Source organism: Sciurus vulgaris (assembly GCF_902686455.1).
Source record: "Sciurus vulgaris genome assembly, chromosome: 7".
Classification (NCBI taxonomy): Eukaryota; Metazoa; Chordata; class Mammalia; order Rodentia; family Sciuridae; genus Sciurus; species Sciurus vulgaris.
Genome location: NC_136467.1, coordinates 54,810,496 through 55,301,799, shown reverse-complemented (window position 1 = coordinate 55,301,799; position 491,304 = coordinate 54,810,496). Strand labels below are relative to the sequence as shown.

Genomic DNA, 491,304 nt, shown 5'->3' with positions numbered 1-491,304 from the left:
TTAGCCAGAGGAAAGGCAGGACAGAAAAATGGGGGAACGCAAAAGAACTCACATCCCACTGGCCCTTGACTCCCCACCCTAATGGATCAGCTGATCCCAATACAATAAATCCTAGGAGCTTCCCTACCTACCCTCCTGTCCCACCCTAATGGATCAGCTGACCCTAATAAACCCCAGGAACTACCTCTTTGCCCCACCCTAAATGAGGCTTATGAAACTCAGACCCTTTTCTTGGCCCACTTGTCGGTGTTTGATTAACTCCTCCACTGAATAAAGAACTTGCTGATCCCATGTTGATTTCCTGCCTCCGTTCTTTTATTTTAAAAAAAAAATGTATTTTTCACATGTTGGTGGACCTTAATTTAATTAATTTATGTGTGGTGCTGAGAATCAAACCCAGTGCCTCACACATGCTAGGCAAACACTTTGCCACTGAACCACAACCTTCTTTGTGCTTACACCTTTGGTTCCCTAACCAGGAACTCACTTAAAGCTCCTTTGTGCTTACAAGTAGAGTGTTAAAACTTTCTAAATAGTCTTGGTTGCAGTGTTGTTCCCTCTAAACAGGAGGATGGGAGGTCTCTCCAAATACAAATCAGGTGCAGAACTCAAGTCACACCCCTGTTTGGATTCCACTGTGGCTCCCTCATTCCCTCTGGATAAAGCTTAAGCTCTTGATACAAGCCCAGCTCAAATCCATTTCCTTCCTTCCAATTACTTATTTTAGCATTTCTCTTGATTCATGCTTTACTATACCTAATTGCTTATTTATTTTCCCCTCCACTTCCAAATCTCCAACATGCCATCTCCAGCCTCCATGATTTTGAAGCTGGAGATGTAATTACCAGTCTCTTAAATGTTACTAGTTTTTCTTAAAACTAGCTTAAGTCACACATACAACCTGCTCTGAGGTTTCCCTGTCATCCTAAATTGTCTCTAGGTCTCCCAGCTTTGTAGGGGTCCAAGTGGAATAGGGGAAGCTCGCCCTGACTTCTGTGTGTGCCAGCAGAAGTTTCGCTGCCTCAAGGATTGCAATAAAAATAGTGCAATAAAAACCACAGGGAGCTACAAATTAGGTGTCTAATTTGGACAGTAAACAAATAGACTAGATAAAAAAATATTGAATGAAAATACCTTTTAAATGTAAAGCTGGTTTCAGTTACTATGTTTTAAGGGTAGGATATTGGTTACTTTCAGACTTTGTGCATTCTAATTAAGAGTAGGATGGCTTCTCAATGGATGGAAACAGAACGCATAACTTTGACAAGTGTAGACAAAAAGGTTGAATTAAAAAGTTGTAATCCCAACGTCTCAGGAGGCTGAGTGTAATGAGACAAGGAAATAATAGGAATTGCTATAGTTGTGGTTATATAGTAATAATAAACTGTATTTGGTATTTGCCTGGATTCGTAAAACTAAAATCATAAAAGGCGCCTGGTGACAAACTTGCTGTGTGGCAGGATGACACTCCTGAACAATGCCAATATGAACCTTTATCTATGATTTGAGTGGTGGCTCCTAGTCTAGTCCTGTTCTGGTCTTTATCAATGAAGACCAGAGCATGACTGGGCTGAAAATCACTATTTAAACCCCTGGACTTTTGGAGCAAACTGTCAGCAGCACCGTGACCAGAGGACTCCATGTTGCTCTGGCTCTTGACTGCCCTGGCTGCTGTCCACTCTGTCACTGAGTACTGATAGACCATTGTCACCGAGGCCAAACGACTGACCACCTCTCCTGTGGCAACGACTGCCACCCAGCCTCCAGCTTATCAGACACCTGAGGACATCCAAAGACATCTGAGGATCTGAGAGAAGCTAGGGCTGAGAAGAATCCCCTCGGTCTTGTTGACTGACTTCTTGGCTAAGAGACGTTGCATTGAGTAAGTCCATGGGGATTGGAGTCTAGGTGAACAAGGGAGTGAATCTTCAATGTATTTGTGACTTGCTATTATTAGGAATGTTAAGTTGAATGTGCATTGCATGAATAAAATCCACTTGTTGGATCCAAACTTGATTCCTCTCTTTCTTACTGCTGGCAACACTGAGGCAGGAGGATCATGAGTTGAAAGCCAGCCTCAGCAATGGTGAGGCACTAAGCAAGTCAATGAGACCCTGTCTCTACATAAAATACAAAATAGGGCTGGGGATGTGACTCAGTGGTGGAGTGTCCCTGAGTTCAATCCCTGGTACTCCCCTCAAAAAAATTCTTCATCAGTCCAAAACAAGGAAGGATAAGAAAAGAATAGAGAAGATATTAAAAAGGTAGAAAGGCCTAGACCATGTAAAGTCTTTTATGCCAAGAATAAGAAGACTGGATTTTAACTAAAATGGGGGCCACTGGAAGATGTTACAAAGACTGGTGAAATCTGATTATGTATTTAAAGACTACTCCAGTTACAGGAGGAAGAGTAGATCCTAGAAGCACATGGGTACAGCTATAGGGATTAGGGTGAACAGTGCAAGATGTGAAAAAGGCCCATAGTCAAGGTATTTGGGGGTGGGGGTGTAAGCAAAAATAACTGAAATCGGGAGAAGACCTCAGATCAACAAGCTGTCTTTATTAAGCAGTGATGGAATGGCACATTTTCAGGGAGGAAAATGGCAATTGGTTACAAGGGGGGTCTGTTTTTTATAGGTCTTAATGAAAGTTAACCATAGAAGAATGTTTAGTGTGATTTAATCATTAGAGGCTGAGGATATGCTGACTGGGCAGTCAGGAAACTAGTTGTGCAGGTTAAAAAAAATCTAACACGGGAAAACAATCGCAAAAGCTTGAAACTCATTGTTACTGGGATGAAGGTCCAGAGCCCAGAGTCCATTGTTTGCTTTGCCTTCTTCCCTTTCCAGATCACATTGTCCTCCTTTTCTCCCTGTAGACTGTCATTTTCCTTTTCTTGGGGGATGTTATTTTCCATAGCCTTGCTGATAAAGTCAATTGGAAGAGTGAAGGAAAGAATGTAATCAAGATTGACCCTGGGTTTGGGGCCACATCATTTGTACAGTGTTACCATTAACTTATCTGGAGGAAGAAGAATTGGGTTGGGTAACAAGTAGGGGATGGACCTATTTATTAAATTTGAGATGTCAACTAGATAACCATATCTGACATATAATACAAATTAAAGAATTGAGAATCCATAGCTAAGAATGGAATTTGGGATATTAGTAGTAGAATTATTAGAGTGTAGATTACTAACTGTTATAGGTTAGATCACTTTCAGAGTGACTATTGGCAGATGAAATGGAATAGACAGAGTTTTACTCATTCTTCTCCCAATTCAATTTCTTTTTTTTAAATTTATTTTTATTGTAAACAAATGGGATACATGTTGTTTGTTTGTACATGGAGTAACATCATACCATTTGCATAATCATACATTTATATAGGGTAATGATGTTTGATTTATTCTGTTATTTCCCCCCCACCCCTCTTATCCGCCTATACAGTCCCTTCTTCCTCCATTCTTGCCCCCCTCCTACCCCCATTATGTATCTTCATCTGCTTATCAGTGAGATCATTTGTCCTTTGGTTTTTTGAGATTGGCTTATCTCACTTAGCATGATATCCTACAATTTCATCCATTTGTCTGCAAATGCCATAATTTTATTATTCTTCATACTTGAGTAATATTCCATTGTATATATACCACAGTTTCTTTATCCATTCATCAAGTGAAGGACATCTAGGTTGCTTCCTCAATCTGCTATTGTGAATTGAGCAGCTATGAACATTGATGTGGCTATATCTCTATAGTATGCTGATTTTAAGTCCTTTGGGTATAGGCCAAAGAGTGGGATAGCTGGGTCAAATGGTGGTTCCATTCCAAGTTTTCTAAGGAATCTCCACACTGCTTTCCAGAGTGGCTGCACTAATTTGCATCCCCACCAGCAATGTATGAGAGTACCTTCTTACCCACATCCTCGTCAACACCTATTGTTGCTCGTATTCTTGATAATCGCCATTCTAATTGGGGTGAGGTAGAATCTTAGGGTGGTTTTGATTTGCATTTCTCTTATTACTAGAGATGTTGAACATTTTTCCATATGTTTGTTGATTGCTTGTAGATCTTCTTCTGTGAAGTGTCTATTCATTTCCTTAGCCCATTTGTTGATTAGGTTATTTGTATTCTTCGTGTAGAGTTTTTTGAGTTCTTTATAGATTCTGGAAATTAGCGCTCTATCTGAAGTATGAGTGACAAAGATATTCTCCCACTCTGTAGGCTCTCTCCTTGCATTGCTGATAGTTTCCTTTGCTGAGAGAAAGCTATTTAGTTTGAATCTATCCCAGTTATTGATTCTTGCTTTTATTTCTTGTGCTATGGGAGTCCTGTTAAGGAAGTCTGATCCTAAGCCAACAAGTTGAAGATTTGGACCTACTTTTTCTTCTATAAGATGCAGGGTTTCTGGTCTGATTTCAAGGTCCTTGATCCATTGTGAGTTGATTTTTGTGCAGGGTGAGAGATAGGGGTTAATTTCATCCTGTTGCATATGGATTTCCAGTTTTCCCAGCACCATTTGTTGAAGAGGCTATCTTTTCTCCATTGCATATTTTTGGCACCTTTGTCTAGTATGAGAAAATTGTATTTATTTGGGTTTGTGTCTGTGTCCTCTACTCTGTACCATTGATCTACCTGTCTATTTTGGTGCCAATACCATGCCGTTTTTGTTACTATTGCTTTGTAGTATAGTTGAAGTTCTGATATTGCGATACCCCCTGCTTCGCTCTTTCTACTGAGGATTGCTTTAGCTATTCTGGGTTTCTTATTCTTCCAGATGAATTTTGTGATTGCTTGCTCTATTTCTGTAAGGTACATCATTGTGATTTTAATTGGAATTACATTGAATCTGTATAGCATTTTTGGTAGTATGGCCAATTTGACAATGTTAATTCTGCCTATCCAAGAACATGGGCGATCTTTCCATCTTCTAAGGTCTTCCTCAATTTCTTTCTTCAATGTTTTGTAGTTTTCATTGTAGAGATCTTTTACCTCTTTGGTTAGATCGATTCCCAAGTATTTTATTTTTTTGAGGCTATTGCAAATGGAGTTGTTTTCCTCATTTCCCTTTCAGATGTTTCATAGCTTGTTTATAAAAATGCTTTAGATTTATGTGTGTTGATTTTATAGCCTGCTATTTTGCTGAATTCATTGGTGAGGTCTAGAAGTTTTCTGGAGGAGTTTTTTGGATCCTTTAAATATAGAATTATGTCATCAGCAAATAGTGACAGCTTAAGTTCCTCTTTTCCTATTCATATCTCTTTAATTTCTTTAGTGTGTCTAATTGCTCTGGCTAGAGTTTCGAGGACAATGTTGAATAGAAGTGGTGAAAGAGGACATCCCTGTCTTGTTCCCGTTTTTAAAGGGAATGGTTTCAGTTTTTCTCCATTAAGAATGATGTTGGCCATGGGCTTAGCATAAATAGCCTTTACAATGTTCAGGTATGTTCCTACTATCCCTATTTTTTCTAGTGTTTTGAGCATGAAGGGGCGTTGTATTTTGTTGAACGCTTTTTCTGTGTCAATTGAAATAACCATATGATTCTTATCCTTAAGTCTATTGACATGATGGATTACGTTTATTGATTTACAGATGTTAAACCATTCTTGCATTCCAGGGATGAACCCCACTTGATCGTGGTGCACGATTTTCTTAATATGTTTTTGGATACGGTTTGCCAATATTTTGTTAAGGATCTTTGCATCTATATTCATCAAGGATATTGGTCTAAAATTTTCTTTCCTTGATGTGTCTTTTCCTGGTTTGGGTATGAGGGTGATATTAGCGTCATAGAATGAGTTTGTTAGGGTACCCTCCTTTTCTATTTTCTGGAATACTTTGAAAAGTATTGGAATGAGTTCTTTGAAGGTCTTCTAGAACTCGGCTGAGAATCCATCTGGTCCTGGTCTTTTCTTGGGTGGTAGGTTTTTAATGGCTTCTTCTATTTCATTGCTTGATATTGATCTGTTTAAATTGTGTATGTCCTCCTGGTTCAGTTTGGTAGGAGCATATGTTTCTAGAAATTTGTCAATGTCTTTGGTAGTTTCTATTTTGTTAGAATACAGATTTTCAAAGTAGCTTCTCATTATGTTATGTATCTCAGTGGTATCTTTCGTGATATTTCCTTTTTCACCACAAATTTCAGTAATTTGAGTTTTCTCTCTCCTTTGTTAGTGTGACTAAGGGTTTGTCTATTTTGTTTACTTTTTCAAAGAACCAACTTTTTGTTTTGTCAATTTTTTGAATTGTTTCTTTTGTTTCAATTTCATTGATTTCAGCTCTGATTTTAATTATTTCCTGTCTTCTACTACTTTTGCTGTTATTCTGTTCTTCTTTTTCTAGGGCTTTGAGCTGTAATATTAGGTCATTTAGTTGTTGACTTTTCATTCTTTTCTGGAATGCGCTCCATGCAATGAATTTTCCTCTTAGTACCGCTTTCATAGTGTCCCAGAGATTTCAATATGTTGTATTGTCGTTCTCATTGACCTCTAAGAATTTTTTTTCTCCTCCCTGATGTTTTCTGTTATCCATGTTTCATTCAATAGCATATTATTTAGTCTCCAGGTGTTGGAGTAATTTCTGTTTTTTATTTTGTCATTGATTTCTATTCTCAGTCCATTATGATCTGATAGAACACAAGGCAGTATCTTTATTTTTTTGCATTTCCTAAGGGCTGCTTTGTGGCATAACATATGGTCTATTTTCAAAAAGGTTCCATGTGCTGCTAAGAAGAAAGTGAATCTACTCCTTGATGGATGGAATATTCTATGTATGTCTATTAAGTCTAGGTTATTGATTGTGTTATTGAGTTCTATGGTTTCTTTGGTTGGTTTTTATTTGGAAGATCTATCTAGTGGTGATGGTGGTGCATTAAAGTCGCCCAGAATTATTGTGTTGTGGTCTATTTGATTCCTGAAATTGAGAAGGATTTGTTTGATGTACAGGGATGCACCATTGTTTGGAGCATAAATATTACTATCGTTATGTCTTCCTGATTTATCATTCCCTTAAGCAGTATGAAATGTCCTTTCTTTATCCCTTCTGACTAACTTTGGCTTGAAGTCCACTTTATCTGATATAAGGATGGAAACCCCTGCTTTTTTACTGAGTCCATGTGCGTGGTAGGTTTTTTCCCATCCTTTCACCTTTAGTCTGTGGATGTCTTTTTCTATGAGATGAGTCTCTTGCAGGCAGCATATTGTTGGGTCTTTCTTTTTAATCCATTCTGCCAGTCTATGTCTTTTGATTGATGAGTTTAGACCATTAGTGTTCAGGGTTATTATTGAGATATGATTTGTATTCCCAGTCATTTGGGCTTATTTTTGGTTTTTAAGTTGGCTTGGTTTCTCCTTTGAGTGGTTTTTCTCTAAGGTAGTTCCTCCCTTTGCTGACCTCCATTGTTGTTTTTCATTTCCTCCTCATGGAATATTTTGTTGAGAACATTCTGTAACACAGGCTTTCTATTTGTAAATTCTTTTAAATTTTGTTCATCATGGAAGGATTTTATTTCATCTTCAAATCTGAAGGTTAGTTTTGCTGGGTATAGGATTCTTGGTTGGCAACCATGTTCTTTCAGAGCTTGAAATACGTTGTTCCAGGCCCTTGTAGCTTTTAGAGTCTGGGTTGAGAAGTCAGCTGCTATCCATATTGGTTTCCCCCTATATGTATCTGATGCTCTTTTCTCGCAGCCTTCAAAATCCTATCTTTATTTTGAATGTTAGGCATTTTCATTATAATGTGCCTTGGTATGGATCTGCTGTGATTTTGTGCATTTGGTGTTCTATAAGCCTCTTGTATTTGATTTTCCATTTCATTCTTCAGGTTTGGGAAATTTTCTGATATTATTTCATTGAATAGGTTGTTCATTCCTTTGGTTTGTATCTCTGTGCCTTCCTCAATCCCAATAATTCTTAAGTTTGGTCTTTTCATGATGTTCCATAGTTCTTGGAGATTCTGTTCATGATATCTTACCATCTTCTCTGTTTGGGCAACTTTATTTTCAAGATTAAATATTTTGTCTTCATTGTCTGAGGTTCTGTCTTCTAAGTGGTCTAATCTTTTGGTGATGCTTTGCTTTCCATGAGTTTTTTATTTGGTTTATTGTTTCCTTCATTTCAAGAATTTCTGTTTGGTTTTTTTTTTTTTTTTTTTTTGAGAATCTCTATCTCTTTGTTGAAATGATCTTTTGCTTCCTGCACTTGCTCTTTCAGCTTATTGGTATTATCATTCATTGCCTGCATTTGCTCTTTTATCTCATCCTTTGCTTCGCAAATCATCTCAATCATGCATAATCTGAAGTCCTTTTCTGACATTTCTTCTAACATACTATCATTGATTCTATTAATATAGAATCTAGATTTGTTTGGATCATTTTCTTCCCTTGTTTTTTCATGTTGTTCATGTATCTTCCCCTCTAGCCGTGCAGATTGAGGTATTGCAGATTTCCCCCTATAGGCTTTATAGTGACCCTATAGTTTTCTAAAACCTTTTCTTTAAGGGGAGATCAATATTAGCGGTGCCCAATTCAGACACTATATAATCCTAGATCAAATAGCCCCTATGAGAATGATAACAATATTGTCATAATAAACAGAATGAGTTCAAATATTATCTTCAGTAAAACAGATTTGCAATAAGGTCTACAGTTTCTAATGGAGGACAAAGAGGATGCAGAAGGATGTAGAATGTAGCTGTTAATGGGATAAGAAAAGAATATACAGAAGTTCTAGATAATAGAAAGGGTGAGAGTGTAATCAAAAGAAATTGAATGTTAGCATGCAAAAAAGGGAGAAAGAGACTCTGAGGGAACAGGTAAACAAAAGGAAGAGAGAGCAACAAAAGTAAAAAAATAAAATCAAAAATTTTCAAAGAGAAAAAAGAAAATCTACAGTATAACAGTCATATAGTAATGAAACCTCCCAATCTTCAGTAGCCTGATGCATGAGAGGTACCTGACAATGAGCTTCAAGCCTCCAGCAGGCATCTCAGGATGGGATTTGCCCCACCTAAAGATCGGAGCGAAGGCTTCCAGGATTATCCAAGATGGCCGCTCTGGCTTCGAAATGTGTTGGCAAATGGGGAGCTGCAGCTCAGGGTGTGGCCGTGGTCAGCAGGAGGTCCTGGAGGCAGGGTGCGGTTGGTCAGGCAGGGGTCCTGGAGATTGGGTGTGTTTGGTGTGGTTGTGTGATCTGGAGGCCGGGTGCAATCAGTTGGTCTGGGGTCCCGGTGATAGGGCGCAGTCAGTTGGTCTGGGGGTCCTGGCGGCAGGGAGAGTCAGTTGATGTGAAGGCCCCAGAGGCAGGGAGTGATTGGTCGGGCTGAGGGATCCTGGAGACGGGGCTCAGTCAGTCTGGCCAGGGGTCCTACAGGGCCTGGCTGTTGTCTCAAAATGGTGGTAGCCACATGTAACCAAACCTGCAGCTACTATGACAGTGAACTTCCAGGCAATAGCAGGCAGCTGGTGCTCCACTGGCGGTCGGTGATCAGTTTGCTGACTGTTGTCGGAGGATCGGGAGGTGAACCTCGTGCGTTGGGTGATGGATAGGAGTAAGGCAGGCGATGGACAGGTGAGAGGCAGGCAAATGGCGGATGATAGACGCCTGACAGTGAGCAATCTGCACTCAAAAAAGGCATTGGTATGCTAGCAGACTGCAGGTGATCACAGCAGACAAATGGGGTAAACAGTAGGGGATCGATAAGCAGCAAAAACTGCCTCACCAAGAAACAGATATCCTCTGCATGAAATTGGAGTTACGGAGCGACAAGGAACACAGCCTCCTTCTAGTCTGCCATCTTGGATCCTCTCAGTTTCTTTTTTTTTAACTTATTATGTAATGTTAAGTCGGACTAAAGAAATATTGGGTGTTTATTAGAGCATGTCCTGTTTCTATCCTGTCCAATTTGTTTGACCTTGGGAGGCTGCAAGGACTCAAGGACTTTATCACCAGAGCCCTGTGCTTACTGGTTCAGGAGAACCTGGCAGCAGATGGGGAACAGACAGGAAGGAGAGGGTCATGATCAGCTGGCGAGTAAAGGCTGGTAGAAGTCCTTGGTCATGCTCTAAAACTGTGACATATGAGGTGGTAGAGCTCAGAAGACATCATTCTTGGGTTGGTAGAATTCTCAGGGTGAAGCGTTAGCCCCCCCATGCCCACCCGCTGTTTCCCTCCCTTTTAATTTTGTCCTGACAGAGAAATACACGGTGTTTTGATGCCTCTGGGACTGGTCAGCTGCATGTTTTCCTAGCAGGCTTAAATCCAAGCCAGACACTGATAAAGGTGTTAAACTGTTGCTCTAAATACCAGAAGAAACTAAGGAAGCCCTCAGTCAAATTCCTTAAACCTTCATCTGCATACCATGGCCTGACCTCCTCCTGTGGACACACCTCTATAGAACATCCTTTGTCTTGCTGCAGCCCCCTCTGAACACCAATTCCCCTAATATCAATGCTTCAGACTGATCACCTGGCATTTACTGCTTTCTTTGGAATCCAAACCGACCTTATCTTGGAATGATTTGAGGGCATTCTCTGTGGAGGTTTCTTGCTGCCACTTTTGGGACAACTCCAGCCATGGGTTCAGCAGGAGGAAGAAGTCATATTACAGAACATGATCCCAGGGAAAGGCTCATGTCCAGTGGGTGTGGACTTGCTCTGGAGCATGTGAAATACTCTCTGGAAGCCCCAGGAAGCATTTGGGTATATTCCAATGGGATGGGTGTCCTTCATAAGAAGAAATGAAGGGTGCTGAAGGGAATTCATTATACCTCTAGACTGAGGAGACCTGGGAAAATCTATATCTTGTTAAGAATGAAAAATTAGGCAGAATGTAGTCTGGTGATGGGAACATGGTAAATTACAGGTATTAAGTAATGGAAGGGAATTAAGAGTGGGTGGAGCTTAAGTCACCAGCAAAAAAAATTTTTTTTTTTTTGGAAAGCCTATTCAGCCCTTTTGTGGATTTCTCTTTTGGGTTATTTGTCTTTTTTTTTTTTTTTTTAATTCATTTTTATTGTAAACAAATGGGATACATCTTGTTTCTCTGTACATAAAGTAGAGGCATACCGTTTTTGTAGTCATACATTTACCTAGGGTAATAGTTTTTGATTCATTCTGTTATTTCCCCCCCCCACCCCTCCCACCCTTCTTATCCCTCTATACAGTCCCTCCTTCCTCCATTCTTGCCCCCCTCCTACCCCCATTATGTGTCATTATCTGCTTATCAGCGAGATCATTCGTCTTTAGTTTTTTGAGATTGGCTTATCTCACTTAGCATGATAGTCTCCAATTTCATCCATTTGCCCGCAAATGCAATAATTTTATTATTTTTTATGGCTGAGTAATATTCCATTGTATATATATATACACCACAGTTTCTTTATCCATTCATCAATCAAAAGGCATCTAGGTTGCTTCCACAATCTGGCTATTGTGAATTGAGCAGCTATGAACATTGATGTGGCTGTATCTCTGTAGTATGCTGATTTTAAGTCCTTTGGGTATAGGCCAAGGAGTGGGATAGCTGGATCAAATGGTGGTTCCATTCCAAGTTTTCTAAGGAATCTCCACACTGCTTTCCAGAGTGGCTGCACTAATTTGCAGCCCCACCAGCAATGTATGAGTGTACCTTTCTCCCCACACCCTCGCCAACACCTATTGTTGGTAGAATTCTTGATAATCGCCATTCTAATTGGGGTGAGATGGAATCTTAGTGTAGTTTTGATTTGCATTTCTCTTATTGCTAAAGATGTTGAACATTTTTTCATATGTCTGTTGATTGCTTGTAGATCTTCTTCTGTGAAGTGTCTGTTCATATCCTTAGCCCATTTGTTGATTGGGCTATTTGTATTCTTCGTGTAGAGTTTTTTGAGTTCTTTATCACCAGCAAAATTTTATAGCGCCTGGCATCTCCCAGGCTCCTGAAGCAAGCTTTGAGGTTTATCCTAACTTTGATAATAGGCTTCTAGTATTTGTTTAAAAACTATTTTATTATGAAATATATCATTAAAAAAATATCAAAAATAGGCTTCTGGTTTTTAATTTACATTATTGAAATTATAGGGATCAAAGACCTAAATCATTCATTTTAGAGATTAAAAAACCAAGACTCAGAGAATTTGAGATTTACTGGTTACATACATAATGTTTGCATTTTTTAATTTTTTGAGAGCCAATCTTTCTATTTAATATTCTAGATTTTTAATACTACTGCTGAGTAAGATTTTAAAATTAGTACATTTTCCTCTATTAGTACATTTTGATAGGTGTCATATAATAAGAGTTCATCTTTCCTAAAACTTCTGATGATTTCTAATTACAAAACAATGTATAAAGCATGCTTCAGTGAATACTTAAAGAAAAGAGTTAGTCAGTCAGTTACTTCAAAACCCATTTATTTTGTTGGGAAAATGATAGTATACTATGTTCACAAAGTTTATTAACAACTCCTATGTAAAAAGTATAAACAAAATTTGTTTATATCAGTGTTAATTTTGCTTCTCTAAGCTTTCTAACATTTTATATAAATAATTTTCTCTAACAGGGACTGATTTTTCCACTGAAAATTTAAAAAGGAAAGTAAATAACAAATTCTTTAAATAACATTATTTAAATATCCTAAATGGAATTAAATGAACGACTGTTTTGTTAAAGCATCAAAATTTCAGGCAAAGAAAAATACACTTTGATATTAAAACTTATTGATATTAAAACTTATGCTTACAGAAGAGCAACTTCTCCTGGCTAGTAGACCTTTGAGTCCATTTGAATTCTGGCAACCATGAAACATCACTCAGTAGGGAAATGTATTTCAGAGAGGGAGAGATTTTCCAATTTGCTCTCAATATCCTTCTATCACCTGGAGATAACTTGAGATTCAAGTTGTAGGAACCTAAGCAAACTATCCACTAACTGGATCTATATTTTTAAGGGAGAGAAAGGTCTGTAATTTATGATCAAAGTCAATTGCTCTAAACTGAGGTTCCTTGTATTGTCTGGTCATCTTGGCACCCAGGTATGTTATGAGTTCACATCTCTCCATAAACTGTTCCATCTTCTTCTTATACTTTTTTCTTGTATATTCAGAACCTTTGGGATTAAATGCTGTAGAAAATTTCACAGAACTGTGAATGTTTCTAATAGGTTAATAAGTTATTAACTGAAAGAAAAAGAAAACTGGGTGTGTGAGTGAGTTGCACAACGATGGCTGAGGAGACAGTCACATCCCAGACATGATTTGAGGATTATTCTATTTTAAACCATAATTGTCTGTGTTCACTTTTCTCTGTGAATTATTGAGAGCTGACTATATTAGTTACAGTTCCTGCTTTTAAAACCAGTTATTCAGTTTTGACATTTTTGCTAAAATATTTGCCTTGCATTGCCTTTGCCACCAACCACACGCACACAAGCACACACATACATACACTCTTTCTCTTCAATGAAGCAACCAGACCAGTTTAACAATCCTATTTAAAACATATACTATAATTAATGATAAATTAGTTCTGAGTAGTGTATCACTAAAGAAGGCATACCTTTTAGATGAAATGCTATATATAGTAATGCAGATCTTCGTACACTTAAAAAGGGGAATTTGGGCTTTAGGCATCCTGCCGCATTCATTGCTTTAATTAGAGACGATGCAGTACCCTGTAGGAAGTGAACAATTTAAATCATAGATTTATTTGAGTTTGGTTTCTTTTCTCAGTGCAGATAAATAGAGAGGCCTATTTCTTTCCTCAAATAACCTCCCTAGGGTAGTGAATGAGGGTTATAAAGAAAATTAGATGACCACTTAGTCAACAGGAAAGAATACTAAATACATTTGATTAGGAAAAATTAAATATAAATTGACTTAGTACCAGCTGGGTAATGGCTACATGCATGGGCTTCATTAGCTATTTCTCTCTATTTTTGTATGTTTGACATTTTCCATAACAAGTTAATTAAAAAAAAAATAGACATACCACTGTCTAGTAAGCTGGTACAAGAGGTGCCATGGAAAACACTGTAGAAATATTTTGATGGGATGTATGGGAGTTGGTTTTAGAATATATTCTGAAGAACTGATATTTGTTATGATATTAAATAAAAATAAAAGTAATTAAATAACAAAGAAAAAAAGAAAAGAAAGAAGGGGTGACCCAAGGCTTTGAACTGTCCAGAATCATCTCTACTTCCATTCTCAGAATATGAGAATTATATATATGTGTGTGTGTGTGTGTGTGTGTGTGTGTGTGTGTCCTTGGTCACACAAGAACTCCAAAAGATCACAGTTTTCACCACACTCAAGATTCTAGCGCTCATAAGAAGATAAGATTTTAAAGATAAAATTGGAACTTTATGAGAATGTTTCTCTCTGGGTGAACTTCCCTTGAATTTTGGTATTAAACCAGACTGAAAACTAACTTTCCAGGCACATTGAAAAAGATAATGTAGTTAAGAATTTGTGATAAAGATATAAAATTGTGCCCTGGGCATTTATTTTGTGGAATTTTAAAAAATAACTGTCAAAATAGTAGTCGACTACTGATAAACTTACTATTTTAAAAAGAGTTATATCTGAATAAATAAGATATATGATGAGTAGATAGCTTCATTGGATTTGGGGCAAAATATGGGCTTTGTGGTTCACTATCTGGTATTGCGACTTGACTCTTTTGAGCACTGAAGGAACTGCTTTGAGGCTGAAGCTGCACATTTCAACTTATGAAAAAATGTAGCCTGAAATTTAAAAATGGGAACCAGCTGGGCACAGAGGTGCATAACTATATTCCCAGCAACTTGGAAGGCTGAGACAGGAAGCTCACAGATGAATGTGTATCAGAGAAAAATCATGCAACAAAACCTGTTCCAGATATCCAGGCAAAGGGAGACTAGTAAGGTTTATTGGTTCCTTTAATGGAGGTAGTTTGTGTGGAAGCTTCTGATCCCAGTATTTCAGTGGAAACCTAAGAACACAAAGTTTATTAAATAGATGCTCCTAAATATACTCATTCTGCATATACAGGAATATGGATGTACAAGAGGCAATTAAAAGATAAAGCTCATTACTTGTTTTTCCTCCATTGGAGAAAATTATGCAGGTGGGAAGACTGGGTTTCCTAGAAGTTCACAGCCATCCACTTCATTTGGGACCCCAGACACTATATAAAACTTTCTTTATTCGCCTCAAGTTTGATTCTCCAAGTCCCTCTTCCATCCCCTAGGCAGAAGCCACGTGATACACAGGAAGGGAGCCAGCTGGATGGGGCTCAAGCAGAGCCACACACATGGTCCTCTTTCCCAGTAGACCTCCTATCTAAGAGGTCGCACTTTGGATCCCACTACACCCGCTCCCCAAGTATCTTCCTATCGAAGTTTCTCTCTCATTCTTTATTGAATTCCTCCCATCAATCTGCATTTAAATATGCCCATAATTCCTTTAAAGAAAATCCAACTTTCCTCCTTCAATCCTCTACCCTGCTCCCGGCAACTAAGAGCTCTTCAATTGTTACAGTTAAACTTCTTGAAACAACGAGCCACCCTAGAAATCACAAGCTACCGGGATTCTAGCCACAGAAATGATTTGATCCACATGGTATTTTATTTAAAAATTTGAAGCAGACATGAATGTTTAAAAATCAGAAAGTTTAAGGAAATTGTGTTTCCAACTTCTTGTGGAAACAAGAACTGTCTGGCAGTACGTGAGCAACTGCTGTCCTCTTAAGCCTGTGGGGTCCTGTTTGCAGCCCTTCCCACCACTTGCCACTTGAACTGTTTCATGGGCAACCTGCTTCCCTTTGCTCCTTTTCCTGCCGTCAGCTGAGGTCGGCTGTGTTTGTCATCTCTGAACTACAGGCAAGGTCCTCATCCCCTCATCTCTCTTCCACTCCTCCAAGTTCATCTCACTGTAATCAATCAATCATTTTCCCCAAGATCACCAGCGACCTGAGATGACCAGAATCTCACAGGCCTTTCAGTCCTTGTGTGGCTTGACCTCCCAGCAGCATTTAAGCCTGTTGGCCACACACTCCCAAAGACTTTCTTTCTCTCCCTCCACCTCCTCACAACCTCCCATCCTGCTCTCCTTTCGTCTCTCTGCGATTCATTTTATGGGACTCTTCTTTTTCAGTCTTCCATGTAAACTCTTCTGACACTGCTATGTGGGCGTTTAGCAGAGTGTGGTCCCAAGCCTGCTGTATGCCATAGCGTAGTATTCTGGACAGGATCACACTATCAGTCTCCTAACTGGTGTTCCTGTCTCCAACCCAAACTCAACCTCCCACAGTGGTCTCACTCTGGAAAAAATCTAACATTGACCTACCTTAAAACCAGACAATGTATTTGTACTGTCCTTAGGGTCAAGTCCAAATACTGTATAATGGTTTTATTTGACCCTCTGTGCTCTGGCCCTGCTCACATCCTCCAGCCTCACCTCTGCCTCTTTCCCTTTCCACATCACATCTAGCCATGCTGAATTTCTGGAGTTGCATGATCCCCAGGACCAGTTGGTTGTAGGTTCCTCTGCTTGGAACTTGTCCTTCTGTCCCTTCATCCAGCTTATTCTCAGTCCTCATTTAGACAGTTCAGTTGTGCCTTTGGACTGCATGTTTCGACCCCAGAACTTCAGGCATTTCCTGCCCTTGGGCCCCATCGCAGGCTGTTGTTATCAGGTACTGAAGTCTATTTTACCAGGAGCCTTAGGATTTAGGACAGCAAGGACTAGTCCTTGGTCTCTACTCCCCCATTTCCCAGCAAGGGGCATGGAATACAAAAAATATTCAGTGAATATTTATGATTTAGTAATCTCACCTCAGGAATTTCTCTAGTTTTTCTTTACTCTCACAAATATATATACGACCACGGTATTCTACAGCATAGTTAATGTTACCAGGTACTAGGGCTTCATATCTGAAAGATCAACAACAAAGCAAAAGATACCCTACTGTGTCAACAAAATGTCAATGTTTTCTTTTTCTACTATGAAACTCAAGGAAGAAACAGAACAGAAGATTTTCCCAATTAAAAAGTAGTGACCTTTCAGGGGCACTCAACCACTGAGCCACATACCCAGCCCTATTTTGTATTTTATTTAGCCACAGGGTCTCACTGAGTTGCTTAGGGCATTGCCATTGCTGAGGCTGGCTTTGAACTCGCAATCCTCCTGCCTCAGCCTCCCAAGCTGCTGGGACTACAGGCGTGCACTACCGCACCCATATGACCTTTTGGTCAAAACTTTAAGATTGCTACACGAAGTGCTCATTCTGAGTAGGGTCATCTTTCTGTACTTCTGTGAGGGCGAGGACTTGCCTTTGTTTTCCATCCTGATATGTCACCGGACAGTAGCCCTGGAGCTCTGCACTCTTGGGGAATTGACACTTCAGCTCTGACGGAGTCAGCCTTTTGGGGATCATGTTAGCAGGTGGGAGTGGATGAGGTGCCAAGGGGGGCACGTACAATTCTGGGTTCTCCAAAAATTTCTATTAAAAAAGGATTACAGAAGCAAAACCATTTAGAACAGTTACAATATGCCAATAAAAAAATCCAAGGAGGCTCTCCTGTTCTTTTCTCTACTTTCACATGCAATGTTGTGCCCTTCAAATCATTGGAGAGCTGCTCTCCACACTATAATAACTTTTCCAATAGGAAGTTCCATGTGGCAATACTTCCAAATGGTCATGTCTCACCTCACCTCATTCATTCATATGAAAAAAATTTGCTGAGCTTCAACTATGTGACAGGCACTGGAGAGTGTGTTTTCCTGTCCTGCAGTGTAATTAACTAGTTGAGTAGTGTCCTTCAGAAGGTGAAATTAACTTCTCTAGAGTCAGTTATTACTCTGTAAAAGGAACAGGAAAGGCTAGATACAGGATCTCTAATGTCAATTCTAGTTTTAAAATTCTGGGAATACCATTAAATAAGCAGAAAGAAATTAATATCTCAACAAAGAGGTAAAAATAATTCTAATTCTTCAGAGGAAAATAAAATGTTCAGAGATATCTGATTAGTTTTAATTATTGCCTTAACTACCAACCATTTTATATCATCAAATTATGGACATTATAATACCAGAACAAAACTGCATTTCTGTTCCATTAAACGAAAGTACAGTCAGGCCTGGTGGCACATGCTTGTAATCCTGGCTACTCAAGAGGTTGAGGCAGGAGATCACAAGTTGGAGACCAGTCTGGGCAACTTAACAAGACCCTGTCCCCAATAAAAACTAAAAAGGGCTGGGGATGTAGTTCAGTGGTAGAACACCTTTGGCTTCAGTCCCCAGAGTTAAAAAACAAATAAACAAACAAAGAAACTCATCCAGAAATACAGTTGGCCGTCCACATCCATGGACATAAAAAACTGGTCCTCTGTATCAGCAGGTCCTAAATCCTTGGGTTCAACCAACCAGGGATAAAAAATACTCAGGAAAAAACACTGGTTCTATAAGGAACATGTACAGACTTTCCCTTTCATTATTCTCTAAACAAAACAGAACAACAACTATTTAAATTGTATTAGGTATTATAAATAATCTAGAGATGACATAAAATGTATAGGAGGATGTATATAGGTTATATGCAAAATCATGCCGTTTTATATAAGGGACTTGAGCATTCATGGATTTTTGTATTGTTGTCCAGAGGATACTGGACTATTCTCCTCTAGAACCAATCTCCACTGAGGGAAAATTGTATAAAATATCTGGGGTTACAGAAAAATTTTAGGGTTGGGGGCATAGTTCAGTGTTATGTAATCATTTGCCAAGTGTGCACAAGGCCCTGGGTTTGATCCCAGCACTGCTAAAACAAACAAACAAAGAAGTCCACACACTTTTTAAAAGCACAGTACACAGCAGACATATGCCACCTGTTATTTCATTTCTATTGACTTTTTTTTGGTACTGAGGACTTAACCCAGGCTCATTTTAGCACTGAGCTACGTCCCCAGTCCTTTTTATTTTCTATTTTGAGACAGGATCTCATTAATTTTCTTATAGAGCCTTGCTGAGTTGCTGAGGCTTGACTTGAATTTGCAATCCTCCTGCCTCAGCCTCCCAAGTTGCTGGGAGTCCAGGCATGCACCACCACGCCAAGCCTGTACTAACTCTTTACTTCACTCTGTAGGCCTTGGAGCTAAATCTCTCGAATGTGTGCCTGAGTTGAGCTCTCGATGCTCAGCACCGATGCTCAGCACCCCTTTATTGGTGAGGTTCATAATCTGCTCTCCCTGCCTGATAGGCTGGCTAAGGACAAAGGCCCATCACTACCCCAGGGCTTCTGCTGTTTCAAAACATGTCCTGAGATTTGCTCTCAGAACTGGCCACTGGTTCCAGAGACACACACTCCAATAATGGGGCTCCTGGTCCCAAGTTTATGGGTGTTCCTAGGTGCGGCCACCCCTTGCTATTTGATGAATTCCAAGATAAGGTACTTTCTTCCTTAATAAACATTTGGATTTAGAAACAAACTTACATTTAGATTTTCCTGGGAACTCATTTTATAATAGTGACCCCTGAACTCTGCTGCAAATTCCAAGGAGTTAGTTACAGAGCAGTCAAATAATTCATTTGATTCTGCCAGGCAGACAGGGCAGAACTGTCCAAATTCTCCCAGGCGAGAAATCAGTTCTTGAGGTGTGATACATAACTTGTCAATGTGGGCAGCTTTTCCTGTTATTAACATATTAACTATTATTATTATATATATATTTCTAGGAAACAAAAATTTTTAAAAAATTAATTTCAATTATATGACACTGTACAAAAATATCACATTTAAAAATTCCAAATGATACAGTAAAAAGTCAAAGTTACTATCTATAACCCCTTATATCTCTAACCAATACCCTTCCCAAGAGGTAATCATTGTTAGGTTTATATCCTTTTCAGTCTTTTCTCTATGCATTTGCATATATGCATATTTTTGCATCCAGTGTGCTTACGTCACTGCGTCCTAAAACATTATTCTGCAATTTGTTTTTATCAATTAGTTATGGCTTTTGATATCTTGCCATATTGGTTTATATTATTTTCCTAATTTTTTGAATTGACACATAGTATTTCACTGTATAAATATACAAATAGTTTACTTAACCATTTGTCTACTGATAAATGCTCTGTTTTAGTTTTTAGTTATTACAGACTATATATGTATTATAAATAATATTTATATAAACCCATATAATTAATTTTTGTAAAAATGGGTGTGTATGTGTGTTTATGGGTATAAATATATATGTAAATTTATGTATATATATACATATATATATAAACATGTATATGTTTGCTGTATATTTAAAAAATTTCTATGGGATAGATTTCAGGGAATGCAAATAGGTTGTTGACATGATATTACTGATACTAATTTCTCACTGCGTCCAGATGCCACCTGAGGAAAGAGAAGAAACAGGTATCCAAAAATGACTGGGTTCACCTTAAAGAGTCTATTTTAGAAAGAAAGAGCCTAAGTCCTTTAATGGGTAAGTTTAAGAGTTTTCTTCCATTGGAGTGGGACTCCAAAGCAATATGAGATGTTATAGAAAATAAAATTACTTTTTCACACATCTTAGTTAAATGAGTGAATTTGATACCCATACACACACACACACACACACACACACACACACACACACACACACATATATTTTACATCAGTAACCTGCTTTATTAACACATAAACTGCACAACTGACTTGAACTTTCTAGCCAATTAACAACCCCAACAATTATCAACTGCTCATGGACCCCCTGAGAGACTCCCCACTACTGTGGAGAGCACAGGACTACTCTTCAAAGAAGGCCTGCATCCTCTCAGTGCCTCAGCTCCCCTTGCTCCTTGAACTCTCCTCTAGCATATTCCATGAGTTGCTTCAGGTCACTGGAGGCTTCACCTTCAGTGAGGATACTTTCAGTCTCCTAGTTGGTGGCTCCTGTGGTCTAGGCCCTTCTTTTCCCTCCAAGGGACAGGTCCCATGATGATGATGCCAATATATTTTTAAATAGTCCTTTCACCAAATAAAGTTTTATATCTTGGGGAGTAATGCCTACAAAGTTCTTAAATTAACTATACAATTATGTAGCATAAATCATTGTTCGGTTTCTTTGTTTAATAGGACAGAAATGATCTTATTTGGGATGTACTAATTCAGCCCTAGATCCCTTATCTGAAACCCATGGGGCAGATATACTGGACAACTCAGAATATTCACAGAGGAGAATTATATGTGAAGACACAGAAACAGACAGGCACACAGAAGGCCATGTGATGACAGAGGCAGAGAATGGAGTGGTGCATCTGTGAGCCAGAGATGGTGGCACCATAGAAACTAAGAGGAAGGCATGGAACAGATTCTCCCCTGAGTCTTCGGAGAAAGCATGGCTCTGCCAACACCTTGATTTTGAACTTTCAGACGTCTGAGCTGTGAGAAATAAATTTCTGTCATTTAAATCACCTAGTTTACATGGTGGCCCTAAGAAACTAAAATGATTATAAACGGCTGTCATTTCTGTCTTGTTGGTATTTTTCATGGCTTTTCATCTTGTTCACTTAATACAGCAAGATGCCATGTTGAAGAAGTCCACAGGGCAACAGCCAGCAAGGAACCCTGGTCCACAACTCTTAAGGAACTGAATCTTTTTTTATTCTTCCTGTTTACTTTGTACTTTTAAAATTTGTTCTTTTTAGTCATATATGACAGTAGAATGTATTTTGACATATCATACATAGATGGAGTATAACTTCCCATTCTTGTGTTCTACATGATGTGGAGTTACACTGGCCATGTATTCTCATTTGAACATGGGAAAGTTATGTCAGAAGGAACTGAATCTTGTGAACAACATATGATGAGTGTGATGGTGGAGTCTTTCCCAGATGAGTCTTTTGAAGAGAATATAACCCTGGCCAACACCTTCATTATAGCCTTATGAGTGATTGTATTAGTCAGCATACTGTCACCGTGACAAAATACCTCAGACAAACAAACTTAAAGGAGGAAAGGTTTGTTTTGGATCACCATTTCCAAAATTCAGTCCATTGTTGCTTGGCCTGGTTGTTTCTGGGCCTGTGCAGGTAGTAAATCATGGTGGAAGAGCTTAGCAAAGGAAAACTGTTGACCTTGTTGTAGAGAGGAAGCAGAAAGAGAGGAAGAAGGGGCCAGGGTCTGGATAGATCCTTTGAGGGCATTCCTTCAATGACTTACTTTTTTTTACTAGAATCCATGTTCTAAAGATTCCAATACCTCCCAATAGTGCTATCAGCTGGGGACCAAGCCTTCAACAAGCCAAGTTTTTGGGTAAGATTTAAGATTGAAACCATAACAGAGACCCTGATTATAGCCTCGTGAGAGACTTCTGTTAAAGCTGTACCCAGATTCCTCACCCACAAAATTCCGAGTGTGTGTGTGTACAGTTGTAAGCTAAGTTTTGGAATAATTTCTTATGCAGCAATAGATAATGAATATATTATTCCATCTGTTGTTTATGACACTGATGAAAATGTTAAGAAGCCACAGTACTCTTTCCTATAAGAATATTATGCTAGTATAATACTTCAGTGGTATAAAATTCTTCTTCTGGGTTTTTTTTGTTTGTTTTTTGATGCAGGGAATTGAACCCACAGGTGTTTGATCATTGAGCTATATCTCCAGTCCTATATATATTTTTTTATTTTGAGACAGGGCCTTGCTAAATTGCTGAGGCTGGCCTTGAACTTGTGGGATTCTCTTGCCTTAGCCTCCTGAGTTGCTAGGATTATCGGTATGTGTCATTGAACTCAGTTATTATTACTCTAAAATACTATAATATATAGTACTAGAGTACACTACCACATAGTAATATTGAAGTGTGTAATATAATATATAATGTCATAATTCTGTACTACATGACACTATAGTATTATAATACTATATAGTCCTAGATTGCTCTTTAGCTCAGGTGTGCTGAACCTCACTAATCCTGACAGGCTTAGTGCCACATCTGGTGATGTCTTTCTTGCCAGCATTCCCAAGGTCTCACAGAGCATGATATAGTAAAGGTCAGTAAGTGTGTATATGTACATACATCTCTCCTGGCCTTCCTCTGATACAGTCATTAGTCAAGAAGAAGTCAATCATGAGGTCTCATCCCTACTGACCTTATCTAACCCTAATCATCTCCCAAAGTCCCACTTCTAGTGCCATAGTTGGATTGTTTCCATTCTCTTAATACCTTATATTGGGAGTTACATTTCAACACGTGAAGCACTGGATGACATCCAAACCATGTTCAAACCATATAAAATCACCACATGCAAATATCAATTCAATAAGCTGGACACAGTGGCGCATGCCCATAATCCCAGCTACTTGGGAGGCTGAGTCAGGACAGATGCAATTTTGTGGGTAGCCTGGACAACTGAACAAGACTCTGCTTAAAAATAAAAATTAAAAAGTGTCAGGGATGTAGCTCAGTGCTTGCCTAGCTTGTATGAGCCCTGGGTTCAATCCCCAGCAAAAGCAAAAGCAAAAACAAAGCACCAAACTCAAAATGGATTAAAGACCTAAATGTAAGACTGGAATCTATGAAACTACTAGAGAAAACATATGGAGACACTTTAAAATATCAATATAGGCAATGATTTTTTTGAATCAGACACCAAAAGCAGGCAACTAAAGCAAAAATTGACAGAGGGGATTACATAAAGCTAAGATACTTCTGACAGCAAAGGAAGCGATATACAGAATTAAGAGACCACATACAGAATGGGGGAAAATATTTGTCAACTATTCATTTGAAAAGGGATTAACATCCAGAATATATAAGGAACTCAAATAACCGGATGACAACAAGCCAAACCAAATAATCCAATTAAAACATTTGCAAATGATATGAATAAACTCTTTTTAAAAATAAAGTAGGGTTGGGGCTGTGGTTAGTGGTAAAGTGCTTGCCTAGCACATGTGAGGCCCTGAGTTCGAACCTCAGCACCACATGAAAAATGAAACTCTTTAAAATAAAATAAAATAAAATAAAATAAAGTAAACAGCTGGGTGCTATGGTTCATGCCAGTAATCCCAGTGGCTCCAGAGACTGAGGCAGGAGGATCAAGAGTTCAAAGTCAGCCCCAGCAACTCAGTGAGAAGCTGCATCTAGATAAAATACAAAAAAAAAAAAAAAAAAAAAGGGGGGGCTGGGGACACAGCTTAGTGGTTGAGTGCCCGTGGGTTCAATCCCCAGCATTTGTATATATAAAAAGATATACAAATGGCCAATTAGTATATGAAAAACCATTCAACACCACTAGCCATCAGGAAAATACAAAGCAAAACCACAACGAGATATCATCTCAGCTGAAATGTCTAAAACTGGAAACACAAAAACAGACAGACAAATGCTGGTGAGGATGGGCAGAAAATGGAACTCTTAAACACTGTTGGTGGGAATGCAAATTAATCCAGCCACTGTGGGGAACAGTACAGGGACTCCTCACAAAACTAAAAATAGAAGTACCATATGATACCACTAACCCACTCTGAGGGTATATCCAAAGGAAATGAAGTCAGAATGTTAAAGAGACACCTGCACTCCCATGTTTATTGCTGGACTATTCACAACAGCCAAGGTGTGGAATTAACCAAGGGTTCTATTAGCAGATGAATGGATAAAGAAAATATTGTATATATACAAAATGGAATATTATTCATTCATTAAAAAGATGAAATCTTATCATTTACAGCAAAACAGATGGAACTGGAGGACACTGTGTCAAGTGAAATAAGCCAGACACAGAAAGATAAATATTATATATTCTTACTCAAATGAAGAAGCTAAAAAAGTTGATCTTAGAAGAGAGTAGAACAGAGATTACTAGAGGCTAGTAAGGGGATAGGACAGCAGAGACAGAGGGGATTGGATAGGGATACCAAAATAGAGTTAGATTGGAGGAATGAATTGTAGTGTTCCACACCATAGCAGGATGACTATGTTTACAACTTACATATTTTACAAAGAACCGGAAGAGAGAAAGGAGTTTGAAGGCGTCAAACACTGAGAAATGATAAGGAGATGTGTTATGGTTTGGGTGTGAGGTATCCCCCCAAAACTCCAATTAATGTAGTAATATTCAGAGGTAACAAGATTGGGATTATGATTGCTGTGACCTCACCAGCCCATCCTAGTCTGAGTGGACTGACAGAGTGTTAACTGTAGGTAGGTAGGTAGGGTGTGGCTGGAGGAGGTGGGTCACTGGGGGCAGACCCAGGAAGGGTTGTTCTTCCTGAGACCCCTTCTCTCTGACTCTCTCTTTCCTGACCCTGCCATGAACTCAGCAGATTTCCTCTGTTAGGCCCTTTCCTTGTTATGGGCTGCCTTACTTTGGGCCCAGAATAATGGAGTTAGTCATCTATGGACTGAGATTTCTGAAACCATGAGCCCCAAATAAACTTTTCCTCCTGTAAGTTGTTATTATTAGGTATTTGGTCACAGTGATGCAAAAGCTAACTAAAAAAGGGAAGAAATCTAAATGTCCTGATTTGACCATTGCATCTTGTATAACTATACTGAATTAACACACTGTACCCCATAAGTAAGTATTATTATTATGTGTCAATAAAAAAGAAAAATAAATAAATGATAGTTTGAGTAGGAACAGTCATTTTTTAGAAAAAATTCATGTGCCCACATATTTTAGTCTATTTGGGTCACTTACCAAAATGCCTCAGGCTGGATAACTGATAACAGGAATTTATTGCTCATAGTTCCAGATGGGGAAGTCCAAGATCAAGGGACAAAAAGACATGGTATCTGGCACTTTGTTGCTGCATCCTCACATAGAAGAAGGGGTAAAGAAGTTCCCTCAAGTCTCCATAATTAGGGCCAGTGATCCCATTTGAGGAGAGAGACCTCATGACCTAATCACTTCTTAAACTCCCCACCTCCTATTTCAATTGCATTGGGGATTAAGTTTCGACATATGAATTTTGGGAGGACATAAAATTTCACACCATAGCACCACAATAATTGGATAGTACCATATACTGAAAATACTGATTAGGATTGTTGAGACCAAATTTCAACAAATTAATAAATTAATAACATGGGTGAGGCATATTTAAACTTTATATTCACATTTAATTATACCTTTTAAAATATTTTCTTACCTTCTTTTATTCTTTCCAGGTATGTCTGCATGTATTTATTCACCATTTTAATGCTCTTAGTGACTTCATTCCACACCCACCACTTACTGTGAAATCCATCAATCACATACCAGTTCTGATGCTGTTCTTGATAATATTGCCTAATTGCACCAATATTTTTACGGTACTTTGCATTTTTGACAGCTATTATCTGAGCACTATTGTGCAATGGATAAGGCAAACTAATATAGAAACAGAAAAGGAATGGAAAAAGTTGTTAAAAACATAACTTTTTCCTCTGGGTGACTAAAATTTGTTTCTTTGTCATCGTTTTTAATCATGTACATTACTTTGGTTGATTTTTTTTTTCCAGGAACAATCTTTTGAAAATCTCCTTGGAAGGTACGTCCAACTCAAAGATTATCATAGGAATGATCGATCTGGTTTCCAAGAGATTCATTTGATATGTAGTTACAGGGTATCCATCGATGACAACACTTAACAAAGAAAAGCAGGAAAATAAAAATTGCACATTTCTAGAGAAACAAACCAAAGGAATGAACAATCTATTCAATGAAATAATATCAGAAAATTTCCCAAATCTGAAGAATGAAATGGAAAATCAAGTTCAAGAGGCTTATAGGACTCCAAATACACAAAATTACAACAGACCACACCAAGGCATATTATAATGAAAATACGTAACATACAAAATAAGGACAGAATTTTAAAGGCTGTGAGAGAAAAGAACCAAATTACATTCAGGGGGAAACCAATACGGATATCAGCAGATTTTTCAATCCAGACCCTAAAAGCTAGAAGGGCCTGTAACAACATTTTTCAAGCCCTGAAAGAAAATGGATGCCAACCAAGAATCTTATACCCAGTAAAACTTACCTTCAAATTTGACGATGAAATAAAATCCTTCCATGATAAACAAAAGCTAAAAGAATTTACAAAAAGAAAGCCAGCATTACAGAACATTCTCAGCAAAATATTCCATGAGGAAGAGATGAAAAACAAAGAAGCAAATCAGCAAAGGGAGGAATTATCCTAAAGGAATTGTCGAATAAAAGAGGAATCAAGTTGTGTCAAATAAATAAATAAATAAATAAAATTTAAAAAATGAACCAAATGACCGGGAAACCAAATCATATCTCAATAATAACCCTGAATGTTAATGGCCTGAATTCATCGATCAAAAGACATAGACTGGCAGATTGGATTAAAAAGAAAGATCCAACAATATGTTGCCGGCAAGAGACTCACCTCACAGAAAAAGATACCCATAAACTAAAGGTGAAAGGATGGGGAAAAACATACCATGCACATGGACTCAGCAAAAAAGCTGGAGTATCCATCCTCATTTCTGATAATGTGGACTTCAAGCCAAAGTTAGTCAGAAGGGATAAAGAAGGTCATTTCATACTGCTTAAGGGAACCATAAATCAGCAAGATATAACAATCATAAACATCTATGCCCCAAACAGTGGCTCATCCATGTATGTCAAACAAATCCTTCTCAATTTCAGAAACCAAATAGACCATAACACAATAATACTAGGTGATTTTAACACGCCTCTCTCACCACTGGACAGATCTTCCAGACAAAAATTGAACAAAGAAACCATAGATCTCAATAATACAATCAATAATTTAGACTTAATAGACATTTATAGAATATACCATCCAACCAAGAGTGAATACACTTTCTTCTCAGCAGCACATGGATCCTTCTCTAAAATAGACCATATATTATGCCACAAAGCTAATGTTAGCAAATACAAGAAGATAGAGGCACTACGATGTATCAGATCACAATGGATTGAAGTTAGAAATAAATGAAAGAGGAAAACACAGAAACTATTCCAAAATCTGGAGATTAAACAATATGCTATTATATAATGAATGGATAACAGAAGATATTAGGAAGGAAATTAAAAAATTCTTAGAGGTAAATGAGAACAAAGAAACATCATATCAAAATCCCTGGGACACTATGAAAGCAGTACTTAGAGGGAAATTTATTTCATGGAGCGCATTTAATAAAAGAAGTAGAAATCAACAAATAAACGACCTAACACTACAGCTCAAAGCCCTAGAAAAAGAAGAACAGACCAGCACCAAAGGTAGTAGAAGACAGGAAATAGTTAAACTCAGAGCTGAAATCAATGAAATTGAAACAAAAGAAACAATACAAAAAATTGACAAAATAAATAGTTGGTTCTTCGAAAAAATAAACAAAATTGATAAACCTTTAGCCACACTAACAAAGACGAGAGAAAACCCAAATCACTAAAATTCGGAATGAACAAGGAAATATCACAACAGACACGACTGAAATACAAAACATAATTAGAAGCTATTTTGAAAATCTATACTCCAACAAAACAGAAAACCTCGAAGACATCAACAAGTTTCTAGAGACATATGAATTGCCTAAACTGAACGAGGAGGACATACACAATTTAAATAGACCAATTTCAAGTACTGAAATAGAAGAAGTCATCAAAAGCCTACCAACAAAGAAAAGTCCGGGACCAGATGGGTTCTCAGCTGAGTTCTACAAAACCTTTAAAGAAGAACTCATTCCAATACTTCTCAAAGTATTCCATAAAATAGAAGAAGAGGGAACCCTCCCAAACTCATTCTATGAAGCCAATATCACACTGATACCAAACCAGACAGAGACTCATCAAGGAAAGAAAATTTCAGACCAATATCCTTAATGAACTTCGACGCAAAAATTCTCAACAGAATTTTAGCAAATCGCATACAAAAACATATTAAAAACATAGTGCACCACGATCAAGTGGGTTTCATCCCAGGGATGCAAGGTTGGTTCAACATCAGGAAATCAATAAATGTCATTCACCATATCAATAGACTTAAAGTCAAGAATCACATGATTATTTCAATAGATGCAGAAAAAGCATTTGATAAAATACAGCACCCCTTCATGCTCAAAACACTAGAAAAAATAGGGATAGTGGGAACATTCCTTACCATTGTAAAGGCCATTTATGCTAAGCCCATAGCTAATATCATTCTAAATGGTGAAAAACTGAAAGCATTCCCCCTAAAAACTGGAACAAGGCAGGGATGCCCTCTTTCACCACTTCTATTCAACATCGTTCTTGAGACTCTAGCCAGAGCAATTAGACAAACCAAAGAAATTAAAGGGATACGAATTGGAAAAGAAGAACTCAAACTATCCCTGTTCGCTGATGACATGATTATATATTTAGAGGAACCTGGAAATTCCACCAGAAAACTCTTAGAACTCATAAGTGAATTCAGTAAAGTAGCAGGTTACAAGATCAATGCTCATAAATCCAATGCATTTTTATACATAAGTGATGAATCTTCAGAAAGAGAAATTAGGAAAACTACCCCATTCACAATAGCCTCGAAAAAAATAAAATACTTGGGAATCAATCTCACAAAAGAGGTGAAAGACCTCTACAATGAGAACTACAGAACACTAAAGAAAGAAATTAAAGAACACCTTAGAAGATGGAAAGATCTTCCATGTTCTTGGATAGGAAGAATTAATATTGTCAAAATGGCCATACTACCTAAAGTGCTATACAAATTCAATGCAATTCCAATTAAAATCCCAATGATGTACCTTACAGAAATAGAGCAAGCAATCATGAAATTCATCTGGAAGAATAAGAAACCCAGAATAGCTAAAGCAATCCTTAGCAGGAAGAGTGAAACAGGGGGTATTGCAATACCAGATCTTCAACTCTACTACAAAGCAATAGTAACAAAAACGGCATGGTATTGGTACCAAAATAGAAAGGTAGATCAATGGTACAGAACAGAGGACACGGACACAAACCCAAATAAATACAATTTTCTCATACTAGACAATGGTGCCAAAAATATGCAATGGAGAAAAGATAGCCTCTTCAACAAATGGTGCTGGGAGAATTGGAAATCCATATGCAACAGAATGAAACTAAACCCATATCTCTCACCATGCACGAAACTAAACTCAAAATGGATTAAGGACCTCGGAATCAGACCAGAGACCCTGCAGATTATAGAAGAAAAAGTAGGTCCAGATCTTCAACATGTCGGCTTAGGACCAGACTTCCTTAACAGGACTCCCATAGCACAAGAAATAAAAGCAAGAATCAATAACTGGGATAGATTCAAACTAAAAAGTTTTCTCTCAGCAAAGGAAACTATCTGCAATGCGAAGGAAGAGCCTACAGAGTGGGAGAATATCTTTGCCAATCATACTTCAGATAGAGCACTAATCTCCGGAATCTATAAAGAACTCAAAAACTCTACTCCAAGAATACAAATAATCCAGTTGACAATATCTTTGCCAATCATACTTCAGATAGAGTGCTAATCTCCGGAATCTATAAAGAACTCAAAAAACTCTACTCCAAGAATACAAATAATCCAGTTGACAAATGGGCTAAGGAAATGAATAGACACTTCACAGAAGAAGATCTACAAGCAATTAACAAACATATGAAAAAATGTTCAACATCTCTAGTAATAAGAGAAATGCAAATCAAAACTACACTAAGATTCCATCTCACCCCAATTAGAATGGCGATTATCAAGAATACAAGCAACAACAGGTGTTGGCGAGGATGTGGGGAGAAAGGTACACTCATACATTGCTGGTGGGGTTGCAAATTAGTGCAGCCACTCTGGAAAGCAGTGTGGAGATTCCTTAGAAAACTTGGAATGGAACCACCATTTGACCCAGCTATCCCACTCTTTGGCCTATACCCAAAGGACTTAAAATCAGCATACTACAGAGATACAGCCACATCAATGTTCATAGCTGCTCAATTCACAATAGCCAGACTGTGGAACCAACCTAGATGTCCTTCAATTGATGAATGGATAAAGAAGCTGTGGTATATATATATACAATGGAATATTACTCAGCCATAAAGAATGATAAAATTATGGCATTTGCAGGCAAATGGATGAAATTGGAGAATATCATGCTAAGTGAGATAAGCCAATCTCAAAAAGCCAAAGGAGGAATGATATCGCTAATAAGTGGATGATGATTCATAATGGGGGGAGGGAAGGGTTAGTGTTAGGGTTAGAGTTAGGGTTAGGGAGGGGGGCAAGTATGGAGTTAGGAAGCACTGTATAGAGGGAAAAGAGGGGTGGGAGGGGTGGGGGGAAGGGAAAAAATAACAGAATGAATCAAACAACATTACTCTATGTAAATTCATGATTACACAAATGGTATGCCTTTATGCCATGTACAAACAGAGAAACAACATGTATCCCATTTGTTTACAATAAAAAATAAATAAATTAAAAAAAAATTGCACATTTCTTTTTCTTTGTACTTCCCTTCTGCCTTCCAGAACCAGTCCATCTCTTTAGGACTGATCATAGACTTTTCCTTATGTAACTCAGTTATGTAACTTGAGGTATTTGATAATAATGTTTTAGACTAGAATGTTACTATACGAGAGAGAAAGAAGTGGTTTGTTATGGGATGTACTTGATAGGCAGAAATACCTACAGTTTACTCATTAACTGGATGGGGCAGAGAGGGGAAAGGAATGTATCAAAAATGAATTTTTAACTTTCTTGAGAAGCATAAGAAGTAGTATGGTATAATTTACTAATGGGAATGGATGAGGTGATATCAGAATTTGCATTTGTTGGCTGGGGAGATAGCTCAGTTGGTAGAGTGCTTGCCTCATGAGCACAAGGCCCTGGGTTCGATCCCCGGCACTGCGCAAAAAAAAAAAAAAAAAAAAAAATTTAAAACAACAGATCAACTTAAGCAATAGGTTCAGAATTTGAAAGGCATTCAAATGAGACAAAAATGAGAAAATAAGGGCTGGGGATATAGCTCAGTTGGTAGAGAGCTTGCCTCGCAAGCACGAAGGCCCTGGGTTCAATCCCCAGTACCGGAAAAACAAAACAAAACAAAAAAAAAAAAAAAAAAGAAAATAATTATTTTGGATACTTAGTCTCAAACTTAAAATCTGTGTATTTGAGAGTGATGGACTCTGATGACTCCCAGTATAGACAGAGAAGGGTGTCAGTTTATCCCCTTGGTGCTTTATCCTCTTCATCTCTATACCTTAGATCTAAGTCAGCCCAAGAGCCATGAGGAGGACAGCATGCACAGGGACACAGTTGAGAAGGCAGAGGTAGGGGAGAGGTCTGTAGGCAGACACTTAGCATTGCAGAACTAGGTTTTGGTAGAATTTGAGAGGTAACAGAATATTTTAAGCATGGTCCTCCAGTTGTGCTATTAGTGTAAGCATGAACAGTAGAACCACCATTTGACCCAGCTATCCCACTCCTTGGCCTATACCCAAAGGACTTAAAATCAGCATACTACAGAGATACAGCCACATCAATGTTCATAGCTGCTCAATTCACCATAGCCAGATTGTGGAACCAACCTAGATGCCCTTCATTTGATGAATGGATAAAGAAACCATGGCATATATATACAACGGAATATTACTCAGCCATGAAGAATGATAAAATTATGGCATTTGCAGGCAAATGGATGAAAATTGGAGAATGTCATGCTAAGTGAGATAAGCCAATCTCAAAAAACTAAAGGACGAATGATCTCGCTGATAAGCGGATGAGGACATATAATGGGGGGTAGGAAGGTTTAGCGTTGGGGTTAGGGTTAGGTTTAGGGTTAGGGATAAGGAGGGTGGTAAGAATGGAGGAAGGAAGGACTGTATAGAGGGAAAAGAGGGGTGGGAGGGGTGGGGGTGAAGGGGAAAAAAAAAGAAAAGAAAAAAAAGAGTGTAGACAGACCTAGATCTGAAAGCTGGTTTAAACTCTCTGAGTTTCAGTTTTTGGTAAAACAGAGGAAATGATATTTAACCTTTTAAAGAGTAGGCATGTAGGACCTGGCATATATTAGGTGCTCAGTAAATAGGTACAGATGTTCTGTGAGGAGAGAGACATTTTTGTTGTGGATATTCTGTGAGGAAGCTGTGATACAGAAGGGGAGGTGCAGAGTTGGCAAGAGGAGCCTGATGATATCTGGGTAGGTAGGAATCATTCCATCAGGATTCATCATGCATGCCTCTGAGCAGAAGGGGTGAAGAGAATTGTTAGTCTAACAGTCTTGAGATAATGGAATGATTTTCATTATCAAACTTGGAATAAGAAAGACTGTTCACAAATTATGGGAGCAGTGACTTTATAAGTTAGGCAGCTCTGTCATCTGTCAGGGTCTATCTGGCCTAAGTCACAGAATATGTTCCCCTAGGACTTTCTAGAGAAGTCTCTAGGATCCCGTTGAAGTTTCATGGTAAACAGGATGTAAATGAACACATTTGGGCTACTATGAGAGAAAAGGTATCAACATGCAATTGTTTTTTGTTTTATAGAGAGTATCTCGACTTCTTTGTCCTATGAATGGTCACTTGAGTGGCCCTCAGGATTAGGGAAATCCAGGATGAATAAGCAGTATTGTCCCAGAATTAAGGTGAAATAAAACCTTTGGGACTCAAACAGTGCTGCCCTTACCAAAGTCCCTCCTATGCAAAGCTGGACACTAGGAAGGAGGTAACTCAGTGTGGATATGTCCCTTCTTATTCCAAAGGGCCTGCTCTGGGAGAAAAATCTGGCACTCCAGAATGTGCTCCCCCATAACTGAAATCAGCACTGTTCAAAGACTTGAACAGGATCATTGGCAAGGAAGAGCCAAGAGGCTCCTAACATACAACAACCCTGGATTCCAGGTCAGTGACCTAGGCTCACGGCCAGGGCCTTAGGCTTCATGGGTAGAAGTAGCAGTCACTGCCAGGTGTGGCAGTGACTGTGCTGGAGGAGCAGGGGGCCAGCGGAGGAGAGTAAACTACACACACAGCTTAAACACACAGCTCCCTTGTCCAGGCATTAAGTGAGGCACACTGCTGCCTGGGTAGGGAGTGGGGACAGAGCTAAAAATAACTAAGCTTTGACAATTTGACATTTTGTTCAAAAATTTACCTCCATTTCAGTGAAATGGAGTTACCTTTGCTCTGGAGGTAGGATTTTATTTTGGATCTCAAGGTTCTGCTGTCCTTGGGAAAACCCATTATCCTTATGAACATTTATGTTATGACTTGTCATGTTAGGAAGTTTAAATGAGCAAACGATCTTTCCATCTGAACAACTGGAACACAAAACTGTTCTTTACTATTCATGGCATCAAATGATCTTTGACTTTGTCTCTGGGATCAGCGCCATCTGAGAACTGGAAGGGCCATTCTTTCAGAATTCCATGTGGCAGTGAGAAGCACTTCTGGGGTGTGGCAGTCACGTGGGTCTCCTCTGGGGACTGTGTTAGTTAGCCTGGAGGCCTTTGTACAACTTAGAGGTGGCTGCAGGGGTGAAGTGGCCTGCCTCCTAATCCGGCAAGTGAGCAATCAAGCTGAGTCTCACTTTGAAGGAAATTCAAAATACGTAACTATATAGTGCTCAAAGTTTAAGAAGGAGATTATACCCTTTACAAGAGCTTTAACCCGTCTTTCAGATAAGTGCTTTTAAATTGCTAGTGAACAATTTCTTGACGGCCCCTCCTCCCCTCTTGCTCTCTTACCCTGAGGTATTGCATACACTGTCCATCAGGGCAAGGTCTAAGGCTTGGACGGCCAGTTCATCAGGCGCTACCATTCCTTTATGGAGATGCCAATTTAACATCAGTCCCAGCTCTGTTTCTGCGTGATTGCTCAATATAGTACGCAAAGCATCTCCTACTGACAAACGTTTTAAGCCATAATCACCTGCGAGTTTTTTGGCCACTGAAAAACATGAAATATTAAACTTATTTCACTTCACATATTTATCAGTTAACCTTAATTTTAAACTTTGGTTAATGACATCAACACCTAAGTAATATTCATATTCCTCAAAGAAAATCTGAAAATTAAAATTGCCACATTTTACTGAATTACAGTTGTCAAAGATAAGTTATTCAGGCTTGTGACTGACAGAGTTGATTAATGAGCCAACCATATGTCTTGGAGTGTTTTCCATAACCAAACCCATGCTTAAGTGTCTTCTTCTTCCAACTGCATGAAGTAGCAAAATTTTTGAGAGTACTGCGATAATCCGTATGTGTATTCTTTTTTTTTTGGGGGGGGTACCCAGGATTGAACTCAGGGGCACTCACACATCCCCAACCCTATTTTGTTTTTTATTTAGAGACAGGGTCTCACTGAGTTGCTTAGTGCCTTGCCATTACTGAGGCTGGCTTTGAACTTGTGATACTCCTGCCTCAGCCTCCTGAGACACTAGGATTACAGGCATGCACCATTGTGCCTGACCCCTATATGTATTCTTAATATTTAGGTCTATGTCCAAAATAACAATGTAACACTCTTGATTCACTAGATCATACCGTTCTCCTATCTGCTCACCAATGGATTCTATGTTGCAATCAGGATAGCATACCTTATACAATTAAGTCTCAGTTAATCCTCTCAGAAATAATTTTTTTAAATTGTAATGGTATACCTGACTTTTTAATAGTGACATACAGTTTATGAGGTTTTTTTTTTTTTTTTAATCTTCTGTGACCTTATTGCATATTTTCAACAATTCCATAAGTTATATGGAATGGATATTGAAATTTCAGTGTCCGTTCTACTCATCTGATGGAATAACTGAAAATATCAAACAGTACCACCCAAAAGGAAAGCCCCTGTGAGAGCCACAGAGCACTGAAACTCAGTTTTGCCACAAGTTATTCTAAAAATAATTAAGCTTTAAATATTTGACATTTTGTTGACAAAATGACAAAATTGACAAAATGTCATTTTGCTGAAATGGAGGTTACCTTTGCTCTGGATGTGGGATTTTATTTTCGATGTCAAAGATCTGCTGTCCTTGGGAAAACCTATCATCTTTATGAATGTTAAGAATATGACCCTTGTCATGTTAAGAATTTTAAATAGGCAAATGAACTTATCATTTGAAAAGCTGGAACACGTAACTATCCCTTACTATTCATGGTGACAAATTAATTTTTGACCTGTTTCTCCTCTACGGTCAGTCACTGAAACCTTGTAGCTTTTTTCTTTGAAATATGTCCTATATCTGTACTTTCTGGTCTATTCTCATTGTGGCTACTGCCTGTATTTTTGCCATGTCATTTGGAAATAGTACAGCCTACCAATTTTTGAATTAATTGCCCTAAAACAGAACCAACCAACAAAAGCTACAGTTCAAAGTTATACAAAATTCAAATATAACAGGAGTACAGTTTATCAAATGCCTTTTCAACAATGATTGAGATAATGAATTTGTATTTTTTAAACTACAGATTGATATAGTTTTTTGCTCAGTCATTTGATCCTGGCTGTTTTGAAGTCAGGTTATATTTTTGACTGCCTTCTTGCGGTAAGTTGAGTTTGGAATGTGTGCCAAAGGCCCACATGTTGAAGGCTTGGACCCCAGCCCATGACATTATTGTGGAGAGGTAGGGCCTCAGGGAGGTTTTAGGTCTTGCAGAGTGTGTCTTTGAAGGGGATTGTGTGACCTAAGTCTCTTTCTTTCTCTTTTTTGTGATCCAACCATCAGGAGAGCAGTCTTGCTCTGTTAAACACTCCCTACCTTGCTGTGCTGCCTTGCTACAAGCTCAAAAATAATGGGGACCAACTGGTCATGGGCTGAAGCCTTCAAAACTGTGAGCCCCAGTAAACCTTTCTTCTTTATGAATTGATTATCTCAGGTATTTAGTTACAAAAATAGAAAGCTAACATACTTTTCTTTAATGATTGTTGATCCATTTAAGTTTTTTATCTCTGTGTCAATTTTGATGGCTTTTAGGAGAGGTGGCACTGTGTTCTAGGACATCCTTTCATGCTTGAGGAAAACAAAGACATATATACAAGCTCACCTGTAGTTTTTCCAGATTTTGGAGGCCCCACAATTATAATCCTAACAGGCACAGTAAGCTTAGGTTTGGGTTGGCGGATATATTTGATTGGGTTCTTCATGAATTTATCTTTAGTTTCCTTACTAGATAAAAAATAAATATACTGACGATGGATTACAGGATAAGTTGGATTCTCTGAATTTTCAACTGGCTTGAATATTTCTCCTTCATATAGCTGCAAAACAATTGGAATTGTAAGTTAGTGTTAATTTATACAGTATTTCTTCCAAATACATTTAAAAAAACAATTTGTAAAATAAGACGTGGTGGTGCACGTCTGTAATGCCAGCAATTCTCAAATTGGAGGTCACCCTCGACCATTTAACAAGACCCTATTGCATAATAAAAAATAAAAAGGCCTGGGGGATGTAGCTTAGTGGTAGAGTGCCACCGGATTCACTCCCTTGTACTACAGAAAACAAAAAACAAAAAAGAAGAAGAAGATAAAAAGAAAAAATACTAAATAACTGTAAAAAGTACAAATTATTTTATATCAGTATACAATCAATGAAATGTTTCCTAACTGGCTTTCAGTTAATGAAAATTATAGTTCTACTGTCTTTATATTGTCTTTAGTACATACTGAATGTTTTTGCCAAGGGGTGCGAGGTTGTTGCATTTCTTCACAGACTAATTTATCTCCACAAACAGATCATTCCTAAGTGGTGCTATGGATTTAATTGTCCCCTCTCCCCTATAATTCAAAGTGACCAAATTTGGAGATAGGGCATTTAAGGAGGCACTTAAGTTTAAGTGAAGTCATGGGGATAGAGCCCTAATTCGATTGAACTGATGCCCTTTTAGAAGAGGAAGACACCAGGAACACACATAAAGGAAGCTCCATGTGTGGATACTGAGAAGCCAGCCATCTGCAAGCCAAGCAGAAAGACTTCAAGGAAACCATGCCTACCAACACCTTGACCTTGGACTTCCAGCTTCCAGAACTGTGAGAAAATACTTTTTTTTGTCATTTAAGTTATCCAGTCTGTGGTGATTTGTCATGGTAGCCAGAGCAGATTAATACAAGTGGATTCCTAGGTTATTATCTTTTGGGGTATGCTGGCCTGGCAAATTCCACATTTTTTATACAGCTGAAATCCCACGCACATAAACATCAACAAGGGTCATGAAAGGGAAAAATCTCTATGAAAGGCAGACTAATGTGTGAGAATGGAATGAAGTGGGAAGAGTAGTCCCACATCTTTATACTGGTGATGATGAGGATTGGGTAATTACTTGACGATAGGTTTGAATATCTTTGTAAAAAGATATTCTGATGCTGTAAAGCATCAGATGGCCAAGTATCAGCTCTCCCTGGACTTGACAGAGTAGGTGCAAACTAGTAAGGTAATCTTAAGGTAAGGTAATTCTCCTTGAGCGCTATTCCAGGACAATTGCCACAGGTCAACAGTATTGTCAGCATCATCATTCTTGAGTTAGAGTGAAGTTCATGACTGGGAGTAAATGCTAGGGATAAGAAGAAACTCGGGGGTGGGGAGTTTCACATTTGGTAATAAAAAAGCTGAAAATTTAATGATTTAATTTCAAATTCCCAAGTGTTTTTATAGTGGGTTAAGAATATTACACATTAAAAAAAAAAAGACATAAAGACAGAATGTGACTTTCAGATGCATTTTCTAAAATTACCTTTACAGGGTCCCAATAACCAAATGAACTTATATACTTGTAGGTAAAGGTGAGCATTTTTTGGGCAAGCTGTGTCGATATTGGATAACATTTCTCAAAAATGCTCTCACGATTTTCCACCCATGGCTTCAATTTCGTATTCAGTATATATTGTACAATGTGGATTTTCCGAGCTCCATTAACATGAATCATTGGTACAAGAAACTTCTCAAATTCATCCTGATGAGAAAAATCATAAAAAGGTCAATGGCACTGAGCATTGTGGTGGTGTTAGACCCTGCTGTTTACTCATTCTGGGAGAAAACATTTTTCAGCTTCCAAGTGGTTGTGTGTTGGCAGCTAAACTTAATTTGATCCTGTGAAGCTTCCTGTTGCACTTGATTTATGGACTTGTTTTCATAATTCTTAAGTGGTACCAACACAAGGCAAATACAGCCCTAAAATAAATACTTCTTTTGAAATTTTACAGAGAAATAAGACATAAGCTAAATTGATTGTGATTCATTCTCAAATGTTACTTTTTGCATTTCAAAACAATGAAGGAAAAGTGAGAACCTGTATCATTTGTAAATTATTCATGTCTATTTCAAATTTTTCCCCCAGTTCACTTCTCAGGCGCTCGACTGCATCCATTTCCTGTTCTTCATCTTCCTCACTCATCTCTTCCTCATCTTTTGGAAACTCTTCTTCAAGGATGTTTTCAATTTCATCTTCTTCATCTTCAGGCTCTTCCTCACTAACTTCTTCATCTTCTTTAACACCACCCTGAGGAAGAAAACACTCTTACTATACATGTAAAATATGTGCCAAATAACACTGGGAAACCTTCTAGAATATTTTATAATAACTTGATATTAGTTGGTATTCTATGGCAACTTTCATCTGGTATCCAGAAATTTTATACCTTTAAGACTCCGACAACATAGAGATCCCATAAGCAAATAAAGACAAGATATTCAATATTATTTATGCCCATGGTTGTCAGAATGTTACATGTTTTTGATGATCTTTGGGAACAATATTTAATGAAGTTCAGAGTATAAAAAAAAAAAAGTACTAACTGGAACAAGATCAGTTCCCTATCTGAAAACAGGAACAGTGAAAGTAACTTCCTTACAGGGTTGTAGGAAGCATTAAATGAGTTAATACGCAGAAGGTCCTTAGAAAAGTGTGTGGTGACTGGTAAGTATGTAAAAGATAGCCATTATTGTGCTATTATAGTCATTTGGTATAAAGTACTGTCCTAATAATGTCACTATCCTTTTAGGAGACTATATCCCATTTGAGAAACACAATTAATGAAAGATTATTGAAGACCAGGGCAGGATTTGGGTACTAAGTCGTGTGTATAGACTTTAGGAGTTATGGATCCCTTAGCACAAAACCCAACCTCATATGTATCCTCCTGTGTTGCCTCTGCTTCCAAGAATACTCCCCAAGGACTCCTTGTCTCAGTTGAGGCATGGCCTTCCACTCAGAAACTGGGAAGTTATCTTGATCTTGGGAGTTATCGTGACACCTCGCTTTCTACCTCTGCCTACCCTGGTTACCAAAAACTCTACCCCTGAGTGATGTTGAACACTCTCTGTCTTCCAGTCCGGCTCCACTGTTTGCCTTCTCGTCATCTCTGCCTGCAATCTTCTAATTAGTCTGCTGTTTCCTAATCTTTCCAGATGATTGGGACTTTTTAAAAGGTGCCTAGAGCTCTGATTTCGATTGTGTTGCACAGAAGAGGATGGGAGCATAAGGACCATTCCTGCTGGGTCCAGGCTTCCCTCTTTACAAAAGGCAGCCAGACCCAGTGGTGCACACCTGTAATCCCAGCGGCTCAGGAGGCTGAGGCAGGAGGGTCCCAAGTTCATAGCCAGACTCAGCAATTTAGTGAGGACCTAAGCAACATAGTGAAAACCTGTCTCAAAAGAGTTGAAGATGTGACTCAGTGGTTGAGGGCCCCTGAGTTCAATCCCTGATACCCCATCCCCCAAAAAAGGAGCATGGCTATAGGGCAGTGTTTCTCAGTTTGAGGGTTTGAAACCATTTGGTTGGCTGTTACCTTTCCCTTATATTTTGACAATTCTCGAATCCTGAGATTTGATTTTCTAAAGATCATCAGAAGTAGGTAGGGAGTGTCCTCCCTGTAAGCTGGGAACATCTCAGTTCCCGATGATCTCGTGCTCTTCTAATGTGTGTGTGTGTGTGTGTGTGTGTGTGTGTGTGTGTGTGTTTCTAACTAAAAAGCTAGACAATTTTAAAAATAAATTCACTTTTCTTATAAAGAAATCAAATTATGTAGAAGTCTCTCTTCATATTCCCATCTGTATTTCTACCCCTTACTTGGAAATAACTTTGATTAAGAATTTAGTTAGAATCCTTTTGAATGTTTTCCCATATATATCTAGTCATATTTTATTTCAAATGTAAATAGGATCATTTTATTTTCTACATCTTGCCTTAAAAAACTTAGCAATGTATTTAAATTTTTCCATGTCAGAACATATATCTCTATTTTAACAGCCACATAGTATTTCATAATATCACAGTTTATTTAACAATTTTCTCTTCTAAAAATGTGGGTTATTTTTTCCCCCAATAGAAACGAGTTTAGAAGTCAAGTAAATATACATTAAGGTAGCCACTTTTGACTCTTGTGATATTTGGTTCTTCTTTCCTGTTTGCGGTGATGACAAATTCAGCTAACTTACTCTTCCTTTTCTCTTCTGCTTATACCTCCGTTTTAGTCATATTTTTATTCTTAATTTTATAATGCATTTTCTATGACTTTAAATACCTTCCCCAAATCTCTATTTATTTGGTCATCATTTTTAGATGTGTGTCTTGATTCCCCACAATTCAAGAGGATGTCTACTTCATCTTCTACTTCTCTGTCTTTGGTTTCCATTTTTTTGTTTCTAAATTAGTATATTTACATTTAAAAATTGAAAGCAAACCAATAGCATCATATTGATTCTGAAAATGAAGCCCAATAAACCAGACATGCTAATTTTAATTATGTATCCCTTAGTCATTACTAAAACTGAAGATAGTGACCCAGGGAATGTAATTTCTTTTTTTAAGAAACGTTCCATTCTAAGGAGAATGTTTCTAGTATCAAGGTCAAAGATTACAGTTCTTACTCAAAATCATGCCACATTTTAACTTCTCCCATGTTTGGATAATGTTTTTCTTATCTTTCTAGTCTCCCCCATATTTCTAGGGCTTTTATTTGTTTTGTGAGTAGAAGAAGCATTATCTACCATATCAATTGGCTACTTTTTGCAGTTGTAATACATGAAAGGCTAATTTTCAAAGATCTTAAATATCTGAAAGTCTTTCCATTTCATTCTCATGTTATAAATAGTTTAGTTAGGCATAAAATTCAAAGTTGTATATCACTTCAACTTAGAATGTTAAAGGTATTCCTTGTTGTCTATCATCCAATACTGTTAGTGGGAAATCTGACATAATGCTTATCCACATTCCTCTGTGGACATCTTTTTTAAATTTTAGAAATAGTAAAGGTCTTGTCTTTTATCATTGCCAATTGAAAATTTCATGAGGGTATGTCTAATACCTTTACATTTATTGTTTGTCATTCCATAAGCTCCATAAGCTCTTTGAATTTGAAGATCCATTACTGTCTTCAGTATTGGGAACTTCTCTTCTGATAGTTCTTAGAATATTTCCTCTTTTTATTTTCTGTTTCCACTCTTTTTAGAATGTGCATTGGATGTTGACCCACTTGTATTGACCCTATCTGTCTTCAGTTCTTTCTTTGATATTCTTTTATCTTGTGTTTTTTGTTCTATACTTGAGAAACTGCTTCAATTTTTCATTTTAATCTATCATTCATGTTTGTGTTAAATTATGTATTTGAGTTTTCATGAATTTTTTTGGCTCTGATTTTTCACAGCATCCTGTTTTTATTTTAAAAATGCAAGTTTTTTCTTGAGTTTTCTGAGTGAAATTGAAACTCTTCAAATGTTTAATATTTCCAGGATTATCTATTAATTCTATGACCTATTGTTCTATTTGTTTGTCTTAGTTTTCTTTCTTCTTGATAATTTTCCTCAAGAATACGGTGATATTGGTTGATTATTTTTATGAATAAAAGATTAAATTGATTAATTAAGAGCAACTGTAGTTTTCTGTATGTGAGCAAGTAAGGTTGTATTACACTTAAATTTAAGATGTGAGGATGACAAGAAGCAGGAAAGTCAGGTCCAGTTGATAAAAGGCACCAACCACTGTTATGTGGCATTTAATGTCTTCTAGACAGTTTATGTAATTCCTTTAGAAATTATTTACATTTTTTTCTTGCAGGGACCAATGTCACTGTTACATGAGGGGCTGGCAGCGGTGATCTAAACAAGTTTTCTGCAATTTACCCTCTTAGAATTTCTAGGTAATCAAATTTTTCAAATTATATGTAAATAATTAGTTTTGGTTTTACTTTTTGATATATATGTGTGTATATATATATTTATATCTATCTATATCTATCTTTATATATTATATATATATAATATATAAAAATATGTGTATATATATATATATTCCCCCCCCCCCCAGTGCTGGGGATTGAACTCAGGGTTCCACACATGCTAGGCAAGGGCTTTACCACTAAGCTATATCTCAGTCCTATATGCTATTTCTTTTATTTTTTATATTGCTTTGGTTAGTACCTTTAGTACAATGCTAATTTTTTGAAAAAGCTAACATCCCCAAAATCTTCACAGCAGATCATCTGAAAGACACAGTTTAATTTTTCCTAGTGAAAATAGATTTCATTTTTCTAAAGGTGGCAATTTGATTTCCTGTGAAAGTCCTCCGCCCCCCTCCCCCATCCCCCACCGCTTTCTAAGATCCTAGTCATTATGTTCGGAGATGTATATTCTAAATTTCTTGGTCTCAGAGAGCTGCCTCTATTATGAATAAATAGATTCATTTAACCTCTAATAGAAAACCATAAACTGGAAACAAAACGGAGTCTCTCCTCCCTCTCTCCTTTCTTCGCTCACTGTAATTCATTCAAATGTTCTAGAGAGTGATCAAAAGCAGATTTGGGAGAGTAGTCAGAACAGGACAGAAGCAAATGGCTGGGTAAGCTTTCTGATTTTGTACATTTTCCCACAGGACAGTCTCAGAATTGTGGTGGTTTAGATCACTAAAATTCTGACAGAAAGCTCATTATCTGACGAAGCAACCAGGAGAAGCAGCTACACGCAGGCCCACTGCAGAGCGAGGGTAAATCCCAGAGATGAGAGAGCCAGAGAAGGGGATGCCAAATTCAGTGTGTAAACCGTGTTCAAGCCTCAGGCTGAGCTGTGACCCAGGCACATACGCGCAGCTCGAGAACAGTATAAACTGAGCCCCTGCCCATTGAGTGCACAGTAGTTTCATGTTTAATCTTACCATCTTGTTTCCCTGCTAAAGTATTCAGTTCTCTTTGGAGGCATATAACCAAATCCAGAATCCCCACATATGATATTTACAATTGTATAATATAATCTAAAATTACTCAAAATGTTAGGTCGAATTTGAGTAGCTGCATGGGAGGGAGAAGGACAACTAGTAACCCACTGCGACCGCGGGGCGGCGGGGGGCATCCAGCTAGGGCGCCGAAGAACAATCAGTCGCCAACAGACAAACCTTAGTGGTTTCTTGCTACTGCCCGCCAGTCAATCAACGGAGTCCCCCTGCCAACCCCAGGGGTACACTCCACCCTCAAGCCTTCCCCCACCTATTCCGGCCTATAACCACCGTGGGCAGCCAGGGCCACGTGGGATTTTCTCTGGCTCTCCACCCTGACCTGTACCCGGAGGGTTGGAAATTTCACCCAAAAGCCAAAATCCAATAAAGCTTGCTTCGGCCGCTTTTGTCCCGCTTCAGTTTGGCCACCCGCCCTCGAGCTCACACAAAATAGGAAGGATCACAAAAGTGTGACTCATTCTCATGAATAAAGATAATAAGCAAATATCCATTCCAGGTGTTAGAATTGCCAAAGAAGAACTTTAACGCAGTTATTATCATTATAATCGATGAGGAAAAGGAAGATACTCTTGTAATCAATTAAAAGATTGGAACTCTCAGAAGAGAAATAGGAACTATAAAAATAAGCCAAGTGAAAATTCAAAAACATATTTTTGGTTGTATATGGACATAATACCTTTATTTTATTTATTTTCATGTGGTGCTGAGGATCAAACCCAGTGCCTCACACATGCTTGGCAACCGTTCTACCCCAGTCCCTAAGTGGAAGTTTTATAACCAAAAAATTAAAACATTTGAAATTAAAAATAATTATTGGGTGGGCTGACCCAATTATTGGGTAGAATAGAGAGGACAGAGGAATAATAGGTGGATTTGAAGATAGATCAACAGAAATTGTCCAACTTAAATAAAAGAGACAAAAGAGATTTTCAAAATGGTCAGAGTCCCAAGGACATGTGGAACAATAGTGTGAGTCTAACCAATTTTATAACTGAACTTTCAGGAGAAGACAAACAACAAATGAGGCAGAAAAAAAAAAAAAAATCTGAAGAAATAATGTCCAAATTTTCCCCAAATTTAGTGAGAGATATAAATTCACAGATTAAAAAGTTTAGTAAATCCCAAACTAAGTAAATTTTAAAAACCTATATATAGGCATATCATAATCAAACTGTTAAAAAATCAAAAATACAGAGAAAATCTTGAAAGTGGTCAGAAAAAACAACGCAGAGAACAATAGTTCAGATGGTCACATTCTTCTCATCCTTCTGATTTCTATAATACAAGAGGAATGAACAAAGAACATCAGAAATGGAAAATAACTGGGTAAATGTAAAAGTGAATTTATTTTTCTTAATTAAAATAACATGACTATTTAAAACAAAAACTGTAAATTTTCTTGTCTGGTTTAATGAATACAGTTGTAAAACACATGCCAGCTGGGGCATGAGAGATGTTGGCAGGTTGGGAGTGCCCAGTGAACTAGACAGTAACCAGGTTTCTACAATATCACGTGGGATAGTACTGACTCAAGAAGACTGTGGGAAACTAGGGATATGTATGCAAGGCTAGGGCAACCACAAAAAGTAAAGCGCAGAGGTAGAAGTAAGAAGCAAGTAGATAATTAAAATGTTTTCTAAAATGTATTTGAATAATCCAAAGAAAGCTGGAAAGAGCAAAAAGGAAAGAGAAAATAGAGGGGCACTGGGCGCAGTGGCACAGGCCTGTCATCCCAGCTACTCAGGAGGCTGAGGTAGGAGGATCAAGTTCAAGGACAGCCTGGGCAACTTAGCAAGGCCCTGCCTCACAATAAAATAAAAAAAGAACTGGGGATGTAGCTCTACGCTAGAGTACCTGCCTAGCATGCGTGAGGTCCTGGGCTCAGTCCCCAGTACCAAAACCAAAAACAAGGAAAACAGAGGGGCTAAACTGAAAACAAGAGTCACCATCTCAGAGAAACACAGGACTGGATTGGAGATAAAGTGTGTGACCACTTCCTGTCAGTGTGGAAGGTAGGGGAAGGCTGTTTCTGGGCAGACAGTGGTGTAGGCGAGTGATAGCGACTAAGCCAGAATGCTTGTTGTTAGAAAGGAGAGGGGAGAGGAAGGCACGAAGACATAGAATAAAAGAACGAGTCCTGGGGCTTCCCTGGTACAGGAGCACATTATTTGGATCACCATATTCCCTTATGACACTGTTGAGAGAATGAGGTTGCCTCTGATTCTGGATTTTGAGGTACTATTCTGAACCACATGGTTTCCAATGTTTTGAATCACAATCTCCAGCCTGTATATCCCTGCAAGCCTTTGTTTGTTGAGTCATTCTAAAATGTCCTCTGAACTTCGGCCTTTGGGCCTAAACACTGCCTCCTCCCCAGAAGGTGTCAGGGATGGTCTTGGCCTGGTACTTGGTCCTGGGCATTGTTTCAAGCTCTTCTGGGCCCTGACTTTGGCTTTCCCTCAGTGCTAGCTAGGATATGCATCTCTGTTAACTGTGAATCCAGGGGGAGTCTCACGGTTTTGCTTACTTGCTCCCTGGTCCTTATTCTTCCTGGCTTTCTCCTTCTGGTGGCTACTCAACGCCTGATAGAAGGGACCCAGGCACCAGAGCCAGTGGACAAGAGAGCAGAGACTGGAGAGAGTAATAGAGAAGAAAGGCTAGGGGTTGGCTTACGGAACATTCTTTAGTTACATTCTGAGACTGAAGGTCCACGAGATGGCGATATTTTCCTACAAAATTAATGCCTGCAGTCACTTTGGGATGTGGATGTGGTTTCTACCATTAAAAATGTTCTATGTACGGCTAAAAAGTCAGATGTAAAGGCAAAGGTTTTGGTTTAGGGCAAGAGGACAAACCTGAGAAGGGCTTTGTCTGTATGTGATCCCCCAGTTAGATTTAAAAAGGTGACTCATGGAGCTGTATATTCTGCAGTTCAAACAGGAGAGAAAGGCTAAAACACCCCTCCCCTCCCTGCCTCTGTTCAAGACAGCAAGCTCCAGAGTATATCTGGAATCAGGATGGGTTCCATTTAAAACATCATACTATTCTAATGTTAACAAATGAAAAATCATAAGTTAAGAACGTGTCAAATTTATCCTGAAGACTAATTCTTAAGAAAAAAGATTTAACTAAAGAGTAGCAAAGAAGGGAAATTAAAGTATTATTAATCAGGGCAGCTGAAAATTATTAACTTTTCCCATTTTACAATGCAAGTCCTAGGCTTAAAGAGGTTAAGTAACTTGCTTAGTGTTATACTACTGCAACAAAACAACAACAAATTGAGAGCCTACATGTTGCTACTGGAGAGCCAGCAGGGAACAGTCAGTAGGTCCAGTTTAGGTCTGCTCGGCTCTGAAGTCTAGGCTCTTCCAGTAATTCGTTGCTGAGACGTTTCAAGTGATTCTTCAGGGGACCACTGGGATTCCCAGAGCCTCATGTGGTTAACCCTTCTTGGTTCCAGGTTAGGATGTCTGTCTTCTTTACTGGAAATGTTAACGTGACACCTCAGACTGGGCAGGCTTTCAGAATATGTTTCATGAGGGTATGGGCACTGGAAGGAGGCCAGAGATTTCTGTAAATTTTGTTCATGACTTTCTTGTCATAGTCTGAAGCAGCATCAGGCACAAAACTCAATTAACGTTTGCTAATGGAAGGAAGGAAGGCAGACAGGCGGGCAGGCCAAGGCAAATAATGAAAAAGGGGCTTCTGGTTCTTAGACTGTGCCTTCTCTCCTGCAGACTAATGGCCTGGTATGTACTTGATTGTGAGCACTTTGTTTTGGCCGAACAGCTGTTGTGTGGGCTTCTCTTCTGCAGTGTGTCGTGCCCACAGTTACAGTGCCTGGCATCTTCAAATCCAGCATATTAACACCAGGGCCACGTGCGGCTGCCCTTCCAGCAAGTCACACTTTCTGTTATCCCTCTTTTCTCCTTCCCCTGTTTTGCTGCAAATTTTTATGTAGATGGAAATCAGATTATAGGAGGGTCAGTCTTGAAAAGATGTTACAAGAGTGTCTCAAACCAGAAGGAAAAGGAAGGCCGGTGCTGTCCTATCATTTGCCTTGGTCACAGGGGTGACTTGGAACTGATTGTGTAAATATGAGCCTCCGTTCTTTCATAAAACAGCCTGTCTAGTTTCAGCTGCTCTTGACTTCTATATCCTTGAGTTGCTCAATTCTGGCATTCTGGACACTAAATCAACTTGGGAATATCTGCTTTATAAATAAAACAAATTCATGACCTTTGAGCTTTAACCTTTAAAAAAAAAAATCAATAGATGGACTAAAAAAGACGTGCTAAGCATCCTGCTCAGGTGTCTGACTTTAGGGGTTCACAGGCTTACCCTCATTCCATTCTGTGTCCTAAGATAATCAACATTTTGGAAGCAGCTCAACTTTATAGGCTCTGTACATACTCATTCCCAACCCCAGCCAGTCTCCCTGTGGCGTTGGCTGGAAGTGTGAAATGCGAAGATGAAAATCCACAAGAAGCATAGTTCAAAGCACTACTACATCTAGAATCAGGTTATTGACACATTTTTAGAGATTTGCTTTTTAAGAAGTATTCATTTTTTTCTGATTAAAAATATAATAAAAGGTCATTGTAAATAGTTGTGGTATTTAAAAAAGAAGAAATAGAAACGACAAATAGAAAATAAAAATGATGTGTAATTTTACTAATCCTATCTAAACTCTGTATATCTCCTTTAAGACTTTTTCATTGCATCTTTTTATTGAACACTGTTGAGATAATGGGTGATGGATGTCCTGCTTTTTTCTTTTTTTAAAGTCAATTTAATTTACTTACCTCTGCTCTCTTTCTTTTTTCTTTCTCTGCGATAAGCTCAGCCCTTCTTTTGGCAATCATATCATCCTATTAAAGAAATATTTAAAACTTTAAATAGATAAATGATAATACCTGTAAGTGTTAGTTTTTTTTTTTTTTTTTTCCCGAGGTTGGGATAATATTTGGGTGGAAGGATGGGAATTTTCTAGGAAAGCATGTAATGCTGATAATTGTATCATTTTTGTGCTTCTGGGTCCTGGGTTGGCCATTCCTCCAGAGGAAGACAGCACTTTGAGTTAGTCACTCTTTCCTCAAATTTAAGAACTCCTTTCCAAAATTTATTATGCATTTATTTATTTATTAAAATCTTTTTTATTTTTACAGACTACCTTTTGATTTGTTGTACACAAATAGGGTACAACTTTTCATTTCTATGGTTGTACACAATGTAGGTTCACACCATTCATGTAATCATAAATATACATAGGGTAATACTGTCTCATTCTACTATCTTTCCATTCCCCACCCCCTCCCACCCCATTTTCCTCTATACCATCCAAAATTCCTTCATTCTTCTCTCCATCACCCCACCCCCCTGCTAACCCCCCTCATTATATATCGTCATGCACTTATCAGAGAAAACATTCAGACTTTGGTTTTTTGGGGCTTGGCCTATTTCACTTAGCATGATATTTTCCAACTTCATCTATTTACCAGCAAATGCCATAATTTTATTCTTCTTTATGGCCAAGTAATATTCCATTGTGTATTATGCATTTTTTTTTTTTTTTTGATGACAGTAAATTTTGTACATGGCAAAATAGAGATATACTTGTAGGTAATTTGTGGAAATGTTTGGTAATTGTCTGTCCTCAATATCATGTCCTAAAAAATACTTAAAAATACAGTTGTACATGAGGAAAGTATTTGTATTCTGGAGATGGCCACAGGGGTTTTTTCTAGGGCCCTCTAAATCTAATGCAATGGCTTCTCTCATATGTCCCCAAGGTTTGCATGAAAACTAATTAGTTTCCTTCTGGTTCAGGGGCTAGTTGACTTAGGACTCTTTAAACTGGAGTCTCTTTAAATACTGAATACTTATTCATGTCCTGAATCTACTTTTCCTCTGCTCCCTTCACTCAAATAAGTAATCAATGAAGTTTAACTAATCATTATATATCTGTCAGTCACCAGCACTGTCTTAAGCACTATATTATATACTTTCATTTTTCTGCTCTAAATATATCAACACAGTATTATCCCATTCTAAGGTGCGTTAACAGAAATCCAGGGGGTTTAACTCATATAACATCACCAAGCATGTGTGAGGTTGTTTAAGAAACTTTCAGATAAGGAATGGAGAAGCATAAGGTGTGGTAGCTGCTGAAGAGAAGGGTCTAGCACTTGTTCCAGCCGAGAAAACCCGGATGAGTGTTTAGAACAAGAGTGGAAGTTCAGGCCTTGACAAGGTGACTTGGTCAAAATACAGTTTTAGGAAAAGTAGTCTGGAAGTAGCTGGAAGGATGGCCTCAGGGGTACAGAAATGAAGTCAGAAAGGATGGATGATTCAGAGGTCATGGTAGGAGTGCTGGTGTGAACCAGGAAGGATCTGAACCAGGGGAGAGTGAGGGGACGCGAAAAGGAAGGAGCAAATGCAGGCGGGTATGAAGCAGCTCCTGAAATCTGTTTTCCTGCCCCAAGTCCCTAAAGTTTTCAGAGCATGTGACGTCTAGGTTGCTGCTGAATCTGGAAGAGGGAAACCTTGGAATGTCACTACTTTCTTTTGCCTTGGAGAGAAGCATTAGTGATCATCAAAAATGCCTCGAATAATTCTAAATTATTATTATAAAGAATCTTAATATTTAATGAAAATGTTTTCATGTTTACTGTGGTAATTAAAACCAGAAAACTACATTTTTGTGAGGACCACTTTATAATTTACATCGATGCTCAATATTTTATAAGATAGTTATACTTTGTAAGACTTATACCCACGCATTTGTAATGGCTACATACTCTGATTTTTGTCTTTATGTCTTTGATGAGCTTTTTCCTTTCCAATTTCTTCTTCTGTTTCTGCTTCCACTTTTCAACTCTGGAGGGAAGGAGGCGATCAAAAATATCTTGATCATCAACTTGTATAAAAACAGCAGCATCTGGGAAAAATCCATGCTCCCCCAGAAACAGGGCCTCTTCAGGATACCGTGGGAAACCATCCAGTATAAAACCTGTGGAACTAGGTGGAAATTTTCATACTTAACTTTATTGGCTTAGAATATTATATTATAGATTTTTACATATATCTATTATAAATTGTTAATTTCTATATATTATAAATTTTAAAATGTATTGGATAAATCTCAACTTTTAATATTTTTACTTGTAAACATGGTACTTATTCAAAATATATAAAATTGTATTAGAATAATAATATTTTCTGCTTATATTTATGATACAAAATTATATTCAATCAGTTTGCCGACAATTACTGTTAATTAGAAACTTACTAAAAGTTGTAAGAAAATCATAGGAAAAGATAAGTTCTCTTCCTGGGAGGAGCACCCAGGCTAATAAACATGCCACCTTTATAGAAGGAACATACTTGGCTGTACCATTAGTGGAAACCCTCAACATTGATAGTACTTCTTCTTCTTTTTTTTTTTTTTTAATTTTATTGTAAACAAATGGGATACATGTTGTTTCTCTGTTTGTACATGGCATAAAGGCATACCATTTGTGTAATCATAAATTTACATAGAGTAATGTTGTTTGATTCATTCTGTTATTTTTTCCCTTCCCCCCACCCCTCCCACCCCTCTTTTCCTTCTATACAGAGCTTCCTTCCTCCACACTTGCCCCCCTCCCTAACCCTAACTCTAACCCTAACACTAACCCTTCCCTCCCCCCATTATGAATCATCATCCACTTATTAGCGATATCATTCCTCCTTTGGCTTTTTGAGATTGGCTTATCTCACTTAGCATGATATTCTCCAATTTCATCCATTTGCCTGCAAATGCCATAATTTTATCATTCTTTATGGCTGAGTAATATTCCATTGTATATATATACCACAGCTTCTTTATCCACTCATCAATTGAAGGGCATCTAGGTTGGTTCCACAGTCTGGCTATTGTGAATTGAGCAGCTATGAACATTGATGTGGCTGTATCTCTGTAGTATGCTGATTTTAAGTCCTTTGGGTATAGGCCAAGGAGTGGGATAGCTGGGTCAAATGGTGGTTCCATTCCAAGTTTTCTAAGGAATCTCCTCACTGCTTTCCAGAGTGGCTGCACTAATTTGCAGTCCCACCAGCAATGTATGAGTGTACCTTTCTCCCCACATCCTCGCCAACACCTGTTGTTTCTCGTATTCTTGATAATCGCCATTCTAATTGGGGTGAGATGGAATCTTAGGGTGGTTTTGATTTGCATTTCTCTTATTACTAGAGATGTTGAGCATTTTTCCATATGTTTGTTGATTGCTTGTAGATCGTCTTCTGTGAAGTGTCTATTCATTTCCTTAGCCCATTTGTCGACTGGATTATTTGAATTCTTGGAGTAGAGTTTTTTGAGTTCTTTATAGATTCTGGAGATTAGTGCTCTATCTGAAGTATGATTGGCAAAGATATTCTCCCATTCTGTAGGCTCTTTCTTCGCATTGCTGATAGTTTCCTTTGCTGAGAGAAAGCTTTTTAGTTTGAATCTATCCCAGTGGTTGATTCTAGCTTTTATTTCTTGTGCTATGGGAGTCCTGTTAAGGAAGTCTGGTCCTAGACCAACAAGGTGAAGATTTGGACCTACTTTTTCTTCTATAATCTGCAGGGTCTCTGGTCTGATTCCGAGGTCCTTAATCCATTTTGAGTTTAGTTTCGTGCATGGTGAGAGATATGGGTTTAGTTTCATTCTGTTGCATATGGATTTCCAATTCTCCCAGCACCATTTGTTGAAGAGGCTATCTTTTCTCCATTGCATATTTTTGGCCCCTTTGTCTAGTATGAGAAAATTGTATTTATTTGGGTTTGTGTCCGTGTCCTCTATTCTGTACCATTGATCTACCTTTCTATTTTGGTACCAATACCATGCCGTTTTTGTTACTATTGCTTTGTAGTAGAGTTGAAGATCTGGTATTGTGATACCCCCGTTTCACTCTTCCTGCTAAGGATTGCTTTAGCTATTCTGGGTTTCTTATTCTTCCAGATGAATTTCATGATTGCTTGCTCTATTTCTGTAAGGTACGTCATTGGGATTTTAATTGGAATTGCATTGAATTTCTATAGCACTTTAGGTAGTATGGCCATTTTGACAATGTTAATTCTTCCTATCCAAGAACATGGAAGATCTTTCCATCTTCTAAGGTGTTCTTTAATTTCTTTCTTTAGTGTTCTGTAGTTCTCATTGTAGAGGTCTTTCACCTCTTTTGTGAGATTGATTCCCAAGTATTTTATTTTTTTCGAGGCTATTGTGAATGGGGTAGTTTTCCTAATTTCTCTTTCTGAAGATTCATCACTTATGTATAAAAATGCATTGGATTTATGAGCATTGATCTTGTAACCTGCTACTTTACTGAATTCACTTATGAGTTCTAAGAGTTTTCTGGTGGAATTTCCAGGTTCCTCTGAATATATAATCATGTCATCAGCGAACAGGGATAGTTTGAGTTCTTCTTTTCCAATTCGTATCCCTTTAATTTCTTTGGTTTGTCTAATTGCTCTGGCTAGAGTCTCAAGAACGATGTTGAATAGAAGTGGTGAAAGAGGGCATCCCTGCCTTGTTCCAGTTTTTAGGGGGAATGCTTTCAGTTTTTCACCATTTAGAATGATATTAGCCATGGGCTTAGCATAAATGGCCTTTACAATGTTAAGGAATGTTCCCACTATCCCTATTTTTTCTAGTGTTTTGAGCATGAAGGGGTGCTGTATTTTATCAAATGCTTTTTCTGCATCTATTGAAATAATCATGTGATTCTTGACTTTAAGTCTATTGATATGGTGAATGACATTTATTGATTTCCTGATGTTGAACCAACCTTGCATCCCTGGGATGAAACCCACTTGATCATGGTGCACTATCTTTTTAATATGTTTTTGTATGCGATTTGCTAAAATTTTGTTGAGAATTTTTGCGTCGATGTTCATTAAGGATATTGGCCTGAAATTTTCTTTCCTTGATGAGTCTCTGTCTGGTTTGGTATCAGTGTGATATTGGCTTCATAGAATGAGTTTGGGAGGGTTCCCTCCTCTTCTATTTTATGGAATACTTTGAGAAGTATTGGAATGAGCTCTTCTTTAAAGGTTTTGTAGAACTCAGCTGAGAACCCATCTGGTCCCGGACTTTTCTTTGTTGGTAGGCTTTTGATGACTTCTTCTATTTCAGTACTTGAAATTGGTCTATTTAAATTGTGTATGTCCTCCTCGTTCAGTTTAGGCAATTCATATGTCTCTAGAAACCTGTTGATGTCTTCGAAATTTTCTATTTTGTTGGAGTATAGATTTTCAAAATAGCTTCTAATTATGTTTTGTATTTCAGTCGTGTCTGTTGTGATATTTCCTTGTTCATTCTGAAATTTAGTGATTTGGGTTTTCTCTCGTCTTCTCTTTGTTAGTGTGGCTAAAGGTTTATCAATTTTGTTTATGTTTTCAAAGAACCAGCTATTTATTTTGTCAATTTTTTGTATTGTTTCTTTTGTTTCAATTTCATTGATTTCAGCTCTGAGTTTAACTATTTCCTGTCTTCTACTACTTTTGGTGCTGGTCTGTTCTTCTTTTTCTAGGGCTTTGAGCTGTAGTGTTAGGTCGTTTATTTTTTGAGTTTTACTTCTTTTATTAAATGCGCTCCATGAAATAAATTTCCCTCTAAGTACTGCTTTCATAGTGTCCCAGGGATTTTGATATGATGTTTCTTTGTTCTCATTTACCTCTAAGAATTTTTTAATTTCCTTCCTAATATCTTCTGTTATCCATTCATCATATAATAGCATATTGTTTAATCTCCAGATGTTGGAATAGTTTCTGTGTTTTACTCTTTCATTTATTTCTAACTTCAATCCATTATGATCTGATAGAATACATGCTAGTGTCTCTATCTTCTTGTATTTGCTAACATTAGCTTTGTGACATAATATATGGTCTATTTTAGAGAAGGATCCATGTGCTGCTGAGAAGAAAGTGTATTCACTCTTGGTTGGATGGTATATTCTATAAATGTCTGTTAAGTCTAAATTACTGATTGCGTTATTGAGATCTATGGTTTCTTTGTTCAATTTTTGTCTGGAAGATCTGTCCAGTGGTGAGAGAGGCGTGTTAAAATCACCTAGTATTATTGTGTTATGGTCTATTTGGTTTCTGAAATTGAGAAGGATTTGTTTGACATACATGGATGAGCCACTGTTTGGGGCATAGATGTTTATGATTGTTATATCTTGCTGATTTATGGTTCCCTTAAGCAGTATGAAATGACCTTCTTTATCCCTTCTGACTAACTTTGGCTTGAAGTCCACATTATCAGAAATGAGGATGGATACTCCAGCTTTTTTGCTGAGTCCATGTGCATGGTATGTTTTTCCCCATCCTTTCACCTTTAGTCTATGGGTATCTTTTTCTATGAGGTGAGTCTCTTGCAGGCAACATATTGTTGGATCTTTCTTTTTAATCCAATCTGCCAGTCTATGTCTTTTGATCGATGAATTCAGGCCATTAACATTCAGGGTTATTATTGAGATATGATTTGGTTTCCCGGTCATTTGGTTCATTTTTTAAATTTTATTTATTTATTTGTTTGACAGAACTTGGCTCCTCCTTTATTTGACAATTCCTTTAGGATAATTCCTCCCTTTGCTGATTTGCTTCTTTGTTTTTCATATCTTCCTCATGGAATATTTTGCTGAGAATGTTCTATAATGCTGGCTTTGTTTTTGTAAATTCTTTTAGCTTTTGTTTATCATGGAAGGATTTTATTTTATCATCAAATTTGAAGGTAAGTTTTACTGGGTATAAGATTTCTTGGTTGGCATCCATTTTCTTTCAGGGCTTGAAAAATGTTGTTCCAGGCCCTTCTAGCTTTTAGGGTCTGGATTGAAAAATCTGCTGATATCCGTATTGGTTTCCCCCTGAATGTAATTTGGTTCTTTTCTCTCACAGCCTTTATAATTCTGTCTTTATTTTGTATGTTAGGCATTTTCATTATAATGTGCCTTGGTGTGGGTCTGTTGTAATTTTGTGTATTTGGAGTCCTATAAGCCTCTTGAACTTGATTTTCCATTTCATTCTTCAGATTTGGGAAATTTTCTGATATTATTTCATTGAATAGATTGTTCATTCCTTTGGTTTGTTTCTCTAAGCCTTCCTCAATCCCAATAATTCTTAAATTTGGCCTTTTCATGATATCCCATAGTTCTTGTAGATTCTGTTCATGATTTCTTACCATCTTCTCTGTTTGTTCAACTTTGTTTTCAAGGTTAAATATTTTGTCTTCAATGTCTGAGGTTCTGTCTTCCAGGTGTTCTATCCTACTGGATATGCTTTCTATGGAGTTCTTAATTTGGTTTATTGTTTCCTTCATGTCAAGGATTTCTGTTTGTTTTTTTTTCAATATCTCTAACTCTTTATTGAAATGATCTTTTGCTTCCTGTATTTGCTCTTTTAACTTTCGATTGGTGCGATCATTCAATGCCTGCATTTGCTCTTTCATCTCATCGTTTGCTTCCCTGATCATTTTAATTATGTACAATCTGAACTCCTTTCTGTCATTTCTTCTGCCACGCTGTCATTGGGTTTTATTGATGTAACATCTAGATTTGTTTGCAGCATTTTCTTTCCTTGTTTTCTCATATTGTTCAGGTATAAGTGGACCGCTGAGATATTGCAGATTTCCTTTATTGACTTACAATGTCCCTGAAGATTTCTATATATATCCCCTTTTAGCCTTCAGTAGGCTGAAGTCTTGGAGGAAGTTGATAATGCGGTGCTCCACAAGGAATCTGCCTCTCTAGGAGTGGTGGCCTTCAGGTGGGGTATATTCCCTGCTAGTGGGCAGAGGTGCCTCCACTTGTTGACCAATGGTCCTCCCAAGGGGAACTAGGCTGCGGGCTGAGGCAAGGCCTGTTTGGGCCTGTGTCTCTGGTTTTACCGTCCTTGTGGGGAAACCTCACCCAGCAGGGAAGACTCACCTGGTGGGGAGGTCTCGCTGGTCAGTTCCCTCCTAGAGGTTCCCCTCAATTTACAGCTACCACCTGGGCTGGGCTGCCTTCCTCTGCAAAGTTCCCAGGGGCCCGGCCCTACCTCCTGGGCCTGGGAGCCTCACCCTTCGCAGATGAATCTCCTTTGGCTGCCCTTCCTCAGAGAATCTGCCCGCAGGCCTGGAACCTTCGCTCCGCCCCTAAGCCTGTCTCTGTGTGGCTCTTCCACCAAGAAGCCTCCTAGATCCTGGGACCCTGCTCTGCACCTAATTGCCTGGCTATGCGGCCCCTCCTCTGAGCAGCCACCTGGGGCCCCGTACAATCGCTCTGAGTCCCAGAGACCCGCCGCACGCCTCTTCCTCCAGACAGCCGCCCAGTATTCTGGTGCGGTCACTAGGAGTCCAAGCAACTCACTGTGTGCCTCCTCCTCCCACCGACCACCCGTAGCCCGGGGCAATCAATCACTCCGAGTCAAAATGACCCTTCCTGTTCCTCCTCCTCCTCCAGGTAACCCCCTGGGTGTTCAGGAGCGGTCACTCTGAGTGGCTCTGAATTCACGTGACCTGCTGCACGCGTCCTCTGGGCAGCCGCCCGGAGCTCTGGTGCGGCCACTGGAGACCAAGCGATCCACCGCGCTTCTCCTCCAGGCAGCCCCCCTGTGTTCAGGAGCGGTCGGTTTAAGTCCAAACAACTCAGCACTCGCCTTCTCCTCTGAGCAGCCGCCTGGAGCTCCAATGCAGTCACTGCGAGTCCAAACGCCCTGCCGCACTCCTCCTCTTCCTCCTCCTCCTCCTCCTCCTCCTCTGGGCAGGCCCCGGTGTTCAGAAATGGTCTGAATCCAAACAGCTTGCCGCGCAGCTTCTCCTCTGGCAACCGCCTGTAGCTCTGGTGCAGTCACTCCGAATCCAAGCGGCCACGCTCCTCCTCCTCCTCCTCTGGGCAGGCCCCGGTGTTCAGAAATGGTCTGAATCCAAACAGCTTGCCGCGCAGCTTCTCCTCTGGCAACCGCCTGTAGCTCTGGTGCAGTCACTCCGAATCCAAGCGGCCACGCTCCTCCTCCTCCTCCTCAGGGCAGGCCCCGGTGTCCTGAGTCCACACAGCTCTCCTCGCCGCTCCTCCCCTATGCAGCCTCCGGAGCCCCAGTGGTGGCTCCGAGTCCCAGCGCTGTGCTGAGCGCGTACTTCTCCTTCTGATGAGACAATTCAGACCTTTCTTCCGGAATGTCCTTGTTGCTAGTGATTGTTATTGCTGTATGTATCCTGGCTTTTATGTGTAAGATGAAACCTATTCATATAGGGTTGTCAAATTTGCCCAAGTATGATGAAACTTTAAGGATCATGAAAATTACTGGAATGTGAATGTACTTTCTTTAGGGAGTAATTATAAAACAATCAGGCTTTGAGAAATTGTCTCTTTTTAGTTGAGAAAGACAATATTGGTCCCCTGTGAAGTGAGAAATTATCTTGCTTATCTAAAATTTGGTTTAAGTATTTAAATTTAAATACATATATTCTTTTTTTTTTTTTTTTTTCTTGTGGTGCTGGGATCGAACCCAGGGCCTTAGTGCTTGCAAGGCAAGCCCTCTACCAACTGAGCTATCTCCCCAGCCCAATACATGTATTCTTACCAAAACTTTTAGGAATGACTGACAGTGTCAGCCTTCAAAGATCGTAATCCTTGGGGCTGGGGTTGTGGCTCAGTGGTAGAGCACTTGCCTACCAGGTTGAGGCACTGGGTTTGATCCCTCAGTACCAAGTGAAAATAAATAAATAAAATAAAGGTATTGTGTCCATCTACAACTAAAAAAAGTTTTAAAAGATGTTAATTCTAAAATGTTAATTTCCCTTTCTTTTTTTAAGTATTTAAATTTTTTTTTTAAATTTTTACAGACTACATTTTGATTCATTGTACACAAATGGGGTACAACTTTTCATTTCTATGGGTGTACACAGTAATTTTCCTTTCTTATTAGGTAGACATCTTTGTATATATTGGCCATAATATATGTGTCTTTTTCTTCAGAGATGCCTCCAGTCTAGTCTCCTCTAGGAGAAACAATTTCATTCCTATGTGTTCCACTGTTACTTCTTTGTCAATGATTTTCAAGTCTTTACCTCTATACCCCAACTCCTTTCTGAGTTTTAATTCAGATTTTTCTAAGAACTGCTTAGTTTCTTTATCCAAATGCCCTTCAGAAATGACATAAGAATCATACATCAAAAATTCTTATTATTACCCTTCCAAACGACTTTCCCTCAGACTCACCAGTCCTCAGAGGCGTTTGGGTCTCTAACTCCTTCCTGCTCCTTCTATATAACTGCTAAGTCCTGGCACACCTCCTCTGCATTCATACTGCCATTTCTTCTATTACTATGTAGTTCAGTCCTTAGTGTAGCTCTCCAGGACTAATGCAATAGCCTTTTTACAATGGAGTTTTTTTTTTTTTTTTCCCCTGACTACAAAAGCAACAAATTTTACCATGGACAAGTTGGAAAATAGAGAAAAGCATAAAAAAAGACAAAATTATCCATAATCCTGTATCCTAGAGGTTACTGCCATTTTCTTTCTTTCCAGTTGTTTCTTCATGAGTCCATCTCTCTATTAGATTATATGTAGTTTTGCTTTCTTCTTCTTCCTCTCCTCCTTCTCCTTCCTCCGCTTCTTCCTCTTCTTCCTTTTCTTCCTCCTCCATTTTTAGTACCAGGGATTGAACCCAGAGGTGCTTAACCACTAAGCCATATCGCCACACCTTTTCCCATGATTTATTTTGAGACAGGGTCTCACTAAGTTGCACAGGGCCTCCCTAAGTTGCTGAGGATGTTCTCAAACTTGCCATCCTTTTGTCTCAGTCTTCTGAGCCACTGGGATTACAAGTGTGAGCCACCATGCCCAACTGCATCTTCTTTTTAAACTTAACATCACATGCTATTACAAATTATTCATTATAATATATTTTAATGGTTGCATGATACTCAGCTATTTTATTTAAGCTTTTATACTTTTTTCACTTTAAAAATTTCAATTTCTGTCTCTGTCTACATATACCTCTATAAACCGAGATAAATATGTTAATGTATTGTATGAGATCAGGAACTAAATTAATGAAAAGTAACTCATTATTATGAACCTGCAGGTAACCTGCTTGTTTCCTATAACTATTTTTTTTTTTTTTTTTTTTTTTTTTTTTTTGCAGTGCTGGGGATTGAACCCAGGGCCTTTGTACTTGCAAGAGAAGCACTCTACCAACTGAGCTATATCCCCAGCCCTCCTATAACTATTGATCTAATTTAAGGAACAAGAAATGTGAAAAAAAAAATCAATGACTAACAATCCCACTCACTCCTTTCTTTCAGGGACTAGGTGAAAGAGTGTTTAGAGACCTAAGAGAAACAATGGAGCTAACCAGTTATCTAATTTCTCTATGATTCAATTTTCTTATTTCCAAAATGAGATAATAAAAGTTTCTATACCATAGAATTACTGTAAGGATTAAGTATATTAACTTGAATAAAATATAGTCAAACAGTCCCTGGGTACTTAGTAAATTGCAAATACACGTATGCTATCATCAGTATTGTGAATATCATTTCATTCTCTTCTGGTGGATATTAAGGCAAGAGTTTCTGGTTTGGAAATTCAGGTGAAGTTTTGAAGTCTGAGGACCTGGAAATTGGCCCTGCCTGGCACTGGTAAAGGGATAATGCTCTGGACAGTGAAGAGGTCTTAACTAAATTGTTAAAAGGCTACTGGGAAAGAGTCCAGCACAATACATGGGCTTAGAAGGTTCACAACTACAACTGGGCACTAGAATGCTGTGGGCAGCACTGGAGACACCAAGGCCCAGGCCCCATTCTCCTTCCCTGACACTCTGATTAGATTGTTTTAGGGTAGGAGATCCTGGCATCAATATTTTTCAAAACTCCACTGATGCTTTTAATGTGTAGCCCAAGTAAGAATTTACATGAATATACAGAGAAAAATTCTTAAATTTCTGTCATACTGCAATTCACCTTTAGGAATGAAGGAAATAAAAATCAATAAATGCATAATTCTACATATATTAAGATACCGGATTGGTTCTTTAAACCACCATTCAGAAAGAATGACTTCAAGAATTTCAGGAGACAATGGCTCGCTTTCCACTAGACTTGTCTTGATTGCTTCTTCTTCTTCTGTAAGTTGTACTTCTGGAGGCTACAGACAAAAATCAGAAAATAAAACAAGTTTTTTAACTATACATTAATGAATACTATTATAGTACATATTTGATTAGGATTAGACCTAATTTTTCTCTGATGTCTTTTATTATTCTTTTGCTTGTAAACATTCAAAATTTTGAGCTCTCTTCTTTTTAAAGTTTCTTTATTTATTTATTATGTGTTCTAATTAGGCACACATGACAATAGAATGCACTATCATACATAAATGGAGTATAACTTCTCATTCTTCTGGTTGCACATGATGTAGAATCACACTGGTTGTGTAAATATATATGCACACAGGGTAATAATGTTCCATTCAATCTACTATTCTTCCTACTCCCAAAACCCCCTTCCCCTCCCTTTACTCCCTTCTGTCTAATCCAAAGTACTTCTATTCTTCCCTAGTCCCCCCAATTATGAATTAGCATCCACACATCAGAGAAAACATTTGGCCTTTGGTTCTTTGGGATTGGTTTATTTTTCTTAGCACAATATTCTCCAGTTCCGTTTATTTACCTGGAAATGCCGTTATTTCATTCTTCTTTAAGAATGAGTAATATTCCATTGTATATAAATGTGATATATATATCACATTTTCATCTCTTGAAGGGCATCTTGATTGGTTCCATAGTTTTGCTATTGTGAATTGAGCTGCTATAAATATTGATGTGGCTGCATCACTGTAGTATGCTGATTTTAAGTCCTGTGAGTACAAATCAAGGAGTAGGATAGTTGGGTCAAATGGTGGTTCCATTCTAAGTTTTCTGATGAATCTTCATACTGCTTTCCAGAGTGGCTGTACCAATTTGCAGTCCTACCAGCGACGTATGAGTATACCTTTTCCTGCACATCCTTACCAACATTTATTGTTGCTTATATTCTTGATAATTGCCATTCTGACTAGAGTGAGATGAAATCTTAGAGTAGTTTTGATTTGCATTTCTCTAATTGCTAGAGATGATGAACATTTTTTCATATATTTGTTGATCATTGTATTTCTTCTGTGAAGTATCTGTTCAGTTCCTTAGCCCATTTATTGATTAGGTATTTGTGTTTTTGGCATTGAGTTTTCTGAGTTCTCTACATATCCTGGAGATGAATGCTCTACCTGAGGTGCAGGTGGTAAAGATTTTCTTCCATTCGATAGGTTCTCTCTTCATGTTATTGATTGTCTCTTTGCTGAGAAGAAACTTTTGAGTTTAAATCCATCCCATTTATTGATTCTTGGTTTTATTTCTTGCACTTTAGGAGTCTTGTTAAGGAAGTCAGTACCTAAGCCAACACGGTGGAGATTTGGGCCTACTTTTGCTTCTATTAGGTGCAGGGTCTCTGTTCAAGGGAATAAGTCCTTGTCCACTTTGGGTTGTGTTTTGTGCAGTGTTAGAGATAGAGGTTTAATTTCAATTTGTCACATATGAATTTCTAGTTTTCCCTAGCACCATTTTTTGAATAGGCTATCTTTTCTACAATGTATATTTTTGGCACCTTTGCCTAATATGAGATAACTGTATTTATGTGGGTTTGTCTCCGTGTCTTCTCTTCTGTACCTTCGGTCTATGTATCTGTATTGGTGCCAATACCAGGACATTTTTGTTCCTATAGCTCTGTAGTATAAAGTGTGGTATTGTGATGCCTCCTGCTTCATTCTTTTTGCTAAGTATTGCCTTGGCAATTCTGAGAAATAAGAGTATTTTTCCAAATGAATTTTATGATTGCTTTATCTATTTCTATGAAGAATGTCATTGGAATTTTAATAGGAATTGCATTGAATCTGTGTCACATTTTTGATAGTATGGCCATTTTGACATTATTAATTCTGCCTATCCAACAGCATGGGAGATCTTTTCATCTTCTAAGTCTTCTTCGATTTCTTTCTTTAGTGTTCTGTAGTTTTCCTTGTAGAGGTCTTTCACTTCTTTTGTGAGATTGATTCCCAAGTTTTTATTTTATTTTTTATTTTTTTGAGGATATTGTGAATGGGGTGGTTTTCCCAATTTTTCTTCTCTTTCAGTTTGTTCATCACTGATATTCAGGAACATATTTCATTTATGGATGTTGATTTTATATCCTGCTACTTTGCTGAACTTGTTTATTAGTTTTAGAAGTTTTCTGGTGGAATTTTTTGGGTCTTCTAATATAGCATTATGTCATAGGCAAACAGTGCTAGTTTGAGTTCTTCTTTTTCAACTGGTATTCCTTTAATATCTTTTGTCTGTCTAATTGCTCTGGTTAGAGTTTCAAGGATGATGTTGAATAGAAGTGGTGACAGAGAGTATCCTCATTTTGTTCCAATTTTTAGAGGCAATGATTTCAATTTTTCTCCATTTAGAATGATGTTGGTCTTGGGCTTACCATAGATAACTTTTATAATGTTGAGGTATGTTCCTACTATCTTTATTTTTTCTAGTGTTTTAAACATGAAGTGGTGCTGTATTTTGTCAAATGCTTTTTCTGCATCTATGGAGATAAACATATGATTCTTATCTTTAAGTCTATTGGTTTGATGAATCACAATTATTGAATTCCATGTGTTGAACTATCCTTGCATCTCTGGGATGAACCCTGCCTGATCATGGTGCACTATCTTTTTAATACATTTTTGTATGTAATTTATCAGAATTTTATTGAGAATTTTTGCATCTATGTTCATCAGGAATATTGGTGTGAAATTTGCTTTCCTTGATGTGTCTTTGTCTGGTTTTGGTATCAGGTGATACTAGCCTCATAGAATGAGTTTGGGAGGGTTCCCTCCTTTTCTATTTCATGGAATAATTTGAGGAGTACTGGTATTAGTTTTTCTTTGAAGGTCTTGTAGAACTCGATTGAGAATTCTTCTATTCCTGGGCTTTTCTTGGTTGGCAGGTTTTTGATGTCATCTTCTATTTCCTTGCTTGAAATTGCTCTGTTTAAATTGTGTATTCACTTTGGGTAGGTCATATGTCTTTAGAAATTTGTCAATGTATTTGAGATTTTTCTATTTTGTTGGAGTATAAATTTTCTGATTATCTTCTGTATTTCAGTAGTGTCTGTCATGATATTCCCTTTTTCATCATGAATTTTAGTAATTTGAGTTTCTCTCTCTCTTTTTTTTTTAATTAGCATGGCTAAGGGTCTATGAATTTTGCTGATTTTTTTCAAAGAACCAACTTTTTGTTTTGTCAATTTTTTCTATTGTTTCTTTTGTTTCAGTTTCATTGATTTCAGCTCTGATTTTAATTATTTCCTGTAGTCTACTATTTTTGATGTTGATCTGTTCTTTTTCTAGGGCTTCATGGTGTAATGTTAAGTCATTTATTTGTTGACTTTTTGTTCTTTTAATGAATGAGCTCGATGCAATGAACTTTCCTTTTAGTACTGCTTTCATAGTGTCCCAGAGATTATGAAATGTTGTGTTGATGTTCTCATTTACCTCTAAGAATTTTATCTCCTCCCTGATTTCTTTGGCTATCCATTCATCATTCAATAGTATATTATTTAGTCTCCAGGTGTTAGAGTAGCTTTTTAAAATTTTATCCTTGATTTTTAATTTTATTCCATTATGATTGGATGGGATGCAGGTTATTACCTCTATTTTTTCATATTTGCTAAGAGTTGCTTTGTGGCATAAAAATGGTTTTTCAATTATTGTCTAAAATATAAACAGTAAATTTGCAAAAGGGTTTACAATTTCAAATCGTGAACAAAGACATAACAGAAGTGTAGGATGTGATGTTTCTGAGGAAGAAGGAGAGAATAAAGAAGTAAAAAATTATAGGAAGAGTGAAAGAGGAATTAATAGAGGTTGGCTGTGAACAGCAGAAAAGAGAGAATCAAGGGAAACATAAGTGAGAGGAAAAATATCTATAAAGTAAAAGTATATACAAAGTATATATAAAAATATAGGACTGGGGATATAGCTCAGTTGGTAGAGTTTTTTCCTCACATGCACAAAGCCCTGGGTTCAATCCCCAGCACCACAAAAAAAATTACACATATATATATATATATTTATATATATATATATATATATATAAAGTAAAAATAAAAAATTCACAACAAAACTGTAATATACTATTCAGACACCCCAGTCCTCAATAAACTGATGCATGAAAATACTTGGCTTCTAAAATGGTAGAGATGTGAGAGAGGAAAAATGAAGGAAAAGAAAAAAAAGACCTCAATGTAAAATTGAATAAGTGTTCTGTTGGAGTTCAAAAGTTTATCAACTTCCCTTCTCAGCTGATAGGCAGGGTTGTTTCGAGTTTGATAGTTGTTCCATCATCAGGATGGTGAAGACAAAATATATGAAGACAATTGCAAGTCCATGTTGGAAGATTGCACCCTGGGAATCTCCTGTGGGTTCCACTTGTGTGGTGTAGGGGTCTGCTCTTGGCCCCTTATGTTGCCTGAAGACCCCACAATTCCTGGACTCTGATTTAGTCTCCAAATTTGATCTCTCTCACTCCTGCCTTTTCAAATACCAGGTCAGGCACTTGTTTCCCAGGTGGTCCTGAACACTGGGGCACGGGGACTTGTGCACCAATCCAGAGAACTGTTCTGTATTGGGCAGATCAAGACCAGGTGCTGAGATCTGCAGGCCAGCTGTCTAGCTGTGAGCCATGGGCTGGATTGGGGGCTAGGGAGGGATTGGGATACTGGGGATGGGGGAGCTGGAGGACTGTGTGGGATGCCAGATTGATATTGGACCTGGCGGGTCCAGGGGATCCATGAATTCTGGACTGGGGAGGGAGTCAGGGACCAGGCTGCTGCTGGGATCTGGTGAGTGCCTGCCAGAGTGGGCTCCAGAATGTGGTGGGTGCTGGACCAGCTGGCTGTATGAGCCAAGAGCAAGATGCTCTCACACCCTCTTCCAAACTCCCCACCCACTGTAGCCAGCCCCGTCAGTCCCCCATGTGCTTCAGGAGTTGCGGAGCTGAGGAGAACTCCCAGCTCTCTTCAGCCTCTCTAAGCTGTGTTCCCCCAGGTGAATCACTCCCAGTTTCTGATTTTCCACAGAACTGCTGGGTTCAGAGAGGACCACACAGACTAGCTGCAAACTCGTAGACCTGGGTTTCAGTTTCTGTAGGCTTTGCCATGCTACAGTCCCAACATATCTCCTGGATGGAGGATGATTGATAAACTCCAGTGGAGAGGTTTTTGTTTTACAAATTCAATTAATGAGACAAGCAGTCTGTGGTTCAGCTAGGGTGGACTGCTCCTCCAGTCTCAGAATTTTTCATTCTAAGCCTCGGGGAGATGTGGTATTCCCACTGTTTGAGTTCTGGGTAGCAGAGCTAAGAGAAATGTTGCCTCACACTATTCTGCAATGTTCCTTTCTCTGCTCTTGAGCTCTTTTCTTTATGCTAATATTTGACATGATTTTAAGTAGTAAATACCATTTACTATAGCTAAGAGGAGTTACTAGTCATAACATGATTAATTTCCATATGACTTCAGATTATAATTCATCACTTGTTGCAAAAACATTGTTCAGTTTTCCTCACATGTCTACGGCTTAACTGATTTTTTCCCCATCTATCCTATAATCATACAATGTTATCTCTCCAATTGAGATCCTGATCAGGGAGACATCAGAAATACAATCTATAAAGGGGATTACAATACCATAATAACAAATAGAAAATATTGCGAGAATGAACTCAAATCAACTCTTCATGTTGTAAGATTATCGTTGACTGGATAGTTCTTTCTAGAATGAAACTGCTTTTGTTGAGTGCTTTTGTTGTCCCACAATCTGAAAATGAGTAACGACTTGAGATAGGGATTTAGGATAAAGAGAAAGAAAAACTGAACCTTAAAAGGAAACACAAGCCATTAAGACGTAAATCTTGAGCAACATGCCCTTGTAAAATAATGGAAATGTGTAAGTGCAGGGGAAAACTGGCATGAAATTGTGTAGCTCCACCCTGGATCCATCTCCATTTCAGCCCCTAATATAGCCCTTCTAGAAATATTGGATCTCCAGCCCAAGTCAGGGCTGCTTCTCACTCTGGAGACAGCCCACATTTTCCCTTGATTATGTATCTACCTTCCCAAATAAACCTCTGTCTATGCCTTTGTCAAGCTTGTGCTGAAATCCTTTTCTGTCACTATGCCAAGAACCCTGTTGGCCCTGAGTTTAGTTCCCTCTCTCCTCTGGAAACTCCTTGAACCCTTCTCCAGAGACATATCTTTTCCCATGACAGGACAAACTGCTGACTACCAGGAGGTAGGATTTAATTTTATTATCTAAAAAGAAAATCCCTCAGTAAGGCTCCTTAGAAGTCAAAAGATTCAGAAAACAGCAAAAGAGAACAGAACAACTATAGAAAAGCAGAAAATATTTGGTTGCATTAAAAAATTTAGACCCAGGAAATTTAAAAATATGGATCAATATACTTTTTAAAATTAATATAATATCAGCTTCTCTGATTCTCTGCAATATAGGTGGAAAACATTTAACAGGTATGTTTGAAGGTGTGCCATACCTATGTAACAGTGGTCCACTTTATGCTTTGAAAATAGCCCTTGCTGCTCTGCCATTGCAACTTAATTTTAAAATGGACACGCTTCTTTCTCGTCCTCTCTCCCTGCTCCTCCCTAATTTCTCCCCATCCATAATCTCAGGGGAAATAGGATAACTTTTCTTACCCATTTTAGCAGATTTATCTGTCCTTGAGTACACACCCACCAAAGGAATGAAGTAATCCAGACTATCTCCCAAATTAACAAGTGAATTACAACTCCAACTCCAACAGAGAACATGTGGAAGGTAGCCTTTGAATCACCTTTTTTAGAAAAATCTTGTTCTCCCATGAGCAGAATCATAGTCTCTGGGACAGGAGTCCCCTGTGTTTCTCCTTTGCTAGCAAAGCAATAAACCTTCCTTTTCCTTTTTCTCAAAACTGTGTCCTTGTTATTGGAATGGCGTCAGGAACAAGGACTGAGCTTTCTGTAACACTTATCAGGATAGCACACATCCCTATCCAACCCTGTTCAAGTGTTATACATACCCAAACCTGGGTCCCTTGATGGGGGCTCATTTGAGGAGAAAATGGTCTAGCCATGTCAGAAATAGTTAGAAACTGAGATGGAATTAAGGACTTTTTTTTTTTAATAACCTCACACAGAAGCCATCTAAAAGATACACACAAACTTTCTTTCTAGGCATCATTGCAAATTAATATTTTGAGATTTCTGTTGGTACTGGGGCAGATTTTTATGCTATTTGATAGAAAACAGAGAACACAATAGTGGAAAACCTTATACTATAGGTCAGACATATCAAAGAACATAATCCCAAATAAATGCTATGCAACAGTCTAGTCAAGGAAAATTTTCTGATTTTTATGGGAGTCATATAAATCAGTATTTTATATTCCAGATAAGCAATAAGATCTTATCTGACATTGTTGGGGGAGTGGTTGACTTTTAAATGACATTTATGGGCCAGTTCTTTTTCTTAAGAACTTTATATAGAGAGTTTGTACTACTTCAGATACTATATCCCCAAAGTAACACCAGTAAGTCCAGCTATCGGCAAAGGAGTGAACAGGGTTACCTGCTTCTTTGCATTTTCATCCTCAATTTTAACATTGGCCTGAACTGCAAGTTCTTCAAGTTCTTGTTTTGCAACTTGTTCTTCCTCAGAATCTTCCTCATATTCAGGTCCAAATTTCCTTTCAGTTTTGAGGAGCAATTTTTCTTGAAGAACTTCATCAAACTGAATGTGAAAAATGCCAAATTTTTCTGCTAACTGTCTTCCACACACAGTTTTGCCAGAGCCATGGGGGCCCATAAGGCATATTCTTGGTGGAGGAGCCTGCCACAGGGGGTGGGCCAGGGAGGGGTAGGGCAGAGGGAGAATGAAGAAGTTTTGAGAAATTTTAAAAAGGCTTATTAACTGCTTTCCCTAAGCCTGGTAAGAATCATCACTTTATAAACTCAAAGCTGTGTAGACATTAGAGTATCAACTGGCATAATTTACTGTGTCAACAATGGTCCTCAGAGGAAGTATCAACAACTATAAGATCATCTTGATATAGTTTGCCAATAAGCATTTAATAAAATAAAATTAGTTTTTTTTTAGAAGTTCTAACATTAACAAAGAATAGAAAGATACTTTCTTATGATGGTTTTAAAAAAATCTCTCTACCAGCCAGGTGTGGTGGCACGTGCCTGTAGTCTCAGTGACTCAGGAGGCTGAGGCAGGAGGAGTGTGGGTTCAAAGTCAGCCTCACCAAAAGTGAGGTACTCAGCAATTCAGTGAGACCCTGTCTCTAAATAAGAAAAACAAAATAGGGTTGGGGATGTGGCTAAGCGGTCGAGTGCCCCTGACACCAAAAAACAAAAAACAAAAAAACAAAACCAAAAAACTGAGCCTATTAATAATGAAACATTCAAGTCCTCTCTCCACTATTCCTATTATCTTCATACTGAGATGAGGAAGTCTAAAGTCAGAGAACCCATGGTTATATAGATTAGCCATCAGGTGCATCATTTGAAAAAATAATAAAACACAGAATGATGAATAATGAAAATAGGATGGTATGAAATAATGTAGGTCTAGCCTCACACTAAACTTTGGAATCACATTTTAAATCCCCAGTGATCAAATTACTGGAGTAATGTAATAGTGGTCCACTTTATGTTTTGAATATAACACTTGCTGTTCTGCCACTGCAACTTATTTTTTAAATGGACATGTTTCTTTCTCTTCCTCTCTCCCAGCTTCTTCCCAATTTCTCTCCCTCCTAAATATCAGGGGAAACTGGATTACCTTTCTTACCCATGTTAGGCAGATTTATCTGTCCTTGAGAACACACCCACCATAAGAAGTATTCCAGACTTTGGGGATGGTGCCAGAAGATCTCAGAAATGACTGTTTCCCAAATTAACAAGTGAATTACAACTCCAACAGAGAACCCATGGAATGTAGCCTTGAATCACCTCTTTAAAAGCCCCATTCCTGCTGATGGGAAGAATGGCAGCCTTTGGGACAGGATTCCCCTGTGTTTCTCCTTTGCTACCAAAGCAATAAAACTTCTTTTTTCAATTTTGTGAAAATCATGTCCTTGTTATTGGATTGGCATCCGGGATGAGGACTGAACTTTCAGTAACAATAACACTTTACTTATCCATAGGTCAAACCCCTGGCAACTAGGGCTTTCTGGCACCCAGAGGATATTGAGGTAGGTTGGTAGTGAAGGACAATGTTCCTGGTGAACCCAATGCATTTTAAGCTTTGCAGAACTGTGGAATCACCTCCAGGGTTTCAGGATTGTACCCACATGAATTTTCGTAAAACAAGGCAATAGTTCAGCAAATCAGACTAAGAGGAAATGACTACCAAAAGCAACAACCAAGGAAGAAAAGTAGCCATAAGTTCTTAAATTACCCTTAACACCAGTAGATTGAGGATTTTTAGGCACAACGATCCACATACTTCAATAGTCCCTGTGGACACCATGTAACTGAGGCTCGAATTATCTGTAAGAGTTCTATATGTTCAGTTTAAGAAGACAAAGGTATTATCAAAAAGTAATAACAATGTATTGTGATATATACAACTTGATTTAGTTACCCATTCTACGGAATTATGGCAATAAAATAATTCAGAGAGAAAAAGAATGATATGCCCCCAAATTACCTAAATACTATTTAACAGCCACAATGCCAAAATCATTTTGTGAAAAATACTGTGAAAAAAAGTCTAAAAATGAATTAGATGTTAAGATGTTATGTCAGAATATCTAAACATTATTACATTTATATAGAAATATATAAATTTTCTGTCATAGGTGAAAAACAAAATATGATATGCTAGAAAGAATACAAACATAAACATATATATATATACACACACACACAAGTGTGTGGAAGAAGATGGAAAAGTAAAATATAAAAATTAAGACTCCTGTTTAAAGCTGGTTTAATTATGTGTGTGCTTTATTTTCAGAAATAAAAAAAAAAAATTGTGCTGAGCATGGTGGCACAAGCCTCTAATCACAACAACTTGGGAGGCTGAGGCAGGAGGATCCAAGTTCCAGGCCAACGTCATCAATTTAGTGCATCTCTCAGCATCTTTTGAGACCCTATCTCAAAATAAAAAAACAAAAAAGACTGGGAATCTGGATCTGGATCAGAGGTGAAGTGTCCCTGGGTTCAATCTTCAGTAACAGAAATTTTTTTTTTTTTTTTTTTTTTTTTTTTTTTTTTTTTTTTTTTTTTTTTTTGCCACATGTCCTCTTTTTATTCTGGTGAAATATTCCTAAGATAACATTTACCACTTACACCATTTTTCAGGGCACAATTCTGTGGTAGTAAATAATCCATAATGTTGTGTACCCATCACCGTTATTCACCTCCAGAACTTTCTCATGACCTACCTCTATTCATTAAACAGTTAACTCCCATTCTCTTTCTCCCTCTTCTAAGAATCTGCCTATTCTAGGTATCTGATGTAAGTGGAATCATACAGTATTTACCTTGTGTGTCTGGCTTTCATATTGTTTTCTAAAAAAGATAGAAAAACTGACCCAATGGTGATAAGTGAGAATAAAAAGTTTCTTATAAACAAAGGGAGAAATGGGTTATTCTGTAGACATAGCAACGCTAGTCATTGAACCAGTTTTAAACTGGTTAGATTGTCCAAATCACTTCAGGGAATAAGTTTTGCAATCCAACCAGTGTCATCCCTTGCTCCCGAAAACAACCAACCAGGGGTGGACTTACTCGGAAAACAGGTTCAGGGTGGACCCATCAGGAACAGTGTTTCACTGTCATCAACCCACTTATTCCTCTGAAAAGGCATCAATCCTGGAATTCCACATTTCCCCCAACTCCTTTAAAAGTTCACTAGCCTGCTCTTAGACCACTGAGCATAACTGGACCTTAACCTACTAAGCAAAATTCAGCCATATCTTTTTACTTCAGATAAAAAAGATAGATGCTAAGTGCTGGTCTGACATAAGGCAATTCTGTAGAAACCAAAATAGTCATTTTATGTTATATTTTGAAAATGTTGATTTTGAACTTGGATATTTTCACTCCACTGTTCTTTGAGAGTGGAGACAGTACTGTGATTGGAAGTTGGTAATAAATCCTTTAAGAAGCAATCAGGAACAATCATTAGGAAAGGAATATTGTTTTCACCTTTAATGGCTCTTCATGAGCCACATAGTCTTCAGGATGCTCCAGAAACTTTTCTTTAGCCTCAGGACTTGAAAAGTAGTAGATCTTTTCTCGGTATTTAGCTGCTTCTTCTATGTTACATGGTTGTAAGATGAAGTTTTCTTTGAGAACCACTGGGCAGAAATATTTTGTGTCTCCCAAATGCCTCCTTTTCTCTTTAATTCTTTCTTCACTCTAGAAATATTCAATTTTGAGAATATTATGAAAAGGCATTTGATGTAATAATAAAGATGAATTTTAAAAAAATCATCTGGAATAATTTTAATATATAACAATTCAACTTTAAAATGATCCACAAGGGTTATCCTCATACTATTTTAATTAATTAAAAAATCAGTTTCTCATATCCCTCTAAATCTGCATCTTAAGTTTTTAATTTTCATTAAGAAAATAAAGCTGCACTGAGAATTAAGGTGTGCCCAGTCCTCTATGGACAGAAACTGACAGAAGTACAATGAAAACTTTCAGGATGTGCTTGCTAGCTGCTGGGTCACTGTGAGTTCAGTTTCTAAAATAAAATTATTCCCAAGAAATAAAAGCTGAGTCAGAGTGACAACTTTTTGTTTATTTCTTTGTTTTATAGTACTGGTCCAATAAACAAAAAGGGCATTCTACCACTGAGGTACATCCCCAGACCTTTTATTTTTTATTTTGAGATCAAGTTGCTGAGGCTGGCCTTGAACTTGTGACCTTCCTGCCTCTGTCTCTTGAGTAGCTGGAATTACAACCATGCACCACAGTGTCTGACTATAAGTTCTTACCTACTGTAAATTGAGTGGGGGATGCCTCTGGATTTGCTTTGTTTTCTTTTAATTGCATATATAATCAAATAATAATTTGGAAATATTTTATTTAGCTAATAAATATTAACAGATTTTCATTTGTGGTACATAATTTCTATGCATGGTATATACTTATACTAAAAATGATTACGTATACTACAATGACTATAATCCTACCAATATACTTACAAAACAGACATATATTTAGGTGCAAATATAGTATTTTAAAATGCAAATGGAACACTTTACATAATAATTCTATAACATGCTTCTCAGCAAAATAAGAAATAATAACTTTCTATAAAAGAACACAAATGAGACTAATCAATATTTTTCTTCCATCATTCTTGTTTAGTTTTCTTAATAGGGAATTAAAAATTCAAAATTAGCTGAGAAGTATTGATTATTTCCTGTGACATGGAAGAGTTTAAACAACATAGGAATTTTCTAATCAGCAAATATATACTAGAATGACCTATAAACTCCCTTCTATTATTTTTATTTAACTTTTATCTTCGAAGCAAATTTTAATTTGATTTTTTGAGGGCAAAAGCTTTTTTAAATTTCAAATTTATTAGTATGAAGTCCCCATAATTTAAAACAATTAAATGTTAATTATTGCTTCTTCTTTTTACCTAATTAAGTTTACAGGAAGTTTGTCTATTTTACTTTTGCTGATTGGTCAATTTTTAATTTTGAGACTATTTTATTTTGTTTTGTTTTCCTATTTTATTAGTTTTTGCCTTTTATTAACCTATGGGCAGTTAATCACTGAACCATATCATCAACCCTTTTTTATTTTTTACTGTGGGACAGGGTCTGCTAAATTGCTTAGGACTTCACTAAATTGCTGAGGCTGGTCTAAAATTTGTGATCCTTTATCCTCAGCCTCTGGAGTTGCTGAGATTATAGATGTGCACCATCATCCCTTAAAAATTTCTTTTTTCTTTCTTTAGCTTCAACCTTTGTTTTTCTGAGTCTGGCTTATTTTACTTAGCATGATGTTCTTCAGTTTTCTCCATTTGCCAGCAAATGCCATAATTTCATTCTTACTTATGGGTGGGTAAAACTCTGTCATGTACATATACCACATTTTCTTTATTCATTTGTCCATTGATGGGCACCTGGGTTGGTTCCAAAACTTGACTATTGAACAGCACATGTTTTCGTGGATTCCAATTACATATGATAGGCTCCTTCCATAGATCACTGATGGTCTTCTCACTTTTTTCAGGATTTTTCCTCTTTTGTTTCATTTTAGATAGTTTCTATTGATATTTCTTCCAGTTCGCTAATCTTCTAAACTATCATTATTCTGTTCAATGTATGTTTCATTTAATTTTGGTACTTCTCAATCCTAACAGTGAAGATTAGGTGTTTATTATATCTTTCTATATTTCAAATCTTCATAGTACATTTATGTTAACAGTTTTCATGTTTTTGTCAGTTCTGATTAGTTTTTTTTTTTTTTTTGGGGGGGGGGGTGCTGGGGATCGAACCCAGGGCCTTGTGCTTACAAGGCAAGCACTCTACCGACTGAGCTATCTCCCCAGCCCCTGGATTAGTTTTAATTGACCAATTTTTCTCCTTATTATGCAGTCATATTTTCCTGTTTGTTTGCAGGTATGGTGATCTTTGAGAGGATGCCAGAATGTGACCTTGTATTCCCATAATATTCTTAAACTTTGTTCTTGGACACAGTGAAGTTACTTGGAAGAAGTTTAATCCTTTTGGCTTTTATGTTATGTTCTGTGGGGCCAAAGCAGCATTTATTGTAAGTTGAATTATTCCCCATTCCTGAGGCTACTCCCTGATTAATGCCCTACCCAACGCCCTGTGAATTATGGGATTTTTTTAATGCAGGGAGACAATACTAAAAATATAAAGTTTTGAATATTATAGACATCTTGAGAATGTCTGTCCATATAAATAAGAGACTATTCCATTGCAGGCCACAGTGGGACACAGAAGAACATGAACAGAAGGTGGATGAGGAAGAGAATCTGAACACACTCAGGACAAAATCACATCCTTCGACAACCCTAATAGTCTCATCAGTTAATAATAAAGAACTGAGAGGTGTATCAAAATCACACTGTATATCATTTCTTGCCCCCACCCATCCCCTGTTTATCTGGGTTCAGTTAGACAAAAATAACTTAATTGTAAGTGTATGTTTATCTAACTTAATAAATTATTTTTATTTCTAAAGCTCCAAATTAAAAGAACCAATTTCATGTTTTATTATTGACAGATGTCTGAGGTGGGCACTAGCAAATGAAAATGTTTATCATCATTCTGGTGCCAAGGGAGTAGACTTGTGCCCCAACTTGGGTTGCTCCTGTTTGAGGGTACTGTGCATCATGATCATTGAAGCGGCCTAAGACTCCATCTCTGTTTACACACACACTACTCTTAGATTTATAGATATCTACATCTTTATACCTATATACTTTTTCCATGGGAAGAATTTTGAAGGATTCCACTTTTACTTTTTCATGGTGTCTTTTTGGTACTAAGCAGCCCTGGTATTTTAGGGAGTCAAGTGAGGCTGGGATAAGGGGAGTTATGGTTGAGCATGCCTGTTGGTTCACTTGTTAACCAGTTAATCACCACTCTGGCTGTATACAGTTTCAATGACTTGCCAAATGAGAACGAGTCACAATCAAACAGTCATACCTCTTCCTCTTCTTCTTCTTCTTCTTCCAATTCCTCATCAACTTCTGCTTCAGCCTGATAGTCTTCTGTTTCTTCATCATAATCTTCTACAGTTAACTCCCATGCATTATGTTGAAAAGGTTCTGTTAAAAATATCATTGGAGAAAATATTTTTAGAATGAACAGTTATTAGCATATACAGAAGTGAAAAGTTAGGAAAACTATTATTATTCATCTCTTGGTTTAGTATGTATGCAAATAGGCCTTTATGAATTCTTTATGTGACAACTAGCCAGTATGGTCAGTACTGTGTGTGTCCCATGGCTGTTCCGATCAGTCAGGACCTGTACTCTGATACTTGTTAAATATTTCATTTATCATCCTTTAATACATTGAACACTTTAATTCGTGAACTATCAGGAAAGGCCTTAAAATTCCAGCATGTTTTTAATATCCCTGTTCTTGATCATAAATATAATTACAGTCCTTACTTTCCATAGTGTCAACTACTTTTGAAGTAGTTCCTCTGGTGTTTTCCCAGAAACCTCCAAGTTTAAAATTTGAATGGCAGTCTCATTAATTGCTGGTTCCAGTAGTTTCCAAAAGGCACTGAAAGAATTAATCTGCTCTATAAATGGCTCCATTTCGGGAACATCAGGATAAGCATCTTCTGGAAACTCAGGCAGTACAACTTTTGAGTTAAGGTTAAAGGGAAAGAAAAAGAGTCTTTAAATATCTTATCTCTAACCAAATTGCCAAAATAATTTACACTTATAGTGTTTTTCAAACATTTGAAAGAAGTAAACTTATTATTCTGAGCAATCAATATTTATAATTTCATATTTTAATTGTTCTTTGTTCTATATATACTATACATGAATTATTACCTATTCATAAAACTCAAATAATTGGATAATTAATATGAGCTTCGTATGAAAACTTTAAATGTAAATACAATGTGTAAAATAAAATTTGATGAAAGTCAGTGTTATAAACTGGATAGATACACTCTTAATGGAATAAACTAAATAAATATAATGAAAATCAGCTGAAATATAGTATAGAAAGAAATAAGTAAGAAGTAGGTAATGCCCCAAATAAAGGACTAGATTCTGTTAAGAAATGTGACAAGCACATTTATGCATTACTTTTATTATATAGTCTAACCTGTTTCAGATAATTCTTCGCTATCCATGATCTCTCTGGATTCTTTTGTAATTTCTGTTTCTGTTGTGGTATCCTCACTAGACTCAGAAACTAAAGGAAGAAATCTAATTATTAGTGTTTGAATATTAAATGTTACTTCTTTATGAAAGCTATGGCACAAAGAAATTTGAAACAGTTTAAATTGTAACATGTCTAATTGAAAATACCAGTTTTTGTTAAAGAATGGCATAAAAATACATGATAATATGAGGAAGAGAATGAAGAATATTCTTAAGTATATAAAGGACATTAACTAGAAATAATTGACAATGGTCATACAATTCTGATGATGGCTACTGTTAAATATTTTTCAGACTTCTGTTAATATGGCCCCAGACTTACAGTGCCTGATACTCCTTTTAATTTTATTTCTCATTAAATACTCATGAAACTTGTAGTCCCAGCATCTCAGGAAGATGAGGCAGGAGGATTGCAAGTTCAAAGCCAGCCTCAGCAACTTAGTGAGGTCCTAGGCAATTAAGTGATACCCTATCTCGAAATAAAAAATTTTAAAAAGGGGCTGGGGACGTAGCTCAGGGGTAAAGCACCCCTGGGTTCAGTCTCTAATGCAAAACAAACAAACAACAAACAAAAACCAAAAACCAAAACAAACAAACCAAAGAACCAAAAAAAACCCCATGAAGGGACTTGGGATGTGACTTAGTGGTAGAGCACTTGCCTACCATGCACAAACTCCAGGTTCTATCCTCAGTACCAGAAGGAAACACAAAAAAAACAAAACAAAACAAAAAAGCCCCAAACTACCAAAAACCCATGAAGACACCAAAAGACTCATTGCAAAGTGGCAATGAGTGATGATGATATTGCAAAGTCCCAGTGTGGGTGTATGGAAAAATTGAGGAGCATTGCATCTGTTTCACTGTTGAGGGTACAGACTATAACCATTGCCCTGGATGACATAAGACTGTAAGACATCCTTCACACATGACCTGGCATGGAGGGCTTCAGGGAAGATGGAACTGATTATCTATCTTCTCACCTTACTCACACACATATATGTATAGAGCCATTTTTATAACACTTGAAAGCCATCTTCTGAGTTCAAGTAATACTGGGTTTCTCCCAATCTATGTCTAATACTTATTATAGCAGAAAGTAGAAGGGGTCATGCCCATCCTTCCTTGGCCTCATGGCTAAGATCAAGTGAAGGAAAGGGACAAGTCCAGGGCTGGAATGGTAGTGACATGTTGAATTGTAAACTTCTCTGTTAATATAAGCATCATAAGCCATGACAAAGAGAAGAACATTGAGAATATACAGATAATTCCAAATTACCTTAGCTTCTCTGGCTTAATCAGAGACTGCAACGGTTGGAGATGAAGACAATCTAGCTTCAGTATAGAAAAGTCATTAAAGATGAATATTTGCTAGAAGCTACAACTTGAACTCTAAGTTTTTGCACATTAACTTATATCACATATATTAGGTCCATTGGAGAGTGCAAGGTAAGAAGTTTAAGTGAAAGATGATGGGGGGTGGGAGTTGAGGAGGTTGTTCTTTAATACTCCTCTACCTGCCCTTCCTGTCTTGGTTTTAATGAATCTATGAAAAGATGTTATAATGAAAGCAGAGAGTATTAATTCAAAGATTCAGATGAGAGGGTGGCTGCGTTTCGTGTTGCTCCAGGTCTCAGGACTCAAGAAGAGGAGATATAGAGAGACTTGAGACCAACTCAAAGCAGCCGGGGGAGCGTCTCCCATTGGGCAGGCATCCCAGACGGGGCGGTACGCCAGGAAACGGGAACTTTATGAAGTAAAGCTGCCGGCGAAGACCCCCCCCCCCCCCCCCCCCCCCCGCTGGAGCAGTGAACGCTTGGACTCTGTGCAACCCACCCGGGCTCTGGGAGGCTGCCCAAAGGAGAAGGTGCTTGGTGAGCTGCTTTGGACTGAAGCGACCACCCCTGAACACAGGGGGCTGCCCAGAGGAGAAGGAGAAATACGGGCTCGGCACAGTCGCTTGGAATTGGAACAGCTGCGCCAGGGCTCTGGGCGGCTATCTGGTGGAACAGCGTGGTGAATGGTTTGGTCCCAGAGCATCCGCTCCTGAACACAGGGGGGTTGTCTGGAGAAGGAGGAGGAGCGCGGCGGGGTACTTGGGCTCGAAGCGACTGCACCAGGGCTACGGGTGGCAGTCGGGACAAGAAGGTGCACAGTGAGTTCCTGGGACTCATGACGCACCAGATCTCTGGGTGACTGCCTGGCGGAGAAGGAGGTGCGTGGTGGGTCACTTGGACTTAGAGCGACTGCAGGGAACACCAGGTGGCTGCCGGAGGAAAAGGCGTGTGGCGAGGTCACTGGGACTCGAAAGGCGATTGTAAGGGGCTCAGGTGGCTGCTCAGAGGAGGGGCCAGCATAGCCAGGGCGAAAAGTGCAGAGCAGGGTCCCAGGGCCTAGGCGGCTTCTTGGTGGAAGAGCCCCACAGACAAACTGAGGGGCGGAGCGAAGGCTCCAGGTTCTGCAGGCAGCTTCTCTGAGGAGAGGCAGCCTAAGGAGATTCATCTGCGAAGGGCGAGGCTTCCAAGCCCAGGAGGTAGGTCCGGGGTCCCTGGGAACATTGCAGAAGAAGGCTGCCCAGCCCAGGAGGTAATTTGTGAATAGATCGGAACCTCTGGGAGGGAAACCGACCAGCAAGACCTCCCCACTGGGTGAGTCCTCCCTGTCGGGTGAGGTTCTCCCAAAAGGACTGTAAAATCAGAGACACAGACCCAAACTGGCCTTGCATCAGCCCACATCCTACTTCCCCTTTGGGATGACCATTCATCAGCAAGTGAAGGTACCCTCTGCCCCACTAGCAGGGAATATACCCCACTGGAAGGCCACCTCCCCTAGGTTGTCAGCTTCCTTGTGGTGGAGCCCCGCATTATCACTTCCTCCAAGACTTCAGGCTACTGAAGGCTAAGAGGGGATATACTAGAAAGCTTCAGGGATATTATAAGACAATAGAGGAAATCTGCAATATCACAGCGGTCAACTGATACCTGAACAATATGAGAAAACAAGGAAAGAAAATGCTGCAAACAAATCTAGATGGTACATCAATGAAACCCAATGACAGCATGGCAGAAGAAATGACAGAAAGGGAGTTCAGAATGTACAAATTAAATGATCGGGGAAGCAAATGATGAGATGCAAGAGCAAATGCAGGCATTGAATGATCGCAACCAATCGACAGTTAAAGAGCAATACAGGAAGCAAAAGATCATTTCAATAAAGAGTTAGAGATATTGAAAAAAAAACAAACAGAAATCCTTGAAATGAAGGAAACAATAAACCAAATTAAGAACTCCATAGAAAGCATAACAATAGAAATAGAACACCTGGAAGACAAAACATCTAGTGAAGATAAATATTTAACCTTGAAAACAAAGTTGAACAAACAGAGAAGATGGTAGAAATCATGAACAGAACCTCCAAGAACTATGGATATCATGAAAAGCCAATTAAGAATTATTGGGATTGAGGAAGGCTTAGAGAAACAGACCAAAAGGAATGAACAATCTATTCAATGAAATACTATCAGAAAATTTCCCAAATCTGAAGAATGAAATGGAAGATCAAGTACAAAGGCTTATAGGACCCCAAATATACAAAATTACAACAGACCCACACCAAGGCACATTATAATGAAAATAGCCTCACTACAAAATAAAGACAGAATTTTATTTTATTTCTTTTATTTTTTTATTTTATTGTAAACAAATGGGATACATGTTGCCTCTCTGTTTGTACATGGCGCAAAGGCATTCCATTTGTGTATCATAAATCCACATACAATAATGTTGTTTGATTCATTCTGTTATTTTTTCCCCTTCCCCCACCCCTCCCACCCCTCTTTAACCCTCTATACAGTACTTCTTCCTCCAACTTGCCCCCCTCCCTAACCCTAACTCTAACCCTAACACTAACCTTCCCTCCCCCCATTATGTGTCATCCTCCACTTATTAGCGATATCATTCGTCCCTTGTCTTTTTGAGATTGGCTTATCTCACTTAGCATGATATTCTCCAATTTCATCCATTTGCCTGCAAATGCCATAATTTTGTCATTCTTTATGGCTGAGTAATATTCCATTGTGTATATATACCACAGTTTCTTTATCCACTCATCAATTGAAGGGCATCTAGGTTGGTTCCATAGTCTGGCTATTGTGGAATTGAGCAGCTATGAACATTGATGTGGCTGTATCTCTGAGTATGCTGATTTTAGATCCTTTGGGTATAGGCCAAGGAGTGGGATAGCTGGGTCAAATGGAGGGTCCATTCCAAGTTTTCTAAGGAATCTCCACACTGCTTTCCAGAGTGGCTGCACTAATTTGCAGCCCCACCAGCAATGTATGAGTGTACCTTTCTCCCCACATCCTCGCCAACACCTGTTGCTTGTATTTTTGATAATCGCCATTCTAAATTGGGGTGAGATGGAATCTTAGGGTGGTTTTGATTTGCATAAAATAAAGACAGAATTTAAAGGCCCGCAAGATAGAGGAATCAAATTACATTCAGGGGGAAACCAATACGAATATCAGCAGATTTTTCAATCCAGACCCGAAAAGCTAGAAGGGCCTGGAACAAACATTTTTCAAGCCCTGAAAGAAATGGATGCCAACCGAGAATCTATACCAGCAAAACTGACCTTCAATTTGATGATGAAATAAAATCCTTCCATGAGAAACAAAAGCTAAAAGAAGTTTACAAAAGAAAGCCAGCATTACAGAACATTCTCAGCAAAATATCCACGAGGAAGATATGAAAACAAGAAACAAATCAGCAATGGGAGGAACTATCCTAAAGGAATGGTCAAATAAAGGAAGAACCAGTCGTCTCAAAATAAATAAATAAATAAATAAAATGAACCAAATGACCAGAATACTAATCATATCTCAATAATAACCCTGAATATTAATGGACTGAACTCATCAATCAAAGACATAGACTGGCAGATTGGATCAAAAAGAAAGATCCACAATATGTTGCCTGCAAGAGACTCACCTCATAGAAAGAGATACCCATAGACTAAAGGTGAAAGGATGGGGGAAAACATACCATGCACATGGACTCAGCAAAAAAGCTGGGGTATCTCTTTCTATGAGGTGAGTCTCTTGCAGGCAACATATTGTTGGATCTTTCTTTTTAATCCAATCTGCCAGTCTATGTCTTTTGATTGATGAATTCAGGCCATTAACATTCAGGGTTATTATTGAGATATGATTTGGTTTCCCGGTCATTTGGTTCATTTTTTAAATTTTATTTATTTATTTGTTTGACAGAACTTGGCTCCTCCTTTATTTGACAATTCCTTTAGGATAATTCCTCCCTTTGCTGATTTGCTTCTTTGTTTTTCATATCTTCCTCATGGAATATTTGCTGAGAATGTTCTATAATGCTGGCTTTGTTTTGTAAATTCTTTTAGCTTTTGTTTATCATGGAAGGATTTTATTTTATCATCAAATTTGAAGGTAAGTTTTACTGGGTATAAGATTTCTTGGTTGGCATCCATTTTCTTTCAGGGCTTGAAAATGTTGTTCCAGGCCCTTCTAGCTTTTAGGGTCTGGATTGAAAAATCTGCTGATATCCGTATTGGTTTCCCCCTGAATGTAATTTGGTTCTTTTCTCTCACAGCCTTTATAATTCTGTCTTTATTTTGTATGTTAGGCATTTTCATTATAATGTGCCTTGGTGTGGGTCTGTTGTAATTTTGTGTATTTGGAGTCCTATAAGCCTCTTGAACTTGATTTTCCATTTCATTCTTCAGATTTGGGAAATTTTCTGATATATTTCATTGAATAGATTGTTCATTCCTTTGGTTTTTCTCTAAGCCTTCCTCAATCCCAATAATTCTTAAATTTGGCCTTTTCATGATATCCCATAGTTCTTGTAGATTCTGTTCATGATTTCTTACCATCTTCTCTGTTTGTTCAACTTTGTTTTCAAGGTTAAATATTTTGTCTTCAATGTCTGAGGTTCTGTCTTCCAGGTTTATCCTACTGGATATGCTTTCTATGGAGTTCTTAATTTGGTTTATTGTTTCCTTCATGTCAAGGATTTCTGTTTGTTTTTTTTTCAATATCTCTAACTCTTTATTGAAATGATCTTTTGCTTCCTGTATTTGCTCTTTTAACTTTCGATTGGTGCGATCATTCAATGCCTGCATTTGCTCTTTCATCTCATCGTTTGCTTCCCTGATCATTTTAATTATGTACAATCTGAACTCCTTTCTGTCATTTCTTCTGCCACGCTGTCATTGGGTTTTATTGATGTAACATCTAGATTTGTTTGCAGCATTTTCTTTCCTTGTTTTCTCATATTGTTCAGGTATAAGTGGACCGCTGAGATATGCAGATTTCCTTTATTGACTTACAATGTCCCTGAAGATTTCTATATATATCCCCTTTTAGCCTTCAGTAGGCTGAAGTCTTGGAGGAAGTTGATAATGCGGTGCTCCACAAGGAATCTGCCTCTCTAGGAGTGGTGGCCTTCAGGTGGGGTATATTCCCTGCTAGTGGGCAGAGGTGCCTCCACTTGTTGACCAATGGTCCTCCCAAGGGGAACTAGGCTGCGGGCTGAGGCAAGGCCTGTTTGGGCCTGTGTCTCTGGTTTTACCGTCCTTGTGGGGAAACCTCACCCAGCAGGGAAGACTCACCTGGTGGGGAGGTCTCGCTGGTCAGTTCCCTCCTAGAGGTTCCCCTCAATTTACAGCTACCACCTGGGCTGGGCTGCCTTCCTCTGCAAAGTTCCCAGGGGCCCGGCCCTACCTCCTGGGCCTGGGAGCCTCACCCTTCGCAGATGAATCTCCTTTGGCTGCCCTTCCTCAGAGAATCTGCCCGCAGGCCTGGAACCTTCGCTCCGCCCCTAAGCCTGTCTCTGTGTGGCTCTTCCACCAAGAAGCCTCCTAGATCCTGGGACCCTGCTCTGCACCTAATTGCCTGGCTATGCGGCCCCTCCTCTGAGCAGCCACCTGGGGCCCCGTACAATCGCTCTGAGTCCCAGAGACCCGCCGCACGCCTCTTCCTCCAGACAGCCGCCCAGTATTCCGGTGCAGTCACTAGGAGTCCAAGCAACTCACTGCATGCCTCCTCCTCCCACCAACCACCCGTAGCCCAGGGCAATCAATCACTCCGAGTCAAAATGACCCTTCTTGTTCCTCCTCCTCCTCCAGGTAACTCCCTGGGTGTTCAGGAGCGGTCACTCTGAGTGGCTCTGAATCCACATGGCCCGCTGCACGCGTCCTCTGGGTAGCTGCCCGGAGCTCTGGTGCAGCCACTGGAGACCAAGCGATCCACCGCGCTTCTCCTCCAGGCAGCCCCCTGTGTTCAGGAGCGGTCGGTTTAAGTCCAAACAACTCAGCACTCGCCTTCTCCTCTGAGCAGCCGCCTGGAGCTCCAATGCAGTCACTGCGAGTCCAAACGCCCTGCCGCACTCCTCCTCTTCCTCCTCCTCCTCCTCCTCCTCCTCTGGGCAGGCCCCGGTGTTCAGAAATGGTCTGAATCCAAACAGCTTGCCGCGCAGCTTCTCCTCTGGCAACCGCCTGTAGCTCTGGTGCAGTCACTCCGAATCCAAGCGGCCACGCTCCTCCTCCTCCTCCTCTGGGCAGGCCCCGGTTTCAGAAATGGTCTGAATCCAAACAGCTTGCCGCGCAGCTTCTCCTCTGGCAACGCGCCTGTAGCTCTGGTGCAGTCACTCCGAATCCAAGCGGGCCACGCTCCTCCTCCTCCTCCTCAGGGCAGGCCCCCGGTGTCCTGAGTCCACACAGCTCTCCTCGCCGCTCCTCCCCTATGCAGCCTCGGAGCCCCAGTGGTGGCGTCCGAGTCCCAGCGCTGTGCTGAGCGCGTACTTCTCCTTCTGATGAGACAATTCAGACCTTTCTTCCGGAATGTCCTTGTTGCTAGTGATTGTTATTGCTGTATGTATCCTGGCTTTTATGTGTAAGATGAAACCTATTCATATAGGGTTGTCAATTTGCCCAAGTATGATGAAACTTTAAGGATCATGAAAATTACTGGAATGTGAATGTACTTTCTTTAGGGAGTAATTATAAAACAATCAGGCTTTGAGAAATTGTCTCTTTTTAGTTGAGAAAGACAATATTGGTCCCCTGTGAAGTGAGAAATTATCTTGCTTATCTAAAATTTGGTTTAAGTATTTAAATTTAAATACATATATTCTTTTTTTTTTTTTTTTTCTTGTGGTGCTGGGATCGAACCCAGGGCCTTAGTGCTTGCAAGGCAAGCCCTCTACCAACTGAGCTATCTCCCCAGCCCAATACATGTATTCTTACCAAAACTTTTAGGAATGAACTGACAGTGTCAGCCTCAAAGATCGTAATCCTTGGGGCTGGGGTTGTGGCTCAGTGGTAGAGCACTTGCCTACCAGGTTGAGGCACTGGGTTTGATCCCTCAGTACCAGTGAAAATAAATAAATAAAATAAAGGTATTGTGTCCATCTACAACTAAAAAAAGTTTTAAAAGATGTTAATTCTAAAATGTTAATTTCCCTTTCTTTTTTTAAGTATTTAAATTTTTTTTTTAAATTTTTACAGACTACATTTTGATTCATTGTACACAAATGGGGGTACAACTTTTCATTTCTATGGGTGTACACAGTAATTTTCCTTTCTTATTAGGTAGACATCTTTGTATATATTGGCCATAATATATGTGTCTTTTTCTTCAGAGATGCCTCCAGTCTAGTCTCCTCTAGGAGAAACAATTTCATTCCTATGGGTTCCACTGTACTTCTTTGTCAATGATTTTCACGTCTTTACCTCTATACCCCAACTCCTTTCTGAGTTTTAATTCAGATTTTCTAAGAACTGCTTAGTTTCTTTATCCCAAATGCCCTTCAGAAATGACATAAGATCATACATCAAAATGCTTATTATTACCCTTCCAAACGACTTTCCCTCAGACTCACAGTCCTCAGAGGCGTTTGGGTCTCTAACTCCTTCCTGCTCCTTCTATATAACTGCTAAGTCCTGGCCCACCTCCTCTGCATTCATACTGCCATTTCTTCTATTACTATGTAGTTCAGTCCTTAGTGTAGCTCTCCAGGACTAATGCAATAGCCTTTTTACAATGGAGTTTTTTTTTTTTTTTCCCCGGACTACAAAAGCACAAATTTACCATGGACAAGTTGGAAAATAGAGAAAAGCATAAAAAAAGACAAAATTATCCATAATCCTGTATCCTAGAGGTTACTGCCATTTTCTTCTTTCCAGTTGTTTCTTCATGAGTCCATCTCTCTATTAGATTATATGTAGTTTTGCTTTCTTTTCTTCCTCTCCTCCTTTCTCCTTCCTCCGCTTCTTCTCTTTCTTCCTTTTCTTCCTCCTCCATTTTAGTACCAGGGATTGAACCCAGAGGTGCTTAACCACTAAGCCATATCGCCACACCTTTTCCCATGATTTATTTTGAGACAGGGTCTCACTAAGTTGCACAGGGCCTCCCTAAGTTGCTGAGGATGTTCTCAAACTTGCCATCCTTTTGTCTCAGTCTTCTGAGCCACTGGGATTACAAGTGTGAGCCACCATGCCCCACTGCATCTTCTTTTTAAACTTAACATCACATGCTATTACAAATTATTCATTATAATATATTTTAATGGTTGCATGATACTCAGCTATTTATTTAAGCTTTATACTTGTTTCACTTTAAAAATTTCAATTTCTGTCTCTGTCTACATATACCTCTATAAACCGAGATAAATATGTTAATGTATTGTATGAGATCAGGAAACTAAATTAATGAAAAGTAACTCATTATTATGAACCTGCAGGTAACCTGCTTGTTTCCTATAACTATTTTTTTTTTTTTTTTTTTTTTTTTTTTTTTTGCAGTGCTGGGGATTGAACCCAGGGCCTTTGTACTTGCAAGAGAAGCACCTCTACCAACTGAGCTATATCCCCAGCCCTCCTATAACTATTGATCTAATTTAAGGAACAAGAAATGTGAAAAAAAAAATCAATGACTAACACTCCCACTCACTCCTTTCTTTCAGGGACTAGGTGAAAGAGTGTTTAGAGACCTAAGAGAAACAATGGAGCTAACCAGTTATCTAATTTCTCTATGATTCAATTTTCTTATTTCCAAAATGAGATAATAAAAGTTTCTATACCATAGAATTACTGTAAGGATTAAGTATATTAACTTGAATAAAATATAGTCAAACAGTCCCTGGGTACTTAGTAAATTGCAAATACACGTATGCTATCATCAGTATTGTGAATATCATTTCATTCTCTTCTGGTGGATATTAAGGCAAGAGTTCTGGTTGGAAATTCAGGTGAAGTTTTGAAGTCTGAGGACCTGGAAATTGGCCCTGCCTGGCACTGGTAAATGGGATAATGCTCTGGACAGTGAAGAGGTCTTAACTAAATTGTTAAAAGGCTACTGGGAAAGAGTCCAGCACAATACATGGGCTTAGAAGGTTCACAACTACAACTGGGCACTAGAATGCTGTGGGCAGCACTGGAGACACCAAGGCCCAGGCCCCATTCTCCTTCCCTGACACTCTGATTTAGATTGTTTTAGGGTAGGAGATCCTGGCATCAATATTTGTTCAAACTCCACTTGAGCTTTTAATGTGTAGCCCAAGTAAGAATTTACATGAATATACAGAGAAAAATTCTTAAATTTCTGTCATACTGCAATTCACCTTTAGGAATGAGGAAATAAAAATCAATAAATGCATAATTCTACATATATTAAGATACCGGATTGGTTCTTTAAACCACCATTCAGAAAGAATGACTTCAAGAATTTCAGGAGACAATGGCTCGCTTTTCCACTAGACTTGTCTTGATTGCTTCTTCTTCTTCTGTAAGTTGTACTTCTGGAGGCTACAGACAAAAATCAGAAAATAAAACAAGTTTTTTAACTATACATTAATGAATACTATTATAGTACATATTTGATTAGGATTAGACCTAATTTTTCTCTGATGTCTTTATTATTCTTTTGCTTGTAAACATTCAAAATTTTGAGCTCTCTTCTTTTTAAAGTTTCTTTATTTATTTATTATGTGTTCTAATTAGGCACACATGACAATAGAATGCACTATCATACATAAATGGAGTATAACTTCTCATTCTTCTGGTTGCACATGATGTAGAATCACACTGGTTGTGTAAATATATATGCACACAGGGTAATAATGTTCCATTCAATCTACTATTCTTCCTACTCCCAAAACCCCCTTCCCCTCCCTTTACTCCCTTCTGTCTAATCCAAAGTACTTCTATTCTTCCCTAGTCCCCCCAATTATGAATTAGCATCCACACATCAGAGAAAACATTTGGCCTTTGGTTCTTTGGGATTGGTTTATTTTTCTTAGCACAATATTCTCCAGTTCCGTTTATTTACCTGGAAATGCCGTTATTTCATTCTTCTTTAAGAATGAGTAATATTCCATTGTATATAAATGTGATATATATATCACATTTTCATCTCTTGAAGGGCATCTTGATTGGTTCCATAGTTTTGCTATTGTGAATTGAGCTGCTATAAATATTGATGTGGCTGCATCACTGTAGTATGCTGATTTTAAGTCCTGTGAGTACAAATCAAGGAGTAGGATAGTTGGGTCAAATGGTGGTTCCATTCTAAGTTTTCTGATGAATCTTCATACTGCTTTCCAGAGTGGCTGTACCAATTTGCAGTCCTACCAGCGACGTATGAGTATACCTTTTCCTGCACATCCTTACCAACATTTATTGTTGCTTATATTCTTGATAATTGCCATTCTGACTAGAGTGAGATGAAATCTTAGAGTAGTTTTGATTGCATTTCTCTAATTGCTAGAGATGATGAACATTTTTTCATATATTTGTTGATCATTGTATTTCTTCTGTGAAGTATCTGTTCAGTTCCTTAGCCCATTTATTGATTAGGTATTTGTGTTTTTGGCATTGAGTTTTCTGAGTTCTCTACATATCCTGGAGATGAATGCTCTACCTGAGGTGCAGGTGGTAAAGATTTTCTTCCATTCGATAGGTTCTCTCTTCATGTTATTGATTGTCTCTTTGCTGAGAAGAAACTTTTGAGTTTAAATCCATCCCATTTATTGATTCTTGGTTTTATTTCTTGCACTTTAGGAGTCTTGTTAAGGAAGTCAGTACCTAAGCCAACACGGTGGAGATTTGGGCCTACTTTTGCTTCTATTAGGTGCAGGGTCTCTGTTCAAGGGAATAAGTCCTTGTCCACTTTGGGTTGTGTTTTTGTGCAGTGTTAGAGATAGAGGTTTAATTTCAATTTGTCACATATGAATTTCTAGTTTTCCCTAGCACCATTTTTTGAATAGGCTATCTTTTCTACAATGTATATTTTTGGCACCTTTGCCTAATATGAGATAACTGTATTTATGTGGGTTTGTCTCCGTGTCTTCTCTTCTGTACCTTCGGTCTATGTATCTGTATTGGTGCCAATACCAGGACATTTTTGTTCCTATAGCTCGTAGTATATAAGTGTGGTATTGTGATGCCTCCTGCTTCATTCTTTTTGCTAAGTATTGCCTTGGCAATTCTGAGAAATAAGAGTATTTTTCCAAATGAATTTTATGATTGCTTTATCTATTTCTATGAAGAATGTCATTGGAATTTTAATAGGAATTGCATTGAATCTGTGTCACATTTTTGATAGTATGGCCATTTTGACATTATTAATTCTGCCTATCCAACAGCATGGGAGATCTTTTCATCTTCTAAGTCTTCTTCGATTCTTTCTTTAGTGTTCTGTAGTTTTCCTTGTAGAGGTCTTTCACTTCTTTTGTGAGATTGATTCCCAAGTTTTTATTTTATTTTTTATTTTTTGAGGATATTGTGAATGGGGTGGTTTTCCCAATTTTTCTTCTCTTTCAGTTTGTTCATCACTGATATTCAGGAACATATTTCATTTATGGATGTTGATTTTATATCCTGCTACTTTTGCTGAACTTGTTTATTAGTTTTAGAAGTTTTCTGGTGGAATTTTTTGGGTCTTCTAATATAGCATTATGTCATAGGCAAACAGTGCTAGTTTGAGTTCTTCTTTTTCAACTGGTATTCCTTTAATATCTTTTGTCTGTCTAATTGCTCTGGTTAGAGTTTCAAGGATGATGTTGAATAGAAGTGGTGACAGAGAGTATCCTCATTTTGTTCCAATTTTTAGAGGCAATGATTTCAATTTTTTCTCCATTTAGAATGATGTTGGTCTTGGGCTTACCATAGATAACTTTTATAATGTTGAGGTATGTTCCTACTATCTTTATTTTTTCTAGTGTTTAAACATGAAGTGGTGCTGTATTTTGTCAAATGCTTTTTCTGCATCTATGGAGATAAACATATGATTCTTATCTTTAAGTCTATTGGTTTGATGAATCACAATTATTGAATTCCATGTGTTGAACTATCCTTGCATCTCTGGGATGAACCCTGCCTGATCATGGTGCACTATCTTTTTAATACATTTTTGTATGTAATTTATCAGAATTTTATTGAGAATTTTTGCATCTATGTTCATCAGGAATATTGGTGTGAATTTGCTTTCCTTGATGTGTCTTGTCTGGTTTTGGTATCAGTGATACTAGCCTCATAGAATGAGTTTGGGAGGGTTCCCTCCTTTCTATTTCATGGAATAATTTGAGGAGTACTGGTATTAGTTTTTCTTTGAAGGTCTTGTAGAACTCGATTGAGAATTCTTCTATTCCTGGGCTTTTCTTGGTTGGCAGGTTTTTGATGTCATCTTCTATTTCCTTGCTTGAAATTGCTCTGTTTAAATTGTGTATTCACTTTGGGTAGGTCATATGTCTTAGAAATTTGTCAATGTATTTGAGATTTTTCTATTTTGTTGGAGTATAAATTTTCTGATTATCTTCTGTATTTAAGTAGTGTCTGTCATGATATTCCCTTTTTCATCATGAATTTTAGTAATTTGAGTTTCTCTCTCTCTTTTTTTTTTTAATTAGCATGGCTAAGGGTCTATGAATTTTGCTGATTTTTTTCAAAGAACCAACTTTTGTTTTGTCAATTTTTTCTATTGTTTCTTTTGTTTCAGTTTCATTGATTTCAGCTCTGATTTTAATTATTTCCTGTAGTCTACTATTTTTGATGTTGATCTGTTCTTTTTCTAGGGCTTCATGGTGTAATGTTAAGTCATTTATTTGTTGACTTTTTGTTCTTTTAATGAATGAGCTCGATGCAATGAACTTTCCTTTTAGTACTGCTTTCATAGTGTCCCAGAGATTATGAAATGTTGTGTTGATGTTCTCATTTACCTCTAAGAATTTTATCTCCTCCCTGATTTCTTTGGCTATCCATTCATCATTCAATAGTATATTATTTAGTCTCCAGGTGTTAGAGTAGCTTTTTAAATTTTATCCTTGATTTTTAATTTTATTCCATTATGATTGGATGGGATGCAGGTTATTACCTCTATTTTTTCATATTTGCTAAGAGTTGCTTGTGGCATAAAAATGGTTTTTCAATTATTGTCTAAAATATAAACAGTAATTTGCAAAAGGGTTTACAATTTCAAATCGTGAACAAAGACATAACAGAAGTGTAGGATGTGATGTTTCTGAGGAAGAAGGAGAGAATAAAGAAGTAAAAATTATAGGAAGAGTGAAAGAGGAATTAATAGAGGTTGGCTGTGAACAGCAGAAAAGAGAGAATCAAGGGAAACATAAGTGAGAGGAAAAATATCTATAAAGTAAAAGTATATACAAAGTATATATAAAAATATAGGACTGGGGATATAGCTCAGTTGGTAGAGTTTTTTCCTCACATGCACAAAGCCCTGGGTTTCAATCCCCAGCACCACAAAAAAAATTACACATATATATATATATATTTATATATATATATATATATATAAAGTAAAAATAAAAAATTCACAACAAAACTGTAATATACTATTCAGACACCCCAGTCCTCAATAAACTGATGCATGAAAATACTTGGCTTCTAAAATGGTAGAGATGTGAGAGAGGAAAAATGAAGGAAAAGAAAAAAAGACCTCAATGTAAAATTGATAAGTGTTCTGTTGGAGTTCAAAAGTTTATCAACTTCCCTTCTCAGCTGATAGGCAGGGGTTGTTTCGAGTTTGATAGTTGTTCCATCATCAGGATGGTGAAGACAAAATATATGAAGACAATTGCAAGTCCATGTTGGAAGATTGCACCCTGGGAATCTCCTGTGGGTTCCACTTGTGTGGTGTAGGGGTCTGCTCTTGGCCCCTTATGTTGCCTGAAGACCCCACAATTCCTGGACTCTGATTTAGTTCTCCAAATTTGATCTCTCTCACTCCTGCCTTTTCAAATACCAGGTCAGGCACTTGTTTCCCAGGTGGTCCTGAACACTGGGGCACGGGGACTTGTGCACCAATCCAGAGAACTGTTCTGTATTGGGCAGATCAAGACCAGGTGCTGAGATCTGCAGGCCAGCTGTCTAGCTGTGAGCCATGGGCTGGATTGGGGGCTAGGGAGGGATTGGGATACTGGGGATGGGGGAGCTGGAGGACTGTGTGGGATGCCAGATTGATATTGGACCTGGCGGGTCCAGGGGATCCATGAATTCTGGACTGGGGAGGGAGTCAGGGACCAGGCTGCTGCTGGGATCTGGTGAGTGCCTGCCAGAGTGGGCTCCAGAATGTGGTGGGTGCTGGACCAGCTGGCTGTATGAGCCAAGAGCAAGATGCTCTCACACCCTCTTCCAAACTCCCCACCCACTGTAGCCAGCCCCGTCAGTCCCCCATGTGCTTCAGGAGTTGCGGAGCTGAGGAGAACTCCCAGCTCTCTTCAGCCTCTCTAAGCTGTGTTCCCCCAGGTGAATCACTCCCAGTTTCTGATTTTCCACAGAACTGCTGGGTTCAGAGAGGACCACACAGACTAGCTGCAAAACTCGTAGACCTGGGTTTCAGTTTCTGTAGGCTTTGCCATGCTACAGTCCCAACATATCTCCTGGATGGAGGATGATTGATAAACTCCAGTGGAGAGGTTTTTGTTTTACAAATTCAATTAATGAGACAAGCAGTCTGTGGTTCAGCTAGGGTGGACTGCTCCTCCAGTCTCAGAATTTTTCATTCTAAGCCTCGGGGAGATGTGGTATTCCCACTGTTTGAGTTCTGGGTAGCAGAGCTAAGAGAAATGTTGCCTCACACTATTCTGCAATGTTCCTTTCTCTGCTCTTGAGCTCTTTTCTTTATGCTAATATTTGACATGATTTTAAGTAGTAAATACCATTTACTATAGCTAAGAGGAGTTACTAGTCATAACATGATTAATTTCCATATGACTTCAGATTATAATTCATCACTTGTTGCAAAAACATTGTTCAGTTTTCCTCACATGTCTACGGCTTAACTGATTTTTTTCCCCATCTATCCTATAATCATACAATGTTATCTCTCCAATTGAGATCCTGATCAGGGAGACATCAGAAATACAATCTATAAAGGGGATTACAATACCATAATAACAAATAGAAAATATTGCGAGAATGAACTCAAATCAACTCTTCATGTTGTAAGATTATCGTTGACTGGATAGTTCTTTCTAGAATGAAACTGCTTTTGTTGAGTGCTTTTGTTGTCCCACAATCTGAAAATGAGTAACGACTTGAGATAGGGATTTAGGATAAAGAGAAAGAAAAAACTGAACCTTAAAAGGAAACACAAGCCATTAAGACGTAAATCTTGAGCAACATGCCCTTGTAAAATAATGGAAATGTGTAAGTGCAGGGGAAAACTGGCATGAAATTGTGTAGCTCCACCCTGGATCCATCTCCATTTCAGCCCCTAATATAGCCCTTCTAGAAATATTGGATCTCCAGCCCAAGTCAGGGCTGCTTCTCACTCTGGAGACAGCCCACATTTTCCCTTGATTATGTATCTACCTTCCCAAATAAACCTCTGTCTATGCCTTTGTCAAGCTTGTGCTGAAATCCTTTTCTGTCACTATGCCAAGAACCCTGTTGGCCCTGAGTTTAGTTCCCTCTCTCCTCTGGAAACTCCTTGAACCCTTCTCCAGAGACATATCTTTTCCCATGACAGGACAAACTGCTGACTACCAGGAGGTAGGATTTAATTTTATTATCTAAAAAGAAAATCCCTCAGTAAGGCTCCTTAGAAGTCAAAAGATTCAGAAAACAGCAAAAGAGAACAGAACAACTATAGAAAAGCAGAAAATATTTGGTTGCATTAAAAAATTTAGACCCAGGAAATTTAAAAATATGGATCAATATACTTTTTAAAATTAATATAATATCAGCTTCTCTGATTCTCTGCAATATAGGTGGAAAACATTTAACAGGTATGTTTGAAGGTGTGCCATACCTATGTAACAGTGGTCCACTTTATGCTTTGAAAATAGCCCTTGCTGCTCTGCCATTGCAACTTAATTTTAAAATGGACACGCTTCTTTCTCGTCCTCTCTCCCTGCTCCTCCCTAATTTCTCCCCATCCATAATCTCAGGGGAAATAGGATAACTTTTCTTACCCATTTTAGCAGATTTATCTGTCCTTGAGTACACACCCACCAAAGGAATGAAGTAATCCAGACTATCTCCCAAATTAACAAGTGAATTACAACTCCAACTCCAACAGAGAACATGTGGAAGGTAGCCTTTGAATCACCTTTTTAGAAAAATCTTGTTCTCCCATGAGCAGAATCATAGTCTCTGGGACAGGAGTCCCCTGTGTTTCTCCTTTGCTAGCAAAGCAATAAACCTTCCTTTTCCTTTTTCTCAAAACTGTGTCCTTGTTATTGGAATGGCGTCAGGAACAAGGACTGAGCTTTCTGTAACACTTATCAGGATAGCACACATCCCTATCCAACCCTGTTCAAGTGTTTATACATACCCAAACCTGGGTCCCTTGATGGGGGCTCATTTGAGGAGAAAATGGTCTAGCCATGTCAGAAATAGTTAGAAACTGAGATGGAATTAAGGACTTTTTTTTTTAATAACCTCACACAGAAGCCATCTAAAAGATACACACAAACTTTCTTTCTAGGCATCATTGCAAATTAATATTTTGAGATTTCTGTTGGTACTGGGGCAGATTTTTATGCTATTTGATAGAAAACAGAGAACACAATAGTGGAAAACCTTATACTATAGGTCAGACATATCAAAGAACATAATCCCAAATAAATGCTATGCAACAGTCTAGTCAAGGAAAATTTTCTGATTTTTATGGGAGTCATATAAATCAGTATTTTATATTCCAGATAAGCAATAAGATCTTATCTGACATTGTTGGGGGAGTGGTTGACTTTTTAAATGACATTTATGGGCCAGTTCTTTTTCTTAAGAACTTTATATAGAGAGTTTTGTACTACTTCAGATACTATATCCCCAAAGTAACACCAGTAAGTCCAGCTATCGGCAAAGGAGTGAACAGGGTTACCTGCTTCTTTGCATTTTCATCCTCAATTTTAACATTGGCCTGAACTGCAAGTTCTTCAAGTTCTTGTTTTGCAACTTGTTCTTCCTCAGAATCTTCCTCATATTCAGGTCCAAATTTCCTTTCAGTTTTGAGGAGCAATTTTTCTTGAAGAACTTCATCAAACTGAATGTGAAAAATGCCAAATTTTTCTGCTAACTGTCTTCCACACACAGTTTTGCCAGAGCCATGGGGGCCCATAAGGCATATTCTTGGTGGAGGAGCCTGCCACAGGGGGTGGGCCAGGGAGGGGTAGGGCAGAGGGAGAATGAAGAAGTTTTGAGAAATTTTAAAAAGGCTTATTAACTGCTTTCCCTAAGCCTGGTAAGAATCATCACTTTATAAACTCAAAGCTGTGTAGACATTAGAGTATCAACTGGCATAATTTACTGTGTCAACAATGGTCCTCAGAGGAAGTATCAACAACTATAAGATCATCTTGATATAGTTTGCCAATAAGCATTTAATAAAATAAAATTAGTTTTTTTTTAGAAGTTCTAACATTAACAAAGAATAGAAAGATACTTTCTTATGATGGTTTTAAAAAATCTCTCTACCAGCCAGGTGTGGTGGCACGTGCCTGTAGTCTCAGTGACTCAGGAGGCTGAGGCAGGAGGAGTGTGGGTTCAAAGTCAGCCTCACCAAAAGTGAGGGTACTCAGCAATTCAGTGAGACCCTGTCTCTAAATAAGAAAAACAAAATAGGGTTGGGGATGTGGCTAAGCGGTCGAGTGCCCCTGACACCAAAAAACAAAAAACAAAAAAACAAAACCAAAAAAACTGAGCCTATTAATAATGAAACATTCAAGTCCTCTCTCCACTATTCCTATTATCTTCATACTGAGATGAGGAAGTCTAAAGTCAGAGAACCCATGGTTATATAGATTAGCCATCAGGTGCATCATTTGAAAAAATAATAAAACACAGAATGATGAATAATGAAAATAGGATGGTATGAAATAATGTAGGTCTAGCCTCACACTAAACTTTGGAATCACATTTTAAATCCCCAGTGATCAAATTACTGGAGTAATGTAATAGTGGTCCACTTTATGTTTTGAATATAACACTTGCTGTTCTGCCACTGCAACTTATTTTTTTAAATGGACATGTTTCTTTCTCTTCCTCTCTCCCAGCTTCTTCCCAATTTCTCTCCCTCCTAAATATCAGGGGAAACTGGATTACCTTTCTTACCCATGTTAGGCAGATTTATCTGTCCTTGAGAACACACCCACCATAAGAAGTATTCCAGACTTTGGGGATGGTGCCAGAAGATCTCAGAAATGACTGTTTCCCAAATTAACAAGTGAATTACAACTCCAACAGAGAACCCATGGAATGTAGCCTTTGAATCACCTCTTTAAAAGCCCCATTCCTGCTGATGGGAAGAATGACAGCCTTTGGGACAGGATTCCCCTGTGTTTCTCCTTTGCTACCAAAGCAATAAAACTTCTTTTTTCAATTTTGTGAAAATCATGTCCTTGTTATTGGATTGGCATCCGGGATGAGGACTGAACTTTCAGTAACAATAACACTTTACTTATCCATAGGTCAAACCCCTGGCAACTAGGGCTTTCTGGCACCCAGAGGATATTGAGGTAGGTTGGTAGTGAAGGACAATGTTCCTGGTGAACCCAATGCATTTTAAGCTTTGCAGAACTGTGGAATCACCTCCAGGGTTTCAGGATTGTACCCACATGAATTTTCGTAAAACAAGGCAATAGTTCAGCAAATCAGACTAAGAGGAAATGACTACCAAAAGCAACAACCAAGGAAGAAAAGTAGCCATAAGTTCTTAAATTACCCTTAACACCAGTAGATTGAGGATTTTAGGCCACAACGATCCACATACTTCAATAGTCCCTGTGGACACCATGTAACTGAGGCTCGAATTATCTGTAAGAGTTCTATATGTTCAGTTTAAGAAGACAAAGGTATTATCAAAAAGTAATAACAATGTATTGTGATATATACAACTTGATTTAGTTACCCATTCTACGGAATTATGGCAATAAAATAATTCAGAGAGAAAAAGAATGATATGCCCCCAAATTACCTAAATACTATTTAACAGCCACAATGCCAAAATCATTTTGTGAAAAATACTGTGAAAAAAAGTCTAAAAATGAATTAGATGTTAAGATGTTATGTCAGAATATCTAAACATTATTACATTTATATAGAAATATATAAATTTTCTGTCATAGGTGAAAAACAAAATATGATATGCTAGAAAGAATACAAACATAAACATATATATATATATACACACACACACAAGTGTGTGGAAGAAGATGGAAAAGTAAAATATAAAAATTAAGACTCCTGTTTAAAGCTGGTTTAATTATGTGTGTGCTTTATTTTCAGAAATAAAAAAAAAAATTGTGCTGAGCATGGTGGCACAAGCCTCTAATCACAACAACTTGGGAGGCTGAGGCAGGAGGATCCCAAGTTCCAGGCCAACGTCATCAATTTAGTGCATCTCTCAGCATCTTTTGAGACCCTATCTCAAAATAAAAAAACAAAAAAGACTGGGAATCTGGATCTGGATCAGAGGTGAAGTGTCCCTGGGTTCAATCTTCAGTAACAGAAATTTTTTTTTTTTTTTTTTTTTTTTTTTTTTTTTTTTTTTTTTTTTTTTGCCACATGTCCTCTTTTTATTCTGGTGAAATATTCCTAAGATAACATTTACCACTTACACCATTTTTCAGGGCACAATTCTGTGGTAGTAAATAATCCATAATGTTGTGTACCCATCACCGTTATTCACCTCCAGAACTTTCTCATGACCTACCTCTATTCATTAAACAGTTAACTCCCATTCTCTTTCTCCCTCTTCTAAGAATCTGCCTATTCTAGGTATCTGATGTAAGTGGAATCATACAGTATTTACCTTGTGTGTCTGGCTTTCATATTGTTTTCTAAAAAAGATAGAAAACTGACCCAATGGTGATAAGTGAGAATAAAAAGTTTCTTATAAACAAAGGGAGAAATGGGTTATTCTGTAGACATAGCAACGCTAGTCATTGAACCAGTTTTAAACTGGTTAGATTGTCCAAATCACTTCAGGGAATAAGTTTTGCAATCCAACCAGTGTCATCCCTTGCTCCCGAAAACAACCAACCAGGGGTGGACTTACTCGGAAAACAGGTTCAGGGTGGACCCATCAGGAACAGTGTTTCACTGTCATCAACCCACTTATTCCTCTGAAAAGGCATCAATCCTGGAATTCCACATTTCCCCCAACTCCTTTAAAAGTTCACTAGCCTGCTCTTAGACCACTGAGCATAACTGGACCTTAACCTACTAAGCAAAATTCAGCCATATCTTTTTACTTCAGATAAAAAAGATAGATGCTAAGTGCTGGTCTGACATAAGGCAATTCTGTAGAAACCAAAATAGTCATTTTATGTTATATTTTGAAAATGTTGATTTTTGAACTTGGATATTTTCACTCCACTGTTCTTTGAGAGTGGAGACAGTACTGTGATTGGAAGTTGGTAATAAATCCTTTAAGAAGCAATCAGGAACAATCATTAGGAAAGGAATATTGTTTTCACCTTTAATGGCTCTTCATGAGCCACATAGTCTTCAGGATGCTCCAGAAACTTTTCTTTAGCCTCAGGACTTGAAAAGTAGTAGATCTTTTCTCGGTATTTAGCTGCTTCTTCTATGTTACATGGTTGTAAGATGAAGTTTTCTTTGAGAACCACTGGGCAGAAATATTTTGTGTCTCCCAAATGCCTCCTTTTCTCTTTAATTCTTTCTTCACTCTAGAAATATTCAATTTTGAGAATATTATGAAAAGGCATTTGATGTAATAATAAAGATGAATTTTAAAAAAATCATCTGGAATAATTTTAATATATAACAATTCAACTTTAAAATGATCCACAAGGGTTATCCTCATACTATTTTAATTAATTAAAAAATCAGTTTCTCATATCCCTCTAAATCTGCATCTTAAGTTTTTTATTTTCATTAAGAAAATAAAGCTGCACTGAGAATTAAGGTGTGCCCAGTCCTCTATGGACAGAAACTGACAGAAGTACAATGAAAACTTTCAGGATGTGCTTGCTACTGCTGGGTCACTGTGAGTTCAGTTTCTAAAATAAAATTATTCCCAAGAAATAAAAGCTGAGTCAGAGTGACAACTTTTTGTTTATTTCTTTGTTTTATAGTACTGGTCCAATAAACAAAAAGGGCATTCTACCACTGAGGTACATCCCCAGACCTTTTTATTTTTTATTTTGAGATCAAGTTGCTGAGGCTGGCCTTGAACTTGTGACCTTCCTGCCTCTGTCTCTTGAGTAGCTGGAATTACAACCATGCACCACAGTGTCTGACTATAAGTTCTTACCTACTGTAAATTGAGTGGGGGATGCCTCTGGATTTGCTTTGTTTTCTTTTAATTGCATATATAATCAAATAATAATTTGGAAATATTTTATTTAGCTAATAAATATTAACAGATTTTCATTTGTGGTACATAATTTCTATGCATGGTATATACTTATACTAAAAATGATTACTATACTACAATGACTATAATCCTACCAATATACTTACAAAACAGACATATATTTAGGTGCAAATATAGTATTTTAAAATGCAAATGGAACACTTTACATAATAATTCTATAACATGCTTCTCAGCAAAATAAGAAATAATAACTTTCTATAAAAGAACACAAATGAGACTAATCAATATTTTTCTTCCATCATTCTTGTTTAGTTTTCTTAATAGGGAATTAAAAATTCAAAATTAGCTGAGAAGTATTGATTATTTCCTGTGACATGGAAGAGTTTAAACAACATAGGAATTTTCTAATCAGCAAATATATACTAGAATGACCTATAAACTCCCTTCTATTATTTTTATTTAACTTTATCTTCGAAGCAAATTTTAATTTGATTTTTTGAGGGCAAAAGCTTTTTTAAATTTCAAATTTATTAGTATGAAGTCCCCATAATTTAAAACAATTAAATGTTAATTATTGCTTCTTCTTTTTACCTAATTAAGTTTACAGGAAGTTTGTCTATTTTACTTTTGCTGATTGGTCAATTTTTAATTTTGAGACTATTTTATTTTGTTTTGTTTTCCTATTTTATTAGTTTTTGCCTTTTATTAACCTATGGGCAGTTAATCACTGAACCATATCATCAACCCTTTTTTATTTTTTACTGTGGGACAGGGTCTGCTAAATTGCTTAGGACTTCACTAAATTGCTGAGGCTGGCCTAAAATTTGTGATCCTTTATCCTCAGCCTCTGGAGTTGCTGAGATTATAGATGTGCACCATCATCCCTTAAAAATTTCTTTTTCTTTCTTTAGCTTCAACCTTTGTTTTTCTGAGTCTGGCTTATTTTACTTAGCATGATGTTCTTCAGTTTTCTCCATTTGCCAGCAAATGCCATAATTTCATTCTTACTTATGGGTGGGTAAAACTCTGTCATGTACATATACCACATTTTCTTTATTCATTTGTCCATTGATGGGCACCTGGGTTGGTTCCAAAACTTGACTATTGAACAGCACATGTTTTCGTGGATTCCAATTACATATGATAGGCTCCTTCCATAGATCACTGATGGTCTTCTCACTTTTTTCAGGATTTTTCCTCTTTTGTTTCATTTTAGATAGTTTCTATTGATATTTCTTCCAGTTCGCTAATCTTCTAAACTATCATTATTCTGTTCAATGTATGTTTCATTTAATTTTGGTACTTTTCAATCCTAACAGTGAAGATTAGGTGTTTATTATATCTTTCTATATTTCAAATCTTCATAGTACATTTATGTTAACAGTTTTCATGTTTTTGTCAGTTCTGATTAGTTTTTTTTTTTTTTTTGGGGGGGGGGTGCTGGGGATCGAACCCAGGGCCTTGTGCTTACAAGGCAAGCACTCTACCGACTGAGCTATCTCCCCAGCCCCTGGATTAGTTTTAATTGACCAATTTTTCTCCTTATTATGCAGTCATATTTTCCTGTTTGTTTGCAGGTATGGTGATCTTTGAGAGGATGCCAGAATGTGACCTTGTATTCCCATAAATATTCTTAAACTTTGTTCTTGGACACAGTGAAGTTACTTGGAAGAAGTTTAATCCTTTTGGCTTTTATGTTTATGTTCTGTGGGGCCAAAGCAGCATTTATTGTAAGTTGAATTATTCCCCATTCCTGAGGCTACTCCCTGATTAATGCCCTACCCAACGCCCTGTGAATTATGGGATTTTTTTAATGCAGGGAGACAATACTAAAAATATAAAGTTTTGAATATTATAGACATCTTGAGAATGTCTGTCCATATAAATAAGAGACTATTCCATTGCAGGCCACAGTGGGACACAGAAGAACATGAACAGAAGGTGGATGAGGAAGAGAATCTGAACACACTCAGGACAAAATCACATCCTTCGACAACCCTAATAGTCTCATCAGTTAATAATAAAGAACTGAGAGGTGTATCAAAATCACACTGTATATCATTTCTTGCCCCCACCCATCCCCTGTTTATCTGGGTTTCAGTTAGACAAAAATAACTTAATTGTAAGTGTATGTTTATCTAACTTAATAAATTATTTTTATTTCTAAAGCTCCAAATTAAAAGAACAATTTCATGTTTTATTATTGACAGATGTCTGAGGTGGGCACTAGCAAATGAAAATGTTTATCATCATTCTGGTGCCAAGGGAGTAGACTTGTGCCCCAACTTGGGTTGCTCCTGTTTGAGGGTACTGTGCATCATGATCATTGAAGCGGCCTAAGACTCCATCTCTGTTTACACACACACTACTCTTAGATTTATAGAATATCTACATCTTTAATACCTATATACTTTTTCCATGGGAAGAATTTTGAAGGATTCCACTTTTACTTTTTCATGGTGTCTTTTTTGGTACTAAGCAGCCCTGGTATTTTAGGGAGTCAAGTGAGGCTGGGATAAGGGGAGTTATGGTTGAGCATGCCTGTTGGTTCACTTGTTAACCAGTTAATCACCACTCTGGCTGTATACAGTTTCAATGACTTGCCAAATGAGAACGAGTCACAATCAAACAGTCATACCTCTTCCTCTTCTTCTTCTTCTTCTTCCAATTCCTCATCAACTTCTGCTTCAGCCTGATAGTCTTCTGTTTCTTCATCATAATCTTCTACAGTTAACTCCCATGCATTATGTTGAAAAGGTTCTGTTAAAAATATCATTGGAGAAAATATTTTTAGAATGAACAGTTATTAGCATATACAGAAGTGAAAAGTTAGGAAAACTATTATTATTCATCTCTTGGTTTTAGTATGTATGCAAATAGGCCTTTATGAATTCTTTATGTGACAACTAGCCAGTATGGTCAGTACTGTGTGTGTCCCATGGCTGTTCCGATCAGTCAGGACCTGTACTCTGATACTTGTTAAATATTTCATTTATCATCCTTTAATACATTGAACACTTTAATTCGTGAACTATCAGGAAAGGCCTTAAAATTCCAGCATGTTTTTAATATCCCTGTTCTTGATCATAAATATAATTACAGTCCTTACTTTCCATAGTGTCAACTACTTTTTGAAGTAGTTCCTCTGGTGTTTTCCCAGAAACCTCCAAGTTTAAAATTTGAATGGCAGTCTCATTAATTGCTGGTTCCAGTAGTTTCCAAAAGGCACTGAAAGAATTAATCTGCTCTATAAATGGCTCCATTTCGGGAACATCAGGATAAGCATCTTCTGGAAACTCAGGCAGTACAACTTTTGAGTTAAGGTTAAAGGGAAAGAAAAAGAGTCTTTAAATATCTTATCTCTAACCAAATTGCCAAAATAATTTACACTTATAGTGTTTTTCAAACATTTGAAAGAAGTAAACTTATTATTCTGAGCAATCAATATTTATAATTTCATATTTTAATTGTTCTTTGTTCTATATATACTATACATGAATTATTACCTATTCATAAAACTCAAATAATTGGATAATTAATATGAGCTTCGTATGAAAACTTTAAATGTAAATACAATGTGTAAAATAAAATTTGATGAAAGTCAGTGTTATAAACTGGATAGATACACTCTTAATGGAATAAACTAAATAAATATAATGAAAATCAGCTGAAATATAGTATAGAAAGAAATAAGTAAGAAGTAGGTAATGCCCCAAATAAAGGACTAGATTCTGTTAAGAAATGTGACAAGCACATTTATGCATTACTTTTATTATATAGTCTAACCTGTTTCAGATAATTCTTCGCTATCCATGATCTCTCTGGATTCTTTTGTAATTTCTGTTTCTGTTGTGGTATCCTCACTAGACTCAGAAACTAAAGGAAGAAATCTAATTATTAGTGTTTGAATATTAAAATGTTACTTCTTTATGAAAGCTATGGCACAAAGAAATTTGAAACAGTTTAAATTGTAACATGTCTAATTGAAAATACCATTTTTGTTAAAGAATGGCATAAAAATACATGATAATATGAGGAAGAGAATGAAGAATATTCTTAAGTATATAAAAGGACATTAACTAGAAATAATTGACAATGGTCATACAATTCTGATGATGGCTACTGTTAAATATTTTTCAGACTTCTGTTAATATGGCCCCAGACTTACAGTGCCTGATACTCCTTTTAATTTTATTTCTCATTAAATACTCATGAAACTTGTAGTCCCAGCATCTCAGGAAGATGAGGCAGGAGGATTGCAAGTTCAAAGCCAGCCTCAGCAACTTAGTGAGGTCCTAGGCAATTAAGTGATACCCTATCTCGAAATAAAAAATTTTAAAAAGGGGCTGGGGACGTAGCTCAGGGGTAAAGCACCCCTGGGTTCAGTCTCTAATGCAAAACAAACAAACAAACAAACAAAAACCAAAAACCAAAACAAACAAACCAAAGAACCAAAAAAAACCCCATGAAGGGACTTGGGATGTGACTTAGTGGTAGAGCACTTGCCTACCATGCACAAACTCCAGGTTCTATCCTCAGTACCAGAAGGAAACACAAAAAAACAAAACAAAACAAAAAAGCCCCAAAACTACCAAAAACCCATGAAGATACACCAAAAGACTCATTGCAAAGTGGCAATGAGTGATGATGATATTGCAAAGTCCCAGTTGTGGGTGTATGGAAAAATTGAGGAGCATTGCATCTGTTTCACTGTTGAGGGTACAGACTATAAACCATTGCCCTGGATGACATAAGACTGTAAGACATCCTTCACACATGACCTGGCATGGAGGGCTTCAGGGAAGATGGAACTGATTATCTATCTTCTCACCTTACTCACACACATATATGTATAGAGCCATTTTTATAACACTTGAAAGCCATCTTCTGAGTTCAAGTAATACTTGGGTTCTCCCAATCTATGTCTAATACTTATTATAGCAGAAAGTAGAAGGGGTCATGCCCATCCTTCCTTGGCCTCATGGCTAAGATCAAGTGAAGGAAAGGGACAAGTCCAGGGCTGGAATGGTAGTGACATGTTGAATTGTAAACTTCTCTGTTAATATAAGCATCATAAGCCATGACAAAGAGAAGAACATTGAGAATATACAGATAATTCCAAATTACCTTAGCTTCTCTGGCTTAATCAGAGACTGCAACGGTTGGAGATGAAGACAATCTAGCTTCAGTATAGAAAAGTCATTAAAGATGAATATTTGCTAGAAGCTACAACTTGAACTCTAAGTTTTTGCACATTAACTTATATCACATATATTAGGTCCATTGGAGAGTGCAAGGTAAGAAGTTTAAGTGAAAGATGATGGGGGTGGGAGTTGAGGAGGTTGTTCTTTAAATACTCCTCTACCTGCCCTTCCTGTCTTGGTTTTAATGAAATCTATGAAAAGATGTTATAATGAAAGCAGAGAGTATTAATTCAAAGATTCAGATGAGAGGGTGGCTGCGTTTCGTGTTGCTCCAGGTCTCAGGACTCAAGAAGAGGAGATATAGAGAGACTTGAGACCAACTCAAAGCAGCCGGGGGAGCGTCTCCCATTGGGCAGGCATCCCAGACGGGGCGGTACGCCGGAAAACAGGGAACTTTATGAAGTAAAGCTGCCGGCGAGACCCCCCCCCCCCCCCCCCCCCCCCCCCCCCCCCCCCGCTGGAGCAGTGAACGCTTGGACTCTGTGCAACCCACCCGGGCTCTGGGAGGCTGCCCAAAGGAGAAGGTGCTTGGTGAGCTCTTTGGACTGAAAGCGACCACCCCTGAACACAGGGGGCTGCCCAGAGGAGAAGGAGAAATACGGGCTCGGCACATCGCTTGGAATTGGAACAGCTGCGCCAGGGCTCTGGGCGGCTATCTGGTGGAACAGCGTGGTGAATGGTTTGGTCCCAGAGCATCCGCTCCTGAACACAGGGGGGTTGTCTGGAGAAGGAGGAGGAGCGCGGCGGGGTACTTGGGCTCGAAGTGACTGCACCAGGGCTACGGGTGGCAGTCGGGACAAGAAGGTGCACAGTGAGTTCCTGGGACTCATGACGCACCAGATCTCTGGGTGACTGCCTGGCGGAGAAGGAGGTGCGTGGTGGGTCACTTGGACTTAGAGCGACTGCAGGGAACACCAGGTGGCTGCCGGAGGAAAAGGCGTGTGGCGGGTCACTGGGACTCGAAGCGATTGTAAGGGGCTCCAGGTGGCTGCTCAGAGGAGGGGCCACATAGCCAGGCGAAAAGTGCAGAGCAGGGTCCCAGGGCCTAGGCGGCTTCTTGGTGGAAGAGCCCCACAGACAAACTGAGGGGCGGAGCGAAGGCTCCAGGTCTGCAGGCAGCTTCTCTGAGGAGAGGCAGCCTAAGGAGATTCATCTGCGAAGGGCGAGGCTTCCAAGCCCAGGAGGTAGGTCCGGGTCCCTGGGAACATTGCAGAAGAAGGCTGCCCAGCCCAGGAGGTAGTTGTGAATAGATCGGAACCTCTGGGAGGGAAACCGACCAGCAAGACCTCCCCACTGGGTGAGTCCTCCCTGTCGGGTGAGGTTCTCCCAAAAGGACTGTAAAATCAGAGACACAGACCCAAACTGGCCTTGCATCAGCCCACATCCTACTTCCCCTTTGGATGACCATTCATCAGCAAGTGAAGGTACCTCTGCCCACTAGCAGGGAATATACCCCACTGGAAGGCCACCTCCCCTAGGTTGTCAGCTTCCTTGTGGAGCCCCGCATTATCAACTTCCTCCAAGACTTCAGGCTACTGAAGGCTAAGAGGGGATATACTAGAAAGCTTCAGGGATATTATAAGACAATAGAGGAAATCTGCAATATCACAGCGGTCAACTGATACCTGAACAATATGAGAAAACAAGGAAAGAAAATGCTGCAAACAAATCTAGATGGTACATCAATGAAACCCAATGACAGCATGGCAGAAGAAATGACAGAAAGGGAGTTCAGAATGTACATAATTAAAATGATCGGGGAAGCAAATGATGAGATGCAAGAGCAAATGCAGGCATTGAATGATCGCACCAATCGACAGTTAAAAGAGCAAATACAGGAAGCAAAAGATCATTTCAATAAAGAGTTAGAGATATTGAAAAAAAAACAAACAGAAATCCTTGAAATGAAGGAAACAATAAACCAAATTAAGAACTCCATAGAAAGCATAACCAATAAAATAGAACACCTGGAAGACAAAACATCTAGTGAAGATAAAATATTTAACCTTGAAAACAAAGTTGAACAAACAGAGAAGATGGTAAGAAATCATGAACAGAACCTCCAAGAACTATGGGATATCATGAAAAGGCCAAATTTAAGAATTATTGGGATTGAGGAAGGCTTAGAGAAACAGACCAAAGGAATGAACAATCTATTCAATGAAATACTATCAGAAAATTTCCCAAATCTGAAGAATGAAATGGAAGATCAAGTACAAGAGGCTTATAGGACCCCAAATATACAAAATTACAACAGACCCACACCAAGGCACATTATAATGAAAATACCTCACATACAAAATAAAGACAGAATTTTATTTTATTTTATTTTATTTTTTTTTATTTTATTGTAAACAAATGGGATACATGTTGCCTCTCTGTTTGTACATGGCGCAAAGGCATTCCATTTGTGTAATCATAAATCCACATACAGTAATGTTGTTTGATTCATTCTGTTATTTTTTCCCCTTCCCCCCACCCCTCCCACCCCTCTTTACCCTCTATACAGTACTTCCTTCCTCCATACTTGCCCCCCTCCCTAACCCTAACTCTAACCCTAACACTAACCCTTCCCTCCCCCCATTATGTGTCATCCTCCACTTATTAGCGATATCATTCGTCCCTTGTCTTTTTGAGATTGGCTTATCTCACTTAGCATGATATTCTCCAATTTCATCCATTTGCCTGCAAATGCCATAATTTTGTCATTCTTTATGGCTGAGTAATATTCCGTTGTGTATATATACCACAGTTTCTTTATCCACTCGTCAATTGAAGGGCATCTAGGTTGGTTCCATAGTCTGGCTATTGTGAATTGAGCAGCTATGAACATTGATGTGGCTGTATCTCTGAAGTATGCTGATTTTAGATCCTTTGGGTATAGGCCAAGGAGTGGGATAGCTGGGTCAAATGCAGGGTCCATTCCAAGTTTTCTAAGGAATCTCCACACTGCTTTCCAGAGTGGCTGCACTAATTTGCAGCCCCACCAGCAATGTATGAGTGTACCTTTCTCCCCACATCCTCGCCAACACCTGTTGCTTGTATTTTTGATAATCGCCATTCTAAATGGGGTGAGATGGAATCTTAGGGTGGTTTTGATTTGCATAAAATAAAGACAGAATTTTAAAGGCCGCAAGATAGAGGAATCAAATTACATTCAGGGGGAAACCAATACGAATATCAGCAGATTTTTCAATCCAGACCCTAAAAGCTAGAAGGGCCTGGAACAACATTTTTCAAGCCCTGAAAGAAAATGGATGCCAACCGAGAATCTTATACCCAGCAAAACTTACCTTCAAATTTGATGATGAAATAAAATCCTTCCATGAGAAACAAAAGCTAAAAGAATTTACAAAAAGAAAGCCAGCATTACAGAACATTCTCAGCAAAATATTCCACGAGGAAGATATGAAAAACAAAGAAACAAATCAGCAATGGGAGGAACTATCCTAAAGGAATTGTCAAATAAAGGAAGAACCAAGTCGTCTCAAAATAAATAAATAAATAAATAAAATGAACCAAATGACCAGGAATACTAATCATATCTCAATAATAACCCTGAATATTAATGGACTGAACTCATCAATCAAAAGACATAGACTGGCAGATTGGATCAAAAAGAAAGATCCAACAATATGTTGCCTGCAAGAGACTCACCTCGTAGAAAGAGATACCCATAGACTAAAGGTGAAAGGATGGGGGAAAACATACCATGCACATGGACTCAGCAAAAAAGCTGGGGTATCCATCCTCATTTCAGATAATGTGGACTTCAAGTCAAAACTAGTCAGAAGGGATAAAGAAGGACATTACATACTGCTTAAGGGAACCATAAATCAGCAAGACATAACAATCATAAACATCTATGCCCCAAACAGTGGCTCATCCATGTATGTCAAACAAATCCTTCTCAATTTCAGAAACCAAATAGACCATAACACAATAATACTAGGTGATTTTAACACACCTCTCTCACCACTGGACAGATCTTCCAAACAAAAATTGAACAAAGAAACCATAGATCTCAATAACACTATCAATAATTTAGACTTAACGGACATTTATAGAATATACCATCCAACCAAGAGCGAATACACTTTCTTCTCAGCAGCACATGGATCCTTCTCTAAAATAGACCATATATTGTGCCACAAAGCTAATGTAAGCAAATACAAGAAGATAGAGACACTACCTTGTATTCTATCAGATCATAATGGATTGAAGTTAGAAATAAATGAAAGAGTAAAAAACAGAAGCTACTCCAACACCTGGAGATTAAACAATATGCTATTACATGATGAATGGATAACAGAAGATATTAGGAAGGAAATTAAAAAATTCTTAGAGGTAAATGAGAACAAAGAAACATCATATCAAAATCTTTGGGACACTATGAAAGCAGTACTTAGAGGAAAATTTATTTCATGGAGCGCATTCAATAAAAGAAGTAAAAATCAACAAATAAACAACCTAACACTACAGCTCAAAGCCCTAGAAAAAGAAGAACAGACCAACACCAAAAGTAGTAGAAGACAGGAAATAGTTAAACTCAGAGCTGAAATCAACGAAATTGAAACAAAAGAAACAATACAAAAAATTGACAAAATAAATAGTTGGTTCTTTGAAAAAATAAACAAAATTGATAAACCCTTAGCCACTCTAACAAAGAGAAGACGAGAGAAAACCCAAATCACTAAAATTCGGAATGAACAAGGAAATATCACAACAGACACGACTGAAATACATAATTAGAAGCTATTTTGCAAATCTATATTCCAACAAAATAGAAAATTTCGAAGACATCAACAGGTTTCTAGAGACATATGAATTGCCTAAACTGAACGAGGAGGACATACACAATTTAAATAGAACAATTTCAAGTAATGAAGTAGAAGAGGTCATCAAAAGCCTACCAACAAAGAAAAGTCCAGGACCAGATGGGTTCTCAGCCGAGTTCTACAAAACCTTTAAAGAAGAGCTCATTCCAATACTTCTCAAAGTATTCCATGAAATAGAGGAGGAGGGTACCCTCCCAAACTCATTCTATGAAACCAATATTACCCTGATACCCAAGCCAGACAGAGACACATCGAGGAAAGAAAATTTCAGACCGATATCATTAATGAACATTGACGCAAAAATTCTCAATAAAATTTTAGCAAATCGTATACAAAAATATATTAAAAAGATAGTGCACCACGATCAAGTGGGTTTTATCCCAGGGATGCAAGGTTGGTTCAACATCCGGAAATCAATAAATGTAATTCACCATATCAATAGACGTAAAGTCAAGAATCACATGATTATTTCAATAGATGCAGAAAAAGCATTTGATAAAATACAGCACCCCTTCATGCTCAAAACACTAGAAAAAATAGGGATAGTGGGAACATTCCTTAACATTGTAAAGGCCATCTATGCTAAGCCCATGGCTAATATCATTCTAAACGGTGAAAAACTGAAAGCATTCCCCCTAAAAACTGGAACAAGACAGGGATGCCCTCTTTCACCACTCCTATTCAATATCATTCTTGAGACTCTAGCCAGAGCAATTAGACAGACCAAGGAAATTAAAGGAATACGAATAGGAAAAGAAGAACTCAAACTATCCCTATTTGCGGATGATATGATTATATACTTAGAGGAACCAGGAAATTCCACCAGAAAACTCTTAGAACTCATAAGTGAATTCAGTAAAGTGGCAGGTTACAAGATCAATGCTCATAAATCCAATGCATTTTTATACATAAGTGATGAATCCGCAGAAAGAGAAATTATGAAAACTACCCCATTCACGATAGCATCGAAAAAAATAAAATACTTGGGAATCAATCTCACAAAAGAGGTGAAAGACCTCTACAATGAGAACTACAGAACACTAAAGAAAGATATTAAAGAAAACCTTAGAAGATAGAAAGATCTCCCATGTTCTTGGATAGGCCGAATTAATATTGTCAAAATGGCCATACTACCAAAAGTGCTATACAGATTCAATGCAATCCCAATTAAAATCCCAATGACGTACCTTACAGAAATAGAGCAAGCAATCATGAAATTCATCTGGAAGAATAAGAAACCCAGAATAGCTAAAGCAATCCTTCGCAGGAAAAATGAAGCAGGGGGTATCGCAATACCCGAACTTCAACTTTATTACAAAGCAATAGTAACAAGGACGGCATGGTATTGGTACCAAAATAGACAGGTAGATCAATGGTACAGAATAGAGGACACGGACACAAACCCAAATAAATACAACTTTCTAATACTAGACAAAGGCGCCAAAAATATGCAATGGAGAAATGATAGCCTCTTCAACAAATGGTGCTGGGAGAATTGGAAATCCATATGCAACAGAATGAAACTAAACCCGTATCTCTCACCCTGCACAAAACTCAACTCAAAATGGATTAAGGACCTTGGAATCAGACCAGAGACTCTGCAGATTATAGAAGAAAAAGTAGGTCCCGATCTTCAACATGTGGGCCTAGGACCAGACTTCCTCAACAGGACTCCTATAGCACAAGAAATAAAAGCAAGAATCAATAACTGGGATAGATTCAAACTAAAAAGCTTTCTCTCAGCAAAGGAAACTATCAGTAATGTGAAGAAAGAGCCTACAGAGTGGGAGAATATCTTTGCCAATCATACTTCAGATAGAGCGCTAATCTCCAGAATTTATAAAGAACTCAAAAAACTCTACACCAACAATACAAATAATCCAATCGACAAATGGGCTAAGGAAATGAACAGACACTTCACAGAAGAAGATGTACAAGCAATCAATAAACATATGAAAAAATGTTCAACATCTCTAGTAATAAGAGAAATGCAAATCAAAACCACCCTAAGATTCCATCTCACCCCAATTAGAATGGCGATTATCAAAAATACAAGCAACAGGTGTTGGCGAGGATGTGGGGAGAAAGGTACACTCATACATTCCTGGTGGTGTTGCAAATTAGTGCAGCCACTCTGGAAAGCAGTGTGGAGATTCCTTAGAAAACTTGGAATGGACCCTCCATTTGACCCAGCTATCCCACTCCTTGGCCTATACCCAAAGGACTTAAAATCAGCATACTACAGAGATACAGCCACATCAATGTTCATAGCTGCTCAATTCACAATAGCCAGACTATGGAACCAACCTAGATGCCCTTCAATTGATGAGTGGATAAAGAAACTGTGGTATATATATACAATGGAATATTACTCAGCCATAAAGAATGACAAAATTATGGCATTTGCAGGCAAATGGATGAAATTGGAGAATATCATGCTAAGTGAGATAAGCCAATCTCAAAAAGCCAAAGGACGAATGATATCGCTAATAAGTGGAGGATGACACATAATGGGGGGGAGGGAAGGGTTAGTGTTAGGGTTAGAGTTAGGGTTAGGGAGGGGGGCAAGTATGGAGGAAGGAAGTACTGTATAGAGGGTAAAGAGGGGTGGGAGGGGTGGGGGGAAGGGAAAAAATAACAGAATGAATCAAACAACATTACTGTATGTAAATTTATGATTACACAAATGGAATGCCTTTACGCCATGTACAAACAGAGAAACAACATGTATCCCATTTGTTTACATTAAAAAAAAAAAAAAGATTCAGATGAAGACTTTACTTTTGAAAACATTTTTATCCTGTTCTGGGGATTGAACCCAGGCATGCTCTACCATTGAGCTACATTCCCAGCCCTTTTAATTTTTCATTTTGAGACAGGGTCTCAATAAGTTGCCCAGACTGGCCTCAAATTCACAATCTACCTGCCTCAGCCTCCTCAGTCACTCATGTTACAGGCATGCACCTCTGTGCCTGGCCTGAAAACACCTTCTTATGTAAAGCAGAGTAAATTTTGTAATATCTATGCTTGAAGTGCTCAACAAGCACAAGAGGTCAACAGAATCTATGGAATGGGAGCTAGGAGGCATAAAGATAGACCAGTCAAAAATAAAGGCTGAAATGCAAGAAAATTAGCTCCAATACAACTGTGGAAGGAAATCTAAAATGCAAGGGCAGAATTTAAATATGTGTGAGAAAATAAACTGGTAATATGGAGAATCACAAGTCTCTGAAGAATAAAGAGGGAAAGTACAAATAGATGAAAACTTCAGGGAAAAGAAGATTAATGTGATTGAGAAACAACAGTTATCTAACCAACAAATAATGTATGATCCTGAAAAAGGAATCTGAAGCAATAATTGAAGAAAACTGTTGTGAGCTAGACAAAGACTGGGGAAAGTACAGAATTTGGGAGCAATATGAGTTAAATTTTCAATAATCCTACTACCACATAAGTGCAGAAATCCATGGATTGTGGCCACACCTGTGATATTCAGCAATGTGGAGATGTTGTGCCTCTTCCAAAAAGGTATCTGGAGGAAGTGTATAAACAAATAATTTTCATATTAATAGCTACTATGATTCAGAATAGATAGTAGTCTTGTAGGAGGACTTTAAAAATGTCCCAGAGCAAATCTTTCCCTCAGTTTAAAGTCCAATCTGACCATAGTTGTAAAACTAAAATAAAGAACCAGATGCTTAGAAATATTGAAAGAAAATACATCAGAATGTTAAATATTATTGTCTTTTGCTAGTAGAACCATGATGATTTCCCACCCCATTTTTTTCTGTTTGTATGGATTTCTACATTTTCTATAACTAGCATATATTTAATCAAATTGGGCTGGATCTTTGAACAATTTAAGACAGTTCCACATTAATTATATCAGAACTATGATCAAGGTCTTTGATAGATTTTTTCCAGCTTTTAAGTGGTCCATAGTCTCTTTAATGACTCAATTTATTGTGACCTGCAAATACACCATGCAGCTATTATCCTGGAGTTTATGTTTTCAGAATCAGGCATGCATCAGGTATAATACTGAGTTTTTTCTGTGACATAGGGGATAATATATAAAATTTTTTTTCCAAAGAAAGTTTTTTTTCCTATGGCAGTAGTTTTCAGCTACTAGAATCATCTGGGGTGTGTCTTAACATGTAGAATACCAAACTCTATCCTAGATTTACTGAGTCAGAACTTGCAAAGAGGTAGAACTCAGGAGCCTTTAAAATAAAAATTTTAGGGGACACGCACACACACACACACACATACACATGAGTGCAATATAAAGACAAAGACAGCCAGGAATGGTGGCACATGCCTGTAATCCCAGCAGCTCAAAAGGCTGAGGCAGGAGGATCTGGAGTTCAAAGCCAACCTTAGCAACTTAAAGGCCCTAAGTAACTCAGTGAGACCCTGTCTCTATATAAAATATAAAAAAGGGCTGGGGATGTGGCTCAGTGGTTAAGCACCCCTGGGTTCAATCCCCAGTACAAAAAAAAAAAAAAAAAAAAAGAAAGAAAAAGAAAAAAAAGAAAGAAAGAAAAGAAAAGAAAAAGAAAAAGAATAAGGCAGAGATTGGAGGGAAGAGGCAAGGCGGGTTTCTTCCCTAGGAGCACAGTCCTGTTTACACCTTGATTTTGGATTTTTAGCCTTCTGAACTGTGAGAAAATAAATTTCTATTGTTTTAAGCCACCAAGTTTAAGATTATTTGTTACAGCAGCCCTAGGAAACTAATACATTTCCCAATAGTCTGCTTGGAAATGAGCATGAGAGAGCAATGTGGAACTTAGTGAAGATTAGCAAGGGAGAGATAGAGGAGAGACTTTATATCACATGCCCTATAGCAGACACTGTTGGTAACTCACTGAGCCTGTTTTTCTCTTTTTCTTTCTGTTGGCCCTGTTCCTGATGGCCAGTCATGAGGCCAAGTAGATTCAACTTTCCTTTCACGTTGCACATCATGTGATTTGGTTTCTTTCTGAGCCTCATCTTCTTATTTGCAGCTTCCATTTTATTATCTCCCTCTCTCCCACACGCTTCTCTCTCTCTCTCTCTCTCTCTCTCTCTCTCTTTCTCTCTCTCATGAACCTGAGTAGAATGAAGGATGTGGCCCTCAGTAAAGTCTAACCTAATTTACGTTCTGTATCAGGCATTTCCGACTCTTCAGGTAATGACTCTCTGTTGTCTTCAGGCACCTCAGGTTCTTCACGGACATCATAGTCCTCACCTTCAAGTTCTTCATCAGGATCATTATAAATCTCTTCAGCTTCTAGAAAGAATTAGAAGGAATAAATTATCATTCAGCTTAAATCCACAAGTATTTATTGGGTGTTGATAAGTGCTGAGGCTAAAAGAATGAGTGCCCTCCTGGAGTATGTGGTTTAAAGGAGGAAATAGATCCATAATCTCTATAGCACACCTATTAAAACATGGTGGTAGAGAATAACAGACTAAGAGTATTATGGGAGAACCAGCAAGGGTACATTGAAAAGAAGAATTGTTTATAGCAGCCCCAAATAATATAGCAGCAAAAGACTAGAAGCAGCCCAGTTTCCATTCAATAAGGGAATGACTAGAGCTACACTGTCCAATATGGTAACCACTAGTTATATGTGACTCTTGAGCACTTGAACTAAAGTTTGTACAAACTGATATATATATATATATATACATGTATATATGTATATATATTTATATATATAAAATACACAACAGATTTCAAAGATTTAGTATGAAAAAAATGAATGCAAAATGTGTGGCTACTAAAAGATTTAAAGTTACATATGTGGCTTACATTATATTTCTATTGGGCAGCATCAGGCTAGACTAAATATATAATGATAGATTTTCTTTTTTCTATATTTTTATTGGTGTATTGTAATTATACTAATGGTGTGATTCATTGTTACATATTTATACATGCACACAATATAACAATATAATTTGGTCATTATTGTTCCCCAGTATTTTCTCTTTCCCTTTCCTCTTTCCTCTCCCTGGTTTCTTTACCTCTACTCTACTGATCTCCTTTTGATTTTCATGAGACCCCTACAAACTTTCTCTTTCTTTTTTCCCTCTGGCTTCCACATATGAGAGAAAACCTATGGCCCTTGATTTCCTGAATTTAGCTTATTTTGCTTAACATAATGTTCTCAGGTTCCATCCATTTTCCTGCAAATACCAAAATTTCCTTCTTCCTTATTACTGAATTCAACTACATTGTGAATATATACTACATTTTCTTTATTCATTCTTCCATTGATGGACACCTAGGTTGGTTTCATAGTTTGACTATTGTAAATTGTGGTGTTGCTATAAACATGAGTATGCATGTATCATTCTAGTATGCTGACTTTAATTCCTTAGATACTGAGAAATGGTCTTTTAAAGAACCTCCATATTAATTTCCATAGTGGTTGTACAAATTTACAACCCCACCAATGATGTAAAAGTGGATAGATTTTTCTTAGAATCAAAAATATTAAATAACATAGATGGTTGATCAATAACATTCATTATAAATTTAGAAAGCATAATTCTAAGTTTTATGTAGTTCCTGATGACCATTATATCACGGGAGTTTTTCAGGAAGAAACGGCAAGTGGTATTAGAATACTGGTCTAATTCTATTTCATATACTTATGAAATTGACACAATATTTTTATGGAAATGGAAAGCATCTCTTTATATGAAGAGATGATATGAAAAAATAATTGTTTTCTGGGCTCTTGTGGGAATTTCTTCCCCAAGTGAGTTCCTCCAAGAATCACATTCTGGTGGTGTGATATACTTCTGGCATCTAAATTTTATCTAAGTCCAGATGATTAAGCACCCAGAGAAAAACCACCCAAAATATTCTTACATCTAGATATGAACCAGGACCACGGTGTATGTGGCTTCCAAGTATGTAACCTGGAAGGTGGTGAATCTGTTTGTGTTAGATTGAGGATTTTATGGTAACATACACAAGTATGAAGCAACACTTGCTGAATCTGACCACAGCTTGTTATGTGAAGCTTATGATGTGATGAAGCTATGTGCTCTACACAAGAAATTTACATTTTCTTTCAACTGCATATCTCCTATAATAAAAAATTGTCACATACCTCAAATATGTGTACATTTATTTATAGGTTATATTCTTATCCATATGAGGTACCTTATAAAATGTACATAAAAAGAATTTATATAATGTTTCAGAAAATTATACAAAGTTTAAAACTTTTTTTCTAAAGCCCTAATGAATAATCTGTGTACCATATAAGTTTGGGATGGATTCAAAGGTGTTTTAAGATCCTTGAACTATTTGTGATTTTGACTATTAATTATACAATTATAGTTACATAGTTAGCTGTTGGTTCATAACAAATTACCCAGAAACTTAGTGGTTAAAACAATAATCTTCACATATTATCTTTGTAGTTTCTGTGGATTAGCTTAAATGAGTATTCTGGTTCAGGTTGTCTCATGTATTGCAGTAAGATGTCCATCAAGGTTGCAATGTTCTCAAGCCTTGACTCGGACTGGAGGATCCACTTCCAGGGTGAATTCCTCAAAGCCAGAACCAAGGTGCTCAAGGAAGAGTCAGTTACTACCACTGTGTCCTACCCAAAATCCTGGCCTACAGAATGGTATAATGAAAATGGTGCTTGTTTTATGCCACCAAGTTTTGGAGTGGCTTGTGGCATGGCAGAGAAAAATTTAAACCAATACTCTTCACTTCTTTTGAGCTATGATCCCCTTTGGAAATCTAGTGAAACCAGGGACCTCTTCCAGAATGTTTTCAAATTTGTAAAATAAAATATATAAGAAACCAATAATATTGAAATCCAGCTATCAAGATATAAACTATTTTTTGTGATATAGGAATTTTGCATCCTTGCTAGTATATTAAAGCAAAAGAACTAGCTGATGGTTTAATAACTGCTATAATTTTGGAACAGTGATAAGCATAGATGCAGCATGTAAAACAATAATGTGAAATGAAAATATCTTAATTTCTATTGATAACAAAGTCAAGGTACTTCTAACACTGTTGTGGTTTATTGCCTGTATTAATTGTTGAAAGAAATACTAAATTTCAGTTAAAGATCAGTGAAACTATAATTGGAATTATTTTTCCATTGAAGTTCACAGACCCTTGAATTTTATCTATGGATCTCAGGTTGAGAACGCCAACCTTAAAAGAAATTTAAAACTTAGAAACTTAAAACTTTAACATAACAAAGTGTACATTTAAGCATAAAGGCAATGGGTATAGCAAGAGTATGGCTATTTTCTAAACTCTTGTAGGATCGTTCTAACATAAGTAATTCCAATTGCCATGTGTCACCCACGCAAAGCAACCATTTAAAGACATTCTGCACATGCTATTCTGCTGTGTCTGACTTCTGGGGTGCAAGAGTAGGCATCTATGTTGCTGCTAAGTCTTTCTTCTCTGAGTCCACTTCTCCAGTAACCATATAATTTATTATCCAAGTTTAAATAGTTTGAGAATAAAAGGGGGTACTATAAATGTTTCAGGACTAGACATAAACCTGGACTCATGGGCAAACTGGAAAATGTGATTACCCTGAAATAATTCACTTCAAATACTGTAGTTGCTTGCAGTAACAATACAAGATTAAATGACACATTATTAATCATTGTTAATCTGTGTTTACCTTTTGCTTTCTTATTTATAGCTTCCAATAGCCTTTGCTTTTCTTCTTCTACTCTCAATTCCTCTTCTTTGGCTTTTCTGAAATAAAAAAATGCAGAATTTAATTATCTTTGGAAATTTAGACATCTCACATTATTATAGAATTAAATGCTTATAATGGTAAAAATAAAAAGACTAAATTGTTTATAATATTCATTATACTTTTACTTTATGGTGTACAATTTTAAATTATTTATGTTAATTTTCAGTTGTTGCTATTGTTGTTTTGGAAGGAAAAACTGGAATGTTATATTTTAAATAACTTTGGGCTATTAACTAGGAAACTTGTCTAAAGTAATAAACAACTACCTAACTGTAAGTTCAAAGGTAAGTGGGAGGATTTGTAACATTTTCTGTCTGATTAAATGAAAAATTTTCACAATGCAATGTTACATGAAAAAAGAATATAAAACAATGTGTAATACAACTTTAATTTTATATTTAAGGTGTATATAAATGAGGATACAAAGACTAGAAGAAAATAAACTGCTAATAGTAACTATCTCTGGATGGTGGCATTAGAGTTTAAAATTTTAACTTTTTGCATTTAAAAATTTTCTGCACTGAATAAATAGAAAACTGGTAGGTTTATCTTTCTCATCAGGAAAAAAACTATTTTGTGTGTGTGTGTGTGTGTAACATAGTTCTTTTGATATGGGGTTTTGAACCCAGGTCATGCTGGACAGGTGCTCTACCACTGAGCTAGATCTCCTGCCCCAGTAATGATGAAATTTAGAGATCTGGAATATGGAAACTTAAATATCTGGAGGGAATCTATTTCATTAATCTATTTCTGGAGGGAATCTATTTCCTTAAAGCACTAAACCTGCCTTAACAATGGTGAAAACAGGTAAAAGAAAAGTTAGTAAAATGATGAAGAAAGGCAATATCTATTAAAAGTGAAAAATATGTATTCTTTTGACCTAGATGTTCTATGTCTAGGTATTGCTACCGCACAAAGAAACATAGGAATGTTGATTGCATCTTTTTTTTTTAATCTTTTTTTTATTGTAAACAAATGGGATACATGTTGTTTCTCTGTTTGTATATGGAGTCAAGGCATACCTTGATTGCATCTTTTAAACATGGTATAAAAAAAATGACACCAAGTATTTACCAACAGGGGACAAGTTAAGAAGAGCTCATTCCTATCAGTAGCACCCACTGGAGCCACAGCTTTCCTAAGGCCTATCATTCCTCTCATATTTGATGTTCTTTGTGTCCATTCATCCTTCCTTTGAAAATGAATTACATTTATTCTCTTCAGAAGACATTACTACACTTCTCCCAACAGCTCTGCTTCCTGTTGTGTTCTTTCCTTGTATTCAAAATCCAATCTTCTAGCCAGAAGTCTCTGTGTAATTCTGAATTCTCTGTTCAGAATCCAGACCTGTGAGACTAGAGAGCCCTCTTTCTGAACTCCTTCCCTATTTGACTGTCCATGAAGGGGCAGTCATTTGTTCTACTTAGTTCATGAGGGCACCTTGTGAGATCTTTCTTGTCTAAAACCTGGTTGATCTATGTTGCTACCAAGAATCTAAGACCTGACCAGGAGGAGGAAGAATTTTGCTTGTTATTAAGGACTTCTATAAACCATTTGGAAAGATGATCCAAAGAAAAACAATGATGACAGAAATTATCTTGCAATTTGACTGCCACATTTAGAAACAGATACTGGAAAAATTGTAGAATTTGGCATGATTTTAGATATCTGATCCAAGATCTAATTTTTAATCCTATTAGATTTATCTTTTTTTGTGTGTTCTTTTTAGATACACATGAGAGTAGAATATATTTTGACATATTATACAAACACGAAGAATAATTTTTTCTAATTAGGATCCCACTCTTGTGGTTGCACATGATGTGGAGTTTCATTGGTCGTGTATTCATACATAAACAAAGGAAAGTTTTGTCCTATTCATTTTACTGCCTTTCCTATTCCCATCAATCCTCCCTTCCCTTTAGAGTTATCTTTTTTCTAACCAACTTTAAGACCATTAAATGAAGTCTCTAAGCATTTCTCCCCTTTTTAATGTTTTTAGGTTTTGTTGTACAGTATATGGAAAAAAAGTTTGCTTTGAAATACTTATTGTATATAATTATATATGTTGAACCCAGTTATTGTGCATGCCCAGCATGCACTCACATAAAATACAATCAATAATGTGATTCTGTACATATAATACATATGTATGATCAATATATTTATATATATTTATTTATATATATATCTAGGAAAGTCTGAGCAGGTATTTGACATTAAGAAGTTTACAAATAAGTGAAAATTTGGAATCAAAAGAATTAAAAGTTGAAGATAGAAAGAGCTTAGACAATTCCCTCTGGCAAGAGAGGGTGGAAGTAAAGTTGGGAGAAACTGGGGAAGGTATCTTTTTCATTTAAAAAAAATTACTTATATTTACTTCATATCTGTTTTAAATTATGAGACCTTCAGTCTAGAAATCACATGAACTTTGTTTTACTCTTACATTAAGATTTCAAATGTTCTCAAATATTTAACTATTTCTCATATACTAGATAAAAATTAAGTGACTCCTTAAATATTAGCACATTATTTCTCCATTTGCAACAGAAGTTTTGAAAGCTAAAAGTAAATCTAATAAATTTGTAATTATTTTTTGAATTAGTAATACTTTTTAGTCAATATATAGAACAATGATTTTATTATCCATCAATTCAACTAAATTATACTTCATGGAGTTTGGGGTCAAGTTCCTAAGGGAATAACTAACTTAGATGAAGAATACACACTAAAAAAAAAAAAAAAAAAAAAAAAAAAAAAAAAAAATCCTCCGAGCTACACAAGTCAGTTCACTATTTCCACACAATTACCCACCTCCCAGCTTTATAATTTAGAGTTTAATGAGCTCTCCTAAATCCCAGATCTAATTGATAATATCTGAAGAGGAAAAAGAAACAGTATTTGGGAATGCTCCTATAGATGCCATCATCAATAAATAGAAAAAGGTTCCACTGCACCTGTGAGCCGTGGTGGTCCCCATCTCCTAATGTATGTCAGTCTCCATCTTGGGACACTGCAGCCCTATACTCCCCTCCATGTGGTAGACTCCACTTTGGAACACTGGATAGGACCTGGCGACAGACACCTGCCGCAGCATCACCCACCGTAGTTCTACATTTCCAAACAAGCTGCCCAACACCACTGCTTGGCCTGCCCTCACTGCCCCATCTCTGAAAGCAGTTGCCTCCATCTTGGGACTCCTCCACTGCCATCTTGGGTTCCCTCTGCTGCCACAACCACCATTCTTAATTGGTGCAGCTTCCATCTTGGGACACCGACTAGAGACTAGAAGCCCAATATCAAGGTACCTACAGGGTAGCCTCCACTGCCTCCATCAACTAGGGACGTGGCTGCTACCATCTAGGAATAATACCAGGACCTGAAAGAACATCACAAAGGTCCCTGCCAGCAAGGTTACATCTGAGGTATCCCTGTTAGGTGTGCTAATAGTCACCATCTTGCTGCAGGGGCAGGAGAGAGACTTGCAAGTATCGGTAGGTTGGAAGAAGGTGTGAGGGCATCTTCGTCCAGCCAACCAGCCTGGCACCCGCTGGGATCCCAGAGACAACTTGGTCAGCACTTGCTGGAAACCAACATCAACCTGGTCCATGACTCCCTCCCCAATACAGAAGCCACTGATTATCTTATCCTGCCAGTTTGACAATCAACAGGGTCCTCTGGCTCCTCAGTCCCCAGTCTCCCAACCAACCCCTGGCCACTAACCTGGCCCAGGGCTTGCACCTACAAGGTTGGCCCACAGATCTCAATGCCTGGTCTTGATCTGCCCAATGCAGAACAGTTTCCCATAACAGGCACACAGGTCCCAGGACTCACCCCTCAGGACCTCCAGGAAGAGAGTTTCTTGATTGGGAATTCAAAAGGGCAGGATACAATTTAGAGACTAAATTAGAGACCAGGAATTGTGGGGTCCACAAGTGAGGTAAGGGGCTAAGACCAGGCTCTTGTGTCACATGAGTGGACTCCAAAGAAGAGTCCTGGGGGTGCAGTCTTCCTGTCCAAGTCTGATCCTCCCACCTTAGTAACTTTCACCATCCTGAGGGTGGAGTTACCAGTAAACTCCAGACAGCCCCACCTATCAGATAAGAAGGGAAGCAGAAAAGATATTGACCTCCAACAGAAACAATTGTTCAATTTTCCTTCAAGATTCTTTTTCCCCTTATTTTTCTTTTTTCTTTTTTCATTTCTTGCTCTCACATCCCCAACACTTTTGAAATCAAGTACTTTTCATGCATTGGGCTACTGAGGACTGGGAGGTTTGAATAGTATATTACAGTTTTGTTATAAATTTTCATACTTTTAATTTGTTGTTTCTTTTTCTTTTCTTTTTTACTTGCTCTATTTTCTTCTTATTTATCTGTTTCCTCGGAGTCTTTTCCTCTTTTCTCCTGCTAACAACTAACTTCTTTTGATTCCTCTTTCACTCTTCCTATGATCTAGTACCTTTATAATTCTCCTCTCTCACCTCATTAACATCACATCCTGTACCCCTCCCCCATTCTCTCTCTTTGTTCACCATTAGAAATTGTAGACCTCATTGCAAACCTACTGTTTATGTTGTAGATAATAATCAAACACATCAACTCTGTTTATTGTGACAAAACTGTTAACATCTTTATAGGGGCTATTTGGTTTAAGGCTGCATATTGTTTGCATTGGGTGCTATTAATATTAATCTCTCCCTTAAAAGTGAGGTATTGGAAACCTGTAGGGACACTATAAAACTATAGGGTGGAAACTGTAATACCTTGAATCCATAGAGCTAGAGAGGAAGACATACAACTGAAATGAAAAAACAAGGGAAGAAAGCATCCCAAACAAACCAAGCTGCTATATTAATAGAATTGATTGACAGCACAGTAGAAGAAATGTCAGAAAAGGAGTTCAGAATGTACATAATTAAAATGATCTATGAAGTAAAGGATGATACAAGAGAGCAAATGTAGGCAACAAATATCACTTCAATAGTTGAAAAAGCAAATGAAAGAAGCAAAAGATTACTTCAGTAAAGAGATAGAGATTCTGAAAAAAACAAAAACAAAAACAAACAGAACGTCTTGAAATTAAGGAAACAATAAACCAAATTAAAAACTCAATAGAAAGCATTGCCAACAGACTTCAGACAATGAAGACAAAATATTTAATCTTGAAAATAAAGTTGCCCACACAGAGGAGATGGTAAATCATTAACAGAAGCTCCAAAAATTATCGGATAACATGAAAAGACAAAATTTAAGAATTAATAGGATAGAGTAAGGGACAGAGATACAAACCAAAGGAAAGAACAATCTATTCAATGAAATAATATCAGAAAATCTCCCAATCCTGAAGAATGAAATGGAAAATCATGTACAAGAGGCTTACAGGACACCAAATATACAAAATTACAACAGATCCACACCAAGGCACATTATAATCAAAATGTTCAGCATACAAAAAAAGATAGAATTTTAAAGGCCACAAGAGAAAAGAATCAGATTACATATCGGGGATACCAATTAGGATATCAGCAGATTTCTCAATCCAGACCCTAAAAGCTAGGTGGTCCTAGAACAATATATACCAAGCTCTGAAAGAAAATGGATGCCAACCAAGAATTTTATATCCAGCAAAACTAAGCTTCAGATTTGATGATGAAATAAAAAGCTTCCATGATAAACAGAAGTTAAAAGAATATACAACTAGAAAGCCTGCACTACAGAATATTCTCAACAAAATATTCTATGAAGAGGAAATGAAAAACAACAATGTAGGTCAGCAAAGGGAGAAACTACCCTAAAGGAATAGTCAATCAAAGGAGAAACCAAGTCAATTTAAAAACCAAAAATAAACCAAAATGACTGGGTACAAATCATATCTTAATAATAATCCTGAATGTTAATGGCCTAAACTCATCAAATAAAAGACATAGACTGGCAGATTGGATTAAAAATAAAGACCCAACAATATGCTGCCTTCAAGAAACTCACCTCCTAGAAGGACACATCCACAGACTGAGGGTGAAAGGTTGGGAAAAAAACATCACTCACATGGAATGTGTATAAAAGCAGGGGTTTCCATTATCATATCAGACAAAGTGGACTTCAAACAAAAGTTAGTCAGAGGGATAAAGAAGGACATTTCATACTGCTTAAGGGAATCATACACAACAAGGCATAATAATCACAAATATTTATGCTCCAAACAATGGAGCATCTATATCATATATCCAAAAACCTTCTCAATTTCAAGAATCAAATAGACCACAGCACAATAGTACTGGGTGACTTTAACTCACCTCTCTCTCCACTGGATAGATCTTCCAAACAAAAACCAAACAAAGGAACTATAGAACTAAATAATACAATCAATGACTTAGACTTAATGGACATATATAGAGTATTCATCCATCATCAAGTGAATATACTTTATTCTCAGCAGCATGGATCCTTCTCTAAAATAGACCATATCTTAGACCACAAAGTAATTCTCAGCATATACAAAAAAATAGAAATCCTACCCTGCATTCTATCAGATCATAATGGAATGAAAGTAGAAATCAATGATAAAATGAAAAATAGAAGCTACTCCAACACCTGGAGACTAAATAGCATGTTACTGAATGATGAATGGGTAGCAGAAAAAATCAGGGAGGAGATTAAAAAAGTACTTAGAGATAAATGAGAATCCCAGTATAACATATCAAAATCTCTGGGACACTATGAAGGCAGTGCTAAGAGCAAAGTTCATTGCATTGAGCTCATACATGAAAAGAATAAAAAGTAAACAAATAAATGACCTAACATTACAACTCAAAGACCTAGAAAAGGAACAACAAATCAACACCAAAAGTAGTAGAAGACAGGAAATAATTAAAATCAGCGCTGAAATCAATACAACTGAAACTAAAGAAACAATTGAAAAAACTGACAAAACAAAAAGTTGGTTGTTTGAAAAAATAAAAGAAGTTGATGGACACCACTGAAATACAGAAGATAATTAGAAGCTATTTTGAAAATCTACACTCCAACAAAATAGAAAATCTCAAAGACATCGACAGGTTTCTAGAGACATATGATCTCCCCAAACTGGATCGGGAGGACATACCCAATTTAAACAGATCAATTTCAAACAATGAAACAGAAGATGACATCAAAAGCCTACTAATCAAGAAAAGCCCAGGATCAGAAGGATTCTCAGTTGAGTTCTACAAGCCCTTCAAAGAAGAACTAATACCAATACTCCTCAAATTATTCCATGAAATAGAAAAGGGGGAAACCCTTCCAAATTCATTCTATGAAGCTAGTATCACCCTGATACCATAACCAGACAAAGACACATCAAGGAAAGAAAAATTCAGACAACATCCCTGATGAATATAGATGCAAAAATTCTTAACAAAATTCTGGCAAATTGCATGTAAAAACATATTAAAGAGATAGTGCACCACAATCAAGTAGTTCATCCCAGGGATGCAAGGTTGGTTCAACATACAGAAATCAATAAGTGTAACTTATCACATCAATAGACTTAAAGTTAAGAATCATATGATCATTTCAGTAGATGCAGAAAAAGCATTTGACAAAATACAGCACCCCTACACATACAAGACACTAGAAAAAATAGGGATAGTAGGAACATAGTTCAACATTGTAAAGGCTATGTATGCTAAGCCCAAGATCAATATCATTCTAAATGGAGAAAAACTGAAAGCATTTCCTCTAAAAACTGAAACAACACAGGGATGCCTTTTTTTTTTAATCAGTTCTATTCAACATAGTCCTTGAAACTCTAGCCAAAGGAATCAGACAGATGAAAGAAATTAAAGGAATACAAATAGGAAAAGAAGAACTCAAATTATCACTATTTGCTGGTGACAAATATAGTGATTCTCTTTATTTAGAGAATCTAAAAATTTCCACCAGAAAACTTCTAGAACTAATAAATGAATTCAGCAAAGTAGCAGGATATAAAATCAATACTCATAAATCTAATGCATTTCTATTCATAAGTGGTGAATCTACAGGAAGAGAAACTAGGAAAACTACCCCATTCACAATAGCCTCAAAAAAAAAAAAAATACTTGGGAATAGATCTAACAAAAGAGGTGAAAGACCTCTACAATGAAAACTATAGAACACCAAAGAAAAAAATCGAAGAAGTCTTTGGAAGATGGAAAGATCTCCCATGTGCCTGGGTAGGCAGATTTAATATTGTCAAAATGGCCATACTACCAAAAGTGTTATACAGACTCAATGCAATTCCAATTAAAATCCCAATGTCTTCCTCATAGAAATAGAGAAAGCAATCATGAAATTCATCTGGAAAAATGGGAGACCCAGAATAGCAAAAGCAATCCTTAGCAGAAAGAGTGAAATAGGAGGCATCACAACACTAGACCTTAAACTATACTACAGAGCAATAGTAACAAAAACAGCATGGTATTGGCACCAAAATAGACAGGTAGACCAATGGCACAAAATTAGAAGACATGGAGACAAACCCACATAAATACAGTTAGCTCATACTAGGCAAAGGTGCCAAAAACATACAATGGAGAAAAGATAGCCTCTTCAACAAATGGTGCTGGCAAAACTAGAAATCCACATGCAGCAAAATGGAATTAAATCCCTATTTCTCACTCTGCACAAAACTCAGCTCAAAGTGTATCAAAGACTTCGGCACTAGATTAGAGACCTTGTGTCTAACTGAAGAAAAAGTAGGTCCAAATCTCCACCATGTTGGCTTAGGACCTGACTACTTCAACAAGACTACTAAAGTGCAAGAAATAAAATCAAGAATCAATAAATGGGATGGATTCAAACTAAAAAGCTTTTTTTTTTTTCAGCAAAGGAAACCATCAATAACATGAACAGAGGGCCTACAGAGTGGAAGAAAATCTTTACCACATGCACTTCAGATAGAGCACTAATCTCCAGAATTCAAAAAACTTAACTTCAAAAATACCAATAACCAATCAATAAGTGGGCTAAAGAACTGAGCAGATACTTCAAAGAATAAATACATTCAATCAACAAATATGTGAAAAAATGTTCAACATCTCTAGCAATTAGAGAAATGCATATCAAAACTACTCTAAGATTCCCTTTCACTCCAGTCAAAATGGCAATTATCAAGAATATAAGCAACAGTAGTGAGAATAAGTGGAAAAAGGTACACTCATACATTGCCGATGGGACTGAAAATTGGTCAACCACTATGGAAAGCTGTATGGAGATTCCTCAGAAAGCTCGGAATAGAACCACCATTTGACCCAGCTATCCCACTCCTTGGTCTATACCCAAAGAACTTAAAATCTGTGTACTACAGTGATGCAGTCACATCATGTTTATAGCAGCTCAATTCACAATAGTTAAACTATGGAACCACCTACATGCCTTTGAATAGATGAGTGGATAAAGAAACTGTGGTATATATACACAACGGAATATTACTCAGCCTTAAAGAACAAAATTATGGCATTTGCAGGTAAATGGATGGAGTTAGAGAATGTCATGCTAAGAGAGATAAGGCAATCCGCCAAAACCAAAGGCCAAATATTTTCTCTGATAAGTAGGTGCTGATAAATAAGGGGCAGCAGTAAGGGAAGAATGGAGGAACTTTGGATTGGGCAGAGGGGAATAGGGGAGGGGACAGGGTAGGGGGTGGGAAAGATTGTGGAACGAGATGGACATCATTACCCTATGTAAATGTATGATTGCAAGAATGGTGTGACTCTACATAGTGTACTACCAGAGAAATGAAAATGTACTCCATTTGTCTACAATGAAATGAAATGTATTCTGCTGTCATGTATAACTAAATAGAACAAATAAAAAAATAAAATTAAAAAATAGAAAAAGTTTCAGTGAATTGAAAGAATAATGTATGCTTAACTATCTATGTCTTATTGCTTCAGGTAGTATTGATCCCAATGGACAAATTAAAATATAGTATTTGAAGAACAATTAACAAATTAAGTCACTGTTCTTTTTAAATTTTATTCCTCAACCTGAGGAACTTCATATATTGAAGTTTAATCTTGACCCTAGCCATGAACAGATAAATATGTGTTCATACTTTTAAAAATTCCCATTATCCCCAGATTCAAGAGTAAACCTTTGATGTTAAATCTGTCAAATGTAAATAAGCAGTCTTGTCTTTACTTATGTAGAACTAAGGCTTTGGAATTCAGTCAGGTCACACAAAGAATATATTCATTTGCTTCCTATCAGATTATTCCTTCACTTTTGTGGATACTTGTTAGCAAAATGAAGCCACATATAAATACAGCAATCTGTGTGTATGTGTGTGTGTGTATGCGTGCGTGTGTGTGTATATATGTGTACATATCTGTGCTCAATTTTTTACAGTATCTTTTGAGAGTGGATGATTGATATAGTTTGCTATGGCTAGGAAAATATTCATGACTGTTCTTTAGAAATTCTGGAAGTATTTGCAAAATTACTGTTTTTCTTAGAATTAATTAGAATTGGATCTAGTTACTAGACTATCTTTTTGATATTAGAGATATTTCATAAGTGTAGGTTCTAAGAAAATACAGCTGCAACAGATATATCAAACTGTTTTATCAGTCTAGGCAAACTTTACCTTTCTGCTGCTTCTTCCTGTTTTTTCTTTTGTAGTTCATCTAATAATCTTTCTAAAATCTTAGAATCAATTTCAGATTTATGCTTTAGATATATTCTATTAAATAAACATTTTCCTGAAATACAGATAAAGAGGATAATATTAATTTTGAAGCTGTATAAAAAGGTGTGAGATATATTTTGGAAATTAACAACAAAAAGTTATTTCTGTGTATATCTAAATATATTTTCCTTTAAAACTTTATCTAAAGAGAACTTAGATTCTTTAACAAAATTTTTGAGCTTAGGTTCTTTAAATTTTTAAGACTGTCTTAAATATGTTTTTAAAAGGCATATGTTAATATGGTATAAATAATTAAAACATGAAAAAAATATTACATTTTTCCCCCTGGAAACTTTCTTTTTAAATATACCTATTTTCTTCAGAGGCAAAGTGACAGAATAATTAAAAATTAACATATTTATGTAGTTAATTGCCCTCAGTATTATGCATCATTCTCTGAGAAATTGTAGTTGAGGACTTAGAGGCAGGTGTTAGAATTGCGAGCTCTAAAGAACATTTGCAATTACAAGGGCCTGCTGGAATGTTCAGCAAGCCAGCACATCATCCCAGGCCATCTTCTTGGTGGATGGAAGCCTTATTTTGTGTACCAGTAGTTCCTGCAAGGATTGCTGGGGAAGTATTTACACTTAAGGAGAATGGAGAGTTCTCTGTTCTGTATTTTAACCAAAAATATTATCAGCAATAAAATTTGGTAGAGTGTTTGCCTAGCATGTGTGAGGCACTGAATTCGATCCTCCGCACCACATAAAAACAAATAAATAAAATAAAGGTATTGTGTCTGTCTACAACTAAAAAAATATTTTAAAAAAATTTTCACTTTCAAATTTACACAATAAATATTTACCAACCGTTGTTTTCTGTATCTGATAAAAGGATTACCATATCAGGTAAAACTCCTTTATCAATTAAGGCCATCCACAGGTCTTTTATAACAGGGCAGTTGTCCAAGATCCATCCTCCATTTTTGGGGGCACCAGAAAACCTATTCTTATTTTCTTCCATCACCTGTGAAAAATTGCACACTGATATTACCATCATAGTTTGACAAGTCAAGGATTCTACCTTGATAGATCATTTTGTGGATCTCAAAAAAGTATCTTTTGAGTTCTGACTTTGAGAAGAAAAATGAAAAGAATATCTTACTTTTAAAAGAGAAGCAGTTTTAAAGCAATAAAAGTGTAAGTTTTAAAAGTTACGAATGGGAAGTAAAAGCCTTTATTAAATAAACAATAATGCATTTTTGCTGTATATTCTTCAGTATCATTGAATGCAGATCCCCATTCAGAAGGTCTGGGTGGGTGCAAGTCTGCATTTCTAACATGCTCCTAGAGAGGACGGTACATGGACCACTCTGAGTAACCAGGGCCTATCCCAGATAGTCTTTGTTCCAACAGCCTTCTGCTTTGCACCCTTCAGTGTGAGAAGGGACAATTACTGAGATGGTTACTGAAAACAGTGAGAAGGAACTAGATCAGAACAAATATTGTAGGTGCTTATTACGGAGTCATGCTAACCTCTCACCTCCCTGCTCCAGTAGCAATAGCTTCAACACATATACGAAAACTAGTAACGTGTATCTGTGAATACACAACTCTGAGGGCTTTTTTAAACAAGCTTGTGTGCCAGGAGGTAGTCATGGAATATTAGAAGTCAAAGGGGAAGAAATGTCAAGAGGCCATGAGTATCCAAAATTATCTATTTTTTTTAAAAATTTTTATCTGAGTAAAGAGTCTTTTGAAATAAAAAGAATTTTAAATACTTTGAAATATTTAACACCAAAGGATTCAGAATCAAAAGGAAAAGCTACAAAGAAGAAATAAAAATAGCTAATAAAGTTTTACTGTCCAACTTTCAAAGATAGAAAATTAAAACAACATGGAGATATAATTTCTCTGCTTATTTCAACTTTTTTTGAAAAAAAAGTCTTCATAGTATTTTATTACATGAATAAATCTTACCTTGTTTAAACATTCCCTTACTATATTTGTCACTTATACTTTTGTTATAGTACTGTGATGAATATCTTTATATATTAAATCTTTCATATTTCCATAACACTGCAATGAACATATTTATATAAAACCTTTGTTTTAAATATTATATATTACTTCAGGTTAGCTTCCTAGAAAACATGTTTTTAGATCAAAGGGAATAAGACTGAATATTGCAAAGTCTTTTCATATATACTGCCCAAAACATCCATATCAATTTTCACTCTTCCTAATAGAGTTTGAAAGTTACTATATCATGAGCACCTCGCAAGTATTGTTTTAAAACAAATACTGCCAATTTTATAGGTGAGAAATGGTATCATAAGGTTTTAATTTTCATATTTTTATTGAAATAACCATTATAAATATTTAATTAACCACTTCTTATTAGATAAAATGTTTGTATGCTTGGCTTGCATTTATATTGAGGTATTAGATTTTCCCATTGATTTATAAGAAATCAATGTTATATTTATTTTATCTTTTCCCAATTTCACCTTTGCCTTACAATTTTGACTTTCATGATTTCTTTTTCCTTTTTCTTTTTGGTGTTGGGGATTGAAGCCAGGGGTGCTCAACCATTGAGCCATATCCCAGCCCTTTTTCATAATTTATTTAGAGACAGAATCTCTCTGAGTTGCTTAGGGCCTTGCTAAGTTACTGGGGCTGGCTTCCATCCTCCTGCCTCAGCCTCCCACACTGCTGGGATTACAGGTGTGCACCCCAGCACCCAGCCATGATTTCCTTAAAGAAAGATAATCTTTTTTTGTTTCTTTTTTTCTTCCTGCCTTGCTCCCCCTTTTCCTTTTTTGTAGTGCTGAGGATCACACCCAGGGCTAGGTACTTACCAGTACTTACCAGGTTAGGTAAGTGCTCTATCACTGAGCTAGGTCCCCAGCCTGAGATGTTCATTATTAAGTAGCCTCTCTATTGAGACTTTCTCTAAAGACTTCTGCTGCAGCTGCACCTGGAGTTCTTGGTACAGTTGGATCTGGATTGTACCCCAAAGGTCGACTTGTTAAAGGTTTGGTTCCCCGCTTGGTGCTATTAGGAGTTAGTGGAAATTATAAGAGGTAGTGCCTAGTGGGAGGTCATGCCCTGCTACACACTCCCCTTTCTCTTCTTCATGATGACCTTCCTCACTAACCACAGGCCCCAAAGCAACCTGGGCCAACTGATCTTGGACTGAAGCCTTGCAAACTGGGAGCGCCAAATAAACCATTTCTCTTTATAAGTTATCTGAGGTATGTTACAGTGATAAAAAAACCTAACACAATCCTTGACCATTCTAAGATCATTTCAATGTTACTATACTTTCTTTTAGTTTAAAAAAATATCATTTTAACATTTATCTATTTAATTTATGTGGAATTATTTATTTCGATATAAAGTGAGAATCTAAATAGGCTCCCCCCAGCTAATTTTATCAACACTGAATTGACAGAATTTATCAATTCTTTCCTTTAGCACATGCTTATATTTTATTTATACTGAGTCTGTTTCTGTAGCTTCTCTGTGGTTCTGTCGATTCTTGTATAATGATCAGATAGTATTAGGATACATTTTAGTAGCTAGTAGAGCAAGTGTCTATTATACTTCTTTGCCAAACTGCTCTTGTCTAGTCCAACTGTTGATTCTTCCAAATAAACATCAGAGTCATGTTTGTTTAGAAAAAAATGGTTTTTGAGAATTTTACTACAAATATATCAAATAGTATGTATTAGGACTTTGAAGGCATTAAAAATATTTTTACTTCTTTACAAAAAAAGAAAGGTATCAAACGTATAAATTGAGAAAGATATTTTAGTAAGATTTTGTCTTTACCTACAAGAAATGGTTATGTCTTTATGTGTTGACATCTGCTTATGTTCCCATTTAAAGTGTAACATTTTTATTCATGTGGCTCTCTCATCTTTATTTCAAGCTTATTGTTAGTTGTTTACATTTATTTTCCTGTCTTGTGTGGATTTTAAAAAATTCCTTTGGCTATCTTATTTCTGAACATGCTTATTAGCTCTAGCTCTTTTTAGATTTTCTTGGATATTTTTCGAATAAACACAATCAACTGGAAAAATGATTATATTTCTCCTCTGTTCCAATAGTTATTTCTCTTATTTATGTTTCAAGGCATTTTGTATAGCTCAAATTTCCATAGATCACTAAAAATGGGAGTAAGAGGAATATCGATGTCTCTTTCTACTTTAATGTTATGTAGTCTGTAATCCTAAGCTAGATCTTCTTTATCACGTTTAAAAGGCATTCTGATGTTCTTAATGTGTAAGATGATTTATTGTGATAATCATTTGTGCTATTCTTGCTGTTTTTTTTTTTTTTAAGTGGTGCTGGGGCTTGTGCATGCTATGCAAGAACTCTACCAACTGAGCTATATTCCCAGCCGGTCTTTTTTCCATCGTCACTCTGAGAAGAAAGCCAGCCCTTCTGAACTCCTTTTTGGGAGAACTTTGTGTGGCAGGACTGACTGCAGGAGTAGTCTTTCTGACTTTAATTTGTTCCAAGTGATATTGCTGCAGGTGGAAAATTATCACCTACTGAAAACCAGTGGAACAAAGGAAGGGAAAGGAAAGACTATTGGCCTGATCACTGGTTTCAATGTAAGAGGTGAATGACAGGGAGGTGTTGAAGTAGCTCAAGCTACTCAAGTCCAGGAAAGTTCAAAGTTGAGGTCAAGAAATGTTTGGGGGATAGGGATTTTGGGTGCCTGGGGTCAGGGGCAAATTTTGGATGTATCAGCAATGTGAGGGGAATCCCTAGTTGAGATAATTGTGAGGAGAAGGTGGAAACCTTCCTTAGGATTTCATATCCTAAAGAATTTTAGCATGTGTGGCCAAGCAGAGACATGTGAGACTCCAAATATGTAAACTCTGCTCCTGGGGGAAGGGAATAGCAGGGACCATCTCCCCAGGAGGGCTGTGTCCAATCAGCTTTTATCACCTGAGAATTGTAGAACTGGGTTTTTAAGGTCTGACCAGCTAAAAATAAAGGGTGCTTTCTTCAGACATCTTCAGGGGAGGAGTGAGAGAAAATAATACTTTTATCCTTTCGTGATTTTAATAATAAAATGTTTATTTTTCTGCATTAATGCTACTTCTGGATTCCCTTTTCTTTGCTCTTTTATGTTTATATTCTCTCACTTGTGAATAGATGGATGGCAGATGGACACAGAACAGACTGAGACTGAAGGAATCAGAGAAAGTAGGACATGACCCAGAGGGGTGCGGCAGCATAGAAGGACATATTGACTGTACCAGCTCTAAAGATACAATGCAGAAATGGACCAGAATAGACATGTAGATACATTAGCAAGAGAGAATCATGCTGAGAAGGAAGCAAAGCAAAACATAATGTCTGACACTGAGAAGGATGGAATGATAGGTGAAGCAGGTTGTTGAAGGATCCATACCACCAGATTTCAAGACTTAGAAAACTATAGTAGTTAAGATACAAGACACTGGCAGAGATAGGCAATGGAATAGAACAGAGTCCACAACAGATCACACTTAGAGAACTACTTGGTTTATGATAGTGGAGAAAGCATGGTCTTTTCAATAAATGGTGCTAAAGCAACTAGATATCTCTACTGGAAAAATGTGATCCTTGACCCTTGTATTTTGGTTTTCATTTGTATTTTTCTGATACAAATGAAAACCTTACCATGTATATGTTGGTCATTTTGATTTTATGACATATAAAAACTAGTTAAAAATGGACATTAGTATAAGTATAGGAGACTATCTCCCTGACCTTGGATAAGCAAAGATTTCATCAACAGGCCATAAAGGTGCTAACTGTGAAATAAAAAGTTATTAAATTGAACTGTACTGAAAAGAACTTCCATTATTCAAGATAGAAGACATCTGAAAAGATAATTGTAAAATATCCAACAAAGTTCTCATATCCAGAATGCATAAAGAAATTCAAATAAAAAAGAGAAACAATTCAATAAAATAATCATAAAACTAATATGGGCAGGCCCTTCGCAAAAGAGCATATCTTTAGCTTCTTTTTTTAAAACTTTTTTTATTTCCAGTTTCTTATGAAAAAAATTTCCTGCTTATGTCCCTAATCTTTTCAGAAATGACAATCTGATATGAACTTTTATGTTAAAATCTCATATGATTCACAGACCGTCCCCATTACCAGAATTGCAGTTCACTACCGAAACATACTACATGTAGTCCTGTATTAAAAATGTTTTAGTAGTGCTCCCTGAAGATCTGTACCCTCTAGGATAAAGTTAGAAGAGAATGAAGCACATTTTTAGTCAAGGGCAAAGACTTCCAGAGTCCCAAACTTGTCCCTCACTTATATGTCTCCTCCTCTTGATGTTTTGTCTCATCACTCAGGCAAAGATGGTGGCTCCCACCCTCATGGAATTCCTACACCTTGTATATATTTATTTGCCACTATGTAAACTAGTAACTGATAATTCAGTTACTGATAATTCGACTCAGTCTTCCTCACCTGATTGAAAGCTCCTTAAAGGCAAGACCTGTGTTGAATTCATTTTTAGATCCCTGGTATCTAACATAATACCAGGTTCAATGTTTCTAAAGGAAAAAAATGATGACAGAACAACTTGAAGAGGCAGAGATGTTAAAAGGTCTGTGTGGGAAGCTCAGAGGGAGTTAAGGAATCAAGGAACCCAAGAGTCAGGAAGGCTGGTATAGCTGGGAGCTGGAGGAAACCCCGCAACACAAAGTGGTTCTATACGCTCATGTAGTGACTTTTCTTATTCCCACTGTAGAGACCAGGCTGTGCCCTACTTTAAGTTACTCCATGAAGAATAGAACAATAGTTTTCAGACTGTGCCTAACCCTGAGTTACTCCATTTTATAAAGCAGTAGTTTGCCATAAACTACTTCATTTTAAGGGTAAGTATTGAGGTGGAATGATTCTTCACCTTGTTTGTACAAGTAAACAACCCCCCATCTTGCTAATAAAAATGATGATCTGTGAACTTTTGGAATTAATCAGAAGCACATGAAGCATGAGCATATCAAAATGATATCAGAAAAAAACTGGCCATGAGCTTACCAAACACACAGACCACTAAACAAAGAAAACCCTTTACTCAAGGCCCATAATAGGAGGAACACTCCGTAACTGGACATAGTGGAAAGACACAAATGTGTTTGGTCTATGTTAATGACATAGCTCACTCATGACACCACATAATAATTTATGTTTAATCCCAGAGGAATACAGAAGTACATTGAAAACCATAAAACTGCTTTATTCTGTCTTTGAATATTGCTCCAAATGCTTACCCAAGATCTCAGTCCAAAATCAGACCCTTACAGATATCCTGTCCTTTATAAGTGAAAGATAAGCCTTCTGATTTACAATTAATATGACACAGCATTTGAGACTTTCTTCTCACCTCCTTCTGTTGGATGAAAAATTACATGTGTGTCTACCTATCTCCTCTATGAATGCATGTTCAGGGTGGTGGATGAAATTAGTCCTGGAACAAACTTCTTCTAAGTCTATGACTAGTTAACTCATAGATGAAATATTTAATTTTGGTGCTGGTTTCATATGCACCATCTTTTAGCCAACTTAATTGAATCAGGACAATCAAAGTTAATGAGTTAATTTTGAAGCTATGAAATTGGGTCACAATTTCATAATTGAATAATTGAAAATTTACCAGAGAGCATCAGTAATACTTTACACCTAACAATGTTAACTACAAAATGTTCATGAGTCTACATCTTTAAATACTGTAAAATAAAACTAAAACAAGTATACACACTAGATTGACATTTTCTTAGTTAGAGTTAAGTCAACGATAAAAATTAACAAACGAAATTATTACTTCTTTGAGGATTTCCTCCAAGATTTCAGCATGCTTTTCATAGGGATGTTCAAAGTTCATATCCTTTGTTGTTTTTAGACTCTCTTCAAGCATGGAAATAACTGCTGGATGATTTGCAGTTACCTCTTCAATTGAGTCTTCTATTGTGAATAAAGTAAAATAAATTAATAAATTAAAGCCATTAGAACTTTCAGTGGACAAAACTATTTACAATTAAACATGATTGCTAATACTTGGTCCAGGAAGTTATATAACTGCACATGATGTGATGCAAGAAGGGAGAAGTATAAGGAGAAGAGATATTAAGTGACGAATCACAGAATTATGAACTCACAGAACAGTGTCTTAAAGCCAGTGTATCAGAATATGAGCTCACGAGGCAAGAAGGAAGTCATGTCAAGTAAGAGGCAAAGCCAAGGAAGCTGGGGAGGAGATATGGGGACTAGGGGATTCCAGGAGTCAAGCTAAGCTCAAGCATCACAGTCAGAAAATAAGATGAAAGCTTCCAGCTACAAGTATGAAGCCAGATGAGATGGTAAGGGGACAGGAAGTAAGCAAGTTGGAGGGAACTGGGAAAAGGGGGGCACAGGCTTGCTTTTCAAGTGTTACACTTGATTCTTGGTCTTATCTGTTGTGGAAGTGCCTCCCGACACTTAGGCTACACTGATTTAAATGTTTATCCATTCCTCCAGTGAGCCAGGACTGTGACAGCTCCACCTGACTCCCCTACTTCCTCCTTTCCAGTCATGCTCTTGAGTTGCTGTCCCAGGGATCTGACCACTGGGACTCTGTCCTGAGCCAGTTGATATTAGCCCAGAAAACCCCCAAAGGGCCTTTAAAAAACAGCTGCCTGCTGCTCTCCTTGCCTTGAAGTGTCCTCATGGATGGCAAGAGAGTTTCCAGAAAATCAAAGTAGAAGGGTCAAGAACCTATCATCTTCCTACAATCATGGAAGAGGGGAGCACAGTGAGGCATAAATAGTGAGGCATAAATAGCGAGGCAAAGATGCTCAATGTGCAAGCTGCTAGTTGTTCACTCAACATCCATTCTTCTATTCCTTAGTTATGTAACCCTGATTTTGTCAAGGCCAGTAGTGTACTTAGATGAGAAACTACCTCTCCCAAGCTAGAATAGTCAGAAAGTTGAAAGCAATTTTTTTTTTTTTTTTTTGCAAATTTCCTATCCACATTTTAAGAGGGTTAATTCAGCTGGGTAAAGTGCCAGATTTTGTCTCTCGCTTTTAACCTGCTTCAGCAGCCATCCTGTGACATCCTGTGTATGACAGCACATGTCAGAGTTGGCAGAGCAGAGAGACTGCCTGTCTACCCATACTCTTTTCACCAAAAGCACACATCATATGCTATTCTCCCATGTTCCTGTTTGTGTAACTGTTCATAATACATAGAGTAAGTTGGCTATTGTTAGTGTTTTTGTTTAAAAATCACACATTTTCCCTAAATTCTGAAGGAGGTATTTGTATTTTTTAGGAGTCACAAGCTAAGAGAACCAAATTACCCCAAAATTATTTACCTTCGTCTAAGTCCAAATTTTGGCTGTAACTAAGGTCTTGAGAGTGCCCTTGGCTTGCAGATGTTTCAGTGATTTCTTTCTCATCTGTGAATGAAACATTGTTAACAAACAAAGAAGAGAACTAAAGTAGGTGGATTCCCAAAGAAGATTGTGGTAGGGGTCCAGGAACCCAGGATTTGTAAGTCCTAAATTTTAATTTTTAATTGAAATGGGTGAACATATCTATCAGGAGGGGAAATAAAGATAATGACTTAACGTGCAGCAAAACTAGTAGTAACTTCAGTTTCACATAAGGCCACTGTATCTAAATTGGAAAAGAAAATCAAAAGTGACCTTTCTGAGGTGACTAATGGTCTCTCAACTTCAAGAGGCTGTGTTTATCCCAGAGACATAGGGCAAAAAAGGGAGTCTTTGTATTAATGTACACTGGCTCTTACTAGTGTCCACACCTTAGTGGTCATGTCTGCTCCTAGCCTGGAATGCCTCCCTAAGAGAGAGAACAGACTGTCCAAGGAAGGGGCTCTCTTTGTAGTCTGGTGCTGGGGACTTCACAGCTGCAGAGATGGGGTTCCCAGCTGCCACTTGGGGGCCAATATTTGAATGTAAAGGGCTGTCTTCTGTGAAGGCTGTGTGTGTGTTAGGGGAGATAACAAGTTTCTGACATTGCCCAGTTTAATTCCTAATAGGATTGAAGTAAATAGCAGGAAAATACACCTGTCTGAATCAGTAGGAGGAACCAAACCAAACAAACAAACAAACAAATAAATAAATAAATAAATAAGCTCTAAACAAAAAAACCACCAGAATATAAGAAAACACTCACACACACACACACACACACACACACACACACACACACACACACACACACACATATTATTTCTGGTTGAGGGGAAGACTAAGTCTCAAAGTAAAGAAAGAAATCAAAAATGGAAAAACAATGAATTGATTAAAAAAACTACAAAGGATATCTCTATGTACTTCAAAAACAACAATGTGATTTAGAAGATAAACTTCTAAAACTGGAAAAGATATGAAAAATATGAGACTAATATAGAAATTTTATATAGAGACCATATGATGGTTTTAACAATTTAGAAAAAAGACCAAAAGACAAAAATGGTCACCTCAGGAAAGAAATAAATGGCAAACAAATATCAAAATAATGAACTTCAGAAGTAAAAATTTAAAAATAACACTTCAGAGAAAATCCTTGGGAGAAACTAGTAAGAACCAAACAATGATATGTATTTTGTATATTACCGAGGAGAATATAACTTGTAACAATTTTTATTAAAAGATTTTGACTCTGTGTATAGCTCCAAATTCATTAATTCAGTAATTCCATTTGTTAACATGCAGATAAAGCTTTATGTTAAAAAAGTTATTGAATCATAATTTATAGTCACAGAAAAAAAAGTAATAAATTTCCAACATGAAGAACTGGTTAAAACTACTACCTATCCATATCATGCAGTAATTTAAAATGAAGGTTAAACTATTTCCCAATGAAATAGTATAATTAAATGATACACTGTGAGTCAAAAAAGGCAAAAGCAGTTTGTAATATAGCTTTATGTAAGGCTATCTTACATATAGCTATAATCACACAATGTTATGTAATGTAATGATGTATGCTCTCTGTTATGTTAAAATATGAACAGAAAAATTTTATAAGGGCAAAGAGCACAATGGATAAATGACAAAATTTTACAGTCCAACTTACGTGTTTCTGATGATCTGATTCTAGTAAAGGAAGTAGAGAGCTTTTAAGAAATAATTTATAATTATATAATAATGATTGTATAATGGTTGGAAATAGTAAACATTTTTTTCTTTGGGCTCTACTTGTATTATCTTCCCATTTTCTATGATTTCTTATTCATTCTAGTCAAATCTAGTTTTTGTTCTATAGCTGTTCAGTTTAACTGTAAGAAGAAAGCTAATGTTTTTTCTTCTGAAGTTTTCCATTTTTGTGGTAATTCTAAGCTTCAATATAAGTATGAGCAAAGATAAATGGAAGTAGGATCCATAAACATGGTATTAGTAGTTCACTTTATTACCGTCTTTATCAATGTTAGAAGATAGATTATCAAGGGTATTGTCCGACTTCCTTTTGGCTTCTTCAGTGCCCTCTAACAAGACGTTTGTTTGGGATTCTTTGTATCCTGTAGCAAAAGAATAAAACATTTTATCAGCTAATCTACTTACATTAGGAAAGATACAGTCAGTATCAGTGGCAACAGATTTCTTTACCTTCTTCGTTAACTGAAGAGGGTAAAGCTGCATCCTCTGGGAGTACTCCACTCTCTTTTTTTTCCAATTCTTTTTCAATTTCTCTTAATTTTATCTCAGCTGAAAAATAATAATTGGCCTGTGTTAGAAAAAGGTAGCTGTAAGTAGGAAGGCTGGAAAGCCCACTAAAGACTCTGTTTTAAAGTCGGACAGACTTGGGTTTGAGCTCTGATCATTGCATAAGAGCTGTGGGCTTTGGTAAGTCACTCCATTTCTTTGTCTCAAATTCTAGTAGGCAAAATGAGGATCATTAAACTTAAAGCATGGCTGTGAGCATGGCTGGCACACAGGAAGTCTGCCTCACTTTAGCTTCTATCCTTTAAGTTATTATATATATTTTATGTTCAAAAAACCACAAGGCTCTCTCCACTGACAAATTTTTCTTAAAAATATACTGGGGTAACACTGAACAGCAAAAAATTTCCAACGTTTGAAATTTTAAGAATGAAATTTCCTCAAGATTCAGGAAGATGGCGGAAGGGAGGCAGGCAGCGAGTCCTGATCTCACCACATGGAGAGGAGGCAGAATTGAGAGGTGGGCAGCTAAAACAGATGCTCTAAGATTTGGGACTACATAGTCTGAGATCTGAATAGACTGGAAGATAGCTTGCCAGAGGAGAAAACAAGACTCAAGAGTACCCTAACCTACTCCTGTGGATGGGGCAGGGAAGGGCATCAGAGAGACAGCCGGGAAGTGGACAGTTTCTTAAGCTCACCCACTTAAAAACTGGTGGAAAGACAGACAAAACGCAGAAGCCTCCTTAAAACAGCACAAACTGATTAAAACCAAACTGTGAAAAGAAAACTGATCCAGGGACCTGCAGCTGTCTTGTGGAGCCCACAGTGGACCAGCCGTCCTTGTAAATCAGGGTAGGGTCTTCCATTGCCCAGATAACTGCAAATTTAACCAGAGGGAAGCCCCCTGCAGTGGACCTCTTAAGAATCTGGCAAGAAAGAACTTCTGGAAGGACTACTACTAGCTGTAGATCTTCAAAGCCCCCTCCCATCCCCATCCCCGAAACAAGGGGAATTGAGTGAGCTAGAGGGGACCTGGGCTGCGGAAGTGCAGCAAGCCCTTCTCAGCTGCTGCGACCCAGGCAAGGGTAGAAAGCTCTGAGCAGGCTCCCTCTACTCAGACAGAGGCTACACTGAAGCAGCTTTGACCCGGAACAAAGGAAAGTTGATTCACCAGCCCCTCTCCCCCTCCCCCTGGCACTTGATGGGAGGCACTGTGGAAAGACTAGGGATAGTCCCTATGATCACAGCACCACACCAGGGGAAAAGCTGCCTGAAGACCCAGTGACATGCAGACCCAGAGGAAATTACCAGAGTTTATTCAGCAGAAAGGGGAGTATACCAGCCTAAATAGGTGCACAGTCTGAAACATGATTGCAACTGGCAACTGACAGGGCATTGTTTGGTTACTTGTGGGACCTTGCACCAGATTTACTAAGCAGAGGAAATCAATGCCTACCTTCACAACCTGTGGTGGAGAAAACTAGAGTCCAGGTGAACCACTAGAGACCCTCTACTACAATCTCAGAGAGTGGAGGAAGCAGGCGGAACACTCCTACACCACAGAACACCTGCAGAAAACCCACAGCCAGTGTTCCTGCACACACAGACAGCAACCAGGATCTTGGTTACTGCTAAAAGAATCTAGCAGAGGGGAACAGGTGTACTGGTGATCCACAGCAAACACAGGCACTTCAGAGTCTATCCTGAACTTGTAACATTAGAATCAGCCAACTCACAACACTGCACGTTCTGAGACTGTAAACAACTCTTAGTTAACCTTGATCATGTAAGTAACTCCTTAACTTGAATGATAATATTAAACCAATAGCCAACGTTGTACCTCCAACCCATTTGAATGTATTTTATCTAGTGGTTTAAAGCATCGATTGGAATCAGTCTTTGTTTTCCTAACTGTAGTCTATAACTGCTTATCTAACCCCATACTCTTCCTCTTTCAATATCCATTACTACCTCAAATAACACACCTTCATCTATTTTTCCTTTTTATCTTGGTGTAAATTACTCTTTTATAGCCCCCTTCCTTCTTTCTCCCTCTCCCATTTGCCCAAACTGTGTTCCTACTTCCTTTTAGCACTCACTTAAGGTTATATTAAGTTTATTAAATTTAACTACTAATTTTTTGACCTATTCCAGAACTTTATTGTAGGTTTACACCTGAATTTGAGGAACCACAGAGAATAATTACAATAAGTTTTTGCTCTTACAAGGTTGAATAGTATGAGGCTTGGCTCAGAAGTGATTACAGTAAATAGGGATCAGTGGTATCTCTCTTTTATTTGTTCCTTTCAGTTATATATGACAATAGAGTAGATTTATATATATAAACATGGAGTATATCTTACTCTAATTAGGTTCCATCTTGTGGTTGTACATGATGTGGAGATTCACTATAATGTAGTTATATATGTACATAGGAGAGTTATGTCAGATTCATTCCACTGTCTTTCCTATTTCTACCCCCTCCCTTCCCTTCTTTCTCCTTTATCTAATCTACTGAACCTCTTCAGTGGTATCTCTTCAAGTGGAGCTGATATTGGGATCAGCAGAGGGCACACTTTGAATTCAAATATCATTATCTAGATAGCAACCCAACCCAGGGCTCTTAAGAAAAAGAAGTTCAGGTAGTTGTCCTTCATTTAAAAGAAGTCAGAACTATACTGTTAGATCAGTAGACAAACAATATGAAAAAGCAAGGGAACAAACCATCCCTAACGATCCATAGTGCTTCAACAACAGATTTCAATGACACCACAGTGGAGGAAATGTCAGAGAAGGAATTTAGAAAATGTACAGTTAAACCGTTCCATGAGCTAAAAGATTATGTAAGGAGTGAAATAAGAGAAAATAAGGAAATGAAAGATCACCTCAATAAAGAGATAAAGATTCTGAAAAAGAATTAAACAGAAATCCTAAAAATGAAGGAATCAATAAATCAAATTAAATATTAAATGAAAATAAATATTACATTAGACCACGTTAAGGACAGATGTTTAAGTCTCAAAGATTAAGTATATAATCCTGAAAATAAAGTGAACCCTAGAGAAAAGATATTAAGAGACCATTAACAGAATATTCAAGAGATCTGGGATAATGTTAAAAGGCCAAATTTAAGATTTATTGGGATAGATGAAGGCTCTGAAACACAAACTAAAGGAATGCACAATCTTTCAATGAAATAATATCAGAAAAATTTCCAGACCTTAAGAATGAAATTCAAATACAAGAAGTATATCGGACTTGGAATATACAAAATCACAGGAGATTAGAAATCAATGATAAAGATAAAAAATAGAAACCACTCTAACACCTGGAGATTAAATAGTACACTCTTAAACAATGAATGGATAGCAGAAAAAAATCAATGGAGAAATAAAGTCATTAAAGATGAATGAGAACTGTGATGCAACATATCAAAATCTTTGGACAGTATGAAGGCAATTCTCAGAGGAAAGTTCATAGCATTGAGCTCATACATTAGAAGAATAGAAAGATACCAAACAAATAACCTAATATTACATCTCAAGGTCCTAGAAAAAGAAGAACAAACCAACACCAACATCAGTAAGAAATAATTAAAATCAGAGCTAAAATCAGTGAAATTGAGATTAAAAAAAACCACAAAAGAGCAATGAAACAAGGAGTTGGTTTTTTGAAAGGATAAACAAAATTGATAAACCTAACTAATTCATAGCCAAACTAACTAAAAGAAAAAACTCAAAGTATCAAATTCCAAGATGAAAAAGGAAATATCACCACAGACATATACTGTATATACTGAAATACAAAGGAACATCAGAAACTATTTTGAAAATTTATACTCTGATAAAATAGAAAATCTTCAAATATGGAAAAATTCCTACAGACATATGACCTACCCAAATTGAACCAGGAAGACACAGAAAACTTAAAACAGATTGATTTCTATAATGAAATTGAAGCAGCCATGGAGAGTTTTCCAACAAAGAAAAGCCCAGGACTGGATGGATTCTCAGCCGAGTTCTACCAAACCTTTAAAGAAGAACTAATACCAATCCTCCTCAAATTATTCCATGAAATAGAACAGGAAGGAACTCTACAAAACTCATTCTACAAAACCAGTATCACTCAGATACCAAAACCAGATAAAGACACATCAAGGAAAGAAAACTTCAGACCAATATTCTTGACGAACATGGATACAAAAATTCTTAATAAATTATTGGCAAACTGCATACAAAAACACAGAAAAAAGATAGTGCTCCATGATTGAGTAGGATTCATCTCAGGGATGCAAAATTGGTTCAACATACAGAAATCAATAAATCTAATCCACCACATAAACAGATTTAAAGAAAAGAATCACATGCTTATTTCAATAGTTACAGAAAAAGTATTTGACAAAGTGCAGCATTCATTCATGTTTAAAACACTAGAAAAACTAGAGGAACTTTAATTGTAAAGGCTATATAAGACAAGCCCAAGGCTAACATTATTCTGAATGGGGAAAAACTGAAAGCATTTCTTCTAAAAACAAGAATAAGACAAGGATGCCCACTTTAACCATTCCTGTTCCACATAGTCATTGAAACTCTGGCCAGAACAATTAGGTAAGAGAATGAATTAAATGAATGGAATACGAAAGAAAGAGTTCAAATGATCTCTGTTTGGCAAGGACATGTTCCTATATTTAGAAGACTTCTGGGGCTCATAAATGAATTCAACGAAATAGCCGGATACAAAATCAACACCCATAAATCAATTGGGTTTCTACACTACAAGGATGAATCTGCTGAAAAAGGAATTAGGAAATATCCTATCCATAATAGTCTCAAACAAAAAAAATACTGAAATCAATCTAACAAAAGGGTGAAGGACCTCTACAATGAAAACAACAGAACATTAAAGAAAGAAATTGAAGAAGACCTTAAAAGATGGAAAGATTGCCCATGTTCTTGGATAGGCAGAATTAATAGTCAAAGTGGCCACACTACCAAAAACACTACACAGATTCAATGCAATTCTCATCAAAATTCCAATGACATTCTTCATAGAAATAGAAAAGGCAGTCATGAAATTCATTTGGAAAATTAAGAGGCCTAGAATAGCCAAAGCAATCTGTGGTGAGAAAAGTGAAGCAGGAGGCATCACAATACCCAACTTCAAATTATATTACAGAGGTATAGTAATAAAAACAGCAAGGTACTGGAACCAAAACAGGCATGATTGGTCAGGAGAAAAAGCACAAGACTTTGGAAATGAGAGTTCAAGTCTTAGCTATGCTGCTGCTGGGGTGGTTTTCAGGAAGCCATTTATCTTCTATGAGCCTCATTTTTTCATCTGTAAAATTAGAGAATTGTGTTAACTGATCTTCAAGGTTTCTTCCAGTTTCACAACATTATGACTATTTGAATTTGAAGTTAACAATTCCCAAACAGAAAGATTTAAGTATAACTTGGGCTGACATGTAAGCATAAAACAACAAATTCCACAGGAGTCAGGTGAGTCTTGCTTTTGTTTCAATTATCAAGGTAGATAAAGGTATAAATACTACTCAAACTGTCTCTGCCCAGTGAGTAGATACATAAAAGTAGAGACATTCAAATTAGGAAACTCCTTCTGATTCCTTTCCTGGGAGGTCTATAAGTGGATTTTCTTTCTTTACTTATGAGTTGGTTTATGTTTACCACAGAGACCACAATGTGCAAGGGGCTGATAGCAACATGAGCAAAATAGTCCTTGCCCTGAAGTATCCAGGATTGATAGTTCCTAAACTTAAAATGCACATTTAAAAAAGATGGCTCACCTTGTCTTTTAGTTTGTAGTTCTATGAGAAGATTTTCCTTTACCACTTTGATAGCAGCTTCAGTGGCTTCAGCTATAGTATTTTCTATTAATGCTTCACGAGCTGCATCAAAACGTGGCTGAACAAGTGTGGTGTAGTCAACAACCTGCAAAGAATATTTGAGAAAATCAACATAAACACAAGGTTCTCCATCAAAAGTAAATAAAGGAGAGAAAGGAAGATCAGTAGAGTAGAAGAAGGAGAACAGGGGGAGAGAAGAGAGAGGGAAAAGTGGGAGAACAGGGAATGAAACCTAATTCCATGTATGTATGATTTTGTCAAAATGAACCCAACTACTATGTAAAATTATAATGCGCCAATTAAAAAAACACAAGATGCTCAGTTGGTAGAGTGCTTGCCTTTCAAGCACAAGGCCCTGGGTTCAATCCCCAGCACCGCAAAACAAAACAAAAACACAAGATACTAGGGATTCTAAACACAGTTCACCTATTTATCTGCATCATCTATCTATTTCTATCTTTGAAAAATATTAATACCATTTCAGGTATCTCTGGAAACATGTTCAGAATTCACTGACTTTGTGTACCAGCTTTAATAGACATTCAGCCATATTCTTCATGTACCTATTTCATGTATATATTCACATATATGAATATACACAATACATATATTCAGATTACATATATATTTTGGCTTAATCAACAAAAATTAAAACACATTAAATTAACTTTGTATATATAAAGTATATACAATAGATGGCAGCAATTTACACATACAGTTTGATGAGTTTTTACAAAAAAATACATATAACCACCACCAAAATCAAGATACAGAGCCTCAATATCACCCTAAAATGTTCCCATTATGTTCATTCCTTCCCTCTCCTACTCCCTCACCGAGCTTTCATTCCTGGCTCTTGGCAACCACTTTCTGATTCTGTCACTACAAATTAGTTTTTCCTTTTCGAGAATTTCATAGAAATAGAATCATATAGTATATAATCCTTTTCAGCCTTTTCCTCCTCAATGAATTAGTCAGAATGGTTTTGATGATCGTCATTGCAGATGTCCTTTCTATTGCTGAGCAGTGTTTCACTGTATGAATATACCATAGTTTTTTTTAATCCATTCATATATTGATGGACATTTGGGCTGTGTCCAGGTTGTGACTATCATGAAGGAAGCCATGATCATCATTTGTATGGCAGTCTTTTGTAGACATGTATTTCCATGTCTCTTGGGTAAACACTTTGGAGTAGAATTATATTTGACTTTATAATTAACCATCAAACTGTTTCCAGAGTGGGTGAATAATTTCACATTTTTACCAGCAATGTATGAATGTTTCAGTGTCTCCATATCCTCACCAACACTTGGCTTTGTGAATTTTTGAACTTTTAGTCATTTTAGTGGATGTGAAGAAGTATCTCATAATAGTTTAAATTCATATTTTCTTAATCACTAATAAATTCAAACTTCCTATTATATGCTGATTGATTATTCACTTTTATTTTAAACATATGTTCAACTTCTGTTTGTTTAAAAAATTGACTTATAATTCTTTATATGTTCTAAGTATATATCTTTTGTCAGGCAGATAATAAACTTCATACTGAATGTTCGCATCTTAGAAACACATTTCTAATTGTCTTTGTAAAACTTTAAAAAATTTTTTAAAAATTTGTTCGAATTGGTTATATGTGACAGCAGAATGCATTTTGATACACTGTACACAAATGGAGCATATTTTCTCCTTCCTCTGGCTGAACATGATGCAGAGTCACACCTATAGTGTAATCATACATGTATACAGAGTAATAATGTCCATCTCATTCCACTGTCCTTCCCATCCCCAAGTTCCCTCCTCTCCCCTCCCCTCACTCCCCTCTGCACAATTCAAAGTTCCTTCATTCCCTCCCTCCCCGCCATTCTCCACACCATTATGGATCAGCATCCACTTATCAGAGAAAACATTCGGCCTTTGTTTTTTTGAGTTTGGCTTATTTCACTTAGCATGATGTTCTCCTGCTCCATTCATTTATCTGCAAATGTCATAATTTTGTTCTTCTGATTTCTATATGTCTTTTAAGTTAAATTACTACTTCCATTCTTCTTCTCTCACATGTAGGTATCTTGTTTTAATCCATGCCAATAAGTCCACCTCTACAGATAATTTTTTAATGGATGCACAGAATTGCATTAGATTAATGTATTATAACTTGTTTAACAAAAATACCAGTAATATATTTAAGTATACATGTTTTAAATATATATTTAGATATGTTAATCTATGATGAATACAATTATGTGCAATATTCTTGATATGATAGTTTCTTTAGAAAAATACCGTAAAGTAGAATTCAGTAGTTCAAAGTATATGTATGGATTTTAGGCTTGTATACATTGTTTCCAGTTGCTACAACTGATGGTGATACTCTTTTCAGCAACATGTAAGAATGTACTTTTTTCTATTCTATTTACACATCAGTATTGGGTGTTAACAGTAATCTTTTAAATGTAACAATGAGATTGACATGACATATCTCTAGTTATTTGGAATTTCTCTGTTTATCAAGGAGGTGATAGCCTTTAAAAAAATTTTTTTTTCCATGCTGCAGATCAAACCCAGAGCCTCTTGCATGGCAGGCAAGCACTCACTGAGCTATGTCCCAGCCCCCCTTTTCTAATGTTAAATGGCTATGTACATCTACTATCTTGTGAATTGCCTGTGCTAATTTTTTCCCATTGGGGCTTCATGTGCATACTGATTTGTCTCTTTATATTTTAAAATGATAATTTATTTGTCTGACACACATTGTACTGGCTTACAATATGCCTATAAATCCTTTGGTGTGCCTCCCTTCACAAAGTGAAGCCTCATAGTCCTCTTCTTTAGTGTAGGTAGGACTTAGTGGTTTGTTTAAAAAAAAAAAAAAAGAATAGTGTATAGTACAAATGACAGTGGGTGATTTTTGAGACTAAGTCCATCCTTGGTTCATTCTCTCTAAGGTAAGCTGGTAGCCATGTCACTGGGACACAAAAGCAATCCTATAAAGAGCTCATTCATGTACTAGAGCCATCTTCCATGCCCAGCCAAGCCTTCAGAGGACTTAGGCTGCAGTCAACATCTTTTTAATTTTTTTTTTAATTTGTTCTAATTGGTTATACATGAGAGTAGAATGCATTTTGAAACATTGTACACAAGTGGAGCATAGCTTCTCATTTCTCTGACTGTACATGGTGCTGAGTCATACCAGTAATAAAATCATACATGTATATAGGGTAATACATGTCTGTCTCATTCTACCATCCTTCCCATCCCCACTTCCCCACCCATCCCCTCACTCCCCTCTGCATAATCCAAAGTTCCTTCATCTCCATCACCCCCCACCCACTAGGGATCAGCATTCACTTATAAGAGAAAACATTCAGCCTTTGGTTTTGGGGGATTGACTAATTTCACTTAGCATGATCTTCTCTAGTTCCATCCATTTACCTTCAAATGCCATAATTTTATTCTTCTTTAAAGCTGAGTAATATTCCATTGTGCATATGAACCACATTTTCTTTATCCATTCATCTGTAGAAGGGCATCTAGATTGGTTTCATAGTTTAGCTATTGTGAACTGAGTTGCTATAAACATTGATGTGGTTGCATCACTGTAGTATGCTGATTTTAAGTCCTATGGGTATAAACCAAGGAGTGGGATAGCTGGGTCAAATGGTGGTTTCATTCCAAGTTTTCTGAGGAATCTCCATACTGCTTTCTAGAGTGGTTGCACAAATTTGCAGACCCATCAGTAATGTATGAGTGTACCTTTTCTCCCACATCCTAACACTTATTATTACTTTTATTCTTGATAATTGCTATTCTGACTAGTGAGATGAAATCTTAGTTTTGATTTGCATTTTCCTAATTGCTAGAGATGATGAACATTTTTTCATATATTTGTTGATTGATTGTATTTATTCTGTGAAGTGTCTGTTCAGTTCTTTAGCCCACTTATTGGTTGGGTTTATTGGTTTTTTGGTGCTAAGTTTTTTGAATTCTTACTCTATATCCTGGAGATTAGTGCTCTATCTGACATACATATGGTAAAGGTTTTCTCCCACTCTGTAGGTCCTCTGTTCATGTTATTGACGGTTTCCTTTGCTGAAAAAAAAAAAAAAAAGCTTTTTAGTTTGAATCCATCCCATTTATTAATTCTTGATTTTACTTCTTGCACTTTAGGAGTCTTGTTAAGGAGATCAGGTCCTAAGCCAACATGGTAGAGATTTGGACCTATTTTTTCATCTATTAGGCACAGGGTCTCTAGTCTAGTGCCTAAGTCTTTGATACACTTTGAGTTGAGTTTTGTACAAGGTGAGAGATAGGGATTTAATTTCTTTTTGCTGCATGTGGATTTCCAGTTTTCCCAGCACCATTTGTTGAACAGGCTATTTTTTCTCCATTGTATGTTTTTGGCACCTTTGTCTAGTATGAGTTTGTCTCTGTGTCTTCTATTCTGTACCATTGGTCTACCTGTCTATTTTGGTGCCAATACCATTATGTTTTTGTTACTATTGCTCTGTAGTACAGTTTAAGGTCTGGTATTGTGATGCCTCTTCTTGCTAAGGATTGCTTTTACCATTCTGGGTCTCTCATTTTTCCAGATGAATTTCATGATTGCTTTTCTTGTTCTATGAAGAATGTCATTGAGATTTTAATACAAATTGCATTAAATCTGTATAACACTTTTGGTAGTATGGCTATTTTGACAATATTAAATCTGCCTATCCAGACACGTGGGAGATCTTTCCATCTTCTAAGGACTTCTTTAATTTCTTTCTTTAGTGTTCTATAGTTTTCATTGTAGAGGTCTTTCACCTCTTTTGTTAGATTGATTTCCAAGTATTTTATTTTATTTTTTGAGGCTATTGTGAATGGGGTAGTTTTTCTAATTTCTCTTGCAGTGGATTCATCACTTATGAATAGAAATGCATTAGATCTATGAGTATTATTTTATATCCTACTTTGCTGAATTCATTTATTAGTTCTAGAAGTTTTCTGGTGGAATTTTTGGATCTTCTAACTATAGAATCATGTCATCAGCAAATAGTGATAGTTTGAGTTTTTCTTTTTTTATTTTAATTTATTTTTATTGTAAACAAATGGGATACATGTTGTGTCTGTACATGGAGTAACAGCATACCATTTACATAATCATACATTTACATAGGGTAATGATGTTTGATTCATTCTGTTATATTTTCCTCCCTCTCACGCCTCCCACCTCTCTTTTCCCTCTATACAGTCCCTCCTTCCTCCATTCTCGCCCCCCTCCCAACCCCCATTATGTGTCATTATCCGCTTATCAGCAAGATCATTCATCCTTTGGTTTTTTTGATATTGGCTTATCTCACTTAGCATGATATTCTCCAATTTCATCCATTTGCCTGCAAATGCCATAATTTTATTATTCTTTATAGCTGAGTAATATTCCATTATATCTCACAGTTTCTTTATCCATTCATCAATTGAAGGACATCTAGGTTGGTTCCATAGTCTGGCTATTGTGAATTGAGCAGCTATGTACATTGATGTGGCTGTATCTCTGTAGTATGCTGAGAGTTTTTCTTTTTCTATTTGTATCCCTTTAATTTCTTTCATCTGTCTGATTCCTCTGGCTAGAGTTTCAACGATTATATTGAATAGAAGTGGTGAAAGAGGGCATCCTTGTGTTTTTCCCATTTTTAGAGGGAATGTTTTCAATTTTTCTCCATTTAGAATGATGTTGGCCTTGGGCTTAGCATAGATAGCTTTTACAACGTTGAAGTATGATCCTACTATCCCTATTTTTCTGGTGTTCTGAACATGAAAAGGTGCTGTATTTTGTAAAATGCTTTTTCTGCATCTAATGAGATGATCATATGATTCTTAACCTTAAGTCTATTGATGTGATGAATTACACTTATTGATTTCTGTATGTTGAACCAACCTTGCATTCCTGGGATGAACTACTTGATTGTGGTACACTATCTTTTTAATATGTTTTTGTATGTGATTTGTCAGAATTTTATTGAGAATTTTTGCATCTATGTTGATCAGGGATATTGGTCTGAATTTTTCTTTCCTTGATGTGTCTTTGTCTGGTTTTAGTATCAGGGTGATACTAGTCTCACAGAAAGAATTTGGAATAGTTTCTTCCTTTTCTATTCATGTTGTCTGTGTGTCTTCTCATTTAGTGGCACAGAGCTGAGGCAGTACAGATTCTATCCTGTCCCTGAAGGCTTCCAGTACCTCACCTTTAACAGGGAGACCAATATTAACAGCACCCAATGCAAATGATACACCACCTTAAACCAAATGATTCCTATTAAGGCATTTATAGTTTTGTCACAATAGACAGAAATGAAGTGTTCAATTATTGTCTATGATATAAACAGTAAGTTTACTAAAAGGTTTTTACCATTTCAAATGATAGACAATGAGGGAACAGAAGTAGTGTGTGATGTTTATGAGGGAGAAGGACAGAAGATAGAGGTAAAAATTTCTAGTAAGAGTATGGGAGGAATTAATAGAGGTTGGATGTTAGTATGAGAGAAGTGAGAAAGAGAATCCAGGGATACATATAGGTGAGAGAAAAAATATATTCAGGTTTTTAAAAAGTAGAAATATAAGAATATACGACAAAACTGTAATATACTATTCAGACATTCCATTCCTCAATAAATTGATGCATGAAAAATATTTGGATTGAAAGATGGTAGAGGTGTGAGAAAGAGGCCAAAAAGAAAAAGAAAAACAAAGAAAGGAAGAAAGAAAGAAAAAAGACAAAAGGAAAGTCTCAGTGGAAAATTGAACAATTGCTTCTGTTGGCTTTCAAAAATTTTCTCAGCTTCCCTTCTTTGCCAATAGGTGGGGTTTGGGCTGGGATTGTGGCTCAGTGGTAGAGCGCTTGCCTAGCATGCTTTAGGCACTGGGTTTGATCCTTAGCACCACACAAAAATAAACAAAATAAAGGCATTGTGTCCATCTACAACTAAAAAAAAAACAAAAAATTAAAAAAAAAAATAGGTGGGGTTGTCTGAAGTTTGATGTTAGCTCCAGTCCAGAGGGTGCCAGACTGGTTGGGTGGGTTACCTGATAGCAAGATGCCCTCAACACCCTCTTCCAGTCTTCCCACCCTTTGTAGCTGGCCCCTTCTGTCCCTGCACACTTCAGAACTCACTGGGCTGGAGAGAGCCCAGTTTTTTCCAGTTTCTGCAACATGTGCTCCACGCAGGGAATTTCCCCTAGTCTCTGGTTTTCCACAGGCTTGCCAGACCCTGACTGGCCCATGCAAACCCAACTGCATTCTGATGAACCTGAGCTTCAGCTTCCCCAGGCTCTGCCTTGCTGCAATTCCAAGATCTCAATGCCCTTTCAACTTGCAGAGAGACCACCAGGGATGTGTTCACACAAAGGATTGACCCTGCAAAAGGCAGCCAGATGGTGGCTACTAGCACACTCAGCAGAAAGACCTTAGGAGCAATCAGATCTGCAGGTATCCCAATATATCTTCAGGCCATGGCCAGTGTGCCCAGATTGTGGTGGCTCTGCCCTGAGATGGTGGCAGTTGTGGCGGTAAACCTGCAGACCCTGGCTGGGATCCCAAGACAGCGGTGGCTGCGTGTACCCAAACCTGCGGGTACTGTGACAATGGGCTTCCAGGCAGCAGTGGGCAGTGGGCAGTGGGTGATCCACTGGCAGTCTGCAGGAGGTCTGCAGGCTAAGGGTGGGTGATTGGTGGATGGATATCGGGTGGCGGGCCATGGATAGGTAAAAGGCAGGTGATGGGCAGGCAAAAGGCAGGCCTACTGGCAAATGGATAGGCGGCGGTCAGAGCACGATCTGCATTTCAAAGGCAGGTATTTGAGGTCTGATGGAACAGACGAATGGGGGTAAGCAGCGGGGTATTGCTGGGCAGGGATGGCTGCCTTGTAGAGAAAGGTATTTCCTCTGCTTGAATCCTGAGTCACAGAGCAACAAGGAATGCAGCCTCCTAGTTCCATCTTGGATCTCCCCCAGTCAACATCTTGACTACAATCATGAGAAAATCCAGGACAGTCACTCACTTAAGTCATTCCCGAATTCCTGACATGAAGAAACTACACAAGATAAGATGTGTATTGTTACCTCAAACCTGCTAAGTTTTGGGGTGATTTTGTTTTTAAGGAGACAGGGTCATGCTATGTTGCCCACACTGGTTTTGAACTCCTGGCATCATCTGATCCTCCTGCTATGGCCTCCCAACTAGCTGTGATGAAGGGCATGTGTTACTGTACATGGCTTAGTTGGGATAATTTTTAATGCAGCAATAGATAACTAATACACACAAAGATGAGAAATATATCCTAAAAGTTTTCCTCCATGTGCTGTCAAAAGTTTTAAAATTTCTTCTGATTTTTCTTTTGGACTTCAGTTTTTACACTTTAATCATCTGGTTTTAACTCTTCTTTTTTCCAAAAGATAAACAAGTTAGGACTCTGAGATACATATACATGCATACACAAATTTCTTTCCCTGCATTCCTTCAAAAGAGTTAGATAATACTTTTAGAATAGTATGCATTGTTTATATTATTAAGCTTATATAACAACTTTAAAAGTTTAAGTATGTATTTCCGTTATATTTCTATTCTTGCAGTTTTGTTTCAATTAGCTTAGTTTTCTATGTATGTATCAATAATGAATTACCATCCTTTTCCTCTGCAGTATAAATCCCCTCTTGATACATTTGACCACATTCAGTAAGCATCTTCTCCCTGGAGCTCTCTCTTCTGGAGCCTTCTGATCGCCTGCCCCATTCTGAACTGTCCCTTCCCCATGATTCTGGTTTTTTTTTTTTTTTTTTTTTTTTTTTTTTTTTGAGGTACTGGAGATTGAACCCAGAACCTCATGCATGTGCTCTACCCCTGAGTTACATCCCCACCCTTTATTTTATTTTATTTTATTTTGAGACAGGGTCTTGTTAAATTGTCCAGGCTAGCCTTGAACTTGTGACCTTCCTGCCTTAGCCTCCCAAGTAGCAGGGATTGCAAGTGTGTGCCACCATGCTTGGCTCACTGGGTCATGTCAATCTGGAAACATGCCCTTTAATCTGGGAAATTTTCTTTGATAATATTCTTCTTTCTGGGATCTCCTTCTAGAATTTTTATTGGACAATGGATTTCATGAGTTTTTTTCTTTCCTATTCTTTTTCTTCATCTCTTTGTCATTTTTTTACTAAATATCTACTAAATACTTCTAAATTTTTTAAAATAAAAAAACCTTTCTCTTTAATTTTTCATGTATGTTATTTTAATTTCACAGGATGATTTTCATTTTCTGTATGTTCCTTTTTCTTTTTTCTTCTAGCATCCCATTCTAGTTTCTACATTTGATAGTTGTCCTTATCTTCCAGAGGACATTAACTGGAACCTTCATTTGCATAGATACAGTGCTTAGGTGAGCTGGTTTGGTAGTGGTACTGTGAAATACTCAATTGTCAGAAGGCTGGAAAATGATCCTATGTGAAAAAGTTATCTCGTTTTTAAAGAACATTTTCACTTGAGATATACTACGAGTGAGTAACTCTTTTCCCCTTTTATTTGTTGAAATTATTATTTCATTGTTTTCTGTTTGCCATTGCTTCTGTTGATAAATCAATCATTATTTGCATCTTTTAAAAATCTAAAGTATCATTTTTTTTTCTGCAGCTGCATTAGAGGTTTTCAACAATTGAATATGGTGTGATATTCCTTATATTTCTCCTGTTTGGGACTTGCTGAAATTCTTGGACCTACAAGGGGTTATCATTGTTTTGTTGTTGTTTGTTTTTTAATTTATGAAATATTGACAGTTATGTCTTCCAGTATTTTTTTTTTTCCTATCTCATTCCAACCCTTTCTAGGAATCCACTAACATATAGCAGACCGTTTAATTTGTCCCATGGATCCCACGACTGCTCTTTATTTTTGTTTTAATGTATATTTTTTACCTTTTTTGTTCTTTAGACTGGAATTTTTAAAAATCTTTTTTCATGTTCTTCAGAAAACTCAAATCAGCTGTTATACTAATTCATTAAAAATTTCACATCGGTTTTGTAATGCTAGCAATAGGATTTCCATTTTGTGCTAACAGTTTCCTTTTATTTCATGAGATTCCCTGTCCTCTCATAAAGATCTTAAGCCTATTTAAAACAACCGCTTTAAAGATTTGTCTGCTAAATACAAAATCTACCCCATTTCAGGGCCAGTTTTTACTGCTTTCTTTTTCCTTCTTTTCTTTTATTTGGGTATGGGTTACATTTTTCTGGTTGTTTGCATATATTATAACTTTTCTTTACATTGTGGATGACACACTGTTCTGTTCTAGGCTTTGGATTCTGTCATTTTCCCCTGAAGACTGTTGCGGTTTTTGTTCTACCTGGCAGTTCAATTATCGATTTATCACATTTGAAATTCTGTGCTTTGTTAGATGCAATATTTGGAAAGTCCAAGGTGTTTCTCAATTGGAGAACTCAATCTCCAAATTCATTCTCAGGTTGTATTCAGGAATGGTTGGTTGTAGGTTCTGTCAGGGTGGGCATAGAGTAGACCTTAGTCTAGGCTGTGATGCTTACTCCTAATGTATGACCTTATGGTATGTCAGCCCCATGTTCTGGCTATTGATGCGGTTTAAGGTCTCCCTTCTGATTGAACAAGAGCTCTCATGTGTTCCAGTTGCTCAACCTCCAGTATCTGCTCCATTCACAATGCTGACGGAGCCATCCTCAGATAAGCTCTGTGAAGACTCCTGTGGTGCATATGCAGCCCCACCCTGGGCCACAGTCTTCCGATCTCATTCTTAGCTCAATGGAAGTACCATGCTCTGATGGGTTTAGAGAGGAAACTGTCCCAGCAGACAGCAGAGGTAATCATGGGGCTTGCCTGATGAGTTTCTCTTCTCCCAAAGATCACATAGTGGGAGAGCTAGTTCCTCTGTCATGGCTGAAATTTAAAAATTACTTTTTGAAAAGATGGCATCAATTTACAGTTCCACCAACAGTTTTATAAACTTGTCATTTGTACATGCCCTCCTTGGCAACAAAAGTTGTTATTTTTTTCATGCTTAAGTGTGAAAAATTACAACCTGTTATTATGTTTTGTTTTCTTATTTTCTAATGAGATTAGGTATCTTTTCATAAGTTTTTCCCCAATTAGCAATTTATCTTCTGTGATGTTCTCTAGCTGTCTATTGCTTTTCTTTTTCTTTTTGATTACAGGTACACTACATACACAGTGCTAGAAACACTCTTTTAGTTATACTTGTTTCAAAGATCTTTCCCCAGGGTATTGTATTTCAGCTTTTAAAAACTGAAAACTTTTATCAGAAAGGTGTTTTATATTTTGATGAAATATAATCATTCACCTTTAAAAACTATTTTGGGGTGTATTAAGTGTTTAATTGCTGAAAAAAATATAACCTCCCAAATTAGCTTAAATGACAAACACTATTTCATAGTTTTGGAGAGTCAGATATAATAATTTCTCATGATTTTAAATGGGAAGGTTATAATGCATTTTATATTGACCCAAATTCTATCATGTTACTAAAATACAATAAAATGCTTAAATACAAGCAATAGATTATTCTGTTTTGATGTAAATGATTAAAATATCACTGTGTGATCATCAAACAACATGACTGGTAACATACGTTTGTTCTGTATACACTAATATGAACTTTCTTAGGGCCAACATTTGAGACTTTAAACACATGATGAAATTTTCCAAACCTCTACACATGATTTTGATATTATAGTTGGAATGTATCACAATCCTCTTTCTGCATATTTGAATAAAATCATGGAGTTTTGTTTTGGAGATGTAAACATAAATGGTATTTGAAAAATGTTATATTAGGGTATCTGTATAATCTAAGAGGCTTTGATATTAAAAATCAAGCAAGATTTTATAGAAAAATATTATCTGAGAATACATTTTAAGGTTATGTTTGAAGTAATAAGATCCTTACACTAAGAAAAGTAAAAATACCAATTAATATTAGAAGTGGTGCTAGGTATCATGTCTTGAGTGATTCCTTAAAGAAAAGTAGTCAAGATAATTGAAGGGAAACTTTTAATAAGTTAAAAATGATATCTATAATAGTATCCAATCCCATCAAATATCTAGAGGCAATATTTATTTATTATGATATCCCATAAAATATCACATAGGCAAACTTTTATACAGAAAACTCTTAAATTTTTACTTGTAATCATTTAAAAAGAGTTAAATAAGTGGTGAAGTATAATTTTATGGACTAGAGGAGTGAAGATGCCCATTCTCCCAACTGATTTATATATCTGATGCAATCCCAATTAAAATTCCAAAATATTTTTCTATATAAAATTACAAAGAACCACAAATAGTTAATGTACTTCTGAAAGAGAGTAATAGGATGAAAGACCTTGCTCTATCTGACATTGGGACTAACTGGAGAGCTAAAACAATTTGTCAACATAGCATTGGGAGAAAAATAGCAAAACAGAATGATGGAATAGACCATAGAGCCCCCACACAGGTACACATGTATTAAAACATGATTTAAAACAAAGGGAGCATGATAAACAGTGGATGAAGGACAGGTTTTTTTCTTAAATGATCCTGGGACACCTGGATATCCATATGGGAAAAGGTAAAATTTATTCCATATGTCCCATCACAAGAAAGTCAATTTGAGGTGTATTTTGTACCTAAATGTAGAAGTTCAAATAAAATTTTTAGAAGTTATTATAATATTTTCATGATGCTTGGCAAGTAAAAATTTCTTTCTTAAATGTGACTCATAAAAGCACTGATGAAAAAGGAAAAGGTTGGTGAATTATTCCCCGCTAAAATCAAGAACCTGTGTTCATTGACAAATGCCAATAAAAAGGCAAAACAGCAAACCACAGGGTGATAGAAAACATCTGTTCTCCTTAAAATCAACAAAAAACTTGGTCTGAAGACAATGTAACTCCTACTAATAGCATGTAATAATACACAATAAAAGTGGGCAGGACACTTGAACAAACACTTATGAAAGATAACATCTGAATGGCCAGTAAGCATTTGAAAAATGGTCAACCTCATCAGTCATAAGAGAAATGTAAATTAAAACTACAGTGAGATATTATTAAATACCCACTAGAATGGATAAGATCAGAAAGATCACAACAAGAATTGGCAGGACCCTGGAAAAACAGAACATGCATACCCTGCTGATAGAATTATAAATTAGTAGAACTATTCTGGAATCACCTACTAAGTTAACCATAGGCACACGTCTATGTCCCAGAAATTGTCCTCCTGGATTTATCTCTAAAACATAAATATATACATGTATGCTCCATGGGACACATATAAGAATATGGATAGCAGTATTATTCATAAAGCACAAAGTTTTATTAACCCTCAAATACAGATAAATGATATTCACTGAGTTTTATTAACACTGAAATATGGATATGATATAATTTATCTGTTGATTGTTTTATCATAAGATGATTAAGCAATAGCTATATAAATAACATGAATAAATATCACAATCATAATATTAAGTGAAAGTAGCCAGGCACAGAGAACATAAATTGTTTAAGCCCACAAAGTTCAAAAAACATGCAAAACTAACCCATGATGTCTGATATGATAAAACCATGGAAGTGTGGAAGAAATACCATAATACAGGCAGCAGTTACCTCCTTTGTAGTGATGGGGTTGTTTGGAGACTTATAATGGGAAGAGGCATGGAGAAGGCTTCTGGAGTGTTGGAAACATTTCCTATTTGATCTGGGTGATGGTTATATAGCGAGGTTATTTTATGATATTCATGGAGTTTCACTTTTCTGTATATTTGTCATATTTTATAATAAAAAAAAGTTAAAAGCAAATTGAAAATGTCACTCCTGTGCTTAAAAATCTAACAGGATTTTTGAATTACTCCAAAACCTTCCCATGACCTGCACTGCTCTGACTACATCTTCGCCCACCATTGGATGCTCCTCCTCCTTTCATGGTAACACTGTAGATACACTGACCTTCTTATAATTTCTCTGCATTCCAAGCTCTCATCAAAACTCCTGGCTCTGCTTTCAAGTTATATCCCAGATCTGCTTGCTTCTTACTACCTTTTACTGCTGTCACTCCAGTCTAAACTAAAAATAATTTCTCTCCCTTTACTTAGTAGAGAACAGAGCACTGGGGGAGAAAAGGTCAAGGAACTGACAGGCCAGAGAGTTGGAAGGATCATTTTGATCTCAGATGTTGAAATTGCTGAGGATCAGGGCAGAAGTGAGATTGTGGAGAGACTGAGAGTAAAGCAGGAATGAAACCTAGGAAACCAGAGGGGTGGAACCAAGAAAGGTGACAGGTGGCATCTCTGGGTGACAGGGCATTCAAATCTGAGGGCTTCTAGGAGGGAGGAGGACCTATGGTCTGGAAAGAAGTGCCAATAACTGGAAGGAGGAAAGATTTCTTTCCTACTGGGAGCTTGGTGGAGCAATTTCCCAGTTGACAGTATAAAATGAAGAAAACCATACAAATAAAATTCTACGAATTATAATCAAGGATAGATAGATGGGTAGATAAGTAGGTAGTTACCTTTCCTTTGTAATATTCTGCAATCAAATTGCTAAGTGTTGTTTTCCCTGAATACTGAGGTCCAAATATGAATACTTTACATGGTGGTGCTGGCATAGGCGGAAGAAGATAGGGACGTGGGTTCAATAAAAATTTTTTTAATGTTTCTTCTGATGAAAGACAGTACATTTTACCTAGAAAACTTAAAAAAAATCATAACAATAAATAAATAACTGAAAACACACGTAGACAAGTTTTAAAATTAAGTTCTGAAAATCTTACTTACCTCACAGAAAAATCTGGTAATCCTGAAAAAAGGTTACCTTCTTTTAAAGCCACAGGACACATACGTCCCCATCTGCTTCTGCGCCATCTATATCTTGGTGCAATAAGTTTATAAGTTGAGAGAGTACGAAATAGCTCCTCCTGCAAATCACAAATACTATGTTAAAAAATGAGGGTGAAAAGTTTTACACAATGAATCAAAATGCATTCTGCTGTCATGTATAACAAAATAGAATGAACAATTTTTTTTAAAAGAGGGCATAAATTATGCTGAAAGTGGTATCTAATATTTTGTTTCTTATTTGACAATGCTTTACTACCTAAGAAATAATGTAGAATGCAAATCTGGGTCTTTCTATTTTTTTAAAAATACCTTTACTTATTTATTTATTTTTATTTGGTGTTGAGGATCCAACCCAGTACCTCATGCATGCTAGGCAAGAGCTCTACCACTGAGCCACAACCCCAGCCCTTGGGCCTCTTTCTTAATTCAACATTTCATACTAGTCCTAGGTTTAATAAGACTAATTTTCATTTCATTTAAAAATTCTTTTTTCAATTTTACTAACATTTTCTATTATAAGGTAGAATGAGTATGGGATAGAAAATATTTGCTGCTGCAAATATCAGATTCTACAAAGTTTCTAACATTGGTGGTACTGGGGATCTAGCATGTATCAGAATTTCTTTCCTGGGTGGGAGGGAGGCAAAATTGGAGGATGGATGGATTGTAGAGAGGAAAATGAGGAGTAAGGGTGGGGGAAAGGAAAAATAATAGAATGAGACAAACTTCATTACCCTATGTACATGTATGATTGAGCAAATGGTGTGATTCTACTTTGTGTACAACCAGAGAAACAATAGTTGTACCCCATTTGTGTATGATGAATCAAAATTTAAAAAGAAGAATTCCATTCCTTTTTAAGGCTGAATAATATTCTATCATATGTATATACATATATTGTTTATCCATTCATCCATTTATGGAAATTGGGATGTTTCTGCCTTCTGGTTATGGAGAATATAATTGTTATAAACACTGGAATACAAGTATCTAATTGAGTTTCTACTTTCAATTTCTTTTTGGATAATACCTAAAAGTGGACCTGCTGGATCATATGGTGATTCTTTGTTTCACTTTTTGAGGAACTATTAAACCATTTTAAACAGTAGATGTCCCATTTTATGTCCCCAGTAGCAATGCAGGAAGGTTCCAATAAGTCAATGCTTTTTTCCAATTTTTTGAAGAAGAGCCAAACCTAATGGGTATGAGGTGGTATGTCATTAGGATGAGTCACATCCCTAGCCCCTATTATGTTTTATTTTGAGACAGGTCTCACTAAATTGCTTAGGACCTTGCTAAGTTGCCGAGGCTGGCTTTGAATTTGTGATCCTCTTGCCTCTGCCTTCCAAGCCACTTGGATTACAGGCATGCACTGCCATGACTGGCCTGTTTTTGTTTCAAAAGTTTTGTTGTGTTGTAGTTAGTATCTTAAAGAATATTGTAGTAGAAATGACAAAAAAAAAAAGAGTTCAGAATCTACATAATTAAAATGATCCATGAAGCAAAAGATGAAATTAGAGAGCAAATGCAGACAATGCATGATCACTCCAATAAACAGTTAAAAGAGCAAATGCAGGAAGCACAATAGCACTTCAATAAAGGGAGAGATCCTTGAAAAAAAAAAAACAAACAGAAATACTTGAAATGAAAGAAACAATAAACCAAATTAAAAACTCAATAGAAAGCATCACCAACAGAATAGATCTTGCAGAAGATAGAATCTCAGACAATGAAGACAAAATAGTTAACTTGAAAATAAAGTTGGCCAAACAGAGAAGATGGAAAGAAATCATGAGTGGAACCAACAATTATGGGATATCATGAAAAGACCAAATTTAAGAATTATTGGGATTGAGGAAGGCACAGAGATACAAACCAAAGGAATGAACAACCTGTTCAATGAAATAATATCAGAAAATTTCCCAAACCTGAACAATGAAGTGGAAAATCAAATACAAGAGGCTTAAAGAACACCAGGTGCACAAAATTACAACACATCCACATCAAGGCACATTATAATGAAAATACTTCACATACAAGATAAAGAGACAATTTTAAAGTCTGCAAGAGAAAAGTGTCAGATTACATATTGGGGAAACCAATATGGATATCAGCAGATTTCTCAGCCCAGACCCTAAAAACTAGAAGGGCCTGGAACAATATATTTCAAGCTCTGAAAAAACATGAATGTCAACCAAGAATCCTATACCCAGCAAAACTAACTTTCAGATTTGATGATGAAATATAATCTTTCCACAATAAACAAAAATTAAAAGAATTTACAAATAGGAAGCCTGCACTAAAGAACATTCTCAGCAAAATATTTCATGAGGAGGAAGTGAAAAACAACAATACAAGTCAGCATAGGGAGGAACTACCCTAAAGGAAAAGTCAGTCAAAGGAGAAACCAATCAAGTTAAAAACCAAAAATAAGCCAAAATGACCACAAATACAAATCATATCACAATAATAATCCAGAATGTTAATGGCCTAAACTCATTAATCAAAAGACATACACTGGCAAATTGGATTAAAAAGGAAGACCCAACAATATGCTGCCTTCAAGAAATTCACCTCATAGAAAAAGACATTCACAGGCTAAAGGTGAAAGGATGGGAAAAAACATACCATGCACATGGACTCAGTAAAAAGCAGGTATCTCCATCCTCATATCAGATAAAATGAACTTCAAAGCTAAGTTAGAAGGGAAAAAGAAGGACGTTTCATACTGCTACAGGAAACCATAAACCAGCAAGACATAATGATTTAAAATATTTATGCCCCAAACAATGGAGCATCTATGTACATCAAACAAACCCTTCTCAATTTTAAGATCAAATAGATCAAAACACAGTAATAGTGGATGGCTTTAATACATCACTCTCACCACTGGATAGATCCTCCAAACAAAAACTGAACAAGAAACTATAGAACTAAATAATACAATAATGATATAGACCTAACTTGAGTACTTCACTCATCATCGAGCCAATACACTTTCTTCTCAGCAGCTCATGGATCCTTCTCCAAAATAGATCATGTGCTCTGCCACAAAGAAGCCATTAGTAAATACAAAAAAAAAAAAAAATTAGAGATACTACCTTGTATTCTATCAGACCACAATGGAATGCAATTAGAAATCAATGATAAAATAAAAAACAAAAACTACTCCTACACCTGGAGACTAAATAATATGCTATTGAATGATGCAATGATAACAGAAGACATCAGGGAAGAAATAAAAAAATTCTTAGAGGTAAATGAGAACAACAACTCAATATAGCAAAATCTCTGGGACACTCTGAAAGCAGTAATAAGAGGAAAGTTCATTGCATTGAGTTCATACATTAAAAAAAAAAAGTCAACAACTAAATGACCTTACATTACATCTTAAAGCCCTAGAAAAAGAAGAACAGATCAACACCAAAAATAGTAGAAGACAGGAAATAATTAAAAATCAATGAAATTGAAACAAGAGAAAAAATTCAAAAAATTGACAAAACAAAAAGTTGGTTCTTTGAAAAAGTAAACAAAATTGATAAACCATTAGCCACACTAATGAAGAGAAGGAGAAAGAAAACTCAAATTACTAAAATTTGTGATTAAAAAGGAAAGATCATGACAGACACCACTGAAATACATAACATAATGAGAAACTTCTTTGAAAATCTATACTCCAACAAAATAGAAAATATGAAAGACATTGAAAAATTTTAGAGACATATGATCCTCCCAAACCAAATCAGGAAGACATACACAATTTAAACAGATCAATTTCAAGCACTGAAATAGAAGAAGCCATCCAAAGCCTACCAACCAAGAAAAACCCAGGACCAGATGGATTCTCAGCCGAGTTCCACAAGACATTTAAAGAAGAACTAATACTAATACTCCTCAAAGTATTCCGGGAAATATAAAAGGAGGGAACCCTTCCAAACTCATTCTATGGTATATATACAAATTTTTATGTTGCTGGTAGAGTTGCAAATTGGTGCAGCCACTCTGGAAAGCAGTGTGGAGAATCCTCAGAAAACTTGGAATGAACCCACCTTTTGACCCAGTTATCCCACTCCACGGTTTATACCCAAAGGACTTAAAATTAGCACATTACAGTAATGCAGCCACATTAATGTTTATAGCAACTCAGTTCACAATAGCTAGATTGTGGAACCAACCTAGATGCCCTTCAACAGATGAATGGATAAAGAAACTGTGGTATATATACACAATAGAATATTATACAGCCATAAAGAAGAATATTAGAGGGGGTTTCAAGATGGCGGCCTAGAGGGTGGCTGCATTTCATGTTGCTCCAGGACTCAGGATTCAAAAGAGGAGATATTGAGACGCTTGGGACCAACTCAAAGCAGCTGGGTGACTCTCACCCCCTGGGGAGGCATCCCGGATGGGACGGTGGTCCCGGAACGCAGGAAACGTTGTGAAGTAGAGCTGCCGGCGAGACGCCCCTTCCCCCGCTGGAGCAGTGAACTCGGACAGCTGGGAGCGCCGTAAAGGAGGCCGCTCGGCACAGCGCTGGGACTCGGAGCAACCACTGGGGCTCCGGCGGCTGCCCAGGGGAAGAGTGGCGAGGAGAGCTGTGTGGACTCAGGACACCGGGGCCTGCCCTGAGGAGGAGGAGGAGGAGCGTGGCCACTTGGATTCGGAGTGACTGCACCACAGCTACAGGCGGTTGCCAGAGGAGAAGCTGCGCGGCGAGCTGTTTGGACTCAGAACGACGCTTCTGAACACCGGGGCCTGCCCTGAGGACGAGGAGGAGGAAGAGGAGCGCGGCCGCTTGGATTCGGGGTGACTACACCAGAGCTACAGGCGGTTGCCAGAGAAGGGGCTGCGTGGCGAGCTGTTTGGACTCAGACCACTTCTGAACCCCGGGGCGTGCCCGGAGGAGTAGGAGGAGGAGGAGGAGGAGCGCGGCGGGTCCTTTGGACTCGCAGTGACTGCATTAGCGCTCCAGGCGGCTGCTCAGAGGAGAAGGCGAGTGGTGAGTTGTTTGGACTTAAAGTGACAGCTCCTGAACACAGGGGGGCTGCCTGGAGGAGAAGCGTGGTGGGACGCTTGGTCTTGAGTGGCCGCACCAGAGCTCTGGGCGGTTGCCCAGAGGACCCGTGCTGCGGGTCACGTGGACTCAGAGCCACTCAGAGCGACCGCTCCGGAACACCCGGGGGGTTATCTGGAGAAGGAGGAGGAACGGGGAGGGTCACCTTGACTCGGAGTGATTGATTGCCCAGGGCTACGGGGGGTTGGTGGAGGTGGAGGCACGCAGTGAGTTTCTTGGACTCCTAGTGACCGCACCGGAATACTGGGCGGCTGTCTGGAGGAAGAGGCGTGTGGCGGGTCTCTGGGATTCAGAGCGATTGTACAGGGCCCCAGGTGGCTGCTCAGAGGAGGGGCCGCATAGCCAGGCGATTAGGTGCAGAGCAGGGTCCCAGGATCTAGGAGGCTTCTTGGTGGAAGAGCCACACAGAGACAGGCTTAGGGCGGAGCGAAGGTTCCAGGCCTGCGGGCAGATTCTCTGAGGAAGGGCAGCCTAAGGAGAGTCATCTGCAAAGGGTGAGGCTCCCAGGCCCAGGAGGTAGGGCCGGGCCCCTGGGAACTTTGCAGAGGAAGGCAGCCCAGCCCAGGCGGTAGCTGTAAATTGAGGGGAACCTCTAGGAGGGAACTGACCAGCGAGACCTCCCCACCGGGTGAGTCTTCCCTGCTGGGTGAGGTTTCCCCACAAGGACGGTAAAACCAGAGACTCAGGCCCAAACAGGCCTTGCCTCAGCCCACAGCCTAGGTCCCCTTTGGATGACCATTGGTCAACAAGTGGAGGCACCTCTGCCCACTAGCAGGGAATATACCCCACCTGAAGGCCACCACTCCTAGAGAGGCAGCTTCCTTGTGGAGCACCGCATTATCAACTTCCTCCAAGACTTCAGCCTACTGAAGGCTAAGGGGGGATATATATAGAAATCTTCAGGGACATTGTAAGTCAATAGAGGAAATCTGCAATATCTCAGCGGTCCTCTGATACCTGAACAATATGAGAAAACAAGGAAAGAAAATGCTGCAAACAAATCTAGATGTTACATCAATAAAACCCAGTGACAGCATGGCAGAAGAAATGACAGAAAAGGAGTTCAGAATGTACATAATTAAAATGATCAGAGAAGCAAACGATGAGATGAAAGAGCAAATACACGCACTGAATGATGAGATGAAAGAGCAAATGCAAGCATTGATTGATCGCACCAATCGACAGTTAAAAGAGCAAATACAGGCAGCAAAAGATCATTTCAATAAAGAGTTAGAGATATTGAAAAAAAACCAAACAGAAATCCTTGACATGAAGGAAACAATAAACCAAATTAAGAACTCCATAGAAAGCATATCCAGTAGGATAGAACACCTGGAAGACAGAACCTCAGACATTGAAGACAAAATATTTAACCTTGAAAACAAAGTTGAACAAACAGAGAAGATGGTAAGAAATCATGAACAGAATCTACAAGAACTATGGAATATCATGAAAAGGCCAAATTTAAGAATTATTGGGATTGAGGAAGGCCTAGAGAAACAAGCCAAAGGAATGAACAACCTATTCAGTGAAATAATATCAGAAAATTTCCCAAATCTGAAGAATGAAATGGAAAATCAAGTTCAAGAGGCTTATAGGACTCCAAATACACAAAATTACAACAGACCCACACCAAGGCACATTATAATGAAAATACCGAACATACAAAATAAAGACAGAATTTTAAAGGCTGTGAGAGAAAAGAACCAAATTACATTCAGGGGGAAACCAATACGGATATCAGCAGATTTTTCAATCCAGACCCTAAAAGCTAGAAGGGCCTGGAACAACATTTTTCAAGCCCTGAAAGAAAATGGATGCCAACCAAGAATCTTATACCCAGCAAAACTTACCTTCAAATTTGACGATGAAATAAAATCCTTCCATGATAAACAAAAGCTAAAAGAATTTACAAAAAGAAAGCCAGCATTACAGAACATTCTCAGCAAAATATTCCATGAGGAAGAGATGAAAAACAAAGAAGCAAATCAGCAAAGGGAGGAATTATCCTAAAGGAATTGTCAAATAAAGGAGGAACCAAGTTGTGTCAAACAAATACATAAATAAAATTTAAAAAATGAACCAAATGACCGGGAAACCAAATCATATCTCTATAATAACCCTGAAAGATAATGGCCTGAATTCATCAATCAAAAGACATAGACTGGCAGATTGGATTAAAAAGAAAGATCCAACAATATGTTGCCTGCAAGAGACTCACCTGATAGAAAAAGATACCCATAGACTAAAGGTGAAAGGATGGGGAAAAACAAACCATGCGCATGGACTCAGCAAAAAAGCTGGAGTATCCATCCTCATTTCCGATAATGTGGACTTCAAGCCAAAGTTAGTCAGAAGGGATAAAGAAGGTCATTTCATACTGCTTAAGGGAACCATAAATCAGCAAGATATAACAATCATAAACATCTATGCCCCAAACAGTGGCTCATCCATGTATGTCAAACAAATCCTTCTCAATTTCAGAAACCAAATAGACCATAACACAATAATACTAGGTGATTTTAACACGCCTCTCTCACCACTGGACAGATCTTCCAGACAAAAATTGAACAAAGAAACCATAGATCTCAATAACACAATCAATAATTTAGACTTAACGGACATTTATAGAATATACCATCCAACCAAGAGCGAATACACTTTCTTCTCAGCAGCACATGGATCCTTCTCTAAAATAGACCATATATTATGCCACAAAGCTAATGTTAGCAAATACAAGAAGATAGAGACACTAGCATGTATTCTATCAGATCATAATGGATTGAAGTTAGAAATAAATGAAAGAGTAAAACACAGAAACTATTCCAACATCTGGAGATTAAACAATATGCTATTATATGATGAATGGATAACAGAAGATATTAGGAAGGAAATTTAAAAATTCTTAGAGGTAAATGAGAACAAAGAAACATCATATCAAAATCTCTGGGACACTATGAAAGCAGTACTTAGAGGGAAATTTATTTCATGGAGCGCATTTAATAAAAGAAGTAAAACTCAACAAATAAACGACCTAACACTACAGCTCAAAGCCCTAGAAAAAGAAGAACAGAACAGCACCAAAAGTAGTAGAAGACAGGAAATAGTTAAACTCAGAGCTGAAATCAATGAAATTGAAACAAAAGAAACAATACAAAAAATTGACAAAATAAATAGTTGGTTCTTCGAAAAAAATAAACAAAATTGATAAACCTTTAGCCACACTAACAAAGAGAAGACGAGAGAAAAACCAAATCACTAAAATTCGGAATGAACAAGGAAATATCACAACAGACAGGATTGAAATACAAAACATAATTAGAAGCTATTTTGAAAATCTATACTCCAACAAAATAGAAAATTTTGAAGGCATCAACAGGTTTCTAGAGACATATGAATTGCCTAAACTGAACGAGGAGGACATAAACAATTTAAATAGACCCATTTCAAGTACTGAAATAGAAGAAGTCATCAAAAGCCTACCAACAAAGAAAAGTCCGGGACCAGATGGGTTCTCAGCCGAGTTCTACAAAACCTTTAAAGAAGAGCTCATTCCAATACTTCTCAAAGTATTCCATAAAATAGAAGAGGAGGGAACCCTCCCAAACTCATTCTATGAAGCCAATATCACCCTGATACCTAAACCAGACAGAGACTCATCAAGGAAAGAAAATTTCAGACCAATATCCTTAATGAACATCGATGCAAAAATTCTCAACAAAATTTTAGCAAATCACATACAAAAACATATTAAAAAGATAGTGCACCATGATCAAGTTGGTTTCATCCCAGGGATGCAAGGTTGGTTCAACATCAGGAAATCAATAAACGTAATTCACCACATTAATAGACTTAAAGTCAAGAATCACATGATTATTTCAATAGATGCAGAAAAAGCATTTGATAAAATACAGCACCCCTTCATGCTCAAAACACTAGAAAAAATAGGGATAGTGGGAACATTCCTTAACATTGTAAAGGCCATTTATGCTAAGCCCATGGCTAATATCATTCTAAATGGTGAAAAACTGAAAGCATTCCCCCTAAAAACTGGAACAAGGCAGGGATGCCCTCTTTCACCACTTCTATTCAACATCGTTCTTGAGACTCTGGCCAGAGCAATTAGACAAACCAAAGAGATTAAAGGGATACGAATTGGGAAAGAAGAACTCAAACTATCCCTGTTCGCTGATGACATGATTATATATTTAGAGGAACCTGGAAATTCCACCAGAAAACTCTTAGAACTCATAAGTGAATTCAGTAAAGTAGCAGGTTACAAGATCAATGCCCATAAATCCAATGCATTTGTATACATAAGTGATGAATCTTCAGAAAGAGAAATTAGGAAAACTACCCCATTCACAATAGCCTCGAAAAAAATAAAATACTTGGGAATCAATCTCACAAAAGAGGTGAAAGACCTCTACAATGAGAACTACAGAACACTAAAGAAAGAAATTAAAGAACACCTTAGAAGATGGAAAGATCTTCCATGTTCTTGGATAGGAAGAATTAATATTGTCAAAATGGCCATACTACCTAAAGTGCTATACAAAGTCAATGCAATTCCAATTAAAATCCCAATGGTGTACCTTACAGAAATAGAGCAAGCAATTATGAAATTCATCTGGAAGAATAAGAAACCGAGAATAGCTAAAGCAATACTTAGCAGGAAGAGTGAAACAGGGGGTATTGCAATACCAGATCTTCAACTCTACTACAAAGCAATAGTAACAAAAACGGCATGGTATTGGTACCAAAATAGAAAGGTAGATCAATGGTATAGAATAGAGGACACGGACACAAACCCAAATAAATACTAATTTCTCATACTAGACAAAGGTGCCAAAAATATGCAATGGAGAAAAGATAGCCTCTTCAACAAATGGTGCTGGGAGAATTGGAAATCCATATGCAACAGAATGAAACTAAACCCATATCTCTCACCATGCACGAAACTAAACTCAAAATGGATTAAGGACCTCGGAATCAGACCAGAGACCCTGCAGATTATAGAAGAAAAAGTAGGTCCAAATCTTCACCTTGTTGTTCTAGGATCAGACTTCCTTAACAGGACTCCCATAGCACAAGAAATAAAAACAAGAATCAATAACTGGGACAGATTCAAACTAAAAAGCTTTCTCTCAGCAAAGGAAACTATCAGCAATGCGAAGAAAGAGCCTACAGAATGGGAGAATATCTTTGCCAATCATACTTCAGATAGAGCGCTAATCTCCAGAATCTATAAAGAACTCAAAAAACTCTACTCCAAGAATTCAAATAATCCAGTCGACAAATGGGCTAAGGAAATGAATAGACACTTCACAGAAGAAGATGTACAAGCAATCAACAAACATATGGAAAAATGTTCAACATCTCTAGTAATAAGAGAAATGCAAATCAAAACCACCCTAAGATTCCATCTCACCCCAATTAGAATGGCGATTATCAAGAATATGAGCAACAACAGGTGTTGGCGAGGATGTGGGGAGAAAGGTACACTCATACATTGCTGGTGGGGCTGCAAATTAGTGCAGCCACTCTGGAAAGCAGTGTGGAGATTCCTTAGAAAACTTGGAATGGACCCGCCATTTGACCCAGCTATCCCACTCCTTGGCCTATACCCAAAGGATTTAAAATCAGCATACTACAGAGACACAACCACATCAATGTTCATAGCTGCTCAATTCACAATAGCCAGACTGTGGAACCAACCTAGATGCCCTTCAATTGATGAGTGGATAAAGAAACTGTGGTATATATATACAATGGAATATTACTCAGCCATAAAGAATGATAAAATTATGGCATTTGTAGGCAAATGGATGAAATTGGAGAATATCATGCTAAGTGAGATAAGCCAATCTCAAAAAGCCAAGGGACGAATGATATCGCTAATAAGTGGAGGATGACACATAATGGGGGGGAGGGAAGGGTTAGTGTTAGGGTTAGAGTTAGGGTTAGGGAGGGGGGCAAGTATGGAGGAAGGAAGTACTGTATAGAGGGTAAAGAGGGGTGGGAGGGGTGGGGGGAAGGGAAAAAATAACAGAATGAATCAAACAACATTACTCTATGTAAATTTATGATTACACAAATGGTATGCCTTTACGCCATGTACAAACAGAGAAACAACATGTATCCCATTCGTTTACAATAAAAAAAAAAAGAAGAATATTATTCAGCCATAAAGAAGAATAATATTATGGCATTTGCAGATAAATGGATGGAATTTGAGAATATCATGCTAAGTGAAATAAGTCAATCCCAAAAAAGCCAAAGGCCAAATGTTTTCCCTGATAAGTGGATGATGATATATAATGGGGGTGGAGGTGGGGGATAAAAAAAATAAAAAAGTAAAAGGAAGAATGCTGCATCCAACTCAGTTGTTTTAAGAATGTGATGCCACGAAATTCCTTGGGAATATATTCAGTGTTTTATTGCTTAATAAAGGCACCAACACACTTCCTTCCATACTCAGAGTTGCACTTTTTCTTACTATAGTATTTCATTAATTCTCCAGAACTTACTATGGCCAAATGTGATGCCATGTGCAATGTACTCTTTTCTTAGACCTAAAAAAATGTTGGTTATTATCTACTTAACAGATCTCAATATTTGTATTTTCGACAAGAATATTTGGTAATAAAGTTATAATTTGCAAAAAAAAATATTGTGTTAATATTATAGCTTCTTCCCAGAAGTCAACTCCATTTTTATAAAAGGTATTCTGAAATTTCTTTTAGAACTTGAAAAGATACAAACTAAGTTTACAACACACATTGAACACAGATTTTTAAGCAGTTAAGCATAACTTACATTTTCTAATATGTCATTGATTTCTTCCTCTGCACTCTGAAGTTTGGTCAAAACAGCTGCTCTTCTTAGGTTCAGAAATTTAAGTCGTTCTACAACTGTCTAAATTAAAAGAACAAATATTTGAGTATACTGACATTTGAATATCTCAAACATTCTGAAAAAGTGATGGGTTTATCATTGGAGCCCATGCTTCCTCTGAACCTCCAGGTAGAATCCTTGCTCACTTCATCCTGGCTTCTGGTGGCTTGTGGGCAATCTGGTGTTTCTTGACTTGTTCATGCATCAATCCGAACTTTGCCTTTTTTGTCACATAGCCATCTTTTCTCTGTGTGTCTGAATCTTCATGTCCTAATCCATATTGAACTAGAGTCCACTCTATTTAAGATGATCTCATCTGAACTTGATTGAATATGTAAAGACCTTGTTTCCAAATAAGGTCGGATTCATAGGTACTGAGGTCAGGGTTTTAACATATATTTTTGAGGGACATATTTCAACCCTATGGTCCCTGAATATTCATGGCCCTATAGGTCGGGGTCTACAGGAATTCTTCAGGCAAAGGGAAGAAGCCATGTGAAGGTGGAGGCAGACGCAGGAGTGAGGCTGCCTTAAGTCATGAAGTACCTGGAACTACCACAGCTGGGAGAGGCGATGATGGATCCTCTCCTGAAGGATTTGGAGGGAACAGGACGACATCTTAGTGTGAGAGAACGAATCTCTGTCATTTTAAGTTATCCAGTGTATGGTACTTTGTTATGGTGACCCTAGGAAACTAATATAGACACTACATGAAAGAAATTAGAAAAAGAATGGGCTAGAAACTAGAATCTAAGATGAGACGGTGAATAGACAAAATAATGTTGGTGTGTGGTAGTCTGTGGAAGCTTGTATTATGCACACTTTATCCTTCTCTTGTTTCACTGATTAATTCCCTAATTCGCTTTGGGAATGTATACTTCCTTAACCTCTTAATGTTAAGCTTCTCCTTGCAACTTGCTTTCACAAATGGAACGTGGGCAGAAGTACCAGAGAACCAGTTCCAGATGGGTTTTAAATAATTTTTGCAGTGGGGGAAGGGTACTGGGGATTTACCACTGAGCTAAATCCCCGGCCATTTAAATTTTATTTTTTATTTTGAGATAAGGTCTTGTTAAGTTGCTTAGGGTCTCTCTGAGTTGCTGAGGTCAACCTTGAACTTGCAATCCTCCTGTCTCAGCCTCTGGGGTCACTGGAATTACAGGTGTGCCCCACCACACCTGGCAAGACTAGGGTTTAAGGAGCTTGGAAATTTTCAACCAAGCCTCGTGGAGCTTCTGTCCTCTAGAAAAGTGTGTCCAAGTATAAAACGTAGAAAAATTCTGGGTATATTTTCAAGAAGAAATCTGCTGTGTATGCTGATGAATTGGATGTGGATATGACAAAAAAAGAGAAAAGCAGTAGGAAGAATGGTGCTGACATGTATTGAAAGAGGCACCTGAGGGAGAAACATATCTGGGCAGGTGTTACACATGAGGATTGTTAGATATCCAAGTGGTTAGGTAGCAGCTGAGCAGCAGTCGAGTACACACTGTGTAATTCAGGGGGAAGTTGTGGGATAATTATATTTGTGGAGAGCTGTGACTTGGACCATGGTCTTTGGCTGCTTTGGAGCTGTGGCTGTGCTTTGCCTGGGAACTTTCATGCAAAGGTGCAGGATGAGATTGCCCAGGAACTATGGTAATGCCCTGCCTGAGGAAGTTTGGTGCAAAGGTACAGAACAATAACAGTCTTGACCTTGAGCCCAGGCACCAGCTGCCAGGGGTAGAGAATTCTGACATAACAAGATAATGATAATATCTTGCAAGCACTACAACCTTTAAACCTGCCTGCTTTGCAGAAACTCTGTGGACAATGGGCTTCCTGGGTATAGCAGGATAATAACAGGAAGATCCTAGCACTGCCACAGTACAATAGCTACAAAAATATTTCTAGTTCTGCAAATTTTTAGTGTGCAAACAACAATGTACATCAAGTTCCTGATTGTGAGACCCTGTATAATAAATGTGCAGAGCTAGCTCAGGGTCATTGTTCCTTCATCAGAGGTTGGGGTCCCACTTAGTCCCACATTTCTCTCTATAAGTGTTTGTGTGTCTTCCTTAATCTCCCATCATCCCTGGCTGATTTCTAGGGTTTGACCATGCAGGTCATGGCAAATATTAATTTAAGAGATCCCAGTTTGAGAAGGTATTTGAAATCCTTGGGATGAAGTCTCCTAAGGGGTGAGGACAAAAGTGAGCTCTTATTCTTGGTACAGACCCTGCTTACTTCTAAAGTCTCAGCACTACTGTACTCCTCCTATCTCACTGCCCTATGTTCCAGTCCTACAATTTACCTGCTCTTTCTTGCCCCTGGGGACTTTGCACAGACTCTTCCCTGAGCATAGAACAGTCTGGCTCCCTGCCCCTTCCCTAGCCTTCAAGTCCTGTACGTGAGATTTCAGACAGTGGCCCTTCTTACCAAACTAGGTTTTGTTCCACGAGCTCCAATAATACCCTATACTTCTCTGACTGTAATAAATCACTATTTAAATATTTACTTCCCCCAAATATTGAATACTACATAAGGGGAGGAACACATGGACCCATTTCCCTTCTTCTCATTTGTATGCTTAGAGCTTATCATAATGCCAGATACTCATTTATGTATTCCAGAAATAGCTACTGTGTTTTTTATTATCTTATTACTTTTTAGGCCTTCATTTTTTCTATATCCTTAACAAGCATTTGTTATTATCCCCCCTCTCTGATTTTTTAAATAGTGGGTATGAACTGTTATCTTAATATGGTTGGGATTTACTTTTTCCTATGACTAGTGATATTAAGCATCTTTTTTTTTAATTAAAAATCATAAATTTACATAGGGCAATGTTGTTTGATTCATTCTGTTATTTTTTTCCCTTCCCCCCACCCCTCCCACTCCTCTTTTCCCTCTATACAGTCCTTCCTTTCTCCATTCTTACCATCCTCCTTATCCCTAACCCTAAACCTAACCCTAACCCTAACGCTAAACCCTCCTCCCCCCCATTATATGTCCTCATCCACTTATCAGCGAGATCATTCGTCCTTTAGTTTTTTTGAGATTGGCTTATCTCACTTAGCATGATATCCTCCAATTTCATCCATTTGCCTGTAAATGCCATAATTTTATCATTCTTCATGGCAGAGTAATATTCCATTATATATATATAAATATATATATATATAAATTCCATTTTATATATATATGGCATTCCATTTTTTATATATATATATATATATATATGTGGCATATATATATATATATATGCCACAGTTTCTTTATCCATTCATCAACTGAAGGGCATCTAGGTTGGTTCCACAATCTGGCTATTGTGAATTGAGCAGCTATGAACATTGATGTGGCTGTATCTCTGTAGTATGCTGATTTTAAGTCCTTTGGGTATAGGCCAAGGAGTGGGATAGCTGGGTCAAATGGTGGATCCATTCCAAGCTTTCTGAGGAATCTCCATACTGCTTTCCAGAGTGGCTGCACTAATTTGCAACACCACCAGCAATGTATGAGTGTACCTTTTTCCCCACATCCTCGCCAACACCTATTGTTGCTTGTGTTCTTGATAATCGACATTCTAATTGGGATGAGATGAAATCTTAAGGTAGTTTTGATTTGCATTTCTCTTATGACTAGAGATGTTGAACATTTTTTCATATATCTGTTGATTGCTTGTACATCTTCTTCTGTGAAGTGTCTGTTCATTTCCTTAGCCCATTTGTCGATTGGATTATTTGTATTCTTGGTGTAGAGTTTTTTGAGTTCTTTATAGATTCGGGATATTAGCGCTCTATCTGAAGTATGATTGGCAAAGATATTCTCCCACTCTGTAGGCTCTCTCTTCACATTACTGATAGTTTCCTTTGCTGAGAGAAAGCTTTTTAGTTTGAATCTATCCCAGTTATTGATTCTTGTTTTTATTTCTTGTGCTATGGGAGTCCTGTTAAGGAAGTCTGATCCTAAGCCAACAAGTTGAAGATTTGGACCTACTTTTTCTTCTATAATCTGCAGGGTCTCTGGTCTGATTCCAAGGTCCTTGATCCATTTTGAGTTGAGTTTTGTGCAGGGTGAGAGATAGGGGTTTAATTTCATTCTGTTGCATATGGTTTTCCAGTTTTCCCAGCACCATTTGTTGAAAAGGCTGTCTTTTCTCCATTGCATATTTTTGGCCCCTTTGTCTAGTATGAGAAAATTGTATTTATTTGGGTTTGTGTCCATGTCCTCTATTCTGTACCATTGATCTACCTGTCTATTTTGGTACCAATACCATGCCGTTTTTGTTACTATTGCTTTGTAGTATAGTTGAAGTTCTGGTATTGTGATACCCCCTGCTTCGCTCTTTCTACTGAGGATTGCTTTAGATATTCTGGGTTTCTTATTCTTCCAGATGAATTTCATGATTGCTTGCTCTATTTCTGTAAGGTACGTCATTGGGATTTTAATTGGGATTGCATTGAATCTGTATAGCACTTTTGGTAGTATGGCCATTTTGACAATATTAATTCGGCCTATCCAAGAACATGGGAGATCTTTCCATCTTCTAAGGTTTTCTTTAATATCTTTCTTTAGTGTTCTGTAGTTCTCATTGTAGAGGTCTTTCACCTCTTTTGTGAGATTGATTCCCAAGTATTTTATTTTTTTCGATGCTATCGTGAATGGGGTAGTTTTCATAATTTCTCTTTCTGAGGATTCATCACTTATGTATAAAAATGCATTGGATTTATGAGCATTGATCTTGTAACCTGCCACTTTACTGAATTCACTTATGAGTTCTAAGAGTTTTCTGGTGGAATTTCCTGGTTCCTCTAAGTATATAATCATATCATCCGCAAATAGGGATAGTTTCAGTTCTTCTTTTCCTATTCGTATTCCTTTAATTTCCTTGGTCTGTCTAATTGCTCTGGCTAGAGTCTCAAGAACGATATTGAATAGGAGTGGTGAAAGAGGGCATCCCTGTCTTGTTCCAGTTTTTAGGGGGAATGCTTTCAGTTTTTCACCATTTAGAATGATATTGGCCATGGGCTTAGTGTAGATGGCCTTTACAATGTTAAAGAATATTCCCACTACCCCGATTTTTTCTAGTGTTTTGAGCATGAAGGGATGCTGTATTTTATCAAATGCTTTTTCTGCATCTATTGAAATAATCATGTGATTCTTAACTTTTAGTCTATTGATATGGTGAATGACATTTATTGATTTCTGGATGTTGAACCAACATTGCATCCCTGGGATAAAACCCACTTGATCATGGTGCACTATCATTTTAATATATTTTTGGATGCGATTTGCTAAAATTTTGTTGAGAATTTTTGCGTCAATGTTCATTAAGGATATTGGTCTGAAATTTTCTTTCTTTGATGTGTCTCTGTCTGGTTTAGGTATCAGGGTGATATTGACTTCATAGAATGAGTTTGAGAGGGTTCCCTCCTCTTCTATTTTATGAAATACTTTGAGAAGTATTGGAATGAGCTCTTCTTTAAAGGTTTTGTAGAACTCGGCTGAGAACCCATCTGGTCCCAGACTTTTCTTTGTTGGTAGGCTTTTGATGACCTCTTCTATTTCATTGCTTGAAACTGATTTATTTAAGTTGTGTGTGTCCTCCTCGTTCAGTTTAGGTAATTCATATGTCTCTAGAAACGTGTTGATGTCTTTGAGGTTTTCTGTTTTGTTGGAGTATAGATTTTCAAAATAGCTTCTAATTATGTTTTGTATTTCACTCGTGTCTGTTGTGATATTTCCTTGTTCATTCCGAATTTTAGTAATTTGAGTTTTCTCCCTCTCTTTGTTAGTGTGGCTAGGGGTTTATCAATTTTGTTTATTTTTTCAAAGAACCAACTATTTATTTTGTTAATTTTTCCGATTGTTTCTTTTGTTTCAATTTTGTTGATTTCGGCTCTGATTTTAACTATTTCCTGTCTTCTACTACTTTTGGTGTTGGTCTGTTCTTCTTTTTCTAGGGCTTTGAGCTGTAGTGTTAAGTCGTTTATTTGTTGATTTCTACTTCTTTTGTTGACTGCGCCCCATGAAATAAATCTTCCTCTAAGTACTGCTTTCATAGTGTCCCAGAGATTTTGATATGATGTGTCTTTGTTCGCATTTACTTCTAAGAATTTTTTAATTTCCTTCCTAATATCTTCTGTTATCCATTCATCATATAATAGTGTATTATTTAATCTCCAGGTATTGGAGAAGTTTCTGTTTTTTTATTCTGCCATTTATTTCTAATTTCAATCCATTATGATCTGATAGAGTACAAGGTAGTATCTCTATCTTCTTGTATTTGCTAACAGTAGCTTTGTGGCATAAAACATGGTCTATTTTAGAGAAGGATCCATGTGCTGCTGAGAAGAAAGTGTATTCATTCTTTGTTGGATGGTGTATTCTATATAAGTTGGTTAAGTCTAAATTGTTGATTGTGTTATTGAGATCTATGGTTTCTTTATTCAGTTTTTGTTTGGACGATCTATCCAGCGGTGAGAGAGGTGTGTTAAAATTGCCTAGTATTATTGTGTTGTGGTCTATTTGATTTCTGGAATTGAGAAGGATTTGTTTGACGTAAGTGGATGAGCCAATGTTCGGGGCATAGATACTTATGATTGTTGTCTTGCTGATTTATGGTTCCCTTAAGCAGTATGTAATGTCCTTCTTTATCCCTTCTGACTAGTTTTGGCTTGAAGTCCACATTCTCTGAAATGAGGATGGATACTCCAGCTTTTTTGTTGTGTCCGTGTGCATGGTATGTTTTTCCCATCCTTTCACCTTTAGTCTATGGGTATCTCTTTCTATGAGATGAGTCTCTTGCAGGCAGCATATTGTTGGATTTTTCTTTTTAATCCAATCTGCCAGTCTATGTCTTTGATTGATGAGTTCAGGCCATTAGCATTCAGAGTTATTATTGTGATATGATTTGTATTCCCAGTCATTTGACTCATTTTTGTTTTTTGACATGATTTGGTTTTCCTTTATTTGGCTATTCCTTTAGGCTAGTTCCTCCTGTTGCTGATTTGCATCGTTGTTTTTCATCTCTTCCTCATGGAATATTTTGCTGAGAATGTTCTGTAATGCCAGCTTTCTTTTTGTAAATTCCTTTAGCTTTTGTTTATCATGGAAGGATCTTATTTCATCGTCAAATCTGAAAGTAAGTTTTGCTGGGTATAAGATTCTTGGTTGGCATCCGTTTTCTTTCAGGGCTTGGTAAATGTTGTTCCAGGCCCTTCTAGCTTTTAGGGTCTGGATTGAAAAATCTGCTGATATTCTTATTGGTTTCCCCTGAATGTAATTTGATTCTTTTCTCTCGCAGCCTTTAAAATTCTGTCTTTATTTTGTATGTTAGGTATTTTCATAATAATGTGCCTTGGTGTGGGTCTGCTGTAATTTTGTATATTTGGAGTCCTATAAGCCTCTTGTACTTGGTTTTCCATTTCATTCTTCAGATTTGGGAAATTTTCTGAATTTTATTTCATTGAATAGATTGTTCATTCCTTTGGTTTGTTTCTCTAAGCCTTCCTCAATCCCAATAATTCTTAAATTTGGCCTCTTCATGATATCCCATAATTCTTGTAGATTCTGTTCATGATTTCTTACCATCTTTTCTGTTTGGTCAACCTTGTTTTCAAGATTAAATATTTTGTCTTCAATATCTGAGGTTCTGTCTTCCAGCTGTTCTATCCCATTGGTTATGCTTTCTATGGAGTTTTTAACTTGGTTTATTGTTTCTTTCATTTCAAGGATTTCTGTTTGGTTTTTTTTCAGTATCTCTAACTCTTTATTGAAATGATCTCTTGCTTCCCGTATTTTCTCTTTTAACTGTTCATTGGCGCGATCATTTAATGCCTGCATTTGCTCTTTCATCTCCTCCTTCAATGCCTGCATTTGCTCTTTCATCTCCTCGTTTGCTTCCCTGATTGTTTTAATTATGTACATTCTGAACTCCCTTTCTGACATATCTTCTGCTGTGCTGTCATTGAGTTTTATTGACATGGTATCTAGGTTTGTTTGGGACATCTTCTTCCCTTATTTTCTCATATTGGTCAGATGTCAGTGGGACTCTGTGATATTGCAGATTTCCTCTATTTGTTTATAGTGTCCCTGTAGATTTCCAGTGTATCACCTCCCAGCCTTCAGTAGCCTGAAGTCTTGGAGTAACTTGATAATGCAGTACTTTCGAAGAAAGCTGTCCCTAGCCCGCTACTGCTTCCAGAGCTTGGAGCTGGCTCTGTGTGGAAAGGCTCTCACTGGGGGGCCTGCTCCGAGAAGCTGGAGTATCTGGCCCTGTGGGAGAAGCCCACCGCTGGAGTGCCCAGGGCTGCCTGGAGAAGACTCTAGCTGCCCTGCCCTACTCTAATAAGCCGCCCAAATCCGGGCCTGCTGCCCGGGCTGAGCTTCACCGGGTGGGGGAGACTCACCCCGAGGTTCTATTTTAGTTCGAGTCTCTCAATGCCTCCCCTCCTTGAATCCTGGGTTCTGGAACGACTGGAGATGCAGTCACCCTCTAGTCCGCCAACTTGGATCGCCCCATTGAAAAAGCCTGCGGGCTGGAGGGGGCAGGGCCGCCTGGAGAGGTCTCTGGCTGCCCTGCTCTGATCCCAGAGGCTGCTTGCGGGTCGGAGGTCTCCGCTGGTTTGGGGACTTGTGGTTGGCTCTGTGCAGAAAGGCTCTCACTGGGCGGTCTGCTCCGAGAAGCTAGCCTGGAAAGGCACTTCCCGCCGGAGGGAGCCGGGCTGCTTGGGGAAGTCCCTGGCTGCCCTGTCCTGGTCTCTGAAGCAGCGTGTGGGCGGGCGGAGCTCGCTGCGCGCTGGATCAGGGACTTGGAGCTGGTTGTGTGCAGAGAGGCTCTCACTGGGGGGCCTGCTCCGAGAAGCTGGAGTATCTGGCCCTGTGGGAGGAGCCCACTGCCAGAGTGCTCAGGGCTGCCTAGGGGAGACTCTAGCTGCCCTGACCAGCCACCCGGGCCGAGCTTCACCAGGTGGGGGAGACTCACCCTGTGGTTCTATTTTAGTCTGAGTCTCTCAATGCCTCCCCTTCTTGAATCCTGGGTTCTGGAGCAACTGGAGATGCAGTCACCCTCTAGTCCGCCATCTTGGATCGCCCCGTTGAAAAAGCCCAATATTAAGCATCTTATGAGGTGTTTATTGATTGCCACTTACTTTTCTTTGAGGTACTATCAAACAGAGATTTTATTTATTTACTTATTTATTTGGTACCAGGAATTAAACCCATGAGCACTTTACCACTGAGCTAAAATCCCAGCCCTTTCTATTTTTAATTTTGAGACAGTCTCACTAAATTGCACAGAGCTGGGCTGTGGTTGTAGCTCAGTGGGGTACAGCGCTTGCCTAGTGATAGAGGCACTGGGCTTGATCCTCAGTACCACATAAAAATAAGTAAATAAAGGTATTTTGTCCATCTATAACTAAAAATATTTTTTAAAAATTGCATAGGGCCTCAACTTGTGATCCTCCTGTCTCAACCTCCTGAGCCACTGGGATTACAGGCATGAGTCAACAGCATCAGGTCAAACAGACCTTTTATATTCAAATGTAGTTTTGATGTCTTCTGGCCTTCTGGTTAAGAGTGAGTGTAGTATTAAACGTAGTTTTGATTTACATATGAACACATAAATAAAAATAACATTAAATTTTAAAGTATCAAAACAATTTTTTTAAATTAATGGTTACAGTGTAAATCTAAGTACAATACTGTGAAACATTTTAAAATTTTCCAACCTTAAGGTATTCTTACTGAACATTGCACTCACCGTAAAGAGCTCCTCTGGTGGCTTATTTCCATCTAGCTCAATGAGATACCGGGGATTATGTTCAGCCATTACTTCCTGCAGATAACAGAAAAGAAACCATATAATCCAGGATTATCAGGAAAATTGAATACAAGATCAGAATCTTTACAACTATAAAGAAATATGAAAAGCTCACTTGTTTACCTTAAACATGCTATAATGCATATTATTTTCAGTGCAGAAGAGATCTTTTGCAAAAGCCAAATTAGCCTTATTACTAAAAATTTGTTTTATTTTATTTTGTTTTATGATTCTGGGGACCAAACTCAGGGCCTTGCGCATGCTAGGCAAGTGCTTTATCACTGAGCTACATCCCAGCAGAACCCTTTACCATGAATTTTATTGACTTTCTGTTTTTGATTTTTCTATACAGAAGCCTTAAAGTCCTTCCCAACACCAAATGTTTTGGGGTGTCTATCTGCATATATTTGTAGCTTTGCTATCTAATTTTGAGACAATAAGAGTCTGATTAAAATTTAAGTTACGGACTTTCTTCATACAGATATTAGGATTATTTAAAAATACAACATATATTTATTATTGTAAGGCACAATTTTCTTGTAGAAAATTAAGAGACAAAAGTTAGAAGACTAAAATGTCTCTAATCCAGCTGCCCAAGGTAACTACCACTGTTTTCCTGCCATTTTTTGTTTATTCCATGAGAAAAACCTTTTGCATGTTTGAGATCACAATGTATATATAACTTTGAAGCTTACTTTTTCACTTACCATCAAAATTAACTTTTCTCTGTACTTTTACAAGATCACTGCCAATATAATTTTGAAGGTTTTATAAAATTAGATATTGTGATTATAGCACAATTTACTTAATATTCCTCTGTGGTTTGACATTTGGGTAGCTTACAATATTGAGCAAGTTGTTTCCAAGCATTTTTTATATTTTTGAAGTTTTAAAAATGACATTCGTTTTTTAATAATTACAAAGGCAATTATTATACTAACAGCAATTAGTGAAGGAACCCAAACAAGCACATAGAAACTCTTAGTATGACTTCTCCCTGCCCTTCCACTCTGCACCCCCAGTCAGGGAGGTCTTTTTTTCTCCTATTCTCTTTGTTGATATAAATATTACACACATATGAATGTCCAGTGACACTTAATAAGCATATTTTTACTAGATACTGATTTTTAAAAGTAGGTTTTAACATTAATAGGTATTGCCCATTGCTTTTCCAAAAGGCTGCAGTAAGTCAAATCTCTTACCAGTAGCATAAGAGATTATTAATTTCTTCCTGCCTCCACTGACTATTTCAGCTTTCAAATTCCTGCCAAACTGAGCTGAAAAATGGAATTTGGTTTGTTTTACTTTTTTATTTCCCTAGTGAGGGTCAACTTTCAGATATCCATTCTCTGCAAATTGCCTAATCATAACCTATGTCCATTTTTCTACTAGATTGTTTCTTTTCTCTACTATTCATGGGAAGACTTTAATTCTCATCTCTCATATGAACTAGAAGTATTTTTACCTTTCTATGATTTATTTACTTTGTTTATAATGTAATCAAATGTATCTGTTTTCATTGTTTCTGGATTTATTTTCTTGTCTAAATTAGATGTTCTCTACATTAAGATTATATTCCCAATCTTCTAAGTTTTCTTCTAGTATTTGTTTTTGACATTAAAATCTAAAATCAAGTATTTTACTTTTGTACATCAACAATGTCAAAGTCTATCTGAGCCTGTGCTCCTGGAAATAGAGCTGTCTAAGGAACAACTCCCACTTCCATCCTCCCTCAAGAACTTCAACAGAAATAAAAATCTATCCCCAGCCTTCTTTGCAACTGACTCCACAAGACTCAAGGATGGCTCCCTTGTTTACCTGCTTCCTAAACCCAAGGTCCCTTTCTGTTTGTGTTAGAAGTTCTTTGTTGGTGAATGTGCTCCATGTTGGAACCTTTTAAACAAGATCATCTCCTTAATTATTTAGTCCATTTTGTTTTTCACAATATTGTGCAAGGTTGGACTCTAGTGGTTTTTTTTCCCCCCCTAGGCAGCAGATTATGCAGCATTATTTACTTAACCATAAATAACTGTGTTCTGAAGAAGGAAGTACACATTGCTCTTCTGTATTTCAGATTCTTTTCTTAAGTAAGATTCTTAAGAGTGGGTTTGCTAAGTTGGAGGTTATGAATACTTCTAAGGAAATGACAATGCACCAGGACTCCAGTTAGCATTCAAAGACAGGCAAGGATGAGGTCCTGGCATTGGTTTATCTTTGAAGCAGTGTGTAGGACATAAACTAGAAAATGATGTGGCTTGGTTCACTTCCACTTGCTTTCCTTGTAGCTCATGGAAGTACAGTGAGCTGTAGTGGTCTTGGCCTCCAAGGGAAGTGACATCTCCCAGTTCAGAGGAGAATAGAATTATACGGTACCAACTTTTATGACTTTCTCCCACTTCCTTCTACACATTAGTATACTGGAATTACTGTATAAGGCAATTGTTTGTTCCAAAAGGATCACCTAGGTCTAAAGCCTTAGATCTTGGTTCTTAGCTTTGAGATTCTTGCTTTGTTGGCACCAAGGCAATGCATTCTTATCTGTTTTGATGAAGGGTCTAGAAGGTTTTTGTTCTTTTGTTTGTTTTCTTTTTTTTTTTTTTTTTTGTTCCACTTTTGGACTCTTGGTGGACAAGCTATCAAAAAATGATCCTATTAGTCAGGCATAGTGTTTCACTCCTGTAATCTCAGTGACTTGGGAGGATGAGGCAGGAGGATTGCAAATTGGAGGCCACTTTTAACAACTCAGTGAGACCCTCAGCAACTTAGGGAGATCCTGTTTCAAAATAAAAATAATAAAAAAGAAAGGACTAGGGATGTAGCTCAGTGATAGAGTGCCCATGGGTTCAATCCCCAGTATCAAATGCAAACACAAACACAAAAACAAAAGAAAACAAAACAATAATAATAATAACAAAAACAATCATACTAATTTCCATTCCTTTTAACAATGCATAAGTGTGCTTTATCATACACTTGCCAGCAGGAAAAATTCTTATTACTTCTTTTTTTTTATATATTTTTTTTCTTTTTTTATTTATTGTAAACAAAAGGGATACATGTTGTTTGTCTGTTTGTACGTGGGTTAAAGGCATGCCATTTGTATAATCATAAATTTACATATGATAATGTTGTTTGATTCATTCTATTATTTTTTCCCTTCCCCCCCACCCATCTTTTCCCTCTAAACAGTCCTTTCTTCCTCCATTCTTGTCCCCCTCCCTAACTCTAACCCTAACCCTAACCCTAACACTAACTCCCCCCACCATCCCCCTTATGTGTCATCATCCACTTATCAGCGAGATCATTCGTCCTTTAATTTTTTGAGATTGGCTTATCTCACTTAGCATGATGGTCTCTAATTTCATCCATTTGCCTGTAACTGCCATAATTTTATTGTTCTTTATGGCAGAGTAATATTCCATTGTATATATATACCACAGTTTCTTTATCCACGCATCAATTGAAGGACATCTAGATTGGTTCCACAATCTGGCTATTGTGAATTGAGCAGCTATGAACATTGATGTGGCTGTATCTCTGTAGTATGCTGATTTTAGGTCCTTTGGGTATAGACCAAGGAGTGGGATAGCTGGGTCAAATGGTGGTTCCATTCCAAGTTTTCTCAGGAATCTCCACACTGCTTTCCAGAGTGGCTGCACTAATTTGCAACACCACCAGCAATGTATGAGTGTACCTTTCTCCCCACATCCTCGCCAACACCTGTTGCTTTTATGTTTGGTAATCGCCATTCTAATTGGGGTGAGATGGAATCTTAGGGTGGTTTTGATTTGCATTTCTCTTATTACTAGAGATGTTGAACATTTTTTCATATGTTTGTTGATTGCTTGTACATCTTCTTCTGTGAAGTGTCTGTTCATTTCCTTAGCCCATTTGTCGATTGGATTATTTGTATTCTTGGTGTAGAGTTTTTTGAGTTCTTTATAGATTTTGGAGATTAGTGCTCTATCTGAAGTATGATTGGCAAAGATATTCTCCCACTCTGTAGGCTCTTTCTTCACATTACTGATAGTTTCCTTTGCTGAGAGAAAGCTTTTTAGTTTGAATCTATCCCAGTTATTGATTCTTGCTTTTATTTCTTATGCTATGGGAGTCCTGTTGAGGAAGTCTGGTCCTAGGCCCACATGTTGAAGATCGGGACCTACTTTTTCTTCTATAATCTGCAGAGTCTCTGGTCTGATTCCAAGGTCCTTAATCCATTTTGAGTTGAGTTTTGTGCAGGGTGAGAGATATGGGTTTAGTTTCATTCTGTTGCATATGGATTTCCAATTCTCCCAGAACCATTTGTTGAAGAGGCTATCTTTTCTTCATTGCATATTTTTGGCGCCTTTGTCTAGTATTAGAAAGTTGTATTTATTTGGGTTTGTGTCCGTGTCCTCTATTCTGTACCATTGATCTACCTGTCTATTTTGGTACCAGTACCATGCCGTCCTTGTTACTATTGCTTTGTAATAAAGTTGAAGTTCGGGTATTGCGATACCCCCTGCTTCATTTTTCCTGCGAAGGATTGCTTTAGCTATTCTGGGTTTCTTATTCTTCCAGATGAATTTCATGATTGCTTGCTCTATTTCTGTAAAGTACGTCATTGGGATTTTAATTGGGATTGCATTGAATCTGTATAGCACTTTTGGTAGTATGGCCATTTTGACAATATTAATTCGGCCTATCCAAGAACATGGGAGATCTTTCCATCTTCTAAGGTTTTCTTTAATATCTTTCTTTAGTGTTCTGTAGGTCTCATTGTAGAGGTCTTTCACCTCTTTTGTGAGATTGATTCCCAAGTATTTTATTTTTTTCGATGCTATTGTGAATGGGGTAGTTTTCCTAATTTCTCTTTCTGAGGATTCATCACTTATGTATAAAATGCATTGGATTTATGAGCATTGATCTTGTAACCTGCCACTTTACTGAATTCACTTATGAGTTCTAAAAGTTTTCTGGTGGAATTTCCTGGTTCCTCTAAGTATATAATCATATCATCCGCAAATAGGGATAGTTTGAGTTCTTCTTTTCCTATTCGTATTCCTTTAATTTCCTTGGTCTGTCTAATTGCTCTGGCTAGAGTCTCAAGAATGATATTGAATAGGAGTGGTGAAAGAGGGCATCCCTGTCTTGTTCCAGTTTTTAGGGGGAATGCTTTCAGTTTTTCACCGTTTAGAATGATATTAGCCATGGGCTTAGCATAGATGGCCTTTACAATGTTAAGGAATGTTCCCACTATCCCTATTTTTTCTAGTGTTTTGAGCATGAAGGGGTGCTGTATTTTATCAAATGCTTTTTCTGCATCTATTGAAATAATCATGTGATTCTTGACTTTAAGTCTATTGATATGGTGAATTACATTTATTGATTTCTGGATGTTGAACCAACCTTGCATCCCTGGGATAAAACCCACTTGATCGTGGTGCACTATCTTTTTAATATATTTTTGTATACGATTTGCTAAAATTTTATTGAGAATTTTTGCGTCAATGTTCATTAATGATATCGGTCTGAAATTTTCTTTCCTCGATGTGTCTCTGTCTGGCTTGGGTATCAGGGTAATATTGGTTTCATAGAATGAGTTTGGGAGGGTACCCTCCTCCTCTATTTCATGGAATACTTTGAGAAGTATTGGAATGAGCTCTTCTTTAAAGGTTTTGTAGAACTCGGCTGAGAACCCATCTGGTCCTGGACTTTTCTTTGTTGGTAGGCTTTTGATGACCTCTTCTACTTCATTACTTGAAATTGTTCTATTTAAATTGTGTATGTCCTCCTCGTTCAGTTTAGGCAATTCATATGTCTCTAGAAACCTGTTGATGTCTTCGAAATTTTCTATTTTGTTGGAATATAGATTTGCAAAATAGCTTCTAATTATGTATTTCAGTCGTGTCTGTTGTGATATTTCCTTGTTCATTCCGAATTTTAGTGATTTGGGTTTTCTCTCGTCTTCTCTTTGTTAGAGTGGCTAAGGGTTTATCAATTTTGTTTATTTTTTCAAAGAACCAACTATTTATTTTGTCAATTTTTTGTATTGTTTCTTTTGTTTCAATTTCGTTGATTTCAGCTCTGAGTTTAACCATTTCCTGTCTTCTACTACTTTTGGTGTTGGTCTGTTCTTCTTTTTCTAGGGCTTTGAGCTGTAGTGTTAGGTTGTTTATTTGTTGATTTTTACTTCTTTTATTGAATGCGCTCCATGAAATAAATTTTCCTCTAAGTACTGCTTTCATAGTGTCCCAAAGATTTTGATATGATGTTTCTTTGTTCTCATTTACCTCTAAGAATTTTTAAATTTCCTTCCTAATATCTTCTGTTATCCATTCATCATGTAATAGCATATTGTTTAATCTCCAGGTGTTGGAGTAGCTTCTGTTTTTTACTCTTTCATTTATTTCTAACTTCAATCCATTATGATCTGATAGAATACAAGGTAGTGTCTCTATCTTCTTGTATTTGCTTACATTAGCTTTGTGGCATAATATATGGTCTATTTTAGAGAAGGATCCATGTGCTGCTGAGAAGAAAGTGTATTCGCTCTTGGTTGGATGGTATATTCTATAAATGTCCTTTAAGTCTAAATTATTGATTGTGTTATTGAGATCTATGGTTTCTTTGTTCAATTTTTGTTTGGAAGATCTGTCCAGTGGTGAGAGAGGTGTGTTAAAGTCACCTAGTATTATTGTGTTATGGTCTATTTGGTTTCTGAAATTGAGAAGGATTTGTTTGACATACATGGATGAGCCACTGTTTGGGGCATAGATGTTTATGATTGTTATGTCTTGCTGATTTATGGTTCCCTTAAACAGTATGTAATGTCCTTCTTTATCCCTTCTGACTAGTTTTGACTTGAAGTCCACATTATCTGAAATGAGGATGGATACCCCAGCTTTTTTGCTGAGTCCATGTGCATGGTATGTTTTCCCCCATCCTTTCACCTTTAGTCTATGGGTATCTCTTTCTACGAAGTGAGTCTCTTGCAGGCAACATATTGTTGGATCTTTCTTTTTGATCCAATCTGCCAGTCTATGTCTTTTGATTGATGAGTTCAGGCCATTAATATTCAGGGTTATTATTGAGATATGATTAGTATTCCCGGTCATTTGGTTCATTTTATTTATTTATTTATTTATTTATTTTGAGACGACTTGGTTCTTCCTTTATTTGACAATTCCTTTAGGATAGTTCCTCCCATTGCTGATTTGTTTCTTTGTTTTTCATCTCTTCCTCATGGAATATTTTGCTGAGAATGTTCTGTAATGCTGGCTTTCTTTTTGTAAATTCTTTTAGCTTTTGTTTATCATGGAAGGATTTTATTTCATCATCAAATTTGAAGGTAAATTTTGCTGGGTATAAGATTCTTGGTTGGCATCCATTTTCTTTCAGGGCTTGAAAAATGTTGTTCCAGGCCCTTCTAGCTTTTGGGGTCTGGACTGAAAAATCTGCTGATATCCGTATTGGTTTCCCCCTGAATGTAATTTGATTCCTGTCTCTTGCGGCCTTTAAAATTCTGTCTTTATTTTGTATGTTAGGTATTTTCATTATAATGTGCCTTGGTGTGGGTCTGTTGTAATTTTGTATATTTGGAGTCCTATAAGCCTCTTGTACTTGATCTTCCATTTCATTCTTCAGATTTGGGAAATTTTCTGATAGTATTTCATTGAATAGATTGTTCATTCCTTTGGTCTGTTTCTCTAAGCCTTCCTCAATCCCAATATTTCTTAAATTTGGCCTTTTCATGATATCCCATAGTTCTTGGAGGTTCTGTTCATGATTTCTTACCATCTTCTCTGTTTGTTTAACTTTGTTTTCAAGGTTAAATATTTTATCTTCAATATCTGATGTTCTGTCTTCCAGGTGTTCTATTCTATTGGTTATGCTTTCTATGGAGTTCTTAATTTGGTTTATTGTTTCCTTCATGTCAAGGATTTCTGTTTGGTTTTTTTTCAATATCTCTAACTCTTTATTGAAATGATCTTTTGCTTCGTGTATTTGCTCTTTTAACTGTCGATTGGTGCGATCATTCAGTGCCTGCATTTGCTCTTGCATCTCGTCATTTGCTTCCCTGATCATTTTAATTATGTACATTCTGAACTCCCTTTCTGTCATTTCTTCTGCCATGCTGTCGTTGGGTTTCATTGATGTACCATCTAGATTTGTTTGCAGCATTTTCTTTCCTTGTTTTCTCATATTGTTCAGGTATCAGTTGACCGCTGTGATATTGCAGATTTCCTCTATTGTCTTATAATATCCCTGAAGCTTTCTAGTATATCCCCTCTTAGCCTTCAGTAGCCTGAAGTCTTGGAGGAAGTTGATAATGTGGGGCTCCACAAGGAAGCTGACTCCCTAGGGGAGGTGGCCTTCCGGTGGGGTATATTCCCTGCTAGTGGGCAGAGGTACCTTCACTTGCTGATGAATGGTCATCCAAAGGGGAAGTAGGATGTGGGCTGATGCAAGGCCAATTTGGTCTGTGTCTCTGATTTTACAGTCCTTTTGGGAGAACCTCACCCGACAGGGAGGACTCACCCAGTGGGGAGGTCTCGCTGGTCGGTTTCCCTCCCAGAGGTTCTGTTCAATTCACAACTACCTCCTGGGCTGGGCAGCCTTCTTCTGCAATGTTCCCAGGGACCCGGACCTACCTCCTGGGCCTGGAAGCCTCTCCCTTCACAGATGAATCTCCTTAGACTGCCTCTCCTCAGAGAAGCTGCCTGCAGTCCTGGAGCCTTCGCTCCGCTCCTCAGTTTGTCTGTGGGGCTCTTCCACCAAGAAGCCGCCTAGGCCCTGGGACCCTGCTCTGCACTTTTCGCCTGGTTATGCGGCCCCTCCTCTGAGCAGCCACCTGGAGCCCCTTACAATCGCTCCGAGTCCCAGTGACCCGCCACACGCCTTTCTCTCTGGCAGCCACCTGGTGTTCCGTGCGGTCGCTCTAAGTCCAAGTGACCCACCACGCACCTCCTTCTCCACCAGGCAGTCACCCAGAGATCTGGTGCGTCACGAGTCCCAGGAACTCACTGTGCACCTTCTTGTCCCGACTGCCACCCGTAGCCCTGGTGCAGTCACTTCGAGCCCAAGCACCCCGCCGCGCTCCTCCTCCTTCTCCAGACAACCCCCCTGTGTTTAGGAGCGGATGCTCTGGGTCCAAACCACTCACCACGCTGTTCCACCAGATAGCCGCCCAGAGCCCTGGCACAGCTGCTCCAATTCCAAGTGACGTGCCGAGCCCGTATTTCTCCTTCTCCTCTGGGCAGCCCCCTGTGTTCAGGGGTGTTCGCTTTCAGTCCAAACAGCTCACCAAGCACCTTCTCCTTTGGGCAGCCTCCCAGAGCCCGGGTGGGTTGCGCCGAGTCCCAGCGCTGTGGTGAACAGCCACCTCTCCAATGCTCCCAGTTGTCCGCGTTCACTGCTCCAGCGGGGGGAGGGGCGTCTCGCCGGCAGCTCTACTTCACAAAGTTGCCTGCGTTCGGGGACTACTGCCCCATCTGGGACGTCTGCCCAATGGGGGACACTCACCCGGCTGCTTTGAGTTGTTCCCAAGTCTCTCAATATCTCCTCTTCTTGAGTCCTGAGTCCACGCTGCTCCTCTGGATAGCCGCCCGGAGCCCTGGCGCAGCTGCTCCAAGTCCAAGCGACGTGCCAAGCCCATATTTCTCTTTCTCCTCTGGGCAGACCCCTGTGTTCAGGGGTGGTCGCATTCAGTCCAAACAGCTCACCAAGCACCTTCTCCTTTGGGCAGCCTCCCAGAGCCCGGGTGGGTTGCGCCGAGTCCAGGTGCTGTGGTGAGCAGCCACCTCTCCAATGCTCCCAGTTGTCCCCGTTCACTGCTCCAGCCTCTTTTTACTTCTTTATCTTGTAAAATTTGATGATGGAAATGATATTTCATTATTTAGATGAGCATTTCTTTATTATCAGTGAGGCTAACCATTTTTCTACTGGCTTATTACCCTTTCGTCTTTCATTTGTTAATTGCTCCTATCTATTGTCCATTTATCTCAGGAGAATGAACTTATAGATTTTTAGAAAATCATTTCTATGGCCTTTCTCTATATCAAACAAAAGCTTTAAATATTTCATCATAGTATGGCAATTTTTCAGTTTGTTTTCTTTAATGTTGAATGAGTTTGATTTACTGATTTTCCAGAAGTTTTACATTTAATGAATTGAAGGTGACTTTGTTTACCTTTTTCTTTTCTTTCTTCCTTCCTTTCCCTTTTTTTCTCTTTCTTTTTTTGGTTTTGACAATGCTTTTTAATGTACTTTTTATTGATGTACACATATTAGTGGAGTTCATTGTTCCATATTTACACATGCACACAACATAATTTGGTCAACTTAATTTCCTAGCACCTGCCTTTTCTCTCTCCACCTCCCTTCCCCTGGTCTCCTTCCTCTACACTACTGGGCTTCTTTGTGATCTTGTCATTGGTTCAACTGAACATCTGTCAGTCATTTACTACGCACACTGGAGGCACTGCACTGTGGATGCGTGATGCAAGGATAGATGACCTAATGTTTGTTCTTGAAGAGACTACTGCCTTTGCATTTTTCCACTGTGAATATCACTTTCCAATGTTCTGAATCTGATTCTCATTAAACTTTATTCCATACTCAGTGCTGGTCACTTATGGAGTACTCTGGATACTTTTATTGAAGGAAGAAAGTGTATTATTTATAGTCAGGTAATTTATTCTTAAGAAATGTTTATGTTTTATTTTAAAGGCAGGTGATAGAAGATGACATGGGGAGGAATAAAAGACATACATAAGAAAATAATTAAATTTGTTTCTCATTTTGGGGGAGAGATGATGAGAAATAAAATGATCCACTCATTTGTCTTTTAAAAATATAAACATTATAAAACAGTATGAAACAAATTAGTTTCTCTAACAGAAGGGAAGAGACAATTTTAGAAGTTTTTATTTGTTTTCATAGTTCTGTTGTTTAGCATAATATCTGCCTTAATACCCAAGTTCAATAAATGTTTGTTGACTAAATTTCCAACACAAGTGATTATATTTGGCAGTCTTCCTTTAATTTTGAAAATATAAAATGTTTTTCACATAATTGTAATCTTAGTAGTCATACTTTAAGAATACTGATTATTTTAATTAAAACTTTACTATTACAATATGTAATGGTCTTAATCATGTTTACATGTAATCAACTCTGCATGAGATAACCATAAAAACCAATCTGGGGATAACAATTTTTTTAGATTGCAATTTAACCTAATTAACACTTACTTCCCTTTAGAATAAAAAGTGCATCTTAAGTGGGCAGTTGTTTTGATAAATCCATAAATTATGGATTGAAAATATTTTTACATAGTCTTTTAACATGAATTTTCTAGCCCTCATCTGTAAATGTGTTTTCCTAGTGACTTTTGAATAATGCAGTTAATCAGTCATTTTTCATCAACAGAGTTGCTTTGTAAGAGTAAAATAAAATGGTTGTGGAAGACATCCTGTGGGAAGGAAGCCATTTTCTAATATCTTTCTACCAAGTTCAAGAGGAGAATCGAAGGATAGTACATGAAGATGAAGCTGGCTGAAAGCTATTTAACAGACACAAAACACAAATACCAATAATCCCATTTTTAGCAATATATCTTATTCTTACTTCTAAACAATGAAGGATCGTGTCCTTATACAGTTTAATAATGTTTTCGACATTTTCCAAATAATCCTCAGGCCTCTGAACTAGATGTTGAAGAATTTCAGCTACCATCTGCATTTCGGCAATAAACGCCTAAAATGGAAAAGAAAAGAGGCAAACTATCTTCAAGTCAGTGTTTAATCAACTGTTAAGCCACATACCCTCCTCCTTTGCCTACCTAAGAGAAGCAGGGGTAAGGGGAAGGATTAGAGACGGGGGATTTTATTTAAGAGAGAATGAACACTCCTTAGGATCTTCATTAGATGAAACAGCTTTAAATTGACTTGGACACTTACTAATTTCTTTCTCCTCCCCAATTAATAAGGAAGAGTGGGGATGAATGTCAGATTTTTGAAGATAAAAGAGAGAAACTGAAGTTTCTTTGAATACTTGAGCTTTAGTGAAGCAGACCAGATGCCCCCATCCAAAAGACTCTTGCCATAATTAAGCTTCTCCTCTTGTCAGATCAGCAGGATGTCTGAGGGGTTGCTGTGGTTGGTAGTTTCCTCTTTCTTTTAAATGCCAGGTTTTCACACAAAAAGTGTGACAGAGTGAGTCTACAAACTTATTGTACAAAAAGATATTATCTCTGTTTTCTTGGTAAAAACTTGTGAAACCTGTGTCTGGTCTAGGGGATGGAACAGAGAGCACTTGCCCCGCTGCCCTGCGGGTGTAAAGTTCAAAGAATTTCCAAAATCTGTTTTTAGAGGAAAAACAGATTAGGAGAGAGTCACCTTTGAAACTGCAGTCAATAAGCCTGCTTCCTGAAAATTCCTCAGGTGTCCAATCTCTTCTGTCCCACTACAGTAGTTCACTAGTTCACTCATTCATTCCTTCATTGTTCAGTAAACATTTGAGTGCCTACTATATCCAAAGCACTGTTCTGGGAACTTGAGATACAACAGTGAACAAAACCATATAACACTGGGCTCACAGAACTCATGCTGAAGTTGAGAAAGATGGCATAAACAAAATGGCCAAATAAATATATGACAAGAGGCGGTAAGTTCTAGGAAGAAAAATAAAGCAGAGTGATGGGAGAAGGTGCTATTTTATATCAGGTAGTCCCAAAAGTGACATCTGAGTTGAATCTACAAGGAAGGGAGAGAGCCACTCAGATTTCTAGAGAAAGAACAGATCAAACCAGAGGGAACATACCTGTAGAAGTACTCAGCTCCCATCCTCGCACATACTAAGTGTTCCATATCATACTTACTCATTCTTTCCAGTTTTTATCAATGCATGTATGTACATATTTTACACATTTTGAATCACATTATCTATAGAAACCATTTTATGATTTGTTTTAAATATTATTTTAATGGTAAAATGACATTTTCTCCAATTATTTAAGCATAACTCTATAAGAGGTCCATGAGTCTTTCAGACTTTTTACAATTATAAATAATGTCATAATAAACAGCTTTGTAGGTAGATTACTATATTACTAATATTTCCCCTAGAATAGTTCCTAAAATTAGAATTAATGGATCAAAGATCATACATTTCAAAGAGACCCAGTAAACACTGACTTTTCCAAAAGATGCTACCATTCTTCTCTCTAGCAGCAGGCATTGCTAGCATACTTGTGTTTATTTACCTAGTTACTATGACTTCCTATTAAGCACCTACGATCTGCTAAGCACTGTTATGAGAATTGGAGATAAACTTATGCTTCATAGAGTTCAGGGGGTAGACAGGACATAAACTAGTAAAAAATTAATATAACTTCAGAAAGTATAAACGCTATAAGGAAAATAAAGCAGGGTAAGGACAAGCTAATGCGATCCAGTGTTATATCATTAAAACCTACACATACCTACCAGGCACTGGAAATTTGGCAAGAACAAATTGGAATGTGCTCTAAGTATAAAATACACACCAGATTTCAAAAACTTAGTAAGAAAACAAAATGCATCATTCTTATCTATGCAGGAAGACAGAGCCATATTTGACTATTGAGCACTTGAAATGTGGCTAGTGCTACTGAAGTACTAAATTAAGCTTTAAATAAGTTTGATTTAAACTAAAACAGCCACATGGGGAAGTGGCTGCCATGGTGGACAGTGCAGTTCTAGCCTATCGTAGTCCTCACTCTTCCCGATTATATTCCTGGTGACATCATCAATTGTCATAACCCATCTGGACCCTGAAACTGAGTTGTGAGCCCTGTCTCCCACCATATAAGTGCCAGGTTGGCTGTGACTGAAGACAGTATGCTGTATTTATGCTAAAGTCACATAATTTTATTTCTATCTACTATGAGGTTTTCCTTTAAAAAACAATTTAAATGGTGTGGTTCTTATTTAATATCTATCTGCACAGGTGAGATTATTTTATTTTTTAAATGGACTTTACTATGTTATCAATTTTTAAATGAAAGAACACATGTCAAAAGATGTATCTAACCCACAGTGAGGAAAACAACAGAATGACAAAGTGTAGGCATTTATAATCATTGAAATAAGACTGCAAAGTTACACACAAGGCTGCTTAATGTCCTATATGGCAGTATAATTGTGGCTTTTGGGGTCATCGTATCTATTAGACAAGTTATTTGCAATTTATCCATCTATAGGTTAACTTTTGACTTCACAGAGTCTAGGCCATAACAGAAATTGTCAATCACAGGCATATTTCACTACAGTATGGATTGGCAGACTATGGCCCATCCCAACCTGGTGGACCACAGTTCATCACCTGTTACCAGATTTCTTACTATCAAATTTTCCTCTTTAAGTCATTGTTAAAGTTTTTTTCCCATGCTCTATTGCATTGTTTGCTAGTATTTAAGATTATTTTAACAACACATATATGTGCAATTAGGCTATAGATTTCTTTTCGTGTGCTCTGTCAGAGTTTGGAATCAGTGTTGTGTTCATTTCAAAAATTGAGTTACACATGGGTTACTTTGTTCCCCATATCACATTTTGTCTTTTATTGTTCTAACTCCTTATTCTAGCTGGATAATGCTTGATAGGAGATATTTTTGCTTATGTCCTCCAGACTCAATAAAAATGCAATTTTCTCTAGTATCTGCTGTTTTCTATTATCTAAACTATCATGTATTTATAGCAGAATTTACAATATAGTATATGGTAATGACCTAGTGTGATATTACCTCTTCCTCTTCTTGTTCCTCTTCCTCTTCTCCTTCCTCTTCAGCTTTTCCATATTTATGGGTGTCTTTTTTCTTTTTCCTACGACTTCCGATGACTTCAGGATCCCACTGATCTCTAGTGTATACGTACCCTGTACTACAGTGCTGTCTTTGTCCAGAAATTCTTTGGCATAAGTCATAGTCAGGGCACTAAGGAACAATGTTATTAAGTAACATAATATATTGTGAATATGCTTTTAATATCTATTCATATATTATTCAATACATAAAGATAAAAATATTTTAAAAACCTGACAAATGCAATATTGTGACCACAAAATACAACTTCCATGCAATGCCAACATTTTTGTCTGAAATTCATATGTGTGAGAATGTATCAGAAGTTTTAGATTAAAGAAAGAGGGTTAGAAGAACAGGAGAAAGAGTAGAGAAATAGAATATAAAATCAGTTTAGTCTGTAAAGTTTCACAAGATTCTATCAGATTTGTTTGAAAAGGCTGGTAGTGGAAGAAAACGGAATATGCATATATTTTATTTGTGTATTTTAGTATTTCCATATTTCCATATTTTAGTATTTACTATCATTTATAGCTTTATGGTCAAAGTAGTTCATAAAATGCCAGTCACAAATGGGACTTGAAAGATTGTCTATTTTAGTTTAACCTTTAAATTTTGAAAATGAGAAAACAGTTCTTATAGTAAAAAAAAAAAAAAAAAAAAGCCAAAACCAAAGTCTATAAGTAATTTTCTTGTTTTAAAGTGCTTTCATGTATGTAATTCAAATCAATTCTCAAACTAACCCGTTAAAAAAAGTAATTGAATATTATGATTAAAGCCATTTTACAGATCAGAGAAATACAGACAGGTTAAGAGACTGGTCTCAGATCACAATGTCACACAGAAGTCTTCTGATTCTTGGAGTCCAAGCTTTGGGTGCTTTATTAAAATAATGTGGATTGGGAGCTGTAAATCCTGCTCTGGATGATTTATAGGATAAAATTATCTGGATGACATGTACAGCAGATTCTCATGCATTAGGAGAGTTTGCTGAATAGATACATCTGCTCTCTCTTGTAATTTATTAAGATTTGAGTGAGTCTTAGGTACTTTAAAAAAGCATCCTATCTGAAGTATGAGTGGCAAAGATGTTCTCCCAGTCTGTAGGCTCTCTCTTCACATTACTGATAGTTTCCTTTGCATAAGCCAATCTCAAAAAACTAAAGGACGAATGATCTCGCTGATAAGCGGATGAGGACATATAATGGGGGGTAGGAGGGGTTAGTGTTAGGGTTAGGGTTAGGTTTAGGGTTAGGGATAAGGAGGGTGGTAAGAATGGAGGAAGGAAGGACTGTATAGAGGGAAAAGAGGGGTGGGAGCGGTGGGGAGGAAGGCAAAAAAAAAATAACAGAATGAATCAAACAACATTGCTCTATGTAAATTTATGATTTTTAATTAAAATAAAATTAAAAAAAAAAAAGCATCCTCAGTGATTCTGAGGCTGACCACACTTTGAGAAACAAAGGAAGCAAGGAACTGTGGAACCTTCCTTGCTCATTTTCTGATTTATTCATGCCCCCTCCATGTGGAGATGGGATGTGTACTTATTTATGCAAGACTTTTATTTGGGAGTCCTAATTTTTCACTAAAAGGACTCCAACCCATTTGGATCATTTGAAAAACTTGTGAATTTATGACTCAGGGTCTTCACATTCTGGGTTCTTGACAAAGACTGTCACCTTCAGCTATCTTCTGTTTTCATTTGGAGGAGGTGACTAATAAGAAGGGGAGGCTAAAGGATGTGCCCCAGAGCAGGGGTCCTCAAACTTTAGCAGGCATCAGTAACCTAGAGGGCCCTGCAACACTGATAGCTGGGAGCTACCCCGTCAGTTTCTGGTTCTTAGTTCTGGGATGAGGCCCGAGAACTTGCATTTCCAACAAGCTTCTGGGTATTGCTGCTGCTGGCTCTGAGAACTCCTGCTTTGGTAGATGACTATACCTTCACCATTTTCTGTAGCACAGACCCCTTTAGAATATGATAAAAGCCATAGACTTTTGCTTTAGGAAAATACACATACACAAACAATTTTGCATGTAATTTCAGGAGGCTCCTGAATGCTTAGAGTTTGTGGAACCCAGGCTAAGAACTTGTTCTAGAAATTTCAGACTTATTCCCAAGTAGAACCAAATGGTCAGAGAAGTGTGTGTTGTGCTGAGTTGTGTCTCCCTGAGGCTCTCTAATTACAATCTGGTTTCTCTGTGGAAACTTCATGAGACATTCAGTGTGCCACTTATAACAGGAATGGGTTAAGGACTTCATTCAGTTTCATGTTAGGATCTAAGTAAAACATTTCTGTCATTTTCAACAGAAGTTTTGTCTTTCCTGAGAAATGGCTTATCTTTTTACAAGCAATATTTTATAACTGGTCACATTTCCCCTTTTACTTCAGTTCATCAAACTTGGAATCAGATTAATTATTCAAATTTAGTAAGCATTTGGGGCTTTCTGTCCTGTGTATCTTTGTGCTCTCTTTCTACAATGTTTTAATTTCCTATGTAATCTATGTTTTCCTTCGTTTTAACTTTATATTTGATTTTATTTAGCTGAGATCTCCTCTCTCCATTATGCACATGTTCACATGTGTGACATTCTCAAGTCTGCTCAGGAGTTGGACCCCTGGCCATGAGCTGGGGCTGGGACTGTGCTTACACCACACTCCACTGCAAGGTCCTCTTTCTCTTACAGCTGACCCTGGCCTTCCTCAGGGTCCCAACATCTGAGCTGACAACCATCTTGTTTATTTTCAGCTGCCATAAACCATGTGGTGAACCAGGCAGGGTCTGAATACAAAAGCTTGTCCTTCATTTTCACATAAACAAGTAGACAGCACCTCAGTGAATTCCTGTCATGACCCCATGAGGCAACTATTGTCATCTTTGTGAACAGAAAATTGAGACTTGTACATATGATCTACCGAGTTCCAATAGTTAATAAAGGAGAAACAGGGAAAGGACTCAAGTCATTTGTCTGTTGTTACATCTTATTTAAATAGTAAACTTATTAGGAGACGTTAGGTAGCACATAGTATGCTAACTGATGTCGACAAGAGTAAAACATAGTTTCTACCTTCAAATGAGAGAGTCTAGGAAGAAAAGAACAATTACAGTGAGGTGGATAAAATAAGAAAGTACATGAATGGTCATCAGAGGAGCATTTAACTCTCCTGTGCTAAGTAAGGTACGTATGGGTGGCAGAGAAGAACAAGAGGGAAGCAGGAGGTAGGGAAGGGGTGGTTGTCAGGGAATACTCTGAAGAGATTATGCCTGAACTGACTCAAAGGGTGTCTATTTAGCCTGGGGAAAGGTGGAGGAAGTGGTTCATGTGGTTGGAGTTGAAGGAACAAAAGCACCCCAGTGTGGGAAATTCAGCCTGTGATTGATGTGTACATTTTGAAAACTTTCTTTGAATTTAAGTACTATCAAAAAAGAAAGGTTTTCTGTACTACAAAAACCAACTAATACTCTTACCTTAATATTGATTATAACATCAGGCTTCAATTTTAGATTTTTAATTAACTCTACTTGCTGCAAAGTCGTCATGGCATCCTCTGAAAGGGATGGTAGTTCAGTGACAATATAACCTGTAAAATAAAATTTTAAAAATTTATAATATTCATATGTCAGAGTATGGATTTATTATTATTACTTTATAAAATATCATCTGATTATTGATTAATATAATATAGGTTATAAAGTTATCTGTTGAAAATTTTAAAGGAATAGCTAAGGTTATTGCCACATGAAGTATAACTATGAATGAGGGTTTTCTGATAATAAAAAAAATTATTGGGCTAGGAAGTGACATCTTTAAAAATTCCAAGTCAATTTATTCAGATAGATGAGATGCCTAGGGAGGGAAATTCCATGCTAATTCCTCTTAACTCATGTTAGGAAAGATCAAATGATGAATAGTAAAGGCATATTATGAGAGTTTCATGACATATTATTTTCCTTCTTAAATATTTCATAATATAATATATGTATATAATTTATAGAAAGTAACAGAATACCTATGTACCCACTCTCCAATTTAAAGAACAGAACAGAATATATTTTGGCTTAGCACATCTATTGGCTTGTACTCCCACCCAGAAGCCTAAATCTCAATGACATTCACCCTGTTTACCCCCTCTGCATTAATTTTCTTAATATATTTCTTTAATTATGTCACGTCTTCATTCAAGAAACTTTTAACAATAAAGTCTCAATTTCTTCAATGGGAATTTATGAACTTCAACCTATATTTTTGCTATTTTTATGAATATTTTTTCTTGGAAGAACAACTGACAAATTATGTTTGAGCCTTGGATATTTGGCCAAAAAAATTTTTAAAAGTAAATGAAGTATGTCTATTACTTCAAGGACAACAACTGATAGTGTTTGTTGCCAACTATAAAATTGAAGTGAAAATTTGAATTTTGGAAAACTTGTTTCCACTGCCATAAACTTAACAGCTTTTTAATTCTTATAGCTCTTTCTGATAAGAGTGGTGGTGATATTAATAAATGTGATTTTTGATGTTGTATAATGAATCATGTTAATATTTTGAAGATCTGCATAATTCAGGGAACAAGAATTTTCAAAATGACCAATGCACAGTGCTACAAAATCACAGATAAGAAAGAGATTCAGAACAAGTACAATGTAAACCAATGAATTTTAATGTACCAGAGTTTGAAAAGTTCACTGATAAGAGTTTCAGATGATAACAATACAACTGACCTTTAAAAATCCTTCCAGTTGTTAAGTTTTAATGTAGGATTAAGAATACTCATCGTTATTTCAAAGTCAATTAAAACACTCTTCCTTTTTCTAGCTACATAGCTAAGTGATGCTGGATTTTCTTCATGTACTTTCTTGTAAGCAATATGGTTATGGAAGGAGGTATGGGAGAGACAGTTATGGGCTTTGAGATTGATTCACCATTGCAGATGTAGAGTGGGCTCTCTTAATCCTCCAGAACCAATTCTAGGAGAATCTTAGGGGGATATTGTTTAGTAAACAACCAGAGCTGACGAGCCTACTGTCAGTTTCTCCAATCCCAGAGACATGTGTGAGAACGGAAACACAGATGAAGAACTCACCCCATAAGTGCCCAACACCTCCTTGAGACCATTTACCAAAGCCTTGCCCTTCCATGCTGAGGATGGAGGGATGGTGGACTCCATGCCACACCTTGCTGGGAAGCTCTGTATGTACTAGCACAGGCGGAGTAGGCACTTTGTAGGTACTGCCTGGCCTACATCAACCCAACCAACAGAGAAAGCTGAAACACTGTCCAGACCACTGCTCAGGTGAAAACAGCGGGTCCAGGCCCACACTTTTACTCTGCCACCATTTCTTGGTACAGTGGGAGGCAGGAGGCATTTTCTGTTTCCATAAAACTGATGGTGGCAGGCTGCTGCTTTCAGATTGAAGTGATGAGAGATGCACAGATATCAGGTAGCTTTGTGTCCAGTCAGACCTGCTATTCACTAGACCTCAGGCCAACATGAAATGGGTAGACCAATAACTTGCAAGACCATATACATTGTTATACATGGAGCAGGGAGTGTCTAGACTAGGGCTGACCATCATTCACTGGGGAAAATGATTTTTCCAGAATATAGAAGCAAGCAACAGAGAGGAGCTTTTCTCAATGCTCAGGCACAGACTCTACTTTTTTAAAAAAATTTCTCTTGGATGAGGAAGTTATTCTAAGAAGCTGATTTTGGTTGACAGCCAACACAGCATGATGGATTGGTGATGAAAAGATTATAGATTGTGTAGCTTTTTGTAGTGATGGAAGCTCCAAGTATAGAAGGGCTCTGGTACAGAAAAAAATTAAGATTGAATTTGGCAATACTACACTGAACGGTGTCCCTGGAACCACACTTCTCTCTAGGGATTTTGGATTCATCTATTTCTAGCCTTGCCTATCCCCTGTCAATATACCTGTTTTAAAATCCCTTTACTTCTAATTTCACAACTATTTTCTACCAGGCTCCTGGTTAAGACCAAACACCAGAATGAGAATCCTTGATGGGAATTTGAGGAAACTTTCAAGCTATGTTTAGCAGAGTGCTAAGGTTCCAAAGCAATTTCTTTGGGAATGTGATAGGGTGAGAGGAAACTGAGCAGAAATGGCTCTGGGTCCTGTCTTCACTGCAGTCTTTAAATGAGCCAGTTGTGCCTGCCTAGAATATGGCCATGAAAGCAAATGGCAGGAATGTGGCCCTCAAACTGAAGAAATCAATTAAACCATTTTTACTCTGCCAGTTCCTAAGACACAGGATACATTAAATGATACCAGGTGATGCAATCAGACAAACTCAGAGTATGTAAAACTACAAAGCAAATAACTAGTTTCTTCAACAAAGGAAACATGAAAAGATAGAAAGAGGTAAGGAAAACCTTAAAGATTAAAAGAGATTTGAGACATATCAATCAATTAAACAATTGCAATAAGTGAAATCTGGTTGGATCTTGCTCCCTCCTACCTCTGCCACAAACACCCTAAAAAAAATCTACACAGTAATTAGTGAAATTTGACCAGACTGGTTAGTTGATAGTGTCTGGGAATTATTATTAATTTTTTTTAGGTGTGATGATGGTTAAGTGATAACAGGTTTAAGGGTCCTTATCTCTAAGAGTTACATACTGAAAAATTTACAAGTGAACTGAAGTAATATGGATTAGCTTCAAAATAAAAATAGGTTGGGAGAGAGGAGTAGACAGAGCTATAGATGCAACAAGATTAGATAAGAGTTGTCTTGTGAAAGCAGGGTGACATAATTAAAAGAGAAAACTCTAATGATATACACATGTACACATTCATATCTTTGATGTGGAGAGAGAACTCTTTCTGTCTGTACACATAGACCATAGATTTGTAGTTTGTTTTGACAAGGCTGCATTTGCTGTTTCCATTATTGATTTGCTTTGGCAGTTGTGGTTTTTTACTTTACAGTGCTTTATTTTTATCTCCGTATTCTTAATAGCTATAATGTCCACTCTTAACTTACTGAAAGCTTTCTGTTTTATATTCTCAGTCTGTCCTGCCATTAAAGCTTTGCCTGGATGTTGTTTAAGACTTTTCCTCCTGAAATAGAATAAATTTTCCTTCTTTCATTCAATAAATATATTTCAGGTGGATTATTTTTTCCTAAGCTCATCTTTCTTCTTCTTCTTTTCCAAATTTCTTAGAGTTTTCTCTTTTAATTATTCTAAACATAATCCCTAAACTTCAGTGGTCTTTGCCATGAGAAATTAGCATGCATTGAGTAGAGGGAGACGTCTCTGTTTCACAATCAGAGCAGACGGGATGAAGTTCCAACCTGGAGCCACAGGGCAAGCTGGTGCCATTCCAGTTCCCATTCTTCCTTTGCAAGTGTGGACTAATGCAGAGAAACCCAACCATGAACAACAGGACATAGGGATAATACTCAGGGTAAACAGAGAAGCACGAAGCAGAGGCTAGAGGCATTGCAAGACTGACTACAGCACATTTTTTGATGCTTTTGTTGGATTACACAATACTAAATAAGATTGGGTCAAATAATAATAATGAATAATAATAATTATGAATAAATAATAATCATAATAATAATGTACTATTATTGTTATTATTTTTACAAATGTAGAATCTGGGGAATAAAGACAAATAAGCAAATAAAACCCTGAGTTTCTCAAAAGAAGACAGACGCCAAGTTTCCTGTGCTAAGACAAAAGAAAGAGCAATCCCAGAAATTATTTGTAACTCAACATACCAAAGTGAGAGACTTCTAAGGAGTTGAGCTTCTCCAACATTAGCTTTGTGACAAGTTCATCTGGAATGCTGTTACCACTGAGCAGCATTGACTGCAGCTAAGAACAAGCACAGATACAGAACACTACTGTATATGTCTGTGATGCAGAGTTTTTTGTAGTAATCACAGTAACTTTGGAAATTTAATTTTGTTTACCATAGCTCCTGATTCAGTTTCAGCAGCAATCATTTCTTCCAAAAGAGGTAAAGCTAAAACGTGAATTCAAAATATTAGCACAAGCTGGTTATTAGGATTGCCAAAATAAGAAACACATTTGAGTATCTTCTAACTGGTATCAAAGATTAATATTTACATATCATTTTAGAATTCACAAAGCATATTTGAGCACATTGTGTTATTTAAGCCTAACCAAAGTAGAGGCAGCAGAATGTATTCTCTAGAGAACTTATTTATCTCCTTTGCTTGCTAAAGAGTCTTGGGGAGCTAACTTCCTAAACATCTCTGTACCTTGGATACATGTGCCCTGTGTTGTACAGAAGATAATGTGAGGATGAAATGAGGTAGTGTATATGACAGTGATTTGTGCATTATAATGTACCATACAAAAGTATACACTTGAGTTATTAGCCCAGATTCTTTTGTAACCATACAGTTATATCCAGAACTCAATAATTTTTTGCACACCGATTGTATAAAAGGGAAGTATGCATCAAGAAATATCAAAGTGAGAAGTGAGACTGAGGGGAGACTCAGGAGCTTAATTGTGTCACAAGTTGCTGATAGTCTATGGAATGTTTGGTCTTCTTCAAAATTTTTTTGGGGGAGTGGGAGGCTGGGATCAAACCTGGGGACTCACATGTGCTAGGGAAATACTCTGCTGCTGAGCTATGCCCCCAGCCTCAGAAATAAATTTTTTGATCAAAAAACAGGAGTAAAGATCAAAGGTCTCACTCTCTTTCTCTGTTATGCATTACCAGATCTCAATTTTACTAAGAGCATATGGAATGCCCAATCCATAGCACATTTGCCAATTATGACTGTAGTAATTTTAAAGATTCACTGACAATATGACATGTAAATATGGATCAGTGTTTTAATTAATATTTCTTTGAATAACAGTAAGGTCGAACTTTTTTCTTATATTGCCTATTTCTACTCTTATAAGTTTCCTGTTCATTCTTTTCCTTATTTTTCTAATAGAAATAAATAGTTTCACTGAGTGAAAGAATAAATGTGGGATGTGTGTGTGATGTGTGGGTGTATCAGCCTATTGTGTTATGTATTGTAAAAAATGTAAGAAAATTTTATACAATAAAAATAAATATATCATTGAAGGTAGTTCTGGAAAGTGCTTCCAAGAAAAGTTTGAGAGCTCCTTCCCTTCTCTTCTTTCATATGACGACACTAAAAATGCACATATCACAAATAGCTCTAAATTATGGAATTAGAGAATTGAAGGCAGTAAGAATGGAGTCAAGGACATTCCACCCCCTCCTAAATTATATAAACAAAACTAGTACTCATAGGTCAAAACATGTTTGGGTTGATCTATTATAAAGCTACTGCTTCCTGGGTTGAAGATAGACAGATATCCAATAAAGCAAATATGGCAAGATGTTAATTGTGGAATATAAATGGTGGGTAGACAGGTATATGGGTGTTCTTTGCACAATTCTTTCCATCTTATGTACATTTGAAAGTTTTCAAAATAAAATATTGGGGGAAAAAGACAAAATTACCTTCAACACGAACACATTTCCACATCTGTGCTATTTGATGAGCTAATGTTGTCTTCCCAGCACCCTTAAAAAGAGAAATGTTGTTTAAAACTCAATACAATATCATTTGACAGTGAAACAAAATATCAGTTTTTAAATATTCTATTGATGGTTATTATTACTTCGAGTTTTTCCCACAAAAATGAAGAGTGTATTTTATATACTATATTACTTATAACTTCATTTTTCTCTGCTAATTTTTACAGATGACACTTCTCCTAGAATGATTTAAATACTTTTAAATACTTTTGTAAATTATGAAAATAATCCTGAAATTAAGAAGCTATACCATGGTGGTGCACTCCTTTGTCAAGTTCTGTAATTATGATTATAAATCATTATGAGTATATTGAGATTTATTATTTTATTTACTTCCTAAAGGAAAATGAATGTCTTAAAAAATTTCCACTTAGTAATTTTTAAGAGAAAAGAAACACTTTTTAACTGACATTTTTGGAAACTATCACCTATTACAGGTAAAAGGTCACTTTTGCACAGTAAAATTTGCATCTGGTTGCTGTCAGTGTTGACTTTTAAACGTGTATTATGTTTTTAGAAAAATAATGAAAGTTGTTGGAAACATTTCTTGATACTGGTCGCAGGGTCCCCACAAAACTAAGTTAAAAATGGACTTCAGCCCTTAATCTCTTGCTGTCCTGGAAAGGTTTTTCAGTTAACCTGCTTAGATCTCTAACAAAACTGCCAACTAGCTCACTGATGGGTAATAGCTCTTACCTAGAGGTACTCACTAGAATTACTTAGAAAGGTGAACAATTTCCTAAGAGCCACTTTTGGTTTCTTCTGTTTGTGGCAAGATAACACAGAAGTCCTCTAACACACTGTAGGTAAAGGCTGAGGCACTGAGGCATGTTGCTCTCAGTGTCTTTGGTATTAATAGGAGAACCTCCCAGGATGGCATAATCAGAGAACCTTGTAACAAATTAAGAAAGTCTTATGCAAATCAAGTACAATTTGAGATGACATATTACTAGGTTATCATGGTGCACTGTTTTGACAAGTTAATTTCCTCATAATATAAAATGAATATAAATATGATCTAGGTTCCTTTTCAATTATAGTGTATAAGGAGAGAAAGTTTTGAATTTACCAATAGTATATAAGAATTTAAGTGATACAATGAAAATCTGTCAGATAATCAACAAATTAGCAAACTATGCAGTTTCCATTCTGAGGTAACTTACAAGATTGTGGTTTTAAAACTAAAAAAAAAAAAAAATTATACTAAATAATAAATTAGAAGAGAGAACTTACTGGTTTCCCAAATATAATGAAGCAAACAGGTTTGGACAACAAAAAATTTTTTTCTGTTTCATCTTCACTAAATATATCTGCAAAAGGGTGCTCTTCTGTCTTCTTTTGAGAAATCATAATACAAAGTACTACAATAAGAAAAAGTAGAATTGTTGAAGCACTCAATTTAATTGGAGCAGGTAACCTAGGGAGAACTGGAATATCCAAAATTTACTTGTCCAGGAAGCCATTCTATACTACTAAATACATGAATTTTTTCAGTAACTGCAAATAAATTTAACTATTAAAACAATAATAGGGCCTTTAAGAAAGAAACAAAATCTAACTATAAGCTGCATAAAAGAGAGTTCAGAAAAGTGTTTTCCAAGGATTAAATTAAGGAAAAATATACATAAATGTGTATGAAGACACATATATCTGCTGTAATGTGTGTATTATATTAAAGATCAAATTAAAGTTCAATGTTATACACACACATGTATAAATGTGTATATAAATTTTACTAGAAATATAAAAAGTAAAACTGGCTACATTGATTAGATTCACTTTTTTTCATATCTTAGGAGACCTTGGGTGATTACATACATAGAAATTTTCCAAAAATAATGTAGTTTTTGTTTTTTCACTTTGTAATACAATGTTTATGAGAACATATAATGTGTATAACATATCTTTATTTTAAAATTATTTAAAAAAACTTTAGCTATCTTAAGCTAGTTGTCAAGTGGATTTCTAAGCACAGAACACAAATTTAAAAAAATTATATCTATAAGAACTAACTTTTCTTTTTTGGTACCAGGGATTGAACTCAGGGGCGCTTACCCACTGAGCCATATCCCAACCCTTTTTGTATTTTATTTAGAGGCAGGGTCTCTCTGAGTTGCTTAGAGCCTTGATAAGTTGCTGAGATTGGCTTTGAACTCTGGATCCTCTTGCCTCAGCTTCCTGAGCCTCTGGAATTACAGGCGTGTGGTGCAGTAGCCAACTAAGAACTAAGTTTTCAATACACGCTGAATTGACTCAGAAATAAATTCGGTCAATAGTTTTGTTTTTGTGCAAAGAACATGTCTTATTTTCAAACAACCTATTGACCACGTATTTATACTCAAAATATTTACATACACTCAGAATATTTCTATCACGTAAATAGTAAATATAACATAGGGCATATTTCTTGACCCAAATGAAGTAATGTAAAAATAATTAAAAATATTTTTTAAAAGTTTCTAACTTTTAACAATTTTCAATTTTTTTATATAGAGCATTATAGTTATATAGTACTTGAGTCATTTTGACAAAAATCATGCATATGTGAATTGATTCAATCCCTGTTCTCCCAACTTTCCTTCTCTACTCCATCCCCCTATTCTCCTTCCTCTGCTCTACTGATCTTCCTTTCATTCATTTATTTATTTATTTCTAATTAGTACTTTCTGCATATACAAAACCTACAGGTGAAATTTCCCATGGTATATTCATATATGTGTAAAATGTGATTTTGTTAAATTCATATTTCCTTCCCTTTCCTGTTCCTCCTCCCTCCCTCTCAATCTCCTTATTCTACTCCACTGATCTTTCCTGTATCTTGTGATATCTGATCCTCCCAACATACTGTCTCTTCCTTTTATGTTTTGAAAATTAAAAAGAAAAAAACAATAACATGCTTCTAAACATTCTATATCAAAGAAAATTTAAATTGGAAATTAGAAAATATGAACAAAAGAATGATACTATTATTTGTTAGGATTATTAAAACACAATATTTAATTAAAATTAGTGAAAAAAATTTTTAAATAACAAAAAAATTATTTTATACCAGCAATAAAAACAAACACCTCACAATTCCACAAAACCTATAAAAAGGACATGAATAAATTTAGTTAGAAATGTACACTATCTATAAAATTTTGCTGGTGGATACTAAGAAGATCCAAATAATGAGGAGTCAATGAACTACTTCTGGATGGAAAGATTTACTTGTACAGATGTTAATCATTTCCAAATTAATATATAAATTATTATTGTGATCTCTTTGTGTGTGTGTGTGTGTGTGTGTGTGTGTATGTGTACAAATGTAAGACAGAAAGAGAAGGGCCTTGCATGAAGTTGTCCCAGCCCTCCAAATTTACACACATTTAAAATGTAATAAGGGAAGGGAGGCATTCAAACTGGTGGATGAAGGATGAATTTAGGATACTCAGCCATACACAGAGAACTCTCAAAGCTCAACAACAATGATCCAATTAGAAAATAGGCAAAGAATTCAAAAGTATCATCAAGGAGATATACGATGGAAACTAAACACATAAAAAGATATAAAAATCTTTAATCGTTAGTAAAATGAAAATTAAAACCACATTGAGCTATCACTGCACACCTATCAGAATGGCTAAAATAAGAACTGGTGACAACACCAGATATTGGTTTGAAAGTAAAATGATATATTCGCTCTGGAAAATAGCTCAGTAGTTTCTTAAAAATCTAAACATGCAACTACTATATGACAAACATATTTGGCAAAGTAGCAGGTTACAAAATCAACACACAAAAATCAATAACTTTCCTATATACCAATAAATGAATGAATGAATATGAATCTGCTGAGAAAGAAATCAGGAAAACAAGTCCATTCACAATAGCCTTAAAAAAAGAAAAAAAAAAAAAAACCCTAGGAATAAATCTAATCAAGGAGTGAAAGACCTATACAATGAAAACTATAGAACAATGAAGAAGGAAATTAAAGAACTCAGAAGATGGAAAGACATCCCATGTTCATGGATAGACAGAATTGATATTGTTAAAATGTTAATACTACCAAAAGCAATATACAGATTCAATACAATTCCCATCAAAATGTCAATGACATTTTCACAGAACTAGAAAAAATAGTCCTAAAATTCATTTAAAAGAATAAAAGACCTGGAATAGCCAAAGCAATTCTTAGACAAAAAAGCAATGTTGGAGTCATCACAATACCTGACTTCACCTTATACTGTAGAGCTATAGTAACAAAAACTGCATGGTACTGTTTTAGAAACAGTCACATAGACCAATGGTACAGAATAGAAGACCCAGAGACAGACCCACACATCTACAGTCATCTGAGACTTGGCAAAGGTGTCAAAAACATACATCAAAGAAAAGACAGGCTTTTTACGTGTGGTTATCCATACGTAGAGTAATGAAACTAGACTCTTATTTCTCACCCTGCATAAAAGTCAACTCAAAATGAATCAAAGACCTAGGAATTAGAACAGAAACTAGAAGAAAACATAGGGTCAACACTCCAGCTTATAGGCACAGGAAAAAGCATCCTCAGTAGGACCCCTAAAGTTCAAGAAAAAATGCCAAGAGTTAAGAAATGAGATGGCATCAAATTTAAAAACTTCTGCACAGCAAAGGAAACAATTAGGAATGTGAAGAGAGAACTTATAGAATGGGAGAAAATTTGTGCTAGCTACTCTTCTGACAGAGGATTAATATCTAGAACATATAAAGAACTAAACAAACTTAACACCAAAAAATCAAATAATCCAATTCACAAATGAGCAAATGAATTAAACACTTCTCAAAAGAATAAATACAAATAGTCAACTAATAGATGACAAAATGTACAACATCATTAGTAATTAGGGAAATGCAAATCAAAACTACACTGAGATTTCATCTCACATCAGTTAGAAGAGCAGTCATCAAGAATACAAACAATAAAAAATGCTGGAGAGGAATGTGGAGAAAGTGGCCAGAGGACACTCCTTTTATTGAGGTCAGAGGAAATGAAATGAAAGCTCATCAAACTGCATACCTGCTTTGTGCACCTTGGGCTAAATGACCAATTGTAAACGACTCTTAATAGAGCTATACAAAACAATTTAAAGATATGTTGATCTTTTTAATTCCCGTCTGGCTTTGGCAAAAGCCAGCTATAATACAATAAATGGGAGTAGACTATTGTAAATTTAACCAAGTGGTAGTACCAATTGCAACTGTCATGCAGATGAGATCTTTACTAGATTGATACAGCCTCTCGTGTGTGGTACGTAGTTACAGATTTGGCAAGTGCACACATTCTTTTCAATTCTCCAAGAGAGAGGACTTTGCATTCACTTAGAACAGTCAGCAATGAACATTCAGTCTTATCTCTCCTGCTCTTTGTGGCAATATGGTATAAAAGAGCCTTGTTGGTTCACAACATCAGACACGGTCAAGCAAGAAGTGACAAGTGTCCTGGAGTCCCTCATAAAATGCATAAGCAGCACAAAGTGAGAGATAAAAACCCATAAAGATTCAATGACTTGTTACTTTGGTGAAATTTTAAAGGGCTAGTGGTCTGGAATATTCTGAGACTTTCTCTCCAATGTAAAGGGCAAGTTATTATACCTTTCACCTTTTATCTGTTCTGATTTCAATGCAGAATGTCCTCAAAGGATCGTATATTGAAAGCTTCATCCCCAGTTTAACAATTTCAGAGGTGAGAATTTGGGGAGTAATTGGATAATGAAGGCTCTAACTTCATCAATAAATTAATGTATTGATGAATTCATAGCTGAATGGATGCCTGGGAGGTGGTGGAAATTGTAGGAGAAGGGAGTCCTTGGGTGCATACCCTTGGGGACTGGATCTTGTTCCCAGTCCCTTCTCTCTCACTCTCTGCTTCCTGGATACCATTAGGTGAGCAGTTTTTCTCTGTTAAACCCTTTGCTATGATGTTCTGCTTCACCACAGGCCCAGAAACAATGAAGGAAACCAAAATGGACTGAAATCTTTGAACCATGATCCCCTTTGTTTTTTGCAGGTATTTTGTCACAGGGATGAAAACCTAGGTAACACAACCTCTAAAAAGAGGTACAGTATTTTTAGGTCTCTTTGGTTTTGGGAGAGAGCTTGAAATACTTGGTAAAACTGTTTATCCATCTAATGGATGACTTGGAAACCTATTGGTTTTGAGCACGGCCCACTGCATGAAAGAGTTCTACAGAAGTTTGAGGCTGTAGTTCCAGAGGTTTGATTCCTAGGTCATGTATCTGGCCAATCCCACAATGCTAAAGGTATCTGTGGTATATAAGGTACCTTTTAGAGTCTTAGAAAAGCCACACAAGGAGACTTTTCATGGTAGAGTCTTGTCATTGCATTAGAGAACTATTCCTCATTCACAAAGCAGCTCTTGCATGCCTCAGGCTATGGTAGCAAATAATGTTTGGTCCTCGGCTATCAAGTGACTGTAACTGGGAGTCCTCATCATGAGTGCGGTGTATCTGACAGATCAAGTCCTAAAGTTGGGCAACTGCAGCAGTAACCCATTGAATGATAAAAATGGAACATGGGGATCAGGTTCAAGCAGGACTGGAGAGCACAGGTAAGTTTTACAAATAAGCAGCCCAGGTTCTCCTGTCACCTGTCTCTTGTGCACTAATATCTTTCGTTCAGTTTATATCTCATGTGGAATTCCCTAGGAACTACTGACAGAAAACGAAAAAAAAGAAAAAAAGAAAGAATCAATATAAATTGGGGCAAGCTATAAATGGGATGCTTTCAGACTTTAATCCTACTCATGGTAAGCCCTGAGAAATGGCAATTAGGGGAAATTCTCCTGACAGAGCTTTAAGCTGTAAGTGTAGGTCCTCACATTGGAGAACAATACTTAATAGCTTTATCAAGGGCCTAGAAGAAACAAGATGAAAAGAGAAAGAGTTCTGGAGAAGAACCTGTAATTGGATTTAAGAGAGTGATTTGGCAGACACACTTTATGGTTACCTCCAATGAGTCACACTCTTGTATAGTTCCCTTCCCTTGGGTTCAAGTGGGATCTGTGACTTGCTTCTAAATAAAGCAAAAGTGATAGAAATATTAGTTCCTGGTTGTGTTGTCTAAAGCCCCATCTTATCAGACAGGAGAGACTTCCTGTTGGCTTGGAAGAAGTAAGCTGTTATGTTGTGAAAGGAACACATGGCAAGGAATAGCGAGTAGCCTTCAGCAGCTGTGAAGAGCAGTAACCAACAGCCAGTAAGAAACAGGGTTCTCAGTTCTACAACCACAAAGAGATGGGTTTTGCTAAAAATGAGTGTGGGAGTAGATTTGTCCTTAGTTATGTCTCCAGAGGAAAGCATAGCTCAGCCAACACCTGATTGCAGAGGACCCGAATGAGCTATGTCAGGACTCTTGGCCATGGAAACTGAGATAATAAATGTGTGATGTTTTAAGCTATTAAATTTGTGGTAATTTGTTAGGCAGCATAAAAAGCTAATACAAGTGGACAGAAAATATGTGCATCTTTGTGTCTCACAAACCATCTACCTCAGAAGACGCATGAATAATCAGGTGGGCAAGATGATTATCTAGTAGATGTCTGCCAGTCTTTGTCCTTGGTCCCTTCAGTGTTGCACTGGATTCAATAAATGAGGTGGATTCAATAAATGGAGGCAGGGATGGAGGTGATGAAGGCTATGCACGGGCTCAACAAGGCTCCCTTCACTAGACTGATTTAGCTATTACTCTTGCTGAAAGTTCTACCTGTTCACAGCAGGAGCTGAGTTGAGCCCTCAGTACCGTATGATCCCTTGAGACAGAACATCCATTCATTGACAGATTCATTACACAGGACCCCTTCACCTTGGGAGGAGCAAGTAATATACTTCTAGTGTGAGTTTTCCTACCCTATCAACACTATCTTGGCCAGTACCACTAAGAGTATCTCATTTATCATCCTGGCATCTCATGTAATATTGCCTGGATCAAATGGTCCTCTTTATAGTAAAGTAGATATGCTAAGAGGCACGTGAACACAGGATCCACCAGCCCTATCACATTCCACCTCACTTAGAAGCAGCTGGTCTGCTAAAATGTCAGATGTTTCTCAAAGGTGCTAAGGCACTAGTTTGGGATTATGGGAATTGAGACAGTATACTTCAAGGTGAGAAATATGCATTGAATCAAGTGTTGGAAGTAAAAGTGGCCCCTTTCAACATCACTCTGTGATTGACCTGGGCAATTTGTGCCTCCCTTTCTCACAATTTAGGTTCTGACGGACTGGCTTTGGTTGATAAGAGAGATGTTTCTATGAGGGGACTCAGTAAAGGTTTCACTAAACCTAAAACTATTGCTCTTAAATGGTTATTTTTGGCTCCATGAACCTGTAAGGAGTTAACTGCACTGTCTGTTAGATGTTTGCTGCAACATAATAGGGATGGGCTGTATGTCTTGAACCCAGAGGATTCTCTGAGACACATTTTTATGCATTCAGATTCAGTGAATGGTAACTGCAGCAACCACAACCTGCCAAGGATACAGTAACCAGGGCCTTATACTCCTCAGGTTGAAAGCTGGGCAATCTTACTGGGCAAACAACTTAGACCAGCAGAAGTTTTGGCTACAGGTAAGGATGGGTTGTACAATAAAAAGATTATGAATAACCCATTACAGACCTACCATTCATTGCAGTAGTGGATTCTGTATCTTATCCCATTGATTTTCTTTCTGTAAATCCTTTTCAGAAAGAAATTAGGACTAGCCACCATATTAAAGGATCAATGAAGGGATGATGTGAGCTGAATGTGGGTGAAGAGTGGATATGAGTGGTTCAAGGAATAGAATGTAGCAGATGATACTAGTGCCCATATGCATTTGGCACATACCTTTTGTATACATAGCCAACCAGACTTCCAAATTCCAGCATGTGTCTTTGTCTACTGGCTTACTCCAGCTGCTAGAACCACTCTGAGCACAGAGCAAACTGAAAGTTCCAAGGAATCAATGTTCTGCCGTAGCAGACCTCAACCAATAATTGATGGGAGTTGACCAATAAATACCAGAGCTCCTTTGCCCCGGAAGAGGGATAGCTTTGAGATATGAAATACAGCATTCCCTAGTGAATTCATCCTACAGAGAAATTGCTTGATAATATTCTCTTTATTAAGTTCCTTCCTTTCCCGGCTGTTTCTGTATAAACTGCTTGACTCAGACTTTTGTCTCAGATCTACTTCTAGGTGAAGCCACGACAAGTTCCAAAAAAAAAAAAAAAAAAAAAGTATAACAATAATTGGAGAACCAAATACGTGAAAAGCAGAATCCTACAGATATTTTATGATTTGTTGCCCTAAACAAAAACATTGTACAAATATTTAACTCTTAGAAGAGTTGGTTTCCATTATGAGATGGAACAGAGCTAAGTATTTTTCTAAGAAGATATAAGTCAATGTAAAATGCCAGAATCGACAAGGTTATCTTTTTGGTTCTTAATAAGAGTTGTACCAAATTATGAAATAAAATTAACCATATATAAATTAAATGTAATTTCTCAATTTTGAATTTACAACATAACCTCTTATATCGCATTATATTATGTTTCCATGCTATGAAAAATTTAAAAAGTTTTATTTGCACTTCAGTAGTTGAGAAATCCTCTAGCGGTGGATTCTGAAGTTTAGAGGGGTCACATCTCCTGGAAAACCTAGCACTTCTGCCTCGTTTAGGTTAGAAGTCACTCTAGTCATCTTATACTCTGGGAGGTGTTCAGTATTTGTGGAAAAAATACATCAGTCGTTAACAGGAGAACTGGTTTTAAAAAGTGGGCTTATAAAGAGATCTCAAAGTTTAGTTTTGCAAGCAAAGGAACTGGTCGCGGGTCCCAGCAGGAGGTGGGGTTCCGTGCAATGATAACAATGCATCTGGGAAGAGGACAACTGGCTCCTCTGGCGCCAGGAAAAAGGCTACTTACCTGGCCGCAGTGGACCCCACAGGCCGAATAGCCACCTCTGAAGCTCCCAGGATCTGTTGGGAGGTTGCCGGGGAAACCTGTGGTGGCAGCGCGCGAGGCCCCTTGAGGGCGGGGCCTCAGGAGGTGGTGCTGTACTTCACTGTGATTGGTTATTCTAAGCATTGACATTCCTATCTATTTTTTTTTTTTTTTTTTTCTTTTTGCGGTGCTGGGGATTGAACCCTGGGCCTCATGCTTGCAAGGCAAGCACTCTACCAACTGAGCTATCTCCCTGGCTCCCTCCTATCTATTTTTGAATTCATAATTATGATATAATTTTTTTTACAAATGTGGCAGGTGTACATACAGAGAGGGTACATACATTGTCTATTTATGTTCACACACATCAAGAGGAAGAAACTTTATTTTAACCTAGAACAGTCGGACTCCAACGCCAGTGGGACTAGGCTAGAGTCCCATTTTAGAAAGTATAAATGGTTAGCCTCAGGCACAAAAGGTGGCGAACATCAAAATTTACACTTTTAGGTGACTTAAAATTATTTTTCGTGGATCATATAGCTTTTGAATAATAGGCATTTTTGTCCACGCTCAAAGGACAAATTAGGCAACTAACGGAGGAGCAAGGAAAAAGGTTTCCAGGAAAGTAAGGGCAGAAGTAGGCAGGGAAAAAAACAGACCAATTTGGGAGTAGCTCTCTGCAACTCGGAGAAGCGGATTCAAAAGAAGCAACGCAATCTCAAATCATCCCCCTTTTCAAAAGGGACGAGAAAAATGAGACAGACTCAACTATTTCCGGAGATCTTTTTTTCCCTTCACCCACGTTTTCCTTTGCCCAAACCAAAGATGGCGTTTTTAGCTTCCTTCCTTAGCAGTACGCAGTTCCTGGGAATCTCTGCACACCTTCTCTATGGTGTATCCTCCAATTCCGCCCCCTCGGTGCCTGGGGCGGGACTTGACTGGAGGCGGGGCGCAGGAATCCGGAAACACCTGAGCTGTCGCCGGTCATCTAAAGCTTTAGTGGTCAGTTTTTCCCAGCTGGACTTAGTGTCTAGGGTCAGAAGTGTCTTCTCGCCGGGTCTTCTGAGGCTGTCCGGCGACTTCCACAACCAGGGCCGCGGCCTGGTGCCCTGTCGTGGGGCCCCATTTGCTTGGGCCATGCCCACGGCCGCCGCCCCCATTATCAGCTCAGTCCAGAAGCTGGTGCTGTATGAGACCAGAGCTGTGAGTATTCGGTGCCGCCGGGCGCGAGCGGGAGAATAGCAGCCGGCCGGTTGGAGGTGGGGTCCTAGGGCAGAGGCAGCAGCACCCCGCCTCTCCTCCCTCTCTCCCTGGTTCCCTAATCTCGGTCAAAGACAACCTTGGACGAAGCTAACCCTCTTGGCCTTGGGGTCGTTAGCCTGTTTTCATACCCAGCACACTGCTGCGTTTGCATGTACATACTTCCACTTAGGAGCCCTGGCTGGAACACATGCAAACAGGTGCCAGAGGTACCTCAGGAACTGGTCATGAGGTTCTGTACGAGTTACTGTATTCTCAGCTTTCAGAAAGTCTACTAAAGTTCTCTAGTTCACTAATTACTGTACAGGCAGGGATATGAATTTTTTTTATGTATGACTTGATAACTTTTCTACTTTACCATTCCATGGTACCTTATTGCTGTGATTGATGTTAATTTTATGGCTTTTTTTTGTTTTTGTTCTGTCTTTCCCCCCTTATTCAAAAGGAAAGAAACTTACTTTTGTTTGCTAGTTTGTTTGGATAACATCCTCTTTCTTTTCACTTGACTTTATTTCTGTTACTTCAGATGGCCACTAAACAGTGAACAAGATCAGTGTTTTTATGTTAAGGTTGCTAGTTCCCCAGTTTAGGGAATGGTATTTGTAGAACTTAATGTAATGTTATTTCTGTGATTGGAAAGCAAAGTTGATACAGTATAGCTTTTCTAAATTGGGATACTACAGTGATGTTAGGATCTGTGTTTAAAATTACCCACTTCTTGGTGACAGTATTGCATATGCTGAACACTTGTTCAGTACTCTTCACTATGCTGTAAAATGTAAAGTGCATTCAGTGAAATTTGCATTGTCTTCACTGGAAGAGTACAAGAAGTTACTTATCTTGAAAGTTTCTCAGTTATAATACAACTCTAATAATATGTTTACCTCTGGTCATGAGTGTAGACTGATTGATTCTAGAGTAACATTTTCTGATTACTTCATTTGGTTAGAATCAGAACAGAAGATGAAATTATCTAATATACTGTATTTTACAAGTATCTTCAGTTCTTTAAGGACAGCCATGTGGAAGTATCATTTTGACATTTGTTTTGGTCAGCTTTTTTGCTGCTGTAACTAAAAGACCTGACCAGAACAATTTTAGAAGGAAAGGTTTATTTGGGGACTTGTGGTTTTAGAGGTCTCAATCCGCAGACAACAGGCTCCATTCCTCAGGGCTCAAGGTGAGACTGAACATCATGGCAGAGTAATAGAGAGAAACACCTCACATAATGATCAGAAAGCAGAGATTCAGAGATTTCTGTTCTCCAGATACAAAATATATACCCCATAGCGACGCCCCCAATGAATCACTTCCTCCATCTACACCCGTACCTGTCTCCAGTTACCACTAAGTTAATCCCATCAAGAAATCAATTCAGTGATTAGGTTAAGGTTATAACCCAATGATTTCTCCTGTGAACCTTTGTGCATTGTCTCACATCCAAACCTCACATCCAAACCATAGCAACATTAAAGCAAAACCTCCTGCTTGTAAAATGTGCTGGTAAATGTCCCTAGTTAGAAACATAAATAACTTAGAGCCCAGAAATTTCAGCCCACCAATAAACAGCATTCCTCAGGACTGGCTGAGATTGAGCTGAAGCACAATTCATGGTATAGAGCTTTACTACTCAGAAATTTTCAGTGGCCATTCTGAGGAAAGTAAAGTCAAAATCACTTGGTTTGGCATTTGAAGCCATGTAGGATTTGTCCTTAACTTGTCTGTCTAGTCTTATATCTAATTTAATACCAATACAGCAAACATTTATTTAGGATTAGCTATGTGTCTTTATATTTTTATGGTGCTGGGAATAGAACCCAGGGCCTTAGTACATGCTAGGCAAGAGCTCTACCACTGAGCTACCTCCCCAATCCAGCTATGTGCCCTTTTGTGCCTTATTTTGCATGCCTTTTATTTCTTTGTCTTGCCTGATGGCACTTGCTGGGATCTCTAGTATAAATTTGAATCAAGTATTGAGAGTAGACATTCTTGTCTTGCTCTTGATCTTAAGAGGAAAGTATTCAGTCTTTTGCTGTTAAGTGTAATGTTAGTTGTTGGTTTTCATTTTGATCAAGTTGAAAAAGATTCTTTCTACTTGTAGTTTGATGAGAGTTTTTTAAAAACCATGAATAGATGTTGAATTTTGTCAAGTGCTAACCCTATATCTGTATATGCCTTTTCTTTCTTTCTTTCTTTCTCTCTCTCTCTCTTTCTCTCTCTCTCTCTATTCTCTCTCTCTTTCTCTCTCTCTCTTCTCTCTCTTTCTCTCTCTCTTTTCTTTCTTGCGCTTACTATGGTTAATTGCATTAGTTCATTTTCAAATGTTAAACAAACCTTAAATTTTGGGAATATACCCTGCTTTATTATTGTTCTTATATATTGACAGATTTTATGTGCTGATGTTTTGGTAAGGATTTTGCCTTTATGTTTAAGATATTGGTCTATCATTCTCTTTAAAATCTTTGATTTTGGTATCAGGGTACCTCTAGTTTCACAAAATGAATTGAGAAACATTTCTTAAATTTTCTAAGGTGATTATATAGGATTGATGTTATTTCATTTTTCAATGTTTGCTAGAATTCACTAGTGAAATATTTGAGGTTGGAGTTTCTTTGTGGTATGGATTTTGATAATGAATCAATTTCTGTAACAGATATAGGGTCATACAGATTTTCAGTCAATCTTAAATCAGTTTTGATAATTTGTGTTTTTCAAGAAACTTGTTCATTTCTTCTCGGTTTTTGGCATTGAGTTCATAATATTTTCTTATCTTTTTGATATTCATAGGATTTGTGGTAAAATTCACTCATTCCTGACATTGGTATTTTGTGTTCTTTCTCATTTTTCTTCTATCCATCTTCTAAAATTTATTAATTTTATTAATAATTTGAAAGAATACACTTTTGACTTTATTTTTTTATTTATTTTGGGGTTAGTTTTTACTTTTAGACTTATTATTTTCTTCTTGTTTTGGATTTTGAATTTATCAGTAACTTTCCATTTGGGCTGCTATAACAGATACCATAAACTAGGCAGTTATGATAATAAACTTTTATTTCTCACAGTTATGGAGTCTGGGAAGTTCAAAATCAAGGTGCTAGCAGGTTCAGGGTCTGGTGAGGGTCCACAGAGTTCTCATGTGGTTGAAGGGTCAAATAAGCCCCCTCTGACCTCTTTTATAAGGGCATTAAGCTCATTCAGGACGCCTCTGCCCTTACGACCTAATCACCCCTGGAAGGCCCACTGTTGCACTGATGATTAGATTTCAACGTATGAATTTGGGGGGACACTAACATTTAGACATAGCTATCAGTTTGTCTTTCTTAGAAGGTACATTATTGACTTAATTTTTTTCTTTTCTAATACAAAACATTTAAAACTATAAATTTGAATTAAAAAATAGTCAAAAGTCTAATGACAGATGGGGAAAATATTAGTAGCCTGAACAACAGGTAAAAATGCAAAAATATTTTATAAATCAGTCTGAAAAATAAAACTCCACAAGGAAATGAATAGATGATTCACCATAAAAAGAGGTATGAATTATTCAACTTGCTAATAGTTACAGCAATAAAATAGGTTCCCATTTTTTACCTGTATTAAGGGAAAGATGGACTAAGGTTATTGGCAACAAGTACTTGAAAGAAATGGGCATTCTCTTTTGATTGATAGAAGTGTATTAATTGGTATTGGCTTATGAATTAGGAGATGAATTAAAGAGAAAAAGAAACAGTGGGCAAGATGGCTGTTCCTGATTCTGAACTTTCATCTAGAAGGATAATTCGGTACATTTGCTCATGAGGTGAAGTTCGGATCATCATTGTTACCTGTGTTTAGAGGTGAATTTTGAGGAATATTTGGAGAGGAAAGGGAGGTGGTTTGGTAGAAAGCATTCAGGAGGTTTAGTTCTGGTCTGAGAATGGCCAGCCCCTTCCCAAACTTACCTGTTCTCTCTGGCACCCAGCACCATCATACTGCCCTTTTGTTCCTGAGACCCTGCCCTGGTCTATATCTGCCTTGTGGCTCAGTCCTAATCCAGCCAGAACACTCATAGAGTTCAGTGCAAGTAGGAGTCATCCATAGGAGATTAGCAACATTGTCATCTGGGTGAAATGGCAGTTTGCCTTAGGTGATTTCCAGTTTATATGTGCCCTTGCTTAATATGTGATACCCTGAAAGTCTTATTAATGAAATTAGTGACCATTTCATAACAAATAAATTTATAGTAGTTGACTTTAAAGTTGGTAGCTGAACAGAATGAGGGTTGTATGTGTCTATGTGTTTTGTAGGGGAATGTTGTTAGGATAATCTTTACTGGTATAGCTCAAAATTGTTTGTTTGTATATATTTATTCCTGCCTTAATCCAACAGATTCAAGGAAGTCCCTTCCATCACACAAAATAGAATAAAATAAGTAAGAGCCACATCATGAGGAACAAAACTTACTTAATTCATCTTGAATTTATTAGGAAACTAGAGAGAATAATATAGACCATAGTTGGCTGAGGAATTGAAGCAGGAGCCAAAGGATGCCAACTGGCAGAGAGAATAGTAGTGATTATAGCAGGTTTAGGAGATGTGGTTGGAGGTGACAAAGTTTGGGATTTGAGCCATCCCCATCAGTAAAGTTCTGACTTTCTAACAGGTGTACCTGGACAGCCCTTTGGGCTATAAGACTCACTTCCCCTTTTAGAGATATCCTACCCATTATTGGGATTGCTGGATTAAGGGAGGCAGCAGGCCTGCAATAGCATGAGACTGTGAGAAGTAACTTCAAGATGTTGTGTAAAAATAATGTATTTAATCTAAAAGTTCAAGTGAAGTTTAACATTAATTGAAGCTGTCATACAACCTAAAATTTCTTCCTTTTCCTGAAGGCTGACTTTCCTCCCTCAGATGAAAAATGAATGATTAATTAGCCTGTCAATATTAAAGGAGGTAATAATGTTAGTAGATTCTAAATTTCCTTTTAAATGGATTATCTATTGTATTCCATTTGGATTTTATGTATATATTTTAGAAACACATTCATCTTTATACTAAGTCACCATACTGATGAAGTTACATACTGATATTTTAATCTTTTCTGGAACTATGACACTCAACTTTCAGAAAAGAGCCAGCTCAGATCTTCTTCTATCTTAATGTGTGTTTTAATTTGTTTGGTATTCTCTACCCCAACTCCTCTCAAACCAGCATCCCCCAACATATCTATAAACAAACATGTCCCCCAGCAATGTTGATTGAATCTGCTTCTCTTTGTCTGATGAATGCATTTATACTGATGCATGCCTTCTTTTACTGCTTTCTTTCCTTCCCTATTGCTCTTGGGTATTTTATTTGTCTTCTTTGCCTTCACCTTGAACCACGAACCCTTGACTATTTCAGACTTTGCCAATACTTGAGATGACCTTTCTTTCATCCTACAATTCCTGGCTCTTACTATGAATTTATAATAAATTTACTTCAGACTTTCCCCCAGATGTGTAAATTTTCTCTTAACACATTCACACACCTGACATATGTTATAGATTTCATATTCTTAAAGCAGTGGTTCAAGTCTGGACTGGCTGCTCCCAAGGCCTGTGGCATAGCTGCCATCCTGGGATCTCCCTTCACTATCACCCTATTTCCTATTTGTGACAATTTTTCTGGATCACATAACTTCCTGTTTTTTGATGTATGCCCTTATTTTGGTGAAGCACTTCTTTCAGTTACTTCTTGAGAAAGGACTCATGGAATGAAATTTTTTTTTGAGCCTGTGTATATTTAAGAACATTCTTATGCCATCCTTAGTTCTGGTTGATAAATTTAGTATTGAATTAAAGATTGAAATGAATTTTCCCCTGGAATTTTGAAGGCATTATGTCCTTGTCTTCCACCTTCCAATGTTGCGCCTGAGAATTTCTAATGTTAATCTTAACATTAACATTCTTGAGTTTGAAACCTTTTTTTTTTTTTTCTTTAGAAACATTTGCTATCTGCTTCTTATCCTCTTTTGATGCTCCAGAGATCTTGAGTCCACAAATTTCCCTGCCTTTTGGTGGTTCTGTGGTGTAAATTGGATTGCTTCATGCTTCATGACCTCTCCACTGCCACTTTAGGAGTCAGCTTTCTCGGCCATGCTTTTTCAAGTTATTACTGTTTTTTCTGCCTCCTTCACTCTTCCTTTTGCCCGTGGGGCTCATGCACATTATAAAACATAAAAAAAAAAAAAACAAAAAAACTTACTGTGTTTAGGAGGAGCAGGGGTGCTTGCTCTCTCATCTTTATCCAGAATCCCCACCCCTCACTGAGATTGCTATAGCAAGACCACAAATAAGGTCCTGATGTCAGATGTCCTGGGTGTTTCTCTGTCCTGACTTGACTTCTCAGCAGTGCTTGATGTGAATATGTCTGCTCCCTCCTTTTCCAGATGATCTCCTTTTGCTTCAAGGTGTCTGCCCTGGGCAGGAGTTTCCCAGTCACGAGTCATTTCTCTCAACTGGTTCCTTCTCCATATTCAGCCTCTGGATGATGGAGTTCCTCAGGGCTGGGATGAATGTAGCTCAGTGGGAGAGTGCTCACCCCACCCAATGCAGTTCCTGGGGCTAGTTTTTGGTCCCTTGTCTCTGTCTTTACTTTCCCTATTGGGTTTAACCCAGTTCCCTGGCTTGAAATGCAGTGTGTGTGCTGGTGACACCAGGTATATGATCCGAATTCATATACCTGTACCCGCTTGATCTCTTTAGGCATGTTGTGAAGAGAACTCTTGGTTTTCCATGTTTCTTCTCCAATCATCCCTACATTGATAAATGGTACCACCATCTGACTCTTACTCAAACAAAGTAATTGGATTTATTATTCTCTTTTCCAACCCAGTCCATCAACAAAATACCTCTCCAAAATATGTATTTGATTTATCTTTTCCCTCAGATATCTAGTCCAGTGCGGGGCACATGTGAGGCATTTACTAGTAAATGATCAGATGAATGACATCAATAGAAGATGTTAATGTAAACAACAAAAAAAGTGGACTCTTTAAAAATGTTGAGGTCAGGAAAGGCAAATCCAGGGGATTAGTCTAGATTAAAAGATACAAAAAAAAAAAAAAAAAAAAAAAGACCTGGTAATCAAATGCGGTGCATGATCCTCAATCAGATTCTGGGTTTTCAAAAGCTAGCTATAGATATTATAGGGACACTAAGGGAAATTTGAATATGAATTATAAATAATGTTATGTCAATGGTATGATTGTGTGGGAAGTTGACCTTGTAATTAGGAAATATTAGTAAAAGGCTGATGTGTTAAGATACCTGTATTCATTTCAAATGTTTCAGAAGAAGCTTTTATCAGAAGGGAGGAAAGGAAAAAAAATGTAAAAAATGTTAACAGTTGGTGAATCTAGGTGAGGGGCATATGGTCATTCATTGTACTGCTCTTGTACCTTGCTATAGGTTTGAATTATTTTTCAAAGTAAATTTGGAAAAATAAGCAATGGAGAAGAATTTAATGAAAAGATATTTCAGGGCAATTTTTAAGCCTCAAATGCTGAATTCCGTTTTGAAGCATACTGTTAAATGTAATAGACTCTAAGGTATACATAGTTACAGAGTTACTATATTCGATAGGGAGGAAATAAGACTGAGTAGAAACTAGACCTTTCTAGACTTTCGCTTAGAAAAATGGTGTGAAAATAGATTTCCAGTTCACCAGGGGGCAGTGCAGACAGTAATTCTGCTGTCCACAGCAGGCCCACCGAAAGCTGTGGTTTTCTTTCCAGGATAACTGAGTCCACATGAGGTCGCTATTCTCTGTGTAAAACATTTTTAGGGTTCTTAGCTCACGTAGATCATTTTAGAAGAGAGAATATGGGTATTATACTGCTTCCCATTTCTTTCTTCACACTCAAATCTGTTTCTGAATTCTGTGAATTTTAGCTTTTGACTGCTCTGATTCATGGAATCTTTGGAAGGATCTGGATATGGGAGGTGTAGTTCTACATTCCTACGTGTACTCCAGAGGCCAGTAAAATATTTGCCCACAAGCATATCAGGATTCATGTCTGCCTTTTTATTACAAGCTGCCAAATCATAATCTTATGCAGTTAATCTTTAAATTTCCTAGGATCTACAAAATACTAGGAATTTCATTTGGAGATTTTATCCCCCTTAAAACTGTGATGTGCCTCCATTTTGAGTGGTTGATTTAGAAAAGCCATCTTGCTTAAGATGGATTAATATAAATGTAGAAAATTACCCAACAAATTAAAAAATTACTCTGTGGTACTTGATTTTTTTTTTTTTCCTCTAACACTTACCCGGTGTCTATGGAGTCAGACTGTACTAGTAGACTAGGAATTAAAAACCACAGAGGTTATTAAAGAGTTAGCTCTAGGCTCTTGAGGTGCTTATAATTAGATGAGACAAGCTCCAAACAATTTAAACCAGGTCTTTGGAAGTAAGTATTAAATTCAGATATAAACAAAAGTGCATTGGGTGAGGGAGACAGATATATGAGTGAGGATTGTTACAGATGAAAATGGAGGCTATCACTTGTCCCATCATGGCCGAGTACACAGAGTCCTGCTTAGAGGTCATTCAAAACCAAACTCAGCATCAGGACAGCCCCAGCCTCTCTGTATAGCTTGCTCTGACCAACCCTAAATGAATTAAGTGCCCTTTCTGTATTTTCTTTGCATCCAGTTCACACCTTTATTTTAGCACGCTATTCATGGTGGCTAATTGCATGCTCATCACTCCCAAAGACCAAGACAAATGACCAACAAATTGGTGCATTCGCTCTCAATCCATTCTGTTCATGTACATGATTACCTCTCTTTAGGACACACACTCTTACTTTCTCTCTCTCTCTCTCTCTTACTCTTGCTCTCTCTCGCTCTCTTTGTCTTTTTCCTCAAGTATAATGGCGTAGACTCACTGACATTTTTAAAAGAAGAGAAAATGAACTAACACCTGTCGAGTGCCTTCTTGATGTTGAACACTGTGCTCACTGTGTGAGGTGCTTTGTAGCATTTTCTCAGTTATGTTCCTCTAACAGATGAGATGCAACAAGATTCTTCCTCTTGTAGGTTTTTGCCCTTGCTGTTTCCTTTCCTGGGACCTTTTTTTTTTTTTTTTTTTTTTCAAATCTTCAAGAAAATAATTCTCTTTTCTGCTTACAATTATGAATAGTTTACAAATTATTCTTCTGAATTTTATTAGGTTGGTTTCCCACTCCTCTCAGCAGTGGGTTAGGCCTAAGAACCAGGAATGAGCTGGGGCCTCACTGAGATACTTTGACCTCTTCCTTCTCTCTCTGTTTTCCTGCCCTTCTAGCTACTCCCCCAGGACATGGAATCTATTGCTGGATGTTCCAACTTAGTTTACTAATTATTATTATAATTACTTTATTTCAACCTCATTATAATTGGTATTGTCATCTGGACCCTTCCTCTTATTGAAGATGAAGCATTGAGTCTTTTGGTTAGCCTTCTTCTTGATACTGGGCTCACCTATCATCTGTTAACCTACAGTCTTACTCTTCATGATCTCTAAGTAGATCAGACCTTTATAAGCTGATATATAGTTATGGGTCTCTGAGCAACAGGGACAGGTTCTGAGAAATGCATAATTAGGTAATTTCATTGTTGCACAAACAGAGTGTGCTTACACAAACTAAGATAGCTATGATATCATTAGGTGATATAATCTTAAGGGACCACCATTATATACAAGCTCTGTGGTTGGCCAAAATGTTATGTGGCACATGACTACATACTTAATAATAATTAAAAAAACTCATTCGTTCCTGTAGATTTAGAGTTAAAACAGTATAACCAAATGTTCATATTCTGATATAGAGTAAAATCTTAAAATCTTACCCATTTTTGATGACTTAATTCTGTATTCTTCCATTTTTACATCCACAGTAACCTACATTAATCTTTCTTGTCCTGATTTCCTATGGTTTTACATTCTTAAGTTCGACCATTAATCTAGAAAATCATATTCGTTATTTTTATTACTTTGTGTGTGTATACCTCATATGAGCAATGAGATGGTAAGACACAAGTTGATTGTGGCAGTTGTCTTTTCAATCATTTTTTACAGTATTCAAAAATGTCACTTTTTAAAGGAAACATTTAAAGCAAAATATCTTTAAATAAGTTATTTTCATTAGTGAACTTTTACTAATCTTCCAAAATTAATTTAAAAATAATTCATCCATGAACTGGTGTTGTGGCCCAGAAGTAGTGTGTGTACTAAGCATGTGCGAGGCTATGGGTTTGATCCTCACCACCAGCACCACCACACACACACACACACACACACACACACAAAATAAAAAACAAAAACTCATCTCATTCAGTTTTTCTTAAAAACATTTTCATTAAATATATGATGATTATTTTTCCATGTTTTTGTTATTCATTTTATTCTCAGTATTTATTTCAGCAGTAGTGTTGTTGTGTTTAGGTATAAGGCTCCAAGGAAGTGTTTCAGGAAGGAAAGAATATTATTTCATGTAACTTATACCATTTGGGAAAAGTACAACTATTTTAATATTTTATAGGACTTTGAGGTGTATTTTTAAAGTTGCACTATTAAAGTCAATTTCATACTTCTTATAGAAAAATTTTAAAGATTTATTTGACCAACCATCAATATTCTAATAGCTATAATTGTCTAAGCTTCCTAATTATATAGTGAGCTTTCTAATTCTTATCAGAGTTGCTTCTTCCTGGCAAAGCTTAAACATCAGTCTCCAATCAGATTAATTTCTAATTTTATCATATAATTAAATTCATCTGACCTGGTTACTGGGCATATTTCAGACATAAGACTGATACTTATCTTGAAGCCACTAAGGATATTTCAGTTTTAAAATTGTCCTTTTGAAATCAATCTTTCTTTAAGCTGTCAGTTATACTTAGCAGAAATAGTCTTTAAAAAGTAACCTGACTTTATGAATGTATTTTCACAACCTGTGTGGTAATAAAATGTGTATAGGGCAAACTGCCTTAAAAAACTAATGACATTCCTTTTTATTTATAGAGATACTTTCTCGTTGGGAGCAATCATGCAGAAACAAAATACCGTGTCTTAAAAATTGACAGAACAGAACCGAAAGATTTGGTCATAATTGATGATAGGGTAAGTATCTTCCAAACCTGACTATAAACAGAAATTTTCCTATGTGTGTTGTTTAAAAGATATGAAATAGCCTTGTAACTTTTAATGATATGTATTTTTTTTATCATGTATCTAAAAGTTAAAATTTTCTTGTTTGATTAGATTTGAACCTCTAATCTGGTTTTTTGAAATTACTAATGTCAAAAATTATGCCAAAATTATAATTTGTCTCTCATTTTGATTCATTTTTGAAAGCACAATCTTCAGATAAGATAATGAATATATTTTCTTAAAGAGTTGACGTTTGAAGGTTCCACTGTAACTTAATATAGTGTCTGCTGAAGAGAGATTATCTATTGCTACGTTTGAGTATGATGTTACTGGAAGTCAGGGAAGACTTCTATCCCATAGACTTACTATTATATTACACTGTTAAAAATCACCTCTAGTCCCTGATTTTGCTTATGGAGGATCAGATCCTTCCCTACTCTTCCTGCCCTGCCCCACCTCTCTTCTCTCTTTTCCTCTTCTTTCTTTCTCCTTCTCTCTTTTTCTTTCTCTCTTCTCTCTCTCTCTTCCACCTCCCTTCCTTTTCCTCCCTCCCTCCTTTTGCTTTTACTTTGCTGGTTTATTTTTTGTACTCCCCCCAAACCCCCTTCCCTTATGGTGGGGGACTATATAGTATGAACTGACTGTGTTTATATGGCCAAGTCCCTCTCCATCCACCCACCTTTCCTTCCTCCCTTCCCTCCCTCCCTCCCTCCCTCCCTCCCTCCCTCCCTCCCTCCCTCCCTCCCTCCCTCCTTCCTTCCTTCCTTCCTTCCTTCCTTCCTTCCTTCCTTCCTTCCTTCCTTCCTTCCTTCTTTCCTTTTCTTCCTGTTGCTAAAAGCTCAGTCTCTGTCCCCAGTGCCAATCCAATAATGAGGAGTTTTGAGAACAAGGAAAGAGAAGGGTTATTGCTTTCCTAACAAAGGAGAAACACAGGGGACTCCTGTCTCAAAGGCTGTGATTCTGCCCATCAGCAGGAACAGGGATATTTTATAGAGGTGTCCCTCAATTGCTGATGATGTTCTCATTGGACATGAAGTCCTCTTGTCTCAGCCTGGGATTTTAAGACATTTGGCTCTCCTTCCTTCTTCAGACAATGGTGACACAACATGATATGTGACAGGGTTGGAGAATTGGACCATTTTTTTCCTGGATGGCTCTCAGATCTTCAGTAGGACACATCTATCCATCCCACAGTGTAGGATCTCTAAGGGATCTTCAAGGAAAATATGGAATAGGAGGAGTGAGATCCAGAGACTCTTCCCATGAGATCAAACCTCTCTTTCTTCTACTCTTTCCTTCTGGGAAATGAAAACTGAAAGTTTAAATAAATAATAACAAACAACAAAAACAGCAATTTGAAAAAAAAAAAATCACGCTAAGATCTCTTCTGATGACTTGCTATACACTGAAGATCTATTAAGCTACTCTTATCCAGATATGTTATCCAGAGTCAGAAATACAGAGGCTTAATTCATTTGGCACTAAAACATTTAACTGTTAGCCAAAAGTGAAATACAGTGTAGTTGTGTTGAATAGTTAATTTTAATTTTACAAATGAAAGAATTTAACTTACCCTTTGTGTTAAAGTTCTTATCTGTGAATGTTTCTCAATCCATGTGGAGTCTTGGCTTCGCAAGTATATTAGTAGTTGAAATTTAGGGTTTATTTTCATTAAACTCTTTATGATACTGTTTTCTGTGTTGTAATAATTTTGGATAAGTTCTTTATTATGCTACTACTCCTGAGAGTCCATTCCCCCCACCATCTGCTAGTGAGGTTTTATTAATATAATGTATGGTTCTCAGCTTTATTTGGTGGTGGGACTAATTAATTGGGGAATACTTTGAGAAGCTAACAGCTATAGGCCTTTTCATAAAAATGCACAATATTCCAACATTTTCATGTAGTTTTAAGGGATTTGCCTTCTTGTTGAATTATGTCTGTGAATCCCTTAAATCTCTGGACCTCTGGAACTCTGGATCAGAGTATATGATTTTAACATTTTTTAGTATAGCAATTTGATCCAATAATTTAATTTCATAATTAGCAATTAATTTAACATTAATTAGCAATAAATTTAGTACTAATTGCTAATGTTAAAGAACTCGTTGGCTTTAAAAATTGTAGCTTAGTCATACAGTACTGTGTAGTTGTTATGAAATAGCTAGCAATTCATTATGGCATCTTAATTTTCAGGGGTAAATACTAAATAATCTAAAGAGTAAGCATGACCTTACAGATTATATATGCTTATTTTTAGCATGTATATACTCAACAAGAAGTGCGGGAACTTCTTGGCCGCTTGGATCTAGGAAATAGAACAAAGATGGGACAGAAAGGATCCTCTGGGTTATTTAGAGCCGTCTCAGCTTTTGGTGTTGTTGGTAAGAAATGTGCCTTCCTCTGAATACCTTTTTTCCCCCACTACATAGACTACTTGAAGAGAGTTTTCAAGGCTCCATAGCTTTATACTCATAACCCATCATCTGGCTTTGCTTGTTTAAAACATCATTATCCATCCATCAGATATTAAATATCATTTGTATAGAATCTGATTATGTGCTTAGCACAGCTCAGTTTTATCCAGGAGACATATAAATATAGAAATGTTTTTGGGTCTGTCTGGCTCCTTGTGGAATAAAAAGTAAAAATTAGAAGGGACTATAAACTTCTGCTCTGCCATTCATCAGCTGGAATAGCAGATACATTAAACTAGCTTCAAAATTAACAGAAATTTCTCCTAAAGACAGGCTGCAGTAATGTAGTATTGTGGCCTCCTTCTTTAGATGACAACTGCTTTCTTACCAAGAAGCTTTCTTTATAATCACAGACCATCAGAAACTTTGTTGTTTGAAATTATATCAATAAGATAAAACATTCCACTGTAATCTGGATGATATAAGTCACTCTGATGCAGAGAAGTGGCTTTAATTTACAATTTAGGTGCAGACTTCAGACAAGGGGTTTCTAGACTTAATACTCTATGATATTGCTACCTCTGTTGTATTCAAGGAAACAGGACCCTGGATCTACTTCATAGTCCAGAGTAGGTATTAATCTCTGTAAATACAGGTTTGAGCCTCTTCATTTAAATTTGCTTTAATAATAAGCTTTGACCTTATGCAGTTCCTTCATTGTGGTGGATCAGAAAACCTGTTCTACTGTACTATGGATTTGTGTCTGATTGGGCTAGCATATATGATAAAAATGAATGCACATGAATCAATTCCAAGATTATAATTATAATTAAAAACCAAGCTGTATAAGTTAAATTGTATTGCAGATTTCATAAGAAGTAGATCGCTTGGATCTGGAATGGCCAGGAAAGATTTTTCTGGCGTGGATGAGACTCAAGCTGAACCCGGAGGGTGGAATAAGATATGGATAGATATAGGGAGGCAAGAAGGGATTCTTGTAGGAGTGACAGCATAAGTGCAGAAATGAAGATGCCTATGGGAGCTATGATGTTGGGGAGTAGTCAGGTGAGACCAGATTATTCGGGGCCATGTGAAATGATTAGAATGGTTATTTTCCATTCTAAAGCTAAAATGTTTTCTCTACTAACTTTTAGCATTTTTAATTTGTGGACATTCTCATTGGAATATTTTGAACTGTTACCATGTTAAACTATTGTACTATCTATAGGAATCTAGAGCAGTGCTTCTCAGCTCTTTGTAGTAAAGGACCAGCTTAGGCTTTATAGAATATATGAGAAATGGGTGTAAATTTGTTTGAAAAAATAGTTATGCTCAATAGAAGATTCTTGGTTGACAGTTTTTCTTTCAGTGCTTTGGATGTGGCATCATCCTACCTTCTGGTCTCCATTGTTTCTGATGACAAGTCAGTTGTATATGCCTTATTTGACTTGTCCTGATAGTGAACTGAGGCAAGGGCCACTGCGACCCAGAATTCTTGACTAGTCATGTCAGGATAGAGTAGCCACCCTGCAAGTAGGAACTGGGTAGAAGAAAGGACCACAACCTCAGCTATACTTGCCTATAGTGGAGCTTCTGCCAGGGATGAGAAGTGCTGGTGGCCTGTCCCTCTTGAGCAGTAACTGTGGTCTAGGCTGGGAATTGGGGAGAGAGGAATGAACCCTGTCCTCTTAGCTGTGCCTGCCTGAAGTGTATCACCTGTTATTGGGAGGGGGTGTATAAGCAGACCGTGATTCAAATGCCACAGACTTGCTGTTCTTACCAAGACTTAGTAGATTTTCTTGAATAAGTATTTCTCCGTTTGCTTTATACCCTTAGGACAATTTCTGGAAACTTTCTGTGTTTACTTTGTTTTAATAATTTTCACCAGTTATATTTGCTTTCCTGGGGAAAGAGTTTGCTGAGCTCCTTACAGAGCTATGTCAGAAGTGAAGCTTTCCTCCCCACTCCACCAAGAAAGTTAGTTTTAACTCCAAAAGCAATGTATTGGGAGCCATTTTTTTTTAAACAAACTACTGTGCTGAGAATTAAATGCTACCAAACATTAATGCATATGAATCTGTCTTTAATCACTGATATAGAACATAATGCATTTTAATGATTTGACATAAAATGTAACTTTATTTTTCAACTCTCTAATACAGGTTGAATATCCCCATGCCAAAAATCCAAAATCCAAAATGCTCCAAAATCTGAAACTTTTTTGAGAGCTAACAGAACACTCAAGTGGAAAATCCCACACTGTAAAATTTCATTTTATGCACAAAATTATTAAAAATATTATCCAAATTGGAAATTTGGATAATTTATTTTCCAACTATGTGTAAGGCATGGTGAAATGAATAAATAAATGAATATATAAATATACAAATATTTATATTCATATAAATATAAATTTATATATAAATATAAAAATTATACATTTATATTTATAATTTTAAGTATAACATACATAATATGTAACATAAATATATAATATAAATATATGTTATACAATATGTAAATTCATTTATATAAATGTATAAATGTCTAGACTGTTTAGACTATGTCCCATTTTCAAGATACCTTAAAATGCAGATTTTCCAAAATCTAAAAAAAATCCAAAATCTGAAGCGTTTTGAATAAGGAATACTCACTTGTTTTTATAAAAAGCTTAACTATTCTACATTATATATAATTATAATGCACCAATAAGATATAGAAAAAAATACAAATTGCTGTGTAACTGAAAATTTAAAGAAGCTTAACTATTACTAGAGGAAATGATTTTATGACTCCTTGTACTCCATAAATACTCAGGAGTCAGGTTGGTAGAGAAAGGTTTATTCAAAATCAGTTTTAAGGAACACGGAGAAAAGCTTTTTGTCTTAAATCTCCATTTTGGGGGGATTCAAGGGCGTGGGAAGCTTTTAGAAGAGAAGGCAGAGTGGGACAAAAGGCAGGAAATATATATACACAGATTTCGTTATCCAGAGATCATGTCAGTCTTAATTTCCTTAGCATCTGTCCTCAGCGTGAGGAATTTTTATTTATTTTTATTCTTAGTACAAGGAAGTACAGAAACCAGGTTACTGGGAAGTTACCCTTAATTTCAGAGGGAGTCTGTTTTATAACTATCAGAAATGATATCTGTAGATTTCATGAAGGATATGTAATTTAATGGACTCATTGTTTTTCTACCCAACCTCTTCACTTTTCTGGGAATTGGCACTACCTCCTCCTGCCCAATCTAAGTAACCTATTCTTATAAAAATGGCTTACAGTGCATCATGACCCTGTTCACTGGCCACAGTTCATTTTGGTCCAGGGCTAAGCACCCTACCCAAATTAGGTCAACCCTAGTCCTTTCCTAGGAGTTCTGGAATTGAACTTTGTAAAAGAGTTAGTTTCTTCCTAGTGAAACTTTTGGTTGAAAAGCTTGTCAGCAGCTGTTTTTCCCACCATATGATTTAGAGAAGTAGAGGAGTCTGGTCTGTGGAGAGAGAGAGGAATGGAATAGTTGTTCAGAGGCACATCTTGACTCTCTTCTGTCACTCAGTTGCAGTTTGCCCATGTGTGTCATGAATCACTTCAATATCTTTAACATAAATTCCTTTTTAAATTTGAGTTGGCTCAAGTTGAGTTTTGCCACTCATTTTCAAGAGTCCATGAAGTCCCAAAATATGTTTCTAAAAACATTTATCCATTGGTAATTATTTTTTTAAAGGAAGGGAAGGAAGTTCCTTGATCAGAAGAATCCAGAAAGGTACCTCACAGTATACATTAGCACAGTACTGGAAAGTTCTGAGAATTTATGTGGGTTTTTTTTGTTTGTTTGTCTATCTTGAGTTTTTTTGCCCAGTATTTCCCAAATTTATTTGCTCACATCTGCTATTGTTCCTCTGGAAGAATATTTCCTGGAGAACACATTAGAGGAAATGCTCCTATAGATACTTATATTGTATCTTCAAATGAAACTAGACCCCCATTCATCTGTGTGCTTTGTCTGCATTCTTTTAGTGTGTAGAGAATGACACTTAGCAAATTGGCTTTGACATATGAAACAGTCCTAGAAAATGTATTCTTGATACTGCTGAAGAATTCTCCTAAGGTTGTTATTTCCTTTATCACTTTTTAATGAGGACTCTCTAGAATTATCTCCCAGTTCTCAGAACTAGGATAGCTTCTTCAGGAAACTGATTTGGTTTTTATCCTCAGTCACTGTGTATGGTGTAATTTTACATGTGTTCCTCTATATTATCTAACAGATAATATAGAGGCAAATGTGAATAATACATAGGACCTTAAGATATATTCTGATGTATTACTTTTATTCTTGGCTTCAACTTATTATTTTTTATTTACTATAATTTCCTCCTTAATACTTATTAATCTTGTGAGTATGTGTGTATAAGTAAAATTGAGGCAGAACCCATATAAAATGTGCCATCTTAATCACTTTTAAGTTTACAGTTGAGCAATGGTAATGAGGCAGAAAAGTAGACAGCCCTTGGGTAGATAGGATAAGAACCTCAGAGAAGAGAAGGAGGGAATGAGATCATGCCATCCTAGAAGGAGACATCAGGCCTAGAGAACGTCTTGTTGCTGCCCCTGACAGTTTCAACCACAATGGCTCCTCCTTAGCTAGAACATCCTGTCATTGCTCCTGAGCTTTGACCACAATGGCTCTTCCATGGTTACCCTTACCCCTATCCCTAACAACAGCCAAACACAAAATCTACCCCTACTCCAAGTACTTCCTTTTGTGCCAACAAACCCTCATCCCCACTCTTGTGCTAACAAAGGCCCAGAAGTCACTTTTCTTCAGATTCATCGAAGAAGACAAAATAGAGTTGATTGGACCCTTTCAGAACCCTATACCCCACCACTCACCTATAGGGACAGACCAAGCCCATAAAAACCCCTAGACAACAGGCACCTATTGACATCCTTCTCTTGGGATCCCTCCATCTTTGGGAGCTCTGCTTTCTTTCTATTACTCCAGTAAATCCTATTGCTTTGCTCTCACCCTTAGGTTCATGGATTTCATTCTTTGAATTTGTAAGACAGAGAACCCACTTGTCCATGCCTGGTATCGCAGTAGTAATATTGGGCACTTCTGATCCAGTGACAATAGTAATGAAACTGGGCCAAAGAGCATGAGAACATAGGCAAAGCCTTAATTGGGGGTGGTTTACCTCAAGGAGAGGAGAGACAACACTGAAAAAAGAGAGACTAGGCTGTTCCCCAAATAAGGAGACAAGTCTATTATCAGGTTACTCAGTTCTGGTTTTACAGGTAGCTCCTGGAGAAGTTTTTATCACATGAAGGGCCAATCTCCATTTGTCCTCTAAGATGATTATCTACCAGATGTGTTATCCTGACAGGGGGACAGTTTGGTTCTCATGAGGTGACTACTCCTGCTTGGGGGTGCCGGGAGCAGTCTCATCGTTTTTTTGGTACAGGGATCATTGAACCTGGGGTGCTTTACCACTGAGTCATATCTCAACCTTTTTTTTTCCTCAGCTATTTTAAATATTTTATTTAGAGACAAGGTCTCACTGAGTTGCTTAGGGCCTTGCTAACTTGCTGAGGCTGGCTTTGAATTCATAATCCTCCTGCCTCAGCCTCCTGAGCCTCTGGAATTACAGGCATGCACCAACGTGCTTGGCCAACAGTCTCATATTAAGGTTATCTGCCTGGAAGGTGCAGGGCAATGACTAAAAAAAACTGTAAAGTTGGCAATTGAATGTTGCTGCAAATCTCAAAAATACCTTAGTTACTCTTATCTTGGTGTCCTCAATCTTAAAGGGGAACAAGATAGGTAAGGTAAATTTAGAGTTAATAAAACTTATATCATTAGTTTTTAGATAGACATTCTGTGAGTAACATCCCTATATGCAGAAGGCCTTGGAATGCATCTGTCTTTTGTCCCTGCGGTGGTCCTTAACCATCTAGTAGCTCTATGTACCTTATTGTGCAACACATCTCTAGAACTTTTCATTTATGCAGAATTGAAAGTCTATATCCATTGAATGACTCCCCTTAATCTTGTGTACAGTTTTGCTTAAGGCACCTCAGTCCTGTTTGAATGAGATTAAAGGAATTAATGAATTAAGTAAAATTATTTACATTAATATTTTTAAGTGAGATAAATGACTGTAAGGATATTTCTAGATAATAATTCTGAGACAACCAAAATTTTTTATGACTGTAAATGAGATAGGAAATGTGTCAAAAGTCTTTGACCTCTTAAATATGTATCTAAAAACCTTACTATATTTACAAGACATTATATTTATTTTTTCTTTTTTTGTTGCACAGGTTTTGTCAGGTTTTTAGAAGGCTATTATATTGTGTTGATAACTAAAAGGAGGAAGATGGCAGATATCGGTGGTCATGCAATATATAAGATCGAAGATACAAATATGATCTATATACCCAATGATTCTGTACGGATTACTCACCCTGATGAAGCTAGGTATGTACTAGTGGTAGCAACTTATTTTTTATTATGTGGCAGGACAATTAGAAAACATAATAGAAACAAAGGATTATAAATGTTATATATAAAGGTCAAATTTTGGCTTACAACTCTTGTTCCAGGCTATGAAGGCTTCATTATAACAATTGATTCAGATAAGGACCAACAATGATTATTATTTACAAAGAGGAAAAGTAAGTTTTATAATTAAAAAATGGCAGAGGTACTTAACCAAATGATCAAACTTAGCTTCACCTATAATGAGATAAAAATGTCATTATTTGCCACGTAATGTGAAGCAGTGGGAAAGATTACCTTCGGGTTTTTTTTTTTTTTTTTTTTTTTTAATTTGCTGAAAATATTTCACTTGACTGTAAGCATGATGAAATAAGACAAATTCATATTGTATGAATTTTTTCAAGACAACTGGCCTAGACTCTGAAAATATTAAAGTCATCAAAGACAGAAAAAAAATGAAACATAGGACTAACTGTTGAGATTTTAGAACAGAAATGACAGATGCAGCACGTGAATTTCAGTTAGATCCTTGACTGAAATGTACATGTTCATGCACACACATACGTAAGGACAGATTTTGGAACATTTCTGATTTCAGATTTTCACATTAGTGTTATGCAATCAAATGGTTTAGAAAAATACATTGTGCTTGTTTATTTAAAGAGAGAGACTATGTGTTAAAGACAGGGTTTTAACAGTGAAATCAGAAAAAGGGCTGGTGTTCATTGTACTATGTTCTCTCCAATTTTTTTTGTAGATTTGATGTCTTTTGTGAAGTTTTGGGAAGAATTATTGGAGCCTTGGGAATGTAGAGAAAAGCTACATAGATATATTTACATATTTAAAATTACAAAGTTTCAATTCATTTAGTATTATAAGGGTTAAAATGAAACAAAAGTGTATTTATATTTTAGTATAGTAACAGTTTAGATTTGTTGTGCTGTGTACTTTGATAGTATTGTTTTGATATATAAACTAAAATTTAAGGTGGTGTGACTCTTTTGCTTGAGATCATTAGATTAAGGTTTTCTGAATTCTTGTAATGTTTTTGGTTATGATTTGAAGATGGTGTTTGTTAAAAAATAATTTTTTGCAGATGAGGATAAGTACAGTTTCATGGATAAAGTAGATCTTTGTCTTGCACTAACTGAAAAATTTTATCACATATACCTTACAGACTGGAATAGTTTATTAATTAAAAGTGAATTAAATAGACCAATGCATATGAATAAGAGATGGAAAAGAGTTGAAGAGGTTTATTTAATTAATAAACCACATCTTTATGATTCTTTAGCCAAATTGTTTTGTTCTATGTAGAAATTTTACTATCTTTAAAGAGGAAAATTATCCTAGGATTAATAATAAGTAGTACATTATCCAGAATGAAACAGTTATATTAATACCTCATCATAAATAGAACAAAGTAATATTATTTGATAGGAAAATGTTTAATATACTTACAAAACTATATAATCCAATAATGCATTTATGTAAAAATATTTGGTAAAATATTAGTAAATATTTACCACTTTAAATTGTTAGGAAAAATTATGATCATTTTAATATTTACAGAAAATATATTTGACATATTCAGTCTCCATTTATGATCAAATAACAGAATGAATCAAACAACATTACCCTGTGTAAATTTATGATTACACAAATGGTATGCCTTGACTCCATGTACAGAGAAACAACATGTATCCCATTTGTTTACAATAAAAAAAGTCTTAGCAAACTATGAATTTAATCAAACTTGATAAATGATAATTATTAAAAACTTATATCCAAAAGTATTTTTAAGAGTAAAACTTTAAAAGTATTGCCTTTAATTAACATAAGGAACAAGGAGATAACTGCCATCACAACTAATATTCAATATTGTGTTTAAGGCCCTAGCCAATTCAATAAGACTAGAAAAATAAGGTATAAAACTTAAAAAGGAGATATTGTCATTATGTAGACAGCATGATTTTTTACTTGAAAAAAATATAAGAATATCTCCAAACTCTCAGAACTAATGAAAGAGTTCAGCAAGGTGACTGAAGAAAACTATCAGCATGTGAGAACCAGTAGTGTTTCTACACACAGGCATTGACCAACTAGGAAATTTAATAATGACCCCAATCCCAACAGCCTCCAAACCCATAAGAAACCTGGAAAGAATCATAATAAAAGGTACAAAACCTTACAGAGAAATTTAAATCGTTACTAAAAGATATTTAAAATTCCTAAATAATTGGAAAGATGTCCCTTTGTTCATGGATGAGAAGACTCAATATCATAAAGATTAGTTTTCTCCAAAATTAATTCATAAATTTAATGTAATTCTAATCAAATTTGAAGAGGATTTTAAAAAATTTAAAAATGACAAAATTATTTTAAAATTCATATAGAAAAGTAAACATCTAAGCATAGTTTAGATAATAATTCTAAAAGAGAAAAATGAAGGGATAAATCTAACTAGATAGCAAAACTTACAGTAATAAAGATAATCAGTAAGTATAATTAAGATGATCAGATATTAGTATGCTTGGTATTGGTAAAGGAATGGACAATGATTGATGAGCAGAGTTGAGAAAGTTCAGGAAAAGATTTGCTTTATGGGAAAATGGCACAAGGTAAGAGTGAACACAACAAATCATTGGGGAAAAGGTAGGCTGAATAGTGCTGGTTTTCCATTTGGACAAAAATAAAATTAGACTCTAACCTCTGACAGTACTCAAGAGGCAATTTCAGAAGTTCAAAGATAATTTTAAGGAAAAAAAGTATTTTTTTTTAAGGAAAAAAAATAGGTATTTTAATTTTAAGGAAAAAAAGTATCCTGACATGGAAGAGTTTCACAAATAAAATACAAAAAACACAAAGCATAAAGAAAACAATGATATATTTGATGCTTTCAATATTTAAAAATATTACAATTCAGACAGATTTTGGGAGATAAGCTAAAGCCTGAGAGTAGACATTTACAACATATAATAAAGATCAGTATGTAGAATATCTGAAGAATTTTTCCACATCAATGAGAAGAAGATAACAACCTAACAGAAATGATTAAATGTTAGGAAGAGACAGCTAACAGAAGAGATGCTGAACCTTGCTAGTAATTTGGGAACTGTAAATTTAAAAAGGTACCATTTCATTCTCACTAGTTTGGGAATAATTAAAATATCTACTGTTGTCAAATGGTAGCAGAGACATGGGAAATGAATTTATGCTATGAGTGATAATACTGTGAATATCATCAAGTTATATAGTGCAATCATTCAATGCCTGCATTTGCTCTTTCATCTCATCATTCAGTGCCTGCATTTGCTCTTTCATCTCATCGTTTGATTCCCTGATCATTTTAATTATGTACATTCTGAACTCCTTTTCTGTCATTTCATCTGCCATGCTGTCATTGGGATTTATCAATGTAACATCTAGATTTGTTTGTGGCATTTTCTTTCCTTGTTTTCTCATATTGTTCAGGTATCAGTGGACCGCTGAGATACTGCAGATTTCCTCTATTGACTTACAATGTCCTTGAAGATTTCTATATATATCCCCTCTTAGCCTTCAGTAGGCTGAAGTCTTGGAGGAAGTTGATAATGCGGTGCTCCACAAGGAAGCTGCCTCTCTAGGAGTGGTGGCCTTCAGGTGGGGTATATTCCCTGCTAGTGGGCAGAGGTGCCTCCACTTGTTGACCAATGGTCATCCAAAGGGGAACTAGGCTGCGGACTGAGGCAAGGCCTGTTTGGGCCTGTGTCTCTGGTTTTACCGTCCTTGTGGGGAAACCTCACCCGGCAGGGAAGATTCACCCGGTGGGGAGGTCTCGCTGGTCAGTTCCCCTCCTAGAGGTTCCCCTCAATTTACAGCTACTGCCTGGGCTGGGCTTCCTTCCTCTGCAAAGTTCCCATGGGCCCCATCAAGTTATATAGTGATATTAATTTGACCCCTTAGGAAGACAGTTTGATATATTCTAATAAAACTGAAAATAAGCATGTATATGCCAGTAGTTCTGCTTCTATACATGTGCCCTAGAGAAACTCTCATACATGTGTATAGAAAAATGGGGATGTTCTTGGCAGCATTTTATCTTATAGTGGGAAACTAGAAAGAACCTAATAGTCTATCAGCCAAAGAATAGGTAAATAAAATGTGACATGTATTATATGATGAAATAGCAAACGTCAGTTAAAGTGAACATATTAAATCCTTAGCTTTTAACAGTTACTCTTCAAAAAAATGGGTGAAAAAAAAGGTTTCAGAACAATATACAAAGTTTGAAATGATTTGGGCAAATACATTCAACACAGTATAATGCTACATGTCATTTTTAAAATTCAAAAATTTTTAAAAAAATTTTTAAAAATTTTTTTAGTTATACATGACAGGAGAATGTTTTGACATATCATGTGTACATGGAGTATAACTTCTCATTCTTGTGGTTGTACGTGATGTGGAATTACTCTGGTCGTGTATTCATATATGCACAGAGCAAACTTGTCCAATTCATTCTATTCTTTTTCCCATTCTCATCTCCCTGCTTTCCCCCATTCCACCCTGTCCATTCTGGTGAACCTCCACTCTTCCCTTCCCACGACCTATTGTGTATGAGTCAGCATCTGCATATCAGAGAAAACATTCAGCCTTCAGTTTTTTGGGATCAGCTTATTTCACTTAGCATGATAGCCTCCAGTTCCATCCATTTATGGGTAAATGCTATAATTTAATTCTTCTTTATGGCTGAGTAATATTACATTGTGTATACATACCACATTTTCTTTATTCATCTATTGAAGGGCACCTAGGTTGGTTCCATAGCTTAGTGAATTGAGCTGCTATGAACATTGAGCTACATGTCACTTTAAAGATGCCTGTGATGTGGTAAAAATAAAGGCACATCAGGACAAAAGGGTCCATTCATGTCAGTAACAGGAAAGTGGTAACTTCTAGAGAAAGAGACTAGGACTAGATGACTAAAGGGGCATTCAAATTTTTAAATTATATTCTAATTATTTTGTCTTTAAAAAGTTGAAGTGAATATGAAAACATGTGAATATTCATTTCTCTTGAGTAGTAGGCATGTGAATATTGTATATATATATATATATATATATATATATATATATATTTTTTTTTTTTTTTTTTTCAGTTTAAAAACTTTCCAACTTAGCCAGGCATAGTGGCACATACCTGTAATTCCAGCGATTGGAGGGAGGCTGTGGCAGGATGATCATAAGTTCAAGGTCAGCTTCAGGATTTAATGAGATCCTGTCTCAAAAAAAAAAAAAAAAAAAAAAAAAAAGCGTTGGGGCTATAGTTTAGTGGAGTGGTAAGGCTCTCCTGGGTTCAGTCCCCAGTACCAACAAACAAAACAAAAAACTTCCCAATTTAAAATTATGATGATGCACATTGTTTGTTTTTGTTACTCTCTTCTCTCCTTCCTCAAAATATTTACAGACCATAATGTAAAAGTGAAAACAGTTATTTACTGCTGTCCTGCTTTCTGTCTAAAGGTCCCACATTTAGGTGTACGATTTTGCCTCTAGCTGGCATAATCAGTGGCAGGGAACAAACTATGAAGTTAAGGGTCTCTGAGGTATGATCAGCAGACTTAGAACTGCTTCTGATGAAATCTCTATTCTAGGGATTGCTTGAATTATTCAGTTTGATGAGTGTTTTGCTTTTATAAATACATGTAAACATATGTTAAACTGTGAAAAATAATAGTATTGTATGAATGTAATATACTTTGATTTTTTTTTAAGGTATCTACGAATATTTCAAAATGTGGACCTATCTAGCAATTTTTACTTTAGGTAAGTTGGAACTTAGTTTTGTCTCTACTAATCAGTTATATTTTTCACATTATTTTTCAGGGGGTAAAAATAAAATGAGAGCACACAGTAATACTTCCTTTATTATTTTTTTAAAATAACCAAATTATTTTATTTCAAAGCATTAAAATATAATTATTATTATATTATAATATAATATAAAGTATTCCTTTTAAAAATCTGATATTTGAAAATTCATATTGGGGAGTGATATTGGCCAAATTATATTGTTATACTGTGTGCGTGTACAAATATGTAACAATGAATTCCACTATTATGTGCAACTGTAATGCACCAATAAAATGTGAAAAAAAAGAAAATTCAAATAGATAAGCTAAAGGGTATTCTCACTATAAAATTTTTTTTTGTTTTAGATAGGACTTGATGTGTTTTAAAGAAATATCCTTGTTTTGTAATTTTAAAGTAGCAAAATGAACTCTGCATTCAGCCTCTAGTAGGAGTTTTAACGGTGTCACAGTTCAATTTTCAGTGAATAATCTGGCAAAATTAGGTACAAATAAATTAAAAATAGGACACACTATTGTGCTACCAATATACTGCTGGTGCCATTGTAGATTAATAGTTTTCCTGAAGAGGAATGAAGTACATATGAAGAAGCCTCCTAAGAAAAATGTATCAGGAGGTGAAATACGATCCCCATTAGTGAAGAGACATTTATGGACACATATTTATGGTAGCCTAACAAGCAAACCAACCAATCCAGGGACAGTCTAAATATCAATAATCAAAGAACAAGCAAGTAGATTACTATAGAGCCTTATGATAAAGTGTTACTCTACCACTGATGTGACCAATACATGGGCCTGGTAGAAATAGCTATTGTGATAGAGGAAGATTCTGTCTGCTATAATATCCAAACTAAAAAGTAGAACACAAAATAGCATGCACTAATAACCTGAGTCATGAGAACTGAAAGAGGTCCTAGCACATTTGTGGCTATTGGTATTATATACTGACAGGGTAATTTGTTTTTTTAAAAAAAAATTATTTTTAATTAATAGAGTTAATCACTTCTCTGTGAAATAAAAGCATGTCCACTATGTACACTATATGATGTCTTTATTAATATAAAACTGAAATTTGTTTTAATAATCACAGAGTGAAGGGCTCCTAATAAAATCATTTTCACTTCCATAAATATTTGTTTTGTTTTGTTTTCTGATGTTCAGGGATAGAATCCAGGGCTTCACATGTGCAAGGCAAGTGTTCTGCCACTGAGTTTACCTCCATCCCCCCAAATGTTTATTTAATGTATATTTACCTTGTATTTGTCTCCATCATCTTCTTTTCAGTCTTTATTATGTTTATAATGTCTGAATTATTACTGAAGTTCAGTGGTACTGTTAAAAATGATCTTCTGCTTCATATTTCTCAGTTATCAAGTCATTCCAAAAGTAAAAATAATGTAATTAAAGTTTTTGTGCCTCATCAGTAGTCCTTTAAGAAAGGTATACTTCATCCTTATGACTCACCTAGAATAAAGCAATTGTTTTAAATAGGAAGAACTGATTGTTAAAAGTCAGAAACCAACTTCTTAATATAGCTTTCATCCCTTTAAGATTGCATACTATAAAATGGATGGATCCATCAAGCAAATGTGATAAAGTTGAATTTCATAGATGGAATTGAAATCAGTTTAATAAAATTATATAAGTAAGCTAAAAAAGAAATAAGAAGATGTGTGATTCTCCAGACAGAATTTTTAATTATTTTAAAGTATTACTAAAATATTTTAAAAACAAATTTGTATTAACCTGAAGTATTTAAGATGTCTTCTGAAATTCTGTGCCAAAAATGTATGCTGGAGATACTTATAAGATTGTTAATTATGTGAGATCAGAATTGTAACATGTTTCTTTTGGCCTAAACTCCAAATTATTTGCATAGACTATTATATAATTTTTATAAGGTTTTACTTTCCTGAAACATGTTGCACTGTAATGACTTATCTTATATGCTTATTCTTGTCTTTTTTTGAAGTCATTTATTATACTATCATTAATAATTAATAGAATTATTTTGGTTCATGTGTAAACCAGTTTTCAGAACCATGCACTATTGAGGTGGATATTGTAGTATGTACAGTGTGGATCCCATTCAGATATATATGAAAACGTGACCCCTTTGCATAAGACCATGAATGTACATTGATTTCATTATGAAGCAATAAATGCACAGTGTACAAATCAATGAATGTAGGTAACTCACATTGTATTATATATTTCTACTCATGCATATATCTAAGTCTTGCCATGAGTGTTTGAATTTCCAAGCATGTTCATATTTTGCTGTGTTTTACGGTGCTTATTTGAACAGCATTGCTTCTAAGTGAAGTAACAGGTGCTAAGTAATTTAGTTCACAGATTTTAATTCCATATGGGAGCAAGACCATGAAACGTGCTTTGCTTTTGTAATTCTTATGTTAAAATTCTCTTCTCAGTTACAGCTATGATTTGTCCCACTCACTTCAGTATAATCTTACTGTCTTGCGAATGCCCCTGGAGATGTTAAAATCTGAAACGACCCAGAGTCGCCAGGAGAGTTTTGACATCTTTGAAGATGAAGGATTAATTACACAGGGTGGAAGCGGTAGGTGCTTTTCAGCATATTTAATGTATGTTAATGTGGCATCCATGAAATGGCATCTCATTAAATTCATTCACATTCCTCTCATATTTCTTCATCCCTCTGTGCTCTTTATTCTAACATGGGGTTGTTTTGGATACATGAACTTGACCAATTCATTTTTATAGAGATCATTAATCACCATGTGATTTTGTTTGTAAGCCAGCCAGAAAATTGTATGCTGACATTTTCTAGCAATTATTCATGCACTTTTTTTTTATTTGTACTGAGCAAGGATTGAAACCAGGAATTTTAACCACTGAGCCACATCCCCAGCCCTTTTTATTGTTTATTTTGAGGCAGGGTCTTGCTAAGTTACTTAGGGTTTCACTAAGTTGAACTTGTGATCCTCCTGCCTTAGCCGAGCCTCTGGGATTCCAAGCAAGTGCCATGGTGCCCAGCTATTCATGCACTTTTTATGGAATACATTCAGGTCTAGACTTTTCGTGACATTTAAGTGGAAAATTGTTTTTCTGAATATCAGAGAATATAGTCTATCTTATTTTCCATCACAGAGACCAGTTCAACACTTTTTTTGGGAAAAAAAAATCTATGGGTTGCTTAGACATTTACAAATAATATTTCTAAGCCTCATAAACACTCTGCCCAATAAGGATAATACCAGTTTTACAGAAACAAAGACTAAATAGGAAACTGAGATTCAAGATGAAGATCATATGGCCAATGTCCAGAGGAATCAGTGCAGCAGGTCAGAGGTTGTTATTACTTTGTTTGGTCCCAGCTTGTCCCATAAGACCCTCGTAGGCCCTGCTTCTTGTTAAGGACCACTGTCGGGTCACTGCTATGTGACTAGTTTAGGGTGTCCCTGGAGGTAGACTAAACCAGACACTTACAGACTTTGTTCCCCTTTATCAATACCAATTATCAGTATCAATTTCCAGATTTTTGGGTTAGTATAGAACCCTAAAACTGAAAGCATTGCTGTTGTGAGTGTTAGGAAGGAATCATTTCAAACTTAAAGTCAAGGTACCTTAGCTGAATTGGACCAACTGTGGAAATATAGTAAGTCAACAGTATCTTTGTGCCCTGAGCTCTGTGTAGCTTAACTGATAGTGATGAAGATGTGGGTGTAGAGGCAGAATCCAATCTAAAACTGGACTCAGAAGGTTTGTTCTTTCAGGACACTCAAGAAGAGACTATGTTCTATTAGTGCTTTCCCAAAGGTTCTAGTCTACTTGTAGGCTGTTACTTAAACTGAATGTCATCCCTGGCGTTGTCCTTGCCTATGGTTATTTTATTGATTATGATGTGAACTAAGATCAACTGCTGAACCTCAGCTATCCTTAGGACATCTAGATAACATAAATTTGCTCTTGTTCAAATGTCTGCATTGTAACCCCAATCACCAGAGACAGATGGAAAACAAGACCAATAAAGTGTCTTAATATTTGCTTGTATCATTTCTGAACATCACAATTAGAAATATAATAAAGCCAAAAATATCACTCAGTTTGCACTACTTATCATCCAAATTCTGAATTTGAATAATTGTTCTGGGATCTAAATTAAGCCTCTGAGTCTACTCAATATATTTTGCTGTCTTTAGAGCAGCTCTAGTTGATAAATGTGAATGATGTAGTATATTAGTTACCTATTGTTGCTATAACAAATTAAAATTTAGTGGTTGAAAATAACACATTTATTATCTTACAGAAGTCAGTAGTCCAAAATGGGTCTCATTGAAGTAAGTTTAGTGTGTCAGCAGGGCTGCATTTCTTTCTGGGGGCTCTAGAGGAAAACCAGTTTTCCTACCCTTCCTGTCTTGTCAGGGCTCTCTCATTTCCTGCCCTGCAGCTCCCTTCCTTCCATTCTCAAAGCCAGTAGCAGCCATCCAAGTTGTTTTTTCCACATTACTCATTCTAATATTCACACTCCTGTTTTCTTCTTCCATTTATAAAGACCCTATGATTACATTGGACCTATCCAGATTAATTGGATATTCCAGAATAATACGGATAATCTTGAATAATTTCCTTGACTCAAAGTCATTTGCTTAGCAGCCTAAATTCTATCTGTACTTTTATTCCTACATGGTATGTAATATAACATATTCAAAAGTTCTGGTGATTAGGATTCTGACATCTTTGCTGGGGTCACAGATTATTTTACCACACAGGAGAAAACTGATAGGAAACAGCAAGGGCAAAATGTGGGGAAGTAGGTAAAAAGGAAAATAACACATTTTCCTTTAAAAAATATCTGCTGTGTATCCTACAATGTGGTAAGAACTTTGCAAAAACTCTTTAATCTGAACAACATCTCTGAATAGTAGTATCATCATTTTACAGTTTGGAAAATGATGATGTTAAGTAACTTGCCTAAGGTGCCAAAGTTGGAGAGTGTCAGCACTTTTCATTATCTCATGTGATACTCTGAAAGGGCAGAGAAGGTTTAGTTTTTATAAATCAAACCAAAGGGTATTCATCCTGGTATGTAAATAAATACACTTAGCCATGTGTGGTGTACATGCCTGTAATCCCAGTGACTCAGGTGACTGAGGCAGGAGGATCACAAGTTGGAGGCCAGCCTGGGCAATTTAGCAAGACCCTGTCTCTCAAAATAAAATTAAAAAGGGCTGGGGATGTAGCTCAGTGGTAGAGTAGCCCTGGGTTTAATCCCCAATACCACAAAAGTAAATAAATTAATTAATACTCTTAACAGATCATATTTTGAGGCAAAACATGGTATTACTTGACTACTATCCAAAACTGATACAATATTTTAAGCTATTAGTTTATATATACACTTCTTATTTTTCACTTGAGGTGATTTTTTAAAACTCACTGCTATTTAATACATTTATCTGGATATTTTTAAATCATGTTTGGTGAAATTAATTTCTCCATGTGGAAAAGGACTGATGTAATAATAACTTACATTTTATGGAAGTATGAGTAACGTGCCAGGCTTGTTCTCAGCACGCATTCCAAGCAGGTGTTCTAAGTACTTTCTATACATTACTAATTTATTTTGTGCACAGCAACCACATGATTCAGGTTGTAGGTGAGGAAACGGAAGCACTGAGCTAGTAAGTAACACTCTTGGTCATTCCTGTCATGCTACTGATAAAAGGCAGAGACAGGATGTCCTAGGCCCAGGCGCTCTGATTGCATGCTATGCTCTCAACCCTTGCTCTCTGTCTTCTCTTGACTTCTTAATGTATTTGTACCTGTGACTTTACTTTCCCTCTGATTTTCCTTTCTCTTAAGTTAAAAACTCTCAGAAATCAGAAAAGGCATTTCTTTTTTGATTTAGTACAGAATCAGCACAATGCTCTGAATGCTGATAAGAATGATATCCACTAAAAATGACAATTCTATTAATCAGGCATCTTGCTTTAAAGTTAAAAATGTCATTGGAAGAACTTAAAAATGAGTTGAATGTCAATCAGTTTCCTTATTTTTCTGATATCAATTTTTGTTTTTCAGGTGTATTTGGGATCTGTAGTGAGCCTTATATGAAGTATGTATGGAATGGTGAACTTCTGGATATAATTAAAAACACAGTGCATCGTGACTGGCTATTGTATATTATCCATGGGTTCTGTGGGCAGTCGAGTATCCTTTTTGTAAAAGCATAAGATATGTATTATTAAACTTGTACCAATTTGCAAAAAACTCTGTGTAGATTATATGATTATAATTATTGTTCTTTGCACCCCATCAGGAAAACCTACCCTTGATACCAGGCAATAGATATACAAAGAAGAAAAAAATGACTATTTGAACAGACCTGTTATGTACTCAGAAAGATTAATAAATAACAAAGAAGAAAATGCTATTTGCATACTAAGCTATTTAGGTAATGAGAATCATGCTCATCTGAGAGGAACAGAATTCCTCCCAGGTGGAGAGGATGGGAACAGAACTTGAACTAGGTCCTGAACATAACTCAGGCTTCAGAAGTACCAGAGAGAGATCTTGGGTTGCTGTAGTGCCATGAGAGTAGAAATGGAAAAATACATGGCGGTATACTCATGGCTTGTGTATAATACTCCTGGGAAGGTTGGATGCAGTGGGAAGAAGATTGGAGGGGATCAGATTGCCAGTGACCAGATTGCCTTAGTGGTCAGGCTAAGGACTTTGGGTTTGGTGTTTGAACTTTTGAAAAAAAAATTTTTTTCAGAAGGGTGAGATGCGTTAAGTAATATTTAGGAAGCTTGAATGGATAGCCATTTTCTCAAACTGGATTAAGTAAAATGAAGACTAAAACACGTTATTTGAGTTAGAAAAAGCCTGCCACAGTAGTTCAGGAATAATGCAATAAAGTTGTGGATTGGAAGGAAACTATTATACTAAATTGAAGTAGGTTGAACCATGGGGTAAGCTGATGAGTTCAATTTGATGAAAACATTTTTCCTTCTCCAGGTTGATCTTTCATTTAACTTCTAACTAACATTGAAGCCTTTCAAGAAATTGCCATCACATTGTGATGTTTAGGAAGGCAGTGTGTACTATCTAGAAAGTAGATTTGGTTTTTTTAAAAAATTGTTTTAGTTGTAGATGGACACAATATCATTATTTATGTATTTATTTTTACATGGTGCCAAGGATCGAACCTAGCAGCTCACACATGCAAGGCAAGCACTCTACCACTAAGCTACAGCCCCAGCCCAGATTTAGTTGTTTTCTGTTCTTTTTGAGGTAGTGGAAGGCATTTGTGTATTTGCATTTTTCAGTTGACATTCTTTTTTTTTTTTTTTTAAGACCTATAGTGAAAGCTTTAATGGAGTGGTTGCTTTGAGACCATTAAGTGGGTGAATGTGACTCACCATTATTGTGCCTTCGTAGGCAAGAACATTTGGGAGGAGTGGAATCAAGGGGCATTAGCCTGAGAGGTTTGCCCTGAAGATTGTCAGTGTTGTCTTCTTTATGGCAAGTGAGGGGAGAGGCTAGATGTAGACCTAGGGATTTGGAAAAAGAGATGAGTGAGATTGATGTGCTACACTTGAAAATCAGGCTTATTACTTTATAATCATTTTCAACCAAAGAGTGGTATTATCTTCTTGATCAGTCACTGCATAATGAGATTTGACCCTGAATCACTTTCATCTGTTCCCAGAAATGAAACTTACCTGAGGAAAAAATAAGTTTTTTCACCACCAAAGATACCAAAGAGAATGTGCTACAGTTTCTAAAATGTAGTTCTAAACCATTTTTTTTTTTTTCAAGATCTAGTTTAGGGTCTGGCATATATTAAGAATAATAAATGTTTGTTTTTATCAGTAGTGAACAACATCATAGATTATCATTTTAGGGCTCATTAGTTTAAACGATGAATCTTGTTTCCTGGTTATCAAGCATTTAATGAATTCTGGAAGTCTATATGATGATAAAAGTAATTGCTATTTATTGAACATTTACTACAGTCCAGGCGCTAGAAGTTTTACATGCATTAAGTTGCGTAGTCTTCCCAATCACTTAGCAAAAATACAAGTTGAATATCCTTTATTCAAAATGATTGAGACCAGAAATGTTTTAGATTTCAGATCTTTTGGATCTTGGAATATTTGCATAAACATAATGAAATTTCTTGAGAATGAGACCCCAGTCTAGACATGAAATTCATGTATGTTTCCTATACAATTTAAATACTTGTCCTGAAGGTGATTTTATATAGTATTTTTCCATGCCTGCATTTGACTATGATCTATCACACAAGGTCATGTGTAGGATTTTCCTTTTGTGGCTTATTTTGGTGCTCAAAACTTTTCAGATTTTGGAGCACTTGGAATTTTAGATTTTTAGATTAGTGATTTTCAACTTATAGCTACTTTTTAATTATCCCATTTTATAGTAGATGGGATTGTGGCTCAGAAATTTAAATAAAGTGATATAACTAATAAGCTGTGTGTTGTTAAGCATTTTACAATAATTCAGTGTTCAGGACCTGTTTTGCAGAATTATGTTTACTCTATTTCCTCAATATTCTATATTGCTTCATAATTTAAACATCCCGATAGATGACACATACTCTCTTTGGAAGGTGTATGACTCTGAAGACTGAAGGAAGAACTGTTTGTGCTTGTTTGCATCCATGATTTGACAACAATAAAAGACACACCTACCCTTGGCCAGGAATACTACACCTTGTTACCATTTCCTCTGAAATTCATAGAAATCACATCTTAGGCAAAATGGTTTTTGCTAATATTCTTGCACAATTCTGAATAGTTATCAGACCTAGTTCTCTTCCCTTCTTGGGTAGTGTTTTTGGTATCTTTAGGCCATTGGACAAGATATATTTAAATGTATCCTTAAAGTATAATGATTCTCTTGGTTTTGTGTGACATTTCTGAATGCTAAACAACTTTAACTTTATTTCTAAGAGCTGTTGATCTATGGACGACCTGTATATGTCACTCTAATAGCAAGAAGATCCAGTAAGTTTGCTGGGACCCGTTTTCTCAAGAGAGGCGCGAACTGTGAGGTAAGATGACAGACATAGTCGCTGCCAACATTTTAACCTGTTACATCAGCTTTGCTAACATAGCTGAAGCAAAGTGGAATTTAAAGAAGTGCAATTTGTTAGCCTGGTCTATTATCAAGAGAATAATTAGTTCTTCAGAGTATCTGAAACTTGTGAGAAATATGACTAATATACAAATGTTCTGAAAAGTCAGCTATCTTAGAGTTATGCAATGGAGTTATGAAATGTCTAATGTTTTAGAGGATGAGCCATTTTTGAAATATGTGAACAAATATAGTACATATTAATGTAGAGACAAAAATGGCAAAGCACCCCACTCAAGAAATAAGTGGAAGGCACCCTCATCATTGAGAGTATGTTCATGATGAAAAGGCAAAGTAGTGCAAGACATGGAAAAGCTGTTGCACTCTTCCCTTTTTTCCCCAGACTCCTTTGCTGTTCACATCTGTAAAATAACAGCAGAAGTCCACCCATCTTGTCATCAGCTATGTCACTCCTTTGAGTATTTCCTCTTTGCTTACAATAGACAACTTGAGTCTTGAGCAAATGTGTCATGAAGAAGACAAATTAAGTGAGGCATTGGGTTTTGATCCTGGATTAAAATAGCAATATTGTTCTTCAAATTATATCAGCACTGAAATTCATTTTAACTGATATTTTAAGAAAAATCAGAATTTTACAGCTATATTATTTACTTTTGAATAGTCAAAGGATAATCAAACACATGTATGTTACTAATACTTCTAAAATTATTCCTTGTCATATCGTTATATACTTTTATAAGTAAAGCTACCTCTACCACCACCACCACCACCACCACTTTTTTTTTAACTTCTATCAGACATTATTTAAATCTCTTTTGTACTTTCATTCCTCTTTGGTTTTCAGAATTAAATTTTGATATTTTTCTGGTCTTCCTCATCTCCTGTATAATTTCATTTCATATAATTGTTTTTCTTTTCTGTTTCTCTCTACTACATATGCCAGTCAAGCTGTTCTTTGTTACTTGAGTTATTAGCTATTTAATTTTATTTTTTTCTAGTCTATTCCATGATACTTTTAATTGCTTTTCTTTATTGCATTTTAATGGTTTTGCTTTTCTAATTTGCACATTGAATATTGACAATATTTACTTCTTTTAAGACATTCAAAGAATAGGAGTTATGATTTCATTGTATTCTTGAAACTTTTTCATTAAAATGTTCTGAGAACGCCAAATATCTTTAAATGCACCTTTCTTTCCAGGGTGATGTTGCAAATGAAGTGGAGACTGAACAGATACTCTGTGACGCTTCTGTGATGTCGTTTACTGCGGGCAGTTATTCTTCCTACGTGCAAGTTAGAGGATCAGTTCCCTTATACTGGTCCCAGGACATCTCAACCATGATGCCTAAACCACCTATTACATGTGCGTGGAACAATCCTTTTAATAGTAACTCTTCTCTCTTCACCTTTAAAGATAATGAACTATAGTCCCAGAAATCTAATAAATGCCTAGTGTTAGTGAAATTTTAGTCCTGTACAGTAGATAATGTAGAAGAGTAACTTCTGTTGTGCTCCACATGTGCTAGGCAGGCACTCTATACTGACCTACAACCCCATCTCCTTTTTTTATGTTTTTTTAAGATGGGCCTTGCTAAGTGGCTTAGGGCCTCAGTAATTTGCTGAGGCTGGCTTTGAATTTGCAATCTTCCTGCCTTAGTCTCCTGAGTTGTTGGGATTACAGGCATGTGACACCATGCCCAGCCATTGTTTTTCTCCAATAAATTTGCTATTAATTTTGAGTGTTAGTAAATTCTTTATATTTCATCTCAGAAATATAAAAAGCATTCACATTTAATAAACTCATGATGAGTGTCCAGTAAACTCCTTGAGAGGGAATTGGGAAGCAAAAATACTAGATTAATTGAATTATATTTCTTTTAATAGTAAAAGATGTTTAAAGGACACTTATTTCTGCTCTATAATTTTTATTTGGGTATTGATTCATCTTTTTCCTTCTCAGTGGACCAGGCAGATCCATTTGCTCATGTGGCTGCCCTTCACTTTGACCAGATGCTTCAGAGGTTCGGTTCTCCCATCATCATCTTGAATTTAGTGAAGGTATGATGTGCTTATCAAACACACTGGACAACTTTTCCTTAGCACAAAAGGGCTTAATAAGCTGTGTTTTCCTTTCTCTAGAGAAGAGACTTGTAGATTATCATGCTGTGACAGCTCACAGTGTCTGAGCTATCTGAGCTGCTATTCTTTGGTCTCAGATTCCATGTGACCTCTTCCTTACATACCTGTAGAAATCAGTAGTATGTTTTTAAGGGAAGAAAGTGATGCAGCATATCAGGCTCTGATTTTTTGTGTGTGTGAAATAGATGTGTGTGAAATTTCTGCCCTAGTTCCCAGGACAACTCAGAGGAGGATGAAGATCAAGCTGCCATAGCCTAGCCTTGATACAGGTAGCCCTCTCAACAATCTGTCAGAATTCATGGACAAAATAATATGTTAGTCAACTTTGTGTCTCTGTGACCAAATATTTGACAAGGACAGTTCAGAGGAGGGAAAGTTTACCTGGCTAACAGTTTCAGAGGTTTAGTTCATGATCAACCAGTTCCCTTGCTGTGGACTCAGGATGTGGTAGAGGAAAAGTACTCAGCTCATGGCAGATGAGAAGAGAAAGGGGTGGGGGAGGGAGAGGGAGGAAGGAATAGACCTCAGGGAAGATGCATCCTTCCAGGTCATTCTTCCAGTGACATGCCTTCCCCAGCCATGGCCCACCTGCCAATGATTGCCACTCAGTTAGTTAGTCCATTTGAACTAGGATGAACTGATTAGGTTATAGCTCTCCTAACTGAATCATTTTGCTTCTGACTATTCCTGCTTAAAACAGGAGATTTTGGAAGACACCTCATATCTAAACCGTAGCAGTAGTAATAGAATCAAAAGACTAGATTCAGAAATTGGAATTTTTTTGGGTCCAGAATCTGGTGGGATGGTAAGAAGCTCAGAGATGGTGGTGTTCTAGGACTCATGGTTCTCTGTCAGAGTGCATGGACTGGTCAACATATCTTGTGTATGTGAGTGGGCACACAGGTCAGAGGCCTTAGGTGGAGGTCAGGGAGACCACACGATAAATTTGTCTGCATCTATTGTGTTCTGGCAGCCCAAAGCACCCCAAGAGTATAAGAAACAAAGTTTTTGTTTTATGTTTGGTTGTGACAGTAGCCAACAACATAGTAGTATCTGAGATTATTCTGAGATGTTGATTAATAAATATGTCAGTTTAATTAAAAAAAAAAGGAATCTTGTGTTTGTTCCATCATTTAACAAGTATTTTGGGGGATTTCCTGTGTGTCAAGGCAGCCTTAGAAACAGTTCCTGCCTTTCTGGAGCTCATGGTGGGGATGGTGAAGTAATGCACAGGTGCTGGTACAGCATAAATGGTGCCATGAGTGCTCATCAAGGAAAAGAAGTCTTTCCTGAGGATGTGATGAGTCAGCCTCAGCCTGAAGGAAGAGGCATTAACTAGGTCAAGAGGAAAGAGAATAGAAGTCAACCTGGAGAACAAGGGCATGTACTCTGCGTGTGTGTGTGCACGCGCACATGTGCTTGCCTGCTCCCTCTGACAGCTTTCATTTCTCTTTTGGTAGGAGGAAAGGTCATCTTATGAAATTGGAGGTTTGAGCATAGTAGGAAAGGTTTAACAGTCTCGTGTATGTGGGAGTGTAAGTTGACTAGAAACATTCAGGCAGTACTAAGAGCCGCTTTAAAGTTGGCAGTGATTTCTTAAATGGAACCTTTTTGCTATTACTTGCCTTTTTCTAGGAAGGCTTGTGTATGTGTATAAGAATAGATTAAAGTGATAGGTAATTGTGCTTATTTAGTTTTTCCAGATAGGTGTGACCTATAAAAAAAACCAGGATCAAAGGCATTTTGGATTTTGACAAAGTATATGGTTGAAGTGGACCATAGAAGCTGAGGTGGAAAAAGGAGGGAACATCAAGGTGAGGACTGCTAGAGAAAGTAGAATTGTTGGTAGGTTGAGGTCCTTGTAAGGTGGGGCATTTAAAGCAAAAGCAATCTGAGAATAAAAGAGGTTTTGGATAAGAATGTTGAAGGCAGAGCTATTACCTGTGATGATGATGTGATCTAACAGGTAATAGTGGGAATGGAGATTTAACAAGAGTGCAAGTGAAATTACAGGTACTCAAAGTCAAGTGGAATGGAACAAAGCTTGGGGTGGGGAGAAAGGTAGTTCCCAGGAGTGGGCTCAAAGGGTCTGCATGTGTGGGTGTATGTATGTGATGAAGAGCATGGAAAATATAACCCACAAATGACAGGTGCAGGGATTGGGAAAGGATGGTGACAATGAGGCAGTCAGCTTAATTTCTTTCTTCCTTTTTGATTTATATAATCACATCCTTCCAGATATTGACTTTGTAAAATAAATCATTCAGGTATTAAATATGCCATTTTCTAGATATTTATTCACATTAATTCATAGTGTTCATATTAATGTTTCTGTCCTTGTCAACTCAGAATATTGTAAGGTAATAGCTTGATAATCTATAACCTTAGCTTAGTATTGAACAGTAGCTATATTATGCATAATTGAAAAATTAAAGTAGGAAAACTTTAATAATGAAAATGCTCCTGAATACTTTTCCAGTAAATGTATAGACATTATTATAGGAATAAATTATTGCTCAAGCAGTGAGTTATAAAGCATTATTGATATATAAACCTAGACCTAAATTAGTATCTTATTCATGTCTTATGGACTTCTTATGGTATGGTTAAAATGCTCTGGTTAAATGGAGATTCAAGCTACAGTGCTTGAAATAATTCTCTATTAATTATGCACATTCAAAAATAATTCTAACATATACATATGATTGGAAACCATTACTGTTACTGAACCAGGCCTGTTTTGCCTTCCCCACAGTATGCCAATCACTGAAACAAGAAGTTTTGCAAAATAGAGTTTATGAAGTGGTCAGTTATGTGGAGCTAGGCAATCTTTCCTCAAATCAGCCTTAAATCTCTCTCAGCCTAGAGTTTAGGGATATTTGTGGGATAAAGAAACAGAGTAACTTAAAGCATGAAGAAAGGTGATGAAAGTAAGGAAAAGTGACATAAACAGTATTCTGCACTTATAGAATCAAACTTCAAGTATCTTCATAGGGAGGATGTTCAGAAAATGGCAGTTAGCTTGCCAGGAGGATGGATTTTTGGTCCCCTGATGTGAAAAGGTCTTCCACGGAACACTTGCACAGGCCCAAGTGAAGGATTGGTGGTTTCTACTGGTTGGTGATAGAAAAAAAGGCCCTTTAAGTTCCTGAAAAACAGCTTAGGCAGCCATTACCACCACCATCAGATGTCAGAGGTGCTACCTGTAGCAATGCTAATGGAAATATACTGCTTATCTATGCGACCTCTGAAATTGATAATAAAAGAAAGTAGCTAAAAAGTTAGTGAAGCTAGCAGGTTTATTCACGTTTTTTGCTTGGTTTTATTCCTTCCAAGATTTCTAACATCTACATTTATTTTTGAATTCTTAAAGCCAGCTAGTGGATTTTTAAATTATACTTTTAAAAAAAATCATTCCATGGTAACACAAATTCTGACAAAAACTAGAGATTAACTAGAAAATAACTTGAAGATTAAGTTGCTATTTCATAGCATAGAAAAGAAATTCTGTTTTTTGTCATTGGTTATTTTACATAGAATCAAAGATGTTTATTTTGTTCACTTGGAAGGAGATTTTATTACCTTATGATTACAGTCAAAGAATGCATGTGTGTACAGAATGATACTGAGGGATGAAGTTACTGAAGTGAAATATTTTTCTTGATATCTTTTCTCTTTTACCCTGTGTTGCAAACATATCCCTAGTTGTAGAAGTTTGAGGCACTGATTGAGAGACATTTTTCAGCCATCCACGTGCCTTCAATGTGGCTCCTAGGTAGCAACAGTAGGAAGTTAACCTGAGATCGCATACAAGCTGTACATCAGAAGTGTTTAACCTGGGGATGGTCATTAGGGAGATCTTGAACCCTTTGAAACAATGTGTGGAATGATTTGTGTATGTGAAGTTTTCATTTGGTTGTTAAAGTGTTCTGTGACCTTAAGAAGATTGATTAAGCAACACATTAACACTAACCCACCATATACTGTGCATAAAGCAGATTCTTTACATAGAAATGACTAAAGGTTGATTAAATAATCTTCCTTTCTATCTCATAAAATGGCAGATTTGATATAAGAATTTCAAAAAGTTTTTGTTTCCCTAGTTTGATTTAAAATGCTTTTGAGAAATATTCCAGATGTATAATTTAATTTTCTCAGATAAAAGCAATAAGCAAAATAGATTTTCATCCTAAACTGATTTAGCACTGTTTTTGGTTCTTCTCTAATTTGTCCATTTGATTTATTTAGCTATGTGAAATAGATACCCTTTTTGTTTCCACAGTGGTTATCTAATTAAATTCATGGCAATTGGAAGCTAATCTCCATGATTGAAAGCAACACAGAACTAGTTTGATGCCAACAATAGTGCCCTGACACCTTTTCAGTGTCATTATTACAGAATTGGTTTTTTTCCCCTTTGTTTCTAAGTGAAGATCTGATCATAATAACTATAAAACCAGCTAATTAGACCATGTGCCAGCCACTTATATAAGAACTACTTTTTGTCACATTTAAACTTCACACTAATATATTAAGGGAGATGCTGTTATGACCCCCTTTTATAGATGAGAAAATGGAGACCAAGGGAAACTGACAACATTGTCCAAGGGCAGTAAGTAGCAGACCAGCATTCTAACTACAGAGCCTTGCAAAAAAGTATTATCCTCCTTGAATTAAAGGCAAGGTGATATCTATCTAAGGAGATGCTACAGGCAAGAGGCAGCATCTCAGCCTCAATCATCCTGCCTCAGTGTAAAAGGAAGAATACTGGCTATCTCACCCAATATGTTATGAGTCAAATTTAAAAGCATGTGGAGTCTGTGAAACTGCTATCTGCTTTGTAACTTTGGGGATTGTCCATCCAGACCCCATTGATTTCCCTCTTGTCTTCAGTTGGATGGAATTAGGGGTTCCCTTCTGGTTCTTGAGCAGATATCTCTACTGGAATGGGCTATGGAGCCTTAGGGCCAGGCCTTTGATGGATAAACTGGGCTTCTTGAAGCTGTGGAGAGGTTAATTAGGAGAAATCTGATTCCATGGCTCTTCAAAGTTCATTGTTGACTCTAATTTCATGAAGAGTTTATTTATTTGAATTTATATTATTTTCAATTTAGTAGATAGATTTCATGTCACTATCTTTAAGACTTGGGCTTTTGTTCTTACATAAGTTGAAAAGTAAAAATGTTTAAAATCATCCTTTGATTTAAGGTAACTACAGTGCTTACATGTTTGATTTTTTTATAGGCATCCCCCCCACCACACACTCCTTTTTTTCTTTTTCTTTTGCAGTGATGGGAATCAAGCCCTGGGCCTTACTCATTTTAGACAAGTCCTCTACCTGAGCCACATCCCCAACATACTTTTTTTTTTTTAATTAAACACTTTTTTGTTTGTTTTTGACAAAGGAACGAGAAAAAAGAAAACATGAAAGAATTCTAAGTGAAGAACTTGTTGCTGCTGTGACCTACCTTAATCAGTTTTTGCCTCCTGAGCACACTATTGTCTATATTCCTTGGGATATGGCCAAGTACACCAAAAGGTGAATGATATGTATCTGGTTTTGATAATTTCCTTTTCTTGTAGTAACAAATAGCAGCAAGCTAATCTCTATGGAAAAGTACATATTACTCTTCCTTCATGAACCTGCTGAACAGCTGTTTTGAGTTTTTAAATTGACCAAAATCTCTTTTTTCCTACCATTTATACCATTTGCAAATTGTTTGAAGTATCCAATCATTTCAGTACATCTCTACTATCTCTTAAAGACATTAATTTCCCTTTTCTCTATCTCATTCTCACTACTTCCTCAGATACCACTTTCAGACTGCCTCACCTGTGGATCTCCAGACGATTTATAGAAAATACACACTCTTTAGTATAATGTTAAAGCCTCATCAGCTGATTAGCTCCAGAATGTAGTAACTGTTTTCTTATTCCAGGGCTATTCTGGTCCAGAACACCTAATCTTTATGTTGTTCCCCAAATGTAGCAGCCAAGCTTCTAACCCTGAGTCTTTGTTCCTGTTGCCTGCCCTCCATGGAGTGCTTCCCCCACTGTGTTAGTTTAGGCATTCATTGCCGTGACCAAAATACCTGACAAGAACAACTTAGAGGAGGAAAATTTTATTTTGGCTTATAGTTTCAGGGGCTTAGTCCATAATGGGCCAACTCTATTGCTATGGGCTCAAGGTAAGGCAAAAAACATCATGGCAGAAGGACATGGTGGAGAAGCTGTACTTACCTCATGGAGACCGGTGGCTGAGAAGCAGAGTGGGAAAGGGGCTGCAGAGACAATGAACCCTTCAGGGTATGCCCCTAGTGACCCACTTACCTCCAGCCAAGCCCTACCTGCCTACCTACAATTACCACCCAGTTAGTCCATTCAAACTAGAATGGACTGATTAGGTTATAGCTCTCTGTAATCTAATTGTTCACCTTCTGCATTAATACAGGAGCTTTTGGGGGACTCCTCACCTCTGAACCTTAATACCGCTCTTTTATCTTGGAAGATCTGTTTCAAAACTCTTCTCTTTCAAGGAACTTTCTTTTATTAAATTTATATTATCTTTATTTTTGGTGGTGGCGGTACCAGGGATTGAATTTAAATTTACATTATCTTTTACTCATTTACAATGCATCATATAAGCACTAGGTTTATTTTAAGGTATTTTTAAAATATTACTGTATTTTTTTACCTAGTTAGCTGCACACAAGTGCACATGCATGCACACACACATATATAGCCTTTTCCAAAGTATAAGTTGAGTGTAGTTTTGTTATTCAACGAATTTATTTTTTAATGTTTTTCCCCTGCCACCTGCACTATACATTATGCTCTTGACACAGTCATTTCATGAATGTGTATGAACTTGACTAACAACTCTTGAGAAGTGAAAGGCTTGGGGAAAGGCTCTTCTGGGGATGTCCTGTGCCAAAATTAAGTAATGCCAATATTTGATACAAAGTTATAAGTCCTTCAGGTCTCTTTTGCATCAAATATTGTTAGTTATTGAATATACATTATATTCCTGACATTATTAGTATTCCTACTAAATATAAGCCAAGATATTTAAAAAAATAATTTCTTGAATATCATTATGATAGACTTGATTTATTTTAGATATAAGAATATATATCTATATATATTTAAAACATAAGGATATGTTATATGTATTTAGTATATATTGCAACTTGGGTTTTCACTTTGCCCAATTTTTTTTTCCTCTGCAGCAAGCTGTGCAATGTTCTTGATCGGTTGAATGTGATTGCAGAAAGTGTGGTGAAGAAAACAGGTTTCTTTGTCAACCGCCCTGATTCTTACTGTAGCATTTTGAGGCCAGATGAAAAGTATGTGTGGTATTTAAAAACTTAAATCAAGATTTTTGTTCTTATGGATAAAAATATTCTAAATATGAAAGTTTGTACAGTGTGGAAGATGGGTGAATTTAGTCCTCTGTGGAGTCAAGCTGCTCCCAGGACTGTGTATTACGTGTTCACTGTGAGCCTGGGAATCCTTTTGTTGTATAACTTGAGATAGAAACCACAGGTTCTTATTTATTGCTTTGTAGAGTAAACATTACATAAAATATTTCTGTAAAGTAAAATTTTCAGTATTGAATTTTGTTGTTCAGTATTTAATAGCAACAGAAATATTTCTGATAGTTTAAATACTAATGCTTTTCTGAAAACAGTATTTATCATTGGATTATAGTTATTAGTGCACAGATATTTCTTCATTACTAGTTTTTGAGTTTCAGACCAAAGATCCATGCCTTATTTATCTTTTAAGGAACAATATTTTATACTTTCAGCATTTTATTTTCAGTTAATATAATTAACTGCAGTCAAAAAACCAAAACCAAAACCCAACTACTAGTGTATGTATCTTTGGAAATAGTTTTTTTGTTATTATTTGCACTTGTTATAGTTGGAATTTTAGGGCATCTGTGATAGGGATCCCTATGACTATTCCCAGGTTCAGTGATTCACTAGGAGAACTCAGAGTACTCAATATATGTTGTGCTCTAACTATAATTTATTATGGTGAAAGAATACAAATTAAAAATTAGCAAAGGGTTAATAATGTCTGATCCATTCTACTATCCTTCCTTCTCCCATGTATTCTATATCATGTATAACCAGAAGAATAAGAAGTTATACTCCATTATATATAATGTATCAAAGTGTCATGTATAACTAATTGAAACAAATTTAAAAAATTAGCAAAGGGAAAAAGTTCAAGGGACAAAGTCCAGAGGAAATCAGGCACAAGCTTCCAGTGTAGTCACATACTTCATTCCCTGAGAAACAAGTCATGACAGCATCTGTAAAAAGTTGCCAACCAGGGAAGCTTATTAGAACTTTGAGGTTTTTTTACTAGAGACTGATCACATAGACTCTCAGAAAGAAAGATGTTCATCAAAAGCCATATTGTTTCTATAAATAGTTTAGGCATGATAAGCCACTCTTAGTAGTTCTGAGAATGGTAGGGATCCTCCTAAAATCCACATTCCAGATACCAGCCAGGAGTCAACCTGTTTGTTTATTTATTTTTGGTACCTGAGGTTGAACCCAGGAGTGCTTAATCACTGAACCACATCCCCAACCCTTTTTCTGTTTTGTATTTTGAAAGATAGGGTCTTGCTAAGTTGTTTAGAGCCTCGCTGAGTTGTTGGCTTTAAACTTGTGATCCTTTGTTTCAGTCTCCGAGCCTCTGGGATTATAGGTGTGTGCCACCTCACCTGGCAGGAGCCAACCTTTGAGCAGCCCTTTCTAAGGATAGCAGACCTATTGTGTTAGGTCCTTCCTACCCCATACCTTCTTTTAAATAACTAAAATAAAATATTAATATTATGATACAGTGTTTCATAACAAAACACATTCCCTTACATTCATTAATACATGGGGAAAAAAACAAGTAGTCTAAAAGGAATGTGTAAAAACAAAAAAATACCTCCATAGGAATGCAACAAAATTTTCATGAAGAAAAGCTTGAAGAGATAATGTTAAATGGAGAAGGGTAAGACCTAAAAGATTTTATTAGAAAGATGCTCTACAATTATGCATGTTTGTAGCGATCACACAGGAAATGGGCATAAATAGAAGCAGCAGAGACTTCATTTGAACATGGGGGACAAAATGCCAAAGAGTGAGGCACTGGGATAAGCTCAGATGCCCTTTCTTGGGCTCTCTTTGAGGAGAAAATGGTGAGTGGTCCACCTTAGTTATTTGCATATTCACTTACTTGAAAGAATGAGAACACACAGAATCAGCTGATTGTCCAGGTCCCTTCAGCTCTATTACTTTGATTCTGTTATTTTTAACAAAAAGCTAGTACCAAAAATAAGTACACATGCTATTCAATTTTCTTAAGTAGGGGACTGGAGATATAGTTTAGTAGTAGAGCATATACTTAGTATGATTGAGGCACTCCCTGGGTTCAATCTCTACCCACCATTGGAAAAAAAAATTTAAAGGCATTTATTTTTAAACACAGGTGGAATGAACTAGGAGGATGTGTAATTCCCACTGGTCGCCTACAGGTATGGATGATATATTCATAATGAATAGAATGTGTATCTATAGTGTGTAGTGTTTTCTATAAGCAGTCATGGAGAGAGATACATCTTTTTTGCACTGCTGGGGATCGAACCCAGGGCCTTGTGCTTGCAAGGCAAGTACTCTACTAACTGAGCTATCTCCCCAGCCCCCAAGAGATACATCTTATTTAATGCAGAATTATTAATCACTTGAGAATGATTTTTTAAAGCTTTACTGATAATATTTAAAATTTATGGAAGGATGTACAACTGAAATAATATGACATGAATTTTTCTACATACTAAGTTTTTTATTGGAAATAGAAAAACAACATGAATGTGATAAGATTAAATTGGAATGAGCCAACAACTATAGTATAGTATAACAAGCCAGTTATACTATACTATCTATTAACGATGCTTTAAAGAATGATGTGGCTTCAACCATATTTGGTTTGAATAATAAAGGAGATATATCAGAAAAAAGTTCACATTTACTAATGGATACTTCTGGAAAACAGCTATCTATTTTTTCTTGTTGAACTTTCAAAGAAGTAAATTCGAATATAAACTAGGTTTAATGATGCTGTTATAGCCATATTAAGTGAGCAGCAAATATAGGATTGCATGATTTAAAAAATGTTCTTTATTATTTTAACCTTTAACTTAACTGAATGATTAATATTGTCCAAGATTGACAATTGCTCATAACCTTTCTTCTGCTTCTTTAAGAATTCTCATGAAGTATAGAAGTAGTGTTGGTGACTGAATAATGATTGAAATCTTAAGGTATTTCTCTTTAGACTGGCATTCTTCGAACCAACTGTGTGGATTGTTTAGATCGCACCAACACAGCACAGTTCATGGTGGGAAAATGTGCTCTGGCTTATCAGCTGTTTTCTTTGGGATTGATTGACAAACCTAATCTACAGTTTGATACAGATGCAGTTAGGTAAGTCCTGTTTTCTGCCATTTGAATACCAGTAATGACCAAAAGCAAACCTGATTAACAATAAGGATTTTTATGAGCTATTTTTTACTTTTAGTTTCTTAAAGATTATGTTGCTAGAAGCTGGTATTCAAATAATTCTGTAATAATTTTTTTGTGTGTGTGTGTGCAGTGCTAGGGATCGAAACCAGGGCCTTGTGCTTACAAGGCAAACACTCTACCGACTGAGCTATCTCCCCCAGCCCTATAAATATTTTTATTAAAGATCTATATATTATTTCCATGGGCTTTTTTTGCTTATGTTAATTATCAATAAACACTATTTTTTTTAGATAAATCTAAAATGCTTGGACAAACTAGGGGGTGGTTAAAAAAAAATCCAGATGTCAATAATAAAAATAAGAACTGTGCCTTCATACATTTTGAACTAAAAATATGAGATGGATAAAAGATTAATTCTTCATCAAGTATTAATTTCTTCACTGTCCATTGGCTCTACGACATTGCATGAAGTATTATTTTTTAAAAAAATAAAATGACAGCTTTTGTGGTCATCTGAGATTTTCATAGCTTAGGAAAATAATCAGGTTACACATGGCCATATCCACAGATATCACTGCACTGAAAATATTAACAGACACTTGTAGAAATATAAATTTCAGTCATGTACATATTTCCAAGAATGTGGTTTATCTGTCTGCTATGGTCAGAGTGTTCGTGTCTCTCTCAAATTCTCATATTAAAATCCTTACCTCCAAAGAGATTGTATTAGGAAATGGAGGCTTTGGGAAGTGATCAAATCTGAGGCTGGACTCATCTTTGGGATTAGTGCCCTTTTAAAAGAGACCACAGAGAACTAGATTGCTCCTTCTGTCATGTGAGGTCCAGGTAAAATGGCACCATCCATGAGCTAAGAGTGGGCCTTCACTAGACACTGAATCTGCCGGTGCCTTTATCTTGGACTTCCCAGCCTCCAAAACTGTGAGAAATAAACATTCATTGTTTATAAGCCACATAGGTTATGATATTTTATTATGCAGTCCTGAATAGAGTAAGGCACTGTCTGCAACAAGAGCATATCTTTTTTCAAAAGCAATTCAGAGGGAACAAAATTTTGTTCTGATTTGGCAGATTGCAGAATGTTGAGTCATTTAATGATTAGAATCAACTGATTTGACTTTGATGGTTTATGTTTTTGGTATCCCTGATTTCTTTTTAGTGTTTTCTGTGACCTTAACGCATACTGAAGTATCATTATAAAATATAAAATATAATACATTTTGCATGTGTGTTTATTTTTGAGATTTTGAAGCATGTACTTGAAGGAAAAGGCTCAGAAGAACTCATAATGTAAAGACTTGTTCTGAGTCTAGGGTCAAGTGAATAACGTACGCAGTGATTTTGGTAAAATTATTTAATGTGAGGTTTTTCTTCTGCTCAGGTTATTTGAAGAACTCTATGAAGATCATGGAGATACCTTGTCTCTTCAGTATGGTGGTTCTCAACTTGTTCATCGGGTAAAAACCTACAGAAAGATAGCGCCGTGGACCCAGCACTCAAAAGACATCATGCAGACTCTCTCTAGATATTACAGCAATGCTTTTTCAGGTAATTCTGGAGTAGCAGGTATTTCTAAGACTTTGATGTACATATTTTTTTCTTATATGTGTGCTTTTAAAAAAGTATTTGGTTAAATAGAGTTAAATATTTCAAAATTTAAATAAAACAGAATTTATCCCTTTGTAGGCATTTAATAAATATTTGTTCAATAAATGAATGAATAAACATTTTATATTTTAAATAGAGCACTTTTGCCTTTTGGCACCCATAGTTGAAGTTCTAATGGAATGCAATATGCTTTGATTCCTTGACTTCTATCTCTTTCTGTATTTCTTCTTGCACTTTATGTATTATTTGAGGATGTTGAATTGTTATTTTAGTCATATAAAGTTCAAAATCTTAATAGTTGACAAAGAATGTAAATATTACTAATTTTTAAAATGTCAACTACATACGTATAGTAATGTTAACATTAAATTAAACTCTAAGTTATACTTCTTTTTTTTTATTTTTGTTTTTTTTGCGGTGCTGGGGATTGAACCCAGGGTTTCGTGCTTGCAAGGCAAGCACTTTACTGACTGAGCTATCTCCCTAGCTAAGTTATACTTCTTTAATGACTTGGGAATACTAAGTGTAACAATGGTACTTTTTCTGCTTCCATTCCAATGGTGTTGTCAATAAAATAGATTTCACAGACCAAAGTGACTGTAAGACAAATCCCCATGCACAGAATTTATAAAGGAAGTGCTCAATGATCAATTCCATGAATTTTTGACTCTCAAACTAGATTAAGGATAAAAGGTTTAGTGAATGTGGAGAAGAAAATTAAAGAAGTAATCATCTTCAGTAAAGAAGTTCTTTGAAGTGAGCTCTTGCCTGTGATGATGGTCACCCACTCCCACTTCTTCAAGTGAAGGGAAGAAAAGGCTTCAATAGGACTCTGGATGAGCCTGATGTGGTGTCTAGCCATTGAAGGGACCTCACATTGTTGTCCTCAGGCTACTGTGTAGCAAATCTATAGCAGAAGGATGGGCTGAGGAGATTGCTGCCCTATTGGAAACTGCCTGTGCTCCTAGAGTTAGTTGGGCCAAAGGATACTTGAGTGTTTATTGGCAATCAAATGTGGTCCTCATAGAGGAGGCTGTCATCATGCGCTTGACCTGGGTCATAGCCAGTAAGGCCCCTTAAGGGACAGGGAGATCCTAGCAGCAAGAAGTATAAGGGCAACACTAATTTGCCTAAGACACTAAGGAAAAAGTTGCAAGAAACTGCCTTATAAAAAAGATGTATGTATGGAACTGTAGGTTACATAGAGGGGAAGTGGGGGGATGAAAAATGGTGGAATGAGACAGGCATCATTACCCTGTGTACATGTATGATTACACGAATGGTATGGATCTACCTCATGCACAACCATAGAAATGAAGATGTACCCCATTTGTGTACAGTGAATCAAAATGCAGTCTATATGAATAAAAAAAAAATTAAAGATGTATGTTCCTACACCAAAGGAACTGCAAGAATCCCTAGTTGTGGGAGCCTCAGAAGCATCCATAAAAGTATCCACGAAGTGGTTGGCTTTCAACATTTTCTAGACTCAGAGTGAATGAAAGTCAGTCTGCTGTGCTCCTGTGTGTATTAGTTTTCTATGCTGTGTAACAAATTACTACAGACCACATCTTAAAATAGCACACAGTCATTATCTCATAGTTTCTGTGGATCCGAAAGTCCAGGCACAACTCAACTGGGTCCCCTGCTTCAGGCCTCATAAGACTGTAGGAAAAATGTCAGCCAGGCCATCCTTTCATCTGAAGGCTTGTCTAGGAAAGGCTCTGCTTCCCAGCTCATATGTTTGCTGGCAGAGTTCAGTTCCTTTTAGTTCCCTGTGGTGGTAGGGACTCATAGTCTCTCGCCTTTTCCATAGCATCAAGGAAGAGGTAGGTAAGTCCTAGGTTTGGGAGTAACATGCTTTCATCATCCCATTAGCAGGAGCTAATCACAGGTCCCACACACATTCAAGAGAAAGTCGTATCAGTTTCTGAGGGCTTTGGTAACCAAATAATACCAACTAATGGCTTGAAATGTCGGCTAAGATACCTGTGTACCTTCCTCTCAGTTTTGCTGTGAACCTAAGACTTCCCCTAAAAAAAAAAAAAAAAAAACCTAAATATAAAAAAAGCCACAAATTACATTGTATATATTATATTGTATATAAATGTAATGATTTATTTTATTTGTACCCACGAAATTTTATACTTATTTATGATGAATAAAAAATATTGAGGGTATAAAAAAAAGGAAATGAGAATTTTATTGTTTCACAGTTCTGGAGGCCTAGAAGTTTAAATTCAAAAGTGTCAGCAGGGCAGTGCTCCCTGTGAAACCCATAGAGGATGATCCTTACTTGCTTCTTTCTAGCTTCTGTTAGTTGCCAACAATCCCTGGTGTTACTTGACTTGTAACAGCAACATTTTCTTCTCTGCCTCCATTGTCCTGTGGCATTCTCCCCCTGTGTCCATGTTTTCATAGAATTTTCTGTGTCTCTTTTCTCCTCTCATGAGGACACCACTCACACTGAATTAAGGGCCTGCTGTTCTGTAGTGCAATTGCATCTTAAATTGCTTTTATTTCAAGGACATTATATCCACATAAGGTCCTATTCACAGGTACTTGACAGTAGGACTGAATCATCTTTTTAGGAGACACAGAACATATAAAAGTTGTGGGGAAGATGAAGGGGTATAATTATAAGTCATGTGCCTCAAACTACAGATCTCTCTGAATGTGTATCACCCTGAAGAAGTTTAGAACTGCCCCTGTGCAAAGAGCATCCACTCTTCTGTCCCTCTCCTATTATCATTGCTCCTATAGTAGGGATCATTATTGAAACGTATGGACCATGACTTTTTAATAAGACTAGAAGACAGAATGAATGTATAACTGTAATGATTTAAAAAGAAAGGCATAATATTGAAAGGTAATGGTGGTCACAAGAATATAATGTGCATGTATGGAAAGGTAAGGCAAAATCATGTACAACTGAAGGATTAACTGTTATAAATAATAACACATGAATAATGTGGTTGAAACAGGCTTTTTTATTTTAAGAAGCATGGTGTCATTGGGGTGTACAACTTATTTTAAAATTATAGTAGGTTTTATATAATGATGATAATATAGAACAATTTTCTTTAAAATACTCCAGATACCTTTGCAAAACTTAGTCTTCTCATGTTATACCTCTGAGGTAGACAGAAAAATACTGATTAAGGAACTAGAAGAATGAAATTAGTTGATTAGGAATTTTATCCTTGGTTTGCATAGACAGAGGTACACTGTGGGCAACTCATCTGACCCTCTTCCAAGCTCATTTTAAACAATGTTCTTAAATCCAGATGTTGTGACATGTACCTATAGCCTTAGCTACTCAGTAAGCTTAGGCAGGAGAATTTCTTGAGCCCAAGAGTTCCTAGCCAGCTTGGGCATTATAGTGAGACCCTGTCTCAAAAACCAAACAAAAATAACCGTTCTTTAGGCTTCACTTACTAGCATGTTTGGCAGTGGGAGGATCCCTTCCCTGGAAAGCAGAAGTCTGTAGGTTTTCCCCTTGGATATTACCAAAATCTTTTAATTCCCTTAAGGACCTTGTTAAGCTCTTTCTAATTTTTTTATGCATTCAAATTTTGTAAGCCTGGATTTTCATTGTAAGACTTGTTGAATTTAAATTCTATAGTAAGAAAAAAAGATAGGATACCCATAGCAGTTAATAATAGATCTGCCATGTATATACATACGTATACCCTGTGTAATTTAAATGTAGAGAATTCATATATGTGTGTGTGCATGGAGGAGAATCATGTTTTCCTCAAGCAGAGATTTTATAAAACAAAGAAAAAGCTCACAGGGTAAAGACTTTCAGGTGTACCATGCACAGAGAAAAGTGATCACAGAGGGTAGTGCTGAGCTTTATGAGGTACTCTGAGATATTGTGCTAATTTCTTTCCCTTTCTGCTTATCACTGAAAGAGAGACATGCAGGGGAGCATGCTGAGGATATTTTAATTTATAAGGAACCATGAGATAGTCTTCTAAGGTCATCCTTCAAACAGCAGATTTTAGTGAAAAAGTTGAATTGGCAGAGAGAAAACAATTAGAGAAGTGTTTTAATAACACTTTAAATGATATTGCTAACTGGTTAAAACCTAACTCTCTTCATCTTTCCTACAACCAAAGCAGTTAAACACAACAAGAGGAAATTTGCATGTCATCATTTGCAGTTTAAACTGACTGCAGTTTTCCAAAGGACACTCAGAACAGACGGACAGTCCTCCTACATTTCCCCAGGATGGTCATTCTCTCACTCTCCAAAAGGACCATTTTATGCCTTGTTCTCTCTCCTCAAAACCAACAACATCAGTCTCAGCTACTGCCCTTGTTTCATTCTTCGCTGAATAAATAAAGGTCATTGGATGGGAACTCCTCCTTTTCACCATCAAATGCAGAGGTTGTTTGTATCTGCACCCAGGGTCTCTGCCTTACATTGTGTTACAGTGCCTGTGCTGTCCCTGCCCCATCTTAAGCCAAGCCCTCTGCTGTGATTTGAAGCACCACTCTGCCTCTTGCTTTTTCCCAAAATGTACACTCCTTGCCATGAACGGTCAGTTTCTCCCTCTCTTCTGCATCACTTTCATTATTGTAAAAGCACCCCTAGTGTTTTCCACCCAAGCTTCCATCTCTGAGTCTTTCAGCTACAATCCTAGTTCTCTACTCTCCTGAGCAAATCCTCTTGAAAGAGTTGTCTACATACCTGTTTTCCATTCTTTCTTCCTGATCTACTTGGCATCTACCCTCTTAAGACACTGAAACCCCACTTATTGAGGTTACCAACAATCTCCTATTGCCATATATATTGATTATCTTTCTGTGTCCATCTTATTCAACCATTCAACAACTGTTATCACAGCTGACCAAGCCCTCTTTCTTGTAACTTCTGTGATCTCTCTCTCAGTCTCTGTTGACTTCTGCTGTTTCTAAATCCTCCTCCTCCCTTCTCTTTCTACAGTTTTACCTAGGGCATCTCATTTCAGCTTTTCCACACCATGCATTCGACACTCAAATTTGTATCTCTGACTTTGACTTCTCAATGAACTCTAGACTCACCCAAATGCCTGTCTAGCATCTCTTAAATAGTGTATTAGCTTCCCATAGTGACTGGGCTGTGTTTTCTGCTTAGAATCTCAGTAACTACTCAGCTGTGCTTTATGCTTAGAATTTCATAATGCCAAAGTCAAAATGAAGCCCAATGAAATGAAAGTAATATCCAAATGTCAGTTAACTTGGGCTCTTATCTGGAGGCTTCCCAGCTTATTCAGGTTGCTGGAAGATTCCTATACAGTTGTAGGACTAATGTTTCCTGTTCTCACTGACAGTTGACTGGGAGTCACCCTCAGTTCCTTACAGCTGCCTGCATTTTTTGAATTGTGGCTTGTTCGGTTTTAAAGCCAGTGGTATATTAAATTCATTTGTGCTTCAAATATCTCAACCATCCCCTTCTAGCTTTCTTTTCTGCCTTGAAAGGATTCATGTGCTTATACTGAGCCCACCCAGGTAATCCAGGATAATTTCCCTTTTTTTTTTTTTGGTACCGGGAATTAAACTCAGTGGCATTCAACACTGAGCCCCATCCCCAGTCCTGTTTTGTATTTTATTTAGAGACAGGATCTCACAGGATCTCACTGAGTTCCTTAGTGCCCCACTGTTACTGAGTCTGGCTTTGAACTCTCGATCCTCCTGCCTCAGCCTCCTGAGTCGCTGGGATTACAGGCGTGCACCACAGCTCCTAGCTAATTTCTGTAATCTTGAATTTGGTGATTAGTAACTTTAGTTACATATGCAAAGTCCCTTTTGCCACATAATATAAAATATTAATACGTATGACACTGGGGCAAAGGTATAGGGTTCAAATTTCTTCATACCATAAATCTCTAATAATAACCCGAACTTATCATTTCTGAGACAGAAAAACTTGACTCCCTTTAACCTGTTTTTACTCGTATTTCTTTCCACTCCAACGCCCATGTTTCAATTCAGAAACCGATGTCTCACACTTGAACTCTTTATTTTCCTCATTAGCCACTTCCTCCACAATCCAATGTGTCAGCAGATCTTTTTGGCTGTACTTTTAAAATATATCCCAAGTCCTTCCACTGTTTTTTCACCCCTACTGCTTCCATACTCATCCACACAACCACACGTCTTTCTGGACAGCTGCAGTCGCTTGTGATTCAGCTCTGCTTCTACTCTTCAGTCTAGCTCTTTACCACAGCCAGAGTAATTATTATTAAGTTAAATCAGATCTTATCAAACTACCCTTTAAAAAGATCTTTGAGGGTTTCCATTGCATTTGAAAGCAAATTCTTTGCTGAGATCTCTAAGGCCTTGAGTGATCTGGCTGCATCTGTGTCTAATACTCTGCTTTCCTGTTGCCACTACCCTCCAGCCTTCCTGCCCTTTGTTTCTGGAGCTACTTAGCTTTTTCCTCCATCAGACCGTTGCAGTTGTTTGTCCTTCTGCCAGGCACAGCCCTTGGAGCTCTGTGTGACCACCTACTGTATATCCTTATAGTTCAAATGTTCTTTAACACTTCGGCCTCTTTCCTTTTCCCTGACTGCCCAATCTAAGTGTCTCCATCTTCTTTCATCTCTCATGTCATTGTTTTATTTTCTTCATTGAATTTATATCCTTTGAAAGTACGTTATTCATTATTTATTTTGTTTCCTATAGAGAATTGTAAACCCCTAAGAGCCAGGTCCTTGTTATTCTTAGATCCCCAGTGAGGGACATAGTAGGTTCTTGAATTAATGAATTATTTTTTCAGCTATTTAAGTAATGCATATTAATTTTAGAGAGTACAAAGTAGCTCACAAATAAATCATATAATCTGCATCTCCAGAGGTAGCCACTTGTTCCTATTTAGGAGAACATGGTTCCTATGGTTTGACTATATGTGTAATTTATCATCTACTTTTGTGCTTTTAGATAATGTGAATAATCTTTATAGTTTAAAATATTCTTCCACATATTACTTTTTAGTAACCTTATATACTGTATTGTTTAGAAGCATCATACTTTATTATTTGTTATTGTATCTCTAGGATTTTTCTAAATAAACATCCTTGAACATGAATTTTTGCATATTTTAAATATTTTCTTATGAAAATTCTGGAAGCATATTTTTTCAATCAGAGGTTACAAATATTTTTCAGTTTTTATATACATGTATATGGCTAAATTACCTTTCAGAAAGAATTAAACATCTAATGCTTCCATCAGCAAAGCATTAAAATGGGAGTGTCCATTTTGAAAAGGATTTGCAGACTTAGTAGAAAGAAAATATTTTAATTTGCACTTATTTGATAACTAGTGAAGTTGGATTTTTGTATGTTCATTGGCTATTTCTATTTCTTCTTAGAATTCATATACCTGTTTTTGTACTAGGAGGTTAATCTGTGTCTTTCTTATGTTTAATTAGTATTCATTGCAACATATGGTGCAAGGTAGGGATCTAACTACATTGTTCCTTTTCCCTAATAGTTAAGTACTAATATTTATTGAATAGCATTTTCTTCTCTTGACATCAAATTCTACTTTATCACAAACTTAATATCCAAAATAAATTTTTGGCCAATAAAAATTATTATTTTCAAACCTGATTTGTTTAAATACAATTAATAATAAAATTGGTTAGTGTTTAACTTTTGAGTGGCATTTGAATGCTTCATGTTCTTTTTGCCTTTAAAGTGTGATTGAGTGTAAAGGTAGATAATCATTTGGCCCTCTTGTTACGCACAGCTCCAGAGCACCTACCTGTTTAGGCTCTTGTCCACATCTAGAGACCTACCATCTTCCGGAGAAGATTGTGTTATTTGTAAAGTAGCCAGGAAAAGATCCTTAGGTCATTAGGGTGGCCATATAGCCCAAACTTAGTAGGTGACCATAACATTATATATACATTTTAAGTTAGACCAACAGCAGTACATTCAAGAAATCTTCATGATGTTTTGAAGGAATATCCTGTTTTGACTATTATATAATCTTCCCTTTTACCATACTTGCTGAAATTTAAAGGAAGCTGCTATTATGTTTGAAGGATGAAAAACACTCCTTAAAAATATGACTGAAAAATGAAAAGCTTCTCTAAATAGTATTTAGGTATTTTGAGGCACTACTTGGAATGATCTATTAAGTGCTACTAAGGCTATTCAAGAAACATAATGAATGTAATTACTATAAGAGCAGTATGTTTACTTTTGCATTCTGTAAAGAGATACAAATTGGTTCTGTATCATCTAATCCTTGATGTTTTCTCTCAATGAGTGGAAAAAAAGGCTACAAATATATTCAGCATATAAACACATTCCTATTATATATTACTTTTAGCCTGAAACTAAGTACTGTTTTAATGAAAAGCTTCCTGTCAAAATACTAATATCAGGAATACATGTTTGATCTACCATGTTCCATTTGTTGCTTCTGCTGAAATGATCAAATAACCTAGTGTTAATTTCAGATGTATGTGTTTGCTATAGCTGTTGGAAGAAAATTGATTTTATGATAATGTTATCATGTTAGCAAAGCAGTCATTTCTACTGTGCTACCTCTTTTAGTCCAAAACTCATTTTTGGAAAGAGGTTATTTTGTGTATTGTGGATCTCTGCCACAAACTTGAAGAGACAGGGCTCTGAGACAAGAATGGGAAGAAGGAAATGAGGGGAATGAATAAAGGGTGCCAGGGAGGAGAAAGTGTAGAATGGGAAGAGTGGTTCCTGAGACCCCTTCAGTGTTAGTTACCATTTATACCAAAATAACAATTAGAAAAAGGAAGAGGAAATGGAACGTATGCAGAGTCAGTTTTATCAGTTCATAGTACAGTTTGAAACGATAATTTTAGACTGTTGAATGGTTAGATGAGGCTGTTATTTTTGTGCCCTTGTTGTCTTCATTATCAGCCACAAAAGAGAATGGGGCAGGCTAATAGCTGAAGGGAGCAGAAAATGTTGTAAACACTATGTCTGTTAAAGCCAGGGAGAATATCTTTTCAAGGATTAAAAGTAGAAACTATGCAACTGACTCGTTCAAGGTTGTGTCACAGAACATGGGTAGGAATTGGGTCATTTTTTCTGTCTCCAACAACTCTGCTTTCTTTATAATAAAGTAAATGTTTTAGTTAGCTTTTTCACTCTGTGATTAAAAGACCTGACCAGAACAATTTTAGGGGAGGAAAAGTTTATGTAGGGGCTCATGATTTTACAGGTCTCAGTCCATACACAGCTGACTCCATTCCTCTGGGGTCCAGGTGAGGCAGAACAAAATAGCGAAGAGTGTGGCGGAGGGAAGCAAGCTCACCTGATGATCAGGAAGCAGAAAAACTGCACTCTCCAGATACAAAATATACACTCCAAAGGCACACCTTTGGGATCTACCACTGCCAGCTATACCCTACCCATCTTCAGTTACCACTCAGTTAATCCCATGAGGGGATTAATTCACTGATTGAATTAAGACTCTCATAACCCAATCATTTCTCCTCCAAACCTTCTTGTGCTGTCTCATACATGAGCTTTTGTGGGGTAAAGATTCTAAAATGACTTTCGTATTCAAGAAGTAGTTTATGTTTGCTATCCTTTCTGTTATGAGGAAAAGGAAACATAAGATTTTAATTCTTGGAATCTAGGTGCCTATTTTAGACTGTATGTTCAAGTATGAAGTTTGGAATATAAGTATTACTTTTATTTTCAGGAATCTGTTCTATGGAATTACTATCCTCCTGAGAAGACATTCTCCTGAGTTGTCTATGTCAGTGATGGATTTTCTGAGATACATATTTTTCTTTTTAGATGCTGATAGACAAGATTCTATTAATCTCTTCCTGGGAGTCTTCCATCCCACTGAAGGAAAACCTCATCTCTGGGAACTCCCAACAGATTTTTATTTGCATCACAAAAATACCATGAGACTTTTGCCAACAAGAAGAAGGTATTTTTCTTTATAGTCTATTATGTGGACTTAAGCTTGATGTTATTTTGAATATGAGATGTTTTCTTTTAGAGAAATTTTCACATAGACAAACTGATTTTTACCATGAGTTTAGTTTTGTTGTTGTCCTGATGGTCAGCTGGGAAAACTGTGGGTAGCAAATGGTGTTTTGCATGTTCCCTAAGATACCAATAAAGCCTTAGAACTTCATCATTGAGCCTAAGTGTAGCTTCACTAAAGCAAACCAGTAACATTATTTTTTAATGTTGCCTATAAATGTGAAACTCTTAAGACCTAGTGGGTCAAGGAGTCAGTTGATTTTTCAGGTGTAGCAACTAAGCAGCATTTACTTTGTAATGCCAATGTTCTTTCTTCTAGGAAACACAACCAGTTCTGGGTGACACTGGTAAAGACAGGAACCTACAGCAGTGGTATACTAATGGCAAATAATATTTCTGTTGTCCCTACTGCTCAATTTGTCTCTCTAGAATCATTAACCAGTACAGGTTATTTGGTTTCAGTTAAATTAGTATTCATATTCTCAAAAGAAATGAGCAGATTACTTGAAACATGTTAATATGGCCCCTGTAGTGTGAACCTCAGGGTCAGGTGGAGCTGAGTTGGAATTTCTGTGGTTATGTGACTTGGAGCTAGTTCTTTGACCTTTTCTAAGTCTTGTTGTCCTCAACCACAAGATATAAATGGCTGTACAGACCTCACAGAGTCATTGTGAGGACCTAATGAGAACTTCATGGTGTTTTTTTTTCTTTTTGTTCTTTTTAAATTTATTAATTTTTATTAGAGCTTTATAGCTATGCATAACTGAGGAGTCATCTACAGATGTTATCAATCTTGCCACATGAGCAAAATTTTTAACATTTAAGAGGTTGGAACTTGGTCCATCCTATTCAGAGACCTATAATAATATCAAGTTGTTCCATAGTTATTTCTTTTCTCATACAGCATCAGCTTAATACAGCTCTTATGCTCCCAAACACTGTAGGGGTCCTTGCCAAGCCTGTGTGGATTGTGTATACAGACTACAAACAACTGATGAATTAGAAAATGCTGATGTTGAAGCTGTTACCAAATTCTGTGTTGCTTTAGAAATATTTAATTTTTTTCGAGGCTATTGTGAATGGGGTAGATTTCCTAACTTCTCTTTCTGAAGATTCATCACTTATGTTTAAAAATGCATTAGATTTATGAGCATTGATCTTGTAACCTGCTACTTTACTGAATTCACTTATGAGTTCTAAAAGTTTTCTGGTGGAATTTCCTGGTTCCTCTAAATATATAATCATGTCGTTAGCGAACAGGGATAGTTTGAGTTCTTCTTTTCCTATTTGTATCCCTTTAATTTCTTTGGTTTGTCTAATTGCTCTGGCTAGAGTTTCCAGGACAATGTTGAATAGAAGTGGTGAAAGAAGGCGTCCCTGCCTTGTTCCAGTTTTTAGGGGGAATGCTTTCAGTTTTTCACCATTTAGAATGATATTGGCCATGGGCTTAGTGTAGATGGCCTTTACAATGTTAAGGAATGTTCCCACTATCCCTATTTTTTCTAATGTTTTGAGCATGAAGGGATGCTGTATTTCATCGAATGCTTTTTCTGCATCTATTGAAATAATCATGTGATTCTTAACTTTTAGTCTGTTGATATGGTGAATGACATTTATTGATTTCCTGATGTTGAACCAACCTTGCATCCCTGGGATAAAACCCACTTGATCGCTTGGGAATCAATCTCACAAAAGAGGTGAAAGACCTCTACAATGAGAACTACAGAACACTAAAGAAAGAAATTAAAGAAAACCTTAGAAGATGGAAAGATCTCCCATGTTCTTGGATAGGCAGAATTAACATTGTCAAAATACCCATACTACCAAAAGTGCTATACAAATTCAATGCAATTCCAATTAAAATCCCAATGATGTACCTTACAGAAATAGAGCAAGCAATCATGAAATTCATCTGGAAGAATAAGAAACCCAGAATAGTTAAAGCAATCCTTAGCAGGAAGAATGAAACAGGGGGTATCACAATACCAGAACTTCAGCTATACTACAAAGCAATAGTAACAAAAACGGCATGGTATTGGCACCAAAAGAGACAGGTAGGTCAATGGTACAGAATAGAGGACATGGACACAAACCCAAATAAATACAATTTTCTCATACTAGACAAAGGGGCCAAAAATATGCAATGGAGAAAAGATAGCCTCTTCAACAAATGGTGCTGGGAAAACTGGAAATCCATATGCAACAGAATGAAACTAAACCCCTATCTCTCACCCTGCACAAAAATCAACTCACAATGGATCAAGGACCTTGAAATTCGACCAGAGACCCTGCATCTTATAGAAGAAAAAGTAGGTCCAAATCTTCACCTTGTTGGCTTAGGATCAGACTTCCTTAACAGGACTCCCATAGCACAAGAAATAAAGGCAAGAATCAATAACTGGGATAGATTCAAACTAAAAAGCTTTCTCTCAGCAAAGGAAACTATCAGCATTATGAAGAGAGAGCCTACAGAGTGGGAGAACATCTTTGCCACTCATACTTCAGATAGAGCACTAATCTCCAGAATCTATAAAGAACTCAAAAAACTCTACACCAAGAATACAAATAACCCAATCAACAAATGGGCTAAGAATATGAACAGATACTTCACAGAAGAAGATATACAAGCAATCAACGGATATATGAAAAAATGTTCAACATCTTTAGTAATAAGAGAAATGCAAATCAAAACTACCCTAAGATTCCATCTCACCCCAAATAGAATGGCAATTATCAAGAACACAAGCAACAACAGTTGTTGGAGAGGATGTGGGGAAAAAGGTACACTCATACATTGCTGGTGGGGATGCAAATTAGTGCAGCCACTCTGGAAAGCAGTGTAGAGATTCCTTAGAAAACCTGGATTGGACTCACCATTTGACCCAGCTATCCCACTCCTCGGCCTATACCCAAAGGACAAAAATCAGCATACTACAGAGATATAGCCACATCAATGTTCATAGCTGCTCAATTCACAATAGCCAGACTGTGGAACCAACGTAGATGTCCTTCAATTGATGAATGGATAAAGAAACTGTGGTATATATATACAATAGAATATTACTCAGCCATAAAGAATGATAAAATTATGGCATTTACAGGCAAATGGATGAAGTTGGAGAATATCATGCTAAGTGAGATAAGCCAATCTCAAAAAACCAAAGGACGAATGATCTCGCTGATAAGCGGATGATGACACATAATGGGGGGTGGGAGGAGGGCAAGAATGGAGGAAGGAAGCACTGTATAGAGAGAAAAGAGGGGTGGGAGAGGTGGGGGGAAGGAAAAAAAATAACAGAATGAATCAAACAACATTACCCTATGTGAATTTATGATTACACAAATGGTATGCCTTTACTCTATGTACAAACAGAGAAACATATATCCCATTTGTTTACAATAAAAAAAATATATTTAAAATCTTAGGGAAGTCTCAGAGTTTACATTTCTCACATTTGATCCTATCAGTGCATATTACTGGGATAACCAGCTTAATATGTGAGCTTACTTTCACTGCTATTTTTCTACTAAACTTATTATTAATAAATTATTGTTTTGAGAATTTTTTTCATACAAAAATATCAAGCTAACCATGTTTATTTGGTAACAAACAAGTGTAAATATCTGTATGTAGTTTTACTGATGATTGTTAACCACAAGTAAATGTGATTGATTTTCTGAAATGTTACATTACCCAGTATTGAAGCAATTTCAGTACAGCATGGGGACAACCAAAATTCAGTTTGCTATCACAGAATTAACTGTGTATTAGAAGTATAAATTAAAGCGCTTGCTTGCCTTGAGTTATATAACTAAGACTAGCAGTTTTGGAGCTTATGTACGGGAATAAAAGGAAGCTGCTGTTACATTCCCATTTTCTAAAAACAGAAACTGAGGTGCAGAGAGACTGTGTCTTGGCTGAGATTATTAAGCTAGTTCAATGATTCAGCAGAATCAATTACCAGCCTGCCCCTGAAAGTAAAATTTATTAAAGTAAATGATATGGCTTATTTAGTTGCTTTAGTCTCCTGTTTTTGTTTTTTTCTCTAGAATGTCAAGCATTATTTTATGGGATCATCAATCAACTCTGCTCAGGAATAGTGCTTGTAAATACTCTTAAGATAAATTTCAGTGTTTTATTTGGATTTTCTAGTGTCACCTATCTGTATGGAGTGATGACAGTTTAATCAGTATGATTCTCAAAAGAAATGAACAGGCCAGCCAAAGGCAATAACAGGACAAGAGCACAAAGCTCAGGCTCAGGAAGAACTGAGTTGGAATTTCTTCAAGTGTATTGCTCCAGACCTTTTACTTAAACTCTCGAAACCTCATTTTCTCCTCTGTAAAATGGAGATGACTACATACCGCACAAGGTCATTGTGAGGCTTAAGTGAGAAGATATGTGAAAAGTGCTTGGTACTGGAGCTGACCCAGAATACTAAACACATCCTGAAACAGCCAGGCTGGAGCACATACCTCCAATTAATACCTGGGTGATCCTGGGTAGAGACACTTAACTGGTCTAATTCTGTTTCTCTGAGACTCAGATGAGATCATGTAAATGCACAGTATGTCCAGTAGATGTTAGTCTTGTTGTTATTCTTTAAGGATATTACATTCCCTAGTTTTTAACATTTACTAAAAATCATACAGGATAGCCATAAAATTGGCAACTTGGGTATTACTTTATCACTTTTATAATGTAATATAAATACTTTATTATATGTTCATCTGATTTCTCAAGCTTGGTGGATATCCTGTATTTCATACTGGGTTTACCACTGGTTATTCTGAAATAGTATTTTATTAAAAAATAAGGAAAACTGGAATAATCCTAACTCTGCCTATTTTTCATCTAAACCGGGTCCTCTTGAGATAACTGCTTAGCCTAAATTCCATATATATTCATGCATTCATGAGTCTGTACATTCTCAAAATATCTTTTCCAGATTAGATGGATCCTGTTTCTTTAGCTGTTCCTTATATGCTATGATTTCAAGTCCTTCCATCATTTGGAATACTCTTTTGTATGTCTTTCAGTCAATGTCATTCTTCTTTTTAAAACGTGGCACCCAAATTTATTGATCTGCTCAGAACCAATCACTGAAGCTTTGTTCTAAATTAGGCTAGTATGTCAACATAACCTAAGATGCCATTTAAGTGTTTATAATGTCAACAAGCTGTTTTTAGATAATAAGCATTAATTAGTATTTCATCAACTCTCAGAGCTGGGAGATTTTCTGGTCCTACTCACTGTCTGCAACTCACTGTCTGCTATACAAGTTCTGTTTCCCTAGGGAGAGATCATCTGTCCTGTGCTCGACAAGTCTGGGTTTGCCAACTGGGATGTGTTTTGTATCGTTCATTTACACAGTTCTTCCTCACATGGTGCCGAGATCAGCGTCCCTATGATCTTACCTATGAATCCTAGTTTAGCTCATGGAAACCTTCAGATGATTTTCTCATCAACTTGTTAGTGTTTTAAGTGTTCGAAGATGAGTTTATACATTCTCAAAATATCTTCTCCAGATTAAATAGCCTGTTTCGGCACCTGTTCCTCATATGCTGTGGTTTCAGGTCCCCCAGCATTTGGAACGCTCTCCTCTGTGTGTATTCCAGGCACTGTCAATGTTCTTTTTAAACCGCGGTGCCCACACCTGGATCCAACAATGGTCAGAGTTGGGTCAGATTTGTGCCAGCTTTGTGGGACCACTGGTACCACCACCCCCTGTCCTGGGTACTGTTTTTGTCGTTAAGCATAAGCTCACATTAACTATTTGCAGCATCGTCATCACAATGTTTCCTGAGCGCTGTATTCACTAGACCCCACCCCCACCCCAGGGCTTTTTTAACATGTTCTGTTGCCATGCTATATTTACACCATTCTTGTCATGCTCATGTATGCTTTGCCTGCTTCCAAAAAAGTTGTTTAAATGTACGTCCTTTTTATTAACAAATATTTCTAACTCTGAAGCTTCTTCGGGTTTAATCAACTGGCTGTCTTGATCCCAGTACAAGTCCTAGATGAAAAATGTTGGATGAATTCAGGTGGCAGAAGCCTGTGGTGTTCCACCTGATAAATCCCTCCATTTAATGCTGTTGGAGTGCTTTTTGGTTGGAATTGTTTAAATAGCTGTTAAGTCCACCTAACTACACAGTTGCCCTGCCCATATTTCTCTTTCTTGTTCAAACATCACAAATATTGATTGCTTTGCTCAAGATCGTGTACGTTGTTTCAGAGAGTTTCTACGTTAGTTAAGCTAAGGTAGTTAGCTTAGATAGTTAAAGATAGTCGTTTAAAATTCTCCCCAATCTTCCTAAGCAATCCAGTGGAATTTAACAATCCTAATACTAGGGACTGAAAAAGAGAAAAGAATATAAATTTTGGGGTATTGTATGCAAAGAGGTAGTGGTTCCCAGTGCGGTCTCCCATTCTCATCCCTGGTTCCAGAGCAGGTTTCTGTCCCAATACAGATGTTCTTCCTCTGAGTAAACATGCCCAGTGAGGAGGTGAAAAAGTTTGGTCGTGGTCTTGGTGTCTCATCCTCCATCCTTCTAAGCTCATCCTCCCCAAGGCAGGTATTTCTCATAGACTTCTTTGCTTCTGAGACTCACTCAGAGGACTTGGACTTGGTTTATATTGCATAGGGAAGTAAAATTTGTAATATATTTTAAAAATGTATGACTTAGTCTCAAATCACTAATACAAGATTATATCTTAATTCTTGTTCCCCACATAGTACATTCTGAGCTAAAACGCATTCTTTAGAATTTACTTCTTTTTCCTAAGCAAGATAATTGTAAGCATCATTCTTTAGGGAATTCCTCATATACTATCTGATACCTTCTCTATTGTCCTCCTCTGTCCAGGTTAGGTCATCACAGAGTAGAAGTTATACATATGTATTCACACATATACACACACACACACACGTACTCATACACACGTGCACACACTGAACCTTAATAAACACTTAGCTCTTTTTCATTTCCCTGATCGGATAGTCTGATTTTTCTAATCAGAAAAGAAAATGAGATGATCCTGAGATGACTTGCTTTAGTAAGCATATGTGAATTTATAGAATTCACTTGTTATCTTTTGGGGTCACTTACAACATATCTTTAATCCTTGATTCTTTTGTTTTGGAACTGACAGCACCCTGAATGATGTATAGTTTTTGAAATCTCTCGCCCTCTTTGAGCCATCAAGATCACATTTGCCCATTTCCAGTGTAGCTGCATTCATCAGTGTTCCTTAAAGATATATTGATCTCAGAGGCACCAGGCCCCTTGAATGCTTTTAGAGATACCCTTTTGCTTCCTTTTGTCTCTTGGACTCTACACAGTTCCTTTTTATATTGTATATTTTTCTTTCAAGCCTGAAACTTGTCATAGCTGATGAAGATAGAAAGCATGCTGGAATTAAATAGTTCTACTTCATCATTATTTTAAGTATGGCATTTCCAACATGTAGAGCAGTAGTATCTGACACATAGCAGGTGGTAATAAATGTTGAATAACTGAATGAATTCTCTGCAAGCAGCAGTCTATCCTTTCTCTGTTCTTTTCATGCTCTGAAACCTTGCTATTGGAAAAGCAGTTTGAAGGCCAGTCCTTTGGCATCACCCAGGATCCTGTCATAAATGCAGAATCTGAGGCTTTACCTACTAAATAAGAATCTACCTTTTAACAAAATCCCCAAGTGGTTCATTTGCACAATGGATTTTAACAAGCACTGCTCTAAAGCATAACTTCAGTCTAAAACAGAACTTTGGAAACCTCTCCTGCTATCAAAGCATTGTTCCCACCTCACATTTCATTAGGCTTCATGTTCCTCTTTTCATTATCCTTGGTATGGATTCTGCTTGTCATCTCTAGGAAAGTTCCCTGTGTTGCTAGTTTTACTTGGATATGGCTCCATTTCTTTCTCTTTTTTAAAATTTTAATTTATTTTGATTGTAAACAAATGGGATACATGTTGTTTCTGTTTGTACATGGAGTAACAGCATACCATTTGCGTAATCATACATTTACATAGAGTAATGATGTTTGATTCATTCTGATATTTTTTCCTTCCCCCCACACCTCCCACCCCTCTTTTCCCTCTATACAGTCCCTCCTTCCTCCACTCTTGCCCCCCTTCCACCCCTCCATTATGTGTCATCATCCGCTTATCAGCGAGATCATTCGTCCTTTGGTTTTTTGAGATTGGCTTATCTCACTTAGCATGATATTCTCCAACTTCAGCCATTTGCCTGTAAATGCCATAATTTTATTATTCTTTATAGCTCAGTAATATTGCATTGTATATATATATATACCACAGTTTCTTTATCCATTCATCAGTTGAAGGACATCTACGTTGGTTCCACAGTCTGGCTATTGTGAATTGAGCAGCTATGAACATTGATGTGGCTATATCTCTGTAGTATGCTGATTTTAAGTCCTTTGGGTATAGGCCAAGGAGTAGGATAGCTGGGTCAAATGGTGGGTCCAATCCAGGTTTTCTAAGGAATCTCCACGCTGCTTTCCAGAGTGGCTGCACTAATTTGCATCCCCACCAGCAATGTATGAGTGTACCTTTTTCCCCACATCCTCTCCAACAGCTGTTGTTGCTTATATTCTTGATAATTGCCATTCTAATTGGGGTGAGATGGAATCTTAGGGTAGTTTTGATTTGCATTTCTCTTATTACTAAAGATGTTGAACATTTTTTCAGGTGTCTGTTGATTGCTTGTATATCTTCTTCTGTGAAGTATCTGTTCATATTCTTAGCCCATTTGTTGATTGGGTTATTTGTATTCTTGGTGTAGAGTTTTTTGAGTTCTTTATATGTTCTGGAGATTAGTGCTCTATCTGAAGTATGAGTGGCAAAGATATTCTCCTACTCTGTAGGCTCTCTCTTCATAATGCTGATAGTTTCCTTTGCTGAGAGAAAGCTTTTTAGTTTGAATCTATCCCAGTTATTGATTCTTGCCTTTATTTCTTGTGCTATGGGAGTCCTGTTAAGGAAGTCTGATCCTAAGCCAACAAGGTGAAGATTTGGACCTACTTTTTCTTCTATAAGATGCAGGGTCTCTGGTCTGAATTCAAGGTCCTTGATCCATTGTGAGTTGATTTTTGTGCAGGGTGAGAGATAGGGGTTTAGTTTCATTCTGTTGCATATGGATTTCCAGTTTTCCCAGCACCATTTGTTGAAGAGGCTATCTTTTCTCCATTGCATATTTTTGGCCCCTTTGTCTAGTATGAGAAAATTGTATTTATTTGGGTTTGTGTCCATGTCCTCTATTCTGTACCATTGACCTACCTGTCTCTTTTGGTGCCAATACCATGCCGTTTTTGTTACTATTGCTTTGTAGTATAGCTGAAGTTCTGGTATTGTGATACCCCCTGTTTCATTCTTCCTGCTAAGGATTGCTTTAACTATTCTGGGTTTCTTATTCTTCCAGATGAATTTCATGATTGCTTGCTCTATTTCTGTAAGGTACATCATTGGGATTTTAATTGGAATTGCATTGAATCTGTATAGCACTTTTGGTAGTATGGCCATTTTGACAATATTAATTCTGCCTATCCAAGAATATGGGAGATCTTTCCATCTTCTAAGGTCTTCCTCAAGTTCTTTCTTCAATGTTTTGAAGTTTTCATTATAGAGATCTTTTACCTCTTTGGTTAGATTGATTCCCAAGTATTTTATTTTTTTCAAGGCTATTGCAAATGGAGTTGTTTTCCTCATTTCCCTTTCAGCTGTTTCATCGCTTGCATATAAAAATGCTTTAGATTTATGCGTGTTGATTTTATAGCCTGCTATTTTGCTGAATTCATTGATGAGGTCTAGAAGTTTTCTGGAGGAGTTTTTTGGATCCTCTAAATATAGAATCATGTCATCAGCAAATAGTGACAGCTTAAGTTCCTCTTTTCCTATTCATATTCCTTTAATTTCTTTAGTCTGCCTAATTGCTCTGGCTAGAGTTTCAAGGACAATGTTGAATAGAAGTGGTGAAAGAGGACATCCCTGTCTTGTTCCCGTTTTTAAAGGGAATGGTTTCAGTTTTTCTCCATTAAGAATGATGTTGGCCATGGGCTTAGCATAAATAGCCTTTACAATGTTCAGGTATGTTCCTACTATCCCTATTTTTCTAGTGTTTTGAGCATGAAGGGGTATTGTATTTTGTCAAATGCTTTTTCTGCGTCAATTGAAATAACCATATGCTTCTTATCCTTAAGTCTGTTGACATGATGGATTATATTTATTGATTTACGAATGTTGAACCATCCTTGCATTCCAGGGATGAACCCCACTTGATCATGGTGCATGATTTTCTTAATATGTTTTTGGATACGGTTTGCCAATATTTTGTTAAGGATCTTTGCATCTATATTCATCAAGGATATTGGTCTAAAATTTTCTTTCCTTGATGTGTCTTTTCCTGATTTGGATATGAGGGTGATATTAGCTTCATAGAATGAGTTCAGTAGGGTACCCTCCTTTTCTATTTCTTGGAATACTTTGAGAAGTATTGGAATGAGTTCTTCTTTGAAGGTCTTTTAGAACTCAGCTGAGAATCCATCTGGTCCTGGGCTTTTCTTGGATGTTAGATTTTTTAATAGCTTCTTCTATTTCATTGCTTGTTATTGATCTGTTTAAATTGTGTATGTCCTCCTGGTTCAGTTTGGGAGGAGCATATGTCTCTAGAAATTTGTCAATGTCTTCGGTACTTTCTATTTTGTTGGAATACAGATTTTCAAAGTAGCTTCTCATTATGTTCTGTATCTCAGTGGTGTCTGTTGTGATATTTCCTTTTTCATCACGAATTTTAGTAATTTGAGTTTTCTCTCTCCTTCTCTTTGTTAATGTGGCTAAGGGTTTGTCTATTTTGTTTGCTTTCTCAAAGAACCAACTTTTTGTCAATTTTTTGAATAGTTTCTTTTGTTTCAATTTCATTGATTTCAGCTCTGATTTTAATTATTTCCTGTCTTCTACTACTTTTGCTGTTATTCTGTTCTTTTTCTAGGGCTTTGAGCTGTAATGTTAGGTCATTTAGTTGTTGACTTTTCAGTCTTTTCTGGAATGCGCTCCATGCAATGAATATTCCTCTTAGTACCGCTTTCATAGTGTCCCAGAGATTTTGATATGTTGTATCGTCATTCTCATTGACCTCTAAGGATTTTTTTATCTCCTCCCTGATGTTTTCTGTTATCCATGTTTCATTCAATAGCATATTATTTAGTCTCCAGGTGTTGGAGTAATTTCTGTTTTTTATTTTGTCGTTGATTTCTATTCTCAGTCCATTATGATCTGATAGAACAAAAGGCAGTATCTCTATTTTTTTGCATTTTCTAAGGGCTGCTTTGTGGCATAACATATGGTCTATATTCAAGAAGGTTCCATGTGCTGCTAAGAAGAAAGTGAATCTGCTCGTTGATGGATGGAATGTTCTATATATGTCTATTAAGTCTAGGTTATTGATTGTGTTATTGAGTTCTATGGTTTCTTTGGTTGGTTTTTGTTTGGAAGATCTATCTAGTGGTGACAGCAGTGTGTTAAAGTCACCCAGAATTATTGTGTTGTGGTCTGTGTGATTCCTGAAATTGAGAAGGATTTGTTTGATATACAGGGATGCACCATTGTTTGGGGCATAAATATTTACTATCGTTATGTCTTCCTGATTTATGGTTCCCTCAGGCAGTATGAAATGTCCTTCTTTATCCCTTCTGACTAACTTTAGCTTGAAGTCCACTTTATCTGATATAAGGATGGAAACCCCTGCTTTTTTACTGAGTCCATGTTCGTGGTAGGTTTTTTTCCCATTCTTTCACCTTTAGTCCGTGGATGTCTTTTTCTATGAGATGAGTCTCTTGCAGGCAGCATATTGTTGGGTCTTTCCTTTTAATCCATTCTGCCAGTCTGTGTCTTTTGATTGATGACTTTAGGCCATTAATATTCAGGGTTATTATTGAGATATGATTTGTATTCCCAATCATTTGGCTTATTTTTGGTTTTTAAGTTGGCTTGGTTTCTCCTTTGAGTGGTTTTTCTCTAAGGTAGTTCCTCCCTTTGCTGATCTCCATTGTTGTTTTTCATTTCCTCCTCATGGAATATTTTGTTGAGAACATTCTGTAGTGCAGGCTTTCTATTTGTAAATTCTTTTAACTTTTGTTTATCATGGAAGGATTTTATTTCATCTTCAAATCTGAAGGTTAGTTTTGCTGGGTATAGGATTCTTGGTTGGCAACCATGTTCTTTCAGAACTTGAAATATGTTGTTCCAGGCCCTTCTAGCTTTTAGAGTCTGGGTTGGGAAGTCGGCTGCTATCCGTATTGGTCTCCCCCTATATGTAATCTGATGCTTTTCTCTCGTGGCCTTCAAAATCCTATCTTTATTTTGAATGTTAGGCATTTTCATTATAATGTGCCTTGGTGTGGACCTGTTGTGATTTTGTGCATTTGGTGTTCTGTAAGCCTCTTGTATTTGATTTTCCATTTCATTCTTCAGGCTTGGGAAATTTTCTGATATTATTTCATTGAATAGGTTGTTCATTCCTTTGGTTTGTATCTCTGTGCCTTCCTCAATCCCAGTAATTCTTAAATTTGGTCTTTTCATGATGTCCCATAGTTCTTGAAGATTCTGTTCATGATTTCTTACCATCTTCTCTGTTTGGGCAACTTTATTTTCAAGATTAAATATTTTGTCTTCATTGTCTGAGGTTCTGTCTTCCAAGTGTTCTAGTCTTTTGGTGATGCTTTCCATTGAGTTTTTTTATTTGGTTCATTGTTTCCTTCATTTCAAGAATTTCCAGTTTTTTTGTTTGTTTGTTTGTTTGTTTTTGAGAATATCTGTCTCTTTGTTGAAATGATCTTTTGCTTCCTGCAGTTGTTCTGTCAGCTTATTGGTATTATCATTCATTACCTGCATTTGCTCTCTTATCTCATCCTTTGCTTTACAAATCATCTTAATCATGTATAATCTGAAGTCCTTTTCTGACATTTCTTCTAATATACTGTCATTGGATTCTATTACTATAGAATCTAGAGTTGTTTGGATCATTTTCTTCCCTTGTTTTTTCATGTTGTTCATGTATCTTCCCCTCTAGCAGTGCAGATCTGGGGTATTGCAGATTGCCCCCTATAGGCTTATAGTGGCCCTATAGGTTTCCAAAACCCTTTCTTTAAGGGGAGATCAATATTAGCAGTGCCCAATTCAGACACTATACAATCCTAGACCAAATAGCCCCTATGTGGACAATAACAAAATTGTCATAATAAACAGAATGAGTTCAAATATTATCTTCAGTAAAACAAACAGATTTGCAATAAGGTCTGCAGTTTCTAATGGAGGACAAAGAGAATGCAGAGGGATGTAGAATATGGTTGTTAATGGGATAAGAAAAGTATATACAGAAGTTCTAGATAATAGAAAGGGTGAGAATGTAATAAAAAGAAATCGGATGTTAGCATGCAAAAAAGGGAGAAAGAGACTCTGAGGGAACAGGTAAACAAAAGGAAAAGAGAGGAAGAAAAGTAAAGAAATAAAAACTTAAATTTTTTCAATAAGGAGGAAAAAGAAAATCTACAGTATAACAGTCATATAGTAATGAAACCTCCCAGTCTTCAGCAGCCTGATGCATGAGAGGTATCTGACAATGACCTTCAAGCCTCCAGCAGGCGTCTCAGGTTGGGATTTTCCCCACCCTTTAGGAGCTAAGGCTTCCAGGATTATCCAAGATGGCCGCTCTGGCTTCGAAATATGTTGGCAAATGCGGAGCTGCAGCTCAGGGTGTGTACGTGGTCGTCTGGAGGTCTTGGAGGCAGGATGCGGTTGGTCAGGCAGGTGTCCTGGAAGTCGGGTGTGTTTGGTGTGGTTGTAGGATCCTGGAGGCCGAGTGCAGTCAGTCGGTCTGGGGTCCCCGTGATAGGGCGCAGTCAGTTTTTCTGAGGGTCCTGGCGGCAGGGAGCAGTCCGTCAATGTGAGGGCCTCAGAGTCAGGGAGTGATCAGTCGGGCTGAGGGATCCTGAAGATAGGGCTCAGTCAGTCTGGCTAGGGGTCCTTCAGGGCTTGGCTTTTGTCTCAAAATGGCAGCAGCCACGTGTAATCAAACTTGCAGGTACTGTCACAGTAACTTCCAGGCAATAGCAGGTAGCTGGTGCTCCACTGGCGGTCAGCAATCAGTTTGCTGACTGTTGTTGGACGATCAGGAGGTGAACCTTGTGCGTTGGGTAATGGATAGGTGAAAGGCAGGCGATGGACAGTCAAGAGGCAGGCAAATGGCAGATGATAGGCGCCTGACAGTGAGCAATCTGCACTCAGAAATGCGTCGATATGCTGGCAGACTGTAGGTGATCACAGCAGACAAATGTGGTAAACAGCAGGGGATCTATAAGCAGCAAAAACTGCCTCACCAAGGAACAGATATCCTCTGCTTGAAACCGGACACTGGAGCAACAAGGAACGCAGCCTCCCTCTAGTCCGCCATCTTGGATCCTCGAGATCTTCTATTCTGATCTCCATTTCTTGATTATTAGGATTATTCAAGTTTGTAATTCCAGCATTTTATTTTTAAATTTTTTTTATTTGTAGATGGACACAATACCTTTATTTTATTTATATATTTTTATGTGGTACTGAGGATTGAACCCAGTGCCTCCACCTGCTAGCTCTCTACCATTGAGCTACAACCCCAGTCCCTTCTGTATTTTATTGTGAGGAAGCCTTCCATTTGCATGAAGCTTTTCTCTTTAGCATTGTTGGTCATAGGCTCCCACCTCCTGCCTTGGAAATCTGGTGTGTGTGTGTGTGTGTGTGTGTGTGTGTGTGTGTGTGTGTTTTGAAATTAAATCAGAGTCCTGAGAGAAGGCAGTTCAGAATTCTTTCAAATTCTCTGTTTAAGCAGATGAATCTTTTAGCAGAAATCCAGACAATTGAAATTCCTTATTCTTAACTCTGACTGACTTCTGTAATCAAGTAGTGAATATTTACAGTTAAAGATTAACAGGGCCTACACTATTTTCTTAGGGAACTTGTTCATTAGAACTAATTTGCTCTTTGGTGATTTTGCTGAACTGTTTTAATTAACAACACATACAAATGTGTACATATATAGCAGAGTAGGAATCATAATCTTTCACATAGTTATGTGCAAGGGACCCCTGCTTGTAGGACTTGGGTCAAGGTCCCACTGCTAACCTGGTAGCAGTGGTCCCTGGCAATCCCTCCTAGAGTTGGCTTAGTATATCCAAATTCTTTTTAAAAAAAAAAAAAAAAAAAAAAAAATAAATATATATATATATTGCTAGAAGTAACATTAGAGCATCTTGACTCTCAGGTATATTCATGACATTTTTGTAAATCTATGAGAGTTGAAATATGAAAGGAGTTGGGAAGGGAATTAACATGTTGAAGAACTACTATGTTTTGCAAACATGTTTTAAAAAGAGAAAAAATATTAACTTTGAAATAGGAGGCAACATCTTATCATTAATCATATAACTCCTTTTATTTGATAAACTTTAGAAAAACCAACATTTTACATTTGGTCCATCTTATTCTTTTTTCTTTTTTTAATTTTATAGTTATACTCACTGGTGGACACCAGATGTAATAAAGCATTTACCATTGCCTTATGATGAAGGTAGGTGCCTGGTTCTCTTCTGTTTTTACATTAACACATTTTGGAGTTTTACCTAAATGAACTAAAAGCAGCAAATCCTTTCTTTGCATATGTTTTACTAGAAAGAAATGCATGGCTATTCAGTATTATGTTACTATTTTAATAGAAAGGAAATTGTAATGTCTCTTAGCATCTTAAAGGGCATGGACTGTATCATATTCCCTTTTATCTAAATAGGCTTTGTATTGTCTTACATTAATTAGGTTTGTTTTTCACATATTTAGTCAGTATAATATAATTATTCATCATTTAAAACTAGTGCTGATTATATTTATACATATTTGGGGGAAATGGGGAGGAAGTGAGGATCCATTCACAAGGAGAAATCAACCCTTTTTCCTGTATTTAAGCAGTAATAAAAGGCTACGGATGTGTACATAAAGTATGTTTTAGTCACATTTACATTAAATTTGATTAATTTGTCAGAGATGCAGGATAATTTTTATATTAATGGAATACCCTCAAGTGTACCATAGATTAGAATGGTGTGTCCAAATTCAAATAATTGCTGAATTTTAGATACAGATTAGTTCTGGCTCTGTTGTTAATTTCCCTGGCCTTGGGCAAACCAGTTTTCCCATTCATGAAAGAGTCCTGAACAAGGTGTACTACCAACTTTAAACAGTCCAGTGGAGGACTCCATCTGTTCATAGTTCATCATCCCAGTTTGAGTAGGGAAAGCCATAAAATATTACAAAATACTTTTAGTTCTTAATAAATTATCAATTCATTTTGAAGGTATTCGTAACTTGAAACTCTGGGCAAATCATAACTCGTATTGTTAAGAAGCTGTGGTTGTTCTGGGAGAAAAGAAAGGACTTTGACAGTGGCCATAAACAGGATTTGGATAAAAGGAAAAATTTAGTGAAACAGCTGCACAATTTTTTAACTAGACCGAAGCAGGTATTTAATAGTAAAAAGGAATTTAAAGAATTCCGTAATTTGATTTCTAAAGTAAATCCCTGCTCCCACCCTGGACCTAGTCCTCCTGTCTCCCTAATGCTGGTCACATACAAATTTGAATATTTGCTTTGCCATATGCTCATTCCTTTTCCAAATGTGTAAGTTCCAGGACAGGAGCTGAGTGAATCCCATTGATATTGTGTCTCTGATGCAATTTACCATAGTACCCTCTTTGTGCCCAGTTGGTTTTATAAAAATATCTGCTTGCAATCTAAAGACTTTTCAATATCTCTCCTAGTTATCTGTGCTGCAAACTTAAAGAAGTTGATAGTGAAGAAATTTCACAGATATGAAGAAGAGATTGATATCCACAATGAGTTCTTTCGGCCATATGAATTGAGTAGTTTTGACGATACCTTTTGCTTGGCTATGACAAGTTCAGCACGGTATGTTGTGAGTACCCTGATGCTCAAAGTATTTGAGAGCTGTAGTTTTCCTAGTTCATATAGATATATCTTACTTTACCAGAAATGCCCTCTGCAAGCCTTCCCAGCAGTGGGTGTTGAGTCTGTTTGAATACCTCCTGTGATGGATGGGATCTGCTACTTCAAGAGGCAGCCCCTTCTCTTGTTAGCCAACTAGAGTTAATTGTCACTTTTGATAAGTTGCAATCTGCCTATTATTAGTCCTAGTTTGCCATTCTGAATAAACTCAGTTTTCTTCATTGAATATGGAAATTGAGAGCTAAAAAATACTTTCTTTGGTACTAAAAGGGCTGAAATTTGTAGCTTAGATCAGCCACTGCCTAACTGTGTGACTTTGAGAATGTTCTCTTTATTTTCTGTATTTTCCTCATCTCCCCAACCTCCACATACAACACCACCTAAGTACCTGGCACAGGTACATGGTTAATAAATGGTAGCTATTTTTATTAGGCTCAGGACAAAACTAGTTCCTCTTCTGTAGGACAGCCTTCCAGATATTTGAAGAAGCAATATTTTTCTTCTCAGGGTAAATATCCTTCATTATTTCCTCAATAACTCATGTGACATAGTGCTCAGACTCTTTCCATCCTGGTCTGTTGCCTTTGGACACACTTCATTTTCTCATGTCTCTCTTAGAATTTGATGGGAACTTTTAGAAAAAATGGTGGAACCAGAATAAGAAAATTAAGCAGAGCAAATCACTTCTCGACTGTATTTTATACAGAAGTTTAAATTTTTACATTTTATGTGTTCTTCAGATGTGACTTATGTATGTTTAAGAATTGTGTGGTAGATGTAGGAATATCTTTGTTTTCTAGAAATCCACATTTTACTTTAGGTTCAAATGGTAAGGAAAAGTTTGAAATTTTTGTTTGATTTTTCAATTAAACTTGTTAAAGTTTAGCAGTTTTACTATAAAGCTTGTCATTTCTAAAAACGTTCAGCTCAGCAAAGGAATGACATTATACGTATGTGTTTTTACAGATATGTAGCTGATGTATTTGTTGTAGTTAGATTCTGTAGTCACTGCAAACGTGGAATTAATGAATACTGAACTGTTGCTTCTACAGGATGAAGTCCTGTGAGAATCTGATCACAATATTTTTATCAACTGCTCAGTATATAATCTAGTTTTATATGTGTTTCTGTTTAGGGCACCTTTACTTAATGTATATTGTTAATTCACTGACATTGTACTCATTTAATGACACCGTAACTCATGCCTGAATAAAGCTCATTTATGACACACATTTTCTCCAAAAGGCACATCATGGTTTTTTTGTGCTTAAAAACACTTGTGCTTAGTACTGTGATTGGGAACTATTTTTAAACAGCAAGGTCACCAACAGAAAGCACAAAAAATGTGAAAAAGTAGCACCAAATAGTTGGTAAAGAGACACTCATTTCCAGAGGAGAACAGAAATAAAGAGTGTACCTTCTTCAGTATTAGCTGGGAATGTAGTGTTGGTGATGCAAATTTTTCCCAGTTCTTGACATACACATTTGCAGGTGACTGCAGGAGCACCATAGATGTTGATTTGGTATTACAAATAAATTTCAGTGAGTAAGCAAATTCACCAACACTGAATCTACAAATTATGAGGATCAAAAAGAAAGAAAAATATTAAACTAATTACATTGTTCATTGTCTCTTTTAACAGTTTGAAAATGTTTTCAGACTGTTAAGTTTGAGTCAGATTACTTTCTTTCCCTTCCAAAAATGTGATATTCAGGCACACACTGGGAGTGTCTTAGCATAACTTGTAGTAGTGTTGCCTTGTTGGCATCTTGGGGAAATTGGTCTGGCTTCCATGGTAACAGTAAGATAGCCCTTGCATAATGAGAAAGAAGCTTCAGCTGATCTCAGCCAGTGGTAAATTAAAATAGTTTCTATATAAAGTGTTCCAACAGCATTTTAATGAATTAACCTCAGCCTAATGAGGTGGATATTAATATTTCAAATCATACCACTGTGTTTTGATCATCATGTCTACCTCCTTTGGTGGTATAGTTTAAAAACATTGTCCATAAAGCTAAATAACTTAATGTTTTGCTATGGGTTTTTATGACTTTAATTTTGCCTGAGAACTAATTGTGATATACAGCCAGCTAGTATACACAGAGCTTAGATATCAACACAGTTCTAGGAATCAAACCTGTTGGACCTCACAATCATAGAGAGTTCCTTCCAAAGACTGGTAACATTGAAGTCCCCTACTCCCTTTAGTTCATGGGATTTTTAAGGCCCAGATTACCTGAATCTCTCCTGAACATTTGGCTCAGAATATATGTAGCTCTGAAGTTAACATTAATGAAGGAATAATATGAATGAGAATTGAGATGGAAGCTAATAACATCTGATGGACAGAGATTCATATGGTATTTTGCCTTCATTTTTTTCTAGTGACTTTATGCCTAAGACTGTTGGCATCGATCCAAGTCCATTTACTGTGCGGAAACCAGATGAAACTGGAAAATCAGTATTGGGGTAAGATTTGCATATAGAATGAAATTTTAAAGATTCATGTAAAATAATAGCACTTGCAATAGTATTTCCACCAAAAACTAATAACTTCAAGTAACATAGTTTGGGACACAGTCCATTTATTGCATCTATATAGGTAGTTCATTTGTAGCACTGGGATCATTAAAATGATCAATATTGAAAGTAGAATTTATGGGAATTTTAGCAATATAGTGCATTTTATTATTTTAAATAGGGAATATAACAGATGGCATAAAGACAGGTAATAGATAATAGTTTTATGTCCTATAAAACATTCACTTTCCAACATAAAATATGAAGTAAAAATTTATACTCATTGTGTTTATTTTTGTTGGCATCCTGAGGAACATAAAAACAAATATACTTGATAGAGAACACAATAGATTTTCTGTGTATCACTATAACATTGTTTGATGGAGACTTATTCTATTATATCTGATAATATGAAGAAGCCATACCACATTTGCATTTTCATTCTGAAAAACCCAAGTCAAACATGTTGTGTTCTGGCATAAGAATCTCTTTATCCTCCACTGACCTGCCTAGTTCCAGTGATAAGATTTCTCCTAGACTCTGACCAGAAGTCTTGGCCTAACTGTAGATACACAATCCTAATTCGATTTGGGAAAGTATATAGGATCTTAATTGAATTTTAGCTACATGGGATATATACTAATTTTTTTCCAGATATACCATTTCCGTGACTTAAATATGGAACCTTTGAATAGTTTCATGTTGAGCCTTAACCAGATGCTGAGAGGAATTTGAAAGAAGGAAAGTCCTCAGGAGTTTAGAATTCCAAATGTTCCCAGGATAAATAAATTAACCACCAGCTGTATTAGTGGGTAGCACAGATATTCATCAAATTTAATTTTTAAGTACAGCAAGTTAAAAACTAATATATTTTCTATAATATCTAATTTATGACTAAATAATACTGCTTTTTCCTTCCCTAGGACATTTTGGAATATTATGGTATTTTTAGTCCTTATAGAGATTTTTTTTTAAAGAGTGAAATAATAAACATTTTTTCTAAACTAGAAGTGTTACTAGATAACACTGAATTAAAAAGAAAACACCCACAATTCTTATACTCTCAAATTTGGCACTTAAGTTAAAAGTAAATACTTTTTTGAGCATGAGTTTTTTTTATTGTTTTTTCCTTCACCTGTTCTCTACTGTTGGAATATTCAGCAAATATATTTGTTTATGAATAACAATAAAATTTTTCTGCCCATTTATTTATTTTTAACTTTTTGTTTTTAAACATGACAGTAGACTGCATTTATGCATTTTGATAAATCATACATAAATGGAGTATAATTTCTCATTTTTCTGATTGTACTTAGATTAGGTAGAGGGGAGTAAAGAGAGGGGAAGGGGTTTGGAGTAGGAAGGATAGTAGAGTGAAACAGACATTATTACTTCATATGACTGTATGACCGATGTGATCCAACACAATTAAATTAAAAACTAAATTTATTTTCATCAGTCATTATTTTGGTATACTATGATTGATAAAAATTCATGAGAGGGAGGGAAGAATATGAAATTGACTCTTGACCTTTTCTTGAAGCTTTTATAAGTTATAATTTTACCAATATCTCAAACATATAATCTTCCATTATTATAACATAAATTCTGAAAATATTGATTTTACTTACCACGGGAAGTCACAGTAGCCACATGGTGAGAAAACTTTTCTGTACTCTACAAGTACATTTTGGTTCATATTTTGAATTTGTAATATGAGTACATGTACCTGGAGAAATATTAAGCTTTTCTCTTAAGTAAAACTTGAATCCAGATCCTGATTTCTCACAGTCATTTTCTCATGCCTCATAAGCATTTAGACTTTGGTACAGTAAATTAACTCAGTGCCGAAGGTTCAATTTAAAGATACTTCACAACCATGTTCCCCTTTGTAAAGAAACAAAAGCAATAGAGAAGAAGCCGTCTTACAGCGGAAAACAGCGGCCAGTGCCCCACCGCCACCCAGTGAGGAGGCTGTGTCCAGCAGCTCCGAGGACGACTCTGGGACCGACCGTGAAGAAGAGGGCTCTGTGTCTCAGCGCTCCACTCCTGTGAAGATGACCGACACTGGGGACAGTGCCAAAGTGACCGAGGTGCGGGGGAGAGAGGTTGGCGCGGTCCTGCCTGAAGCTCTAGAGGATGATCTTTAAAATTCTGCTTTCAGTTAAAAGGCTGAGAACAAGAAAAATGTCACATTTTCTCACTTACATCTTTTTAATGTGTGGTGCTTGAGGCACTACATAGGCACATTTAGCATAGACCTTGAAAATTGTTTCATTTTGAAATAAAAATAGGTGTTTTTCCTTCACTATGTAATAGTGAATTTTTTACCACTTCATAATTTTTACAAGAAACCTGGCCTTCTTTGATCTGCCCATCCACTTGAGATCCTTTTATTCCCAGTCTCAACCTGTTGCTCTGATGCAGCGTTTGGACCTGACCCTCACAATTTCTGAATAGTCCCAATGGGAAATTCATCATGTTCAATTCAATATTACTAATATTTTAAACGAAAACAAATGGAAGCAAACAACAAAAGAGCCACATCTAGCTTTGGGGAAATATGCTTTATAGAAATAGCTAAGCCATTTGTAAGTCTAATAAAATATGAAAATTTAAGGACTAAATCCATCCTTCAAGGAATTCGAAAATTACCACCAATTGACCAAATCCAGCCTGCTACCTGTTTTTGTAAATAAAGTTTTATGGTAACCCAGCCATGTCTACTTGTCTACATGTTGTATATGACTGCCCTTGTACTGTACTAGCAGAGGTGAGTATTTGAAACAGAGAGATGGTATAACCCCAAAAGCCTAAAATATTTACTATTTGGTCTTTTACAGAAAACACTTGCCAAATCCTGAATTATACTAAAGCAACACCTAATTATTTAAGAGCTTTTTTAAAACCTAAAATAAACTAGTGGGAAATGGAAATCACATTTTTAAGAAAGAATTAATGAGAAGTTTAGTGAATTGGTTGAATAAGCACTGTGATTTACTTTTGTGGGAAAATTCCTAGGCTTGTTTTCTTCATCTTTAGAAATTATTAGTATGCTAGATGTCTAAATATTCTAATTGGTTCCTTTTTTTTTAAACCCCAGAATGTGGTCCAGCCCATGAAAGAGGTATATGGAATTAACCTCTCAGATGGCCTCTCAGAAGAAGATTTCTCCATTTATTCAAGGTAAGGTACTTTCATATGTAGATTAAGGAAAAAAATGAATATTTTATTATCTTAATAACATATCTACTATAACTTTTTGAAAACAAAAGTAGTGATGCAGAAGGAAGTGAATTCTACGTGGAATACAGTAGTAGCATTTAAAAGGTCAGAATCTGAAACATTGATTTGTACATGGAGTTAAGGGACCTAACACCTGAGATGCTACCCCTCAGTGATATAAATTTATTATGCATATGAGGATTGTCACTGTTCATATACAGCTGTAATTCGAAATACAAATACATTCCAGCCTTCCCAACCCCTTAAGATCAAGGTACCTTCTTACAAACTGACTCTGAGATATTGACAGTTGACCTTGCATTTGCTTTAGCTTTGGGGTGCTGGTGGAAGCAGTGGCCAAGGATTGAAAAGTGGTAATAAAAAGGTGCCATTTCATGATATGATTAGGTGGACCTCACTGGGAAAGAGGGATCCACCAAAAAGCATTTCTGAAAATCATATGCCTAATTTTGCATGAGTATGTGTTCTTCTGAAGGAAAGATTCCCAGTTATCAGATTCTCAAAAGAATCCTTCACCTAGAAATCCCCAAGAACCTGATGAGACCTTTGTAAACACCTCTTCATCTTAAATACAAGTTTTCTGAAGACTTGATTATTGCATTTGAATAGAGTCTCACTTAATTCCTCTAAGTTTGGCTTATGTAAATTCTATAATATAAAATAAGCATTTTCTTTTTAAAGGAGCTTATTTCATTTGTGGAATCCATTGAACTGGATAATGTCAGTTTTTCTATTTCAAACTACTATGGTCTGCTCTATAATGTACATAAAATATAAAAGGTATAACATCCAACATCTCTGGACTATAAAAACATCTCCCGTAACTTTGCACTCCCATGACTATGCATTGTTATTTGACCAAAAGCCAATTCAGTCATTCAGAACTCAACCATACCCTCTCATTCCTGGACACACAAACATGCAGTTACCTATTCACTAGAATTCTAGCTAAACTCTTGAATAGTTGAAGTGGATTTTTATAAGCAATGTGGTATGGAAGGATGAATGATCTAGGGTAAATAATTGAATAATGTAACTTTGCTTGTGGCAGAGACTGTGAGTGTACACGTCAAGGACTGAAATGTTGGCTCAGGTTAAACAAAAAGGAAGTGTCCCTTGCTTCAAGCATGACTTTCATCTGGAGCCTTACTGACTCAGACTACTTGGGAGGCCTACCTTATTTCTCCCTTCTTAAAAAGTGAGTTATAGCCATGTTCAGCTAAAATATCCCTGGAAAACAGTCTACCAAGATGCAAAGGAAGCCTATTTGGAAGGAATTAACTACAGGGGAAAGAGAATTCCTTCCCTGGATTAAGAGTCCATGTTTGGTATTGCAAAGAATGACATCTCCTCCTTGCATTTGTGTAAAATTTACGTTGTTTTATTTGTTCTTTAAACAACTTTGAAGTAGAAATGCAAATTAAAACCACCCTAAGATTTCATTTAACTCCAATCAGAATGGCTGTTATCAAGAAAACAAGCAATAATAAGTGTTGGCATAGATGTGGGGAAAAAGGTACATTCATACATTGCTGATGAAGTTGCAAATTGGTGCAGCCACTTGGGAAAGCAGTATGGAGATTCCTCAAAAAACTTGGAATGGACTCACCTTTTGACCCAGCTATCCCACTCCTTGGTTTATACCCAAAGGACTTAAAATCAGCATACTACAGTGATACAACCACATCAATGTTTATAGCTGCTCAATTCACAATAGTTAGATCGTGGAACCAACCAAGATGCCCTTCGATTGATGAATGGATAAAGAAACTGTGGTATATACACCCCATGGAATATTACTCAGCCATAAAGAAGAATAAAATTATGGCATTTGCTGGTAAATGGATGGAATTGGAGAATATCATGCTAAGTGAAATAAGCCAACCCCAAAACTCAGTGTTTTCTGGATAAGTGGATGATGATACATGATAGGGGTGGGGGTAGTGGAGGGGGAGGCAAGAGAAGATTGGAGGAACTTTGGATGGTGTAGAGGAAGATAGGGCAGGAGGGGCTGCCAGAAGGAAAGATAGGAGACTGAGACAGACAGTGTTACCCTATGTACATGTGTGATTACATGAATCGTACGAATCTACATTATGTACAGTCATAGAAATGAAAAGTTATACCCCATTTGTGTACAGTGAATCAAAATGCAGTCTGTAAAAATAAAAATTAAAAAAAGTTTTAAAAAAACTACTCAGAAGTAGATCAAAAAGAGATTATCATTCCACTTTAAAGGCTGAGTTCAGGAAGGTAGAACCATTCAGTGACTTATCCAAGAGACATATATCCTATACCTCCTGGATATCGATTTTAGGTTATACTCCTCTCTTCATTCCCTTGATCTCAGCTGCCTCTGCTTCCACAGGGAAAGGGAGCAACAAAGACCTGTCTATTCCTTCCCTCTCTGTGAGTAGATCCTTCTTGTGGATACATTGCCCCAACTGGGCTTCCTCTTCCACATGCCTGCATGGGGCATCTCTCCTCTCTTTCAGCTTTCTATAACAAAATACCTGAAGATAATCAGCTTGTAAAGATTTGGCTCAAGTTTTAAAGGTTTCAGTCCACAGTCAGTTGGTTCTATTACCTTAGGCTATGCTGAGGCAGTATATCATTGTTGGAAGTGTTCAGCAGAGTAAAACTGTTGATCTCATGGCTGGGATACAAAAAGAAGAGGGAGAGACTGGGGCCTCACAATTCCCTTTGAAGGCACACCTGTAATGACTAAAGATCTCCTACTAGGTCTCACCTATTATAATTCCCACCTATCATGGTTTCTACCTCCTCCCAATAGCACCATTCTGGGGAACACACCTTTAACACATGGGCCTTTGGTTGGTTGCATTCCAAATCCAAATTATAGCAGCTTCTGTAGGGTAACTGTTTCAGGGATGTCCAAGGGATGTTTAGGGACTCCTAACACCTACTTTTGTCCCTGCTGTGTGCTAGAGATATCTTAGTGCCTCCTCTGATCAAGAGGGCAAGAAGAGAGCCCATGTAGTTCTGCCCTAAACCTGCAGGTAACCTTCCCACCCCAGTTCTGCACCAAGTAGGCTGATACCCACTGAAGTCTGTGCACACAACAGATAGTGCCCGGCTGGCATGCAGATCACAGTTGCTTCTAGGCACCACAGGATGCTGTATGAGGGAAGTGGTACAGGTGGACCTGGTTTCCACAGCCTGCCTTCCAGCTTCCTGTTCTCCTGCCTGTTTTTCCTACCTTGGGCCTCTACCACCTCCAGATTCCTGAGGATTTCTACTTTGTGCTTTTGTTCTAATTGTCAAACCCTGCTCTCTCTCTTTTCCCTCATCTTTTCTAGCATCTTTGGTTTACTATCTTGACCAGACCTGGAAGCTTTGTTTACTTCTTTGAAACCTCATGTATCTGCATATTTTTTTTTAAATTCTGACAGTGATGGTACACTTAATTTGGGAAGTTTAAAGATCAAAGATAAAAAGCTGATATTAAGTGACATTCTTCCCTGTTTTAGTCAGCTTTTTTGCTGCTGTGACCAAAAGACCTGACAAGAACAATTAGAGGAGGAAAAGTTTATTTGGGGATCACCATTTCAGAGGTCTCAATTTATAGATGCCCACTCCATTGCTCTGGGTTCAAGGTGAGGCAGAACATCATGGTGAAGGAAAGTAACTGAGGACATGGAACCAGGAAGCAGAGAGAGAGATTCTTCTCATCACGGAAAAAATATAGACTCAAGGGCACACCGCCCAGAGACTCATCTCCTCCACCCATACCCAACCTACCTACATTTACCACCCAGTTAATTCATATCAGTGGATTAATTACTGATTAGGTTAAGACTCTCAAAACCCATCATTTCACCTCTGAACTTTCTTGTTTTACACTTGAGCTTTTGGGGTGCACCTAATATCTAAACCATTACATTCACAAAAAATGGATCAAAATTTTTCAGTTGCTAAAGTTGGATAAAAGTATGTTCTATGAAAGTTTTTCAGTAACACTGTAATGCTTTCATAATTGGTAGTTTCTGAAGCACTTGACCTTTAAAAAAACTTATGAAAAATAGATGATAAAGTTATCTATGGTCATCAAAGGAAAATATTTTAAATGGTAGAAAAACAGAAGTAAATCTGCTTTTTAATCCTGCCCTGTAATCTCCTGTGGGCACATTGAAACAAAACTACGAAACCATGTCCCTCGGGGAAGATGGATACATGTGGTGCAGGCAGGGCTTAGACAAATAAGGGCATTTCCTTTTGGCTCTTGGCTTAACGTCTGGATTGGTGCTGTTCGGCTCTTCTCCTAGGAGGGGTGATGTGGCAGTGGTGCTCGTCATCTGACCTCCATCATGACTGATGAAAGTGCTCCTCTTAGAAGGGGCTGGAGTGCACTTGGGAGTAGGATAAAAGATTGGGGCTAGGGAAGATCTTATGGTCCCAAGGAAATTAAGCCCATGTGGTGGGTTCTCAGCAGCATCCCTGCTTCAGGAACTGGATTCCTATGCCCTTTCCATATCATTTGATTCACTGCAAGTAATCCCCACCACTAACCATCCTTCTTGCATTCTGTGCATAAGATAGTGTCTCCTTTAGATATGTGAGGCCCTGTAAGAAACATTATCTGCCTGCTTCAGGAACTTTCTGTTCAAGTTCTGCATCACATTTAATTTAATATAAATGCAATAAAGTGCACATGTGAGTTCATCTTGTATGCATGGTTATGACTATGTGTTAAGCGGACTTGCCTCTCCTTCTAACAAATTCACTGTGAATTCAGGCAAAGTCTTGCCTTACATAGGGTACTCTTACATACTTCTCTGAAATAAGCACACAACTGTCATTTGAAAGTGCACACCATGTTTTGTGAACTCCTGAATTAATTACAAGTACTTCCTTCTTTAGTTTACTTTTATCCATGGTTAATTTGTAGGTTTGTTCAGCTGGGGCAGAGTCAACATAAACAAGACAAGAGCAGTCAGCAGCTCTGTTCCAGGTGCTCAGATGGAGTTATTAAATTGTAAGTAATACATTAGACTTTTAAAAAAATGTTGTATTGATGCCATTCTTAGTGCTTTCTTGTTAACTGTTTAAGAAAAGCATCCAGACTTGTCACCAAGTTAATATATTAGATGTACTAAAGCATCTTCTCCTGGTACCTTACTTGAGGAAAACTGGGTCTCAGACAGGTGGGAAAGAAATGGCAGCCTAGACTGTTGCTGAAATATGCCCTTTGAGGTGGGATCAGAGCTGGCAGAGGCTTCTCTCCCTGAACCCTGCCCTCCACAGGTGAGATGAAGAAACAGCTCTGACCCTGGAGACAGACTCCTCAAGTTCAAAACAAAATCCTTGAAGGCATGGATGGGTTGCTCTTGTCTAGTTATATGTCTTCATTAGTTCTAAATAACTTGCTACAGTTAAATGGTTATTTAGTAAATTCTTAAATAAACAGAACTGTGATCAAATCATGCCATACCTGGTTTGTTACCTTGAAAAGTCACTTAAGTGCTCAGTTTCCTTTTCTGCAAAAGCGGACTGTAATAGTACTACTTCAATGGAGGGTGGTGAGATTAAGTGAAGCAATGCACCTATAGTGCTTTGAACAGTGTCTGAACAGATTCTCTGTTGTCATCATCATCATCTTTGTTCTTTGTGTTCATCATTTTTTGTTGGTGCCAATCATAGTAAAAGGTTATGACCAGGAAGTTTCCCTGACACCATATATGCAGTTGAGTTTCTTCTGTAAAATGGGTCACTGTGGACCTTCAATGAGGTAGTCTAGGTAAAGTGCCTAAATCAGTAACTGCACATAGATGACAGTTAGTAAATGTTCACTTCCCTTTTCTTAGACCTACTTTATCAGTTTGTTCAACGAATAGCTTGTTTGGTACATATTGATTGCCTGACTTCTCAGTGTTCTACACCTGCACATTCCTGATTGATGGTTAAGAGGATATGACAGCAATCCAGAGCAGAGTGTTACCTCTGAGTAGTGGCTGTGAGGATCTTGACAATGGGATGGACTTGGAAAATATTTTGGAGGCAAAATGGACAGGATTTGGATCTTCATTCATGGAAGGAAAGGAGGAAGGCATTATCAAGGATGACCCTTAGGTTTTTGTTTTGTGTTAACAGTTTAATTGATTGATTAATTCATTCACATGTTCATTTAGCAGATAGATACTGAGTGTGTTTGTGCTGGGAGCATTAAAAGCTGACATTTATTAAAGTAAGGAACATTGCAGCAATACCTGATTTGCTTATAAAGTAGCATCAGTGTGGAGGGGTTTAGGAGGCAGCTGGACCAACTGATGTGAAGCTCAGAAGAGAGCCTAGGCTGGGCATTTACTCATGTAAATGCTCATGAGTGATGATTAAAGCCACTGGTTAAGGATGAGACTGCCAAGAAGAGGCTAGAGTGAGATTTGTCTACAGCTAATCCTGGTAAGCTCTGGGTCTAAGCGCTCAGAGAAAGAGCAGCCTGCGAAGGAGACCAAGATGGCTAATCAGAGAAGTGGAAGGAAAATGAGACAGTGTTTTATCACAGCCTCCCAATGTGCTATTTATTCCTTCTTTTTCTTCCCTATCACTTTTTCCTCTTTTGGGGGGCATATAAACTCCTATTAATTTAGAGACCATTTTGTTGTTGCTATTTAGTATATGGGAATAGGAGCTCCCAAATGAGTTAAAATTGAGGTGACTAAAGAAGGAAAGCGTTTAAATGTGTTAGTAAAATAAGAGCCCCTGTTAACCAATTGTTTGAAGTTGATTCTTCTGTTTAAATAGTACAACAGAACTTAATAAGAGATGATGATAAGGTGAAAATAAAATAATTTTTTCAACATTTTTTCAACGTTGTTTTCACTTTTATATGCAATTGGTCTTATAGGTACTATTTTCACATCCTTTTTCTTAAAATGTTTAGTATTTGCTTTACTGAGGCCCAGCACAGATGAAAACTATGCAGATCTAGAATTTTTTAACCTTTTCCACTTAATTAGTAAAGAATTTATCATGAGTGTTTTTGCACAGCATCTTCAGCAGGATAACAAAGAGCTTGGTAGGCTCTGTATTATGTTGTCATGGCAACTGCTCGAGAGTGGTTTTGGTGTGTGTGTGTGTGTGTGTGTGTGTGTGTGTGTACATGTGCACACCCTTTAAATTGGAACTCTGTAACCAGGTTCTTGAAATGTCATCTATTCATTTTTAGAACCCAAACCAACAGAAATTAGATTTATATGATATTCTTGAAGTTATGTTTTAGGTTCTAGTATATTTTAAAATGGTCATAGGGCTTAGGATGTAGTGTTAGAATGCATGTTAGCATCTGGAGGCCCTGGTTCAGTTCCCTGCACTAAAAAAATAAAAATAGTGATAATTTTATTTGAAGTTCATGTACATTTGTATCTACTCATTTCTGAATAATTTCTCATCTTACCAGTTTTTCTTGAAATTATGAGGCATACCAGTTTTTCATTTTTAAATAGAAGCTATTTACAACTTTAAGTGTTAAAAATATTGACAGGAAATAACTGCCAAGAAGCCCATGGAGCAGGGACTCCTGAATTGTGTGTGCAAAAACCTGGACAAGGGAGCTAGGAACTTTCATCCAAGGTCTTGCAGAATAGTTCCTAGAGGTGACTGCCAACTTCACAACTGGTTAATGTCTACATTAGCAGCCCAAACACCCAAAGCTGTATTTTTTGTGAGTGTGACCTCTCCTTGATACATATGACTCCCTGAGTATAAGGTTGGTGATCAGGGAGCAATTACATCAGCCAACACTTACGGAACATTCAGTGTGAGATGGGCACTTCACTCTGTGTCTTAACCCATGTTAACTCAATTCCCACACTAACCCTAGGAAATAAATCTTACTATCATCTCCATTTTACGTATAGAGAAACTGAAGCACAGAGAAGTTTCATAACTTGCCTAAATTGGAATAGCTAGCAAGTGGAGGAACAGGATTCAAGTCCAGACAGTCTGGCTCCAGAGCCCATGCTCTCTATCACTAATTTTCAGGACCCAGGGTCACCAGATGCTTTAATAACCATGGAGTAGAAATGCTGATTGTTAGCATTAACCACCCTTACTTTGATCCTCTGCCATAACCTGGACTTGTAGACACCTCTGTGTGTCTCTACTCTGTTGATCTTGAATGTTTTTTAATATTTAAAGAGAATATATCTTTATTCTTTCCTCAATACCCCTCCTGTTATCCCTCACAGAGGCATACTGAAACTTTGCAGGCAAACACGCTTGCTGGGCTGATTTGGTAACATAGTATAGAGATTGTTGAGCCACCAACAGAACAGTGTTGTTAATTGTGCTAGGTTGCTGAAGTCTAGAGGGTATCCCATCTTTGTGACCCCTGCTGTCCCCAGAACAGACTTAAATTTGGCACTCATGAATATTTGTTGAAATATTCTGGCTCTCCCCCACATCTCACCCATTACTATAAGTCTCTGTGAAGCCCCCTGAGCATCCTAGGGTGCCAACCTGCATCCCACTAGTTTTCGCCTTCTTTTCCCTCCTCCTAGAGGGAACTTTTCAGTTCTCTCCCTATTCTGTTTGTTCTTTGTCTGCCCTCTTCTCTTTCCCATTTTTTTTTTTTTTTACTTATGCCCTCTGAAAATGACAAAAGTAAGTATACTGAGATTTTAGCATTTCTTCTTTCTTCAATTTCTCATTGCACCTGTAACCAAATACCAAGTGAGAAGGACCCAAGTGGAAGGACTTGCTGAGCCCGGCAAGTGGGGTGCTGTGGGGCTGGGTGGTGACTCCCTGTGTTCTTGTAAGATCAACATGTTCTCATTTTACACTCCTACAAGTTCTCTGGGAGGTTTTTCACCCAGCAACAAATGCCAATCATAGTAGGCCAAAAAGATATGAACACAAATATTAGTGCCTGCTATTCTGAGGCTTACCAATCCCAGGAATATGTCTCACTCATTTAAAAGTTGCAATTCAAAATATAATACATAATTTGTATGAATACTGTCTGATTTAGGATTCATCTAGCACAGGACAAGCAGAAATGTCCTGCAGGATATATGTTTTAGGACAAGAAAGTTGCATTGATTCTCTGAGAACATCTCATCATAAGTGGTAATTACTGACTTTAGAGTGAATGCCCCGTTATTCCCCTTCTGCTAAGGGAAGCAGTTTACAAATCAGATCATGCTCTTCTGAAGTTAGAAGTAGAACCCTCCATACTGATGGATGGGCACGGTACATGGCCAGGATTAACTCACTTTCATATACTTTTCATGATAAAATTTTCAGTAGCTACCCATATGCGGGTAACTCCTTGGGCCACACCCCTCCCTACAAATTTCATCTAGTTCTCTGTAAATCATGCTGTGGTCTCTGTGCTGCAAGCTAAATAAGCATTTCTGTCTTAACGGGTCACTGTTATCTTTTCCAAACACCTGAGTCCAGTCTTTAAAGGTTTAAGGATTAGAGCAGTTGGAAGGCAGTGATCAATGAATAATCAGCTCATTTCCTAATAGGTGGTAACAGTTCCTTTGTTCAAGGAGACAAAGATGCCACCTCTTCCCTTACTTCAAAAAGACCATGATAGCCTTTCATTCTGGACTTTACTTTTTTTTCCTCTCTCTTTTTTTTCATCCCCTTCAGATTTTTCCATGTATTTTTTTATTTTTTATTATATTTTTACCCTTCTCTTGCTTTCCCTTTTTCTCTCTCACCCTCCTATCTACATCACCTTCAGGATATTTTTAGTTTAAAAAAATACAATTGTATTACCAAATACGAATTCCCACCATATATTATAGGGCAATTTTTTTTGTACTGCAATTCCTGACTCATTATTGGGTTGTGAAATTAATTTAGGAGGTCTCCACACAATGAAGTGAAATAGAACTGAACTGAATACAACAGAAGGGACCAATGCATGGCAGAGAGTGTAAGTCTTGCTTCATGAACTTTTCTTTCTCTGCATAAGTATAGCATGTGTCTGTTGGTTTGCCTTGCAGAGTGCAATTTTTTTTTAACTGCAGGTAACATAGTCACAGTGGGATTTTTATGAATGCACCTGTTCTGGAACCACATGCATTAAAAAATCTTAGCCCTGTTCCTGGCATCTTGGCACTTAATACATGTCCAGTGAATGAAAGAAAGGGTATATGAGTCATTGCTGTGGGGGTAATCAGAAAGAAAGAAAAAAGATCAGGAAGAGACAAGAGAGGTTTCTGTTTTATATCTGTAGTCAATAAAATGCATGCAGGCCTTGGAAATTAAACTCCTGTTACTTCCAGGGAATTGGGAGCTGGAATAATCATGAAGTCGGTAACAGGAAGCTACATAATCATAAAGTAGTAGAAGTAGGTAACAGGAAGCTACAACTGAAAGCCAAAATGAAAAGGCCATCAGATGGATATAAAGGGCAGCAGGAGAACAGTGAATGCCTATTCATTTGAAATTTATCTGCAATACCACCTGCCATTGTTAAACAAGACAAATTTATTGAAACAAGATGAATTTTGAAACCTCAGGGGAAGACTATTCTGAAAGGTTTCTGGCATTTAAGAAATAACGGGCAAAATGAAACTGTAGGCACTAATTTACTAATTTAAGGTATCTAAAATGACTGATTTTCAAACAAAATTCATCGTATTTGCTGCTTTATTTTGGTATGCACAAACTTTATGAGAGCTTTCACAGGCTCACATGAAGTCTTAAGTACCCTCTTACCTGGGCATATGTTCTCAAGCTTCTGTCCTATTCACCACTTTTAGAGACATGTCTTAGGCCTCTGTGTTGCTACAACAAAATACTTAAGGCTGAGGTACATCTTATCTTCTTTATAAAGAAAAAAAAATTATTTAGCTCATAATTCTGAAGATTCAAGAGCATGGCACTAGCATCTGTTAAACTCCAGCAAGGAGCTCATGGAAGATGGCATCATGATGGCAGGAGCACATGCAGAAAATAGGGTCACATGGTGAGACAGGGATCTAGAGACTGGGGAGGAATCAGCAGAAAAACTCACCAAGAAAAACATTCATCCGTCTTAAAGTCCTAATCATCTCAACACTGTCTTACTGGGGATCAAGCCTCCAGCATGTAAAACCTTTGGGGACAAACCCATCTAAACCACAGCAAGAGCTGTAAGTAATTCCATGCATCTAATGCAAGAGGGTAGTCAGGAAGAAGCAAGAGACTGAGAGGTAGGAGCAAGATCAGGAAGAAATGCTAAGTGAGAGAGTATGGCACTACTCCTTAAAGCTGTGTTTTAGCTAGGGAAGTAATAGGCTAATATTTGCATTTTGGAAAGGTCACTCTGGAAATAATGTAGATAATAGATTAGAGATAATGTATCTGTTGGAAATATCAGGACATTGGAGAGGGATATTGAGAGTGAAGGAGAGGTTTCTTTTTTGCAAAAGTAAAATGTGTAAGGCTTGGCAAACTTTGGAAATGAATTAGGTTTCAAGGACATGTGAGAGACCAGGAGTTTTATAGTTTGGTTGACTCAATGTAGTGGTGAGTTGCCAGAATAGCAAATACACAGCAAATACAAATCTGCAGATCAAGATAGTGAGTTTCAGTTAATAATAAGACATCCAAAATGATATGTCTGGGGCTCAAAAGGGTTTAGATGAGAATGATTTGATAATTTAGGTTTCTTCTATACTTGATTTAAAAAGCAAATAAATTTCTTAACTTTTTCTAATGGGGCCCAAGTAAAATACAATATTACATAAGCTTTTAAAATTTTTCTGGGAATCTATGGTCAAATTAAAGTGAAAAAGAATCCTTTAATTACTGATAGAGTTTTTTTTTTTTTTTTTTTTTTTTTTCAATTCTGGGGTGCTTTACCACTGAGGTGCATCCCCATCCCTTTTTTAAATTTTTTTTTTATCTTGTTTTATTTTGGTACTAAGGATTGAGTACCAAAATACCTAAGGGTGCTTTATCATTGAGGTGCATCCCCATCCCTTTTTTATTTTTTATTTTTATTTTATTTTATCTTGTTTTCTTTTGGTACTGAGGATTGAGCCCAGAGGTGCTTAATCACTGAGCCACATCCCCAGCCATGATTTGTATTTTATTTTTTTTTAGAGACCGGGGTCTCACTGAGTTGGTTTAAGTACCTCATTAAGTTGCTGAGGCTGCCTTTGAACTCCTGATGCTCCTGCCTCAGCCTCCTGAGCCTCCTGGATTATAGGCATGAGCCACCACACCTGGCCCTTTTTTATTTTATTCTGAGGCAGAGTCTCACTATGTTGTCAAGGCTGGCCTCAAACTTGGAATCTGTGCTTTGGGCTTCCAAGTCACGGGGATTATAGGCTTCTACCACCACCCCAGCAAGATAAAAAAGAATTACTGTGGTTTTAAAAAACATAATTTTATGCCATAAAACCATGTCTTACACTTTTTACATGAACAAGCAGGTCAGTCTTGAGAGAATAGATTTGAATATGTGATATGGGCATGTAAAGGGTATTACTCATTGGTTTTGCTTTATACAAGAACCACATTTATAATGGTTTAACCTTTGTTATTTTGTTAGTTTGCCAAATTATCATCAGTGTTATATATGGAAGGTGGGTGGAATGATTTGGGGCAGATGGGTGATTATGAGCTTGTGCTATGTCACCATCACTTCCTGGCAACCTTCCCTTTGCACAATGAAGATGAGCATCCAGGTATGATGTGTTTATAGCCTTGTTTTCACTAAGCAAATACTGGAAGTCTTTTCAATTCAGATAAATTTTAGCTAAAATACAAGGAAACACATTTTTACTTTACATTTAAATTTATACTATGCTATGTGTTCAGAACCCTGTGGAGTGTTCACACATGATTTTAAAAAATACAAACTCCACTGTCTAAATTATGTTTAAACTTCACTAGAAAGTCTTTTATTATTATGTAAGTAATTTTCCATGTTTGATATTTTAATATGATTACTCATTTTCTTTATGGTCTTGTGAAAAAAATTGAGGAGTAATACCATGGAAATCAATTACATAATGTTTTCATAATTAAAGGTTTGCTCATATTTTAGACATCCCTCTACCCTCCCTCCCATGTGGTAACAAAGTATTTAATAAATTGAGTCCCCTATGTGATGGGTTTTTATTCTGAGACTAACCTAAAAAGATTATGAGTTACTTGAGGGCAGGACTCATCCATCTTTATAATCCCAGTTCCTGATATCTGATAAATAGTAAGCATTAAGTAAAATATGGATAATGTTTGGCATGTTATAGTTGTATCTCTTTTAGGAATATTCAGTAATTAAGTGTGAGAGAGAAATTCCAGGATTAGCAAATTGAAGCAAATGGTAAATATTTGTAAGTTTTAATTTTACTGTGGCCTATTTTCAGTTTTAAATGTAGCAACTCAGATTTCTTGGCATTTTGTGATTTTCTCAATTGACAAACTATTGCTGTCTGTATTAGTTATCTTATACATTATGCTAGTAGAACAGGCTAAAATGGACCATGTTTTTTTCTGATTGTTTAATACCCTAATGCTACCAAACTGCAGAAGCTGTTGATGAGAGAATTCCATATGTAGCTAGCTCTTGAAATCCCCTGATCAGCATGCCTAGAACAGAACCATGATTTCCCGATTTGCATTTGCCTATAGTTTCCAAATACATGAAGCTCTAAAAATAATTGCTTAGTTTTTACATTTATCTTACTTTCATAATCATGATTTTTTTAAATGTAGTTTTATTTCACTTGTAAAGGGTAGAAATTTCTGTATTCTTAAAACTCTTCGCTCTCAAACCCACTTTCCATTACTTGAAAAATACTGTTTCTGAGATCCATTACTAAAGGGCCACAGTTTCTATTCTGTATGTGTGATGTCATCAAAATATAAATTAAATCCCAAGATGTCTGATTAAAATATATCCTGTTCTTATCCAAAAGAAGAAAGGGATTGAAACTATCTTGACTCTCTTAACTGTTTTGTTTTACTTTTTATGTTAGGAATTCATTACTTAATGTCAAAATAAAATCAATTAGTGACTTTTAAGGCATAGTACTTCAGAATAATGTATTCCTTCCTTAGAAGTAGAACTTCTTTAGGCTTATTTTAGAAGATAAATAGCTAAATTGGTAGCTCCTTTATCATGTGGTTTGAAAATAGAAAAGTAAATTAACTAAATAGAATTAATGTGCTCAAATACATTTACTTTTGATAAAAGAGTAGTACTAGGAAAAATGTTTAGCAGATAGAAAAGTAAAAAATGTCATTTTAGGTGTTTTCTTTGACAACTCTAAATAAAATTATATTTGAAATTTTTCCATTTATTCTTACATACTCTATTCTGTTCTTTGTTATTCCTATGGGTCCAAAGATTTTTTTAAATTTATTTGTTTTGAACAGTTTTAACAAAGAAGGTCTTAATTTAATGAGATAATTAAATTTAGTTTATTGTGTATTTTTTTGTTTCCTTATAGCCTTTAATTTTTGTCTTTACATCTGTAACCTTGGATGTGTTTCTCAATAGTCTCATAATAAGAAAATCAATTGGTTGTCTTCTTAATTCTTCACATACTTATTCTCCCCAAGACTCTCTGTAATGATTTCCAGAGATATAAAGAATCAGTCATGTTTGGAGAGGTGCAAGATGGCGTTCTTGGAATGTCCCAGGGAGGGGGGCATGAAATTTAAGAACTAGAAGATATTTAGAGATTATCAGGCTCAATCCTCTGATTAAGAAAGGAAGACCTGGAAAGGATCAATAACTCATTCAGAGTTGTATAACTTTTAAGTGATAAAGCTAAGACTCAAATTCATCTCTCTGAGACTCAAACCCTAAGTTCAATAATGTGATCTTCCGAGCCAGGCAGCTGGAATTTATTCAATCCTTATGCCTGCTGAGTGCAGCTAAAAGTAGGAGAGTGCCCACAGGAAGCTTAGATGGCAGTAAGTATCCATGCTAGCAAATGGCTAACACCTTGTCATCAAGGGAATAAAAAAAGATAGAAGGCACAAAGCAGTGGTCCTCCAAGTGTGATCTGCAGTCCTCTGGGGTTTCAGTGGTTTGTGACATCCAGGCGGTAGCACCAAATAGTGATCATTTTCTCCAGTTATACATATATTCACAGCAACTAAGAGAGAGGCATGGGGAGAGAGAGAGAGAGAGAAAGAGAGAGAGAGAGAGAGAGAGAGAGAGAGAGAGAGAGAGAGAGAGAGAGAGAGAGAGAGAGAGAAGGGAGAACTGCTTGGTATGTCTAAGGAAGTCTTTGATGAAGTAGTAAAAATTAAGTAACTCTTGAATGCATGTCATTTTAGTGTTACTTGTGACAAATGAGAAATACAGTATACATAAAGTACCTCTGTTGCCTATCAAGGTGCCAACCATTGTTGTCTTGAGGAAAATGACTTGTGCCATTATGAGCCAAATTCGCCACTTCTTTCACAGAACACCTATTGAAACAATGACTGACAGACAAACTGTGGTTCTTCAGACTTAGATATTTGGCAGACACTGTCAAAAATGAACAAAGCAAGCCCGTCATTTGAAGGAAAACAATTGACAGTGTTCGTTACCAATGACAGAGTTAGATCTTTCAAGTGAAAGTCAGAATTTTGAAAAACTTGGATCCATCACCAAGAGCAGTACTTACAGCCTTTTCTCATAGAATCAGGAGCAATTTTAACAAATGTGGGTTTTTTTTTTTTATATTATGTAATGAAACATTACCATTTGGAAGCTCTTCATAGCTCAGTGAGCCAATATTTTCCAAATGACCGATACATGCTGTTTAAAGACTGTATGGGTAAAGAAATCCATTGCAAGTGATAAGTAGACCGGTGAATTTTAAGATAACAGTGTATAAAAAGTTCATTGATATTGTTTAGTTCTATATTACAATTAACTTTTAAGAAATTTGTCAAATTTTTGTTCAAGTATCAAAGAGAACTATCCAAAATTATCTGAAAGGCAATTAAAATACTCCTTTCTTTTCCAACTACATATCTCTGTGAGGCCATTATTTTATTTATATACTTCAACCAAAACATCATATCTTAACGGATTTAGGAGAAATCAATCAGTTTGAGAAACCAGTTGTTGTCTCTTAAGCTAGATAGAAAAGACTTGCAAACATTTAAAACACTGCTTCTTTCGTCACTAAATTTTTCATTTAGAAAATATAATTTTCATTAAAATGTTTATGTTAACATTTATTGGGTTTGTTATTGTTATTTTTAATTAATACATCTTCTAAAATTTTGTTTTCATCTTTTATATGGTAAATATTAGTAGATATAACCCATATAAAGCAGAGCTTACTGGGGTGCTCAGTAATGTTTTTAAGAGCATAAAGGGGTCCTGAGACCTAACCAGTTTGAGAACTTATTGGCTTAAAATATATGACCATTTATGTCAATATGTAGCATTGAGGCAACTAAGGGCATCATTACACCTTTGCTCAGTATTTGCCAAAAGAATGATGTCCCTGACTAGTTGAAGAAATGTTTATTTATTTTCTATGTTTTGTCGTTGTTGTTTAAGGAATTGAGGAAGTAGCTGTTCTTTTTTAAAGTTTCTCTCAAAAAATGGTCTGAATCTTTTAGGGTGCTTTCAACTCCAGTTAACAGAACACCTAATTTCATAGGTTCAAATACTAAGATAATTTATTTTCTTCACTGAAAGATTGTGGATAAAACAGCCTCCAGAGTGGATTGATTCAAGAGCTTCATGTGATCTTGAGGTTCTTTTTAAGTCTCTGCTCTACCACCCTATCCCCAATGTAGCCTCGTTATGGGTTGGATCTGGAATGTCTCTCAAATACTTATGTGTTGAAAGCATGGTCCCCCGTGTGGCAAAGCTCAGAGGTGGGGCTTTTAGGCAATGATTGAATCATGGGGGCTCTGACCTCATCAGTGAACTAGTCCACTGATAACTGAATGGACGACTAGAAGGTGGGACCTAGTTGGAGGAAGTAGGTCACTGGGGCATCCCTGGATGAATCTGTCTTCCCCACTCCACCACTCTGTCCCTTTTCTCTCTCTTCTTCCCAGCTGCCATGTACTGCTGAGCACTTTTTTCTACCATGATATCTCTGCCGTGGAGTAGGCCAACCATGGACTGAATCCTTAGAAACCATGAACCAAAATATATCTTCCCTCCTCTAAATTGTTTTTGTCAGGTATTTTGGTCACAGTCACAAGAAGCTGACTAATTCAAGCTTCATCCTCAGATCAGTAGCAAGATGGCTGAATCAGTTCCAGGTCCCACAGCCAGCCACTGGGGCACTGGGGTACCCAGTACAGAAGGGAAATGCTTTCTCTGTCTCTTCTTTAGGAACAAAGAGTCTCAGACACTGCTCAGCAGACTTCTTGTGCCCCAATAGCCAGGATTGGTTTCCATGCCAGCCCCTAAGTGTGTTACTGCTGGATTATGAGTTACTGTAATTAGCTTAAAATAATCATTTGGAGTAGATGGATGTAAAGAAGTGAACCACAATGATTTAGTTATTAAGAAAAAAGTAATTCATGCTTGTCCAATCAATTAAAAATGAATTTGCACAGGTGACCATTAAGAGTGGCAGCAAGAAGCATTTGTGAAAAGAATTCTAAGCCTGAGAACAGGAGGCCTGGAATCTGGTCCCACATCTGGCACTGTGGAGATCAGTCTTTGCTTTGTCTAGGCCATGACTCCCTTGTCTGTAAACTGAGGGCTTGGACTAGAGTGCTAGTTCTATGATCCTCTAGTTTATTGGTTCATTTATTCACTTGCTCACCCCTTTGTTAAATAACATTTATCAAGTGCTTATTCTATGATTTAAATCACAGCAGAGGATACAATAGGCACCAAAATGTTGTCTGGTTAGCCACAACAGATATTCTTCCCCCTGCATTATAACACACAGTGAAAGCCCGAAGAGGGTAAGTAGTCTATGATTTTTGCTCATAGACTACTTGTGGAATAAGCTGTTTAATGCCCTCAACAAAGACCCTTTGCTGCAAAACTCATTAGTGAACAGTTTCATCATGAGAGCTTTTTCTCATCTTATTAAAATGTAAAATTTATTTGGAAACGAAAACATGGAGCCACAAATGTGTTCTGAAAAAGATAAGTCTTTGTCTCAGGAAAATGCTTGTGGGCCTGGCTGTCTGTGATTGTTCCAGTTCCCTCAGTATCAGAAAAGGCAGAGAAGCAGGCTGTTAAGAGAACAGGACAGCCATGAGAAATGAGACTGTGTTCCCTGGATATCCAAGGACACTCGTATATTGTAGTTCTCAGATAAGATGCTCAGAGTAGTTTAATTTTTTTAAAACCAAGCTCCTAAAATTTTGCAGACGTTTCTTACATGCAGTGTTGGTTAATTTTTCATGTCATGTGAAGAGTTGAGATAGCTGGGAGTATTTATCTCAGACAAGAGGATTAGAAGTCATGTGAGCATTCCCTCAAGTAACATTTGAATTGCTGTCAGGTAAAGCAGGGCTTTTTGAATTGCTTTTGGAATCAGTAAGTAGAACAGAAACAAAGATTCAGGGTTGCTGGAGAGAAAATCTTTCCAACAATTAGAGCTACCCATGATGACATGCAAACCTTCTGTCACTGAAAGTCATGAATTCTTCCATTACTGAGAACACTGAAGTGGAGGCAACAGAACCTTCCATAGCAATATTCTGAAGTTTCTTCATTTGGTCTGAGATTGGTGAGGTGATTTGGAGTGAAGGTCATTTCTAAGATTCTGTAATTGTCATTACCATAGACATGAGTCATCTAATAGCTGGGATCATGAACAGCTTAAACACAAAAGAGGCAATTCATTTATATACCAGATATTTACTAAGTATCAACTATGTGTTAGGTACTGTTCTAGACTCTGGGGATATAGTAAAGAACAAGACTGATGAAGTTCTTTAGGGCATTTCTGTTCTAGGGTAGGCAAACAGGCATTAAATTAATAAACATATAAGAGTTTCCTATTAGGATTAATGCCCAGAAGACCACAAACCAGGGAAATGGTGATTGGGACAGGTAAGGGTCAGGTGCTATTTTAGTTCAGATTTTGAGGGAAGTTCTCTGAGGAGTTAACATTTAATCTGAAATCTGAATGAAAAGGAAGAGTTTGCCATATCACTGGGTAAGAATATTTGAAACAGAGCAAACATATACAAAAGACCAGAACAAGCTTGGCACCCAGAAGACTGGGTAAGAGGCACCAAGGAAGGTGCAGTGGGATGGAGTAAGGAATAGGCAGGGACCAGATCCACAGGGCCTCTCCCAGAAGCTTAGCTGTGATTCTGAATCCATCCAGTGAGAAGCCACTGGAGGATTGTAAGTGAAGAGTGGCATAATCTGATTTACGTCTCTAACAGGTAACAATAGGTTCTTCCTGGAGGATGAATTGTAGGGGGCAAGGGATATAAGCAGAAGGGAAAGTAGGAAGAAACTCAAGAGGAGTATGGTTTCACACCAGCCAGGAGGAGAAAGTGTTTCTAGAAGGAAGGGGCGAGCAGCAGTGCTGAACATAGAAAAGTATTATTGGCTTAGGTAATAGGAAAGTTATTGATGACCTTGATGAATGAGTTTCAATGGGTGGTCACCTTGCAAACCCACCTGGGGTGAATTTAGCAAAAATGGGAAGAGAGTAAGGAGACATGAGGAGTAGAAAACATTCTTTCAAAAATGCTGCTAAAAGGGGTGCAGAGAAGTAGGTCTATATCTGAAGGGAAAAATGAAGTCAAGGGATCATTTCTAAGACAGGAGTTACTACAGGTTCTCAGAGTGCTCATGAAAGGAGTCTGCAGAGAGGCAGATGTTGGGGACACTGGACAAAGAATGAGTAATTGCAGAAGAGAAATCCTCAAAAGGGCACTAGGAATTATTTTGCATTTTTATTGAAAAGCCCGAATTTCATTATCTTTGGTGTTGATTAATTTGTTGGAATTTTCTTATATTAAATTGAACTATATTAAATTACCAATATTCATACATTTCTGACCTATAGAAAAGCAGAAGTTTCACAGAAATCTAATAGTTCAACTTAGACAATTTTTAATTTCTTTCATAGGTCTTTAAAATTTATGTCCCTTTTTAATTTGAAAATTAATCTCAAATTTTCTAGTGGTTACAATTATAGAATAGAGAATACTCCTTCCCTGCCCCAATCATTTAAATTGCAGACCTGATATCCTTTCTTTCCTAATACTTTAGTGGGTATTTCCTAAAAATAAGAATATCCTTCTACAACATCAAAATATAATCAGCAAGTTTTTGCCAGTTGTCCCAATAATGCCATTCATTACAAGAGAATCCAGTCCAGAATCTCATATTGAAACCCTTCCATGTTCTTCCTTTATTTCCATGACCTTGACATTTGAAAATGCAGGACAGTTATTATGTAAATAACCATAGTTTTGGTTTGTCATGATTATCTTCAAATTATGAATCAGGTTATGGTAGTGTGGTAGCCAGCCTTCCAATTCATATCCTTCCATTATTCATATCCTTACATAATCTCCTCTCATTTTGTACCAGGGTCAGTCTTATGATCAAGAGTGTGTTAGTCAGCTTGCTGTCATTATAACAAAATACCTGAGATAATTAGCTCATGAAGAGAAAAGGTTTAGTTCAGTTCACAGTTTTGGAGGTTCTAGTCCATGATCAATTGGCCTCACAACTTTGGATCTATGGTGAGGTAGCACATCATGGCAGAAGTGTTGTAGCAGAGCAGACCTGTTAACATCATGAGCCAGGGAGCAAAAAAGGAAGAGGAAGAGATGTGGGTCCCACAGTCCCCTTTGAGGGCACATTCGCAAATGATCAAAAGACTTTCCATATACCCTACCTCTTAAAAGTTTTACTAGCTATTGGTTAGGAACCCAAGCCTTTATTTACCACATGGGCCTTTCAGGAGTATTCAAGATTCAAACTATAGAAAAGAGCATACAGCAGAAGTGATTATGTAATAAAAGTGATTTGTTGGATCACTTTTCTGTGGGAGGCAAGCTTCCATGTTGGGAACAGCCCCACGGATAGGCTCATAAGGAACTGAAACATTTAGCTATCAGTGAGAAAGTGAGGATTGTCATCCTAGTGAGTGAGCTTGGAAATGGATTCCCCAGCCCTAGGTAAGCCTTAAGTTGTAGCTGTAACCAGCAGCTTGACTGCAACCTTGTGAGAGACCTTGAGTCAGAACCACCAAGCTAAGCCACCACTAGAGTCCTGAAATTGTAGTACAGTAAAGGTTCATCAGCCTAAAATACAGAAGGAATGCAGGCAGAAATATCACAGGAGTGATGGTAAGTTCTTTTCATTGCATCCAGTCAGATGACACACAAGTTCAGTCCCATTGCTGATGATATTTATTTTGATTTCTTGGTTAAAGTGTTGTCTTCAGAACTTTCTTTTAATTAATGAATATTTTACAAAAGATACCTTGAAACTATATAAATATCCTTTCTTCATCCAGCTTTCCATTTTTCATGTATTTTTCTCAATATGAAATCTGGAGTTACTATTTATTCAATGACGTTTAACCTGTTACAGTCATGATTTATTTTGATGCTCAAATTGTCCCTAATTTCACCAGAGTCCCTTCAGCGTGCTCCTGTGTCCTTTGGGTATGTCCTCATCATTCTTAGAGCACTTCCCTGATTTCTGGCACAAGATGTTTTAGGCTCATCATGTTCTTTGCCTGTCCTAGCCTTGAAATCAGTCATTTCTCCAAGGATCCCTGATTCTTTTTAGTGGAAAATTGTATTAAAGCCAGGATCTTGGCACTAGGTGTACCTATTCCCATTGCAGTCTCTGCTCCCAGGCCCACTCAAGGAGCATACACACATTGGCGTGTATGTGTGTGTGTGTGTGTGTGTGTGTGTGTGTGTATGTAATATATATGTATCTATTTTAGTTTTTCATTTTATTTTATTTTGGTACTGGGGATTTCTGAGCCACATCCCCAGCCCCTTTTATTTTTTATTTTGAAGCCAGGTCTCACTAAGTTGCTTAGGGCCTTGCTAAATTACTGAGACTGGCCTCAAACTTGTGATCCTCCTGCCTCAGCCTCCCAAGTTGCTTGAATTACAGGAGTGTACCACATATCTGGCATGTCTATTTTATGTATTCTAAAATATGAATATGTATTTAATATTTACTTATAAATAATATATACTTAAATCTCTAAGTTCATAATGATAGCTCAAATTGTAGGATATCCAGGGTTTATTCTATCCTTATTGCTTTTCATATTAGTAACCACCTTCTCCAGCAGTGAGGAATGTAGCTCCCATTACCTTTATATTTATTGATCTGATTAGCCTACCCATATGTAGCCAGTCTCCCATCACCCTGCCTCTACCCCTTTCCCCATGTGGTTACCCTCCATTCAGGGCTCTGACTCCCACTGTAGAGACAACATACTCAAGGATGCACCCCTCCCCTCGCTTGGGCTCTGCATGTTCACTCAAGGTGCCCCATTGCAGTGTGGATACTCTCTTCTTGCCATTTGAGCTCCATCACCCCCCAGGCTGTCACAAGCTGCCTCCCTGTGCAAATGTCCACCCAGCTAATGGCTTTGGGCTGGCTGTACAAGAGAGGAAAAGGAGGAGCAGCCCTTCATAATTTTATAGTAAGTTTCAGAGTGAAAGGGGCATTCTACTCTCCTGCAGATGAATTTTTGTTTGTTCTGTAATCATAGGTTACAAATTTGTGGTTATACTCAGATACATTGGGAAGCTGTAGAAATACAAATTTCAAAGCAAACAATGAAACAGGAGAAACCAAAGTGTCCCTAGTAAGTGGTCAAACAGTTGATTGGGTAGGGAGCATTTAGTTTTCATTCTGGACTTTGGGTTACTTTAAATTTTCTGTGTTTATAATTTTATTTATGTTAATGATATTAAAAGATTATGGGCCATGATTTTTTATAATATTCTATATCAAAAATACAACCAATATTATTATTTTTAAAAAAGGAATACAAAATACAGAATTCAAATCCTCATTGGTGGAGATTCTGATCCAATATGCCTGTGCTGAGGCCTGCTAATCTGTGCTTTATAACATTCTCCATCTGGATGTAATGATCGGCCAGGTTGGGAAACATGGCTCCATTGGACCCTTCCCAGAAATTTGCTTGGCAGCTGTCTGCATATCCAGTGGGCAGTGCATCCAGCACTCCTTACAGACTAAAAGTGACTCAGGGGAAGCATGATCAGTGTCTTTATGAAAGCTTGGGACAGCTAGGTGTTGCTTTGAAGACTCAGAATCTACTGATACCTTCTTCCAAAGGTATATTGATTTCTTCTGATTCCCTGATTCTTATCATTAGTGAAAGTAAAGGAAACCTCTGAAAAGATGCAGTTAAGTACACCTTGGAACTGTGAAGGTCAGCAAAAATGAGTGAAGTCTGAGAAACTGTCACTGCCAAAAGGAGCCTAAGGACACATGACTACTAATGTAATATATCCTGAATGGGGTCCCAGAACAGAAAAAGGGAGTTTGATAAAAATTATGTATTAGACTTTAGCTAATAGTAATGTATCAATATTAATCCATTCATTGCAACAGACATACAATGCTAATGGAAGATGTTAATCATACAGGAAATTGGGTGTGGGGCATGTAGGAATGCTGTACATAGTAATTCTATAAACCTAAAAGGGTTCTGAAATAAAAAGGTAATTAGAAAAAAGATGCAGATTGCAAAGCATGTAACAATGTGACTGAGAAACTCAATGGTGTAGTACTTTGTAAAGAATCAGGAAAAGGTGCAACTACCAGAATGGTTGTGAAAAATTAAGTAGGGTGTCATTATCTGCATGTTACAGACACAACTCACTGGTTTAAGTTTCCAGGGGGGACAGGCCACAGCTTCTGCTGTGTGAGGAAATGTGAGGACATAAGGGACACAGCTTCCAAAAGATCACTGTGTAAATGTCTCATAGATGACCTGTTGCCCCATGGGAAAATCTGGCTCTCCATACAGGCAGAGAGAAAGGATGACTCTGGCAGGAGCTATTGCATTCTTTGCCTTTTGCAAACAGCAATTGTGTGCTTCATGTGCCACCTGTCCTTCATTGGCAGAAATGCCCTCTCAGACCCAGTGCTGTGCAGTATAACCAGGCTCTGTTGCCTGTGGCTAAAAGCAAACCACTCTCTCATTAAACAGCAGGTGAGTGTTCAAGTTGGAGCCCACAAAACAATGCAGCCAGGTATCATTGGCTGCCAAAAATGCAGAAAACTGCATGTCTTTTTATACTGAGGTAGATAATATGTCCTACAAATGTGAGGGGAACCATCCACCTTAGTGGACCAAGCTTCCAGGAATGATTCCCCACATCATTACATCCTAAATTGGAAGCATTTACCTGTTTCAGGTCAGAAACTCATCATGCTTCATTTTTCTAAAACCAAAGGTTTTATTACAAACCACAAATGACATTTTTTCTGTATAGTTCTCAAGGAGAACATAAAAATATCATTTTTCCATTCCTAGATCAATAAAAAATATTAATGACCGTGGCTAAAACATAAAAAGTGCCACCAGGACTATCTTTTCTGTCCCCTTGGGGAATCACCTGGATCCTGGGTACCTGCTCCTCATTAAAATAAGGAGGTGGAGTTGGATGTGCTTTACACATTGGGACTGTGGTGGTCAGGGGTCGGTTGCAGAAAGATAATTCATTCTAGGTAGACAGAGAGTGATTTTTTTCTAAGATTTAGATAGCTTTCTGAATCATTTGAGGACTGAAGGAAATGACTGTGGACCAAGCTACCAGGAATGATTCCCAGGACCATTCAGCAAACCATCAGAGTAGCTGCCCCATCTACACTGGTGATCACAGCAGCTGCTGGCTCTAAAACCAGTCACATCAGATGTTCAAAAAGCCACCACTGCACTAGCCAACTCAACGCGTTGCTTTTGCCACAGTCTGCAAAACAGATACTTACATCCTACTTCTTTCCACATGACTCAGTTCCAAATCAAAGCATCAAGTGAGCACAAGCAGTTCATAGTCACATTTTGAACCTAAATTGTAAGGGAGTCTGGGTATTTCTCTTTGCTTTCCAGTTTCTACACAGTAGAAGGGGAGTTCAAGTGGATATTGGAGGAATCTGATCTGATATCCTATAGTCTGTCCCTCCAGCCACTTGGTTATTCCGCCTACTCTTCCTTTTTCAAAATTTGTTTTAATTAGTTATACGTGACAGTAGAATACACTATGATACATCATATATAAATGGAGTATAATTTATCATTTTTCTGGTTGTACATGATGTAGAATCCCACCAGTCGTGTAGTCACACGTGTACGTAGGGTACTGCCAACTCTTATTGTTATAGTACTTAAAAGTCCAAGATCTCTGGACACGTGCAGCTGTCTTCATTGAGGCTTCTTGTAACCTACTGGCCTATAAACTGAAAGACTGCCTATCTGCTCCCAGATCCACTGTGATAAAGGAAAATAAAAACTCTTGGGAAGGACGATAAGCGAGCTGCTGCGTCTGGACACCTGTGGTGAGCATCTGTCTCTGAGGAGAGCAAGGCCTGCAGGGGGAGACATGGAGGTCAAGATGGAAAAGAGCTGCAGTGAGGGCAGCCCTGGACAGGAGAGGCAGCGTGGCACTGCTTCCTAGCAGCAAGGGAAAGTGGGGTCATGCAGGCAACAGTACCTCAAACTTAGGGGTCAATTTGAGGAATGGGTGAGAAATATTCTTGTGAAAGTAGATGTGACTGGTGTGTTCTTAGAAGACAGCAGCACAATGTTAAAAGTCTCCCTGAATCTTCACACAGAAAGAGCACAACTAGGTAGCAAAACCCAAGACCCATAGACATCACTTACCTCAAAACTACATGACAAGGTGCCCCACAAATATCAAAATATAGGCAGGTGGTGGAGGTAAATACCAACAGCCATAGACCTGAGTGACACAGTGTTTGTTCAAGGGGAAGAAGCGAAGAGGGAACAGTGGGCACCTGATAGTCCCGAGAACAGAGGACCCTGGAACAAGTGCTCTGGAGAAGTCACTGCAGTGACTCTGAGCAGAGCAGCTGACACCATAAGGCATTTCACCCAACTTGATACCAGGTCATTGTGGTCCCAGGCTTGTTAGTGAGTTCTGAAAGGGGCTGGGGCCGTCTGGACCTCAGAAACTCTGGAAACCAAATAGCCAAAGCTTCCTTCCTGGACAAGGAGCCCAGCTAAAGAGAAATTTCTGAGAATATGGTTAAAATTGAGCAGAACGTTAATAAGAAAGTTGAAGGAAAGTGAAAGTCCAGATATAGTGGTGAAAGGGAACACAGGGGAAGTCTTAGCAAGCTGCCATGATTTCCAACACTTCACTCCAGTGACCTAAGGGGGAGTTCTGAGAATTTAGGAAAGTTGCCCTGAACTATATACCCCTTTCTAAGGATTCAGGAAAACTAATTTTGCAAAATAAGCAACAAAAAAGTATCCAGGGCCATTTCCATATAAAGTTATCAGAAGAACAGGAGAATACAAACAATAACATCCCTATAGTCAGCAAAAGCATCCCAGAAAGAAGTCAATGAGAGACCAAAAGTATAATATACTATTTCAGAATGAGCTAAAATACAAAATTTTAAAATTCAAAAAGGAATGAAAAAAGATATAAAGAGAGGAGAAAGTGTTAAATACAACAGGCAAAGAAGATCTAACATAGATAATAGGAGTCTTAACATAGCAAATGAAAACAAGGGGGCAGAAAAAATATTTAAAACAGTAGTAAAAAAATTCCTGGAATAAAAAGTTATTAAAATTATATATCGAAAGAACACTACATACCTGAGAATATTGACCCAGAATGATTAACACCACATGTAGTGTATGTTAACTGTACTTTAAAGGGAAAAAAATCCTTTAGACATCTGGACAAAAAGACCAAGTGATGTTTAAGGGAAGGAAAATTATTATCATAAGGCTTTTTGGATGCAACACTTTAGGCTAGAAAAGTATAGAGTAATATATTTCAGATTCTTAAGGAAAGAAAATGTGGGTGGGGGATATTATTTTCAAAGCATTTAAGTATAAAAGCAGAGACATTTTTGTTATCAATAAGTAAGAACTCAGGAGGTATTGCTTCCATGAACCCTCCTTGTGGAGTCTAGTGGAGAATGAGCTTTAGATAAGTAAAATTACTAGAGATATTGCTATGGTTTGTATAAATAACTCCCACAGGCCCATGTATTAAAGGCTAGGTCCCATTTCATGGCATTATTGTGAGTTGGTAGAACCTTTAGGAGGTAGGACCTAGAGCAAGGGGAGTTAGATCACTTGGGGCATGCCCATGAAGGACCCTGCCCCCATCTTCATTTCTTTGCTTCCTAGATGTCATGAGGTAAGCAGCTGCCTCCACCATGCACACCATGATGTACCTCCTTGCTGTGGGCCCAAAAGCAGGGAACAATTGATTATGGACTAAAATCTTCAAAACTGAATCAAAATAAACCTTTCCTCTCTTTATAAGTTGCATGTCTTAGGTATTTTAGAAAGCTAACAGAGATATTAACAAAATGTCCATCAAGAATAGTAAATTATAGTTGCCTGTAGAACTAAAATGAGAGTTTAAGGGGAGGGAGGGTGTGTTATGGCTATATGCTCAAACAATATGTAATCTAGTACAACTCTGAAAAAATTAGGAAAGCAATAGGGAGCATATGTACAAAATCTGTTTTCAGGAATCATATTGATAGTGGTAGTGTTAGTTATTTTGAAGCTGTTATATGTTTAATATGGGATAAAGCAAATAAATAAACATGGGTTATATTAGGACAGGATTGTAGCTCAGTGGTAGAGCACTTGCCCAGCACATGTGAACTCTGGGTTCAATCCCCAGTACCACAAATAGGAGTGGATGTACTAATTTTATCATTCTTTTTGTCTTTCACAAACAAGTTTCTCCTTGACATGGCTTTTATTTACACATGCATGCACACATACAGTGGCCCCCAAACAGAATTCCTAGTACCCACATTATGGTCTTAAAATACCAATTCCCCACCAATAGGAAGCAGAGCTCTGGCAGAGGTATCTGATTCCAGGACTGTGTTATGAAAGCACAAACTAAACCTGGAAGGTCTTGTCAATCCATATAAGAAAGCAATCAGAGATTACTAGGGTCTTATCAAAACGACTCAGGAGTAAACCTGAAGAGGCTCCCACTGGACAATTTGAATTTCAACAAAAAGAATAATTGGAGTGGAATGAAACTCATCAAATATGTTTAAAGTCCTAAATTTGTAATGATGATTTTTTTTTAATTCTGGTCACTTTAGAAGGACAATAGGGATTTCATTATTTGGAAAACTGTCAGAGGGAAAGAATCAAGCATATGATTCTTTGTATCATATGAACTTGTTCCACTGGGTAATCAGATGAGAGATTAAATACTTATTAACATATAATTAAAGGATTGAATAGTGATAAGTGCTGTATAGAGATAAATTATAATGGGCTTAGAAAGACAAAGGTACCCAGAATTTATGAGGAAAAAAATATAGCAGGAAAGACATTTTAGAACAGTGCTATCCAACAGAACTCTCTATGATGATGGAGATGTCCCACATGTGGCTATCTAGCATTTGACATGTGGCTAGTACTACTGAGAAACTATTTTTTAAAATGTTTAATTTTTATTAATTTAAAAATACATGTAAATAGCCACTTGTGGCTAATGACTACCATATTGGACAAGTATAGTCTAAGAGCTCTATTTCAGATTCAGATGTCTATATACTGGTACACAGAATTTGGGTAATATTCCTTGATTTTTTAATATGAAGAAACAAACACACTCACTGTATCATCTTGGTAGAATACAGTTAGTTTGAGACAGGGCTTCAGTGTGTGAATGCCTTGTTGGAAAGATACAATCTAACGAGAGAACTAAAAAGAAGCAGTGGACATCAACCAAGTAAATGTGAGAATGGCATCCACAAACTAAAGACTAAAACCACTGTGCAAAATTAAAGCAATAATAAAAGCTCAAAAAAGAGAAAAATTTCAGATAATGCCACACCACCAAAGCTTAGGTCACAGGGATACTATTTCCTAGCAAAATCAGCAGAAAGACAAAGTGGTACTATTAAGACATTTTCTAAGGTTTAGCACAACTAGGACCAAAGTATTTTAAGTGGAGCAAAAGTACTGTTTTGCTCTAATTATAGTTCTCTGTAACTATAGAGGAAATAGTGAGAGAAATGATCTAATGGTGACCATCATCTGCAAATGAACTAGTTTGTCAGGGTCAAAGCCTCCCATCGGGTCCTCTTCAGCTATAATATTCTCTGGATTCTGTGACTCACTTGTGACCAACAAACAAATCATTTAGTTTGTGAATATAACAACCTCGAGAGAAAAACTTGGTGTTTCAGCAGCCACAGAAAAGGATCACTGGGAAAGGAAATACATTCTGCAAAACATACATAAAATCCTTGAAATCACACAAATATCATCTAGTATTTCAGTCACCAACCATCAATCATCATGGCATTACCCAATTCTGAAAATACCTGTTTGACCAGTAAAATATGTTCTCATCAAACCAATGTATTTGATATGCAAGTTAGAAAAAAATCTCAATAGGAACTACAGAGGACTCAAACATTAATTCTGTACCCAAGTATTAGGTAGGGTTATTATCAGAAATGGTCATATTCTAACCAGCCAAGTGAATAATACTACATTTAAGAAACAGCTTAAAAGGGCACCTGTAAAGATTTTCTTTAAAAACATCTGGTGTGTCTAATGAATTTCTGCCTGAAGTGTTTCTCTTCTGTGAATGGAAAGTTCAGTTAAGGCCAAGTGTCGCCAGTGCTTGGTGTTTGAGGCAGTAGTATGTGTTAAGCAGCCCATAAATGAACTGGTAAGTATATTATTCTAAATAAGACTGGAACAGTCTTTAAAGGAAGGTACAGAGCTCTCCTTGAAGATGGAACTAGGTTTGAAAGATAAAAAGAAATGAGCCCGCAGTGTTGCAATTATACTATTTTATCTCCAAAAATATTGCTGGCATTTGAATGAGGGACAATAGGTCTTACCCTTTGGGGAGCTGTAAAAAGAGGCTTAAAAATACATTCCGTCTGTTTATGGCTAGGAGAGAAATGTGGATTTTTTAAGTTTAATTTTATTTTGTACTATGAAATTACAATAACAAGCCAGCTCTCTCCACTGGAATGAATAAAAAAAAGTAATCTCACCATATCCACATCATTTAATGCTTAAATACTGGTCTTTCCATACAGAAGCAGATGCCATCTAAGCTAATAAAAAGACTGTTTCATGGAGTGTTGGAAGTGTTATAGGGTTTACTTCCATCTCTTTCTAATACTCTCAGAGACAAGGCAGAGACCAGCAGCCCCTCGTGTGGGTCTTGGATGTCATTCGTTTCTTTCCCACCTTGGAAACGCATATGTCAGTGGGAAATCAAGTGTCTCCTCAATAGGAAGCACGTGGTAAATCTAATATTGCAACTCACATCTTTACAATTAAACATTTAAATTTGCCTTCCCAATGTGGGGTTAATGGTATTGTGTCTTATAAAAAGAAGGTTCTTGCTTAAAAACATTCAGTGCTGAAGTTTCCTGGCAGGTGGGCCTGGGGAAAAAGGCACACTCATACATTGCTGGTGGAGTTGCATATTGGTGCAGCCACTCTGGAAAGCAGTGTGGAGATTCCTTAGAAAACTTGGAATGGACCCACCATTTGACCCAGTTATCCAACTCCTCTGAAAGGCTTAAAATCAGCATACTACAGTAACACAGCCACATCAATGTTTATAACAGCTCAATTCACAATAGCTAGATTGTGGAGCCAACCTAGATGCCCTTCAACAGATGAATGGATAAAGAAACTGGTGTATATATACACAATGGAATATTATTCAGCCATAAAGAATAATAATAGGCTTCTTCCAGGCGAGGGGCAATGGTGGCTCCCGGCTCGCAGGCAGCGGGTCTGGCCGCCCGCCCAGTCCCTGTGGCCCGCGCTGCCGCTCTGCTGAGTCGAGGGTGCGGCTGCGCTTGACCTGGAGTCAAATCCTGAAGGAATTGGATGAATATTATGAGAAGTTTAAACGAGAGACAGATGGTGCCCAAAAACACCGAGTGTTACACTGCATCCAGAGAGCCCTGATTCGGAGCCAGGAGCTGGGCGATGAGAAGATTCAGATCGTGAGTCAGATGGTGGAGCTGGTGGAGAACCGGAGCAGACAAGTGGACAGTCACGTGGAACTCTTCGAGGCTCATCAGGAGATCAGCGACACCACTGGCAACAGCGGCAAAGCTGGCCAAGAGAACTCAAAGAATGAGACGATCACACAGGCAGAAAAGCCCAATAACAAGCGCTCCCGGCGGCAGCGCAACAATGAGAACCGCGAGAACGCGTCTAATAATCACGACCATGATGACATCACCTCAGGAACACCCAAGGAGAAGAAAGCAAAGACCTCGAAGAAGAAAAAACGCTCCAAGGCCAAAGCAGAGAGGGAAGCATCCCCTGCAGACCTTCCCATCGACCCAAACGAGCCCACGTACTGTCTGTGCAATCAGGTCTCCTATGGAGAAATGATAGGTTGCGACAATGACGAGTGCCCCATCAAGTGGTTCCACTTCTCGTGTGTGGGACTCAATCATAAACCAAAGGGCAAGTGGTACTGTCCCAAGTATCGGGGGGAAAATGAGAAAACGATGGACAAAGCATTGGAGAAGTCCAAAAAAGAGAGAGCCTATAACAGGTAGTTTGTGGACATTCACTAGTAGTGAGGAGAACAGAATCAGCCAGTGTGTTTATTACATTGCCGCCTGTGCTGAGGTGTGAGGATGGTCAAATGTATATTTTCAAGGAATGTTAGAAAAGGCGCGTCCCCTTCATGGGGATGGCAGTGAGTCTCCTGGCCTTTTGTTTTCACTGGTACACATGTGGAAGAAGACAGTGGTCTGTGGATCAACGTTTTAGGAACTACAAATATAGGTTTGAATTAAACACACACACACACACACAAAAGAATAATAATATTATGGCATTTGCAGATAAATGAATGGAATTGGAGAATATCATGCTAAGTGAAATAAGCCAATCCCAAAAAACCAAAGGCCAAATGTTTTCTCTGATATGTGGATGATAATACATATCAGGGGGAGGGGGTAAGGGAAGAATGGAGGAACATTGGATTGTATAGGGGGAATTGAGGGATTGGTGTGGGGGGAAGGAAAGATAATGGAATGAGACAAACATTACCCCATGTACATGTATGATTATAAAAATGATGTGACTCTACATTGTGTATAACCATAGAAATGAAAAGTTATACCCCATTTGTGTACAATGAATCTAAAAAATAAAATTAAATTAAAAATTTAAAAAAAAAAAAAAAAAAAAAGGTTCAGTGCTGCTGTATTGACTGCAGTAAAAGCTCCTTTAGCATTTGACATAGCTTGTCCATACAACCGGCGGTGGCAGTGGTTTTCTTCGACCAGAGGCTCTCAAGCTTTAGCGAGTGTCAGAATCAGTTGGAAGGCTGGGCCTCACCCTCAGTGACTGACTCCAGAGGTCTGGAATGGGAGCTGAGAATTTATACTTCTGATAGGTTTCCTGGTGATGCTGATGTAGCTGGTGCGGGGACCACACTTTGGGAACCACTGTTTTAAGAGGATGAGGAGCCCATTGTGACTAGCTTCATGATGAAAGAGAGATTTCTTTGTGAACCCATTTCTTCCTGCCCCTTTTCCCAATTATACCAATAATATTGGGAATGTCTTCAGCTTCTTTCTGACCCAAATCCAGTAGTAAACATTTTAACATTACAATTCTATTTTTAATATAGACTTTGCATCTAGAAGAATAAAAAGGATCAAAGGAATAGTTGGTGCATTTTCTGACTCCCTGCATAGAACCATAGTGAGGTGGTATTGCAAACCTAAACCCACCTGCCACTCAGTCTGAAGTCACTTAAGGCTAGTGTTTCACACTACATAGTTACAGTGTTTGGCATTGTTTCTCATTACTCCACCTGACTCTGAAGCAATTTACAAGGAGTAGGATGAGGGCTCCTGAGGGACTTACTGATAAGAAACCCAGGGCACTGGGTGGAAGTGGCTGGTTCTCATGGTCCTCTTTATGGTTGTCTTAGCACTACGCCATTGGCAGTTACTGGGCCCTGGCGCTGTTACCTCCTGCTGCCTGCCCAGGTGTGCATTCAGCTGAGGCCTCTGGGGCAGTAGCTTTGAAAGATAAAGTAACAACTTGGGGACTTAGCAATCTATCTTTCTCAGCCAAACATTCTGGATGTTTAGTGGGATTCCTGCCTGAAGCATCTTAGTCAACGTACATGTTGTTCTGTGCAAAGTTCTGGCTTCAAAGACAAAACAGAGGCCATTGGTTCCATTTTATAAATAGACTTTAAGCCTCTCATCTGTAAAATGGAGGGCATAATCCTTGTGCTTCCTGCTTCCAAAGTGGATGTGAAATTTAAGTAATATATGCAAAAGAGCTTTGAGGAGGGGCAGGTGCTGGACAGGTGTAGACATGTGGTTCAGGAGGAATCGCTATGATTGCTATTTTGATGATAATCTCTGAAAATGCTAATGGAGCCACCTTTCTAAAGGGTCTGGTTAAAATGGTTTGGCCCCAAATACTATCAACCATTAAAGAATTTTGTGTCTCACCTTGAATTATGCAAATGACTGTGGAGTTGCTGTTTTTCTGAGGGAAAATTGAGAAGAAGTGTTTGTATATTAATTATCCCAACCACTCACCATTACCATGTGTCAACCCCAGATGCTAGAAGAGCTGTTTCTTATGCATTTTGAAGAAAAGCCCTGCTAGGCCGACACATTGAAATTCAGATATCTCAGGCTTCTTTCACCTTTGGTCCTTATTTATTTTTATCTTTTGAACTTTAAGTAAATCACTTTACCCTTTGGTTTTCACTTGCTTAAATAAGGATGCATTCTAAGATTTTGTGAAATTATTAGCGTGCTTTAAAAATGGAAGTACACATATTTCCTAAACTACATACCAAATTTGAGTTGAAGTATGTTATCCTGAGGCAAAAACAATTGAGGTTGGCTTCTAGAAAGACTATTCCATCTCCAGTTTTATTTTATTTCATTGTGAATTAATGGGATGGTTAACTCTACCATTTTTTGTCTTACTTTGTACGTCCAATAAAATGTTAACATGCCAGGTACAGACCCGCTGGCTGTAGGGTCCAGTTCTGCTCTGACTAAGGGAATTTCCCCTAACTCCAGAGATCCAAGCTGACCAAACAGTTGCATCCAATATGCCTTTGGATTCCTCTGATAAAATGCTGAAGAGCAAGGCTAAGGTCCCAGCCCAGCAGAAATAGACTCTCCAGGTTTTTCTGTCTGTGTGTTGTCTTTGGTGTCCTGGTGCGGAGAACCATCCCACCCTCTACTCACACCATATTGCATCTGACTTGTTAAATGGCTCATCCCTCGAGGGCCTGCACCCAGCTAAGAATGTGATAACTAGTGGGTACTGTGGTAAGACAGGATGTGCCAGACACCAACCTGCATCTTGACCAGACCTTTCTAGAGAGCGTGCCTTCCCCAGGGAATGTATGGAAGTTTCGGGCATTATGGTAGTCTGGGTGCTTTCCAAATTATCCCCAAAAGGAAGGAAGCTTCCTGTAACAGAGCTGTAGTTCCTCACCCAAAAGTCTGAGGCCACATAAGTTACAGAATTAAGAATTAGATAGCACAGGAATATGGTACCTGCACCTCATGATAACATCCCAGGGTTATCTGAGGCCATGTCTATAATATAAAACACACCAATATTCACGTGAAGTGGGGGGAGTGTTGTTAGTTCAGATTAGGGTGTGACACCTGTGAGTTTTCAGTAGAGTCAGGCTTTGTGGCAAAGCAACTGGGTTGTTAAAACTTTAAGGATTTCAGAATTGCAAATAAGAAATCAAACACTTGTAATTGTTAACAGTAGTTCATGTTTATTGAAATTTGTGGTATGTCAGGCACTACGCTAAGTGAGCACTTTACTGATGTTATTCAACAACCCTGGGAGGCAGAAATTATTTATTAGTAACCCCCACTCTACTGATCCTTACTCATTTATCCTTCAAAAGCCCATCGTGTGTTGTGTGCCTACCATGTGCCAAGGACAAAGAGCAAAATGTAGGTACAGCCCCACCTAAAGTTGCTCCCAGTCCCGTGGCAGCTAGATGGGTATAAGACATTGGCCTGCACTGGGCTGGGAGCAGAGAACCCTGCCCTCCCTGTGCATCAGGGAAGGCGTCCAGGCAGGCGCGGGTCCAGCACATCTTCCCGGCAGAGGAGGAAGCCAGCCACCAGGGAACATAGAGGTCATTCCTGCAGGCTCGGCTCCTTAATAGGAAGCCCACTGTTCAAGGTCAGCATTTCTCAAATGCCTTTGAGGCCATCCTCCCCACGATCCTTCATTTTGCTTTCTCTAATGCAACCATCTTCTTTCTTCTATTACAGAACACCCATTTCAGCTTTCTCACAGGACAACATCTATGAAGTTCAGCCTCCAAGAGTAGACCGAAAGTCTGCAGAGATCTTCCAGGCCCACATCCAGGCCAGTCAAGGCATCATGCAGCCCCTAGGAAAAGAGGACACTTCCATGTACCGAGAGTACATCCGAAACCGCTACCTGTGAGGAGAGCGCAGGCCACGTGGTGGTCCTGCGGGGGACCCAGAAAGTTTCATTTGCTTAGGTTACCTGTGTTCTCTCATTGTATAAAAGTAAGTTCCCAGAACTCTTTTTGCATCTGAAGTTTTTCCCTCTTTTTGCCCCATACAAATTACAAACATAATAAGGAAATGACCAAATAAGTTGCTATTGTTGCCTTTGCTTTATTTTAGAAATAGTTTGTTTTGTGGTCACTATAATACCACAGAATCCTATTATGAAATTTACAGGTATTTTGTGAGTACCTACTATGCAGGCACCATGGCAAGGTCTAGGAATAGCACAGTAAACAAAATAAGGCAAAAAATTCGTCTCTTGGGAGGAATGAAAACAAAGTATTTTTAATATCACTTTTAAATTTATTCTGATGGTTTTTTTTTTTAATGGTAACCTTGTACTTTGATACAAACTTTGGTTACCCTGAAAGCCTTGTTCTTAGGAAGTGAACACAAAATACTTATGGGTAAAGGGATTGAATGTCAGCAAAGTGCTTTCCAGTGGTTCAGGGGAAAAGAATATATGATAAAGCAAGTGGAGGAAAATAATACTTGATAAATCTGGGTAAAGAATCAGTGGGAGTTATTTGAACCATTCTACCACTCTCTATAAATATAAAATTATATCAAAATAAAACAATAAAATTGTCATTCAGGATGATTGTGGTATGCAGTTGTGTCACTGTCTTATACTTGGTGTTCAGGCAGGTGGTAGCTGGTTATGTGCACATCTGGTTTGTTCTCCATACAAACACTATTGCGGCAACTTTCTGTATTTTCTAACAGTTTAACACAAAGGATTTGATCTCATTATGTGTATGCTTTTATTATAAATTGTCTTATTTCTCCCACCCCATAAATAACATAGAGAACCAAGCTAGCTCACAGGAGAAGGAAAACCGATCAGAGAAAATAACCTCTTCAGTCTCACCAACTCTGAGATGCTGGAATTCTGAGGAAGATTTTACATTACAAAAAAAAGATTAAGTCCCCATTTAATAGAGTTTTTTTTCATTGACGCCATCACAAAATCAAGATTAAAGAATGACAAAATAATAGGTAAGAGGGATTTTGTATTGGCGCAGTTTAGGTCTCTAACACAATAGCTTGCTGCTGTGTGTGGGATCTCACAGGAGTCTTCCCAAGTCAGGCAGTAAGCCCAGGTTGCTGCAGAGGTGACAGTTACAGATCAGACACTAATCTTCATTTTTTAAATTTATTTTTAATGTGGTTTCTGGAGGTCCATCTACTAATGATAAGAATGAACTTTATACTAGGTCCTTTGAGAAGATTCAGAATCCAGACCATCTTTCATAACCTGTGAACGTAACTCTCTGTAGCTATAAAATGAGGATAATGATCCCTACTTTGTGGTCTTATCGTGAAGTTTAGAGATAAGGTATATAAAGCCTGTAGCCATGGATCCTGGCATGCAAATGAGGCTCCCGCAGTGGTAGCTGCTGTTGACGATGATGGTGGTTGGTGGTGGCGTTAGCACTGGTGGTTTTACTGCCAACACCCTGATGGTCTCCATTTAAGGCAACAATTCTGCCTGTGTCCTACCCAGAGTTAACCTGATGTAACCTGATGGTATCTGAACTACTCATTTTGACATTAATTCAGGTGACTTCAGCTCTAGCTGTAAAAGTCTGTACAAATTTAGAGCAAGGTAGGCAGAACATTTAACCTCTAGAAATATATTAATGACACAAGGAATGTGTCAACAAAGCAAATATATATATCTGAAAACACTAAAAAACTAATATATCAGAACGCACAGAGGACTTTCTTATTCATAGACCCAAAGAGAAGAAATGTGTAATTGGTTAAGAGCATGAGATTTGGCTCCATGACTTCCTGATAGCCATGGGACTTTGCTAGTGATTGCTAGTAGCAATCACTTTAGCATTGCTAAACCTCATTTTCCTCATCTACTATAGAATTATGGAGAAAAAGAAGAAGCTGCAGCAGTAGCACATAACTGTAACCCCAGGGTCTCGGGAGGCTGAGGCAGGAGGATCAAGATTTCAAAGCCAGCCTCAGCAACCTAGTGAGGCCCTAAGCAACTTAGTGAGAACCTGTCTCAAAATAAAACATTTTAAAAAATGGGCTGGGTTCAATCACTGGTTTAAAAAAAAAAAAAAAACAGAAGAAGGAAGAGGAGAGAGAGGAGAGGGAGGGGGAGGAGGGGAAAGAGGAGGAGGAGGAAGAAGAAAAGGAAGAAGCAACATATTACCTATAAAGCGTGGGGTATTCTATCTGTCTCAAAATGGTCACTAAATATAAAATATTAGCTTAAAGGGATTGCCAGGAATGTGTGATCACCACCACTTGCTACCCTGGGACCTGAGCATCAGATGCTGTATGCAAACTCACCATGCCCTAGCTCCTGAAAAAGGAGAACCCTTCCTCGTTCAACTTGGCATTGTAGCTTTTAATTCTTTAAATCGAACAATCTGAAAGAGCCTTGACACATAGTAGATCATATGTTGAAATTTCAGCCAATAATGACCAGATCTTATGAAATAAAATTGTGTTGATGGTGATATCATTCACATTAAAATAACAAGAGGACCTCCTAGGTTTATGTGTCAGGGTGTGTGTGTATAAAAGAGAGAGAGATGGAGGGGGACTTGGTTTCACAAAGCCACTTTGTATAAATTTTGACACTCCTCTGGAAGAAGTCATGTCTCATTTTGTCAAACCTGGAGATCCTTTGGTCATGGTTGGACTTTTCTGGTTTACACGCTACCTGCCACCTGCTTGGAAAGATTGGACATATCTATTGCACAAATGGTTCTGGCATGAGAAATCATTCTTTTATCACAAAACAAAACCCATATGACTGTGCTCTGACCTCAGAACAATTTAACTTTAATCTTAGATTTTGAGGACCCAAGTTGGAATTGCTGTAGATGAAGTCCACTTCTCCATAGAAAAGTGAGGCCTCTCAGAACTAAAACACTTTGTTCCTCACTTATGTCTGAATAAATTAGTTGCCACTTGAAAATGAGATTCTAACTTTAGTTAAAAATTGTCCTACATTTTGTTACATGCTTCACAATACAGCTCCTTTCCCCAACTCTGGGAGTTTTTTCCTTCCTAGAATTAGTCAGATGCTGAATCAGAAGTGTTTTCTCCTTTTGGAAAATAGTGTGCCTCTCAGTTGTCCTCACACGTGCCTTTGGACTTATTAGCTGGTTAGAAAGAAATTGCTTAGAGAGGCCAGAGAAGGTGAAGTTTTTCTAATGTCCCAAATATGCTTTTTCCTGAAATCACCTTTTGTTCTTTTAAAATCAATTTAAAGATGCAATCTCTTTTTCCAGCTTCCCCCTCTTACATTTTATATTTGTTCTGTCAAGATAAGGACCACTTCTTGGGTCTGACACATGTAGAACTAACTGAAGATTGTTATAGTTAAATGAATCCTTTGCTAAAGGAAGCATGATCTCTTTTACTTACTTTTTGAGGCTGATTACCCTCCCTTTGAAAGAAGAGAGATGGTTATTGTGGAAACTGCACGTGTTCTGCTGTGCTCCTAGCATAGATCAGCTTTCTCTCTCTGCACATGGGCAGCTTTCTCCAATAGCCTCTTGAGTCCCCTTTTCCATTTTAGAACCTGGAGGATCATTTGCTGACAAAAAAGAAAAAGAAAACATTAAGCTGCCATTTAACTTTTGCTACCCACATGCAAAATATTTTTGTGCGCTCATTTCTTCAGCACATTCATTTGAGTGGGCTCCAATATAATTGGCATCCAGTTGGTAAATAAAAATTGTAATCTGAATTGATCCTCAGTGATTGAAGAAGACCTTTCACAGAGAAATGTGCACAATAAAACCACTTGCCTTAGTTTATAGAGAAAGAGAAGGGTTAGGAAATGGGATTTGCAAAACCATTTCCCAGATATTGTCAAGATGCTAGTCAAAAGCAAGGGAAACATGGTGTGGATAATAGGGAGAAAAATCCCAAAAATATATTGCCATAAGATTAATTGTGGAGGCAAGGAAAGTACCTCTTGCAACATTTTATTTGCTGCTAAAAAGCAAATAATTCCAGCATTGCCCTAACACTATCACGTTTCCTTTCAAAATGGGAATTGCAACAAAGTTGTCTCTTCCCTTGTCCTGCTCCCCATCCTTCCATCATTGTGCCTTAGAGATGGCTGGACTGGTGATCAAATTCACCACCTGGTCCCAGGGTAGCAGAATTATCAAAGATGAATTTCCCAAGATCCTGCACTTGGAACATGGGCATCATGAGGTCACCGGTGGCTAAAATAGCTGGGCAGGTCTCTGGATGGTTTCCTCTCCAGGAGGAGGTGCATGATTAAATGTGCATGTGGGCATCTTTGGCTTAGTTAAAATAAGACATGTCTGGAAGCGCATGGGGAAAGGAAGAAGGCTCACATGTGTGCTGAGAAGCTAAGGTTTCAAGTGTGGGCCTGCCATTTTGCCCATTAAATTCCTTCCTTCTTCTCTGTTCCATCCACCATGATCCCTCTCTCTGACCCAGAGTCATTAGGTCAGGGTGGAGAGTGAGATAAAATATCTTTTCCTCCTTTCTTTCATGTCTCCTTTCCTCTTTCTTTTTGTGAATGTGTTGAGCATCATCAGTGGGCTAGGAGCCAGGCTGGCTGCTGATTTTTAATGCATTAGAGGTAAAGAAAACTTTTCCTTGCCCTGAGGAGCCTGCGGCATAGAGAGAACGATGTGATAACAATCTAACACAAAATGATTTCTCAAGACAATCAGTTCTGGGGCCCCAAGGAGAGTATAACTCACTTTCTAGGGCAAGGAGAGAAAATGTCTCTGAATTTAGTTTTAAGAAAATGAGTAGCAGAGAGGGCATTCAAGAAAATGAGGGAAATAAGCCCACTGGAAGGGGAAGTGCAAGTCATGAGGCTTTTCTGGATATGAGGAGGGCGGTGAAAGGAGAGAGACGTGATTGAGCAGGGAAAGGTCAAGAATAATGCCGGGAAGATAGATCAGGTGAGATTGAAGGACATAATACGTGAACACAACGGTTCTGAGATGGGGCCTTCAGAGCCCCATTGCATCTGAAAAAGTGAAGACCTCCATAGAGTTCTTGTTTATGTGGATCCTATCTATCAGTATTTGCCACATTTAGGAATGGAAACCTAACTTTAAAATACTGATTAATTTTAAAAGAACAACAGTCAACTCATTACATGTTAGCAAAAATCGCATATGTTTTATGAAAAGTAACTCTTTTAAAACAAATTAAAAATGTTAATGAAGATTGGCATTGATATGTATTTCCAAAGCTTTTTAACATTTGGCTTAATAGAGGACAGCTGTATTCTCATATTTTCTTCTGATGGGTAACAGGCAGACGTCGTGAGTGGTGGGAACACAAGGTTAAGAGGGAACTTTTATAACCTGGCCCTTATGCTGGATTTTAAAAAGCAATTTACCTGAGGTCCTTCCTGGCTTAAGTCCACAGGATGTGTTACATTCCTCAGCATACAAACTGTTATCCACAGGAGAAATGCAGGTCCCAAAGTCCCCTCCCTGCCAATAAGAACACAAGTTACCCTGAAGAGGGGACCTTCATGACCTTTACACAGCCTGATTCCAGAACTCAGAATGATAAAATAATTAGAAGCAAAACCCCTTAACGATAAAATCTGTAAGAAGAAGTTCCAATTAGAACGATCAGCAGGGCCAAAGTGATCCAGAGCTGCCTTGATCTTTAGCACATCATTACAATAGTAAAATCTTCCCTCCATTGGTACGGGGGACTTAAAAATTTGATGCAATCCTGCTGTCAGTCAAAAGTCAAAAGGTGGACCTGGGCAGGACTCTCTGGAAACTTTCTAGGAACCTCCCCCTAAAAAAACAGGAGGGCAGAAGGGTTAAGCCCCTTCTCCTCTCTGAGAGGATCCATTCTCCCCACCGAGAGTGTCCCCTTTTACTTTTTCCCTAACCCTTCTAATAAACTCATACCTGCTACTATGTGAGCGTCTAAAATTTTTCCAGCATGATCACAAGAACTGATAATCAAGGACCACCACAGGTACCTGCGCTCCACAGTGGGCCTTCCTTTATAACACTTCTACATTTAATTTATTTTGTTATGTTTGTTTTGGTTGAAGCATATGAAGAAAATCCATCTTTGCACTGATATGAAGTTGGGAAAAAGGGGAGACTATTTTAATAGCTTTTTAAGATAATTGTGGATATTCTTTCTTACTACATGAAAACTCAATGAGTAGTAGATTCTTTTTTAAAAAAAATTTAGATGTTGTAGACCTTTATTTTAGTAATTTATTTATATGTGGTGCTGAGAATCAAACCCAGTGCCTCACATATACTAGGCAAGCACTCTACCACTGAGCCACAACCCCAGCCCCAAGTAGTAGATTCTTAAAGATTCTTAAGTTGCAAAATTGTGAAATCTGAAACTCTCTCAATGAACCATGACATTAAAAATCCATTGGTCTATTTTGAACTTACAATGAATTTTTTTACTCATGCATGATTTTGTAACATCATGCATTGATCGTTTGGAAAATATTTGGTTCACTGAGTCAGGCAGATCTTCCAAATGTTGACATATTCATTTATAGTCTTCCAATCTTCTAGAAAAGCTTTTAAGCATTGGGAAGCTGCCAAGCAATGGTGGTAGGTACAAGTTTTCCAAAATTCTAATGTTTGCTTGAAAGCTCAAATTTTATCTTTGGCAACAAATACTGCCAATTTTCCTTGTACCAATAGGCAGGCTCACTTTGTTCATTTTTAAGAGAAAATCTGCCAAATACCCAAGTCAGAACAACTCTAGTTTGGCAATTGTTCTCTGAAGTAAAAATAGTCTTCCGTGAGAAAGTGACTAGTTCTACCACAGCTCAAACTGCTGCGATACTCCTTAAGACAACTGGTGACCTCGGGTGTGTAGCTGAGGTACTTCAGGCTTCCTTCCCATTCTGTCACACAGAACATGTGAATAGACTGTACTCAAGGGGAGACAATCAAATTTATTTGTACAGAGTGTGCAGTGCCAATATAGTTTGGTCTCCCTGCCTTGATTTGTGCTAAGGTTCCAACAGTTATACCCTCATTGCTTTTACACCATCAGTACAAAGGTCAACACAGTGAAAGAAGACAATATCTTCATGTCATTATGAAAGTAGTTCTGACCTCAGGAACTCCCATGGGTGTAAAAGTCACATTTTGGGGAGCACTATGCTGATAAATCACAGGCTCATAGTATTACGTTCACACTCATCCTCTTTTCCAAAGCCCAGAGCCCACCTGGCTGTCACTCAATAGATGCAGCTGAGAGAATGCTCCCAGGAGAAGATCATTCTGGCATTGTGACTCTGGAGTCTCAGGACCAGCAGGAAATGTGAATGAGTCATTCACTTACCACAGAACTAACAGGGACATTTAACCCCTCGCTCCCTGCTCTTGCTTGCCTCTATCTGCTATAGTCACTCAAGGGTATTCTGCATACAGACTAGATGCTCTTTCTTGAGAAAAGTGATTTACGTGGGTATAAAATTTGCTTTTGTTTATCACATCGAAAGAATCAGCTGGTGTAGAATTTTCATTGGATTTGGTCATTGAAACATAATAAAAACCATATTGACAATGTTGAAAATGCTTAATGATGTACTTTTTCATTCTTATTTATGTTTGATGACTTTTTTACCAGGGGAAGGTCAATGTGTTTTTCTTTTCTTTTTTTTTTTTTAACTATTTACTTCACTTTGGAGAATTATTTCTCCACTTCCAGAGGAACTAGCCACAAGGTTTGCTTTTCTTCAAGTGACATGGATGACAATTCTGTTAAGTTTATTTCTGCCTCGATAATCCATTGCCTCTGAAAAATAAATGTGAGGAAATGAAACCACATGTTGGCAAGTCACATGTGAGTTAAAAAAAAAAAAAGTCCTTTATGAATCTCTCTTCCCTAATTATGGGGTCATCTTTAATTCAGTTCAATAAAACATTTAATTTTGTCTGTATCTTCAGAGAAAGAAATTCACAGGTCAGCTTGTTCACAGAAAACATTTAGTAAATGGAAGTATATGACCTTTCCAATCATCGTTTCAGGTCAATTAAGCTCGTGTAAAAAAAACTATTTTCTTTTCCTCATAAAATCTTGGGATTGAATTAAATCAAATCTCTCTATAAATCCTCTGAGAGTATTTTTCATTTTTAAAAATTACAAGCCAGGTGTGGTGGTACATGCCCATAATTTCAGCAACTTAGAGAGGCTGAGACAGGAGGATTACAAGTTCAAGGCCAGCCTCAGCAACTTAATGAGACCCTGTCTCAAAATAAAAAATAAATAAAGAGCTGGGGATGTAACTCAGTGGTAAAACACCCCTGGATTCAATCCCCAGTGTTAAAAATTACAAATGTTTACTCAAGAAAGTCAAATTATTATCTGTATTAAAGACTACTATTTTACATATAAGGTGAGGTTTTTTTTTTTTTTTCTTTCTTTTTTTTTTTTAAAGAAAATCAGCTCATTGAAGTTGGGCAGCTATGGTGAGGGGACTGCTCTGGATCTTCTCTAGGGTCAGAACTGACTGTGAATGGAAATGTCCCTGTACCTTATGTAGGGGATCTAATGTACCTTTGGGGGTCAGGACCAATCTGGGGCTATATGAAAACAGTTTTTTTTTTCCTTTAATAGCACTAATCTCCTTATGTCCTGGGATGTGATATTTTGTGATTCATCATCTTGGTCCAGGGGAGGGAGCCCAGGTTTTCTGACTCTAAATCCTACACCCTAACTAGTTTCCAGTTGGCCTTTATCACTCTGAGAACTCTTAAGTCATAGTTCACCAAGGATCTGGTGTGGATGTGTGTTCATCTGCTCTCCATCACTATACCTTGTATGAATCAACTTATAAGGAAGAAAATTTTATTTCAACTACAGTTTTGGAGGGTTCAGTCCAGGATCCATTGGCTCTGTTGCTTTGGGCCTGTGAAGAGGCAACCCATCATGACAGAGAGTGCTTGGCAGAGCAAGAACTGTTCACCTCATGGCAGAAGGCAAAAGACAGCAAATAGTGGGCTTCAAGGGCCTGCCCCCTCTGACCCACACACCTCCAGCAGGTCCTACCTCTTAGAGTTCTTACCATATCCTGATAGCACCATAGCCCATGACCCCAAGTATAGCAGAGGTCATCTCAACTGAAGTACAGTCAACTCTCTTATCAATGTGCTCCCAATCTGCAGATTCAACTGACCATGGATGAACATTTACTGACAAATTTTCTTGTCATTATTCCCTAAAACAATACAATATAATATCTATTTACATGGTATTTGCATTTTAAAAGGTATCATAAGTAATCTAGATTCAATTTAAAGTATATGAGAGGATGTGCACATACTTTAAATTAGGTAACTATCACATCATTTTATAAAATGGACTGAAGTGTCCATAGATTTTGTATCTGGGGGGCAACAGTCCTGGAACTAGTCTCCCGCAGACACTGAGGGACACCAGCGTGTCAGTTCCAATTACACACTGAGTCTGGGGAAAGGACCACCAAGGCCCAGCAGGCCCATGGGGGGGCTGGAGTGTGGCTGGACTCTGGATATCACCTGGCCTCTATGAGTCCTCTAACAGGGCATGATGAAACTTTGCATCTCTAGTTGTCAGTGCCAGCTCAGATCTGTGTCTAATAACTAGTTAAGGTGTAGGATTTAGTCAGAAAATCTGACTGAAGGTTAAAATCAGCCTGGCTAAAATCCCTGGTCCAGCATTTGGTGAACAAGAGGCTCTGAGCAATGTTCGACTTCTGTTCACCTCATTTTCTGCTTCTATTAGATGGCCTAGGATGTGAATTTTTTTTTTAATGGTATGAATCTCATTTGGATTCACATAAGGATCATATGAAGCATTTAGAAGAATCCCTGGCCCATAGTAAGCTCTTCGATATGCTGATATTGTTAAGAAACTAAGGGTCATTTGAGATCTCTCCCTGAATAATACTTTGCTGAAAATTTGAGAAGTCTACAAAAGCGAGGCATCCTCTATATCTGCTGTGGTTTGGAGTAAAAGACAAGTAGAAGCTCAGTGGGAAGGTGATGAGAGATGAAGGAGAACTTCCGATCTCAAAAAAGGTTTTGACCACAGTCCTAACAACAAGGTGGCTGAGGCAATGTTGAGAGAGAAGACATCTTGACTTAGACACCTGTCCCTAGGGTGTCAAAAGTTCCTGGTTGTTGACAGTGCCCTTGAGTGGTCACACACCCCAGTCCTGGAGCATATATATCCAAGGAAAACAGGGCCTAGAATTTTTTTTTAAAATTTTTCTACTATGCAAGGAGGCCTAACCCCGTTTTTGAACTATAAACTCTTTGCTAAAGGATACAGAGTTACTAAGGCTGGGGTTTGGAAAACTTCATGGGCTCAGGAGAGTGGCCTAACATAATTGGGCAGCTTCCTCTACCTGCATGTAACAACATGGAGAATTGCTGGCCACTGCCATCCCAGGGTGGCAAATTCCCACTAGAAAACTCATCAGAGACAAACTTCTGTGGTGGGGAAGAGCATGTGTCCACTGCGTGGAATACATGGACTGTGTGGCCTGGTGGGAAAGAGAACAGGGAGAGCATCATGGGAAGGGAAGTCTCCACTGGGGGAGGCAGTGAGATCAAGAATTGGGAGAGTCTGAAAAAGATCATTCAGAACTGAATCTGAAATGGGATTTGGCTAGCTTTTAAGAGTGTGTGTGTGTGTGTATGTGTGTGTGTGTGTGTGTGTTACTGGGGATTGAACTCAGGGATGCTCTACTCCAGTCCTTTTTATTTTTTTATTTTGAGACAGGGTCTCACTCAGTTTTAAACATAAATATATTTGCAGCTGTGTGCATGTGTGTTTGGAGGGAGGGGTCTGGCCGCTAGGTTTTTTTAATTTGACGCCATCTGAGACTGGTCCTAGAGGTGGTACTGTTGTATTTGGGTGGCATGCTTATACCCCCAAGACATGGACAGTGACAGGTGCTGATTGTGCCAATGGGGCCAAGGAGTAGGGAGCTCACTCTGGAAGTCTAAGTAACCCAAAACTCTGGGCAAATGCTGAGACTGGAAACCTGACAGCCGGATGGACTGTTGCTCTTCTTATAGTGCTGATGGGGCAGCTCCAGCCCTGCCTCTCCTTAGCCATACCGTACAGTTAGCACCCCTTGTCTTGCCCACTGCTCTGTGAGTGTTACTCTGATCAGAGTTCCCAAACCCTGAGTCCCTGACACTATGAGAACCACAGGAGGCAGTCACTCTGGTGACTGGACTGGACAGCCCAGAGCAGAGACCCTGGGACTTTCCCTCATCAGGAACATGTAGATAGGATGGGGCAGGATGTGTTCCAGTCTCTAGGATGCAGCCCACCCTATCTGATGGCCCCTCTCCATCAGCAGATGCTCTGCTGAGAAATTAGGAAGAAGTGAATGGGCAGGATGAGCACTTGACCTCAGCAAATGCATCGGGATTCCAATTCCTGGGGAAGTCACATGCACAAGAATAAAAGGGATGACTCTCTGTTGAGGGTGGGGGAAGGGCAAACCAGTAAAGGAATAACTGAAGGGAGCTAGTAGGCCCACTGATGCTCCTTACAACATCGAGCTGAGCTCAGAGTCTCATATGCCCGTGAGGAGAGCAGGAACATCACACCAGGGGATGCTTTGCCTAGCCTTGCAGAGATCATTCCATTTCTACTTTAAAATGTCCATTTGGTGAGCATGCTGATAAGCTGATCCACTGCCCAGAAAAACCCTACGTGTGAAAATCCTTAGGCATTTTTAAATGATAGATATTTAGGCTCTCTTTTTAGCAACTGAAATCGGATTGAACTGGAGGTTCGCCTCCAGCTCCGCACACATTGGTTGAATACTTACTGGGTCCCAGGCGTGCTGAGCCGCAAACTTCACATGCAATTCAAAGAAGCAGGGAAATGGCGGCTGGCGCTGCCTGACAGCTGCTCTTCGTTACAGAGGGGCCGGAGCAGCCCCATCTGCTGCAAGAATTCTTCAGAGCCTTGAAGGAGAGTGGAATCGGGGCTTTCGATTGTCCTGGTTTGGAGACTATTCCATTTCATACATGTTGACTCCATGTTTGTTTTTTTTTTTAACTAAATTTGATTTTGAGGCAGTTAATCTGTACATAATGATGCACAAATATTGATTTCAAAGTGAAAGATACCTGCATATTTGGGAAAAAACAAAAACAGGTGTGTATTCCTGAACATGAAAAGATTTCTGATCAGAACGTCTGGAGCCAAACTCCTGTTTCATTTTTTTTTTTTTTTATTGTAAACAAATGGGATACATGTTGTTTCTCTGTTTGTACATGGAGTAAAGGCATACCATTTGTGTAATTATAAATTTACATAGAGTAATGTTGTTTGATTAATTCTGTTATTTTTTCCCTTCCCCCCTTTTAGTTGTAGATGGACACAATAACTTTATTTTGTTTATTATTTAGTTTCTTTTATGTGGTGCTGGGGATCAAACCCAGTGCCTCACGTGTGCTGGACAAACACTCTACCACTGAGCCATAACCCCAGCCCTCCTGTTTCTTTATCTGGCAAATACATTGGTGAAAATAGCATGTTGCAATCAATCATGGGGCCAACATTTCCTGTGGAGGTACGTACAGCAGGACTTCCATCCTCTCTTAAAAAGCACACTCCCCCGAGCACACTTAGAGACCTGCCTCTGTGTGGTGGGGAGCTGGACTGGTCCTCTGTCTCACACACAGAACACAGGGAGTTCTGGAACCCATATTTGGCTGGTGGCAACATCACTAGGAATTAGACAAACTGGAGCCCCATGGGTAAACTGGAGCCTCAGAAGCAAGATGCTGATCTCCACATTCCAGAGATGAGAGCTCTAGGGGCTTTGTGAGTCCAAGGTTTCTGCTTGGATTCCCATCCCTTTTAGAGCTTTGCTCGTTGGTCCCATCAGCCCATCCTCTGGGCTTTGACCTTTCCTATCCCTGCCACACAATCACCAGCTTCTGTGTCACTCTTCCTGTCTCAGAAGTTTCCCACCCTCCTCCAACTTAGGACCCCCAAAACTACAAGAAAATAACTGTGTAACTAATGTGAATGTACCCATTTCTTCTTCTTTTACATACACCTCCAGCTAATTCTTCAACAAACCGTGTGTATGTGTGTACATGCATGCACACACACACATATTTGCTATTTGCTAGGCGGGCAAACCTGCAAAGGCTGGAAAGTTGGGGAGGGATTGGGTCTTTCCAAGTGTGTCTGCCCCCTGCCGAAAATGAAAGGTAGCCCTTGATACATGGCAAAGGAGGACTCTCTGGGATTAGGCCTGAACACCTTCTTCGTGTTGGGCTTTTTACTAGAGATTGAGAATACACTGGCAACCAAGACAGGGCTCCTTACTGAGTTTACAGTCAGGTGAGGAAGACAAGCAAGAAAAGGGCACTTAAGAACCATACTGGGAAGTATCATTGAATTAATCAGGACTTGCCAGAAAAACAGAACTAACAGGAGATTTTACATAAATATAAAGAGATTTATTATAAGGAGTTGACTTGCATGAGAATAAGGTGGGTTTATCTCAAGATCTGCTGGGTGAGTCAAAGCCCCAGGCCCAGGAGCAGTGGTTTGGCTCTTGCCCGAAGGCCAGCAGGCTCAAGACCCATGAAGAGTCAAGGTTTCAGTTCAAGGTCAAAGTCAGGAGTAAAGCAGATAGCCCAATTCAAAGGCTGTTACGAAGGATGTTTCTCTCTTACTCATAGGTCAACCTTTTGTTTGCTATTCAGATATCCAACTGATTGGATAAGGCTCACCCACACGAGGGAGGATAATCTTGCTTTACTCAGTCCACTGACTCAACTCATCCGGTGAGACACATCCTGACAGACATACCCAGGATAATTGACCAAATGTCTGGGTGTCCCGTGACCCAGTCAAGTGGACACATAAAATTAGCCTTCATGGCCACAATATGTAGAAAGTACAGGGCATCATTGGTGCACACAGGAGGGCACCTAGATGAACAGGACTTGCTGATTAGCACAAAATAGCACAACTAAACTAGGCCTTGCGTGGACATATTCTCCAAGGTTCTAGCTGGTGAGCAGGAGTATGATCAATACTAAATTGGAATGGAGGACTCGCTCAGTGACCACTGAGTGTTATACAGCAGGATTGGCTGTCAGACAGAAGAAAAACGGGGCTGGAGGAGCACCTTGATGTGGCAGGTACCATTGCTGCAGGTCAGAGGTGAGAAGTGGAACTCGGCCAAGTCCAGTCTGAAGAGAGGACTCTGCACATGGGACTACAGCAGAAACTGGCCCCTGAATACGTGAAAGATGGCTCAGTCAGCAACTGCTCTGCCCGAGCAGCTGGCCATGCTGCAGGGGATGAGGCAGGTAGGCCGATCACTGACCTTTAGCTTGGTGGGGCTGATGTCACAAAGTTCATTGACTGGTTTTGTGTTGCTTTCATCTTTTAATACCTTCACATATTTCACCAAACATTTTTGTATTAGAAAGAATGCTGTGATCACCAAAAAGAGGTGATAATTGCTGCATTATAGAATAAATCACAGAGAAGCAAAGGTGTCATTTTTTTGCTTCCAACTTCAGTAACAACAAAAAAATCCAGTCAGAGCCCATTCTGTGCATCTTCCTTGCTCTGCAAGGGTAAAAGCTCACCCAATGAAAGGATTTAGGTGAACCTTTTGCCATAAACAATGAAGCAATTTCTCTACCCACTTTTTGAAAAATTGTTTTCATTATGAGAGTTTGACTCACTACCACTTTCTGAAGGAAGGGCAAAGGAGATATTAACAATGTCTTTGCATTGCAGGCAATAAATTATCCACAAATACTTTTAAGGCAGGAGCCCTGTACAGGCACAGTTGATGGCCACAACCTTCTTGCAAGTTGGTCTACCTGGGGAGGAGGAAGGTGATTTCTTGCCAGCCAGGGTTGCTCGTATTCCTACGTTTATTGTTCTCCGATATGGTGGTCTGCAGTCATCTTACAGGCTGGAGCGCTTTGAAGCTCCACTCTTGGGGGACCTAAACACTGAATTTGAAAAAGCACCATTCCGCACTAACTCCTGCCCAATGCCCCTCAGGATGGGCTTCCGCATCAGCTCTCACAGACCGTCTGGTCTGAAACGAGGAGCTGCCAGGGTGACTGTTGGGGCACTGGGAAGCCAGTAAGTGAAATGGACTCTCTGAGAATTAGAGAGGCAGTTTAGAGCTATAAAGGGCCTTAGGAAATAGCATTTCCCTCTCCAGATGCTCTTAAAGGAGTTACTTAAGTCATCTCAACTATCAAGTCCAAGTTCATACTAATTCACTCTCCTCAAGTCAACCCTGCTCAGCACCAGCCTCTGCTGCTGGGCCCAGGCTTGCATCTTGCTATCCCCAAAGGAAGAAAGTCAGACAATTCCTCATTTGGTCAGGCTTTGCAATGTGCTCACTTTAATTCTCACAACAAGTCTAGGAGATACTTATTATTTTTCTTGTGATAGGAGAATAATTTCCCCCTGATGGTTCTCTCTTTTACTCCCTCTGTTTCCTCTCAGCCGGGCCATTTAGGGTGATAGTCATTGGGAAGGGAACAAGAAGAGCATTTCTATGTTGGTTTCCATGAGCCAGTGACATGAGAAAGGAGAGGATTATCGGTATTTCCAAAATGTTTAAGGATTCAAAGTAAAAAAGAAAAACAGTTTCTCTTTTGCACACTATTATCCTTGCTAAGAAAAGGATGGAGCAATAAGAATGGCCTTTGAAGTTCCTGGAGAGAGGGGCCAGAGCAGGTTTTATTTTCTAAGGACAGTCATCACAGTGTATCTCATCTCACAGGTTCTTCTTATAATGCAAATGTGACACTCCTCCCAAAGAGGTGTGGTGCCTATGTCCCCTCCCCTTGGGTCTGGGCAGGTTTGGGACTATGGTGGCAGTAGCTTTTTGAACACTACTTTGGGAGCTGAGACACCTGTAAGCCCTGAGCAGTCATGCTGTGAGGAAGTCCAGGTCACCTGCAAGAGACTTACGGAGGTGTTCTGTGGCTTTTTGAGAAGAAGGAGAGAGATCAGAAGAGCCCTGTGCATGGTCCTCTGCCAGCCAGAGGATCATCATTAGATGCAAGCCCTCAACCCTGCACCTCCAGAAAGAGGATCCCAAATAAACCTCTTTTCTTTATAACTTACATAGTCTGTGGTTTGGTGTTATTGGTAACAGAAAATGAACTAATGCAGTGGGGGGTCACAGGGATGTAAAATTCTGCTGTCCATGCAGGCGGAGTCTCCAAACTTCCATTGTGTTAATGCTGGGTCAATTAATAGAAACATATTTTTGTCTGTATTGTCACAGAAAGCACAGAAGTAAACGAAGTAGAACTTACACACAATTGACCGTACAGGGAACTCAAAGTCCCAAACGACTGAGGCCATCTCTCCCTAAGGTCTTTTTGCCCACACCAAACCCTTCCTCACCTTCTGCCTCCCCCAGGAAAAGAACACGGTTCCACCCTTTGAGAACAGGGTTGGGAGCCATTCACAATCTTTTGGGTTAGTGTTTGTTGGTTGCTTTCACTTATTCATTCACCAAGAGAACATCTATCCTGTGCCAGTCAGGTGCTAAGAGCTATGCAAACACAAATAACACCAACTCTGCCTAACTCTTTGAGAACTAGCCATCTTTCAATATGCAAATACAAGTATATATTGAGCATTTACTCTGCCAAATGCTGTTCCAGACATTTTATGTGTGATATAACTCAGTTAATTGTCACAGCAACCTTTTAAACAAATATTAACATCTCCATTTGATGCAAGAGCAACTGAAGTCCAGTAAGGAGAAGTAACTTGTCCTATGTCACACGGCTTCTAAATAGAGGAATCAGGATTCAAACAACACCTTTGGCCCTTGACTGTGAGCTCTTAACTACTATGGCCAAGGGTCTCTTGCCAAATCCTAGGACAAGGCAGGGCTGTTTTGGGACAAGAATAACAAAATGTGGCAAAAATGTGAAGTCCTTTGAAACAGCACAGAGAATGGTGACACACAGCTTAAAGCATGATTACAGGGGCAGAGGCAGCTCCAGCCCCTGCTCCCATGGAGGCCACCCTGGCCACTGCAGGGACCCCCAGCTGTTCTAAGATTACAGAGGTACTGGGTCATCTGCAGGGGGCTGTGGCAACTACATTCTGGATACAGGAGGCAGAGGCATCTGTGGGCCCTCAATAATTGAGGGAGGGGCCCAGCAACATGTGGCACCCAGGAAGGACTGAGGAGCCTCTGTGTGGCTGAGTGGGTGCAGGGATTTGGGCAGCCTGAGGGCTGTGAGCATTTATGAGACCCTGGAAACAAGACCCTGAGGGGCTCCACCCCAAGTGAAGAGGGAAAAAAGCAGTGATACACCGTTCTAATAGTTCATTTTGCCCTGAACTTCCTGAGACCTGTGGAAACAGGTTATGTCAAGAATGTCTGGTTCTGTCTCATGGATTGTACTGCTTTCTTCAGAGACCGGGGCACAGGTGCTTGTATAAAACCAAGTTTCACCCAGGGCAGTAGGAAAAGAGCTTAATGAGAAGATAAAAAGGAGAATGGAAGCAACTCTGCTTTTCCTCCAGTCTAACCCCCTCAATGTGTAAATGGGGAAACTGAGTCCTAGAGTTGCTGGGTGACATTCAGATCAACTGCTTAGAGTATCTGAGAGGCAACTCAGGACCCCCATCTCTCACCTGTATTCTTTTGTTTTCATCATATGTTTTTTATCACCAGACCCCAAGCTCCATGGGCAGGGTCATTCCTTACCTTTCTGTACCAACCTCAGCACCAACATATGCCTGCTGTGTAATACGCCCTCAAGGAATAGTGCTAAATGAGGTGTGGCTGGTGGTTGTTCTAGAAATGCAATTGGAAAGTCCGTGCCTGTGCCTGTGGCTGCCTGCTGTGGCCTGAGCTCCTGCCTGTTCCCAATAGGTGTATGTGTCAGGCTGGGAATGGAGCCTGGCCACTGGCTTTCTCTGGCTGATCCTGCCGTCACTGAACGATTTTTACCTCGGTGTAGCAATTCACCCTGTACTTCCAGGAAAATGTTTCATAGAACAAAGTGACTTTAGTTTCTAAGTTTTTGTGAATTTGCTTCTCACTATGGCTTAGAGTTTATTCCTTATTTCAGTGTTTCCTTCAAATCCTTTTTCCCTCTAAAAACAACCTATCAGTTAAGTGGGTCTCTCCTGTTGCTGTAAGGCCTCTCTCTGTAACCTTAAAAAATGTGGTCTTGCCAGGTGCAATGGTGCTTACCTGTAATACCAGCAGCTCAGGAGTCTGAGGCAGGAGGAATGCAAGTTCAAGGCCAGTCTTAGCAATTTATCAAGGCTTTAAGCAACTTAGCAAGGCACTGTCTCAAAACAAAAAGGACTGGGGATGTGGCTCAATGGTTAAGCATCCCTGGGTTAAATCCCTGTACCTCCCCTTGCTGCCCCCACAAAAAAATAAACCTCGGTCTTAACTGTGGGTCTTGGTGTGCTCCCATGGTGGGAGCCAGATTATTAGTGTCTGTAGAAATACTTTCCTTCTGACCTTGTTTAGTGGGTTGTTTGTTGTCACTAAATACAGTTTTGGTTTGGGATTGTTTTTTAATTTTTTACTTAGCCAGTAGTAATCAGTGCTAGGAAGAGGAGAAGCTCATGGAGGTTCCTCAGGCACTAGCCTGATCACACCAGTCCACGACGGACACAAAGCCCTGTGCTGGGAACAGGAGACCATGCCCCATCCAAATGCTGATCAGGCCTTTTGCACCTGAGCTGGTTGTGTGGGACCCTGCCCTGGTCTGTTACCACCCTCCTTGGCAAAATCAGTGTCTGCTTTCAGACCCTGGTGACTGGGAAGTCATGTTAGAACCACAGAGGGAGCACTGATCCCTGGCCCCAGGACTCTGGTTAAATTGGTCAAGGATTGCACCTGGTATTTTCCAGAACTCTCCAAGAAATTCTCAAGGGCAACCCAGGCTGAGAATCAGGAGCTAGATTAAAGGTATGACTGAATGATGTGTTGTCTGTGTTGCTTATAGCATCAAAACCTGTCACATGATTGGATTAGGTGCCTTCTAAAGTCTCTTCTAACCGGGAGTGTCACTGGCTTGGTGCGTGATGCTGGTTTGAACCTACGCAATTCAGCAGGGAGGTCAAGATTGACTCCATCCAACTACTAATATGTTCTCAGCCAGTTGCTTAAAAAAAAAGAAAAAAGAAAGAAAGAAATTGGAATTCAGTAGTTTAAAGCCATTGCTTTGAAAGGTGTTGTCTTGCCTATATGGAAGATTAAAAACATAAACTCCTGTTTCAGGATACAAGCAGTAATAAATGATACTTAGCTGTGAAGAGTGGGATAGAAATGGGGCTGATGTCAGTGCTTTCTTTTCCTTCTTGGGTGTGGCTTTCCCTGGAATCACGGCACTTCCATGGCAGACAGCCTCACATGTGGCCTCTAGCTTTGCTTTGAAGATCAGCCCATTAGTGCTGGAGATATTGTGGGCTAGGGTGTACAGCTCCAAGGCCAAGAAACAGGGGTCTTCCCTGGGCCCTGAGCTTTAGAGGGCACAGCTCTGGCTCTCCCTGTGGGCTAGGAATCCACAAGGTCAAGGGAATGTTCCAGCTCACAGTCTGCGACCTGACTTGCAGGATCCAGTATTTCCTACCCAAGTATTTTGGCCCAAGCCAGGGTCTCAGTTGGCCTTTCTCATGCCATCCTCCCACACTGACCCCTGTCCTGGTGTTTGTGACCCCGAGTCCTAGGAATGGCCAAGGGGGGACCATGTGCAGGTGTGTGAACATGTGGCTGGGGTGTTCTGTGGGAAAATGGAGTCAAGGGTAAGACAAGAACTGTGGGGGTACCGCAGGTTCAGACGCAGTGCTGAGATTCTAACTTGAACCTGACCCTTCCAAGTGGTTCTATTTGTCAAAATAGGAATAGAACATACTTTACTTGGCAGCTTACTGGTTTGATTTCTGCCTTCTCGGGAGTTCTACTTTACCACGTAGGACCCCTCTGTCCTCCTGCCCTGTCTGCAAAAGGCAGGGATGCTGATGGAGGTGTGAGCGTAGTGCTCAGGGACAAACAGTGCTGCATTCACAAAACACACAACTGACCCATCTCCATGCATCAGGAGTCTTTCCACACTGTCACTGCATCTTACGGGGAAAGCGTCCACGTAGCTCATTTCTGCTTGCCGAGTGTTTCCACTCATCCCCATCCGCCTTTCCATTGCTTGACTCGGAGATGCATGTGCCCTGACAGTTGTCATGTGACAGCCTCCGGTGAAAGCTGTCACCTTGTAAGCAGTACCCCCTTGACAGTCTTGCAAAGTCAGGGGAATGTGCACAAGCAAATAATTTCGTCTTTGCTGGGAAAAAAAAAATTTTAAAGTCACATGCTTCCTCATGCAGTTAGTCACTCTTCCTCTGAGTCCCCGAAGGTGCTTATTTTGCAGGATCTACAGAAATTTGTTTGTGTTTCTGTCCCCCCTACTGGGTTTGGAGCTCCTCAGGAGCAGGTAGTGCATCATCCGCCTTACGTTTCCAGTCTGCAGCCTGTGCTTTGTGTGTACACCTTAAGCATTCTGCTTCGGTGTAACAGAAACAATGCTCAGTATATTTCATCTTTGAGCCTTGGTATGGACACATACCAAGTGTGGAATGGTAAGTGTGAGTGGTAGGAATGTCTCTAGTCTGCTAATGAGCTGACTGGGGGAGGAGGGCTGGACACCAGAAAAACCAATCACATGATTACAGAACTGGAATTTTTAGTCCCATCCCAACCCTGTCGAGGAGAGAGAAACTGGAGGTGCAGTTCAGTCCCCACTGGTCAAAGAGTCTTTCACTCATGGCTGTGTAATGAGGACTGATTACAGTTCTGGAATGATGAAGCAGGAGCTTCTGGGTTGGGGAACACAGCCGCATGTGGAAAGGTGGCACTTTGTGACGCTCCCATCCCTTGCCCTCTGTGTCTCTTCCATTTGGCTATTCTTGAGTTACATCCTTCATTATAAACTGTTAATTGTAAGCCAAATATTTTGTGAGTTTTGAGTCATCCTAGCAAATTATCAGACCTGAAGCGAGGGTCCCAGGAATCCTCAAATTTGCAGCCCACTCTGAAGTGTGTATAGCCTGGGGCTCTGCGGCTTATGACTGGCATCAAAAGTGTGGATGGTCTTGTTCGAATGAGCCCTTAATATGTGGGGTCTGTACTAACTGCAAATATAGTGTCTGGAGTGCACAGAGTCTCCAACACTCAGTCATTAGAGAACTGGAGAAGTGGTTGGTGATGGGACACTATATTTGTTGTTGAAGAAACAATGCCACATGTATACTGTACTAATAATTGGAAAAAGCGTAAAGCATCTATTGACTTGAACTGCAGACTTTACCCCAGTTTTGTTAAACATTAAGAATTCCATCTGCAGTAGTTTAATACTCCTCTGTTGAAAGAGAGGGTCCCTGCCCCTTCCCTTGATGCAGTGCTAACCAATAATACACTATGTGGGAAGTGACACTTTACTTCCAAGGCTAGGGCATTAAAAAGCACTGCAGCTTCCACCTCTTGGAATCCTCACCATGGGGAACCCTTTTGGACAGCTTCTATTTTGTGGAATACCCCAGCTATCAGGCAGGCTACGGCCACTGTCCCTGCTGAGTCCAACCATCAAGTCATCTCTGCCAGGTGCCAGCTCTGTGAATGAAGATGACTCCAGATGTTTCCAGCCCCCAGATGTTTGAGACACCCCAATCATTCAACTTCCTAGCTGAGACAATGGAATCTTAAGGCAGAGATATCCCTGCTGTGCTTTATCCAAATCCCTGGCCCACAAAACCCATGAGCATAATCCCCTGGCTGTTGTTTACCCCACTGTATTTGGGGTGGTTTTGTTGTTGTTGTAGCAATATTAACTGGAACATGGTGTCCTCAACACTGTAAGGACCCACTGTTTAAAACTCCTTTTCTTGGCTCTGGAGGCTGAGGCAGGAGGATTGCAAGTTCAAAACCAGCGTCAGCAACTAAGTGAGACCCTAAGCAACTTATCAAGAACCTGTCTCTAAATAAAAAACAAAAGGGATTAGGGGTGTGACTCAGTGGTTAAGCACCCCTGGGTTAAATCCCCTGTACTAAAAATAAATGAATAAATACTCCTTTTCTTGAAGATCAGGGGAGGGAAGAGGTGGAGAAAAGGAGAAGTACTGAGGAATAAAATTTACCAGATTATGTTACGGGCAGGTACGGATTTGTAACAAGCCCATTATTACATAACTATAATGTCCCAATAATTTTTAAAAAAAGATTAAAAACTCTAACCAGGAGTATTAAATAAATAGGTAGAATAAAATAAAACTTCTATGAGTGATTTAATTATAGGGGTTACTATATTATAAATATATATATATAAATAAGATTTCAAAAATTCTGTGAGGGGGGTTTCAAGATGGCGGCGTAGAGGGTGGCTGCATTTCACGTTGCTCCAGGACTCAGGATTCAAAAGAGGAGATATTGAGACGCTTGGGACCAACTCAAAGCAGCCGGGTGACTCTCACCCCTTGGGAAGGCGTCCCGAATGGGACGGTGGTCCCGGAACGCAGGAAACTTTATGAAGTAGAACTGCTGGCGAGACGCCCCTCCCCCCGCTGGAGCAGTGAACTCGGACAGCTGGGAGCATTGTAAAGGAGGCCGCTCGGCACAGCGCTGGGACTCGGAGCAACCACTGGGGCTCCGGCGGCTGCCCAGGGAAGGAGTGGCGAGGAGAGCTGCGTGGACTCAGGACACCGGGGCCTGCGCTGAGGAGGAGGAGGAGGAGCGTGGCCACTTGGATTCGGAGTGACTGCACCACAGCTACAGGCGGTTGCCAGAGGAGAAGCTGCGTGGCGAGCTGTTTGGACTCAGACCACTTCTGAACCCCGGGGCGTGCCCGGAGGAGTAGGAGGACGAGGAGGAGGAGCGCGGCAGGACCTTTGGACTTGCAGTGACTGCATTAGCGCTCCAGGCGGCTGCTCAGAGGAGAAGGTGAGTGGTGAGTTGTTTGGACTTAAAGTGACAGCTCCTGAACACAGGGGGGCTGCCTGGAGGAGAAGCGTGGTGGGACGCTTGGTCTTGAGTGGCCGCACCAGAGCTCCGGGCGGTTGCCCAGAGGACCCGTGCTGCGGGTCACGTGGACTCAGAGCCACTCAGAGCGACCGCTCCTGAACACCCGGGGGGTTATCTGGAGAAGGAGGAGGAACGGGGAGGGTCACTTCGACTCGGAGTGATTGATTGCCCAGGGCTACGGGGGGTTGGTGGAGGTGGAGGCACGCAGTGAGTTTCTTGGACTCTTAGTGACCGCACTGGAATACTGGGCGGCTGTCTGGAGGAAGAGGCGTGTGGCAGGTCTCTGGGATTCAGAGCGGTTGTACAGGGCCCCAGGTGGCTGCTCAGAGGAGGGGCCGCATAGCCAGGCGATTAGGTGCAGAGCAGGGTCCCAGGATCTAGGAGGCTTCTTGGTGGAAGAGCCGCACAGAGACACGCTTAGGGCGGAGCGAAGGTTCCAGGCCTGCGGGCAGATTCTCTGAGGAAGGGCAGCCTAAGGAGAGTCATCTGCAAAGGGTGAGGCTCCCAGGCCCAGGAGGTAGGGCCGGGCCCCTGGGAACTTTGCAGAGGAAGGCAGCCCAGCCCAGGCGGTAGCTGTAAATTGAGGGGAACCTCTAGGAGGGAACTGACCAGCGAGACCTCCCCACCGGGTGAGTCTTCCCTGCTGGGTGAGGTTTCCCCACAAGGACGGTAAAACCAGAGACTCAGGCCCAAACAGGCCTTGCCTCAGCCCACAGCCTAGGTCCCCTTTGGATGACCATTGGTCAACAAGTGGAGGCACCTCTGCCCACTAGCAGGGATTATACCCCACCTTAAGGCCACTACTCCTAGAGAGGCAGCTTCCTTGTGGAGCACCGCATTATCAACTTCCTCCAAGACTTCAGCCTACTGAAGGCTAAGGGGGGATATATATAGAAATCTTCAAGGACATTGTAAGTCAATAGAGGAAATCTGCAATATCTCAGCGGTCCTCTGATACCTGAACAATATGAGAAAACAAGGAAAGAAAATGCTGCAAACAAATCTAGATGTTATATCAATAAAACCCAGTGACAGCATGGCAGAAGAAATGACAGAAAAGGAGTTCAGAATGTACATAATTAAAATGATCAGAGAAGCAAACGATGAGATGAAAGAGCAAATGCATGCACTGAATGATGAGATGAAAGAGCAAATGCAAGCATTGATTGATCGCACCAATCGACAGTTAAAAGAGCAAATACAGGAAGCAAAAGATCATTTCAATAAAGAGTTAGAGATATTGAAAAAAAAAACAAACAGAAATCCTTGACATGAAGGAAACAATAAACCAAATTAAGAACTCCATAGAAAGCATATCCAATAGGATAGAACACCTGGAAGACAGAACCTCAGACATTGAAGACAAAATATTTAATATTGAAAACAAAGTTGAACAAACAGAGAAGATGGTAAGAAATCATGAACAGAATCTACAAGAACTTGGGATATCATGAAAAGGCCAAATTTAAGAATTATTGGGATTGAGGAAGGCCTAGAGAAGCAAGCCAAAGGAATGAACAACCTATTCAATGAAATAATATCAGAAAATTTCCCAAATCTGAAGAATGAAATGGAAAATCAAGTTCAAGAGGCTTATAGGACTCCAAATGCACGGAATTACAACAGACCCACACCAAGGCACATTATAATGAAGATACCTAACATACAAAATAAAGACAGAATTTTAAAGGCTGTGAGAGAAAAGAACCAAATTACATTCAGGGGGAAACCAATACGGATATCAGCAGATTTTTCAATCCAGACCCTAAAAGCTAGAAGGGCCTGGAACAACATTTTTCAAGCCCTGAAAGAAAATGGACGCCAACCAAGAATCTTATACCCAGCAAAACTTACCTTCAAATTTGACAATGAAATAAAATCCTTCCATGATAAACAAAAGCTAAAAGAATTTACAAAAAGAAAGCCAGCATTACAGAACATTCTCAGCAAAATATTCCATGAGGAAGAGATGAAAAACAAAGAAGCAAATCAGCAAAGGGAGGAATTATCCTAAAGGAATTGTCAAATAAGGAGGAAACAAGTTGTGTCAAACAAATAAATAAATAAAATTTAAAAAATGAACCAAATGACCAGGAAACCAAATCATATCTCTATAATAACCCTGAATGTTAATGGCCTGAATTCATCAATCAAAAGACATAGAGTGGCAGATTGGATTAAAAAGAAAGATCCAACAATATGTTGCCTGCAAGAGACTCACCTCATAGAAAAAGATACCCATAGACTAAAGGTGAAAGGATGGGGAAAAACGTATCATGCACATGGACTCAGCAAAAAAGCTGGAGTATCCATCCTCATTTCTGATAATGTGGAATTCAAGCCAAAGTTAGTCAGAAGGGATAAAGAAGGTCATTTCATACTGCTTAAGGGAAGCATAAATCAGCAAGATATAACAATCATAAACATCTAAGCCCCAAACAGTGGCTCATCCATGTATGTCAAACAAATCCTTCTCAATTTCAGAAACCAAATAGACCATAACACAATAATACTAGGTGATTTTAACACGCCTCTCTCACCACTGGACAGATCTTCCAGACAAAAATTGAACAAAGAAACCATAGATCTCAATAACACAATCAATAATTTAGGCTTAACAGACATTTATAGAATATACCACCCAACCAAGAGCAAATACACTTTCTTCTCAGCAGCACATGGATCCTTCTCTAAAATAGACCATATATTATGCCACAAAGCTAATGTTAGCAAATACAAGAAGATAGAGACACTACCATGTATTCTATCAGATCATAATGGATTGAAGTTAGAAATAAATGAAAGAGTAAAACACAGAAACTATTCCAACATCTGGAGATTAAACAATATGCTATTATATGATGAATGGATAACAGAAGATATTAGGAAAGAAATTAAAAAAATTCTTAGAGGTAAATGAGAACAAAGAAACATCATATCAAAATCTCTGGGACACTATGACAGCAGTACTTAGAGGGAAATTTATTTCATGGAGCGCATTTAATAAAAGAAGTAAAACTCAACAAATAAACAACCTAACACTACAGCTCAAAGCCCTAGAAAAAGAAGAACAGAACAGCACCAAAAGGAGTAGAAGACAGGAAATAGTTAAACTCAGAGCTGAAATCAATGAAATTGAAACAAAAGAAACAATACAAAAAATTGACAAAATAAATAGTTGGTTCTTTGAAAAAATAAACAAAATTGATAAACCTTTAGCCACACTAACAAAGAGAAGACGAGAGAAAAACCAAATCACTAAAATTCGGAATGAACAAGGATATATCACAACAGACAGGATTGAAATACAAAACATAATTAGAAGCTATTTTGAAAATCTATACTCCAACAAAATAGAAAATTTTGAAGGCATCAACAGGTTTCTAGAGACATATGAATTGCCTAAACTGAACGAGGAGGACATAAACAATTTAAATAGACCCATTTCAAGTACTGAAATAGAAGAAGTCATCAAAAGCCTACCAACAAAGAAAAGTCCGGGACCAGATGGGTTCTCAGCCGAGTTCTACAAAACCTTTAAAGAAGAGCTCATTCTAATACTTCTCAAAGTATTCCATGAAATAGAAGAGGAGGGAACCCTCCCAAACTCATTCTATGAAGCCAATAGCACCCTGATACCTAAACCAGACAGAGACTCATCAAGGAAAGAAAATTTCAGACCAATATCCTTAATGAACATCGATGCAAAAATTCTCAACAAAATTTTAGCAAATCGCATACAAAAACATATTAAAAAGATAGTGCACCATGATCAAGTTGGTTTCATCCCAGGGATGCAGGTTGGTTCAACATCAGGAAATCAATAAATGTAATTCACCATATCAATAGACTTAAGTCAAGAATCACATGATTATTTCAATAGATGCAGAAAAAAGCATTGATAAAATACAGCACCCCCTTCATGCTCAAACACTAGAAAAATAGGGATAGTGGGAACATTCCTTAACATTGTAAAGGCCATTTATGCTAAGCCCATGGCTAATATCATTCTAAATGGTGAAAAACTGAAAGCATTCCCCCTAAAAACTGGAACAAGGCAGGGATGCCCTCTTTCACCACTTCTATTCAACATCATTCTTGAGACTCTGGCCAGAGCAATTAGACAAACCAAAGAATTTAAAGGGATACGAATTGGGAAAGAAGAACTCAAACTATCCCTGTTCGCTGATGACATGATTATATATTTAGAGGAACCTGGAAATTCCACCAGAAAACTCTTAGACCTCATAAGTGAATTCAGTAAAGTAGCAGGTTACAAGATCAATGCCCATAAATCCAACGCATTTTTATACATAAGTGATGAATCTTCAGAAAGAGAAATTAGGAAAACTACCCCATTCACAATAGCCTCGAAAAGAATAAAATACTTGGGAATCAATCTCACAAAAGAGGTGAAAGACCTCTACAATGAGAACTATATAACACTAAAGAAAGAAATTAAAGAACACCTTAGAAGATGGAAAGATCTTCCATGTTCTTGGATAGGAAGAATTAATATTGTCAAAATGGCCATACTACCTAAAGTGCTATACAAATTCAATGCAATTCCAATTAAAATCCCAATGACGTACCTTACAGAAATAGAGCAAGCAATCATGAAATTCATCTGGAAGAATAAGAAACCCAGAATAGCTAAAGCAATCCTTAGCAGGAAGAGTGAAACAGGGGGTATTGCAATACCAGATCTTCAACTCTACTACAAAGCAATAGTAACAAAAACGGCATGGTATTGGTACCAAAATAGAAAGGTAGATCAATGGTACAGAATAGAGGACACGGACACAAACCCAAATAAATACAATTTTCTCATACTAGACAAAGGGGCCAAAAATATGCAATGGAGAAAAGATAGCCTCTTCAACAAATGGTGCTGGGAGAATTGGAAATCCATATGCAACAGAATGAAACTAAACCCATATCTCTCACCATGCACGAAACTAATCTCAAAATGGATTAAGGACCTCGGAATCAGACCAGAGACTCTGCAGATTATAGAAGAAAAAGTAGGTCCAAATCTTCACCTTGTTGGTCTAGGACCAGACTTCCTTAACAGGACTCCCATAGCACAAGAAATAAAAGCTAGAATCAACCACTGGGATAGATTCAAACTAAAAAGCTTTCTCTCAGCAAAGGAAACTATCAGCAATGCGAAGAAAGAGCCTACAGAATGGGAGAATATCTTTGCCAATCATACTTCAGATAGAGCACTAATCTCCAGAATCTATAAAGAACTCAAAAAACTTCACTCCAAGAATTCAAATAATCCAGTCGACAAATGGGCTAAGGAAATGAATAGACACTTCACAGAAGAAGATCTACAAGCAATCAACAAACATATGGAAAAATGTTCAACATCTCTAGTAATAAGAGAAATGCAAATCAAAACCACCCTAAGATTCCATCTCACCCCAATTAGAATGGCGATTATCAAGAATATGAGCAACAACAGGTGTTGGCGAGGATGTGGGGAGAAAGGTACACTCATACATTGCTGGTGGGGCTGCAAATTAGTGCAGCCACTCTGGAAAGCAGTGTGGAGATTCCTTAGAATACTTGGAATGGACCCGCCATTTGACCCAGCTATCCCACTCCTTGGCCTATACCCAAAGGACTTAAAATCAGCATACTACAGAGACACAGCCACATCATTGTTCATAGCTGCTCAATTCACAATAGCCAGACTGTGGAACCAACCTAGATGCCCTTCAATTGATGAGTGGATAAAGAAGCTGTGGTATATATATACAATGGAATATTACTCAGCCATAAAGAATGATAAAATTATGGCATTTGCAGGCAAATGGATGAAATTGGAGACTATCATGCTAAGTGAGATAAGCCAATCTCAAAAAGCCAAAGGATGAATGATATCGCTAATAAGTGGAGGATGACACATAATGGGGGGGGAGGGAAGGGTTAGTGTTAGGGTTAGAGTTAGGGTTAGGGAGGGGGGCAAGTATGGAGGAAGGAAGTACTGTATAGAGGGTAAAGAGGGGTGGGAGGGGTGGGGGGAAGGGAAAAAATAACAGAATGAATCAAACAACATTACTCTATGTAAATTTATGATTGCACAAATGGTATGCCTTTACGCCATGTACAAACAGAGAAACAACATGTATCCCATTTGTTTACAATTAATAAAAAATTCTGTGAACTGCTATTGAAATAACTTTTAACATAAAAATTACAGATTATTTTGGATACAGGGAAATATTTTTCATGTGTGGCAATTATTTTACTACATAAGCATATTTCTGATTATTCCCTAGATAAATTCCTAGAGATGATCTGCTCGGTCCATGGCATGCATGTATTAAAACCAAAGTGGTCTTCTCTTTCCTCCAACTCAATGCCCTTCCTTTCTCCAGGCTGGTAGCAGCCCTGGAACAAGGCATGGGCTGGTCTTTCATATTCCCTCCTCCCTCACTCTGCAGCTTCCAGGTCCTCTGGGAGGGGTAGGGATGGAAGAAATAAGAAAGGACAAAGGTCTTTTTAGCTGGTGTGGTCCTTTCTTGGTTTCATGTCCTCTGGTACTGACAATCCCAGTCCCTTGTGTGTTGGGGTAAATTCTTTGGGAGATCTTTGGGATGCTTTCCTCCACACAGTGACCTCAGAGGGGAAACACTTCTGTGCCCACGCTCCCCACTTAATTCCAATCCACATTAGAGAATTCCACAGGTCTTGCTGCTGGGTCCTTTCCTTGCAGGCTCTTGTCCTCTGGGTAGGGTGCCAGCAAGGCAGCACAAGTCTGGCCTCTCTCCAAGACATCCACTAGGCCACCAGCAACTCATTCATACCTTTCATACCAAATAAGGTGGGGGTGGGGCAACAGTAGGTGCTTCCTCCTTTGCAAAGCTGTCTCTTACCAGTTCCTTTGTCCTGCTCTATCAGGACAGAATGCAAATCAGATATGTCACTCTCTAAGCTAAGGATGGAGAACAAGATGCCTGTTTCTCCTTGGGGTCACTCCCAAAGCCTGTGATTCATCTGGATCAAGGCCCAGCAGAGTATTCTCCCCTAGGTCAATAACTCCCTATCCAATGCCTCTTCCAATTCCTGGATCTTGGGCATATGGAGCCTGGAGCAGGGGCGGAGGCAGAGGTGGGAGATAGTAGGCTGAAGTGGCAGAGCATTGTGGGGATATCTCTGAGACTTCTCCATAGGATGGAGAGGAGGCAGGGCCTCTGCTCCTTAGCTCTTTGGCTTTTAGTCTCACTAATTGGACAGCAGGAAGTTTTCCTACATCCCCTTATAGTGACTGGTTAAATAATTACAGAATATTCTCTGCAAAGGAATTATATATAGCCTTTTAAAATCCAAGGACTACTTAGTGGAAAATATTTATTGATATGTATTTAATGATATTGTGAAAAAACATATTGCATTCTTAAAGATGCATAGAAAAGATCATTAGAACATTCATCAAATTATTTTTTTCCCCCAAGAGGGATAGAGTGGGTGATTTCTTCCCTGTGCATTTGGGGGTTTTAAAATCTCTATGATGACCAAGCTACTCTGATAAATACAATTTTTTTAAAATATAAAATTAAAAGTGAGCCCCCTACAAATATTCTTTATCCTTATTAACTTTTGAGTTTTCAGTACCTATGGAGTCAGCTTTGAAAGCAAAATGAAGGATCAGAGATAAACCTCTGTTGCTAATTTCTCTGCAGGCAGCAAGGGCACACCTGTGCAGGGTCTGCATCAACAGAGGCCATAGGAACTCAGGTAAGGCAGCCTCATCAGAAGGGTTTGGGGAAGAGTCCCTGGAGCATCTGGGTTGCACACTGGCATGGACACTTGGCATGCTCTAAAAACTACTGATGCCTGAGCAGCAGGATTTTTCTTTAAATGAGAGTGATTCCAATGTGCAGCCAAGGTTAGGAATCTCTGCTCAGGAGGGGAGCCTCACCTGCACGCCCAGCTTCCCCTTCTTCCAGGCACCTCCAGGTGTTTCTTTGGTCCTCTCCTATGTGAATTGGGGAAAGTATTTGATTACAAATATTGTCTCTAAAATTATAACTAGAATTAAGGGCAGGAAGATAAGAGTCTTAGGCAATGAACTGGAGTAAAGAATATGACCAAAAGATTTATGTCCGCCCGGAACCTTAGAATGTAACCCTATTTGGAAATAGGATCTTTGCATGTGTTACCATGCTAAGATGAAGCCACGTTGGATTATGATGGGCCCTAAAACCAAAGGCTGGTGTCCTTACAATGAGAGGAAGAGCTGGAGAGACACTGCCACACAGCAGGAAGAAGGCCATGTGAAGATGGAGGCAGAAATTGGAATGATATAGATACAGAGCTGAAGAAAACAAAGGATTGTCGAGCTAAAGACAGGAGGCAGGAGGTCTCTTTGCCTTTCCCTCTGTTTGTCCGATGGCAGGACAGAGATTCACACATACACAAGATCTTCCTGTTTCCCCGCCTCTCCCATCTAAAGCCAGGGACATACATCCCACCTCTGGGCCTGAGGAGTCTGGGAGCAGACTCAACTAACTTTCTCACTGTTCTCCAGCCTCCTGGGCCTGAAACTTCTTGCTCCTTCATCTTGTCACTCTGACACTTTTGGCTTTTTTGGTTAAAATGTCATTTAAGACAGACACCCAGCCACTGAGAGAGGGTATTGTTCCAGATAAAGTTACTTCCTTCCTGCATGACAGACACGGCATATGTTATTAAATTTTTTTGTCTTTCTCATGTTTGTCTGCCTTTGGTTAACAGGAATCTGTCCCAGCTAAGAACTTGTGACAGATAAGAGAAGAAATTATATTTTTCTCTCCTTCAAAACCGAGGAATGCCAAGGATTACCTGCCAGCACCAGAAGCTAGGGCAGAGGCATGGAATGGATCCCCCCTCAGAGCCTCCAGAAGGACCAACCCTGATGACACCTGGATGGGTGACCTGTAGCCTCTTAAACGGTGAGGGAGTGAGAGGGCTGTTCTAAGCCACCCGGTTTGTAGTCATTTATTAAGGAAACTGCCAGAGCATTTCAGAATCTTCCCCAGAAGCAGCAGAATGGTGCCCCCATTCCGTCTCCTTAAGAGGTAAGTGGACACACTCCTCAGCACAGCTCTTTCCTGGACCTCAGAGGTCTCCGACTGAGGATCCAGTTCTTTGTGCACATGGAAGAAAATGCATCTTAGATAATGCAAGTCAATTTTCTTTCAATTATGTAGACACACAGGACCTATTTGGTTTGCAAGATGGGGAGAAAAATCCACTATACGTTTGGTTCTGTTGCTTTTGCTCACTCGGTCAGGAGACCTTTCTTATTAGCTTCACTCACCTGGTAACTAATTAGAGTTGCCAGTCTTTGAAAAGCAATTACTTCCAAGTAAAACAAGCACTTCTCTGAAAGAGTCAAGGAAAGCTGTACGTACTGTAAATAAAAGGCAGTCTGAGTAGGAGTTGGCTATTTCTGCTTCAATCTGGAAAAATCCCTCTCATCAGGAGGATGTTTGAGAGAGAATAGTATTGATGAGGTCTTAAGTGGTCATCTACTTTATTCTCCAGCTTTCCAATAGTACCAGCTATGCAAATTAATTTCCAGTGATACAGGGGTGGGAATGTAAAGAGACCACCACCCTCAGGAGCACCATAGGAGAGTAAAACAGTAACAACAGACTAGAGAGAGCACCAAGCAGAAGCACAAGTAAGCTCAGGAGGGCACATGGAATGCACTTCCAATTAAGCAGAGTGACTTGCACATGAATGTTCATCTCTGCTCCCTCCTTAATCCACCTTAAAATGAATGCAAAAGAATAAAAATGAACATGCACAAACCCAAAAGGACAAAGAGAATTGTGGAAGACGATGAATGAGAACCTTCACTGAATTTGGTAGGGTAGAAAATAGAGCAAGTAGAGGAACAGAGAAATATGACTGGCCAGTGCCTGTAGAGGTCTTCTGGGTGAAAGAATCCTGGGGAGTGTGGAAAATTCAGACCCCTGAACTATGAGAGGTGGTGGCGGGCACAAGGTGGAGAATGAGAAGTTTCTCTGAAATTTGTTTAAGGAGAAATGAGGTCCTAGGTTGCTGCCAAGATGGAGCAGCCAAAGGGCCCCCTGCCACCCTGCCCAGTTAGGTTTATTCTTGGAGAATAGCACACAGGGTGTCGGTAGTCACAGCAGAGGGTGACAAAGTGCTGCTCTGAGAGTGAATTTTGACAAAGTAGGAGTCGCCCAGCCCCCTTGGTTCCCCACGACTGAGATGGCCACGCCTCAGGCAGGAGGTCCGTAGGTTTTCTCTGGAGAAAATGAACAGCCCCAGAGAACAGACATCCAGAGCGTAGTACAAAGCTGCTCCCCCCGCCCTTTCTGTTGCAGCCATTTCCCCGCCTCCAAACTATTGTCAGTCTGTGAACATCCTAGCTAGCTGTTGGTTCATCAGTCAGCTTGCAAGTATCCTTCTCCATTATTGGTCCCCTGTTAGCCTGGCAGAATTCAACTGCTTCACAGTAGCTACCCCACCATCTTTTCTTATCCTTCTCTCTTTCCTACTCACTTTCTCTATCCTCCTCGCTTTCACACTCTTTCTTGTGCGCACCCTTTCTTGTTGAATTTCTTTTCCTCTCATCTTCTCTCTTACCCTGCAGGGAGACACTCTATTTGCTTAATAAACTCCCTTATGTGATTTCCTGTGTTTGACGTGGTTTCCGTGGGATTCCTTGCATTGGTGCCATGACTCGGGATGGGTCCTTCCACTGCCTCTTAGGCAAGTGGAACCCCATCCGATGCCCCAGTGCCCCCAGACACGGCCCCACCTTCCATTGGCCCGGACGCTCAGCTTTTTGTATGCAACACCGGACTTCAGATTGGTGAGTTCCCTTAGACAGGTCCCCACTCTAGACCACTTAAACACACCTCTGCTGACCTGAGAAGCGACCATCGAGTGCCCGGGGCTCTCGAGGTGGCTGAGGTGTGGGGTTACCTCCAGCCACAACTTTTATAGTTACACCTGGCCCCTATAGTTGGTCTTATCTGCCAGGTGGGTTCCTGATTTTATGGTGGAGATTCTCACTCAGGGTTGAGGCTCATCTTAATGCTCCCACTCGCACTCATACTCAAAAACCCTGATATCAGGTCCTCAACTCTTCTCGGCTTTTGTCTGGCCCCACATTGATGTTTGTGTGACGACACCATCTATGTGCCACCTTCTCGTCTCCAGCTGGCTACTCTGTGGCCTCGGGATGCCGGGGCACAGACTTGGCTGTATCAGTCTCCACCACAGGATCTGGGTCCTCCATTCCGGCAGATTCACCCCTGGGAACCCTTCGCCTGACCCCCAAATTAAAGCCATCAAAACTTGATTATATTTGGCCACAGTACCCTTTAGATAATCAATCCAAAATGGCCGCATAATGGCACACAGCTTCCATGAGCAAGTGGGCAGATGGAAAGGGATTCCTTATCTTCAAGTCTCTTCTTTCTTGCGCTTCTATGCTCTTCCTGCAAACTTGAACGCCTCCTTCTTCTCCCCCTTTTAATCCCTCCTCCTCCTCCAACTTTGACTCAGCTGTTTCTGCTTTCATTCCCCAGCCCAGCCCACCTAGTCCTCCTGCCATGAGGACCCACATATGCCAGTGTGGAGAGAGTAACCAGCCCAACCATCAGTGGAATGTCCCAGTAAGGAGTATGATATAGCAGCCCCATTCCCCACAAGTAGTGGGAGATAATGTTTCACAATTTTCTGCATCCAAACCTGAATTGATTACTAACCAGGAATAAGGGTTAAAATGCCCTAGGCATCAAGTTTCTGCTAGAACCCGTTAGCTCCTTTCAGATCCAGATCTCAGTCAAGGCTTACATTGAAATGTAAATGAAGGAAGCCAGAATGCTCAGTGGGAAACCAGTCTCAAACCCAAGGGAAAAAAGTGTCCATTTTAAATTTCTCCTGGGCTGCAACACAACACTTTATCTCTCCCTTTTCCTCTTCTCTCTGCCCTTCTCTTTCCCATTTTCTCATGCTATAATTAATGGCCATTATCATTTTTCTTCTAGGACTTTTGTTTTTCCTAAATACTATATTTTTGAGCTCACAATTTTGATCCTACATACCTAGGTTAATGATTTTTGATCAGTTCTTTTTACCCAACTCTAGAGTTATTTTTGAACATCTGTTACATTGCAATGGAGATAAACATTACAAGCCTTTACTTTTGTGTTAAATATAAGCATGCATAAAAATTAAAATTTAAAAAAATGGATCCAAATACTTTTAATTCACGTGATTTAAAAGGTTCAATTTAAATTGGGTAAACTAATAGAAGCAAAATGTCTTTAATATTAACTCACAAGTCTCTAGGTGGTCAAACTCATTAAATGTTGATGTTTATAAAATGTCTAACATCATTTTTTCTAGGACTTTTCTTCCACAGGAAAGAGATGGCAAATACTGTTGGTACACTTGTCTGATATCTTGGTTTTTTTAATTAGAGTCAACACATATGGGACTTCTTAAAATGAAAGAGTGTAATGCGCAGTAGCAAAAATGGGATCAGCTCTGACATTGATCTCAGGCATACAGCTCTTGGGCAGGAAGGAATTATTTTGCTAGATAACCAGTGTTTCATCAGCTCTCTTCTCTGGCTCCTGCCCACCTTACAGTAACTTTGGACAGTGGACTTCCTTGAGAGCTACACAGAGCTCCTAACATTGCACTTTGCAGTCCTGAAAAGAGTTATGTTAACTTTCCTGAAAACAAAGAATAATGCTTACATACATATATAAAGATTGCTGACATAATTCTTTAGATCTGCATTTCCATCAGAGAACAGAGCTCCATCTGATCTCAGCTTAATCTTCAAAATCTGTGTTTATAAACCTTTATTTTCTAATACTCCTTTGCCCCTCACTGAACTTGAGAATTTGGTCATGCTGGTCATGGCAAAAGAGGAAAAATTAGCTTCAGGATTAGAACATTTTACCTCAGATTTGTGAAAAACCCCACCTTACCTGAGATAAGGCTCTGCCTCACAACCCTGCTGCACGTTAGAATGGCTCCAAAGTAAGCCAGACTTTAACTCATTTAAAGTTGTGTTCAAAAGTTTGATGTCTGTTGTAAAAATTACTGTGATCTCAAACAGGGGATATAATGAATAACTCAGCCAAAATTCAAGATAGCTATTGCACAAACTGAATGTTTTACTGTTGGTGATTCCATTTTGTATTTCCTTGTAAGCTCTAACTGTTGCCTGATATTTTGCAGAAGTACACCATAGATTAACTTGAAAAGCCATCACCTATAGGACAGATAATGTAGACCCCAATTAGATAAAAGGGGGTAAATAACTGTAAAGTTATAGACATTGAAGTTAATGCCCAGTACTGTTACTTTATGACTGGTGAGACTGGCTTGCTTGATGGTTAAGATCAAACTTAGAGATTGAGATTAAAAACAGAGGTCAAGAAAAGTCCATATTTGGGTCTTGCCCTCAAAGTCAGCCTGAACCCAGGGAACAAGAGGACTTCTCTAAGGAGCTTTGCAACTCTGGGTGGGTCACACAACCTCCTGATCAAGGAGATTGATGAGGCCACTAGAGAATGAAAAACTACTCAGTGCACCTGCTGCAGAGGAGGGTCATGGAATGCTTCCAAGGGAAGCCACCTCATCGAGGAGACCCTGCATACACCCCTACCAATGGCACTAGTGGAGCTAACCTGCTCTTAAGTTCTCTATGAATGACCCCTGTGGGAACTCAGATGACTCTTTAACAGACAGGAACAGGTCACTTTGACCAGCTTTATCTTAAACACCTAGCAAAACAGTTAAAACCAAAATATAAGCATTCTTGGGCATTTAAAAGAAATAATAGTTAAATGTAACTTAAGATGTACACTTGTGTTATCCCACTAGAATAAAGACTAAAAGCCTCAAAAGAGAGATTCTTAGGCAAATGTGCCTGATAACCATCAAGAGAAACTGCCAGAGTCAGAAGTTTTAGTCAGTTTAAGGCCTACAGACACAGGTAGGCTTAATCTATGTTTGCTAGTATCTCTACTAAATGTTGTGTTTACATTCCTGATAACCTAGACAATGTTAAATTTCCCAAATAAAGGCCTTGTCCTCTCCAGCCTTTGCTAGGCCTTGTTATGGGAACTACTTGTTCTTCTACCCCCTGGTGAGGAATTATTGACTTCTGTCATCTTTATGATATTCATTGGCATGTTCCAGATTCTGCAACATTTGTATTGTATTAATCTCATTTCAGTACTCATGTCTTTCTGATCTTCTCTCATAGAAGCACCCATCCCCAGATGTCTTTACAACCTGCTCTTGCCCAACCAGACTTCTACCATGTACCCCTCGATTAACCCAATTTCTAAACTGCTTGCCCCATGCTGCCCACTTCCAGCTCGAAGAAGCCAGAACAGTCATCGCCCCCCTTTCCCTACAGCAGTAAAGGAGTTCCTAAAATTAGAGGGGGGAATGAAGCCAGAATTGGGGACAGGCAGTTAGTGTACAAATAGGGGATCAGTCAAATTGAGGAAATGAAGTCCATGAAAACCATCTGCCTCTGGAAGTCTGGAAGTTGAAGACTGCCCCCGGGAGAATGGACTTTTTACATCTCACCTGCAAAACCAGCCCTACTCACTTAGGCAGGAAGAAGAGAGAAGGCTTTGGAAAGAACTGGAGAACAAAAGATTTTCTTATAAAAACAGAAACGGGGGAATGGAATGTACAAAGCTGCTCCCCTGCCCTTTCTGTTGCAGCCATTTCCCCGCCTCCCAACTACTGTCAGTCTGTGAACATCCTAGCTAGCTATTGGTTCATCAGTCAGCTTGCAAGTATCCTTCTCCGTTATTGGTCCCGTGTTAGCCTGGCAGAATTCAACTGCTTCACAGTAGCTACCCCGCCATCTTTTCTCATCCTTCTCTCTCTCCTCACTTTCTCTCTCCTCCTTACTTTTCCACTCTCTCTAGTGCGCACCCTTCTCTTTCCCTTTCTTTTCCTCTCATTTTCTCTCTTACGCTGCAGGGAGACACTCTGTTTGCTTAATAAACTCCCTTATGTGATTTCTCATATCCGGCGTGATTTCTGTGGGATTCCTTACACAGAGCATGATAGTTGGGGCTTTTGAAAAGGAAAATAGAAAAAAAAGGAAAAGCTAAGTTGCTCAAAAATCCTATTAGAAGTTCCCACCCTGCACCCCTACACACAGACCAGCCTCGCCACCCTCACAGCACTTCAATCAACAATTTAGGACTGGATTCAAGATGGCGGACTAGAGGGTGGCTGCGTTTCGTGTTGCTCCAGGACTCAGGACTCAAGAAGAGGAGATATAGAGAGACTTGGGACCAACTCAAAGCAGCCGGGGGAGTGTCTCCCATTGGGCAGGCGTCCCAGACGGGGCGGTAGCCCCGAAAACAGGGAACTTCATGAAGTAGAGCTGCCAGCGAGACGCCCCTCCCCCCGCTGGAGCAGTGAACGCGGACAACTGGGAGCGCCGTAAAGGAGGCCGCTCGGCACAGCGCTGGGACTCGGCGCAACCCACCCGGGCTCTGGGAGGCTGCCCAAAGGAGAAGGTGCTTGGTGAGCTGTTTGGACTGAAAGCGACCACCCCTGACACAGGGGGCTGCCCAGAGGAGAAGGAGAAATACGGGCTCGGCACGTCACTTGGAATTGGAACAGCTGCGCCAGGGCTCTGGGCGGCTATCCGGAGGAGCAGCGTGGACTCAGGACTCAAGAAGAGGAGATATTGAGAGACTTGGGACCAACTCAAAGCAGCCGGGTGAGTGTCCCCCATTGGGCAGACGTCCCAGATGGGGCAGTAGTCCCCGAACGCAGGCAACTTTGTGAAGTAGAGCTGTCGGCGAGACGCCCCTCCCCCCGCTGGAGCAGTGAACGCGGACAACTGGGAGCATCGAAAAGGAGGCCGCTCGGCACAGTGCTTGGAATCGGCACAACCCACCCGGGCTCTGGGAGGCTGCCCAAAGGAGAAGGTGCTTGGTGAGCTGTTTGGACTGAAAGCGACCACCCTGAACACAGGGGGCTGCCCAGAGGAGAAGGAGAAATACGGGCTCGGCACGTCACTTGGAATTGGAGCAGCTGCGCCAGGGCTCTGGGCGGCTATCCGGTGGAACAGCATGGTGAGTGGTTTGGTCCCAGAGCATCCGCTCCTGAACACAGGGGGGTTGTCTGGAGAAGGAGGAGGAGCGCGGCGGGGTGCTTGGGCTCAAAGTGACTGCACCAGGGCTACGGGTGGCAGTCGGGACAAGAAGGTGCACAGTGAGTTCCTGGGACTCGTGACGCACCAGATCTCTGGGTGACTGCCTGGCGGAGAAGGAGGCGTGTGGTGGGTCACTTGGACTTAGAGCAACTGCAGGGAACACCAGGTGGCTGCCGGAGGAAAAGGCGTGTGGCGGGTCACTGGGACTCGAAGCGATTGTAAGGGGCTCCAGGTGCCTGCTCAGAGGAGGGGCCACATAGCCAGGCGAAAAGTGCAGAGTAGGGTCCCAGGGCCTAGGCAGCTTCTTGGTGGAAGAGCCCCACAGACAAACTGAGGGGCGGAGCGAAGGCTCCAGGACTGCAGGCAGCTTCTCTGAGGAGAGGCAGCCTAAGGAGATTCATCTGCGAAGGGCGAGGCTTCCAGGCCCAGGAGGTAGGTCTGGGTCCCCGGGAACATTGCAGAAGAAGGCTGCCCAGCCCAGGAGGTAGTTGTGAATTGATCAGAACATCTGGGAGGGAAACCGACCAGCGAGACCTTCCCACTGGGTGAGTCCTCCCTGTCGGGTGAGGTTCTCCCAAAAGGACTGTAAAATCAGAGACACAGACCCAAACTGGCCTTGCATCAGCCCACATCCTACTTCCCCTTTGGATGACCATTCATCAGCAAGTGAAGGTACCTCTGCCCACTAGCAGGGAATATACCCCACCGGAAGGCCACCTCCCCTAGGTTGTCAGCTTCCTTGTGGAGCCCCGCATTATCAACTTCCTCCAAGACTTCAGGCTACTGAAGGCTAAGAGGGGATATACTAGAAAGCTTCAGGGATATTATAAGACAATAGAGGAAATCTGCAATATCACAGCGTTCAACTGATACCTGAACAATATGAGAAAACAAGGAAAGAAAATGCTGCAAACAAATCTAGATGGTACATCAATGAAACCCAACGATAGCATGGCAGAAGAAATGACAGAAAGGGAGTTCAGAATGTACATAATTAAAATGATCAGGGAATCAAATGACGAGATGCAAGAGCAAATGCAGGCACTGAATGATCGCACCAATCGACAGTTAAAAGAGCAAATACAGGAAGCAAAAGATCATTTCAATAAAGAGTTAGAGATATTGAAAAAAAAACCAAACAGAAATCCTTGACATGCAGGAAACAATAAACCAAATTAAGAACTCCATAGAAAGCATAACCAATAGAATAGAACACCTGGAAGACAGAACATCAGATATTGAAGACAAAATATTTAACCTTGAAAACAAAGTTGAACAAACAGAGAAGATGGTAAGGAATCATGAACAGAATCTCCAAGAACTATGGGATATCAAGAAAAGGCCAAATTTAAGAATTATTGGGATTGAGGAAGGCTTAGAGAAACAGACCAAAGGAATGAACAATCTATTCAATGAAATACTATCAGAAAATTTCCCAAATCTGAAGAATGAAATGGAAGATCAAGTATAAGAGGCTTATAGGACTCCAAATATACAAAATTACAACAGACCCACACCAAGGCACATTATAATGAAAATAATTAACATACAAAATAAAGACAGAATTTTAAAGGCCGCAAGAGAGAGGAATCAAATTACATTCAGGGGGAAACCAATACGGATATCAGCAGATTTTTCAATCCAGACCCTAAAAGCTAGAAGGGCCTGGAACAACATTTTTCAAGCCCTGAAAGAAAATGGATGCCAACCAAGAATCTTATACCCAGCAAAATTTACCTCCAAATTTGATGATGAAATAAAATCCTTCCATGATAAACAAAAGCTAAAAGAATTTACAAAAAGAAAGCCAGCATTACAGAACATTCTCAGCAAAATATTCCACGAGGAAGATATGAAAAACAAAGAAACAAATCAGCAATGGGAGGAACTATCCTAAAGGAATTGTCAAATAAAGGAAGAACCAAGTCATCTCAAAATAAATAAATAAATAAATAAATAAAATGAACCAAATGACCGGGAATACTAATCATATCTCAATAATAACCTTGAATATTAATGGCCTGAACTCATCAATCAAAAGACATAGACTGGCAGATTGGATCAAAAAGAAAGATCCAACAATATGTTGCCTGCAAGAGACTCACCTCGTAGAAAGAGATACCCATAGACTAAAGGTGAAAGGATGGGGGAAAACATACCATGCACATGGACTCAGCAAAAAAGCTGGGGTATCCATCCTCATTTCAGATAATGTGGACTTCAAGTCAAAACTAGTCAGAAGGGATAAAGAAGGACATTACATACTGCTTAAGGGAACCATAAATCAGCAAGACATAACAATCATAAACATCTATGCCCCAAACAGTGGCTCATCCATGTATGTCAAACAAATCCTTCTCAATTTCAGAAACCAAATAGACCATAACACAATAATACTAGGTGATTTTAACATGCCTCTCTCACCACTGGACAGATCTTCCAAACAAAAATTGAACAAAGAAACCATAGATCTCAATAACACAATCAATAATTTAGACTTAACGGACATTTATAGAATATACCATCCAACCAAGAGCGAATACACTTTCTTCTCAGCAGCACATGGATCCTTCTCTAAAATAGACCATATATTATGCCACAAAGCTAATGTAAGCAAATACAAGAAGATAGAGACACTACCTTGTATTCTATCAGATCATAATGGATTGAAGTTAGAAATAAATGAAAGAGTAAAAAACAGAAGCTACTCCAACACCTGGAGATTAAACAATATGCTATTACATGATGAATGGATAACAGAAGATATTAGGAAGGAAATTTAAAAATTCTTAGAGGTAAATGAGAACAAAGAAACATCATATCAAAATCTTTGGGACACTATGAAAGCAGTACTTAGAGGAAAATTTATTTCATGGAGCGCATTCAATAAAAGAAGTAAAAATGAACAAATAAACAACCTAACACTACAGCTCAAAGCCCTAGAAAAAGAAGAACAGACCAGCACCAAAAGTAGTAGAAGACAGGAAATAGTTAAACTCAGAGCTGAAATCAACGAAATTGAAACAAAAGAAACAATACAAAAAATTGACAAAATAAATAGTTGGTTCTTTGAAAAAATAAACAAAATTGATAAACCCTTAGCCACTCTAACAGAGAGAAGACGAGAGAAAACCCAAATCACTACAATTCGAAATGAACAAGGAAATATCACAACAGACACGACTGAAATACAAAACATAATTAGAAGCTATTTTGAAAATCTATATTCCAACAAAATAGAAAATTTCGAAGACATCAACAGGTTTCTAGAGACATATGAATTGCCTAAATTGAACGAGGAGGACATACACAATTTAAATAGAACAATTTCAAGTAATGAAGTAGAAGAGGTCATCAAAAGCCTACCAACAAAGAAAAGTCCAGGACCAGATGGGTTCTCAGCCGAGTTCTACAAAACCTTTAAAGAAGAGCTCATTCAATACTTCTCAAAGTATTCCATGAAATAGAAGAGGAGGGTACCCTCCCAAACTCATTCTATGAAGCCAATATTACCCTGATACCCAAGCCAGACAGAGACAAATCGAGGAAAGAAAAATTTCAGACCGATATCATTAATGAACATTGACGCAAAAATTCTCAATAAAATTTTAGCAAATCGGCATACAAAATATATTAAAAAGATAGTGCACCACGATCAAGTGGGTTTTATCCCAGGGATGCAAGGTTGGTTCAACATCCGGAAATCAATAAATGTAATTCACCATATCAATAGACTTAAAGTCAAGAATCACATGATTATTTCAATAGATGCAGAAAAAGCATTTGATAAAATACAGCACCCCTTCATGCGCAAAACACTAGAAAAAATAGGGATAGTGGGAACATTCCTTAACATTGTAAAGGCCATCTATGCTAAACCCATGTCTAATATCATTCTAAATGGTGAAAAACTGAAAGCATTCCCCCTAAAAACTGGAACACGACAGGGATGCCCTCTTTCACCACTCCTATTCAATATCGTTCTTGAGACTCTAGCCAGAGCAATTAGACAGACCAAGGAAATTAAAGGAATACGAATAGGAAAAGAAGAACTCAAACTATCCCTATTTGCGGATGATATGATTATATACTTAGAGGAACCAGGAAATTCCACCAGAAAACTCTTAGAACTCATAAGTGAATTCAGTAAAGTGGCAGGTTACAAGATCAATGCTCATAAATCCAATGCATTTTTATACATAAGTGATGAATCCTCAGAAAGAGAAATTAGGAAAACTACCCCATTCACGATAGCATCGAAAAAAATAAAATACTTGGGAATCAATCTCACAAAAGAGGTGAAAGACCTCTACAATGAGAACTACAGAACACTAAAGAAAGATATTAAAGAAAACCTTAGAAGATGGAAAGATCTCCCATGTTCTTGGAATTAAAATTGTCAAAATGGCCATACTACCAAAAGTGCTATACAGATTCAATGCAATCCCAATTAAAATCCCAATGACGTACCTTACAGAAATAGAGCAAGCAATCATGAAATTCATCGGAAGAATAAGAAACCCAGAATAGTTAAAGCAATCCTTCGCAGGAAAAATGAAGCAGGGGGTATCGCAATACCCGAACTTCAACTTTATTACAAAGCAATAGTAACAAAGACGGCATGGTACTGGTACCAAAATAGACAGGTAGATCCATGGTACAGAATAGAGGACACGGACACAAACCCAAATAAATACAACTTTCTAATACTAGACAAAAGGGCCAAAAATATGCAATGGAGAAAAGATAGCCTCTTCAACAAATGGTGCTGGGAGAATTGGAAATCCATATGCAACAGAATGAAACTAAACCCATATCTCTCACCCTGCACAAAACTCAACTCAAAATGGATTAAAGACCTTGGAATCAGACCAGAGACTCTGCAGATTATAGAAGAAAAAGTAGGTCCCGATCTTCAACATGTCGTCCTAGGACCAGACTTCCTCAACAGGACTCCCATAGCACAAGAAATAAAAGCTAGAATCAACCACTGGGATAGATTCAAACTAAAAAGCTTTCTCTCAGCAAAGGAAACACTCAGTAATGTGAAGAAAGAGCCTACAGAGTGGGAGAATATCTTTGCCAATCATACTTCAGATAGAGCGCTAATCTCCAGAATCTATAAAGAACTCAAAAAACTCTACACCAACAATACAAATAATCCAATCGACAAATGGGCTAAGGAAATGAACAGACACTTCACAGAAGAAGATGTACAAGCAATCAATAAACATATGAAAAAATGTTCAACATCTCTAGTAATAAGAGAAATGCAAATCAAAACCACCCTAAGATTCCATCTCACCCCAATTAGAATGGCGATTATCAAAATACAAGCAACAGGTGTTGGCAAGGATGTGGGGAGAAAGGTACACTCATACATTGCTGGTGGGGCTGCAAATTAGTGCAGCCACTCTGGAAAGCAGTGTGGAGATTCCTTAGAAAACTTGGAATGGACCCTCCATTTGACCCAGCTATCCCACTCCTTGGCCTATACCCAAAGGATCTAAAATCAGCATACTACAGAGATACAGCCACATCAATGTTCATAGCTGCTCAATTCACAATAGCCAGACTGTGGAACCAACCTAGATGCCCTTCAATTGACGAGTGGATAAATAAACTGTGGTATATATACACAATGGAATATTACTCAGCCATAAAGAATGATAAAATTATGGCATTTGCAGGCAAATGGATGAAATTGGAGACTATCATGCTAAGTGAGATAAGCCAATCTCAAAAAGACAAGGGACAAATGATATCGCTAATAAGTGGAGGATGACACATAATGGGGGGGAGGGAAGGGTTAATGTTAGGGTTAGAGTTAGGGTTAGGGAGGGGGGCAAGTATGGAGGAAGAAAGTACTGTATAGAGGGTAAAGAGGGGTGGGAGGGGTGGGGGGAAGGGAAAAAATAACAGAATGAATCAAACAACATTACTCTATGTAAATTTATGATTACACAAATGGTATGCCTTTACGCCATGTTGCGGGCAGAGAGACAACATGTATCCATTTGTTACATAAAAAAAAAAGAGAGACTCAGAGGACAAAAAAAAAAAAAAAAAAAAAAATTTAGGTTCATTGAACAGCCCCTGCATCTTGAGGCAGTTGAAAATACTTTTACCATGGAAAATAGATATCAAAATAAATATACAAAAATCAAACTCAGCAGAAGACTAAAGAAAACAACAAAACAAAACTAAACACAAATCCTGTGATTAGTAGCCTTGGAGAGAGAAAGCATCTCCAAAAGAAGTTTGCTATTAAAAAGGGATGTTGGCAAACAATATAAAACTCATGGGCATTCAAAATATGATAGCAGAAACAAAAATTGAATAAATTATTTAACTATATGGAAAATAGCTTCCAGAAGAGTCTTAGAATTCTGTTGGAGGATTTGTGAAGAATTTATAATAGCAAGATTTAAAAAAAAAAAAAGTTAAGCTTAATGAAAAGGAAAAATCAATGTCTATAAGAAAATGAAAAGTTATACAAGAAAGGAAAAGGAATTGCATTATATTTTCTCACTTAGCAGTAAAACAACAATTATGTGATCAGAATAACATGATCTCAGAACATTTGCTGAAAATGGCAACTTCATTAAGTTGGAAGGAAGAAACTTGGAAGGTCCTAGGGAAGTGTTTGCAGGGCATAAAAGTACTAACTCCTTATAAGAAGTCAATAATTATTTTCTGAAATTGATAAATCAGGGAATTATAGTGTAAACATTACTTAGAAACACTGTGTGACCCCCTAATCATTAAAAAAAAAAAAAAAAAAACTATTGAAAGAATGGATAATGCTTTTCCTAGGAGCTGAGCTCAAGAAAGGGAACCAGGCAGAGATGTAGATTAATGTTTTTATTATAAGATTTTCAGAACCATTGGTTTGTTTTATTTTATTTTATTTTATTTTGTACCAGGGATTGAACCTAGAGGCATTTAACCACTAAGCCACATCCCCAGCACCCCCCACCCTTTTTTGCCCCTTGAGACAGGATATCACTAAGTCCTTGGGGCCTCTCTAAGTTGCTGAGGCTGGCTTTGAACTTGTGATCCTCCTGCCTCAGCCTCCCAAGTTGCTGGGATTACAGGTGGGTGCCACAGCACCCAGCCAACTGGACTTTCAAAATGAGGCCCATGTCGGACTTTTTTAAAAAGTTTTAATAAAAGCAGGTAGTACTGAGGAAGATGTGATTAACTTCATTCAGAATATGTTCAACATCTAGTCTTCCAGGATGCCATAACAAAGTACCAAAGACTGGGTGACTTGGGCAACAGAAATTTATTTTCTCACCATTCTGGAGGCTGGAAATCTAAAATCAGGGTGCCACATGGTCTGTTTCAGGTGAGGCCTCCCAAGATCTCCAGGGAGGTAGGGGTGGGAAAATCAGGGGTACATTCTACAGCCTAGCATGTGTTAAAAGGGAACACCTCTTTCAACCATGGAAATCCACAGGACAGATTGTCCTGATGTACAAACCTGGCCCCCTTACCTGCTGGCCTCTGAGGAGGTGGGCAATTTTTCTGTTGAGGTGCTGGGGCTCTATGGGGTGACATGCAGGTGGAGGTACTTGCTCTGCTCAGATCTGCCCCTAGCCTGCAGGCTAACAGACCTGAACAACATTCTCCATCTTACCCTCACTTAGCCACAGATAGTTTTACCTTTATCTGCTGCTTCTTTTATTTTTTTAATCCTTTATTTTCCAAATTTGGATCTGGAATGTCCCCCAAAGGCTCATATGTTGAAGACTTGGTCCCCAGTGCAACAGTGTTTAGAGGGGAGATTTGAGAAATTACTGACTCACAGGCTAACATCATCCATAGATAAATCTATTGATGCCCCATAGCTGATTTGACTAGTGGGAATTGGTGGAAACTGTAGAAGGAAGGACCTAGTTGAAGGGAATAGGCCCTTGGGGGCATGACCTTGGAGACTATATCTTGTTCTGATTCCCTATTCCGCCTCCAACTCCTCCCCTTCCCCCTCAGTCATCAGACCCCGACTGCCTGGTTGTTATGAGATGAGCAGATTTGTTCCACCACACCCTCCTACTGTGATGATCTGCCTCACCACAGGCCTCAAATCAATGGAACCAAGTAACCATGGACTGAAACTTCTGAAATCATGAGCCAAAATAAGTCTTTACTCTTTTAAGTTGAATTTCTCAGGTATTTTATCACAGTGATGAAAGCTGACTAACACAGGTCCCAGCACGACCCAGGAAGAGGGGTGGTATTTTGACCCTTCTCAGAGACCTCAACAATGTGTTTGGGAAACTAAAAAGAGTTTATAATTGTTGAAGCAAAGGTTGTGTGAGGAGTGGAAAGGAAAGGAGGACAGCAGGAAGTGGCAGGAGGTGGTAGGAAATTTTGCCATCCTGAGGGAGAATAGGACTGGTAGTACTCCTTGCAGCCCTACAAAATAGCAGGCTTTATTTCACTCTGAGATTGGAAGGATGGGTGGAGAAGCCCTCCTCAAGCCAGGAGACATGATGGGAAATGACATAGAAGTGTAGGCAAGGAAGCCAGACCTGGGCAGAGAACACAAAGAAGGGATGGATTTGAAGTAGAGTTAAAAGATAGAAATCAATAGGATTAGGTGATGAGTTGATTGGAGCGGAGGGTGATTCCTACGTTTATGATCCAGTAGCTGCATAGACAATATCTTTCTTTTCTCAAAGATCCTGTAACTCCCCTGGATGACAAACCTCCACACAGCTGGGGACTAAGTGCCCCAGGACACTAACTTGAGAAAAGGATTTCTAGTACCTTGCTGACCCTCCCTACCAGGAACATGTATGTTATCCACAGCCCAAGTCCTCTGGTCATTCCGCACGTTCAATTCTAATTTAAATTCTAATCCTCACTTCTCCAATAAAGAGGTTGGAGTACAAAAACAAATAAATAGAAAAATGAACAAAAAATATTTTTTTATTTTAAAAAATATTTCAAACTGAGAAAAATTACAAGTTATCCAGTGATCTGCCTGTATACTCTTCACTTAGATTTATCAGTTAGTATTTTAACATACCTCTTTATGTATATCTATCATGATCATCATTGTTAGGTCAGAAATTAGGCGACTGTAGAGGGCACAGCTGAGCAGCTGGAACAAAGACCAGCCCACCAAAAGGTGACCAGAAAGTTCCCAGCAAGGTGGATGGAAAGTTCCACTGACCCTTCACACCCACCTGTCACTCAACAGGACCCCCCTCCCATCCTAGTCTATAAAATCCCTGGGCAGCCAGGGCCACTTGCGATTTTCTCCGGGTCTCCATACCCCCGGGGGTCTGGGAATTTCGCCTGAGAGCCAAATTCCAATAAAGCTTGCTTCAGCCACTTTCTGTCCCATTTTATTTGGCCGCTAACTGTGCCTGTCGAGACCCGCCGAGCTTACATTTGGTCCCGCCACCAAGCCCGCCTGAGCTTAGAATCATCATCTATCTCTATCTCCATTTACTAATTATGATTATTACTGCTGAGCCATAAGAAAGAAAATTGCATACATTATACCTCTTTATCCATAAAAATTTCAGCCTGTATCTTCTAAGAACAAGGACATTCTCTTCATAAGCTAACTGCAATGATCAATTTTGGGAATTTTAATATTAATACAAGAGTACTATCTAAAATATACTTGACAGTCAACTTTCACCAGTTGCCCCAATAATATCCTTTATGTCAATTTTACCCACCAAATCCAGGATCTAATTCATGATTATGCATTACGTATAGTACTCATGTTTCTCTTATTAAATTTGGAAAATTTTCAGAATTATTTTTCTTTGTCTTTCATGATATCGACAATCTTGACAAACATAGGCCAAGTGTTTCTTTGTTTTTGTTTTTTTTAATTTAATTTTTTAAATTTATTTTTATTGTAAACACATGGAATATATGTTGTTTCAGTTTGTACATGGAGTAACAGCATACCATTTGCATATTCATTATTTACATAGAGAAATGATGTTTGATTCATTCCATTATTTTTTTCCTTCCCCCCCACCCCTCCCACCTCTCTTTTCCCTCTATACAGTCCCTCCTTCCTCCATTCTTGTCCCCCTCCCACCCCCCATTAAATGTCATCATCCGCTTATCAGTGAGATCATTCCTCTTTTGGATTTTTGAGATTGGCTTATCTCACTTAACATGATATTCTCCAATTTCAATCATTTGCCTGCAAATGCCATAATTTTATTATTCTTTATAGCTGAGTAATATTCCATTGTATATATATATACCACAGTTTCTTTATCCATTCATCAATTGAAGGGCATCTAGGTTGGTTCCATAGTCTGGCTATTGTGATTGAGCAGCTATGAACATTGATGTGGCTGTATCTCTGTAGTATGCTGATTTTAGATCCTTTGGGTATAGGCCAAGGAGTGGGATAGCTGGGTCAAATGGAGGGTCCATTCCAAGTTTTCTAAGGAATCTCCACACTGCTTTCCAGAGTGGCTGCACTAATTTGCAGCCCCACCAGCAATGTATGAGTGTACTTTTCTCCCCACATCCTCGCCAACACCTGTTGTTGCTCGTATTCTTGATAATCGCCATTCTAATTGGGGTGAGATGGAATCTTAGGGTGGTTTTGATTTGCATTTCTCTTATTACTAGAGATGTTGAGCATTTTTCCATATGTTTGTTGATTGCTTGAAGATCTTCTTCTGTGAAGTGTCTATTCATTCCCTTAGCCCATTTGTTGACTGGATTATTTGAATTCTTGGAGTAAACCAAGATCCATGCTCATTGCTATTGGAGAGTCATTGCCATTTCAGTAAGCAGAGCCAGGAGTGACCCTAATCCCAAACCAACACCACAGGATTCTTCTTTTCTTTTACCCTAGTCCATATTTGTATCTTCTTTTGGTTTTAGTGAGAATCCTATTTCTCCAAATAAAAATATTTATTTTTCACTCAGTTCTTTAATAATAATGCAAAAATAATTCTAGAAATGCTACATTTATTTCTGTATCAACAACAGATCTATTGTCTATTAATTCATTTTCTGTTGCTATGACAAAATACCTGAGGTTGAGTGCTTTATAAGTTTATTTAACTCACAGCTCTGGTTATTCAAGAGCATAACATCAGCATCTGCTTGTCTATGGTGAGGGTCTCTGGCTATCTCACAACATGGAGAAGGCATCATGATGGGGGTGTGGGGGGGGAGGGAGAGAGAGAAAGAGAGAGAGAGATATCAAGTGGTGAGACAGGAAGCCAGAACAATTCAGGAGCCAGGCTTACCCTTTTTATAACAATTTACTTTCATGGGAACCAATTCACTCCTCAAGACCAACAATAATCCCTTCGGAAGTTGATCCCCACAGTGACCTAATTACCTTGGATGAGGCTCACCTCTTAAAGGTTCCACATTTGTCACACTGAGGACCAAGCTTCCAGAACATGAATCTTTGGGAGACATACTCAAATTATATCCAAATCATAGCACCTACTAAGTCAGAGCTCAAGATTTGTTTATAGAGCTTTTTACCTTTGACTGAGGACATATAGTTAAGTACTTCAATCAGAATTAACTGAATTTGTTATCTAATTTTTCCTCAATGTGATTATAGTTTCTGTTTGTTTCACTTCCATAGTTATATTAATAATAAACAAAACAGTAGAATACTGCCAAAATTAAAACTCGATTGAGCATTATGCTCAGAGAAGTCTATTCCTTCTACCCCTTCCCACCCATCCCTTGTAGGTAACCAATTTCATGAGTTTTTAATTATCCGTTCTATATTTCTTTTTGCAACACACACAAAACAAGAATATGGACCAACATCTGGCAGATACTCTAAGGACATAAGAGGTGGGAGACCCAGGGACAGAGTTGTGATCTTCAAAGACAAGAAAGAAGACACCCACAGAAGAAAAGACCCCTAGCAAGAGTTCACATGACAGAATTGACTAAGAATTTAGGACTGTCTTCTGTCCATCATGGGTCACCCCTTGATGGATAGCCCTCCCTCCATTACTGAAGTACCAAAAAATCAGGGCAACACAATGTAGCCATAAAGAGTATGTACTCTGGAATCAGAGAATGATCATCAACTCACTGAGGACTGGGCATAACTCTTTATTTCTATGAATATTTGTTTATCTTACTGTTAAGTACGCACCTTATAGGGTAGTTGAGAAGGTACAAGAATTTAGCAAATCATCTGTTATATTTTATATATTTTATTTCACTTTCATTGTCATTAACGTTACTTTGGGGCAGCTGTTGACTCCCTGAGTGTAAATATAGTTACAGTTACATTTTACCTTTCCATAAACAACGAATCTTGTTTTTATTAGAAGTATATGCAAATTTTTAGCATAAGTTTATACAATGTTGTGTGAGATACACTAAATATTTATTTATCACTTTTCTAAAATTCAAAAATTATGAAGATTTTGGTTAAGAATATTACTGTTTTGACTACTGTTCTCTCCCTGCAGAATGGATAGAAGGCACAACATTGGCTATTCTCTGAGTTGTTAAGTAAAGTAACTAATACTTCAAATAATTTGTCTTGCTCGTTGCTCTGTGGGCCAGCAGTCGACTCTGGGTTGACCGGCTGATGGAGAAGCATTAGAATGGCTTGCTGTGCCCCAAGAACTGTGCTCTCGTTTTGCCAATAGCTTCAATCTTCCACTACTCTGTCCAGAGTTGCTAATGAGTGGTAAATCGACTGCTCTCACCTCTTCTCTCAGCAAGGGCCCACCTCTAGTGGAGGTGCTAATGAGCCCTGACACTACCCTCAGCAGGAAGCCAAGGAGGAGATGTAAGAGTCCTGAATTATCCACTCACTGTCATCTGAATATTCCAGAACCAGCTATCCAACTAGAACAACTGTCCTCTCTTCAGCTTCTGTAGCTTGGTCAGATGTCTCCAGAATCTGTTTCTTGCCCAAGGGTCTACACAGGTCTCTCTCATTGTGTTGATCCTCACACTTTGAAACAAGTTGAGTTCAGAAAGGGAGTCAGTGACCCTGATTATTATTATTATTATTTTTTTAACCATTGGCATCCGAGGGAAGCGGAGAACAGTTTTTCTAGAGAGTCCACCTCTTAGGACTGTGCCTCCTCTCTAGCACTCTTCTTCTTATTTCCCCCAGCAGAATGGGTGGACGGCTACTTGGGAAATGTTGAGCACATTGGAAATACATAGGATGAAGGCAGTGTTTAAAACCTGGCTTCAGACTGGGAAGGTTGGAGAGGCTTCCACAAGCGCTCAAACACTCAAACCTTGCTGTGCCTCTGCATGTCTGTCGGAACATGTGTGTGTACATTCTGAGAAAGGCGTGGAAGGGCACAGATCAGGCTGCGACATCCTTTATCACAGGGAAATGAAATGAGGAGGAGGTGGGTACGTACTGTTTAACATCAGCTTCCCCTGTCTGATTTGTAATAACAGGCATAGATAGCTTTTCTATTTAAAATTTTCAATAAAGGAAAAGAGGATAAACAATCTAGGATTTTCTTGTTGGACAACAGTATTTCATATCCTGTGAAACACTTCTTGTTACAGTGGAGATGAATCATTCCCAATCTCCTGAAAGCCTAAACCACAGTGTGGGTGAGTTTGCCCCTTTGTAAGTAAAAAGAAAGAATGAATTTCAAAAGAAAATCGGCTATTTCATGACACCCCAAGGCCCCAGTTATCTAAGAAGAAAGTATTGGAAAAGGAACCATTTTGAAGGATCTCCTGCCTGTGGCTCTCTTACCTGGAAGATGCAGCCTCAGAACTTGCAATAAATTCTGCGGTAAAGCCATCAGTTTTTGCCTCTGAGCTTGTCTTTTCTGGCCTGCTAGAATTGCATAACTCAGCTTACAATCTTTTCTATGAGTTGCTTGAAGCTTGGTAGGAAGAAAACAAGAGTCAGAAAAGTCATATTCATAACCAAAATCTTTATCATTTGGGGAAGGAATTCTGTGTATTGCTGGATGAAGCATCCTTCCACCAATGATGGCAACCTACTCAGATCTTTTGCAGCATGGCTCTGAAGGATCCTTGATCAAATTACACCTCTTGGAGTAAAACAGCAATAGCAGTTATGTGAAATAACAGTATTCCTGTCTCCCCAGAGCTGCACCAAAGGAGTCTTAGATGTTAGATCAAGAAGATAAAGGATGATCCAAGGACACAGCAGGTACTTACACAGTATGTAACAAGGGTTTAGATTATGTCCATATAATAGAAGATTTTGACTAGGAAACTGTGGACTGGACCACCAAGAACCAACAGAGACCCTCTTCTCTTTGTCGGTTAGATGCTTCTTTATTTCCCTATGTCAGTGCATGTCAGTCCTTGCCTATAGCTGCTTATTTTGGTCCCTAAGGTCTTCTCCCTTTCCAAATTCCCCAACTTCATCTTCCATTTATTGTCAGTGATTTGTATAATGCCTTGGTTTCCTATGTAGAGCAATGCATACTCTGTCCTGAAGTCTAAAGAATGCATACAGATTCCTCAGGTTCTAGAAAATTCCCTTATGATTTCTTTAATCTCCATCCACAGGGATGAATTATCAAGATTGAGTGGATTCAAATTTGTCATTTCTTTTCCAACTTTTCCCCCAAATATATTTTTGCCCCTTATATCCTGCTTGGCCTGACATCACATGTTGAGTGAGTCAGAGCTGTCTCACCTAAATGCAGCTGACACTAAAATTGTGTTATCGATTTCTGATGCTCTCTTTACTTTTCCTTGTTCCTTTGTAAAAGTTGGTTTAACTAATATTACTCTAAATATGTAATGCTGGTATCGGCCCTGTCTCTTTCTTCATTTGCCTTGTTTATTGTCATTTATTGGAGTCATCTATGCCCAAATTCTTCTTTTTCAGATTTCAAAAAATGGATTTTTCCATTCTAAAATAGTTCCAAATGTCCCCTTTTGGTCTAGTCCCCCTCTTGATTACAATACAACACATCCAGGCCAATATGGTCTATTCCTTCTAGCACATGCAGGATAATAGAAAATCAGGATGATAGTGCACAGGTTTAAGCATTAGGAGACCTGGGAAAAATCCTGGTTCCATTGCTTACCACCTGTGTGATTTTAAGCAAGTCATAGCTTCTTTGAGCCTCAGTTTCCTCTTTTATTATTGGGGCTTTCTGTGTTTGTCTTGCAGGGTTTTGTGAGGTTCAAATGAGATTGTGTAGGTAGTGGCAGTTTGCTAATAATATTACTGCTATTCTCTTACATCTCTATTCAACTCTTTCTTCAATTGGAAACACAGCTTGACAAGGGCTGAATGTTCTGTGGAGACCATGAGGCCTGACAACGTGTCTTGTCAGTCACCTGATTAATGTTACCTCTTTCAAGAATCAGTCTGAAAATCCACCCCTTGGGAAGATATCTTTGAACTCCCAGGTCAAAATTGTTTGCCCTTCTTTGTTCTTTGTTAGTACCACTACAAAATTCCTGTCCAACTGTGTAGCATAAGCTCCAGAAAACTCTAGAGAATTCAATAGTCAGGAACTTAACACGTTATATGGAGATGTAGTGGAAGACATAAGCAACTCTATTATACCATGTATCATATTCACTAAAATAAAATAATAAAGACAGCACCTTAGATAAAGAGAATATTAATATCATGAACACATTCTGTGTTAGTAGTTATGTACATTGTATGATTGTATCCATTTATTAAAAGAAAAATCTGCAGGCCCTCCCTTCTTGACTGTTTCAGTCAAATACTTAAACCATTTTATTTTCTTACAGACAGCTCACTCAATGAATCCACTGTTCCCTTGCTTCTCCACCCAAATGTTCAAAGTTTTTCTGGTTTTTCAACTTGGAGTTTTCTCCTAACACCCAGTTCCCAGTAATCAACTTAGTCTAGATCATTCGGAAACTAGATGCTGGAAGAATCTAGCTACCTTCTCTCTCTTCTTCTTTTTAATTTATTAGAACTTTATGATTATGCGTAGTAGTTGGGTTCATCCCAACAAACTCAGACCTGCATAGAAATCCATTTCATTTCATGACCCTTTCTTTTCCCTCATGTCCTCCTTCCGCTTCCTCTACTAGACTTTCTTTTGCTCTTCTATTAACTTATCTTTGGTTCTTTATGTTATTCCATCCTTCCCTCCCCCATTCCTTTACTCTAGCTTCCGCATATGAGAGGACACATTTGACGTTTGAGTTTCTGAGTTTGGCTTATTTCACTTAGTAGGATATGCTATCTTCTCTTTTCCGAGAGGCCATTTGGCTTTTGCTCTGTCCTTGGCTTCATGCAAATCCCTTTGCCACAAGCCTCTCAGATAAACATTTCTACTTCTCCTTTCCCTCTGGGGGCAAGACTCCCGGTTCATATTCCCTCAGTTTCCTTGCTCTCTGACCCAAAGATTGCAGTGAAATTGTCTTCATTTCTACTCTGCCATTCATAGTCACTCCCTCATTCACTCTCAGCCACACACTCTGCCCTCCCCTCTCCTGCCATCTAATTGCCTCTGATGGGAAGAATTTAATGCACTGATACCAGAACTCAGCTTCCCAAAGGACATGCTAGAATTTCACATACAGGGAACTGAAATTCCGGAGGACTAGATAAATCATCTTCTAGTTTCTGTCTCTCCCCAGGCCTGTGAGCTTCTTGAGGGTGGGGACATTTTTTTATTTACCACTTTAGCACCAAGTATGAAGCCAGACACACAGGAGGCCCTTGACCCTATTGGTTGAGGGAATACATGCTTGCCCGTGGGCTACTTTTGCAACCTGGTCTACTTGATTTCAGTCAGATCAGATGAACTTTCTTGGATGTCCTGTTTCCAATTATAATTTCAGCTACTAAGTTAGAATGCTTTAAAAAAAAAAATAGAGTGATATAGAAGGCCAGGAGAAGAGGGAGGCAGAGAACAGATTCTATTTAGCTAACAGTGGTAGGGGTAGGAGGAGAAAAAGGCTGGTTAGGGAGTCTCTGGAGAGTAGCCCAGATGGGAGGGGAAGGCTTGGTACACTAAGTAACAGACTTCAGAAATGTGTCTTAGGCCTGCCCTGCAGCTGCAGCCCCCTGGTACTGTCTCTAGCCTGCTGTCTGCCCTCACAGGGAGGACCGTCTGGGAATTTGACCCTCTGCAGACTGATCTAGTCATGTCAGATGCCTAGGGGGAACCTGTGTCTAGGGTTGACACAGGAAGACCAATGCGTCTGCACGGATTGTACTGCCACATCTCTCTCTAGCCCCTCCCCAGGTCCAGGACCATAGCTTCCTGTGAGGTCGTTAACACAAATGTTCACTGTAAGTTCCCATCATCCTCAACTCAGGTTTCCTCCCAGCCTGTCCAATACCAAGGCATGCACAATTACAACTGCTCTGTCCAGCATGAATGCACTCTGGGGGCAGGAGCAAACTGTTTTTATGAGAACTAAGCAGTATTCGTACTACTTTTTCTCTCACACATGAAAAATGGGGAAAAGCTCAAAGAAGCTGAGAAGGAGAGACTCCTGATAATGGGGAAATGGGAAGCAGACATTCAGAGAAAAATCTCTTTCTTTGCTAGTGAAAGTTCTGGAAATTTCTTACTTGACCATAGCAAATTTGTGGACACGTTCGTCACAGAATTAATACATGGAGTCATATGAGTGAAAGGTGCTGGAGAAAAAAATAATATCCCACAGATTATAGTTACTCCAAGACCACCTCAAAATAGTGGATCTACTTTTTTTGAAGCATTAACTGAGTGCAACAAATGACTTGATTTCTTTTAAGTTAATAGACTTTTTTTTTTAAAATAGCAGTTTTAGGTTTACAGAAAAATTCAACAAAAGAACAAGATTGTCAGACCTCTCCCACAAGTTTCCCCTGGTATTAACACCTTGCTTTAGGGTGCTGCATTTATTGTAACTGGTTAGTCAATATTGAGATGTTATTTATCATATATGTGCATTATGTTTTGTATAAATTTTATATGATATATTTATTATTATAATCACTAAGTTACGTAGTTTATTCTGTGTTATACAGGGTTCACTCTGTGTTATACATTCTATAGATTTAGATAAATGTGTAATGATATATGACCATCATTATAGTATCGTATACAGTAGTTTTGCTACCATATACATCACCCATGCTCTGCGACTTCATCTTCCCCACCCTCTGAAATTATTGATTCCTTATTTAACTATCTCTTCTACCATCTCCTCCTTTTCTTCCTCTTCTTCTCCTCCTCTTTCTCCTCCTCCTTCTTTCTTGCCTTATTCTTCTTCTTCAGTGGAATATTTCTTTAGAAAAACTTGCCTATATAAAGCCTTTGCTAGGGTTATCTTTTGTGATTTTCTGCAAGGAGACAGGCAACCACAGCAGATAGGTGCAGGTGATATCTCACTGCAGTAGGGCATGGTTATGGTTTGGATCTAGAAATGTCCCCTGAAAAGTTCATGTTTTGAAAGCATGATCCCCAATGCAGGAATGTTCAGAGGCGAGATGGTTGGATTGTGAAAGCTGTGACCTCATTGGTGGATTAATCCATTTGATGTATTTATAACTTGAATGGACTACTGGGTGGTACATGTAAGGCAGGTGGAGTATGACTGAAGGAAGATCACTGGGGCATGCCCTTAGGAATTATATCTTGTCTCTGGCTCCTTGCTTCTCTCTATTTCTCAGATTCCATGAACCGAGCAGCTTTTCTCCTCCATGTCCTTCCACTATGTTGTTCTGCCTCACCTCAGGCCCAGAGCAATGGAGTTGGCTGACCATGAACTGAACTTCTGAAACTGTGAGCCTAAAATAAACTTTTCCTCCTCTAAGTTGTTCTCACCAAGTCTTTTGGTCACAGTAACAGAAAACTGACTAACACAGTCATAAATAGCCAACCAAAGAGATGATCCTCCATATTAAGATACAAAAGAGTAGGAAAGACCCAGCTAATAAGGGCCTGCAGGTTGACTCCATTACTTAGAGTAACTATATTCTGAGCCTCACAAAAGAAACAGCCAGATATTGGACATCCGTGTTATCTAGAGAGCACACTACCAGATAGCAAGCCTGTCATCTGTGACTTCTTTTGTTCCTCATTTTGCCTGCAGAAGGCCATGTGCTAAGGAAGGGGGAAAATGGTAGATAGGCAAGTGGGGAAATAGGGAAGAAGCAGCTGTGCTGCCCTTTGCCTTCCCAGGTTCCTGAGCTTGAGTTAAGCCCATAATTGGAAAGGGAAGGAGCTTTCAATGGGATAAGGATTAATGTTTTAATTTGGGTAGAGGTAGAATTTTAACATCTCAAAATAACCAGAAAAGTCATGGTATCTACCTGAGATTTCATCCAGGGAAGGAGATGAATGGTCTAACAGTGTAAGTGTAGAATAAAAGTGGAAGAAAGAAAATGAAGTTGGTTTATAATGATACAGAATTCATGTAGGAATTTCCTTGGCTGCTGTAACATAGATGTCTGCTATGGTTGAATATTTATGTTCCCTCCAAAATTCATGTGCTAAAATTAAGACACCAATGTGGTAGGATTTAGGGGAGAGTGGCTTTAGGAGGTGACTGTCATGAAGGTGGAGCTCTGGTGAATGGGATTGTGGCCTTCATAAAAGAAACTTTGCAGGCTTTGTGCTCTTACCATTCCACCTTCTGCTATGTGAAGACATAGTGACGAAGCACCATTTTGGAAGCAGAGAACAGTCTTCACCAGTCAATAGTACCAGCATCTTGATACCAGCCTTCAAAACCGGAAGAAATAAATGTCCATTCTTTTTAAATTACTCGGTCTCAGGTATCTTGTAACAGCAACACAAATGGACTAAGACTATGTCCAACATCAAGGAGCCAATGGGGCCATGACCTCTCTGAAGCCTTAGGGAAAGGTTCCCCTTGTCTCTTCCAACTCAGAGTAGCCCCAAGTGTTCCTTGGCTTGTAGCAACATTGCTCCAATTTCTGATAAAGTCTTTCCTCTGTGTCTGCAGGTCTCTCTGCCTTCTCATGAGACAATCCTGTGTGTCTGTGCCCAAATTTCCTCTTCTTGTAAGGACACCAGTCATAAAGGAGTAAAGCCTATCCTGATGACCTTATCTTAACCTGGTTCAATCTGCAGAAGCAAATTTACAAATGAGGTCACATTGATAGGTACAGTATTATCTTTAGGGGTAGAGGGACACAACTCAACCCACAACAGTCTAACTGACAATAAACTGATTCCATGTGTGCTGACTTCCAATATTGTCTCACAACCAAAATGCATTCGATAGGGTTCACATACATGAATTCTGCATTTACTTGATACTGAAAATTGCTCAGAGTGGTCTCTTTACTCTCTGTTCTTTATGAGAACAGTGAATCAGGGGACAGCCTAATAAGAACAAGAGGAAGAGATAATGAAACAATAACCCCATCCATGAGGAGGCCACAGAGACTTTCAGAAACATTCCACATCCAAACTGTAGCAGATAGTGTCTTTTATACACAGTTTCCTAAAATTTCCATAGTTAATCAGATAGGCAAGAATGGAAATGCCAGACTGGAGTCAGGATTGGACACATTCTTTAAGTTTTACAACCTACACTATTGGAATGCCATTTAGCAAATATTGTGTTCTTTGGGAGGAAAATTCAAAACAGTATTAAAAACATTTCAAAAAGTAACATTACCAAAATGCGAAATATGAGTTATATTTCATAGAAAAGAAAATGAAGAAATTCCCTCCTTCAAGTGAATCCTCTGACATGATTTTATATGATGGGGAGGAGAAATTAAGGGAAGGGGCCACCAAGAGTGAAATGTCAGCACTTCTGTCCCGGAAGCTGCAGAAAAGAGCAACCTAACAACATATGTGCAGATAAATGGGGAAATGAGCTGAACCTGTTCCTCTCAAACTGCTAAGATTGGGGAAGCCATCAAAAAGAAATCATTAAGGGCATGACCTGCGTGCAAAGATTAAAACCAGCAATCATCTGGCTTGTCTTTAGAACCCTGCATGGGGTCCACAGGGGCATTGCTGGTCAGTACCTGAGTGGTAGCAATTTATGTCTGGGGCAGGTGGGTAAAGCATGTTTCCTCCATGTTGCAGAATAAAGTCCTGCTACTTGATGTAAAAAAACAAACAAACAAACAAAAAAACAATCATCTGGTTTTGTAATTTTACTATTAAAACACACCAAATTGTTACTGATGGTGGAATATTGGAGAAGAGGAGTACCGAACCCAGAGGCTGAAGTAAAAAGCATGGAGAAGTAATGGCCTTGCTGAACTTGGACAAAATGTTTATCTTCAGATACGTGCAGTATCACTTTTTTTATAATTAATTTTTTTTTATTTTTACAGACACATTTTGATTCATTGTACACAAAGGGGTACAATTTTTCATTTCTATGGTTGTATACAATGTAGATCCACACCATTCATGAAATCATAAATATATATATAGGGTAATGCTGTCTGTTTCATTCTACTGTTTTTTCATCCCCACCCCCTCCCACTCTTTTTCCTCTACACCATCCAAGTCTCCTTCATTCTTCTCTTCCCCCTGTCACCCCCCCTTGTTATATATTGTCATGCACTTAAGATATGTGCAATGTCTTACAGACTTCCCACAGTCATCTGCATCCAATTTTCAAACTCAACTGCAGTTTGAAAAACTTATTTTCTACACAGGTCCCATCCGTCCACTCATATATCCATTTGTCCAACCATTTATCGAGAGGGGTTGGATTTAAATCTAGGCTCCACTTCTTTGAAATCATAGACAAGTAAAACAATCTCTTTATGCCTTATTTTACTCATCTGTAAAGTGGGGATAATTGTATGGGTCTTATGGGGTTTTAAATGTTAAATCAATGAATACTTGTTTGTCTCTTGGTAAATTCTCAATAATTTTAAACATTTTTTTATCGTAGTTCTTAATTATAGAGTATAAGGGCAGGTACAAATTTTAAGTAAGAGATTTAGTTTTCCTGGTTGAAAATAAAGGGAGAGGCTTCTAGATGCTCTCCCTTTTGTTTTAGAATTCCTTTCTCTGGCCTTTTTGAATGTATGTAAAGGTGTGCTAGGGATCTGAGCTGAACTTGTTCCTCTCAAACTCTAAGGTTGGGAAAGACATCGAAAAGAAATCATTTCTTACTATGTTACAAGACAGTTTTGGTTGATTTGAGTGAAGTTCACATCTAATAGAGTCTATACTTTCTCTCAACATTCAATCAGTAAATTTTACTTGATACCTCACTACATACCATGCTAGTTAATAGATACCATGCTAGATAAACCATACATGCACACATGCACAGAAACACATATATAGTTGGCCTTCCATATCTGTGGGATCTGCATCCACAGATACAACCAACCACAAATTGAAAATATTGGGGGGGGAAAAACTGCACCTCTACTGAACATGTTTAGATTTTTTACTTTGTCATTATTCACAGCAGTGAAGTATAACAACCATTTATATATCAGTTACATTGTTATCAGGTATTATAAGTAATCTAGAAACTATTTAAAGGCTATGGAAGGTTGTGCATAGACTGTTTGCAAATACTTCACCATTTTATGTAAGGAACTTGTGCATACATGTATTTTGGTATCTGTGGAGGATCTTGGAACCAAACCCCTGCACATAACAAAGGATGATTCTATATACTTACACATACACTTATATATGTAAATTTATGAATAATAACTCTCTTTAGTCAAGTTACTTTAACTGCTATATTCTGGAAGTAAAGACTAATAGCAAAATTTTACCATATAATCCAATTCAAATATTTTATGCTATGAACAATATATATATATATATATATATATATAAAATGAGGAACTTGAAGGGGTGTATAGACTGGAACTTATATAGCATCTGATGGAAAGAACCATACACTTGGAGAGAAGTGACAAGATAGAAAAAGGACTTTAGACATTTTAGAGGTGGCAAACTGTGGGAAGGTGGCTATAAGGAAGGGAAAACCAATGGAAGAGAAAGGCTAGTTAATATGGTTTGTTCTGTAGATCCCACTGGTGTGGTCTCTGCTCTGGTAAGGGTCTGGAGTTACCTCTGGTGAAGAATCTTTCTGCCCTGCCTGGTAGAGAGCAGGAGGCAGAGAGCTTTTCCTGCACCTACTGTTCATCAAGTGCCTTCGGGTCTAAATCTTTATACCGGAGAGGCAAGTTTTGAGGCAGCATATTCTGAACCTCTTCAGAATGCATCACATTCTGCTTTAATGCTTATTCAATAATGAACTTTTTGTTTTTAGTGGAGAAAAGACTTTGTTTCTTTTTTTTTTCTTTTTTTTATTGTAAACAAATGGAATACATGTTGTTTCTCTGTTTGTATATGGAATCAAGGCATACCATTTGTGTAATCATAAATTTACATAGGGTAATGTTGTTTGATTCATTCTTTTATTTTTTTCCTTCCCCCCATCCCTCCCACCCCTCTTTTCCCTCTATACAGTCCTTCCTTCCTCCATTCTTGCTACCCTCCTTAACCCTAACCCTAAGCTTCTTTTCTATATCACCAATATTATCTCTAAGACTCCCTAAGCACCTGCCTGTGCCGGGCCCAGTCTTCTGTTCATCACATAGAGAGCTGGGACATCATGTCAGCCTCCCTCTGGCAGCCTCCAACAGGGCAAATCACCGCTTGCTTCCAGAGCACAACCCTGTGTCCTGAGGGGCTTCTATCTCCTTCTCCCTCTCCTGTGTCCACTTTCTCTAGGTACCTCGCTGCTCCTTTCTATTCACCTAGGAGGTGATTCAATTATTATTTCAAAGATTTTTGTCTCAGTAGTTCCAGTTAGTAAATGCCTACTATCAGGTAGCTAGTCAGTCAGGAGTGGGTGACCAGGGAAAGGACAGTGAGGGGTGACCGAAAACCACAGGGAGCCTGGAAGATGGGGGCCTGATGTATCAAAACCTCCCCCAGACATAATTACGTCCTCTTTTAAAAAACTACTGTTTCACAATCAGGGCACACCCTACCAGGTGCCCTGAATCCTCTCTTATCACTGAACTGTGTCACAATCCCCAATCACCCTGGCACAACATCAAGACCCTCACAAAGAAAGATTGCTGAAGGCTGTTCAAAGGGTAATAAACTGATTAAGGGGACAGGGAATTGAGACAAAAACAGGGGCACTCGGTTTCCTTAAAGACTCCAACTCTGTGAGCATCATACCATATCCTATTTCCAAGTGGGTCCTTGCAATTCCTGTGCTGTCAGTCAAAAGGCCAGAGGTGGACCTGGGCAGGACTCTCTAGAAACTTGCCAGGGGCTCCCAATAAAACTGGAGGGCAGGAGGGGCATGCCATCTCTCTCCTCTCTGAGAGGTCCCACTTTCTCTCTCTTGAGATTGTTTCCATTCCATTTTCCTATCCCTTCTAACAAACTCATGCCTGCTATTCTGAGGGACATGTTTGTCATTTTTCCGGGGTGATTGTAAGAATCAAGGTGAGAAAGGGCTGCTGTGGCTGCCCAGCTTTCTGCTAGGCCTTGCAGCCAAGAGGCTACACATTTACCTACCTTATCTTATTTGATCTTCAGCTATAAGCCCATAAAGTAGATGCTGTATTTCTCATCCTTTTATGGATACAGATGTTAAGGAAAACATATTAAATCATTTATTCATGGTCATAATGGTGAAGGAGCTGAGATTCAAATCCAGGACCTTTTGACTCTCAACCTTTACCAGATTGGGCATCTGTGAGTCATGAAGGAGGAGTAGAAGCTGTGTGAGACTCCCAGGAAAAGCGGCACCTAGGGGGTGGAACAAAAGGAAAAGGAAAAGGTGGGAGAGAGATTCAGTAAATTTCGTCTTCCTCCTACCTCAGGTCCCCAGTTCGTCTCCAGAGATCCATGACTGAGACACTCCCATGGCTTTCCACAGCAGGGGTAGTGAAATATCTGGGCATTGTTCTCTGGGTGTCCAGTGTACCCAGTATTCTTGGTTGTATGGGACACCCGTAGGGGGCTAAGAGATGCAAACACACAGGATCCCTTAAAGGGATTAGAGATGGAGCCAAGTCATAGGAGCATAGCTAGAAGTCACTCCTGGGATGGGGGTGAGGGTCAGGCACTTGACTGGGACGTGATGAAGGAACACCACTCACAGGCCCTGCTGGCCCTAATCCACACCAGCAGACATGTGCCTGGATGTTCAGGTTCTGGAAGATTTCTGATGGGGCCCTGAAGAATTCCTATGAGAAAAGTTAACATTTTATATGTGACAAAGTCTCAAATATTCGTCAAAGTAAACCATCCTTTAGAATGGAAGCTTTTTAGAAGCTCTACTCAATTTATAAGAAAACCCCATGGGTGAGGATGGTCATTGTGCTCAAGACAGAGTTTGAATAAGCACATGGCAGTCTGCCCCACCCGTCACACTTAACCAGCCTCCAGTCAGACTAAAAGAAAGCCAGGGGAAATAATGACAGCAAGCAGGGATTCCAAATCTAAACTCAGCCTGCGGGTGTCCCTTTGTCTTGTAATTCTTTATGAAAACTTGTATAAAAGAACTAGCAGTTTTACTTTTTAAAGTTAAAAAAAATTAGTTAAATTGAAATTAGAGAAAACATTTGGACTTTGGTTTTTGGGGATTGGCTTATTTGGCTTAGCATGATATTCTCCAGCACCATTCATTTACCTGAAAATGCCATAATTTCACTGTAGAAAAAAATTAAATTGAAATCTGCTGAAATTCTTTCACCCAGAGAATAACAAACTACCACAGACTGGGTGACTATAACAACAGAAAACTATTTTCTCACCGTCTGGAGGGTGAAAGTCCAAGATCAAGGACTTACCATAGGTCTATAGGTCATATGTATAGGAAATAGCATAGTGTATACACAGATTGGAGCTGTCCTGTTTTAAGCATCCACTAGAGAAGGGGACATATTTACAGGATGCCTACTATGTGCCAGGCACTGTTGTAACCACTTTGCATGTAAACTTTTTAATGTTTCGGGCATCCACATCCTATAGTGTGATCCTCTTCTACTCAATGTAGCATGCTGCTGTATGTCTTGACTTCTGTTCCAATTCCTACTGTGCACCTTATTCCTAGCCCTTAGCTGTGCAGCTCATGCATAATAAGGCTGTATAAATATTTGTTGAAATGAATATTTATTAATATGAGATTAGTGAAAGCCTCTCTTATAAAATCTTTCTTAAATTTTGAAGTTTTTTCCAAGTGCTGGGAATCAAACCCAGGACCTTGCACATGCATTCTTCCACTGAACTACATCCAAAGCCCTTTCAAGGGTTTTAAAGACTTGCTTGGGGGTTGAGGCAAGCATTCTCAATTCGGCAAGTTCCATTTCTGGCCACATTTGAATATAATGCATTTTCCTTATTAAATGGGGGAAGGAACCAAAGAAAATTAGAAAATCCCCTTATACTTCTGGGAAAACAACAACAACAACAACAACAACAAAACAACCTTGGCTAATGGCTAGTGGTGATAGCGTTAGTACTACCATCTCACTTCACCATGTGCAAGACAATCTCAAGTGGTACAGGTCTGGGGCCTGAAATGGAAATAATTGCTCACCAAGTGTGAATGACAGTGTTTTCACTTGCTCTCTCACCACCGGACTCCACTGAAGACCCCGTGTTCCTGCAAGATCACCAGAGTCCTGGATCAGCTTCTTTGTTTTGTTTTTGTTTTTGTTTATTTGTTTGTACCAGGGGTTGAGCCCAGGGGCACTCATCCACTGAGCCACATCCCCAGCCCTTTTTATTTTGAGTCAGAATCTTAATAGGTTGCTTACAGCCTCGCTAAATTGCTGAGGCTGGCTTTGAACCTGTGGTCCTCCTGCTTCAGCCTCTGGAGCCACTGAGGCATGTGCCACTGCGCCCAGTTTAGTCAGCTTTTTTGCTGCTGTTACCAAAAGACCTGACAAGAACAATTAGAGGAGGAAAAGTTTATTCTGGGTCTCATGGTTTCAGAGGTCTCAGTCAATAGATTGTCAGCTCTATTCCTCTAGGCTCAAGGTGAGGCAGAACATCATAATGGAAGAGTGTGGTGGAGGAAAGCAGGTCAGGTCATGGCCACCAGCAAGCAGAGAGAGAGAGAGATCTCTGCTCAACGAGGACAAAATATATACCTTAAAGGCATGCCCCCAATGTCCTACCTACTCTAGCCACACCCTACCTGCCAAATGTCCCTCCTGTTGCCAGTTAATCTCCATCAGGGGATTAATGTATTGATTAGGTTAAACCTTTTATAACCCAGTCAGCTCAACTCTAAACCTTCTTGCACTGTCACACACATGAGCTTTTGGGAGACACCTCATGTATAAACCATAACAATCACCCTCCAGCCTGGCAAAGCTCTGCACACTCCTCCCTGTGCCATACATCCCATGATAGGCTTCCCATCCCAACACATGCCAAAGAGTTCTCCCCACACCCCCACACCAGCTGTCTGCACCAAAAACCTACAAAATAGTCCCTTTCGCCATGAAGCTCACTCTCCCAAGTTCCTCCCAAAAGGCCTGTTCTTTGTCTCTGCCGCCCACAGGTGCCTGAATCCCCCAGTGAAGGACTTGACCACTAATTCTCCTGCTTCCCCTTGCACCGAAACACAGAAAAGACACGTTCCTATAACACTGGCCCTGAGAAATCAGTATTGTCAGAAGCGTGATGCTCAGTGCTCCTGAGGCACAGGCCCAGGGCCACACTTACATGCTGGAAAGATGTGTGGTCATGATGATTGGTGGGGTCCCCAAGAATGGGCCAACCATTGTCCCTCTCCTGCCTTTCTGTTTCTCTCAGCTAAGAATTCTGAATCACTGGAATGGTTTCTCGAGGGAATCGTGACAACCATTCACTATCCTCACCCTAGTGACCAACGTATCCTGATGCTTGGTTGATGTTAGTCTTTCTTTTTAACACGACTACAGTTTCATCATAAAGGGTGTAACCTGGGAATTGTCAAACAGAAGAGACAACAGACAAATGGCGTAGGGCAAGGTATGGGGGATAGGAGGGCCCTGAGTATGGGGGCTTTTGTCCCAGCTAACTGTGGGTACACCTGACGTTTAGTTAATATTTAAATGCCATTTTCCACCTTCTCCTGTATGTGTGTCCTTATTGCATGGAGTAAGAAGTCAAGACATGGAAAAGAAATGAAAGAAAGGTTATGCCCTCCTGCAGCTCCTGCCTCCTGTTTGCCAGAGCTTTGCAGGCTGAACAAATTGGTCACAGTCAAAATTGTGAAAAGACAATCCTAATCACACCACTAGTAATTGCCCAGCTATCTGACCAAAAAGAAAATTCCTAGGTTCTGAATGCTTTGTCCTCTCACAAAAAAAAAAAAAAAAAAAAAAAAAAAAAAGTAAGAGAACAACAAAATGTGCATAGTCCTTATTAGAACAGTTTCTCTGTGTCCCCTGGAGAGGACATACTGTACAGGAAACACAAAGTACTACATTTAGGGGCATACAAACAGGCAATTCTGAAGAAATGATTTTAAACAAATAATTACTCAAAGAACAGAGCTTGAAAGAAAATTTTTTTATAAAAGGAAGAAGCTAACAACTGACTGTCTGTTGTCAAAGGTCTCTTGTCCTTCAAAGAGGAAATAAAAAAAAATGATTATAGAATAGCCAAAAAAAAAAAAAAAAAAAAAAGAGGAAATAAGGCTCAAACGTCCCTCCTGTTGCCATCCATTGTATGCAGAGTGGTCAGAAACCATAACTCTTTCCCTACTGCTCAGCCTTCTTCCCTGGAAACACACGCTTTCCTCATCCTGGGTATTCCACAGAATGGTGCAGCTGCATGACACTGTGATGCTATGTGTGGACCGTGTGGGTGGCAGGGAAGCAGGGAGCAATGGTCAGGAGTTGCTTTGAGCAAAATTCCTGAGCCAGAAGGGGCTGTGTGGTATACACATATAAAATCATGTATATATAAAATATATATATATAGACACACACAGTCATATAAACATATATATGTGTGTATATGTGTGTATGTGTGTGTGCGTGTGTGTGTATACAGATGTATGTGTATCTAGATGCATATTTCTCACCTATTAAACTGCAAAGTTTAAAAAGACACCTGGGGTAGCACTATTTTTATTATTCCTGATTGGTGAGTAAAGCCAGGCTGGTATTGCTTGACTGAATCTTAACAATCATATTGTCAAATGAATTTTCTCTATACTGAAACTTTATAGTTAATAGTAACACCTGTATAAATGAACGACTATTACAACAGGTCACAGACTGAACTGAAAATAGCAATCCCGGGAAGCTACTTTAAAAGCAAGTGTCCAGTCGTATGTCCTGATCTACACACGCACATAGGACCACCAGGGCTGCAGGAGCAGGTGTGGAGGTTCTCATAGGAAGTCCCCCAGGGTTAGCAGGGATGATAGGCTCAGGAGGTCACGTGTGTGGCAACTCCGCCTGGGTTCAAATGAGGTCCTCAGCCAGACACACAGCCTGGAACGGGATACCTAAAGCCTGGAAAGGGAAGCTTCGAGTTAGGTTTTGATTTAAAAGGGGGCACAAGAAGCAAGGGGTAAGCTTGCTGCTGCCAGTCGCCTCTGGCAGGGAAGAAACAGGGAGGACGTTGTGTAGATGGGAGCTCAGATGGAGTAGAAGAAAGCCCAAGTCCTGGCTCTGCAGCCCGACCCTTGACAAACCTGAAAAACCGCCTGCTCTTAGTTTCTGAGCAAACCCTCTGAAGTTCACCTGCTCTGAGTTGCTTGCTTTCCTAGACTTAACCCATTTCGCCTGCTTAGTTACTTGCTTTTGGTTGACTACAGGTAACACCTCTGACATGTGGGCCATGATGGCAACAATGGATGAAAGTTGGATCCGATCACCTTTCCCTGTACCTCAGCCCATAACCATCCCCAACCGTATGCTCGGAGAGGCGAATTTGAGACCCTCTTCCCTCTCCACACGACTGACTGCCTCTTGAATAATCTCTGTTTTGCAGAACTCATCATTTCAGTGACTGGCATACTGGGCAGTGGGCAAAAATGGCCTGACTCACTGACCCCCAGGCCTGCCCACCTGCCCCATGCACATCTCAGTGTTGGTTTATGTTGAGCCTGCAGATAAACCTGAACTTTTTCCAATGCCACAGATAAAGCCATTGGTACCACCTCCTATTCAAGAAAGCTTCAGGCCTCTTCCTGCCTCATGCTTCACTCTGGCCCCCTTACTAGAACTCCATCTTTGAAGCCCCCTGCTTCAGCCATCAGTTCAGAGCTAGAGGTTTGACTTTTTCACTGCAAGGAACAGAAGCTCAGCTCCAAGTAAATCAAGAGGAAATTTTGGAAAGAAGGGATAGGAAGATCATTGGACCTCAGGAACTCCTGGATGGAGGGATGGAGAGCACAGGAACTTTTCCTGTTGACTATTTCTCCCACTACACTTACCTCTTGCCACATACTGGCTCATATCTGCATGGAAAAATGAAACAACATTATTTCAATGAAAATCTCCAAGTTTGACATTCTACAGTTTCAAACAGCTTCTAATAACTTGGTTGTGAGTCTGAAGGTCCCCATGGAAGGCTTTGATGGATGTTGGGATCAAATGTCCATTGTTGTAATTTGTATCTGAAAGTCAAAAAAGGCTCCCATGCTGAAGGTTTGGTCCCAGCTGGAGGGATTAGGTCCCTGGGGGTATGCCCAAACAAACAAACAAACAAAACCTCAGAGAGTGGCAGTGGGGATAATGATGACAAAACATTGGCCAGATGTTCACCATGAGCCAGGCTCTACATTTCTTGCTTTTTGTACATTTGAACACTGCAGGGCAGGGGTACTTAATAAATTTAAAAAATAGATGAAGAGAAAACAAGGCCTAGAGAAGGTGAAGGACAAAGATTAAGTGACAGAGCTGGGATTTGGGTTCAGATAGTGTGATTTCCAGAGCAGAAGTGAGTGTGAGAGGGTGATGGGGGCAGGTTGCTGTGGAGCAAGAGATGGGGCTACAGGTAAGAGGTGCTGGGCAGACAGCCCTGCTAGCCGGGTACCTGAACCCTAGCAGGGTTAGAGTTGCTGCAGGGTTTCTCTCAGCAGAAGGCTGCTACTCGCCATTTGGGTTCTAGTATGATGTCTTGTGCTTGGTGCCTCACCCGACCCTACTGAGCTCTCTCGCTGGCCTCTTTAAAATCCAAACCCTGTTTTGGTCTCATCATTCGACCTTTGCTCAATGATTCTCTACATAGTATCCAGCCTTCCCTCTTGGATGTTTTTCTTCAAGCAGTAAGCAGCTGGCAACACCACCCCTCACCTAACTTGTATCCTTGTGACCTTAGAGCAATGTGACGCTAGAGGACAAGGAAGTGTCAGAGTTAGGCCCCCAGAAAGGTAGGAAAGGAAGGCAGAGAGGGCAGAGAGTGAGGACCAGAGTAGTCACCAGGAGACAGGGTAGTGAGAACCCAGAGAGAGAAAGGCTGATGCTGGCCACCACTCTGCCCAGAGGACAGAGATGGTCAGAAAGTGTCAGACACAGCCTGGCAAGCCAAGACCAATGGGCAGCCATGGGGGCTAAGGAGCAGAGGTTCCTGCAATTTCAGGTTGAGGTAAAGGCAATGAAATGTTTTAGTCCAAGACTGATGTGGCCCCCAAATCATGAGTCTTGTTACTCATTCTTTTGTCTTAAAATGATACATTTTCCCAACATCACAAAGTTGTCATGCAGATCACATTTCTAAGTCCGCATTCATTTTCTGAAACATTTCCAAGTTCAAAGGGACCAATCATAGGGCAACTCACTGAGACAGAGATTGATATTGAGTAGCAACCCATGATCGAGGAAGAATCTGAAACACATAGAAATATCCTCTCTAGCCATAAGACCACAAACTGGCAGACTTCCTAGGGTGTTAGTTAGTTCAAGCTCTTCTCTGAGAACTTCTCAGCATATTAGTAAAGAGCAAATTGCGCCTCCATCTCTGATTACCACGGGCTTCTTGGAGCAGCAGGATGAGACTGGAAGGAGGACCCCATGGGGCCATCGATTCCCTCATCACTATGGGTCAAGGTAGTTGTTATCTATGCAAGTCAAAGACCCATTAGCGATAATGCAGTCAAAATGGAAACTCAAAATGGCTCAAGCCCAAGGCAAGAGCAGAAGCTGTGAATTAAGAGATTGAGTCATCCTTTCTAAGCATAGAGAAAGTATATCAATTTATAGATTGCTACCTCGGCATCAGAGCGGGAGTCAGAGAAACAGGAAAAGGAGGAATTTGCAGAAGCTGAAGCTGGCTTATATTCTGCTAGCTCATTTCCAACAACAACAACAACAATAATAATATGTAGAGGACATTATCATGAATCAGGTGCTGTTCTAAGTATTCCACTCAATCTGACCTCACTGATAAGAACAGCCGGGGCTGCCTCCCTTTCAGTCTTTCCTTACTTTCTGCCCTTTACAGTGTGATGCTTTAAGGACTAGTGGATGCTACAGGTGGCTTGGTCTCGTGTCATGCAAGGAATAACTTAGTCACTCGCCTATAGGAATGTTGGGAAAATCTATCATTAGAGAAAGTTATTGACACTGGTTAAAAGCAAGTCTGTCTGGAAGGAATATCTTTTATATTAACAACAACAACAACAATTCTGCTAAATATCAACTTTATTTCAGGCACTGGCACAAATATTACCTTATTTAATTCCCACAGTCTTATAAGGCAGATTCTAGTAGGTGAAAACTGAGGTAAAGAGACCAAAAATTCATTCAATTTCTCCCAGTCAAAAGATGGTAGGGCTGGGAATGTGGCTCAGTGGTGATTATTTTCCTAGCATGTGTGAGTCCCTGGATTCAATCCTCAGCAACAAAAAAAAAAAAAAAAAGAAAGAAAGAAAGAAAGGAAAAAAAAAGAAGATAGTGGCCAATTGCAGTGGCTCACACCTACAATCCCAGTAGTTTGGGAGCCTGAGGCAGGAGGATCACAAGTTTAAAGCCAGACTCAGAAAAAGCAAGGTGTAAGCAACTCAGTGAGACCCTATCTCTAAATACAATACAAGGAAAAAAAAAAAAAATAGGACTTGGGATGTGGCTCAGTGGTTGAGTGCCCCTGAGTTCAATTCCCAGTACCTACCTCTCCAAAAAAAGAAGGTAGTGATATGTGATACCAGGAATGGAACCCATATCCAAGCATTAACAATAATATCAAACGTGTTCCTTCTCCTATACTCATGGTGTGGTAGTCTGTTAATATTTTTCATTTTTAACAACTTAATTTTGTATTTTTAATAAATAAGGACTTTTACAAAACATAACCACAGTACAATTTTCATACCCAACAAAATCCATAAGAATTCACATTAGAGCACTTGTCTCATTTTCCCTATTAATCTTAAATAAGTATATTTAAATTGGTTTGTTCAAATCAGTATCCAAACAAGACCCACACCCTGCATTTGGCTGATATGTCTTTGACTTTTTAAAAATTTTGAAAAGTTTCCAAACTTACAGAGAAGTTGAAAGCATAGCATAATGAGCCTTGGCATACTTTTCAACATGAGCCACCAAAGTTGGTATGTCTTAAATCTCTTTTCATCTATATTGCTCCAATTCTCTTTTAGAAAGCACTATTTATTTCTGAATGAAATTGGATCTCTTGAACTGTGGAATTCCCACACATTTAATATTTCTAATTAACTGCTCAAGGTGTCATGCTGATTAATTACTCATAGCATTCCTCCGTGTCCCATATTTCCTGTGAACTGAGAGTTAGACCTAGAGTTTGATAACATTATAATTCTTGGAATCTTTTTTTGGAGGGGAGGAGAATAATATTCCATAACAATACTACTTATTACGTATTTCCTGTGCATCACATCAGAGTGCACATATTTGGTTGGCCTAACCTTGATCTTTAGGTTTAGGTGCAGCTATGATTTAGATGTGGTTTGTCCCACAAGGATTCATGTAATGGAGGTTTGATCCTTGGTGTGGTGATGTTAAGGTGATGGAAACTTTAAGAGATGAGTTTAGCTGGGGGTTTTAGGTAATTGGGGTGCTGTCTGCAGAAGGACACTGGTTAGTGCTCAAGTGAGTTGTAAGAGGAGCCTGGCCCCTGAATCCCTCTCTGGCTTTTTGTTTTGCAGTGTGATTTACTTTTTACACACACATTCCACTGATGCCATCTGCCATGATATGATGCAGCCAATGGGTTCGTCAGAGGCCAAACAGATGGAACTGCTCAATATTGGTGTTTTAGTTAGTTCTCTCTCCATTGCTACCAAAAGCATACAAGAATAAGCTTAGAGGAGGAAAAGATTATTTGGTGCTCATGGTTTCAGAGGTTCAGTCCATAGGCGGCCAAATCCATTCCTTAGAGCCCAAGATGAAGCAGAACATAAAGACATACAGGTGTGACGGAGGAATGCAGCTCAGGACATGATAATCAGGAAGCAGAGAGAGAGCTCTCCCTCACCAGGGACAAAATATATACCCCAAAGGCATGACCCCAATGACCTACCTCCTCCTGCCACACTCTACCTGTCTAGTCACCACCCAGTGAAACCATTCAACTGGATTAATGCACTGATTAGGTTAAGGCTCTCATAGCCCAATTAGTCCACCTCTGAACTTTCATGTATCATCTCACACATGGGCTTATCAATTAGACTTTTAGCCTCCCAAACTGTGAGCTAAATAATTTTTTTAATTTTATAAAGTACCTAGTCTTAGGTATTTTGTAAATGCAACCAAAAATGGACTGATACAGTTGGTGTCAACTTGACTCATACCATACAGACTTCCCCAACAACTTTTTTTGTTGTTGTTGTTGTTACCAAGTTGAATGTTGCCTGAACATTATTTCTTTAGGGTTTGCAAACTGGTGATTCCCAATCTATTATTCTGACTTTACTTACTAATTGTGTTTCTTCCATAAAGAATCAGTATGGAGGGGTTTCAAGATGGCGGCCTAGAGGGTGGCTGCATTTCATGTTGCTCCAGGACTCAGGATTCAAAAGAGGAGATATTGAGATGCTTGGGACCAACTCAAAGCAGCCGGGTGACTCTCACCCCCTGGGGAGGCATCCCGGATGGGACGGTGGTCCCGGAACGCAGGAAACTTTGTGAAGTAGAGCTGCCGGCGAGACGCCCCTCCCCCCGCTGGAGCAGTGAACTCGGACAGCTGGGAGCGCCTGTAAAGGAGGACGCTTGGCACAGCGCTGGGACTCGGAGCAACCACTGGGGCTCCGGCGGCTGCCCAGGGGAAGAGTGGCGAGGAGAGCTGTGTGGACACAGGACACCGGGGCCTGCCCTGAGGAGGAGGAGGAGGAGCGTGGCCACTTGGATTCGGAGTGACTGCACCACAGCCACAGGCGGTTGCCAGAGGAGAAGCTGCGCGGCGAGCTGTTTGGACTCAGAACGATGCTTCTGAACACCGGGGCCTGCCCTGAGGACTAGGAGGAGGTAGAGGAGCGCGGCCGCTTGGATTCCAGGTGACTACACCAGAGCTACAGGCGGTTGCCAGAGAAGGGGCTGCGTGGCGAGCTGTTTGGACTCAGACCACTTCTGAACCCCGGGGCCTGCCCAGAGGAGTAGGAGGAGGAGGAGGAGGAGCGCGGCGGGTCCTTTGGACTTGCAGTGACTGCATTAGCGCTCCAGGCGGCTGCTCAGAGGAGAAGGCGAGTGGTGAGTTCTTTGGACTTAAAGTGACAGCTCCTGAACACAGGGGGGCTGCCTGGAGGAGAAGAGTGGTGGGACGCTTGGTCTTGAGTGGCCGCACCAGAGCTCCGGGCGGTTGCCCAGAGGACCTGTGCTGCGGGTCACGTGGACTCAGAGCCACTCAGAGCGACCACTCCTGAACACCCCGGGGGTTATCTGGAGAAGGAAGAGGAACGGGGAGGGTCACTTCGACTCGGAGTGATTGATTGCCCAGGGCTACGGGGGGTTGGTGGAGGTGGAGGCACGCAGTGAGTTTCTTGGACTCCTAGTGACCGCACTGGAATACTGGGCGGCTGTCTGGAGGAAGAGGCGTGTGGCGGGTCTCTGGGATTCAGAGCGATTGTACAGGGCCCCAGGTGGCTGCTCAGAGGAGGGGCTGCAAGGCCAGGCGATTAGGTACACAGCAGGGTCCCAGGATCTAGGAGGCTTCTTGGTGGAAGAGCCGCACAGAAACACGCTTAGGGCGGAGCGAAGGTTCCAGGCCTGCGGGCAGATTCTCTGAGGAAGGGCAGCCTAAGGAGAGTCATCTGCAAAGGGTGAGGCTCCCAGGCCCAGGAGGTAGGGCCGGGCCCCTGGGAACTTTGCAGAGGAAGGCAGCCCAGCCCAGGCGGTAGCTGTAAATTGAGGGGAACCTCTAGGAGGGAACTGACCAGCGAGACCTCCCCACCGGGTGAGTCTTCCCTGCTGGGTGAGGTTTCCCCACAAGGACGGTAAAACCAGAGACTCAGGCCCAAACAGGCCTTGCCTCAGCCCACAGCCTAGGTCCCCTTTGGATGACCATTGGTCAACAAGTGGAGGCACCTCTGCCCACTAGCAGGGATTATACCCCACCTGAAGGCCACCACTCCTAGAGAGGCAGCTTCCTTGTGGAGCACCACATTATCAACTTCCTCCAAGACTTCAGCCTACTGAAGGCTAAGGGGGGATATATATAGAAATCTTCAGGGACATTGTAAGTCAATAGAGGAAATCTGCAATATCTCAGCGGTCCTCTGATACCTGAACAATATGAGAAAACAAGGAAAGAAAATGCTGCAAACAAATCTAGATGTTACATCAATAAAACCCAGTGACAGCATGGCAGAAGAAATGACAGAAAAGGAGTTCAGAATGTACATAATTAAAATGATCAGAGAAGCAAACGATGAGATGAAAGAGCAAATGCATGCACTGAATGATGAGATGAAAGAGCAAATGCAAGCATTGATTGATCGCACCAATCGACAGTTAAAAGAGCAAATACAGGAAGCAAAAGATCATTTCAATAAAGAGTTAGAGATATTGAAAAAAAAACCAAACAGAAATCCTTGACATGAAGGAAACAATAAACCAAATTAAGAACTCCATAGAAAGCATATCCAATAGGATAGAACACCTGGAAGACAGAACCTCAGACATTGAAGACAAAATATTTAACCTTGAAAACAAAGTTGAACAAACAGAGAAGATGGTAAGAAATCATGAACAGAATCTCCAAGAACTATGGGATATCATGAAAAGGCCAAATTTAAGAATTATTGGGATTGAGGAAGGCCTAGAGAAACAAGCCAAAGGAATGAACAACCTATTCAATGAAATAATATCAGAAAATTTCCCAAATCTGAAGAATGAAATGGAAAATCAAGTTCAAGAGGCTTATAGGACTCCAAATACACAAAATTACAACAGACCCACACCAAGGCACATTATAATGAAAATACCGAACATACAAAATAAAGACAGAATTTTAAAGGCTGTGAGAGAAAAGAACCAAATTACATTCAGGGGGAAACCAATACGGATATCAGCAGATTTTTCAATCCAGACCCTAAAAGCTAGAAGGGCCTGGAACAACATTTTTCAAGCCCTGAAAGAAAATGGATGCCAACCAAGAATCTTATACCCAGCAAAACTTACCTTCAAATTTGACGATGAAATAAATCCTTCCATGATAAACAAAAGCTAAAAGAATTTACAAAAAGAAAGCCAGCATTACAGAACATTCTCAGCAAAATATTCCATGAGGAAGAGATGAAAAACAAAGAAGCAAATCAGCAAAGGGAGGAATTATCCTAAAGGAATTGTCAAATAAAGGAGGAAACAAGTTGTGTCAAACAAATAAATAAATAAAATTTAAAAAATGAACCAAATGACCGGGAAACCAAATCATATCTCTATAATAACCCTGAATGTTAATGGCCTGAATTCATCAATCAAAAGACATAGAGTGGCAGATTGGATTAAAAAGAAAGATCCAACAATATGTTGCCTGCAAGAGACTCACCTCATAGAAAAAGATACCCATAGACTAAAGGTGAAAGGATGGGGAAAAACATACCATGCACATGGACTCAGCAAAAAAGCTGGAGTATCCATCCTCATTTCCGATAATGTGGACTTCAAGCCAAAGTTAGTCAGAAGGGATAAAGAAGGTCATTTCATACTGCTTAAGGGAAGCATAAATCAGCAAGATATAACAATCATAAACATCTATGCCCCAAACAGTGGCTCATCCATGTATGTCAAACAAATCCTTCTCAATTTCAGAAACCAAATAGACCATAACACAATAATACTAGGTGATTTTAACACGCCTCTCTCACCACTGGACAGATCTTCCAGACAAAATTGAACAAAGAAACCATAGATCTCAATAACACAATCAATAATTTAGACTTAACGGACATTTATAGAATATACCATCCAACCAAGAGCGAATACACTTTCTTCTCAGCAGCACATGGATCCTTCTCTAAAATAGACCATATATTATGCCACAAAGCTAATGTTAGCAAATACAAGAAGATAGAGACACTAGCATGTATTCTATCAGATCATAATGGATTGAAGTTAGAAATAAATGAAAGAGTAAAACACAGAAACTATTCCAACATCTGGAGATTAAACAATATGCTATTATATGATGAATGGATAACAGAAGATATTAGGAAGGAAATTAAAAAATTCTTAGAGGTAAATGAGAACAAAGAAACATCATATCAAAATCTCTGGGACACTATGAAAGCAATACTTAGAGGGAAATTTATTTCATGGAGCGCATTTAATAAAAGAAGTAAAACTCAACAAATAAACGACCTAACACTACAGCTCAAAGCCCTAGAAAAAGAAGAACAGAACAGCACCAAAAGTAGTAGAAGACAGGAAATAGTTAAACTCAGAGCTGAAATCAATGAAATTGAAACAAAAGAAAAATACAAAAAATTGACAAAATAAATAGTTGGTTCTTCGAAAAAATAAACAAAATTGATAAACCTTTAGCCACACTAACAAAGAGAAGACGAGAGAAAACCCAAATCACTAAAATTCGGAATGAACAAGGAAATATCACAACAGACAGGACTGAAATACAAAACATAATTAGAAGCTATTTTGAAAATCTATACTCCAACAAAATAGAAAATTTTGAAGGCATCAACAGGTTTCTAGAGACATATGAATTGCCTAAACTGAACGAGGAGGACATACACAATTTAAATAGACCCATTTCAAGTACTGAAATAGAAGAAGTCATCAAAAGCCTACCAACAAAGAAAAGTCCGGGACCAGATGGGTTCTCAGCCGAGTTCTACAAAACCTTTAAAGAAGAGCTCATTCCAATACTTCTCAAAGTATTCCATAAAATAGAAGAGGAGGGAACCCTCCCAAACTTATTCTATGAAGCCAATATCACCCTGATACCTAAACCAGACAGAGACTCATCAAGGAAAGAAAATTTCAGAGCAATATCCTTAATGAACATTGATGCAAAAATTCTCAACAAAATTTTAGCAAATCGCATACAAAAACATATTAAAAAGATAGTGCACCATGATCAAGTTGGTTTCATCCCAGGGATGCAAAGTTGGTTCAACATCAGGAAATCAATAAACGTAATTCACCACATTAATAGACTTAAAGTCAAGAATCACATGATTATTTCAATAGATGCAGAAAAAGCATTTGATAAAATACAGCACCCCTTCATGCTCAAAACACTAGAAAAAATAGGGATATTGGGAACATTCCTTAACATTGTAAAGGCCATTTATGCTAAGCCCATGGCTAAATGGTGAAAAACTGAAAGCATTTCCCCTAAAAACTGGAACAAGACAGGGATGCCCTCTTTCACCACTTCTATTCAACATCGTTCTTGAGACTCTAGCCAGAGCAATTAGACAAACCAAAGAGATTAAAGGGATACGAATTGGGAAAGAAGAACTCAAACTATCCCTGTTCGCTGATGACATGATTATATATTTAGAGGAACCTGGAAATTCCACCAGAAAACTCTTAGAACTCATAAGTGAATTCAGTAAAGTAGCAGGTTACAAGATCAATGCCCATAAATCCAACGCATTTTTATACATAAGTGATGAATCTTCAGAAAGAGAAATTAGGAAAACTACCCCATTCACAATAGCCTCGAAAAAAATAAAATACTTGGGAATCAATCTCACAAAAGAGGTGAAAGACCTCTACAATGAGAACTATACAACACTAAAGAAAGAAATTAAAGAACACCTTAGAAGATGGAAAGATCTTCCATGTTCTTGGATAGGAAGAATTAATATTGTCAAAATGACCATACTACCTAAAGTGCTATACAAATTCAATGCAATTCCAATTAAAATCCCAATGACGTACCTTACAGAAATAGAGCAAGCAATCATGAAATTCATCTGGAAGAATAAGAAACCCAGAATAGCTAAAGCAATCCTCAGTAGAAAGAGCGAAGCAGGGGGTATCGCAATACCAGATCTTCAACTCTACTACAAAGCAATAGTAACAAAAACGGCATGGTATTGGAACCAAAATAGAAAGGTAGATCAATGGTATAGAATAGAGGACACGGACACAAACCCAAATAAATACAATTTTCTCATACTAGACAAAGGGGCCAAAAATATGCAATGGAGAAAAGATAGCCTCTTCAACAAATGGTGCTGGGAAAACTGGAAATCCATATGCAACAGAATGAAACTAAACCCATATCTCTCACCATGCACGAAACTAAACTCAAAATGGATTAAGGACCTCGGAATCAGACCAGAGACCCTGCAGATTATAGAAGAAAAAGTAGGTCCCGATCTTCACCTTGTTGGTCTAGGATCAGACTTCCTTAACAGGACTCCCATAGCACAAGAAATAAAAGCTAGAATCAACCACTGCGATAGATTCAAACTAAAAAGCTTTCTCTCAGCAAAGGAAACTATCAGCAATGCGAAGAAAGAGCCTACAGAATGGGAGAATATCTTTGCCAATCATACTTCAGATAGAGCACTAATCTCCAGAATCTATAAAGAACTCAAAAAACTTTACTCCAAGAATTCAAATAATCCAGTCGACAAATGGGCTAAGGAAATGAATAGACACTTCACAGAAGAAGATCTACAAGCAATCAACAAACATATGGAAAAATGTTCAACATCTCTAGTAATAAGAGAAATGCAAATCAAAACCACCCTAAGATTCCATCTCACCCCAATTAGAATGGCAATTATCAAGAATACGAGCAACAACAGGTGTTGGCGAGGATGTGGGGAGAAAGGTACACTCATACATTGCTGGTGGGGCTGCAAATTAGTGCAGCCACTCTGGAAAGCAGTGTGGAGATTCCTTAGAAAACTTGGAATGGACCCTCCATTTGACCCAGCTATCCCACTCCTTGGCCTATACCCAAAGGACTTAAAATCAGCATACTACAGAGATACAGCCACATCAATGTTCATAGCTGCTCAATTCACAATAGCCAGACTGTGGAACCAACCTAGATGCCCTTCAATTGATGAGTGGATAAAGAAACTGTGGTATATATATACAATGGAATATTACTCAGCCATAAAGAATGATAAAATTATGGCATTTGCAGGCAAATGGATGAAATTGGAGACTATCATGCTAAGTGAGATAAGCCAATCTCAAAAAGCCAAAGGACGAATGATATCGCTAATAAGTGGAGGATGACACATAATGGCGGGGAGGGAAGGGTTAGTGTTAGGATTAGAGTTAGGGTTAGGGAGGGGGGCAAGTATGGAGGAAGAAAGTACTGTATAGAGGGTAAAGAGGGGTGGGAGGGGTGGGGGGAAGGGAAAAAATAACAGAATGAATCAAACAACATTACTCTATGTAAATTTATGATTACACAAATGGTATGCCTTTACGCCATGTACAAACAGAGAAACAACATGTATCCCATTTGTTTACAATAAAAAAAAAAAAAAAAGAATCAGTATGGAGATTCCTTGGAAAACTTGGAATGGAACCACCATTTGACCCAGTTATCCTACTCCACAATTTATACCTAAGAACTTAAAATTAGCATACTAGACTTTGCACCAGCACCCCGGCTCGTGGTGAGGCTTGCCAGGAACCCCTTGGTGCCCCAGACTGCACATTCCCTTCTCCCTTTTCCCTGAAGAAATCTTTCCTTGGAGAAAACCTGTTTACAACCACCACCACCACCACCATCCACAACTTGTCAATCTGATTCGTCCTAAACACATCCCCTCTCCAGCTTCTCCCCTTGAGCCCACCAGTCAACCTGCTCTCTAATGAGGAAATCGCTGCTGAGCTGAGCTGCCTGAAAGCCCCTCTCTCCTTCTCCTTGGAAACACTCAGATTGGATCTTCCCATGAGCTCAGCCTTCTCAAAAGACAGGAATAATCTTCTGCTGTCATCTTCTCCATCTCTCCAGGGCCCCAAAATGGTCTCCAATCCAGAAGCTGACTCTGCCCAGGGCATCACTGACTAAAATACTACAGGCTGCCTGCTCCCAGCTGTTCTGCAAAGAAAAGGCCTGTATCAGGGGTGGTGGAAGCTGTAAGAAGGCAAGATTTGGAATTAATTTTAATAATCAAGTTGCCTTAATTCTGCCTTGGAGAAACAGATTTCTAATTCTAAAGAAAGGTTGACAGTCAAAAAAAAAAGCATACTACAGTGACACAGCCACATCAATGTTTATAGCAGCACAATTCACAATAGCTATGGAACCAACCAGGTTCCCTTCAACGGATGAATGGATTAAGAAAATATGGTATATATACACAATGGAATATTACTGTCATGAAGAATGAAATTATGGTATTTGCCAGTAAATGGATGGAGCTGGGACTATCATGCTAAATGAAATAAGCCAATCCCCAAAAACCAAAGGTCAGATGTTCTTGTTGATATGTGGAAGCTAACTCACAACAAGGGAGGGGAGGGAGGGGAAGAATAGAAGTTCATTGGATTAAACAAAAGGGGAATGAAGGGAAGGGAGGGCAACAAGAATAGGAAAGACAGAATGAATCAAACAGAACTTTCCTATTCTTATATATGAATACACAACCAGTGTAACTCTACATCATGTGTAACCACAAGAATGGGACCCTGATTAGAGTAAGTTATACCCCATGTATGTATAAGATCTCAAAATACACTGTACTGTCATGTATATCTAAAAAGAACAAATTAAAAAAGAATCAAATAACAACTGTTTGATTGCTCTTAGGTAGTGTTTGTTTAGGAAAGGCAGGATAATTACTTGATTCTTTTCTCTATTTGTATGTTTTCAGAATAATGGATTGGTGCTCTAGCAACTTCTGCAGGTGACTAAGGAAGTTTTACCAACTGTGCAGGGAGGGGGGGAGAAGGGGGGGATATGAGGTATTGTCATAACTCAGGGCTGTTTGTGTGTTTGATATGTTTCAATCAATTGCAGTAATTTTTTAAATGTTTGAAGTGTCTCATCTTTGGCCAATGGGGGCCCCTTCAAGTTGACTGCCACATTATTTTATGATTGAAGCAATCTTTGACAGTCCTCTTGTTTTTAGGCCTGACAAAATGTTCCAGTTCAAGGAGTCCTTGTTCCTTTTAGTGGAAAATGGCATCTATACTACAGCCCAGGAACTAGGGGTGTTTGTTGTTATTAAATTATTGTTGCTTATAAATCTTTTCAGTAGACGTAACTAGGAAAAATTCAGTTTTTAGAAAAATAAAAATGTCATGAGTTAATACGGATATTTTCAATTTAAAGCATGAATTACAGGATTTTATTTAAACTTTCTACTTTTGTAATTTACATTTCTATGTTTTATCTCTTTACCCTGGAAGTCTTGGTTCTTTTCTAACAATATTGGACAAATACATTTGTTCTATCTTATTTTCTGTTTTTATTATAATAGTGTCAACATTACCACCTGCAATTAGACCACTGAATACAGAGTAAGATTTCTTGGTATCTCTGAGGTTCTTTTTTGTCCTTGGGATAGATTCCTAAGGGAATGTGTACTGAAAATACTGTGATTTAAAGTTATTTGCAATGAACCTCCTATGTGTGGGCAGATTCTTTTTCCAATTTCTTGTTCAATTTTTAGGGAATTGTTTTTATTTAGTTAATTAAAAATCTTAGGAAACATTTTACTCTTTCCAAAATCAAATTCTAAAACAAGGTTCATTTAGAAAGGTCCAACCTCCATTCTACTTCCTTTCTTCCTGTGCTCTCCCAGCCCGGTGGTAACTTACTTTGAATGTGAGTCTGCAAGATCAAGGACCCAAAGTACAGCCCATGCTTCAAAACTCAGATAAAACTAAGAGTAAGTCCTCGTATCTGGGATGCAGAATCTCAAGTGCACAGTTTGGCAAGGGTTTTCTGTTTAATTACGAGGTAAACCTGAGGCACTTGAAGCCTTCTTCAAGATGGGGAAGGGCAAGGCTGACCCCATCGCCTCCTCTCACACATCCACTCTTTCATTCATCTATTTAGTCACCTGCTGAGCCCAGCACTGGGTTCTAGGAGCACAGAGACTAACAAGCACAAGTTGCTGCTCTGGGTCACAGAAGTGGAGGTGGAGACGGATCACTTAGAAGCAATGTGCTGTCGAGCTACCATGGATTAGGATGGCCAAGGTTGTCAGGTGCAACCTTGAGTAAGGTGCATAACCCAGACCAGGGAGGAGCAGAGGCCACCAGGAAAGGTTTCCTCATTGAAGTGGTACCTAGGCAGCGTTTCAGAACAAGGAAGTACTGATTGAACTAAGGTTGGAAAGGGTAAAAAGCGAGAAGAGGATACAGGAAAAGAAAATAGTGTCACCAAAGACCCATAATGCAAAGGAGCGAGGCTTCTGTAGGGAGTGATCAGTGTTCTGCTGTTTGGGGCAGGAGAGATGAGAATGTGTGAGACTGGTGGGAGAGTCGTGGTAAGATCTGGGAGGGTACTGTGAGGGCAGGGTCTGTCCAGCCGCTAGGCTTAACTCCCTACCAACTCTGGGCTCAAGCCAAGCTTAAGTGATGTCACTGGGCCACATGGCACAGGTCCACTGATTCACATAGGCTTCTTGTCCTACTCTGTGCATTGCTCAGGGCAGCCAAGATGCCATGATGTTCTGGGTTGCCTGCCTCTGTTATTCTGTGGGTAAGGGAGTTAAGTTCATTCCAAAATGACGAGTATCACATGTAAGTTAGGAAGACTGGGGATGAAAAAAACAAAAGAATAAAGACAGCAACAAAAGATACAATCCTAACTCAACATTTTTCAATCTTTTAGGTGGTGACCCTCAGTAAGAAATATTGCCTGATGATCTTGTTCACACACACACACACACACACATTCACAATCACATGTATGTAAGTGCAACTAAAATTTAATGAAATAATACGTGCTCTTACTATGAACAGTGCACTCCAATATTTCTTGCTTTGTTCTATTAATAAAAGGATCTTGGTTGCTACCTACTATATTGATTTTCTGACCCATAAGTAGGTCAAAATCTGCAGCTTAAAAAACTAAGTGTCTGCCTGGAAATCCAATGGGCCTCATGAAAGGAAACAAATATGGTCTCTGATCTCAGGTTCTGATCCTGCCACGGCCTAAAGGTAGTTTAGACCAAGGGTCAGCAAACTATGGACTATGGGTCAAAACTGTCCTGCCACCTCTACTATTGTAGCCTGCAAGCTAAGAATAGTTTTTACATTTCAAAATGTTTTTTAAAAAGAGATAAAAACAATTGGGATACTCTGTGACACAATTCAAAGGTGACACAATTCAAATTTTAGGACCCATAATTATTTAAATGTCCATGATCATGTTCCAATAAGGCTTTAATGAAGCACAACCATGTTCATGTGTTTACATAGCAGCTGTGGTTACTTTTTGGTGTTTGCACAATCACAGAGGGCTGGGGACTCGAACCTGGGTCTCCAGCATGAGAGTCAGGCACTCTACGAGAGGAGTTATACGGCCAGCTGTGGTTACTTTTTTATTTTATTTTTTGGGTACCAGAGATTGAACCCAGGGACACTTAGCCACTGAGCCACATCCCCAGCCCTTTTTATTTTTTATTTAGAGACAGGGTCTTACTAAGTTGCTTAGGGGCTGGCTAAGTTGCGGAGGCTAGCTTTGAACTTGCGATCGTCCTGCCTCAGCTTCCCAAGCCACTGGGGATTATAGGCCTGAGTCACTATGCCTGGCTGCTATAGTTACTTTTGTGTTGGGACTAATGACACGTTAACTAACTCAGGCTGACTCCTTACTCCCTGGCGAGTGAGCAGGATCAAGCCCTCAAAGGCGGTTTCAAAGGTTAATGACGATAAATCGGACCACCATCAGGGATTGGTTAACAACAGTTCTACGAACGTGATCAGCTCGTGCTTGCCATATAGTCCTATGGGACTCTCACCTGCATGAACCCCCATGCCTTGCTGACCTTTAAGCTAACTGGTTCCCGCCTAGCCCCCACCCTACATAAAAGCTGTGTAACTTCCTCAATAAAGGAGTTCCTGCTGTGACTGGTCTCCCTGAAGCGTCTGATTGTCCTCCGCCTGGAGGGCTGGGAGCGGGCAATCAGTCAGCCCTACTTATCCCGGTCTGACCTTGTTGGGGAGTGTCCCCTTCCCTTGCGCAAGGGAGCTTAAGACCCCAACACTTTTGCACTACACTGGCAGAGTTGAGCATTGCAACTGCATGGTCCGCAAAGCTTAGAATATTTACTCTCTGGTCCTTTGTAGAAAACATGTGCCAACAGGCCTCCCTGGGTAGAGGCTCAGGGTCTGCTCAGGGTGCTCAGTCTGGCTCTTGTGTCTTCCTCTTTCCATGAAGTAAACTTTTTTTCTTTCCATATTTTTTACCGGTGTCTTAAGTTGTTCATGATGGAATTTGTGGTTACATATTCATACAGGCACACTATATAATTATATAATTTGGTCACTATCACTCCCAGCACTACCTTCTCAGCCCCCCCCCCCCCGTCCCTCTCCTCTACTTGTCTCCTTTGATTTTCGTGAGATCCCACCCCCACCTTTCTTTTCCTTTTTCTTCTTAACTTCTACATATGAGAGAAAACATACGACCCTTGCCTTTCTGAATTTGGAAGCCAGCTTTTTTACTTCATTTCTTCCTCAAAGACTTCCTCTTTCATTTGCCCCCCACAGCCCAGTCCACTTCTGCCCCAAACAATGGCCCTCCCCACCCCTCACCTGACCTAAGCTCTTGTCCAACCTAAAGTTCCCCATCCTAGCCCAAGCTCACCTCGGAGAAGGAATTGGAAAAGATGAGCAGAAAGCTCCAGAAACAGTAGCTTCCTTGGGAGGAGAAGAGTCAGGAGTAAGGTTGGCGATCCTTCCCCGCCTTTTGGAGGCTGACTTCCCTGCGGTGGAACTTGACTGGAAGTTTTGCACTGAGGTACCGATTCGTTCATGAAGCACTGATGGAGAGGAGAGGTGTTTCTGAGATGACCTCAGGTGCCGTTCCTCACTGATCTTTGACTCTGCCCCACAAGAAATGATCAAACTTCTTATCCTGATGAGGCAGAAGCTGTGTGAAACTGGGTGTCTCCCTGGGACACTACATGAAGCAGAAGTGAGCCCCACTTGGCATGTGAAGTGACCTGTGGGAAAGGTAGTGGGGGTGATAAGACCTTGCCCATCGCACTATGACAGCTCAGGGATGCGGCCCCTGACTGTGCCAACACAGGGGTGGTCCACATTCATGGGTCAAGAGGGACAGCCCTCATCAGTGGGACTGAGGAAAACAAATGATCCAGTGAAAATCTCAGACACCCATCCAAATCATCCTGAGCTTTTGAGAGAGACGAGGGCAGTGCCCAGGAGTATTATTCTAGGTCAGAGAGCCCAGCCAGGTCTGCTAGGGTAAGGGGTTTGTGCCAAAATAGATGCAGAAGTCACATCAGGGTGCTGCAGGGCAGGGGGAAAGGGCCAGGCAAGAGGGAACTAATGTTTAGTGAGTACCTGCTGTATGCCTGCACTGTACTGGGCTAACATATGCGAATGTTAACATATGAACTCCTTCTCCAAGCCTCTGACTTCGGGTCTGACCCCCATGTGACAGGGGAAGAGGCAAAGATTCTAAAAGGTTAAAAGATTTGCCAAGAGTCATAGCTTGCGAAAAGCCAACATTCCAGAGGTTCCATCACAGTTGACTTTTCTTACTGTTTTAATAGAAACACACAGCCCTTTGAATATCCTCCCAAGACTGTGATAAGAGCTGAGGAAATCATGAGCCTCTGCTGGTCAGATCACCTCCTGGTGGGTGGCTATGTTTTGTGAGCATGCCAGGCCCTGCACACTATTGGTGGTGAACAAATGCTTACTGCTTAACTCATGGATATGGGAATTTCTGCCCAAGAATGATAGTATACTATCAACAAAAATAGCTACTAATTTTGAGCACTAACTACATGTCAGGCACTATTTAGGAAGCTTACATGCACTGAGTTATCTTCAAGTCATGAACTAGACACTATCATCACCTCCATTTGTCAGATGAGGTTCCATATGTGGAAAGTTGCATTATTTGCCTATAGCCATGTATTAGTCAGCTTTCTGATACTGTAACAAATACTTGAGATCATCAACTTGTAAAGATAAAAGGGTTATTCTGCCTCATAGTTTTAGAGGTTTCAGTGCATGATCAGTAGACCTTGTTGCTTTGGGTAAGGCACATCATGGCAGAAGCATGTGGTAGAATGAAAACATTCATCTCAAAGCAAGGGAGCAAAAGAGAGGTATAAAAAGGAACTGAGATCCCTCTCTTTAAGACCTCTCACTAATCCCTTTAAGCCACTTTGGGGACTGAGCCTTTTTAACACATGGGCCTTTGGAGAACATTAAGATCCAAACTATAGCAAACCATATAAGTCATAAATAGAGGTATGAGGATCTAAGCTTGGTAATCTTGCTCAGGAGTCAAAACCTCCAGTTACCACACTCCACTTTCTGTCTCCATTATGGCTGGACAATGGGAAAACAGCTATATTAATTATCTAAGGCCACAATGATACTGCATAGAAAAAAGAAAGCAAAAAAAAACAAAACAAAACAAAACAAAAAACTTAGGGGTATTCAACTTCTGTGTAACTGGCAAGTCTGGAGGGTTCTTGCTGACGTCAGCTGCCCTCGCACCTCTGCAGTCAGACAGCTCCACTGATCTCAGCCAGGCTTAAGTGACATATCTGGGAGTTGGCTGGCTGTCAGCTGAGATGACCACGGGGACTTGGTTCCACTCTATTTGCCTTTCGTCGTCTAGCAGGCTAACCCAGGTAACATTCTCATGGACGTGGCAGGATTACAAGAACGGTGGCCTAATTGCACATGCCCTTTCTAAAGCTCCAACTGTATACTGTTTACAAATTCCTCATGGGCCAAAGCAAGTCACATGGCTGACCCCAATCTCAGAGTGGAAAAGTCTCCAAAATTCCATGCAAGTGGCAAGGATCCAGAAGGGGTGAAAAACGGGGCCCCTAATGCATTCAATCTGCCACATCAGTTTTAATCTATTTAAGTGGATGTTTTTCCCCTTTGGTTCTTAGAGTCCTTGCAGTGAGTCTCAAGCTAGAATCACTGGGAAACTTGTTGCATATGCAATGTACCTGACTCCAGCTCAAAGACTGATTTAGTACCTTTGAGAGAGGGCCAGGCATCTGTATTTTTAACAAGCAATCTGGGAGATTCTAATGCACTTGATCTTTGAAAAACTTGACTGCTTTGCTAATCAGCTAGGTTTTCAGCTAGTTTGAGGCTTCTCTTTTACTTCTTTTAGATGGTACCCCAGTTTGATGATACAAACACATTATCAGGAGGTATTGATATGAACTAAACTGTTCCCTTCAATGTGAGCTCAGAGCTCTTGTTAAGCTGAATGGGCTGTAGCAAGATCTTGTTTTGCAACGTAAGATAATATTTATGTTGTATTAAAATCTGTGGGCAGATGGTTCTAAGCATAAAATTCATCCCACAGGCGGGACTTATTCATAGCAACTAAGAATGAAAGAAAACCTCAGGCAAGTCAGTATTTTTGAATGCAAATTCTGACAGTTCATATTCAAGATTTATAGTTGGATTGGGGTGGGTAGAGATATAAAGGCCCCTGGATTCAACTCGACAGTCACCAGTCTCTTTCCGTATTTGCTTTCCAAGTTCCTCTCTTATCATTAAAGATCATTTCAGGTGAGGGTTTCCATTCTCCATTTTTTACATTGATTTTCTATAAATGGACTTGTTGGTGGGGATGGGAACCTTCCCCTATTCTTTAATTATCTTATTTACTTCTCACAACAATAATTCTATGGGGTAAGTGCTATGTGAAATTTCTAGAGGAGAAATACAAGGTTCAGAGAGTTTAAGTGACTGGCCCTTTTTCAAACATTACATATAAAAATAAGTAGTAGTGTATGCAGCCTATGTTCTTACCCCTTCACTGAGGACCAAAGACTGTGAGGAACATGGTGTCCAAGAACCTAGTAAACATCACACCTTCTAAATCCCATACATTTGTTTTTCTGAGGACAAGGTCCTCGGAAAGGGCACTGGGCTAAATAATTGACATGCATTGCCGGCTTATTTTCTCACCGAGGTCCTAGAGGTCATCATTTGTTCCTGACCACCCTGCCCAGCTCATTGGTGTCCAGCTATCCATGGACTTGGACCTTTCCTGCTGCCATACCCAGGAGAGAGAGGCAAAACTGGCTGACACCCTCAGTGGGCAGGGTCTGAAATGTGCTTTGATGGCCCATGGACATGTGGCACTTGTGTGAGCACAGCTTTTCCTTGCTTACTTTTTGTCTCTCTCTCCATGTGCATGAATTCTTGATCCTACTGTCATTCCCAACCAGAAATAGCCAAAGGTCCTCCATGTATCCACCCTCTCTACTGTGTCTGATTTGAACCCAGTGCCAATCTAGACACAGCCCTAGGACTATGAGGTGCCGAACCAATCTAAGTGTAAAAGCCGAACACACTCCAAAATCCAAAGGACAAATGTTTTCCCTGAGGGGGTGGAGGGTGAGAGAAGAATGGAGAAACTTTAGATTATATAGCAGGAAATGAGAGTGGGGAGGGGGCAGGGGTATGAAAGATGGTGGACTGCGACAGACACCATTACCCTATATACATACTGTGTGAATACACAAATGGTGTGAATCTACATCGTGTACAACCATAGAAACAAAAAGCTGTACCCCATTTGTGTACAATGAATCAAAATGCAGTCTATTAAAAAAAAAAAAAAAAGCTGAACATAGTGTCCATGTGCAGGTGTCTCCATATATTGGGCCAATATTCAATGAAAATTCATTTTTATTATTTTGGGCGGCAGTATCCAAACTTCAATTTGGTGTGTGGCTGTTCCCAGTGATAACCAGCACCTACCAACTCAGCCACAGGATTCCAAAGATCTCTGGGAATGGTTGGAATGAGAGTGGGGGGCCTAGTGTCATCTGGGAAAATCATAGTCTCACTGTGCTTGGTGGTCATTAGATCCTGGTAACTGACCAGAAGACTTCTTTCACCTTGACAATGTTGAGGTGGCTCTTCTGGGCCAAGATAGTACCTGGATCACTTCCTCTTGCTTAATGGTGCCTTCCATGGTGTTGGGATCTAACAGTCTGCTATTCCAAGTAGCACAAATTCCCCAGAAGCCTCAGGAAGTGGTGTGAAGGCTGAGCACCCTTACTTTACAGCCCAACCCTTGATATCTAAACAGTTTTCCCCCTTAGTGGGACAGAAAGGCAATGAAATATATGCTTGGAATGACCTGAGCTGTGGCTGGGAAACACTGTGAAAGAAGAACTAGGAACTTCAATCCTATGGATTGAACCTTTGGGGAATTGACAGGGAAAAGCAAATAAATAATCTGTCCCCCAAATCTGTCCTTATCTGAATTCTGATTAATGATGCAACTCTACATACAATCATTCAAGCCAAAGACTAGAGTCATTCTAAATTCACTCCTTCTTCTTTTACCATCCATTTAAGTGATCCTGAAGACATTCCAGTTTTGTCATATTAACACTTTCCCATCCTCACTACCCTGTCCTTTCAAGCCATCAGTATTATCTGGCTGCTCTAATCATCTCCTAATTGGTCTGTCTGCTCACTGTCACACCCTTCTAGGCAGCCACCAAGCTGTTAAAATACATTTTGCACTTCCTATGTCCCAGAATATTCAAACTCCTTAATTCAGAGAGATGATGCCCCCAGGTCCCCTCTTAAGATCTGGCCCCTGCCAACCTCCCAAGCTCTTTCCACCATTCCCTACATGAAGTCTGTATGTCGGGTTATGCTTGTGTCTAGTGTAGAAACAAACAAACCCCAAAACCTCTTTGGTGTAACCTACAAGAAGTTTGTTTCATGTTCATTGTGGGGGTCCAGGAATGTACCCTCCATGGGGTGACAGAGATCCAGCCTGCTTTGATCTGATGTCTGTGTCCTCTTAGCCCAGATCCCCTATGGTTTTCATGGCAGAGAAGAGACTGGAGACTCACAGGTGCCTTCCACTGCCTCAGTCTGAAGTGACACACATCATCTGCACTCACGTGTCATTGGTCAGAACTTGCCTACCCCCTACTCCCTGTAAAAGAGGTAGAACACATAGACTCCTAGGTGCTCAAGAAAGAAAGGAGAACCAAATGTTGTTCAAAACTACTAATGTGTACCTTATGCACCTGTTATGTGCCACCCTGCACATTCCCTGCTGTGTGAGGCTTCTGTGCCTTGCACATGCTGTTCCCACTCTCTGGAACTCCTCTCTGTTCTCTCCTTTCTCATCTCTCCCAACCTTTCCTTCTCTGCTAACACATCTTCTGGGAAATGTGGCCCTTGTCTTGTTCTGAAGGCTGAGAGACCTTCCCTGACAGCCCTCCAGCCCCAACAATGGGTGGTTCCCCACCTCCTCAGTGCACAGTGCTGAGGACATGGACAGGCCATTGGGCTTACCTCTGCATCTACGTGGTCTGTTGCTATATCTGCCCTTCCTGCTTCCTCGTGTTTTAACACCCCAATGGAGACCCTGGCATAATTAAACGGGATAAACAGAGTCACTCACAGAGGCCCCACTCCCAGGGCAGACTTTACAGATCCCAGGAGGCTGCTATGGTGGTCCACGTCAGAGTTGGGGTCCTCACCTCTCCCCACAACCTGCCTCCTCTGTGTATCAAATGGGCCTGTGTTATATTGCCCCTGTACGTGTGCTAGAAGCAGAGAAGAGGTTCATTCTTGGGGCGAGACCCAGGACTGGGCGGTGGCAGGTGGGACACATGAATAGACTACTACTGAGGGGGCAAGAACTCTCAAAAAAGGAAGAAATGGTGAAAAGTGACTGATGCCACCAACTTCCTCTCCCCGCCTCTTGGGCGTAATCACCACCTGCTGATGAGCAACCTCTGTCTTATAATAAGATCCATCCATCACTTATCCCAAGGGGCCACGGACTTCTTCTCACTGGCCTCCGAGCTCCTCCTGCCAAGGTGGGCCCTTCATCTGGCCCCTGCTTTTCCTCCTGTGGTGGCCCACAGCACCTTAACCACTCCCATTCAGTCTATGTGTTCTCAAACCACCTGGCTTCCTCTTCCCTTTGAAAACTAATTTTCTAACTAATATCCCAGTCTTCTCTGGGAATCCAATTTGTGGGTTGGGCCAGACTGACTCAGTAATCTTGCTGAGCTACAATGATAATAATTGGTATTTACTTCTTCCTATCGTTTTCAATAATCTATGTATCTAGGATATGTTTCCCTTCCATGTTATTCTCTATTGTCAAAACTCATTTTGTTGTGCTCATTCCATGTACTTAAAAGCTCGGAGTGTGTTAGTGCGGCATCTACACTCCCCTGCTTGCTGTGCCTTCTAGATTAGTATCCACAGTAGATTTAATTAGTGCAATATTTACCTCTGCTTCTTGCTCATTAATAAAGATATCATAGCAGAGCGCACTCCCGTGACAACTCTCCAGAGCCATATCCAGGTGTATGAATCTGAGAAGGAGGAGGCCATTTGATTATTTGTGTGATAATTGGCATAATGATGTGTTCATAACTATTTCCCCAAAGGTTTAGCAGCCTTCTCAAAAGCAATTGCGAGACAATTATTAAAGTTACTTCAAAGTGACATTTTTTTAAACCAATTGAATTCTTTTGAGATCTTTTTAAAAAATTCCCTTCACCATTCTACCTTGTCCACATCTGCTTATTGATCAAGAGCCTCTAAAATGGAGAATATGAAAATGGAGCAACAGACAGAGCAGAAGGAAAAGAGGATAATGAGCAAGTCTTCTCAGGGCCACTGTGGCCCATCTCACAGACTGGAACGTCCTGCTGCCGCGCCTTGAAAGGTAACTGTTGGGCGTTTTGGGTTGCCTACTGATTTTAATTTTATCAACTAGAACTTGTGTTTGAGCAGCGAAGTTTCATAAACCAGTTCCGAGACGAGTACTCTGTGCAATGCTTACCATAAACTCTTCAGTGGATCCCAGAACTCCAAGGGAAAATTTAGACAATGGTGACAACTCTCAGCTTCAACGTCACTTCCTCAGAGCTGCCTTTCCTGAATTCCCCGTCTGAAGCAGTCATCAGATCCTCTCTTTCACACCCTTTTTGTTTGTCTGTACATTGTTTACTCTAACTATTTATCATTTTTCTCACTTATTTGTTAGAATGACAGCAGGATCTTTGTCTCATCTTCATTTACAGTAATCCCAGCCCTGGGCAGCAATTGAATGGATCTATTTAATTAACTGGTTCAACCTGGCCATGAAGGATGCTTGATCATTTTTTTCATACATGATGAAAATGTCATCCAGTTGGGTCAAATGACTTGCTCAAGGTCCCATAGCTTGACCTGCCTTCTGAGTTTAAATCCAGGTTTCTTTATGCTTATGTTGAGGCTGCCTCCATGCGGACAATTCCACCTTGAACCAAAGTCCTCATCTCCCTTTGAAAAATGTTCTGCAAGGTATACACTGTGTGCCATCTCCGGGTCTCCCAAATCCTAAGGTTTGGTGGCTCATCCTAGGAAATTTCCACTGACCAATGTGATGTGAGCTCCAGGAAGGGAATATGGAGGCAGGTAATGACAAATTGATTAAATTTGACAAGTTGCTTAAATAATAAACAATGATTAAATTGGGAACAGAGTCGGGGGAGATTGAGTCTGTGTGCACACCACTCCTTATCTTCAGCCTCTTTGTGCTTTTCATGAACCCCAGCTCCCAGGATGAGTCACAGCCACCAGAAGGCTTTCCTTGAACTGAACCAACCAGCACCTCCTCCACCATTCATTGCTAACTTAGGGAAAAAGCCGAGAGGAAAGTTTGAATGCATCACAGGACAGAGTCTACAGGCACCCCTGTAATTAGAAATGAGATTGCCAGATAGTTTCCAAGTTAGAAAGAGGTCTTCAGGTTCTATGTCTGGTAAGTGACAACCTGCCCAGTTCTTTTTCTAATTGAACCAGTGGAAGTACATGCATTCACAATAGCAGCATTTACTCAGGCTTGTGTTTCTGAAAATGTGTAGGAAATTGTTCCTATAGCAACAAGGAGATGCTGTTCAAGTCTGCTGCTCCTACAGGATCACAGAATGCAGTGGTGAGTTCTTTCTTTTTAAGACCATTGCTCTTCTGGAAAAGGGAAATGATCATGTTCTAAAGAATACCACGAGCTCCACTTGCGTTTCAGACCTACCAGCTCAGGAAGCACAGCCAGGGACCTCCAGGCTGCTATTCCAAACCATCAAGGACATCCAAAGAATTGCAGTGGCATCAAACCTGCTCACTTCTCACTGACTTTTCTCTTAAACCGCTGCCTTCCTCTGGGCCTTCTGGTCAGTTCTGTTTGCCAGCTAATTCCTAGAGTTAGCACCTGGGCTTGAAACCTGGGCTGCCACCCTGATTCCTCTTTCTTTCCATTGTTAAGCTGTGGTGCATCATCATGGATAGCTGTGAGGATTAGCAACCCCCTGTGTGGAAATAACTGGCTGGGGAACAGGGGAAATTGGTTGAGATTTTACCAGCTGTGTGACAGTGAACAAATAAATCCCCTCGTCTCTGAATTTTTGTTTCCACATTTCAATATATAACTCCATAAATTCATTATGGGATTATCATAAAGATTTTTTTAACCTTTATTTTATTTGTTTATTTTTATGTGGTGCTGAGGATCAAACCCAGTGCCTTACCAGTGTTAAGGAAGCACTCTACCACTCAGCTACAACCCCAGCCCTACCATAAAGATTTAATACAAAAAAAGAGATGGCCATTTCCTGGCCAGTGGTAGCTCACCATAAATGCTGACTCTTTCCCCCTCCATTCCTTCTCCTAAGACCAACCTCCTTCAGGAATAGACTCTTTCATGGATAGAGGCAAAGAAGTGGGAACAGAGAGCTGCCTTGGTAGACAGGGGAGAGAAGAGGGGTGGTAGACACTGAAGAATGTTCCTTCGCATAGGGTGGTAAAGTATGTGTTGGGTGTAATCCAGTAAGAAGAAACAAAACAAAACAAAAAACACTATGATGTGCTCTGGGATATTTGACAGAAATCTTTTAGCTGGTTTTAAAAAACATCTTGGTCAATTGCCATCAACTATAGTCATGTGTTGCTTAGGAGTTTCACTAGAGCCATGCAAATGAGGTTTGAAATCCAGAGGGGCAGGAAGACGGAGGAGGGATTAAGGCAGTTCTGTGAAATCTTCGCAGGTCCTCTTGATGTACTCACCGTATACCTCGTTATGGTTTAGATGTGGTGTCCCTCAAAAACTCACATGTGAGACGACACAACAAGGTTCAGAGGAGAAATGATTGGGTGAGAAATAATTGTGAGAGTCTTAACCCAATCGGTGAACTAATCCCTGATACTGAGTGGTGACTTAAGTGGTAGGGTGTGGGAATTGGCACATGGCTTTATATATTTGTATATATTTGTATCTGGCAAGGGGAGACCTCTCTCTTTCTCTGCTTCCTGATCACCACATGAGCTGCTTCTCTCCTCCAAACTCTTCCACCGTGATGTTCAGACTCACCTTGAGCCCCCAGGAGTGAACCTGGCTGTCTTATGGACTGAGACCTCTGAAACTGTAAGCCCTCAAATAAACCTTTCCTCCTTTACGGTTGTTCCAGTCAGGTCTTTAAGTCACAGTGGCAAAAAACCCGACTAACACTCCTTTTCATTAATAGTGAAAATTTATTTAATATTTTAATTCTTAGTACTCAACTTGTTCATCTTTTACCACAGACCTGAGAAAGCTTTTTAAAAATTCAAACACCACATTGCCTCTCAAACCAGCACAGCAAAATCAAAGCACATGGGTTACTCCTTTGTACCCAGAGACCTCTGATTCTAAGCAGAAAACGGCCAAGGACTAGCAGTAGGAGAGAGAAGAAAATAATTTCCAGATAACTCATATATGAACTAATAAACCTCGCCATAATGAATTGCCTCTGGAATGCACAATTTTGTTTTGCTTTATTTTCGTAGTGGGAATTGAACCCAGAAGCACTTAACTACTGAACCATATTCCAGTCCTTCTTTATTTCAAGACAGGGTCTCACTAAGTTGCTTAGGGCCTCCCTAAGGTGTTGAGCTTGGCTTTGAACTTGCAATCCTCTTGCCTCAGCCTCCTGAGTTGCTGGAATTTTAGGTGCCCAGCAGGTATGCACATATTTTTAATGTTACAAAATGGGATCATTTAATGTTGCAAAATTGGTAGGTAAAGGCTTCCAAGTGACTGTGATTAGTTCTGGGTTGGTTCTTCATGGAGGAAGGACCTAGGCATCCTGCAAAAATCCTGCAGAACCTCTGGTCCTAGTCTGGCTAATTCTCCTGCAAGAAGGATGGACATAGAGATTAGCATCTGGGTAGAGAAGTCTAGAAACCGGAGGAGGATGCCAAGATGGCTTGTTGCCTAGCAACCACCTCTGGGCTCCTGTGGCTACTGTGAGTGATGAATAGCAGGGAGGCCTTGGGCCTATTTCTGAGGGAACTCTTGGCACTGAGCAAAACAAGTTCTGTGTGTCCTACACAGGCCCACCTGTAATAGGCAGTGATGGAGAATTGACAATTCACCAGGTGCCACCGCTGAAAGAGGGTCACCCGGCAATGTCACCACCTCAGAGGCCAGAGCTGCTGAGATGGAAGAGGCTGCTCCCTGCCTGCAGAAATCAGGGAGGGCCTCGGTGCACTGAGCTGCAGGTTTCTGGGGTCATAGGCTCTCAGGCCTGGTTTCACTCCTGGGTCATGGATGGCTGTGGGACACAGAGTTTGGTAACAAACGCAGGTGAGAGTCTGAGAGGACCTGAAATCTGCAGCATTGTCAGGAGTTGTCAGCCAGTGAAACAGCCTCAGGTCTCAGTTCCCAGCAGCTGCAATCCCTGAAACACCAGTGATGTTGTGCCCATTTGAGAGCACAGGGGCGATTTAGGGAGACACAATGTCCTGACTTTAATTGGTTTGCCTCAGAGAAAACAAATATTCAGCTATATTTTTCACTGCTGATTATTACTATTATTACTGCTCACATGGATTTTGCCAATCAATTCTTGTCCTAAAAGATATTTCATCGAAAAACAATAAAACTACCAATATCAGGCTTCTACTCCTCCCTGCACCCCACCCTCCAAACTGTTCCTGGACCCCCAAACAGGTGCACATATGAAACACTACAGAAATTGGTTAAGTGAGTAGATTCTGAAACCAGCCTGGATTCAATTCCCAGCTCTGCCACTTGCTCGTTGTATGAGCTTAAACAAGTCATTAATCTGTGCCGTGCTATTTTTTTTAAATACAGAGTATCTTCCTCATTTTTAAGATGTTTAAATTAGATAATACATGGGACCCGTGTGCCTCTTGGACACATATGATTGTGGATGTGTTATTATTATCCTTATTACCATCCAATACTGTGCATGGCATAATGGAAAGAACTTGGGCTTTGGGTTCAAATTTTGCTTCTACTAATTATTAATGGCATAACCTCAGACAGGTTACTTAATCTTGGCTAGCTTCAATTTCCTCATCTGGAAAGGGGGAAATTAAACATATCACAACAATGCAGTCAGCCTCGAAGGAAGTCACACAAATAAAACACTCAACAGTGCTTGGTATATGGGAATACTTAATAACTTGATAAAGTCCTTTTGTTTCTTCAAAACCAGCTTAAATACCACCCCCTCCTCAACATCTTGCAGACTCCATAGAAGCAGTGATTCTCTTTCTGACATTTTCAGAACTCTTGTTTATTTTTGCACTAAAACTCTAAGCAGGAACTTCCACAGTGCCTAGCATAATCCTCAGCAAAGAGAGGGAATCTCATTCTGCTATGTGACCGGCCATCTTCACTCTTGGACACACAGCTTCAAGGTGACCTCACCTTAATTAATAAGTTCTAGAGTGTCAATCTGGAGAAAGAAGAACAATATGTTATAATCAAAGAATATCATAAAATGCTCCCTATTCCTAGAATTAGCAAGGGCTCTTAACAGCATTCACTCAAGTGAATAAAACAGATACATTCTTTCCTCACGGGCGTCACAGTCCATTGGATGAGAAAATTGTTAGTAAGATGTTGCAAGGGTAGGCAGGCTTTGTTTTAATCAGGTATGGTAAGATACAAAGACATGGAAATGATGGCCAAGAAAGAGGGAACTTTCATAGTCACAGATCCTTAGAAACAGGAGGCACAGCCCAGGACCCCATGGGGAAGCACAGGGTTGGTCGGCAGAAAGAGGGAGTGAGGCAGACATGAGCAAAAGCCTTTATTGTAGTTTCCTCAGGAAGGAGCAGGAGAGGCAGGTGAGAGAGAGAATGTTTCTTGGACCACAAAGATTTTAGTTGTTTGCACATAGTGGCAGATATGAGTTTACTAAAAGGGATGGGAAAAAGGGAAAAGGAGGACACTCAAGGGAGAGAGTGGGACCTCCCAGAAAGGAGAGAGGCAGTGTGCCCTTCCTGCTCTCCCGTTTTACTGGGGGTCCCAGAGAAGTTTCCAGAGAGTCCAGCTCTTGACTTTTGATGGATAGCAGAATTGCGTCAGACTTTCGAGCCCCCACTGTGCATGTTCTTACCCCATGCAGGGGAGATTTTACTATAATAAGGACATGTTAAAGATCCAAAGCAATTCTGGGTCACTTTCGCCCACTAATTGTTCCAACTGGAACTTGTTCTTACAGACTTCAGGGTTAGGGGGCTTTGCTTCTATCTATTTTATCTCCCAGAATTCTGGAATCTGCTCTGTGTAAAGATCATGAAATCCCCGCTTTCGGGTAACTTGTGTTCTTCTTGACAGGGAGGATCTTTTTGGGCCTGCATTTCCCCTGCAGATAACAGGTTGTTTGCTGAGGAATGTAACATATCCTGTGGACTTAAGTTAGGAGGGGTCTCAGGGAAGTCGTTTTTTACAAGAAAAAGTGGGGGTCAGCATAGTAGTTCCAATTTATTGAATTATTCCCTTAACCTCAGATTCCCACTGCTTGTGTCTGTGTGTTACCTATCAGACAAGCTTAGCATTGGCTAGTTTGAATAATTTCAGCAGGCTCTGGGTACAGGGGTGATTAGGGCAGGGGAACCCTGGCTCAGAGTAGAAAGACCTAACAGAAGCTGGTCTGGGTTTAGGGCTCTGGATTGGTTGGTTTGCATATCAAAGATGTGCTCATAAGTGTCTTCTTTACTTAATCTCTAGGAACAACTTGCTGGCGAGGCATAGCCTCTTCAGGGATTGCAAGATATCAGATATCAAAGCATCATGTAATAGGAAACATGAACTTTACGTAAAGAAATCCTTCAGATATGTTTTTCCTATGAAGGAAATATTCAGCACCCCGCACCTGGCGTGGAAGCTTTCCTGTGGAGGAGTCAGAGGAATCTAGAGTTTGGATGGGGCTAGCTAACAGGCTTGCTTCCCCACTACCCACTCCAGGACAGCATAACTCCAGTGACATTGGTATGGGAGGGGTTCCTGGCCCAGAGCACCCCCCACACCATCATTGTGATGGTTTGCCCATTACACCTCCTCTCTCCCAATAGCTGCATGATGATCATTCACCTTTTTGACATCTTAGTAAAAATTCTTTGAAGAGGAAAAAGAAAATTGAAATAACAGAGATAAAAGCAAGCCTACTGACATAATTTTCTGGCAAGGTCAGATGGGAAGGTGGGTCAACCAGCTTAGCACCTGTGTGAACAAAGCACCCTTCCCATGGGCCAGAGAAGAACAGCAGCTACACAGTGGTTTAGAGCCCTGGGCTCTGTGTTCACAAACCAGCAGGCCCTGGGGCCACCCCCTGAGGAAATATGACCAAGCTCTTTGTGATCAAGCTGTGTCCTATGATCTGTTCCTTCTGAGAAAAAGACAATCCCAAGGAAAGACAATTAGCAAAGGAGGAAGACCAGAGTACCATGAACAGTCAACTCTCAGTTTTGTCTAGAAACAAGGAGGAGAACTCTCATTCTTTTAAGAATGTTGGTCCTCTGCTAACAAAGCAGGACCAGCCACCTGAAAACCATGACCTTGATCAGACATCTTGCCACCTGGCTCCTCTCCAGTCCTGAGGCATTCAGGCTTCACCAGATGCCTTCAGCCCTGCCCCATCCGCCGCAGTACAGGGAGGTCTAACCTCACACAGCTGCTGTAAGGAATTTCATGTGTTCAACATTTACAAGAGTGTGTGTCTACTATGTGCCCAGCCTGTGCTGGGTGCACCTGAATAAAACTGAGTCCTGCTCCACAGAGAAATTTGTCACACCCTGTGCTGGGGGCAGAAGATGCATGTCAGAACTCATGGAGGAAGAGGGGCTGTGTGTACTTGGGAGAATCAGGACAGGCTTCAGAGAGGAGGCAAGGTTGCCAGCCTGAGAATTATGGGAAAGTATTTGAGGCAGAGGGAAGAACATAGATTCATTCATTTCACAGGCTGAAATACCATGGTTTGCTAGAGCATGGGTGGGTGTGTCTTGCTGGAGAGGTAACGAGGAAGGAAGAAAAAGAGGGAGGGAGGGAAGAAATTCTGGGAAAATTCTAAGTAAGGGAATGGGGACTGGATCCTAGTGAACATTAGGTATCATTATTCAAAAGTTTTGAGCAGAAAAAAAGGGACTTTGTATGATTATACTTGCATTTAGAAATATTTCTGATAAAATAAAGAGGCAGGAAACTATAGGGAGATCATTATAAATAACAAGATGAGGTGGGTCTGTGGGTGTAGCCCAGTGGTAGAGCACTTGCCCAACACAGACCCTAGGTTCCATCCCAGCATCACACATGCACACACTTGTGCGTGCACACGCGCATACACACACATACACACACATACACACACAATGGAGGCAAGGGATGAGGAAGGAGGATCTGAACAAGGTTGTGGTGATGGGGCAGGAAGAGAAGGGAAACAGACGTTGTAGGTGTTTCAGACCATGAGTAACTCCACAGGGGAAATCAAAGTAGTGAGAGTTATGGTAATGAATACGAACGATGGAGCCAGCTCACAGAAAGTACCAGCTCTAGCTGTGTATGTAACATTGGGCAAGTTGTTAAATTTCTTAGCCCCTCAACTTCCGTGTCTGTGAATGAAGGTAAAAACTACCTGAGACAGTTTTTGGGCGAAAAATTTAATTCACAAAAAATGAGAAACTTTTGAACAGTCTAAGTGTTGGTCGTTATTAGTATTATTGGATACAAAGGGAGAGGAAGAGGAGGAGCCTAGGGGAGCAACTGAGTTTGGGAAGTGGACACATCTATTTCAGTTTTGTACTCTGGCTAAGGGCAGAGAGCTTGCCCCTATGTGGTTCTTTCTCTTAAGATGTAGGCTTTCTCGGGTCTCAGGTGAATATCTGGAGTACTCAGCAATTAGTCTTTGCTTAAGGTGGGCCAAAACTCCTGTCTCCTAGCTCTGTGAAACAAATCCCATTCAGTTCCCATCAGTGACTCAGGACCCAAGGAGAAACCTCTGTGTGCATCTCCTTACACACTCCTGCCCCCTCAGCCACCCCTAACTCTGAGGTCTGCTTCCCCTACCCAATGAAATTGTAACTTTGTACTTAACCTCCACCTCTCCACACCAAGGTGTTTAGTACTTGGGTAGAAAAAAGGGAAGTGAAAAAGTGGGAGCTCGCTTTGGGGGTTCCCTTCCCACAAGAATCACAGATTTATGTTGTTGGGGGATTCCTGCACAGAAAGACAGGACACCGGGGTTTTCAACAGGAAGCAGCATTTATTAGTGCAGACACTGGCTCAGTGGATTCGAATCTGAAGGCTGGGCCCCTCCTGCAGCAAGGCATTGCTTTACTTGCTCTCTGTTAGTCCCCTCTTTACAAGTTAGCCCCTTTGTCTCCCTATATGGTAAGATACATTCTGATTGAGTATTCTGTTATAGAGTTGCAACAGAGTTACAACAGAGTTGCGCATGTGCACATAGTTACTGAGTGTGCCACTTAGACTTCCCTTTGTTCCTGGAGAGCCATTACCACAATGTTGACTCAACTAATGCTTAAAGACAGTTATTTCATAAATCAGTTTTATTATTGCTCATGGCTAGAAGACAAACCACTCTGTCATGGCCTGATGTGGAATTTTCAGTCTTAGTTTCTCATTAGTGAGGTGTTGGTAATCCTAGATAAGAATTGGAAGGGCCATTTATATATCAGTGCAGTGTATGGTATTTGTCATGAGGAAGATACACTATAAATGTGATTTCCTTTCTTCTCTATTAATTGACTATGATAAAAAAAATTTTAAAGCCTCACACTTAAGCATGTCACAATAAAACTCTTGAAACCAAAGATAAAAGAACAAATCTTAAAAGCAGCCAGGAGAAAGAAATTTTAGAAGATTTATTACGTACAGGGGAACAATGATAAAATGATAGTTGACTTATCATCAGAAACAATGGAGACCAGAAAGACAATGAAAAGAAAGTATCAGAAAGTTTTCAGGAAAACGAAATCTGAAAGAATTGAATGCTTGAACTGTGCTCTAAGAAATACTGGAGGGAGTTCTTCAGACATAAAGGAAATAGCAGATGAAGACTCAGGTCTGCAAGAATGAATGAAGGGTACTGGAAATGGTAAATGTGAGTAAATGTAAAAGGTGACACTTTTTTCAAATCTTGCTAATTTCTTTGAAAGGTAATTGATCATCTAAAGAAAAAAATAACTTTGTGGGATTTATAAAACCTAAGTAAAATGTATGATAATAGCACAAAGGATAGAAGAATAAGTAAATTGAATATTCTATTATAAACTTCTTACACTCTAAATGAAGTGAAATAATATTAATTATAAAAAGTGTGATACACTATGGATACATATTTAAAACCACTGGGCTCCTGTTAAGAAAATAGTAAGAAGATATAGCTGAAACACTAATAGAAGAAATAAGATGCAATACTAAAAAATCCAATCAACTCAAAAGACAGAAAAGAATAAATATCACAAGGGCAAATATTAAATAGGACAAATAAAATCAAATACCAGGAAGAATGACTTAAACTCACTCATCCGTAAGTACATTAAATGTCTACAAAATAAATTATTCCAGTTAAAGTCAGATTATCAGAATGGATAAAAGAATTAATTACTATATAATAACATGATAATCATTATATAAAAGAATATATTAATCCAAATATATTCTGTCCATTTGAATGCATTATTAGTTTGAAGACCAAAATGGATCAAAAGCAAAAGAATGGAAAATGTTCGCTTACCATGCAAATAGTAAGCTTGACAAAGGTGGTGTGGCTTTACTAATACCCAGCAAAGCAGATTGCAAGGCAAGTGTGCAGCGAGAGATAAAGAGAAATGCTTCATAACGGACACAGGGAAGTTCATCAGGAAAACAAAATAGCCTTAAGTGGGCATGCACCTAATAACATAACTTAAAAATATGCAAAGCAAAACCTGAAGAAAGAAAGAAATTCACAATCATAGCTGCAGATTTTAACACTCCTCTCTCAGTCATTGGTGGAATAGGTTAAAAACATCAGTAAGAATATAAAATATTTGGGGTGGGAGTATAGCTCAGAGGTACACCACTTGCCTAGCATGTATGAGTCCCTGGGTTCAATCCCCAGCACACACACACAAATAATAATAATAACAACAACAATAATAGTTATTTTTGTTATTATTACTTAAAAAATAATACTTGTTATTATTATTTAAATGCTATCAACCAATGTGACCAAAGTGTCATTCATAGATACTACAGTAGAACTCAGCAGAATATGTTCTCTGAAGTGCACATCAAACCTTCAACAAAGCACATCAAATACTGGAACATCTTTTTTATTAAGTTGCTATTAGAATAAACACACATTTATTTCTATTTTTATATTATTTATTTATTTATTTTGTAGTGCTGGGGATCAAACCCAGGGTCTCAAGCATGCTAGACAGGAACTTTACCAATGAACTACACCCTCAGTCCCAAGTCTGGATAAATTTTAAAAGAATGAAACCGTAACAATGTTTTTCTACCATAAAATATTAAATTAAAAATTAATACAGTTAACTATTGAGAAAAATCTCTCCAAACATTTGAAAATTAAGGAATACACTTCAAAATAATTTTCCACTTTCCCCGTACCAAAAAATAAATAATAAGAGAAAATAAGAAATATTTAAATCCTAATGATAATGAAAGCATAGCATACCAAAAATTGTGGAATACAATTAAAACAGTGCCTCAAGAGAAATTCATATCTCTAAGCACTAATATTAGAAAAGGAGGAAGCTTTAAAATCAATAACCTAAAAATAAGCTTCCACCTTAAGAACTCTGACAAGAAAAGCAAATTAAATTCCAAATAAGAAGTTATTATTTCTACTAGAGCAAAATTCAACTGGAAAATAGACAAATTATAGGAAAAATTATCAAAGCCAGAAGATGGCTATTTTATGTTTCATAAAATTAATGAAGACAAGAAGGGAAAAGAGAGAAACTACTTACTATCAGATGTAAGAGGGAACATCATTAATGACCCAAAGACATTAAAAGGATAGTAAGGGAATTTTATCAACAATTTTACATCACTAATTTGATAACTTGAACTAAATGAATAAATTCCTTGTATAATTTTCTAAAAGTGACAAAAATAAATAGACACTACCTCCTATATTAAAGAAATGAATGTCTGATAAGAAAATTCCAGGCTTAGATGATTTCTCTGGTGAGTTCTATAAATATTACCAACATTACACAATATTCATCAGAAAATAGAAGGAAACACTTTCTAATGCATTTTGTGAGACCTCTATAATCTTGGTACAAAAAGGACCAGGATAATATGAACATTATTTTAAAAATAAAATCAATATCCCTCTTGAATATAGATTCAAAATGCATGTGGCACAATATTAGAATAGAACCTAGCAATATATAAAAAATGACACATCATAACCAAAGTGGTCACAATCCCTCTCCTTGCTTTCTAAATGCAGCTTAAAAATAGGACCTCAACTTGTCTTAGTTGTGGTTAAATTAACAGTGGACTCTAGTAAGGATTTTTCTTACAGTCAAATGTGCAAGAAGTGTTGTGCATAAAATGTGGGCAGGAGTTGTCTGGGTTTCTGATGAGTGCCAGAGAGATGGTGTACAACTCACAGTTGAAACTGCCTTTTGAGAACGTCAGTGTCTCCTTCAGAAGCAGAAGGAAAGTTCTCAGATTCTAAGATGCTTATTTGTCCAAAGTTCAAAAGGAGGGGAATGAGGTTTCCAGGACCCTTAGGGAGCCTTTTCTACTGAGAAGTCAGTAGACCCTGCTCTTCTCTGAGAGTCCCCCTCGCCTCCACAATATTTATTAATTCTCTTCCCATGTCCTTCTTCCATCCGGGGACTACCAACTGCAACCCCATTCTTCCTTCTTGCCTCTTCTGCATCCATGATTCTGCTCTCCTTTATTTACCATGTGTTCCAGGTGTTCAGATATCTTATATTTCAGAATTTGGGCATGTGTCTTTCTTGCCTTGCAAAATTTCCTGTAGACCTAGCTCAGGGATGAGCCCTTAACAATTACTCACCTCATCAACCAGACTCCATCAGCCTCCTTTCTCCCATGTCTCTTCATCTCAGCAGTGGACAAGCTGAAGCAGAATTTTCATCTTCCCTGTTTAGATTTTCCCTTTAGTAGGTGGTCCACTGGCAAAGCACTCATCTCAGACAACAAGTCATGAAGGTGACACGATACCAGGCCCAGCCCCCCTTACCCCAGCTCCAGTTCCTGACTGATACAGATTCTTGTCCCTCTACCCAGACCTGACTGGGATCTGTGTGCTTAAATTGAGCCCTCATGAACTCTAACAACACCAAACTGAGGACTGATGTCACTTAGTAGAAGATGCCAGAGTCATTAGAATAGGAGGACTCCATACAAAATTATTTAAACCTATCTTTTAGAAACCTATCAGTGGGTGGCAGAAAGAGCAACCAGGTACTCCAACATTTGGACATTGAGAATTGAAGTTGAGGTGTATGGGCTTCCTTACACATCATTTCATGAGCAAAATAGGATCCTACGCTTGATGGTTGTGGTGGGCAGAATAATAGCCCCAAAGTTTTCTTTATCCCAATCCCCAGAACCTGTAAATATGTTGCCTTACATGGCCAGAAAGACTTTGAGGTGTGATTAAGTTCCTTGAGATAAAGAGGTTATCCTGGATAGTTCAAGTAAGCCCCATCTAATCACAAGAATCCTTAAAAGCAGAGAACCCTTCCCAGCTGTAGTCAGTGAGAGATGAGACTAGGGAAGAAGGTTGGGAAGGATAGGAGATAGGATAGGATAGGTCTTAAAGATGGAGAGAAGGTGGAGGAATCTAGGAATACCAGCAGACCGTGGCAGTTGGAAAAGGCAAGAAAATGGATTCTCCCCTAGACCCTCTGCAAGAAAGGCAGCCTGCTGCCCCTGACCTAGCCCTAGCCCTCACCCAGTGAGATTCATGTAGGACTTCCAAGAACTGGGACTCAACAAAGCTGTGATGTTTTAAGTCAAATAGACAAACAAAACCTGCCATCAATAAACATCATGGAAACCGAGCTCTCTGCTAACACTGTTACCCCAGTGCTGGACCTGTGCCAACATAAGAAGCAGGGAGTTAGGAAAATCTCAAGTCGGATAGGCCATGTAGCTGTTTGCTGTGATAATCTAGAGCTGGTCTGGAGTGAGAGGTGGTATTAAATTGTGTGAAATACATGGATGTTAAGGAAATGGACCCACTTGTCCATTGATCCCCAAGGTTGTCAGAAAGCCACTGAAACACACAGCAACCAGCTCAGTGATCCTCTTGGTTTCTGAAAGAAGTAATGTGCTTCTCCAGTTCTGCTTCCTGGCTGCACACATTTCCCTTGGCAGAGACAAATGTCCTCTTCAGGCAAGCAGGTTGACAAGAGTGCCCTTCAGCTAAGTCACCTTCTAGACATTACTGGATCGCCGAACTCTGGCATCCCTCCAAAGGCAGGAGACAGAAAAGGAGCTGCTTTGGAAACACTGAGAGAAAACCTCATGGAAGAGGTCAGGTTTTCTTCCTTTTATGAGCAAGTAGATAATGATAATAGCAACTCTTGAACACTTATGCTGAACACTGTGCTAACTATTTGACATATATTCTTTCATTTAAGGCAGTCTGGCATTTGCCAGCAATTTCCTGTTCTTAGGACATTTATTTCAAAAAGTGTCCAGATGCACTATAAGACCATGGTAAAGTCCCTTGCTATTGCACAGATGCAGTGATGGATCAATCAAGCCAGCAGAGCACATAGGACACCCCCACTCCACTTGCTGGAGCACAGGAGGCTCTGCCAGTCCCTCCCTGTCACCAGCCTTGGACCATTGCTCATTTGGACTTTGAAAGGCTTCTTGAAATCTCCACAGAGCCCCAAATCCACAGAAGAAAATGTTCACAGGCTGCTAGCTCTCTCCTCAATCACTCAGACGTGAACTGAGCTGGCCGTGGTGACACTCCTGTAATCCAAGCTACTCAGGAGGCTGAGGTAGGAGGATTGTGAATTGGAGTCCAGTCTGGGCAACTCAGCGAGATCCTTTCTCAAAAATATGGAGGGGGTGCTGGGATGTAACTCAGTGTAGAGCATCCCTGGGCTCAATCTTCAGTACTGGAAGGAAAAAAAAAAGAAAGAAAGAAAATATTAACTGAGCAGGTAGCACGTGTCCAGGCCCTGTGCTAGGCATTTGGAATGCAATGGCCCTGCCCTCAAAGAACTCACATTCTAGGATGTGGGCAAGACCTTAAACAATAGCCAGATAATAAAGACCTAAATTTTGCTGTATGTTAAAATCTGATAAGGAACACAAGGAAAAGCTGGAGTAGGAGAGGACAACTAGGGAGAGCAGAGTTGGGAGGCAGATGGCAACGGTGAATACAGTAGTCACAGTGGGCCTGGTTGAGAAGGTGGCTTTGAGCAGACTTGGAGAAGTGAAGAAGTGAGTGGTACTATCCAGAGGAAGAGCACCCCAGGCAGAGGAGCAGCCTGTGCAAGGACACTAGGACTGTGCACGTCTGGTGTGTTGGAGGACATCCTGATGGATTTTCTCATTACCCGTGAGATCTGGGAGAAATCCCCTCTTCAGGGCCATGTTTCTCCCTTCCTACACCTCTAGCCCACATTTGAAACCCTTTTTGGAAAGAGAAAATTTTCTTCACTTCACAAGATCATGCCAAGATAGTGGGCTGTTGACCTCACTCACTCATGAGCCAAGCCTTTCAGGACAGGGACCAGTCTATGTTGATGACACACCCATCTCTCCCTGGTTCCTGTGCAGTTCTGTTGGAGGTGTTCAGGAGGGGGAGCAGCAGCTAAGAAAGGGGTTCTGGAACCAAGCTGCCTGTGTCAAATCCCAGCATGGACATTTACTACCTGCGTGACCTTGGACAGGGACAGTAAACCACAGTTTAAAATATCAGGACTCATCTATTCATCGTTGGGTTATGTGCATCATAACCTTGCTAATGATGCCATGTTTGCAGTCTGGGCACATTCTCAGGCATGGCCACAACCAACCAGGAGGCCCACCAGTCTCTAGAACTCTCCCATGGACCAGTACCCACATCTTCCTCATCTCAAAAAGGCAAGCACAGCATCAAGCAAATGCTCAACATTGCCACCTAGGGATGGCCCAGTCCTCCCCTGCCACAACACAGAAACAGGCATTCTCCCCCAGGGATTTCTAAGGCCATGGACACCTTTCTCTTCTATATGAGCAAACTTCAGAAGAATAGTACAATCCTCCAGTCAGGAATCTTTAGGTGTGTGGAGATGTAACCCTCCAATATTCTCAGAGGAGTGGTTTCTTCCCCGCTTTTAGAGGGTCCCTGTTAACCTAGACCTGCTTGGCTGGGGTAGTAAGTGAACAGAGGAAAAGATGGTAGATTCCTTGTGGAGAAATACTGGTGACATGTGAGAGGCTGAAAAATACTTTTCACACCAACATGTCAGGATTGCTAAAATGTCAACACTATGCTTCATTGACATCTGTGTTTCTTCATCTGAGACCTCTCTTTTATTTCACTATTTTAAGGATTCCTTATGTTTCAGGATAATTTTCCCTTCAAAGTGTAAGCAAATGCCTGGAAAAATTTAACTTAAAATAATCACTTGTAGTCATTTGCAGCAGCAAAAGCAAAAGTACTAACTGAATTGAAACCGACCTAAAATTAAATTGCGGATACTCGCCTACAGTTCAGATAACCAAGCCTTGCATAAACATCGCATTATTATTAGGAACAAAGGAGGACCCTAGCGATCTAGGGATGTATGAGGGGGTGTGGCAGGGTAGGGTTCTTCCATATGTCTGATTCTGGCATGGCTTTTAAATCAAGTGCTTTTAAATCACCCTTCGTTAACACTCCATACCACAAGGTGTTTCCTCTGTCACTGTTATATAACACATCTCTACACAAGTGCCAGTATGAGCACACACTCAGGAATGCTGCAAAAACACACTTACATTATATGAATATACATGTACACCCACATAAACCATCACAATGCACAGTACACATCCCTGAATACATGCACCACCATACAGTTCAACAGACAAGCCCACAAATCACACAGGAGCACACTGGGCCTTAGGATACCACCACACACACACACACACACACACACACACACACACTCACACACACACACACACACACACACACTGACTGCCTTCATGGTCCTCACATGCCCCCGTCTTAATCTGTTGGTAGGAAGAGCTCACATGGGCAGGGAAAGGGCTGTCTAGAACATCTCAACTTCTGTTTTACTTCAACCTAAAGTGTCTCCAGTAATCTAGAAAGCTACTACAAATATCCCAAGATCATCACAGTAGAACCACAATCAATATCTTATTCCCAGAACAGTTGTGACGCTCTTTGAATTAAAATCAAGACAGTCTACGGACCAAGGATGGGACAGCATGTCCTTTCTATAAAAAAACTGAACTTGGTGTTAAGTGCTGATTTGATGCAATTTGTTTGAACAGAGTACTGAGTAGATATGAGTGAAACTTGAGACAAGTGGTTTCAATGAAAAAATTTGCAGCTAGAAAAATCATGCCATATACAGGACTTGGTTTTGAATTCTCAACATAATCCTATGTATTTTGTGACTTTGCGTATGTGTGTGTGTGTATACTAGCTAGGATTTGGTTCAGCTGTCAAGTTACTGGAAACTCAAAATAGTAATGACTTAAGACAATAAAGGAAAAATAATTCTCTCTTGTGTATACGTAGGTTGTCCAGGGCTAGGATGGTGCCTTAACAATCCTTAGGGGCATAGACCTTTTCCATCTTATTTGCCCAACACCTTCAAACATGGCCTCCACTTCTGAGTTCAAAATAGCTGTTTTGGTTTTTGCCATTTTGCTGACATTTGGCCAGCAAGGAGAACAAAAGAGAAAGAAGGGCACACCCCTTCCTTTCAAGGTCATTTCCGGAAGATGAGATGTAACACATACACTTAATAGCTCATAGAATAGAACTAGTTACAAGACCTATAAGTATGGTATTTATTCTATGTGACCATGTGACCAACTAAAATTGGGGGTTCTATTACAATAGAATAAAGACAGAATGGATATCAGAAGATAGCTTTCAGTTTTACAACACATTAAAAATGAATTAAAATAGCCTCCACCCAGAGGTAATCATCATTAACACTTTGATGTGTAGCACAGGTGTGTATCTGTATGTAATTTCTTTTACAAAACTGAGTTCATACTGTATGCATGGTTTTATGGCCTCGTTTTCTGCATGTCTTTTTATGGCTGCATGTAGATACCTACTCCTTTTTAAAAACACAAAAGAAAGATAAAATGCAATTCTACTTAGCAAAATAAGCATGTTATACAAGTCACTCAAATCTAAAGGTCTAGCTTGATGCATCATTTGGGGTGTGCGGGTGCAGGGAGGCAATTCTACATGGAACAAAAAGCTGGGAGGAACTGAGAATTTTTAGAGAATTCCTGGTTCAAGGTAACACCTAGGGGCATGTATATACTCCTGAGGATACGGATGAATAGAATGGACTGCTGGTGGGACACACCTCAGAGCATAAGGGAAGGAAAAGTAGAGGAACAGGAGAGTACAAAGAAATACTGACATTCTCCTCATCTCCAGTCCAACCCTAAAGTGCTGCTTGCTAGAGAGTTGAGCTCATATTTTCAGAAAATTATTTTATGAATCCTGTTGTTATGATATTTAAGGCTTTATTCCCCTGGCAACTCCTTTTAGGATTTAAAATCCTTCTCAAAAGATCAGGGGATTACATTTCAGATCAGCATTCAGAATGGAGAGTTACCTTAGCAGCAACTCAGAAATATCAGTTCCTGTTTGCTGTCATTTAATAGGCCTGCTTTATTTACTTGGTGCCCACAAGTGTGTCACAGGAAAACATCTTACTTTCTGCTTACCACTCCCTTGCTATCTTGCTAAAGCATCAATTAAAAGCTGCTCTCAGCTCAGAATCCTCCCCTGGGTCTCTGCTTCCTCTTTCACCAAATCCCACTCATCTGCTGGACTCACAGCACCCTCCATAAGCTGACACCCCTCCCCAGGTCACGTGCCACACTGAAGCCTTTGGCACCTCAGTCTCTTTTCCAGAGCTGAGACCTTTCATTAAAGAAATGAGACTTTGAGAACCAAATACGCCCTATCTCTTATGAGCTGTTTAATAGTAAATGTTATTTGACCTCTCTGAGCCTTGGTTTCCTTGGGTATTAAATGGGAGTAATAAAAATAGTCCCATAGCAATATGGGCAGGTTAAATGAGATCATTCATGTAAAGAGCCCTGCATTTTGCCTGGTCCATGTCATGGGACTAAGTGTATGTAACCGCTTTCCTTGTAATTATTTTTCTCTGTTTAGGCACAGAGTTTGCAGGGGATTGTACTTTTCCTGGATGCTACCTGTTCAAGGCTGGTCCGTGTCTTGCTCCTGTTGGGTTGGGCTGTCCAATTGCCTGGATCCCAAACCCCAGCCTCCCTGGGAACTCCAGACCAGTACTTGAGAGCTATAGTCTCCCAGCTCTGCCCAAAGGCTCTGCAGTCCTCTTACCCTCCTTGAGTAATTGTACAGGCATCTTCCAGAGGATCAACCTCTGATAGGCAGGTAGAGACTGCACCCTGCCTCAGGGCCCACCCCCTCCCAGAACCTTTTATCTTCTCACATTACTGTCCTCTCTAATAAATGATGGGGAAACTACTGTAAAGCTACATGTTCACCTTCTGTCGCATATGTGCCTTTCTGAGGCTAGAAGCCTCGGTATGCATTATCTTTAAAAACCACCTTTATAAAAATGCAGTTCACCTGGATAATCAAAACTAAAGTTAAAAAAAAGAAAAATGGGGGAAATTACTCTCAAGTTTGACATGCAAAGGATTAATAGCCACTGTAGATTTTATCAGGTCTTTAAAAATAGCATTATGTCCCAACAGACAGAGATAAAGAACAGATAATTCAAGTAAGAGGACATTCAAATTGCCTTTAAAAATGTCCAATGTTATTGGTAATCAAGTGCACACAATTTTAATCTTTATGAAGGTACCACTTAAGCCCATTGGGTTAAAAAAATCTTAAAATAATAAAATATAGTGCTATAAAAGTTACAGAGAAACTGGTACACTCACAGCTGTTGACATTGTAAATTATTACAGTCATTTTGAAAAGCAATTTGGCAGTGCATTTCAAGAGTCATGAAAATGTTTCTACCCTTTGGCTGGCAATTTTCATGGCAAGATAATCACACAAAATAAAAATAATTACGTGCATGAGAGTAATCTTTGTAGGGTTATCCATGATAGCAAACATTTAAATAATCTAAATGTCTGACAGTAGGGGAATAGTGAATTAAGTGTTGCCTCATGTAATACTGCATAATCATCAAATTATAGTTAAAGACCCTCCCCTTCACCATTTCACTATTATCTGGTGTCCTGATCCCCAACTGCACAAGGAATTAGAAGGCAATCTCTTAGTTTCCTGGCTCCCTACCTACCTTCACTTATTGTCCTCCTGTCCCATCCCTCTCTCAGATTCACATCTACACTAGTCTTCCAGACCCTTTATTTGTTCCATCTTGACCTTGGCCTCTTGTCATACCTTTCCTTAAAAATGAAAAACCTCATGCTTGAACCCACATCTCTATCTAGCTTGCGCTATGGCTCTCTTCCCTTCAAGCCACCCATCTCCTTGGAGATATCTGCACTTGCCTCTCGCATCCCTCATTTACACCCCATTCACCTCAGCCTCACTACCTGTCCTTCCCACACATTCAGCAAAGTCACCAAAAACGTCTTAGCTGCTAAGAGAGTGAGTCATTTTTCTTCCTTGATGGTACAGCATTTGACGGCTCAGGGTGTAGTTAGAGTCTCCCCCTCCTGAGACTCTCTCTCTTTGATTCCCACACCCCACTCTCTGACAGCGGCTGGTTTCTATGTAGGTCCTGCATTTCTGCCTTCTCTTCTCAACTTGCTCTGTGGCTACCTTGTCCTCCATCCATCTTGTAAGGACTGTATTTCCCAGGGGACTGTCCTTGGTGCTCTTCATTTAGGTCCATCAACTCCTTTTAATTGGCAGTTCAAATTCTGACTTTCTCACTTTCCAACCATGTGGCAAAATTATTCCACCTCTTAAGCTTTAATTTTCTATAAAGTGGGGCTAATAATAGAACCCACCCCATAAGGCACCTAGTAAATGGTATACATTCAATGAGTGACAGTCATTATTTTTACTGTTATTACAATGATGATACTCTAATCTACTCTTCCAGTGTAGACTCTACTGAGTTTCAGACAACCATTCAACACCCTGATTGTCCTTTCTCAAACTCAATATACCCGTAATTGCATTAACCATTTTGTCCCTCCCCAATCTTTTTCCTTTCCAAATCTGAAAATTAAAGTCATCCTTGACATTTTCTCTCCCTTTTTCTGTATCTATCTTCCCATGGCCAAAAATGTCCACAAAATGCTCCAAGTGGAATTCCCCAAGCTCATCCCCCAACTTCCAGAATGGTGAAACACTGACATTGTAAATGCCAGCAACACTGAACTCTTAGAGGAGAGAGGACTACGGAATACAGGGAGTGAGTCTCTGGACGGGCCGTGTGAAGGGCTACCTCCCAGGCAGAGAAGACTGTTTTGAATTTTACGTAAGAAGCAATCCCTTGGTAAATTATGCTGCCAAGTGTTAAGAACTATCTTTCACAGCAATGACAGTTGCTTTAACAATATAATGTCCAAAATATCTGAAGCCTTCATCGACTCCTCCAATCCCCAGTCACTACCCTTCACTAAGACTTCACAATCCTTTTTTAAAAAATAGATTATTGTGGCAGCTCTCTAAGAGGTTTCCATTCTTGCTCTTCTCTGATCCATTCTACGTACAGTTGTTGGGACCCTCTTACAAATTGTTAGGGAACCCGAGTCCATTCTTTTGACAACTTCTGCTTAAGAAAACCTGTCACCGACTCCTTGGTACCGTCAAAATAAAACTCAACTTCTGCTCTGACAAAGGAGGCCCTTTATGAGTTGGGCCCACCTACGTGGTATGACTCTGCTCCTGCCCTTTTAACTTAGTTGTCAACCAGAATTAGCTACCCACAGCCCCAGTGACCTCTGCCAGGCTCCCTTGACTTTACACCTTTGTGCATGCAGCTCCCTCTGCCTTTAACACTTCATGTCTTCCTTACCTAGGTGACATTTTCTCATCCTTCAAGATTCAGCATGAGCAGCATCTCCCCTTTGAAGGCTTCTCTGGTTCCTCCAGCCTGGGTGACAATCTACTGATTATTACAATAAATCTTGTGATCGTGTCTTTTACAATATGTAGCATGCTCTTCTCATAGAATTTATTTACTTGTCCCTGGGGACAGGCACATCTTTTGACATCTTCACTTTCTAGAACAATGTCTAGTGTATAGACACAAGTAAGAAAACATAATCGCAATGCAATGTATAAAAATATTGACAACATATCCTTTATTACTAAATGAAAACTTAAATTGTAGACTGCAAAAATAGTACAGCGCACACTATGCAATATACCTATATAAAATATATGTGCATGTGGTTAATTCTGAAAATAGTCATTCAATACATATTTCTTTAGCGCCCACTTTTGATCACACTAATGGAAAGATGAATTTGGATTGTTCCATCCTCTCAACAGTTTTACAGTCTGGGAGAAAAAAGCATCCTGGTTAGCTAATGGGAGTGTTGGTTTTCTTTCAAAATTCTCTTTCACATTAAGGATACACTTGAAAAGCAGCCTACAAAACAAGAAAAAGGTCACCTATAAAATATGCTCATCAAAATTATAAAATCCAACCTCTATCATTTTGGAGCCATCTATATGCAAAGAAAAGTCCCTTTTCATTTGTAAGTCTATATATGTTTGCACACAGGGTTAACTGTTTTGTTTTCCCATAAGAGAGTCAATATCTTGTACACAATGAGTTTGTCTAGTTAAACAGGTGGTGGTCAACCCATGACTGGCTTAATTTTGCCATCTAGTCTAATGGCAGTCTGTCTTTTCACACAAACCAGAAACATTCATTGGGGACCTTCTATGCTGAAAGTGAGGAGAAAGTTTTTTTGGAAGAATTTATTCACGGGTCCCAGCTCATCTGCCCTTCAGAGAAAGGTAGGGGAGCAGAGTCTGTAGAATGTGAGAGTGGGAAGCACCTTCCCCAACACATGGAGAACCCCTGAACACAGTGCCTGGCATCCTGGCACCAGGGACGATGATGACAGTGCTGTTCCTCTTTGGGTGACTTATCAGGCCCCACCTGCCTTTAAGGTTCAGTTAGAGAAAGAGAGGCAGACTTGTCTCCAGAGGCACCATGACCAAGCCAGAGAAGGGGAAAGGAGAGGAACTTTCTATTGTTTCTGCTGACAGCCCTAGTTGCCATGGTGCCCCTGGCACCAAGTAACCCTCAGTATATGCCACACAAATGAAATGAACCCATTGTAGGCCCAGATCTCTTGTTGGTGTCCTGTGTGCCATCGGATAACTCACTTTACCTCTCTGAACCTAAGTTGCCCCATCAGCAAAGATAATAACCCCTATATCTCCAGTAAACTTTTTCAAAGAATAAAATGAGATAATGGTTATGAACCCACTGAGTGAGTGTCAAAGCACTTTGAAAATGTAGGGTATGTTGGATCAGAAGATTGCCTTTGTATTTCTTTTCAAATACACCAGTAAAAACCAACTGTCTCATTAACATTCTTAGTTCAGTATAGTCAATAATCTAAGTTTTAAGATTATACATTTCACCATGAAATTCAATAAAGTTATGTTCATTCCTTATGAAAAAACACATTCCTAAATGCTATTATTTTTCTTAATTTGTTTTTCATGCAAAAAAAAAAAAAAAAAAAAAAGGAAAAGCTGTTCACCAACTGAATTAGATCCAAACTTTCAACTGCCCAGTACAGAATTCTGCATTCTGTGGCCATGCAATGACAACATTGGCCCTCTGCTCGTAATGTAAATTTGATGGAAACATTAGGTGATGCTGGCCTCCTGGGTAACAGTCCTTTGGAGTGGAGACTGCTGATCTGGTGTGACAAGGCACATCCCTGGTATGTTTGTTCATGCTGAGGAAGTAAGCACCTTGGTGTATGACATACCACAAATGCCTCCAGATGAGAGGAAACCTTGGCAACAGTTGCAAGAAGAAAAAAAGCAGAAATTTTGGATAGAATCCATCCATCTCAGCATGTGTCCCAAAAAGGTTATTCTCCACCCAACACCCTGGATCTGGACAAACAATGTAATGTATTTCAGTTATTTCTGCCTCTTTCAGGAATACTCTTTTCCAATAAACAGCCTCATACATCTTGCCAAGCACCTGCTGCCTTCCTGACCTGTCAGCATAAGCATCTGTGTACCACCAGATAGACTTGAACTTCCCAGTACAGAACTATACTGCTTGTCTATAAGAATCAAGGAGAGGAGTGCATGTGTGCATGTGTGCCCAGACAGAGAGGACAGAATTGCTAGTATGGATCTTTCCAACTTAATTTTATAAGCATCTAAATAGGCTGGCTAACCGTAGTTCTCATTTTGTAAAAGAGGATTGATTTGCAAAGATGGGGCCAGGAGAGGGCACACCTGGGAAGTGAGATCAGAACAGAGAAAGGAAGCAGATGCTGAGGTATCTTGACATCTACAACAGAATAGAGGGCCCAGAGTTACCTGGGCTAGGTCCCTCATGGAGCCACTGAATTCATGCAGGTCAATAGAGAACCAAGTATCGGTCTTCATTTTAGGATAGAAAAGAAATTCTATATGAGTGTGGAAAACTGAAGGTCTAAAGAGGAAATGTGGTTAGTGAATTACACTGAGTGATCTGAAGCTGGATTTGTTGCTAAAATTTCTTTATTGCACCTATTCCAAACTGTAATCCACTATTCCATGGATTTTGCTGTACTCTAAATTGACAGGCAGCTGGTATGATTGCTTAGATGACTGTTCTCAACCCTGGCTTTCAGGGTTGAAAATAACAATGCCTGAGCATTGTTCCAGATCAAATATATAAGAATCTCTGGAGAAAGGCTACAGAGATGTGTAGTTTTAAAAGACATTTATGTAATTCCAAAATGTAGCCAGGGTTGAGAAGACTGGCTTAGGCTGAGATGGAAAGGACACCAAAAGGGAGCCAGAGAAAGGGTTTCAAGTCCTGGGTATTACCTCAAACAAGGAAAAAAAAAATTTTCATGTATGCCTGGAAAATGCTAGAATATAAAAAATCAAGGTACCAAGTGACATGATAGGTTTGTTGCTGGGCTGGCAATAATGATATAACCAGTTATAATCAGCCAGAAACCAAACTTTGCAAACCCCTCAAACATAACCAGGACCAGACAAGCTAATGGATGAATAATACACTTAGTTGTGTGTTTTAGTCAGGTATAAAGGATTCAAAGAATTTAAAAAAAAAATGTCAATATAGTTCAAAAAATCAGGAAAGCTTGTGGTGGACATAAAGGGAACTTTCAAGGCATTCAGGGATCTGAACTCCCAGAGCCAAAAACACTTAGGGACTAAGGTCACTCCTTCCATTTCAGTCATTTGATGTCCTTCATCTCTGTACCTCTCTGCATATCTACTTCATTCTTCAATTCCAACTAGTTTCCTCTGGTTGTGCATTTCATTTAAGGTCCACGACAAGTTCTCCACCTCTAATTTTTCACTATCAATCAGATCCAGAGTCCAACATTGACTGGCAATTGTTATGGTGTCTCTTAGTTAAAATTTTCAAGACAGAGCAATCTGGTCACTAGTCCAGCAAAGGTTGGCTTATTTTGTCTAGTATCAGATCAGGCGTCATTCACCTAGGCTGGAGGTAGAAAATGACATGTAGTTTACAGACTGACTACAGGAGTTACAGACTCCTACATGTTGTAGGAGACCACTGGAAGGCCAGGCACTTGTGTAGGAGCTATGGGCAAGGCATACACTTAAATACATCTAATAGCCATCCATAATCAAAGAACCACAAGTCCTTTCATCTTTTCCATCTTCTGCTCCTCAAGACATAGGTGGGTCAGGAGGAGATGGGGAGGAATTTGAAAAAGTCTGCTCTCAGAACCTGGTATAGCATCTGAGAGAGATAATCAGACTGATATGACTCAAAGATAGCCTAAAAACCCTCCACCTGCATTTATATGCATGACTCCAAATGAGCTGTCACCCTGGATATTATAAGTCCATTCTTGGCAATGGTGAATGCCTGAGGACATCCCAACAGAGATCCTGTGGTGGATTCAGTTTTAATTCCATACTGCCTTCTACACTGTGGCATGTAAAACTGGACATATTTAGACATTAAGGAAGATTCTCCTCTCCGTTGACCTTTAACTGATCATTTGGAAAATTCTCCATTAATGTGCTATTACTATGGTTTGACAGTTCATTTGAGAGTTCTGAAATCAAATTCTTGGATCTTAGGTTTTGGTTTCTTGAAAATGGTGGTGTGCTAATTTTTTAAACTCCTCAAATGGAGTGTAAACTCACTTTATAGTTCAACATCAGCTACTACAGTAAATAATTGAACTCTCTATGCCCTTTCCCCCTCTAGTTAAGTTCTGTTGCACTGAGGCATAGAGACCAGAGTAGTCTGGGCTTGGAGGTCATGTTTAAAATGAACAGCCCAGGGAATCCCCATCCTCCTAGCCCAAGGAGAATCTAAGTATCTTTTTTCCTCTTTGGGTCCTTGGGGCTAGAGGTTAAGTGAAGCCAAGGCAGACCATGTAGTCTCTGAAGACCTTGGCTGTGGTGTTAGCATTGCCATAATCCAGTGTGCAATCATTTTTTTAGGGTGTTAAACAGAGTCAACTATTTTAACTTTTGCCTAAGTACAGCTATTGGAGATTCTGTCTGATTAAAGAAGAGTAAGACTAATACTTGTATTTTACTGACAAAACAAAACACCTTTAAACCAAAAGGATGATTTAGCTGGGCTGAAAATAAAACTCCTGCCTACTGAAGTCTGGTGCAGCTGAGTTATCACTATTTTCGTCCTATAATTTGTTTTATAGGGTACTAATTAACAGGGCAAAGTCTGTTGCCAGGAAAGTAAATCACATTTTGCTGTTTTCTTCTTTTCTAACAAGACACAGACCTTGTCTTTAATTAAAGAGCAAGTTCCAAGGGCACCATCCGCTACTGAAATCCAGAAGCACTGGACAGAGAAGATCATGGTGAAGATCACCCGACCGGCTGTGTCGGGTTTAAGAGAGACAATGGGAGAGAAAGGGATTGCACAGGTAACCTTGGGGAAAAGAAATTGCATTCCTCAATATCCTTTTTAAATCTGCCTTTTCTCCCCACAACTCTGCATTTCTTCCTTGACTTTACTCAACTGACACAAGTATCATAAACATCCTTAAAAGAAAAAAGAAAAAAAAAAAAGATTTGTTTTCCCCAGTTCAATCTTGTCCCTCGAACAGCACTGTTTTTCTCTTACGTTACTTACTCTTCTCCCCTCAGACCCTTCTGTCCCAACCACCCTGTCTCCAGGGTTGTTTCTTCTTCCTGGCCCTGGCCACTCTGATCTTTGGATCTGGGTTCTGTTGCGTGGCTGCTGCCACTCATCCCTCATCCCTCCTCTCCCAGCTCACCCTCTTCGCCTGGCCTCGGGGTCTTCTTCACTCCTTTCTCCCTCTCCTCTCTCCCCCATCCCATTCCTGGAGGCTGTGGGCTGGAGGAGGCAGCTCTGGCTTCTCCCTCCTTGAGCCCTCTGAGGTTTCTTTACCCGGGGTGGGGAGGGGGACGAGGAGGGATAGGCCAGGCTGGGCTCGGGAGAAGAGTAACCGTTCGCACCCCGGAGCTGGGAACCTGACGTCACCGTGCCCCGCCTGTCAATCTGCCGCGGGCGCGCTGCTCGTAGCCGCCTTTTCTGCCACTGACTGTGCCTCTCACTCGCCGCCGCTCCAGCACAGCGACAAGGAGTCCCGCGCTGGTCTTCCTCGCCCGCCCCGGCCGCCTCCTGCAGGCAGCAGCTCTGTTAGCGCAGGGAGCCCAACCGGGCGCCCCGCCAAGGCGCGCATGACCAGCGACTCCTGAAGCCCTGACTCCGCAGGTGAGCTTTGGGGCTGCCCGGGAGAACTTTGAGGGTTCGGGGAAGGGAAGAAAGAAAGGACAGCCCGGTAGTGGGTTTTTCCCGAAGCCAGAGAAACGGAGCGAAGCTCAACCACCCCTTCCTCGGCCCCTCACTTGATATTTATTCCTGGGGTCTCTGTGCTCCAGGGCTCTCTGAACACTGAGATGGCAAACTTAGCTTTCAGCACCGCGGACAGCGACACGCCTCACAGCTAGGGGGAAGTGCCTTGACCGTGTCTGCAAGAGCCTGGGCGGGACTATCCCAAACTGATAGTCTTAGTTATATGTATTTGGGTGCGTGTACAAATACAAGCACTCTTACAGGATTGACCTATGTGCATGTCATTCGTGTGTATATCTCCGCGAATACTCAAGACAATTCAGGCTACCCGATGCATTTCACTCACTCACTCAACAGGTGTTTATTTGAGATTAGCACTTACTTCTACTTCACCGCTCTGCTCCAGGGTCCCGGGGTGGGATGGGCAATTTGAGTGGGACAATTCTAGCCGGGCACCTGCGCGAGGAGAAGTTCCCTGGCAGTCTAAAAACACATCTGACACCTGCTCTCCCTCTCTAAGCAGGGTGCTGCATCTGGCCGCGATGAACGCGAGTGCCGCCTCGCTCAACGAATCTCAGGTAGTGGCAGCGGCGGCCGAAGGAGCGGCTGCGGCAGCCACAGCGGCAGCGGCACCGGACACCGGCGAATGGGGGCCTCCTGCTGCGGCTGCGGCTCTGGGAGGCGGCGGCGGAGCTAACGGGTCCCTGGAGCTGTCCTCTCAGCTGCCAGCAGGGCCGCCCGGACTGCTGCTTTCGGCAGTGAATCCATGGGACGTGCTGCTTTGCGTGTCGGGGACGGTGATCGCAGGCGAAAATGCATTGGTAGTGGCGCTCATTGCGTCCACCCCAGCGCTGCGCACGCCCATGTTCGTGCTCGTAGGTAGTTTGGCCACCGCCGACCTGTTGGCGGGCTGTGGCCTCATCCTGCACTTCGTGTTCCAGTACGTGGTGCCCTCGGAGACTGTGAGCCTGCTTACCGTGGGCTTCCTTGTGGCCTCCTTCGCCGCCTCCGTCAGCAGCCTGCTAGCTATCACAGTGGACCGTTACCTGTCCCTCTACAACGCGCTCACCTATTACTCGCGCCGGACTCTGTTGGGCGTGCACCTCTTGCTTGCTGCGACCTGGACAGTGTCCCTAGGTCTCGGCTTACTGCCGGTGCTGGGCTGGAACTGCTTGGGCGAGCGGGCCTCCTGCAGCGTGGTGCGCCCGCTGACACGTAGCCACGTGGCGCTGCTCTCAGCTGCCTTCTTTGCGGTCTTTGGCATCATGCTCCACCTGTACGTGCGTATCTGCCAGGTGGTCTGGCGCCACGCTCACCAAATCGCGCTGCAGCAGCACTGCCTGGCGCCGCCTCATCTCGCAGCCACAAGAAAGGGCGTGGGAACGCTGGCCGTAGTGCTTGGCACTTTTGGTGCCAGCTGGCTACCCTTCGCCATCTATTGTGTGGTGGGCAGCCACGAGGACCCAGCCATCTACACCTACGCCACCCTTCTGCCGGCCACCTATAACTCCATGATCAATCCCATCATCTATGCCTTCCGCAACCAGGAAATCCAGCGCGCCTTGTGGCTTCTGTTCTGTGGCTGTTTCCAGTCCAAAGTGCCCTTCCGCTCCAGGTCCCCCAGTGAGGTCTGAAGGGCTCCTTTCACCAACACCACACCCCCAACAAGCCAGCCTTTGGTGAGCTTACTGGTGCCTGCTGATGAACTCAGAGATTCCAATAGTGTGAATCTGATTTTAGGGGAGAAAAAAGAGGGACAAAATATAAATGCAACAAACTCACAAGGACAAAGAGGCTTGTTGGCACTTTACATATACAGTGTATACATGTGTACATATATATACAAATATTTGTATCTTCTGGAGATGTTCAGGATGTGAGCTTCCTGTTCTGTGAAAAACTACCAAAAGATGTGGTTATATACTTAAACTGTACATCACATTTGTCAAGTGAAGACATTCCAATACTGCTTAATAATAGCACTTTATTTTCAGCTGCTGAACTGCCAAAACAGTGTTGCCATTTTCAAGGGCAGAGAAAAGGGAGTAAAAGGTGTATTTTTGTTGTATGTGATAGAATATTTTGCTGCACATGCATCAACAAATGACAACATATTTTGTACACAAATAAACACATTATAAAAAGATAATTTGGGGTACATGATTGACTATACAATTACTATTCAAGAGTCAAATTATGAATGCATTTACTTAAAAAGTTTATTATATATTATCTCCCTCCTGAGAAAATCTTAATGTAAGAAATCATATACATTTTCATATTGTTCATATTTTTTCACTGAAATACCTAATCTAGATCACGGGGGAGGGGGAGTAATGTATTCATGTTAAAGTATTCACAGAACATGAAAGGGTTGTATTATTGGTGCAAGTTAATCTATTCTCTTGATTATGGAATTTGGAAGACTTTTCACAGGATACAACTATTCTTTCACCTCATCACATGCACTCTAGTGAATCCCAAAACCACAATTTTGAATTGTAGTTTCTCAAGTATGGCAAGAGTTTCAAATATTGACTATTCATATTGACTTAATACATTGTTGCTAGTCAGTTCTTGTAGCAAAATGTGCAAACTTAAAAATGAATAAATCCTTCCAAGACAGGATTCCAAGGCATATTCCTCACACCTTCATGAAGGAAATGAAGGTGTGTCCAGCATTGCCTCTTGAACCACTATCGTCTTTCAAACAGGCCACCAAGATCCTTAAGAATTAAATGTTCCCATTCCATCAGTGGGGGTGAGTCATGATCCCTACCCCATCCTACTTAGAGGATAATGAGAGGATAAATAAGAGAATATGTGTGTACATGCTCTGAGTCCCTGTGAAGAAATAAGTCCACAAGCTCAAGTAGTTACTTACTCTTAGGAAAACATACACAGGCACATTTGTTCATTTATTTAACATTTATTGAATGTCTACTATATGCTAGACACAATTCCAGGGCTGAAAATGTTGACATGAAGTAAATAAGAAAAAAGTCTCATGCTTGTGAAGTTACATTCTAGTGGGGGAGCTGGCCAACAAGCAAATAAATATGTAATGTCATGTTAGCATCAATGCTAAGAACTAAAATAAAGTGGGGTGAGAAGTGGCAAGAAGTAGGGATACTTCAATAGGGTGAACAGGGAAGAGAAAACACTCAGGAGGTAATCTCAGTGAAGAGAGGGTGTGAGACAAATCACAATGTCTGGAAAGAGCTTTCCACACAGAGGCAGCAGTAAACACCAAGGGGTGTGATATTCCTGGCAAGTTCAAGGAACATCAAGGTCAAAGACTAGAAAGTGAGCAAAGAAAAGAGAGGTGTGAAACTAACATGGAGAGGGAGCATCATTTCAAGCTTTGCAGGCCACTATCAAAACTTGGGCTTTTGCTCTGAGTGATATGGACATGGCCTGATCTAATATATATTTTTCAAGAATCACTCTGAGCCAGGCATCATGGTGCATGCCTGAAATCCTAGTGACTCAGGAGGCTGAGGCAGGAGGATTGCAAGTTCAAAGTCAGCCTCAGAAACTTAGCAAGGCCCTAAGTAACTTACTGAGACCCTGTCTCTAAATAAAAACTAAGAAGGGATGGGAATGTGGCTCAGTAGTTAAGTGCCCCCTGGGTTCAATCACTGGTAGAAAGAAAAGAAAGAAAGAAAGAAAGAAAGAAAGAAAGAAAGAAAGAAAGAAAGAAAGGAAGGAAGGAAGGAAGGAAGGAAGGAAGGAAGGAAGGAAGGAAGGAAGGAAGGAAGGAAGGAAGGAAGGAAGGAAGGAAGGAAGGAAGGAAGGAAGGAAGGAAAGAAAGAAAAGGAAAAGAAAAGAAAAGAAAGAATCACTCTGGCTGTTCTATTGAAAATAATCTCTAGGAATGTAGGAGTCGGGGCAGGGGCTAGAAGTCTATAACCACTATCCCCCACAAGAAATGACAGTGAGTTGAAGCAGAGCAGCAGTGGTGAGAAGTGATTGAACTTTAGAAATACATCGAGGTATAGGTGGATACAGGGCATGAATAGAAAAAGCTCAGAATAACACCAAGGATTTTGCCTTGAGCAAAAGAGTGAGTTCATGGAGTATTTGGAGATCAAGAAAATCAGAGGGAAGGGGTTACATTGGGAAGTGTGAAGATCAATTTTGTGTGTCAACTTGAATGGTCCATGTCGTGCCCAGATATTTAGTCAAACATTCTGGGTATTTCTGGGAGGGTGTTTTGGGAAGAGATTTAAATTGATGGACTATGAGAAAGGAGAATGCTCTCTACCATGTAGGTGGGCCTCATACAATCACTTAATAGCCTGAACAGAACAAAAAGACTGGCCCCTCCTGAATGAGACAGAATTCTCCACTAGGTTATCTTCAGACTTCATCTGCAACATTAACTCTTTCTGATTTCAGAGCAGAAAGCCTGAGACTATACTGCAACATCAACTCTCCTAGGTCTCCACAAAGCAGATTTTGAACTTGCTGGCCTGCATAATCATGCAAGACTTCCCTGTAATAAATTTCTTCACACACACACACACACACACACACACACACACACACACACACACGCATACACACACACACACACACACACACATTCTTTTGACAGATACACACACACACATATATACACACACACACACACACACATACACATACATCATGTTGATTCTGTTTCTCTGGAGAATCCAAATCCAGAAAGGCAGGGAAATTTTAAAAGTTAGTTCTAAACTCCTAAATGGAGAGTACATGTGGGCAGTTAACTTGTTTATTTTACAAACACTTCTATAACATCATTTGCTAGACATTCCTCTAAGCACTTAACAAACATTAGTTCATTTAACAATTTCATTACAACACTAACAATAACAATGACAATAACAATTTTCATTACAACAATCCTGAACCGATCAGGCCCCACCAAGAAACTAATAGCACACTCAAAGCAGGTGAGTGAGGAGAATCTAAGGAAGGGACTATTTAGACCAGGGTGGTATGGCCATGGACAATGAAAGGACTGTTAATAAAATTATGAGCATGCTTAAAGGAATCCAACAAGGGGTAGTGAAGGTTCCCACCCATACATCCTAAGATAGCGCCTGCAGGGCCATCAGAAGAAAACTGAGCAAAGGACAGTTGCTGGAACCAGGAGAGAAGGCTATAGTGTTGGCTGCTCAGCAGGAGTTGTGGCCCTTAGTAGAAAAAGCAGCTGCTACTAACCTGTGGCCTGACAGGGATAGAGCTGGAGAGGAAACTACTGGAATGCCAGCTCCCGTCTCCATTCCATTTCCTGGTTGTGACTTCCATTAATTAATCAGAATCCAGAGAGCAAGAATTGATGCAGAGCACATATGTCAGCTTCCCTGGGAACCCAGCAGGTGACAGTGAATCTGTCAGTGCAAACAGAGAACATTTAGCGCTAATTCTATAAGCTAGGTACTATTATTATACCCAATATTCAGATGAGGAAACAGGTAGAGAGTTTGGCTATCTAGAGTTCAAGAGAGAGATCTAAGATGGCCAATGAATCGGGGACTTATCAACATATAAGGTGGTATTTAAAGCCATGTGTCTTAATGGGATCACCTTAGGAGTACTTGTGCACAGAGAAGAGAAGAGAGCCAAGAACTGAGCCCCAGCAAACTGAAGTGCTTAGAAACAAAGAAAACAGGGAGAATCATGCAAAGAAAAAGAGAAGTGGTCAGCAAGATGAGAAGAAACCAAGATAGCACAATGACCCAAAAGAAAGAAAAAACTGTTCAAGAAAGGAACAACTAATCATAATGGTGTTAGAAAAAATAAGTAAAACAAGAACTTAAAGTGATTAGAGATTTTATAATGTCAATGTCATTGGCAAACTTGACAAGAGAAATTTCAGGAGAGGGAGAGGGGGAAAAAAGCTTGACTGTAGAAATTAGAAGAGAAAATGCTTGAGCAATCTAATTTCCGGTTGTTCACAGCACAACTGTGACCTTTTCAACACTGTAAAACACACTACATTTTATAGATGTAGAATTTTATAGTGTCTATAAATTTAGAACTAAGAAGATCAGCATTATTGCACATTCATCAAATTAAACTTTTCTAAAAAATTAACCTTCAGCATCATCAGAATTATTTGAAGTCCCATTTGCATGTGGAATGAATTAAGTGGACTAAAACACAAGAGCTCTGACTTTCAACTTTCCCAAACATGGTGGGGAAACCAGCATAATTTCAGATGTAGAACGGAGAAGTCAATATTGTGACCCATTTTATAATTACAATCAGCACATTAAAAACTTCAATGTGAGAATGAAAAGATAGAGAATATGGATCTGACTACAATCTATTTGGTATTAATATTCAATATCAATGTCAATCCTAAGAAAGATGTTTGGGAGAGCCAAGGATAGGATGATGTTGAACACTCAGGATGTTAATAACCCTGACTTACATAACTGGCCAGGCTGCGTAATGCCAATAAGTTTCAATGTTCATCATCATGGTGATATGAGAGTATAAAACTGTGGGTAGATCTTGAAACATTTCTATAGAGAATTATCACATATTCACTTTATCTCTCAAATATTAAGAATCTCCTATGATGAGAGCCTGTGCAAGTTGCTGGAAACATAGTCTTTGAGAAAAGCATCCAACATTAAAGCATATAAACATCCGACTACCTACCCACCTTTTTGTTTAATGAACATCCTACATTTAATACTTCAAAGATGAGCTACTGATCTTTATGTCCAAACCTACTCTTTGTCCTCTAATTACTATTAAGTTAATGGCAATGTTACTGTTCTAGTTGTTCAGGCCAGAAACCCTGGAATCACACGTACCCTTCTATTTCTCTCATATTTCATACCTACTATATTAGCAGAGCCTTTTGTCCGTACTTTCCAAAATATACCCGGGATCTGGTAACTTCTCCCTCATTGCACCACTATCATCATCTCCTGCCCAAATTACTGCAGTAACATCTGATCTAGTCTCTGCTTGGCTCTTGTGCCCTTCAGTCTATGTCTGCACAGTGGCTCATCCCCACCAACAGTTGTTCCCTTGACTACTCTTCAGAGATGGGCATGAGCTCACCAGGAGTGTAGTCTGTCTCAAACTTGGGGAGGAGGTCTATAAGACCCTGGAAATAGATCTCAAATTAGAATTTCTTGTTTAAAGATGTCGGGGTATCTGGTGCCTGGTCCAGAAGTGAGGACATAGATTCTTCACTCCAAGAGCAGGAGCATGGATGGTGGACGCCTACAGTCAGAGTGTTAGTTTCCTATCTCTGCCATAACAAATGACAAAAAAAAAAAAAAAAAAAAAAAAAAAAAAACTTAGTAAGGAGCTTAAAACAGCACACATTTATTCTCTTACAGTGGATGGAAACCAGAAGTCTGAAATGAATTTCATAGGGCCAAAATCAAGATGTCAGAAAAGCTGTACTCCCTCCATAATTCTTCATGGAGAATTTTTTTCTTGCCTTTTCCAGTTTTTAGAGCATTCCTTGGCTCATGGATCCTTCCTCCATCTTCAAAGCCAGCAGTGTAACAACTCACTTCAGTGACCATGCTGCCTCTGTAGTCAAGTCTCCCTCTGTCACTCTCTTATAAAAACACTTGTAATACATTTAGGTCCTGTGTGGATAATCTGTGATGACCTCTCCATCTCAGTCACATCTGCAAAGCTCCTTTTGCCATTGAAGTAACAGATACAGCCTTGAAAGGAAACTGATGAAAGTGCAACAATACATGGTGGGAAAGGATCCTCCTGGAAGGTCAGGAGAAAGTGGAAGATTCTACTGGTAAGGCAATGTCAAGTTGAGTCTTAAAGAACAAAATAAATTTGGAAAGCAAAAGGCATTTAAAGAGGATTTTCTAGACCAAGAGGGCAACATGAAGCACAAAAGCATGGTCTCTTCACAGTAGTTCAGGTCATCCAGTATGAGCAGAATGTATAAGATGTGGAACCTAGAGAGGAGGTGGCCGGAGATGAATCTGGAGAGGTAGCAGGAACTGCACTGGGAGTGGGAAAGACTGGAAGTCAAAAGTCCATGAAGGAGGCTGGTTGTAGTAATCCAGAAAAGAGGTGATACCAGCCTCCACTCAACAAGGCAGAAGGAGTGGGCAGAAGAGGTAGATTCATGAGCTCTCATTAGAATGTCATAGACTGAGGGAGTGTAGGGGTTGAGGAACAGATCAGGAGTTAGGGGCATTAAGCTGGGTGGATACAGTGAGACAGGAACATTCTGAAGAGACATAGATTTGAGGAAGAAGACAATGAATCAAGTTATACTTAATTCCATTCTGTGGGATATCCAAGTGGAGACAGTTGACCCTGTGACTTTGGAGCTCACAAGGATGGTTGTAATACAAAAAATTTCTGTGCTCTATGTCCTCAAGATGTAAGTGAAACCAGGGAAGGGAATAAGAAGAGGCCAAGATCCCAATCTGGGACACAAAAACATACAGAAGTCAAAGGAAGGAAAGAAAGGGAAAAGGAAGACCTAGGAGAGGAATCCAGCAGAGATCTTGGGACGCCAAGAGGGAAAAGGGGTTAAGAAGGAAGTGCTTAAGTGTTTACCAAGAGGTCAAGTCTGGGTTGGAAAAGTGGTGGAACATGGTGGTCACTGGTGACCTCAGTGACAGTAGCTTCAGTGGAGAGAGGGGTGAGAGCCAGACTGAACACACTGAGGAGGAAAGGGAGCTCTCCAATGTTTTTTTAAATAAATTTGGCTTTAAAATAGGAAAGAGAGAGAGAGAGAGAGAGGAAGAGAGAGGTAGCTAGAGGGCAATACTGGGTCAAAAGATAGTTTTTTCTTTGTTTGTTTTTTAAAGATGGCCTTAGACTGTGGGGGACAATAACAAATAAGTGGAAAAACTGAAAATAAGAGAAAGGAAAAGATGCTTGATAGATAAGGCTTGACAGTTGGAGGATGGGCTCCAGGATGGGGTGACAGGAGGAGGTGGGGACACAGCTCCCCTGCTCTGACAAGAGGCAAGGCGGGAGTAATTGGTACTGATAGATCTAAGTTTATAGGTAGTGGGAGGAAGTTCACAGAGTTCCTACCTGACAAGCTCAATTTATCTGAAGAAGGAGTGCAGGTTAACAGACTATTACAAGAAGTCTTAAGAACCTGAGTTGATGACATTGGGAACAAAGTCGTGTACTTGGGTGATATTGTAATCATTTAACACCAAGCACTGCAAGGATGTAGAGCAAGTAGAATTCCCATATTCTGGTGGTGGGGGTATAAAATGGGACAAATACTTTGGAAAATACTTTGGTGATTTCTTAAAAAGTTAAACTTAATTCTACCATACAACACAACTGTTCCACTACTAAGCATTTCTCCGAGAGAAATGAAAGAATATATCTACACAAAGATGTGCCCACAAATGTTCACAGCAGCTTTATTTGTAATAGTAAAAAACATCTCAAGTATCCATCAACAGGTGAATGAATAAACCAATTGTGGTACATTCATATAATAGAATGCTACTTAGAAATTAAGAGGAATGAAGTATTGATGCATGCAATAATGTGGATGAGTCTCCAAATAATTATGCTAAGAGAAAGAAGCCAGATAAAAAGAGCAAATAATGTAAGACTATAGAAAATTCTTGAAAATGTATCGTAAGGGAAAGCAGATTAATGGTTGGACTTAGGGGAGCAGAGATGGGAGAGGCAGAAGGAATTGAAAAGGGCACAAGGGAACTTTTAGGATGACCAACATTATCATTATCTTAATTGTGATGATAGTTTCATTAGTGAATATAAATCATGTACTTTTTTCTGCAGTGCTGGATATTGAGTGAGTCATGTATTTCAAATATATAATGCTTGATATATTATATTAATTATGCCTCAATAAAGTTATAACAAATAAATGAAAAGAGAAAGAACCACAGCATAATAGCAGGCAATTGAAAAATTAATATTATATGAAAACAAAGTGAAAAGTCAATATGATATGATTTATTAATCAGAAAATGTGGTCAAATCCTGTCAAATTTATCTACCTGCTGGCCACTTAAAGGGAGAGTGAACAATAAAATGGAGAGAGAGGAGAACAGCACCTTATGGTGTGCTAAGGTTATCATAAGGTTAAAATGAGTTAGATAGCATAAACTGAGTTATGCTGCAGTAACATACAGTCCCCAAATCATAGTGGCTTCACACAGCCAAGATTTCTCATTTGTCCGATGTTTACTGTGAAGGTTGGACAACTTCTGGGGTAACCCTTCTCTAGGTAGCAATACAGCTATCGATCTGCCAGCTCTATCCCCTCAACTCTAGGCCTTCTCTAGAATCGCTGGGGTGGAGAAGAGAGCACTGGAGGGTCTTGTGCCAACAATTAAATGCTTTGGTCCATAAAAGACCCTTCTATTCACAATCTATTGAGTAGCACTGGTGACATGGCCTCACCATGAGACCACCAGGGTAACACTCAAGATCTCAGAAAGAAAGGTGAATGGGAAGTGGATGAATTTGAGATTTGACCCCACAATCTTTGCCATCCCAAAGGGAACATCAAATTGCCAAAAGAGGTGAGATTCAGAAGACTCAAACTCCAATTTTCAAACATTGTTTAAGACTAGACAAAAGTTTATGATCTTTAATAAAACTTACATAATGGAGATGTTCAGTTAAGTTAGGAGAACACAGTGTAAAAATGTCAAGTATTGAGGTAAGCATTAAAAAAAATGTCGTTCAAGAGGGAAGACTGATTTTCCAGCATCAGTCAGACTTGGCACCTGGTCACACAAGAGGGGAGAATTGTGAAAGTTTAGCACAAATCCTTCTCCATAGACAAACAACCCCAAGTACATGTTGTAAAATGTGTTGTTGAGATTTGTGACTATACAAATCTCACAAAGGAAAATTTGTGACTATACAAATCTCAGACTAAGGAAAATAGTACTAATTGATGGTGGTCAGAGGATCCAGAAATAACTGAATTCCACCCACAAGCATACCAAGACCCTTAGGAAATAGTGAGGGCCAATATCAAGTCAACTCTGATCACCTTTGAAGAGTGGGGAGGGAGGAAGTGTGTGACTTGGACCAGTGGTTTTGGCACACAAACCAAAGGCACAGCATTCTTGGAAGTTGACCTGGGCCATTGGAATTGTCCTTTATTCTTAAGCCAGAAAGGTCTAAAGAATCTCAGTACAAAACTTGACTTACTTTGCCCGATGTAAGCCCTTAATACTCAAACCTAGTTCTCAGATCTATCACTAATGGTTACAAGAGAAGTCAAACCAACTTTAAACCCCCAAACCAGGGGAGAATGATAAAGAGATAAAAGGGACCAATAAGCCTGAACCCAGCTACCTCAGGCAGAGAGAACGGACAAAGAGCATGCTTGCCCCTTTTGCTCCAGTTGGGAAGAAGGGAGAGGAGCAGCCAGTCACTTCTCAGATGGAACAACTAGATCCTCACTCCTGCCACTTAAGCAGTAAACAGGAAGATGGAGAGAGAGAAGGTGAACAGCTCCTTCCAGTGTGCTACAGTTGCTGTATAGATTAGGAGTTGATAAATAAAGTTAGCATACTGCCCGGCACATGGCAGCATTATATATACCTTAGCTGCTGTCATGATAGCTATTGTCATTATTATTAAACACACTCTACGAATGCTGAATCTCACATAGTCTAGGTTTTATAGCCTTAAGTGCACTTTGCTTTTCAAGTTTCCCTCTATTCTATTTGTAAAATATTTTTCACGTGTTACCTGTCTTCAGTAATCTACAAATCTCAAAAACTACCATTTCAATGTTTTTGGCTGCTGCTCTGAATATAACAATTTTTGATAGATAGTTAAGATGTATCTCTAAAACAGCAATCCAAATCAATATTATGCCCATTTTTTCCAATGGATTGAAATCGAGGTCTAAGTATTTTCTATAAAATGTTTATCTTTAATTTCTGGATATAATGTTAATATTCAGGAGCCCCCAAGTAGAATAACATTAACACCAATTATATTATCTCTGCTTCCACAGAACCAGGAAAACAAACAAAAAACCAACCAGCAAACATAATACACATTTTCCCTGTTTCTATGTCTTTGTTTCTCTAATATAGATACACACACACACACACACACACACACACACACACAGAGGGAGAGAGAGAATTGTCATGTACCTGGGAGTCACTGTGATTTATCAGAACCCACTCAGTAGGGGGATAAACTATATATTCAGTAGTACTTTGTGACAAGGATGCTTTGCAAAACTGGATTACTCCCTAAAGAAATGCATATAAGAAAAGTATTTGTTAGAATAAACTCAAGAGGTACATATTACCAGCAGAGCCCTGAGCAGTGGCTGGATGAACTTGATTTAATATATATGCAGATGGAGGTAAGGGAGAGAAGGACTTACAGTCACTAAGAGAATATTCTGAGTGGAGTCACTATCGGCCCCTGCATGTTGGGCTGGAGTGAAAGTGTCTATATATTAGAGTCTCAGTGTGCAGGGAGAGCTATGCCCCAGAAGTTCCCCTGTGTGTTTCAAGTTAAGTCATAGTGTAAACAGACCCAACAATGGTCACAGAGTCTTGTAGATGGGTATTACTGTAATTCTGAAGTATGCCTGTATTAAGAGAATAATTGCACCTTAGATTTTTAAAATATTATTATTAACAGGAACACAGTAAGTAAGCATGAGACAGCTTTCTTTCTTTTAACTGGATGTTAAATTTGTATTTTGCAAATATTGTATTCCAAAGTAATTATGAAAACGATGGCAGAAGGTAAAGACAGACAAATAATAATTTGTTTTAGGACATTTTGACAAATCCCATTTCCACCACTGTGGATGAACTTCCACTCTACTACTGGAATGACAGACAACTGATAATATTATCTTTTGTTGCTGAGGCATTTAATCTGTGTATGATAGGTGTCATTGAAAGGATTGTCACCAACCCAGCAGAACTTTTTATACCATTCAGAGTGCATGAGAAAACTAACCTGCTTGAGATTTGCAGATTGCTCTTAACTCTGAGGAGGGCTGGAAATGTGACTCAGTAGGAATCATCTGTGCACCTGCCTAGCATGAGCAAGGCCCTGGGTTCAATTTCCAGCATGCATGCGCGCGTGCACGCGCGCGCACACACACACACACACACACACACACACACACACACACACACAAGGAAAAATATTCTGGGGACCTTGTGGCTCCCCATGACTCTCTTCCCTCCATATAGGGGCTACCTTCTCTACCCAGGAAGCCAACTGCATCTATGGGGGCTTGTGTTGTAGCAGCAAAGGGTCAGGTTTGGAAGTGATTTTAGAGGCCATCTTGTGCAACTCTCTTGGTTTTGGTAGCTCAGAATGGATGAGTCCATGGTTCCAGAGTCCTGGCTGGTATGGTGAGGGGGAAGGGAGTGTTCTCCTTTGAGTCTGTTTACCATTCTCTCCAAGAAAATTTGCCTGCCTGTCTTCCTTCTATGGAAGCTGCACAAGACAGAATGAAGCCACCCAGGAAGAGCCTGGTGGCTGACAGGTCCACTGGGCTTACGGGTTTGGCTAAGTATTCAGTGAGCTGGTAGACAAGCTGAGTTGTCGGCTTTGAGTCACACCACAGTCAAATGCTCTTGGCCAGAAATTCGGTGCAGGACCAGTTCTGGGTCTTGTCAAGTGCTTGAAGCATCATCTTCAAAAACAAAATCCTGCAGCTGGCCATCTCAACAACTTTAGGTAAGCCTTTTAGCCTAACAAATCAAAAGACTTTTCTACCTTCCCCAACTACCTTTAATGTAGATTAAAGAGTGTAAAGTTAAAAACTCATTCTATTAAAAAAAATGTAGAATAAAATATAAGTACCTATGTAGCAAATCTCTGGAGCAGGGAGGACTTTCTAAGCTTAAAAGCAGTGAATGAAATCACAAAAGCACATAAGAAATTAAAGTATGTGTGTTAAAACAAACTCTGCCATAAACAAAACTTAAAGACAAAGAACATAGTAGACATTTTAAATACATTAATAATATATGTGACAAAGGTTTTACTTTCCTGCAAATGAAAAATTTTTACAAGTCAAGATAATACTAATAAGCCCAATAGGAAAATTGACAAAATATTTCACAAAAAAAACAAAGACAGTCATCGTAGGCTCCCCTAGAGAACTATCCATGTACTTGGTACCTTTTCTGTCTTCTCATCTGAGGTTCTTACAGATTATTTTCATCATAATTATTTTTCTTTTATATTTAGACTCCTGATCCTCAACATAGTAGAAAGTACTGAGAACCAAGTAGTGGAAAAACACAGAGCATGTTGACAGCTCTACACAACACCCTGGACACCAGGCATGGGGACAGGAGAGGAAAGAGGGGCCCTGACCAGGACTCTTCACTCACTCTCTGCTCAGCCCCTCCCCACGACTCTGCCCCTGCTGGCGCCACTTCCACACTGGGAAGGGATAAACCAAAGTGCTATATAGGCCCCTTGATGACCTTTTAGGCGCCTAAATTATATCCTGCCCTTCACAATTTTCACTGCGGCCATCTTCAGGTGAAGGAAGTGACCAGGGCAGAGGCCCTTGATACCTAGACCCACCTAAAGTCTTCTAAAAGGAGGGTTTGTGCAGTAAAGCCACTGTAGCTCCGGAATGGTGTGATTTCTGCTAATTAGTAGCTTGGACCCTAGGAATCATGCTCAACCTCAGCTCTGGCTCTTCCCCTGAATGGCTGTGCAACTTCAGGCAAGGCCCACATCCCTCTGGGACACAGCTCATTCTTCAGCAAAAAGAAGAGTTTGGATTGAGAGGAGTTCTTTTGTTTAGTCCTGCCACTGCATCTGAGAACTTGACCAGCCAAGATCCTATGTGTGATGTATCATAGCATTTCTCTATGCTATGTTGGGTGAGGACTAGCTCATTCCTCAGGATCTCAAGGGGGTTCCTGGCTTAAATATCTCAGGAGGTTCGTTACACCCAGAGGTCGTTCTGTGCTTGCTGACTTTGACTAAGGCAGAAATGCTTTGAAACTTGGAATTTCACATTCTAGCAGTTCACTTGCTCACCAAGGACTCCAGTCACCTTGAAAGAGTCTATGAAAAGAAGTGACCTAGTCATGTCACTAAAATAGTCATAGTTCCCCATTTCCACTAAAATGAAGTCAAATACCTTAACATGACCCAAAACACTGCTTCATAATCTGATCTCTACCAGCTCCTTCTCAGTCATCTCCTCTTCCTGGTCAGACCAACTATCATCCAGTTTTTGAAATGCTAGTTTTCATTTACCTGCAAGGCTTTGTATACACTGTTATCACCTGCCTTGCCCATTTCTCTCCTCATTTCTCCGGCTCTTCCCAACTGGTGACTCACATACAGGTCTCAGATTCCATGTTTTCTCTACCTTAGGCCAGGTAAGGTCCCCACAGGGTGTTTTCCAAGTGTCCTGAGCTTCTGCAAGCCTGGCTTTTCACCCTTTAGGATAATTATTTATCTAAATTGTCTGTCTCCTTGCTGGATGGTTATCTTGTAAGTGACCCTGTCTGTCTTGTTGCCACTGTACCCCAAAGCCTGCCATACACTTGGCCTAAAAGTGCTAAAACCGCTCTAGTCGAGTAATTTAATTAGCTAAAATTCTAGATGATAAAAATGTCTAGATGATGCCGATGGCTACACATGGGGTTCTAGACCATTCTGGCAGGTAAGGTGGTAGTGCTCTTAGATACTGTGGGCACATCTGCTCAGGGAACTCACTTAGCTGATCAAATAACCAGTTAAAGAGTGAAAAGAAAGGACAGTCTCTCAACTTTTGACCAAAGAAGGTTTTAAATCCTGCTCACTTTCCTCTCTCTGTCTCTCTGTCTTAGAACCCAGGGCTACTACTTTACCACTGACCTACATACCCAGCCCTTTTTAAGACCATATTTGAGGAACAGTCTTAATAAGTTGCTGAGAGTCTTACTAAATTGCCAAGGTTGGTCTTTAACTTGGTGATCCTCCTGGCTCAGCCTCCTGAGTCACTGGGATTACAGGCATGTGCCACCATGCCCAACCACTATGATCTCTTGACTCAATTAGCCTAAGTTAATTTCCAACTGTCCAAAGCCCCAGGATAGAAGAATATCCTTTCTCCCAACAACCTGCAGTGCCCTCAAGCTGCTGCACACCACCCATGTGGCCAAATCACAAACCCTGGGGAAATTCTGGATTCCCTGAGGCAGGGGGAAGCCAAGAGGCCAGCTAGGGAGTCTGAGAAACCCACTTGTTACTGCAGGTTCTACCACTTCAAAGAGAGTCACATCTGAGAATTAACAAAATGCTCATTAGATACAATTTACATGTGAGACACACTGCAACCAAACTCCCAACGTTTTTAGAGGCATTTACTGCAGCTGAAAAAATATGATGTTTATTGTCAGAATGGTTAGAAGTCTTCATATTCATAAAATATAAGAGAAATGTAATTTGGAATTCAATCTGCTTTTCCTAAAACGAAACAGGCAAAATACCAATCACGAAGATTATTATTTTAAAATAGTTCTCTGGCCAGCCAGCAGTCCCCTCCCTGAGAGGGTCATCCCATACCATCTTGCCTCTAAGATCAGCTGACCTGATTTTGGTGTGAAATGGGGTGTTACAAGTTCCCTGGCCATACCTGACCTGGTCATTTTTGTGCAGTCACCTCACTTCCATTTCCCCTTCTCAAGGCCGCTTAACTTGCTCAGTGTTCTGTCCTCCTTTGTCAGGATTAGGGCATAGAGCCCAGGCTGGGCCAATCAGACTCTCTCCCTAAGATCTGAATCTTGAATGCAGTGACCCCAAAATGGGAATACATGGCATCCACTACAGGATCAGTGCCCTAGAATAAAAGGCTGGGTGCTTTCTTGGACCTCAATACCCAGAGACTCCCTGACTCCTGTTCTCATTCCTCTCCTGATTCTTCATCCACCTGTCTGTTACATGAGTCCCTCTATATCCCTTCAGTATGAATTCTTTGTGGCCAAATGTGGTTACTTACAACCAAATAATCATGATACAAACGTGGATCCTTATCTGATGGTATTTTAAAGCTCAAAGCTATCACTATTTCAAGTTTATGACACAGTGTGACGTTTAAAAGGAAAGATGCAAAACCATTGGTACTTTGATAACATTTGGGTAAAAACGAAACAGCTGTTTGCCCAGGGTTAATGCACTGAATGCCGAGTGTACTAAAGACAGGGCTATGCTTGTTTTTTGTTTTCTCTGTCTTCCAAAACTATTTGATATGGCACATTAATAATGGAGATATCAATGTATAGTTGAGGAAGTACAAAATGAGGGGGAGAAATATCTTGTCTAGTATTAAAGACAATATAGAATTGTAACCTACTTACAATTACAAATGTAGCCTTGGCCTCTTGTTCCAAATTTCTAGTTCAATTTCCTGCCAGGACTCTCAATGCACAGTAGCAGAGTCAACTCTTAATCAGCTCTTAATCATTGTAGCAAGGAGCTGGGATGGCGTGGGCCTGCAGCAATCATCTCTAGTTAGAACAACTATCCTGCAATGTATTTCAGAACTAAAGATGAGTCACTCAAAAATCACTTGCTGTGGGGTTTTACAAAGTACCAGTAAACAGTGGAAACCACATCTATTGTAGCCCACTAAAGTGAAAGGCCACAGTTAACTCACAGAGGTTTTGAAAGATTTAAGAAGATGTTTCTTTTAGGTTAATTTAGTTTTAAATTAAGCATTCATTTACAAATTGAAAGAGACAAAGTTAATGTCTGCTGTACTGTTTAAAAATAAACAGGATAAAGGAAGGTAAGATATATGTTGATTACCTGTTTTCATTTTTAATTCATGTATAATTATCTTCAAGCAGGGCTCATCAGTGCCTTCATTTTCTATGTGTATTAATTTTCTATTGCTGCTATAACAAATCACCACAAATTCAGGGGCTTGAAAACAGCATAAATTTGTTCTCTTATAGTTTAGAGGTTAGGAGTCCACAATCTATCCCAATGAGCTAAAGTCAGTGAGCTGGTCTCTGCTGGAGGCTCTCAGAGAGAATCCATTCCTCGCTTGTCCCATCTTCCAGGGGCTGGACTGGTTCCATGACTCTGGACACCACATCAAATTACCTCCCCCGACACTTCTTCCATTATCTGGCCTTTTCTTGTCTGACTCTCCTGCCTCCCTCTTTTAAGGAGACTTGTGATTACATTGGGCCTGTGCAGATAATCTAAAAAGCCTTAACTTAAATCCTAAAAACCCTTAACTTAATCACTTCCACAAAGTCCCTTTTGTTTTTAAAACATAAGGTACCATTCACAGGTAACCACAGATTAGGAGTTGGAGGGAGAGCAGCAATATCCCATACCACACCATGGATGGTGAAAGTCTCTATTTGCTTAAAATTACAACTACTTTTGAAAATAATAAAGGTATGTTAATACCCATTATGTATGATAATTATACTATAATGTGGCAAAAAATGTGCCCAGATTAGAGAGGATTCATCATTTAGTAGTTCTAACAATTTTTCTGACAGAAATGAAAATTAAAAGTAAAAATCAGCATTTGTCTCATAGCCAAGATGCTAATCATTTTTAAATATTAAAACCATGTTTTTAAATTAATACATTGATTAAATTGAGTCCTCCTGAATTGATCAGTAATAAACTTATTTTGAGGGACATAGGGTTTCTAATCATCACTTATATCCTCCACACATACACTTTAACTTGTGTGATAAATGACAAATTCTGATCAGCCCCCTTTCTGAAAGGTATTATAATACAAGAATAGCATGCCAACTTGGAACACTTAGTTATCTGGGATGCAAGTAATAACTAGAAAGTAATCAGGGGCAGCCCCTGAGCCTCCAGAAAGGAGGTTCTGAAAATCCCCACTTAGCATCCTGTACTCCATTCCCTGCAGGGACTCAAGGACTTCACACAGAACCACGTTGCTCTTCCTTTAAACATCTTTCTAATAAACGTGCTTATCTGATTTCCTAAGGAGACAGAAGTTGATAGAAGTATGAAGTTAGAAGCTGGGGCTTGTGGAGTGGAGCATCTTATTTTAGATGAATGCAATGATCATGGAACAGTGAAAGCTGGCAGTTAAGGAACATGCAGGAATAGTACCGTGCACAAACAGGTGTTCACACACACACACACACACACACACGCATGTATGCACACACACAGCACCCACTTGCTGAGACTCAATTCCAGTAGATTAAAAATATTCCATGCTCCTTGACAGTCCTATGAATAAGTGAAATAATTGGTGTTCAGAAAAATTGCTTCTAACCTTCAAGAATAATGTTTGGTCAATTCTACATAAAAAAATAGGGAAGTATTTGGGCTATGTTAGAGTTTCATAAAAAATTAAGAAAAAGATTTTTTCCTTCTCTGTTTGAAAGGATAAGAAGACTCAACCATCCAGAGAACTTCCTCCCCTAAGTGATTTATTCTTTCCTATGCAGGTAGGTATGATTTTGTAAAATTAAAATTTCATTAATTTGCATTCTACTCATTCAGCATTTTTGACGACAACCCTATCCCAGCTGGAATAACTAAAGTTTTACTTTTGCATAATCTAAAATGAAAGCATTTGCCAAGCAAACTAATAACATAAACAAGACTTTAGATATATGTTTTACAATTACAAAAAATAAATAAAATCCTTTGAAATGCTCTTTGCAAACAGAAGTTACTCAAATATTTATTTTCTGTTCAACATCAGTTTTAGTTTGTGTAGTTGAAAATAATAATAAAAAGTCATTTTTTAAACATTTAAAATTCAGACTACATCAGTTAGCTTAAGTTAATCAGAATTAATGCTCTTTCCCTCTACATTATATTTTAATTAAATCAACAGCAATGACTATATAGTTGTAAAAGTGTTTATGCAACACGAAATGATTTTAAAGGCACAATCACCATTTATTACTGCAATTCCAGATATGAATTATATTTAAAAGTCTTCCTTTGTTAAATTGAAAGGATCAAACACCATTTTCAGATGAAACAGTCTAATGTATTCAACACCCAACAAAACTTAAAAGACTTCACAAATATTTTTCCAGTTATACTAATTTTTCTCTCATAATCTTTCCTCAAAACACAGGGATAACAATTTTCATATTCTGTAAATCATGAACCTCAATACCAACAGATAAAAGCCTGAACCTTCAAATATAGAGATTTGAATGTGTCTTGTGAGATAACAGAGACCTAGAATTGCTCACAAAGATGTGAATACAAACCCATCTCTTGAGAGATGCACCAGTATGGTTACTACTTAACATTTTCTAATTGAAAGCTGGTTTAGCATCTTGCTATTTCATGTTCAGAGGAATTTATGAACAACAATTTTGTCTGATTACATAAACCATTTAAGAAAAGTAAATTCAGCCAAATAATTTATTTTGATTCCTCTGGTAACTGAAAAGGCTCAATCTAACAGTTTACAGCTAAATGGGAATTGGCTAATACTTTTGATTTATAAACAACCGGTTATTTCAATGTTGGTTTAATAAACAAAAAGCTTTGATGAAATAACATATTTGGGATTTGCTTTGAATTAATCTGAGAGTGGACGTAGTTTGGTATGGATAAAGTCAGATGGGCCATCAGTTGATCACTGCTGAAGTTGGGATTTATGATGATCTTCTCTCTATTTTTCATATTTCATAATAAAAAGGAAAAATTATTTGTGTTGAAGACAGTTGGAAGAAAACAAGACTAATTACTAGTTTACCTGGGCAAACCTTGACCCACCTGCCATTTTGATATGATTAGATTTAAGTCATTCCTGGGTAAAGGAAAATGAGGTTCCTATATAAAAATAATTATGTGATTTTCCAAACCATTCAGGCCCCTCATTCGGTGAAAACTGACCATGATTCAATATCTGGTCCTCAGTGAAAATGGGCTTGTATATATAAGCACACCTACACCTGCACATTTAAAAAATGTTTAATTATACCCTTACCTTGTTCCCAAGAGATTTAAGATATTTGTGCACATGTGAATAAAACTTAAATAGTTTTGCCATTTAAAATTTCTCTCCCTAAAATAAAGCTCCATGAATATTTATTTTACATTTGCATAAAAAAGGCAAACACCTTGTCATGAGACCTTTTGTTCAGTTGGCTCACATCACTCAAGTTAGTGATGAGCAATTTTCCTATTTATATACAGAATGTTTTAGATTTGCTTTTGATGGAAATGTGATTAAGATCAGTAAAGTTGCCCTGTTAAGAATTTTGCTTTTCCTCTAATGACATTTACTTTAAATTTTCATGTCATGACTCCTCAGATTGTTTTAGGTGGTGAAAATAGGGGCTCATACCTCGTATGTTTACACACTGAAGGGCAGGTGTTTTCAGTACCTCATGTGGAGAAAAGCACGTTCTGTTGGAGACTATTCTGTGTTCCCCATTGTCATCTCATCATTCATCATTAATTTAAAAATCTCAGAATCAGTAAGTAGGAAGCCACTTCCTTGCTAACCCAGAGTAAAAGAGGCAAAATCACCAAAGTTGACAGACATTTCAGAGACTGAAAAGTTGAAGGAAAAACTATTCTATTCAAGCAGGGCTATTATCCCATTACATCCACTTATAATCAGTCTTCAGACTGAATCCCACTTGACCGAAATTCTCTTTTTATCCTACAGGTAATTGGAGTTTGACCGGTTGGGTAACACAACAGGCAGGGTACACTCCAGGCCCAACTACCCCAGGTCTGTGGGACTCAGGGACCAAAGCAACAGTAGGAATTCACTTCAAACCAAATGAACCTTGAATAAGGAATTGCAGGTACATTTTTTTTTTTTTTTTCATTCAACATGATCAAACAGCTATCAGTGTCAGGTCCTGACTATGGGTTGGTCCCTCACTGTGCCTCTGAGACCTGTAATTTGTTTTACCACTAAGGTCAATTCTCATTAACTGAGCTTGGGAACATTTAATAGATCAACCAATGGGAACAATGAAAAGTTGGCTAAGATCTCTTAAAAACCATTCAAAACAGTCTATAAAATTAGTTTTAAGCAAGCAGTCCAGAGATGATTCTTTGATTGTGTGAGACACTGAACATCAGTCCTGTCCCCAAACCCTTTCTATTGACTTTACATTTAATGGGTCTTGGTACCAGCCAAGGGCTTTAAATCACTGGTTATTACCTAGACTGCATTTTATGATCACCTGGAGAGCTCTTAAAGATTCTGGTGCTCATCTCAAACCTCGGGCCATTGGATCAGAATTCCTAAGAGCAGAATCCAGACATCAGTATTTTTTTTTTAACTTCCTAAATGATTCCAGCATGCACCCAAGTTTGCACCCATATTTGAAAGCCAGTGCTTCAAATATATAATCTCACTTAACCTTTAACCCTATGGGGTGGTTATTTTCCATCCCTATTCTACAAAGGAAATGGACTCAGGGAGGCTTTGAAATTTACAAGTAATTTCTGACCTACATTTGTTTGATTCCAAAACTAAGGTTTGACAAAGCCTTTTGTTACATTATCTAAGGAAAACAGCTATTAAAATGCTGACCTTGATTTATCAAAATTCAATGACAACAACAGACTACTTTCCCTAGCAGGACTGCCAGGAAATGGAACCCAGAGAAGCAATTTCTCTAAAGGGGAGGAGGTTGAGTTATTCTGGGCTAGGGTTACCATGACCCTATGATGCCTTAATCTCATACCTTGAAGTCTGTCTCCTGTCTAAATGTTAGGTTGATTGAGATACACTGAAATAAATATTATCTGATTAGGGCCTGAAGTATGGATGCTATTTCCCTTGAAGGAGAAGAAATTGCCCTTATCAACAAAAGAAATGTCGATAGAACTTTTGTTTTTGAAGGAACATTTTTTTTCTCTTGAGTCAGGGGCTCTGGGAGTCCAAAGTTCTTTGAATAAGGATTGAGTAATAGAGGAAAATTGGCATATGCTTTAGAGAGGCCTCCTAGGAGTCAAGAAGCAAGGCACTCTGTATTTTAAACTTGATTATATATCTTAATCTTGATGAGCACTTTTTTTATGCTATTTTTAAAATTTATTTTAATTAGTTACACATGATAATAGAATGTACTTTGATACATCATATACAATGGGGTATAATTTCTCATTCTTCTGGTTATACATGATGTATAATTCCACTGGTCATATAGTTACATATATACATGGTTCAATGGATGAATCTCTGAGGGTTGCATATATATAAAGCTTTTATAAAGCGCTTCTGTGTGGAAATCACTGAGATAGGAGAGCCACAGACTGAAGATGACCGAACTGTATTTATAAAGCTAAATAATAAATAACTATATTGTCCTGTTTCTTTCCTTTTCTCGTCCCCAGTCCACCACATAGCCTCCTTTAGACATTCTAGTCTACTCTTGTGCACTACGAGTTGTGTGCTTATGTTGTGCCCAAATATCAAAAGTGAAGTCAAACCATCCTCAGGTAGTGTGGCCAGGCAAGCAGTGTCTGTGAGAACCATCCTCCTCTCCCACCACACTCGCTCCTGCCAAACAGGAGTCAGGTCAAAGAAAACCCCAGTTCACATCCTGGTAGTTACCATGGCTTAGACATCAGCCATCTCTCTGGGTACCAGTGTCCTCATCTTTTAAATAGTAAATGAATAAAATGTAGTATATAATACATTTAAAGTAATACCTGTAGTGCCTAATGCACAATATTTTCAAAACCTAGCTACCTCCCCTCTGTGAGGATAAGCAAAGTTTTTCTTCACTGTCAGTTTTTGCTGTACAATGCAGCCATTTCTTCCCATCTCTCATCAAGAAGAAACTTGCACAGGTGGAGGATATGAACAACCCATTGGGCAGTATGGGCAGCTCAGGGACACTGGTTCAGGCCATGCTTTGGACATCTATGAAAACTTAAAGTTCTTGATTTGAATGATGGAAAATTTATTATCATATTTTACAATAGTTCTGTGTTATAGAAAGCAATTCAGAGTTGAACTTCTTCAATCTTCCAGCACCCCGTACTATATGTAAAATAAAATGTAATCTACAGAAAGCATTTTCAAGAAATTAGTTCCTGCATTAGAAAAGATCCAGTATTTACCTGTGTGAAAGAGAAACTTCCAAATGTAAATCCCAGTGCAAAGATGTATTGTCAGCTGGAAGCTCTGCCTGCTTTCATTTTCCACCCTTAACTGTGGATCCACACTACCAGAGGTTGGCCCCATATTCAACAACTCTATCTTATCTGTTATATGTTTGGCTTTTTGATAGGTGATGAGCCAGTTTCAGGAGTAAAGGGGGAATTAGAACATTTAAAGAGACATAAAGTGTTCTCCCTTCCAGGAGAGCCAAACAACCTAACCCCAAGTCCATCTCCTTCTGTGGCTGTGAGTCTGCACACATCTTCCCTTCGCACCCTCTGACCTCATTATCTACTACCATCTCCCTGATCACTCTGTCCTCAGCTCGCCAGCCTCTGGTCTCTTTCTGGGTCTCTATTTACTCCCACTACAGGACCTCTGCCACATGAACCCCTCTGACTCGAGATCCTCCTGTCGCATGTACATAGCAGTCACTTCTCTTGATGGGAGGGATGTGAGTACTAGTGTCATCTCTTCTGGAAGGTCCTTTCCTGACCACCCATCCAAACTGGCATCTCCTTCCCTCTACTCCCCTGTTCATTCCTTGCTTACCCCTTGCTGGATTCCTTCATGGTGGGAGAGTTCACTGGATTTAAGGAATGGGTGTTGGTCTCCCAGCACAAGGGTAGAAAGTTACAGGGTTCATCATTCAACAAGCCACTGGATATTTATTTGGGAGTGACTCAATAAGATGCCAGAAAACTGTTCAGTATTTATACCCTGCTTTGTCACACTGCTTTATCAATTTGAACTTGGTTCTGAGGGGTCCAGAGTGAGTGGCCCTGAAAAGCCATCCCTTAGTGCCTATAGCATCCTTGATCTCATACTGAGGAATAATAGTTCACATTTATTGAGCACCTACTTATGTGTTAGGCATTAGCATTACCATTTAGTGACCACAGCAACCCTTTAAAGCTGGTATTACTCAGCTTTAAAGTAGTTAAGTGACTTACCAAGGTCACCCATACTAGGAATTGATAATGCTGGAGTTCAGTGCAGGCATCCAGCTCGAGGCTGCTCTCTAAAACCCTCCCCGATGCTGCCTCCCAAAGCTGTTCATACACACCGTGGGTGGACTTTTACTCTCCACCACTCTAGCCCAAATGGAATTTGCTAAATATTTAAAAGCAGTTCTTTAGTTTGACAACCTAGTTTGGAAAACTTTATTAACCTTCTCTTTTGAGAATGTGGGAGCTCAATTAATTTATGACACTGTGGTCTTCACCTATACTAGGATTTTATTTTTAACAACTTAATTATTAGGCATATTTCCCAGGGACAGTTCACAGTCTCACCCAGTTTGGGGCAACATGGTCAATGTCTGATTTGTTGAAAGCGCCTGTTTGTGTCTTTTCACCACTCGAGGAATCCTCCCCCTCCCCACCTTCTCTCCCCTCTTCCCCTCCTCCTCCTCTCCTTTTTCCTTCTCCTCCTCTTTCTTGACATGCTGCCTTTGGACTTCTTCTCCACCTTGGCTGAAATTCCAAGTTAAAATGCCAGCTGTAAGGCTGGCACACACAGGCACACGCCAAAAGCTCACGTGGAAGTGGCAAGTGCTGCTATTACTGAGAATTTGCTGGTAGCACACGTGGCACAAATGCTCAGTCATTTTCATCCAAAATGATGCAGAAGCAAAAAAGCACAAATTCCCTGAAATCTCAGAGGTGGTAGTGTTGGCTTTTCTTGCAGATGTTGGCACACATTTGTAACTGCCCATACTTGGAGAGGCACGTGTAGAAGAGGATGAATCTTTTTGGCTAACCGTGTGGAATATGCAAACATCAACATCTGGATCGGCAGACACAGAGCATGGGGGAGACTAGAGCTCCCTTTGTCTCTTCCCCACATGAGTGAGAGCTCTCATCTAAAGCAGGGATGCCCAGGACTGCTTCTCATCCAATCCTTTGTTCAGATCAAAGTGCGTAAGTGTTTAATAAGGGTCCAGTATAATGTTCCACAGTGTTATAGAGCACCATGTTGCCAGCAATCTGTGCCTTTTCTACCCTAGGTCTGTTGCCATTCAAAACTGGATTTATTTTTGCCAATCGGCCTATAGAAAAAATAGAAATTTTTTTTAAGGAAAAGTTCTAGAAAACCAATGAGAGGTGTTTTTAATACCAGGTGAAGCATCAGATTATACATCTATATATTTTTTCCTAGTTGCTTATTGTGACAAATTCATTCCAACAAGTTCTTTGAGAGATATTTCTAAAAGCTTCTGATCAGGAATAGGCAGACCCATGTTGTCTTCTTCTTACTGAGCAAGATTTTCATATATACCGTGAAATATGTTGTTAGGGTTCACCCAGAGGCAGATATCCTCTGAGGGCATGACTAGTAATAGAAGATGTCAGATCTTAAATATGATTACTTCACTGGGTGATTGTCACTATTTTTTTGGAAAATTGTTTGACGTGATCCACTAGAGTTGATTATATCTTGCCCTATACCTCAGCCATTTTCATTCCCAAAAAATCAGAATTTTCAAGGTGGAACCCAAGGCATTATAATTCTCTCAAATGCTTCAGATAAGTGAGTGTAAAAAATGTTCATAGCAGCACTAAATAGTGAAAAACAGGAAAAGAGAAATCAGAACAGTAGAATAGACAAATTGAGGGCCAGTCTCAGAATTCTACACAGCAATGAAAATGAAAAATTACTGCTACGTGCAACAATTTGAGTGAGTCTCACACCATGTTGAGTGAAAGAAACAAGACACCAAGAAGCCAGACACGTTGCTTGAGTCCACTTGAGCAACAAAGTCCAAGAGTCTCAACCAACGACGGATGCACTGGTGTTCACTTCGCCATCATCACCTGGGTGCATGAATGTACTTCTCCATATGTGAGTTATCCTTCACAATAAAAATGACTTTCCAAAAGAAAATCAATAGGGAAGAACTAAAATCAATGAGACCTCTCCACATTCTCAACAACTTGGCAGGGGTGGGGGAGACCTGCATTCATCTTCATCATTTTCCAATTTGGACTTTGGAATGAGACCAGAAAGCAAAGGCAAAGAGGTCTTTCTGGAAGCCTCTATGATGGCTCCAAATCTAATCAGCTCTGGAGTTCCCATTCGACTTTTGTGAGAAATACCTCGTCTTGAACTTCGGAGTTCCAAATTCCATGTGACCTGCTTCCTAAAGCCTTTTTACTTGATGAACAAATTGCATGCCAAGAAAGCGTCAAAATTTTATCAAACTTAATTATGCAATTTCTGTCTATAAATGACATACCTCCTGTACCCGGTGAGACCCACCCATGCACTAATAGGATGTGACAGCTGCATCACCAACAAAGCCTCCCCCGCCTTCAGTTCTCCTCAAAGGTGAAACCAGCTGCTTGGGAAATGGGAATACAGTGAGGTCTCAAGTCAGAGACCGCATGACCACCCAGGCCTGCCTAGGGACCATCCTGTGGTGGATCACCAAGGGGTAATATCAGGGGTGAGGAGGTGGGTAGAATTCATCACATTTCACTTTTTACATTAAAATGCAGTGCTGTTGGAGATTGTGGTATTCTTCCCATGAAACTGTGTTTTAATGGGGTAAAAACTTTCTGGCATTGCTAAGGTTTGAGTCGTGTATTTCTGCCCATTGGAAGAAGCCAAAAGCAACCCCCGCCCTCCGTGAGCTTCCTGCACTGGGGACTTTGAGCATTGAGGACCTCATATTGCTACCATCTGTAAGGCAAAAGGGAAAATATCTGTTCTCTAAGTTCTCCTTGTTTCTTTGTCTTCTTTAAATGAATAAACAAATGAGTAAGAAGAAAATCTAGTTTCTGAATCTTGATAGAAATAAGATTTCTTCCAGTGCTGGCTACAAATATATTCTTTCCCAATGTATTTGGGTTGGGGAAAGGAAACATTCAGTAAATCGAAAATAAAAAAAGGAATATCCCCCTCTCCAACTCCTCTGAACCACACACCCCAATTTCTTGCTCAATTCCCACCTGCTTTAAGATAAAGGAAAATGCCGGAAGAAATAAGTAGAGATTAATCAGCATATGCAGCCTGTGATAAAGTTGTAGGACTGGAATATTTATTTAATTTTTACTAACATTATCCAAATAACTCTTTTATATATAAAGGTACAAATGTAGTCAATGCTGCACTATTATTCCACTGGTGCTAATTCTACTAAAAATATTTTGATAACAGGTCTTTTGAAATTGTTTTTGTGTGCAGGGAGGCCCTTTTGAATATAAGCATTTTGAATATAAGTATTGGGGGCAGTGTTTATGGATGATTTTCTAGAGCTGGTTCAAAGAAAGGGGTGTGTTCTTTGCTCTCCTAATATATTGTTACTTAGGAAGAAAGGGAGGAAATGTCAGGAATAATAAAGGAAAAACCAGAAACTAGAAAATTCTCTATACTTTGATTCTCAAAGTGTAGCCTCTAATTGGCAGTCTTAGCATTGCCTGGACTTTTTAGAAATGCAAATTCTAAATTCACCCCGGACCAATGGAATCAGAATTTCTGAATGTTTTAAAGTCTGATTCCATTTTCACTTTCTTTTCTTCCTGTAAAATAGCTACTAACACCTTTGGGTTTCTCGCTAGTCATCCTTCAGGATACTTGTGTGAATGGATTCTGTCCTCTTCATTCTGAAGTGTACGGTTTCACATTAATACAAAATAACCCAGGCCTGCCTTCCTGTGTCATTAGGCTGCTCAGTGTGAACTGGGTCACTTCAACAGCTCACTGATCTGGCTTTCCCATGGCTGATGGGAGAAAAAGGAAAATTACCCAATGCAATTTCCCTTCAAGAAGCAGTTTGTTTCTCATCTTTAATTAATTACTTCTTTCTTCCGGAAACTCTATTATGAATTAAAGCAGGAGTGCCTGAGTCTCTTTGACACAAAAGGAGATATTTTCCTGATTCCTGAGCAGTTGCGATCTCCTGGGGAATGGGAGGACTTGGTGGTAGGGAGGAGAAAGGAATCAGGGTGGGGACGGGTAGCAGGGAGGTCCAGAGCAGATCAGGGAGGGGAGCAGATCTGTTCCCTCAAGAATGAGGGAAACGGATCTGGAGGCCTCAGTAAGAGGAGGCTGACTCTATTCAAGATGTACTTTGTCTTCATAAAATCATTTTGGGGACTTTTTGGTAAATTAAAATAAATGAAAAAACATTACATGACAATAGATGATTCTATTTCAACACGGAGCTATTAGCTATTGTTCTATATGGAGGATTACAATGTCAAGAGAGAATACACATAAGAAATTCTAACTTCCCTTAACCGTTTCTAATGACTATAAGGTGGGAAACCCAAGACATTTATGACACCAAGAACAGCTTCAGGAAGCCCTAGATAATTCTTCAGATTTCTCTAACAGACTTCTTGTTACAGGAGCAAGATGTGCACAACCCGAAAGTCAGACAGACAGAGTTTTGTCTGCCAAAGGCCTTGGATTTGGAATTCCCATTGCAAAGGCCTATTTCAGTACCAGTCACCCCTCCTCCATGATGAGGATCAAATCCAGGCTCTTGTGCATGGCTAGGCAAACACTCCACCACTGAGTCCCCAACCCCAGTTTCAGCCTCTTAAGAATCTATAATCACCTAATAGGTCATTTATGGGCAACCCAAATGTCCATTGTGGGTGACTGAAAAACAAAATGTGGTATATCCACACAATGAAATACTGATCAGTCATTAAAAAGAATCAAGAATCAGGTACTGACATGTGCTATATATAACATGGACGGATCTTAAAAACATTATGCTAAGTTAAAGAACCCAGTCTCTCCTTTCTCTCTCTCTCTCTCCCCTCCTCTCTCTCTCTCTCTCTCTCTCACACACACACACACACACACACACACACATACACACACACACACACACATTGTGATTCCATTCCCAGAAAATAAATGGGGAAAAAAACAGAATAGTGGTTGCCTAGGACTGGGATTGGGGGATAAGGTCATGATAGGCAAGTCCACAGGGTTTCTTTCTGAGGTGATGAAATGTTTTTAAATTGGCCATGGTGATGATCATACACTAAAAACCATTGGGTAATTGTGTGATATGTAAATTATATCTCAATAAAGACTTATGTTAAAAGTACATAAAAACCAAGTTTTCATAACATTTAAGTTTCTGACAGGAAACAAACCCATGGAGTTAGATCAAGAGCACTTTATGAAAGGGATGAAAATTATTATTTTATATAAAATAAGTATTTTAGAGTCTCCACAAAGTAATATCTGAAGGAAAATTGAACCCCAGGTCTCTGGGCATAGGAAGTGAAACATGCTAACCAGATCCTAGTGGAAAAGTAGAGAATGAGGTGAGGAATGTTCACATGGGAATCAGGGTAAGGACTGACTGTGGAAACGGTGCCTGAGTTAGGACAGCAGATGTTTGGTGACCAAGGAGTGGGGAGAGCTCCTGAGGTCAAGGATGAACCAGCCGGTGAGGACAGGGTGGTGAGAAATGCAAGGCTGGCAGGTTACTTGGCAACCCATGTGGGGAGGGACTCGGATGGCCTGGGGTGAGGGCAGGAAGCAGCAACTGGAGCAAGTACTGGGTTACCCAGCTGTCACCATCGCTGCACACCAGCCCATCTGCTGGACAAAGGGCTTTTTCAGGTCATAGGACTACAAGTGGCACTCAGCAAAATGCTCTCAACCCTCAGAAGTAAGATCTAAAAAAGTGACCAAGTCAAAAAACAGCACTAGGAGTCAGACTTTGGCTAACTTTCCAAAGTGAAAATGCATGCTTCCTTTGAGAACAGGTATACAATGTGACACTGATGCACTGCATTTCCATAATTCTCCATGGGCAAGAGGTGAGGTGATGATGTACAGCACAAGGTCCTCCCCCATCTTCACATATGACCCAGGGACAGTCAGTAGACCTGTTAGCACTAAAAGAAACATGAGTCCCTGCGCTTTCCAGGGAAGAGGAACAAGAGGACTCCAGGTCAGTGGACAGCTTTGGTCTTTAAACCTTGAAATAGCGACTCCTGAGATTTCCCTTCCTGTCTGCTCAACTCAAGACAGTGTTTAGGACCAACAGAATCAGTATCATCAAGGACAGTATTCGAAATATCAATTCCTGCTGAATCAGAAATCCTGGAGGTGTGACCCAGTGACCTATGTTTTACCAGGATGTACTGAGGTTGAAAAACTATTGGATAAGTCACTCCCTACTTCAATCATCCTAATATTGAGCATCTGGGAACTGAAATCTAGAACCTTTTTGTGGAATATTGAATTGGAGAGCTAGCAGGAACTTTCTGGTGAAGAGGAATATACAGTCAACATCCACCAAGGGCAGTGACCAGCTGAGCTTCACTGGAGCCCTACCAGCCATGCTGAGTCCTCCAGTGAGTCACCATTGTGAGAAGAACCCAAGGGCAAGCCAAGGTCTCATCAAAACACACTCTCACTCCCTCCACAGTCCCACCTGCTCCACCTTTCTCACTCCACACCTTGCCCATGGGGTACCAATCCTTAAGTGTCCCTGACACCTAAAATAATGGCAGCTACTACAAACCAGCAAACAAATAAATAAATAAATAGTGCTTTTCAGTTTATGAAATCTACCCATGAATGTGCTTGCTTTGTTTATTGCATATAACTTGGTTGGGTGTTATGGTTTGGATGTGAGCTGTTCCCCAAAAACTCACATGTGAGACAGTGCAAGAAGGTTCAGAGGAGAAATGATTGGGTTGTGAGAGTCTTCATCCAATCAGTGAATCAATCCCCTGATTAGGGATTAACTGAGTGGTAACTGAAGTGGTGGTGTGTGGCTGGAGGAGGTGGGAATTGGGGTGTGGCTTTGGGGTATATGTTTGTATCTGGCAAGTGAAGACCTCTCTGTTTCCTGATCACCACATAAGCTGCTTCCCTCTGCCTCACCTTGAGCCCCAAGGAGTGGAGCCAGCTGTCTATGGATGAAGACCTCTGAAACTGTAAGCCCCTGAGTAAACCTTTTCTCCTCTACAATTGTGCTGGTCGGGTCATTTAGTCACAGCGGTGAAAAAGCTGACTAAAACATTGGGGGTGGGGAGGGGGCAGGAGGTGGGAAAAACGGTGGAGTGAGACTGACATTATTACTCTGTGTACATGTTTGATTACATGAATGGTGTGACTCTATATCATTTACAACCAGAGAAATGAAAAGTTGTACTCCATTTGTGTACAGTGACTCAAAAAGGATTCTGCTGTCATGTATAACTAAATAGAATAAACAATAAAAATAAGATTAAAAAAAAAGAATTTTTTCATCTTCATTAAGGAAAAAAAAAAAAACATGGGGGGTATGGCTTGTAGCCTTCCCTCCAAAGTTGAGGAAATGGAGGCTGAGAGAGGATTAGAGGGTCCTTAAGATAACCCCCCAGCTGGGAAAGAGGGCTAACAATTAAGCCATCTTCCCTCAGGTGGGCATGCCCCATGCCTGTCTTCCTGGAAAGAGATCTTAAAAGGTTTCACGCGTGACTCAAAGACGGCAAAGAACTACAAAATGACAGTAGATGTTCTAGCTTTCTTTGCTCTTTCTCCGAGGGTGGACAATCCCATCCATTAATCTGTTGACAACCCGGTCCCCATGGTTTCCCCATCCATCAGCCACCCTGGGTGGGTATGTGGAGTTGCATCTGTGTGCAGGAGCCCGGAGTACCCACCATGCAGGCACCCTTGTTTCAGGCCTGCTAGCCTTGAGGCCTGCCAGCATTGGGCCATTTAAAAAATAGTTTAATATGTATTGAGAAGGAGAGAGATTGTTACATGAATTAGGGATCTTTAGGAAGTCCTGTGCACTGTGCGCTTCACAGTGAATGTCAGTTAAAGGCTCTGAGGCAAAACACCTATTGAAATCTATCCATCCAGCTTTCCCAGATGTAGCTGATTATAGACTGCATCTCT

At 38.7% G+C, this 491,304-nt stretch overlaps 4 protein-coding genes across 5 annotated transcripts; 3 read left to right on the top strand and 1 right to left on the bottom strand.

The window, feature by feature from the left end:
- Positions 1–12,328: 12,328 nt before the first annotated feature.
- AK9 (adenylate kinase 9) lies at positions 12,329–217,154 on the bottom strand. The gene is given in 48 exon segments (XM_079147365.1): positions 12,329–13,097; positions 13,532–13,646; positions 14,845–14,947; positions 16,791–16,889; positions 17,289–17,458; positions 19,448–19,644; positions 26,111–26,331; positions 26,440–26,586; positions 34,659–34,860; positions 36,960–37,173; positions 38,646–38,864; positions 39,201–39,410; positions 48,941–49,006; positions 50,936–51,155; positions 61,164–61,288; positions 68,837–69,097; positions 72,430–72,642; positions 75,930–76,051; positions 76,400–76,453; positions 77,076–77,224; positions 87,839–87,906; positions 87,908–87,964; positions 95,505–95,765; positions 99,100–99,312; positions 102,601–102,722; positions 103,072–103,272; positions 103,749–103,838; positions 115,136–115,276; positions 118,671–118,747; positions 129,360–129,474; positions 130,271–130,427; positions 137,253–137,392; positions 138,783–138,866; positions 140,846–140,950; positions 141,039–141,137; positions 146,899–147,043; positions 161,522–161,702; positions 161,787–161,926; positions 173,743–173,841; positions 183,566–183,640; positions 195,236–195,364; positions 198,393–198,581; positions 201,918–202,030; positions 206,198–206,294; positions 206,393–206,445; positions 207,937–208,000; positions 209,248–209,375; positions 216,879–217,154. Coding segments are annotated over 48 exon segments (6,666 nt in total). The 5' UTR covers positions 216,892–217,154; the 3' UTR covers positions 12,329–12,894.
- A 1,760-nt stretch (positions 217,155–218,914) lies between these two features.
- Positions 218,915–337,195, top strand: FIG4 (FIG4 phosphoinositide 5-phosphatase). 2 transcript variants are annotated; one of them, XM_079149117.1, is made up of 24 exons: positions 219,159–219,181; positions 230,275–230,373; positions 231,494–231,643; positions 232,664–232,787; positions 239,142–239,298; positions 245,076–245,126; positions 247,606–247,754; positions 251,240–251,368; positions 254,140–254,240; positions 255,486–255,648; positions 256,246–256,343; positions 261,830–261,963; positions 263,654–263,770; positions 265,920–265,965; positions 266,766–266,914; positions 268,353–268,519; positions 278,367–278,505; positions 294,135–294,193; positions 295,434–295,581; positions 298,025–298,108; positions 300,057–300,252; positions 301,263–301,345; positions 306,315–306,401; positions 336,837–337,195. In XM_079149117.1, exons 3-24 carry the CDS (start codon positions 231,554–231,556, stop codon positions 337,012–337,014), a joined length of 2,649 nt encoding a protein of 882 aa, XP_079005243.1. In that variant the 5' UTR covers positions 219,159–219,181; positions 230,275–230,373; positions 231,494–231,553; the 3' UTR covers positions 337,015–337,195. The 2 variants fall into 2 exon arrangements, with proteins under 2 accessions (XP_079005242.1, XP_079005243.1); XM_079149116.1 differs by lacking the exon at positions 231,494–231,643 and having other exon boundaries at positions 218,915–219,181.
- On the top strand, positions 332,315–333,334 carry LOC306666592 (inhibitor of growth protein 1-like). The gene has a single exon (XM_079148764.1). The coding sequence runs from the start codon at positions 332,538–332,540 to the stop codon at positions 333,093–333,095; it is 558 nt and encodes a 185-aa protein (XP_079004890.1). The 5' UTR covers positions 332,315–332,537; the 3' UTR covers positions 333,096–333,334.
- A 121,692-nt stretch (positions 337,196–458,887) lies between the features above and the next one.
- GPR6 (G protein-coupled receptor 6) lies at positions 458,888–459,979 on the top strand (the record flags this gene model as incomplete). Its single annotated transcript, XM_079146418.1, has 1 exon — positions 458,888–459,979. One exon carries the CDS (start codon positions 458,888–458,890, stop codon positions 459,977–459,979), a length of 1,092 nt encoding a protein of 363 aa, XP_079002544.1.
- Between the last annotated feature and the right edge of the window lie 31,325 nt (positions 459,980–491,304).

Coding starts and splice junctions, on each gene's coding strand:
- FIG4 (XM_079149116.1), top strand. CDS start 219,116: ATGCCCACGGCCGCCGCCCCCATTATCAGCTCAGTCCAGAAGCTGGTG. Junction 255,649..256,245: donor GCCTAAACCACCTATTACAT/GTGCGTGGAACA, acceptor TTTCCTTCTCAG/TGGACCAGGCAGATCCATTT. Junction 266,915..268,352: donor TTTGATACAGATGCAGTTAG/GTAAGTCCTGTT, acceptor TCTTCTGCTCAG/GTTATTTGAAGAACTCTATG.
- LOC306666592 (XM_079148764.1), top strand. CDS start 332,538: ATGGTGGAGCTGGTGGAGAACCGGAGCAGACAAGTGGACAGTCACGTG.